Source organism: Misgurnus anguillicaudatus, chromosome 3 (assembly GCF_027580225.2).
Source record: "Misgurnus anguillicaudatus chromosome 3, ASM2758022v2, whole genome shotgun sequence".
Lineage (NCBI taxonomy): Eukaryota > Metazoa > Chordata > Actinopteri > Cypriniformes > Cobitidae > Misgurnus > Misgurnus anguillicaudatus.
This window is the reverse complement of record NC_073339.2, coordinates 46,328,679-46,905,394: the sequence shown is the minus strand read 5'-3', so window position 1 is coordinate 46,905,394 and position 576,716 is coordinate 46,328,679. Positions and strand designations below refer to the sequence as shown.

At 36.8% G+C, this 576,716-nt stretch overlaps 3 protein-coding genes and 1 long non-coding RNA gene across 7 annotated transcripts; 3 read left to right on the top strand and 1 right to left on the bottom strand.

Moving 5' to 3' along the window:
• The first annotated feature begins 114,860 nt into the window (after positions 1–114,860).
• On the top strand, positions 114,861–117,042 carry LOC129421373 (uncharacterized). Of its 2 annotated transcripts, XR_012360813.1 has the most exons (3): positions 114,861–115,454; positions 115,535–115,636; positions 116,556–117,042. It is a non-coding gene; the product is annotated as an uncharacterized lncRNA (long non-coding RNA). The 2 variants fall into 2 exon arrangements; XR_012360811.1 differs by lacking the exon at positions 114,861–115,454 and having other exon boundaries at positions 115,462–115,636.
• Positions 117,043–120,439: 3,397 nt separating this feature from the next.
• On the top strand, positions 120,440–350,359 carry gpc6a (glypican 6a). Of its 2 annotated transcripts, XM_055206175.2 has the most exons (10): positions 120,440–120,928; positions 168,854–169,012; positions 222,740–223,131; positions 245,361–245,526; positions 289,633–289,763; positions 292,450–292,593; positions 293,529–293,558; positions 338,761–338,891; positions 343,686–343,861; positions 346,202–350,359. In XM_055206175.2, exons 1-10 carry the CDS (start codon positions 120,772–120,774, stop codon positions 346,396–346,398), a joined length of 1,683 nt encoding a protein of 560 aa, XP_055062150.2. In that variant the 5' UTR covers positions 120,440–120,771; the 3' UTR covers positions 346,399–350,359. The 2 variants fall into 2 exon arrangements, with proteins under 2 accessions (XP_055062150.2, XP_073722355.1); XM_073866254.1 differs by lacking the exon at positions 293,529–293,558 and having other exon boundaries at positions 120,624–120,928.
• Positions 350,360–372,868: 22,509 nt separating this feature from the next.
• On the bottom strand, positions 372,869–565,541 carry gpc5a (glypican 5a). Its single transcript, XM_055206174.2, has 8 exons — positions 565,179–565,541; positions 559,762–559,923; positions 504,654–505,348; positions 500,682–500,818; positions 500,118–500,243; positions 462,519–462,639; positions 432,212–432,362; positions 372,869–373,861 (listed from the first exon to the last, which is right to left on the bottom strand). The coding sequence occupies exons 1-8, from the start codon at positions 565,324–565,326 to the stop codon at positions 373,719–373,721; spliced, it is 1,683 nt and encodes a 560-aa protein (XP_055062149.2). The 5' UTR covers positions 565,327–565,541; the 3' UTR covers positions 372,869–373,718.
• On the top strand, positions 548,050–554,277 carry LOC129445823 (uncharacterized). 2 transcript variants are annotated; one of them, XM_055206797.2, is made up of 3 exons: positions 548,050–553,302; positions 553,659–553,742; positions 553,882–554,277. In XM_055206797.2, the coding sequence occupies exons 1-2, from the start codon at positions 548,907–548,909 to the stop codon at positions 553,712–553,714; spliced, it is 4,452 nt and encodes a 1,483-aa protein (XP_055062772.2). In that variant the 5' UTR covers positions 548,050–548,906; the 3' UTR covers positions 553,715–553,742; positions 553,882–554,277. The 2 variants fall into 2 exon arrangements, with proteins under 2 accessions (XP_055062772.2, XP_055062771.2); XM_055206796.2 differs by having other exon boundaries at positions 553,659–554,277.
• Positions 565,542–576,716: the final 11,175 nt, after the last annotated feature.

Genomic DNA, 576,716 nt, shown 5'->3' with positions numbered 1-576,716 from the left:
CTTGGTATTTCTTGGTAATTCATCTTGGTAATTTGGTGGAAACTTCCTCACCTGGGTCCAGTGGGTCAGCGTCACTGGGACGCTGTGATTTTTGTGGAGGACGAATTAAAAATTTGTCCATATTTGGTCAGCCAGGCAGAGGATCATGGATAAAATGAGCTAATTTAATATGATCTTATTGCTCACTGCTCAACACTTTTTAAAATATGACGTGACCCCCCCCCCCAATGCCCACTGAGGCCCTCCTGTTGGGAATCAGTGATCTACAGTAAAGCAGATGAAAGAATACAATGTATTCCTTTAATCATTCATGTCCTGCTTAGTTACTGTTGCCGGGGTTGAAAAGAATGTCCGTGAAGATCTAATGAATCCCACCCAAATTCAATGAAAGATCTCCTCTTCATTATATTTTATTACTAATCACTTGCAGTGAATGGAGAGATTTTCAAAGAAATGTTCAAATTAACTTTTAAGTGATTAAACAGCAAGATTTCTTTGGCACCCTCTGCAGAACTGTTATGGAAATTATATTTGGAGATTTTCCAGCACAAAAGCTCATTAGAAATTCCTTTAAATTACATGTAAAAGTGAATTTATGTCGGCATAGATGAATAATACATTTTCATCTATGCCGATTTCTGTGTAGATATCAGAAAACAAAGTAACATATTGTATCATGCTTTTTTTGGCACCTTCAAATGCTGTTTAATTAAGATGGATGGTGTGTGAGGTGCACGTTCAAGAAAGCATTAAAAATAGAGGCACAGACACATTTTATAAACATAGCTTTTTTCCCCAAACACTATTTGGAAATGATCTTTTATATGCATATTTCATTCAACTTAATTCAAATTTTCTACAATAACTTATATTACTCCACTTTTATTACATTTGCATAACTGTGAAAGTAATTTAATTCATGATTTAATTTTGATTAATACAGAATGAAATTTTGATTTGATTTTGAACTTGAGTCTTAATTACTGCTTTTGTTTTTAAACATACAGTAATACAAAGAAATCACTGAATGCACAAGCCCTGCGAAGCATAGTTTATATGTTTACACAGACATTTGACGTATACACGTTGCAAAAAAAGCATGCAACTTCTAGGCTGCATACTACATTATGCAGTATGCACATGTATGACCTAGGCATAAAAAGTACTTGCAGTTAAAAAATGCTTTTTAAATATAAAAATAATTGATACTTATGCAGTTTAAACCTCTGCTTTCCAATTTCAATTAGAGAACAAATGAAACAAATTATGTGCGTATAACAAATGAAACCTTAATGGCAAACTTGCCTTGAAGTGTCAATTATTTAAAATTTGTATTCATTTTTTGCCCCATGCTAGAAAGCTGATGTGTAAAGTGTTTGATGTGATAAAAACTGACAGGACTGCCTTGTTAGCCATCTTCTGGGCATGGACTGTTTATTGGACGAGTTGCTACTTTCAATTGAAGGCCAAACAGTCGACCACAATGTTTGCCTGATGCCATTAGCACAATATCCTGAGTGGCAGCTATCGCGGCATAAACCTTCAAATTAACGAAGCTCTACACGTTTGAAAGCAATTCAAAAACCTCACGGCAAAAATGCAAATGCCAAATCTTAAATAGAAAGTTAACATGGACTTCTTAGCGAGAAAATGTTCCCTAAGCTGTCAGAGGCAATGGGATATTTCTCTGAACTTTTTCCAAATGTCAATTATGAAAACATTTCTCTCCACTCCAATTAAAGTTGAAACTTGGGTTAAATCAATGACAGTCTTTGTTCAGTTATATCTTTTTCTGTCAGACAAATGCTAAACTATGGTAGGCAACTATCGGTGCAAGTCGTTTTAGTTCAACGCAGTCGGTTAGATGTGCAGAATCAAATGAAACTGTGTTTCAGTTCACTGATATCATCCATTTGAACATGTTTATATGTAAGCAGTGAGGTACTCGAGGCTTTGCCATATCGTGAAAGAAATCACAACTGATTGGGCATTGTTAGGCACGACATGAAGCACATGTGGCACAATACAACACAGCCCCGAGTACCTTATTGCTTTTATAAACGATTACCACACAGTACAAAAAAAAATAAAAATGCAACTTTCATGAAGTAAAATGTTACCCTGAGAAAATTGTCCTAGATGCATTGGTGCCCCCAGAAAATTTTAAAGGAGTAGTCCACTTTATAGATGGTTACCATTGACTTACCATAATATTTTTTTCCTCAATGGACCTCATCTTTAAAGTGGACTACTCATTTAATATGAGTGGCAAGTGTCTTTTAGGGGTGGCTGTGGCCCCCCTGGCCCACCTTAGGTGCAACATTGCCCTAAAGGACTGTGACGAATGTTTCACATATGTTTACCTTGCTAAGTGTGCTGCACAGGAATACACAGAATCACATAAATATGATTATATATACAGTATAAGTGGTTAATGTGTTTTTATTCTGTAATGTTTGCAACATAGATCACTATTAGCTTGAAGAGTAGACATCTTCAAGATTTATGACAACACAAAACTTTTTCCAAACAATTCATTTAAAGTATTTATTATCTGTGCATTGCACAAAAAACGCAGCCACAGAACTACGAAACCATCCATTATATGCATTAGTGAAATAATATGACAACCCGCTGCTGCTACATGCCAAGAAATGCATTAGCACTTAAACACTATCGATTTCAACTTCGTCCAAATCTCAAAAGTTTTCACTTGCAAAACACCTGTGGCTTCAGATTAATGTCCAACAGTGAGCTGATGAAACACTAACTGAGTGACCCGCAGGTTACCCGAGTAGTTTTTGGAGAAAACGGCTGATGAGGTTTTCACTCCTGTTGAATTACTGTCGCTCTGCAGTCCATATGACACAAAATCTGTCCACCGTCCGGAGTTCATCGGATAGCCAATCACAACCTGCCATGCCGAAGATTAGCAATCTGTCCAGGTCATCAGATAATGACCCGTTTGAAACCAGAATATATAACAAGATTCGTATCCTCTTGCAGGGAACGAAAACTACAATAAAATCTGCCTAAAAGCTCAACTGTTTCTCCCGGACAGCAATGGCATTAAATGAAGAGCGAATTCTGCTTAAATGTAAAAAAATTCCCCAGTAAAGATCCTCTTGACTTTCAGAGATCTCAATCTGTGCTGAAGATCCTCTTGACTGTCAGAGGAGATCTCAAAATGTGCTCAAATTTGCCAAAACGACACAGTCTACAATTTAAACTCAAATTTCAACAAAATCTAAGACCAAATTATATGAGCTATGCTTTCCAAATTCATTTTGTAGCTCTGTAAATATCTCATGTGTGACTATTTTGATTCCTCCGGGAATTTCAGGAAAACCATTTTGCGACTAACCTGATCATTAAATGAAGTAAAATTTAAAATTGCAGAATAGTTACAGGGCCAGCCCGAGGCATAAGCGAACTAAGCGGCTAAATTATAAATGAATGTATGTGTCATACTGTAGTCCATTAACATACATTTGAGGAATAGAGGACTAAAAAACATACAAACAAAATGATCTCCACAGTACTCTTTTTCCAATAAAACCTTTGTTTATGTCTTAGATTAGGCAGAAACCAGGTCTGTGCTTCTCTTAAAGAGACAGTAACCTCAATTAACCTACTTAAGTCTGTGTCATTAATGGTAATCAAACAATCCCAGACAACGAGAAAATCACTTTTGTAGCTCTAAAAAAATAATAATTGTATTTAATTCATACAATAAAGACAGTGATATTAATCATTTGATTTGATTTCTGAACCGTATGCTAATTTTAGACTTTACTTAATGTGCAATTTGGTGCTTTTTATAAATGTTTGTAATTTCTTTATTTTTTAATAAAAAAGGTGGTGGGAGGGGGCCCCCCAAACAAATTTTGCTTAGGGCCCCTAAGAGGCTCGGGCAGGCACTGAATAGTTAACACGCAATTTACAATCTAATTTACTTCTCGAATGTGACATTTCTATTATACATTTAAGGAAAGGGTTAGTGCTGATTTTATTCGTCTGTAACTGAATGATTGGTGAATGGATCTCTGGAGGGGCTGACAAAATAGGACGGCTTGGTGGCGTCATGCAAAAAGTTAAATGAGCTTATTTGACTTCACACGGTGCCACAAGAACCAACAGGCGGATGACATCACAATACCACGAGAGCAATTCGTAAGCAGGCTTCTTTTGTATGATTTCTCGATTCACTCTCACAATACTTTGATTTTGTCCGCCTAAAGTCATTTCAATGCTGGAAAATATATTACATTTTTGATTAAAGATTAAGAAGGCAATAATAGCAGATACAAGAAAATACTGATATTTTTCATACCATTGATCTTCAAATGCCAGCTGCACAAATAAAGATTCCCTAGTTTTTTCTTATGCTGAGGACAGTTTTATTTCTTTAGAGACTTAAATCCCCTATCGAAAAGACTAGCAAAAACCAACCTAGGCTAGTTGGCTGGTTTTAATTGGTCTTCCAGGATGGTTTCAGCTGGTTAGCAAGCTGGTTTTAGAAAAGTTTTAGACACTTTTTAGCTGGTCAGGCAGCTTGGCTAAGCTGGTTTAAGATGGAAGTTGCTGGTTTAAACTCCCAGCCTGGCAAAGCTGGTGGGTCAGATGGTTTTAACTAGTGGGTCAGCTGATCAGGCTGGGAACCCCTAAAAAGTATCTAATACCCCTCTAAAGAATAAAACTGTCATCGGCATAAGAAAAACGAAGGAAATCTTTATTCGTGCAGCTGGCATTTGAAGATCGATAGTATGAAACTGTTTCAGTCTTTCAAATCTTCAGTCACTAACAAACCATCCAAACCAATTAGGGACGGATTTGCCAGAAACCAATGAGCGAGTGTTGAACAGTCACAGATTCTTCTGGAAGGCCATTTTCTTCTTAAATGCTCTACAGCTTGTGGGAGTGTTTGTGTGGTTTCCAACTCATGCAGCAGGAAATTGGCTTAGGATGACAGAACCATTAGCACAATCTTGCTGACATTATCGCTGTGTGTCTTTATGGAGATAAGTCATGTGACTCTTTATCAAGGGCTAAATTATGTTGGTAGTGATATCAGCTTTTGTACAAACCCTCTTCTTGGCCAGAATGTCCTAAGAGAAATCTTGACTGATCGCTGATTTACTGCAGTGCATCTCTCCGTAAATCTGACCTGCTTCTTTCACGTCATAAAAGTGAAGTATACTTGTTTCCCAATAATAAAATGCTTTCTCCTTTAACCTGAAACCTTCTTAACGCTACGTCATTCTTAAGTTTTAAGTTATAATCTATAATAATTTTATTTTCTCTTTTTTAGTATAATGCATTATGGAAGGTATTTTTGGTCTTTTTTAAATTAAGTAATTAAATGCTAAAATAAAAAATGTAATCGCAAAATATGTCCCAAATTTGAAAATTAAATGCTAAAATAAAAATTTAAACATTAAATTAATTCATTTTCATTTTTAACTTGATGAGGCATCATTCTGTCCAAATTGAAATAATAAAATAAAATTTAATTTTCCATATAATCTTGAGGCAAGACTGCCAATATTAAAATAAAAAGGCAAACTTGAAAAGGAATCTGTAAATAAATGTTTTTAAAGTCTTTTTATTCATGCCCAATTAATAACAGGGACAAAATTAAAATGTAAAGTTCTGTTTTAATTTTATGTTCTCTTTTATGTTTTCTTTTTCATTTTCGTTTTTTATATTAATTTTCAACTTGTATGCAAATTCAATATTAATCAGTGGGTGGGGTTTGCTTGCTCAAATTAAAGGGATTGGCTGAAGCAGTGTTGTCAACTCAGCGACTGTGATGCCAACTTAGCTACTTTTTTGCTAATCTAGCGACTTTTAAACCCATTTGCAACTGTTTGGATGAATCTTCATGTCTGTATAGATAGGCCATTGTGTCGCTTGTACTGGCCCACAAGTGCATGCAGTCTTCATGTCACGGTGAAATGTGGCTCTCTGTTCATGGAGCTGGGCAGTGAGCAACATTTAGACTGTCTGAGCTGACGCGTGGATGAGATTCGCATTCATTGTTTACATTTCAAAGGAGGAACAAACACTAAAAAGTTTTTTTTTGGCATACTACAGGTGAAATGGAGCAGGTTGATGCATAATAGGTTTGAGCATATGGTTACGGGTTAACACTTATTTCTAAATTATATAAAATATCCAGGGATGGAGTTTGCAAATTGGATTATTTTTACAAGATGTAAATTCAACTATTTCTAAAGTGCTTCTTATAAAAATCACATCTAGCAAAACAGCATAGTAGTTTCTGAATAGACATTTGATTGTCGAGCGATCGATATGAACTCTTTCACCGCCAGTGTTTTTAAAAAATGTTGCCAGCCAGCGCCAGCGTTTTTCATGATTTTCACAAAAGTTTAATGCCTTCCAGAAAATGTTCTTCTTCAAATATATAAACATACAATATACCAAATGAAAGAACAGACCCTCTGCTTTCAAAAAAAAAAAAAAAACCCGTTTCCTCCTACCTTCAGTAGTTCTTTTGTAATCAGCTTTTGAATATGGGTAGGTTTCTGCAAAAACACCACATTTTGAGCAAAAAGCAAGAGATAATTCCATTTTTGTGACAGACTTTTCATAGAGATCCCATTCAGAGCGATCTTTAAAACAGACACAGACATGCAGCAGCTTGCCATAGGGCAATACTTCCGGTTTTAAAAAGTTGCGCCACCTAGTGGATAATAGCGGTATTGCGGAAAGACGGAAATACTCGTCATTGGCGGGGAAGCGTTTTCTCTTGATTGACGAAATATCTCGTCAATGGCGGGGAAAGAGTTAAACAATTCAGCACCACCACGAATGGTTAGTACCAAGCCCCTAAGCTGACATTGGAGTAAAAAAAATCAAAAGTTTAGTTTCATGTCCTCACGCGAAACCTTCATGTGCAGAATTTTTTTAAAGTTTAGTTTTGTGTGCGTACGTGAAACTTTCACGTGCGCATGCGATAGTTTCACGTGTGCACGCGAAACAAAACTTCATTTTATTTTTGTTCCATGTCCCCTTAGGGGCTCCGTATTTTATAGTCCTTTGAAGCTGCATTAAAACTGTGAACTATTGAGGTCTACTAAAGTTCACTATATGGAGAAGAATCCTGGAATCTATTCCTCAAAAAAACACAATTTCTTTTCAACTGAACAAAGACATAAACATCTTGGATGACATGGGGATGAATAAATTCTCAGGATTTTTTTTATGAAAGTAGAGTAAATCTTTATTAAGCAACCTGCTAAGGTGTTTGGGGAACACGCCTAGAAAAGGTATATCTGGAGTTAAGGTATACCTTCAGAGTCTTCATAGTGTGATAAGAAAAAACGTTATCTGGAAACGCAGCCCAAGACAATAGGAAGTACTGATAAAGAAAATCTTTTCTGCAGTGAATTATAGTGAGTATAAATCAGTTTCTGTCAGAGCATACGGTTGTGTGATGTGATCAATCTGAAATATAAAAACCATCTTTCAGTGGAAGCCCCAGAAACAGATGTATGAGAGTAAAAGCGTGAACAATAGAGGCTCTTGTTTTATTATGAAGAGCACAGACAGAGACTCTGGTCTTGATTTAGCAGCTGTACAGAGGTGTAATTAAAGGTTGTATCTCACAAAGCCCTTGACTTTCAATATCTCACTCAGGTCATTGATTCAGCGTCACACAAAAGCCTCTGTATTCAATGAAAGCTCCACCTTTACTGATCTGTATGTCTCGCACCGTCTCCTTGTCTCCTCTCATGACATGGGGTTTGATCTGCTGTCCTGTCCTGACAAAACTGATTATTTTGTCAGAACGCTTCAGATTGATTTCTGAATTTTGCATGTTTTATGTTTATGATAAAGGTTTGAAGTTGTCAGATTAGACAGGTTGGGTTATAGAATATAAAGAAGATATTGATATAAGTCTGCTTTATATTCTGTATATATGGCCTTTGGTGAGTGTTATTACATTTTTTCACAAGAAAATAAAATTAGCTGTGAATAAAATGAGAAATAAAAACTTTTTACAGATCTGCAAGCAACTTGCTTTTTTGCATAGTTGTGTTTGACAAATAAAAACGTCTTGGGTTATGTATGTAGCTGACAAAGTGTCACCGCAGTGACGCAGCGCGAGTTCCCTCAAAAGGGAACTGTAACAATGTATCTTTAAAGGTAACACAATGTAACCTTGCTCTCACTTGAAATGTGTCCCCACATTTAGTCCTTAAATTTGAGAGTAATGTACCTGGCAAGTACTTAAAAGGTCTTTGAATTTGAAGTTAACTAGGTGTGGGAACCCTGTATATTTAATGTTTCTTCCGTTACTTATAAGGTAAATATGAGTGAAATAGGCCGGATAATGTACAGTCAGCAGGTTGTTATCCCAAAATAAGCCCATTCAGTGTGATACAAGACCCCTGCAATCAATAGGAGTACTTGGTTTTCTGGAGGAAGCAGAAGGAGTCTGGGTGAATTTAACGTAAGACCTGGGAAAGGCATGGCAGGACGAGGCAAACTCAGACTGGGGTTGCACTGTGTGCGCACGCGGCTCTGGACGCGCTGGCGGCTCCGTTGGCGGCTCTGGACGCGCTGGCGGCTCCGTCGGCGGCTCTGGACGCGCTGGCGGCTGCGTCGGCGGCTCTGAACGCGCTGGCGGCTGAAGTGGCTGGGCTGGCAGGACAGGAAGCTGAGGTTGGACAGACAAAGGATGTGGCGGAGACGCCACCACTTCGTTCCTCCTCTTCTTCTTCCTGTTCCTGGGTGCAGAAGGTGCAGGGGAGAAAACAGGAGTAGGTGTGGATGAGGTAGATGTGAGAGAGGCCCCCAGGGTCGGAGAGGCGGGAATCAAACTCAGTCTTATTGACCCCGCGATGAGACCCCTAGGGACCGATGGCTGCGGTTCGACTGCCGACTCATCATCCCGGGGTCGTTGCTGTGGATCAAGACGGTCCACCATCTCCCAAACGGCAGAGAGATGAGAGCCGCTCGTTCTGAGATGGGAGGAGGATTATCAAGACCGGCCAGGAGGTACCTGTTGACCATCCGGTCAGAAAAGCAAGCCCTTCTGTCCAATACCTTCTGGGCATAGTCCTGCAGACTACGCCCCCTCTGGGGAGAAAACATCCCAAATCCAGAACGTGAATCTGCGATGAGGCCATTCCACCACTCTGGATCCTCGGCCATAGTCCGCTGGGTTCTGTTTTGGCACGTTCGTTCTGTCAGGGTTTTGAACACTCAGACACAAACCCAAATGCAGACGTGACGACAATGGATTTATTAACCAACAGGGGAAAACAGAAAAACAAAACCCACGAGGGGGCAAAACAAGGCAGGGAAAACACAACACTACACTGACACTAACCTTAACAAAAACTAACAATAAACTTTCCAAAACAGTAAACAGATCAAGACCAGGATTCATAAACTACTCACAGATAACCAACAGGGTATGTGACAAGACGAACGTGCACAGAACAGCAAACACAAGGACAATAAATAGGGACAAAGCAAATCACATACACCTGGAAAATAATCACAAGTAAGGGATCGAGGAAAAAGTAACGAGACCCGGGAAATGCGTGGTCAGAATAAACCAATACTAAAACCACGCATCTCCCACATAGAACATATGTACTGTCAGAACCCTGCCATGCTAAACTAGATCTAAATACAAACAAGGATCTGGCAGGATTCTGACACTTTCAGTTTTAAGATAAGAGGTTCAAATGTCACTAACACACTATTTGATTTAATCATTTGTAATTATAATGTCATATATGTTATTAACTCTTTCTCCGCCATTGACTCGTTATCTTGTCAATTAAGAGAAAACGCTTCCCTGCCAATGACGAGTTTTTACGACAATCCATATTTTTGCTATTATCCATTAGGTGGCGCTTTTACCCAACTTATAAAACACTAAAGCACCCACTGATCCAGAAACTGTGTTTGTTTTGATCATTGCTCTAAATCTGATCTCTGTCAAAAGTCCTTTACAAAAATGGAATTATTTTAGCCTTTTACTTAAAATTTAGCATTTTTGAGGAAATCTTCCCATAAAAAATAGAACAAATGAAAAGCCGATGGTCTCTTCTTTTATTTTAAATGCTGTATGTTTATATATTAAAAAAAGATTAAACTTTTGTTTAAAAAATGCTGGTGCTGGCGGGCAACTAAAAAAAAACACTGGCAGGGAAAGAGTTAAAAAGACATATTTATATTTATTTTTGTGTAATGTTAAACTGCACCTGTCAAAATGATTTGCAGCATCCAGGTTACCGTGTGTTGTTATAATTGAGCGCTTATTATCTGAAAAGAGCGAACATTGGAATGTTGTGACTGGCCAATCAGAATCAAGCATTATAGAGAGCCGTGTAATAAACAAAGTTCACTGCGTACATTGACGTCAACAAATTTTATGCAACTTAAGTTAGATTGTCATAAGGACAAAATAAAATAAAATTAAGGTCGGATGTTACAAATAAAAGAAGAATGAACTACAAGGCAGTTTTCAAACCATTTCAATGAATGTTTTAGCAAGTCAACTTTTTATAGAGCCATCGGCTAATGCCACATCAACACAAGTTCCTTCATGCCTCAGACGTTTCCACTGATTGGAACATGAATGACAGAAGCTTAATTTCTTGTTAATGTACTGCCACAGGCTCTGTTGTCCTGTACGGTCTTGTAACTGTTGAAAGTACATGATATCCTTGGGGAAACGTTCGAGTACTAACAATGCGTAAAGATGTCATAGAAGTGGTCAAGTTGAGTAGCTGTGACGTGCTGTCAGGGGTCACGTTCATGTGTTTAACATAAGTAAATGTCAGTAGCCATACGTTCTGTAAGGCGAGCGCTGTATGGTGTCAAAGAATACAATTAGAATGCAAAGCTGATGCATTGATGAATGCAGCAATATAGTTTCAAGGTTATGCAAATACGGCTCGGTTTTGTTGTGACAGCATTTTAGCAACACCATGTAGTTAGCTTCCTTGCTGTCTACAGCCTACATACGCATCTACCGTTAAAGAAAACATAATTCACATCCTTGCTAAAAGACAGGTTTATAAGTCTAGCAAAATCACCTCAGGCTATAAGCTGGGACAGAATCTTAAAATTGACCGGTTTGTAGCGCTCTACACAGGGAGCCACTGATATACTAATAGGACTTCTTTTGCAAAGCGCACACCTGCTTTACTTGAAATTGAGTCCAACTGAGTTTGCGGTTTCAAAGGTAACTACATGCTACTGTAGGTCTTCTCAGGTCCAAAGAAATGTATAATAATTACATACATCCGACCTGAACAAGTGGCAATATTTTTGATTCGACCCGAATGTAAACAACTCTGACGTTGAGCAGTTTGCATCACCAGTCAGACAAAAAGAAATCCCTTTGCTCCATTTATTTCCTTTGTTGTCTGACAAAACGCCGAAATTGATTGACAGGTCTGTCTCAATAAAAATTAACCTACCACCAGCCACACAATGCCGAAAGCGCTCTTGGCAAACAGAGGGGGGTGTAAAAAAGGACTCGATGCACACACACAAGATAGTTTGTTCATTTCAGGTCCGTTTCGCAACAACACATTCATTTTAAATTACCCGAGGCCACTAATATTTTACCCGACAGGTGTCCGAGGCACACGTGAAACTTTTATACCCAAACCCGCTCAGGTCTCAGGTCAGACTTCGGGATTTCAAACGGGTCGACAGGTTTCATTTTCTCTTAAAGACCGGAAGGTGACCCTTAGTTACCATATATACCGTCGCAGTGGGCCCCCAATTTGCAAAATCCTCAACTGTGGATAATATAATTATGCCGCAATAGTTAGTCTGTCTGAAACTAAGCTGATTAAACCACATCACTGTGTGACACTTGCATAACATGTGAACGACCCCTACGCTAATATGATTTTGTTTTTCTCTCCCTGTCTCGTCCTCGACCCCGAGGACAATGAGACAAACAGACCTAGTTCCGGTAGATGTGAAAGACGGCACACCTCTGATCTACTTGTCATCCTTCAACGTGATGCCCAGCTGATGCCTGACCAACGATCACTGACAGAACCAGCTTAATCTCCGCTTAATCTCCTTATCTGTGTATATGTGTGTATATACATATATATCTCCCAAGGGTTTTTCCCTCCTAGGACTTTTTTTTATTTCCTCGGCTAAACAGCCCGGGGTTTTTTTTCTCCTAGGGGGTTTTTTAACCCGGGGAGGCAGCCTTCTTGGGCTTAATTTAGTTCCTCTTCTAGACGTTACATTAGTAATACGCTCGCTTATAATGTCGAGTCATAGCCGCAGCAAATTTGACTGCTTATGCTATCGTGTATGATGTCATGCTATCTGTCGTTTTTCTTTGCTTTTACTGGGTCAATTAATGTAAAACAGCTTTGTAAAAAATAAGTATTGTGAAAAGCGCTATATAAATAAAATTGAATTGAATTGAATTGAATTTTCGGATCTAAGTTGACCCGTGGAGATCTCTACCACATGCTACTCTCACCTTCTGATAATGAATAAAAGGACATTGCTCTTACTTTATCTGCTAGCGTGGAAAAAAAATGTATGTAGTGTTGACAAAAAGAAAGTATCCTAAAATGATGCCTCATAAGAACAACCACTTGACTTCAGCGCACCTACACTTTAAAATCAGCTTGTGTATATTTGTCATAATTGAATATCATTTCTGGTCACTTCAACAAAAATGATGGTTTTCAAGCATTATCAACTTGCAATCATTTCCAGTTACACAAATAAAAATGTACGCACTTTGCAATGGAGCAGCAGCAAAACATGAAAGCATTTCATCAGGTGTAATATGTGATGCTTTAGTCAGTGTAGTTGCAAGCTGACTTGATTCAAAAATGATTTTTTTATTTGTACCCAACAAGCAATTTTGCGTTTAAAATATATAATAGCCGTCCAAACACAGCCCAGACGTCTAGGCTAAACAAGGCAAGACTTGGGCTGTCAGTGAACATTTTATAGACATCTAACCATAGCCCAAAAATAAATGTGAGCAAACACCTTGTTGACTTTGCTTACATAATGGAATATATTACACCTAACAAGCTATTTCTGCAAAACTGACATGTAACCAAATTCAAGTTTATTAGAAGTGGGTTACTCATAGCCAAACTATATCGGGTCCACAGTAGACGTGAAATGACGGCTGTTGCTTGCTGGGTAACTTAGAAGACAATGCGGGAATGTAATTTTGTTGCAATTGTTTTGCATTCATTTGTAGTCATTTTTGTCTTATCTCAAAGTAGTAATGTAAGAAAAGCAAACTATTGTGAAAGAACACCAAAATAAATTTTGCTTCCATGCCCAGAGGTAACCTACTCCAAACTCAGGTGTTGCATTATATTTTTCATTTGTTAAAGGACTAGAATAAGAGAATTTCAACCAACAACAGCAGAAGAAGGCTTTACATGAAAGAATTACATGGTATTTTGCAGTTTATTATTTGAGTTTAGCAGAGGATTATAAATCCTGACCCAATCATAACTGGTGTAGTGTGTGCTTGTTTTCTAAAAAAATTACCTTGATATTACAGCATATCCAAAACAACTTTTTGGAAAAATAATGACTTTATTGAGGACACCATTTTTTTAAGCACTTAATAATATATAGCATGATATGATAATGCCTCACTTACCTAGGAGTAACAGTTTCTGACAGTTTCAGGTCAGAACCCAGCGCACGACTCTGCATGAACTAGACTAACTAAAAATCATTTAGTTAGTCTTGCATAGTTAGACGGTTTGTTAGTTACTGGCATTAAATTTGATCTACTTTGCAATTTAGGGAGCATCCCAATTAAAAGGTTGCATCCACCAAAGGCCGTATGATGTCACCGTGCCGTGATGAAGGCTGTCCCAATTCGGAGGTTCCTGCAAAAGCCTCCAAATGCATCATCAGATGGATCCTTCAAAGCCTTGGCCATCCCAAAATATTCAATGCGCGCCTGTGACATCTTATTTTACATTTTGTAGTTAAATAAAATTTTATTTTGCGAATTAAAGAGCCTTGTTACTGTTTATAAATGATGTTTTAATGATGTGAATTAATATTATTGCTGTAATTCTGTGCATGCTGCATTTTACTTTTTCTAAGGTTGGTGAATTTGATATACTGTTGGGTAGTTTAATCTGCATCAATGTGTCATATTTTTTAAATGAAATAAAAATATCTGTCTCCATATTTATTTTTAAAAGTCTGAAACGTCTCTGCTGTTGTGTCCTGCTGATAGGCACAGTGGGTGGAAACAACAGGTGATGCAACTCGCTCCGTAGGCTAGACCGCCTCATCCCAATTTGAAGACTGGATCTTTCGGAGGACGCTGACTTTAAAGGTGAGGGCTCTGTCTTCGAATCTCTTTCAAAATCTGCATCCTTCGAATTGGGATGCACCCTTATTATGGCCAAAAATGGCTCAACTGGAGCAAACAGGTTTGTCAATTTGACATGTAAAGCAACCAACCACAGTTTATTGGATGAGTTTATTTAAAATAATAATAAATATCAGTACAAAATCTCAAATAATCTCACAGCAATGTCAGCTTTACAGAAAAAAAGAAAAATTCAGAAATATGCAACTTTCTCTCAGTAATACTGATTATTTCAGAGACAAATCTCACAGAACAAAGCAGAATATACAGTAGAAATCTAATTGACTTTGCAAATGCCATAAACAAAACCCTGAATATCTTTCAAGGATTTGATGCCACTAATCTGACAAACACGGGCAAATCCAGTGCTTAGTTCAACACGCTTTTATCCGTCTGGTAACTTCAACTTCATTTTAGATAGAGAAAATGTTTGCCAGTTTTATTTGCATTATATGCATCAAACAGTCATTGATAAGACAGTCTGAGGATGAAACTAGGATTAAGTGGACACAATAGTGATGAGTTCAGAGCATCTACACAACAATTGAGCATCATACTGTACCAGCCTTGAACTCTTTCAGTATTTCAGTCTAACAGACAAAATCAAATAGAAAGTGGTTAATAAAATTATTTAATATCACCTCTGTGTGATTTTCTGTCACTTCTCTTGTTACTGGTATTCATGTCTGCCATTGACAGAAGACTGAATAGTCAAAGTTTGGGCTTATCCCTTAATCATTTCAATTGTTATCGTCTTGGTTTGACAATTAAAAGATGATCATTGTTCCAAAATCGAATCTAGCGAGCAACTTTCTTGACTTTATGTGAAGAAGGTTTCTTGAAGGTGAATGAGCTCTTTGTTTGACACTTTTGATTGTAAATTTAGATTGCGGGTGGTATTGATCGCCACAAAGGGCTTGGTATTTAACTCTGGATGAAAGAAAGATATATAACCAGAGATTTAATTAAAGTTAGACCAAGTTCCCCCAGGGCAAAACAAAGTAAACTTATACTATGAGTTGATATCTGTCACACTGTTTCACCAACACAAACGAGTAGCTCAAGAGTAGCTCCTGACTTTTCAATTTTTTTATTTCCAGTATATTAGAAACAAATAATGACTGTGTTTTATAAATTATTGTGCTATTTTAAAGGATTAGTCAATTTTCTTAAGAAAAAAAAAAAATCCAGATAATTTACTCACCACTATGTCATCCAAAATGTTGATGCCTTTCTTTGTTCAGTCGAGAAGAAATTGTGTTTTTTGAAGAAAACATTCCAGGATTTTTCTCATTTTAATGGACTTTAATGGACCCCAACACTTAACAGTTTTAATGCGATTTAAAATAGCAGTTTCAAAAGACTCTAAATGATCCCACACGAGGCATAAGGGTCTTAATAAAAAAATAAATAAATGCACTTTTAAATAACTTCTCTTCTTCCTCCAGCTGTGTGACACGCCAGCCTTACGTAATTGTGTAATGACGTCACATTTTTAAATAATTAATATCATTTATTATTGTCAGTTTAGACTACAAAAATCGACTGTAAAAAGTTAAAACAACTTTATTTTGAAAGTCAATACAACACTGAAAAAACAACTTGTAAAATTTACTTAAAAAAAGTTCGTGCAAATTGTTACGAGGATTTTTTTAAAGTAAAATTTACTGCTTTTTTATAAGCAAAACTTACCTACTAAAATCAAATAAAATTTACTTAAAATTGCATGATAAAACATATGTTAAATAATTAATTAAATGTTACTTAATTATTTTATTTAGAAGTTAGATTTATTTTAATCGTTTAGTCTATTAGGGGTTTTTTTTGAAAATTGAAGCATTGCTGTCCTAATAATATTAAATAAATCGAATTTTCTGTTTGTTATTTTCTTTAACATATTCCTATGGACCTAGTTATTTTTAGTGTTATAAATGGCATTATAACACAAAATTCATGACTGACAACAAGTCACTGTGTTTCTGACATGCATTATCAGCACTGTGGAGAGAATTACAATACAATGTTCTGAACAGGGTTCATGTAAAGAAACACTGATCACCTGAACGGTGACTTCACAAAATTATTATTTACAACAAAACAACATCAATAATATAAGAGCTTAAACCTTTATGGCATTTTGCTAACAAATATTTAAGTAGTTAAAGTTCTTATCAGTTATTATTCTGTGATAAAGCTTAAAAAATAAAAATATTCAGGCGCAAAGAATTGTGGGTATTCCTTACAACATGTGCAAATAAATGTAAGTAAATTTTACTTAGATTTTTTAGTTTAATGGATTTAATATTTTTAAGTAAAATGAACTAAGATTTTTTACTTGAATCTGCTAAAGTTTTTAATTAAAATTTACTGAATTATTTTTGGACTATGTGCAGTTACTATAAAACAGTTAAATAATACAAGAAAATATCTAAGACTTACTATTCCCACACAGTTCATTTTTTACATGAATTAATTGTGTATTTATAAATTTGACTGCGGAAAATCTAGTTCTCAATAAATGTTAATATTATTATGTAGAAATTATGAGGGTTAATCTAATAAATATTACTACACCAAAAAGTTAGTTTTTTCAGTGAACCTACTTTTTTAGGTTTTGACCTAAAAAATTGACAATACTTTTAAATTGTTAAAAAGTTGAAATTGTTTTACTTAATTTTAAGTTAAAGTAACATAGAAAGGATTTGATTTGACGAAAATGCTGCATTTTTTTTTTGTTTCCAGTGTACAATACAGTGTGTGCCATAAATGGATAATTTCAAGTCCGTGGATGTGAACGGCACCGAGTAAAACATAACAGGTTGTCATCTTGTAATTACAGTAACTATGGGATAGCTGAATGCAGCTTAAAGACGGCAGATTTCAAATCACATTTTACAGGGATCACGTGCCAGCCGAGAAACTGGCGTTGAGACGAATGGGTATGCTAATGGCCGGCTCTTTTGAAGGATTATAATCCTTCCTGGTCTCCGCAAAGAAAAGACACCATGTTTGATTTATGACAGCGGTGACAGGGTGTAATTAACATCAGGTGCTCCTCATCATGTGCTGACAACAGTGATCCACTGTCACGTCCCTTTTCTGCCTACACGCTCATGAGATTGGGCATTGTTGAATAACACCAGGCTAAAAGAAAACTGTTAAAGGGGACACTGCACAAGACTTTAAGATGCCAAATAAATCTTTGATGTGCTCAGAGTACATTTGTGAAGTTATAGCTCAAAATACCACATTTATTTTATCATGCGAAAATGTGCGGTTTTTAGGTGCGTCCTTCTAATCGAATGCTGTGCTACATACTTCTGTTTATCAATAGTAGATCACAAATGTTCAGCTAGGACATAACAACCATCCCTTGATGTACATTTAGGCCTATGCCATCTTTGTTTGTGGACACATTTTGTAAATCGGGTATTGTATCATATGGAGTGGCGATTGGTGACTTTATTTTTACTTTATTTTATGTATTTTGACATGACACATGATGCACCGAACACATATTTTGGCATGACGGGCTAAATACATGTTTTGACAAGCCGCCACTGATTTTATGTGAGATTAATAATGATGTAGCTCATGTTATCAATTATCAGAAGTGTAGTTTCAAAGTAACTGCATGCTTTCAGGCTAATATTTTGAACTTCTTGAGTTACACAAGTGTTGCATACTTTACGTTAGCAAGCACAATACTTTGAAATATGAACATTCATTTAAATATATGCAAATTCAGCCCTGCATTCCCCAGGAACTAAATGATCAAAATATAAGTTTAAGTTTTCCCAAAGGAGAAGTCAGGACTGTAGCATGCAGTTTTTGATTTATATTTCTTTTTTACGCTTTCTTATAGCGAGGGGCTTTAGCAGGCCCATTAGACTCAACATTATGATGAATGTTTTCACGTGTCGGGGCATTTTATCATCTCACAGTGTTTAGGAAGCTATTCTGTGTTTCCAGGCCCTTTGAGGCTCTCCGGGACTCTTTGTTACATGAGCACATTATGAAATATTAGTTGAATGTCTGATAAACAGCCTATTTAAACAGTGAGAGGCGAGGTGGATTTAAATAAAAGTGAGTCTGTATTTGTGTGTGTATGCATAGCCTCATAAAAGATTTAATCTTCCAGTTGTATATCCAAAATCTGAGCTTTTTTGTGCATAAATATTTATTTGTTAGTAATGTTAATGTTAGTAGGATTCTTAAAGGATACCTCGACTATGAAAACTTGTATGCTTTAATAGTTTATATTTGCGTTCTTGTACTAAAATTCATTGATAGAAACATAATAAAAAATGTCATTACTTAAAAAAGTATTTAATACTTATTTTAAGCTATAGGCTGCAGTTATATATTTGTGCATAGTGCATTCTGGGTCGATGACGTGTACTGATTGTTGCGAAATGAAGAGTTTGATTCCAAAAAAAATAAAATCTTTATTTGTATGTTTTCTAAGAGGCATATAGTCCTAAATGCCTAATCAAATACAAAGTTTTGTGTCAATTCACTTGCGCATGACATTTTGGTTTCAGTTTTAAAACATGCAGGAATAGAAAATAAAGTGCAGGACTTCTTGACGTTAAAAGAGTTGTGAGATAAAGTTCGAGACCTGATTGATGTTACAAGTAATTAAGAGCGATAATCTTCCTCGAGCTGACTGACACATCTAAAGCATGCACACAGTTGTGCGAGCCTAAAATATATACACACACATACATACACAGAATTACGGTATAAAACATATCTGTTTTGACAAGAATTCATGCAGATATATTTGGTTAACTGTTGAGGAGAAATATCTGATCTGTAACATTATATTAGATCGTTGCTTAAAGATGTCTGTTTGTTTTTGGCTTTGTGTGTGCTAAATCTATTAGTTTTACCAGTGATTTTAAGGCATGGATGCAGTGATTTTGTTTTTTTAACCTTCAAAAATCTTTAACTCGATTTTTCTGAAAAGTAACATTGCTGACTCTGTCAACTTCAAACAGGTGTAACTCTGGCATTTTTGTCAGAATTCAACAAATCATACATCATGTTAATGCTTTTTCAAAATATAAATAACCCATATTTGAACATTTGCTCATTCAGACTGATTTTGGCATGTATAACAAACCAAGAATAAATTTGCATTTACAGATGTGGCAGCATAATTAATGCAGGGATTACAATTACGGGTGAAACAGTAACATAATCAGATGTCCATTTGTGCTCATTTCTGAGTGTTCGGCAGTATGTTCGGGCAGTGGTGAATCACAGATTTAATAATTGAAACATTGACGTGTCCTTTAGCCATTCTTCTAAATGTTTTACTAACAACATATCTCCCATATATACTGTATTTGTTATTTACATTATATTATTTAGTTTTGAATGTTTAGACATGACTGTGCAGCTGCTTCACAGAAAGTTATAAAACATTTTAAAACTTCAATGTCACATTCATTAATCGGCAATAATAATAATAATAATAATCATAATTACAATATTAAGATGGATAATGGACTATTTTATTTTGTCATAATCGTGCATGTGTGTTCTTGGGGTTTGAACCAATGACCCTTTGCGCTGCTTATACTATGCTCTACAACTGACCTAGGAGCACATTTACGAAAAATTTCTAATTTAAATTTAAAAAAATTTAAGTACATTTAAGAAAAAACTAGGCATGGGCAATATCAAAATGTGAATTTCTCTAATTTTGGGATGAATGGCAATATACGCTAACTGTTTCTGTTTTTTCTATAAAGTGTAATAAATGTTAACATGCAATCAAACCATCATGCGAGGTGTCACAATCAAAAATAACTAGAATATATTTTTATAAGCTTTATAAGCTTTATAAACTTTTCCTGTTTGCATTTGTCACAGATGATGTGAATATCTAAGCTAATTTTGAATTCATTTCCAAATAATTTAAGAGGGTCAAAGGAAAAAAAGTCAGCAGTCTTTGAAGGTAAAAACAAGTTTAAATTCAAAGTGTACTGTACTGTATGTTGACGTCTAGATCTGCATATGCAGTGTGCATGTTTAACATTTCTCATTTTGCTATGAATTTAAATCTTTTATTAAGAAAGAAAAATCTAAAAGTCACAGAAAACTCAAAGCGAAAGAAGAATCCCACAGAGTTTAATCGATTTTGCTCTCTTGGGTTCTCACTCATCATTCACACACAGTTATGAACCAATCATGTTGTGAGTGGGATCCCTGTGGTTCTGATTCTTCTGGAAAAATGGGACTTTCACAACTTCTTTCTCTTGCTGAAGTTCAGCATTCAGTTTTACTCTAAAGGTTTAATTAGTTTACTGTTTTATTCGGCCTTTGTTATGGACATTAGATGTTAAAGCAGACATTAGGCCGGACTAATGTGTATGTAGTTCATGAGTTGTGTCTTATTGGATAAATGCAAATAATTTCAGCATGACTGCTATCATCATGGTTGCAAACTGCATGTTTTATGCAACCAGATCTGCCTTTTTCTAGGTTTTCTTGTTTCTACTTTCGCATGTTTCTATTTTCCATCAAAGCCTTTATGTTGAAAAAAAAGACTTTTAAAGAGAACCAAAGCTTTCATTACAAAAATAATCATTTCAGTGAATAAAGAACTGCACATTTTTTTACATCAATTGTAAACTGGTGGTCTTCTTCCTCCCCTTAGAGTTTTTTCCGCTTATGTCATGTAAAAACTACTAACAAGACTTCAGCATCATGGTGGCAGATTTTGCAATTCTAGAGCCCTACTAATAATCGCTGGATAATAACTTTGCTCAACCATGTTGATCTCCAGAAATGGAGACAAGCTAACTTTAAACACGTCTACCTGAAGTCAGCGGCCTTCTCATCGTCTTTGTCTTGCAGATAATTAACTCCAGGAATCCAGCAGGCTGTGGACTCCTGTAGAGCCATAAATCTAAATATATAACAATCATTATGAGCGCTGAAATCTGTAAGTATGCTGGAATAAAGTCTTTCTGATAAGTGGTGACATGTCTTCAACATATGGAAAAGTAGAGTCAGATTTTAATGAAAAATCCATTCCTCTCTTGTCTGTATGGTAGTGTTCACTCTCAAAAACTGGTAAAAAGTTGTCACTAGGACGGTGCTTTTTAAAAAGGTCATTTTTGATACAGATAATTACATTTAAGGGTACCATTTTTGGTACAAAAGTGCACTTTTAAAAAATGTATTACCTCAGTGACAACTTTGTAGCTTGTATCTTTTTTCTGAGAGTTTTTCATGTGGATAGTTGTTCCGGGCGATATGACCAAAAATTAAATTTGAATTGATTGAAGACAAGTTTGTTTTGATGATGAAAAGTATTGAACGATGAGGTTTCATTCATTTGAGTTGGCTAATGTAGATTTAATGTTATTAATGATTCATGGCAAAACATGATTTACCTCATTAACTGAGATCTGTTATGTTTTACGTGATCTCTTCAAGTTTTATTGGAAAAGATGGACTGCTGATTTTATGTTTGTTTTATGTTTTATATTATTGAGATGATTGCATTTTATTGCATTCATTATTTATATACAGCATAGAAATGGTTCATACTGAAATGAAATGTTTTTTACTTATCAGGGGTGCGTTTCCCTAAAGTATCTTTGCTAACTAAGTTAGCAACTTTGTTGGTTGCAATGCAATTTCCCATTGCCAACCAGGTAAGTAGCTAACAGGTTAGCAACGATGGTTTTGGGAAACGCACCAATGGTCATTCTAAACCTGCTTGCGCATGTGTTAAACACACTGCAAAAAATTATTTTCAAGAAAAAAATTCTTAGTATTTTTGTCTTGTTTTCAGTAAAAGTATCTAAAAAATCTTAAATTAAGATGCTTTTTCTTGATGAGCAAACTGACCCAAGAAAATAAGTCTAGTTTTTAGAACAAAAATATAAAATTTAAGTGATTTTGTGCATAAAACAAGCAAAAAATAAATAAATATAAAAAAAATCTGCCAATGGAGTAAGCAAAAATTTCTTGATTTTTTTATTTATTTAGTGTTTAAGAAAAATGTTCAATTTTTTTGCCTACCCCATTGGCATATATATTTTTTTTTTTGCTTGTTTTATGCACAAAATCACTTAAATTTGATATTTTTGGTCTAAAAACTAGACTTATTTTCTTGAGTCATTTTGATCATCAAGAAAAAGCATCTTAATTTAAGAATTTTTAGATATTTTTTCCAAAAACAAGACAAAAATACTAAGAAAATGTTTTCTTGAAAATCATTTTTTGCAGTGCAATATTTATTAATCACACTGTAAAAATTACTTTCTTACTTAGTATTTTTTTTCTTGTTTTCAGTAGAAATATCAAAAATTCTTAAATTGAGATGCATTTTTTTTTTGATGAGCAAAATAACGTAGGAAAATAAGTCTAGTTTTTAGACAAAAAAAAAAAAAATTAGAGAATTAGTGCTTAAAACAAGCAAATAAAATCTGCCAATGGAATAAGAAAACTTTTCTTGAATTACATGTTTATAAAAAAGGTAAACTTAATTCAAGAAAAAAATCTTATTCCATTGACAGATTTTTTTGCTTGTTTTAAGTAAAAAGTTAATATTTTTTTTGTTTAAAAACTACACTTATTTTTCTAGGACATTTTGCTCATCAAGAAAATACATCTTAATTTAAGATTTTTTTGATATTTTTACTGAAAACAAGACAAAAATACTAATTAATAAAGTCATGTTTTTGCATTGCACAGCTTTTTTTCTAAATACAATCATATTTCACATTAACATTTAGTATACATCTAAATATATTCTATGTATTTATAAATGCATACACGTGTTTACAAGACAATGATGAAGTAAAAAAACAAAAAAGATTTTCATTTTTCAAAAATTTCACATGCAGTCAACAACGCTGTTAAAGATTTTTGTTGATCCGGGAAGATGACTAAATCTGCTGTACTGTGGTAGACCAATAGATGGCGATGCTACTTTGTAAAGAAACACTACACGCCTGTGAACAAACCAATTTTTCTACAGAATGATAAATAAATAAAAGACATCTAAAGCAACTTCTCAGACATATGAATTTTTGTAAACTTTGTTGGAGAAGCGATAATAAAACAAACACAGTCCTGTAACCCACCGTTGTTGTTTTGGTTACATTCGTGCATGGCTTCAGACTGATTTAACATATGCGCATGACGTCACTGTTATCACACATTTACATTTGCATAGTTTACAAGATAATTATTATAGTGATTAAAAAGTTGCACTTACACAAAAATTTTCAGGACCCCAAAATGCATAAAACTTTACAGTTTATGGTTGTGTAAATGGCTTCTTATAGTGGTGATGACAGTGCTCGATATATGAAGGGCTATGAAGACGTCTCAATCCCTACCATCCATGTATAGAGGTTCTCATCACAAGTGACTCTCGACTCACTCGTTTCCTTTTTCTTTCACAGCCAAGCTTTCCGAGGGGATTTAAATGGATGTGCTGTGATGTCAAAGTGGAGGAATCGGCCTCAGCAATCAATCAAGTCATTGATAAACTGAAGAACATCTATCGGCTGGGCTTCTCGGAGGATGAGGGTAAAACCTTTCTGTACAACGCTCTCAATAACTGTGGTGAGGAGGGGGGACGTCCCTCGGGGATCGGTCTTTTGAAAGGAGCAGGTTGAAGCGAGGTCAGGGTTGCAGTGTAAGTTCAATGATACATTTCTTAAAGGGTTTAGTAGTACATCAAAATCCAACATGGGGCGAAAGGTGCAGAAACACATAATCTAACCGTGATGGTAGTTCAGATGAGCCGCTTTCACACTAAAGCTTTCATTGTGGACAGAGGTCTTTTAAAGTGCACGTGTGGTATGAAGTCAAAGGAAGATGTTGCTTTTCCTTTCTAAGCTTTGCATAAAAGCATCTACTGAATAAATAAATGCCAGCTCGTCTTGCACTAACCCTGTGATGCACATCCAAGACCCTGCGTATTACAGTAATCACTTGGAAAGGTCACGCATGACGTAAGGGAAACTATCACTCCAGTGTTTACAAGTGTGGAGAAGGAGGACTATTCAGAAGTTGTTGTATGTGGAACGACATAAATTAATGTGTTTGTGTCAGTTTATTGTTAAAAACGGTCCGTGTGCATTTTCATGCATGACCTTTCAACGTGATTACATAATACCTAAGGTCTCGGACGTGCATCCTAGGGCTAGTGCAAGATAAAGTTGTAGTTTTAAAGTACATGTTTTTTTTTGTTTTTTTTGGTGAAAACATCAATTGATTTGCTATAAGACCCTTATGCCTCGGTTGGGATCGTTTATAGACCTTTAAAGCTGCATTGAAATTGCACATCGGACCTTCAAACCATTGGGTTCAATTGAAGTCCAATGTACTGAGTGTTTTCGTAAATTTTAATTTATTTTCAACTGAAGAAAGAAAGACATAAACATCTTGGATGACATGGGGGTGAATAAATTATTAGAATTTTTTTTTAAATAAAAGTGGACTAATCCTTTAAAAATTATGGGATTTACATGTGATAAAAGTTTTTACTATGTTAAGGACAAAAATTAAATTTCTGTCTTCATTTACTCACCCTAAAAATATTCAAATTTTTTTGCTATGCTGTACACAAATTAAAATACTTGAAAAACTTTAAAAACCATTCACTTATACAGTATTTTTTTACCATGGAAGTCAATGGTGCCTCAGCTTGTTTACAAACATTCTTCTAAATATCTTCCTTATTTTATTTAGAAAAGCAAAAAATATAAAAGTTTGGAAAAACATGAGGGCGAGTAAAGGATAAAAGAATTTAAATTTTTCTGTGAACTATCTCTTTAATTTTTCTACAATTTCCAATGTTTTTAAGCAGTCCTGTGTTGTGTCAATAAGCATGTTTTAGGGAACAAAAGTTCCATGTAATTTCATGATTAAAATGTGTTCAGAAGGTATGCATATTGCAAATTACTTATTAAAATGATTAATAAGTTAAAAAAAGTTATATTTTCCAGTACATCATGTCACAGTGCAGAATATGTTAACTTTTCAATTACCATGTGCCTTGAGAACTCACAGAAATGCATCTGTCAATGAGAACAACGTACCGCAGTTACAGACCTAATGATACAATGTGCAGATACCTGCAGAGGCAGGGGAACGGGGGTGTAATTAAATTCAGATCTGATCCAAAGACTCGTAGCAAGTGTTAAAACATTTCACGGGCAACGAAATATTGCTATGTGTTCAAAGGAGACTCGTGTCCAAGCGGCTTGCAAATAGTAATTTAACACGCTTGGAAGCTTGTGAAGAGACGGCTAACATCTGACGCATATTGCATTTTCTAATTTCTATACTGTAGCTCTTTGCAGAATGTTGCATTGTTGCAAAGCAGCTGAACAATACGTATTAGGAAAGACATAAGGAAAACAAAGCAATTCAATCATATGACGTAGATGTGGAGATGAAGTGCATCTCACATGTTTTCTTTTAAATTAGCTTTTTTTAATCAAGCTCTTATGTTTAGGTTCAGTAATTTCACTTTCATGGCAATGAAAAGGTTATTTGTCATTAATAAAATAACTGTATTAACACAAATGCCACTTTTGTTATTTCATTGTAACTTAAGACATTTGACTTGCTTTAGCTGCAAAACACTCTAAGTGCATGCACAATTTTTTTGGAAAAAGAAATCCACTTAAGTTTAACACTTAAATAATTCCTAAGCATGACTCAATTTAAAAATATGGTATTTGAAAGGTACAGAGAGGAAGAAGGCCATTGATTGTATTTTTCGGTGTGTGGAAACAAATAGATTAATACGGTTAACCGGTTACTTGCCAGTTAATTATTAAAAAGTAGTAGAGATGGGGTAGGATTAAATAAGCGTATGCTTCTTCCTAATCCTTTTTGGACATGTGTTAGTTAAACAAATTAGCGTCGCACACCTGAAGTGAATGGATAGGTGCGTATGATAAGAAGATAAAAAGTTTCGTAACATACACAAAAAACAATTCACGCACACTATCTGCTTGATGAAAAATGTAATAATTGTTGCGTTGCAACGTTTCGATCGACTGCCTGAGGAAGATCAGTCGATCGAAACATTGCAACGCAACATTTATTAAATTTTTCAGCAAGCAGATAGTGTGCGGGAATTGTTTTTTGTGAACATGTGTTAGTCAAAGTTTATTTCTTGTTTTATTTTTAAAAAATTATAAATTAATTATTATTAATAGCATTATTATTATTATTATTTGTTTTTACATGTTCGAAATGTTCGAACTTTTCATTCATTCACTTCTTTGGACAAGACAAAATAAACAATTGCAAAATCACTAAGCTTGAAACATGGCTAATGTATAAATAAAGAAACTGAACCGCACATTATGTGGCGCTGTCGTCCATGTGACTGCCACATATGGGTTGTATTCATGTCCAAGTATTCACAGGGGACACAAGCAGAAATGTGATCCACTGCCGTTTTGCACGTTGTTCATCTAATTCATTTTTTTCATGCACTTAGAGGACAAGTGCACAAAGTCGACGTGGCGTTTAGCGGATTCTGGTAACAAAGCGGTATTTCTGAATGGTGCGGGCTGAGATTAAGCATATTTAAAGCGAAGTCATTTGATTGATATATAATCCATGCATACGGTCAATATCTAATTTTTTAATGCTTTTGCATCTGAGCTCTTTATATATAGAATGCATGGTATTATTTTGATTTATTTTCGAAAGAAGCACATTAGCAATAAAAATAATGCTATTAAGCAAGTACGTGTTTCAAATTTATACATAAAATGTGTAATAACTGTAAAATTAATTGTTTGTAAGATTGTCATTGGTTTCTAAATAGAAAGATGACTGATTTGATGGCAACTACATCAAATGCAAGCTATTTTAAGAAATGGACAAGCTTCAGAAATATTCAGTATTTTTTCTGGAAGCTCTTATGTAAATCTACCTTGATGCTTTATAAAAGCCTTCAATGTCACAACATTGTAGCAGACTTTGATTTAAATTGCTCAGAAAATTCAAATGCAAAACTTGTGCAGTTCTTTTGAAATATTATTATCAGTTGCGGCCAGTGACTTCTTTTGGGAGGGGTGCGAATTTTAAAATATGTGTTTGTTGCATCATGTGAACCATGCGTCCTGCACAAGCGTCGAAAAGGTTTATGATAAAAGGTTAAAGATTTTTTGTTCACAAAATACTCACAAGACACTAACTTAACACTAAACTCTGATTGTGTTTATTAGAGGACCGACAACACATACAACCATGTTTAGCACTTTCAACAGTGTTTTATGAAATTTCAAAGGCTTTCCTGTAAAATGATACCAAACTTTTCTATGTAAACCTTTGCATGTGGGTATGAGAAGCTTTTGAAATTGGGTAGCCCACATCCAGGCGGCAATCCCCAAAATAACCTCAGCGTGGTAGTTGCTTTGGTAAACATTGATGTCTTCTGCATGATGTTACACATACAAAAAAAACAAATAATTCATCATCCTAGTTTATGGACTTATACGCTTATGCAGGCCGTAGGTGAGAATCATTCGTCCAGTCGTTGGTGTTTCCTTGAATGTCAAGCTTTGAGAAAAGGCAGTCGACTGAAGTCAGCTAATGAAGGGCATACGAAGAGGCATTTCACTATCTAATAAGATTATTGGTTATTGGTCACTGCTGTCAGAAATCCACATTTCAGAATGAGCTGTTAATAAAAACTTTTTTTTTCGTTCTCCACTCTGAGTAGAGATAAATCTGTAATGCTTTTGCATTTTTTAAGAGGTCGTTGATGCCTGAGAGGGTTTGAATGCATCGAATCTTTCTGCGCGTCTTAATTCAAGCGTTTGGTTGCTGAAGCTCAGCTGGAGCTCAGAGTTTCCAGCAGGCCGAGTGGAGACTGAGGTCGTCTCTGTTGACCTCTCTGTTGGCACTGATGCCTAATTCACACCATCTGTGATCTGCCACTTCTGTATCACACATACACAGAGCTGTCTGTGAATTATAGCCCCGATAGGCTGTCATCCATATAAATAGGAACTCATATAGGGATGTGTGTGCATATATAGTGTGTGGATTATTTATGCATGTACCATTATGTGTTTTTCCTCTGTAGTCTTCCTGAAATTAAATTGTGTGCATGAATATTATACTGTAGTTCATGTCTATGGTTCTCCAAGACAGCTATGACATTTAACGGAGAGCAAACGAGACTCCTGGATGCGTCTCATGGTAGCAGATTGTGTTGGGTTGTGAAATGTGAACCTCAAGGAATACACATACTGATAAAAACTGTGTAGATTGAATGCACTGTAAATCGCTTTGGGCAGAAGTGTCTCACAAAGTGTAAAATATCTCCATAAAACTTTATTTAATTAGTCTACTACATTTGGGAGAAACTGAGCTAACCTCAGAGCAATACAGCTTCATCTCATCACAATGAAAAACAAGTCTCATTTGATTTCACACTAAAAGCTAATCACAATGCCACAGAAGAACCATTTTTGGCCGAACGGTTCCACAAGGAACCATTAACATCCGAAAAACCTTAGAAAAATTTATGAAATAAATGTTTTTTTTTCAATGACCTTTGACTGAATGGTTAATTGTGGAACCAAAATGTTTCTTCTATGGCAAAGAAATTTCAAGAAATTGGTATTATGTATTCACTTCGAAAGGGCACGTGTTATATATGTGAAATGCACACTTGCGGACCATTTAAACAAAAAACTGACACAAAGACATTAATTAGTATCATTCCACATACAATAACGTCAGAACGGTCCTCTTTCTTCACACTTGTAAACACGGAGGTCTTGCACAGTGGCGCATCACAAGGCTAGTACAAGATGAGAAGTTGTGGTAAAAAGGACGTATTTTAAATTTGGGAAGTTATGATGATCGTCTCCGTGTGTGCCCTATGAGTTTGCGTCCATTCGAGTATGCGTGTGCATCTGTGTCCTAGTGGTCAGACGAATGTTTTACATGCTTATAACTTTGGCTGCAATCAACGTATTTTCACGGGACTTGATTGTTTGGAGTCCAAAATAGTTGCCGAGTCCAACGATACCAAACATGCCACAGTAAGAGTGTGTTTGTTTAGGTGATTTCAAATGTCAACATTGGCTTTCAGAGACCGCCTTTAACATTTGCAAAGTTTAGAAACACATGCAAATGATAAGCATATAACTATATAAATAGTAATTTATTTCTGAATGATGTATATTTGAGTGATTATTATTAACCCTCATAAGCCCAGATTTTCCCGTATGCGATAGAGTTTCTTGGGGGTAAAAATGACCCCAGAAATTAAAAGTGATTACAAAAAATATTTACATCTTTAATGATACAAATAATATATATATATTTTTGTTTACTTCCCATCTATACATTAATGCTGTGTTTTGGGAGATATGAAGTACTTTTGTACCTATTTACCACTAAATTCCTCAACTACACCATTAGCCTGCTTTTTTATGAAAATTTCATATAAGTTATGATCTAAATTTGATTTAAATAGTTTTTAGATATTGATCTAGATGTTATGTGTTAAATTTAGTCATCTGGTGTTTAGAAAAAAAAAAAACATAAAAGAATTACAGTTTAGGAAATAAATCATTTCGACCAGCAGAGGCCCTTAGAGACCCATTCATTTCACTGGATGTGGCCAACTGCTCACATCACTACTTTAGCGATACATTTTGTGAATTTCTGTATATATAAACATTACAAAGGACATTAAAAATAAATACTATTTTTATTAGGAGATTTTTTGTAGTTTTTGGTGCATTTTGAAATGTCTGTTTTTACAAATCTTTGTTTTGCATCTGTGGCTGTTTTTTGCCAAATTCTTTCACTATATAAATGCAGTCCATTTATCATTTACCATTTTCTATATTGCATTTGTGCTCTAATACCTGGCCTACTTTTGTGTGTTTAAATTTTCAGATTTATTCTAGATGCATAATTTTTTGACAAATAAAAAGAAAAAAAGGATTTTTTTGCATTTCCCATTCATGTTCAATTAGGGTCATTTTTTACCCCGAAAGAGCCTCTTTTGGTTAATCTTTAGAATGACCGAATCAAGCCCTGGGGCCTCATTTATAAAAGTGCGACGTAGGAAATGTCCTAAATTTCATCTAAGACCATTTCTGAAATGATCGTAAGTGTGATTCAGAGAAAAGGAGCTTACGCACAAAAAAAACGTGCGTACGCCTCTTTTCCAGATGTGCGGTTTTATAAATCACAAATGATCTTAAAATTGTGCGCAGCTGAATGCTTTTAGAACTCCGCCTTGTAAACGCCCCTAATTTAATTCATTAGCATATAAATATTAAATTTTCAAAGGCCAAATTCAATGACTGCTACAATGGCGAGTGGTAAGAAAACATATTAGTTGTCGTTTGCTTAAGTTTTTAATATTTCTAAATTCTAACATGGAAACTTTATTGACATCACTCAAGTTAAGGCGATTATTAGTGGATCTTTCAATTCACAGGTTTCATTTAAATATAGTTTTACACGTAGGCTAAACGTAATATTTCTGTCTTTAAAGTTTTGTTTCAGTTTGCCATGCATCCTGCGCGGCGGTGTTAAAATAAGATATTTTCGACTTTAAAATTCAAAGATCCTATCTTAAACTATCGGAATATATTCCATATGGATTCATTTGGATTTACAGATGTTTAACATTAAAATCGATGCATGGGAATAATTTATATTAATTTTTGAAATACCCATCACTCTTAAATGTCGCATGTCCCTTATTGTAGGATACATCGAGGCTTCACAATTTAGTTCCTTTCACGTCGTTTTAATCATTAAATTCGATCGGTTTTACTTTCATTCAATAAAGCACATGTTCTGTAACATGTACATGTGCGTTAAACACCGCAAAAACAATTTTGCTATATTTTTAAATATTTTTTGAAAAGATGACGAACTAGAAAATCGTTTCCTGAACATATCTTGGGCTCATTTTTTTTGCATTAGAATAGGCCTACATTTTAAAATATCAAAATAGGCCAACATATTTTTAAAATATATTCTAAAACCTGGTTAAATTATTTTGGAGTAGCCTAGTAGGCCTTCTCCACAGTTTGTTCATTTTCTGTGTGCATCATTGTTGCATGTTTTTAGGTTTCTATTCTGAATAAACAAACAGCGCAGTTTACACGCTTCGTCCTTGTTGCATTAGCCCATTAAGATAATTCTAAACAGATTTCTGTAATTCAAAAAACTCTGAATTGTAGTTGAGAATGTCACGGCGCACTGTTAAAACATTGTCGGTAATGTGTCGGTCGGGCTGGGCTCGGACACAACGTGCAGGGGCTTCGGTTATGGTTTTTTGTGCCCGATCTAAGCTCTAATACAGATGATGTTGACGCTGTAAAAGTTTCGAATATTTATTTATTTTTTATCAAACATATTCAACACTTTTTTTACATTAGCCAGGGGATGAAAGAGAAAAATAATTCAATTAAAACATGGAAATGCTGACATACATTAATACACTTAGCAGCTTTCTTGTTTATCAGATTATTAATAGATTTTAGGTAGCCTATTGCTTAACTTCTAATAGAAAAATACGGAATAATGGTTTATAATCACCATATTTACATTTATTTATAATAAACGTTGCAAACAAAAGTAACACATTAATCAAATAATATTTCTTATGTAATAAGATATCATAAGAGAAAAAAACGAATTAAATATTTTCCAAAGTCTTAAGAAAAATATATGAATTCTAACAAAAGAGCACAAATCTAACCTTTTTTTTTTTTTTTTTTGAATAAGGACAACTCCAAAACAAATGAAAAAATGTTTCTGCATGTTGACCACAAAAGGTACAAAACAAAAAGTTTTGAATATGCCTACCTGCAATACTGCAATATTGCCACAAGGAAACGTGCGTACGTCAAGTCGGAACCTGACGTGGAGGTAAGTACTTTTCCACGTCAAAGACAAGTTTTATAAATCTGAGCGTTTGAGTGGATTTGAGCGTACGCACGGTCTTAGATCAAATCTGTGCGTAAAAACGCTTTATAAATGAGGCCCCAGTTTTTTTTAATGAATATTGACAGTCTAGAAAAGTCACAAATCTTATTCCACTGAGAAGGTAACCATGTTTTGTACTAAAGAAAAGTGGCTTGGGAGTAAGATTGACCCCAAGGGACTTATTAGGGTTAAGGATATTATTATTATTATTTATGCGTGATTTCTTTTTTCGTGTGTTTCTCTTCTGACTGGGTGGGCCAGCCATCAATCTGAGTGGGTGCCACCCTGGCCCTTATGTAGCCCCGCCACTGATTTTACTTGTAGTCCACTGTATAAAGAATATTTGGGTATACTATGTCACCGTTTACTTCTTTGCTGTCCTCAAATGACTATAGTGTCCTGCGCACACACACCATAAAAATATAAAAATTATATCTGGTGTCTGAATAATTTTTGACTGTACCACCATACCGCACTGAAAAAAACTTTTAAGCAGCTTTATTTTTAAGAGTATATTCATTAGAATATTTAAGGTCATTTAGGATTCAAGATCATTTAATTTTTGACTGTCTTTGTCTTTGAACAGCGTGGTAATTATGAGTCCTTCATCAGTAAAAGTGATTAACCTAATCACCTGTAACTCCCAAAGAGCTCAGTTTCTGCGTATGTCACGGCTCATTGCGTAACGAAATGACAATTAAATGAGGTCTCATGACCTAAATAAGATGCATAAAAGAGCAAAGGAGAGCGGTGTCACTCCTGATAAAGCTCTCCGTGGTAAAATTAATGAAGTCTTGTTTGCATAAGCTGTAACAAGGAGACATTCAGTTGTTGCCTAGGAAGCTTTTCAGATATGAAGCTTTTCCATATATGACCCTAAAAATGACTTTCATTGGAGTAGTCAGGTTAGTTCTTTATTAAAAATAAATCCTTTGACTATAACCAATTACTTTAAAAGTTATACAACTGTTTATTACAGCACTGTTAAAATGTCTGTAGAAATGACGACAGTATCACTGCCAGTAACATACTGTAGATATAAATTGATGTTACTTACTGGCCACACTTTGTTCAAAGTTAAATGAACATTTTACAGAATAAAACTATAAAATAACAGCCTCATGCAAAGCATTCTGAGAACAAAATCTGAAGAAAAAAACAGAAAAAGGTTGATGAGGATTTCAGGTTCCCAGAATGCTTTGCATGAGGCTGTTATGTTATATTTTTATTCTGTAAAGTTAATGTTTAATGATCATTTAACTTTGAACAAACTGTTGCCAGTAAATAACATATAAAGTAAGTTACTGCCAAACAGCTGCATAACTACAGCAATGTTTTTACAGTGAGTGTAAAATCATTATATGACACATTTTGCACATTTTTACAGTGAAACATTTTTTATTAGGTGTTACTCATTGCGTGGCAACACTCTTATGGGGCATACACACCAAACACAAGTTCAACAATTTGCGCGAGTAGAATACATACAAAGCCAATTCAAAGAGGCGATCAGACGCGTCCTCGCTTGGGGCGACGCAAATTGGGCGGCGCGATTGTCGCGGAAACGCGCTATTCGCCTCAAACGCGCATTTGCGCAAGTTGAAAATTAGGGCTGTCAAAATTAACGCGTTAATAACGCGTTAACGCAAATTCATTTTAACGCCACTAATTTTATTAACGGAGATTAACGCAACGCGCAATTTCTGTTTGACCCTTGGTCCAGCCCATAGTTGAATGAACAGAGACGCAGACAAATGTGACTCTCTCTAAATGAGTAAAAGGTTTTATAGAAATAAGAACATTAAGCAAATTCTCTACCAAATCCAATGCTCTAAATGCTCGTTGGACATCTGATATGATCTTTATTTATACGTCTGAGAGGTGTAACGTTACCGTCCTCCTAATGCTTAATCTAATACAAAAATGCGTCTCAATTCATTTTGGTTTCGCTTTTATGCATGACTTAGAAAATAGACTGCAGGACTTGCTTGATGTTAAAATAGTCATTAAGAGAGATAAAGTTCGGTACCTGATTAATGTTAAAGAGTTATTAAGAGCGACAAGACTCAAAAGTGATCTTCCTCACGCTGACTGACTGATATCTGAAGCGCGTGCACACAGACGCGCGAGTGCGCGACCCGGATATATAGACATCTACACAAAATTACAGTTTTACAAATATCTGTTTTGATAAGAATTCACGCAGGTAGGCTCTATAATCTGTTATTTTTTAAGTAAATGTTTGGTGAACTGTTGGGTAAAACTATCTGATGTGTAACATTATATTAGATCACTTAGATTTTAAGCAGTCTGTCTCAATGTCAATCAAACAAAAGGAAAAAAAGTTGAACATACATTGATGATGTTTTTGCTTTGTGTGTGCTAAATCTATTAGTTTTACCAGTGATTTTAAGGTATTGATGTGGTAATATAATGTATGGATGTGGAAATTTTTGTGGTAATTTGACTCTTTCAACTTCAAACACGTGTAGTTCTGTCATATTTTGTTATATTTCAACAAATCATGCATTGTTCTATGTTTTAATAGAGAATGTCAAAATATGAACAACTATTTTTTTTTAAATTTGCTAATTCCGACTCAACTTGCCAGCATAAAAGCAAACAAAAATGGAGAAAGAAAAATCTTCTGAAAAGAAAATTCATATACAAAACAATGGCTGGTGATTCTGTTAAAATGTAAACAGGCTGTTGTTAACATACATTTGCATAAAGCATCTATATATGTATATATGATTAGAATATTAAAAACCTGAAAAGTGTTAAATAAGGGTAAATTTAGAATGGATAAAAATGTGCGATTAATTTGCGATTAATCGCAGTTAACTCATGAAATCATGCGATTAATCTAGATTAATTTTTTTAATCTATTGACAGCCCTATTGAAAATATTCAGCTCAAGTGAAAAATTTGCATGACACAAAGTTAAATCCCGCGAGTAATCTAAAGCAAGCATCGCAATGCTACGCGTTTGGTGTGTACGTAGCATTAGAAAGGATGTGTTCATTTTTTACACATCGTTGTGCGTAAAGCTTTTAACACATTATGTGTCATTTAAACACATTATGTGTCATTTTGTGTTGATTTTGTGTTAAAATACAACACAAGTTGTGTTAAAAGTAACAAAATGTGTTGTTTCAATAATAACACAGAGATGGGTGGATTCTGGGACAATGCATTTCGTGTGTTGTCCCAGAATCAACACTAATGTGTTGTTTTTAACACATCCGTTCTGAGAGTGAAGCTTTAATTTGTGGCTCACATGGCAGTTAATAATACGGTAATATGATCATGCAGGCATGTGCTTTTTCTGTTTTTTCTGCTTTGGACACTAACTTGGTTAGAAAATTATACCCATTATATCAAGACTGGGTGTGCCTTATACATCTTAAGCAGTGAAGCTGCTGGCTCTTTGCTCGCCCCCTTGTGGTTGGCTGCAGTACAAGTCATAAACACCGCTCTCCGTGCAAACGAACGGGACTCGGCTCTAAATAAAAACAATATTTACACTTACAATAAAATTTTCCGAAGGATGGTTTTGGTTCTTTAAGGTAGTTGTTATATATCCTGATATATGTTCAGTTGTTCTTTTTTGTGATAAGTTTCATTTTACCTAGTAATTTGATGCTATAGAAACATGTTGTTATGATTGGCATGGTTTAATTGGGTACACGAGCGTTTGATATCATGGCTCCACCTACCGCTCCATTGACGAATGCCCTGGCTCCAAACTGACGTTTTTACGTAACATGGCAACAATGGAAGAAAGCAACATCGCGTCGTCCGTCTACGATCAAGACGCACGTCGTTAAGCGTGTCGAACTACATGCAGCACTTGCACAGAGCAAGTTTCAAAGTACTGTGAGATCACACTGCTTGTTATGCTTTCGAAGTGCTCTCGCGGCACAGTAATGTCACCCGCCAAACATTCTGTGCAGCGCCGCATGAAATTAAAAGAAAGGTGGCCCCCTAGTGGTACAGGGGGCAGTGCATACCAGTGATGCGCGGGTTGATCCAAAATGAATGGGTGCGTGCGGTCACCTGCGGTTAATTTTAATGATATTCGGGTCGCGGTCAGTCGGTCGTTTAAAATTAAGATGCCAATTAACTATTTTAAACAACTACTACTTTTAAAAAATGTGGGACAGGAAGCGGGTCAGGGACAATTTTTTTTTTTGCAGTCCGAGTTGCTGGCAGGTTAGTTGAAAACTAAGTTGGTCGGGTGCGGGTTGTTTATAAATTGACCCGCGCATCACTGATGCATACGCACATTATAAGAATGCTTAGCATTAAAGAAATCTATTTTTTTGTCATTAAAGAAAATCATCTTGTCTCAGTTACAAATAGGACGGGTAAAAGATAAAGAATGATTCGCCATTTTGTATTTATTGCATTGCATATTGTATTATCAGGGATGATAAATTGATAAGCCGACATGCTATTTATGTCTGGATGTAACTTTTGATACTTTGCGGTAAAAGTGTCTCTCCTATTGACTCTGACCTATCAGTGTGGCTCTCATGAAAAAAATTGTTAAGACCACTGGTTATTCAATTATATCATTCACCGCCAGCCTTTTTGAGAAAAGTTGCCCACCTGCATTTTTGTGATTTTAACAAAAGTTTCACAAAATTCCTTGCAGGAAAAATTATATTCTATAAATATATAAACATACAAATTATATCAAATTAAAGAACACACCCTCTGCTTTCAAACAAACAATAAACAAACAAACAAACAAATGGGGAAAAAACGTTTCATTATATATTTACTTTTTCCACTTAATTTAACCACTGAAATATGGATATTTCTCTTCAAAAATACAACATTTTGAGCAAAAGGCTTAAAAAATTGCGTTTTTGTAAAGGAATTTATGTTAGAGATCATACTCAGAATGACTTTCAAACATAAAGGCAGTTAAATAAATCATTAAATCTTTTTAACTTCCGTTTTTGATAAATTCGGTTTTACACTTTCACTTTGAAATTCGTCCAGAAAGACATATTTATTAGTTAAATATTAACTCATAATTGACGAGATAACTCGTCAATGGTGGTGAATGAGTTACATTAACAAAACTTTATCATTGTAAAGTCCTTAAAGTAATTTCTACTACAAATATGTTATGCCAACACAACAATAAACAAATAAAGAAGCTGCTATTGTTTGTTTGAACTATTTTAATGCAGAAAGTGGGCTACCAAAATATATATAAAAAATATTATCAATAAATGTGACCTCTACTATTGATAACCCCCTTTAAAGGCAAATCTTTCAATTGCGATGGAGTCGCCAAATGTCTCATTTCTGATCCGAAGACACCAGCCGAATACAAAGAGCGCTCGGATGTCAGAACCCGAGTCTACGGAGCGAAACCTCCCTCATTGATGTGCGAATGTCTCATCACATCTCTCAGAGGGAAATGCCTCATGATGAGGTTCAAACAGGTGGACAGACTGATAAAAGGTTTCATTTATATGTAAATCAAAAGGGTGACCAATCAATTATTCTCATTTGAATAAAGACTCCTGTCCCTCACGCCCCATTGGACCATCGATTCGACTCCTAATTCCAGTCACGCCGACCTCCTTCACTCCAGATATAAATAGTGGAGTGGCCTCATCTTTAGTCTTGTTTGAACTGCGGCTCTATGACAAAACTCGGGCTGAACTATGCAAATTGGAAATCCATATTTGGGACGAGCAGCACGTAAGATTAATTATTTGTCAGACGCTGTCACCGCGAGATGGGTGAAAAATATCACCAATTTCACATCTATTAACTTTGCTGTCTGTGCTTTTGAATCGCTCTCTGCGTTCATCCCGCATTGTCCTGTGGATTAAACATTTATGCGGTAAATCAAACATTTACATTCAAGTCACCGCTTGTTGTTGAAATGTGATTTATGCAACAGTTTCTTCCGCTTTCTCATCTTCACGCGTACATTATAAATATGTCATCTTTCAAAAGCTATCAACGTGTACCCATCCGATGCGCTGAAAGGCGTGGAAGATTGTTTGCCAAAAGTGTATTAAATATCTCTTAAAGGCACAGTTTCCACCCTAAGGAATACACAATGAGCATACGAAAGCGTTTGTGGGATTGTTTGCTGAAACTCGTTCTGTATGCAGGATTCAAAGTGATGGTCTGCATGTTGTCTTGCTATCAGACTGCTGATGAGTTTTAATGCTAATAAAGGGCACAGTGACTTCCACAGCGACCTTTTCTCTGGAGACCAAATACTGATGATGGGTTTGAATGTGTGTAACATTTCAAAAAGCGAGTTCAACCACCTGTATGGCACCCTTCAGTCCTTCAGTTTTGTTATATCAAAGATCAGTCCATGAAGTTGGGTCTTTTGTTTTCCACGTAGTAAATATAAACAATATAATGATGAATAAATTATCATTCTCATAACTTTGTCTTGCATGCATGTGAATTGAGAGCTGACAACTGCTCATGACCTTCTGTTGCTGCTTTTTCTATTGCATTATTTTTCATCTTTGTGTGAATTTATTGCCACAAGGTAACGCAGTATGTTGCAACATTGTTGATGTAAGCACGAGTCTCGGCTATTGAAGTTGAGTCTTTGTGACTGAATAAAGAAGGCTGAGAGGCAAGAATAATAATATTTAAAGTCGCAATGAAATTCAAACGAAAAACTGATTTGTTTTGGAATATTGGGGTATTTTTTTCAAATTACTTATTTGTGAGCTTTTTTCATATTTTTTTTAATTCTTGTGCCCTCATAATCTTTAATCAAAAACACAAATTCCCTTGCCGCCCTAAAGCGATTTCTCTTTACTTCTGGTTATATGGTATGGCAAGTTGGTGGGGTCTGGGAAAATACCACAGTGATTAGCAATTAGCAACATGACCCAACGTCAAATTAACCAATCAGTTCTCGATGGACGAATTCAAGTCCCTACATTTTTTAATTTCCGTTTTTTTCCGATATAAACTTACCTAAAGGATTATTAGGAACACCATACTTATACTGTGTTTAACCCCCTTTCTCCTTCAGAACTGCCTTAATTCTACGTGGCATTGATTCAACAAGGTGCTGAAAGCATTCTTTAGAAATGTTGGCCCATATTGATAGGATAGCATCTTGCAGTTGATGGAGATTTGTGGGATGCACATCCAGGGCATGAAGCTCCCGTTCCATCACATCCCAAAGATGCTCTATTGGGTTGAGATCTGGTGACTGTGAGGGCCATTTTAGTACAGTGAACTCATTTTCATGTTTAAGGACTTCATAACCCCACAATAGCTGGTAGAAATCTGAAAAAAAGTCAAACCGAAGCTCGGGTCTTAGGAGGTTAAATTAAACTCTTTCCCCCCTTCATTCTGTCTTTTCTTTAGTGCAACAGGAGCTGGTTTACTGACAGATCCACTTCTCAGATTGTAAACTTCTGCTGTTGTTTCAGGTGTCGACCCGGGTGCCAATATTGTCACCTGCAGAAATCCATCTTGCTAAGTTTCTCTGTAAAACTGCTGAAGGTGTGGGACGCTGTATTTATGAGGTGTAAGGACAGAAATGAGCGGGGGAATTATGTGCAAATTATCACAGGTGATGTTGTTAACCTCTGTTATTGACTAACAGCAGAGAAACATCTGCATGTACTCTTCTGTGGAGCATGACATAAATAATTTTTTGGAAAGTGATAAATATTCTGCATTGTTTATACCATGTTATTAAACATTTAAATAAATGTCATTGTGCTGTCAGCAATAAGAGTGCATTATTCTCAGCTTCATTTACCACAATTTACCATAGTTAACAATAATGTAGAAATATATTTATTATTGATTTGTTTGGTTTATCTGATTGTGATAGCAGTCAAGTTCACCGTCATGTTTTTTTTACGATCATGTTTTGTGCTCATTGCTTTATGATGGGTAATAAGATTTTTTTATTTGTTTTTGGGATATAACATAAGCGAGACAGTTCTTGATACTTCTTATAAGTTATATATATTTTACAGTCTCATTATTCATTATCTTGGATTCATTTTGACTATAGTGCATTCTGTGAAAAAGTTACATGCAGTTCTGCTTTAAAATTGAGTCAAATTGAGTCAAAATGTCTTATAAGACACCATCTTACAATTTTGTGCCCCTCGAGCCTTTGAAATGTGCCCGTGATGTTTTAAATTGTGGATTACTGTTGGGGGCTCGCTTGGTTTCGGAGCTGGAATATAAAATCATACAATCATTGTGAACTATACCTTACAATAACAGCGGTTTCACAGATTTCTGTGTGCTTGGATTTCTTTTGTCATACGGCTTTGAATTTTTATAGCGTGATTGACTTTAGGTGCTCATCTGCCGCCGGTGAAGAAATGGAGGAACATATTGTTCTTTGAGTGCCATCCTAATACTTTTTTAAATCAAAGACTGCACTCAAAGAGCTCATTGTCCTTAAACAATCATTTACACAGACAATAGCTCTATTTCCATTACAGATTTGCGCAAAACTTTAGCGTTATTTTCAAAAGACTATTGCAAGATGACAGCGTTTCCATTAACCGATGATATGCGACTGAAATGTAGTTCATCTTTTTGCTATAAATCATTCAAACGTCACATCAACTGATGTTGGTAGGTTAACTAATAACACATCCACTGCACGGCAAAATTTTTTATCAGAGGAGACGTAGGAGTATTATCCAAACATTAATGCCAAGGAAAGCCCCTTATAGGTGTTTCTTGGAGGTAATAGTAGATTATTTTAAATCAAAAAAAGATGTAGGAGTGTTATCCAAACATTGTTGACAAGGAAAGCCTCCTATACGTGGGAGCAGACATATATTGAGATGTTTCTGGAAGGTTTGAGTACATAAGGTGTATTTTGTGTCTTCTTACATCAGGTGACCTGGCAATGCAAATAAACTATTTCCATTGCAGTTTTGCGTAATACACCACTTCCAAATTGCCAGAAAAACCACCTCATGCGAGCGTAAAAACTTTTTTTGCGATACATAGGAGTTTTCGCGAAATTGACATGTTTCTGTTGGCCGTATCAATTTGCACAATTTAAAGGGTAATGGAAATGCACCTACTGTCTCTCGCTCATAGGGTGTGAAGAGATCTCGTTTTCTCAATCTAAAGTAAAAGTAAAGATGACATCCGCGAGTCCGCTAGCGCCCACTGCAGGCATTTGTTTTAATACATAATGTTGTTTTTATAGGCTATATATTAATGAGTTGTTTAATAAAACCATATCTTTACTTTGTTTTGATATTTTATTTAAACTAATCATTATTGCATCATTATTCTTTTGTCATTTTAAATGTTATTGTTAACTCGGATCTATTTTTATAAAAAAATATAAAATTACTTCATTATCAATTACCAAATGAATTGTTAGGGATAGTCCTTGAGTAGTTAAAGCATTTCAAAATTATGTGATTTAACTTATGTATATATTTATAATTGAGGATTTCTTAAAAAGTATAAAAGTATCGTCTAGTTATCGTGAACTCATATAGTGTCCGCTTGTCTCGTGGAGTAAGACAGTGGCTGTTTCTCAATTCCAAGAACGCAAAGAACGGACTTGCGTTCTCTTGGAGATCGGTCTTGCCAGGCGACCTGTTGGTCCTGTTGGTCACCTGACCTCCGCCATTGTTTTGCCGCAATGACTTCTGGAGCATAAAAGCCATTTCAGCGCGCAAGTCTGAACACAATGATTCCTCGATATCAAGAACACATCCGGGTATTTTCATGCGTCCTCTGTACTTACGTTCTTGAGAATTGGAATTGAACTTTGACGGTTAATGATGACATAGAGCGAGGACCCAAGGACGCAAGATCGCTGAAGAATGCATATAGAGAAACTATGTCTCAATCACTAGTCTGGGCACTGATCAGGGTGTTGGCCATTTCAAGGGCTGTCTCAATCCTTCCAGTGACCTAAAAATTCCCAGAATGCAGCGCAAAAAACAGTATTGATGCACTGATGGTCCCTATGTTCCCTTTTCTGAAGCTCATGCAAGCCAACTCAATAAACTTCATGAAATGCAGCAGCCCTTTTATAAAGACAACGTATGTTTTAGTTTTAATATTAACACACATCACCAGATACAAAGGGACCATATCTACTTAATATTAAACTGTAATATTCCTCCAAATTTATGCACAGATATGTAAGAGAATAATGAAAGCTTTTTCACAATATACTTTAACACATGCTTAAAGGGATACTTCACCAATTTAGCATTCAGCTTTGTATCTGTAGAAACCCGGCAGTATTACTGAATGACCATGTTTCCCTCCATCATTTCCCTGCATAGAGATATCTGCATTTTGGTTCTGCAAAAAAGTCCTCCGATGATGCAAAAATCGTCATATTACATCATCGGAGGACTTTTTTGCAGGACCAAAATGCAGATATCTCTCCTCTCAGGGGGAAATGAGGGAGGGAAACATGGTCATTCAGTAATACTGCCGGGTTTCTACAGATACAAAGCTGAATGCTAAATCGGTGAAGTATCCCTTTAAAAATTAATTCAGAGAGATGTTGGTTTTGCCAGTTGTTGATGAATAACAGCAGCTGTGAATTATCACAATGCGCTTAAGCAGTCACATCACAGGAAAATAAGTGAACAGTGTCCCAATGTGAAGTGAGCTAGAATCCTTACAAGTGCCCGAACGTGTGAACACGATGTACTTATTCACGACCTCAGGAGTTAGGGAGGGGATTGAGACGCAGCCTAAGGCCCTATCCCAAATGGCACACTCTGGACTTGGGGACTTCCTCAGAATGAACACTTTGATGACATCATGTAGTGCAGACCTTAGGGACCATTGACTCGAGTCCACTCGGGCGCACTAGAGTCATATTTTGGGACAGACTCGAGCGCCACGCCGGAAAATAGGAAGAGACTTTGCCCATCATTGTGAACTCCTCCCTTCCGTCATCTGATTACTCTTTCGCAAGGACTTCTGGGGTGGTAAAGTGCGGGGAGCCTGCTGCAGTGTGGGCTTTGCTGAATACCACATCAAGGGTGCAAACAGGGCGCTGATGAGCACACTTGAATGACAAAAATGACAGATGGGACACGCTACGGACTCATAGACTAAGCGAGCACACGCAATTTAAGGCCATGAGACCGAAAGTCCACATGAAGTGCGCCATTTGGGACAGGGCCTAAGGGCGTTTTCACATCTGTAATTCGGTTCATTTGGTCCGGACCAAAAGCAAAATATGGCACATTTGGTACAGATTTGGTTCCATTTCACACCACACTGATTGCTCTGATCTGCACCAATTGAAACGAACCAAAATTCTGTCATGTGATAAGATCAACATCACTCATTGGCCACATGAATTTGAATGTATTTCCTAAACGGCTTCACGATTGGTCAGAATCAACGTGCGGCAAATTCCAATGGAACCCCCGGAAGTAAACAAAAGAAGGATAATACAGCAGACACCATGGACAGACGCCTGCGCACTGTAATTATGTCTCCGTGGTTGTTATAAATAATTTGTATATAGCACTCTAGACAAACCGTTCATTTTCAGAATGAATCGCGGATACGGCTTGAAAACAACGTTTTAATGCACTACAAACGGCGAAGACAAAACATTTCCGAGGCTCCGCCCGCACCTCCTTGCAACTCCGGGTATGTCCGCAATTTGTCATTGTGCTAATATTGCTAATAGAAACGGTCAACAAACACTTCCTCATCCGATAATGCACTGCGCAGTTGACTACGGCAGCTGGTTTAGTCCAAAATGTGCAATACTTTTGCAGTTAGGTCGGTTCGATCTCGGATCGTGTTCTCACCACAAACGAAGCGCTGTAGAGTTCGTTTGAAAGCGTACCGAGACCATCTCTGCAAGCTGGTCTCGGCCCGCTTGTTTGGTCCGCTTTTGGTGCGCACCAGAGTTCGATTGCTGCATTCTCACCTGCCCAAACGAACTGCACCAACTGAGCAATCGAACTCTGGTACGATTCAATCGAAGTGTCTCATCACACCCCTACTTGCTCATATCTCTTAGCTCATACTGTAGTCATAAACTGATGCATTCATTAGGTATCATATAATCTCTCATTTAGTGAATTGCTGTGGGATGTTTGTGTTTCACAATTGCAGCCTGGAATTAAACTGAATTACACCATCCTCATAAAGCTGTGTGTGAACTGTAATTGGTTAAATTATGTTTCGATCAGATGTCTGATTTGTGGGCAGATCTGTGTTGTTGACCAAATACTGTACACAAGTAAAGCCACACAAAAGTACCTGTATAGTTATTTTCTCTATAAATTCATTCTCAGTTTGTATCCAGATTCCAACCTGCGGTCCCTTCAATACCCACTGTGCCACGGCTCCAACCTGCATTGTTTTATTTGAATCATTAAATCAATGAAAGTCCTGCTGTACCATTCCAGCAAAAGATGCTCAACAGCACAATCCAGCAGTTTTAAGGGATTTCCAGGGTTTCTCTCAGCCGTCGCTTTAAATTTGCAGTACACTGGTTTATATAAACGCTTCTCATCATAACTCGCAGGTATGCCGTCTTAAATCATATTTAACACAAATGCATCACGGCTGGAAAACTCTTCAGTCATCTAACATTGTTGTTTGCAATAACTTTCATTTACTGGAAACATCACTGTGCATTTGAATAAAAAATATTTCACAAATAGTTTGTTTCGATGAAAAATGATCGAGATAATGTCTTTATTGGCAATGATCACTTGCTTTGAGTGCAAGAGTTTAAATATTTGATGAGATGCTGTACGTTTGACATCTTCAAGGTATAAAACACATAATGAACATCTCTGTTTGTAAATTAAAGGTAGTTTTATATCTTGTAGTGTACGGTGATCTTAAGCCGTCTGTTAGGTACAAACAAGCATCGTTTAAACTTTAGACCTTGAGAGACTTTAAAGAAGATGAAAGTTTTGTGTTACTCACATAACAATAAGAAAAATTGAAATACATTTATGCATTTGGCAGATGCTTTGTGACTTACAAGGCATTCAAACTATTCATTTTGTAAGGATGTGTGTTTCTTATGAATCAAACCGACATTATAACATTTTTCTCTGCTAACACAAAGATCCACCAACTTTCTCAAAAACTGTGTCTGTGTGAAAGAGAGAAAGAAAGTTTGTGTGTTATTTTAAAGCAAGATGTGTAAATCCTTGAGGCACAGGGGAAAATAAACCAACCAGCACTATTTCACTGCTGTTGAAGGTTTGTAGTTTTTTACGGTTGAATTATTGTCCAAACAATGTATATTTTCTGTGTGCACCATCTAAACTAACCCATCTCCATTCAGCCATGAATTAAAGATTATTTACCAAGCGTACTTCTATACAATTAGCCAAAGTTTCTTTATAAAACCAAACTGATAATAAACATGTCAGTCTCACTGAAGCACAAACAGTGTTTCCCGTACAGCGTACAGTGAGATAATATAGTTCCCTTTCAGTCGGTCACTACGACGTCACGTCGTGACCGACGAATTGGGAGCTCGCTTAGAGAGACCAATCTGCTTCGAATACTACTAAAACGCCAATGAACTTGGCATTGAGATATTTGCATAATGCTGGCGCCGCCCCGCCAGGTGCGTATATAAGGCGCACGTGCAAATAGGGAAATCAGCTTCTGTTCGCTGAGAAAGCCGGCTTTATCTGACTGAGAAGCTACTATCTGCTCTTCTGGGAACGGTTGCTGAAGTTGATTGACAAGCAGTACTAACACAGCGGACGCTCGCAGTATTCCACTGCTCTGCATATTTTTTGTTTTGAGTTTAGTGTGTGCGTTGCCTTTCCCTGTGCGCATCATCAGCTGAGCACCTAAAGAGTGATTTCCCTAAAAGAGTGATACGTGAGAGCTCTGTGTCTTTTTAAAGACAGCCACTCTCTCGTATATTCGGAGATCAGCGTCCTTTTCAGGATTGCTTTTCGTCCTCTGTGAGAGCATAACCCTCTTGGATTGCGGAGACGACTGACGTTTCTATGGGAATGCTGTCCGCGTCTTTGCAGTGCTGACACCGCCAGGGTGCGGCTGTCAAGCGCTCGCATGACGCTCTTCGCATCACTACGCTGAGGAGGACGGAGGATGCATCCTCCACCTACCGGCCTTTCATCCTCAGCCGGTTGAGGTTCCGGTGGAGACGGCAGAGTCGTGTTCTACGATGTCTGCCGAATCCATTGGACCTCCTTCTGGTCCCGTTCACTTCTGCAGCATCAGAGGGGTGTCCAATTTTCCTCCGAAGTGGAGTCGTTCCGGAGATGGCGGCCGTGCCCGCTCGAGCGGCGGTAACGGTAGAGTTGGAGGGGTTAACCCCTCTCCGCCCGAACCGTACCGCCCACGTGATTGGTATTTCGGAGCTGCTCGGGCCTCTCGGTCCTCTGCTCCTGTGCCTTTCTTTCCGACGGCACGAAGAGCTGACGTGGTTTGCGGCCATCCGGCCGTTCGGCGTCAGCTTTCACCCCTCACCTCCCTCACCAATGGAGCTGCTAAGGGCAGGGACCCTCCAGTGGAGCGGGGGGTTGCGATGCAGCTGCGTTCCTGGAGGGACCACCCAACCCTTCCCTCCCGTGTTTGTAGATAGTCGTCCGGTTACGGGCGCTGTCCGTCAGGCATGCGGAGAGGCGGCTTCAGCCCTGCACGCAATAACGTTGCTACGGGTTCACCAAGGATTTACGAGGGAGGCCGCGACCTTCAGTCGTGCGATGTTCACGACAGTGGTTCAAGATCGCCACCTATGGCTGTGTCTGGCTGACGGACGCAGTCGAGAACAACTTCTTGAATGCTCCTGTCTCACAGACCGGCCTCTTCGGCGAGGCCGTGGAGTCGTACAGCTCCGCTGCGCAGACTGAGGCGATCTCTGTGGTCATGCCCCGGCGAAAGAGAGCTGCCCTTGGTAAAAACCACCACGCCGGTTCCTCAGTCTGCCTCTCGCCGTCGGCGTCCTGCGGCGACCACCTCCGTTCCCCTCTTCGGACCCCATCTCGGCAGCGCGGGGGGAACCGGTCGTCAGCAGCTCGCCCCGCCCGCTTAGCCGCTTCCCGTGAGATCGGGAGTTTAAGTGGCCAGTAAACGGGCGACCTGGATTGGCAGAGGATCACTCTTCAGGAGACGGTGATTCGCTCCTTCCCCCGATAGAGGGTCGGGTGGAAAATTCTTGGTTTGCATATGTTCCACCGGCTGTTTAGCCGGTGCCCACTAACCACACACAGAGTGCATTCCTCTTCCCTCTCCAGGTCTCCAGAGGATCGAGAGAGCCGTGAGCGGGCACACACCAGCTCACCCTACCTCTCCTCTATCGCCAGCGGGTGTTCTGAGGAGTCCGAGCCCTCCACTCAGGAGACCGGACCACCAGCAACCCCTTCGGTGTCTGCGTCCTCAGCTGAGGAGACCGGACGACCGTTTCCCTCAGCGGGCTCAGGTCAGTGTCACACACACACATACTGTGATGCTTATGCTGTCACGGCAGACGCACCGGCAGTCTCACCTGTCTCGCTTCGCTGCCCCACCGCGGGTACTTTGGTAGTGTCGTTGATTCTCCTCGTACGGTGCCTGGGTGCTTGGCTTCAGTTCCCAGCCCGTTTCGTTGGGTTTTACGCACGATCCGCCTCGGTTACGAAATACAATTACCGGCACAACCCCGAAATTCTCGGGCTTTCGTTTCACTATAGTGAAAGTATCCGATGCACATGTACTGCGTGCATAAGTCGATGTCCTGCTGGCGAAGGATTATCGAGCCGGTCCCTCTTACCGAGATGATGATATGATGATAGGGTTTTCCAGCCTTTATCTCATAGTACCCGAAATACGCGGTGGGTTACGATCGATTTGATTTACGCCCGGCTCTACGGAGGTGGTCTTTTTGGATGATAATGCCGAGGCTCGTATTTCAATATTCAGATCGGTTGCAGCTTTAGACCTGTAAGACGTGTACTTTTGTGTCCATCTCCCCTCGCCTTAGACCGTTTTTTCGCTCTGCGTCGTGGGGTGGGCATATTAATATTAAGTACACCATTCGAGCTGTCTCTCTCTCTCCGTGTCTCCATGAAAGTGTTAGTCACGGCATTAAAATATCAGAGAAAGAGCGTTGTTCGCATTCTGCTTTATTTACGTTGACTTATAATAGCCGTTCTTGGCAGACGTGCGCGAACACAGAGAGTTAATGCTTCGGCATCTCGCTCGTTTAAGTCATCAGGTCGACTGGGAAAGAGCAACTTTGCCCCGTGCAGAGGATCCTTTTTCTCAGTATGGAATTAGACTCGATCAACTAATTGGCGTGTTTACAAGAGCGCGCAACTAGTCAGTTCTGACTTGCCTCGGTTTAATTCGAGGGAAGTACGCGGTCCCTCTGATACAATTTCAGAAGCTCCTGGACATATGACAGCATGCTGCAGCCGTGACACTGTTTGAGCTGCGTCATATGAGACCGCTTCAGCGTTGGCTTTACGATCGAGTCTCGAGGAGAGCGTGGCGCACCGGCATACATTGTGTAAACACTACACCTGCGTGTCATTTAAATTTCCCCGTAGTAGACCCAGCATTTCTGATAGCAAGATATGCCTCTGAGGGGTCTCCTGGCATTCTGTAGCATGCGATGCCCTAAGCACGGGATGTTCAGCCACGTATGACGGGCCTGCAGTCTGGGGTGTGTATAGCACCCCAACTGCCGCGAGCGGTGCGCTGTATATCTGGGACTTGTACGCTCCGCTATGGAGATGCGAGGGAAGGATGTATTTGTCGACACCGATAACTTTGCGACTGTTGCGTTATTTACCGTTAAGGCGGTTGTGCGCTCTCGTCACCTGTCGCATCTCGCTCGTCATCTCCTCTTTTGGAGTCAGAAGCATCTGAGGTCCCTTCGTGCCATTTACATCCCGGGATCGCTCAATACAGCGGTACGCGCTTCCGAGCTGCGCCCCCGGCGAATGGCGACTCCACCCCCAGACGGTCCAGCTAATTTGGAAGAAGTTCGGTTGTGCGTAGATAGATTTGTTTGCGTCGCCGGACGATACCCACTGTCGCCTATTTTATTCACTAACCGAGGGCAGCCTCGGCGTGGATGCGTTGGCACACAGCTGACCGCGGGGGGTGCGTAAATACGCATTCCTTCCAGTGAGCTTTATTGCGCAGACACTGTGCAAAGTCAGGCAGGACGAGGAGAGCCTTTTATTAATCGTCCGTACTGGACGACCAAGAATTGGTTTTCATAGTTAATGCTCCTCGCGACAGCCCTCCCTGGCGGATTACCCTGAGGAAGGACTTTCTTTCTTAGGAAGGGGCACATTTGGCACTTGCGCCCCGACCTGTGGATATCCATGTACGGTCGTTGAGCGCGCGCAAGGTTTAGGTGATTTCTCGCAAGCGGTATCTAACACCATCGACGCGGTTCGAGCACCGTCCACAGGACGGGCTTACGCGCTTAATGAAACCTTTTCGTCACCCGGTGCTCTTCGCAACGCGAGGACCCAGAGAATGCCCTTTAACATTATGCTTTATATCTTTAACATGGGTTAGATGGTAGGCTGTCCCTCCGCCATTAAAATTGATATCGCCGCTATTTCTGCTCATCACTCACTTATCTACGGCAGATCAGTTGGCCAGCATGATTTAATTATTACATTTTAAAGAGGCGCTCGCAGGCTAAACCCCTCGCGCCCTCCCTCTTTTTTCCTGAGACCTGTCCATGGTGCTGAAGCCTTCAGGTCTCCGATTTAGCCTTTGCAGTGTGCGAGTCTAAGTTTTTATCAATGAAAACTCTGACCCTGCTAGCATTGGCCTCCATGAAGAGAGTAGGAGATTTACATGCATTCTCTGTTGACGATTCGTGCCTTTAGTTTGGTCCTGCTGTCTCACTGAAGACCCAGACCAGGCTACGTGCCCAAAGTTCCCACCACTCCTTTCAGAGATAAGGTGGTGAGCTTGCAAGCGTTGCCTTTGGAGCAGGCAAACCCAACCGAGGCTTTGTTGTGCCCCGTACGCGCACTGCGATTCTACGTGGTCCGCACGCAAAGCTTCAGGACCTCAGACCAGCTCTTTGTTTGTTATGGTGGCCAGCAGAAAGGGAAAGCTGTCACTAAGCAGAGGATGTCTCATTGGATAGTTGATACTATCGCCCTGGTTTATAATTTGCAGGGCATTCCCTGCCCCTTAATTTGAGAGCGCACTCCACTCGGAGTGTTGCCTCATCTTGGGCATTAGCTCGTGGTTCCTCGCTAACAGACATCTGTAGAGCTGCTGGTTGGGCGACACCTAATACGTTCATTAGATTCTACAATGTTCGTATCGAGCCTGTATCCTCTCGTGTTCTGTCCTCACCAGGGAGGACACGGAGAGCAGACTCGCAAGTCGGCTTGCAGCCTCCGACTGAGGCTCCAAAATTGAGTTCAGTATGGAAGGCTAACAGAGCAAAAATGCGTAATGGTTTGATTTGCTCTCTCCACTGCCTTGACAGCCTTTTTTGCGGAGCATTGGCTGTCAGCCTTTCACTAGTTGTATTCTTACGAACCTACGTGTTTGGCCAGGGCCCCACATTGTGTCCCAACGGGTTCCTTTGTGAGTATTATTCCGTGGGGTTAATCCTACCAGCCCACGTTTCCCTTAGCAGAGCACTGCTTTGCTTTCACAGCCACGGCTGTCATTTATACCTCAACTACGGTTGACTTTCGTCCACCATTAGCCCTTAACGGGGCGGTGGCTTCCGCAGCGTCCCTATACCGCTCAGATAGGGCGCTTCCCAGTCGCTGGCACTACTGTGGGGTTAAAGGAACATCTAGTGCCCGGCCTTCTGCCTTGAAACCTAATTCTCCTATCCTTAAGTGGAACCGGAGGGCTTTAAGCAGACACTGGAAGAGGTCAGCCCCTAGTGGCGTTTTAGTAGGGTTTCCCAATTCGTCGGTCACGACGTGACGTCGTAGTGACCGACTGAAAGGGAACGTCTCGGTTACGGATGTAACCCTCGTTCCCTGAAGGAGGGAACGGAGACGTCACGTCCCGTCGCCACAGGTGCTGCCACCTGCTGTTTAGGCCGGTCACCTTCCGGCTTTCTCAGCGAACAGAAGCTGATTTCCCTATTTGCACGTGCGCCTTATATACGCACCTGGCGGGGCGGCGCCAGCATTATGCAAATATCTCAATGCCAAGTTCATTGGCGTTTTAGTAGTATTCGAAGCAGATTGGTCTCTCTAAGCGAGCTCCCAATTCGTCGGTCACGACGTGACGTCTCCGTTCCCTCCTTCAGGGAACGAGGGTTACATCCGTAACCGAGACGTTTTGTCAGTCATTTTATACAGTTTCTTGAGTTTAATAGATCGATTTAATGTAGCAGAAGCATCTTAAGTTTTAGTATTTGCTAAAGCGAGTTACAATTACTCTTTATTAGAGGTTTGATTAAAACACTTTCCCCTACAATTCAGCTTGTGCTGTTCAACATGAATGATGCATAAAATTGTGCTTAAAATATTTTAAGCGTAATGTTATATTCCAAGCAATCTGACAGACAGATGATTACTTGCATTAGTGCACCATGCAAGACTAAAGAGACCGATATAATCTAGAGACCAAAATATCGTTGCGACTCGGTGGTGGAGCTTCTCAACTTGGGTCAGCAAAAAAAAAACACCTACTGAACACACCCTAAATATTGCATAGTTTTCAATAAGGATGCACCGTTACAAAATGTCTGTCCCCAAGCCGATATTCGATGACATCAACTAATAGATATGACTTCTTGTTTCCAATTATTACGTTTTAAAGTCCTGGAAGTGCCGAGCATACAAACTGCAATTCCAACCCATTCTCATGAGATGCATATAAATAGCACGCAGTGTGAAAAGTTGTGCAATACATACAGCAAATTCCAATTTTGCATGCATATGATACCCCAGTCCTTCCCGTTCACTTAATGCACAGGGTTCCCACGGGTCCTTGAAATCCTTAAAAAATTCAAGGCCCTGGGAAGTTTTTGAAAATAAACATACATAGATACAGGTCATTGAAAGTGCTTGAATCTATACTATGCAAGTTTTTTGAAAAAAAATAAAACATTATTCCCTGTATGGTGTATGATAATATCATAAAAATTCTAGATTTTTTAGACACACATGCTAAACTGTTCGCTCTAAATGCTTATATCTTCTTTATGCAAATGTTGATTCATACCAAAATGCTTTTTTGCATAGTTGTGTTTGACACATAAAAACGCCTCGAGTTACGTATGTAACTGTTGTTCCCTGAGAAGGGAACGAGACGCTGCGTCTTCCTTGCCATACTTCTTGCATCCCTGTAACGCCGTCTTTGACAATATTTCAGATAGCGAAATACTTCCTGGCTCCCGCATCACGCTGTCTTTGCCGTTAAGCTTCACCATTGGTTGAATTTGATATACACATCAGACGCACTTATCCCTGGAAGCGTCCCCAAAGTGTCACCGCAATGACGCAGCGCAAGTTCCCTCAAAAGGGAACTGTAACAATGTATCTTAAAAGGTAACACGATGTAACCTTGTTCTCACTTGAAATCTGTCCCCACATCTAGTCCTTGAATTTGAGGGTATTGGACCTGGAAAGCTCTTGAAAGGTCCTTGAATTTGAAGTTAACTTAGGTGGGGGAACCCTGAATGCAGCTCATCTTTTTGTGTCTTTTAATGTATTGGTTTCTACATTTTTTTTTCTGTTTTTTATACCATAGTCGCTTGGAGTTGGGGTTAGATTTGGGGTTTGGACGTCAATTTATGTAACAAAAAGTTGTTCTAACCCCAAACCCAAGCGACAATGAAAAAAAACTGAAAAAAAGAAAAAAACAACCAATACATAAAAACGACATGAAAAGATGCACCGTATTAAGGAAACGGGAAGGACTGGCGGATCATATGCACACAAAATTGGAATTTGGCATATGTTTTGCATGACTTTTCACAATGCGTGTTAATCATAAGAATTGGTCCTGATTCACCTAATCACCTAATTCAAAATAATCACACAGTATGAGTTCTGATGCATTTTGATTACGAGGATATAATCTGCCCTCATCATTGGATGTTTTTAAACAATCAGGTGATGTCTAATAGTGGGGAAAATTGCTTTCATCTACTAATACCGACTATAGGCCGATATTTCATACCTGTCAACCCTCCCGTTTTTCCCGATTTTACCATTTTATCGCGCCATCATCCCATTTAAAAAAAAAATCCCTTATTTCTCCCGTATTTTTAATCTTTCTGTAAAAAACCCAACGGCCGTATTTTGATATTTGCTACATTCAGCTCCAGTAAAGCAGGCAGCAGTAAATGTTGGAGTTTCCCTTATTTTCAAATCCCAATGTTGACAGGTATGTATATATAAAGAGTTTCGTTGCAAATCAAGATAAATCCATTTTTTAACATTTTTGTCAAAACATGTTTTTTATTGTGTTATCATGTTAATATTTTGTTTTATGGTGCAACTTAGCTGTATTTTTAAGTTATGAAGGTTTAAATCAAAACAAACCAACTGCAGTTGCTATGATATTAATTGGAATGCACAACCAAAAAACGCGATTTCTGAACAATTAAAAAAAACGGTGGTTATCTCGTTTTGCAACGAAACGCTTAGGTTACTCACGTAACCCCGGTTCCCTGAAATAACGGGAACGAAGCATTGCGTCAGTTAGCTGACGCTATGGGGGAAACTCCTGTTTACACCGTGACTGAAGCCTATTGGTTAACGTCTGTACAAAGTACAGACCAATGACGTTTGAACCCGCGCGCGGGAAGTACACGTCCTTATATAAGCGCGGTTCAAGCGTCAGGAGCTCATTATTATTCGACTGAAGCGCGCAGCCGAATACACTCGCTGCGTAGACGTTTGTAGCACGGCAAGTGACGCAATGCTTCGTTCCCGTTATTTCAGGGAACCGGGGTTACGTGAGTAACCTAAGCGTTCCCTTTCAATACAGTTCACTTCGCATTGCGTCAGTTAGCTGACGCTATGGGGGAACGTAATCCCATCACGCCGTGCATACACAACGTACAGAAGTGCCTTACCGGAGAGACACTGCGTGTGGCCCTATACCCGGCATATTCACAGCTTTAAGCAATGTGTAAGCACCATATAAAATGTTGACGCGCACACGGTGGGGTTTTAAACGCACTGGGGGCACATAACATAGCACAAGACGGCGAGATACCGAGCGCGCCGCGGGTGTGCGAGATAAGTAAATTCAGAGTCACGTTGGTGAGCTCGCTGAGCGCACCGTGGTGTACACATAAAACGCATGAGCGTGCATGATTGAGCCGAGAGAACCTGCGCTCGTAGGGCAGGGACGTCTAAGCTGTACAATCTGACAACGTAGACGGCGAAGACCAGCCGGCCGTGTAGCAGATATCAAATATAGATACCCCTGTAGACCAAGTCCATGAAAAAGCCAAACTCTCACAGAGGGGGTTTTATATAGGACATAGCTCATAGAGGGGCGTGAGCCAGTGCGATGGTTTCAACGATCCATCTAAATAACCACTGTAAGCAACAGACATACATAGTGAGTGATCTGCGAAGCTCACGAACGGCCGATCTGACTATAATATGCGGCAGAACGGTTCGTAGCGTGGGATTATACAGATACCACAATAGTGTGAATAGTGTAAATTGCACGGGCACAGGTGAACACTTGAATACATCGTGAATGCATATAGATGAATCAGAGTGTTATAATGCACAGGCCGGCAAGATTCTCAAGCGCGCCGTCATGTGTTCTGATAATAAGTTGTGCGCACACGGGTGAACCCTTCAGTGCACCGTAAATGCGTATAGATAAATCAATGCACAGAACGCGCCGTGAATGTGTACAGATATGATTGATGAACGTACGGTGGGCACTCAACGCACCGTGAACGTACACAGATGAACAACAATGTATGTATGTGTCACAGCCGTGTATACAGATGAGCTTTTCCGAGCGCATCTTTAGTGTATACCGAAATGTTATAGCGTGCATATGTGAGCTTCTCTAAGCGCAGGGTGGACGCATATAATTAAAACCCATATCGTGCATACAGGTGAGCTCACGCGGCGCACCTTTAATGCAACAAACCTCACTAGTGCGTGAAGCAGGGATGTCGAAGCTGTAAACTGACAACGTGGACGGCGGGGACCAGCCGGCTGTGTCACAAATGTCAAATGAGAAACTTCTAAGACCATGCCCGAGGATCTAATCCATACATGGAGTAGACTTCATTGTCACGGGAGGTGATAACGTCAACGATCCATAAATAACCTGTATTGACAGGTGCGCTAGTGAGTGATCTGTGACGCCGATGAACAGCTGATCGTCTGATGTACGTCAGACGTATCTGTCATACAGGACCTTGGACAGTTCCAGAGCGCTGCGCCTCGGGCACCGTCCGCATCTGAGAAATGACAGACTTATGAATAAAGTGGATAGTCGGTCATAAAAGCGTGGTTCGCTGTTATCACCGCCACATATATATATACGCAGGGGGAGAAAGCCGCCGTGCACGAGCCTCTGTAGTGAGGAGAAAGCTGTTCCACCTACAATTCGCGGGGGGAAGACTCTCGCTGTCACTAGACAGAATAGATCAGACTTTGCATAAGGACGCCTCGCGAAAGGGGTCCTAGCAGCTCGTGTCAACGTGTTATAAGGCACGTAATGTAGGTCGTGTCCCACGGATGCAATCTCTGCACGCCCATCGTAACGGGTTAATATGTCTGCATCTTGGTAGTTAAGCACGAGATGCGTATCACTCTGATTGAACACAGCTTATAAAGCGATGCAATGAGTTTATAAAGGAGATGACTCGCCAGCTTGTACAGGGGGCGAGATCTCAGTCTGGTTCGGTAAATAATGAAACCACCGTAGTTTGCCCGACCGCATTATCACAATAACATGGTCGAGAGTGCTGCAGTGCTAAAATCATCCCCTTAATGGACCGTATGTACGGTACAAGGTGAACCCTTCAGTGCACCGTAAATGCGTATAGATAAATCAATGCACAGAACGCGCCGTGAATGTGTACAGATATGATTGATGAACGTACGGTGGGCACTCAACGCACCGTGAACGTACACAGATGAACAACAATGTATGTATGTGTCACAGTCGTGTATACAGATGAGCTTTTCCGAGCGCATCTTTAGTGTATACCGAAATGTTATAGCGTGCATATGTGAGCTTCTCTAAGCGCAGGGTGTAAGCGCTGTAAGCCTTTGAGTAGCCGTCCGGAGAGGGCGCGATTCAAATGCTTGGAGCCATGCAAAAGTCTGAGGCTGCGTCTCTCTAGGAAGAGAGAATGACAGCCGTAAGACCGTGCTCGTTTGCGCCGTCAGCATCGTAGCGGAGAAACTGAGGTGGGCTGTGAGCGAATTTGGCAGAAAAGTGTTAGAGACACCGTACAGCCGTGGGGTGTCAATACACAGTATATGGCCAAACCGGGTTTTTTTCGGCAAGCGTCGATAGAATTATGGACAGCGGGCCGTGTGTGCGTATTACTGATTGCTTGTCAGTAAGGCGAGAAAGTGTTTAGAGACACCGTACAACCGTGGGGTGTCAATACACAGTATAGTAAGCACGGAAATTACTCTTTTTAGAGGAATTCAATGCCGTTCGCCACTATAGTGAGGTCGCATAACCAACAGTATTACACAGTATGTTTTGGATAAACAGCACACAGAAAACATTTCAGGGCAGTCCAGCCGAGGCGCGACTTAACCCCTCTTGCCCCAGACAGTTCTATGTCAACGCAGCTGTGCTGTGAAGACCAGAGCTCGGCCGTTCGGGTGCACGAGCCTCAGTAGTGACGGTGACCCGAACGGCTCACGGAGCAGAGCAGTATGTCTAGGTGGTTTAATGTCAGACTGAACCCATCGCAGAGAGGAAGTCTGCCGTGAGGCCCGCGGTTTTGCCGTTTATTAAAAAGGGCAGAAAAACCGGGTATATAAGAATGTACCAATATTCAGCGCACTGATATAGGACGGGACTGAATAAAGGGAGGTATTCGGGCCTCAGTATGTAAAACAAATTCGTTCTGCCTCTGATTCCGTCTAAACCAGAGAGAAATGACCGGGCAGACTAGTAGTGAGCTTTCCGAAGTGAGATAGACTCAGGCCGGTTAAGCTCTATAATAAGTGTTTTAGCGCTCAGATAGAGGCGTGTCCGCCTTATCGAGCAGACGAATGAGATCGCGCCGCTCCAGGGGGGAGGGGCATGAAGCTCTGTATAGACGAATAGTGAGCCGGTTAGCTCTTATAATGAGTGTTCTTGATGCTCCAATAGCGGCGAATCCGCCCTATAGAGCAGACGAATGAGATCGCGCCGCTCCAGGAGGGGAGGGGCATGAAGCTCTGTAATCGTTGAACACTAGACAGCTGCATTTAGAAGCAGCGAGCCGTAAGACTGCGTGCTAACTACGCCGTTAAGAGACCTCACCACTGCGGGGAAAAGAGCGAGGGACTCCGCGAGCGTGGAGCACGAGTGGCTGTGCTATGACAGGAAACAGGGGCAGATCCGCCCGTGTTTGCTTGTCGTATGCATCTTTCTAGTTTTACGGTTCCCCCGCTTGTTCATCTCAACAAGAGAGGAACGGCAGAGGGGAGCAGCAACACAGACAGAACAGCCATGCGTCATATAAACGGTATCACCCGATGCACTCGGGGGATTCATATGTGTCAGAGATCTCGCCACTGAATGTGAGAGGAGCGAAGGGACTCTGTAAACATGAACGGTTGCGATGTGACAGAACACAGGGGGGGTTAGTCCGTGTGTGCAGGTCTATGCATCCATCTAGTCTCATGGCTCGCCGTGTGTTCATCCCGGGGAGAGAGGAACAGCAGGGGGAGCACGAAACATGGATAAGACAACCGAAGCATATAAGCGCGGTCCCGACGTGGGAGGTGCCAGACCGGTGACGCGCTCGGGGAAATTCATAGCAGGGAGGCTCACTCAAGCCGCTGTGCTGGACGCTATTACAACAGCGCCTGCTCTTTTAGCTTACAGCTTTATATTAAAAATATTGATCTTACGGGCGGCCGCAGGGGAGACCTCGTCAGGCATGTGTCCGCTGCACAGGGCTCGTACCACGGCAAGCGAAGGCTATCTTCGGTTCTCGGCCGGAAAGCGGCAGGGGAAGACGCTAGACCTGGATTCTGCTGTCTTCGGTTCTCAGCCGGAAAGGGCAGGGAAGACGCTAGGCCTGGACTCCGCTGCAGGGCTTTTGTCGACGGCGAGGTAAGGCTTCTTCTTCTTCGGAGCAGCGAGAGGTTCGCGCTGAAGGAGAAATTAATGAGCTCCTGACGCTTAAACCGCGCTTATATAAGGACGTGTACTTCCCGCGCGCGGGTTCAAACGTCATTGGTCTGCACTTTGTACAGACGTTAACCAATAGGCCCCAGTCACGGAGCAAACAGGAGTCTCCCCCACAGCGTCAGCCAACCGACGCAATGCGAAGTGAACCGTATTGAAAGGGAACTCTTCATATGTGTATCCTTAGTTTTCACACTTACAAGAGATTTTAATTTTTAAGCAGAGATTTTATTTTTTAAGAAATCTAAGTTTCATCTTAATTTCTGGTTTCAATGCAGAAGTGCACATTTTGATTTATTTGTCTTATGTTTGTCAATATTGATGTGGGATGTTTTATTGAAACCTCATTTTAAAATCTGGCCTTGTCTTTAATTATAGACATTGTTCTTGCATTGTGACCCACACACTTTAATTATTATGATGAATGTAAGATAAACAGTAAGATGACTTTGATTTTTCTTCTTTGGATAATTAAGTTCAATGCCTTCTGCAATCTCTCTCCATCTATTTCTTTCTCGCTCACTCACTCTCTTTTATGAATCTAAAAGTTTTACATTAAATAATAGATGATGAATCAAGCATGTCAGTCTGTTTTCTTACTGTACGAGCTGGATTTCACTTGAATCCACGTTGATTTTTATGGTTTCTGTATAGACACACGGGCCATAAGGGCAGCGTAAACTATAATGATCTTGTTATTATTTCTCATCTGGTTGCTCAGCTGTAAAGCCAAAATGAATGCGTTGGTTGATGTGATGTGAATCTTGACAACCGTGCTCTCCTCCCAAAAGCAAATTAACAGCCAGGCAGCTGAACAATAGCACTGTTGCCATTGGAAACCAGTTTTATGAACTTGACTCGGAGAATTAAAGCTCTTTGCCAAGTTCGCACTCAGGAGAAATCGATAAGCGGTGGAATTGTGAACGTGTGAGCATCTTGTTAGAAAGAAAAGCATCAGAAGTATTATGTTACCTTTGAAGAAAGTCAGATCAAGTTTGTGAAGGATTTGCTTTTGGAATAATGGTTTGATATTGCCAGATGTTGTCTTGATTTGTAGGCTAGTCTGTTGCAGGAATATATTCACGAGTAACAAAAATGAGAGTAGTGCTTGTCTGTGCAAAACATGGTTGTTATAACTGGTTGCAAGGATATTCTGCTTTCATGCAAAATAGCCACCCCAAGTGTTTCTACTGTAGTTGTCTGGTCTTTAAATCTGTGGTAATTTTTTCCATTATCTTCAGTTGGAGGATTTTCTGAAAGGGTTAATACCACAATAAACCCAAAAATAAAAAAGTATCTATACATCAAAGTGATGTAGACCGGGGTTTACAAACCCCTAGTGGTTCACAAGGGAATTGCAGGGGGTTTGTGGGTCATGTTATAGTCATGAAAAATTTGATTAATTTATTCGTGTCCATGGCACAAAATTCAGCTTTTTTTGTGCCTTGAGAACAAATGTCTTTTTTGTGTCACTCAGCACGAATTTCTATAAATTGTTTTTCTTTTTCGTGTCATTTTATGTATTGTTTTCTCATTTTACTCCCTTTTTTAATCATCACTGAAAAAATTATTCATTCAATTTACTCAGTTTTTTAAGGTAAGTGGTCGCAATCAATTTATTTAAGCTACATTTAAACAAAAATAATATATTAGAAATACAAAACAAAACAAAAAACTTTTGTTTAAATGTAGCTTAAATAAATTTATTGCGACCCCTTACCTCTACATGTTTTTTTCCACTTTTAAAATTATTCCCTCCTGGAGTTGGGGTTAATGTTGGGTTTTGGGTTAGGATGTCTAAAAAATGTAAAATAAAGTGATTGTAACCCCAACCCCAAGCGACAATGGTAAGAAAATAGGACAAAACAATAAGAAAACAATACATAAAATTAAACGAAAAAGAAAGTAAACATTTATGCTCAAGGCACGAAATAAAGCTGAATTTGTCCCATGGACACAAATAAATTAAATCAATTAAAATTAGATCAGTCTGTGAAAACCAATTAATTGCAATTAAATCATAAGATGTGAATAAATAATTAAAGCAAAATCTAAATAGAACACTTACTGACAAAAATATATTTTATTTGTTTATTTTTCACGCCATGTGACAATTAAACTACATTATTTTGAAACATTTTTAAAACTCAAGCAAAATGGACAGATATGTTTTATGTACCAAAAAAATAAATTTACCAGATGAAGGTCGAATAACAGTTTAGAATAGTAATAACTTTCTAAAATACTGATTTAAACTACAAAACAACATGTTTTGTGCTATTTAATTATTTTTGAAATATTTATTTTATAGTTCACCCAAAAATATAAATTCTGTCATCATTTACTCACCCTTATGATGTTACAAACCTGTATTGATGTCTTTGTTTTGCTAAACCCAAGGGAAGATATTTGTAATCCAGCAGGACACAAAAGCACTATTGATGCCCATAGTAGGAAAAAATCAATGGAAGTCAATGGTGCTCAAAACGGTTTGATTATAAACATTGCTTAAAATATCTTCCTTTCCTTTCATTTTTAAGCGAACTTGGTGAAATAATTTAGATCAGATATGTTCGGCTGATAAAAAAGTTTGAAAACCCCTGATGTTTGATCATAATTCTGTCCATCCAGAAAGTAACTTTGATTATTTTACAGCCTGAAAGCAAAGTAGAGGATTCTGTTCTGTATGTGCATATCTATCTCCATCACTATGAAATGCAATAACTTTTAAAGACTTGAAGCCCTGTCCAACTTGGACAAACACAAAAATTGTCTTTTCGAGTGCATCTAAACCAAATTCTTATGTTTTTTTTAACAGACTGATAAGAGGAATCACTTTGGACTGCTGGTGAGAATAAAGACAGGAGTCTTCGGTTTAGATGTTGGCAATCAAGAGATTGAGACCTCTGCAAGACAAAGCAATTAGATTCAGCATGCCACTTTCAAGAGAAGAACACAATATAGAGATGTCAAGAAGAAGCAGCTTTATTAAATAGCAGTCGATTCCAGAGAAAATTACCCTGCATCCTCCTCCGGTTCTGCTCCTGGTGAAATTGAGTCTGAAGGTGATCTCTCACACATCTACTGCTAAACATCTGAAACGGAGACTACTGACGGATGCTTCGTAGGCCTCATCGAAGGTGGGAAAGAATGGCCAAGAGAATGCAAGCTTTCCATGTAGATGAGGTGTGGGAATAATAAAACAAGACTGCTGTATAGATTACACAACGCACTTAAACATTTACAGGGTCGTTCACTTGTTGACACCACCGTCGCGTGAGCCAATACTCATTTAGAAAACCATTGGCTATTAAGAAACCCCATTTGGCAACTAGCAGTATTACATATATGTGGGTGCGAACTAAGAGTAAGATGAAGGGTCGCTGCTGTGCTTGTTTAAGTAATGCTCCAGTGCCTAAGAGCTTCCTGAAATTGTCCTGTTGTATCTCCAAGAGATGAAGATGAATGATAATGATCTTCATTGAAGCCGTTCCAGCGTCAGCATCATTTGAGGAGAGATGATGGCAGGGTGACAAGGCAGAACGGCAGGTCTGAGACAAAAGGGTGATTGACTTCCCCTCAAAGTTTTCAGGGTTGCGTGAGAAATCTTCAGGGGACTGTTAGCATACTAATGGTTACACAAGAGCTATTCTCTGACACTTATGCTTTCTTTATTAACGCGCTTGTCTACATGTCGAAAAAAGTCTTGAATGATTGTGTTGGAGTCAATTAATTAATTCCCCGCCAGCCTTTTTTTTAAAAAAAGTTGCCCGCCCTTTTTTTATGATTTTCAGAAAAGTTTCACAAAACGCCTTCCAGGAAAATTCTATAAATATATAAACATACAAATATATCAAATGAAAGAACAGACCCTGTGCTTTCAGACAAACAATAAACAAACCAACAAAATGGGAAAAAACATTTCATCCTATCTTTATTTGTTCTCTTTTTATAACCTCTCAAATATGGGTAGGTTTCTTCAAAAAGACAAATTTTTGCATTTTTGAAAATAAATTTTGTTAAAGCTCAGATTCAGAATGATTATTAAAACATACAGACTTTAAAATTATTTAAATTAGTTTTTGCTTCAGTTTTTTATAAATTGGGTAAGAGCCAGTGATGTCAATGTATAAACAACCCGAAGCGATGTTTCAACCAAACCGGCCGCAACTCGGACCGCAAAAAGAAAAATTGTACCTGACCCGCTTCCTGGCCCGCATTTTTTAAAAGTAGTAATTGTTTAAAGTATTTAATTGTAATCTTTATATTAAACGACCTGACCGACCATGACCTGAATATCATTAAAAATATTTTTGGATAACTCGTAACCGTGGGTAACCTCGAGTGACCGCAGGCCCTTCTCATTTTGGAACAACCTGTGCCATCTAGTGGATAATAGCGGAATTACAGATTACCGTAAAAACTCATCAGGAAAGCGCCATTGGCAAGGAAATGTTTTATCTTAATTGACGAGATAACTTGTCAATGGCGGGGAAAGAGCTAAAGAATCAGGGATGAAGATTTGCTCTTCTCTGCAGTTTTATAAACTTACAACAATATTCTGTTTTAATTTGAAAAACAAATATATTCTTGTATTTTAAGCAAAGTCACCACAGCACATCGTACTTACGACTTTCCGAAGTTGGCAGCATTTCACGTAAAGTATAGCAGTTCACCAAAACAAAATGAAAGTTTGCCCATAACTTACTCACCTTACACTGCAGGGTTATTTTTTCTATCCATCATTAGATTAATATTTGAGTCGTTTTTACTGAAAGTTGAATGAATGCACCCCATCCGCGATGCATCAACCCAAAAGCTGGGTCATTAACTCGTACCACAATAACTGTGTATTAATCTCCATAAACAATTACTGTTTACTAGAAAAAGCAAATATGTGTGACAACAGTCCAGTTTACATGATGTAAAACGTTATTACATGCACCGCTATAGTTCTTAACAGGTTAGCGGGTTAGTAAATACTTTGGTTATTCTTTTTTTGGATGTTTAAACTGCCTCCTTTAATCAAAATCCAACTTTTTTGTCTTAAATATATACGTTTCGTGAGGTTTTTACTCCATATAGCCTATAAAAACCTAAGCAAATAACATTTAACGTTTTACATAACGTTTTTACACGTGACACGGTTAATTTCATGTAAACACACATATTCTGCTTTTTCAGATAATTAAAAATTAAGTTTTTACTGTTGCATAAACTGCTTTAGCAGCTCTCAAAAAAAATTTTAACATCTTTGTGTGTCCAGGTAAAGAGTTAAAGTTGCTTATCCTCACCTCAAGTGTCCATACAGTGGCCATACAAGTTAAATTAACCCCTCTGTTAAGTTACCTGTCGCGGGCATTTTGGACCATCACTCCAGTTAGCACTTCTCAAGAGGATAAACTCAACTCATAATTTTTTTCTGGTAAAATAAAGTTTATGATTATTGGTTCTTGGTTTATGGACACCTGATGCATGGACAAAAAGAGTGTATCACTGCACGCACGTCTATTGCATGCACTTCATCTATTTTAAGTGTGCGTGCTGCGCATTTACATTAAAAATTGCGAACCTGCAATTGCTCAATCAAAAAATATCTAAGAACTTAAAATAAAATGGAATCACAGTAAAAATACATTTATAAACATTTATTTTACCAGAATATGGCGACTAGCGATGAGACTCGCGAGAACCGATGATCATCCTGCATGCCTTCATTTTAGATCATACACAACTTTTTATTTTTTCTGATGATGGATGGGCTTCAAACATGTATTCACTATTCAGTGCCGTTACAAGGCTAGAAAGCCAGGATATTATTTAAAATATCTCCAAATGTGTTCAGCTAAAGAAAGGACGTCGAATGGCATTAAGATGGGTCAATTATGGGCTAATTTAAATGTTTTAGTGAACTATTACCAGAAAAAAATGTAAAAAGATTTTCAAAGTCAGCACTGCAGATGCTCATCTTTTGTTGATCAAGCAGACCTTGAGACCGTGACATCTTTCTATATGCTTCAAAGCTAATTCGGTCCTTGTAGATGGGAACGCCATTTTGTTAATGAACCATGAAACATTGTTCTGGAAATCACCTCTCTAATCAGCTTCAGTCGCTGTAATACCCTGCATTACTGCTGAAAGGCCAAACAGTCAATACACCAAACCTCTCAAGGTCCCATTATCATCTAATGCTCTCCAAACACAGCAATGTCTATTAGTCCATCAGTCCAATACAGCAAAAGTGTTCATATTTAATTTTTGACCTACTTATATATTATTTATTTATTAATATTTGCAATTGGATTTTGAATATATTTTATATATTGCTTATTCTTTGCATATATTGAAACGCTTCACTCCTCATAGATATAATAGTGACATGGTGAAAAGCTATGAGCCATATGTTGGTAAGTTTGTTTGTCAATGTGTATACTAAAATAATTAGTTTGTCATTTTAACTTTTAATTAATTTATATTATTTTTGTAGAAAACAAGAATCATTCAACTTCCTATAACAGCTATGATTGTATTTTCTCCTTTCTGTTTTTTAATCGACACGCCATTTTGTTTGCCAGCCAAGCCCCCAAACCTTCGAGCTCCAAAGTGCTGCCGAGTTTTTTCCATGGTCCATTGAGCCGGAAAAGGTATCACAATAGATAAAAAAAACCCTAGCAGTTGAACCCAATTACCCACCGCGGATTGTCAGGCCGCTGTTTACCATGTGGAGGGCAACGCTGTCAGCCAGACGAGTGCATCTTTTACCGTTCCATCCGGCATGAAAACGGTTTGCGAAGAAATGAGGCAATCCAGAGAGCTTTTACCAGACTTGAGCCAAGATGTGAGAAAAATGCGAATGTCAGGCAGGCGTTCATCTCTTCAATCACACTCCAAAAGTTATCACGGTTCATGTCGCCGTTGTTGAAGCATCCATCCACCATGGATGAGTTCAGAATGTGTAAGTAGCACCTGATGAGGCTTTATTATTACTATTGGATGTGCCGACTGTTCATCTCCACCCTTCTGGTCAATTCTTCAGGTGACGCCTTTAACACCTCAATTAGCCCTGCTGGTGGACAGATGGAGGATGAAATAAAGGATTTATTTTGTCATCCGATCATGGCATGAGGGAAACCACCGGATGTTGCTGCACAGACTGTTTGGTAAGCAATTATATCATAACATGCATCAATCCCGGCAAAAAATAATGCGTTTAAAAGAAATGTTCAAGCACAGCCCAGATGTTTAGGATAAAACACAGCAAAATGTTATAGACGTTTAACCATAGCCAACAAATAAGTAATTGTTAATGTGCTAACAAAAAGTGTAATATGAGACAAAAACTTTTCAAATAGAAATTAAACTATAATTTAGCCCAGGGCTAAGTCTTTAAATACCCCTTTCTTTTTGCTTTTGGACTGCTTATTTGAGATTTCTATATCAATTTTATTTTGCCGTTTATAGCATAACACAGGGCGGAGAGTTATAAATTCCTCTTTTATTGAAACTTAAAGAGCTCAGTCGGTCACAGATCCTCTTAGTATTCGCTGTAACTCCGCACATCAGCAGATTCACAGATTGAACATTTCACTGGAAATGATTTTATACGGCAGCAATAATCAGACCTCAGTTTCTGCTTATGAAAACTAAAGTAAATAGGGTCATATATCTGTTTAAGTAGCCAAGCGTACAGCGCCTCTTTAACAAACATCATTTGTGCTCGAATGGGGAAAAATCTGCAGTTTTAGGGTTATTGGGAAGTTTTGCTTGAAACTGAAAGAGCGTGTACAGAATTGTAAACTATTTTTGCTTTTTTATAGCAACTCGGCATACTAATTTTTGCTTCTGTTAAAATCCCTCTGAGAAATCAAAATTGACAGATTGTTGACATACATTTCAAATGAGTGAATGTTGACAGCGGCTCAGTCTCAGGTTTCTTGGCTTTCATATTTTATATAGAAAAATACTGAATGTATTTAGTATATAGAGCACATCACAAGGATTTAATATTTAGGGTCCAGTGGCGTGCCGTGACTTCGCTTCTGGGGAGGCGGGAATGCCAAACTTCGCCTATGTGCATTATGCATAACGGCAAACTACATGCCTGCTTTAGACGTGACAAAGGGGTTTATGAGAAAAGATACTTGTTTGCTAGATACTCGCTTATTCTCATAATCAAAGTTTAGAGTTAAGTGAGTGTCTTGTGAGTATTTCATGAATGCATCTCTTTTATCATAAACCCTTTTGACACATCATCAGCAGGCACATATTTTGACATAACAAGCCACACGACACCCAAACACATATTTTGATTTCCTGCCTCCGCGGAAGGGAAGTCACGGCACGCCACTGTTAAGGTTAGGGGGTTTGAAGAATCATGTGATCCTGAGTGACTTACATAAAAGGTGTGTGAACTGTACGTGTCTCTTCATCTAGCAGGGTCTTCCTCTGATGGATTTCACCTTTAATCAATTCAATTTCAATGCAATTCTTGGGTCGCACTATGTTCAAGGCCATTTTTTCACATGCATAGGCTTTAAGGCTTTTTTTTTTACTTTTGGCCTGTAATAAGATTATAGATAGACCAATATTTGCTTGTAAAGGCATGCGTATCAAAGATAAAGTCATTTATCACCTAAATATTGTGGAGGAATGTAGTTTCTCACTCGTTCCATTTTAACTGCAAATCTTATACGTTTTTCTTTACAATGTAATTAGTCAATTGTGTCCCAAATGACATACTGCACACTATGCACTTAAACTACCCACCAAATGTTAAAGAAAATGTACTTTTCTGCAGGCCCGGTACTCGGCTTGCTGGACTAGGGAGGCATTCAGGAATTTTGTGTGGGAGGCAGAATACTCAATGTAAAATCTATATAACACAGTTCTGAAGGTTACACTTTACTTGTCTCCCTCAAACAGAAAATACATAATTCATATTTTGTGTCTTATCAATGTCGGCAAACACAGAGGGAAGTTTTTTTTCAAATGCGAGCTGACGATGATGACAAAACAGGCCAAATTTTATTTTAAAACTGCATGCGATGTTCAGCTGACATTTTTTTGGGGGGCAGATGGAAAATCTGGGGGGGGGGCAATGTTTGCAAACCAGGGAATTACCAACGCTATCTCATGGCAATTTGTATATTTTTATGAGGTGGTTAATTCGTATCAATTTATACAATGTAACTTGCCACGGGGGCTTCCTACCTTAGCCAGCAGTGGGGTAGATCTTCATTCTTATTGTAATTTCAAACACATGTTGACCACTATTAAAATCTGTGTGGTTTTGGAATACGGCGCTCATTTTTTCTACCTTTAGGTATTAGTTTAGTTATGGTTACTTTGGATATTTGCGCTTGTGTTAAATACATTTTATTTTTCTTTTAAAATATTTGTAAATTTGTGTACGGTTTGCTTTTGCCCCTGTGACATTGGGGTTAGAGGCAAAGTTAAGGGTGGGGTTTCGCTATTGTTTTTTTATGACAATCGTATGTGTAAGGAATAATTGACGACGGGACATTGAATTATAAGAAAATAATTCACACACAAGGTGGTAATGCGGCACGGCGCGAAGCGGAATTAGCCAACTCGTAAAATACATATGAATTCTTGGGAGGTCAGGCTGGAATTGCAGTAGGTATGAATCAATTACAGTTAAATCATAAAATGTAAATAAATAATCTTAAAACAAGAAAATCTTAATAAAACAAATATATATATTTATTTGTTTAAAGGCGGGGTGCCTGATCTCTAAAAAAATAGTGTTGACATTTGAAATCACCTAAACAAACACGCCCCCACCCCAATAGAATCTGGACCTTTTGATAGACCTGAGCCACACAACCCAGGCAACGATGTCGGTTAGTAGACACGCCCCTTACTGCTGATTGGCTACAAGTGTGTTTTGGTACTCGGTCCGACTCCCTTTTCCAAAGCGTTTTTCAAAGATCATGCACCCCGTCTTTAATCTGCATGTCATACAATATTTAAAAAAACTGAAAACTCATGCAAAATGGACAGATACATTTTAGTACACTTTAAAAAGTGAAACATTGGATTAACCTAATAAAATTGAAGTAACCATTCACAATAAAGATTTTACATTGACCTCATGATCAGAAACCATTCAGTTCAAACTAATTTTTTGCATTTCATTCAAACTCTTTTCTGAATTTGGTGTAAATCAATATTTTAGATTGGCTTAAATTAAAAAAAATGGTTTTAAACAGACTTGATCTAAATTGAGTTTTCTTCAATCTAAAATATGTATTCATTGCAAATAATATGAAAGGCTTCATAATAGCCATAATCTAAAATGTTAAAATTCTCTCAATATATATACACACATTAAAATGAGTCATAGAAACGTTCTTTTAAATATTTATTAAATCTTTTTTTAAAAATCACTGTTTTTACAGACTTTTTTGGCAAAACAAACAGACAGTTCAAGTAATCCGTTCATTTCAAGTTGAATTTCATATGTAGCAGTACAAAAATATATCAACATAAGAACAAGAATAAGAACAAATACCTAATGTAAATCAAATACAAAACATAGATTTTCCACATAGTAAAGAACAAACAACGATACTATTACGATAGTGAAGACTGGGGTGAAGGCATTTCTGCCATCCGGTGTATGTTCTTCATAGCACTGAAATCAGTCAGTCAGAGTTCAGAGCACCAGGAACAAGCAGCAGCTTCCCTAAAATTCAAATCCAAACATTAATCAGTTTTACAGTTTCAAAGTGTAAATTAATTTCCCTCACATTCATTTCCGCCTTCGCAACTTTAAAACATATAAAATCCACGTTATTGGCATTGAGCGCCCGGAGCAGAGCCAGTATGACAAAGTATCTCAGAGCGGGAAACTCGGCGTATCACATATTGAGGTAATTCGTTTAACGTTAATTGTCAGCAGAGAAATGCAAAATACTCAAGCCTTAGTCATGAATACAAATGTAAACGCTATACCGCTAATGTAAAAAGTTACGTTATAGTCATTTCTAATCTGCGTGTCTGTTCATTTAATATGATATGACGTTAACTTAAGTATTTAAATGCTGAATGAGTTTCCCCATTACATTATGCTAGGTCATGCTAGCCTGTAAACCTGGCTATAGCCTAGGTAAAACGGTGCCAGTCACCTTATAAAAACTGAACAAGTCACCTTATAAAAATTATAGTGTTAGTGCTGAACGCAGACGTGTAATTATTGTTAATTCCTCCTTACCTGACAAACGTGTCCTGTTCGCGCTGTTAAGCAGATAACCGTCCATCAGAACTTCTGCGTTCGGTCTCTCCCAGAACTCTCTCGCGTTGTCACCTGTGCGCATGCGCAAACCGTGCTTAATCTAATAAAGTCGTTTGATCGAATGTAAAATATTAATTTCATTGTTATGTTATAATATTATATTGTATCAATCTAAGAAAATAGTTTGATCGAATGTATCATTTGAATTTCATTGTTGTTATAATTTTATATTGTATCAATCTTAGAAAATAGTTTGATTGAATGTATAACTTGAATTTCATTGTTATGTTATAATTTTATATTGTTTCAGTCTAAGAAAATAGTTTGATTGAATGTATAATTTAAATTTCATTGTTGTGTTATAATTTCATATTGTATCAATCTAAGAAAATATTTTGATTGAATGTATAATTTGAATTTCATTGTTATGTTATAATTTTATATTGTATCAATCTAAGAAAATAGATTGAAAGACACATACAAATTACAAAATGTAATTTTACTTAACAATCTAATAATTTTAGGCTATTGGAATGAAAAAAATTATATCAAATGAAAAACAGCAATGTTTTACTTTTTACAGTGTAGGCCTACCAATGAAAAAATTGCCAGATGAACATCTAATAACAGGTAATAACAACAATAACAATATAAAATACTACCGAAAACCTTTAAAATAAATAAATAAAAACATGTTTTCGAAGTTAAACATGTAAAAGTGTTATTAACTCTTTCGCCGCCATTGACGAGATATCTCGTCAATTAAGAGAAAACGCTTCCCCGCCAATGACGAGATTTTCCGTCTTTCCGCAATAACGCTATTATCCACCAGGTGGCAAACTTTCGCAACTTATACAACCCGGAAGTAGCGCCTCACGTGAAAGAGAAAGAGCTCCGTGTATGGTTTAAAGATCGCTCTGCATCTGATCTCTATCAAAAGTCCTTCGCAAAAATGGAATTATCTCAGCTTTTTGCTCAAAAGTGGGTGTTTTTGAAGAAACCTACACATGTTTGAGAGGTGATTACAAGAGAACTAATGAAGGTAGGATGACACTTTTTTTTTGAAAGCAGAGGGTCTGTTCTTTCATCTGATATATTGTTTGTTTATATATTTAAAGAAGAACATTTTCTGGAAGGCATTAAACTTTGTGAAAATCATGAAAAATGCTGGCGCTGGCTGGCAACTTTTTTTTAAAAACGCTGGCGGGGAAAGAGTTAAATAATAATTAAAAAACCTGGTCTATTGTATACATTTTATAAGGGTTATATTTTTCTAAATGGAGTGTTTAACTATTTTTCCCAGATAAGGCAAATGACGTTAAATTCATAACACCATACAATTTACTGAAAAGCTATTTATGTCATGGTCTTGTCAGACTTCTGTGCTAGATTTAGGTCTGAGTGCATCTGACAGGACCATGACAGTATTATGTTCTGTGTGGGGACATGTGGAGTCATATTGTGTGTGTGGCTTCCACGTGTTCCCAGTGTCTTGTCGCTGTCGTGATCTTGCCAGACCTTAGTATAGGTTCAGGTCTATGTTCTGAGGGCAAGGTCATGGCAGCATTGTGGTTTATGTGGGGACACGTGTTTTTTCACATCATGTATGTGTGACACGTGTTCCCAGTGTCTTGTCACTTTTACCCTACTCCCTTATGTACTCGTGTCTTACGTAATTAATTATGTTCACCTGTTCCCCATTGATGTGGTGTCTTTATTATGCCCTCTCGTTCTCTGTCGTGTGCGCGTTCGTTGTTGAAGTTGTGGGAGATCTGTGTTCATGTATTCCGTGATTGAGATCTGTTACCGTTGTTCCCGTTTAAGTTTGTGTTTCATCACAGTGTTTAGTTTATCTTCTGTTTTACCCCCACGTGGGTGTTTCTGTTGTACAGTCTCTCGTTCCTCGTGTTTGATGTGTTTGTTTTCATGGCGTCTGGTATCCGCCTTTAAAGAGGGGGGTACTGTCAGAGAGCGTCCCAAGCCCTCCACCCCTCCCTTGGACTCTCGCTACCAGACTTTGTTTTTGTTTTGTGTTTATGTGAGTGTCTGGTAGCCACTCGTAGAGGGAGGGGTTATGTCACGGTGATCCGTGTCATGTTTTGTGTCTGCTCTATATTGTCATCACCTGGACACTTGTTAATTATCACATCATTCATTCCACCTGTGTGTCATTAGTCTTTGTGTATTTTTATCAGTGTTTGTGTCACACTCATTGCCGGATCATTGTCGCTGTTCCACGTCTGTTCCTGTTGTTCTCTGTTTGAGTGTTCCTGTGTTACTTACCTGCCCGTTGTTTTACTCCTCGTGTTTTGTTTCTGTTGGTTAATAAATGTTATTTATTCATCTGAACTTTGCACATGCGTCCTAACTTCCTCACTCCTGCATCCCAGTCGTGACAATTTATTCATCATACTTTTAATGTCAGTGTTATCTGGTTTGCCCAACATAACTTCAGACACGGTTAAACTGAAACGTAATATTCTCCGGAGGTGAATTTAGCTCTCACTCGTACTTCAAGTGCACTTCTTTTCTTTTTTAAATGCAAACATTATTCATACTACAAAATGAACATGCATATGTGTGTGATTTGGGACATACGCTTAATTGTTTTTAATGTGTTTCACAAAGAAGTCAAATATTTTAAAATGATTCTAAAATATTATTCAGTGATTAAACAAAGAGCTTTAATGTCAGGGGAAAATAATAATTTATGTTTAAATCTGTTTTACAATCTCATTACCCACATAATGCGATGAATTAATGGGACATGATTTTATCTGTCAGAAAGTGATGGATGAACCCTGCATTTAAGATATGTTGCAGGAATATGTCTACTGACCCCACAACGAGTGCAATGCTCTACCAGTGGAGCCACAGAAACGTTCAGTGGGTGAAAATTGGATCTTCTCCACCAGAACAGAGCCACTAATGAATCATCCCCAATAAGACCAGGAGCGTGTAATAAGAAAGTAAACAGGGTTAATTTGGACCTCACATCGACTTTAAACGAACTGTCTGATGTTTCGATTGCGTGTAGTAATTGGGATATTATAACTAGAACTACTAGAGGCCAGAGTTTGTTACCTTGATACCTCATTTGAGAGTCTTTGGATTGCTAAAACTAAATTTAATAGAGCCGCTGTTTGAAGTTAAAACGCAGCCTGGTTTTGTTCTGAATACAGAGCGCTAATTTGCCAAAACTCGGATCTCAAATTTATCGCCTCGCTCGCACATACAGTAAAGTAAAAATGTTAATTTACTTTCAGTGGAATATATTGGCACATCATTCGCAGTACAGTGAGCAAGTGCATAAGAAATGAAAGAATCTACACAGGGCTTTTAAATAAAGAAGAGTCCTTTAATTGTCTCTCATTGATCTTGAGCTCTTTGTGGTCAAGGCAGATGAGATGGATGTTATCTGTGGCTTTGGGAGTTGGGAATCACTCCACTGGCATTAAGCAATGTCAGAAACTTGTTTAAAGTTGTATGGGGGCTTCTGAAAAGCAATTCGGGGGAGGCTGTCACTGTAATTAGATTGCAGGCCGGGCGGCATGTGGGTAGAACTGAGAAAATGAACAGAGGAGTTTAATTATGAGATAACAGATACACAAGAACAAATGCTTGGCAAAATACTGTCTTATCTGTAATTCACTAATGTATAGTTTTGTCCTGTTTTTAAGATAAAAATATCTAAATAGTCTTAAAGGTGCATTGTGTAACTTTTAAAAAAGATCTCTTGACAGAAGTGCAATCAGTGGGACCTTACAAAATGTCGTGGTCATCTGGTCTGTACAGCATGTTTCATCACTACGTTGTCTCAGACGATGAAGTGTTTGTCCTGTGGTGGCTACCGTAGCTTCTCTATGCATTTTGAAATGGAGGGGTGCGCTGTGGAGTAAGCCATTGGTCGCAATTCACAGTCTCACTGCTAGATGATGCTTAAAGGGGTCATAGCATGAAAATCTGACTTTATCCATGTTTAAGTGCTATAATTGGGTCCTCAGCGATTCTATCAACCTAGAAGATGTAATAAAGATCAACCCAGTTACATTGTTTGGGTAAGCCATTTTCTGCAAGCACGTGAAAAATTAGGTCATTCAGATTTCGCCTGTTTTGTGAGGTAGGTAGCAAGGCGAATTACAATAATACTGCCCCCTTTATCTGCACTATCCGACCACGGCACTGCCATTTAGTGCAGAGAAAAAAAAGAGAAAAAAATAATAGACAGCACAAGTGAGCTACAATTGCAACAAACCACCATCATTGTGATCAGTGTTTGCATTATCAGCTCATTTGCATTTTAAACAACACCCAAAAACGGTACATTTTTGCTCAGGCCTACAAATGTGCAATTTTAACATACTATAATAAATTACATGTGAAGTATTTTGAGCTAAAACTTCACATACGCACTCTGGGGACATCAAATATTTATTTTACATCTTTAAAAAAAATCCCATTATATGACCACTTTAAAATCCACACACTGGTCCTTTAATTCCAGGTAATTTGTATCACAATTACTTAAAACTTTATTATATATTATTTTTAGGTCTATATACAAAGATCTATAAAAATGAGTTGAGGATAAATTTTATTATATGTTTAGACATTAGTGTTGGCCATTGAAAAAAAATGTAGGCGTTTGCAAAGAAAAAAAATCTGGCTAAATGTGTACCTATTTTTATTTTTGTGTCATCGTTACTCATGTTGTTATGAATCCAAGTTTTTCTCCCTTTTTACTATAAGTAATATCAATAAATGCTTTTTATATTACTTTGACTTATCAAATTAACCACTTCTCCTTTAATATGTGTGTTCCCTGGGTATCGAACCCAACCTTTTGCACACAATGCTCTTTCAGTTTAGCTACAGGTACAAAATATTTCAAAAACAAAGCATGCACATTGACTTACAGCGGTTGCTCGACCAAAACATCATTTGAGAAAAATATAATAATTCTATAATAATAGACTTTCACATAGCCTGCATGCTTAAACGTCACATTATGTGAAAGTCAATTTTTAAAGATAATTTAGGAGCTTTGTTGTGCCGACTTATCACAAAATACTAAGTTGAAATGACTTTTAACAGTGTTTGCACTGTAAAAAGTGAAAGTTGGATTAACTTGAATTAGTCAATAATTTTTTTAACTTAAATTTTTTAAAGTGAGAAAATTTAAGTTGACTAACCAATGTTTTTTAAGTGTTACCAACTGAAGTCATTTTTTAAGTTAATCCAACTTTCACTTTTTACATTGTACGCAGTGTTTTTAATAAAAAATCTTATACTGAGTGTCAGAAAATTACATGAAGCCATCTGATAGAAATAAACAGAATGATGATCTGCCCCTCTGTCATACGAAAGCTCATTTGCGATTGCATTCATTTCCAAACATTACAATTGGAAAGCAATTATGTTTGACATGAAGTCAAACCTGACGAAGGTGTTTAGAGCGACATAATGGCGCCTATGACAGATTTGCTAAATTGAATCACACTATGCTACTTTTGCTGTCATTGTTTAAAAGCAAAAAACACTCAAGGGCACGCGTTTCAGTGATTTTTACCACTGTAATGCACAGCTTATTGCGTTATGATATTATGTGGCATGTTGATATATTACCCCATTTATCTTCCCCTTAATAACTTTCATAAATAATGCAGATAATCCAGCTTGTACTGTATGTGTAAGAGAGGTGTGACAGTCAGCGTTACTTCACATAAGCAATATTTTAATAGTTTATAGTTTATGATCCCTTTCAGAAATGCTGATGGAAATGAATTGAAGAGGAAGTTTTAGGAGCTTTGGGGAGTCGAGTGCCTGTTCTGCATGGTGCCAAATGTCTAAAAGCATCTTTGCTGTAAAATGCTTTATGTACGTTATTATTGAAGATATTGGCAGTGAATATAAAAGGCACACATCTTAAATAATGACTCTTAGTTTTTTTTATAGCACATTTGGTTTTGCAAAGAACCATCTATATATTATGGACTAAATATTTGGGTTTATGGGTAAAATCAAATACACATCACATTTACAGGTACCCATTGTTCTGGATAAAAATAATTGTTGATGTTAAGTTATAGATTCATAAAAGAACCACTTTTTGTTTCAAAAAGAGCCTTTCGATCAAAGTTTTAGGGCCAAAACATTTCACATATCATTTCAATGCAATGCATTCTCACCATTAAAATAAGGGGCGCTATTACATGCATTAAATAAAAAAAATATTCACTTTTTATTTAATATCTTTGCTCTGTTTAGGATCTCAAACATGCAGTCATGATTTAGCATGAGCCACAATTACAACAAAGTGTTTAAAAGGTCCATGAGGGTGAATGAATATATATATCTTATGAATGTATGAAGTCGTTCTGTGGGACCAGACAGCTGTCATATTTAGTAGTTATTATATTAAAAAATAAATAAATATCTGGAACTGAGATTCAGTCTGTATTGATTTTTTGTGAACCTCAAGGACTTTTGTAATAATAAGGCTAAATAGAGCACCATGTTTTATAACCACCACCTGACTCAAATGAGAACACAAGAACGACACAAGACACTGATGAAAACCTAATATACTCATACAAGGTCAGACATGTTATTTTCTTTGCAATGTGGGTTTTTAGATGTATTAATCTCAAATCATCTGATTCACAATTTTACACTTCCTTTGGTGTGTAAGTGTGTATTAGTACATGTTAACAATACGCAAAAGGTACAAACCACAAAGTAAACGATGACGCCAGATACTGATGATGCCAATGCTAACTCCTGTTAGCATTGCATTGAATGACCTCTGTGTATGAAATGTGCTTTACAAATAAACTTGCCTTGCCTTGCCATTGTGAGCGAATCTTTCAAATACGGTAAGGAGCGTCACATTTACAGTTGACGTCAGAGGTATTCGGGCCATTCACAACGTACGGATTAGCTGGCCAATCAGGAACACAGAACTTTTCAAATCGATGAGCTTTGTACAAAATCAGAGCGTTTGAGGAAAGCAGTAAATCTGGAGTTACAGAAATGTACGGTATGTGGAAAATAAGGTGTTTTATGAACCATGAACCACGCGAACACATTGTAATATACAAAATACACTATGAAATAGGTGCTCTTTAAAGGTGCATTGTGTAACTTTAAGAAGGATCATTTGACAGAAGTTCAATATTATATACATAAGTAGTGTATAAAGTGCTGTATAAACTAAACTTTGTTGTTTTATTAACTTAAAATGAGCTGATCTTATCAACATGCACCGCGGGTCCCCATTTCGCGACACTATGTTTCTACAGTAGCCCTTAATCAGTCCCTCCAGAAAAATGTGATTGTGCGATCGCGCGATATATTGCATAATCAGCCAAAGTCCTCATATTTATGCGGGGCTGCATTTTTTCCAAATACGAAGCACTTTCGCCGCATTAATTACATATTTCCGTGCACAAAATATGCGGGGCTTGCATGATTTCTTAATCTCTGCATTTTCGTAGCAAAAAGTCACATATATATTAGCAGAAAGTTGAAAAATGTTGCATTTACTTCCCAAAAGCGCAGCCGTGTCCTATTGCCATGGGAACGTTATGAAGTGACGTGATTATGTGACGTGAACATCATTGCAGCTTTTTCAAGTTGCCGCAGTTTATGCAAGTTGCGCAATTTTCGCAAATTCCCGCAATTCAATCGCATAAATTGCATAAATATCCTGCATACTCCATCGCATTTTTTAAGAAAACGTGTCGCAAAATCGAGTTTTTTTGCCCACAACAATCACAAAAAACCTCAGTTTTTCTGGAAGGACTGTTTAATGGACAAACTTAATGCGTTTTGTCCCTAAAGCCCAGTGCATTTACAGAAACTTTGCATAGTGTGTACATAACCGAACTGAACAACTAGTTGTTGATGAATACTTAAACATGCATCATGGACATATTAGATCTCTCTTCTGAAAAAATTAATGCCTAGCAGAGGAAAAAGTTTTCTGTATGTGCGGTGCCGAAAATGACTGAGGCACGAGCGTTCGCTTACTAGTGTTGCCAGATCTTGCACGAATAAACAGCAAACATTAAACTGAAATAAATCCAAATGCTTTACCTCAAAACTGAAAATATTGGGACCGGCACCTTAATAATACCAAAAACTTGATCGTTTCATGAGTAGGGCTGGGCAAAAAAAACAGATTTTTCGATTAATCGTTTTTTGAAACGTGATCGATTCAAAATCGATTCTCAAAGAGCAGAATCGATTTTTTATTTCATATTTATTTCCGCAAACATTGAAAATAAAAAATAAAACATTCTTCACTAGATGTCACCCTCTTTTTTGCTTTGCGCGATGTTACCAAGGAGCGAGAGGCGAGCCTGTCATTCATTTATTCAGTGCTTAAAATGGTGGTTTCAGGTGCTTCATCGACCGTGATGCCACCTTCACATAAAAAGTGTATAAAAAGGTATGGAAGCATTTTAGATTTCGCAAGCAAGACGACAACGATAGTGTTGTGGCTTTTAATTTCTTTTTACAAATTACCCACTTGTAAACTGCTGTTCACTGTTATTTTTTTATTAATCTAGTATTTGTATTAAATCTATATTCATTGAGTTGAATCGAGAATAAAATATAAAAACCGACCTGAGAACCAGAATCGAAAAATGAATCGAGAATCGAATCGATTTGATAGCATGTGAATCGAAATCGAATCGATCTGGAACATCTGAATCGATATCCAGCCCTATTCATGAGCAAAAAGCAATAAGCAGTTAAGCATCACAACAGTATGTACTGTAAGTACAAAAAAGACGAGGATCTGGCAACACTTCAAGACAGCGCTCTGTAGAGCAGCCTCACAAATGCGTACAACATACAGAGGTTTATTACAAAACATAATGCTGTAATATTAATTTGATCAAAGTTGTGAATGATAAGAATGCGAGAACGTTGCTATGGTTATCCGGGTGTCAATCATCATATTTTCAGTACAGATATGGAACTATCATTTAGGGGATTCACTCGGTTGTCACTTCCGAAGGTTTGCAGTGTGTACGAGGCTATTGATTTATTGAAAATTCACCATACATGTAACCCTACAGTGTGTTAATCATCCAGACTGGAGGCACAGTGAAGATGAGCGGGCAGAAATCAAAGCCAGCTTCATACATTTGTCCAGACAGTGTTTGCTTCATTTATCTGAATTTCATCTTATTTTGCTCATTGATCTCGTATGCATATTGCACATAAACATGGAAAGAGTTCAGCAAGATCAAATCCGATCGGATGGACTTGGGTTATTTCCGTGTTCAGGGTGCCCATGGTGTTTTTAACACCACTGGTGTTCCCCAGAAAACAAAGTCACTTTTTTAATTTCTCAGACATATGCAGGTCACTGCAAGACTATAGGCTACTGTAGATGTATCATTCAGATCTGTGTGGTTTATTTTACTGATTTGAGACAAGGTGTCCGGTAAACAAGACCTTTTGTTCTGCTATGTTCTTGAATTGAATTAAACGGTCTTGTTGAAGTGTGCAATTCCTGGCCAAATTCAACTAATGTGACTTTATAGATAAAAGTCTCTGCACAGAGGATTAGTTTGATTCTAATAAACATTGTGGATTCATGCTGTGATGTGTAGAGACTTGCATTGAGATGGATTATCTTCGGAGCGTTCATTATGAACGCACGAGTGATCATGCGTTTAGCTTACACAAGAACTAAACCCACACAATTGAGCTCCTTATTTAAAGTACACAGAAGATGATAAAGATAGACTCGGCAGGTTGCTAAGATAAGAGTGTGATACTATAAGCATAAACAAACATTGTATAGAATGAAACTTTTCTTTTAGATGCCATCTTGGATATCTTCTGTGCTACATTTATAATTTATGAATTGGGCAGACACTTTTATCCAAAGCATCTTGTAGTGCATTACAAGCTTTACATTTTATCAGTATGTGATCCCTGGGCCCAACTGAAAAATCCAGCTAAGACCAGCCTAAGGTGGCACTAGCTGGTTAAAGCTGGTCCAAGCTGGTTCTCCCAATCTGGCAAAGCTGGTCATGCTGGTGGGTCAGCTGGTCTTCGAGTCTGACCAGCTGAGTCCAGCTAGACAGCTTAAAAACTGACCAAAACACAGCTAGACCAGCTTGCTACACCAGCAAAAACCAAGCTGGAAGACCAGCTAAAACCGGCTTACCAGCTTATGCTGGTCTTAGCTGGATTTTTCAGTAGGGGGGATCAAAGCCATGACCTACCAGTTAAGCTACAGGATGCTACTTGATTCTGAGCAGGTGTATTGCCAAATTTAAAGGGGGCGTTTACACCCAATTGTTTCAAATAGAAGCACCGCGCTTTTCTAAAACGCCATAAGCTGGGGGTTTTGTCCGTGCTGTGCGCCGGCACTCTGCGCATTTTTCTGCGCTGAGCGGCGAGAGTTGGAAAATTTTCAACTTTGGGTAAAACGCTCAGCTCATCAATGTCACTTCTCATCTCATTCGGTAGTCCAATCACAGATAAAAAGGGGCGGTACAAAAATCGTTCTACGTTTGATAAACAAAGCAGAAGTATTATAGCAACCAAAGAGGTTAGCTGAAAAAATGCTGGCAAGCGCCTACAGTCGGCGTCCGCCTGCTGGTTTTCGCTGTGTTTCAACGCTTTGGTGTACACTGCAGTTAGCTGATTTATGTGAACTTTCAGCTGGTTTTTGGTTGGTTTATCTGATAACAGCATCTCATGAAAAAGGGGGCATGTACACCAAAGCATTTAAACGCGCCTGAAACGCCAGGCAGATGCCGATTGTGGGCGCTCGCCAGCATTTTTTCAGCTATGCGCTTTGGTGCTATGATACTTCTGTTTTGTTTATTAGTCATTGAACGATACCGCAGTTGGTTGTTGTGATATTTGTCCCTCCATTCCTTCATTGTGATTGGACGGCTGAGTTCTGACAGCTGCTGGCATTTTTATCCACAAGTTTCCGTTACTGTAAAAAAGAAAGGGGGTAAAACTTCCAATGAGGCGGAGAAAGTAGTATATCAATGTTTTTTTGTGTGGTGTATAGCGAATAGGTTAGGTGTTTTTTGTAGCCTGACATTGTCATACTCAATTCTAGTCAGAATTTGAGTCTGATACCGCTCCATTGAGCTATAATCATAAGGCGTGTCTCAACCGAAAAATGCCTCTGCACTCAATTGGATAGACCTACGACCAATCAGAGCAACGGAGTGTGTAACGTATGTTGAAATGTCGTCTTTTGTAGCCTGACCGAACTGCTAGTTATTTCGCTACAATGACACTAACATTGTAATTATACCAAGTCTGAGTTAGCAACGTACATCAACACCTACTATGTTTACAACATTTCATTTATATCACAACATTAAGCGTTTACTAAGTCATACAGTAAGACTATCTCTTACCATTTGTACGTTAGGTGAACTTCATCCACGACGATACCCATTAACGTTACGTTGGCTTGAAAAGAAGCTGGCAACGACCGCTAATTATATCCATCTCGTTGTGCACGCCGAGTTGCATCGCCGTGACACTCATTTCAGTTGCTTCTTTAACTTTGTCCTCCATAAGTGCGACCAACTTTTGCCGAATCCCGTAGAAAGGACGGCAAAAACATAAACAAATGCCTTGCTCGCGTTTCTCTGTTCCTCTTTTTAAATCAATGCTATGTCGATATCTTTTAGAACAGACTCAATGTCAGAATCCACACATCTGAATTCTACAGCGGCAGCCATTTTGTTGTAAACAGATTCAACACACACGCTCTTTGGTGACGCGGTTGATTACGTTACTGTTAAACATCTGTCCATCATCGTATAAGGCCCGCCCTCACAATTTGATTGGTTCGACCCGCTTTGGGACTCGCATAGTAGCTCCTCAACGGAAAAACCCCAGACTGGCACCCAGGCTATGTTTTTTGGATTATTTTTTTACTATTTAAAGTCACAAAGCTTTATGGGAGATGACGTTACGGAGCTCAGGGACAACATGTGCTGTACGTGGTTGTACATATAACCGGAATATACTAAGTCAGTGGCTTAAACTTATTTTGAACACAAGCCTAAAACTAAATCAGAGTGTTCCTGCCAACGACTGTAAAGTTTCCATCACCATCCAAAAGACGATGAATCAATAAGAATATGGCTGAATAACTTAAACCAACTTAAGCCAACAAAGGATAACTCGTACCCAACCATCTGATGTTACTGCGGAGGATACTGTTATTTCACCCTTTTTGATTTTGTTGAGGTTGTGTTCCCACCATGGGCGGAAATCCCGGGGGGGTCGGGGGGGACAGGACCCCCCCTATCTGAGGGTTGTCCCCCCTAAAATATCATTAGAATATGTGTATTAAAAATAATTTAATGATTTATAATACTTAAAATAGTTGTGTAAGAAGTGAAACAATACAAATTCAAACGGAGCAACAACAAAAAAACGTTTTAAACATTTTGATTCCCCCTCCCTTGCCTCACAGTGGTTTGGTCCACTGCCCGCGCCGCTTTTACCTCACCACCACACATTCCGGTGGTAGAGAAGTGTACGGAGCCGACGCGTTAATCAGCTATACAACGTTTCCCATCACTTATCAGTTTATCCTCATATGTTTTAAAACTGGACTATTTTGACATCTAAACATGAACATATTTTGTTTTCTGAGAACAGAAGCAGATAAACGATCAAGAAAACATTTTTATGCATTTACACAGAGGTGAGGCAGAGCTGAAAGTAACAAATTACATTTACTCACCTTGCTGTAACTGAGGTTTTTTTTTGTGTACTTTTACTTTGAGTAGTTTTTAAAATCTATACTTTACTTTTACTTAAGTATGTTTAAAGTATTGTAGGTTACTTCGCTACATGTTAAATCATATCCGTTACTGAGTAAAAATAAATAAAAAAGTAAGGTGATAAAGACGTGCCACGGTCGGATGATTGATTGATGGGCGGGGGAACACGCAAAAAGAACCATGGAGAGGGACGAGACAGGCGCGGGCTAATGCAGACCCTCAATTCAATTCTTATGAAAGAAACCCCTGGCCTTTGACGCAAAGCGATTGTTTCATTCAGGTAGGGTTCGTGCTCTTGAGTACGGAGTTTGTGAATTGCCGACCGGGTTTTAACCGCTAATTTGCACGACGCGTTTTTAATACATGCACATTATCTTCCAAGGTCTAGCAGCTTCGCGTCAAGTCAAACAACTTAAGAACGTCCTCGAGAATGCGCAGATCATTAGACATTGCAGAGAGAGAGAGAGAGCGAGCGAGCGCGCGAGAGAGAGAGATTGAAAGACATCAGGTACACAGGTCTGGGAGCTAATAAACGTGTAAAGGATGTATAGTGTATAGCCATGGCACTCATCTCATTATATGCTCATTTATGTACATAGTTTAATAACATAATGTATGTTACCAGCAATACATCAATTACAACCTTCATATAATGATTGTATTTACTAGCTGCTGACCTCATATTATTTTTGCTTCAAAAGTGCATAACTCACCTGTAAAAATCATTAAATAATTCCATAAATGTTTCTTAGTTATAAAAAAGCTTTTTATTTTATTAACATTTGTTATTGCACTTTAATTGTAGAGATGTTTACAATTAAAAACATAGTTTGAGATGTATATATCCTTCCTTTGTGAACTATACTAGAAACCTCTCCCCGCTGTGAAAAAGTAACTCTTAAAATTAAAATGACTTTTTACTTGAGTAGATTTTTAGACCAGTAACTTTACTTCTACTTAAGTAAAATATTATTAAAGTAACTTTACTTTTACTTAAGTAACATATTATTAAAGTAACTTTACTATTACTTAAGTAGAACATTTTATTAGCCTACTCTTTTCACCTCTGCATTCATATGTATTAAAATTAAATTTGCGTCTGTTCATAGAGAAAGAGAAACGTTTTCTATCTGTACCCATTTCCTTGCAAGTACAATTTTGCCTGTATTATTGGTGTCCCCTTCAAAAATTGTTCTTGAAAAATTTTATGTTTATTGTCCCCCCCAACATTTAGATGAGATTTTCGCCCCTGGTTCCCACAACATTAGCAAGTTTGGATCGCTATATCTTTAGTGACTGTCAACTAATAAGTAAATGAGTGTCACGTCCCGCTATGCGTCTCGCTTGTTTACTTCGAACCGGAAGACACGCCCACTTTTGACGCAAGGCCTCATGGGACGCAAGAAACTTGTGGATAAAAGGGTGGCACTTTCATTGGAAATAATTGAAAGCATACGCCGGTGTACACACTTTTGGTGTACACACCCCCTTTATTCGTGAGATTGAGATGCTGTTGCCAGTGCTAATGTAGTAAAACATTACAAAAAGAAATCATTGATTTGACTTTCATCCAGTAGCAGGCAGTTATTAACAGAAAGCTTTTCTCTTTTTGTAAGCGGTTGTACTAAAAAGCGTGTGGTCTTTTAACATTTGTGTCTGTAGATTGATACTCTGGTGTATGGAAGAGGCTGTTTAGGTGATTTGTGAAATGATGTTGTGCAGTAATGTAAACATAAAGCGGGTTGGTGAAGTGCCCAGAGTTGTGTGGAGCTGAACGTGCTCTCACAAATGCGAGAAATGTTTTCATTTATCTCCCATTATGCATCTAAGTGTTGAGTGCAGCCATTGGGAAATAACAGCGAGAAGTCGAGTTATTTTATTCTCACCTGTTTTGGATGGGTGAACGGAGTTGTTTATTTAGTTGTACTTGAATCATCTGTCTGAATACTGCAACTCGTTTCTCTTACTGATGTTACACGTGGCTTGAACTTCAATATGACTGTTTTTAATTATTTACACTGTAACAAAATGCAGCATGAAGTTACTTTTGACTAGTTGACATAACTTAGAAAAACAAATTTAAATTGTTAATAGTTAAAGGAACATAAACATATTTGTTGATTTGACAAAAATGCTGCATTTTTTTGTACAGTGTATGAAGAGAAAGTTATGAAATATATCAACAATGGGCGTTTGTTCATTTCGGATAAATAATTTATTTTTTATTTACTCTCCATCATTTTCGTCCAAACCCATGTGCTGTTTTTGTGTCTTTTAGATGCAGAATATATTCAGGACCATATTAGTGCCATTATTTATCATTTATTTTCAGGATAAGATATAAATGTTATTTTATATGAGACTTTCACTTTGCTATTTCTATATTTCTACATTTTAATAAATTGACACATTTTGAATACATTATAATTGGTGTATTGGCCAATGTTGCATTTTTGTGGTCCGGACAAATAATTTCAATATAAGTAATAATTAAAGTCTTAATAGTGTATCTTAATTAGTATGTTGGCATTATGTAAGCTGATAATTTTTTTTCTTTGAATAAAAACGTCTGCCAAATGCAAAGTAAATGTAATGTGGGGAAATAAATATGTTGGACCTCTACTTTGAGTTTAAAGTAAATGATGTTACATCAGCTAGATGACGGTGTCTTCATCAGTCATTATACAGATTAATCAACATCACGCCTTCATCCCCTTCAGATGCCATGAAGGCAGACTAAGAAAGTGAATGAGGTTACAAACAGATCAATGGTCTGATGTGAGATCAGATGCTTTCACACGTCCTGTTTGTTTCTGTACAGTCCTCTAAAACTGCTTAGTGGATCAATATCCAGCTAATTTTACTTCCACATCTCTGCTTCTGATGTATTGAGATGAAAGATAAGCTCTGATACCACAATAATTATGATGAGGAATTGCAATTACCCTATTACATTTTATGCATTTTCAGATGCTTTTTAAGCGACTTGCAGTGCATTAAAGATATACATTTTATGGTTATGTGTGTTCCCTGGGAGCTGGGCTATGGGAGCCATTTTCAATTTGTTTTGTATTTATGCTGCGTTTAAAACCGCCTTCTTCCATATTATATATAGGCGAGGTGAGTAGTAGGTCCGAATTCACAGTATGAAGGAGAAAAGTACCCAAATAGATTTTTAAAGGTGCTTTTGATTTAATCATACTCGGTACACAACGCATATGTAAATTATGGTGGTGGTTGTCGTGATAACATCATAGGTCAAAGGACACATGGGTCACATGACAACGCCCAGGGCCGGAGGGAGACTCCATTTTCAGCCCTGGAGTTTCATGACTTAGACCGGCCCACTTTAGTTCATGACTGACTGTATTAAAATAATAGTAATAAATTAAATCCTCAGTAGCCTACATAATTCTGCAATAATGCACTGCTCTCTAAAGCCATGCAATTCGTTGTATTTGTCAAATATATCATTTCCAATTGAATGCAAATACAGGAGCCTAAACAATTATGATTTATGCCATAATCGTGCAGCCCTACGTAAGGTATTTTAATATTATTACATTAAACATATTCAAAAACTATTACCGTAAAAGGAAACACATTTTTTTTTAATTGTGGGTCTTGAAATTACCTGTTGGGTTATATACAATACACAAGCAGGATTTTTCAAGTATACAGGGTAAAAAAAATGCCTGGCAGGGGCACTCAAATATAGACGCGTCTGAAACAAAACTCGTTTTCACAGGCGAGTGCTTTGAAAAGCAAAAGAAAGCGTTCTAGATGTTAATGGACCCTAATGCAAGAATTCTTCCAATAAGTGGTCGGGACTGGCCGCCTAGGGACGTTCATCTTCAATTTGGAGGCATGACGACTCCGGCCTTCATGGCCAAAAAAAATCCCAGACCGGCCCATCGAGAAATCTCCCAGTACTCCTGATGGCCAATCCGGGCCTGGTGGAGCCCCCATAACATTTTAATAGGGGTAGCCAGAGGAGGCCATAGCAAATCATGAGGTGGAACCAAAAAATAATTAAGTCTAATGTGTGTTATACTTATTTACTTTTGTTTCTGGTTAATGTAACATTATGCTTTTAATTAGCAATTAATTGCTCTTTAAATAGTGTAGACCTTTGCAAATTGACATAGGTGGAAGTGTTGACTGCCTTTCTTTTTATCTCGATTTCTATAAAAACCCTACATTTGAGAGTAAATATATTGTCATTGTTTAATCTACACGCTTATTGGCTAACAGTTCTATAAATGTGACTTTAAGAGACAATGATTATAAGCAGTTGAGAAATCGAACGCATGTGTAATAGTGAGCTATATTGGATACATACACTTTTAAAGTAGTATAAAGGATCTACATTAATTTATACAGTAAAGACTATGCAATATTATTTTACATTTAACTACTTAATTCAGTTTCTGAACAGTACCTGAAAACTAAAGACCAGCCTAAAAACATGAAACAAACTGTTTATTTCACTTTTAAGTTTGTTTCATTATTTGTGCCATTGCTCATAAAATCCTTAGCGTTGAGACAGCTGCTTTGTAAATTTAATTTAAAAAGTTGCCTGCCAGCATTTTTTGTGATTTTCACAAAAGTTTCACAAAATGCCTTCCGGGAAATTAAAGAACAGACCATCTGCTTTAAAACAAAAACAAAACAAAAATTGTTCTCTTTTTATAACCTTTTAACTCATTCCCCGCCTTTTACGGGTTATCTCGTCAATTAAGAGAAAACATTTGCTTGAAAAATGTTTTAAAAAACTGAAGCAGAAAATATTTATTAATTTTACACTCCGTGTTTGTTTTGATAATCGTTCTGAATCTGATCTCTAACAAATTAATATTAGCTTTTTGCTAAAAATTTTGTATTTTTGAAGAAAAATACCCATATTTAAGGGTTTAAGCAGAGAAAAAGATAAAATGTTTTTTTCCATATTTTGTTTGTTGGTTATTGTTTGTTTGAAAGCAGAAGGTCTGTTCTTTCATTTTATATATTTGTATGTTTATATATTTTTAGAAGAAATTTGGCAGGGAAATGTTTTCTCTAAATTGACGAGATAACTTGTCAATGGCGGGTTAACAAAGAGTCAATCTCCCACGTTGCTCCCCTTGAACTTAACCATTTGCGACTGCGCATGTGTGCGGGTAGTCGCTGCTAAACGGGTCAAGAGGCGGGTCAGGAGAGGTTGAGAGCGTATTCTACAATACACATCATGCAAGTTTATTACATTTATTTTTAACGTCAATGTCTATGTTTGTTTATAAACATAAATTATTATTCTAGAAAAAACTTCACTCTTTTTGATTGGAGGGGGCCAGTGTCTTTTTAGGGGTGGCCATGGCCCCCTGGCCCCCCTGCGTGCGCCACTGCATGACAATGAACACATATCCCAAATTCTGAAAACATGGAGATGTATTTCTAAATCTTTTTAATTACGTACCAGTTTTGACAGTAGAGATAAGTACTATAGGTAAAGTTGGTCTATTTGTGGAGTTGTTTTTATATGGATATAAAGATACAGAGATGCTTTGTAACTTTCCATCTTACTTTCCAACTCGCACACCCAAACACACACACAGGCAATCTTCAATATCTCGTAATCTCAAAAGTACACAGATCATATTCTTTTCCCTTGTGTATCGTGCTATTTCACAATTCTTGACACAAACCTCCGAATTTTAGTTTTTTTTTCAGTCAAAATGTACTGCATTGATGAAAGTGTCGCAAGAAGGATAAAGTTACACAAATGTACCTTGCTAAAAAGTTACAGTTTTAGCACCAGGGAAATAACCTTTGTCTGTATTTCTCTCTCAACACAATGTCATTGTTTCTGCTTTTCTTTCTCTGTGTCTCTTCTGAGTAATATTAGTCTATTCCTCTCCATTAAACCAGACAGACGAGACATGCTGCCTACATTGTGTTCACTGTGAGATGTTTTAATTGAAGTCAAAACTGCTGCTTCATAGAGAGAACAATACATGTCTGACTTATTTTAATGAGAGGGTTGAGTCTTGGGAGGATGCAACTGTTGAATCGTGACCTAAAATTGGTTTGCCGATCTGTTCTGATAAGTTCCCAAACGGCAGTGAAGCAACTAATCATGTAAAAAAAAATTGAACTTAAGAAAGGAAAGTTACCTGGTTTCCTTAAAATTTTTAAATAATTCAACTTAAAAATATGAGTTAACTCAAAAAGTTTTAAGTTGAATTAACTCACTTTTTTAAGTGAGTTTCACTGTTGTTGCATATACCCTTGTTAGGATGGGAAAACAAATAGGATTTTAAGATTTTAAAAGGAACTACTGTAGGAAACCCTTTTGCTGTTGGCGTCAAAGTCTATTTATCCTGTCTTTACAATATTTTGGCAGGTATTTTTGGTATGATGCCAGCATGAACAGGTTGCGTGATGTGCTACAAAGCCCAAAGTAAAATAAATGACAACTCAGACACAATACAGATGTAACTTGCAGTGAAGAAGAGCATGGTTTGTGCCAAGCACAATGTACTTTACTGTTTAACAAGATGTACAGACTTTGCATCAACAACCAAATATATACGAAAAGCGCCTATTTTTAAGAGTTGATGAGCCTGTCGTGTTTGTTTTGCGACAAACGATTATTTGGTTAGAAATCCATCTTTTGAGTTCTGAGAATGAATGAGCAAAAATGTATGCGCGTCAGCAAAAAAGTGATATTTTGTGTTGAACTTTTTTGATGTGTGAAAATCCCTCAGATGTGCTCATAATGAAACCAAAACCGTTTAATAACAGTGACTGTTCGCCTAGAAAAATCCCTGACACCGACTGTATATAAACTCAACGAATGTCCTGAACAGGTATTACGCTCCGGAAAGAGAAGCGCTAAGGAAATGAAGTTCATTTCATTCTGTAAATCCCAATAAATCGCAGCGTGATTTATTAATAATATCCTAGAGCAGCTGGGTAACAGCCACAAAGCAATTGTTTCTTCGCTTCATTTTTATCTAGCATAATGTGCATTAAGAGAAAGCTTGCACTGTGCAATATGAGTATGATTGAATGGTTTTATAGACGGAAAAAACTGGTCGGATAATGGTCGTGCATGAGCGGACTTTCAGAAAAGTAAGATAACACCGGATGATTCGATCATTGGTTTTGTAATTGTGTGGGGATTTTGTATAAAACACTCAGATGTTCTGCAGATATCTTGGCTTTGTTGTCTTTCTTTTTAAGAGAATGAAGTAGAGGAGGTGGTTTGAAACTATATATATATTTTTTGCTGGTATAAACAAGTCTACCAGCTCTTATGCTTGACCAAGATGCTACAGTATAAACCCAAATCAATACGGTAAATACAAAATGGCATTCCTAACCGATTTCAACTAACATGATATTCAACACAGAAACAGCAGGATGGGACTTTAAATCATTGCTTGGATAGTTAAAAGTTTTAGCTAGAGCTAAATGTAAGTTTGCATTGGATTGTGGGGGATTAACTCCCCTCCTGAAAATTCATTTCTGATTTCTGACCGAGACGTGCAAACTGAAGTTCATCTTTCAGACCATCTCCGTGAATTTCAGTGGTCACTTTTGCAGTAAATGACAGATTGCAATCTAAGCCCTTAATAGACAATATCTAAACTTTTTTATAACATATACTAAAATATATGGATTTATAAACAGTATGCTTTATTATTATGCGCCAACATTGAATGAATAAGAATTAATTTTAAAAACGCTTTAAAATGCTTGCTAAGGTCTCGACATCTGAATTTCTCGAAGCTGTTATATCACAAACTGATTCCAAACCCACACCAGAGGTGTTACACATGTGGTCAAGGTCAACCGAATAAGTTGACATGTAATGTATTAAATGAAGAGGCATTTAAGATGGATTAGTTTGAAATGATAGATGGCTGGTTTTAGAAAACATGATAAATAGAGGCCAAACCTGGAGATTTTTGCTGGGAAAGCGAGTTTGAATGGGCTCCAGGGCCGAGAGGTTAAGGCCTTCAGCCTTGGTTATGTCAAAGAGCTGGAATAAAGCCAGTCACGTCAGAGAAGAGAGATAGCGACAGATGGAGAAAGAGAGAGCGTTTGAGTTCCAGCATTGTGGTGGAAAAGCTGCTAAAAGGTTTTTGTTAAAGGACCGAGTGAAAGATGATCTATAATGTGCAGTAATCTCTCATTTGTGTAGTGCTTTATTCAAATTCTTTGTTGCAATTTATTCTTCTATATTCACAGATTTTTTGAAAATAAAGAAATGTTGACATAAAATAATATAAATCTAGAGAAATATGGCAAGCACATGTTCAGGTAAGAAATTATATTTTGTTTAAAGAACATGAACCTGAATATCATAGCTGTGATGCATTTTTTTAATGTAAATAATAATAATTATCAATCTGACATAATAATAACAAGATACTCTGGATAAATGGATAGATGGATGTATTTTTCGATGTAAATAATAAAAATAATTAATCTGACATAATAATTAATAACGATAGATTAGATAGATAGATAGATAGATAGATAGATAGATAGATAGACAGGCAGACAGACAGACAGACAGACAGACAAACAGACAGACAGACAAACAGATAGATAGACAGATAGATAGACATATATAGATAGATAGACATATATAGATATAGACAGACAGATATAGATATAGACAGACAGATAGATAAACAGATATAGATAAAGACAGAAAAACACATAAAAATACAGATATAGATAAAGACAGACAGACAGACAGACAGACAGACAGACAGACAGAAAGATAGACATATATAGATATAGACAGACAGACAGAAAGAAAGAAAGAAAGACAGATATAGATATAGACAGATATACAGTAGATATAAAAAGACAGACAGATAGAAAGACAGATATAGATATAAACAGACAGACAGACAGACAGACAGAAAGATAGACAGATAAAGATATAGACAGACAGAAAGACAGATATAGATATAGACAGACAGATAGATAGACATATACCGGTATATATATATATATAAACAGACAGACAGACAGACAGACAGACAGACAGACAGACAGATATAGATATAGATAGATAGACAGATATAGATATAAACAGACAGACATATAGATATAGATATAGATATAGACAGACAGACAGATAGACAGATATATATATAGACAGACAGATATAGATATAGACAGACAGATAGATAAACAGATATAGATAAAGGCAGAAAAACACATAAAAATACAGATATAGACAAAGACAGACAGACAGAAAGATAGACATATATAGATATAGACAGACAGACAGACAGACAGACAGACAGAAAGAGAGAGATATATAGATATATACAGACAGAAAGAAAGAAAGCTAGACAGATATAGATATAGACATATATACAGTAGATATAAAAAGACAGACAGATAGAAAGACATGATATAGATATAAACAGACAGACAGAAAGATAGACAGATATAGATATAGACAGACAGAAAGACAGATATAGATATAGACAGACAGATAGATAGACAGATATAGATATAAACAGACAGACAGACAGACAGACAGATATAGATATAGACAGATAGATAGACAGATATAGATATAAACAGACAGACAGATAGATATAGATATAGATATAGATATAGACAGACAGACAGACAGACAGACAGATATAGACAGACAGATAGACAGACAAATATAGATATAGAAAGATAGAAAGACAGATATAGATATAGACAGACACAGATAGAAACAGATATAAATATAGACAAACAGACAGGCAGGCAGGCAGATAAATATATAGATAGGCAAATAGATAGTTGGATGGATGGATAGATCTAGATAAATACAGATCGATAAATAGATTTACAGTAGATGCAGACAGATACAGTAGCTATAGAGACAGACACAGATACAGACATAGACACAGACATGTACAGACAGACAGATATAGACAGACACAACAGACAGACAAATTAGATATAAATATAGACAGACAGATATAGATATAAACAGACACAACAGACAGCAGATAGACTGAACATTCACTTTACATCATATATCAGTGTGCTTTAGTGTGATCATGGAAAAATCCTTAGCAATTTTCTTTTCACCTGATCAAACACAAGAAGGAAAGTGAAATTATGATTCCTTATACGCGTCTCTCTCTCTCTCTCTTTCAGGCATCATCATGTCTTTCTTGACTCATTTCCTTTTTTTAAAGGTGTGAGTCTGTGGAGAAGGACTTCATCAATACTGGAATCTCAAGCTGTTCCCCCTCACTGCGCTTAAGTGCCTACATCTGCCTACTGTTGTGCTTCACCTCCAAGATCTCAACGGACTGATTACAGCAGACTCACCCGGGATGACCAGCGCACATTCACACCGCTGCACGTCATCTGAGTCAACCAATGACTTTCAAAGGATGCATGATGAAAAACACATCTGCATTCAAAATAAACGAGAATCAAATGCACTTTCACATGCAATCACGTTTCGTGTGGTTGCTAAGCAGTTCTGGGAGTGCGCATAAGCATTTCTAAGTGGTTTCTAAGGTGTTGCTAGGGGGTTACTAAGCCATTGCTAGGGTAGTCTTTGTGGTTGCTAGGGTGTGGTGGTTTAGTAGTTACTAGGGTGTTCTGTGTTTTATAATGCATCAAAAGCTGCCTCTGAAAAGTCAACACAATTAAAGCAGCACACTTGGATGTTTTTCTTAAGTTTTCTGAGTTCCTGTAGCTCACTGGTGGATCATTGCATTAGCAGTGCAAAAGGTTGTAGGTTTGAACCCAGGGAACACACATACTGTTAACAACTGTAAGTTGCTTTGAATAAAGTTGTCTGCCAAATGCATGCATGTAAATGTATTTTAAATGCTCTCTATGTAGGAGGCAGACTAGGTTTTGGAAAAAAGATTTAATTTAACACAAGACTGCAGTTCATCAGTGATTTCAGTATTTGCTTTGGAGTCACCAGAAATCTAAGCACACAGAACGGCGTCTGCTGTATTTGCCCTGTGTATTAAACCCAGATGTGATTTTAAACACGCTCTCATTCATTTTCCTCCTGTCGTGTGATTGGCTGCTGAGATCTTTTGGGCGGGTCCCTGAAAACAGACTGTGTTATTTTAAAGAGTGACCAGACAAGATGCTAAAACAAAAGGTGAAGTGTGGGTGATTTTGATTGTAGTGGGAGATCTGTGTATCAGATCGTGTGTGGTTTATAATTGCTCAGCTGAACTTTAAACCATAATATATCTGAATTATCTGCCCTGTAAATCAGAATGACAACTGAATGGGATATAAATGTTTATATAATAAATTCAAGTGAACTGTGAGTGTTGAGGAGCAGGTGACATAGATAGACAAACACACAAATTAAAAGATGGACAGACAAATTAAAAGATGGATGGATGGACAGATAGATATAGTCAACGATGTAAAAGATTAAATTTTTTCTCAATGGCTTTGGTACATTTCTCGAATCATCCTCGATATTTGCAAAACAGTAAGTGCATTTCTCAAAACAATTGACGACAACTTTTGTCATTGTATACAGATAAGACAGTCAAATGGATTAGTCATGTTGTCAATATAACAGTTTACTGTGGAGAAATTTTCTAAAATTGTCTAAAGTTTTGTTGAAAATTATTGTAAATTGTAGTTTACACCTTAGTGTGTGTGGTGGTTTGGTTGCCAGATACTGGACATTTACACTTTTACTGTTTGTACTGTATTTATTGACAGACCATGTCATTGCCATACAAACAGCACTGCATAGCACAAAGAAAAAAAAAGAAAAAAAGAAGAAACGTGAACATAGGACAATCTCCTTAGGGAAAACTGTACATCCAGTGCTGTAGGAAGTACAGTGCAGTCTTCCTACACCACCTGACGTTCCTGTCTGTCAGAAAAAGTCAATATTTAGCTGGGAGCAATTTACCAATTCAGGACAGATTTAGAAAAAAAGTCTAATGGAAAGTATAGAATATGCTTGACATATTATGAGAACTTGTTCAACCATTTTGCATGTAAAGACTTATCAACTTATGCCTAAATGTTGTGGGGGCGAGACTATTCAACAGAGACCCATTATAATACATTTTGATCAATATGACATACGCAATTGATAATATAGGAAACATCGGAGATTTGTACATAATCATTTGCATTAAAAGATGGATGATAAGGTGGGTTGGTGGTAGGGCGGATGGATGGATAGGTAAAGAGGCAGATAGGTTTAAAGATGGACAGACAGACAAATTAAAAGATGGATGGATGAATAGGCAGACAGGTAGGTATATTTAAACATGGAAAGACAGACAGATGGACTAAAAGATGGATGGTTGGGGGGGGTTGGTGGTTGGGTGGATGGATGGATAGGCAGATATATAAAAAAATGGAAAGACAGACTGTCAGAAAGACAGACAAACATAGACAGACAGACAGATAGACAGACTAAGATTTAGATTAAAAGATGGATGATTGAGGGGTGGGTGGTTGGGCAGATGGATGGATAGGCAGACAGGCAGATATATAAAAAAATGGAAAGACATAATGTCAGAAAGACAGACAAACACAGACAGGCAGGCAGACAGACAGACAGACAGACAGACAGATAGATAGACTAAAATATAGATTAAAAGATGGATGGGGTGGGTGGTTGGGCAGATGGATGCATAGGCAGACAGGCAGACATATAAAAAATGGAAAGACAGACAGACAGACAGGCAGACAGACAGACAGACAGACAGGCAGGCAGACAGACAGACAGACAGACAGACAGACAGACAGATAGATAGACAGACAGACTAAAATATAGATTAAAAGATGGATAATTGGGGGTTGGGGGTTGGACGGATGGGTGGATAGGCAGACAGGCAGGTCTATTAAAAAATGGAAAGACAGACCGTCAGACAGACAGACAGACAGACAGACAAACATACAGACAGACAGAAAGAAAGACTAAAATATTAATTAAAAAGGATGATTGGGTGGGTTGGTGGTTGGGTGGATAGTCAGACAGGCAGATTTATTCAAAGATGGATTTCTTTGTGTGGACTAAAAGATCCAGAAGAATTTTCAAAATATTAACTTTTCTCATTTCGTGTTTCACCGCAGAAATGAAGTCATGCAGTTTTAGAACAACATGAGTTTCGGTAAAAGATGACAATTTTCTTTCTTCTTTTTATTTGGAAATCAGAACATCATGCTGTGATGTGGACGGTGAAAGTGTCATCTTATGATTGGGTGCGACATCTTAAATTTAGTTGTTTTTCGGTGTTCACTGGAATAGATGTCTTCCGGTGGAACGTCATGATCAGTTCTTCATCAAGTCGGCAAAACATCAAAGAAATTGTGTATAAACCTTTCAGAGGCATCGTTTGATAGTTTTTACTGTTGCGTTATCAGTCTCCTCGTCACCTGTCGTGATTCACTGCAAGGATCTTGAGTGCTTCTAAAAGCCTGATTCTTGTTTTGATTCATTATCTTTTGCTATTATGTACTACATTCAGTCTCGGAACGGCTTTGAGACTGCACGGGCCAGACGCTTTTTAAAGATGGAGAAGTGCTGTTTCAGGGTCATCTATTCAACTTGTCTTTTTTAAAAACGGCGTACTGGTATTAGGATGATAGTTTCTCAGTACTTACTGTACAGGTGAAGTTTGTCAGGGGGCTCGAGTAGATCTGGGTGTCCTCCATGTATCACAGACAAAATAAAATAGACTTTTTAACCAGAACAGAAGTGCAAACTTTAACTTATTTTAATATATTTTTGCAAACGATATTCACTTTTTTATACTGCTTTGAAAAATGTCACTATGACTCTTTATTTATCCAATCAGTTTCTTAATGCCCAGATTGAGATTGAAAGACATACAGACATCCTCTCTCAATCTATATTATAGATATTAGAAAACATATCTTCAGTATTTTGTAGGCAGAAATAAAGAAAAATGTCAGAGAATAGAGACCTTGACAGAAATAAAGAGAGAGCAAGAATCTCTTCTGGTGAAGCTGAGTGGAACTCATTGGGGAGGTCGAGACCGAGCCATAATGTTTTATTTCAAAAGACAAGATCGACACACTGACTCTGAAAGTGAGGTTTTCTCATGAGATGTTTCATGAAAGTGTCTTTTTCTTTAGGTTGTGCAAACAGATTGAACACTGATATTGCATAATTTGTATCCACTGAAAATTGAAAAGCGTGACACGTAATGATTATGAAGGACATCATCACATTGAAGAATCATACTTATGAGAGGAAGAATTCAGCAGGTGTTCAGTTGACAAGCATTCATACGACAAAATGAAACCAGACGCTTTGTGCTGTATTACACAAGTTCTGACAGTCTAATCAGGATTATTATCTTCAAACAAAACAGCTGCTAAAGTATACTCTAAAAAATGCTGGGTTATTTTCAGCATTTGGCCAAAATGAGATGAACCTAGCCCGCTGGGTTGTAATTTAAACTAGTTTTTCAATACAAAATGCTGTTTTTTAACACATTGTTGGGTCAAATATAAAAAAAAATGGGTTTCAACTGTCAATTTTTGAGTCCATTTCAAGTCTATCTGAAGTTGACATGAAGCTTCAGTAACTTCTGCAAGTTGGGACTAAATTCCATGCATTGGAAATTCATTGGATTGTAAAAGTGTTTTGTTGATCGGATTAACATGCACAGATGAATTTTGTGCAAAAACCACAGTTAAGTTTAAGACCAACCGAAGATTTGTGATTAGGATCATTAACCAAGTGAAATTTTTATGAAAAAATTATGTAAAACTACTACTACAGTTAATATCTCTCTTGATTCATCGTATACAGAAAAATACAGTAAAAACTGTAATAAATTAAACACGACATTTAATTTTACTGTAAAACAATGTCAAATATTTGTTTTATAAGTTATAAGTATGAATTGCCATATATTTTACAGTAAAAATGTTCGGTCTTGGTTCCCTCTAAATAAATAACATATACAATAAAAACTGTAATTGATTAAACAGACATTTAATTTTACAGTAAAATATTTGGTTTATGAAGTACAAGTATGAATTGCCATATATTTTACAGTAAAAATCTTCAGTCGTGGTTCCCTGTAAATAAATAACATATACAATAAAAAACTATAATTGATTAAACAGACATTTAATTTTACAGTAAAATATTTGGTTTATGACGTAAAAGGTATGAGTTGCCATATATTTTACAGTAAAAATGTTCGGTCTTGGTTTCCTGTAAATAAATAACATATACAATAAAAAACTAGCATTAATTAAACAGACATTTAATTTTACAGTAAAATATTTGGTTTTTGAAGTACAAGTATGAATTGCCATATATTTTACAGTAAAAATCTTCAGTCGTGGTTCCCTGTAAATAAATAACATATACAATAAAAAACTATAATTGATTAAACAGACATTTAATTTTACAGTAAAATATTTGGTTTATGATGTAAGAGGTATGAATTGCCATATATTTTACAGTAAAAATGTTCAGTCTTGGTTCCCTGTAAATAAATGACATATACAATAAAAACTGTAATTGATTAAACAGACATTTAATTTTACAGTAAAATATTTGGTTTATGACATAAAAGGTATGAGTTGCCATATATTTTACAGTAAAAATGTTCGGTCTTGGTTCCCTCTAAATAAATAACATATACAATAAAAAACTAGCATTAATTAAACAGACATTTAATTTTACAGTAAAATATTTGGTTTATGAAGTACAAGTATGAATTGCCATATATTTTACAGTAAAAATCTTCAGTCGTGGTTCCCTGTAAATAAATAACATATACAATAAAAAACTATAATTTATTAAACAGACATTTAATTTTACAGTAAAATATTTGGTTTATGACATAAAAGGTATGAGTTGCCATATATTTTACAGTAAAAATTTCCAGTCTTGGTTCCCTGTAAATAAATAACATATACAATAAAAACTGTAATTGATTAAACAGACATTTAATTTTACAGTAAAATATTTGGTTATGAAGTTCAAGTATGAATTGCCATTACTTTACAATATAAAATCTGTCTGATGCATATTAAAGATGAAAGTATTGTTAAAATGTTTTGTCTATTAAAATTTTATAGTGAAACATTCCCATAATACATTGTGTCTTCACATTGATATTTCATTAAAATAATCATGTTTCTTCTTATTTCTGTTGTTTGTACCATGATCTTAGTGTCACATGTGTTACTCTGATGGTGGTATAGTCTGATTGATTTTGTACACAGTATGACTCTGTGCTGATGCTGTGTCTGTCATGTGTTCTGGACACAGTGTCTTTTTACCTTCAATTGTATTTGTTTGCATTATGACTTTGTTCTAACTGAGACAGCACACGTGCTCAGACTGCAGATTTTACCAGGCGAGTAAGCGCTACATAGTGATCATCGTGACAGACCTGCTCAGCATTCACACATGTAGGCAAGCTCAGTGTCCTATTACAGCAGGTGCAATGACCATTCACCTTTTTTATTGCAGGTCTGTTTTCATGAAAATATAAAGTGTTGATGCATGGGTTGTGATTAATATATAAAAAATGTGTTTATGACCTTAAGAGAACCATTATTTTCTTATCAGCATGTGTGTTCCTGGGTCTGAACGCTGCTAATGATGCAGCTAATGCGATGCACAAAAAACAGTTATAAGTTGTTGCATAGGTATTTTGTATTTGTATAATAGCCAACAATTCATTTATTGGGTCAAAAATAATGTTTTTGGTAAAATAGGATATTAGGTAAAGATATGTTGTAAATTTTCTACCGTAAATGTAATTATTTGAAATATGTGTCGCTTGGGACTTAATTTGGACAACTTTAAAGGTGAATTTCTCAATATTTACATTTTTTGCACCCTCAGATTGCAGATTTTCAAATAGTTGTATCTCGACCAAATATAGTCCTATTTAAAGAGGATAAAAGAGTGCTTAAAGATTTTGTGAAATATCCATACATCAGCAAAAAGCTTATTTATTTCGGATGATGATGATGTATAAATCTCAATTTCAAAAAATGTACTCTTATGACCATACTCTTGTAGTCCAGGGTCACATTCTAGTGAGTAAATTCTTTTTTGACAGAGCAGCAGCGGATGAGGAGTTTTGGGGTCATATAGAAGCAGATGAGTTCAGTTGTGGAGTCAGGGGTCCTAAACAGGTATAACACAGATCTCAAATTGCAAATGACATCATTACAGCGTATTAAAAATGCATAAGTGTAGCTAAATGAATTTTCGAAAATCTCAGATGGCCTTCCCTGAGAAAATTCCAAAGTTTACCCCAGGCTAACATGATTCAAACAGGCTGCGTTCATCTTTGCGCTGAATAGTGATTAGAAATGATAGTTGAGCTCTGGTAAAGCCCGCTGCGTCTCAGCCTCTCTTTAGCACACACAGAAAGTGTGCACAAGGCTGTTCGCCTTTTCCCAACACATTAATGCATAATTTGGGGACTCGTTGCCCCCGTGAGAATTGCACACTGGTCGAGTTCTTCTCTAATTTAAATACATTGCTGGCGTGATTCAACCTGTACACCCACAGGCAATAATTACATCATTTCAATGCAAAGTACCGCAGTAAGCCTCTCTCACTGTACATATTAGACATTTGATCACATTTTCTGGGTTAATCGAAAGTCACTTTTAGCTTTAATCATGTATAAATCTGCAAATAAAATCCATGCAAATTTAGATATTTTGGGAATGTCATTGATTCGAAACACTTCTGTATTTATTTGGTTTGCAAACACAGATGTCATTTGTTTAGATGTTTGCAAACACAGATTGTTTTTGCGTTTTCTGCAGTTGTGGTTTGCTGTTTACAGGCATTGTAGTGCAGCTAATTTAACTTTTTCTCAGTTCATTATAGATTAAGTTCATTCATAATAAGCAAAGTAAATGATTATGTAAAGCAAACACAACTGAACAAACAGGCTGATCTCTATCCACCAACATGAATGTTCCTCTTTCTGAATTGAAGTAAATAAGACTCAGTGGCTTTTAAAAGGTCAGTATGGTGCCTCTGTTCTTGGCTTTAGTATAGCTATATGCATGCAACTGATCAACATCTAAAGATCAATGCCAGGCTTGTGCAGCATTTTATAGGTGAGGCAGAAAGGATTAAAACAAACACATACTGTGATGTAACATTTAGACAACACGCTACTTATCGACCCACATCTGTACTGTAATGCTAGAGACAACAGACTGATTTTGGTCAAGTTTGAGCCCGGTACTGACTTGCAAATAACAGCCACAGGTAAAGAAGATGGTAGAAATTAAGACCAGCAGTTTAATGCTATTAAATCTGGCTTGATCCAGCTATAATGAAAACGGTGACAACGAACCAAATACACTTTAGTAAGCGCTGTCTGTTATAGCAAATGTGATTTTAACTGTTACTACAACTATTCTCTTGTATAGCCCATGTTGAGCAACTTTTCACACAGACTACAGAAAACGCACTGAAAATTTGTCTGGAGATCGTTTGATTTTGGTTCGTTCACACTGCCAACGAATTTCCAGATTTGTTTATGCATCCTGTAAAGAACCCCCTAAAGCAGGGTTTTTCAAACTTGGTTTCGCAAACCCAGTAGTTCCGGGGGGAATTGCATGGGATGTTGATAAAAAATAAATTAAAATTAAATCATTAAGTTTAAAGAAATAATTTTAAAATAAAAAATCTAAATATAATGCTAACACACACACACACACACACACACACACACACACACATATATAGACGGTTTCAGCAGTAACAACATAAACACGCGGCTTTGTTGGTCATCACGTAACTTCCGGTAAACTCTGCGAAGAATAAATAACAACAAAGTCCTTTTAAAGTAGTTTATTTATATAACAAGCAAAATAAACAACACGTAGATTACATAGGAACCCAAAATATTTGTTATTTTCGACGAGGTGTTTGTTTAAGAGTTCAGTTTCAGCAACTAGTCAGACCATTAAACAAACAGAAACTAAAAGTAAAGTTCAGACCAGACGCTTATCGCGTCACTGCACGTGCACCCGATGAAATGGTCTATATATATAAATAATGCAGCATTTTTAACAAATCAATATATATTTTTATGCTAATTTAACTTTAAAAAATTAAGTTAAACAACTTCAACTACTTTTTATAAGTTGTGTCACAATATTCACAGGTCAAAACTTAAAATAATATGTTGAATTGACTTGCAAAACCAAGTACATTTTTTATCTATGTCATGTGACCATTACACACCATAACAAAATTTAGCACAAAACGGTAAATTGACAGATACGTTTTTTGTACCAATAAAAAAATACCAGATGGAGGTCCAATAACAGGTAATGATAATAATAACTATGTAAAATATTACTGATAAAATGTTTTTTAAACAAATGAAATGTTAAAGAAAATGTTCTATTAAATTATAAAAAAAATTCAATCTCAGAGGGAACTTCAAGTAAATAATTTATTATTATGTATTGTGTTTGTACGGAGCCCCTAAGGGGACATGGAGCAAAATTAAATAAAGTTTAGTTTCGCGTGCGCACGTGAAACTAAACTTTAAAAAAAAATTCTGCACATGGCTTCGCCTGAGCACATAAAACTAAACTTTAATTTTTTTTACTCCAATGTCACCTTAGGGGCTCGGTATGTTTGCAATCGTGCACTTGGTGGATTTGTTTCCACAGCGTCTTAAGTTTGCTTATTATCTACATTTTCTCTCAAGAAACCACACATGTGCATGTTTGTTTTATGATAAGATCATATACTAGCCCATGATGTGCAGTTCTATTATGCTGGTAATCGATTTCAGTTTCAGTGCAGATAGTGAGGAGCTCCCTGATCTATGCTTTATTCCAGTTTGCAGGCATTTTTGGTGATATTGTTGATCTTCATTTTAAAAAAAACTGCATCTAAGAGCTGTCCTTACACGTGTCCTCACTACGACATGCCCCTTGGGGCATTGTTCCTGCTTTTTGTTCACATTGGACACATTGAGTATATGTTATGTTTGGTCACATTTACGGGAGCTTTTTCTGAATAAATTACGGGACATGTTTGCGTTCGCACAGAAAGCATGCTGGCAATTTTATGGGACTTTTCTGGGATCACTGTGCTGTGTGCAAAGGGTTACTGATAAAAATATATACCATGTACTAATGCTAAGTATTAAACTAGACTTTAAGTCCTGCAGCAGCATGCACATTTTCTTAAATTATCTTTACTAATCTATAAAAATAGACAATGCAATTCTGTTATGGCTCATCAATGATAATTCATTACAGCCATCGTTAACTAAGCATTCCTCTTTCGAGTTTCAATGTGTGCTCATTTCTGCTCTAAAGGTCTTTTTTGCCTTTGAGATATTAAGTGTTTTGCAATTTGTTTTAGTACAATATAAATCATAACCTGACATAATCACTTAACCCGCTCCAGAGGTTTGGTTTTCTCCCTGCTGACAGCCATTTTCCAAGTTCTTAATCATTTCGCCTCAAATCAATTTAATCTGCAGGAAACAATGTGCTCGGCAGAACCCGACAGACACTTCGCTGCCAACACCGTGAGAAATGGCCTTCATTGAGGGGCAGTAAAATGCGTAAGCGTTCGTACCTCTTTCATCTTTCCCGAGGCCCTCTGATTGGATACGGCCCTGCGGTCCACACCGCGGGCATTGTGGGTAACCCCTGGCTTATGAATAACGTTCCAGCAGGGAAACCATGAATTACTTGAATGATGAAGGTGCCTCGTGGGCACAAGTACCTTTGACAATATTGATTTGGGGGCACACAATGGACCTTAAAAAACACACTTTTAATATTTAATTTTTGCTCCCAGCGTGTACTGATGGAATTGGCTTTTGCCTTAGGTGCGCCGCAAATTAAATGGGAAAATGCAAAATGCATTTAAATAGGGCTGTCGTTTAAAGAGTTCGAACCAAACCAAGTCAACAAGTAAACAAATGGTACTTTAGCAGGTCGTTCCTTTAGGGCAAAGCTAAACAAGGTCACAACGAGAGAGAAAAGCTGGAAAATAAAACTGAAGAATTCGCTGGAGAATAAGTTTATTTGTTACATGTAAAATGTACAATTTAATACATAGTTATATCCACAGATACATGATTTTATTTGCAAATACATAGACATTCAAACTTTCACTGCTCATGAAGAGAAAAACATCTCCTGCTTTAGCCTTTTGCTTGCATTTTGCATTTTCAGCTCCTTAATATTTAATTGAGGTTGAAGATATAAAGCAGGGGTGTATCTAATGACTGCTTCTCTTTTGCATATTCATGAGGGCCTCATGAATTACACAGAAAGGGTAGCGGCACTGACAGTTTTGGCAAGAATTAAGCGCAAAAAAGAAAGCGAGTCATTTAACTTTATGATCCTAGACTTTGAAATCCATTGTAGCGTGATTATATTTCTGTATCTGAACCGCTTTAATCTCATGGCACAGGAGTATTATTATATTAAACTAAATCATATTCTTTATTTGTTATGGAGGTATTGGCATCTGATTTCAATCTTTCATGATTCAGTAATAAGTTTAAACATTCTGTTCTGCTTGATGATGCAATCGGTGTCGTTTATATGTTTGAATCCTGAAACACAAAGTTTAAAAGCACCTCAGATACAATACTATATTACAGTGACTTCTTTTTCGAGGGCGCACGGTGTGAAGCTCGTCAAAACATGTATTTTGCCCATCATGTGTTTGGCTCGTCATGTCAAAATATGTGTTTGGCGGGTCATGTAAATTTATATGCATCACGTGCCATTTCAAAATACATGTCTGCTGCACATGCTTCAAGGGGGTTTGTGCTAAAAGACACGCTCGGGTTTGCCAGATACTGTCTTAATCTCATGCGTAATCAGAGTTTAGTGTTAAGTTAGTGTCTTGCGAATATTTTGTGAACATTTTTTGACAAGACAAGGCACGTTTTTTGACAAGACACATGATGCACATGGTTCACATGATGCACCAAACACATATTTTGACATGTCGCTTACTTTGAATGTGTGCCCCTCGAAAGAGAAGTCACGGCCGCCTCTGCTTTATATATGTTAAAAGGTAATTTTTGTATAGAAAATGCTGCAGACATTTCCACGTTATTGCCCTAAGAAGACAAGTTAATTTATTACACACACACGTGGGCATGTTGTCACACTATGTAACTGAGTTAAGTTGTTATAATGGGATCCAGCAGTAAATTGCCTGTTAGTATATTTATGCATGGATTACATTAAGAAACAACACAAAAGTCATTAACCTGCCAACAAGTTTCATTTCAATTGCAACTTTACGATCTTCTGATAACTAGATTGTACCTCACTGGTTTCAATATTGATATTTTCTTTCCTGTTTAATGTAAAATATTATTTTGTAATATTTTGTTTTGTTTCCAATTTCATGGTTCTTGCTCTTATTATAAAGTGATAGACTTATAACTCATGCATCTGTTTTTCTTTCCTGATCATTTCCACAATCTGGTTAAACTTTTAGTTGTGTAGTAAAGTATATACAGTATTTTGTTGTGTTTGCTCTGTTATTGATTGTGCATAAATTGTGCTTGTTTTATTAATTTTGTTTTTAATTTCATGGTTTGTCAGATTGAAGTTATGGTTCTGTTTAGATGTGATAATCTGTCTAGTATGAAGAAATAGTCTTGTAGTGTGAAGACAGTTCATGTGTTCCTTTCATTAACCTTCATAGCCTTTATTATGCTCGACCCTTTCCTTATTCTACATTGTGAGGTTATTCTGGGTTGTTTGCTAATTTTTTACTTACTAACCCAGATCGTAAAGATTTTCTGGCCTGTAGATATGACTCATGTCTCTTCTTCAATTCAAATTTTGGTTTTATTGCCAGACAATCACCTCAAATCATAAATTAACACACTGTAAAAAATATTAGGAGTTTGTTCTGCCTTATAATGTTGAGCTAGTTCAACTTGAAAAATATTAGTTAACTCAAAATTAACTAATATTTTTAAGTTGAATTAATGCAACATTTTATACACTTTTGAAAGTTAAAGTCGAAACAACAATCTTCACATTTTACTTTTATTTACGTGTATATGCTGCAATATTAAGCATCCATAGTTTGTTCAATTCCCCGACCTGTGGCACGAGAAACAGTTCTTTGCGAGCACCAAGATTTAAAATAACCATATAATGTCGATTTTATTCTTCCATTATCTAAAAGCTCATTTCAACTTTACAGTCAAGCAGAAAACAACATTACAGAGCCTAAAGTAGCCAAATTAAGATTCACGATTCCTCTCTCGCAAGATTACAATAATTGCCCATATTTGTCTTTAGGATTCATAAATTATGGAAAGCTCATTAATAATACAAAGGCTTACTCTCGGCACTAATGCAGGCAAAGAAACCTTTCTCAGTCCTGTAGTTTTAAATTAACCAATTTTTTGTGTCCTCGCACGACAGTCGGCCGCTGTAGATGGGTCTATGTAATGGCAAACACTTTTCCACATTGCCTTAAGAGCGATTTGTGTAAGATTGAGTGGTTGCTTACGTCGAGCGATCGTCAACATCGTTCTGATGGTGTAAAACCTGAGCAGTAGAAGAACAGAGCCATTGTCATTTATTTATCATCAAATACCTGAATCATAACATTTTAGTACTGCAGATATGAGAAAATACATTCAAATGAGTCAAATACATAGTCAAAATATTCATAAGTCAATAGAGTCGATTATGTTATTGCCTAAAATAATCAGATATGTTCTTCAGGCCCTGGATCACTAACTTCTCCCAGATATCAATTTATGAAAATGAATGTTAATTTCTGGCTTTATATTTTTATATTTACATTCAAGTTAAACAAGTGAAGATATACTTTAACTGTGTTCTCAGCATTTTTTATGCTTCCAGAAAATGTACTTTTCTAAAACAACATTATGCTCCAACACTATATTTCATCACATATATGTAGTTGATTGTGTGCGCCAAAATTAAAGCTTTTAACTGCTACAGTAACCGTGAATTGACGGGTCGAAAGAAAAATGCACGACTACATAATTCTAAACCTTCTAAATGGGGGGCGGGTCTTGAGGCGAGATAATTGACAGTAGATGATAACATTCTTTGATTGACAGCTGCACATGATGAGCGTTAGCTTGCTTTGCTCGTGTTCATAATAACAACAACATGATAATAACTTTCTACGTAGTATGTTTACTGTAGTTACACAAAACAAGCAACAACTAAGCCAAATGGTGTTTAGATATTTTTACCATTTCACATTACCTAAGTCTGCGGAAAAACTGGGCTGAAAACAGTACTCGAAATCTTCCTAACAAAAGTGCTGGCTGCATATTCAAATTTTCAAGTAATCTGTTAGTGGTGTGTCAGCTGAGGGTCGCGTTGAGTAAACAATAAAAACTCCCGGTGGCCTGAATTTGTTGTCCAAACATCCACATACTGCACAGGTTCTAGTAATCTTTTATTGAGGGTTTTGGGTATTTCCCGTTCAGAGACTGTAAAAGCGGAGTTGGGTTCGTCTGCCGGCTAACTTCAAGTTGACTTGAGAGCAGGTTGAGCGGTAAAAGAAGATATTAGGCTTGTTCAACTTCATGCGGCACCGCAAGACTCGACAGCCAGATGACTTCAAAGTACCGCGAGAGTGACTCGATAAATCATACAGAGGAGTTCGCTTTTAAATCGTTCTCGCGGAACCTTGACGTCATCCGGCGGTCGGTTCTTGCGGCACCGCATGAAGTCAAACAAACCTGAAGGCTGCATCGGTTGGTGGGTGGAGCTAATGACTCACCCAGTGCATTCTGGTTAATTGAGTCCATCAAAGACCGTTTCAACACACTATCAATCTAAAATCAAAATCGTGCAAATTTATTTTTTTCTCATGTAAAATGCTAAATGGACATAAATGACCTGTGATGCCAGGCTAAAGTGTCTAGGGTTCAATTGCGCTTTAAATATTTTTATTTATTTATTTGTTTATTAGTCAGGGACAATGCAGAGAGACACATTAAGGCTGCAGTCACACCAAAAGCGTTTATGGCAGTTGCAGGCGCCTTTTTTGAATGATATTCTATGGGCAGGGCGCGTTTGCGCGCTGTTTATGCGCGCCGAGCGCCTTGCGGTTTTCTGCCGCCTGCCGCGCACGCGTTTTTGAAGGAGCGCTGAGGGCGGAGGAGCGCCTGACGTCATTCGCGTCTTCCATTGTCCAATCGAATGAGGGGAGAGGCGGGCCTTACGTTGTGGCGAGTGAAGTTTACAGTTGCTTTGAAGAACCGGACTCCACTCGCTCACTCTCTCCTGCGTGTTTGTGCTCCTCTTATCCTCAAACAAGGTCAGAGCAAGCGCCCTCTTTTTAAAGTTTCTGCTAATATGACAGTTAACTGCAAAAGAGCGCTCACGCTTCAATATTTGATTGACAAGACAGCTGACTCGGTGGTTGCTTAGCAATATGAAAAGCCGCGCTGCACTGCTCTTTTTTAAAAAAGGCAGTGCGTCGCGCCTTGCGTTTGCAAGCGTTTAAAGCGCTTTTGGTGTGACTGAGCCCTAACAGGTTACAGTAACTTGAACAGATGAGTTGCACACAGGGTTTCTAGCCGAAGCTAATTTGCAACTCCTGTCCCTGGTTAGGCTACATGTATCACCACCACCAATAGAGCCAAGACAAACAGCAGAAACAACAATAAAACATTAAAAATAACAATTAATAAAATCACAGTGACATAATTAGTGATCGTAGATTTGGTTTTGTTTCATCCAGTGGTTTCAGATTGGTTTCTGTTTTTATTTCTGTCGGTAGTATAAATGAAAGAACAGACCTTCTGCTTTTAAACAAACAAACAAACATATATTTTTAATTTTACCTTCATTTGTTCTCTTTTTATCACCTCTCAAAAATGGGTACTGTAGGTTTCTTCAAGAATACAAAATTTTGAGCAAAAAGCTGAGATAATTCTATTTTTGTGGACTTTTGATAGAGATCAGATTTAGAGCGATCCTTAAAACATACATGGAGTTTAAACTGTTTGCTCCAAGGAAATATTTATGGGTTGTATAAGTTAGGTGAGTGTAAATACAGATTGACGGAAAAACTCGTCACTGGCAGGGAAGCGTTTTATCTTAAGATGGTGGGGAAAGAGTTAAAATGTAAAATATATCTTTGGTGTCCCAGAGTATGTATGTGAAGTTTTAGCTCCAAATACCCCACAGATAATTTATATCACCTTAAAATTGCCACTTTGTAGGTGTGAGCAAAAATGTGCAGTTTTTGGGTGTGTCCTTTAAATGCAAAGAGCAGATGAAATGCAAACACTGATCACCTTAGTGGTGGTTTGTTGAAATTGAAACTCAATTGTGCTGTCAATTATTCTCTCTGTGGTTGGATAGTGCAGATTAAGGGGCTGTATTATTATAATAAGATCCCCTTCTGACATCACAAGGGGAGCCACATTTCCAATTACCTTTTTACATGCTTGCAGAGAATGGTTTACTGGGTTGATATTTTTTACATTTTCTAGGTTGACAAAGGCACTGGGGACCCAATTATAGCACTTAAACATGAAAAAAGTCAGATTTAAAACTCCAAGGTTTTTGTCTATATACAGAAATATTTACTAAATCAAAATCAATTTTAAAACTTTCTAACATGAGCATTTAACATGTCAACCTGCTCAGTGATTCCTGTTTTTAACCAGATTTGTGCATGTTTCAATTTTAATACAGTAAAGCACTGTATGATTCGACCAATAAGAACAGATCGGGATAATTTTACAGATGTTAGCTTAGTTAGCACTAACATTGCCCTTAGCATTAAACAAAGGAAAACATTAGAAGTGCCAGCAGGACCGAGGGCTAATAGTTTATTGAGATCGCCTAATATCTGTATCACAAGATATCATAGTTAGTTTCTTATCTCTACAAACCATATTAAGTTTGAACAGAGAAGCCAAGAAAAATAATGTTTATGCATAGACAAAAACGAACAACCAGAATATTGGGGAGGGTATCGACCTCATGTAAACATTCCTGAGGCAAAAAGCAAATAAGTGCACATCAAAGTGTACTACATGCTACCTTTGTGTCTGGTTTCTTTTATCTGTATTCTTCAGACCATTTCAAAGGCGTCATTAGTGCGGTTTCATAGTCTTTGCCGTCGGGATATAGCATTTGTATGCGTACACCAGCCCGATGCTGCTGATCTGATAATGTGATTTGTTTTGTTTTTTTACAGGGCGAGAGCGCAAAAGATGCTCCTCGGGGTTCAATCCTGCTTCTCTCGAGCCCCTGCCAGGCGTTTGCTTCTTGGAGAACACATAAGCAGTGACATTTTCAGTAGCGTTTGAAAGACTTCATCAGTTTGACTTCTTCATCATATGTGCCCGGAGTTCAGCAATTAAGGTGAAGCTTTTATCCAAAGCGCTGTACAGTACAGTACACTTATTACACTGCAGTGATTGGGAGTCAATAGCGTGACAGTAGCTGAGGTTGTTTCAGAATAGTTTAGCATTTTCATTAACACAACAAAGCTACATTTACATTCACGTCTATGCGTTTGGCAGCACTTTTATCCAAAGCTACTTCAAGCTACGCATATGTGAAGAGCTCAGACGCCCCCTTAGTCGAAAATTAGATAATGATATTTACTAAATGCTCTTGGCACGTATTATACATCCATCAACATTCACTTCCAATCTGCTTAAAATCACGATGAAACGGAAGTAGCGATTTTCTTATTTTCCCCCGTGGTGATGTACTGTATATATGAGTGAAACGGCTTCTCACATGAAACAAGGTGGGCGGGACTTGATTGGTCGTTTGAGAATTAATTGGATCATTGGACGTTAGGTCATGTTGCTAATTGCTAATCGCTCCAATGTTTTCCTGGGCCTTGCCTATCTGCCTTATCCCGTAACCGGAAGTAAAGAAAGATCGTTTCAAAGAGGAGATTTGCATTTTGATGATTATGAGGGCACATTCATTTAAAAAAAAAAATGAAGCACATAGATTAGTCATTTTTTTTTAAATACCACAATATCCCCCCAAAAATAAATTTTTGAATGTAATTTATAATGATTTTAATCCAAGCCTCAGGCCAATCACAAATACCAGTTTGTTGGCAAAATCCATTAAACGCCAAGCTAGTTCAGCTAGTTCTCCAAATGCACAGAAGACAAATTGGGTGAACGACGGCACACAAAACAAATGTGGATCACATTCAAACTTGTGTCCCTTATGAGCACTTGGACTTGAATACAACCCAAAGGTGGCAATTACATGCATCACAGCGCCCTAATGTCTGGCCCAGTTTCTTCATTTTTACATTCTGACTTTCATCATTTGCATCTTTAGTGATTTTGAACTGTTTACTGTGTCTTGTCCAAAGAAGTGCTTTACTTTTTAGAAGTGGGTTTTTTTGCCAAAAAAGCTTGCATTCACTTAGGGTTTTAATGCAAAAATCAAATAAAAAAAGACATTTCAATTACTTTTTGTTGGCATTAAAGTGAAATAACTAGAGCCTGATACAAATTCTTATTTACAAGAAAACATGTCAGATGTCAGAGAGTTTTGCATCTGAATTCCTCAAGTGTTTCCTGGGATACTTCGACAAATTCAACTTTTCTACCCATTCAAGCCGTTTTAAAATGTACAACATATAGCGACATTTCAATTAAAGATTTATGCAAAACTTTTGCATTCTTTTTTAAATGTCGACAAAAAAATTATTGCCAAATGATGGTGTTTCCATTAACTGATGTTATGCGACTAAAACGTGTTTTTGTTGTCCCGTGATACATCTTTCCAAAAACCATGATGACGGGGGAGTTTAACATCACTAGAGCGCCTCGAAAGCATATAGAGCGGTCAACTCCAGAATCGCTCGTGATGTATTTTGATGTCATGCTCTTGACGGTTCGAACACACCTCTTCTGTTTTGTCATCCAAACATAACGCGCCATATTTAAAGAATGGTCATGTGACCTTTAAATGCTAAAAAAACTTAATTGCAGTTATGCAATATATTCATTTTTTCGAATTGCTTGATAAACTGTGTCACCCGAGCATAAAAACTTTTAGCGATATATATGAAAATGTATGCGAAATTGCTGTTTGCAGTGGTGGCATTTTTAACTTGTTATTTCAATTTGCGCAATTTGTAGAGCAATTGAGAGTCAGCTACTTTATATTTTACTGTATTTACAGTAATTGTGCTTATGACAGGTCACACATGGTTCAAATGTGAATTAAGGAGCAGTCATTGGGGAAAATTAATTATTTTACAGATATTGTACAGAAACCAAAAGGATTTCTTTTTTTTTATTTAAAAATCAATTTTGTATTGAATTGTTAGTATGTGTAGTCCTGAGAACCAGTCTAAAATTTGCAAAGTGAGGTCAAATTAAAAGCATTGTAATTTTTAAGCATTTTTAGATTCACAAGAGGAAAAAACACCTGACAAAATACCCAACTATTGTGTCCGGCGAGATTTCAAGTTGAAGTTTTTTTCCGCTCGGATAAATGAAACATCAAAGAGAAGCTTTCACAGGTGTTTTTACACAGAATATCAGCCAGGATCAAACATATGGGTGAAAGCTTATGTGTGTGCGTCTTCAAACAGGAACAGGTTGAAGAAACAGTGTAAAGATAGAAAGCACTAACTCACATTGAGGATTATTGATCCAGCAGAAGCTACTCTATCTTGCTGGAGTTGCAGCTTATTGTATCTGAACCCTCCTGAACACGTGACAGTCAAACCGTGGTGTGCTACTGTATATAGGCCAGTCTTCACTGATAGGCTAATTAACCGGGTGAACGGAGGTCGTGATTGGATGAAAGTGGTCAATAAATAGCAGACTCACAACTATGCTGCAAACATCATGTAGAAGAGAATTGAGAATAGAGTTACTTACATTATTGTACAAACATAAACAAGTGACATCATCAAGTGACATCATCAGGCCCAGACTGAATCAGATGAGTTATATGGTACAGTATGGATTTAGTCCTGTATTTGTTATTGTATGGATGAGAACATGGAGAGAAATGGGGGTTAGGGAACTTCAGTCTTATTGATCAGGTTAAATGTACTGACGATGTCCAGAAGACAAATATAGCTCATAAAATATGCAAAGGTTCTCAATTCCAGTCTTGAAGACCCAAAGCACTACATATTTTGTAAGCGTCCCTTATTTAATACATCTGATTAAAATCAGAGATATGTGATCTGAACTGGGTTTGTCAGGTAAAGGAAGCAATTCACGGTCACATACACTGTAAAAAATGATATCAAATCAACATATATATTTTATGTAACAAATTAAGTAAAACTATTTCAACTTGTTTTTCTAAGTTATGTCAACTTATCACGTCAAAACTTAAAGGCGCCGTAGATTGTAAAACTGTATTTATTTGGGTAAAGATACATACTATGAGCTCTGTACACGCATGACATATCATGAGTCTTTTGCGTGTTTGCAAACAGAGATGACGTTTTTTGTGCCCAACTGGTGGCAGAAAGTGACAGCTCGCAATAGCGGTGTGAAGCATTTTAGCGTTAAACTGTGATTTTTATGGATCCAGTGTTCTGTAGAAGTCTGTTTCCCCTATAAGTATCTAAAGTGTAATGTTTCTTATAACGTTTTTACCAAGTTACATTTATTTTTTAAATAAATTAAAAGTTTAAATGGCTTGGCTGCTGATGTGTGTGCATGTGTGTAATGTATATGTGTTGTTCTTTGTTGGTGAATCAATTATTTTTACAGTGTGAATCGCTGAAGTACTTATAAGAGCAATACTATCATGTATTCTGTATCATTTATTAAATATTTCATCATTTCCTGTTTTCAATTTCTTCCTTATATTTTTAGCCTACGTGTTTGATCTAGAACTATTATATTTACATACAAATTAATTTGTATAGGCCTGTTTATATATTATTAACACTTTACATCGTGTGTGCTATGTTTATATATTTATTAGTAAACATCATAATTTAGAACAAACAGGAAGAAGACATAGGCTAAGATAGAAGGTAAAAAGAAGTAAAAGAAAACGAAAAAAGTATGAAAACTTTAACAAATGGTAATATTATTGATATTATGAACTCATTCAAATCTTTAATCTTTCTGAATGGATTATAAACGTAACGTGATGAAAACGCTATAAGAGACAAATAGAGGGATCAGACTTCGACAGAACACCGAATATCTTCTCTAATTATTTTCTATTCAAATTATTAAAAGATTTCCAAATGATTTAATCACTCCAGTCTGTCCGGTTGAGGGCTTATTGCAATCATAAACAGCTACGTTTATCTTCAAATGGTGTCTTCGACGACGGTATACTATAAAAATGTCTCATTCATTTCCACAGTTTTTCTGCCACCACATTGCGCGTGTGACGTAACTGTGACGTCGACTCGCAAAAGGTCTATACATGATTGTTTCCTCCTTCGTATGTAAACCTTGTGCATTCAAAAGACCAATCTCAACATAACACCAATTGTGATGTTACAGTCAAGAGGTACACCACAACATTAAATTACACATTACATTGTTTTTAATGCTAAAAACAAAGTTGTGGCTGCTGAGTTAGCGCTATATGCTAGTTAATGTTATATGTTAACGTTTAGGCTGAAGTTCTACTATTGACGTTACAGTTATATTTTGCACGTCCATACTGAAAAAAACATAAACTTACCACTCAGAAACGTCCATTAACAATCTTCAATTAATTGATTATTCCTCAAAATCTGTATCTTCATCTGTTAGAGACTCAAACATAAGATCTGTTTACACACACACACAGAGCTACTGAAGGAGAAACAGCCAATCAGAGCAGAGCTCATCATTATTATTCATGACCCGTTAAAATGAGGTAATAATAGACCATTTAATTCTGGGGACAAATCTTAGGGTTGTAAATGGACATAGATATTATTTGCACTTATAAAGCCTTCTATGTAGATATCGGAGAACAATTTAACAAATTATTTCAATGCATTCTTTGGCACCTTTAAAAAAATAAGTTGAATTGACTTGCAAAATTAAGTTGTTTAAACTTCATTTTTGTAATGAGGTAGTATGTAGTTTTTAGTGTGCAGCAAAAAAGTTTGCAGGTACTACACTGAAAAAACTAATACGCTGGATTTACTAAAAAATAATAATATGTAGTGCACAATCTTTGCACCCACTTTTTAAAGTAAGTTTTACATGGAATTTTAAGCAGTTTAAGCATTTGCAATTTTTAAAGTAAGCTTTACATGGAATTTTAAGCAGTTTAGGCTAAAAAAAAAATTAAGCAATTGCTTAAAATTCCATGTGAAACTTGCTTAAAAAGAGGGACGCAAAAATGATGCACTATATTTTTTAGTAAATCGAGCTAATTATTTTTAACACTGTAAAATGATTTTAATTCTCAGCAAATATAGCTTAAAAATACGAGCAGATTTTACTAATAAATTTAAGTAAAATTGATTCCTGTCCTTAGCAAATATAGCTAAAATAAATGTAAAGATTTTGCTCATTAATTTAAGTTTTGCACATTACTTGAATTATGGCTATAATCATTACTAAATATACTGAGCTTTTGGTTTACTTATAAAAATTGTTAACACTATAAGCAATTTTGAGCAAAGTCAAGAGTCACGTGACGCAGATCGGGAGCCTGCGCAGCAGCCATTTTAAACGGTGGTGTTACTGTTAAGACCTCTTCAGGAATTAAGGTAAGTAAAATTACATTCTACATTTAAATGTAACGTGTCATAAAGTCCGTTCATGGAAGGGAACTTCGTTGCCTTTATAGTTTGTTTCCGACGGACCATTAAACAGTTGCCACTGACCTGAGAGCTGTGACAGACAGCTGAGCTCTCTGATATCGTTCATGTTGTGCGTTCATGTCAAATATGTGAGTAATCACGCATATTGTTACGTCTTTAGCACCTTCTGTCTGCTATTGTGAATGTTTGATGTTATGCCAGTTTTTATATATGCAAATGACGATCGCGACGCGATTGCAGTAATCTGATATGTATATTAGCCATGTGAGCATTGTACACGTTGATGCTCACGTGCAACCATGTGCTTCGCACTATATTTAATAACTATTTGAGTTCATGTTATATACTGTTCATTTACTTAACTAAACTAATAGTTATGTGTAATGTTTACATGGCTGTTTTAATCACATAACTGAAACTTAACTACTGAAGTGAATGTATACAGATTTATTCATTTATTTGTTTATTTTACAGACCACAACGTAATTCATCATTACTCTCCATAATACTACCAATGTATATGGCTATCATTGCTTGGCTGCTTAATTATAATAAATAAGTTAGAAGTTTGAGGAATTACTTCTCCATTGACTGATTCTCTAACAGGAATCTTTGTCCTTATGTATCCGCTATGAGAACAGCAAATTAAACTGGATGTGAAGGCTTCCGCACATTACGTGAAAAAAGTACATATTTCTTTTATAAAATGACGTTTAATGCAGATTTGTTGTGTTTGAAATAGATGGTCACTATTATAATAAATGAAATAGGAAAGAGAAAGTATTGTTTTTTTACAGGATTGATTACTGTATCATGGTTAAACTATGGTTGTTATGGTGAGACAGTGGCAACACCGAGGCCGCAGTGCCCTCCTTCAAAACAACCATGCAGCCAATCAAAAACCATATTTACTGCATGTTTAGAACAGCAATAAAATAAATAAGCAGCATTCATTTCAGGCTTTTAGTGCAACCCCAATGTTATATGTGTATCTTATAAATCAGATTTAATTTTTATGTAACTTTAATCTCTGTAATTTTTCACCAGAGGGGGCGCACCAGATGACACTCCATTTGAGGCTGAAATAGTTCTGGAATGGTGTTCAGGTTCTGTGAGGATTGTCCAGTCTCACCAAAGCGTGCATTTCCTTGTTTGGCCGAATATATTGTCTTGATCTTAAGACTTGGGTACACTTTTAAATTCTTTAAAAAATACTGCTGCACTTAGACAGTGCAAAACTGTCTCAGAAGATTTTAACATTAAAAAATAAACTGAGTGTTGAGTTAATTTTCTAAACACATTCATACACCACACTCAGACACACGTGTACAACACAAATTTAGTAGCATGTTAATTAATGTTATTGTTACAACATTTACTTGTTGTTTACTTATTTTCAAATGAATGTCTTGCCCTGTTAGCAACATACGGCATACAACAATAGACATTACATGCTGATTCATGTTATTGTTATGAAATGTCTTGTTTAATTTTTTATGAATTTTTATGCCTTGTAGCAACATATTATGCACTATATTTTTAAGTTAATCCAGCCTTTTTTAGTGGATGTTGTTTGCATCCACTTTTTAGATGAAGTTTCACATAAATTGCTTAAAATTTAATGTAAAACTTCCTTTAAAAAACGGATTGCAAAAATAATTCACCAGATTTTTAAGTAAATCCAGTGTTTTATTTTTTACAGCCTTGTTTCTATGATTTTTTTAAGTTAATCAAAAATGTTCAAAACAATAGATGTATTTAAAAAAGTTCTACAAATAAAAAAAACTTTTATTTTTATTGTCCTGTGTCTTCTTATAGTTAATGTATTATAAATTAGATGTAAATGATAAGTTGTAATGGTTTAAACAAGATTTTAATGGTAGACATAACTTAAAATACAGTGGTAAAATGCCTTAAAATATTTTGTTTCACCAACCAATAAATTTAAGCTCTACAGACTAAATTTTTTAGCTAAAATTGCTTTAAATTCCATGTGATACCAACCAATAAATTTAAGCATTGCAAACTAAAAAATTGTAGCTAAAATTGCTTAAATATCCATGTGAAACTTGCTTACAAAGAGGGACGCAAAAATGATGCACTATATTTTTAGTAAATTCAGCGTATTCTTTTTTACAGTGTAGGACATGTTCTTGCCTGACACACATTGTGATTGTTATTTGACTATCACACACAGCAAAATCTTGCATATAATCCTTTTTTTTATTATTATTATTATGTCATTTTTGCTTTATAATTGAATGTATTATTTCAGTAGTGTATCACTAAACTCTACCCACTTGCAATGAATTGTGGGTAAAATTGACCTTTAGATTGTGCATGGATTTGTGACACACTAATTCTTATTTCGAACACTCTTAAAAATAAAAGTAAATTGTGACACAGCGATACAGAAATGCATTGCTCTTAGTCCCCAGGACCGCGCGACAAACGAGAACCACTGACTTGGCGAAAGACCGGTGTTCCAGAACAAATGGGGGTCAGACTGTGCTCAATAAACTAGCCTTTACCTTGTGTTTAATTAACCGGGTGATTGGAGTTATGATTGGGCCGAGCCTTTATTTACTATTGGCCATTAAAAAACTATACAACAGACATCCCATACTGTATAAGAAGAGTGACCGTAACACCAAGTTAAAGAGCACAAAGTAGCAATGCGACAAACTCACTATTGTTTTAGGAAATGACTCGAGTGCTTTTATTTCGGCCCCTGATGTTTTCCTGATCCTCTGAGGAGACACATGTTGCTGAGACAACAGGCAGAACAGCATGCTGTTTCCTTTCTCACACACACACACACCACCTGCAGTCGCAGGAAAACCACTGACCTTCCACAGAGAAAACCACAAGAGTAATCTATCTTCAGGATGCTAAGAGCTGCTCGCGGCCTCCGGCTCTCAAACCCTTCATGCTGCTTTATTATATAATGCATTATCACAAGGACAATGAGAACACAAGCTTGAGACTTTGATATTTGTATTTTTCTTGTGCGTTTCAATTTCTTTTGTAGATTAGAGCATTGATAAAGATGCTGCGTGTGTTAATAATGGCACACTATGCTTTCGGGTTTAACAATAAATACAGCAATACAATAAGACATGAATAACAAATCTTTCTTTTACAATATCCATTAATACAAACTGCTACTTATTGTCGGTATCATGTTTTCCTTAATATTTAAATCTTAACCCGGTTGAGATTTTGTAATGGCTTGTGTTATTTTAACACAATGTGCACTTGCGATGTTTTGGTGATATCCAGCTTCAACATCTGCAGGGTACATCCAAGCACTTCATTGTATTGTGCACAAAGCCACACAGTACTGTGTGTACTATAAATATGAAAAATAGATCGTATATTGCATAGATAACAGAGGCGCTCTGTAAATAAATGTTTCTTGACTGCACGGCAGGTAATCAGAAAATCTCATTCTGTTTGTGATGCACTTGTGTGCATAGATCTACACATGTGATGGTACAGTATGTGTGGTTTTCAGAGTAATATTACATCAACAGCACAGTTCCTATCATATAGAGCCTTACGTTATAATGCAATATTGTAATTTTCAAAAGGCAAGATGCATTGAACGTCGGGCTCATATTGTTGTTTATAAGCAGGTGCAACAGAAAATGTCAGGGACATCCGTATGAATGTTCACAAATGTATGGGCACAAAAATAGATGTACACAAAAATAAGTCAAAGCTGGAGAATGTGAACTTAATGATGCCAGCAGAAGTGACCGGGGAAAGGCATTCATTTTAAATTACACCAGACTCAAGTTGACTTAGTTGACTAATACCAGAGAGGGTGAACTCATTCTTCTAAAAAAAAATTGTGACAGAGAAACATTTTGATATTGAAGCAATACATTCAATTTTCTTGCTCTTTCTTTTATGAGTTAATCTGCACATTCATCTCATACTTGTTGCTCCTACAAGAGGGGTTTAATACTGAGACTTACTCAGTTAAAAAAAAATGCAAATATGCAAAACTATTTAAAAGACTATAATATTACTCTGCCATTTTCATTGTATCTAATTTAACTTTTCCAAATTTTTATTGATTAATATTGCTTGTTTACACAATTTGCATTGGTAGCCTATTTTGCATTAACCTTTACTTACTTGACTATATAGCGTACTGTACTGTAAACTTACGTTTAGTTTATTTATTTATTTATTTATTTTTGGTCAGAGCGTGAAGTGAAACATGATGACGACATGCTTTGAAATTCCTGATCCAGCATCTCATGTAGCTTTCGGGAATCCAGTCCGGGCTTTAGATTGGACCTCTGGGTTGTGCGGTCTCGGTCTGTGTGTGAGTTTATCATATTAGTCTTGTTTAAAAATATGTTATACCTTATTTTTTTCTGCTAAATAAAATATAATTAACATAATGTACAGTTATTTGATACTGTCATATATTATAAACATTCAGGTTAAATAAATAATGACTTAAAACAAAGTTCAAGATGATGTGATGATGTCTATGGAGAACAATTTTGTTAGAAACGACATTACTTAAATTATTCAAAAGCAGTTATTTGTTAAACTATAAGTTGATCATTTAAACATTTACATTGCAGTGTTGTTTTGCATTTAAATGTTTGATCTCCGGATACCAAGTTTAAAGTCGAGTTTAAATGTGTTAATTTTAATACCTTTTGCCTACTTTAGCAAATCGATTTTCTGCTCAATCAAATTATTATGTTCACATTTTCTGGTTAATAATTTCCAATATATACTTCTAACATTTATAATTTAAAAATTTCAGGTTTTGTAAAAAATCCATTCAACATGAGAAATCCAGTCCGTGTTTTTCCAGCGCTCATTCTCGACCACTGGGTTGTGCGGTTTATCAGCGCGTGTGAGTGTGTATGAGAGAGAGAGAGAGAGAGAGAGAGAGAGAGAGAGAGAGTCAGGATTCCTACTTTCCCCCGCTGAAAGAAACACAGTGCGCGTCTGTATAGAGCAGAAGTTCAGTCTCTGGCTAGGTTCGCTGGATTTTGGAGGTTTCACTTTTATTATAAGAGACGCCTTTATTGCACGCGGATTCGTGTCGGACTTCTGCTATGTGGTGGATGAAGAAGTCGTGATTTATGAACGACTGAAACATTTTCTCAACCTGCAGCTGCGAGTCCCGGTGCGCCGAGCGCGTTTCTCCCCGCGGATCATACGCGCGTCTTGCGCATTGTGCGCCTTTACGCATCGGGTGGATTTTGGGCACGGGACCTGTACTGCGATGTTGCGGACACCTGTCGTGATTTTCACTTCTCTCTCGCTCGTCGTATCGCTGACGTTTGCTGGAGATGTAAAATCGCGCAGCTGCGGCGACGTGCGCCATGCGTACATGTCCAAAGGCTTCAGTCTCCATAATGTGCCACATCAGGAGATACCAGGTGAGGAGAGGGTGTCAAGGGTTTGACATGTTTCCAGCTGAGGGTGAAGAGCTTGAAATTTGGGTGGAGATCAGTTCATGTTTGTGCTGAAGCTTTGGTCTTGTTGATCGGTACTTTACATGTATCTGTTATTGCGATGTGTAATGATAGATCACGTGCAAACTGTGATATTGCATATAATTATTGTGAATAATTCAATTAATTTAGATGACTTGCATTTAAAGCTTTCACAAAGTTTTTCTTCAATGTAAAGTGTATGGCTATAATATTGTAATGTTACATATACAGAAAAGTATGAGAAGATAATTTGGGGGCTAATATTGTGGTTCATTTGGGTGTTAAAGTTTTGCATCCTTGAGCACGTAGAAAGTTTGACTTGGAAGTTGAATATGTCTCTGTTATATGACTGCAATCAAGTGAAAGTATACATTTAGGAAAAAAGATATGGCCATGCATTACTTGTTGTGGTCTTGATCAGTGCATAGTTGGTAAATGCATGAATTGAATAAATATTTGCATGTCAATTAATTTAGAAGGCTTAGGGGTTTTTGAAAACTTTTCCTATTCCATGTTCATCATTAAAATTGATATACTCACAACATCAATACATTTGTCTACTTACAGTAGTAGTTAAACATTAAAAAATATTATTGTAGTTTGTTTGCATGGATCTGTTTGCAGCTGAGTATGTTTTATTGCTAGAGAAATTTACAGTAACGCTTCAGTATTATAACTTCTATAGTAAATGTCTCTCACCGTATAGTACCATCAAACAACTTTGTTTAACAACACTGCACTTTTTATCTACCACTTTAACGTTCAGTTGTAAATCTAAAATGTGTTTAAAAAGTTTTTTGCATTGCCACCAAGACATAAACGGTCAGCCGTGAGTTACAGTCCAATCTAGCAGTGAATTGTTTTCGGACATGCTCTGTAAACTAATGGCCTTCGCTCGTAAACTCTTCTTGTGAGTGTTACCTTCATTGTAACAGTTTTACAGGACTCTTCAATTAAAAACCCAGACGTGCAATATAAACAACCCCAGTAGGTGGCTCTACTTACTCAGTTGGAGAAGCCCCTGTTTAACATGAGATTTATGAAGTCCTTTAGGCCACACTGGAGCTGAATGCACACTGCATGCTGTGGCACAGATAGGTTTTTCTGTTATTATCTGTTGTGGAGTAATCACATTTGAGGGTCTTACCAAGTTAAAGGAGATTACCATGCTGAAAACATAATGCAGGAGAAGAAAATCTGTAAAGGTTAAGATAATGCATTAATAATACGAGTCTGTGATACAGTTGAGTCGGGCTTAAAATCACATTTGTACTGATAGCAGATGTAGCCTGGAATGACTGTACCATGGTTATAGGTGTGGTATTTATGATATAAGTGTGGTACAAACAAATTTGATTTAAGCAACTGTTTGGAGATTTGCAACAAATCTTTGTGTGTGCGTGTGAACTACACACATCTACATTGTTTTTCTTAACTTCTAAAATAAGATTATTTTCACGTCTCCCTTGTGTTACCTACTGTATGAAGATGTTGTCATTGGAGAATCCCATTGCGGGCGGTCTCTGCGGGTTCAGTTCCCTGAGAGCTTCAGGAAGGCACGTGAATCTATATATGACCATCTGACTGTATCTGTGTTCATCTTATACTGTACGTGATGATGCATATCATAATGACAGATATGTTTCCAGCAGTACTGATACGAATCAGCTAAATATTTCAGATTCAACAGGTTTAATCTTGCATTCTGAAGTTGTCTTGAATTTGCATATTCATAGAGTGTGATTTATAAAGTCTGTTCAAATTGGTAAAGCAGTGCATTAGCAATGCAAAGGTCATGGGTTCGAATCCCAGTGTGCACACATACTGATCATACATGTGAGGCATGAATGTATTGTAAGTTGCTTTGGATTAAAGCATCTGTCAAATGCGCACATTATGTAGATCTGTGTGTGTGTGCCTGCAAACGTTTTGTGTATTTGTGTATATACTACCCAGTCTCACAAAGTTTCGTGATATAGTCACGTAATTTTTTTGATTATTTTTTGTGATCGTATAACGAATTCCTGTTTTCTTGTGAGTATCACGTATTGGTTACTCAACTGCTTTTTCCTATTTTCAATCCATTGTCACTTCTGTTTAGGGTTAGATTTGGTGCTTGCATATTGGTTTATACTATTTTTCTGATTTATTTTTTATATGTCGCCTGGCATTGGGGTTAGCGTTGGGTTTGGGTAGGGATGTCATTTTATGTAAAACTAACCCTAAATCGAAGCGACAATGGTAAGAAAATAGGACAAAACAGTTGAGTAACCAATACGTGATAATCACACGAAAACAGGAATTCGTTATAAGATCACAAAAACGTAAACATTTGTGATAATATCACGAAAAAAAGAATAAAAAAATTATGTGACTATATCACGAAATTTACTGGATTATTTTTAACCCAGCGCTGGGTCAAGGGGATGAACCCAACCTGTTGATTTAACCCATTGTTGGGTTAAATTTTTGGGATAATTTAACACAGCGCATTGGGATCGTCCCTTTTTGACCCAAAGTTGGGTTGAAAATAACCCAGCATTTTTTTGTGTGTGTACAGTAAGTTTTGGATATACTTTCTAAAGAGGCCATTATTATTTATGAGCCTCTTAAATCACCAAATCATGTTTTGTTAAGAACCCAACAATGTCAACAGGTTTGTGTGCAGGTTAAATTTCAGGATACTGTGTTTATCATTATCATTAAATTAAAATGACTGTTTGTGAGAGATTCACACTAATATACAACAGTTTCTGAGGTGTTTGTGTTTTTGATGCAGTTTTAGATCAAGTTGATCTTGAAAATAGTTTATAAACACATTATAAAATGTATTGCTGAAACACGCCACAAAGACTGTAAACTATGTAGTACTGAATTTTTCCACAATTTTTTAGATGGACCTAAAGCGGTGTCTCGATGTCGGCGCATGTCCCCGCCCCCTAACACAATTGCGAGCATCCATTCAGGTTGTAGCTGTGTTTGAAAGTTGACAGAGACTGCAGATTTCCCACGAGTGGGCGTGGTTTGTGCCAACAGCGGACACGCCCCCACCGCTTAAGAGCAGAGAATCCTATTTTTCCAAGATTTTATTTACTTGGCATTTTTTTCCAAATTGGGATGGGTGGTTAAACACATTTTTCTGTGGTGTGACAAACTCAAAACATATTTAACCCCTTCAGACCTGATTTTTATTAGGGTGTGCCTTATTTTAATTGGTTGATCAGCATTTTTATTGGTTTAAACCACAAAACATGATGATGTCCATTCCAGTTGACCAAGGGTCTGAAAGGGTTAATATTTGACTTTACAGGGACTTTAATAATATAATAAGTTTGTCTAAACCTGTCAGTCTGAACACAATCTGCGCCCATAACCCCTAACTCCATCTAAAATGTATTTTAACAATTGACAAATCTGTGGGTTTTGTTATAGAAAACAAGAAACAAAACAATGAAAAGCAAATGAAATATTAAAAGCTAATCTGAAGCAATATTAAGCTGTCACCTGCTGCGTAATAAGATTTGTAATTTCATTTAATTAAAGGTTTCATCATGCCTAAAACAGCTTAAGCAGCTCTCTTATAGTTTGCATTGTTTGAATAAATCTCATAATGAGACTCAGACTAAATTTGGACAATAGTTTGAGAGTCTGCATTTAGATGCTTAGTCATGTAGTGCTTAATAAATCAGTAAATGTATTCAAAACAATCTTAGATGGCTGGATAAATGTGTGCGTGCGTCTGAGATACAGAGCATGTGATTATAAAGGCCGTCTAATTTTGCAGTGTCACCTCATCCTGCTGTATGGTGGTGAGATGACATGATGGGCGTGTGAGAACATTACAGATTACACAGATCATACCATTTTCAAATCAGGACATTTCCAAACGAATGCAGCAAACATTTAAACTCTCTGTATTTGTATACTGGGATGTACAGCACCCGCACACATTCAGGAATAAAATGCATCTTTTGTCCGCAGATAAATCATCCGGTTGATTAATCACACGTTTGATTGTTGCTCTTCTCATGAGCTCATTTGAGATCTCAAAGGGTTTTTGTTTATGCGGTGAGCATTCAAGGAGCAAATCGGTGCCTGACAACACAGAGGTCATGAGGGGCTTTACACACCATTACACCGACTTTATCTTTACATTAGCATTATAAATAAACAACTATTTGATATCAGCACAATTATGCATTTCTCTAATGTATTAGTTTTACATCACTTGCTCTTTTGCAACAGGTTCTCATGTGATCTTATCAGATTGTCATCTCATAATTGGGCTGGATGATTTTGACCCAAAATCTCTTTAATTTTGGAGTGGACAGCGGTATACGATAAATATTTCGGTGTAAACGTTTTCATGCAAGTCAAAGCATCATGTGAAATTTCACTATAACAGCTGCACAACTTAACCTTGTTGACAAGATACGTCTGACCTCAGTGTACATTTCTGGCAAAGCTTCTGTTGCAAAGAATGGTCATATCATATCATATTATGATGTCCATATATTAATATGTAGTACGTTTATTTAGTATGTTTAGTAATATTTAGTATGTTTTACACGGGCATGGTGCAATATATCCTAGATGTAGATTGATGTGTATTTTTAGTTGTATTATATATGTCTATGGATATGTAAATTTGTATTTTGTATATTTTAAATGATGAATGTTGTGCATATTTAAATGAATTGTGGTATATGTGTGTGGTATAATTACATGACGCATTGATTATAAAAGGCAACTGTGTTTTACTTCTGGTTAGTCTGCGACCCGAAACGTCACTCCAATAAACTATGTAAAGGGGAGCTTCTTGGTGTGCGGATCTTTCTTTTGTTACTTTCATATCAGACCACAACCATATAATCGGTATTGTCTCATCCCATATCCCGCTGGAAAAAATGCTGATATATGAGCAAAACTCGGTACACAGCCCATTCCTAATGTGAAATTGTTTTTGTACTGATACAGGATTGATCATTTATCTGTTATGATCATATCTTTCGGGTTGTGTCATCAAGCAAAATAAACATGTAAGTAATTCAAAGCATTACCCATAAACCTGTATTTTTAAAATGTTTTATTGACTTTAAAGTAATAATAACTACAGTGCATGGTGCAAAGGTGTCTATAGCTCAGTATTGACATTCAATTTTGTGGCGGGCCGCTAGAAACAAGGGAGTCAATTCCATAGATCCACCATGTTAAAATGGCCAACTTAAAAGCAGAAATAAATGTGTTTTATCCTGTGTTTTTGGTCTATATAGTGAATTTTAACCTTCCTGTGGGGGGGAATTTCCTCATCTGTTTATATTAAGCTTTAAAGTTCTGCATAATTAAGGCGTGGCCACTTGAGTGACAGGTGAACTTTCACTGCCGTCACTACCGTCGAGCTAGGGGGGCAACCAGCCACTTCAGCTTCACTCACGCCCCGCCTCTTTACCCATTTCCGGTTATCCGCAAGTGATGCACGGTGACGCACTGCCAAGATGGTGACGGCAGGCTCTGCCAACTTTTGGCTTCAAAACTGCTCTTTCCAAACCTATGGGTGACATCACGGCACTACGTCCGTATTTTTTACAGTCTATGGATCGAACCCATGCCCTTTGCGTTTCCAAGATCAGTATATTATAGACGCTTTCATCAGATACACTTCTGGATCCGAACCTTACTTCCGGTTTCGTTTTTTAATGGTCTGACTAGTTGGTAAACTGATCTCTTGAACAAATGCCTCGTCGAAAATAACAAATGTTTTGGTTTCCTAAGTAATCTATGTGTTGTTTTAATCTGTGTTGCTTGTTATATAAATAAACTACGTTTAAAGAACTTTGTTGTTATTTATTCTTAGCGGAGTTTACCGGAAGTTCATGCGGACCGCGACAGCCGCTTGTTTATGTTGTTACCGCTGAAACGGTCTATAAGACTGACCATACGGTCACTGGTATTGTTTTATTAGACTAGATGTGTTTTTATAAATTATGTTATGGATGCTATATGTGACCCTGGACCACAAAACCGGTCACAAGGGTCAATTTTTAAAAATTGAAATGTATACTTCAAAATAAGTTTGCATTGATGTATGGATAGGACAATATTTGGCTAAGATACAACTATTTGAAAATCTGGGGGTGCAAAACAACAACAACAACAACAAAAAAAATATTGATAAAATTGCTTTTAAAGTTGTCCAAATGAAGTCCTTAGCCACACATATTATTAATGATAAATATATTTTAATATATCTGCAGTAGGAAATTTACACTGTATTTATGGAACATGATCTTTACTTAATATCTGAATTATTGTTGGCATAAGACTGAAAAATGAATAATTTTGATCCATACAATATATTGTTGGCTATTGCTACAAATACACACATGCGACTTAAAACTGTTTTTGTGGCCGAAGGTCACAGCTGATCTTATTTGTTTGAACGATGGCTCCTCTGTTACAACAGGTGTTTCACTCAGTTTCTGAAAGATCGCTCTGTGTTTAATATCACAGGTGTTGATCCGATCTGTCCATACCTGTCTCACTGCTTCTCTCCTCACTTCGGTTGCCGTCTCTCTTTTAATCACTCACCTTAATGAAAATCTGGGAGCTAAATGTCAGGCGTACCTGAAGACGGCTTTGATCAGGTCGTGCATGCGCTCGGCCTATTTGTCCATGCTGTCGTATCGAGCGACGTCCATTAGCATTCATTATTTCACACAAACAGCGGCGTTTGCAGACATCACGGCTGTTCAAAGGTGATCGGACGTACCGAGAACTCAAAGATTTTTTTATTTATGTGGGATGAATTCATTAGGTTGCCATTATCACTGAAAGGTGACGTCTGTAGTGCAGCGTAGGTGAGGAATATTTATGTACAGTCATTAAGCACTGTAAATTTATGTGAATGTTGTTAAAAACGAGACATTTATTGAAACAGAGACTGAATGGCTTTTAAAGTAATCTTTTAACCCACAAACTTAACCCCTTAAAGGCAAGGTGCATGATCTCTGAAAGCCAATGTTGACATTTGAAATCACCCAAACAATCATGCCCCTACCCCAAAAGAATCTGGACCTTCTTTTGATAAACCCGCCCCACACAAACGCAACCCAGGTAATGATGTTGGTTACTAAACACGCCCTTTACTGCTGATTGGCTAGAAGTGTGTTTTGGTACTCAGCCTGACTCTCTTTTCCAAAGTGTTTTTTCAAAAATCATGCACCCCGCGTTTAACTGGCGCAGCCCCTTTTGAGTTGGGTGGGGGAGTGAAAAGGTGATGTACACCTTTAAACTAACATAACTTTAAAAGTGTAACACAAAATTATCACAAAAAAAAAATGATGTTTGTGTTACACTTTTAGTGGTTTTACCAACAACGACCACTAGGTGTCAACAGTTTGCTGCATACTCTTGTCACAAATTAATAAATTACTGTCACTGCATTATTATTACTCCTAAAAGGTTTTGAAATATGATACATTCTAAAATAACTACATTCTTATGCTATGTACACACCAAACGTGGGGCATTGCGTTACTCGCTCTAGATTACTCGCGGGATGTAACTTACAACGCTCGAGTTGAATATTTCTCAACTTGGGTGAAGACACGTTTGAGGCGAAAAGCGCATATTCGCCCATATCGCGTCATTCACATTGCCCCACGCGAGGACACGTCTAATCGCGTATTTGCATTGACTTTGTATGTAATCTACTCGCGCAAATTGTTGAACTCGCGTCTGATGTGAACCCACAGTTAGACCTTTCCAATGATATATAGTTTGTCGTGAAGTGATAGATTAAAATTTACATGCAAAATATTGAAGTGGACTCGCGCACACAGGACAGCGCCAGTTAACTCTTTAAAGGGAATTTTTTGCATAATATGTGACCCTGTTTGTGAAAAGGTTAAAGTCTGAATCTGAATATGAGATTATGAGCTTCAAAGTTTGATTTTAAATGTGATTTTAATCTTTGACATTACTTTCCTCAGTCAGTAAATCACTTAAAATGACTTTGTGACTGGGTCACATATTTTTTCTGTTTTATATGTATAATAAAACTAAAACATATATAAGCATTAAAGTGAAAATAAGCCTCTCCTAAAGCCATTTACATTTACGCATTTGGCAGACGCTTTTCCCCAAAGTGCATTATAAGGTATACATATTTTTATCAGTATGAGTGTTCCCTGGGTTCAAACCCATGACCTTTTGCACGGTTAACCCAATGCTCTACAACTGAGCTATACAGGAGGCATATAGTTCAACTTTGTATAAGCAATGAACGAAGTCTGACAGTTTTTGAGCGCACTGTTTCTTTAAGTCCTCCGTCGTTATGTAAGCAATATAGAAATGAGAACTCACAGCTCAGAGAGTATATGTTTTCATTTTATTTTATTTTATTGTTCCAGTGGCAACAGAGAAATATAATATTAGCTCAGGGCCTGTGTATAATGTAGCAGAAAATCCGAGTCTGTCGGTTGCTTCATGTAGGGACTTCTGGGAAATCCACCTACATTGCCTCCAGTAAGACTCGGAGAAAACGGAAGATCCAGGCAAACAGATGAATTATTTATAGATAAATATATTTTGGTGTATCAAAGGATGCTCATTTTGATTACTGTGAAGGATTGTGTGCCGATATAGACATAAGCGTTATCAGGCAAAAACTGTCAGTAAAATATAATACATAAAGTTTCATATTTTTCCTTTACGCATGCATGCATTCACTTCTTCTTGCCTCCTCCTACTTTATTTGTAATATAAGAGAAACTCATACAATATAAGCTAGACTAAAACAAAATTGCCATCAGATAAGAGCATAGCACAGTTTTATGGCCAATAAGTTTTTGAAAACCTGTAATCCACAGCTGTGGAAACCTTTGGATGTTGAATGCAGGTTAACAGCGCTCGCTGAAATATTTGTCAAGCTACACCAGAGCCGCACAGCGTGCCATTCGTGGGCTTTTGAGGGGAATAAAGATGTCGAGTGACTGCATTTGCACAAATCTGACATTTGCGACAGCAATAAACTCTAATTCAAATTCACCGTGAGCCACGGCACGTGTAATTGGTTTTTCTTAACGTCTCCTAAATAATCCCGAGCACAAACATGCTGCATACCAGCGGCCGCCCCGGAGGAGAAGAGATGTAGACGCCACTTAATTACTGCTCATTAGAAATACCAACACAAGCCCATCAGGTGCCGATGGATTAGATGGCGACAGTAATATTTATCATCTCTTCAGAGGATGCACATCACAGCAGACACGATCCTGGTTTAGCCAAATTGTTGTTTAATAAGTGACCAAGGCCAGGAAGAATCAGTAAACTGCTGTGTTTTGCCACTGAACGTCTGAGTTTGAATGGTGAACTACATTGCGAAGACCAGGCCCAAGAGAGCGTTTCACACAAACTGGAAATAATAAAGGCATTAATATTGTGAAACAATTGAGTGACATAGGAAGTTGTAGCCGAGACGTAAGGTGTTTGGAAGCGTGGGTGAGGTGAGAATCTAATGCTTTGTTTCGAGCCGTCAGTCGTGAGATGCTGAGAGCGTTTCTTTCGCTGTTTCCCTCCGAGCGGCAAGAAAACCAACACCACATTATTCTAGCGTTGCTTGCAGTTACTGTCAGCATCATTTGGGATTGCTGTTGTGTTTTCTCTTCCCCCCAAACTTTGTTTCTTTCTTACTTTTGTCTGGTTGTTTGTTTGCCGTGAGGCTGACTTTGTTAACAGTGATGTTCTTAAAATAGCTGATGTCAAGGAAGATCTCTCGCCTCAAGGAAGATTATTCTTGTTCAGACTTAGGGTTAGAGATTTGAACAAACCCTAAGTATTAAACTTTGTTGTGTAACACGCAGTGTTGTAGTCGAGACCAAGACCAGAGGGTGTTGAGACCAAGACCAAGACTTTAAGGGGGTGAGACCAAGAAAAGACTGAGTCCAGACCGAGACATTACCAAATCCATAAAAAAATGAATGGATATTGGGGGCCTTTATAATTTTTTTGTTCATCTCTTATCGGCATAACACTAACAAAATATATCAATAAAAGAGCACCTGTTTTATTGCTAAAAACAACATTATTTTGTGTATTTGGTATGATACAATGTGTTTGCGTGGTTTATGGTTAAAAACACATTATTTTCAACATACTGTACATTTTTGTAGCTCCAGATTTTCCTGACATGCACAACTCTGTGTCCCTGATTGGCCAGCTAATCTGTGATTGGCCTGAATACCTCTGACGTCAGCAGGAAATGTGACGCTCCTTACCATGTTTGAAAGATTCGCTTACATTGCAATGCTTACAGGAGTTAACTTACAGGCTGTGAGTCCAAAGCGGGAGGAATTATGATAATGTCGGTCTTGTCTTGTTACGTCCCCTGGAGGTTAGGAGGTATGAAACGGGCCTACATAGTAATTTTTAAAACACAACTTAAGTTAGGCTTCTGGGAAATAATGTGGAGAATAAGACATGGACATCAAAATGCTCAAAAAGTGGTTCACCAATCCCAGGAAGTAAACTGTTGCCTACAATCTGTGTGTTTGTTGTAGTCCAAGAAAAGAGATTTATGTTGGAGATGATAACTTGCGGCATCGTTTACTTTGGGGTTTGGACCTTTTGCATATCGTCAACATGTACTAATACTCACTTACACACCAAAGGAAATGTAAAATTGTGAATCGGACAATAGGTGCTCTTTAAGAAATAAGTCAATGATTGCTGTCAAAGCCAGAAGTTTTACATCTAATCACATTAAAGATGTTAACACATAAATCAGAGTTATAGTTTGTAGTTTTTGCAGTGATCAGACTTACAATTAAAATCCAGAGACCACTAAGTCTGAGACCAAGACCGAGACCAAAGACACTCGAGACTGAGACATCTCGAGTACTCCAAGACTAGTGGCTTGTTGAAAAGAGACGGTGCAACTTTTTGAATTGCATGGTTGACAAAGAGCAGCAAACTTTGGTTTCATTTCAGAATAAGAAGCGTCATATTAATCAGACTGCTTTGTTCTGCCGTCCAAGCTGTGTGGTACTTGGCTTTAAGATGTTGAACTGCATTTTATTGCTAACTCTTGCCAGCTCACATTTATTGAAGTATCACCCTGCCTACTTTAATAACGTCGGCTTGCTGTGATTTACTTATTGTTTCATTTTTATATGCCAATGGTTAGCTATGGTGTTGGAGAAACGGTTACTTCTCAAACTACTGTATAAGCTATTGATCATTTAAAGTAATTGCACTTCAAAGCACATTTATTCATGTGGCAGAACCGTTAATGCAAAGCGACTCAGTAGAAAGCAATTCTTAACAATACATGCATTGCAAATGTAAAATGAACCTACGACATTGGCGTAGCAAGCAGGAACTTTAGGCGAAAACTGTTTAACGACAATTTAAATCATAAGGCATGTTGATTTATAATAAATGTGACTTATATAACCAGAAACACACTGAAGGCACTGTTACTCGATTGATTACTGTTAAGTAAGGCAGGGTGCGTGATTTTTTTAAAAACACTTTGGAAAAGGGAGTCCCAAAACACACTTGTAGCCAATCAGTAGTAAGGTGCGCATCTACTTAATGACATCATTGCCTGTGTTGCGTATGTGTGGGGTGGGTCTATAAAAAGAAGGTCCAGATTCTATTGGGGTAGGGGCATGATTGTTTAGGTGATTTTAAATGTCATTGGCTTTCAGAGATCATGCACCCTGCCTTTAATGGGCAAAGCAACTCAAAAGCTGTTTAAGGGGTAGTTCACCCAAAAATGAAAATATCTACAATAGAATAAAAATCTCTTTAAAAATTTTGGGTTGAACTGTCTCTTTAAAGGGTTCATATGACATTGCTCAAAACATCATTATTTTGTATATTTGGTGTAATGCAATGTATTTACATGGTTTAGGGTACAAAAACACATTGTTATGCATTATTGTTTGATAAACGTTCACTTGACCTGGTAAATGTCTTGCAGTACACGCCCACGGTGTCACTGTGGTGTAAGCGAAAATTTTTAATAATGCACGCCTTCGACGTCCCGGCACTTTGCGATCACCATCTTGAGGATGCATTATTTTCTAATAATTTAACGAGACAAGACCATCAATTATTCAATTATTCCTTACACACCTTACATTATTGTTGCTCCTCTATGCCCCACCTTTCTGAAACGCATAGATTTTTACAAAGCTCATCCGTCTGAAAGCAAGGTGTGCTCTGATTGGCCTGCTATCCAGTGCGTTGTGATTGGCCGAATATCTCAAGTGTGTGATGGAAATGTTACACCCCTTACCATAAAAAAGTTGAAAGTTACGCCTTCCTTCTTTGCGTATACATCTGGGCCGTGTTATGCATATCTTTCTACACAGTGATGTAAATTAAAAAGTGTTCACTTTTAGAAAAAGAATATCTCTTTGGGTTTGAGACTTTAATATTTGCGATTTTATCGACAGCTTTAAACATCCCAAAGAAAAAGAAAAACATGGAATCGCATCATATGACCCCTTTAGGGGGTGTGCACCAAAGCTTTTTACGCGCCTGGAAACAACCGGCGGACAGTTTTATTTCAGCAGCCTGCCAGCTTTCTTCAGCTGAGCGCTTTGGTTGCTGTAATACTTCTGCTTTGTTTATCAGTCGCTGTACGATGCGTTGGCTGGTTGTTGTTGTAATATTTGTCCCACCCCCTCCACTTTTATTGACATTGATGAACTGAGCTTTTCATCCAAAGTTGAAATTACTCTTAAAATTAACTCTTAAAATGCCTGCTTTCAGTGCGGAAAAAACGCATAAAAGCTTTGGTGTGCACGCCCCCTTAAGCCCCGTTTAGACTGCCAGCGACCAGCATTCATTCATTTCAGAGGAAGGTTGGCAACTTATGAGCTAAAGGGACCATTGGTGACAGTTTAACTTTTTGCAAATCATTAGTGACTTTCAGGAGCGACTACCAATGAGAGTGTAGCAGTGGAGCTCATATCACCCGTCTCTCGTCAGTTACTGCAGGGGTTGGTAGTGGTTTGTTTATGACAGACAAAATTAGGAACGCCTCCCAACGACCTCATTGAAAGAGACAGGCGACACAGAGAGAAAGTCGCTGGCGGTCTTAAGGGGGCTGTAGTGTAGTTAGTGTTTTGTGTATAAGAGTATTTGATTCAAAGTTTAATTCAACATACAGCTGATCTAAAGCAATGCTAGAGTTCAGCTCAGGCTTTCAAAGACTGAAGTTGACTGTGTTACACTGCTGTACAGAAACTCATCTTCAACTCAAGTGCGTTTTCAACTCAGGCAGCCAGGGGTCAAAAAACAATGTAGACGCTTCAAAACCGGTCTTCATCCAGAGTGACGCCCCGCTTCGGAGTGTGTTGTTCATCTAGTAGCTTCTTTGCTCGGGTTGCTGCACGGCCAAATCAGCTGTCAGGCAATTCATTACACGCCAGTCACACTCACAGTAAGACTCGCCCTTAAACCAGAACCACAAAAACACACCTGCGTGTGTAAGATACAGAGAGAAATATAATATATTTACTGCTTATTCAAAATTTATAATATACAATAAATCCTAAAAGTGAAAATAGACCTATTTCTACGTTAAATAAATCAGTAAGCAAATTTGACAACCATGATAACTGATGTACATACAATACAGTAAGATCAAGTGTCGTTGCATTTCTTAAAGCATACAACATTTTTGAATCATTCTACGATTATATGCATCAACAGATTTTGTCCATGCATGCTGATAGAATAATGTGTAAAAATAATAATTAAATGTAATTTTAAAGCGATAAATGAATATTTATTTTCCTACTATGGAAGTCAATGGTGCCCCCGATCTGCTCGACTACAAACATTCTTCAAAATATCTTCCATTGTGGACAGCAAAACAATGATACTTATACAGGTTTAAACAACTTGAGGATAAATAAACAATGACAAAATTTTCTTTTTTTTTTGTTAACTTATCTATTAATATCGTCAAAGCAAACAAATATTCAATTTTTTTCTTTTCAAATTCGATTTTGAATTGGCTGAATGTCTGATGCATATGGCACACTTTTCTAAAAACACTTCAGCAGCTTCGAAAGTCATCCTCTGATTGGTTGAATAAGGGCCGGTTCACATTTCGCGTCTATAACCGGACGGAAACGTGACTGCGGCACTTTCCTCCTTCTTTCCAACACGCTTTCTGATGCGGCATTCTGAAAAGTATTTTTTACTAGCTGCGGCATCGCGTGTGAGCCACGACTGCGTCGCTTTCTATTGGAGCATGCTTGCGTGCGTCTGCATTCAAAATAACGTATTGGTGCACACAAAAGACACTAAATGTGAACCGACCTTATACAGGATTTCCAGGAGACATGTGTGTTTGTTCTTTAACGTTTCACCTGGAAACAACACAAAGCCAAGAAGTATACAAAGTTTACGCCATAAGTCTTAAAAAGATGTGCAAGAGTATTTAAACTCTTTCCCCGCCATTGACGAGTTATCTCGTCAATTAAGAGAAAACACTTTCCTGCCAATAACTAGTTTTTGAGGCAATCCATATTTTCGCTATTATCCACTAGGTGGCGCTCCTACCCAAATTATAATACACTAATGCAGCCTCTGATCCAAAAACAGTAAAAACTCTGTGTATGTTTTGGTCATTGTTCTGAATCTAATCCCCTTTAAACAAAAGTGCTTTACAAAAATGCAATTATCTCAAATAAATATCAATACCCATATCTGAGAGGCAATAAAAAGAGAACAAATGAAGATAGGATTAAATGTTTTTTTTTTCATTTGATAAATTGTATGTTTATATATTTAAAGAAGAAAATTTTCTGGAAGGCATTACATTTTTGTGAAAGTAATATTTTTTAAAGAAGCTGGCGTGGAAAGAGTTAATGAAGGTCTGTCTATGGGAGACTTAATATACACAAATAAATGTTTAAGAGTGAATTGGGCAAAAACAGGTTGATGGCCATCCGTACATACACAGTACAAGGTTGAGGTGCATGTGCTCCAGTATAACTCGAGCTTCATTTGCAGTACTGTATGATGTAGTTGTGTACTGTGTGTATATTTAGACTCACCACATGTACCAAAGGCATTAGTGCAATGAAAACAACAGCGCTCGAAAGTCCATTTTAGGTTCTGTGCTGTAGGTACAGAAGTGGCTAATTAGGCAGTGGGGGATTTCAAGTGATTGCAGAGGAGCTTTGTATAGATTTGTATGGCTGTGCAGAGGGAACACACAGAGAGGTGTGAAGGGCCACTCAGCACCGGTGTAAGGAGAACATCTCCCTTTGAGATTACACTGTGGTGTGGGCTCATGACTCATGAGACTTCATTAAAACTGCTCGGGGGCCAGCCATTTCTCTCGCTGTATGTGCCGATAGGCTCACAACAAGTTTTCATGCATTTAACCGAGCTGTGAGGGTTAAACTTGAAAGAATACTCTGGGTTGAGTACAACTTGACAGCTTGGGGCCTGCTGTTGATTACTACTGAAAATAACAGTTTGTAAAAAGCATAATGCGATAACAATGCTAGCCTAGCAGACAATCATACAGCGCCTTTAACATTTCTATTGAAAAGACCAGCTAAAACAAGCCTTCTAACCAAGTCTGGTTTCCCCTGCTTTCCAATTCACTTTTCAACGCAGCAGTATTGTCAATTCAACGTCGCACTGTTGCTTTTAATTTGATCGTGCTTGCCGCACTTCCACGTTCAAAATAACGTATTTGTGCAAGCAAAATACACAATATGTGAACCGCCTATAGACAGTTTCAGCAGTAACAACATAAACAAGCGGCTTTCGTGTTAACACGTAACTTCCGGTAAACTCTACTAAGAATAAATAGCAACAAAGTACTTTAAACATAGTTTATTTATATAACAAGCAAAATAAACAACACGTAGATTACCTAGTAAACCAAACATTTGAAATTTTCAAAGAGGTATTTGTTCAAGAGTTCAGTTTAGCAACTAGTCAGACCATAAAAAAAAACTGAAACCGGAAGTAAAGTTTGGACACACGCGTCCGATGAAACAAGCTAGAAACAAGCTTGACCACTATCCCCTTGCATAAACTTCTAAGACTAGTCTTAATCAAGTTAATCATGTATTTTTTTTCTTCAACTGATCATAAGGTCCAAACACTAAGACTGATTAGCCCTAACTAATTGCTAGTTGGTCAGACTAGTTCTTAAGACACAGTATTAAATTAGCGTCTGTGTTTATGCAACCCGCCACAGGCTTGAAGCTTGGCCAGCTTGGCTAGGCTGGTGGTCTTACCTGGTTTAAGATCCCCGCCCCCCGTCCTCCCAGCCTGACCAGCTAAAAAAATGGCAAAAACCCTTCAAAAACCAGCCTGCTACATTAGCTTAACCATCTTAAACCTGTCTGCGAGCTTTGGCTTGTTTAAGCTGTTTTTATTCAATAGGGATATGCTTGCTAATATGCTATATTTACTATTTAAAAGTGTAACAAATTGTCTTTGTTTGAAATAAAAATGTACAAAACAACATAAAAAAATGCAGATTACGACATTTTAGACAGCGAAATAAAATTCAACAGAAGAAAACCATTTCAAGATGCAGTTTCACAAGCTAAACTACTATTAAAGGTGCAGTGTGTAAATTTTAGCGGCATCTAGTGGTGAGGTTGCAAATTGCAACCAACGGCTCTGTCCACAGCTCACCCCTCACTTTTGAAACACAAAGAGAAGCTACGGAAGCCGCCACCAGACAAAAATGTCATCGTCGGAGACAACTTAGTTTTAAAAAATTGTCCGTTAAGGGCTTCTGTAGAAAATGGCGGCACAAAATGGCGACTTCCATGCAAGGTCTCGTTCTAAGGTAATAAACACATAACGGTTCATTATGGTCTTCGTAAGGTCTTTATACACCCCTGATAATATAGTTTTGTATATTATTTTGCATTTCTGTCAAGAGATCCTTCTAAAAAATTACACACTGTACCTTTAACTGTTAAAAACATGTGTCATTGTTGGTTGCTTTATTTACATTAAAATAATTGTTATTATATTATTTTTGTTATTTTTAGCTGGGCGTCATTGGGCATTATTATGTTCAAACAAACATTTCAGAGCAACTAGATGTAATTTAAAAGCCACAGACCTTTCGAATTTGAAATCAAATTTAATTTCACGATGACTTAAAAAGGACAGATTCGATTATTCACATTGGACTTATCAAAGTCACACACCTGTGTTTATGTAATGGCAGAATCACAGATGACTGAAGGTGCAGTTCACGAATGTTTTTACAGCCAAGCAGGCTTTGCTTCAGCTCATCAACATGCTACACCTGATTGGGTGTAAGAATGAGGTCTCGAGCCAATTTCCGAGGCGAGATTGATGTGCAAGCGCTCATGTCTGTGTTCTCTCTGTGTTTGTGTGTGTGGTCTTGTTTATGTTTTATCTCTCGAGTGGTTACGAGACATATGCTGCACTTAATCTCGCTGCTAGAATGAGATCTCTTTGTTTTCATCCCATGCAATTGAGGCTTTAATTCACAGGTATGCAAACTCATTCAGCACACATAAACGGATAGTCAAGGGTCTGCTAAAAGATGTCTTATTCAGGTACTAGGTTTAGGCTTCTTCTAAAATCTCTTTACGTTAGACAATTGAGTTTGTAGTAAGTAAGTATAGAGGTATGAAATTAATGTGGATAATACAGCTTATTTGATAAGCAATGTTTAAGTTCATATCAAAATGTATTATTCTTGATTAAAATTTCATTTGAGGGTTTTCTTTTTTAATAGGAATAAGTCCCCAACATTATAAGATAATACATTATGAAATCAGACAAGACACGTCCCTGTAAAGTCAGATATTAAATTTGTTCTGAGTTTTTTACACCACAGAAAACTGTATTATTAACCACCTGACCAAATTTTAATGATGGAAAAAACGTTAATAAATTATCAAAATCTTGGAAAAATAGGCTATATTCTCTGCTCTCAAGCAGTGGGGGGGTGTTCGTTGTCAGCGATGAAACCACGCCAACTCGCGGGAAAGCTGCCATCTCTGTCAACTTTCCAATACTGCCACAACCTGAATGGATGCTCACGACTGTGATAGGGGCATTTTAGCCCCGCCTTAAAAATCCTGAACTCAGAAATGGTGAAAAACTATTTAACGGTGTAACTCTACAATTTAGTATGAATAGTTTACAGTATTTGTGGCGTTTTTCAGCAATACAGTTCTAACATACATTGTGTTTAGTAACAATTTCAAGATCAACTTTACAGGGACTTTAAAGGGAGCCATCAGGCGTAGTGATATTACGCAGCACCTGAAAATAGTCCGTCTCTAGCCATATCTGCCTAGAAAATATATATATTTTTATTTTTAATTTTCCGTCGGTCTTATGCTACGTACACACCAAACACGGGGCATTGCGTTACTCGCTCTAGATTACTTGTGGGATTTAACTTCGTGTCATGCGAGTTGAATATTTTCAACTTGGGCGAAGACGCGTTTGAGGCAAACGCGCCAGCCATATCGCATTATTCGCATCCCCCCATGCGAGGACGCGTCTGATCGCATCTTTACATTGACTTTGTATGTAATCTACTTGCGCATATTGTTGAAATCGCATTTGGTGTGTATGCCCAACCCAGTCTCAAGGCGTGTTATAATAACAAAAATTTAGATTAATTTATTCGTGTTTGATGACACGAATTTCCGCTGTTTTTTGTGTCTCTGGAGACGAATGTCTTTTTCGTTCTTCCCATCACAAATTTCTATCAATGGCTGTTCGTGTCTGTGGCATGACTTTCTTCATCGTGTCATTTTATATTTTGTTTTCTCATCGTTCTTTTATATTTTTTACTTTCTGCGACTTCCTAACCTAAACCCCAACTCTAACCCCAACTCCAGGCGAGAATAGTTTTAAAGGGAAACCAGGCAAGTCTGCGTAATATTTCTCTACGAGCTCCCCCTAGTGTCTGAAAGTACATGCTTTCAAACACACTGTCGTAAAAACGAACTTCCGCAAACCCGGAATCTAACCCTAATCCCAAGCGACAATGATTTAAAAATAGAAAAGAACGATGAGAAAACAAAATATAAAATGACACGATAAAGAAAGTCGTGCCACAGACACGAACAGCCATTGATAGAAATTCGTGCTGGGAAGGACGAAAAAAACATTCGTCTCCGGAGTCACGAAAAACAGCAGTAATTCGTGTCAGCAAACACCAATAAATTAATCAAAATTTTCGTTACTATAACACGACTTGCCGTGAGACTGTGTTGGTATGCCCCATTAGTACACGATGTAACTACAGAAGAGTCAAGTTTTAAATAGGAAAAATATCGAAACTCTTTGGTTATTTTTTAGCACGATGCTAATGGCTTTTTCTTTGTAGTTTGGCAACCATAAACAGATTTCAGATGATGTTTTCATTAGTTGGCAGAAGAATGGTTTAGTGGCACTAAAATGGCACCTAATATGCAAAATCCACTTTTATAAGTTGTGTGTTGGCAGTGTATGAACACAACCACCCTACGATGAAAAAAGTCCACCCGCTCTCTGTTTTTAAGCCCTATTAAACCAAAGCAGTCTTATTAGACATGCCGCTTTGATTCTCTTATCAATGTGAGGTCACATTAATAAAGCCCCACCAAATTACAGTTCTGCATTACCATAATTTTCACCCTCAGCGAGTTATACTCTGTCCATACTATTGTCTTAGACTGTATTAATAACTGAATTTTATATTTTAAATGAAGGTGCTCACTGAATGTTTGTAAGGAAGTAAGGAGTTGTAGCTCATTTGCATTTAAATTAGATGCCCTTTAATAATACACTTAATTATATATTAAAGCTCTACTTACTGTGCTGTGTTTAAAAACACACGTTCACCATACAGTAGTAAAAACATTGTAATTCATTAAAATACTACAGTTGATTAATAATTGAGAATGAAAAGCATTGTTTTCTTGACTGTCAAGATAAACTTCAATGATTGTCATGCAGTTACTGTACAGCTGTATTCAACCCAACCAAAGCCTTTCAAAACAGGAGTTTTGTGAAGACCGTCTTTAGTTTTTAGGGGTTTAAACTTTCCATTACTTCTCTGTGACGGATTAAAGTCGGATGCGAGCGTGGCTGTAGTGAATTTGACTTCTGTAAGCTTCTGTAAGCATTCAGCTGTGAAATACATGAAGTCAGTCAAGGGCCCTTCAGCGTTTTCTTTAGACTCTCATACGTGTCCATGCTGACATTGGTGTGAGAAGCGTTTCAGCTGCAGGCAGGGTTTGCCAAGACGGCCACATCGCACTTTACTGTTTTCAATGAGTCTGCTGACGGGAACTACAGCGGTTCAGTTGAGAAGGGATTACAGTTTCACACTTAACAATAACCTGACCAGAGGAGAAAACCGCAATGATGATGGAGCAATACTGAGGTTAGGGATTATCTAAAAAAAACTAATAAGAGTGGAATCTGTTCAATACCTCGCTTGTCTAGCTGTGGATCATCATAGCTTTGGTGTTCATTGAGAAGTTTTGTTGTCATTTTGTGTCCTTTATTTTTCTGTGGAGCATAAAAGATAATGTTAGGCTGATATTTGGAGATGAGGGCTAATAATGTATATCATTATATAAAGTAAGGCGACCGTTTTTCAAATGCCTTCAAAGGTCTTTTGAAACCCATACATTGAAGTTGAAAGCCATGCACTCATTGGCTGCTCTCAAATCTCATTTGTGTTTATGTTTAAACACGTCACATTGGTTGTGAGGTCAGTTAGCGGTGGTTCCAGTTTGAACATCGATTGGTGCTTGTAAAATTAGAAAAAATTGATGAAGACCCAGTAAGCAAAAGTCTTAATTTCACAATCTAGGTCAACTACAATGTACAAATTCCAACCTATCCCCTGTCATGGAAAATGTTATCTTTACTTATTTCTACTGTTTTATGATTTGAGCATTTATTGCTGTTTAGTAATAGTTTTGTGGTATAAGATGGAAGTTAACCAATGTCCTAAAGTTTAGTTGACTACATGACATATAGCGATGGACAATTAGTCTTTCTGTTCACACTTAATGTTCTGTACAGTGGTAGAAATAGAAAGAGCTGCGAATAAACAGGATGTATATGTGTTTAGCAAAATGGAAACAGCTGAATATAAAATGTGTGAATCCAGTTGAAGTTCGCCTTATATCTACATAGTGTGAATTGTGCAAAAATGTGCAAAATTTGCACAACACCTCCAACCCATTCAATTGTTTTGGTCATTTGTCCATTACCCCAAATACGACCAACATATAAACCACAGATTTTATAAGCTGCTGGCCGCTAGTGGGCACTAAATGCGTACACGTACCTTGACGTCGCAGTATGGTGCTTGCACAACCAAACTATTAGGTCATAATTTTTTGAGGAAGGTCTTAAAGGGGACAGAGAATGAAAAACCATTTTTACCTTGTCTTTGTTGAATAATGGTAGTCTACCCACATTCACAAACATACAAAAAGTGCTAAACATGCTAAACATCTCAGTCTCATAGAAATTCCTCTTTTAGAAATGTCAGCCAGAAAACAGCCCAATCTGAAAAACTGATGCTTATGACATCACAGGCATCTAACTGCCCCTCCACTTTAAAATAATTGGCTACATTTTGTGAGTGGCAGCAAAGTCAGCCAATCAGTAATGAGATTGCAACTTAAGCCAGTAGGGGGAGCCAAATAGGTGCAAAACCACTTGTTTAAAATCCCCCACCCTAATAGAGCTATCTGAGAGAGGTTTTTAGGAAGGCATTACAGACCCAAACAAAAAACATTTTGTCTACACGTCACATCACAGAACAAGGATAAATACTCCGTTCAATCATTGTATGTCACCTTTAAAAATTCCTTGTTGCACTTACATTTTTAAGTTTAATCAACAAATGTATAATACATTCTAGCTATTTACAATATCTTAAGCTAATTCAACTTTATTTTTAGCATTTATAGCAACTACCCACAAGTCAAGAAATAGATCATAAATTCAGTTTATTAAACTTAAAGGGATACTTCACCGATTTAGCATTCAGCTTTGTATCTGTAGAAACCCGGCAGTATTACTGAATGACCATGTTTCCCTCCCTCATTTCCCCCTGAGAGGAGAGATATCTGCATTTTGGTTCTGCAAAAAAGTCCTCCGATGATGTAATATGACGATTTTTGCATCATAGGAGGACTTTTTTGCCGAACCAAAATGCAGATATCTCTCCTCTCAGGGGGAAATGATGGAGGGAAACATGGTCATTCAGTAATACTGCCGGGTTTCTACAGATACAAAGCTGAATGCTAAATCGGTGAAGTATCCCTTTAAAAATGTAAGCGCAACAAGGAATTTTTTACAGAGCCAATATAGTCCGGCTATGGGTAAGCCAAAATAAACTTGAATTTGGTAACAGGTCGTTTTTGCTAAAATATTATGTGAGATGTTTGATATTCCATTACGTAAACAAAGTCAACATTGTATTTATTTATTTTTATTTATTTTATTTATGGTTCTATTAAATTTGACTGACAGCCCACATTTTGCCTGGTTTTAGCCTAGACGTCTGTGCTTTGTTTGGACGGTGATTAGATATCTTTTAAACCCAAATTGCTTGCTTAGGAAGACGTTCATTAAATACAAATGTAAATTTTGCTTTGTTTCTCAAACAAAAACCGTATTGTACCAGCAGCTGCGACATCTCTGTTTGTGTTTTTTTAAGAAAACAACTGAAACAACTTGGTTGAGAACGTGATAGAAGCAGAATGCAGAAACATCAGGACCATTAATAAACACAACATATGCTTGTAACCAAACATGTTGTGCTTTTCACAAAGACGCGCAGATGGAAAAAACAAAGAAAACATTGGGGAAAATCTGAGAGGTCGGAGAAAGAGTGCTGGCTGTTTTCGTGATAAGAGCGTTTATTATCTGAGCTGTGCTTTAAGGGATCAGACGCTTTGATAAGCCGTATGTGGATGTTGGCGGGTAGAAGGATGTCTGAGACATTTTAAAATCACTCCTACCCTTCATCTGAAGAGCTTAATGGTGTCATGTTATGTTATTTTCAGGGATGGGTGACGGCAAACAATAATCAGGTTGAAAACACAAAGACAGGAGGAAGGGTTATTTGCAATTAAATGTGCACGGTTTTCTTAGCGAGTACTTTAGCATTCAGAAAGCAGCACGACCTGATGACTTCCATTATTCTGAGAGCTTTGTCATAATCAAACACTGTAGATTTAATTGCGAGAGCTCTTGAAGTGCGACTGACAAACGTCTGTAAGCACTGTAGTGTGTTGTCGAAACTCGAGTTTAGACAGTAACGCAATTTATTATTCAATACAGACAGTCAATATTAAAATATGATTAAAATATTCATCAGCTACAAGCCCAACTTCTTGTTATTCAAACTTATGCTAATAACAAACAATCCATCTGGTAAAGATGAAATAACGTTTATAGATTAGCTGTCTAGATAAATTGCTCGCTATGTCCTGAAAATGCAGCAAACTTTGTTCAGATGTTATCTTTTAGTTTGAAACTAATGTAAGTCTTTAAACTATAGGGATGTGTATTGTTCCTCAAGCTTTACTTTATCCCTGTAAATCTTGTTCGATTTTGATGTTGGAGTCTGTGAGTACTGCCGGTAAGCTGTGGGATATCCAAACTGCTTGTACCCGCTGTAGAAGTACTTATACAATTCTTCTGCATTGTTGGAAATTAGTTGGTTTGTTTAGGGAAGTGTCATTATTACTTTAACTCATTGTTAAGATTAAAGTTTTTATCAACATCTCTGTTCCGACCATTAACTTTTTTAGACTTTGACTCATCATTGGCTGTGGTCATGAATAATGCATGATAATTTGGGCATGAGCTACATGGACAATCTGTTTTTGTAGGCAAAACCTGGAGACGAGTTAGCATTTTAGCCTGTCCTGAAGTCAGTAGTTTGAATGGGTTAGGGTTAGGTTAGGTTAGGTTAGGTTAGGTTAAGGTTAGGGTTAAGGGCCTTAAATAATATATTGGGTTAACACAAGCTCAATAAATGTTCACATTTTATTCTACATCATAAAACACACCAGTACTACCCCTACTCATTATTTTTTCGTTTTGTTTTCCCGTGTCTTGAAAAGGATGGATGCTAACAAGTTGCTTTATGGGACTAGGTGAAACATCATCACGCATAAAAATCTCAAAAACAATGCAACATGGGTACAATTTCTAATAATGATTCACCCACAGGTCCTAATCAGGGAGCTGTTTTTTTATATGTTTTTAATACATTTTGAAAGAGATGTTGGAAGCTTGGTGGTGATGTCGTTCGAGTCGAGCAACTGCAGTGTTGTATGCTTATAGCCTAAGATTATCATTAGTTTATTTCTAGTAAATGCATTTAGACTACACATTTCATAAATGTTGTGTTTATTTATGAAAGCTTATAGACAGATTCCATTTGGGAACCCATTATCGTTGTGTCAATAGATGATAGTATCGTGTACTCCCTGGGATGCAGGAAAGTTTAGAACGCCTAACCTTTTCCGTGCTCGGATTTATGGCATCAGTTTTAAGAAGGTTGCGGTCATGACAGTGTTGCCCTTGCTTCTTTTTTGTTCATCGATCAAGTGATGAATAAATAAAAATGTAAAAAATGAACAAAAAATTAAATGAGTAAACTACTGCCCCGCCCCCGATACTATCGTGTATCGGCAATCTCACAGGCTGACAATAGGACGATCTCAAAATGGGGCATATCGCCCAACACTAGAACCCATGTGAAGTAGAGGTCTTTCAGGGATCCACTTAGATGCGAAAGCCCAAGGTCCGACCCAACTCGAGCTGGTTCACGTCTAAAAGTTTCACATGTGGCTTGGACACAGGTTGGGTATAATATTAGCGGCATCGTGTCTCGGGTAATTCAAAATGAATGTGTTTTTGCCAAATGGACTTGAGAAGACCCAAACTCTTTTGCGTGTGTGCATCAAACCCTGCCATAGGTCATGCGTCAGTTTTCATTTTTGCATCATTGTTCGTAACGAAGTACAATTACACATGCAGATTGCTAGTAGGGAATGTCCACGGGCATGCTACAGTATCATGGCAAAAGCCAAGAAGTGTCAGCTTGTTGTGTACGTTGTTTGAGAAGTGATGGAGGTAAACAGACAGCGGCTTGAGTTGTGTCCATCTTTGTTTTTACCATCACAAGCAGAAATGCGACATAGATTTTTTTGAGCTTACAGGAGGGGTTTTTGCAGGCCAATCACAGCACTTGCGGTCTGCGTAGAACTGCCGCATTGTTACAACTTTAGAGAGGTGCGCGTCAGGCTACACCGTAGGTTATGGCATATGGTTCGCATCTACACATGGGCACAATTTGCGCAGAAGTATAAATTGGACTAAGTAACCCAAAACACCTTAGCAATTCCTAAGCAACACCTCAGGGAACACTTCACTGACAATTCACTGACAACACCATAACATATTGTTAAGCAGTTTTTTCACTGCATGGGAAACACTTCACATTTCCTTCCCTAGAAATCAATGTATACTTGTTAATGGTCAAGCAGTTAGAAAACAATCAATACCCAGAGATAAGATTTAAACAACATGACAAAACAATACCAGCGGACAGAAGGTTCTGTCCTACACTGTTTCTTCTAGCCGAGAGTGAAAAGTCGTTGTTGTTTCAAACCCTGTGCTCTGGGACTTGAAACGTCTTTGATTTGTCATGTTTTTACCCTTCAAGAACAGTCTTTGTTGCCTCCATAGGGACTCGCTGTATCAACCCCCCCGGATTGGCACTACAGAGAAAATTTGAAAGATTTGCAGCAAATACAGAGCAAGTTTTGGATTCAAGTTCTCCGACGACACGCCAAGGTGCCACATCACAAGTAAAGCTCACTCTCGGGATGGCTTTATTGTTGTTTACATAAGAAAATCATTACATGCTTGACAGAATTCAGCATCGGTTGTGCCCGGGGGAGATTCGTCAAGAAATATTTCAGGAAATAAACAAACATGTGATCTAAATTACCATGGTAACACCTTCAGAATCACTTGTGCACATACTGTATGAATGTATTTAACTGGATCTTCTGAAAGTTATTGGTGTGTGTGTATATATATATATATATATATATATATATATATATATATATATATATATATATACCTGTATATACAGTATACAGAGCAGTTGTAGCCTAGTGGTTAGAGAGTCGGGCTTGTAACGTGATAGTTGTCTGTTTGAGTCTCACGGCCGGCAGGATGCGACTTTGAGCAAAGTGCCCCTGAGCAAAGCACGTTAACCCAAATTGCTCCCAGGGCACTGTAGGGATAGCTGCCCACGGCTCCGGGTGTGTGTGTGTTCACTACTCACTGGCATGGGTTAAATGCAGAGGTGACATTTTGAGTATGCGTTGCATATTTGACAAACATGTCATTTTTCACTTATTACAGATTTGGAAGATTCTGTATAATTAAAATTTGTTATTTAGGTTGTTTAAAGACACTAAGTGCAAATAACTGCAGTTAACTGCAAATAAGTATTTGGACTAAGTGCAAATATAAGCATTTTCTTAGCGATATGCTATTTACAGTAGGAATATTACATTTAAGTGTAAAAAGTAATGAGATGCTATCTATATTGGCAGATACTATTTGCACCTCAGTATTTCTGTTTATTAACTCTTTCCCCGCCATTGACGAGATATCTCGTCAATCAAGAGAAATTATCCACTAGGTGGCGCCCTTCCGCAACTTTTTAAAACCGGAAGTATTGCCCTATGACAAGCTGCTGCATGTCCGTGTCTGTTTTAAAGATCGCTCTGAATGGGATCTCTATGAAAAGTCCGTCACAAAAATGGAATTATCTCTGCTTTTTGCTCAAAATGTGGTGTTTTTGCAGAAACCTACCCATATTCAAAAGCTGATTAGAAAAGAACTACTTAAGGTAGGATGAAAAAAAAATTTTTTTGAAAGCAGAGGGTCTGTTCTTTCATTTGGTATATTGTATGTTTATATATTTGAAGAAGAACATTTTCTGGAAGGCATTCAACTTTTGTGAAAATCATGAAAAACGCTGGCGCTGGCTGGCAACTTTTTTTAAAAACGCTGGCGGTGAAAGAGTTAACATGATGCAATAATGACATAGATTGTAAATGATTATCTTTATTAAAATTATTAAATGGATGCTGCATTATTGAGAGAATGAAAGCCTTCCTTACACCGACGCTAAATATCCAGTAAATACTTTGATTTTTAATAAACACTTGTTAGTCACTTTTTGTCTTCTTTTTATAAAAAAATTATTTATTTTTATTGAAAAAAAAAACCCTTTTTGATATAATATGTGAAGGGAGAAGTGCGAGGTAGGCAAAAAGCAGATTTAAACAAGATATATATTAAAGAGATCTTATTTATGATTGAACTGAATTGATTTTTTTGTATTATTTCATAATTTGTATTTTACGGAAGAAAGAGTTTTATACAAAATGAGGTCATTTTTCAATTCAATTCAATTTTATTTATATAGTGCTTTTTCACAAATGTTTAAAGCAGCTTTACATTAATAAATGCAGAAGAGAAAACAGAAAAAATGTTGGACAACATAAGTAGCAGAGTACAGCGGCTAAGATAAAACTGTACTAGCGAGAGTATATCGTCGCTGTCCGATGAAAACCACATATGTCCATTTTGCCGATTTTGAGATTTTTCAACGGATTGAATGTCCAGGTTTATTTCCGTACACAGTATGCTTCACATATCTAAATGGCCAATGAAAAGTTGTGAAATCATGTCATCTGATTTTCACGTATATCCATTTGGTGTCAAAGCTGTCAATCACGCCGCATATCTCCCGCCCTGTGGAAACATTTCGCCGGTCTTGTGAAGTTTCATCGAAGCTCAGGACTGGATAGCCGAATTAACACAGCCTGGTGAGACGATTCACGTGTTTACATGCGTACTTTTTCCCTGCAGATCGGATCACAGATCGGAGTACACCACCCCCTTCAATACGATCCAAATTTGCATCCGATTGTCCTCAATCGTATTGATTAAGGTGTTTACATGAAGGCTTTTCAATACAATCGAGCCATCCATATGATTACAAACGGATTATTTGGTTGCATGTAAACGTAACGTACCTACTGACTTTCCTTCATCGAGGTAAACGTTTCCCCCCTGACGCCAGACGTACATCAGGGAGTGACAACATTACGGTAGGACTGTGCAATCAAAGTATCTGTCTAGCATTACCATGTCAGTGTATTGATTTATTGTCCCTTCATAGTTTGCAAGGGACAGTTAATAAATTTATAATTAATATTAAATGAACTAAGCGTATTTAATAAACCAAGAGGTAGGCTATTTAATAAACTGAGCGAATTCATCTGTCAATATGAAACGCGACTTGGCCATTCTAATTAATGATCGGAAGAACGCGTATGGACCACCGTTACTGTAAAATATGCACGGATATCCATTTAAACTCAATTTTGGTCAAATGTGGATTATATCATTATACTGGCAAGAATATGGTTACATGTAAAGATGCCGTACCAAGTATGACAACGCTACATTCAACTGCTTTTGAAATACAATGTTTTTTTCACTTCCTGAAAAATAACCGTTTTGGACATACGTGAGTTTCATCGGGCAGCGACGATATAGTATATAGACGAGAGTGTTAAGTTAAGCCAATGTCAGCCGACTCCCTTGGGGTTGAAAAAAACTCCTAGGAGAAAAAAACTCTCGGCTTTTTAGTCAGGAGGAAAAAGTCCTAGGAAGAAAAAAATAAAAAAGCCAGACATAGCTGATTCTATAAAGGATATACTATATAATAGATACTATTTTATAAAATTTTATGAAAATTAAATCATTTATATATATATTTTTTCATATATCATCTTTGATTTTGGGTGAACTGTTTCTTTTAAAACTATGTTATTAGATTTAGCTTTTATAAACTGTGATGAAATCGGGCTGTAATATTTTCACTATATTTTACCTTTGTGTATAATATAACCATCCAGCACATTTAACCTGCCATGAAAAGGACACTGGCTGGTTTGCAGTTTATTACAGAAACTTGCAGCCTGATAAGAATTCACAGCAGTCTTCCTCCGTATTACTTTAGTTCAGTGTCTGTTTCAGACGCTGATGATGTAAAAGCTTATTTTGACAGACTCAATACCTCGAGAACTCTTAACAGATTGGATAACAAGCTGTACTGAAGCGTGCCGAGAACGTCGCTGCATTTCAAAACAAACCGGTGGCCAAACTTGCATCTCACGCATTTCCAATTATTTTCCCTTTATTTATTTGTTTGCGTATATCTGTTCGCATTTCAGCAAAAACACATTTGTCACAAACTGTCACAGCCATCAAAGTCAATTTGTGGACTTTATTGCACCAAACGTTTTATTTATTTTTCTCTGATGGAAAGAAACATTTGCTTTTTTTCTGTTGCCGTACCAGGTGAATTTCTCCCGACACTCTTACAAGATATTTATGAAGCCCATTGTCCGTGAAATAATCAAAGTGTAACAGACAGTCGTCTCAGATGAGGAAGTCACGCACCATTACATCTTTGAAGTCTGTTGGGATGGAGGTGAGGCGGGAAGCAGGGAAGAGTAATGTGGTCTTATGTTAATGCATTGGGAATTAGACTAATATTTAAACAATGGAAGATCTGACGTGCCTTACTGAAGCAGAAAATATTCCATTTATAAGATAAGAGCCGTCCCCACCCGTACATCTAGATGAGGGGATAGGAATTGAAGTTTGCATTCTGGATAATGGCTGTGTTTGATCATGGAAAGTGTTTAATCTGAATTGGATTTAGTTTTAGTGGATAACAGAGGATGTGATGCGGATCAGAAGCAGTGCATTATATTCATGATAGTTATCTAAGATAAATAGTATGACATGCTGGCTGGATTTGTGTCCTGTTGTTTTGTATTAAAGACTTGACTGATGTGGATTACTCAAAGATCTGTGTTTATATCTAGATTATTGTTACACAGGTTTTTAACTAGGCTGTATATACTTGCCATCAATGATTTTTATTTATTTATATGACATATTAAACAGGAATTGGCATGTTTACACCAGACATAAAGCATTTCACAATGTTATCAGTATAATCACTCTTATTATAATAAATAATGGTGTATAAAGTGGGAAAGGCCATATGTGATATAGTTTGAGAGAAGCCTATAGTTTTTAAATATCAGTGTGGATATACCAATAAAACATTTGTAGCCTACTGTTTATTTATTTTTATTATTTTTTAATAACAGTGACCACAGATCACAAATGTATGCAAAAATGCTGCGTTATTTTTAACTCGGTGTTGGGTCAAAGAGGGACAAACCCAACCCGTTGGGTTATAGTTTAACCTATGCTGGGCTGTAATAACCCATGTTAATAAATGTAAAAATTTTCTGGGTGAATTGAGCCCAACAGCTGTATTTGTCCTTTTATGACCCAATGCTGGGTTAAAAATAGTTTACATACCAATAGTGTGCATACCAACACATGCATTATCAAAGAAACAAAGTTGACCTGCCAAGGTTTTGCAAAAAGGTATGTGAAATACTGGGACCCATATATTTAAATACGAGGTCCATATGTGACCCTGGACCACGAAATCTGGTCTTTAATCGCACGGGTATATTTGTAGCAATAGCCATCAATACATTATATGAGTAAAAATTATCGATTTTTATTTCCTACCGTAATCAGAAAGGTATTTATCATTAGTAATATGACTTCATTTGGACAACTTTAAGGCAATTTTGATATTTTTTTCTATTTTTTTTGGATACGAGAAGCCCAGCGATACATCGCGTCACGTCTAGGACAACTTGAAGGTATCGTACACCGGAAATGCACATTAAATAGCGCATGTTCAGTCAGATAGCGTCTACTTCAAAATGCAAAATATACTTTAGCAGCCAATGTTAATCGTTAACAATTTGGGACAAATATGATGTTATTTAATGTTAAACTATGTTAGTGGCGCGACAGGGATTTGAGTAGTGTCGAGAGTCACAGTGGATAGCCGCCACCGGTATGCGTACATTCATAGAAAATAATGTGTTCTGTTTTTAGATTTGTGGCGCTTCTCGTCGGGTGTGCGACCCCCTTTAGATTCCAGATTTTGAAATAGTTGTATCTCAAATTTGTCCTATCCAAACAAACCATGCGTACATCAATGGAAACCTTATTTATTTAGCTTTCAGATGATGTATACATCTTAGGGATAAAAACATGTACCCATATGAATGTGATGTGGTCGCAAATAAAACAGTCAAATAATGTTGATTTCTGCCCATGAAATGAATGTAGAGGACAACTTGGCTGGCTTTCAGCAGCGAGTCGTTGTGCCGGCTAATTCTCACTGGGTGTTATGATGGGTCGAGCTGGGTTGTATGTGAGGTTTTGGAGATGCCTCGAGCTTCTTCTGGGCAAATCCAACCACCAGCTGCTACCTGTAACATAACGGCATGCTCCAGTTAACATCTGTACAGTGTGCAGTGGACCAGGAATGTTCCCTTGACATTCCCGGTTTTCCAAAAAATGACACCAATTGGATGATGGATGGATGCATTTGCAATTCTCATGCTTACTGATTTTAAAACGAATATGGGAACTGATTACAGGAAAGATATTTGGGCTATGTGTGGCAAGGGAACCTATATGGATAATGATTTAGAAAAAAATATGGATAACTTGTGATTGGGATCAAAATCCTAATGTTTTTTTAATGTGTTGTTTAATTTAATTTAATTTAAACCTGTAATTCATAACTTATTTGAATAAAAATAAAAAAATAAATCAAGTACGTACCTTACAATTCACATTCACAATGATAACATTATAATAATGATCGTAATATAGACCGCTGGTGGGTTAGATTTAATGGGAAATATCAGTTGTTTTAAAATGCACATACATTTACTGTAAGAATGTAAAGAAGCATGCTGTTTTATCTTTTAAACAGAAATGGAGATAGAGAGGCAAAGGTTATAATATATACAATTAATTATAACTATCACAGACTTTTATAGGCACCATTTGATTTGCCTGTAAATACTGCATAGATTGCATGTTTGATAACGTTTTTGACTCATTTTATTGATATTAAATATACTTTGATTATGTATGATCCTGATGGCCTTGCATAGCATTGCAAACAATAATATTTCCCATATGGTAAAAAAATATATTATAAAATATAATACAAAATATACAATAATGGCCAAAAATATATGTACTGAAATATATTTAAAAATATTTTTACAAAATTATATTAAAAAATATTTTTACAAAGATATATTTTAAAATATAGTATTTTTTAATTAAAATTGTAGTATTTTCACCAATATATTTTTGGCCATTTTCTGTATGTTTTTTTAAATAAATATATTTTGAGCCTTTATATTCACGTCGCATTGGAAGAAACATAACAGGTTTGAAAATATTAAAAGTAAATATGCAAAAATATACTTATAATTTTATATTTTATACATTCTTATTCATTTTATACTTGTACTTTATACATTTTTACAAACTTTTATATTTTGGCCAGGATTTTTTTTTTTTGGGGGGGGTTGTAAAATTAGAAAATACGGAAAATAAGGTTTAAATATATTTTTAATTAAGCTTTACTGTCTACAAAATTTATTTAGCATATATTTAAAACATATTTTTGGCCAAATAAATCTATTTTTTGCTGTATGGGTCCAATATTCCAGCACAAAATAGGCAGATTTTACATCTTACACTCCCTTCTGAGTGGACGAAAGCTCTAGTTTTAAAATCTGCCAATTTAATAGCCTGCATGCATCATTTTAGACATTTGCCACAGGCAGAACCAAAGTTTCTAGCTAACAGTGCACTCGTCCATTGACATTTAGCGGAAGCGCCTCCACCTGCAAGCCATGTGTGACCCCTCATTAATGGCAAAGGGGGTTTCGGTGAGGAACTGTAAAATGCTCATAAGCCCGTTAATGTACATTAAATGGACTTTAAATTACAGTAAGGCTGAGTGCTTCTGCCGCTTATGTAGTGCATGCGGTCCGTAGCTATGGGTCCGGGTTATGGGAATGTTGAATGAATTGCTGTCGTCTTACCATCTTGTGAATCAGTGGCTCGTGGAATAGAGCATATTTTGATTTTAGCACAAGGTGAAAGCTGCTGATATTGTGCAGTTTAATGTGTTTGGGTTAAACATCTTGGAGGGTTTATGACAGCATATTAAAATTATTTCATCAAATCAGGAAGGTTTTGTTGGGTTTTGGAGGTAGTGACATAAAAATACTATTTTTTTAAGAATGTACCATGGTAGCAGGGTCATAAACCCATAGACATTAAGTGGGACAGAAAAATCATTAAACCAGGTCAGATTAAATTTAGTATTGCATGCATGAATACATTATTTTCTTTATCATCTTCTTGTGTGCTTGAGAAAAATTTTAAGCAAATGATATGAGATGTCAAAATTGTTATTTGCAAGTTAGTGGGAATCTTCATCTGTGGCATATGGTGGCTTTCAGAAAATCCGGTGTAAACTCATTCAATTTGGGTCTCGAGTCCCAGTAGGAATGACAGAAAGTGGGATATGAAGTAAACGTAGCTGAGAAGAGAGTTTGTGACTACTTGCCCCCACTTTATTCCTCTAATAAAGTCTCATGTAGACAGACACTTCATTACACACTAATTTAAGTCTAATTCTTATTGCAAAATATTCTGGCCAAAAAAATGGCCACTTTGAGAGGAAGAGACCATTTGGCTTACATGTGAAATTTAGGGCGGGGTTCATCTGAATAAACAGGACTTTGCTTTTAGATGGCGTTATTAAAATGTGACCTTTCGTTATGTAATGAAGTCTTGTGTTATGTAAAGTTATAGTTAAATAGATGCTTGCCAAGTGTCTTCCATTTTTGTTTTGTGTTGAACATATATCACATGGTGTGTAAATGGGCTGGTTGTCCAAAGGTTGAGACTACATACAAGTAGCTGTTCATATCCGAATGGAGCACAAGAAGCTCAAGTTCTCCACATCCAATCAAAGTTTATTAAATATTTGGCCAATTTGATAATGCTTTTCTCCATTTATAAAAGTGCAGTACATTTTACCATATTTAAATCCATTTCACAAGACCTTGAAAATAAGTCTGGACCCACCATTTGGATATGAGCAGGCATCACGTGTGTACGGCAGAATTAGTCAGTGTTTGGTCTGAAAACTCATTTGTTATGCGGTACGACACTGATCTCTTCATTAGTTAGACTTGTGATAACAGCGTTATTATTATTTTAAAGGGTAACCCCAACCAGCAGTACAGAAGGCGCTTGGCGGTCTTTAATCATGTTTGTTGATTTGGTTAGCGGTGGTCTGGCAGGCTCTCAAAGAACTTCAGACCCATGAAACAGCAAGCCGTCGGTCGTTCCAAGACCTTTCATCTCATCTGTCTTTGAGAGCGTGTTTGCTTTGGCTCACTGTGTCCTGTCACTCATTTCTCTAAAGTTTCTTTTGTGTGTTCAGGTAGATTATGTCAGGATGATATGCTGCTATATTAGTCTGGCAAAGCAGATTTTGGGAGAGAAGATAAAGGCAACAGTGAGCTGGGATCTTCTCATAGTCTGACAACATAGAGGCATTTTTTAGAGAATGGGTTTGTATTGAGATGAACTTCAAAAGGTGGTCTATTATGAGCTGGTCATCTCTGTAACTTATGGTTTTGTGGTAATTTAAAGAAGATTTTCTTTAAAAGCAAATGCTAGACTTTTATTTTATGTGCTCTGGTTGAGTTTAGGTACTTTATTAATTCAGTCTTGTTTATTTGCGTGGCAGATAATGTCTGTAATTTTTTCATATAAGGTACATTGGCAGAATGCTGTTTTAAAGATAAAAATACTAAAATAGTCATTCATATGAGTCTGAAAATTCACTGAGTGCATGCAAATGCTCAAAATAATTGGATATATAGAAACCTGCACTGTAAAAAATACTTTTCTGCCTTAAAATGTTTTGTTGAATCAACTCGGATTTACAAGTCATTTTAACTTACTATTATTTATCTTGACTAGAGATACGTTGTTATAACGACAGGTGAGTTGTTATAACTTATAAAATTAAGTTTCTCAACTATATTTTATAAGTTGTTACAACTCATCTCTGTTGACATGACTTGTAAATCTGAGTTGATTTAACAAAAATTTTAAGGCAGCAAAGTATTTTTACACTGTGTTTTCATGCATCTACATGCTTGCAAACCAATAGACCGTCTATGCAGATTTGGGGATTTGACAGGTTTCTCGCAGGCAGTGACATCATCGCCTATAGTCCGTCTCCACTGTAAGTTTAATCAACTTAAATTTACAATTCATTTCAACTTTCTTGACTAGTGGAGAGTTGTTATAAATGATAAAAAGTTGAATTAGCTTAAATAATTTTTTATAAATTATAGCAACTCCTCAATGGTCAAGGAAGTTGAAATAAATTGTAAATTCAGATTGATTAAACTTAAAATGTAAGAGCAACAAGGAACTTTTACAGTATAGTTATCAAAAAAGATAGCAGAAAATCTGTCAAAAGCTATACTGGGGTGCATTTCCCAAAAGCATTGTTAGCCAACTACTGTCGTAGGTTTCGTCGTTACAGACAAAGTTTAACGATTTGGTGTTTCCCGAAATCATAGTTAAAACGAACATTTGCAAACTGCATCGCAAACTTGTGTAGTTTAAACGATATAGTAGCTCTTCACCTGTCATTAGAAGCATAGTTCCTTGTTATAATCATATGTATACTTGTTTATCATGCTTTTGAACAAAATAAGCAAAAAACATGTAGTACAGTCTATATCAATTATTCTAAATATATAAACATTTTATTTTACGTCTTTAAGTTTGTAAACAGAATTAAAGTGCTGAATTTTAAAACTGCGCATGTGCGCAGCCCTAGGAGCTTTAAGACCCTGGGGAATCCCTGGGAGAAATGACGTAAGAGGGATCTTGCGCATTAATTAAATATTAAAAAAACAGATAACTAAATCACAATAAAAAAATCAGTTGTCCGGTGCAATATGCGTTATTTACAGCAGTAATCTGACATCAAATCGATTTGCACAGATTAATAAGTACTCCACCTCCCACGTGACATCATCAACTATATTGTTAAACCAACATGGTTCAAATTATGAATGTGCGACAAAGTTTCTATGCTTTCGGAAAACGTGACATGCTTGTTCGTTTCTCCAACTATGCATCTTACTTTGGTGGTTCAGCAGTGAGTTATGTCGTTGTTTGGGAAACGCAACCCTTGTTTATCTTTTCTCATGTCTTGAGTTTAATTTCGCAGTTTCACAGTCAAATGCACGAGTTGAGAGCAGACCTAATGTGTCATTTTATTTTACCGATTGTAACGTTTATCTTTTGCACACAAACAAAAATGGCAAGAAAGCCATTAAAGACGTTTATAGACGGTTTCAGCAGTAACAACATAAACAAACAGCTTTCGCGGAACAAACATAACTTCCGATCGTAGACCGAAATGTGTAATTGCAACAACAGGCGTGCGTCCGATGAAACCATCTATATACATATATCATGAAGGCGAAGTGCTGGGCATAAACCCACCTGTGTCAATTGGATTTTGCTTTAGCCATTTATGACCTTTTCCTGATAAAAGAAAACGTTTTTGCGCATTTATATGATCAGTTTATTTAAGCATAATCGGGATAAGACTGTGCATGTAAATGCACTCAATAAGGAACTATATGTAAGCAAGTATCAATTCCCCTTAAAAAAGGGGAAGTGAGTCATATAATAATATACCATGATATAAACAGTACAACAGGATCTCTACCGATTGATTCATTTCTACATTACACTGTGAAATGCATCTCCATGAAGTCTATTCATGTAGCTCGCATCAGCCATGCACTTACACCAAGATGTAGTCAACAGTTCCAGCGGTGGAGTTCTGCCCAAATCTTATGAGATTCACTTTGATCTAATAGAGTAAGTAAGAGAGAGAGACTCTTAGAACCGGATCAATACAGACCTCTGCTGAAGATCTGCTCACATTCGACCGCTACTTTTCTCTCAATAATGAGGTAATGGTTCACCTGAGCTAGCTGTGTAATCTATAAAAATAGCTTAGCGCGTTTAGCCTAATAACCTGACACGTGCTTGAGTCAGAACCTTTAATGGAAGTGGACGAGACTCGATTCACATCCTCGAAGCCACAGTTCCAGAGGTGGTTTTGATGGGCTCGTATCTGATGGCCGATCGATGCCAATTCATTCTGTGCAGAACTAGCAGTGCTATCGAACGCGAGTCCCACCACCTCGCGCAAATACAACCAACACCGGCCAGCATGCCGGGAGTTGATTAGTCATGGAATTAAGAGGGTGCTCAGATTTCCACGTCTTGCCATGACGAATGACGAGAATCTCTTTGCTGTTCCTAAACGAGTCCGAATGCTCTCTCGTTTTTGCTCTCCCATCATTCTCTGCAGGGTTCCGCTACATGATAAATGACTTATTGGGTGGGCGCTGACAAAAGTCTCCACACACCAGCCAAGCAATAAACAACAATGATCATTGATTTTTTTCATGGTCCTCACCACAAAACAAAATGAAGTAAAATGGCATGCGGTTTGTTGGGGCTCTCTTCAGGTGCTCGGAGCGCTGTGAGCTATCAAAGAGAAGGGCAAATCATTCCTGTTGGCTGTAAATTAGACCGGAGCGTTTCCGTGAGGGTTTTACTGAGATGCCGAGGGTGAAAACGTTGGCAGGAACTCTTTCAGAAGTCGCACACAACGGGCCATGGGACCCACCATATGGCTGTGACCATATGCATAGCGTCCCTGTGGCCAGGTAGACTAATGAATACCATAGAGACTTGCTCCAAGTTTTGGCATGACTTCGTTGGCTGGGCAGAGTTGGGTCCCATTGCTGGTTGTGTAGCGTTGTGAAATCTCAATCTTATTTCAAGCTATACAGCATAGCTGTACTTTTTGAATATTGAGGAAACAATCGTGTTTGAGGCTCATGCTATATCATTACCATGTACAGAACTAAACAAAATATACAGGTTTAGATTCGTTGGCACCTTTAAATTATTATAATTTTTTATTATTTTACATTTTGACTAGTAATGAGTTGTTATAACATATTAAAGCAGGTTAAAATCTCTTAATTTGATAAGTAACGTACCTGGATGTTGGTAACTTTCGGATGACATTATTATTAACTCTTTCGCCGCCAGCGTTTTTTTTTTCATGATTTTCACAAAAGTTTAATACCTTCCAGAAAATGTTCTTCTATAAATATATAACATACAATATATCAAATGAAAGAACAGACCCTCTGGTTTTAAACAAACAAACAAAAACTTTTCTTGCTACCTTCATTTGTTCTCTTTTTATCACCTCTCAAATATGGGTAGGTTTCTTTAAAAACACAAAATTTTGGGGGCTGAGATATTTTTGTGAAGGACTTTTGATAGACATCAGATTCAGAGCGATCCTTAAAACTTAGACAGACATACAGCTGCTGGCCCTAGAGAGATACTTCCTGGTTTTATAAGTCGCCACCTGTTGGATAATAGCAGTATTGCGGAAAGCCGGAAATACTCGTCATTGTCAGGGAAGCGTTTTCTCTTAAAGGTGCAGTGTGTAATTTTTAGAAGGATCTCTTGAAAGAAATGCAAAATAATATACAAAACTATATTATCAGGGGTGTATAAAGACATTTTTATTATGAACCATTATGTTTTTATTACCTTAAAATGAGACGTTTTTATCTGTGTCCCCTTCCGTGGAAGTCGCCAATTTGTGCCGCCATGTTTCTACAGACGCCCTTAACGGACAAACTTTTTTTACTAAGTTTTCTCCATCAATTACATGTTTTTTTCCAGTGGCGGCTATAGCTTCTCTTTGCGTTTCAAAAGCGAGGGGTGAGCAGTGGACTGAGTCGTTGGTTGCAACCTCAACACTGGATGCCGCTAAAATTTACACACTGCACCTTTAAAGGAGTAGTCTACTTTAAAGAGGGGGCCCAGTGACTTAGTATTTTTTTCCTACTATGAAAAGTCAATGGACCCCATCTTTAAAGTGGACTGCTCCTTTAATTGACGAGATAACTCGTCAATGGCGGTGAAAGAGTTAAAGTGTACTTAATAATTCATTCATTATTTACAGTATTATCGCTACAGTTAAATGAAACAAATAAAAGATATTAAGTTATGATCTTCAGTAGTAATAAACCCTCCAATTTTTAATCCTTTATACATTTTTTTTCTATATCTAAATGTAAACATAGCTTTATGTACTATCCTTATTGTTAGCAAAGGCAAAAATGCCTATTTTTTGTAAATGACTTTTAATAATAGCATCTGATGAATACTGTACATGTAAGTCGAGATGAATCGTGTGTTAGCTGAAATAGTTAGTTTTTCTAGTTGACATAGGTTATAGACCAGTCACCTGTTCAGAGTGTTTTCCAAGATACGCTTGAAGAGACTCCAGCTCGGTGTATAGAAAATGGATGAATGGACTCGAGTCATTCAACATCCTGCACAACATGAAGAATTCAGGTTAAAATCGATATGGACAGAAAACAATCATGTGATATCGAACAGTTCCCACAAAACTGCACCGAATCTGTTCGTATCCGTTGGGATCTCGAAGATGAAACACAACAAGAGTTTTCTTGTATTTACTGTTATAATCCCCTCATCAATTACTCCAATTTACCCACTTTTAAGGAAAAGTAATTTATCTTATGGTACAATCAAACACTCATTATGTGTAATGTAATTGCTGCCAGCTTGACTCAAGATTCAATTGTAATGATACAGATGGTTCTTTCTCTGCCAAAGAAAACAATGAGAGACTCTTCAGTTCAGCCTTGTTTTTCCTAAACGCCGTTGTAGTTTCAGAATGACGGGCGTATGTCTAATTTGGTTTATTGGATGTACTCGAGGGCTCGGCATTGACGTATTACAAGGTTTATGAAGTTAGGCGGATTATAGCAGGGTGCATGTTTAAGCGAAGCAAAAAGCTGACGTTTATTGGATGGCAGGCGGTCGCTGTGACCTGTGAACATTGCTGATGCTGTAGCATCGTAAGCATGCGTCCACCTGGTCTGCATTCACACATCTTGTCTCTTCAGATTTTGTGTGAATGTCACCTTATGAGTCGTGCTTATATTGAACTGTACATGATTCTAGCTGCTATTAAAAGCAGTTTGTATCGTGTTTCGCTTGGTGAAATATTGACACATTGAAAAGTGTGTTAGCAGAGCAAATGTCTTGGGTTTGATCTCAGATGACACATATATCGATAATATATTTTGTATGCACTGCAAGTCACTGTGTATATGAACATATGCAAAGTGGATGAATGGTAATTTCAAAGCGTCTATGGAGGATCCTCAGGAATGCATTTTTTTTTTGCGTGAGTTAATTCAGGTGTGATAAATTATCAAATATGTGTTTATCCAGAAATCTCTTGTTGATACTGAGATTTTTCCAGCAAAGTTTTTTTTTAATCTTGCGCGAGTAGCATATAGAGTAGTAGACATTTTATTTATTTTTAGTTCTCAGAAAACCAGAAAGCAACACATTAGCATTTTTTCTGTGCTTATTTTGAGGTAAATATTTTATAATGTGATTTCTAGATATGGATATAAAACTTTCATAAAGAACATCTCAAACTTTGAGTTATATTTACTACCCAGCTTGACTGGTCCAGGGAGATATTGGGCATCAAAGAGATGCAAATTTCAAATAATTTCCCATAGAGGAAACTTTAAATCGTTTTATGAAAACAAGTTATGCCTTAAAAATGTGTATTAATGCTATTCTCTCCGTAATGGTGCAACGGAGAACTATCAAAACAGTGGACTCTTGAGAAAAACAAAATGAGCAGAAAAGAGTAGCTCTGTGCAAATATGATCGTTTATTGTTTTTTAATTTGAAGTTATCCTCAGGGTGTGAAGAATGACTTTTAATATGAGTTTCAGATTATTGATTACCTTTTAAAAATGTAATCAGTAGCAAAGCTCGACTGTCCAGGAATAATGATTACAGTAAAGCAATCTGATTACAAGCTCAGGACTTACCAAAATAACAAAGCCTTGTTTACATACTCTAAGGGAAAATCATTACATAATTGTGTGCTGTTATTAGTGGGAGGATATGCAGGTAAAATGTTATTAACCAGACCCCCCCCCCCCCCATGCATCTACAAAACATGTCTTCACAATCCTAGACTGTTTTAGGTGGTTGCTAGGGCACTACTGTGTCATTGCTAAAGATGTTCTAGGTGTAAGGGTTGTTGGGTTGCTAAGGATGTTCAGGGTGGTTGTTGGGGTGTTACTGTGTGTTTGTTAAGGGTGTTTAGGGTGGTTGCTAAATGAGGATATAACTGTATGGTTGTTAAGGGTGTTCTGGGTAGTTGCTAGGGCGTTACTGTAAGGGTTACTAACAGGCCCGGCTGCAGGATGAAATCACTGAGGGGGCATGTGAAATTGTTGAGGGGGCTTAACTTTATACCATCAATGATACACTGAGATCTTGCTTTGGAAAGACATATTTTTAAATGCAGCGCTACATAAAACACTCCATATGCAACTGCACAGCACAGTTAACCAGAAACTCACTAATGATGATAGATCACGAGATATTATTTGATAGACTAGTAAGTGTGGATTAAGGATGTTTAAAATCTCTAGCCTGGTGGTCAGGACATGAATGGATTAAATCAGCAGATTTGCAAAGGTTTATTTATCTCCACATATAAATTAAAATTACCAGGGTAACTGTGCAGTATACCACATTATATATGTTGTCATATATACGAGAGTAGGCTATTCAACGGCAATAAACGTCTGCAATAAATATCCTAACATTATTTCTCAAAACTTTGACAAAAGTTATTTTCAAAGAAACTGTATTCTTACAGTTATTCAAAGATGCACACATTATTCCGCATAGGATTTGAATTAGACGAGAGTATTAACGGCAATGGACGTCTCATATGGCAATATATTTCCAAATATAACTTAACATAACAGCATAATGAAATTAATAAACAGAGAAGGAAGCAGGATTGACATGTAAATTGTATTATTATTACCGGAAAAACAGCAATATTACTGAAATAAACTCTGAGGTAGGCTAAAATGCGCCAAACGCGCTGATAACCGCAAGTTTAAATAAGCAAAAAGTGGATAAAACATTATTATCTCTAAAAACTTTATTTGACAAAAATGATATTTAAAGGAAATGTATTCTTACAGTTATTCAAAGATGCACAAATTATTCCATATATAATTTCCTGTTTAAGAGCATGCGTTCATCTCTGGCCTCGCTTGCTCTGTTATGAAATATCTGATTGATAGGTGCGCATCCTCGTCTTTCAAACAGGTATCATTATTAAAACCTTTATAACAATAAAGTAAACTTTATACTTCCACTGTGTTTGTCTGATATGAATACCATACGTCTACAAATTATTATTATTTGAAAATAATATTTATTTATTATTTGCAAATTATTATCTTATTTGAATAGATTTTATTGCTGCTTCCAAATACATCAGTGTGCATTTTACAAACTAAATAGGCTATTGTTTTACCTGTGCTTATGTGTATTTAAATGTCTGAAATCTAAAATAAACATTATAAGTTGAAAACACTGCATTGATATATGACAGCGCTGAGCTCGTCCGTCTGGCTCAGCACCAACCAACGCGAAAGACATTTGAATCTGGCAGTAATGTCACGTAACATTCTAAATCCCATATGTGGATAAGGTTAAATTATTATTTAACTCAAAAGGTTGAACATTTTATTTGTAACCATGAATACAAAATAAAACAGAGGGGGCACAAATCAGATTTGAGGGGATAATGCCCCCTTTTGCCACCTCGTGGCCCCGGGCCTGGTTACTAAGGATGTTCAGGGTGGTTGTTGGGGTGTTACTGTGTGTTTGTTAAGGGTGTTCTGGGTGGTTGCTAGGGTGTTGCTGTAAGGATTTCTAAGGGTCTTCAGAGAGGTTGTTTGGGTGTTACTGTGGGATTGCCAAGGGTGTTCAGGTGGCTAGTGTGTTACTGTGGGGTTGCCAAAGGTGTTTAGAAACGCTGTTAGGGTGTTACTGTGGGGTTGCCAAAGGTATTCAGGAAGGTTGCTAGTGTGTTACTGTGAGGTTGCCAAGGATGTTCTGGGTGGTAGCTGGGGTGTTGCTGTAAGGGTTGCTAAGGTTGTTCAGGGAGATTGTTAGGCTTTTTCTGTAGCGGTTGCCAAAGGTGTTCAGGGATGTTATTAGGGTGTTACTGTGGGGTTGCAAATGGTGTTCTGGGTGGTTGCTGGGGTGTTGCTGTAAGGGTTGCTAAGGTTGTTCAGGGAGATTGTTAGGCTTTTTCTGTAGCGGTTGCCAAGGTTCAGTGATGTTGTTAGGGTGTTATTGTGGGGTTGCCAAAGGTGTTTAGAGACGTTGTTAGAGTGTTACTGTAGCAGTTGCCAAGGGTGTTCAGGGAGGTTGTTAGGGTTTTACTGTGAGGTTGCCAAGGATGTTCTGGGTGGTTGCTAGGGTGTTGCTGTGGGGTTGCCATAGGTGTTCAGGGAGGTTGTTAGGCTGTTGCTGTAAAGTTGCCTAGTGTGTTCTTGGTGGTTGCTAGGGTGTTGCTATGTGTGTTCTGTGTGATTGCTAGGGCTGTTTGGGGGTTGCTAGGGTGTTACTGTAAGGGTTTTTAAGGGTGTTCAGGGAGGTTATGGTGTTACTGTGGGGTTGCCAAAGGTCTTCAGGGATGTTGTTAGGGTGTTACTGTGGGGTTTCTATGGGTGTTCTGGTGGTGTCTAGGGGGTGTGCAAAGCTGAAGCAAAGCAAAGCTGTAATATCAATTATGAAAAGCTCTATAAATAAAAAACTTAAATAGAATTTTTACACTTTCTGGCTAGGTACTATGTGTTTTTTGGCCAAAGTCAAAAACGCGCCCCCAGTCTCTGGGATTATGGTGTCTAGGTACATCTCAGGTTCCTTCCTAGACTTCTTCACCAGGTCAAAATCAGAAGTCTGATTGCTCAGAGAAGTACTGGCACAATGCTCTTTAACAAGCTGTGTGATTTGAGGACCGTAGCACAATCAGTTCAGGAGAAGTCTCGGGCTGATGTGAATAAGGTCAGGGGTTTCGTTCATCCAGCAGTCTATATATGTCCACAACAACACTATTCTGCAGTGTAAGAATTATTTCTACATGCCCAGGACTCTGCCTATAACACATACCCAGACCTTGAGTCGGTCCGCTTATTAGCAGTCTTATTTCAGCCATCTACTTGGCTTAGATTTAGTTTAGCTGGACTGCTGTTTAAGTGAGTTAAAGAGGTGAAAGCATGGCAGGTAGATCGAATACCCTTCATAGCTAACATGACTCTACTGTTATTCCTGCCGTTAATCTTGCTGTCAAACGCTTCTTCAAGTTACATGTTAAATCCTTTGATGCGGAGAGAGAGCGTTCAGCGCCTGCGAGCAGAACTCGAGCTGTATAAACTGATGTTTTTTACCTTCAGTATCGAAGATGAAATCATTTCGAAATCTCCAGTCACTGAATGCATTTAGATTTTTAATAAACTGTGTGATCCTCTCTTCGCTCAGTTTGTTTGCAAGGCTTTCTGGTGTTTGCACAGATGGGCTTGCGTACGCATGTGCGGCGAGGTTTTATATGTAAATTTGATCCTGTTTCTAATCACCATATGTTTTAAAGGCATCTGTAATCTGATCACTGTCATTTCTACTTATAAAATCTAGTAAAAGTCACTGATCCTGCCGGCTTTGCACATGTAATAGATGATAGCTCAGAATTGATGTTCACATTGCATCCAAATAAACTAGCATTCGCATCTGGATTACGTGTGCGACCAGATGTTAAACTCTATGCATAGTTTATATCTATGCATTTTTGTACTCTATGCACCTGTCACTTTATTGAAATTAAGCAATGAAAATTCTCTACCACTGCCATCTACTGCTTTATGGAGAATTTATTGAGGTTCGAAGAGATAAATTCAACATGGTTTGCACATCAAGACCTAAATTATGATTTGTCTGGTCACAATTTACCGTATGTATCTTAAAATACTTGAAGGCCATGGTTTGCACAGTAAGATAAAGTGCTGTAGTAGTGTTTGATCGAGTGCTGGCTGTGTTAAATGGACTTTCTCTTTGTCATCTCTCATTGGCATTTCAACACCAGCAACGCATGCTTGAGTTTTCATAGTCAGCACTGTCTGCTAATTACAATGCTGCGTTTCAATCACACACCGCGCTCGGGGTTTCAGAGATAATGATCCATAACCATCAGTCACATCTGTGCTCAGAGGGACACATACAGAATGTTAAGCTTGGGAAAATACTGTAATATGAATCAGTTAACATCTCTGAACGGTTTAAAGAAACCTTATGTTTATCCTGACCTCATTGTATCTCATGTGAAGCCAGTTTGATTTGTGCTGAAGACCACAGATTCTGTTTTAATACTTGGCCCATCAAAGACATACAAGGTTTAGGATGTGAAGGCTTCAGGGGTCTCCCATCTGTGTCGGGCCCACCTTATCTTATTTAAAATGGTCAACGCTTTAGGCTAGAGTCAGTGTCAGTCCTTGACAAACCTTATAAATGCGAAAAAACTTTAATTACAAAAATATATAGTCTTATTTGCATCAAGATAAGATTGCACGTTTTAGATCAAATGGATAGACTCATGCAAGACACCAAATTTTCTCCTTGTGGAAGTGAATATACTCATATGAAGTTGAAAATGAGTGTTAGTAACCTGCACAGTATATAACGGTCTAATATTAGTTTTCAAATCAACTTGAGAACACCCTGCGAATATCCGAGAATTACATTTTTCTCACACTCGCGGTCTGTGATGGAAGGAGGAAGCCATGTCATTACCAACACGCTCTTGTTTTGCGGCATCGCTCGCTGCGAGCGACTAATGATTCCTCGGCGAGGTTCGAGGTTATTTTAAATGTATCATTAGCCAGCAGTTGGCATTTCCTACGTACATGATATTGTCCCGCATTTTCCATGTGCCAAAAGCACTTTGGATTTGGCTTAGAAAACTGCGCCTGTGGTGGCCTTTCTGCTGCACGTGTAATCTAGCAGGTGCTTGGGAGATTTTTCCATAAAGTTGGGACAGGCAGGACAGCCTGACGCTGAGGTCGACAGATGGTGCAGTTGGAAAACTGAACGTGTTGTCGTGAGATTCCGGTTTTCCTGTAAACTGTAATTAAGTCGCTGTTGGTTCGTGAAAATAATTGTGCTTTTTGGAGCCACGCTGAGACCAAAATGCCTAAGACCAATTTTGAACAAGTTTAAACTCTGAATAACAGTTAGTGTGTTTCAAATAGTCATATGCTAGTATGTATCCAGATTGTCCACTATTTCCATAGATGCATGAACACTAACAGTGTTACTGAATTCATACATTAAATTATTAAAGGGCACCTATTATATACATTTTTACAAAATGTGATATAAATCTCAAGTGTGCCCAGAATGTGTCTGTGAAGTGTCAGCTCAAAATACCACATAGATAATTTATTATGGCATGTCCAAAAATGTCCCTATTTGGGTGGGAGCAAAAATGCTCTTTTTGTGTCTGTGCCTTTAAATGCAAATGAGCTACTGCTCCTTACTCCATAACCAAAAAGACAGTGAACACTTTCAACTAAATAAGATTTGAGACAATAGTATTTCACTATTGAGATATGACAGACAGCTTAGAACTCAATGAGGGCAGTAACTATGGTAATGCCGGACTGTCAGTCAGTTACTGTGGGCGGGGCTTTATCAATGTGATGTCACATTAACAATATAATCAAAACAGCGTGTCTAATGAGATGCTTTGATTTAATGAAGATTAAAAACGAGTGGGTGGATTTTTTCATTGTAGGATGGTCGTTTTCACACACTGCCAACACACATTTATGTCCAAACACCTTGTAAAAATGGATTTTGCATAATAGGTGCCCTTTAAGAAAAATACATAAGATATAATGAATGAAGATCATTGACTACATTCTGATATTTAAAGAAATAATTCACCCCAAAATAAAGATTTGCCCTTATGCTAGGTATATATGACTTTCTTCTTTCAGCCAAACACAGTCGGAGTTAAATTAAATAATATCTTTGTTCTGTTTAGCTTTATAATGGCATTGGATAGTGCCCCATTTTTAAAGCTCCAAAAAGCACATCCATCCACCAAATACGAATCCGTACTGTTAATAAATGTCTTTCGCAGTGAATATATGGGTTTATACCTTACTACATAATAATAAGTGGACTAATTTGAACTAATTTTCATTTTGGGGTGAACAACAGTATTTTGATTCGGGTATAACTCCCTAGTTTTCACTTTTCCAACCCTGCATTTTTTCTTGTTGAATGTGCAAGAAAAAATACACCACAATACAGAACTGACCAGGAAGAGCATGTTTTTCTATTTTTTACCAGTAGCCTGACAAGACGGAAGTAGTTTTAAAAGCAGACAGGAAAAAAAAATGTTGCTTGTTTTTCAGTATTAACACTCCCGAACACACATCCGAAAGAGCTCTCAAGCATTCATCTGTCGCATCTGATGTAATTAAAGATGTCACTTCCGTGTCTGATATGCTCCATTAATTTTAGTCGGTGCACCTTCGCATCTTCAGTGTGATTTGGGAACTGTCAGTTCAGCTCTGATTTAATGAAGCATGTTTTGATTTGGTGCGATGAGCCCGTGTCTCCCAGCGCGGCCCGACTGAAATCTGTCCTTCTTGTGTCCCACAGGTGAACATCTGCGGGTTTGCTCTCAAGGGTACACCTGCTGCACCTCCGAGATGGAAGAGAAACTCGGGCACCAGAGCAAGCTGGATTTTGAGAAATTAGTCGAAGACAGCAGCCACACCATACGGACAATATTTACCTCCCAACACAAGAAGTTTGACGGTAAGCAACGGTTGATTTGGCAGCCCGATCATTACATTTTTTTTCTCTTGTTGTTTTTATTTACAGGAGATGACATGTTGAATATTGTTAGTGCAAGATAAACAGCAGAAATATTAAATATTTGTTTTTTCTGTGCTCGTGATGGGAATGACCCGTTTATATTTTTCTAGTTATTTTGAGGAATTGGCATTGAGGCTCACAAATTGAAATGGTTAAAAATGCAGTTCACAAAGAAATTCATCTGACTTTTTGAGGATATGACGTGTGATGGTGAAAACTCTACATCTCACTTTATCTAACCCACATTTGTGCGACATAACCAATGTTTGAATTGAGGAGGGGGGCTAGGGTGGTCCCTAGCCCCACCAATAAGCATTGAGGGACCCCTATAAAGCACAAGAATGCTGCCATAAAGCGACATTGTCTATCATTTGTCCCAATAAACTAATCCAAAAGCTAAGGGACATCATTTGAAAACTGGACATAACTAAAGCTGTCGTGCTGAAATGTTGTGAGCTTTGACTGTAAAAAATATTGCTGTAGTGTCCTTGACTTCACCCATAGGTTTGTAAAGAGCTTTTTTGAAGCCAATAGTAGGCGGTGCCTGCCGTCGCCATCTTGGCAGCGCGTCACCATGCATTACTCACGGAAATGGGTAAAGAGGCGAGATGTGAGTGAAGCTGAGGTGGCTGTTTGCTTAAACCACGCCTGCCTTGCTCGATGGTAGTGACGGCAGTGGCAGTTCACCCGTCACTCAAGTGGCCACACCCTTAATTATGCAGAACTTTAATGCTTAATATAATTTAAACGGATGAGTTACAAAAAAATTCACCCCCCCCCCCGCCTTACAGTAGTCATGAAGGGAAAAATTAGCTATATAGACCAAAAACACTTTTTGTACCAGGCTGTAAACATTAAGATTATTATCTACTGTAAATTTGGGCATTTTAACATGGGGGTCTATGAGGATGGACTCCCTTTTGGAGCCTCTAGCGGCCAGTCGATGAATTGCAGTTTAAGTCACTTCCGGGTTGGCTTAATCAGAGAGATCGTAAGGTTGCCCCTTGGATAAGTCACATCAAAGCCCAATGTCTAGACAGATACTATAGTGAGCTTGCGTGCATACAGTGGGTTACATCGGATAGCGTTTACTTACAGCTAATACCAGAATCCCGATCGAGTTTTATTCAATACACTATGGCTTTGATTAAACTAGTTGGTCTTTACGCCTGACAGTTTCTTAATTACATGAGAGCGGTTGAAATGTAGGCATGTGTGTGATTATGGACGCTGTTCTGGGCCATGGGAATGGGCGAGAAATTTCATTACTGAGGAAAAGAATCATTAATACTTCAGTAACATTATTAATACATTTGATCAGGAGTATAGTGAGCTTTTTGGACATGAATATTTCATCAGGAATCCTTTTGAAACTCGAAAAGTTTTGCAAAGTTGCAAACAAAATCGAAAGCTATTTCCAGTACTGTAATAAATAGTTTTACTTTGAAATATGTATTACATTTCTTCTGGAAATATTTTCTCATTTGTTAAAAAATAGCATTTAAAAAAAGTGAAACTATAGAGGAGACGATAAAGAAGATATAAACTTTAGCTTTCAACGGCGAGATAAATATCTTTAGATATGCGTCTATATTATTGAGCGGTTGAACACTCGTCTGATGTCTCGCTCATAGTCTGTTGTTTTCTATATCCTCTTACAACTCGTAGTTTATTCACCTTTATCTTGCAGGGCAGGTGTATCTGACAGAAACACACACAAACACACACACATATAAACACACACAACTTTATTTATCATTCTGATAGGCACTGCAGATTTGGCGGGTAATCCCCAGAAACACCTTCAGCTTGGCGGGATAAATATCGATCTGTCCGCTGTATCTCTTTTCTCAAAAAGCGTGAGCACCATCTGATGAATGACTCTGCTTTTGTTCTCTGTTAGGCGTGAAGTTACAGATTTACAATCCGAGGAGAACATTCATGCAGAAATGGACATTAATCACACATGTAGATCTGGTTTTACTTTTATGCATTCGTGAATATTAATGTTGAGTTTCATTTAATTATTTTTAACCCTGCACTGGGTCAAAAAGGGACAAACCTAACTTTTGGGTTTAATGTACCCAGAAAATGTTTATGTTTGGCCCAACCTTGAAACAATTCAATGTTTTGGGTTGAAACAATCGGTTAAACGGGTCCCTTTTTGACCCAATGTTAGGTTGAAAATAAATCTTGGGTCTTCAACAGGCGGTACAAGAACCCGTAGAGGTTCATGGTTGTATTACCAGGGGTCCTCCAGATTGTTTACATTTATTTATTTATTTATTGGGAAAAATTACATAAAGCATCAAACAAAAATGCATTAATAGGCTAATAATACAAAAAGAGTTCCCACGATAAACTCTACATTTTATGTAGTATGCATACATTTTTATTTTAATATCTTTGTAATGTAACCATCATAATAAATGATCTAGTCTTCATTTGACATGTACTGGGGGTCCCTGCACCTCCTTTTATCCATTAGGGGTCATTGATCTGATAAAGGTTGAAGACCTTTGGTGTAAAGGATGGGCAGTTGTTTACTTACTTAGTTTTGCATTGTTGCACATCAGCTTTACAGAAAATATTAGCGCCAGAAGAGGCATAAGAAAAAAACACAGTATAAATGATATAAATTTAAAATAGAAATCATAAAAAAACAGTACATTTCTAAAGTAATTGGTATTACATCGTGTTATTGCAAATGTTTCATAGGGTGCACATTAGTACAAACTGTAAAAAATGATTGTCTGTTGGATTGTATTTTAATTGTATTTTTATCGCTATTAGGAAGTATGTGTCTCTAATATAAGGGCACAAAGTGAATGCTAAACAGCCTACATAAATGGCAAATGTCAGAAAACGCCAGATCGCAGGTCCCTTCTGAATGTAAAGATGACTAAATTGATGATAATTGCCTCAATTTTAAACCATTTCAAGAAGTTATTGTTCTTTGAAAAGAAGGTTCTTATTCTAATGTAATATTTTATAAAGATGTGTAACTATTCTTTCTTTTAGGTGGAGAGATTTTAAGTTTTAGTAATATTGTAGTTTTGGTACCAGTTGCATTCATCAAGTCTCTCATATTTGATGGTCCGAGTTTACGGGCGTAGCTGCTCATAAATATCAAATTGGTGAAGCGGGGGTCTGTTACTGCTGCCCACTCTGACGGTTTGTTAGGAAACATCTCGCCCTCTTTCCTCTGGCGTGGAGCGTTAGCCGCCTCCATCCATTTTTTATGCCCTCGTTTTTTTTCACTCTTTCGCTATTTATAGGATCCTATTTAGAAATTCCTCAACTCCTACATTATGATTTCAGCCTGGGCTTCATAAGGGCTTCATGTTTTTGATGCATTATTGAAAATTCCTGACTCTGTTTGGGCCTTTGAAAGGCTGCGAGATTAAGTTAAATCAGAACACTCATCCTCAACAGCGTTTTCTTTCATCCCAAAACTTGTTGTGTGTGATAACATTCAGAACAGTTTTCCAACTCATGCCTGTTTAAAAATAAATATCTTCTTAAAGGACAAGTTCGGTATTTTACACCCAAAGCCCTGTTTTCAGATTGTTTATGATGAAATAGAACGATTTTGACTGCAATTTGGACATATGATGCTGGCCCTTCAATTTTCGGTTTCTGTTGTATCAGCCCAGACCTCTACAATGGCTGCATGGGTGCACTGGAACAATCCTTCATAAAATGCATTAAACTTTCGTTTACAAAGACGTGAAACTCAGCGAGTGTTCAGGGGTGTTCACTGATATACTCACACAAACATCGCTGCAAAAGATGGATTCTAACAGGTGTTTTAGCATTCGTTGTAAACTTGTGGACATATTTTTCCAAACGCCTCACACCCGTATATTCTTCCGCTGAGAGCTATAATAATATACACTCCAGTCCAGTTGGTGGCGATAATCCGCCTTTGACAATTGCAAGAATATAAAACAAAGTTCCCGGCGCGGAGTAATACCGTATACCTCACAGCACATCTCATACAAGTCAATGGAGTTGGACAAAAAATACAAACAAAAAACAATCTGAAAACAGGGCTTTAAGTGTATAATACAGAACTTGTCCTTTAACAGCTCGGTAATATTGTTTTCTAGCAGGTTTGTTGGGCAACACTTAACAATAGTTGTATTTGTAGTAATTGCATTAGCTAGCATACTAACAATGAGCAGTCTTCGTTAAAGTCCCCCTGTAGTCGATACTTTTATCACTTAAAACTCATCTTTAAGCATCATAATATTATGCAAAATGTGCCAGTACTGTCCTGTGACATGGTTTTAAACAGCTTGATTGTAAATCTACACCCTTATTACAAATACACAAATCTATGAATATGCAAATAAGTCCCTGCTCCTACTCAGTCGCACAGCTCGTACCATAGATATATATGTATCACACCTGGCAGTTCAGAAAAATAAGTGCTTGGTCGGTTTTACACAATGTATTTATGAACTGCACGTTTGCAACATAAATTTTTTAGCGCAGATGTTAACAGATGTGAGCATCACAGAACTCGAGCTGAAGTAGCAGTGCTGCAATCGTTTCAGTGCACAGCCTATGCGTCATCCATAAATAATATCTATGGTTTGAACTACTGATCCATTTATTTAACTGTGGTGATGTATTTGAAAAACTTTTCATTGAGAAAATACTCAGTATTGGTGCTGAATGATGAATTTGCACATGGTTTTTCTTAAAGAATATTAAAGGCGGGGTGCATGATCTCTTAAAGCTAAAGTTGACATTTGAAATCAACTAAACAAACACGCCCCTACCCCAATAGAATCTGGACCTTCTTTTGATGGACCTGCCCCACACATATGCAACCCAGGCAACGATGTCGGTTAGTAGACACGCCCCTTACTGCTGATTGGCTACAAGTGTGTTTTGGTACTCAGCCCAACTCACTTTTACAGTGTTTTTTTTTTCAAAAATCATGCACCCCGCCTTTAAAAACACCAAATAGACATAAAAACAACAATAAAAACTTAGGACTTAAATAGTTAACACCAGTAATATTAGCTTTTTACTCATGTTGTTCATTGTGGATTAACTAATGTAACTATAACTAACAAAAAATGCATTAGTTTAGGAAGATAAAGTATGATTGTTAAAGTATTGTTTAATGATCTTAGGTTAACTAATGCAGATAAATAATCTTATTGTAAAACATTACTGTTGTGTTAATATAAAATGCAATTGCAGATCTACAACCATCCCAGCAAAATCCAAGTTCTCTTTCTCATATTATATCATCTAATATCTTCTCTTGTGTTTCCAAAGCTCTCGGTTTAGTACAGCATGTGAATGAGTAAATGACAGCAGGAATAGTGGGCGGTGACACGTGGTTTAGTACAGATTATACAGATTACTCAACGTCGAGCATGTGAACAACTTTATAAATGTGCACCAGCGGCTGGTATTATGTCCATTAGACTGCATTAGTCTTTTTTAATACATTAGTAGGTTTTGTCCCCCATAAGCACCGATTCGCCCCATCCTAACCTGTTTTTAAGTGCCGTGAGATGAATATTACACATAAGCACAGATGATGAGAGAACTACAGATGGTTATCTTACAGCTGCTGAATTACAGCTGTTACCGAGACAGACATACAGAAAGTTTAAAACACACATCGACTGCAGATTTCAACATCACTCACGGTTTTTAGTCGTAGCTCAGCCGCAGTGTTGCCATCAAAATCTTGAAATGTCAAACTCTGTGTGTGTTCGTAGTCCACAAGCAACTATTTCTGTTGAGAAAGCGAGCGTAAATGTTCTCCCCCATCATGCTTTTGTTGTATATTTGAAGACAACATGAAACGTCGTTCACAATCTGATCAAATGATATATTTTGTGATATTGATGTCTCTGTATAACAGATAAACGAAGATCTGAAGTCGGCCAACAAAGCAAGTTTCAAAGTGGTGCATTTTGGCAAGAAATAAATCTTAATACAAATAATGCATACATATTTTCTCTTTGCAATAACATGCACTGATGAACCGGTCAGAATAAGATCAGAAACGTGAAATAATATTTCGATTTAAATAATCTGTATAGTTTTTCATCTCAAAAATGATCTTGCAACTTTCTAGTCTTTTCTAAGAGGCTGTGTACCCTGAACATGACTAATCCTTGTCAAATAAAGAGAAAACATTTGGCAGTACACTCGCAAAAGGCAAGCAGCTTCGCCACATGCGATTCTTTCAATGATCTCAATTTACTTTTCTTGCCACAAAGAAATATGATGTAATAACGGAAGTGTGCTGACCCAGCAAATGTGTAAGTAAACCAAGACGTATTGGTCCCTGTAAAGCTATAGAGCTGCAGTTTATATAAAGATGGATGCCTGCCCGGTGGTCTGAATCACCTGACCAGACTTCATTTTAATTGCTGCTTTATTCACAAATTCTCAACATTAATCTGCTTTAACAAATGTGCTGCGAGAAAATAAAAAAGCGTTTTTGTTTTTCTCCCCTTTGGCATTGTGTTAAGTATAAATTAAAGCGTATTTAGTGAAGTGTATGTCTGCAAACAAGAATAATTATATGCCAGTGGGGTGAGAAAATAAAACTTCATTAAAGAGGTTTTCTAAAAAAATGTCAGTGTAGTGGGAAAACTAGATAATGTAAAACACAAAATATCAAAATACCACTAAAAATATTATGGATTATAAAATGCAGTGTGGATATATTGGGGCTGTTCAGTGTATATATATATAAAATGAGATAATGATATTAACTGAATGCTCACAGCATGTATTATACATTCATCAAATAGTTTTGCTTTAAATCCACTTAATCCCAGCGTTATGCCAATCAGAAATATCCCGTTGTTGGCAGAATTTGTTAAACGCCACCATGACTTAGAAGCAAAGTGAAAGACGGCACATGCATGTTGAGGTACAAGAGATTTTTATCTGGTAAAAGGAGGTTAAAACCAAATATATTAGGACATTGACCAAATTTTTTAGCCTTTTTGTGGTCCCGGACCTCCTATAAGCATTAAGGGACCCCCAAAATTATAAATTAGGGTTGTCCCCTGGTTTGATTCATATTAAATATTCATATAAAAATATACTGATCAATCTGCAGGTTATTTAGTGACCTAACACATCCTGAAGTTTGACTTCTCTGAGTTTTTTAAAATGAAAGTAAATCAAGTTTAAATGTGAGGAGACCCTTTCGGGTCAAAAGTAACACTTGTTACACTGCTAATACTGTTGTATATGTTAAAAAAAATATATTATTCTAATTTGATTTTATTCAAATTAGTGTTCAAACTGTTGTAAAAAATTGTATTCTCAACCATTTAAGTTTGTACTGTTGGTTGCTTTTGAAACTTTGAGAAAATTGAAATTTAAAATAAAAATCTATTTTCATTATTTTTTACAAAGATAAATGACAAAATACATTTGTAGTTACATATTAACAAGGTCATAGTCATGTATATTTAATAAAAACAAGTGTAACAAAAAATCTATCTTGTTTTGTTGTATTACTTTCGACCCTGCAGGTGGGGTCAAAAGTAACAATTCACTACTTATGTTCAAAGTGAAATTATACTTAAGCCATTTTACATTTTTACTAAATTCCACCTGGTTTTAATAGACCACACTTGTGAGTTATTGACCACAGCAAAATATATCTCTGTCTATATCATTATCTTTTAAAATGAAGTTTTTCTGAAAAATGGTACTTTCGCCCTTGCTCTCCCCTATCTGTCAGTATACCGCAGGTGTCATTCTAAGTAATCAAATATCAGTAACAGCACTTTGTATCTGTGCTTTAAAAACATTGAAAGACCCTTAAAACATATCATGATGGCCTTAAGGCCTAGCAGACTTTCTCCCACCATGCTGAGTGTTTGTCTCCAACCCCTGACCTAAAAAAAATGAGCATGTAAGGTTCCTCTTCACAGCTGAAGCAGAACTGAGATGTGAACTCCATCAGAAGTTGCCCTTTAAAACCAAGAAGGGCTTCCTAGCGTTTGTTATGACTGGAGAGACTGCTCTTAGATCATTGTAAAGGGCAGGTTTCACTTTGAGCTCTGGATTACCATTACACGGAGACACCACAAACTGAGACATCAGCAGTTCACCAGAGGTTTGGAGGAAAATGTGAGCCATGCTTTCCTGTGCAAAAGTCACTCTTGTTGGTTTCTTTATGGCATCACGCTTATAGACTCAAGTCTGGGGAGCTCGTTCTCAAGTCTTTTATAAGCTGAGGGTCAGCAAAGGGTTAATGGTACTTTAGGGTTAAGGGCTTGTTCACATCACTTACCGTAAACATGAGCAATAGCAACCGTGCTAAGGGAAATCTGGAAATAAGACAAGAAATGCATTTGTGTACATTATTGGTACTTTCCTGAAAGCTCTCCGCTTTTTATTTGAGAAATGAGCGGATACGATGGGCATTTCGAAGAAATCTAGGATGGTATTGTGTCTGAAAGAGATGATTTACAGAGAAATCAATTCACAGATTGATACATACAGGAAGAAGATGGCAGAAAATAGCAGCGAGCGAAACAGACGGATAATGTGAAATGGCCATTATGGCTTCTGTGTAGGTCAGATGGCATGACAAACATAGTACACTTTAAACTGAGCCTAGAAAGAATTCCTTGAAAACATTTGTAGCTTTTGAAGACATCAAGAAAGACAGATTTAAAGTTTTCAGAAAAGTCTAGTACTGCTTAACTGTTCTGAACTTTTTGCTGTGATGTTTAAGGTGACCTGACATTCAGGTGTGATCAATGTGTGCGTTTGCTAAGCTATTGCTAATGTACTCGAGACGGCTGATATGGCATTGCTAGCTTAAACGCAAGTCTGATCACATCTCTCTTCAACATGTTGTATTGTTTTAAGAGTCATTTGTGCCAACAGTTCCACTTACGCAGGATAAGTTACCAACACAATCTCATGGCAATTCGTACTGTACGTAGTTTACAAGGTTGCTATGCGTGTGAATTTGTACCATCAAATACGTTTTTGTACAAATTGCTTTTGCCACTGTGACTTTGGGTTCTGGGGGTGGGTTGTTATTATTGTTTTTTTTTTTCAATAATTGTACATTTTTGTATGATTTGCTTAAAGGTGCAGTGTGTAATTTTTAGAATGATCTTTTGACAGAAATGCAAATAATATACAAAACTATATAATCAGGGGTTTAAAGACCTTACATAATGAACCGTTAAATGTTTATTACCTTAGAACGAGACCTTTTTATCTACATACACCGAGGGCCCCCTTACATGGAAGTCGCCATTTTTTTTTCTATGGAAGCCCTTAAAGAACAATTTTCTATGTGTTTCAAAAGCGAGGGGTGAGCCGTGGACTAAGCCGTTGGTTGCAATTCGCAACCTCACCACTAGATGCCACTAAAATTTACACACTGCACCTTTAAAGTCGGAGTGCACGATTTCTGAAAAACGCTTTGGAAAAGGGAGTCAGGCCGACTACCAAAACAAACTTGTAGCCAATCAGCAGTAAGGGGCGTGTCTGCTACGGACATCGTTGCCTGGGTTGTGTATGTGTGGGGCGGGTCTATCAAAGAGGTCCAGATTCTATTGGGGTGGGGGCGTGTTTGTTTAGGTGATTTCAAATGTCAACATTTGCTTTCAGGGATCATGGACTCTGCCGTTAAAGGCGAAGTGCACAATGATTGAAAAACGCTTTGGAAAAGGAGACGGGCCGACTAACAAAACACACTTATAGCCAATCAGCAGTAAGGAGCGTGTCTACTAACCGACATCCTTGCCGGGTTGCGTATATGTGGGGCGGGTCTTTTAAAAGAAGGTCCAGATTCTATTGGGGTAGGGGTGTGTTTGTTTAGGTGATTTCAAATATCAACATTGGCTTTCAAACATTGTGCACTCCGCCTTTAACTCTTTACCCGACATTGACAAGTTATCTCGTCAATTAAGGGAAATCAGTACTTCCGCTATCATCCACTAGGGAGTGCTCTTAGCCAACGTATAAAACACTGAAGCATCTACTGATCCAAAAACAGTTAAAACGGTTTTGATCATCACTCTGAATCTGATCTCTAACAAAAGTCATTTACAAAAATGTATTTATCTCAGCTTGTTGCTCAAAATTTGGTATTTTTGAAGAAACTTACCCATATTTGAGTGGTGATAAAAAGAGAACAAATAAAGATGGAGTGAATGGTTAAAAAGTTTTTTTGAAAGCCGAGGGCATGTTTTTCATTTGATATTTTGTATGTTTATATATTTAAACAAATTTTTTTTTGGAAGGCATTAAACTATTGTGAAAATGGCTGGCAACTTGTAATGAATCATTGGCTGGCAATTTGTAATTTTTTAGCCAAATCGTAAAATACATACGAATTCCCTTGAGATCAGGGGTAAGTTAGAGACTAAAGTTTTCAGAAGAATATGAGAATTATATCGGTGATGGTTGCTTTGCAAACTAATTAACACTTAAATAAAACAAGATTTCTATAACCTTTATAATGCTGTCAAACACTTGAAAAGCTAAATGTAATTTTAAGCGGCCACAAGCACATTTCTGTTTTTTTCCTAATGTGTCCAATTACTCTGTATCAAAAGCGGCCTTAGTGCTTTGCCGAACATTAAACTCATTCAGCCTTTGGCTTTGCCTTCAAATACAGCTTGTTAGAATTCAATAACTAACTTCATAACTAAGGTTTTATTCATTTAGGTTTTTGGCAAGCAACTATTTGGAGTATTTGTTGAGACTGAGGTTTCTTAGGATTCTGTGGTTATTTTTGTTGAGCCACACATTTCAGCCACCATTAGCCTCAGGACAAATATTCTCACAATGATTTAAAGGGCACAATTATGCCAATTTTTACAAAATAAGTATAGTAATATAAGTCTGAGGTGTGTCTAGAATGAGTTTGTGACATTTCCTCTCAAAATACCCACAGATCATTAATTATAACATGTCCAAAATACCCCAAAAAATGCAAATGAGCTAAAGCTCCTTACTCCTTTACCAACAGACATGTAGTGCTTTTGGTTAAAATATTGTCTGAGACAATATTATATTTAGCCACATTAGTGCTACAACATGCTAACAAACACACTTGGAAAAGCTTTGGGGTAAAACTAACCAGTCAGTCAGTGGCTGTGGGCAGGGCTTGATCAGTGTGATGTCACATTAACGAGAGAATCAAAACAGCATACCTAAGGAATATTTGTGAACTTATATCATTGCTTTGATGCTCCCTGATAATATACGCGTGGTGTATTTCTATTTGTTTTGTGAACTATAATGACCATAATCAGACATTTCTACATATAAACTCATTATTTGTAAAGTCTTTCCTCCTTAAACAAGCAAGCAATCACTTGAGATACAGTGAGAACATACAGAAAAACATTGGAGGAAAGTATGTTTATCATATTCAAACCACAGCATTTGGTCCGCTTCATTTAAATAATTCACACATATCTGTCAACGCTGCACTTTACGGCACACAGATGTCATTGAATGTCAATGCATCGATCAGTCAGACAACACAAATGCACTTTAATTCCAAAAAATCTCGTGTTTGACAGCGCATCACTCCATTTGCGATCCCCGGTGGCCGTGTGCCGGCGACAGAAAGATTTCCTCTTCAATTCTGCAATCTGAAACCAGACTTGTAGTTCCTGGAAGCCAGCATAAATAAGTAAGCATTGTTGTGATGGCCCGGTGTCAGATAAAGTGACAGTCAGAGAAGGTGGCCTATTCTCCAGGCAGGCCATCGGCCGTCCATCCTCCATCATCTGGGGAACGGCTGCCAGTCTGAGTCATTTCAGCTTGTCAGTAAAAATGACTTGGACCGGGTCGTTTTCCATCTCTTTCTGGTCTTGTGCCCCCAGCGGGAGATGGACGGTCTGAAGAGGCGACCAGATGTCCCTCTGGAGGGTCCTGGAAGGGCTATATGAGACTGCAATTTTATTTCATCTCTTTATTTTTATTTATTTATTTAGCTTCCTTTGCTTTAGAGAGTGTCGGGATGCTGTGATAACCTTACCCTTGTAATTTGCTTTGTTCCCGTTCCCTTTTTCTCTTGGATATTGAGTTTGCTCAGTTGATGGATTACTTTTTCAGTGTCTTTGCTGGGCATATTTTTAGCGTTAAACATTTACTGGTGAATGCACAAAGCTCATTTTGGTTTATATTCATGGCAGTGACAATTAATCAAATGCTTAATAAATTCAATACAAATTTGGTTGGGTTTTGGTCCGGTTTCCATCGTATTTGATAATCCCTTATAGTAAATCTGTCACTGAAACAATTAAGAGCCTCCAATCGAAAATACTTTAATGCATTAATATTGAATTAAATTAATTTGTCAATTTTATTGCATTTAAATGAGACATCATGAAAATCTGACTTTTTCCATGTTTAAGTGCTATAATTGGGCCTCTAGTGCTTAACCTAGAAAATGTGAAAAAGATCAACCCAGCAACTTAGTTTTGGTTAACCATTCTCTGCAAGCATGTTAAAAATAGGTAATTGAAATTTGGCTCCCCTCGTGATGTCAGAAGGGGATCTTATTATTAATAACACCGCCCCTTAATCTGCACTATCCAACCACGGCACTGCCATTTAGTGCAAAGAGAGAGAAAATAACTGACATCACAATAGAGGTCTACACGGGTCCAAAAATTCCTACCCGAGCCCGATCAGACCCGTAAATGTGCTACACTGAACCGACCTGGACCCGTCTGTTGTTTTGAAAGCTGGACCCGGATTTGACGCGGACCCGTCTATTATTTAAAATCTGGACCCGAACCCGTCTGGGAAGACACAGACCCGACCGACAAATATTCTTAAGCTAAATGTTATTAATAAGTCAATAAACAAGTAGCGAAAATTAAACTTTTTGTCTTACCCATAGAAGTTAGTCTTCTCCCTCCTTATACCTGACTGTGTGATGCACAATCCTTATTTCCAAGAAAGTTTCATCATGTTATTCCTCTCTTGACGATTGAAATGTTTAATGCTTATTCCAGCTTTAAAAGTCCACTTTACAGTCATGGTGATAAATAACGCAGTTTTACATTTGTTGTGCATGTGCCCATTTGGATTATAATAACGATTGCTCGTTCAGTGCCATGGCTGCTTTCGTTAGCTTTACTTCTTTGCTATCATCTCTGTGCTCTTTGAGCAGATTGCGAAAACTTTAGATATAACAGCAAGATGGTCAATTTATAATATTATTATAAAAATGAGAGAAGTCAGTGCAAAATGCGCGGTACGGCGGAATAGGTCCCGCCTTCTAAATAAAAGAGCCAATTGTCAAAGGTAAAGTCATTGCGTCTCACTGCAGAAGCTCCTGACTGGTAGCCAGAGAAACATTAAAAGAGCGCATGCGCGTTAGCTGGCTGGTTGGAGCAACCAAATATAAACTTTTTAATGCAATTTTAGCGTCATAGAAAAAATGTATGCGACATTTCATCTAAGTTTTTGTTGCTGTTTTTGAAATATTTTATTTAAATGTGAGTGTATTTTCTCCGAGTCCGATCGACCTCGGGTATTACCCACAATGTTAAACAGACCCGGGACTTGAAGTAATAGATTGAGACCCGGCCCCGGCTGATCATTTAAAATATAGACCCGAACCCGTACGGGTCCCGGGTCGGGTCCCGGGTCTTCGGGTCTTCCGTGTAGACCTCTACATCACAATTTCAGTTTCAATTTCAACAAACCACCATCGCCATGATCAGTGTTAATATTTCAGCAGCTCATTTGCATTTTAAAGGACACACCCAAAATGGCACATTTTTGCTCGCACCTACAAAGTGAAATTTTAACATGTTATAATAAATTATCTATTTGGTATTTTGAGCTAGAACTTCACATAGCACTCAAAAATATTTTACATATTAAAAATAATGTACAACTTTATAAAACATTGTTTCACCTAGTTTTCACACTTACTTATATACTTACCATATATTTAATAATTATTACATAATTATTACATAAAGTAAATGACAGTTTTTTAAAAAATCTTTGACAATTTTATGTAATGAAGCAAAAACATAAAATAAATGGTTTGCTACCATTTATATTTGCATGTATGCATTTGACAGATTATCCAAAGCGACTTTCAGTGCATTTAAGCTTTACATGTGCATTCACGAGGATCAAACCCACAGCCTTAACACGGCTAATGCAATGCTTTAGCAATTGAGCTACAGTAGTTACAGCGGGGTGATGAAAAGATGAAACCGAAGCTGAAGCTGTTGGTTGGTTTAATGCTTCTGAGAAATAAATGTTTCAGAAGACCAAGCTCGACTCGGCCGTGTTTTTTCTGCTTTACAAGGCCAGACATTTCCTCACTTTCACCCGTTTGTGAAATACATCGGAGACCATTTTACCATGAGCATTATATGCTGTCAGGATGGGAGATAATTATATAAGCCATCCTAAACTCATTCCTCAAGCCCCATTAGGTTTGCTTCACGCTAGGGTACAGCACGCTTTTAAAAAACCTAGATCGGTGATATATCACTGCCACGTAATTGTATTTCATATCGCTTGTCTTGCAGTTTGCTTAGCTAAATGGACTGATCGTATACAGTCGTTTAAGGAACGCAAAACAAATGTTACTGCCAATACGCTTTACTGAGGGTTCACCAACAGAAGAGCTCGTTCACCAATAGCGTGCCAGAAAATTACTGCAAGAGATCCCAAGCGTGCGAGATGGGATTTTTTGCCGAGGCACTTGAGAATGCATCCGAGACCTTAAAACCTAATTGAATTCATCCTTCTTCATAAGTACAGTCGAGACATGGGTTCCTAAGCTTGTGACACGATCATACTTTATTTTTACTTCAATTATGTTTCAAGAGCACTGGGACCGAGGCTTCAGATTTTAATATCCGGGATGTTTATCTACGTTTGGCGGTTGAACTTGAGCATATGGCTTCAAAAGGTTTGCAAGGTCGTGAGAAACATTTCTCTAAAACAAGTCTAGGATTTAGCACTTGTGCTACAAGCGTACTTTACATACAAACTGCACAGAAATAATAAATTCACATTGAGCATCAGCACGGAGGGAGCAACGTTGGGTTTGATGGATCTGACAAACTTCAGTATGGAGGCCGAACCCAAGGAGTCCAAAGAGATTCATCCTGCGGTGAGGTTAAGAGCGAAAGATCCAGACCTGCTGTGAGGTGATGCTACATGCAGAAAGCTTTCTCATGCAATCTTCAAAGTGAACTCATGTGTTGAGCTGTCATGTTTCAATGGATCAAATCATGTGTAGCTTATCTACGCGGAAAATGACAATAATATTTGTAATACATGTATAAAAAGCTGAAATGATATAATATGGTGCTGGTCTGTCACGATGGGTCGAAATGATATACTGCATACAATTTGCCTTTCGCACAGACTTATCAGCGAATGTTTTTAGGTTGTATCAGCACCCTTAAATTGTTATCTAGGCGATATCGCAGGAAGAGATGAATGAGGTCATTTGCTCGCTAACCTCAATTCGCTTGCAGTGGGAATATGGTTTCTATTGTCATCGTTCCCCTGGGTTCCTTTGTGTTTGCATGTGTGTATATGAGAACGAGTGCGTGTGTGTTGATGTGATCGTAAGGTTGAACTCAATAAAGTAGGTGACGACACGTTTGGTTGACATTCAGTTGGTGGCCATATAAACCCAATCATTTCACTTGACATCTGTGTTGACCTCAGCGTTCTCGCTTTGACTCTATATGGTAATGTGTTTCTTTCGCAGCAAGTTGCTTTGAAAATCGAATATTACTTCTGCAATTGCACTCTTAAAAATGAGTTATTCTCAGTGAGGAACCGTTTTTGGTTACCCAAAGAACCTTTCAGTCAAAGGTTATTAAATTAGAAGCATTTATTTATAACTTTTGTAGTTTGTAGAACACTAATGTTTTGTGTATGGAACCATACAACCTGACAAAGAACTTTTTAGGAACCTTTATTTAACCCTTATTTATTTTCAAGAGTGTGGTTTGCTTCAGGACACCGATTATATGGTTGTGACCCAACACGCACCTGAAACAGTAAAAGCATATTTGTGATCCTGGACCACAAAACTTTAGGATTTATGCTACATACACACCAAACACGTAGCATCGCGTTGCTCGCTCTAGATTACTCACGTGTTTTAACTTTGTGTCATGCAAAGTTTTTTGCTTTAGTTGAATATTTTCAACTTGGGAGAAGACGTGTTTTCGCGGCAATCACGCCGCCCAATTTGCGTCATTCGCATCACCCCCCGAAGCAAGGACTCGTCTGTTCGTGTCTTGCATTGACTTTGTATGTAATCTACTTGCGCAAATCACTGAACTCGTGTTTGGTGTGTATGCCCCATTAGGTCGCACAGGTATATTTGAAGAGTTTCGTTGCAAAACGAGATAAATCCATTTTTTAACATTTTTGTCAAAACGTGTTTATTATTATGTTATCATGTTATTATTTTGTTTTATGGTGCTACTTAGCTGTATTTTTTAAGTTATGGAGGTTTAAATCAAAACAAACCAACTGCAGTTGCATTGAAATCAATTGGAATCCACAACCTAAAATCGAGATTTCTGAACAATTAAAAAAACGGTGGTTATCTCGTTTTGCAACGAAACTCTTCATTTGTAGCAATAGCAACAATAAATTTTATGGGTCAAAATTATCGACATATGTAAGGAAATTATGTAAAGATCATGTTCCATGAAGATATTTTGTAAATTTCCTACTGTTAATATATAAAAACTTTATTTTTCTGAGTTGATGCAGTTACTAAGGACTTCATTTGGACAACATTAAAGGCGTTTTTTTCTAATATTGGATTTTTTGCACCCTCAGATTCCAGGTTTACAAAGTTTGATCTCTGCTGAATATCATTAATTGAAAGCTTATTTATTCAACTTGAATAAATAAGCTTTTTATTTATTAAAAATGTACCCGTATAACTGGTTTTGTGGTCTAGAGTCATGTTTATATGTGTTGCAAATAAACGTGCAAATATGCTTGCAATGTATTTTCCTAAATCTTTCTTTCTGTAGTTTTTTCGGGATGAGTACATGTCAAACACCCCAGATGCTGGCATTTATCTTTGTAATTTGGCAAGCTTTAGGTGTGTTAGTAGTACAGTACAATATCAAACTTACAGAAATATTGCAAAAGAACGTACTGTATCTCTGTGGTTTGCAATAACTTTTGTAATATTTCACAAAAATTATGTATAGTCAAAGTTGGTTGATTCAAAGAAACTGGCGAGATAGAAAAAATGATGCTTCCTTTTTTCTATAAAGCAGTCCTTCCAAAAAATGCAGTTTTTTGTGATTGTTGCGGGCAAAAATCCTCGCTTTTGCGGCACGTTTTCTTAAAAAATGCGATGGAATATGCGGGATATTTATGCGATGGAATTGCAGGAATTTGTAAAAATTGCCGAACTTGCAAAAACTGTGGAAAGTTGAGAAAGCTGCAATGATGTTCACGTCACATAATCACGTCACTTCATAACGTTCCCATGGCAATAGAGGACACGGCTGCGCTTTTGGGAAGTAAATGCAACATTTTTCAACTTTCTGCTAATATATATGTGACTTTTTGCTACAAAAATGCGGATTATGAAATCATGCAAGCCCCGCATATTTTGCGCGCAGAAATGTGTAATTAATGCGGCGAAAGTGCGTCGTATTTGGAAAAAATGCAGCCCCGCATAAATATGCGGACTTTGGCTGATTATGCAATATATTGCGCGATCGCACAATCGCGTTTTTCTGGAGGGACTGATAAAGAGTCTCCAACAGTTCAAACCTCAAATAAACACACCTAAACCTGCTAATCAAGTTGTTTATGGCTTCTTAAAAATTAGACGCAGGTGTGTTGGAGTAGGGTTGAAATTAAATTATGCAGGACAGGTGCCCTCCAGGAACAACGTTGGCGACACATGTATCATATATCACCTTAAAAATGTGACCAGAATAATTTATGTACTTTTATATGATTTATTTTTAATAGGCAGAGCCATTTTATTACATTTAACCATTGTTTTCCTGCTATTTTCAGCTCTATCACACCACCTGTGACCTGTTTTTAAGAGCTAGGTTAAAAGCATGATTTTTGTTTTTCTCCAAGCTCTCAACATCTGAGCTTCGAGAAGCCTGATAGTGTTTCAAGAGCAGACTTAACAAAACTCGCCCCATCATCTTGTCAAGCTTCATAAATGACGAACAATTTAGACTTCATTCCAATCATCGGAATGAATGAGAATGACAGCTAGCGTCTAATTGAAGTAGTTGTGTTAAAAACGGACGCGGGGAGATCTCCGACAGGAGCTTTACAGAACACTGACAGCTTGATAAAATGACAGCTCTGTGTCTACGTCTTCAGCCTATCGGTCAAGAACTGTCAGATCTCGGCGGACCTGGTAAAAAACTGCAGCCTAAATGGCTAGCCTCATAAAAACTGACAGGAATTACTATGGAAATAAAATTACAAGAGTGGCCTTGTAACTTTTTGTGACTTGGTTTGTTCTCGGTGCCATAAGAGTTTTGCTCGCACGATTTAAGTCCGTTGAGAAATGAGATGTTTCAGGTTTGACACTAATGTTAGAACTGTAGTTTTGAATCATTGGTTATGTGGGACAAAATTTGTCCCACTAAAGTGAGTCTTTAGTCTCTTGTAGCCTTCTGAACATTCTTTAATTCCTCATCGGGTAAAATCAAGTCAATCATTTTTTTTAAACTTTAAAGCTGCGTCCTGTAACTTTTGCCTCTCTATCGCCATCTCTGTTTGAGACATACAATTGCATGTTACTTGCGATTTTTTATGTGGGTTGAATTCAAATGACGTCAAAATGACAGTTCCTGTGAAAACATACCCTACAGCTACAAATCATTATTTTAAGCTTACTGTTTTAAATTTGTGTAAGGTAACGGTTGTCAACACTGATATCAACACTTTATGTACGTGCTAACTAAGTAAATTATTTTTGTTCATGTATAACCAGAAGAAGTTATGCATTGAGGCATTTTTGTAAACATCATTCAATGTTGATTTTAATATCTGTCAAAGACCTCACAAATGTGCAGATCCAGCAAATGGTAGTTCAAAATAAGTGATTATTTTAGTTGTCTGGTGTCTTCTGATAAAAAATAAAGAAAAAGTTTCTTACTGGACTGATGAAAAGCTCCCTTAAATTACACAAAGCAAATATCTGCCCTTGAAAAGCTCATAAAAATGAAGATCCTTTCTGTATTAAAGTCTATAAAACATCTTCTGCTTCATCTGTGTTCAGTTTTGACTGTAGCTGATGAATAAAAACCAGACTGGTTCGGTCACTGAGCATCTCCAACACAATCTCATTTCGTACATGTTTTACAAGATGGCTAGTTCGTATGAATTTATACAACCAGAATCTACATTTTTGTAAGATTTTCTTTTGCCTCTGTGACATTGGGTTTAGGGGTGGGGTATACACTTTTGTGCAATTCACTTCGTACCAATTTGTATGAATTAGGTAAGTCTTAAATGAGTATGAATTCCCGTAAGAAGTTTGGCATCTCTTCCCCACGAAGTCCCTTGCTTGTGCTCACGCTGCTAATGAATTTGGGAGAGATTTAATGAGCTGATATTACCTTTGACTCCTAAGGGCTGGGACCGCAGCTCCAGACGTTCACTTCTGAGATCATCAGCAGGTGTGGAGCATAGTGGAGACTATGTAATGATGAGGGCAAATTAGATGGGGTCACATGAACACGGGACTTAAAGCATGCATTTGAAAAGCTTCTTCAAGGATTTGTTTGAGAATGTGAACTTTGCCATGCTATTAATGATCTACTGTGGCAAAATGTGGGATTAAGTATGCATTAGTTTAAGATACTATTTATGTACACTGTGCTTTTAGTGCAAGTTATAGCCAGTATGTTTAACAGTGGACTGATGGATAGTGCACATTGAGCAGTGGTGCTCGTGTGGGTGACTGGAGTTTAAATCTAGCTGATAACATTGCCAATATGATGTGTGTGTGTAGCACAAATGGCGCAGGATTTTTATTTTATTTATTTATTTATTTATTTTATTTTTAATTAATTTTTTTTTTATTTTATTTTATTTTATTTTATTTTTTTTTATTTTATTTTTTTTTATTTTTTTTTTTTTTATTTTATTTTATTTTATTTTATTTTATTTTATTTTATTTTATTTTATTTTATTTTATTTATTTTTGGGCTATGGTTAGACATCTATTAAATATGGCACAGCCCATAGTGTTGCTCTGGGTCCTAGGGTCTCTAGTCTGGGTCTAAGCCTTACTTACTCTAGTCTTGGTTTGGGACTTAGGGGCTCTAGTTTTGGTCTGGGTCCTAGTTTCTCTAGTGTGGGTCTTGGTCTTAGGGTCTCTAGTCTTGGTCTTAGGGGCTGTAGTCTTGGTCTGGGTCCTAGAGTCTCTTAGTGTTGGTCTGGGTGTTAGGTTCTCCAGTCTTGGTCTTAGGGGCTCTAGTCTTGGTCTGGGTTTTAGTGGTTCTAGTCTTGGTCTTGGTTTTAGGAGCTCTAGTATTTGTCTGGGTCTTAGGGTCTCCAGTCTTGATCTTAGGGGTTCTAGCCTTGGTCTGGGTCCTAGTTTCTCTAGTGTCAGTCTGGGTCTTAGGGTCTCTAGTCTTGGTCTTAGGGGCTCTAGTCTTGGTCTGGGTCCTAGGGTCTCTAGTGTTGGTCTGTATCTTATCGTCTCTAGTCTTGGTCTTAGGGGCTCTAGTCTTGGTCTGGGTCCTAGTTTCTCTAGTGTCAGTCTGGGTCTTAGGATCTCTAGTCTTGGTCTTAGGGTCTCTAGTGTTGGTCTGGGTCTTATTGTCTCTAGTCTTGGTCTTAGGGGCTCTAGTCTTGGTTTGGGTCTTAGGGGCTCTAGTCTTGGTCTGGGTCCTAGTTTCTCTAGTGTCGGTCTGGGTCTTAGGGTCTCTAGTCTTGGTCTGGGTCTTAGGGTCACTAGTCTTGGTCTGGGTCTTAGGGTCTCTAGTCTTGGTCTGGGTTTTAGGATTTCTAGTCTTGGTCTGGGTCTTAGGGGCTCTAGTCTTGGTCTGGGTCTTAGGGTCTCTAGTCTTGGTCTTAGGGGCTCTACTGTTGGTCTCAGTCTAAGTGGCTCTAGTCTTGGCCTTTGTTTTAGGAGCTCTAGTATTTGTCTGGGTCTTAGGGTCTCTAGTCTTGGTCTGGGTTTTAGGATTTCTAGTGTTGGTCTGGGTCTTAGAGTCTCTGGTCCTGGTCTTGGTTTTAAAGGCTCTAGTCTTGGTCTGGGTCCTATTTTCTCTAGTCTCAGTCTGGATCTTAGGGTTTCTAGTCTTGGTCTTTGGGGCTCTAGTATTTGTCTGGGTCCTAGTTTCTCTAGTGTCGGTCTGGGTCTTAGGGTCTCTAGTCTTGGTCTGGGTCTTAGGGTCACTAGTCTTGGTCTGGGTCTTAGGGTCTCTAGTCTTGGTCTGGGTTTTAGGATTTCTAGTGTTGGTCTGGGTCTTAGAGTCTCTGGTCTTGGTTTTAAAGGATCTAGTATTTGTCTGGGTCTCAGGGTCTTAGTGTCTCTAGTCTTGGTCTTGGTCTTAGGGTATTTAGATTTGGTCTGGGTCTTAGGGGGGTCTTGGATGCTTAAGTCTTTATCTTGGTCTGGGTCTTGGAAGATCTGCTCTTGACTACACCTCTGCACATTACTGCAAATAAACAGGTTTTGCATGCCATTTCTTTCTGGCTTTAGACAGATAGATGATAATAAAGAAGACGTTTAGAAATATCACAGAAGCCAAATGTCCCGATGCTTCACAGTTCAACGGTTGATGTAAGTTGACACACCATAATATCAAGCACTTCCTCACCATGGACAGACTTTATTGACCATTAGCAGATGCAGTGCACCATTTAGAAGCTGATCTTTAGTGAACTTTGATTTTTACAGCAGACTTACAGCGTTGATAAGAGAGTACCTGCGCTTATTATGGAAGTACTTTACTTACATGTACCTCGGGGATATGACATATTCAGTTAAATCGGTTTGTTAGTTCAGTCACGTCAGTAGTTTATGTTTTGACCTTATATAAAGTCGTCCGGGCTCAAACGGGAGGTGGTCGAACCCTAAGGCGAGGCGGATGTCGCTGCAAGTTTGTGAAGAGGACGATGTTGAATTAATTTGACCCTTGGACATGTTTTAAATCCATGGGACGTTGGCTGTCACTCTTAAGTGTAGTCCATGTTTGAAGTTCATTTTTCTGGGAATCTATTGAGACTCAGTTTCCTGGAGGGTGCTGGTTATTTCGCTTAGAGGCGAATACATTTCTGAGCTTATGGGAACTTTGAAAACTCTAACATTTGACTAGAAAGTGTGACTGTCAGTCTGTCTATCTAATTTATGTATAATGGTCAAATACTAATTATAATGGTCTACCTGGAGACTAAAGTGAAGGCAACCAAACCAAACTTATCCTTGCACACCCAATAAACTTTTTTATAACATGAGCAGATGTTAATGTAAGCAGAAATGATAGTGATTTAAGAGTAATTTTCCCAATGATGTGACTGCATGAACTGTGACTCAAATGTTTTTTTAAAGAAAAATCTTTCCGAGCATGTTATATTCTAACTCTAAATCATTTTCTCTCGTGCACGACATGGTGTATTGTACTGCTTTTATTTTAGATTGAATTACAGCCTAATGACACTTTACTAACTAATTTTAAATGTTTTTTAAGTTGATTAACACCTTATACACATCAAATAATTCATTTTAGCTCTGTTTTTTTAATTCACTTCAATACATTTTATTTCATCTTTAATTTTCCTTATACCTACAGGAATGTAATATGCTTCTTTCTGTTGAAACCCTTAATCCTTCAGGTGACATCTTAGTATGTATTAACATCAGTGATGTTATTTTTCTCTTTTTGCTGAATATCAAGCCTAGTAAAGTGACAAAAGCATTGATATTTGGATATCATATTTTTGATGTAATTTAAATCTATGTGGTACACCAGGGACACTTTGTAAATTATACATCATTTAAGTGTGATAATGAAACATTGTGAAGATGTAAAATGTTGACTATGCATCGCCCGACTGGATGCGATCTGTTTAGAGATGTCCGGATGGATTTTTTTCAGATATCAACCCTGGATCCTGGTCATTATCTGTTCAGTGGCGAGAGGTTTCTTTAGTGTTTAAAGAGGATTAGTCCAGCTGTGTGGCTTTTACAGTCAGAGCAACATTTGTATTTAGGGAAACGATTTGTTCGGGATTTATATAAATCTATTTATTCGTCCTAATTAATCTGAGGCAATCCCATAACATAGCATTGACTGCCATTTAACGTAAACTACTCAGATGAAGAAGTCTCCAAGAAACATTGAGGACCAAATCCAAATGTGCCAATGGTTTGATTTAAATTTAAATATTTAAATAAACTCTACATTGCATATCAGGTTGATTTTTCATTTGGTTATTTTGGTTTTGGAAAATTCTATATTATTAAAAATATTAAATCTAATATTTAATAAAAATATGTTCCCGGTTTACTAAGCATTTACACTGCCATGTTAAACAGCAAACCAGACCTAATGGCACAAGGATACGTTCACAACCTGATTTTCATGGCGTGTATTTTGCAGTAATTTTTGTGTTGATAGCCCGGTTCTGTTTTACATAAACGTTGCAAACATCTGCTAGGCTGTTAACACTGATACAGACATAATTAGATGTACAAAGTAAAATAACTTCAGTTTTCAAAGAGTAAACTCAATTATGGAGATATAAAGGTTAAATCTGCATTCTCTTATAATTACTTTATATATGCTTCCAGCACACAGCTTTAAACTGAACATCAGTCCAATAATTTCAGCTTTGAAACCGAGCAGATAAGAGAGTCATTTTCATTTATTTGAAGATGTTTCTGTGGAATGATGTTTGGTTTTGAAACTCAGTATCTGTTATGAAATGCCAGAGTTTTGACATTAATTGACTCTCTTATGATTGACAGCGGATGTTAATGTACTTTACAGCTTTTTGTCCAAACAGCTTGACATTTCTTCGGGTTGACTTCTTTGACATATAACTTATTGCAGCTAGTTTAGATGAGTGAAACATACATTCATTGGTTCTTACTATAAGCACCGCTCTTTTAAAATAATCCTCAGTAATGATCGCTTGATCCGAACTGCACTTTTTGTCAGCTGTCAAAACTCAAGCTTGTTACCATATCCAACAGTTATATAAACTAAGAACAGGTGCATGTCATAACCCATTGATACAGTGGTCAAATTTAAATGTTAGGTAATAAAACAGAGTTTGTAAAGGTTTGAGCCCTGCAGAAAGCCATTAAAATTCATAATTTGACATTTGCTGTAATGGGATTGATTGAACTCTAAGTTGCTTTGGATAACAATAAAGTCACTTAAAGTAAGTATGCTTGTTCAAATTCAGTGTTCGAATCGAAGGGGCCCTGGGCTGGTCCCGGACCTCCTAAAAGCATTAAGGGACCCCCTATAATGCATAAAAATATAAATGATGGTTTTTATTCAAATTAAAATACTACACAATGCCACAAAGCGATACTGTCTATTATTTGACCCAATTTCGCAATAAAGTAATCTAAAATATTTCTGTCAAAATAATAAATGTAAACTCTCAAGTGCACCCCTCTGGAAGGATTGACAGATTGTTAGATTTAGGATTGTGGTTAAGGGTTGAATTTGGGGTTTCTTTGATTAAAAAGTCGATCCATGATTTCTTACTTTGTAAAATCACCGCAACCCTATAATGATAAGGAGGGGGGCTTGGCCTGGGGGGTTACCCCCCAAAATCATTGACTTAATTCGAACACTGGTTAAAATTAATATGCTTGCGTTTCACTTGAATTATTTAATTTGAGACGATTAAAATGAAGAATGTAGTGCCTGTGGACATGGCAAAAACAACAACATCTGCTCAGAAAGAAGTGACATGAGTTCAAATTAATTCGTATGTTTATTTAATTGTAATATTTTGAAAACTAATACAATTTCTATCTTTAAAAGTAGATTAATATAGGATGAAAATGTGTAAATATTCTGCACCCAAACCTGCATTACAACTTCAAGTAATTGTGAATGAGTCTGTAGAGCGATGAATTAAAAATATCCATCCAGTCTCTGTTTTTTGAGTAAATGTGCCTTTTTGACTGATTTTTCATTTTATATTAAAGCATGCTTCAACCGAATTGCATTCATATTGAAACACTGCAATCATGGGAAATTACATTCATCTTCTAAGTGTGTCGTTTTACCACCGGTGACTTGTGCAGTAAAAACCATACATTTTTAATATAGCTGTGATTTAGCAAGAAAGGTAACGTTTCTAGAAACCCTCAGCGCACATACACGTAAATAATGATGAAATAAAATGACGTTCACCGATGATTAGATATTTCATTCTGTGAAAACTAGAATCTCGTGTGTGGTGTAGTAGCGGCCACGTCTATCTTTAAAATGCACTGAGATAAAAAATGAAGAATGCCACGACCTCTATTAATTTTCCTCAGTCAGACTTGAGCTCACATGTAATTAATTTCTCAAGGTCAATTATTTTAAGCTTTAAAAATGAGCAACCAAAATCACTGCAGGTGGGAGAGAGAGAGAGAGAGAGAGAGAGAGAGAGAGAGAGAGAGAGAGAGAGAAATATTCACTTGTAAGTGTTGATTAGTGATGCTTTATGAAGAAATAAGGCAACAGTGATTTCAACACAGTTAAAGTCTACTTTACCATAGTTAAATCACCAAAGTGAATTATTGTTGACAGGAATGTAATGCACCGGGATTCAACTATTAATTAAATGCGCTGAAAAATAATAATATTTTCTTAAAAACGCATTTGTGAAACCTTTGAAGCACCCTGACATTTCAGATATCTACTGTCCACAGTCCAACCGCTCATTTCCATATGCACAGTCGCATGTTGACATTTTAAAACAGGCCTCATGTGGGGATGTTGGTAATGTGCCACTCTGAAATCAATGCGATATCTCCTTACCTCGCTCGGACACACACGGGTGTTCATAAAGACGGGGAAATAGTATACTTAGTGTCCTTAAATTACCAGCAAGGGTATCGATCGCTTCATTCTCTGTAGAGATGTGCACCGAGTCATAGTTCATGATCAATTAAATTCATTCTGAAGAGCTGAAAGTTGTGCGGTATGATGTGAGGAGTTTTGGATCGGTACTGTTTCACTTTGAAAGAAACTTTTTGTTCATTTCAATGCATGCCAGCATCTTCTGCAGCTCCCACAGGCAAAATCTGGGAACATAGATCTTGCTGAATACAGTTTTGTGTGTTTCTCCTGCCCAGAAAACAAGCATGTTCAGAGCCAGATCTTTTTTGTTAAGATGTCAAATAAATAGTTGGTGTCCCCATAGTACGTATGTGAAGTTCTGTGAAATACCATATAGATCATTTATTATAGTATGTTAAAGAGCCAGTCAGATCCAGTATCAAAAAATACCTTTAATGCATGTGTCTGTCCAATGTAAGAGGTGTGCAAAGTTGTTGTTTACTCAAAAAGTTCACGATAAATAAAATTATTGGCTTTTAAAGTAGGCAGTCGACTCTGAACCGCATTAATGAGGTTGAATAATCTCCCGCCTGTAGTCTGTCTACATATAAAGGCAATATTTTGTATAATTTTCTCCACATACAGAGAAATGAAAACTTTGACCTGCCCACAGACACTTCAGCAGTTAGTGTGTTAACATCATGTCAAGAAGACGCTATGTTTTTTAGCTGTAAAGGCAAGTTTGTGTTGAATTTTCTACCAAAGGATGAAGATGTGAAGAATCAGTTGTTAAAATTAAACCTTCAAGGCGGAATTTGCTAAACGTTTTGCCGTAAAAGATGGTCTGGACCCACATGCGTCTACTTACCACATCCTATAAGTATGATTATTACGTTGTGTTTATTTTTCCCCGAGTGTTCTGAATGTCTAGTTTACTGTAATGTCTTATCAGTTAGTCGCGCTAGCAATTGGCTAGTCAAGCTAGCAATCACGCTAGAAATCTAGACAACGCATGTTGCAGTTACGCTACTGTTTACTGTTTAGCTGTTGCCTGGTTAGCTTACATGAGTGTAAAATGTTAGTGTCTGTTGTCGTTTTTATTAATTGGATTAATGATATATGATGTGTATTGATGTCGGTTGTTAAACCCGAATGTCTTGTCTGTAAGTGACATTAGCACTACTGTAGGTCAATGCATGTTGCACTATTGTTGGACTGTGCAGGAGGCGCAGTGATATTCGGCAAGGACTTTAAATAGTCCCCTGATATTGAAAGTTACCATCGTGCTAAACAAACCAATAGACACCATCACAAAAATTCTATTGGTTTTATTGGATTTATTGGGAATTTTATTGGTTCTAATGGAATATGTCCCAAAACACACTACAGTGTATTGCCCTGCTGAAAAAAACAGCATCAAACCAGCATGGACCAACATGGGAATTATGGTCACAGCATACCAGCACCAAAACACAACATATGCTGGTATGACCAGCATGGGATGCTGGTGCTAATGCTGGTTTGTTGCTGGTTTAGCTGGTGCTAATGCTGGTGCTGATGCTGGTTTAGCTGGTGTTCACTATCAAACCAGCACCAAAACACAACATATGCTGGTCTTGCTGGTATGCGGTTTTTTTCAGCAGGGTGGTCTTTGTTGGTCTCTAATGGTATGTATTGGTTCTATGTATTGGTTCTAATGGAATATGGCCCAAAACACACCACAGTGTAGTGGTTTTAATGGTAAAAGCTAATGGTTCCTATTGGTATTTTAATGAAAACCATTAGAATTTTTTCAGCAGGGCAAGGGGACTATTTTCGGGCACTGCGTAATATCATTGCGCCTGCTGCAGCCATGGTACGACAAAAAGTCCTTGATTTTTATGCCAGAATCGGAGTACAGTTCATAGCCATATTGGCCTGGAAAATCGCAACTTTTAATTGTCTGTCTTCGTACACAATGTAACTACAGAAAAATCAAGTTTTAAATAGGAAAAATAACCAAACTCTTTGGTTATTTTTTAGCGCGTTGCTAATGGTCTAATCAGATTCAATGAATTAAGCTATGCTATACTAAATATGGTACGCCAGACCCGGAGATCAGCTGAATGGATTCCAAAACGGTAAAAATTAAATGTTTAACTCTAGGGTAGCTGGAAAATGAGCATATTAAGTGGAGTGTCTTTTTAAACCTGTTGTTGGGGACTCCTTAAAAATATTAGTAAGCTTAGCAATTGGACCTGAATAATACTTTAAAATTGCCATTTTTGGTGTCCTTTTAAATGCAAATGAGCTGATCTCTGCATTAAACTGCAGCGCTGTGGTTCGATAATGCAGATAAAGGGGCGATGTTATTATACAGTAATAAGATCCCCTTCTGACATCACAAGAGGAGACAAATTTCAATGACCTATTTTTTCCACATGTTTCCAGAGAATGGTTTACCAAAACTAAGTTACTTGGTTGATCTTTTTCAGATTTTCTAGGTTGATAGAAGCACTGGGACCAAATTATATCACTATAGTCCGATTTTCATGATATGTTCCCTTTAAAACATGATACTACTACTAACTACTATTACACTACTGAAGCATAACATGAAAACATGAAGCAAACATGACGTAAAGTTACACAATGTTTCGACTTGTCACACTGACAATAAGTGAAGTTAGGTCGCAAGCCTAACTTTTTAGTTAGTTAGTCCTCACTAGTACATAGTTTAGCATTGCACTAGAGTAAAGTGAGTAAAGTCAGCCATGCTGTAGAATGTCTGAAACTCATCACAGTTCAGTTTTCAAGCTCTCAGTGTTTGGCTGAAGATAAAGAGGTTATTGACTGACAGCCTGTATTTGCCATGCTGTCTGAGGGACTTCAGAGGCTGAGAAGATTGGAGTCACAGTCCCAAGCCTGAGTCCTGCCGCACTGATAAAACTGGATGTTGGCCGCAGGCCGTCGCTGGACTGGAGTGGACCGGATCTCTTTCTGCCCAGACCGACTCGACGCGCGACAGAGCGGCAGCCACGGGGAAGTTGCTGGCAGCCTTTCTGTCTTGGTTATCAGATGAACACAGAAAACGGGCATCGCCACAGACAAATGCCTCTCGAGAGAGACACGCTTTTCAAATCTGACCCTCTTTAGATGAGGACAGCATGGAAAGCCGGAGAAAGCATTGACAGAGCAATATGATTGAAATGTTTATTTTCATGTTTGAGCTTTGTAGCCACATAAAGACCACTTTTAGGAACACAATTGCTTTGAATTTGAATTTAAAATCAACCACAACAATTCAAAACTAGACCAAGAATAAATTTACAGAAGAAAAATAGTACATGTCGCTTTCAAAAGCTACAAGATTTGATGTGTGTTACACCAAACACATGCCACTACAAAATAAATAATAGTCATTTAATTCTTTGAATAAAAATGTGTTTGAACTTCCACGCAGGGTGAGACTACTGTATGCTGGTTAAGCTAGTTAATATATCTCATATCAGGGATCTCATCAGTGAATTCTACATTTATATTGTGGCACCAATCCCTGCTGAAAAAAACAAACAATAGAAACCATCACAAAAATACTATTGGTTTCCATTAAAATACAAAATTTGCAACAAAATAATTTTTTTGGAACATATTTCAGTAGGCTTTAAGGATTTTTCCCAAAACTGCTATATTCGTAAAATATTTTAAAATTAATAATATAATTGAGGACATGATAGTAATAATTACAAGCTGCTTAATGTTTAGCTGGATTACAGCGGATTCGACCGCCAAAATCCGGCATTAAAACTATATTAACAAGCTAATTACTTGCATTGGGAAAACAGCAATGTACATGAAACTGATGCAAGAAATCAAACAGCTGATTTTGTGTCATGTATGTGTAACAGAATGAAGAGGACGTGTTTGAAAACACCTGCGGTATTACCAGTTATTTCTACCAGCCCGAAGGCACGCGATCATGGATTGTTTGAGCATTCGCAAACAGATGTGAAACCAAAATATCAGGAACGTGTTAAAATGTTAATCTGTATTTGTCTAGAGGGTTTATCGGCAGCTAGACTGTTTGGCGATACAGAGGAGAGACAAGAACGGGCTGATAAATAAAATGACTGCTGCTAATTAAAACGAACGAGATGTGAGCAGATGGTGTCGTCACAGCTGGTAGCGCCTTCAGCGCCTGGAGAACCGCAGTCGCGTCTCTTTAAATATGTATCACTTGTATAGCCTTAGACTCTTTCTCAATTGGAGAAATGGGACATTTGGCTGGCAGTTCACGGCGGTCGACTGAAAGCTCATGTCCTCATTTTTGTTTTGCTGAATACTTCTTAGCATCTCCTGATAAATGCAACTATGGTCCACCTTTGATGCTTGTGTTAGATGGAAAAACTCATGTTGTTATTTTTTCGTAGATATTTTGCCATCTACTACGCAAAACACTTCGCAAAGATGTCCGATGAGGACTCAGTTCTGATTTGTTTCTTAAATCTGATCTTTGGGATGACTGTTCACCCTGTTGCTTAGCACGTGGTGATCTTTCTGTTCAGACATTGCCATCAATAGCTTTTATATCTGCATTGGTTGCCATAGTGATCACAGAGGTCAAAAGTTTTCTTATATAACTTTAATACAACATTTAAGAGCAGCTGTCAATGTGGAACGGAAAGATGAGAGTGTAAATTTGGCTTCTGTATTATTTTTTCCAAATTCAGTTTTGATATCTTGTCTGAATGTAAATATATATCAGTCACCTCATCTGTTGTTTTATCATTATTAACTCATGCATGCTCTTCTTTTTGTATAACATATGCTTGGGCGTCATTAATATTAAAAGTGTTTGGTTTGATAAAATAGATATTCAAATTTCCCCTGGTTTCACAGACAAGGCTTAAGGCTAGTCCCAGACTACGACACATATTTGAGCTGTCTAAACTGAAAATAACGTGCGCTGACAGATCTTAAAATATGCCTGTGCCATTGATTTGCCTCAAGATATACACCAGTGATGTCTTTTTCAAAGACTTATTTATAAAAGACACTTAAACATCTTAATTTAACTAAGGCCTAGTCCTGGCTTTAGCTAAGTCATGTCTGTGAAACCAGGCCTTTGAGTGTTCAAAAACCTCTTTGCATCCATGTTACAGTATATAATATGATACACATGAGTTTATATACTGTACCATATTGAGTTAAAGTAAATCCTGATCCAAGATTACAAGCTTCCCTTTACAGATTTGCTAAAGGTCACGACACGTGTAATGCATGTTCACGTCTCGCTGTTGACTTCTGGCCTCATGGTTCATGGCTTTACTGTAGATTGGATATCACACGAAGTCACATACGGCACGTCTTTAAATCATTAACTCGAAACACCGCAGGGCCTTTACCCTTCTGATAGAGTGCAAGACATTTAAAATGAGATTCCCCACTGAAATATTTACCCAGAGCTTGCTTTCTTTATTATTGATGTGTCTGAAAAAGATTTCCAATAAAAAGAGATGAGACAGCGGAAAAGCGCACATACAGTACATTTTAGACAGTATATACAGTAAAGTACAGTACGTACAGTGCATTATACAGTTTGATATTATACAAAGCGCAATTCACACAGTACACTGTATCAAGTACTATACACATAGCATGTAATATAAAGAACAATATACAGTACATTATACAAACATACTAATTTATACTCTACATGTGTTACAGTGTATCATATACTTTATATAGCCTACTATACATTATGCATAGTGCATTACACATACAACCAATAGGCATTATATAGCCTACAATACAGTATGCACAGTGCATTACTTCTGCAACGTACACTCACCTAAAGGATTATTAGGAACACCTGTTCAATTTTTTATTAATGCAATTATCTAATCAACCAATCACATGGCAGTTGCTTTAATCTATTTATGGGTGTTGTCCTGGTCAAGACAATGTCCTGAACTCCAAACTGAATGTCAGAATGGGAAAGAAAGGTGATTTAAGTAATTTTGAGCATGGCTTGGTTGTTGGTGCCAGTCTGAGTATTTCACAATCTGCTCAGTTACTGGGATTTTCACGCACAACCATTTCTAGGGTTTACAAAGAATGGTGTGAAAAGGGAAAAACATCCAGTAGTTTTTTCAGTTGTTGATGCTAGAGGTCAGAGGAGAATGGGCCGACTGATTCAAGCTGATGCGAAGAAGGGCAACTTTGACTGAAATAACCACTCGTTACAACCGAGGTATGCAGCAAAGCATTTGTGAAGCCACAACACGCACAACCTTGAGGCGGATGGGCTACAACAGCAGAAGACCATAACGGGTACCACTCATCTCCACTACAAATAGGACAAAGAGGCTACAATTTGCACAAGCTCACCAAATTTGAACAGTTGAAGACTGGAAAAATGTTGATGATGAGTCTCGATTTCTGTTGAGACATTCAGATGGTAGAGTCAGAATTTGGCATAAACAGAGTGAGAACATGAATCCATCATGCCTTGTTACCACTGTGCAGGCTGCTGGTGGTGGTGTAATGGTGTGGGGGATGTTTTCTTTGAACACTTTAGGTCCCTTAGTGCAAATTGGGCAACGTTTAAATGCCACGGCCTACTTGAGCATTGTTTCTGACCATGTCCATCCCTTTATGACCACCATGTACCCATCCTCTAATAGCTACTTCCAGCAGGATAATGCACCATGTTACAAAGCTCGAATAATTTCAGATTGGTTTTTTGAACATGGCAATGAGATCTTAACCCAGTAGAGCATCTTTGGGATGTGGAGGAACGGGAGCTTTGTGCCCTGGATGTGCATCCCACAAATCTCCATCAACTGCAAGATGCTATCCTATCAATATGGGCCAACATTTCTGAAGAATGCTTTCAGCACCTTGTTGAATCAATGCCACGTTGAATTAAGGCAGTTCTGAAGGCGAAACTGGGTCAAACACAGTATTAGTATGGTGTTCCTAATAATCCTTTAGGTGAGTGTATATACATTATATAGCCTACAATACAGTATGCACAGTACATTACACATACAGTATTTCATTATATACTGTATATAGGTGAAATGTATAGAATTGTTGCTATTGATTTCTAGTTAAAAACATTAGGCTTTCTCGACTAGTTGTGGTTTGTTGATAATTAATGTGTTTATTCATTCCCAGCCTAATGCAATAATTATGTATTTTGCGTGAATTATAAAAGCATTAACTTTAACAAATACATATAATTTTTAGCAGGTGTGTGTATGTATTTTCATGTTTGTGTCTGGTCTGGATTTTAAGTGGAGATCGTCCTCCTTTAGGCCAAAGATTGTAATCGCATACACTTTGGTAACATGCCAGAGACATTTTTAATACTAGTTTGCTGCTACATGTTGTTGCTGTGGTTTTAAATTGCATTACATTTTAATAAAGGTCATGGAGATATTTTCTGCTTTATAGGGAAGTTGTTCATAAAGGTAAAGTGTGTAGTTTCTGTCAGCAGATTTGCACATAAACTAATTTTGAACATACAAAGCCTATGGTTTCATCATATTTCTCCCTAATTAAAGTGATTTCTTTTACAAGAGCCATATTTATTACATAACGTACAGTATACTTACAAATGATGATTTACAGCTTATCAAGTCATTAGCATTCCCACCTTATGTACTCCATTGGGTATTTCAACATCCAAATTGGCAGTGGGTATGGACCAGAATGCCCTACTGCATCTGGGGAGTTGAAATAGGATTGGTACATTTGCCAAACTGATTTTTTCAATTCCCTAAACCCACTTCCATACACACGAGCTTCTGGTGGTAAGTCGATGATGTCTGGATCGCAGACAGGACACAAAGGCAATAGGCAGCGTTTGCACATACACCATCATCTTTTCCTCTTTTATTTTCACTTCTTTCAAGAACAGAAAGCTGTGGAACATTTTCGTGACCATAATGTTTGATTTCTGTTCTTTGTTTATTTGTTGTTTTTCTAAACTTTGTTTGCAATGGTGGATAAGCAACTTTTCTTCATCTATCCTGTAAATTTACTGTAAAGTGTCGGGAATGACTGCTGCCCTGATGGCCTGGTAGAGTAATCATTTGAATAAGAAATTATTTGTATTGCATATGTGTCGAACATGGCCATGCGCACGTAGCAGCGGTTGGGTATACTTTGAAATATGCACGGTCGTGTGTGTGCAGGCGCGAGATTGACACGGAAAAACGTATACCAAGCCCTTGAGCTGTTGGTGGCAATTCACAACATCACCACTAGATGCAGCTAAAATTTACACTTTGCACCTTTAAAACATGCCAAATAAAGTAACTTGAGTTGTAATAATTAGTATAATGTATAAATTACAATGTATGTATTATAATCAGTGTTGGGAAAGTTACTTTTAAAAGTAATGCATTACAATATTAAGTTACTCCCCAAAAAAGTAACTAATTGCGTTACTTAGTTACTTTCATGGAATGTAATACTTACGTTACTTTTAAGTTACTTTTGCTTTACTTTTTCTTACTTGGCCGAGGCTTGATCTCTATCAGGCCTTGCAGGTGTTTTCTATGATCGCAAAAATGTCAAGATCTGGCCTGCTATCTCCGTTTCTGTGCACGGATAGAGTGCGTAATTCTATGCGACTATGTTTGGTTTAATTCAGTACATTATTTTTTATCAAACTAATTAAACTGAAAAGTAACTTGTATTACTTTTTTAGAAAAGTAACTCAAATATTAATGTGTACAGGGTTTCCCGCAGAAAATTTGTTAGTTAAGGTGGTAGGGTTGGGCGAGTGGGCGGGGCAGAGGGTGTGGCAATGAAAGATGCAGGGCGTATGCGTCATGATGAAAAATAAAATATTTTTATTTAAAACACTCAAATAAAACGTATACCTCTAATGGAAATAGCTGTGTGATGAAGTGAAACTGAAGGGTTAATAAACACAAACTAAAGCAGATGTTTTAGAATGTCAGAGGAACTATGATAAATGGCGCAAAATGGTAAAAACTGATTATTTCCCACTATTAATTACATTATCTTAAAGGAGTGTAACTACTTTAGCATGTAAATAATGCACATAAATAAAGTGAGCAAGAGCGCTCAACAAATTATATCTAATCAACAGGCACGTGAAACCTAGCTAGCAGGTTGCTCAAACAACAAAATCACCAGCTAACTTACTTTAAATTTGCAAAAACGGTGTGAAGTGCGTCCGCGCTATTCTCCGAAATGTTTTATCAACTGGCTAGTTATCCTCCAGACAGTGACGGTCCGGACCACGTCTTTCTCATTTCGGCCATGTGGCGCGCGTCCCCGCTCGCTGTGTGAAGCGTGTACACGCTATTCTCTGAGATGCACTTGGCAGCCTTTTGACGACCTAGTTAAGGCGGTAGGGTTTCCAAACGTAGGCGAGCCGCCTGAACTGAAATGTGCTGCGGGAAACCCTGGTGTACATTTATAAAGTAGTGTATTACTTTACTCGTTACTTCAGAAAAGTAATATTATTACGTAATGCACATTACTTGAAATGCGTTACCCCCAACACTGATGATCATACTTTATAATAGTTTGGTTGTTTACCAAACTCAAATTTAACCTTTGGATATTAATACATATAGACAAACACATATTTAAATGAAAATGGTGGACAATATGACAGTAAGTTTAAAAATAACAAGGTTAAAATAGCCATTAAAACATATGGGTGGTGTCCATTAAAAATCATTTACTGTGGCTCCAGTGAGTCGCTCTTATTATCGCAGGTCTGAAACCAAAAGAGAGATTAGACTTGATCTACTGATGCCTCGCATCAGGAAATTCGATTCCCTAGAAAATGTATCCTGTTGTTTAAATATTTGGCATCTTTGCACTTTTCGGATAGAAAGCCACACTGTGATTTGTACGTCTGAGCTTAGATTCACAGCTATGATGGGTGATGTATATCAATTCAGTAAATTATTCCACTATATGAAGAAGTTGTCAGCCGTGATAGATGCAGGATTATAAAATTGTCTCCTATATCACGGTTACATGGGAGTGGTTTAATTTTTTGACCTCATATTTGCAGTCAGCGTAGGTGAACCATGAGAAATAATCAATGGCGAAGCAGGTTATATGGACGGGATGCTCGGTTATTGAGTGTTGTGTACGCCACGACACCTTAATATCCCGAGTGCAACCCTACACATGGATCAAAGCCATGACCGGTGTGTCAGGAAATTCACTCCTCTTAGCCTGGGTGTTTTTATGAATATAAAGTAGGCCTGTGTCTTGATGTCGACATATGTTGTTGTGTGTACAGTGTATATAATATATAGTGTTGTGAAAGGAGCGAGAGGAGGTGGTGCTATATTTGTTGTAACCTTAGAAAGCATCTTGTAATTGTGTAGCTTGTTTATTACGTATTCGAGGCGCAATGCGTTCAGATTTTAATTGAAAAAATTACATTTAACTAAGAGAGAATATGTTTGCAAGTTGTGATATATTGTATATACTGTGGATAATGCTTATCAATTATTTTTATGATGTTTTTGTAAAACGTTGCAGATGCAGGGTACGTGCAATGTGTTAACAGTTTGTTTTATAAACATTAGATATATTTGTTGCCATTCAGCCGTAATTCATCCCTTTCCATGGATCTGTCACATTTTCCCACACGAATCACCATTCAGCACCACAGTAATGCGACACATCTGCAGATCCTTGCGTTTTGTTCACACCGTGCAGACGTCTGCGGTCTGATTACAATACAGATCCTCATCAGTCATCACTTAGCCAAAACCAAAGCGCGGCCCAATACTCGGCAATCGGTCATCTCGCTGACACCAGACCTGCCGCCTCATTTATTATCATCAGCACCGCGACGGGCTGCATTCTTAAACAACTTCGTTTCATGTCCAGACATTGTTGAATATTGTTATGAATGATAGTTTGGTGGATTTGATAACGGCAAGGCTACAAAATATTTTCCGTGGACGGCAATATTAACAGGCAACAAATTTCTATTTTATTCTTGCAGCCGTAATGTATTACAGACATTGTAAACACCTGACTTCACATTGTTTTATTCGCCGAACGCTGATGAAAAACTCACTTTGAGGAATCGTTCACTCTGAATTGAGAATTTTGTTATTATTTTGTGTCTTGCACACGTGTCATTTTAAATCCACTCCTCATTATAAGCCTAGATCAGATTGCTCTCCAAAAATGCACCTTTCATGTTAAAATGTTGGCTTGGAAGGCTAAATAAACAGTGACCGAATATTCATGAGCGAGAGAAGTGTTTCTTTACGTTCCTCATTTGCATATTGCAGTCTTAAGTGAATCGGTTCTCGCAGTAAACACCAACCCAGCAACTATTCAGAAAGTGGCATAATGAAGAAACTGTGTCCCCAAAGACCGCCTGTCCTGCTCTTATATCTACATACGATGACACCTGTAACAAGAGATCTACATATTTGGCAAGCGCTGAATAGAAACACTCATCATCTCTGCTTCAGTTAATGAATCGCTGCTTGCATACAAACAACAGCACTGAGTCTTTGGCAACCTCCTGCAATTTGTGCCTTTACTCTTAATGAGCGATTTCACTTCATTTCATTAACAATAAGTGAGCAGGGGTCACACTTTAGAGACATGGGGTGCTTCTTAAATCTTAAAAGGCCCTATGGAGACCAAACCAATCTCAAGGCAAGCCGTGGTATAGTCAATATTTGACTTATTTTTTTGTGTTCATGGACACGGTTTTTTGCTTTTTCGTGTCATTGGGCAGGGATGTCTTTTTCGTGTCCCTCAGCACAAATTTCTATAAATAGCTTTTCATGTCCGTAGCACGACTTTCTTTTCATGTCATTTTATGTATTGGCAACCCCAAGCAACAATTGTTGAAAAATAGAAAAAAATGAAAAAATTAAGTTGTGGTAGGGACATGAAAAACTATTAATAGAAATTTGTGCTAAGTGACACGAAAAAGACAGGAAAAAGGCGGAAAATCGTGTCCATATACGGAGCCCCTAAGGGGACATGGAGCAAAAATTAAAAAAAGTTTAGTTTCGCTTGCCCACGTGAACCTATCGGGTGTGCACGTGTAACTATCGAGTTTACTTTTGCATGCGCATGTGAAACTATCACTTGTGCATGTGAAACTATCACGTGTGCATGTGAAACTATCGCATGCGCACGTGAAACTATCGAGTTTAGTTTTCCGCATGCACGTGAAACTATCGCATGCACACGTGAAACTATCGCATGCGCACATGAAACTATTGTGTGCGCACGTGAAGCTAACAAGTAAATTTTTTGCGTGTGCACGTGAAACTATCGAGTTTACTTTTGCATGCGCATGTGAAACTATCACGTGTGCATGTGAAACTATCACGTGCGCACGTGAAACTATCGAGTTTAGTTTTGCGCATGCACGTGAAACTATCGCATGCAGACGTGAAACTATTGCGTGTGCACATTAAACTATTGTGTGCGCACGTGAAGCTAACAAGCTCATTTTTTGCGTGTGCATGTGAAACTATCGAGTTTACTTTTGCATGCACATGTGAAACTATCACGTTTGCATGTGAAATAATCGCATGTGCACGTGAAACTATCGAGTTTAGTTTTGCGCGTGCACATGAAACTATCGCATGCACAGGTGAAACTATTGCGTGCGCACATGAAACTATTGTGTGCGAACGTGAAGCTAACAAGTAAATTTTTTGCGTGTGCACGTGAAACTATCGAGTTTACTTTGGAATGCGCATGTGAAAGTATCACGTGTGCATGTGAAACTATCGCGTGCGCACGTGAAACTATCGAGTTTAGTTTTGCGCGTGCACGTGAAACTATCGCATGCACAGGTGAAACTATTGAGTGCGCACATGAAACTATTGTGTGCGCACGTGAAGCTAACGCGTTCTTTTTTTGCGTGTGCACGTGAAACTATCACGTGCTCACATGAAGCTTTCGCTTTTACGTGCGTCCACAATAGTTGCGTGAGCACGCAAAACAAAACTTAAAAAAAAAAATTCTTCACATGAAGGTTTCGCGTGAGCACATGAAACTAAACTTAAGATTTTTTTACACCTTAGGGTCTCGGTATCCATGAACACGAATAGATAAATCAAAATTTTCGTGACTATACCATGAAATGCCTTGAGGTAGGGTGTGCACTGTAATGTTATCACATGATACAGCAATGCTAAGCGTGTATGATACAGAGATGGATATCATTCACGTGGTACTGTAAAGATTACCATGGTATTATTGTAATGCCACTCTCCAAAAAAGCATTTTAAAAACATGGCACCAAAAATGATATCATCGAAATGACTCAGTCTTGTTTACTTCTCTTGCAATATTTGCATCGCAATCCAACACAAAGATAGCAGCTCTGGCATCAGTGGCACGTCACGACATGCAGTTTGGATGGGGTATCTCCGGCTGATCCGGGATCAGGACTCATATTAACACCCACACGCACGCACACGCATTGACGCCCATGAGGGAAAAACAACATAATGATGCATATATCGGGTGTCACGCTAATTTAATTACGGGGAATTGAGGCTGTTTGCTGGAGGCCTAAATACAGCCAGCGACTGTCAGACTGCTGCTCCTCTCCGTCTCTCCTACACCACCACCACCTCCTCTCCATCTGAGACCTCCTGAAACCGATGACGGCCTGTTTATTACACGTTCAGCTGCTATTTTCAGGACTCTGATATGGGATACACGATTTTCTATGCGATTCTTTTTTGTATTCTGGTGTCAAGTGACTCGCTAATGAAAATGAAATTGTCCCTGCTTGCTGTCTGAAAATGTGGTATAGGGAATCATTTTTCAGTGCATGATATTACAAAAAAGAAAAAAGGGTAATCTTTCATAAAAATGCAGTAGACATCAGCTCAGCCAGATAATAACATTAGTTTATATTCAAATAGTTATTTCAGGATTGTTTATACTGTAGATATATTTACGTCTTTGGCAAAAGCAACGTGGGTGTTGCTCAAAAGTTTCAAAAGACATTCGCTTCAGAAAGCGGCATTAATTATTAAGGTGTAAAAACATTAAATAATTTTATTTCATTTAACATGCAAAAACATGTCACCCTTTAGTGGCCTTCGTAAGCTTCACAGAAGCATCAAACGCCAAAATACGCCAAGACTGCTGGCTCGCTCAGTTAAGGGTCTTAGTTCAAGTTTATTATTAATTAAGCGGTCTCATAAAATGAGTAAGTTATAAAATAAAATACCTGTACTCTTACTTGGCATGGACTCTAACAAGGCGAGGTGAGAGAGGCTGTCTTTAGTATTTAAATGGTATTTTTCATGTTACTTGCCGAACCATAGAAAGGTCACCCTGAACATTCATATTAATTATTCATCCTAATTACGCCTGGATAGAGTCGGGCCTAATTTCACCGTATCTCACACTGATAGGTGAAATGGAGAAAATTGATTTGAATGGTCTAAATGGGCTTAAAACGGCAAATCCAGTGCAAAGAAGCAATAAAGAACTAGAAGGTGATGCAAATAAATCTGTTCAACGGCATTATTCTCTTTGCGAGTCACGTAATCAAATTTGTGAAAATGAACATCATTCCCGGTTCATGGATTATGCTTTATGGCAGCAGAAAAGCTTATTGGAATTTTCGAAGGGGCAAAGCTATGAAAAATTCATTTGTGCAGCTTTAATGCGTTGCGGTAAATTCAGAAATTGCTGTTTAATATTAAAAGAAAGTGAGGTTAGTTATTACTGCAATACTAGTTAATAAAACTACACATATTTTCTATTCTAGATGGATAGTTTATTTAGTGGTGTCATCCTTTACCTTTAAGAGTCATGCAGCACCATTTGGCTATGGACACCCTAGCAACAATTTAGAAGTCCCTAGCAACCATCCACTTTGGTGTTTCATGGGTAAGCACCAATCGGAAACTCCTGTCGTAATATACATTTGTAATGTGCTGAACCCTGAAGTGTTTCTGATTTTATTTTTCTATCGAGCATAGTTTTTTCTACAGTTCAGTTACACGTATTAGACTTAACTGTGAGGTTGATATAACCATGAATGTTTTTTCACAAGTGTCTCTGGTGTAGGATATGTCGCCCGGTTTTCTAATATGTTTCCTTTGCATGTTTATTAAATAAGAAAAGGTGTGATTGCTTTGGTTAGTTAATTTAAACTTAAACCTTTGAATTGTTGCTGTGGTGACGAACAGGCGTTGGTTGTGAAGTCGTGCTGTTTGTGGTTCCATACGTCCATTTGGAGGTTTTTTAGCGTAAACACAAAGTGAGCACATGATTTGAACCATCGCCAAAACTTTAAATCTTCATACGGTGTAGGCGAGACATATTAAACTCGTGCATGATATAAATACAGACACTGAAGAGTTTTGATGTCTGATATGTTTTTTAGAAAGATGTTTTTATTGCAGTAGATACAATTTCAGGAAACATGCTGCATTTTAGGGATGCACAATATTAAAGAAAAGTGAAATTTGCAATTACTTGCTAAATGATGCAATATACCATATGCAACACAGTAATACTTTATGTTTGTAAAATCATTTTGACTAATACAATATTTAAAACAAAAAATATGTTCTGCAAAAGTCTTAACAGTGTTTCTTTGGTCTGCATCAACCTAAAACTTTGACTATACTGTACATAACTTTTTGAAGTATTGAAGTCATTCAGTTATTGCAAACCATTGCAGTATACTGTATGTATTGCAATAGGCATGTTTGCGTTATTACTGTTATTTCTGATATTATGTTTAAAAAAAAAACAACTCGTAAAAAAGAAAATTCTTCTGTGTGAAAACATTATTGCAATAACTATTTAAAGTGAATTTTTGTCCCATTTCAGCATGACTGCAGGAATAGGGAACGGTAAATGAGACAACATTGTTGAGATGTCTACATCATGTTATTGCAAAGTTGACGTCTGACGCCATTGATTTACAGACCAACTATTAAAATATAGATCCATATGAGAGAAAACATAAAACAATTATTTTAGAAACAGAAAATGTGTCTATTTTTACCCCATTAAAGGGTTTGTCTTGTTTTTAGTAAAGGCTTTACAGAATGGAATAAAAAATATTCCTAATCTCCTATCCTAGCTTGGGTTCCCTAACCCAAACCTAACCCTAAACTAAGTTTGACTTTTTGAAAACAAGACAAAATTAGAAAGTATGAAAGGATTGTGCATCATTCAATGTTTTCACCGTCAGGTTGTGTTTTCTTTTTATTTTGTTTTTACTAACAGCATGAAAGCCGTTTCTCTGTCAATCATTCTAATAGTCGACTCTTACTGTTCTGCGGATCAATAACCACAGTCTTGACAGTTAAACAACCACAACGCTACACAAACTCAGTGACCTCCGTCAGGTTTTTACTGCCCTCAGACGGTACGAAATGAAAAAAGAGGTTTTATGAGATTATTAAAGTGAGTATCACCACAGGGTTAGTTGTGGTTTAAAGTGAAGCCTGAATCGCAGGGTATCCCTGTGATAAATTATACACTGAAAGGTAAAGTGAGTTGAATTTTCCTTTGGAGTGTAAGAACACATGTTGACAATGGAAAGTGTGCTGAGGAATCAGACAATTTACTGTAATAAACAATGTTTTCTTTATTGTTATGAGATGTTTCTCACTTTGCCACAAAAATATTCTGTCATAAAGGCTCAGTATTGAGTTTCATTGTATGTTGGACTCACGACCGCAGGCTGTGGCTCAGTGAGTAGCACTGTTGTCTCACAGCAAGAAGATCCCCGGTTCGAGCCCTGGCTAAGACCAAGAAAGAAAGACACAGACAGACAGACAGACAGACAGATATGCAGACAGACAGACAGTCAGGGAGACAGACAAAACACATGCAGACAGACAGAAAGACCAATAAAGAAAGACACAGACAGACAGACAAGCAAACAGACAGGCAGGCAGGCAGACCAAGAGAGAAAGACATAGACAGACAGACAGACAGACAGACAAGCAAACAGACAGGCAGACAGACAGACAGACAGGCAGGCAGGCAGACCAAGAAAGAAAGACACAGACAGACAGACAGACAGACAAGCGAACAGATAGGCAGATAGACAGACATGCAGACAGGCAGGCAGACAGACAAAAACACATGCAGACAGACAGAAAGACAGACAGGCAGACCAAGAAAGAAAGACACAAACAGACATGCAGACCAAGAAAGAAAGGCATAGACAGACAGACAGACAGACAGACAAGCAAACAGACAGGCAGACAGACAGACAGACAAGCAGGCAGGCAGGCAGACCAAGAAAGAAAGACACAGACAGACAGACAGACAAGCGAGCAGATAGACAGACATGCAGACAGACAGAAAGGCAGGCAGGCAGACAGACAGACAAAAACACATGCAGACAGACAGAAAGACAGACAGGCAGACCAAGAAAGAAAGACACAGACAGACAGACAAGCAAACAGACAGGCAGACAAAGACACATGCAGACAGACAGACAGACAGACAGACAGACAGACAGGCAGACCAAAAAAGAAAGACACAGACAGGCAGACAGACAGACAAGCAAACAGACAGGCAGGCAGGCAGACCAAGAAAGAAAGACATAGACAGACAGACAGACAAGCAAACAGACAGGGAGACAGACAGGCAGGCAGGCAGAACAAGAAAGAAAGACACAGACAGACATGCAGACCAAGAAAAAAAGAAAGGCATAGACAGACAGACAGGCAGGCAGACAGACAGACAGACAGACAGACAGACAGACAGACAAGCAAACAGACAGACAGACAAGCAAACAGACAGACAGGCAGGCAGGCAGAACAAGAAAGAAAGACACAGACAGACATGCAGACCAAGAAAGAAAGAAAGGCATAGACAGACAGACAGGCAGAAAGACAGACAGACAGACAGACAAGCAAACAGACAGGCAGGCAGGCAGGCAGACCAAGAAAGAAAGACACAGACAGGCAGACAGACAGACAAGCGAACAGATAGGCAGACAGACAGACAGACAGGCAGGCAGGGAGACCAAGAAAGAAAGACACATACAGACAGACAGACAGACAGACAGAAAGAAAGAAAGAAAGAAAGAAAGAAAGAAAGATAGGCAGGCAGGCAGACCAAGAAAGAAAGACACTGGCAGACAGACAGACATGCAGGCAGACCAAGAAAGAAAGAAAGACACAGGCAAGCAGACAGACAGACAGACAGACATGCGGGCAGACAAAAATATAAGCAGGCAGACCAAGAAAGACAGACACAGACAGACAGAGAGGCAGACAGAAAGATAGAGAGGCAGGTAGGCAGGCAGACCGAGATGGAAAGACACAGGCAGACAGACAGACAGACAGACAGGCAGACAGAAAAAAACACAGACAGACAGGCAGGCAGACCAAGAAAGAAAGAAAGACAGACAGGCAGGCAGACATTGATCCAAAGCTGTCACATGGGCAGTACCCTTTAGTTCCTAATACCATGGTACATGGTATGTATTTGGTATCTCTGATATGAACTCTTTGGGTGCAAATGTGTACTTTTTGAAAGGGTACCACCCCAGTGACAGCTAGGGACTATTTTTGACCTATAGTATATGAGGATAACTGAACACCTGCATACTGCTGAGTAAGGCGGCAAGATATATTAGAAATATTTGCATATCACAAAATGCAATGGTTTGCAATAGCTAAATGATTTGCGTTATGAATAATCAGTTTTAGGTCGATGCAAGGCAAGCTCCACACAAAATGGCAAGAGGAAGACATATTTAAACATATTCTGCTATAATTTTATTATATTTTACGAACTTTAAGCATTATCATTGCATATCGTATTGCCTGTTATTTTATTCAATATGATGCCATTGAGCTGCTCTTTAACAGCAGTATTGTATAATCGCTGATACAAACATGGCACATTGCTGTAATGATGCAGTGTTGGATTATAATCTTCAGAAGGCTTAACTGAGTGCTGATGTGATTGGATGTGACGTGTAGGTAATGGCCTTTCAAATTATTTCCCCCTCTCTCAATTAACTCATGTGAAGCTCAATTAATTGTTCTCAGTGGGGCTGTTCACCTACGTCGACAGCTTCACCACCTCGACCCTTTCTCATATCTGGAGTCGTGACCCGTAGAGACGTTCACAGAAGTTTCTCAAGCTGAGTAAATGGCTTTATAGAGTGAAACGACACTTTTATGACAAAATGCATTGACCTTCTGGTAAAAACCAACAGAGGTGAGATTTCTGAACTGATATTTCAAGTTCTTCTGTTTGTCCGGCAAGGAAAATTCTTTATGGTGGGAAGTTTGAGATATACAGTAGGAACTCACAACCAAATGAAGACGGAGCACAGCTTAACCCTGTCTGGAGTACAGAAGTAACACGGCCGTCTCGACATTTAAAGACTTTTAAGGAGAGAAGAAAATTGACCTCAAGCTTGTTAACGTTGATGCCGACACACAGTCAAATTGATTCGCTCATGCGGGCAGGAAAGAAACCTTATAAAAGTTTCAGCATCTGAGAGTCTTTTTTTTGTGTGCAGCATTTTCATAATTCAGCTCTTCATTTAGTCGGCCTTTTTCATGTAACAGAAATCGTTTGTGGCAGAGAGGGAGGAAAAGCATGAGAGATATACTGTCTGACCTGGCACGGGTTATATTACACATCACATAAAAGTAAATCTGAATGTAGCACCTGATATATAATTCAACAAACCGGCATCATTCATTATTTTCTCCTCAAGGATGACGGTCGTTTGAGTGAAATACATTAAAATATTCAGCGCTTTTCATTCTTGTATGGGGAGTGCCTGGCTAAATAAATAAAAACCTGCTGAATGGTGAGGACATATTTTAATAATAATGTCAGTATATTTTCCAGTGCATCATTTTGTGACATTTGAAAGTGACAGTGGAGTGACATTTAGTTGGAAACATCTTGTGAGACGTTGATTTGGTGCATCTGACACAAATTTATTTCATTTGAATATATAAAAAATCAATGCATGAAATCTGAAGTTTATTAACCAATTTTAAACACATTAACTCATTCCCCGCCAAAGTTGCCTGCCAGCATTTTTTGTAATTTTCACAAAAGTTTCACAAAATGCCTTCCAGGAAAATTTTCTTGTATAAATATATAAACATACAAATATATCAAATAAAAGAAGAGACTCTTTGCTTTTAAACAAACAAACAAAACAGGGAAAAAAACATTTAATCCTATCTTCATTTGTTCTCTTTTTAATGTGGGTAGGTTTCTTCAAAAATACCAGATTTTGTGCAAAAAGTTGAAATAATTGCATTTTTGTAAAGGATCTTTGTTAGAGATTAGATTTATAACGATGATCAAAACATACACATAGTTTACAATGTTGTTGAATTAGTTTTTGCTTCAGTGTTTTATAAATTGAGTAAGAGCGCCATCTATTGGATAATAGCAGAATTATAGATTACAATAAAAACTCGTCAGGGAAGTGTCAGGAATCTGATACATTTCTGATTGTTTGGAAATTTTCTGCACTGAATTTGTGTGAATTTATTAAGACAAAGCATTTCTTGACCAAGTTGACCGGTCGTCCCCCATTGCGCTACTTGCTGTACGTTCACACCGCCGGCGAGAGCGTCAAAAAACGATCTGGCTATCCTGTCAACGACGCTATAGAAAAAGATTAGTGGACGCTCTGACGATTGGATGCATTCTCTGAAATCCTCTCAAGCGGAGGATTTCTATTGGTTTCCGGTTTTCGATTGGTTTTTACGCCAAACAGCGCCATAGCTCATTACCATAAAGTTGGCCTGATTTTAACTCTTCTCGATGCTTACACCTTCATCGATGGAGCTCGCCCCTTTGACGTTCTTGCCGGTGGAGGTGTAAGGGGGCATGCACACCAAAGCTTTTACGCCCGCAGCCGGCACATGTTTTAAATCGTTTCCAATGGATGCTCGGCGTTTTTCAAATAAGCCAGCAGCTAGCGGTTTTCTTCCACGTTTCTTCCGCGTTCATCGCTGAGCGCCGAGAGTTGAAAAATATTCAACTTCGAATGAAAAGCTCCACTCGTCAATGTCAGTGATTACATGGCCGTCCAATCACAGTGGAGGAGGGGTGGGACATTATCACAGCAACCAACCGGCTCGTAGCTGAAGTATTAGAGCTACCAAAGCGCTCGGCTGAAGAAAGCTGGCAGTCAGCTAAAAAACAGCTGGCATTTGGCATTGTCCAGGCGTTTTCAGCCGTGTTTAAAAGTTTTGGTGTACACAACCCCTAAATGTACACTAAGAAGAGTCAGGTGCTGTCAGTTGCCAACGTAAAATTTTCACATCGTCTTGACACAGGAATATCCCATCTGGCCGCTTACATCGCAAATTCATGCATCCGATTAATAACCGCTTTATTTCCTCATAAAATTGGGCCTGAAACCTTTGCAGCCTTTTCTGCTGGTCATATCAAACGCTATCTCATGCCCATTCGTAAGTATTTTACAAGGTGGCTCATTTGTAATAATTAGTACGACCACATTTGTACATTTCTGTACAATTTTCCTTTGCCCCTGTGACATGTAGTTTTGGGTTGGGGTTTCGTAATTGTGATCATTCATAAAAATTAGCCAACTTATAAAATATGTACGAATTCTTGTGAGATCAGGCTGTCATATCTGATATGTGCCACATGAGAGAGAAAATCTAATTTGAGTCACTTCACACATGCAGTGTAAATGCGACCTTTCATCCTCTGACAGTAACTGAAGAACATATGATCAATTTGAGCGTTCACGTTGTGTATTTCTGTACTTTTATTCACATAGGTGCAGTGTGGTCATGTATATTATTAACGTGTCTCTTTAGGACAATCACTTTTAACTGTGACTTCATCTCATTCTGGCCTTGTCCTTGACTCCCTTTTAAAAATAATAAAGACTGTCTGCACTAGACAGAAATGCTCGGGGCTTGTTATTACTTAAATAAATGTCGGGGTAATCACGGGTCAGTCGACTGCAGCCAAACTGGAGTATGAAACCGGGAGTCGTAATAAAAACTTCATATGCCTGTATGACATGTTTCATGTGTCAATATTTATCATTTTATTGTCCATTCTGTCCACGGTTAAGCCATTAATGTGATATAAAGTGTAAAATATCTGTGTATTGAGGTGTGAATGTATTGCTTAGCTCAGCTGTATTAAAGAGCTCCTTTAAAGCCATTTAAAGATTAATAAGTGTGTTTTAATGTGACCGATAAGATACAGAAGATAAGTTTTCATAAAGACAAGACACCTTAAGCCAAGCTATTACTCTGAGTCAAATGCTTTCAGGCAGATGTTCTCATATGAAGTGGATCTCAAACGTTCTCTTTCATTGCTTTTATTAAGGGTTTAGTCTTTGGAAGTGAGAAATCCAAACCCTGTTCATTAGGGTTTAACACGATTAATAAATAAAAAAGGTTGTTAGAGATTCCGAATTCTGATTTGTTTTACTGTATCTGATGTTTTTGACGACCCACTTACATCATCTTTTAAAAGCGACATACTGACGCTGAAAAGCTTAAACCTCAGAGGAAGTAAAATGTTGCGATATGCAATGGACACAGATGATGATTTTACAAGATCATAGAGTTTTATTTCTGTAACAAGACATAAAACTTCAGCTTTACTCCACTTAATGGAGGTGTCATCCTCCATTGCACTGCTAAGAAGAGTCATGTGATCGCGGGTGTTGTCCACTTGAGTTGACGTCATTTGCCAGCATTGCATTTTCAATGACGCACGACATGTCTTAAAAATGGAAATATCCGATCTGTTGTTTACATTGCATGTATCCAATTCATATCCAATTTATTTCCACATATGAATGAGGCCTGAAACCGATCTGAGAATATTGGAATCTATGCGCTTTTTTCCTGCTTACACGTTCTTGGTTCATATCCAATCTGTGACGCATCAAGTTACTAAAAACGATGAGGCCTATTTGAGTGCGTCTACATTAAAAATAATGTATTTGCACGCGCAAAAAACGCAAAATGTGAACCGCCCCTAAATGGACACAATAATGGATAATATTAAACAGAAATAAGGATATGCGCTTAGACTTTTTTGCCAACTTTGCCTGGCAAATAAAATGAAATTAAACAAATTAAAGAGTCCTATAGACTTAATTTAGGTTAGAATAGCATAGAGACTTGGGACTGAACTTTTTTCACTGGGGCCAATTAGCAAACCCATAAACCCTTAGCAATTGATCAAATACTGAAAATATAACATTGCTTGTTTTATCTTTTTAATGGCCTAATGGTTTCTCCTAGACAGCAAAAAATTAAATACACTGCTGCTTTAGTTCTAATGTCGGCAATCCAAAACCGGTTATATTGTGTCATGGTTACAGACATCTTTGTGTTGGAGTGAAACACAGAACTGTGAGATTGTATATTTGCATGGTTTACTTTCATTGTAATTATCTGAAGGGCAAAGCGGCTTTTTCAGCAGCGAGTAATAAATATGTTGTTTAACATCATCAATAACCTCCATCAGGATGATGAGATGGTAATTACTATTATTTTGCTGGGTGCTATTCAAAGGAGACAATATAAGCAGCGTCAGATCAATCTGCTTTAATGAAACGTTCAATTACATGAGCGGGTGACCCGAGTACACAACTAATTAGCCTTTGCAAATGACGAATGCATTGTCAATTTTAACATAAACCAATAGGAAAGAGTTCATAGCTCACTGTAAAGCTCGTAAAATACTAAAAGCACGTTTGCAGAAATGTAATACTCACTTTAAAGATTAGTTTAGACCAAAATAAAAATTCTGTCGTCATTTACTGGTATGTCGTTTCAAGAATGCAAAAACATCTTTTCAAAAACAACAGCTTTCACACTGATGATAACTAATGTTAGTTAACGGTATAGTGTCCACACTTAATTGACGATAACAATACCGTAAATTCCCAAGTTGCAGTGATACAATCACAAAAATGTTTAAAATGTTTTTAATGGCAACATATTTTCTTCAAAATCTGCAAAGCATGCATCTTGTCAGCTTATAAAGTATTTTATCAGTAAGTTTTAGTGTTCATCAGCTCAAAAACAAAATCTTTATGAAAGTGAACCTAGCGTGCCGATTTTTATTAATTAGCAAAATATCTGCATTAGTTTCTATGGCATTGACGTTACACTGCTGGGTCTATGCCAAAAAAACAACAACACAAATCTGATGTGTTTACATTGTACACGTGAGAAAGTGATGTATTAAAAAGATACATAAAATCAGACTAAAAACGATTTCCATAAATGTGATTTGAAATGTATTGACATACGTGTTACTAATGCACCGGTCAGGTTTTTTATATTCCCAAATATTTAATATAAGCTATAGGCTAAGGAATTTCACACAACATACAAGTTTTTTTTTATTTTAATAACCCGCCTTAACTAGCCCCGCAAATAAAGTGAGAATTTCTTTACTCACCCCAACACGACCTGTGGGTTACCCGTGGGGACAGCGGGTTATAATTTGACCTGCGCATGACTAATACAAATGCATATTGAAATTGCAGATTTCATGCGATATTTTGCTGTTTGGTAATGCTGTCGTTTAAGTAAAACTACTTTTTGTTTCACAGAATAAAAGACAATATTGTGGTTTGACTTGAACGGCCCTCGTATGATTGGAGTCCAATCGGATATGCACAAAAAACAGTGTGAAAGTCTGTATGTATATAAAATAAAAATAAAAAATGGAAACCAAATCAGATTTGTGTGCAGTGTCCAAACATCCTGAGTGTAGGACAAACAATAAGCAACACTTTGTTAAAAATAATCGTCTCCCCAGGTCATGAACTGTTGAAAGATTAGCTGCTCTGTATCCGAGTGAGCAGACACTGTTGGCAGCGTCCTTCCATAAATCTTTGCCTCTGGCAGATAAAGTTAAAGCAAGACTTTAATTTGAGTGCCATATGTTGGACTGGCAGGATTTCAGAAGCTTCTGTCTGCCTCACATAATTTGATATCCACTCCATTTGAGTACAAGGTGAGAAAATGGTCTTCGTAGAGCCTCGTCGACGTAGCGTGTCTTTCTGAATGGCTCTTTATGTTATGTAATATAAACCGTGGATTGTCCTGCCTTACAAAATGATAAATAATATGGCTTTAAAATTTGCTATTGAGTGAACGTGGTACTGTATCTGACTTCAGAGGATACCTATAAATAAATAAATGCATACTTTAACTGTGTATGTGAAATAGTACAAATGTTCATGTCAGACTACTATGGTGTTATCTAATACTACAAATAGGCAACGTGGGTTTTCCCTAGCAACTTCAAAAGGTGTACAATATATGAAGATTTTGGTTATCCGCCGTGTTATTATGTCATCTTTTCTCCCTTTTTTCCCAAAACGAGATAAACGCCACTCCTCCTTTTCTGCAGAATGCAATAAATCTGCTCCACAAATTACAGCCCACCATTCCACGCAATGTAAACAAACAATGGCGGCGCGTTGAATACACGGAGTCCTAGTTTTCCTCATCTACTTTGTACTTCGTGATCAACAAACAAACAAAAACAAAATAATACTTTAATTGCATTGATAAACCTGTCATGGTTTTATGTGACGAGAAAGAAACGTAAGCCATCAACATACGCGAGAGCCACTCGGGAGACGGTTGCTTTTTCTCCAGACAGCATCAAGTTTCTCTCATGCTAAAACATTGACCACAGGGGATCTAATGAAAAATTTCCATAATTTTACTCAAAGTCAACAAAATTGAGCCGGACCAAAACATTTTACAGCTGATCGCTGTCAAAAATGTTCAGGGACGATGTCTCAAGTAGAACCGCAGCAATGACAGTGTTTTGATTAATGCAATTAATGTTTATTTTTTTAATCAGTGTGTACAACTGTTCAACTAAATGAATATAACATGGCAAAGATGAATGCACATTTATATAGGCTATTGATTCAATAGATTTATAGCATTTTGAAAAAAACTTGTCATGGATTTATTGTATTTTGTGGAAAAAATAATTTGTTTTTATAATAAATCTTTGAAAATCAAGTTATGGATTTTAATTTTTTATGTTTTTGTAACCTAAAGATGCTATGTGAAAGTTTGTAACAGAAAATAATGGTTTTCATCTGGTCACTTTCTTGATATAGAAAACATGTTTTTACCGAAATTTGTCTAAATGGATTTATTGCGTTTTGGAACCAAACTCTTCATACTATATCAACAATATATAATTACATATCCATACAGATGTCAGCTCTCAAATTGACTTTAAATCACACAAAAAGCACATACTATTTATCTGTGTCTTCATTTATAATGGGATTCAATATAATAGTGTTCTTTTTGTTCATTCACCAGTTTTTTATTGTACAGTAATCTAACTAACATTTGTTTAAATCTATACTTTTATACCACCTTATACAAAGTCATTACACTTTGTACAAAAACAAGAATCAACCAAAATATTAACATGCACACAAAAGTTAACACAATGATTAAAGAGGAACAGTATGTAGGATTGTGGCCAAAACTGGTATTGCAATCACAAAACTTGTGGCTAAAACTGGTACTGCAATCACACAACTGGTGGCCAATACACAAAATGACAACATAAACATCAGTTGAGGGCTGCAACTCCACTTTTTATATGACAATATCCTGACCAGACCACTGTTGTCAGTGATATAAGTATTTGAAATTAAAATGATTTCTAAATGTCTAGTGACATATCAGGCCCATTTTATGATTAATTGATATAAATGTCTTACATACTGTTCGTTTAACATATTGATACTCCAGATCAGGGGTCTTCAAGCTCTTCTTCAAGGGCCAGATTTTAATATTGTAAATAAAATATGTAAAAAAAATATGTTAATTTATATGTATGTGTGTATGTATATACTTACTTTTTTATATTAAAAAATATGCACACTTCTTGTATCCAGTATTTTGCCTTTTAATTACTGAAAACTCATATTTATTTTTTTAATAAATTAATTTTCAGTTTAACATTGCAAGAGCTAAATGTTAATACTTTAACTATGAACATTGCACAAAAAAGTGCAAGTGCAAATAATCGTATGCAGTAATGCAGAGCTCTTAAACTTCTTTTGTTTAACTTTTATAAATTATTACACTTCAAGTATTCAAAACATAGTCTTCTCCTGATGAGTACAATTGCAATTCCTATTTTCTTTTAAAAATATTTTTAAGATATATAAATAGGCTTAACCCTCTTTTCATTGTATACTACATTTGGACGAGACTGTCAGAGTTCGCCCCCTAGTGGCAGTCGTAAAGAAATTTCCGTTTAATTGTAAATTTGGTCATTAAAGGTATAGCAGAAGATTTTCCAGAATTTTTGAAAAAAAATCTTCCACTTTTTTTAATCTTAATGATCAACCCGGAAAAAGAAAAACTTCCGCTATACCTTTAAACTTTGTGAAAATCAGCTTGTATTGAAACCTTTTGATGTCATGTATTGTGATGTAAACAAAATGGCACCTCCATGTAAAAAGATTTTAGTTTATAAAAACGATATTTGTGCCAATTACAGTGTTAATATATTACCTCATACATGTGATTCGAGTGTATAATATCTCTCTAAATATTTATGATCTCTAATATCTTTACGTACGTCTCTCTTTTAGAATTCTTCCTGGAGTTGCTGGACAACTCGGAAAAGTCGCTCAACGACATGTTCGTGCGCACATACGGCATACTCTACACTCACAACTCGGAGATGTTCGAGGAGCTGTTCTCCGAGCTCAAGCGCTATTACACCGGCGGAAACGTCAATCTGGAGGAGATGCTGAACGACTTCTGGTTGAGGTTGTTGGAGCGAATGTTTCAGCTGCTTAACTCGGAGTACACGCTCACAGAGGACTTTCTGGAGTGCATCAGCAAATACACAGACCAGCTAAAGCCCTTCGGAGACGTCCCGCGCAAGCTCAAGGCTCAGGTCACGAAGGCCTTCATCGTGGCTCGGTCGTTCGTTCAAGGACTCATGGTGGGTCGAGAAGTGGCCAACAGGGTGGCAAAGGTAAGGAATGTATTTTTACAAGAATCTTCCTGGTATTACTCTGTCTTCAGCTTCTGTCTGTGAAATAAACCCGAATCTGGGTAAAACGAGATACGATATGTCCGTTCACCGAAGAGATATTGTTTTAAGTTTTTGGAGTTAATATATTGAATATTTGGGATGTTATCTTGCTGATGGATTTAACCAAAGCCCTTTAACTCTCTAGCTTGAAACCTTTTAGCCAAATGAATTCATAAGCAAACATTCAAGGGATGGGTGATGTGCAAAAATGGATTTCAGATTTATTTTGTGTAGCGTCTACATGGAGGTTCAGTGTTGGCCTGCTGATAAAACAGCAGCTTGCAAACTCAAGTATGTTTACACGTCTGTTAATGCGTTTTAATGTCAGAGCGCATCTCTTTCTCTTTGATGTGACAGACAGCGTGCAGGACAGGTTATGACATTGGTGATCAGACGTGATGCCCTGCGGAGCCTGAATATCTTCTGCGGGGAAGATAAAAGCATCCGACCCGACACAGAGCGACTCTGATCCCTCTTTGATAAGCCGTCTCTATCGCATTTCAACTGAATGCTTATTCTGTTTAATGGATGATTTAAAAAAATATTGACAGATTCCCAACACAAAAAGCCCTGTCGGTTAGTTTGCTTAAATAATGTGTTGAAAATATATTTTTGTAAGATAAGATGGCAAGAAAAAAAAGAAATTTTTGCTTACCAAGAATACTTGTTCCCTCTTTCCAATATAATAATATACATTTGTCATAGTTAAGTATTTTTGTGATAAAATTGAACTTTTATTTTAATCAAGTGGTTCTCAAACTGGGGGGTTTCAGGGGGCCTCGCTTTAATAAAATACATTAATTTATCCTAAATTCTGTGTCAGTAAACTTCAGAAAATGAATAATTTTTATGTTTTGTTTATTTAAAAATCAAAATGTGAGATTATTTTATGTCATTAATTAACTTTGGGGGTGTGAAAGGATGCACCCTACACAACAGTATTTGTATGTGATGCTTAGGGGCGGGGCTTATCTGAAATTAACACAATAATAGACAAACATGAAATAAATAAATAAAAATTAAAATAATAAATAAAAGTGCAGAGAAATTTAGCAAATGCTTGTGTATCTAAAATTAAAGTTGTAAGTAATAAGTGCAGACTATTTCACAAAGGTCATTTGGAAAGGTGAAATATTCTAAATGCTTCATAAACTTTGAATATCTTCAAAAGATAATGCCACTGATTTTATTAACCTAAACTTCTAGGAACAGATACTTTTTTGGTTTAACATTCAGGTGCAGTTTTGCAAAATAGGAAGGAGATTCATAGATATGTGTGAATTTGTGCATGCTTGTGAATCCTACAGAGTTTACATCAGCGTGATTTAGGGGCGGCTTGAGTCTAGTCCAAGACTAAAATGCTAGTTTGAGTTGTCCTAACTGAAGTCAGCTTGCACTGCCATATCTTAAAATTAGGGCTGTCAAAAGATTAATCGTGATTAATCGCATACAAATTAAAAGTTTGTGTTTGCATAATATTTTTGCGTGTGTATTGTGAGTAATTTTTATCTATATATAAACACACAAATACATATAAGAAATGTAATATATTTAAATGTTTATTAAATACATACATGCATGCGTGTGTGTGTGTGTATATATATATATACACACAAAATAATTAAAACAAATGCAAAAACAAACTTTTATTGCGTATGCGATTAATTGACATTAATCTTTTGACAGCCCTACTTAAAATATATAATTGTCTCAAGATGCACACCAGTAATAAATAAGGCATGTTTGTAAAAATTACTTAAATGTTCTAATTAGGGCTGTCAGTCGATTAAAATATTTAATCAAGATTATTGGCATGAATGTCATGAGTTAACTTTGCCATTAAATCACACATTTTATCATTCTATATTTAAAAAAATTTAACACCTTTCAAGTTTTTAATACTCTAATCAGGATGGGCATGGACAAATATGGATGCTTTATGCAAACGTATTTTTATTATTAAAGAAAGATTCAGCAAAAGTAATTTAGAAATGCAGTTGAACTTTTTTAAAGTTCAAAAACAAAATCACCGCATCCATACCTTAAAATCATTGGTAAAACGAATAGATTTGGCACACACAAAATCAAAAACATTATCAATATATGTTAAAGTTTTTTTCTGTCTTTTATTGATTGATTGACATTGAGAGACAGTTTTAACATCTACAGTAATGCTAATCTAATGTTACACAGATATTTTTCTCAAACAGTAAATCAAACGTTTATTTTAGACATAACAGATTATATCCACATTAATTTGTGTCAAAACAGATATTTTTAAATCTGTAATTCTGTAATTATGTAGGCATATATTTGGGTCTCACGCCTGTGTGCATGCTTCAGATGTGTCAGTCAGCGTGAGAAAGATGTTTTTTGAGTCTCTTTAAAAATCAATCAGGTCCTGAACTTTATCTCTCTTGATATTTTAACATTATGCAAGTCCTGCACTTCATTTTTTAATTCCTGCATGTTTTAAAACAGAAACCAAAATTTCAAATGCGCAAGTGGATGGACACGCATCATCTGTATATTAGTTAAGCATTTAGGATGGTACACCTTTCAGACAATGTACAAATAAAGATAAGTTTAGACGTTTGATGACTTTTGATGACTTTAGATGTTACGAAATTATTGCATTAATTGCACGTTAATAAAATTTGTGTTTTTTACGTTATTTAAACGCGTTATTAACGTTATTAGCGTAAATTTTGACAGCCCCAATCCTAAGGGTTAGTCCTGGGTTAATCTAAACCATGTCCGGGAAAGTGTCAGCAGGGTTGTTTTTTAGCGGATCAATCTCTATTGTCTATGATGACACCTTTGACCATTAAAGAGCTGTGCAGAGAGTCAGAAATTTGTTTTTTTTTTGCAATCACATTTAATTGTGATTTATTGAAGATTTCTTGACTGACGCCTGAGAAACAAACGCACTGTAATTCGTCTGTCCATCTTACAATACTGTCTGCTATTTAAAATCTGTAATTTGTGACAAAATTACACTTTAAAATCATCCAATGATTTCATTTTCAAACGTTTTATTTGTCGAGCATTGATTGGACACAAATGATTGTGGCTTTCTCACCCATTTTCTTTGTGGTGTTACATTTGTAGATGGATAATAAAAGAGACTGAAAATGTAAAAGATTCATTCTAAAAAAGGGCCTCGAGTTAAGTGCAGAATGTCATAAAGACACACGTGGTTGTTTTTTTTTACTTTGATAAGCAGCCATCCCATCACCATGACTGCAAATTTGCACAGACAGACAAAACTAAAATTATTTTATTTATTTTTACGTGTACATCATTTATCATTTCCATTAGGTTTCAGATATGGTGCTGCAAATCTTTTTTAATGTTCACTAAGGCATGTTGCAATTCATTGAAATAAGTTCAGATACTTTTTAATCTTAAGTACAGCAGCTCAGAAACTCGATTCAAGAGACACATTTTTCTCAGTAAATATATACAGTTGTCATAAGAGTGTGTATTTGCTGTGAAAGCTGAAATGCTTGCTGACCATATAGAGAAATGTGTGGGGTTACAGAGGTCTTCGTTCCATCAACCGTTTATATTTATGTCATGCATTTACATTGATATGATAGCGGGAGGCTTTTCCAGTGAAGAAAAACAGATGGGAACAAGCTCCTCGACAGGACAAATCACACTGACCCTACATTCAACCTTTTCCACAAACACTCAGAGAGCAGGAAACATCTCCACGTGTTAGACTTGGATTTATCTCTGATATGCATGGCCAAGGACTGCTTAAGTTTTTTAGGAAATTTGTGGTGCAAACCTGCCATCATTATGCTAGGATGCTGCGGTCGGTTGCCAAGGCTTGCTGTGCGGTTGCTAAGGGGATCTAAATTGTTTTAGCAAGATGATGTGAAGGTACTGTGGTATTGTAAGGGGCTTGTTTTTAGTCTGGCTCATGTGCCTCTTTCGCTAAACGTTTATTGAATTGTTCAGCTGTTTTATTATCCGGCAGGTGAAAATAAGATTAGGTGATAGGTTTTATTACTTGAAAAGTAGCAGCACATGTCTCCTCAACAGACTGCTTGATTTCAGGTGTCATTAATGTTCATAGCTCGGCCGGTGCGAGTTATGAGCCGGTGTTAAATACTTTGGGGTAAAGGTTTGAACAGCAGTATGAGTATAGTAACAGTAAAGTCTTATCACACATGAATTATTTACATGCATATGGTGATCAAATACTGTATAGTATACTTTAGTATTTACTATAGTAACTGAAGTGTAGTGAATTGATAAACTGGTAAATACTGCAGTATACTTTAATATATACTATGGTATGTTTTATAGTTTACATTTTATAGTTTACTATAGTATACCAAATGTTAGAAATCATATGTTAGACAAAAAAATCCTCATGGAACCATATAGGCAATTTTAATGTTTCTATATATTGGACACATTTTTTTTTGAAGAATGGGTATTCAAAAAAAATATATATATTATAGTTGAATCTGAATCCCAAGTTAGATTTAAGATTAATAAACTGTATATTTTTTATTGGACATTGTTGGATTAAAGATTTTTTCTTGCTTGTTGTATAATAGACAGGTATTGTTAATAGCTGTGTTGTGATTCAGTATGTAGGTGCTAATGGACCTGTAAGTTGTTCACGGGTATATCTGACCCGTATGGGTCAGCATCTCTCTGATACGATGTCTGAAATCCAAACAAATACAAATCAAACCAAACCAAGGTGTTTACATGCACAAACACGCTCACATGCTCTCTGCCCAATCGATTTGTTCTAGTTTTATGTGTAGTTTGGTTTTTATGTAACTGGATGCTTTTAACTCTTTCACCGCCAGCGTTTTTTAAAAAAGTTGCCAGCCAGCGCCAGCGTTCTTCATGATTTTTAAAGAATGTTCTTCTTTAAATATATAAACATACGATATACCAAATGAAAGAACAGACCCTCTGCTTTCAAAAAAACAAAAAAACGTTTCATCCTACCTTCAGTGGTTCTTTTGTAACAGCTTTTGAATAGGAGTAGGTTTCTGCAAAAACACCACATTTTGAACAAAAAGCAGAGATAATTCAATTTTTGTGACTGACTTTTCATAGAGATCCCATTCAGAGCGATCTTTAAAACAAACACGGACATGCAGCAGCTTGCCATAGGGCAATACTTCCGGGTTTAAAAAGTTGCTGAAGGGCTTTCGGTATTGCAGAAAGACGGAAAATCTCGTCATTGGCGGGGAAGCGTTTTCTCTTAATTGGCGAGATATCTCGTCAATGGTGGTGAAAGAGTTAATGTAAAAATTAGTGCTGGGCAAAGATTAATCAAGACTGATCGCATACAAATCGCATTAAATCACATTTATTTATTTATATTTTTATTTTTAAACAAAACTGGATATATAAGTAAAAAAAATTCTGAAATGTTTATATGTATGTGTGTGTGTTTAAATATACTTATTACACGGCTCTCTGGAATGCTTGATTCTGATTGGTCAGTTGAGACATTTGCAGGTCTTTTCAAATAATAACCGCTCCAAAGTAATAACGCATAGCCGGTACTACTTGTATGTTTTAAATCCCTCCATGCAAACAAAGATTACTGATCTTGTGACAAACACCGGAAAACCACAATTAAGAATGGAAAATTTTGACATTCATTTTAACATGTATGGAAAAAACAAAACATTTAAACAGTGAATAGAAGAACGAACAACGACAAGACACAGAGAGCTTACTGAGACTGAACTTGACAAAATAGAGCATGACAGCTATGCTTCGCGTCTGGTCCTGATCACACTGTCGGGGCTTATTTCCCGATAACTACCGGCTGCCTCTACATTATCCCTTACATAATAATTACACACAGTACACACACATATTTTAGGCAAAAAGGCACTTTTATTTTGTATGCGATTAATCGTGATTAATCTTTGCCCAGCACTATGTAAAATAGAAAATAACAAATATACAACTAGAGGAAGAGATCAAGGAAACTAAAACTAAAATGTTAGGGTGTCTTAGCTCATATCAGCTTCACGGGTCCACTTAGATCCGAAAACCTGAGGTCCGACCCGAGACCCGATCGGGTTCTTGTCTAAAAGTTTCCCGTGTGTTTTGGACACAGGTCGGGAATAATAATAGCGGCATCGGCTCTTGGGAAATTTAAAATTAATGTGTTTTTGCCGAACAAACCCAAAGACCCGAATTCTCTTGCGTGTGTGTCAATGTCCTTTTCAAACCTGTCTTCTGTTTGCCAAGAGTGCTTGCGACATTGTGTGGCTGGCGGTAGGTTCATTTTCGTTGAGACAAACATGGCAGTCAATTTTTAAATGTAGCCTACATTTTAGCGGTTAGCTTTGTGTCATCGTCAGATAACAAAGTAAAACAAATGGTAGAGCTCGCCAAATTGGTTGCGAGACCAGCAGGGTTTCTTTCTGTCTGACAGCTGCGTGCGGGGCTGCATATGCACAAACGTCAGTGCCGTGTCCAGTCAGGTTAAAAAATTCCCACTGGTTCAGGTCGGACTCAGGTCTAATTTTCTCGGGTTTGTCTCGGGTCGGGTCTTTCTTTTATAAAAAATATTTATGCATGTCGGGTTCGGGTATAAAGTTGTACAAAAATTTATGAATGTGGTCGTATGAATAAGCCACCTCATACGGATTGTCATGAGATAGCATTGGTTTTTGCATATCTTGTTTTTACAAAAGTGTGTTCAACCAACTGGAAAAACTGAAACATCAGGATCTGTTCGGGAATAAACAGCTGCTGTATGATTACATATCTGGAATTAATGGTGAAACCCGGCTTATGGTAGATTACGGGAACTATTAAGAGATTTTAGCCTTTTTACCTTGAACAGATCCCAGAGATTTAAACATTTTTATTTAAAGTGGGTGTTGCTCTGGTATTAATATGTCGTTTAATGTATCTTGTTATTACATGTAAGACTAGTGACGTTTATCAACTTCTGTCATACTCACTCAGACGATGTGATTCTCTGAGATTAAAGTAGAGATTTTTTTATGACATTTGTAATCCCAGTGATGTTAGGATTGGTCAAAATCAGGATGAGGATTGTTAAACTAGTTTTTATATTGACATATTACACAGTTTTTATAAAGAAAAAATCCTTTTTGCATTTGGAGGATAGAATTGCACAGTTCAATAGAAACTGTAGACTATATGTCTGCTGAACTGACATCTGTTTAGATCTCATTGATGAAAGTTTTATTGTTTACTGGAAACATCCATAATACGATCAGAGCTAGACTGTCTCATGCACTTTGTAGAAAAAAAACAAATTTACGTACCAAAACTAAAAGTTTAATAAAAATTGTGAATGAGTTTGCGTGCATGAAAAAATAAGCCAAAAGCTAATGCACCTGGTGATGTTTGGTTGAGCGAATGTCATCAGTGGATGGCTACCTATAAGATATTTGCATTTATGCATTTGTCATTCGCTTTATCCGAAGCAACTTATGGTGCATTCAATCACATATGGTGCATTTTGTCAATATAAAACCTTTTTTGGTAACACCACTGCGGCCTGTCAGACTCTTGACTTGTAGTGTGAATTTCATCCCTAAGTTTACTAAAGATACAAGATAAACTTATGATATAAGATGGTGACCAGTAGGGCTCAAGGTATGGATTGTACGTATAGGTGTATACACTGTAAGTATGTGTGTAGCTGGAGGTTGTGTGTGTGTTAGTGGTAATTGAGTTTCAAGCTTGTCACAGTGTGTGTTGTGACATAATGTCTGTACGTTTCTGACTCTCAACACGCACCCCTGTTGACCCCTGACATTCAAGACGTGGCAAAGTTCAGACACTGTCAACTGCGGCACCTTTCATCAGTGAAGTACCAGCCGGGCGGGCGGCCCGAGGGTGTAAACCTAACACCATATGACACTCAAGTCTGATCCTCAGACACTGGCCTGTAAGTGAAGGGGACCGTCGAGGATCAGGAGACTTGCGCCCGGCACAGCGACTGTGATATTCGGCTTTTAGTTTGTTGCCGTATGTCAGAGTTCATCAAAAAAGTAATCACCTGGGCTGTCTGAAGCAGTCACACCGAGATGCCGAACCTATCTGATGGGCAGGAATGAATAAAGATAAAATACAGCCCTTAACCTTTATGTCTCGCACACGGTGGCAGATAGCTGGTATGGTGAGGACGCTGGGGTGACTTTTCCGCCTGTCCTACCTGACTGTTGAGAAAGGCCTTTTGACTTTACACTAACTGACACTGGGCCGGCCTCACTGGGACCGTCTTTCTCCTTTGCTTTTCATTTGGAAATCCAGCCAGCCGTGTGTCCTTCCTGCAAAGATAAAGCCTTTGAAAGTACACAGATATAAAGTCAAACCAGGGGATGAGTTACATCGGCAAAAGCTGTGCCAAAGTTCTCAACTAAACACGATAAGAAATGAACTTTTCAAATAATCATGAACCAAATTAAATCCAAAATATAGGTAGCAAAAAATATAATATCGGCAAGACTTTACAATAAGGTTTTATTTGGTAGCGTAAGCATGCATTTGCTAACATGAATTAAGAATAAACAATATTTTATATACATATATTTAGTACAATATATATATTTAGTACTTACAGGCAAGTGTGGGTTAATGACAGGTATATAGCCCTTTTCACACAGACATTCAGGAAAATACACGGAAAATGCATCCTGGATTTTTCCGGGATTGTTTGATTTTTTTGTTCATTCACACTGCCAATGATTTGCCAGCATTTACAAGGTACCGGAAAGACACGTGATCTGTTGAAAGTCATGCACTTTCTTCTACGCAGCGTCTGAAGTTTGCATATTATTTATTATTTTTCTCTCCGGAAACCATTGCATTTTTGTTTATGATAAGACCATAAAGGAGCGCGTCCTCACTACGGCACACGCGTCATTGTTTATGCGTCTCATTAATAATTTCCTGATAACTGCTTCAATCTAGTTTGCGACATTTCTTGTTGTTGATATGCATGCAAATCTCTCGTTTTAAAGAGCTGAACCACGACACGCCCATTACGGCATGTTTCAGTTTCTTGTTAACAGAGAGGGTTTTCCGGGTATCTTACTAGATCCTCTTTCCGGCAACAATCTCAGAAGATTTACGGGACATTTTTGCGTTCACACAGAAGCTTGTCTGGCAATTTTACGGGTATTTTCTGGTCTGTGTGAATGGGGTTTATGATAACTAATAACAAACACTACTGTTCTTACAAATATGTACTCATGTACATTCTAAGTTTATAGTACATATATAGTACATAAGTACCTGCCATTATCCCACACTTACCTGTAAGTACTAAATACTTATATTGTATACATTCATTTGTAAGTACAGTAGTTTTTCTTGTTAGTTACAGTATACCTACTCTATAAGTATGTATCTGGTATTACCCAGTACTTACCTAGAGTTACATAATAACTACTAGGTATAGTAATGCTACCCTTTAATTAGCATGTAGATACTCAAAAGTAAGTACCACACATTTGTCTGTAAGTACAACATATTTGCCATATATGCACAAGGTAAGTACACGCACTGTAAAATAAAGTGCTACCCAAAGACATTTATACAGGTTTGGATCAACCTGATGGTGAATAAATGATGACAGAATTTTCATTTATGGGTTAACTATCTCTTTTAAAAAATGACATCTAATATCCCAGAATGGATTTTTGAACGCAATTAGCAACTTTTTAAAAGAGCTAGGTGATAAATTAAAGATGATGTCATTTGAATATTTTATGTCCTGTTATTTAAGTCAGCAACATTGTGAGGAGGCCTATCATTATGATTTTACTGTGCTTTTTATGTGTCCATTACCTGTCATAAAAATGTCCTTTTGGACCTGTTTGCTTCCCACTTTTGTGTGTAAAGACTCTGAAGTATAAACACATTAAAACTTAATGTAATAGTGTCTGTTTGAACTGATGGAGATGGTGTTGGGAAGTTTGATTCGTTCCATGAATCACAATCAAACTGTCAGATTCATTGATATTCTTTTATTGATATTGATAAAGAAGAACATACTAAATGTTTTATTATATCTTTCTGTGATCAATAAGTGAAAGTGTTTTAACTTTTTTAAAATATTTATTTATGCAGTTATAGCTGTACACAAACTATTAAACCTCCCAGCGAACATTAAAATCGGCACCTTTGTGATTGCATATTGAGCAGTCGGAGAGCACACGGACCAAATCGCTCTCATTAATGTTTAATTTCTCTCTGTTTTTTTAAAGATGATTTCTGCAACAACAATTTCTTGCAAAAGCCCTCAATTAGTTATGGCCCTAAATATTGGCACGAGGCTCTTATTAAAACCAATGCAGTATAATCTTTATGAACGCCGAGGGGAGTCGAGAGCCGGTGCCAAATTTGCGCCCTTGAAAGTTGCACAGAAAGTGAATGCATCTACAGGGGCATCTGAAGACCATAAACTGTGTCAGTAGAGCGTGATCCACGCCAGCCGAGCATGGCAAATATTGCGACAGCGAGCTTGTCTTTATTACCTCGCAAACACGTTCAGTGTGTGTGTGTGTGTGTGTGTGTGTGTGTGTGTGTGTGTGTGTGTGTGTGTGTGTGTGTGTGTGTGTGTGTGTGTGCGCGCAGGTCGATCTTGATGCAGTACGGCGGCCTGCCAACAGAGTCAGGGTTGATGGTTTTGGAGGCCATGTGCTGGAGGGGTTCGACTGTCATAAGCTTGTTGGCTCGAGTCCTCAGATAAATTCAATTAGAGAGAATTGTTGTAAGGGGGCTGGACGAACCTGACAGTGAATACAGTACAGGCAAATGGTACTCCTCAGTTGTTTTTCCAATAGAGACTCTTAAAGACATCTTAAAGCGTTCAAATAGAGATTTCAACAACATCTCAAACTGTGCTCAGATTTGTCAAGAAGAGCAAATGGTCTGAATTCATTCATTTCGTCTATTTTTATTTATTAGGATATTTTTTTGGATAAACATCAGCTATAAAAGCTTAACCTCTGACCAGTAACATTTTACCGTGGGCGGACTGGAATATAAAGTTTTTTGTGTGGGTTTTGTTTTATTATTTTTTCATTTTGAGCTTTGCTGGTGTTGGGGTGAAGATGTCTATGCACATTTTTCTGAATAAACATGCATGCTTCTGTCAAATTCAAATACATTTTAAAGTATTTTTGTGTGGGTTTGTTTATGTTGCCTTGGGCACGAGTAGAGGAGGTGGAGTTCATACGAGGCGGATTTGGTTTATGGGACATTCGCGTCACTTTTAACTCATGCATATTAAGCTTGCAAGTTTGTAAACTTCAGAGATGATTTTGTACAACATGCAGCAGAACATTATTACTTTATCCTAGTGGATTGAATCCACTATACTTGACTTACATTTCCTCTTTACAAAGTGTTTTAGGGCATCTTCTATGTGACAGATGGCGTGTTGACTTTTGTTGTGTCAGTTTAGCTGGCAGAGCCGAGAGGTTAATGATTCTGGCTGAACAAACCTAATGCCCAAATGAAAGTGCACGTGACTGCTGCCATGAGCTTTAGCCTCATTTGGATCTTTGGTGAGATGTGTTTGGACCACTTCAACAAAGCAAGGATGTGCTAATCTGCTTTCTGTGTTGCTGCAATGCAGATCATATCGCAGTTTAGTCAGCATGCTCTTGTGTGCTCATGAATTAAATCTAATCATGCAATGCATTTTGTATGTAATGCATCTGTGGTGGTGATGTGTGAGATGGTGAAATGGTTAAATCCTGTCAGTAGGTTGCATGTTCGATTCCCACGAGGAAGGGCCATGAACTATTTAATATTGTGTCTTTGATCAACACTAACTGTATCTTCAGGTTTCTCGTTAGACATCATGACCTCCCGCCAGTCGCTTTCTTTTTACAGATTGCATTTCTGATATATGTGACCCTGGACCACAAAAACCAGTATTAAAGGATTAGTCCATTTTCTTAAAAGAAAAATCCAGATAATTTACTCACCACCATGTCATCCAAAATGTTGATGTCTTTCTTTGTTCAGTCGAGAAGAAATTATGTATTTTGAGGAAAACATTGCAGGATTTTCCTAATTTTAGTGGACTTTAATGGACACAAACACTTAACACTCAACTCAACACGTAACAGTTTTTTTCAGCGCACTTTCAAAGGACTATAACCGATCCCAAACAAGGCTTAAGGGTCTTATCTAGCGAAACGATTGAAATTTTTGACAAGAAAAATAACAAATATGCACTTTTAAACCACAACTTTTCGCGTTCGTCCTCTGTGACCTCTTGACGTCATGACGTATTGCGTGAGGTCACGCTGACGCTCTCAAGACCGGAGGAAGACGAGAAATTGTGGTTTAAAAGTGTATATTTGTTATTTTTATTGTCAAAAATGACAATCGTTTCGCTAGATAAGACCCTTATGCCTCGTTTGGGATTGTTTATAGTCCTTTGAAACTCCGTTAAAAAAAACTGTTACGTGTTGAGTTAAGTGTTAAGTGTTGGTGTCCATTAAAGTCCAATAAATGAGAAAAATCCTGCAATGTTTTCCTCAAAAAACATAATTTCTTCTGGACTAAACTTAGAAAGACATCAACATTTTTGAATGACATGGTGGTGAGTAAATTATCTGGATTTTTCTTTTAAGAAAATGGAATATTCCTTTAAGTAGCAGAGGTATATTCGTAGCAATAGCCAACAATACATCGTATAGGTCAAAATTATCATTTTTGTGTGCCAAAACTTAATTTTCAATATTTAGATTTTTTGTGCACCTTCAGATTCCCAATTCATCAAATATTAACCTATCCTAACAAACCATACGTCAATGGAAAGCTTTTTTTCAAGTTCCATGGTCACATATGTCAGATAACCTACTTTTTAATTTGAGACGTAGATAAGATCTCTTCTGAAAGTTGAAGTTTTGAGTGTTCATATGGTACTACATACACTGCAAAAAATGATTTTCAAGAAAAAAAATTCTTAATATTTTTGTCTTGTTTTCAGGAAAAATATATAAAAATTCTTAAATTAAGATGCTTTTCTTGATAAGCAAAACAAGCCAACACAGCAAAAACTGATTTTCAAGGAAAAAAATTTTAGTATTTTTGTCTTGTTTTCATTAAAAATATCTAAAAAATCCTAAATTACGATGCTTTTTCTTGATGAGCAAAACGACCCAAGAAAATAGGTCTAGTTTTTAGACCAAACATATCAAATTTAAGTGATTTTGTGCATAAAACAAGCAAAAATCTGCCAATGCGGTAAGCAAAAAGAAAAATGTTCGATTTTTTTTTCTTACCCCATTGGCAGATTTTTTTTTGCCTGTTTTATGCACAAAATCACTTAAATTTGATATTTTTGGTCTAAAAACTAGACTTATTTTCTTGAGTTGTTTTGCTCATCAAGAGGCCAGAGTGGTCCCAGACCTCCTATAAGCATTGAGGGACCCCGGTATCAAGCACAAAAATATAAACTAATCTAATATGTATCTAATATATATATATATATATATAATAATATGTATATATATTAGGGATGCACCGATAGGATTTTTTTGGGCTGATACCGATTCCGATTTAAACAGACAACTTCTGGTCGATACCGATATTAAACACTTGTATACAATACTATACAGTTGGTCTATTAGCTAATTTATTTCTGCATCAAATTATTTTTACTGAACATGGATTGGATCTAATTAACAGTCAACTGACCAACATAATAAAAGAGGCACAAATTAAGCTAAAACCAATATAATAAGACAGCATGACAACCTTCAAAGGTGGTTTTTGCCATTCAGCATTTATTTTATTAACATCATTAACTCATTTTTTACATATAATGGATTTTTTTATGCAGTTAATTAATAAACAATCGGCATCGGCCTTTCTCGTGCTATTGCCGATATGCTGATGGTTTCAAATTCATCAAAAATCGGCCGATAAATATCGGTGGCCGATACATCGGTGCATCACTAATATATATATAATAGTCTGAAAGATGTTTGTAATCTCTTCATGTAGAAAAATAAATACATTTTTCATGAAACTCTCCAAAGTCAAGAGTTTCTGCAGTTACTGTGGAGAAGAGCTGCTGGATTCCCTCCCATTAATTTCTAATGTCACCCCATGTAACTTCTCAGCCCTTTTCTGACTTTCCAGAAGAAAGCAGGAACATAAGGACGTGCCACGTCTTCACCCATCTGATTATATCATCTCCAAGCCTACACACGCAAGCTGCTCATATCGAAGTTTCACTTTTCGACCAGCGCGTCGGGTTTGATTCTGGAGTGCCGTGCCAGCTTGGATTGGGCCCGCTGTCATAATAACTGAGGATTAGATCCATCTGCTGGCTGGGATGTGCTTTTTGTCATGCCAAAAGTGTCACATTAGGAAAGCTCTGAGCTGGTCGTATTGTATCTCTTAACACCCTTCAAGGTTAATTCCTCGCCTTTTCCAAAACTGTCGAACGCGTATTCGCGTTCCCACATGTGGCTGGCGGGTATGCCTGCGGAGATTTCCCATGGGACGGTTTACCCTGGCCATGCGGTTGAGAAATCAAATGTGCCAGGCTTTAAATGGAACACAATGTATCCAATAGGATTTCTAAGAGTCATTTTATCTTTCCTCTCCTCGTGCACCGTAGTGTATTATGTTCTTTTATTTTCGGTTTTCGACACGGGACTTCCCAGTACAGATTTATGCCGTAGGAGATGCTAGGGCTTGCTTAGAAAAGATTATGGAGACGCTTCGCTTGTAGGTTTCTTTGCATCGACGGCATGCTGGTGTAATGATATCATTGTGCACTTATGAAACTCTTTTGATGAAATATCTCTGAAGCTTAATAAACCAATTTACTAAAGTCATGTGTTTCTCGTGAGTGTTTATTTCTTCTGTTCATTTGGCCGTGAAGTGTGATATGGTGTGAAATAAAACCATCAGTGCAGGGATTTGGCACTTTACATCATTACTTGCTAATATGCAGTAGCAACTTGAATCTTTAGGTTTTGGCAAGTCTTTCTATTTAGGTCACATCATACAGTATGTAAGTTGTCTTCATCATTTTATAGGTGTAAATAATTAGATGTGCATTAAGGGCTTAATGAAGGCTAATGTAGACACAGCTCTGAATCTGAACACTGATTTGAGGTCTGTAGGTAACCTGCACATGCAATATTAATGTCTTCATGTTATCAAACAATGACTGTTTGTAGAATCTCAGCTCAAGGGATTTAAAGAACAGGGTTGCCAGGTAAGGAAAGTAAAAAAGGTGCATTTTATTGGAAATGGTGACAGCAGAGCTTTATAAATGAATCACGGTTCTCGGTCGGTGTCCCGAGGAAATATGAGACACCAACATCTCGGCTTGCTGATCGAGCTCGGAGCATGTTACATTCTCCACGGCTTAGATAGATTCTTGGGCTTTGAATTGATTTGTGTCAGGGACGTTGCGAGGCAAGCTGTTTTATACTTTCATAAAAAAATGCATAGTTTTTCATATGATTTTGAGCTTTGAAATGTTCAAACATGAAAATGACCTCGTTCACGTATCGGCTTGCATGTTGTACTTCATTTTTATACTCTGACATCCAATACATTTCACGTGCAGAGACAAGACAGACTGACACTAGAAGTGTGTAGTGGGAAAGGTGCACTTAAAATGTTTGAGATTCAGTGGCTCATGTTTTGTTTCTAATAAACCTTCAAATCAAGGTTTGAATCTGATTGCTGTCTAAACGACATGATTTATGTAAATCCAAGTTGTTTCTGTCGTAATTTTTCTTTCGTATGCAAACATATATACACACGTGTTTCAGCGAGAGTTTGGAAAAAACTGTTTTATAAGGAAATAAAATAATAAAATATTAAGTCTCATGTGTGCCCAGAATGTGTCTGTGCAGTTTCAGCTCAAAATACCTCACAGATCATTTATTAAAACATGTCCAAAATCACCCTATTTGGGTGAAAGCAAAAACGTGCTGTTTTACGGTCTGTACCTTTAAATGCAAATGAGCTACAACTCTCCACTTCCTTACAAACATGGACAGTGAGCGCTTTTAGTTAAAATAGATCTGATTTATACAGTCTGAGACAATAGTATCTAGTGGACAGAGTGCAACTCGCTCAGGGTAAAAACTATGGTAATGCAGGACTGTGAGTGGGCGGGGCTTTATCAGTGTGACCTCACATTGCTAAAAGAATTAAAATGCCATGTCTAATGAGGCTATATAAATGATGTATAGCAGGGGTGTCAACCATATGGCCCACATGATGATTTATTATTAAATATTAAATACATATTCACAAAAACTCTTTCAGGCGTATTCACAAAAACCCTTTCAGGGATGCAGCAGTCACGTGTGTCTAGTTTAAATAGGAGACATGTGGAATGCGGCAAAGCACGAACAGGCGGAGCGTAGATGGACCTCACGCAGTCCTCGTGCACCCAAACATTCTGGCTGCATCCAAAACAGCCTACTTCTATACTATATAGTAGGCAAAAAGCAGTAGGTGAGGCAAGTAGTATGTCCGAATTCATAGTATTCCAAAGTACCCGGATGACCTACTACTTTCGGAAAGATCCCGAAGTGTTTATTTAATGGACCCTTTACTATCCCGTGAGCCCCTTTTAATGTCATTGCCCGAACTTTTTCTCACTTAATAGCTATTTTAACATCAAGCAAGTCCTGCACTTTATTTTCGAATTAAACCGAAACCAAAATGCATCTTTGTATTAGATTAGGCATTTAGGATGGTACACCTCTCAGAAAATGTAAAAATAAAGATAATTTTAGATGTTTAATGACTATTAAGAGCATTGAGATCACTAGATGAGGGCTTAATGTACTTATTTTTATGAAACCAAATTGACATTTATACTTATTTTTTGCCTCTAGCTCAAAATTTTATGGTGCCCATACCAACTCATTTTGCCAGCACGGGTCACATATGTTATATTGTACAATATTAAAGGTGTAGAGGAGGATTTTCTCCAATTTTACAAAAGACACGCCTTCTCCACTTTAAAAAAAATGCAATTGCGCAACACTCCTGATTGACAACTAGGAGGACCAATAGTCTTGATGATCCACCCGGAAAAAGAAAATCCTCCGCAATACCTTTAATATGTTAATGTTTCTCAGGACTTATGAAATGTAGTTTTCACAGAGCCGTGTGTTTATTTTTTTTAAGTTTTCTTGCTAATTAATTTGCAGTTCGTTTAGTTAATATAAACCCAATTATCAGCACACTAAGGTTTGAAAAAGCTATTGTTAGCTAATGCATGGACTAATGTTAACAAATACAACCTTATTCTAAAGCATTATCTTATGTCTTTATGTATGTGATGTAAACATGCACAATTTATATTTGTATTAAAACGTTTGAGTGACATTTAGGTTTAAATCTTTCTAATCTTGGCTTTTCATAACTTTTGTAATATTTGTTGTCATTGGCCATCTGTTATAACACGTCACATTCAGTATGATTTTTCTGTCGTGACCGCAATTTCAATGCAATTTAATACAGTTCAATTAATGCATCACAGTCAAAAGGTCGCATCAGCCAATCAGAGTGTCCGCCTCAGCAGCAGCGTGTCTTTTAATAATCTTTCCCCGCAGCGGGAGGAAGCTGCATCAGGTGAAGGTGGAAGATAAATCTGCGTTTGTCTGAGCCGAGCATGTGTCTCTTTAACTTCCATTAAAGCGAATCTGTGTCACGTCAACCTTTCAGAGGCCCTAATAAAAGATGAAAATCATCTCATGGTTTCTGTCTCTCTCCAGGAAGAAGAAAAAAAATCCCGGTTCGAAACTACACAAACTTTCTGTTTACCGTGTGAAGCTAATGGCTGCTGAGTAAATTTATGAAATAAACGGCGGCGCAGCGCAGGCGAGGCTCGCTGTGATAAAATGGCAGACACACTGCGTTCAAAGCTCTCCGCTGCTCTCCATTTGATGTCAGGGTGTGAAATGGAGCAGTTTTGTTTGATCTTCTCTCGTTCAGACTCTCGCAACAGGCAACGAAGTCTTGGCGAGGCATTGCAGTCACACTCATACCTACGGAGAGGAAAAGGGGTGCGGGTGCTGTCTGAGAAAACATCAGAGGTGAAGAGGAAGATGAAGAGAAGAAGAGTTTATCCAGGAATCTGGAGGAGTCGTAATTGATCCTCCCCGCTTGTACTTTCAATTACGGGTCTACGGCGAAGTCGTGTAAAGTGTTGTTTTTGAAGGGTAAATAAGTGAAGGTTGACAGGATACATGTGTTTCAAACGTTAGGAAAGTTTGTCGGGAACTAACTTGCATGTGTTGTCACTACTGCAGGGAAGGAAGACTAGACAGTAGATTTAAAACATAAGCAGCTGGCTTTATATTCAGAGCTTAAAAGATATAAAAATAGGTTGGTGTACTTTTTACTAAACAGTATAGACTGCAGTGGCGGGCGGTGACTCTTTTTTCGAGGATGCACAATGCGAAGCTCATCAAAACATGTATTTAGCCCAGTGCTTCTCAATTATTTTCTGTCACCCCCCCCCCAGGAAGAAGTAAACATTTCGCGCCCCCCCAACTCTCTGCCGCGACTGTAAATAGTATAATTTGTCTATAAAATTACACATCTGCAAAACATTGTATCCTTATTAACATTAAAGGAAACACAAAAAAAGAAATATCAATCAACTTACAACAAAGAATAACTTTATTAACATTGTTTTTTAGTCTGTAAGACTTAAAATGCATCAATTTGCCTGAAATAAAAAAATCAATCCTTATTTACAGTATATTTTTTGACCATTTGATACAGAAAAATTTTATTGAATATAATCAATAAATAATAATAAAAAACTCAAGCGGCTTATCAGCGTGTTTGGGGTGTAATGTCTTTAAGTGACGGTGCAAAAAAAATCACTTCCTAAAAAGGATTTTCCCCGGGGTCTCGCGCGCAACCCCCTGGTGTCGCTTCGAGCCCACCCTGGGGGTCCCGCCCCACTATTTGAGAAGCACTGATCAAATATGTGCCTGCTGCAAACGCTTCCAATGGGTTTACTATAAAAGGGACACTTGCGTTTGCTAGATTTTGGATTTTTGTGTGGGTCCTCATCCCATGTTTGCTTTATATATATTTACCATTGAAAAAGTCAATATTTTAGATAAAATGCACATTTTAGTCATGTCCCAGGATTTCACTCAGTCATGTTACCCAACACGTTCCCCTCTCTGAAAATCTAGGAATATTCCCACTGATCTATATAAAAGACTGGATTGCGCAAAGAACGCTTACGTAACAGCGTGAGGTGAAGCCAGCGCAGAGTTTAAGCGGCCATCTTGGTATTCCCAACCGGCAAAGGGCGTCATTGACTTGCATTCAAAATCATGATCTAAATTCACCCAGTTTACAGCGTATTAGTCACACAAAATTGTTAATTGTTAATTAATTGTTACTTCTGGTGTTATTTGCAACGTTTATGTTTTAATCGGGCAGGATAAAGGATTTATAAAAAAAAAAAACGTTAAGGTGAGTGTGTCTGCGGCATTCTGTTAATGACACGTGTATAAATAAATTTTTTTGACATTGAGCTACACGGTCAGCGTTATTTCTCTGAGTAAGTTTAGGTAACTTGTAAAGATAACAAAACCACCTTATTATTACATGCATCATACTGTACAAAGCATGAGAATGAACACACTTGTCATAAATACTAAATGTGCTGCGGTCTGTCCACTGATCTGATACTGTAATGAAGATGAATGTATAGTAACTTACTGTTTAAAAAGCAAAATGTACAACTTTCAGTAAATAACTATGTACATGATTAGGACGTTTGTGTTGTAATAATGTACAGTGAAACTTCAGATATAAAAACGGAGACTAGTAAAGTGATGTTTTATCATTGAAATCTGATAACGTCCACTGATTTAATAGAATGTCAATTGTCAATTGTGACGTCATGCGCAATCCAGTCATTTATATAGATCAGTGAATATTCCACATTTTCAACAGGAAGTGACATCATCTGAATTTTCCGAATGCCATGTGAAGATCAAATTTTACTTTTCTCATTTTCTTTTTTGTACATTTTATGATATTGATGCTCTGACTGTGAATGTCAATCTTAATGTTCAGCCCTGTACCTAAATTATTTCTTTGATGTTATTGCCGTATTTTAAAATAAAACATTTTGGTAAATAACTTGGTTTATTTGCTCAGTGTCTTCATGCTATTAGCACATATTTAATGCAGCTATGTATTTGCATGCTAAAAAAACTGTCCTGTTACCAAAATGCCTCCATCCTTCATTAAGGAACTTGTTAAAAAATAAACGAGTTATCTTAGATTGATCGATACTCATTTTGTAGAATATGTGTGTTATTAGATTTAGTGATAAAAAGATAAAAAATGATCTGCAATTTTGATGAGTTACAACATGCAAATGACACAGATTCGATGGAATGGCCCAAAAGCAAACTACAGTTTGGTAGGTGCACGTCCTGATGTCTCATGTTTCATGCTACATTTCTAGCATGATGAGACGAAGCCATGCAACACTGTCACATTTGATCGCAGCTATCAATATAGCATGTCTCTTTAAATCCCTTTGAAACCTCCATTCTCGCGATGACCCCCTGTCACTTGTTTTCAATTGACCATGAGCCTCCTATCAATGCAGGCTTGACCTTTAAAGTGCCCGGCTGCAGTGATGGACAGAATGTGACTGGTGTACCTGTATGGAAGACATTTTTAGCTAAATAACGTTCCAGCGTTACTTGTTGTAATTATATTTTTACTAGTAAGAATACAATTGTAGAGCTCTATAATTCAATCATAATTGTTACTAGTAAAAAATAAAATTATTGAGTCCTTTCTTACTAGTAAAAATATAATTATACTGAAAAAAATGATTCATTCAATTTACTTAATTTTTTAAGGTAAGTGGTTGCAATCAATTTATTTAAAGGAACAGTATGTAAGAAATGTATGTCAATTAATCATAAAATGGCCCTGATATGTCACTAGACATTTAGAAATCATTTTCATTTCAAATACTTATATCACTGACAACAGTGGTCGGGCCAGGATATTCTCATTTAAAAAGTGGAGTTGCAGCCCTCAACTGATGTTTATGTTGTCATTTTGTGTATTGGCCACCAGTTGGGTGATTGCAGTACCAGTTTTAGCCACAATCCTACATACTGTTTCTTTAGGCTACATTTAAACAAAAGATTTTTTGTTTTGTTTTTCTAAATTTTTGAATTTGGCTAAAATAAATTGATTGTGACCACTTAAGGGGACATGGAGAAAAAAAATAAAGTTTAGTTTTGCGTGCACACATGAAACTTTCACGTGGGCACGTGAAACTATTGCGTGCGCACGTGAAAGCGAAAGTTTCATGTGCGCACGCGATAGTTTCACGTCCGCACGGAAACTAAACTTTTACAAAAAGGTTTCACGTGAGCACATGAAAATTTCATGTGAGCATGCGAAAGTTTCACGTGAGCACATGAAACTAAACTTTTGATTTTTTTACTCCAATGTCACCTTAGGCTCGGTAAAATATTGAGTAAATTGAATGAATCATTTTTTCAGTGTACGACGAGTAACGCTGGTTACATTAAAAGATAATTTGGTGATTTTTTTAGGCAATTCAGGAAAGGTGTATTTTGTAAAACTGCAATGGAAACACTTCATTCGCATTTCAGGTCACCTGATGCAGATACAAGTGCATGTGTGGCTGCTCTGAAAGGTAGCAGATGCATATTTATGGTTTGTATACAGGAGCGTAAATCATCAGAGATTCAATATAAAACCAAACAGGAGGGTGACATCATGTGTGCTGCTTTGTACCATTTTGTATTTTGTAGCCACCCTGCACTTTTATCAACATTGTGGGTTGGCATCGAGCGTGTGCAGTACTTTTTAAAGTTATTTTAAAATACATCTTTGACCTTTTCGTTACTCTCAGAGCCACTTTAAGTGTTCACGTTTAACGCTTAAGAGGTGGTCAGGAATCAAACTTCAATTACAAAAGGAGCTGGGGTCCTGCTATAGATTATAGCTGCTTAGAGGAACATTGCAGTATATATTTCAGGCCAACACATCTTCTGTTCCTTTCAGTAGCCTTGGAGACAACTCTCGGATAGATTTTCAGTACACAGAGAACTAACTTCTTCCTATTTCTGCCGCAGGTCAATATATCACCGGGGTGTAGCAAAGCGCTGACCAAAATGCTGTATTGCCCGTACTGTGGAGGAATGCCAGATCTTAAACCCTGCGCCAGCTACTGCCAAAATGTCATGCGAGGCTGTCTGGCAAACCAAGCGGACCTCGATCCAGAGTGGAACCTCTTCATCGGTAAGAAGTGCTTTTCATTTTCAAATTGAGACACATTTTGGATTTAGTTAGCGCAGAAAAGGTTTTTGAGTTAGTAAAAGAGATGCTAATCCAAATATATGGATTTAACCTGTCGTGCCACACATGTCCTGAAGTGAAGCCAAAACTTTTTAATTGCCCCCTGGTGGCTGGATGCAGTATAGGTTATAAACCCCACCCTCTTCATGTAAACGAATATGACCTATGTCAAATTACACTTCAAATCCCCCCCAAAAAATATTATTATTTCTTTATAATGCTGATTTGTTTTAAATGCTCATTTTTCTAGTATGTTTGGTTTTAGTTAGTGTCAGATGCTATTTAAAGCAGGGTGCATGATTTTTAAGAAACGCTGGGAGTCAGGCTGAGTACCAAAACACAATTGTAGCCAATCAGCAGTAAGGGGCGTGTCTACTAACCGACATCATTGCCTGGGTTGCGTATGTCTGGGGCGGGTCTTTCAAAAGAAGGTCCAGATTCTATTGGGGTAGTGGCATGGTTGTTTCGTTGATTTCAAATGTCAACATTGGCTTTCAGAGATCATGCACCCCGCCTTAAGGGATGTGATGGCATGATTTTTGTTTTTGTGCACTGTATAAAATTACTTTCTTACTTATTTTTGTCTTGTTTTCAGTACAAATATTTAAAAATTATTTATTTAAAAATAAGTCTAGTTTTAGACAATATACAAATAAACAATTTAAGTTAATTTGTGGTTAAAACAAGCAATAAATAAATAGATCAATAAATAAAAGAAAATAAGATCTTTTTTTCTTGAATAAGTGTTTAAGAAAAAAGTTGGCAGATTTTTTGCTTGTTTTAAGCACAAATTCACTTTTAATTTTATTTAATTTTTTCTAAAAACTAAACTTATTTTCTTGTGTCATTTTGCTTGTCAAGAAAATACATCTTAATTTAAGATTTTTTTATATATTTATACTGAAAACAAGACAACAAGACTTAGAATAAGTAAGAAAGTCATTTTTTTTTTTTGCAGTGTGATTAAGTCAAATGGGAAAATGGTAGGACTTAATAAATTAATTTCAACTTTTATGTTACGTCAACTTATCACTAGTCAAAAAAAAAAAAAAAAAAATAGTAGATTCAATTGACTTGCATGACCAATTTGTTTAAACTTGCATGCAGCTTTACAGAGATTTTTACAGTCGAACAGATATTCTGGCCTCTTATTTGTTGTTCCCAGTCAATGCGAAATCGAAATGAAGTTTTTTTACATTTAAATACAAATGCTTTCCCCTATTAAGAATGAGTTTGTCATGATCCCTGTCCATCTTCTTGCCGGTTCTCCATGTTTATGCCCTTCTAGACTTCATTTCCCATCATACTCCACTCTGTCTTACCTGATCGTCATTATCCATCCCATTCACCTGTCAGCTATTAACTCCATTGCATATAAACCATTAGACTTTTTACCCTTTTGTGTTCCCTGTTACCTTGTTGATGTATTGTATTTCCCAAGTATTTGTATATTAAATTATATATTTTCATCCACCTTCACCCTCCACCAAGTAATGTAACAGATTTCATCTTTTCACAAATTTTGAAAAATTTTCCACCTCGAATACTATATTTCTTTCATCCTGGCAGATTTTTATGCATTATATGCAAAATCATATTTAGGTCTTCAGGGGCCCTTTTCAATAAGGAGGTTCAACCAACTCTGAGTTTAAACTTGAACTCTGAGTTTCCCTTATTTCAGGGTTAACAAACTCAGAGTTTGCACTTAACCACCTTTCTGAAACAGGCCCCTGGTCCTTTTTTCCAGCAATACAAAACAGAAGTAAAAATGGTTTGAATGCTGTTTCATGTCAACTTGGATTTGCAGAAACCATGCATGATGCTTATTTTGAAGAGCACTATAAATGCAGTTTTGGTCTCTCGTGATAAGTTATATCCCTGCGGATTCAATCCATTTAATATAATTCTGCTGATAGAAGTTGAATATATTTTGAGTGACTGTTCAGCTTGACTCATGCGACCTATGGGCATCGGCTTTAGCAGCTTAATTTCTCCCACCCACGGTGAGGTTTGCTGAATTGATGCAATAACGCTTTTCTTCCTGTTTACTGCAAGGCTTTTCAACGCATTGTATTGTAAAAGAGCTGCCAGTGAAAATACACACTACATGTTACACAATTTGGAAAGCAAAACCACTCAAATTTATCACTCATTTGGCAAACGTGACATGCATTAGCGTGCATTTTGTTTTAGGCAAACGCTAAATGTCTTCAGTTCTATTCCAGATGTGACGTCCCTTAAGATTTGCAATTCCTCCCAGGCCATTTAGTCTTTGTTTTGCATTTCCAGACCTCATTTTCTACAGTATAGATTTTAAATCAGTATAATTCTCCCCCATGGAGAGATATCGACTGGGCTTGTGGCGTCAGGGTTCGATTTGCAAAAGAGGATAATTCATTTTGTTTTGAATATTTATAGAAAAGCCACACAGTTTTTGTTTGAAATATCATCACTCGGTGAGATCAGCTTGGATGGTCCGATGCTAGGGACTGACCTTTGCACCATGTGGCATTCGTGGCATTTATCCTCAGTCTCGGTTGATGTGCCCTTCTCACCTGCATTGATTGGCAGGACTGTAAAGACATTCAGATGGCATCTCGCTCTCGCGTTTGGCCCCATGCAGTTCATCGATCGCAGAAATTGTGTGGTTTACCGAACTTTCACACAAACAGCAGTCGCTGGGCAATGCATTCTGGAAATTGAACGGCTTCGATATGCTTTAACTTGTGCTCGACCAAGGTTAGGCTTTCAATGGATGATGCCAATACTGATAACCTGAGAACATGTTTCTTTTTTAGGTGAATATCAGATGTTTCTCCTCAAATGGCTTTTTTATTAACGTGGTGTTTTAAAAGTTGGGTTCTGTGTTTCAATACTGTATTTTAAGCCAACACATTTATTTGTCTACCTCAAGCTATTTTATTTGTCCATTGAGAAATTATATTTTGCTATTTATTTTGGTCAGCTAAGAAGTACGCATTAAAGTTTCCTACAAGGATATGACTCCACGAATGGCACAGAACAAATGTAATCATTGTAAGAAATTATTAATCTGTGTTATTAATTTACTGGTAAAGCCGTGGGGGTTTGCATTCGTCTCAATTGGAGAACCACGGGAGACGTTCACCCACCGTTAGCCTCGGGCTCTTAGAAACTGTGCCATCTAATAAGAACAGATATTTTTGCGTTGATGCAATGAATGAGCTGCTGTCTCGTAGTCGAGTTAAGGTTTCAGAGAAAATAAGATTTACCGAGAAATCAGCAGGCCGTCGGTTTACTGTTATCCTGATAAATACACCACCTCTGATCTGGGGTCAGACGCTTGAGGAAGTATCATTTCAGCTTCATCCTATAAGCATTCATCCTTCTCAGGTTCTGAATTTGAATTTGGCTATGTCGGTAAAGATTGAGTGCACAAGCTTTTTTTCTGGAACAGCATATATATATGAACTTGTGTTAGCAAGTCTAAATATTTCGTTATATTTTATGTTTGATTTATGAATGCGCACATGTGCACACTAAATAATCAATTAATATTTGTACTTTGAGTTTGTGAAGGTGCTGTAGTGAAACATGTTTAATCAAGATCAGATTTGATTTCCTCTTAGCCATCATAGCTGAAATTGTTGGTGTGGAAATACTTGAAGCAGTCAGCATAAGAAAATTCCTCCTGCACGACGTTGCAACTATTAGCTAATAGACTGAGTTATATATCTGCTTAGTGCTCTGAAATCCTCACATACTGCACTGCAGGCAACACATCAGTGTAGATGAATGTATAATTATAGGTGTTTACTAAAGTATGCATCACTGTCACTACTGCTCATACTTACAGTTCGGGATTAAGTATTAAATATGGGCCTATATCTCATCTCACATTGTGTGCTAGAAGTTTAGATGAAAGAAAAATCCAATAGACCTGAAGTGAAGGAAAGACAAGCTGGGCTTGGTAAAAAGCAACAATCCAGAAAGCCCTGAATAAAGCAACCACAGAGCAACATGCTAGGAATCATCCAGAACATTTAGCAACTCTAGCAATCACAGGTAAAATCACAATCACATAGCAGTGCGCTTGGAACTACTCAGAACACCCTAGCAACCACCTAACAACATGTATGGTGTTCTGGACTGTCCCTAGCATGTAGCAACCACTTAGCAATATCCTAGTTACTGTCTAGAACAACCTAGCAACCAATTAGCAACATGCTAGGAACTGTCCAGGGGTGCATTTCCCAAAAGCATCATGGCTAACTAAGTTAGAAACTTTGTTGGTTGCAATGCTAACAGGTTAGCAACAATGCTTTTGGGAAACGCACCCCAGAACATCATACTGTAGCAACCACTTAGCAATATTCTAGTTTCTGTCTATAACAACCTAGCAACAACCTAGGAACTGTTTAGAGCACCTTAGCAATTTGTTAGCAACATGCTAGAAACTGTTCAGAGCACCCTATCAAACACTTAGCAACAGGCTAGGGACTGTCCAGAACACCATACTGTTGCAACTTCTTAGCAATGTCCTAGGAACTGTCTAGAACAACCTAGCAACATCTTAGCAACATGCTAGGAACTGTCCAGGGGTGCATTTCCCAAAAGCACCATGGCTAACTAAGTTAGCAACTTTGTTGGTTGCAATGTTAACAGGTTAGCAACGATGCTTTTGGGAAACGCACCCCAGAACATCATACTGTAGCAACCACTTAGCAATATTCTAGTTTCTGTCTATAACAACCTAGCAACAACCTAGGAACTGTTTAGAGCACCTTAGCAATTTGTTAGCAACATGCTAGAAACTGTTCAGAGCACCTTATCAAACACTTAGCAACAGGCTAGGGACTGTCCAGAACACCATACTGTTGCAACTTCTTAGCAATGTCCTAGGAACTGTCTAGAACAACCTAGCAACCTCTTAGCAACATGTTCAGAATGTCCATAACACCTTAACAACCAGCAAACACTTAGCAACAGGCTAGGGACTGTCCAGAACACCATACTGTAGCAACCACTCAGCAATATCCTAGTTACTGTCTAGAACAACCTAGCAACTACTTAGCAACATGCTTTGAACAATCCAGAACACTCTAGCAACTTCATGGCAACATGTTTAGAACTGTCCACAACACCTTAAAAACCACTTTGCTGTGTGCTAGGAACTGTTTAGAGCACCTTAGCAACATCATAGCAAACACTTAGCAACAGGCTAGGAACTGTCCAGAACACCATACTGTAGCATCTCCTTAGCAATGTCCTAGAAACTGTCTAGAACAACCTAGCAACCTCTTAGCAACATGTTCAGAACGTCCATAACACCTTAACAACCAGCAAACACTTAGCAACAGGCTAGGAACTGTCCAGAAAACCATACTGTAGCATCTCCTTAGCAATGTCCTAGAAACTGTCTAGAACAACCTAGCAACCTCTTATCAACCTGCTTAGAACAACCCAGAACACCCCAGCAACTTCATAGCAACATGGTTAGAACCTTCCATTACACCTTAACAACCACTTTGCAGTGTGCTACAGTAGGTACTGTTTAGACCACTTTAGCAACCAGTTAGCAACATGCTAAAAACTGTTCAAATTGTCCTAGCAAACACTTAGCAACAGGCTAGGAACTGTCCAGAACACCATACTGTAGCAAGTCCTTAGCAATGTGATAGGAATAATGTCTAGAACAGGGGTGTCCAACCCTGCCCCTGGAGGGCTACCGTCCTGCAGACTTCAGTTCCAACCCAGCTCCAACACACCTGTCTGTAATTATCAAGCAACCCTGAACACATTGATTAGCTGCTTCAGCTGTGTTTGATTGGGGTTGGAGCTAAAATCTGCAGGACGGTAGCCCTCCAGGAACAGGGTTGGGCACACCTGGTCTAGAACAACCTAGCAACATTCTTGGAACCATCCAGAGCACCCTAACAACCACATACAGTAGCCTACCTGTGTTCAATGAACCATCCAAAACAAACTAGCAATACGCTAGCAATGGTCCAGAAGGTCCTAGCAACCACATACAAACATGTTATGAACCACCCAGAACACCCAAAGCCCAGATATTAATGAATATCTTAAATGCATAGCAACACCATGGCAACAGCTTATAGCAGTGAGTTGTGCACAGACAAGCTCTCCACTCGCTGTTCTCCTTTATAAACATTCAAGAAATCACTGTGAGACTCATTATTTTTTTCATTAAGTTGTAGAGCCAAAATCTTCTTATTACTCACTTTGTCTTGCACACATCCGGTTAAACACGTTTGGTTTAATTTAGCAATCCCCAGGCTAGTATGAAAATTTAAGAAACGTTATTCACAACATAACTCTCATCCAAAAAGTGCAGGATTACTAAAGTGCTACAGGGAAATGCATCAAATGCTGGATATACAGTACTAAAGCTAAAATATTTCCATTAGAGTAAAATGACTCAATGCATGAGCAGCAAAGATGCTAAGCATGTCTGATGCGTCTTTTTATTAAATATATATATAGAAAGTGATATAGCAATATACTCTAAAAAATACATTTTTTAATCTCATGTTATAATGTTGTTTCAAACGTGTATTCTTTGTGTTTTAAGAAAGATACATTAAAATAAGACCTACAGCTCCAGTCATCATTGACTTGTCCGTACAAAGTCATGTGGGATTGGAAAAGCGTGAGGGTGAATATATGACAGCTTTTATTTTTTGGGTCAACTATTCCTTTAATCTTAAAGTGCAGTAAATTCAGTTGTAATCCTTGTTTAACTCAAATCGGATTTTTGATTATAATCTCCCCTTAACCTTGTGAAAGGTCCGGCTGTTATATCATCGCATAAACTGCGCGCTCAGTGTTAGTCTGGCTGATTAAAAGGCATCTATAGATGTTCTCCGCTGTATTGATCCTCAAGGGTAAATTCAGAATGGAACAGTTTGACCTGAATGTGATACACACGTGGACTGATGTGGCTTTCACTGTACTGTGAGGTCTTGCAATGATAAAGAAAACTGCGCTTATGCAGAAGTACACAAAAGAAAAATGCCCATTCACTCTCCCATGGTCTCCGTCTATCATATAAGCATTATATGTTGTTTTATTTTATTTTTTACTTATTTGATTACATCTGAGTAATGCTTGTCCATCCCAAAAACTCTCCATGATCAAAGATATTTAATATTACCAAAATGCATCACTGATATTGCATATTGATTTGAATGGGGGAGATCGCAGCGGTCAGATTCGCCACTCGAGCCCCGCCTTCCAGTAGAAAGAGCCAATCATCAGCCATTAAAGAATGACATCATCTGAGGGAGGGACTTTGCGCATGGAGGCGTTGCACATATGGTGACGCAACTTCCTAAAAAAACTTTGCCATGATGCTAGGATAATGCAGTGTTGGCAGTCGTTGAATATTTAGTGGGATTATTTTGCGAATTTACAGAAAACATCATGCTAAACAAGTTTGTGCGCCTCACATTTGTAAAAAATGCTGACATTAAATTGTGTATAGATAGAGTCTGAGAGTTTAGATCACTGATCAAGTCAGCTTTAAAGCAATAATGATAACTAAACAACAAATAATTTATTGGGATCATAGACTGTAAAAAAAGATGGACGACGCGACGTCGCCTCCCTCCATTATAATGAATTGAAGCCAAAAATGTACGACCATGGTCGCCGCTATGTTACGTAAAAACGTCAGTTTGTAGCCAAGGCATGCGCAGAAGGAATCGTCCGTGGAGCCAGAGGCGGAGCCGCGGTATCAAACTTCCGCCCAAATGCTTGCGCGCCCAATTACACCACGCCAATCATAACGACATGCCCCCTTTCTATAACATTAACTTACTAGCTAAAATGAAACTTAACATAAAAATGAACACTTGAACATATATCAGCGTGATAACAATTTCCTGAAAGGACCAAAACCATTTTTCGGAAACTTTTATTGGAAGTGTAAATAATTTTCTTATTTAGAGCAGAGTCCCATTCGTTTGAATGGAGAGGGCGGGGTTTATGACTTGTACTAAAGCCAGCCACTAGGGGGCGATCAAAGAGCGTGAAGGCTTCACTTATGAGGCCCCGAATGGGATCAATTTCAGAGTTGATGAACGATAAACATTGACAGCCAATCAAAATCCTTCAAATTTAAAGGATTCATGCATTTAGGATGCAAAACTGTAGCATGCAAGCTTAGAATAAACATAATGTTATCATTCATTGGTGTTACAGCTAATATACTTATTATCTGTGTTAAATCAGGATTTGTTATGTTGGGGGGTACTGTCGGTGGTTTCGAGGGATGCGTACTGTATGCAAAGTATATAAAATCTTATCAATTGACAAACTGTAAAATATAAGTTATGAGTTGAGAGCTATGAACAATAAATCCTTCTAGATAGATAGACCACTGTATGCACCGGGGCTTAGTATTCGATATAAACCCTGGTTATCATTCTACTTATGGTTCTTGGTCTCAACACCACCCCTATGAGAGCAGATAAAGATAAAGCAAATGTTTTATAACTCTGTCTTGTCGGATCAGCGCCTACACCGAAGCATCTGTGGTTTCAGTGTGGGTAGAGACTCCATTAGCTTGTAACTGTCATTAGGACACGATTAGGGATTTGTTTAATATTTGAGTGATGATAGAAGAGCTTTAGATGCAGAGGAGCGCTGCATAATTTACCGTTCTGTCTTCCCTCATGACTGCATGTTGTCCACTGGAAACCATGTAGCACTGTAAAGTATTTTCATCTAGCACTGAGCAGAGACCATGACACGGTTACACGTGTGCACACACACACACACATTAACAAACTCTGTGGCCACTGAAGCGCACTAAAGTCAGAACCTAAAACATTACTGCATGCTACAGTAGACCGATACCCACCGCATGACTGCTGATTTTCCTCAGGGAAAATGTTATTGCACAGATGATGCTCTTTCAGGAAATCTAAAAGTTAAAGAAATAGTTCACCCAAGAAAGACTAGATGTCATTGCGAAACAAACAAGACACTAACGAACCAATAAACGTATTTACCAGTATGGAGCAGGTGTGCCGCCATTTAAGAGTCTACACAATCTTAAAGTGTTGTTTACATTCAGATATGACGTATCTATATCTAAACAAACTCAAAATACTAATCATGTCCTCTCAAAAACATAATTTCGCTTTAGAAGACACATGAGAGTCATTTGGATGCTTCAAAAACTTGGTCACTATTCAATAGCATTACACTGTCCAAAAAATCTGTAATTTTTACAGTAAAAAATTGTGCCAGAAAACCACCGTAAATATACAAGAAACTTAAAAAAGCGTAGTGTCTATAAAATCATTAATTTCATTGTTTATCTTGTTTTATACAACAATTCTTTCTGGTTCTCGAATCTTATTGGCTAAGAGCTATACGATATTGTGCTGATAACGGCACTGTAACCGCTTCACCTTTCGTATTATTCCGCCACCTAGTGAATGGAGGTCCTAAGCAGGCTCATCTCTGAATGGAAAAACACAGACGCGCTGTTTGAATCACTCTCCGTGTGTCTCATTAGTTTACTAGCTCATAAATCAGTCTGTGAATCCCCAATCGGAAGTTATTATTCCGTCAAAGATCAGCGCTCTTGGATGTTACGTTAAAGTTAATGGGAGAAATGTCTTGTCACATCGTGTGGACGATTAACACTTGGAAAGAGGAATATAAACACTCGTTTTTTTCTGGAGCTATATCTTTTATCAGAATGCGAAAACACCGTGGAACTGCAGGTAAGCACCGCAGCTTTTAAATGTGGACATTGATCATTTACTTTATCCTGACGTGACTATTAAAACATGTTATGAGATAGCGCCACTGGTATATTTATAAGCAGCATGCAAAAACATCTCTCTGACACTTATAAAAAACCGTTTTGTATAGTACTGACAAGAACAAAGTTTAATAATAATAATCGAGTGCTCGTATCGCGTTAAGAATAAATGAGAAAGCAATAGTGACGTTATACAAGTATAACTTTGTTTTATTAACTTTTACCTCGCGCCAAAACAATAACAACACAAAAGACACTAAATATGAATTAAAAAACAAGTACTAGTTTGATCATGACACCAAATACTGCTGATTTGATCTCATTTTGACGATCATAAACAAACAAGGCCAACATGAGAGCCAGGGAATCCCTTTCAGAGATGTAGCCCAGAGAGGGCAGTGGTCAGCGGGGCGAGTGAACACTGACGTCCGCTCATGCTTTGGTTCTCATTCGCACCGAATCTCACTAAGCAAACGTTCAAACAGGCGCTATCTTTACTAATCGACTGCAGATTTAAATATAATACAGATACATTCTCGACTGAACTAATCTTAAAACTACACTTTGTGACCAAGAAACGGTAATATAAAGAAACGGCTTTTCCGTCCATTGAGTTGTTATGAGCTTCAAAGCAGCCGAAAGTTTTACCTGTCATTCTGGCCGCCCTCAAATCCGTGGCGGAAGAAGTAGTTCTCAAACAAAGAGGCTTTTAAAATAACTCCGTTGTTGTTTTCTAATTTTTGTTTTTCAAACGTGTGCCGTCGAACTGTTGTATAAAAGCAATATCGCTCTCGGAGTCGTGTGATATAGCTCTATATCATCACGGCTGTGATTGCCTCCGGCCTAATCACAGCCGTGATGATATAGAGCTATATCACACTTCTTACTCGAGCGATATTGCTTAATTAAGACATTTCAAACGTAAACACTATCTGTGAAACCAGGGGCTAATGTTTTTGGCTGAATAAAAACAGAAATATAAACCCAAGTTGGGATGAACGAAAGTAATTTATGGGCTTATATTCACACTTGGATGAACTACTCCTTCAATGCAATTCTCTTTATGTTTAATAGGATTATCAGCTGTTTTTCTTAAAACTCATTAGAAAAAGGCACTATAGACACAAATCTCTGTTCCTAAAGACTTTGATGCGTTTGAGCACAGTTTGAGACATCATTGAGATGAGATTACTGGGATGGTTTTCTTCATAGAAAATCTTGTTTAATTTCATCATTGCGATATTTTGTTAATGTATAAAAAAAAAATTCCGGTTGTGCTTCATTCATAAAACATAAGCAGAACAAATTTCTGCATCAGTCGTTTGTAAAACCGTTACGCATAATGTCGGCGAATGCCGGATGTATGATAGACGCTGATTAAACAGATTTATATTTTTCTCATCTCTCTCTGGCTAAGAATTAATGAGTCTCTCTTGGCAAACAAAGATAGTGTAAGAGACACTGTTGGAGATTTTATAGCATTCAGACACAGACTAGAAGACAACAGGGCAATGATTAAATATGAATGTTGCTTCCGAGACGAGAACATTAATGATACTTCTTGGCAAACCTGAAGTATCTTCTCCCTGTTTGGGACTTCACTTTGGTCATTATTGCCGCAGCTTACGTCTCTCCCGAATGTACGCCGGTTCAGCACTGTCTGACTTATATGAGAAGATAAAGCAGGAACAGATATCACACCTGAATGACCTCAACAGACTTCAGTAGGTGCACAACTCAATGAAATTGAGCCACATTACAAGCAATTCTGTGCCGTAATTGACTTGGCGCTGGAGTAAATAGTTACTTAATTTCTTGTTTTCGCTAAGAGAAAGTGTTACAGAAGTTGTTGAGAATAAAACAGACAAAAACATTTACTGGATCTATGATGAAGGACAAACTAGGACACATCTTTGAAACCGTAAAATAGATTTGATTGTTGTATTATTTTGACTTAAGACCTAGCATTTCCCACCGAAACATCCTGCATAGCAACATGCTAAACCCTGTAGCAACCACATAGCATTCACAGTCATTCATAAAACCCCAAGCATCGCAACATGCATGCAAACAACACAAAGATTTTCATAAGAGAGTTTAAAAATCCATTATTCAAATGTGTCCTTCCTCTGGTTGTAAGCTGTAATTCCTCATCGTTTGTTGGTAAGAGACAGCCGTTATAGTAAATGTGCATGTGAATAATGAATCTTCTGAACGTTATTTTTCACCTTTTGAATTTCTCTGCAGTCGTGCTTTATAGCCTTACTGCATACTTGAAAATCATTTCTGACACGAATATTATTATCCAGCTGTCATGCTATAGTAGTTAAGAGCATATGCATGTGTTCAGATACGGTGTATAGATTTTTGCATGACATTTTATGCACGAGTGACAATAAAGTGTTTGACAATATCTTGGTTTGACTTTCTAGCAATGTCACTTACTGTTAAAAAATACAGTATAAATCATCAAAGCCCGTGTATGATTATTACAGCATGTTCATTTGGTAGAGAAGTGTTTTATAGTTAAACAGCATTCGGGTTTTAGCTGCATGATGGTTCCTGCTGCTAATGGAGTTCTCAAGGATCTTAGTCAAGACTCGATGTGATTTAATAAATAGTTTTCCGGCGCTAACAGATCGCTGCAGATAAAAGCATCTGCCAAATGCATGAATGCAAATGTGTGTTAATGGGATATTTTGACATGAAAAAATATTAAGCTGTTAGGGATTGACACACAAATTATTCTATACATGATACCGTCTTAAACTTTAAAGGGGACATATCATGAAAATCAGACTTTTTCCATATTTAAGTGCTATAATTGAGTCCCCAGTGCTTCTATCATCCTAGAAAATGTTTTGGTAAACATTATCTGCAAGCATGTGAAATAATAGATTATTGAAATTTGACTCCCCTTGTGATGTCACAAGGAGATCTTATTATAATAATACTGCTCCTTAATCCAACCACGGCACTGCCATTTAGTGCAGAGAGAGAGTGAGAGAGAAAGAGAGAGAGAGAATAATTGACAGCACAATTGAGTTTCAATTTTAACAAACCACCATAAAGCGATAAATGTTTCCATTTCATCAGCTCATTTGCATTTACACCCCAACGCAACCCAAAACAACACATTTTTGCTCACACTTGCAAAGTGCCAATTTTAACATGTTATAATAAAATATCTTTGGGCTAAAACTTCGCATATGCACTCTTGGGACACCAAAGACTTATTTTATATTTCAAAGTGTGATAAAATGTCTCCTTTAACGTTGAATAATTTTACAACCCATGTGTTTTCATGTACACTGTTCATTTCTGGAAATACAAATGTAAACAAATGCATACAAATACATGTTGTTTTGTCGCCCAAAGGAGAGCATCAGGAGAACCGAAATGAGTAACAAAAAAAGTAAAAAATAATAATTAAGTAATAATTAAGCAACGCAGCCTCTCCCCCAGATAATGTCATTCCTTAACGCATGATGATGAGCTTTTTAAACTGAAAGGCGGGACTAAAGCGGCCATATTGACCGGTGCAATCTCCCCCATTTTTATCAATAGCAGTGACGCATCTTGTTAATATTAAATATTTTGGTCCAAACTAATTCTTTTATAGATTCCTGCTTTTGTGTTTCTACCTCACTTAATTCAAATAAAAAAATGTAATTAAAATTTAAAAGGCATTCTTAATTCAGTTTTAAATACTACAAAGGCCTGTTGAACTGTAATGTACGTCACATACCTCACAGCCTCGCTTTCATTCATGCCGTCTAAGATCAAACCTGCAGTTTCATCTTCGAGGTTGAAAAGTTAATAATATGGACCATAATTGCAGATGAAGCGTTATAATTTCACACCGGAACCATAAAAGTGTCTGGTTTTGACACAAACCCATTTTAAGTCGGTGTCATCATCACCAACGAGTCATTGAGAAGGATGTTTTGAGGTCAGTGAAGGATACAGAATTCATTACGGCTGGGGTACATGAAGCAGCGTATGCGGGGATTCATATTTTTGCTTATGAACGGCAGCGCAGCATCAGTCATATTCTCTCGTGATAAACAGCTTCTGTTGTGTTTTATGACCCTTACATCATTATCATCTTTCTCGTCAGCACCTTGTCGGGTTATTCGGTGGCAGTGAAAGGTACAGCGGTGTAATGGATGCTCGTGTACAGAGCTTAAGGTTACAAATTCTACATGTAGATGTGGCTCGAGGAACTAACAAAATATTTTAGAAAAACATACTCTTCACTTGCTTAAACTAAAAAATGGACTTAAAGACTACAATATATTTTGGAATTGAATGAAATACCAGCACAATATATAGTGTGCACTACACTCTTAAACGTAAAGGGTTCAATGCAGTGATGTCATAGGAGAACCATTTTTGCTTCTCCAATGACCCTTTAAAGTTTTTTATATTGTTGTCACATGGAAAATGCATAGACTGTATAATGCATAGACTGTATATCCATGACGTCACTGGTAGGTTTATGAAGAGCCCAAAATAGGTGGAGCGTGCCGGTGCCATCACCATGCACCACTCCCGGTTAACCAAAAATGGGCAAAGAGGCAGAACGTGGGTGGAGCTGTTGCTGAAACCACACCCGCCTAGCTCCACAGTGACAGCAGCAACCACACCCTTAATTATGCAATACTTTAAACTCGGAAGGTTGCCCCTTGGCCAAATGCTTGAGCATCCAGATGTCAGCTTGGAATAAATCTGGTTTGCATTTTAATCCAATTTTAATCCAATTTGGTTTATGCACATTGCATTGTGGGATGCACTGAGTATTGCATGCTGCATGATTTGGCAAACAGTGTACAGTACAGAAGATTTGCTGTCTTGTTTTCTTCTGCAGAAATAATAAGAGAAGTATGTTAATAAGCTCGCTGGAACATAACTCTTTGCATTAATCAATGAACGCTAAACATGAACGCTCTCTTTATTTATTGCTGAGCAAGCTCGACCGCTCCGTCCCGCTATCGTATTTTCCTCCCTGCGCTCTGCTAATTACAAAGGCTAATTAAGATTTAGGCCTGTGTTGTCCTTTGGTGAGACCTTTGTCACCACAATGTAAGTGATCCGTATTGATTTTATTTGCTCATTTCTATTTAATTGCGTGGCTTTGACTCCTTGCGAAATAGGACCTCACAGCCACCTCATGATTCATGAAAATTTAAGTCAATATTATTTTCTTCTCTGTCAGTGAATGTCCTTGTGCATAAGAAATGAGCCATGAGTGAATTGCATTGGAAATGGCTTAAAGGTATAGAAGGCAAAGTGGAGATATTTTTTCATGTAAATTATTTGTATTAGCCTATATAAAATATAGTATAAGCAGATTATTTGAATGAAATGAAATAATACAATTCAATTAAATGACAAAGATAATAAGTTATCTTATGCTTTAGTGCGCATAAAATTTCAAAGGACCCTATAGCACACTATATATAAACTTATAACACGTTATACAGTTGTATTTTGCATCAATCTGTAGCGCCCTATAGATAAATGTAAACATTGTATACAATTTCATAATGCATTAATAGCACCATATACATCTAAACATTTTATACATTTTCATAATGCATAGATCTATAGTGCTCTATAGATAAACTTAAACACTTTATACAATTTCATAACGCATTAATAGCACCTTATAAATTCAAACATTTTTTACATTTTCATAATGCATCGATCTATAGCTTTCTATAGATAATCGTAAACATTGCATACAATTTCATAATTCATTGATCTATTAGTGCCCTATAGATAAACTTAAAACACTTTATATAATGTCATAATGCATCAAAAGCACCCTATAGACAAATGAAAACATTTTTCAATTTCATAATTCATCGATCTAAAGTGACCTACAGATAAATGTAAACATTGCATACAATTTCATAATACATCGATTTATAGTGCTCTATAGATAAACTTAAACACTTTATACAGTCTATACAATTTCATAATCCATCAATAGCACCCTATAAATGCAAACATTTTATACATTTTCATAATGCATTGATCTATAGTGCCCTATAGATAAATGTAAACATTGTCAACAAATTCATAAGGCATCGATCTATAGTGCCCTATAGATAAACTTAAACACTTTATACAATTTCATAATGCATCAATTTATTGTGCCCTATAGACACTTTATACAGTTTCATAATGCATCGATTTATAGCACCCTACAGATAACATAAACACTTTATACAATTTCATAATGCATGATTCTAAAGTGACCTATGGATAAATGTAAACATTGTATACAAATTCATAATGCACCGATCTATAGTGCCCTATAGATAAACTTAAACACTTTATACAATTTCATAATGCATGATTCTAAAGTGACCTATAGATAAATGTAAACATTGTCAACAAATTCATAATGCATCGATCTATAGTGCCCTATAGATAAACTTAAACACTTTATACAATTTCATAATGCATCAATCTATTGTGCCCTACAGATAAACATAAACACTTTATACAATTTCATAATGCATGATTCTAAAGTGACCTATGGATAAATGTAAACATTGTCAACAAATTCATAATGCATCGATCTATAGTGCCCTATAGATAAACTTAAACACTTTATACAATTTCATAATGCATCAATCTATTGTGCCCTATAGATAAACATAAACAGTGCATACATTTTCATAATGCATCGATATAGCACCCTATAGATAAATGTAAACATTGTATACAATTTCATAATGCATTGATCTATAGTGCCCTATAGATAAATGTTTAGATTTATAGGAAATTAAAGTATTTATGCATTTTCATAATGCATCAATCTATAGTGCCCTATAGATAAACATAAACACTTTATACAATTTAATAATGCATTTATCTATTGAACACAGCCTACCTAAATACACAGCTTTTCACACGCCAGTACATAAAAAATAGAAATAAATATGCAGCATTTTATAATATGCAAATATTAAATTTAGACACATTGATTGAGATATATGAGATATATTTTTATCCAGTTGGCCTACAGCATCAGGGGATACGCAGCAGATTTCTAAGAATGTGACCATCATAGCTTTGACTCTGTGTAATTATCCATCACAGCTCCTGTGAGTGACAGTCGAGACGCCCAACAAGTGTTAATGTGACAAGGTCAGGCAGGCCTTTGCCTTGAGATGTCGTCTCCATAACGACACGTCCAGCTGTCAGCTGTCATCTCGGTTTGAAGAGAAGCAGATGTTCGCATGTAACATCACTTCAGCCTCCTTTTTGTCACCATCAGTCAAAGCAATAATGTTGTAATTTTTGTTTGGTTTGTCTAAATTATTTTGAAGAGTGTAATTATGCAGCACTAAACACAAGCTAAACAAAATGAGACATTGTTTTTAAACAGCGTATGCAAATGCATGCGTGCACTCAAAAGAAAAGCAATGCTGGGTGGAAACAACCCATGTTTGGGTAAAATATGGAAAACCTCAATTGTTGGTTTGAATAAACCCATATTTAACCCAACCTTGGGTGAAAACAACCCAGCATAGGTTAATTTAAACCCAGCGCTTGGGTGTCTGATAATTTTTTAAGACCGTGTCATGTTTTGAAGCAATGTGGAATACAAAATTGAGAGACTAAGAATTTCATTTACACACCTCATATGAACCTCAATTCGTTGCCTTAGTGTTGAAAAAGCCTTATTGTGTTTTAGCCAGGAACTAAAAATATGAGAAATAAATACAGTTAAGTATACATTTTATATTTAAGCTAAAATCAATTAAATGCACATTGCATTGTAATTAAAGAGTCTACGCCTATATAAACCTCACAGTAGGACTTAAGGCAACACTTGTTTAGTAAAGTAATAATCTTTTAAGTAAAAATTACAAAAACATCGTTTTTAAATGGGATGATTTTTATTGTGAGTCCCTGCACAGCAGACAATAAAAAACACACAGCGAGACTTTAAGATGTGAGAGTTTCTCTTTTATGTGAGTGTGCAGAACCTCAATTCGCTTTCTTCTAAGTGATTGAGTCACTGATGGTAAATGGTGACAGATATGACAGGTACATACCCGAATCCAGAACCCCGTATGACATAAGAACAGGAAGAAAAACTCTTGAGAAACACATCTGATGTTGGTTTCATTGTCACATCTCACTATATCGTTTTACTGAGTGAAGGTGACAAGCTGCTGTTTGTTATTAGGACTGTTTGCTTTTTATAGATTGTGCTGTTGTTTTTTACAGTTTAAGTAACACCCAAGCTGAGACTTGTAAATATAAACCCTATGGGGCAGTTTCCCGGACAGGGATTAGACTAGTCCTAGACTAAAATAAATGTAAGAGCTGTCCAAACTGCAAACTACTTGCATCGACATATATTGAAATGCATCAGTGCCCTTTGTTTTGCCTCAAAATGCACACCAATAATGTTTTTAGTAAGGCATGTTTGTTTAAACTAGTTATATTTACTAATTAAACGAAGGCCTAGTCCTGGCTTAAGATCATCCCGGTCCAGGAATCCAACCATAAATGTGCTTGTGATTCTGTCACTTAAAGTTAGAGCTTGCACTAAAAAATGAACTTTCACTTTTGTCAATTTCACTTAATTCTTTCATGTTGTGATAACTTTAAAAAATTAATTTAACAATGTGAACTTAATTTAATCTAGTTCATTCAACAAAAAAGTGTGTCTTGTCAGCTTTACTTAAAACTTATATGTTCAGCCAACATAAAATTGTTGCATAAAAGATTAATAAAACCAATACAGACTTGCATCTCATTGGCTGAGGATTTTACAGTGTATTATGGGTAATTGTTGTTCTGGCAGAATTGTTGTACCCTCTTGCAGAAGTGTAGCACCATTAGATAGGTACCCGAGTAGTAAGTGGCCAAGTACAGTATGTGTTAATTAACTTGTTCTGATATATTTAAGAACAAATCAAACAAACAGTTCGAAATGCAACATTGTGATATGTTTGTGATATGTTTGATTAACTTAAAAAAAAGATAAGTTGTACTTAGCAGCTGCACTTAAAATGGCATTTTTCAAAATTTTTGTCATCATTAATTAAATTTTTATGTACAATTAACTACATTTTTATTTATTGACTCTACTAAGGTTTGTTGAGTTTACTTAAACTTTTTTTGTAAAATGAACTATATTGAATAAACAAACAAATTACGTGGAACCGGTTGACATAATATTTTTAATTAAACCCAACCCTTTTTTGAGTGTGTTTTGATTGGCTGTAGAGCCCTGTGACATCACATATAATTAAGTAACTGTACATACAATTATTTTTTATTGAATGTTCTGCAAAAATAACTGTACTGTGATATATTTACTTAGGAGGGATGTGGTAACGTCTATATTTACATAAACATTTGAATTAAATATTACATAATACAAAAGGCATTAACTCTTTCCCCACCAGAGTTTTTTAAAAAAGCTGCCAGCATTTTTATGATCATCACAAAAGATCAATGCCTTCCAAAAAAAATTCTCAGAAAATATAAACATACAATATATCAAATGAAAGAACAGACTCTCTGCTTTCAAACAAACAAAAAATTCATCCTACCTTAATTTGTTCTCTTTTTATCACTTCTCAAATATGGGTAGGTTTCTTCAAAAATACAAAATTTTGAGCAATAAGCTGAGATAATTGCATTTTTGTGAAGGACTTTAGATAGATCAGATTAAAAGCGATGATCAAAACATACACAGAGTTCTTACTGTTTGCCCTAAGGGTTTCTTTCAGGTTTTATAAATTGGGTTATGGTACATTTACACAGGGCAAAAGCGTTAACGCCTGAGGGAAGGCTTGTCTGAAGCGTGGCCAACAGTCAATCACAGTGTCCGCAACACATGCATAAACCTTATTGGCTGGCTTGCACTAGGTTATTTGCATAAGGCGATCTGATTGGCTGATGCATGCATTGGGGCTTAAAAAGTTGACAAATGTTCAACTTCTGCTGCGAGCAACTGCAGTGATGCGACTTTGACAGATCCACGCTTCAGGACGTCAACGCATGACATCACCCATTAAAAGTATATGACCATTAACGCTTTTTCCCTGTGTGTGTCTTTGGTGAGTCAAAGGCGGGGAAAGAGTTAAAACACCATTATATTGTTTTTTAAGAAAAAAAAACTTGATGAGAAATGAATACGTTTTTTATAATTGCAAAATCATTTTCACACTATGTAACACTTAAAAAGCCAAGTAAATGCAGCAATTGTGTCATTTTTTCTGTTTTAATATGCAAACTTCTATATACTTATTTGTATAAATTCTCAAGAACTTCTTAGTAACAAATTCTTACTCAGCTCGACTATATATTTGCATGTCTTCAGGCGACTCTCATGTGAATACCGGCCACACAGTTAAGTCCTTTAATGGAGAGTAAAGCCAAATCTTTATACATTTATATACTTTCATGCAAACCCTTTCTGAATTTGATAACTCCTGGAGATAAATAAAGCTAATGTGCTGATAAAAAAATGATGGCTATGGGTTTGGAAAAGGCAGAATTATTTTGGTATCATTTATTTTCTGTATGAATATATCTGCGGTTATGAAAATACAGCATGTAAATGATTTTGCCTGGCAGCATTTAAATTTATCCAGGCCCTCGAGCCTTGCTGAGGGCTACAACCGCCTCATTTTACTCCAAATTGAAAAAGACAGTGAAAAAAATTGAAAAGCGTCTGATAACCGGCCATATTCCAGAAGCTTTTCTTTTCTTAAAACCATTTTATCTTTAGCCAAAAAATGACTTGTGCTGGATGTGTGCTGGGTTAATGTTGAAATGACCATATTTATGAGATTGGTCAACATGTGGAACTAGAAGTTGGATTTTATGACTTGATTATACATTAAAAGCAATAACAAACCCAAGACTTTAACCCCTTTAGACCCTGCGTCCACTGGAATGGACATCACATGTTTTGTGGTACAAATCAATAAAAATACTGATCAATTAATTCAAATATGGCACACTGATTAGACACCTAATAAAAATCAGGTCTGAAGGGGTTAAAAATAGAAAGTTATTGAACCTCTGTCTTAGACTCTTAATAGAGACTTTAATTGAATTGAGAGGTGGATGTAAGGATGGAGAGCACTGGTGTCTGCTGGTTTTGGCTGTCCTCCATGCAAGCGTCCAGGTAAACAATCCTCTAATGGTTGTTTACTTTCATTCTCCTCTCTGTGGCATGTTTTATTGAAAAGCTAAGCAGGGTTAAGCTAACACAAACAAGTGGGCTGATATCACGGTGAGCTGGTGCTAACCTTTGTGATGACGTTAAAGCTATTGAACACCAGCCATTTAATGGAACAAAGTGATCTATTTACCAATAAAAACAAGTAGACTTCAGCATATTTTTCATTTCTGCACTGGTGTAGTGTGTTGGTTAAAACAACTTGGTTATGCAAGTCAATTCAACCTACTTTTTTAAGTTGACATAACTTATAAAACAAGTTGAAGGTAAAGTAACATTAAAAAACATTTTTACAGTGTAGGCCCACTTTGAGGTAAAGATGAAATATTTATATGTATAACACTTTTCAAATGACAAAAATGTATATAAATATTCATAATATTTACATGCATGCATTTGGCAGATGCTTTTATACCATAGGCTGTAAAAAAATGGACGTAGTGTCCTTGACGTCACTTTCCTTCGCCATCTTGGCCCAGGTCACCGCGCATCACTCGCGGATATCTGAAAATGGGTAAAGAGGCGGGACGTGGGTGAAGCTGAGGTGGATGGTTGCTGAAACCACGCCCGCCTAGCTTCACCCATCACTCAAGTGGCCACACCCTTAATTATGCAGAACTTCAAGGCTTTATATAATTTAAACAAATGAGTTACAAACTAATTCAACCCCCTCAGAGTGGTCAAAATTAGCTATATAGACCATAAAAAAGTTGTACCAGGCTGTAAACATATTATTTTCTGCTGTAAAGTCGGGCATTTTAACATGGGGGTATATGGGAATTGACTCCTTTTGGAGCCTCTAGCGGCCAGTCGATGAATTGCAGTTTAGAGCCCATCCCAATACGTCGCTTTCCCTACATTTTTGCCCTAACCCTCACTTTTGTGTGTGCACGTGTAGGGGTAGGCGTCTCATTACTTTAGGGAGCAAGACGGAGTGCTATTTCCCCTTAGAATCAACCCTCAAAATGTAGCCAGGACCGATATAGGCTTAAAACAAAGTGGGAGATGAAATTACCCAGGATACCTTGCGAGCCCAGCGTTGCCCCTTGTTTTATACAAAGAGTGCATTCAATCTTTTATCCGTATGTGTATTCCCTTGGATCAAAAAAGCATGCATGGATGCGTACTACTAAAAACAAGTATGCAAAAATGAAATAGGCTGCATCATTGTGTTTTAAATGTTCTAAGAAACGCACAAATTTGTGTCTTGGATACTATTCGGGACACCATCATATCCAAATAAACATCAGTCTTTATAGGTGTAATGTTTTAAATTCATAAATAATGATGTTTAATAAATAAAATAAGCATTCTTAAAATAGAATATCATTAAAGTGATTTAAAACAAACTTACAGTAAGTACAGTAAAGGATCCTTTTAAAGCTGAAGGAATATTTTAATTGACTGATATCAAGGGTTGTAGTCTTAATTTCTGTGATCATCAGAGTAAAACCGTGGTAGGGAATTGCATTAGCTGCACAAAAGTCATGGGTTCAAACCTACAGTAGGAAACACACATACTTTTAAAAATGTATACATTCATTGTAATGCACTATAAGACGCTTTGGACAAAATCGTCTGCCAAATGCATAAAAATGTAAATGTATAAATGCAAACCGACTGCATGTGAAGCCTGCTGCTTTGCATATAAACAGCACATGCAGTGTTTTAACATATTTGTGTTTGGATATTGACTTTCAAATACAGTTTTTGGAATTTTTAGTAAGTGGCAGTGTGCTGTCGTCTCCCAGTGGATTTACATCTTACTAGCTGAAATTGAACTTTTGTACCTTCAAAGAGCTTTGGAAAAAGTGACGCCCCAATCCCATCATTAAAATCTAGCACTTTATCCAAAGCTGGCCAAGCATGAACAGCTCTGTGACTTTAACCGCCTGCCTGCTCGGCTATCAGACTCTCCTCTGGCCTGTGAGAGCAACTGTCCAATTAAAACCTGTCTGAACGGTCCACTGTGAGAATTTCACTTCCCAGCTTCACCCCAGACGTCTTCATTTAAACATGAAAATTGGCTCTGATTAGTCAATAACTGCCTGAGTGCAAAGTTCTGAGAATGAAAGCATGTAGAAAACACTCAGACGAGACATTAAATGACATTAATTTGGTTAATGACCTCAGGCATTGACGTACAGTATTGTTTAAAATAGATTTTCTTCAGATAGTTCAACTACAACATATTAATAATACCTGTCTGTCTGTCTGTCTGTCTGTCTTTGTATCTTACATATACATTTTAATTTCATCTTGCATTCAGTCGATACATTTCTTTTATTAGTCTGTGTGTGCTAATGCAATGCTTCAGCAATTAAGGTACGTGAACGTACTTGTATGTATCTGTACGCCTTTCTATGTTGATCGTCATAATTACGTCATTGTCTTTCTATCTTCTGTGATGTCATAGTCTATCTCCCTGTGTTGGGTTAATAGACTTAAAGGAACAGTATGTAGGATTGTGGCCAAAACTGGTATTGAAATCACAAACCTTGTGGCTAAAACTGGTACTGCAATCACACAACTAGTGGCCAATATGCAAAATGACAACATAAACATCAGTTGAGGGCTGCAACTCCACTTTTTAATGACAATATCCTTGAAAGGCCACTGATGTCAGTGATATAAATATTTGAAATGAAAATTAATTCTTAATGTATAGTGACATATCAGGGCCATTTTATGATTAATTGATATAAATTTCTTACATACTGTTCCTTTAAGTAGTGACATAAACCTTTTTCAATAGCATCACAGCTGTTTTGCGGTGATTTAGCTTTTGTTTTGATCTTATGTGACAAATTTGCATTTGGAAGCTCAGTATCAATCGTTTTCAGTGAACTGGTTCAAAAGATGATTTAATGTTCATTGAATTGTGATTGAATAGTATTCATTTATACATTAACTCAGTATTCAATTACAGTAATGTATTCATTGTAATTACGAGTGGCTGTTTATTTAAAAATGTGTTGTCTTGCGATGACTAAACAGACATCACTTGAAATCCAAAAGCCAAAACCAAGAATTTGTTTCATTTTCAGCAGTGCATATTACAGTTGTATTCATTGATTGATGTCGAAAATGAAACGGCTACAAATTAGCCCAGTGTAATTTCTACATATACTGTAGTACAAGTGGTAAATGGTTACTGGTGTATTTCTTTGAGAGCAACAGTGTGTGTGTGTATAAGCAATATATCGTTTCCCTAGAATGTGTACTTTAAAGAATTTCAGGCATTTTGTTTTATGACTGACATTTAGATATCGTTTACACAAAGTAAACAGCCGGTTACAATACGAGATGAGGAAAGGTTTATCTCACTGTTGGCAATTTTATTACCCCCTAAATGCTTTCTGTAGAGACAAAATAGCTTTCTTTGTTGTCATCACATTTTTTAATCAGAAACTATAGCACCATACTCAGACAGCAACTTTCTAAGATAGCAACTTTCTAAGATAGCATCCTAAATAAATAGCAACTATTGTACCCTACATTGACACCAACTTTCTAAGATAGCAACTTTCTAAGATAGCATCCTAAATAGAAAGCAACTAGCACCCTACTAACTAAGACAGCAACTTTCAAAGATAGCATCCTAAATAGACAGCAACTTTCTAAGATAGCACCCTACTCAGACAGCAACTTTTGCCCCCTACTCAGACAGCAACTTTCTAAGATAGCATCCTAAATAAAAAGCAACTATAGCACCCTACATTGACACCAACTTTCTAAGATAGTACTCTACATAGACACCAACTTTCTAAGATAGCAACTTTCTAAGATAGCATCCTAAATAGAAAGCAACTAGCACCCTACTAACTAAGACAGCAACTTTCAAAGATAGCTTTCTAAATAGACAGCAACTTTCTAAGATAGCACCCTACTCAGACAGCAACTATTGCCCCCTACTCAGACAGCAACTTTCTAAGATAGCATCCTAAATAGACAGTAACTTTCTAAGATAGCATCATATATAGACAGCAATTTTTTAACGTACTGTAGCACACTACATAGATAGCAACTTTCTAAGATAGCACCCTACATAGATAGCATCTTACTAAGATAGCACCCTAAATAGACAGCAACTTTCTAAGATAGCACCCTACATAGATAGCATCTTACTAAGATAGCATCCTATATAGACAGCAACTTTCTAAGATAGCACCCTACATAGATAGCATCTTACTAAGATAGCACCCTAAATAGACAGCAACTTTCTAAGATAGCACCCTAAATAGACAGTAACTTTCTAAGATAGCATCCTATATAGACAGCAATTTTTTAACGTACTGTAGCACACTACATAGATAGCAACTTTATAAGATAGCACCCTACATAGATAGCATCTTACTAAGATAGCACCCTAAATAGACATCGACTTTCTAAGATAGCACCCTACATAGATAGCATTTTACTAAGATAGCATCCTATATAGACAGCAACTTTCTAAAATAGCACCCTGCATAGATAGCATCTTACTAAGATAGCATCCTATATAGACAGCAACTTTCTAAGATAGCACCCTAAATAGACAGCAACTTTCTAAGATAGCACCCTACATAGACAGCAACTTTCTAAGATAGCACCCTAAATAGACAGTAACTTTCTAAGATAGCATCCTATATAGACAGCTATTTTTTAACGTACTGTACAGGTAGCACACTACATAGATAGCAACTTTCTAAGATAGCACCCTAAATAGACAGCAACTTTCTAAGATAGCACCCTACATAGACAGCACACTAAATGAATAACTATTAGGAAAGCAAAAACTGCTGCTTAAAAATGCAACTCAAATAAATGCAAGATCTTTACATAAAAATGTTACTACGCTGACACAGACAGATTCTACAAGGTATTGTAATGTACAAATTACAAAAGCATACTATTATTAGAAAAACACAGGCATGAAGGTCCACCCCCAAACATGACCATCACTGGGGTAAAAGCAGGTTATACAAAATAAAAAAATGAGATTCATACAAATTAGGGCTGTCAATAGATTAAAATATTTAATCGCGATTAATCGCATGATTTCATGAGTTAACTCGCGATTAATCGCAAATTAATCTCACATTATTATCTGTTCTAAATTTACCTAAATGTAACACTTCTCAATTTTTAAATGCTCTAATCAGCATGGATTTGGATAATATATATATGCTATATGCAAATGCATGTTTGCAACAGCCTGTTTACATTATCAACAGAACCATCGTTTTATAAATGTTTTTGCCTTTAGAAGACTTTGTTCTTTCTCCATTTCTGTTTGCTGCTGCATCATTTGTGACCTGTGCTGGCAAACTGAGTTGGGATGAGCAAATTTTCAAAAATGTGTCATTTATATTTTAACATTCTCTATTAAAAAACTTAAAAACAATTGGAACAATTGTTGGAATCTGACAAAGCATGACAGAACTACACCTGTTAACGCAGAACAAAAACAATATCAATACCTATATGTTACATATATGTGTTTCTTTTATTGTTTAATTTTGACATTGAGGCAAACCACTTTAAGATACTGTAGGATAATGCAAGGGTTTAATATAATGTTACACAACAGATACTTTTCCTTAACAGTTAACCAAACATTCACTTCAGATATAACAGATTATAGGTCATACCTGCGTGAATTCTTGTCAAAACAGATATTTTTAAACCTGTAATTTTGTGTTAGATGTCTATATATATCAGGGTCACGCACTCGCGCGTTTGTGTGCATGCGCTTCAGACGCCTGCGTCAGACATTGCTTTTGAGCCTTGTCACTCTTAATAACTCTTTTAACGTCAATCAGATCCCGAACTTTGTCTCTCTTAATAATTATTTTAACATCAAGAAAGTCCTGCAGTCTATTTTCTATCATTTCTGAATGCTTTAAAAACTAAACTAAAAAGTGAAAGACGCATCTTTGCTTTATATGGATTTGGGACGGTACACCTCACAGAAAACGTGCAGATAAAGAAAACTGCACGTGCAGAAAACGTGCATAGATGTTTAATGACCATTTAGAGCATTGGATTCGCTAGATGAGAGCTTAATGTTCTTATTTTTATAGAAAAGCTCCGACTCATCTAGACAGCGCCGGTCATTTGCTGCGTCTCAATTCATCCAGCTGTGGGTCAAACTGAAATTGCGTGTTGCGTTAATAAAATTAGTGCCGTTAAAATGAATTTGCGTTAATGCGTTATTAACGCATTTATTTTGACAGCCCTAATACAAATACAAATTTGCTAAAAGGTAAAATAGTTGCAAATTGCAATGAGATGTGCTGGCTGTCAGGTCCTATTTCAGTAAAATTTGCATTATGCATTTGGCAGACATTACATGCAGACACTATACAAGGTATACATCTTTATCAGTATGTGTGTTCCCTGGGTTCAAACCCATGACCTTTGCGCTACTAACACAATGCTCTACCCCCAAGCTACAGGAACCCAGTAAGCATTTGCTAAAATAGCCCGTAATTATTTTCATAATAATCAAAATATGCAGTAAGCATAATCATCTTATAAACTGTTTGTTGCAATGCATTCTGGGATCACCTTCTTATCAGAGGTGAGAAGTATCTTAGACAAGCTTTCAAGCATTCTGTTTAGCTGTTCGTGCGTGTAAATGCGACAGTTTGTGTGTGGTATTTGATGATCCTTTCTGTAATTATTTCATGATGAGCTCTAAATTGTTCTCGGTCGATGAAGACAGCTCCATTATTTTAAGGGACTAATTATTCCTGCGGGGATCCAGCGGACACCCACACAACTGACAGTAAACAGTAAACCCACACATTTGTGATCCTCAGAGAATATACTCTACTGTACATCTGTAAATCCTGAAAAATGATGACGTACCAGAGCTCTTCAAACGGCCCTTACAAGGGATTTCAAATATCAGCAATACATAACAAAATCTATGAATAAGATCCGGACTCAAATGTGACAGAACTGAGAGCTTGGCTGTGTCCGAAATTGCATACTGTGACAGATGAAGTATCTTCTCATCGACTGCTCAAAATGTAGGTACTGTATACTATGAATATTTATAGTATGAAGAAATTTGGATGTACTAGCTCCACCATGTTAATACATCACATGATATTTACATTTAGGCATTTAGCAGATGCTTTTATCCGAAGCCACTTACAAAGATAAGGAAACAGTAAGTTAGTTATAATAACAAGTTAGTCATTTACTGGAATTAAGTTCAACTAGCGCAATTAAATCACAAGGGACAGCAGTTTAATATATGTATTTGTATTTGAATAAATCTGCGTTACCACTTTCTGACATTTCAGAATAAAACAACGCTTCTACTTCTTCTTCGCCATCTTCTTCGTCATCTTCTTCTTCGTCTTCTTCATCTCCTTCTTCGTCTTCTTCGTCGTCTTCTTCTTCGTCTTCTTCATCTTCTTCATCCTCTTCTTCGTCTTCTTTGTCGTCTTCTTCGATTTGTCATCCTCTTCTTCTTCTTCGTCTTCATCTTCCTCTTCATCTTCGTCATCTTCTTCTTCATCATCTTCTTCCTCTTCTTCATCATCCTCGTCTTCCTCATCTTCCTCCTCTTCATCATCTTCTTCTTCTTCATCATCTTCGTCTTCTTCGTCTTCTTCGTCATATTCTTCATCTTCTTCTTCATCTTTTCTTGTCATCTTCTTCTTCATCTCCTTCGTCATCTTCTTTGTCTTTATTGTCTTCTTCATCTTCTTCTTCTTCTTCTTCTTCTTCTTCTTCTTCTTCTTCATCTTCATCATCTTCATCTTCTTCATCTTCTTCTTCTTCGTCTTCGTCATTTTAGTCGTCGTCGTCTTCTTCGTCCTATTCTTCGTCGTCTTCTTCATCTTCTTTGTCTTCCTAGTCTTCATCTTTGTCTTCTTCTTAGTCTAAGTCGGATTTCTTTGTCTTCTTCGTCTTCTTCTTCGATTTGTCATCTTCTTCCTCTTCTTCTTCTTCTTCGTCGTCTTTGTCATCTTCTTCGTCTTCGTCATCTTCTTCATCTTCTTCTTCATCTTCTTCGTCATCTTCTTTGTCTTCGTTATCTTCATCTTCGTCTTCTTCTTCATCTTCTTCGTCATCTTCTTTGTCTTCGTCATCGTCTTCATCTTCATCTTCTTCGTCGTCTTCGTCATCTTCGTCATATTCTTCATCTTCTTCTTCATCTTTTTTGTCATCTTCATCTTCTTCTTCGTCTTCGTCATTTTAGTCGTCGTCTTCTTCTTCATCCTATTCTTCGTCGTCTTCTTCATCTTCTTCTTCATCTTTCTTGTCATCTTCATCTTCTTCTTTGTCTTCGCTATTTTAGTCGTCTTCTTCTTCTTCGTCCTATTCTTCGTCGTCTTCTTTGTCTTTCTAGTCTTCATCTTTGTCTTCTTCTTAGTCTATACAATAATTAATTATTGTTAATTCAAAACTAATGATGTTATTTAAATTGTATTTACATCATAATAATAGTGTAGTTGTGGCTTTTTTATTTGTTTATTTACATTTATTTATGCTGGTTTAACAGTAATATTATACTTAGTCATTGTCTAAACTGTAATGCTTTTATTGCTGTAATGAGAGTCTAATGAGAAGCTACAATAAGAAATGTGAAAATCACACCTAGATGTGTTTCATTGCATATATAAACCCGATATCCTATTCTGTTTGTCCCTGGTGTGAACAAAATAAATCACTTTATTTTTTGTGTGAAAAGGCCTTAAAGCTTTTTTTCTCTCAACAGGTATTGTTTCTGAATAGTGAAAACTTGTCTCTTGTTATAAGCACCTGTTGTACTATTGCATCTCTGTGACACATCGCTTTTATTGTTTCCTAGTCTTTCTAAGTTGCTTTGTATAAAAGCATCTGCTAAATGCCTACATTTTAGAAGATACAATTATTCTCATTTCGTAAAATTCCCAATCCAGTTTGATCCCCCCCCCCAAAAAAAAAACAGATTGCAACAGATACATATATTGGCGCCACTGCACATCCCAATTTTTCTATAGATTTTTGGATCAAATTGGCTTGACATATTTCCGTAAATTTAGCTGTCAGATACCTGCCATGTTGGATTATTTTCCCGTAAAGGAAACATGTATCTAAAGTTAACTCTGAATGTTTACTGTATGTCTTTAAGGCAATGTTTTTACCCATCTGTCAGCACTGATTTAAACATAAACTAATAGAGCTCTTCACTAACATAGCTAGTGATGAACGTGTCTAACCAAAATAAGCAAACAAGAAGAGTGTCGGTGTGTGGAGATCTGTAAGTCTTATAAAGACGTCTGATTTCATTACAGAGCGCGTCTGTTTGGTGGGCTGCTCCTGTTCTGCTATTTACTTTCCTGTAACACTAAAACCTTATTTCACTTTCGGCAATTTCTCCAAGTAGGCGAGAGAGGAAACTGAGCGTTTATCTAGAGACTTTTGCAGACATGTTTTTGACACATCTAAAGCCAGTCTGAACCGATGTGATCTGGATCCCCACTGGGTTATTTTGCAGCAGTTTATTTCCTGAGAAACACATTTTTATAAACACCCATACAAAAGCAGAATTGAGCTCTTTGACATCACATTTTGAAAGTAGTGAATGAAGCAGCTGTGATTCTGAGCATCAGGAAGTTATTACATCAATTACAGTGTTGGAGCTTCTTCAGCTAATGTTTGCTTTACATTAAAAGTTTGTAGCCTACAACAGATACAGATTAAGTCCAAATCAACACATTTATTCATTTTCTATCTAGTGGACTTTAAATGATTTCCTTTACAAGCAATAAGCCACAAGAGGCTGTGAATTACAGTAGCTGCATTTCCATTAAAGGTGCCGTAGAATGGAAAACTGTATTAGAATAATAAGACAAAAGTACATGGTAATGATATATCGTGAGCCTCAAACTCAATTGTTTTCTTCTTCTTACGTAAACCTTGCGCATGCAAAAGACAACAGGCCAATCTCAACATAACATCAACTGTGTACTTAATTTAATGTTGGGGGCGTACATCTCGACTGCAGGCACGGATTAACGCACGGGCCTACTGGGCACTGGGCCAGCAGGGGGCCCTGTCAAATTTACTGTGTCTATTCTTTTCAAATAAATATTTTAATTTTATTTTCAGTAAAATTGTGTTAAATATTGATGAATAATGTGAATTTTTTTATTTGCAAAGGCCGGCACATGTTTTCAATTGATTCCAATGGAAACTCTGCGTTTTTCAAATAAGCAAGCAGCTAGCGGGTTTTTTCCGCGCTGAAAACCGGTGCTCGAAGCGCTCAGCGCTGAGCGCAGAGTTAAAAAATATTTAACTTTGAGTGAAAAGCTCCGCTCGTCAATGTCAGTTCTCATACGGCCGTCCAATTACAGTGGAGGAGGGGCGGGACATTAACACAGCAACCAACTGGATCACAGCTGAAATATCACAGCTAAAAGCGCTTGGCGTCCTCAAGGCGTTTTCAGCCGCGTTTAAAAGTTTTGGTGTGTTCAGCCCAATGTCTGTGGTGAACGACAGTTACACATGAAATGTAATGAAATGTCTGCTAAATGTAGAAATGTTAAATATTTATGGAATTTTCTCCTGTGATATGATTTGGAGAGGTCAGAATCTTTTTGATTGAGTATGTTGTACAGTATGTTGACTGGTGAGATATAAATAAACCAATTTGTGGTGTGAAAGTACAGAATATTGTGTCCATTCTCTCCTCGCGTATTAGTGCCATTGTTAATCCTGTATGATGGGGCATACAGGCAGATGCGAACCAACACTTGAGCCCTGTGCATACAGGTGCAACGCTGTTGCCCAAAAAAATTGGTAAAGGGGGCCTTTGAGACATCCGTGCCCAGGGCACATCATCGCCATAATCCGTCCCTGCTCGACTGTAACGTCAATGTTGTTACAATTCTAAAAACAAAGTGACTGCTGAGTGCTATATGCTAGTTAATGCTATATGCTAGTTAATGCTATATGCTAGTCAATGTTGTATGTTAGTCAATGCTATATACCTGTCAATGCTATCTAGTCAATGCTATATGCTAGTTAATGCTATATGCTAGTCAATGTTGAATGTTAGTTAATGCTATATGCTAGTTAATGCTATATGCTAGTCAATGTTGTATGTTAGTCAATGCTATATGTTAGTCAATGCTATATGCTAGTTAATGCTATATGCTAGTCAATGCTATATGCTAGTTAATGCTATATGCTAGTCAATGCTATATGCTAGTCAATGCTATATGCTAGTCAATGCTATATGCTAGTTAATGCTATATGCTAGTCAATGTTATATGCTAGTCAATGCTATATGCTAGTCAATGCTATATGCTAGTTAATGCTATATGCTAGGCAATGCTATATGCTAATCAATGCTATATGCTAGTCAATGCTATAAGCTAGTCAATGCTATATGGCGGCAGTGGCTCAGTGGTTCATGTAGGTTGTCTACAAACCGGAAGGTTGGTGGTTCAATCCCCGGCTCCACTGGACCGAGTGTCGAGGTGTCCTTGAGCAAGACACCTAACCCCAGACACCTAACCCCCTTGCATGGCTGACACCGTCGTCGGTGTATGAATGCGTGAGTGAATGGGTTAATGTGAGGCAACTTGTAAAGCGCTTTGGATGGCCATAGGTCTGTTAAAGCTCTATATAAATGCAGTCCATATGCAAGTCCAAATACCTTTCAAACAGGTTTCTGTATAATATTAGCTACGTCTCATTTTGATGTCATGCGCTTGACGGTGCTTGTGACACCACATGAAGTCAAACAAACCCCTTCTGTCTTGTCCTCCTGTCAAAAATACCACTCCAAAGAATGATCATATGACTTTTACGCACGTCAGGTTACATGTAAATGCGAAATAAGCCTGTTTTCATTGCAGTTTTGAATTGCACGCTTTTTGAATTGCCGATTTTGCGATATATGGGATTATATGTGAAATTCTGCATTTTCAATTCGCTATTTCAATTTGTTCAATTTGAAGGGTAACAGAAACACTGCTAGTGACTTTACCACGTTAATATGTTTTTCAGATCATCATGTATCATTAACAGCAAGTCTTTAGACTCTACCAGCATTAATATACAACGTATGTCACTTCTTGTCATTGTACCGTGACTCCAAATGAAGCTCATCCAATCAGAATTTAAAGTCTGAACTCTACACTTTATAAAATTTATTTTGTAAACACAATCTGTTGAGGTTTCTCTTTTAATGCTCCCTGCTGCTAGACATACATCAATTATAAAAAGACAAGCGCTGGAGGTTTTTATATCTGTGAAATGTAAATCTAAAGTAAAATAATAAACAATGACATCACTTAATGCTTATGGGGTGATGCTTTAGAGATGTACTGTTGCTATAGTTACCTCCTCAAGCATCCATTAAGGAGCGAGTGTATACTTTAAGCTGTTGAATGGTATTTTGCCTTTTTTCTTTTGTGCTTCGGCATAAGACTTCACATTTATTCCCTTTTATGCCACTTTGGTAACTGGATCTGAAGAGTTGAAATAGTTTGTTTGTTATTTTTTCTTTCCTGAATTTGACTCAAACTCTCACCTCTTAGTTATTTGTGTCAACAGAACGGCTTGAATTTATTGAAGGAGACTCTGTGTACATGTACAGACCTTTACGCTGCGGTTAAACTGATGTTTCTCAGCAAAGGAAAGGCATCGGTTGTGACGGCGTGTGGGAGTTTGTAGTTTTTGTGCTAGGGTTCACGTCAAACTCGCTCAAAGGTGCGGCCTGTGTACTCGACACTTCCCATCCGCTAAATCTCCCGATAGTGCCGTATCCTCTCTTGACCCCCATTACTTATCTTTATTTTTATCTTTGCCCGGTGGCCGGTATATTTTCTTTTTGCCAGTAGGGAAAAAGTTCACCTTGATAGTTTTGGACTGTAGGTTTATTCAGCGTGTGGTCTCTCTCATGATAGATAGTTTCTCTCGCTGCTTGTCTTGTAATATCAATACATTATTGACACATGAATTAGAAAAATATAAGCATCTGGTTACTAATTAAACGATTCGTCTTCAAGAAGCCATTAAGAGCCGAAAACCACAACCGTAGATAGCATTTAGCAATATGAATGAATTAATGAAAGCAAACAACTTTTAAAAACAATAATATAAAATCATACTGTAAGTCATGGCTGCATATTTCTTCATGATTTTTTGCAAATGTGCTCCAGAAACATTCGTAAATAAAATATTTTTATCCTTTCTTTGACTCTTACTATTAAATAAGCTGTTTTATTCAGCTTAATAACATTTTAATGTTTTTAATTTATTAATTTTCCATTTTTTAGATTGTCTCTTAAAGAAATTCATTGTCTGTCAAAACAAAATAAATAATGCATTAAAATGATCATAATATTACTGAATGCCAAGAAACAAATTGAATCAATCATAAATACTAAAACTAGGTATTTGTGAAGTCCTAAAACAAAAACAAAACAAATAAATAAATAAATAAACTTGCCTTGGCTTGCCTTAGACTAAAGTTAAAACTGAGTCAAACTGAGCCGGTTCAAAATCGCCAGAATGTAATAGCCGGTTGTGCGTCTGGCTTTCACATCGCCAGACTTCACAGTCTCACGTAAAGAGATTTTCATCTGACCTCCGGTCAGCATTTGATGGAAGTCTAGCCAGGAATCGCCAGCAATTTGAGTCCTCACAGTAAACAAACAAACAAAAGTGCTCTTCAAAGTCTGAGACCTGAAAAGAGAGCGACAGGCCGGGCGGAGAGAGACGCCGCACCGCAGGTCTCCGGATTAAACTCTTCCCAGAAAGCACTGAGGTTATTAAAGTCTTAAAGTGGAGGTACTTTTAATAAGTGTCATATATCTTTAGCTTTGGATTATTCTTCTTTGAATTTAAATCAGTTTTGGGAAGCTAATACACAAAAGCAATTAATAATTACCATACAGCTACTATATTCTGCACATTCGCAAGTGAAGCTTCAGGGAATGTGAGGAAGGAAAAAGGTTAGTTATGACAACGTATGGAGATTATCATTTTAATTTGATCATTTTAATTACCTGCACAGATAGCCAAAGTTAAATTTGACAATATTTAGTATTTGTGTGAATACAGAAAGTCAACTTTTTGATTGGATCTCCATAATGCAGTCCAAAACAAGCTAGGTTGGGTAAAATATAGTCCTACCTCCTACTGAAGTTCTGGAAACCAAGGACCGCCCAAGAGGCCATATGACTGAAATGTAAAGCAACGAATCACGTTTTGCTTTGTGCCTCATCATGGTTAGGGGCTTGGAAATGTCGCCGCAATAACAGACCGGTGTGCAACCGTCATTCACGAACATCTCTAAAGTAGGGCTGGGCCGATACCACTTTTTTATGTCTGATACCGATACAACCTTGAGTATCTGTTGATACCGATACAATACCATATCAATCACCCTTTTTAATAATTTAAGCTGCAAATAACACATTTGTTAGCCCCACAAAAAGCATAATGCTTAAACAGAGCTACAGAACTCAAACGTTTTACTGTGCAACAAATAACTCAACGAAACATTGTGCAATACTGCTTCTTCATTTTTATTTAAATGTTTCAGACTATTAACATCATTTAAAATTTGTCAGCACAAAAATTCAAAACTTAAATTTAAGGTGCAACTTTGGGCAATTTAAAACAATTTTGCAACTTTGTGTAAATTCATGTTGCTCAGCAAGACACGCTTTACGTCAAGCTGCCATGACAGTTAAAGCCCGTGTTGGTATCGGATCGGATTGTACTCATCGACTTCTACAATATCCGATCCAGCTATTCTCACCAAAACCGGACTAATATCGATACAGAATATCAGATCGACCCACACCTACTGTAAAGTTTATAATAACAATGGCAAACACATTAAAATACCTTGTATACCTGAAGCAAATTAAGTAAATTGTCACCAATGTATACAGAAATCTATCTTTATTTTTTCTTAATTCTGATTGGCTGGGAAACGTTTTGCTGGTGTGCATTATTTTTCAGTAAACCTATGAAGTAGTTCCAGGTCTGTTAAACTCATTACAGTTTCATATCACTACGCCAAGTTCACCTCGGTCTGATTTGCTCTTTCGCTGTCTCTCTTATTCTCTCTCTCTCTCTCTCTCTCTCTCTCTCTCTCTCTCTCTCCCCCTCTCTCGCTGTAAAATGGCTTTGGCTTTAGCATAGACTGTAAAAAAGATGGACGACGCCCTTTCGCTCTCTTCCATCGGTGAAAAGTGAAGCCGCCAGTGTCCCGATATGGCGCTGACATCTTGGGTCTTGAGTCTGCGCAGTAGCGATTTCGGGACCAGTCCTGCGCAGTAGTGAGCAGGAAGTAAAGCCGCAAAATCAAGGCCCCGCCCTCGCAGAATGTGCATATCACATGATATCACAGCTGTCATGACGTGACACCACCATTTTTATATCATTAACTCATTCACCGCCATTGACGAGTTATCTCGTCATTTATGAGTTCATATTTAACTAATAAATGTGCCTTTCTGGACGAATTTCAAAGTGAAAGTGTAATACCGCTTTTATCCACCAGATGGCGCAAAACGAATTTATCAAAAACGGAAGTTAAAAAGAGTTAATGGTTTATTTTAACTGCGTTTATGTTTGATAGTCATTCTGAGTCTGATCTCTAACATAAATTTCTTTACAAAAACGCAATTTTTTAAGCTTTTTGCTCAAAATGTTGTATCTTTGAAGAGAAATATCCATATTTCAGTGGTAAATTAAGTAGAAAAAGTAAATATATAATGAAAGTTTTTTTCCCCATTTTGTTTGTTTGTTTGTTTGTTTATTGTTTGTTTGAAAGCAGAGGGTGTGTTCTTTAATTTGATTTATACCACGGGTCTGTTGAATGCTGCATTCTGATTGGCTGAGAAATGTTCTATGGGTGTTGATTATTTTTCTGTAAACCGCACACCTATCTTTTCAAATGTCTTAAAAATAGGCACCAGAGCAATGTTTGTGGTAAGCGTGGTATAAGCCGAATAATCGGCTCCGGTCCTTTGAATTATTTGAAAATAATGCACACCTTACTACCTTGGGTATGCATTACTTTCTTATAATTCAATAGCCTGTCGTCAATTATTCCTTACATAATTTGTATGTTTATATATTTATAGAAAATAATTTTTCCTGCAAGGAATTTTGTGGAAATTTTGTTAAAATCACAAAAATGCAGGTGGGCAACTTTTCTCAAAAAGGCTGGCGGTGAATGAGTTAAATAACCAACTAAACAAACATGTGAATTTACATCAGCGTGATAAAAACTACAATAGATGACAGAACAGTTTATAAAAATGTGTAATAAAAATTTTTAGTTGGTCTCAAGTCCCGTTGAATAACATGGGGAGGCGGGGTTTATGACCTACACTGGGACCAGACACTGGGGGGATCGAGACGTTTTGGCTTCACTTTTCAGGGCTTGTGCGGCACGCTTGGGCTTTAGATGAGATGCGTAAGAAAATAGTCCTACTCACAAAAGTATTTTAAGGACAACACCTGTCAGATATTTCAAAATGAAACATCTGAACAATGAATTATGATGTGGTAAGCATGGTATAAGCAGAATTATTAACGTTGGGCTGTTGAATTATTTGGAAAAAATGCACCCGCAGTGTAATTCCACTTCGTGGCCACATTACCACCTCTTGGCCATCATTTATCAAAAATGCATATGTGTAATTCATAAACCGAAGAAAACGCGCGTAACCCTTTCTTTCAGATGTGAAATAACCCTTTACGAGCAACAAGACTGGCTTATATTTCCAAAAACATGCAGCAATCGGACAAGAAAAAGTGAGTGCGTCTGCTCAGACCCTGACGTGGCGCCAAGCACTTTTCTGCTTCAAAGACAGTTTTTATAAATATGGACTTTACCGTGGATTTTTGCGTACGCACACTTAACGATCTGTGCATAAGCACACTTTATAAATGAGGCCCCAGGTGTGCATATTTTTCAAATAATTTACCGGCTCGTCTTCAATTATTCCTTACTTAAAAGATCCTATAAAAATCATCCATTTAAAGGAACAGTATGTAAGAAATTTATATAAATTAATCATAAAATGGCCCTGATATGTCACTAGACATTTAGAAATGATTTTCATTTCAAATACTTCACTGACAACAGTGGTCTGGCCAGGCTATTGTCATTTAAAAAGTGGAGTTGCAGCCATCAACTGATGTTTATGTTGTCATGTTGTGTATTGGCCACCAGTTGTGTGATTGCAGTACCAGTTTCAGCAACAAGTTTTGTTAATGCAATACCAGTTTTGGCCACAATCCTACATACTGTTCCTTTAACTCTGGGAGATAGCAGTGGATGTCCTACGTTAGCTTTTCATTTGCATCCATTTTCGCCTTGCATTATAAACATCCGAAAGTTTTATATCACATTTAAAAGAGCATTTAGATGTCCGGCCGCCGTTTTCACCTCACTCAAAATGAAAGTTAAATGCTTTTCCTCCTGTAAGTAACTGATGTTAGACTGACCTACATCATAGCACCACGTGCCAACAAACCTCTCCAAGTTTTAATTGCTTTTGCCATTACTGCGCCATTTCATTTGGTCCCCGTGCCCTAAAGTCACTCAATCGCCACGAGCTAGCCCAAAATGCTCTTCTTCAACACCCTAATTGACGATCGAGCCTTAAATCAGGCATGTACTCTCAGTTATCGTTCCCTTTTGTTCGAAAATGAAATGCGGTATCCATCTTGGCCAGCTTCGAGGGCCGTTTATGAGTTCAACCGCGGGGTAGCACCTAATGGAAAGATCAAATACGTTTTCTCTCGGCTCTTTCATCGAAAGCTGGCGCCGATCAATGCCATCATCTGGTTTGCCGTAATAGGTTCTATGTGAGCACAAATTAATAACGCAGAGGTTTAATGACACAACTGTGAGATTGGCAAATCATCTATCGTCTGTATTGATTTGTGCCCGAGTCCACTCAGGAGTAATTTGGTCATCCAGTGGAAGGAGAGGCGGGGATGTACCGCACTTATTTTCTTGTCGTTTTCCTCGCAGGACTTATGTTTCATATCAACTCACACACCCATGAACAAACGTCTCCGTCTTGGCCAAAAATAGATCGTGATAATGAAAAACATCGCCTTTCATGTAAAATAAAGAAGAAGTGCGGGAAGATAATGAATATATAGTAGTGAACCTAAATCTGGTTATGCAAAAAATTTTCAGTGTATCAAATGGAAGTGCGATATCTTTTTCCGGTCTCTACTGACTTCATAATTAACAATTCAGCAGAAGTGCTATATGTGGCACTCATTAAAAAATGATCACACACACTGAAAAGAAATACCTCAGTTTAATCCTCATTGTACTCCTCTATATGTAATATTATCATATTGATATGAAGGTAGAAAGCCTTTATGAGCCTGCGGTTGTATTGCACATCAATGTTTATCATGTTGTTCGAGTCTTTTGTACAGCGATGTCTCCATGGAAAGTGAGATCAAACTATTTTTAACCTGAGCTTCAAGTGTCACCTTATGCTGTCATACTGCATGCTTATTATTCTGCAAACCCTAAACATTTGCTTTCTGTATCACTGCGGATGTATCCCGTATCACAGCTAAATGTATTCAGTCTCCTACTTTTTTGGATTTTATGGTTGTTTAATGTAATTGCTGTATGCTGCCAAAAATAAATGCAAACATAAGTTGTGTAATTAGATCCAGAGAGTCGGTCACTTGCTAAAGTGAATTGCTTTTTAACGGATTATTCTGGCAGAATTGGGGCTGTAACGCACCGTTTAGTTTGGATACTCAATATCATCTTCAAAGGTCTTCATTTATTTATATTATTTTCAGTTTTTCATCTCAATTTACCTTTTATTTCACACTAGGCAGTTTTTAAAAAGTTTATTTCCTAGTTACAGTAGTTTAATTAAAACTTTGTTGTGTTTGATGTTTTTTACCAACTTCAGTGACTCAAGAGATTTTTCCTTTAGTAAATGTTGGTTCTTTGCAAACCAGCATAAACTTTAAGACATCTTTTGATGCTTTTAATCATAGTTATGACATTGAATGAGATTAAATCAATACTTTTTGTATATTATCCTGATAAGGAACACTGTGCCGTACACGGCATTGTAACTTTGAAGCATTAAATCTTCAAAATATGCGGTCATGCGGCACATCGTTGGAAAGCTTAGACTTTCGGGATTCCATTAAGCGCACACACAATAGTATAATATGATTTTTAGCAGTCATAAAACTGTAATCTAGTTGTTAGTTACCTAAACCGGGCGGCGCCGATTTAGGATATTTACTTACCTTCAAAATCTTCCCTTTATCGTCCTCGGTGAAATTGTCCAAAACAAATTGTTCAGAAATCCCAAAAATCCAAGGAAATGGAATATCCAAGCCTTTTAATCCAAAACGATTTGTTCATCTCACAATCTATACGTTTCTGACCGAATTACGATATAAATACTGTATACAATTACTTCACTAACGGACATTCGTTCAAATCTCACTTTTCATTTAAGATTTATAATGAATATATTCGGATGTAACGTTTATTGTGCAATGTCTGAGGAACAAATACGCCCCCTTGTGAAATTTCAGCCGTTCCTTAAGAGGTTACACAAACTTAATAACTACAATATTCTCATATTGTGGTATTTACTGTACACTGTAAAAGAAAGGGCTGCACCCCTATGCGGCTTTCACATAGGACGCGGTGCGCTGCGCTATGAAACCCATTCATTTCAATGGCTTGTGCCGCGCGAGGGCGGTTTGTTGTTGCGTCGAGCAAAGCGCGGGCGCAGCGAGCGCAGCTTGCGCTCACGCCGCGGTCAAAATTCAAAATAGTTTAACTTTTGCGCTGCGCTCTGTGACGATTACCCGCGTGGCCAATAGAAACGGGGTGTCCAAACAAAATGGACGAAGAGCTTATACTCGGTCTGGCCAGCAGAGCACAAGCGGCGAGCGCAGCGCACACCGCTTCCTATGTGAAAGCCGCATTACACAAATTTGCCATGGTTTTACTACAGTTAAAGGAATAGTCTACTCATTTTCAATATTAAATATGTTATTACCTTAACTAAGAATTGTTGATACATCCCTCTATCATCTGTGTGCGTGCACGTAAGCGCTGGAGCGCGCTGCGACGCTTCGATAGCATTTAGCTTAACACCCTCCCTCTCCCATTATGAGAGTGAGAAGGGGAGCGGACTTTTCAGGCGAGTCGAAGTACTCCCAAAAGTGCTATTACGCCATAAAATATAGTTCCTCTTTTAAATCCGCTTAGAAAAGCGCTACGTTTTATTTTGTACCACCAAACTTGCTCGTATAACTACTCGTCTTAAATAGGAAAAACGTTGATGTGTTTGGTCACTTCTAACTTTATCTCTAAATGGTACAATTGAATGAATGGAGCTAAGCTAAATGCTATCGAAGCGTCGCAGCGCGCTCCAGCGCTTACGTGCACGCACACAGATGATAGAGGGATGTATCAACAATTCTTAGTTAAGGTAATAACATATTTTAATATTGAAAATGAGTAGACTATTCCTTTAAAACCAAAAAAAACATGGTCACTGTAGTAAAACCATGGTGACCACAAAATAACCATGTTTTTGACAACCATGGTTTTCAAAAACCTTAGTTAAACCATGGTTATTGTAGTAAAACCATGGTGTTGCCAATAATAACCAATGCACCCAAAAAAACAGTTAATTTTTGTATGGGCAGTGCTGTGAGCAAGTTTAATCAAACTGGTTATACCAATTAAATCTACTAATTTAACTCTTTCCCCGCCATTGACAAGTTATCTCGTCAATTAAGAGACAACATTTGCATAAAAAAACGTGTCCCAAATGAGTTTTCATGTTAATCTGTAATGCCGCGATTATCCACAAGCACTTATCCAGTTTATAAAAACTGAAGAAATTTTTTTTACTAACTTTAAACTCTGTGTATGTTTTGATAATCGTTTTGAATTTTAACTCTAACAAAATTCTTTCACAAAAAAATTCAATTATTTCAGCTTTTTTTTTTCTTTTTTTTTGAAAAATACCCATATTTAATGCTGCGTTTACACCAACCGCGTTTCCGTCTACCGCGCCTAGTTTGCCGCTTGAACAGTTTGAATGCATTTGCGCGTCTAGAGCGAAGTAGACGTGCGGAAAAAGCGTCAGAGGTAAAATCTGCTTCTTGTGGGAGGGCCAAGTGCTATGCAGTTGTCTGTTGGCCCCATGGCTGATGTTGATTGTGCATTTATTGCGAGAGTTACCGGTTTGTATTTAGTCACCTTACTATAGGGGGGAAATAAATGGCGCGGGTCGATAAACGTCACGTGACTCAAAAGTGAAATGTGTATTTACAGCTTACTAGGTTGCCCAATGTCCTCACTGACACTCTTCCAAGTGAGGTCCTTTTTATTCCTGTCTCCAGAAATAAGAACTTGTGTTGTATAGCTCTGCTCACGGGCAATATCAAGCCTTCATGCTGAATGAATGACTCCGGGCGGGGCTGCCGCCACAGCAGCAAGCAGGCTCTTGATTGGTTAACGCAGCGCGAAGATCCACCAAGGTTCAAATATTTCAACTAGAGCTCCAGCTGCAAATTCGCGTCAAACGCAAAATGCACAAAACGCAGCATTCGTGCGTACCGTGCCATACACTTAATTTGCGGCATTCGCGCGAACGAGGCAGAATTGTGTCTACCGCGCCACGCGAAACGCCTCATCTGCGCCGTGAGACCTCCAGATGCACGTCAATGCGTCTTCACATTGACTTAACATTGAAATCACTCGCGCTTGACGTCTCTACCGCGTTTTCCAGTTTTGTTTGTTTGAAAGCAGAGGGTCTGTTCTTTCATTTGAAATATTTGTATGTTTATATTTTAAGAAGAAAATTTTCCTGGAAGGCATTTTGTGAAACTATTGTGAAAATCACAAAACCTTTCTGTTTAATACTTTGATGTTTGCCATGGCACTGCAGAATTATGTACAGTACAGTGGTTTTTACATGATAGTTCAAATCAGTACAACAATAGTATTAAATGATTATACCATCATATTGAAATATATTGCATGATATTCATACTTCAATGTATGAAGTTTCTCAGTGTGAGAACTGTTCACTTCAATGCATGAGGAAAATTATACTAAACATCCTCGCTAGTGTAGACAAAGAGAGACATGTGGCAGTTTAATTACAGTTTACGGCCGTTTCTACCGCATCTTCTTGCCATTTTCAAGGTAATTTTCAGGGGAATGTACACATTATCATTCTGCCAGTGTTACTTTTTCTATCAAACTCTCTTTCACAATGTGTGAGAAACGTTATGGGTCTCCATTTGTGTAGCTGCGAGGGACAATATAGAGGAACGATGTTTAAAGACTCCCAAATATAAACCCCAAAGGGTAAAATCAATTCACAGACACTAATTGAATCAATACATAACCTGTTTTTGTGCCTGTGTGACAGAAGAAAACTGAGATCTGTAATGTTTTCTGAGTGATGATGATGTTGTTCTTCACACATCCATCTGTCTGATACTTCACCTGTTCAATCTGCATGCATGTGCATAATAGGATTACATTTTAATTATCAAGTCAGATTTTAACAGACCGAATGTTCGTATTTGCATATAATTCACCTTTTTTATTAATGTTAACAAAAAGTAATAATTGACTCTATTCACGCTTTTCACAATTTACATTTAACAAAAACAAGTCTGCCTTACAGTTTTGCTCACTGAATAATGTTAAATTTAATTACATCAAAATACAAAAGTTAAATGGGTTAGTAATGTTGTTTCATATGGAAATGTTCAGTAAGATTCAATGTATCAAGTATACTTTTGTATTTACTCTAGTGAAGTTGCAGTATACAGTATTGTAGTAATAACTACACATACAGTATTCTGTAGTATTATAGTAAGGTACATATATTGAATTAATTGTACTGAATACTGTAATATGCTTTAATATTTACCATAGTAAAATTCAATTGCTCAGTTACTGTAGCTCTTCAGATATGATTGTGTATATAAGAAAGCATCTGATTGGTTCATCTTGTGCTGACAGATGCCATGCTGCTGGTAGCTGATAAGCTGGAGGGACCGTTTAACATCGAGGCTGTCATGGAACCGATTGATGTGAAGATCTCAGAAGCAATCATGATCATGCAAGACAACAGTATGCAGGTTTCAGCTAAGGTATTTCAGCAAACACACATTCACATACTATAAAGAGTCTACTGTATTTATTCAGAGTTTTTCCATAAAGATATATTGCACAAAGTTAGATTAAGCATTGAAAGAAATGAAAGGGAAAACATTATACAGACATCGGCTCATAACGTTGATGAAATATGCATGGTGTATGTAACATGTCAAAGCACACTCGAGACACCAAAGCTTTCAAGAGCAGTTTAACATTTCTCTGAAGGAGCTTCACACAGAGGCCAGCGGCACAACAACTGACACGTGGTTTCATCCGCAAACACTGATATGAAAAAAAGGCTACGTGAACGCCGGAGTCGGCTTTTGCATTAAAAGCTTTCCTAAAAAAACGAGCTGATAGAAAATGCACAGCAGCCGTGGAAATCTGGATGTCATCATGAGCGTTTGAATGATAATCATAGTGACAGATATCCTGACATCAGGACGCAGACAGATTCGTGACATAAGAGCCATGCATGACATTAAAATGGTCCATCACTGTCAGCCCAGCCAAAATTCATTGCGTCTCCGAGACGTCAACGTGTGAATGCGAAGTGAACATTATTTCTCTCCTTCTGTGCGTTAGAGAGATTTCAAAGAAGAAGAATTCACCTTTCATTTGCTTAACATACAGAAAACTCCTATTGTATGGGTCAAAATTATCATGTTTTATGCCAAGAATCATTATTAACTCATCTGCCAGACTTTTTCTAAAGTTGTCCGCCAGCATTTTTTGTGATTTTCACAAATGTTTCACCAAATGCCTTCAGGAAAATTTTCTTCTATAAATATATAAACATACAAATATATCAAATAAAAGAACAGACCCTTTGCTTTCAAACAAACAAACAAACAAAATGGGCAAAAAAACTTTCATCCTATCTTTATTTGTTCTCTTTGTATAACCTCTTAAATATGGATAGGTTTCTTCAAAAATACAAAATTTTGAGCAAAAAGCTGAAATAATTGCATTTTTGTAAAGGAATTTTGTTTCAATTTGTTTTATAAATTGGGTAAGCGCCATCTAGTGAATAATAACAGAAATACAGATTACCATAAAAACTCCTCAGGAAAGTGTCATTGGCTGGGAAATGTTTTCTCTTAATTTATGATATAACTTGTCAATGTTGGGGAAAGAGTTAAGTAAAGATCATGTTCAACGAAAATATTCTGTACATTTCCTTTGGCAAATATATCAAAACAATGTATTTATCACACTGCTAAAAATGACTTTCTTACTATTTTTTTTTGTCTTGTTTTCAGTGAAAATATCTTAAAATACTTAAATTAAGATGTACTTTCTTGATGAGCAAATTGACCTAGGAAAATAAGTCTAGTTTTATAGACAATAAATATAAAATGTAAGCGAATTTGTGTTTAAAATAAGCAAAAAAAAAAAAAAAAAAAATCTGCCAATGGATTAAGAAAATTTTTCTTGAAGTGTTTATGAAAAAAGTAAACTTATTTCAATATTTTTTTTCTTATTCTATTGGCAGATTATTATTTTTTTTTGTTGTTGTTGCTTGTTTTAAGCACTAATTTACTTAAAGTTTATATTTTTTTGTCTAAAAACTAGACCTATTTTCTTATGGCATTGTGCTCATCAAAAAATACATCTTAATTTAAGAATTTTTAGATATTTTTACTGAAAACAAGACAAAAAAGCTAAGTAAGAAAGTCATTTTTTGCAGTGCATTAGTAATTTCACTGCAAAAAAATTATTTTCAAGAAAAACATTTCTTATTATTTTTGTCTTGTTTTCAGTAAAAATATCTAAAAATTCTTAAATTAAGATGCCTTTTCTTGATGATCAAAACGACCCAAGAAAATAAGTCTAGTTTTTAGACCAAAAATGTTGAATTTAAGTGATTTTGTGCATAAAACAAGCAAAAAAAATCTGCCAATGGGGTAAGCAATTTTTTCTTGAATTTTTCTTGCATTTAGTGTTTAAGACAAATTTTCAAGATTTCTTTGCTTACCCCATTGGCAGATTTTTTTGCTTGTTTTATGCACAAAATCACTTAAACTTGATATTTTTGGTATAAAAACTAGACTTATTTTCTTGGGTCGTTTTGCTCAACAAGAAAATTTTTTAGATATTTTTACTGACAACAAGACAAAATTACTAAGATTTTTTTTTTCTTGAAAATCTTTTTTTTTTTTTTTTTGCAGTGTAAGGACTTCGTTTGGACAACTTTAAAGGGGATTTTCTCAATATTCAAATTTGTTTCACCCTCAGAATCCAGATTTTCAAATATTGTCCTATCCTAACAATAAATCAACACAAAAAAGCTTATTTATTTAAAACACACGGAAAGCTTATTTATTTAGCTGGTGTATAAATCTTAATTTTAAAAAAAATTCCCCTTATGACTGTGGTCCATGGTCACATATATGAATAAATACTTTTTTAGTTAGTTTATCTGCCTGCCAGTTTACACATGACAATTTGTTATTCTATTGCATTATGAAAAATAAGTTTCATGATAATTATTAATAATTCATTTATTTTAAATCTTAATACCTGCAGTGCAAGTGAATTTCATGTATTTTAAAAACATGCTTAATTAATCATTGTTAGTTCATGTTAGCTAAGGCATTTACTAATATTAACAAACAAACCCACTTAAAAAAAGCTTCTCCTAACCACACAAACCACATTCCCATCGTGTAATTGCAGGTATTCAGTGGATGCGGTAAGCCCAAACCGGCCGAAATGGGAAGGTCTGCCCGCGGGATCTCGGATGTGTTCAGTGGTCGTTTCAAACCGTACAGCCCAGAAGAAAGGCCGACCACAGCAGCAGGGACCAGTTTGGACAGACTGGTGAGTGGACAGACGGGAGGGCGGTGTGGGAAGTCATGTGATGATGGTTTTTAGGATTCAGGTCCAAGAGAATGCATGGGAAAAACTTTGCTGGCTAAAGAAGTGTAATTTTATCGAACTCGTGTACAATGTTTAAGAAGATACATGCAAAGGACATGACATCAACTGAATTTTTGTACATCAACATAACTAGCTTGAAAGAAAGAGCAAAGTATTTATCTAAACATTTATAATGATTTGAGTGTTGGTGTCATTGCTAGTTTATTGATTGAAAATTGAAATTTTAATCCAAAGTGACCTAAACTTTGAGAGATAATCGTGTCTTTACTGTCATTACCAACATAAGATCTTCCAGGACATATAGTGGTTCAAACATAAATAAAACAAAGTTTGCAGAAGTTTCATGAGTCACTCAAAACTGTCTGTAATTGAAAAACCACCCACATGTTAAATCACTTTATTACATCATCTTTTTAGAGCGAAGTTGAAGTAGTGTCTAAAAGTACTTGAGTAACTTTAGAAAGAAATGAAGTGTTTTGACTCATAATCTTTAATGGATTCAATGAAAATATACATTTGACTTAATATATATAACAAGATGGCGTCCTCTCATTTTTGCCTCCGGCTAACGTAGAGAATTTATTTAACATGTCGTACGTTCACCCAGCTGTGCATTGAATGAATCTTAAGTAACGTTTGAACACTGATGCATGACGGTTAGGTAAATGTTGAGTTAGAGAGATGTGTTAAAAAAGGATGTGCTTTTTTTCTCTGCATCTAGGATCAAATATCCCAGCGATACCATTCATCAAATGTAATCGTGCATATTGCTTTTTGTCTAATACATATTTATCACATGTTTGCTCGTCTCTCTTTCTCATCTCTTCTTTTCAATGATATCCCTCTTTTTTCTGTTTTTTGCTTCCGCATCCCAGAGGAATGTTTGGATGACTATGCAACACAGTGTAAGCGTCCGACCTCCCCACATACAGTATACTTCACATCTGTCATTTGTATTGTGGCTTCTGTCCATGTTTTCCTTCATCTTCTGTTCTTCCTCATTGTAATGTTGAACTCTTTGTAAGAAATCGATGTAGAGATGTTGTCATGATGTCAGTTCTCCGCGGGTTCCTCCGGGATTCTCTAATGGTTTTTTTAAAACATCGGCTTTGGAATTGTATGTAAATGAAGGTCTGTGGTTAACACATTTTCTTTTGTATTACGTATTTCATACATGTACAGTGAAGATGCTATTAGCAATTGTCTTATTCAGATTGTTAGATTTATGCAGGTGTTACTGTAGGTTACCTGTGCACTGCAAAAAAATGACGGACTTATAAGAAAGTCACTCAAGAAAGTATTTTAGTCTTCAGTACCAATATCTAAAATATTTTAAATCAAGATGTATTTTCTTGATGAACAAAATGACCAAACAAGTCTAAAGAAATTTGGTATTTTTCTTAAAAAATATTTTCTTAGCAAAAAGCTGAAATAATTGCATTTTTGTGAAGGAACGCGTCAGGAACACACTTTTTATGCAAATGTTTTCTCTTAAAGGGGTCATAGCGTGCAAATCAGACTTTTTCCACGTTTAAGTGCTATAATTGGGTCCCCAGTGCTTCTATCAACCTAGAAAATGTAATAAAGATCAACCCAGTAACTTTGTTTGGGTAAGCCATTTTCTGCAAGCGTGTGAAAAATTAGGTTGTTCAGATTGTGCCTGTTTTGTGAGGTAGGTAGCAAGGTGAATTACAATAATACCGCCCCCTTTATCTGCAATGTCCAACCACAGCACTACCATAGTGCAGGGAGAAAGAAAAAAGTACTTGACAGCACAATTGAAACCACCATCATTGTGATCAGTGTTTGCATTTCATAAGCTCATTTTCATTTTAAACGGCACACCCAAAAATGGCACACTTTTGCAATTTTAACGTTAAAAATTTAAATAAATAAATTATCTGTGGAGTATTTTGAGTTAAAAAATCTCATAATATGACCCCATTAATTGACGAGATAACTCGTTAATGGCGGGGAAAGAGTTAATTTTATTCTAATTTCAAGACTAAATTTCCAATTTCAAGACTTACGCATTTGGCAGATATTTTTCCTTGTTTTAAGCACAAATTCACTTAAATATGATATTTTTGTCTAAAAACTAGATTTATTTTCTTAGATCATTTTGCTCATCAAGAAAACGCATTTTAATATAAGAATGTTTTAGTATTTGTAAATAAACAAGACAAAAATACTCATTTAGAAAGTCATTTTTTGAAGTGTGGAGAAAGCCTACAGCCGGTCATCTTATTGTAGATAAGGACGCAGAGTTTTGTGTTAATTCATAATCGCATGTTAAATTTTTAAACATGGCTTAACGAAAGAATCAGTGGTGCTAGGTGGAATTGCAATGGATGAAAGGTTTGTGGATATATTGGAAACAATATTTGTACACTGTCTTTTACGTCGCCGTAAGTGATGATTGGTCTGGAAACAACATGGTTATGACATGTTTCATGTTTATGGCATACCAAGAATATACTACCCAGTCTCAAGAGGTTTCGTATTTTTGTATTCTTTTTTCGTGATATTGTCACGAATTTCCATGTTTTTTCGTGATCATATAACGTATTGGTTACTCCACTGCTTTTTCCTATTTTTAAACCACTTCGGTTCAGGGTTAGATTTGGTGCTTGCATTAGAATGTCACTTTATATATTGGTTTATACCATTTTTTCTGATTTATTTTATGTCGCATGGCATTAGGATTAGAGTTGAGTTTGGGTAGGGATGTCATTTTATGTAAATCTAACCCTAATCCGAAGCGACAATGGTAAGAAAGTAGGACAAAACAGTTTAGTAACCAATACGTGATAATCACACGAAAACAGGAATTCGTTATACGATCACAAAAAAACGCTGGAATTCGTGATAATATCATGAAAAAAGAATTTAAAAAAAATGTGACTATATAACGAAATTTCATGAGACTGGGCTGAAATATACGTGTCAAAAATGATTTGAAACAGTTATCAATGGACAAAACGGTTAGGTAATCTGAACCAGGCATACAGTAAGTGTGTGTGATAATCTCACTATACCTATAGAAATAAGATCTTCAACATAAATGCGTATTTTATGTGTAAATGTTTTTACCTTTCCCGTCACAACTGTTTGCCACAGTCATCAGGTGTGCAGGAAGCCAGCTGGTACATAACAATGAAATACTTAAAAAAAAATCGCTTTTAATTATTTAATTCGGAGTCTGTTAGTTTTCAATAAGTGTTTGTTTATTGGTTTTAAAATTTACAAAGGATGTCAATGCCTTATGCTCATTAACAGTTCAATGTTGAATGCATTCACTTTTTCAGAGGTGAAGCAGATGAATAACACAGTTTCTTTGTTAAACAGACATTTTTCAGCCCCCAAAATATTAACAGGTTGTTAATCGTACTTAGAAGTGTTTGGAAACCGATTTTTTGTGTGTGTGTTTTTCTGGTGTTAATTACAAAAGAAAGAACCTGTTAATGAAGTTCAATCTAAACATTTTACAGGTACAAAGTAAAACACGAACAGTGGGGTTTCAAAATGTAGACGGAGAGAGAGAGATAGAAAGAAAGAAAGTGAGAGAGAAAGATAGATGAAGAAAGGGAGACATGCTGCATGCAGTGCTCATTCATTTGTAAGTCACTTTGGATAAAAGCGTCTGCTAAATGAAAAAATGTAAATGTAAGAGAGATTTCGGAGAGAGAGAGAGAAAGAGAGAGAGAGAGTACTTGGGCTGTAATCAAAGCTGGGAAATGAAAAGAAATCCAAACCAGTTTTCGTGGAAGCTGATGATACTCTAGATGTTATCCCAGTGGGATCTGTGAATGTTCCTGAAAGCATCTTGTGTATTTCCATGGAAGCAGGAAACCTAAAGCCTGTCACACACTTTAAATGAGGGTTCCAATGTGATGTCCGACATATAAGATCAATACTCTGATTACAGCATGCAGACTTACTCTTTTATCCCTGTGTTGAAGGATCTAAGATAAACATATAATATGGATTGACAACATTAATTGGAGCATTATTACATTTTTACAGCTACAAAACGTAAAATATTTACGAATCCTTCACATCATAAAGATGTATAATTCAGTTTATTGATAAATGTTACCACCCAATCTCTAACTCTGCCCTAAACCTTAATACATTTAATACAGCAATTTAAAAAATACGTAATGTATTGTTTTATATTTTGCAACTTGGACAGAAATGGACAGAAATGTTTAGGGTTGGGCATTGTTTCAAATTTATCGATTCTGATTCCTAAAAATTCTTGGTTTAGATTCCAAAGGGGTGAAATGCAATACAATTCAAGCCTTTATAGATCAAAAATACTTATTTTGTGCCATTATTTACAGTTAATGACAAAAACTTTTTAGGAGTGCTAAACTTTTAAACAAACATGGCCAGGTTAGCTCAAAATGATTTTTAAATAATTTTCCCTTGTAACGTAACACCTAATGATGACGACTCAACAACAGAATATGCATGCAGCCCTTGTTGTGATTGATCTGTCATGCTCCTTAGTTTTTTTCTTTGTGAGCCTGTCTTTTGAAGTGAGGTAGAAGGGGGTGTGACTACTAAAGAGGATTTGGCAAACAGGGTGCATTATTTTAATCCTATACAATAAACCAACCGCAGATGCTTTACCACCCAAAGCTGGTGACACCCATCTTGCAACATAATAGTTAGTCACAATAATTAAACTTAGCTTTGTCGTTATCTGATTTTCCAAAAAGCAGCAACACTTTAGAGCGCCTTTCACCACAGTCCATCATGCGAACTGACTGTTAGTATTCAAGGCGACAGTCCTGTGCACTGTGAAAATTATGTTACTGTGCAGTCCGGAATTGTTAAGTGGAATTGAAATTTTATTTTATAACAAGGATCCAACTCCTTTCTGATGGATCCCATTCCAGAATTGGAATTGAAATTCAATTCCTAACTTTACCTGTCACCCAAGTAGGAAGTGGTCACTGCAAAGAGCCTTTGAATGTTACTGGATAGTAAATTGTTTCATTGTTCAGATTTACACAAAGGTTGGAAAACTTAAATACAGTTTAAAGCTTGTGTGGGTGCATGCAGACTCTCACGTTCAAGTTCTTTTGTAAACAAGCACACAGGAAATGCATACACGCATTTCAAAGCTAATTGTGTGCCTACGCAATTTTCATACATAAAGCAACTGCTTGTTTACTGTTATTTAAACTGACTGTATTGTTGGCAGTCTTTCACGACTAAAACAGATCTCAGAAAGATAGTAAATATATATTATTGCCTGCTGTTGATGATAAAGGTTAATGTGAAGTAGATATAGTACTGTATGCTTTGTTCTCATGTAACATCAGTACTTTGTGCCTTTAAGTCAAAATATAAATAAGTAGGAGTGAGCGGGGCACATACTAACGAGGGGTTAATTGTAAAGCAGCTACTTTACATACAGTATGTGTATACAGGGCTGAGCAATCTGTGCTTTTGGTCTTTTTCTCTTACTGTCGGAAGATGATCTCTTGTGAATTTGTACCCAAAAAATGGTGTGTTTTGAATAAGATATTGGACAAAGAGTGTTTTGGAGGCATGAACGTCTAAGTTGGGTGTGTAAGTCACTAAATCCAACCTTATATTATTTGAATCACTGGGCCCTATTTTAACGATCTGAAACGCAAGTCCGAAGCGCAATGCGCAAGTGACTTTGTGGGCGGATCTTGGGCGCTGTTGCTATTTTCCCGGCGGGAGAAATAAGTCTTGCGCCGGGCGCAAATCAATAAGGGGTTGGTCTGAAGTAGGTTCATTATTCATAGGTGTGGTTTGGGCGTAACGTCAAATAAACCAATCAGAATGCTATCCAACATTCCCTTTAAACGCAAGGGCGCAAGTTCCATGGCGGGTTGCTATTATTATGACGGATTTGACAGGCGCACGCCAGGAGCGGTTCACAGCCGAGGAGACCCACGTTCTTGTTAGAGCAGTCAAAGACAGAGAAGTTGTTTTGTATGGGGATGGGAGAACACGCCCAAATCAGCGTTGGTTAAACAGGCGTGAGAGGAAATAGCCGCAATTGTCTCATCAGCTGCGCCAAGCAGAATGATGTCAGGAGACGGGGGGATCCCAAGCTTGCCAGCATAAATCGGGCACGCCGGGCACACAGGAGGACATTGCTGCGTCCACCCTCACCGCTGAAAGGGTTTGGGGGCTTTGAAATCGGACACAAGAAACGCAAGCAAGGTTCAACCCCAAAGTACACTTACAAATCAAGTTCACATTCATGAAGGTTTCTGTCCACTGTCTTGTTACCTAAAACATAACAGCATTTTGAAACATGTCAGCAACTCCTAGTAACCGATAGCTGGGATTGAAAACATTTTTAGACAGCGGGGTTAGTTGTCACACAGTGTTACAATTAAGCCTCAGGTATACAATGCACTGCAAAAAGTGATTTTCAAGAAAAAAAAATATTTGTATTTTTGTCTTGTTTTCAGTAAAAATATCTAAAAATTCTTAAATTAAGATGCTTTTTTCCTTAATGAGCAAAAAGAGCCAAGAAAATAAGTCTAGTTTTTAGAACAAAATATCAAATTTAAGTGATTTTGTGCATAAAACAAGCAATGGGGTAGGCATTTTTTTCTTGAATTGTTCTTGAATTTAGTGTTAAAGAAAAATGTTCAAGAATTTTTTGCTTACCCCATTGGCAGATTTTTTTGCTTGTTTTATGCACAAAATCACTTTAATTTGATATTTTTGGTCTAAAAACTTATTTTCTTGGGTCGTTTTGCTCATCAAGAAAAGGCATCTTAATTTAAGAATTTTTTTATAATTGAAATCAAGACACTTTTTGCAGTGTGATAATAAAATAAAAACAATGTAAATACTATTCATCAAAATTATTACTGTTAATACAATATCAGGGAAAATGACTCACAATTATGATTTTATGTCTTTAAAAAAATCTATTTATATGCATTGATGCTTAATACAACGATGGTTAGATGAAGGATCATAGATGGATAAATGTGTGGATATTTATCTATTATAGGCAGATATAAAAACAATATCCACAGTTAGTATAAAGACAGAATTTGATTGAATCATTTGTGTTTAGACTACATTTAATTCAAGCAGGTGTTTGTTACAATTAATCCCACCTGTGGGGTAAGTTGTCACATTTTCCCTCCTATCACTTTCGGTGTAATTGTATGATAACAGTAGGTCCCACAAACAAACTTTAAGTGTTCATTTGTAGCAGAGATGTGTGTGTTGATAATGTAAAAAAATATGTATCCAATTTAAATAGTTTGGGAATAATAGAGCCAAACCTAGCATAACTGCCTAGTATTTGTGAAAATAGTTTGTGTAGCCGAATGTCAAGTCTAGAATGAGATTCACAGTTAAATTTGCAGTTGATAGCACTTGGTCACATTGGAAAGTGCATGCTATAAACATGAAGAACAATGTTGGCAAAACCAAGTAGCTTTTGCTGATTATCCGACCGCTCACAGGTCCATTTAGTGCTCGGCCATAAAACCCAAAACCCCACAGGCCCGTTTCAGTATTTCAGACTCGACTAATGGATTTAAACCCTGCGAGAATCATATAAGTTTGTCTAATTTACAATGATCATTGCCCAGTTTGCTTGTTTTTGGCGAATCGGTCCGCAGTTGCCAGTTTTGTGATGCCAAACTTGCAAAAGCTACAAAAATGGTTGGCGTTGTTGATGAAATCAAGTCTTGTAGACTTTCAGTCTCATAACAACAGGTAGAGAAATCAGTCACCTAAGAGAAATGCAAAGACACATTGTCCATTGTCTGTGTCCTCCAGCTGAAACGCAGCATTGCAGCAGCATTGATTCTTTCTGGGCTCGTCTGGCAACAATACTCATGGGTCCGTCCTCTCCACCCAATTTATTTTCATCATGGTGTACATGACTTGAGTCGTAATAAAGGCCCTGCTGCTAACCTTGCCGAAGCGAGCCGAAACAGAGCAAAACAACGGTCTACCCCAAATGGACACCCACCATTAAATACTTATACTTCTGTATCAATGGGAAAACATATTTGTAACAATGAAAATGTCAGAGCAATGTGTTGTTTTCTTGTGGCCACAGATCCTTTCTATGGTCATCATCGGTGACATCAGCTGCCTTTGAGATGAAGTGTGGCTGAAGCAATCTGTGTTATACTTTCTGAAACTGGTTTCGCTGGAGAACTTGGATTTTACGCTGAACATATGCAGCCGGTTGCACCAGCTGGGCATACACCCGGTCGTAAGACTAGTTTGGACGAAAAACTGAGATTTGTTTGTATGGCAAAATAGAAATAATTTCATTAACAAAACATTAGCGCATTTTATGCATACGCGAGCACTATGCATGCAGAATGAGAGACCACACCAATAAATTATTATATCATATAATACTTATGTTTTGAATTTACATTTTTTTAATATATTTATTTATAATGGCGCTTTTCACAATTGTTAATTGTTTCAAAGCAGCTTTACATTAATAGATGCATTAATTTTGTTTTAATTCAGAATTGTTAGAATTAATCGCCAAATTATTACCTTTTGTACAAATGGGAAATGGGTCTGCACTTGACGCACACATCTTAAGCGACCAACCCACTTGTAAATGTAAATGTGAATAGCGTCTCAACTATTAATGTGGTTAACCGCATACGCGGGGACGCACATCATCTACACTGAGCTTAGCTGCCCCTTGTCGTAGTATTAGATGGTGCAACTGGACGTAGTTAAGCCCAACATAGGGCCCTATTTTAACGATCTAAGCGCATTGTCTAAAGCGCAATCACATAAAATAATTTGCAAATATGCAAGAAAAGGTTTGTACTCTAAAAATACAAACAAGAGATAAAGAATTTACAAACGTGCGGAGAGCCGAAGCGTTTCAGCACTCGGACAGCGCCATGGGATTTTACAAAGTATTACTTAAAATGGTTCTCATCTCATCATATCCACAGGTACAGTGTCATCTGTACAATAAATCTTTAAGGTAGCATTTAAAAACATTTAAAAATAGATGCATTTGTTTAAAGCAAAGCATTTATTTACTTACCAGGCTACAGGTGAAGCTGCTCTTTGCGCCTTCTAACGTCTCATAATCGTTCCTCATTTATGTCCAAGAGACTCAATAATAATATTTTAATCCTTTAATTTTTCATATTTAAAAGTGTTTTTGTGCTGCTGCGCATAAATGTATGTTTTAAGCAAACCCGCGTTGTCGTCGCGTTTATAGGCGCATATTACTAATGCACTCCTTAAATAACAACGAACATATTGCGCCATTGACTTTAGACTTTAGAGCGGATTTTTGTTGGTCAATGGCGTAGTCTATTTTATTTGTCTCAAAATAGCAACGACCCAACAATGCGCCTGAACATACCTTGTTTTCAGCCCAGAATGCCCATGGGCGCAAAAGTGGGCGCAAATGCATTTCGTCGCTGCCTGATGAAACTCACGTATGTCCAAAACGGTTACTTTTCAGGAAGTGAAAAAAACACTGTATATCAAAAGCAGTTGAATGTAGCGTTGTCATACTTGGTACGGCATATTTACATGTAACCATATTCTTGCCAGTGTCATGATATAATCCACATTTGACCAAAATTGAGTTTAAATGGACAGGCGTGCATATTTTACAGTAACTGTGATCGATACGCGTTCTTCCGATCATTAATTAGAATGGCCAAGTCGCGTTTTATCTTGACAGATGAATACGCTCAGTTTATTAAATAGCCTACGTCTTAGTTAAATACGCTTACTTTATTAAATATTAATTATAAGTGTATTAAATGTCTCTTGCAAGCTATGAAGGGACAATGAATCAATACACTGACAAAGTCCCTGCAACACCAGCTCAACCGAACAATGCCAAAGCACCACAACGTAGAAAACAGCAGCGCGTTTAATAAATGATTACAATGAATTTCATTACACATATACAAGAAAGCACACCATCAGCATACAACGCAACATATGTGACCCTGGACCACAAAACCAGTCTTAAGCATCGCTTGATTTTTCAGAACATTTTAACCATACGCCTTCAAAAAGCTGTGGGATGTCCCCAGCGTAAATAATAACATCAATCCTAGACAGATACTTTGTTTGCACAGTCCTACCGTAATTAAGTCACTCCTAGACGTACGTCTGGCATCAGGGGGAACGTTTACCTCGATGAAGGAAAGATATTGTCTCACATTCGTCTGTTTATTCGGTTATATCCAGTCCTGCGCTTCAATGAAACTTTACGTCAGACCGGCGAGACGCTTCACAGGCGGAAGATACGCGGCGTGATTGACAGGTTTGACACCAAATGGATATACGTTAAAATCAGATGACATGATTTCACAAGTTTTCATTGGCCATTTAGGTATGTGACGCATACTGTATACGGAAATGAACCTGGACATTCAATCTGTCGAAAAATCTCAAAATCTGCAAAATGAACATACGTGAGTTTCATCGGACAGCGACGATTTGCTATTTAAACAACGTGGGGCTAAATGTGAAAATGATAATTGCGCTGGGTTGAAACTAGCAAAAGACACTTGCGTCGCGCATTCCGCTGCATTGTGCCGGGTGTAAGATAGAGCCCATAGTGTTTACACTCAACTTTTTACATCTAGCTGGTGCAACCAGTCCATGATGCCTACGATTTTGGCCGCAAACATCTTGTTAAGCACCACTACATGAATTATTCACATGCACAGCAGTTCAAGATGATGCATGAATACATTTGTATTTTTGTATGCTGTGTATCTTAAATTATATGGTGACTTAGCAGGTGACCCCACGCATTAAGGCAGATTACATAGCTTTAAAATTTTAAAAAGCTTCTGCCTAAAACTATTTGGATCAGAGATTTGGAAAGGAAGTTGGTATGGAAGCACTTTTGCTGTATGTGACCCAAGTTTGATAAGTGTGATTAAGGAAATGAATTTACATAGGTTTTATAGCTCGTTGAAGTTTTAATGGAAGCACTTAGCCGTGAGACTTATAGACGTTCTCGTGGGACCACGGTCAATGAGAACACGAGCGTGAGCCATTTAAAGCAAAGAGGCTCTTCAATGTACGAGACTCTAAATGGAGGCGAGAAACTGAGCTCTCGTCCCGAGCCCTTCTTGTAGTACTTAAAGTACATGTAGATAACTGAAAGTGTTTCATTTTTACGCTCTTAAAGTTGATTTATTGCAGCCTTCATGTCATGACATTGGGCAAGACAAATCGCCAGCGAGATCTCTTTAATACCTTGATTGTTCTCCTAGAAGAGATATTAAATATAGATCATATACTGTACAGGTAGGGGCAGTTTACCAGACAGGGATTAGACTAGTCCTAGACTAAAATAAATGTAAGAGCTGTCCAAACTGAAAACAACTTACATTGCAATTTCTTAAAATACACCCTTTGTTTTGCCTCAAAATGCACACAAGTAATGTTTTTAGTAAAACTAGTTATATTTTCTAATTAAACGGTCTAGTCCTGGTTTAAGATAATCCCTGTTTGGGAAACCACACCCCATAGAGATTAATTTTGATCTGATAAATACCCTGTTAAATTGTTTCAAACTGTACTTAAATTTGCCAAGCTAAAGTCTGAAGTCAAAAGTCTCGAGTGTATGCAATGAAAAATTCCCCAAAAATGCATCAGCTAACATGAACAACATCACAATACTTAAAGTTATAGTTCACCCCAGAATAACATTTTGTAACTAATTCCTCGCCTTTATGTTGATCCACACCCCTGTAGGACCTTTGTTCATCTTCAGAATACAAATGAAGATATTTTTGATGACATCTGTGAGGTTTCTGAATCCCCATAAACAGCAATGCAACTTTCAAGGCCCAAAAAGGCAATAAAGACATTGCTAAAATAATCGGCATGACAACAGTGGTTCAATCTTCGTTTAATGAAGTGATGAGAATACTTTTTATGTTCAAAAGTCAGTCTCAGATGCATATTCACAAAAGCAGCACATTCATTTGTAAAACACTGGCGTCATGCATCAGCCATAGATATAAATGTTTATGTAGATGCTTCAATTAACCGCTCAATAGATGCCTCCACCAAGTGGTATATATGGTATGTAATGTATATAAGTCTCAAAGGTTTTGAGACACCTGCCTTTATATGCACATGGACCTGAATGACATCCCATTCTTAATCCATAGAGTTTCATATGGAGTTGACCCACCCTTTGCAGCTATAACAGCTTCCACTCTTCTTAGAAGACTTTCTTTAAGGTTTAGGAGTGTGTTTATTGGAATTTTTTACCATTCCTCTAAAAGCACATTTGTAAGGTCAGAAACTGATGTTGGACAAGAAGGCCTCCGTCGCAGTTTCCACTCTAATTCATCCCAAAGATGTTCTGTTGGGTTGAGGTCAGGACTCCTCCACTCATCCATGTCTTTATGGACCTTGCACAGTCATGTTGGAACAGAAAGGGGCCATCCCCAAACTGTTCCCACAAAGTTGGAAGCATGAAATTGTCCAAAATGTCTTCGTATGATGAAGCATTAAGAGTTCCTTTCACTGAAAATGATTGGAACACCTGAATTCAATGATTTGGAGGAGTGTCCCAAAACATTTGGCAATATAGTGTATCTATGGCTGACATTTTAAACACATTGATGCCCTGCTTTTTGAATACGCATCGAAGGACGTATTTTGAGGACAAAATCTTCATGAAATGGAGATTAATTACAAATGTTTCATTCTGGGGACAAATGGTTTAATCTTAATTTACGTTAATTTCAGAGGGGGGTTAACAGTATTTCATGCATTCTGACTTTTTAACACAGTTTAAAAGTTGGAGTTCTCATGCTAAACTTAGGTAAAGACTCAAAGCAGTTGGACATGTGACAGAGTAATTCGCCAGCATTCGTAAATTTTTCCGAAACATGGGTACATCTTACATACCATGGGTAGAAGTTACGTATCATATTTCTTTTATGGGCACTTCCCTTCCCCCGGGAAAAACACACCCAAACGTCAATAAGCGTGAGAGCAAAGCTATGAGGACTCTAGAAGTCACAGTCATCACTTCACGTGACAGCTTTGTTTTGAATCATAAGTTATCCAGAGATAGTGGGTTTGTTTGTGTTGTATGCTCGTGACCCGCACCTCCCTAGGCACACCCCAAGGGGGCGTTTTTTTTGGGGGGGAAACTTTGCTAGAGCTGATCTGTCTTTTATAAATCTGATAGACTCTTCAGAGATATAAAGGGTGTAATACCACTCTATAGGTACTCAAGATTAACATGAGTCGAGCAGAGTCGGCGTGTGTTATGGGAGCTTCAATGCACAGTGAACTAAAATAAGCAATTGCGTTGGGGTAACATTAACAAAACCTGGACTGCACATTATTAGTTCATGTTAGCTAATGCATGTACTAATGTTAACAAATACAATCTTAATGTAAAGTGAAACATCTAATAGACTTCATTTTGGAAGCATCTTAGAAGTGTACACATTCAGGTTGAAGAAATGAATAGGGTTTCTTATTTCTTTTTACTTTGGTGCATCAATTTTTGTCCAATGTCCATTTACATTGTAAAAAAGATGCTTCAGGGCTCTTATGGAGGTTGATGCAGGTCTGCTGTATAAGTGTACCCTTCCTCATTTAGCTGTAAGGCACGTCTGACTAATTCTTCGACATGTCTCACACTTATGTTGACAGACACAGCAGAATGTCTCCCAGATGACGTTTGTTAGATGATAAAGCTTTTGCTGAGTGTCTAGCTGTGGTTGTTGTTACGGTCGATGATTTGTTGGGTGTCATGCGATTCGGTTGCTTTATCTGCAAAGCCGCCACAAATCAGCTGGCATGGGTGACGCGCTCGTGTTGATCGATGCATGAACCGGAAGCCGGAATGAGTGTCTTTTTGAGTTACGATTCATTATTGGTGATTTAGGTTAGTTTCTCTCAGCTCTGATCGCTAATAATTTTCATCCCTGCATCCGCATGGAATACGAAATCCTACCGTGATCAGGAATGACAAGGCGTTTTATTTGGAACGACATTCGGATGTTTGTAAGAACTTTAATATAATGCAATGTTTGGTTATGTTTCTAAGCCAAATACAAGAGATGTGACCTCGTTGGATATCATTTCCACAATCATGTGCGTCGCTCACGTAGGAGTTTCTTAACCAACGTGGGTGCTCCTGTCACCCCAGAGGAGAAAAATATGAAAATGTGAAGAGGTTTGTAGTGGCACAAACACATTTGTGAATCATATTTGCAGGTCTCTGTAGGTTTCGTATGAATCATTTGGAGTAGACTCACTGGATGACTTGCTGAGTGAAACTAAAAGAGAACATGCAGCCACTTTTTAATTATATGGCACACGAATTTTATGTTGGACTTGGCAAGAGCCGCCATGACCCGCTCGCTGAATTTGTGTTCTCCTTACAGCTGCCAGGGGCAGATTTTTGTCTGTAAATGCCAAGCGTAATTTTCCTGCAAAATAATAAAGACGTTTTATAACCTCGAGTCGAGAAGGAACTCATTGATTCTGTAGCCCAAACACATTAATAACATAAAGCTGAAAAAATGCCTAGCTTTCAAACAGTCTGGCCATTTTTTGGCCTTGCATTAGTAACATTAGGAAGATGTTTTAAACTGGAGCCATGAAGTTAGATTTTCAGCTTGGACATGAAAGGCTAAGCAGCCAAGTTCTTCATTCTTTTTGAAGGTTCTTAAATCTTTGTGAGACCTCTGTGTGGTGTTCGCAAGGCATAGTGAAAAACTTCAATTTGAATTTTATGTCAGAGATCATCTACACCTGTGATCTCTTCAATGACCCCAGATATGTTTTAATGGTTTCATAAAGCTTTGTGAATGACAGTAGTCTCTCCACGTTCTTAAACTAAAATTGTTGGTTTTTTATATTGATTGTAAAATATGATTATATTTTCCACCTTCATATTATTCTACTTTTAATATTACATTATATACTGTTTTATTGTTATTGCTGTAAATGGGACAGTTGCTGTTATTCTGTATCTCTTTCTTACATATACAGGTCTTTCTGTAGCTCAGTTGGTAGAGCAATGCAATAGTCATAGGTTCGATCCCAGGGAACACCAATATTAATGGGCCATTAACACAAAAACTTTCCCGGCTTTGGCTGAAAATGTTGTCATGTATTTTGCCTGTTCGTTAACAAGATAACCGTGTTTTGGGGCTTTCATAAATGACTTCTTGTTATCTCTGTGTAAACTGCAAAAGTGTAAACAGTGACATCATATATATCTAGTAGGCATGCATGAGTATAAACAAAACTACAGGACTGTGTTTGTGCGGCTTCGGTGGTGTCCCCAATGGTACCTCATTGTCCGCCTAAATAAAAATCCTCAATGCTTCATGTCTTGATTGTTTGCACGTAATGCTTTGTAGAAAATGTGTATGTGCACAGGTCTCTAGTGTTTCTTTATGTAAGGGATAATTTATAGGCAGCAGGTTGTTATTGCATGAATTTCCTGTTTATCTCGCTTACTACTCTGCTATTTACCTCATAAGTAAGTTAAGGAACATTAGATATTGATTGGAAATTTTTTATTTGCATATTTTTAACCTGATTATTTTATTGGTATAATCATTTGTAAACATAATGTTACATTAAATATTTATATTTAATTGTTGTATAGTAATAACTGTACCTGTCAAAAAGATTTGCAGTATCCGGGTTATAATGTGTTATTAGTTGTGAGCGGTGGTTATCTTTAAATAACATACATGCAAATGTCACGACTGGCCAATCAGAATTAAGCATTCCAACGGGTCGTGAAATAAAAATAACATCACGATCTACTGGCCTGGCACACGTAACACAACGTTTTTAGATGTTTTCGCTGAAAATCTTTTTGACAGCATTGTCAAGTGTACATAGTTTTTTTCAAAAATGCAAAAAAAACTTTCTGTTTTACGTAGTTTATGAAGTTATACGTAGTTACCGTAGTTATACGTAGTTAAAATAGTTTTACGTAGTTTTTCAAAGGAAAAACTTTATTTTTTATGTAGTTTATGAAGTTATACATAGTTGACGTAGTTAGAAAGTTTATTTTTAAAAAACTATGTTTGTTTTACGCAGTTTTTGTAGTTATACATAGTTGACGTTGTTAAATGTAGTTTTTTTTAAAAAGCAGAGGAAAAATTTTCTGTTTTACGTAGTTTGTGAAGTTATACATAGTTATACATAGTTATTTCAAAAACGCAAAGGAAAAACTTTCTGTTTTACGTAGTTTATGAAGTTATACATAGTTGACGTAGTTAGAAAGTTTTTCTTTAAAAAAAACGATGTTTGTTTTACAAAGTTTTTGTAGTTATACGTAGTTGACGTAGTTATACATAGCTTTTTTAACGCAAAGGAAAACGTTCTGTTTTACGTAGTTTATGAAATAACTATGTATTTTCATACATAGTTATACATAGTTATTTCAAAACCTAAAGGAAAAACTTTGTTATAAGTAGTTTATGAAGTTACATAGTTGACGCAGTTAGAAAGTTTTTCTTTAAAAAATTAATTTGTTTACGCAGTTTTTATAGTTATACATATAATAAATGCAAAGGAAAAAATTTGTAGTTTTTCTTTTTAAAAAACTGTTTGTTTTATGCAGTTAATGAAGTTATACGTAGTTGACGTAGTTATACGTAGTTTTTTCAAAGGAAAAACTTTCTGTTTAACATAGTTTATGAAGTTATACGTAGTTGACATAGTTATACGTAGTTTTTTCAAAAAATTTCTGTTCTTCAAGTTACATGTAGTTTTTTTCAAAACACAAAGGAAACTTGGTTTTAAATACATCATTATCCTGTAAACCCACCCTAAAATATACAACCTAAATGTACCAAATGCCTAAACAATGCCATTTGGATGAAATTGTCTTAAAATGAGTATGTAATGTAATGTAACATCAGGAAATCCTGATAGTTTCTTCTGTTTCTCAATGTGTTGTTTTGTTTGCCGTTCCTCCTCTTTAAACAGTCGTTGTTGACAGTTTACGATCAGCAGGCAGCGGCATATTGAGCTAAATCCGTGTTAAAACATAAAGGATGTGGTCGGGAAGAAATAGCCTCCTGTTAAAAGCGAATGTTGATCCTGTAGCAGAGCGCTGATACCGCTTGATGTTTCCTCCGCCAGTAAAGGCCTTGAAGAGCTTTTAAGCACAAAGACATACCATCAGATGGTTTAGGTTACAGTTTAATGGAGGCGTACATTCAGATAGCCACTCCATTTTTATTCCCCCAAACCCACAATTACCGTGCGGCTGAGCGGAGTGAATAAAACACCCGGAAAGTCATTCTGCATTATTTTTTCGCTGTGTGGCACGCTGCTGCGTCATGCTGGGTTGCAGATTCAGCAGATGTTAATATGAGCCGAACAACCACGTTAAGCAGGAATGTGAGCATATCCAAACCACTGAGAAAAGATCTTTCAAGGGAAAGCCCAAAAAGTATCCTTCCAGTATCCTTTCAGCTCGATCATGTAATTATGGATATTTTATTTTGCCTTGTCATATTTGATTGAACAACCCCGGCATGCGTATTTCATAAGGTAATGAGAACATTGGGGCTATTTGTCACGCACGTTGTTATAAATGTTAGCAGCGGGGTCCAAGACCCTGTCATCTACGGACTCCCTCACTGGAGCATACATTCGGAGTTGATTTCATGGCCAAGAGTTTGTCACCCCATCCATTCAACATTAATGCAGCCCGTATTGTTATTCAAAGCGCCCTGGTAAATTAATTTAATGTAATTGAACTCTGCTGGCCCTGATGTCACTTGTAACAAGCGCCAAAGGCGGCCGGCGCATCTCAATAGCTTCTGTGTACCCGAGCCCACCCCTGAAACTCGCAATTCTCTGCATGTCACGGCAGCGGAAAATCCATTCATGTCCCGGCGAAAAAGAAGCCGGCAGAATTCCTCCCTTCTGCTTCGGCTTTGTTGATGGACTCACATCTCTTCCTTCTGAACCATGAGGAACCTCAAAAAGACGAGTCGCCTTAATCTCATCTTGACTTTCCTTTGCTGTTCAAACGTTTGTCGTTCTAAAGTCTTCTCCCCCTCGACTTGTGTTTCTTCAGCTCTGGGTCTTTTTGAAAGCCCTGATGGGAGGTCAGTGAGTCACAAAAGCTCTCTGCATAATTACAGACATGTTTGATGGATCTGTAAGACTCGAGAAATATGTGATTGTTTAATAATTCAACCAGGATAAAATAGGGCATACAGTGTACTGAAAAATTATATCATAAACTTACAAAACACAACAACTATTTATTTATTATTAATTATTCATACGATTTATAATTTAGATATGGTGCGCTGTAGTGCTGTGACGTATCGCAGTTGTACGGATCACGACCCGTGGTTTGGCTCGCATGCGATTCGCGGATTAATATGTACATTTAAATAGGGAAAGTTTATCATTTGCACGTGTTTCTAAGGCTTGCAAATGTTAACATTCAAGTGATTTAAAACAATTTAAAAGGCACTAAAGTGATCAGATTTCTGTACGCACATGCGGTTAAATGTGTCCGGTCCAGCTCCAGTCAGATTATCCTTTCAAAGATCAGAACTCTTCATGTGTAAACTATAGAGAGAGTTGTGCTACTGTGTCTCATACTGTAGTCCATTAACATACATTAGCTTAATAGAGCAATGAAAAACAACCTAATGTTTTTATGTGGAGCGACTGTTTACGCTGCATCGTCTTTCTGAAGCGCCGTTTGGAATTCACCCTCTGCCTGTGTGTGTGCACGCGTTTAAGTGCCCTCAATAGTGCATATACGGAGAGACGCGTTTCAAAAAGTAAGCCAACATAAAATCTTTTTGTTCTTGACAGGGCACATACATACAAAATGATCTCACAGTATTCTTTTTCTAATAAATATATTTGTTTATGTCTTAAGTGAGTTATAGAGTCCGAAACCATTATGTGCATATTTGGTCTTAAAGAGACAGTAACCTCAATTAACCTTCTTAAGTCTGTGTCATTAATGTTAATCAAATAACCCAAGACAAAGTCAAAATCACTTCATTGGCTCTAAATAATAGTAATAATAATAATTTATTTGTACAATAAAGAGAGTGTTATTATTCATTTAATTTTATTTCTGTACCTTATGCTAATTTTAGACCTTACTTAATGTGCAACTTTGTTCTTTTTTATGAATGTTTGTAATTTCTTTATTTGTTATTCGATTTTCACACCTTTTTTTGCTGATCTGAAAAATGATCCGATCCGTGCCTCAAAAAAACGTAATGTGATCTGAACCGTGAGTTTTGAGATCCGTCACAGCCCTAGTGCAATGTTTGATATTATTCAAGATTCATTATGTTCTGGTTATTGTGCCATATACCTTATAACAGCGGCAGTGGCTCAGTGGTTCATGTAGGTTGTCTACAAACCAGAAGGTTGGTGGTTTAATCCCTGGCTCCACTGGACCAAGTGTCAAGGTGTTCTTGAGCAAGACATCTAACCCCAGCTGCTCATGGGTCTGTGAAAGCGCTATATAAATGCAATCCATTTACCATAACAAAATGACCTTAATATACGCCTTATTCAGTCCGCCGCCATGTTGGTCTAGCTGTGTTTTGGTCACTTTTTAAGCTGGTCTAGCTAGGACCTATCTAGTCAGACTGGAGTACCAGATGACCCACCAGCTTGACCATCTTTGCCAGGCTGGGAGACTGTCTTAAACCAGCTACTGCCACCTTAAACCAGCCAAAACCAGCTAGCAGCTTATGCTGGTCTTAGCTGGGTTTTTCAGTAGGGAGCATACATCTCCAGTTTGTATTGATCATAACAGTTTGTCCCATGTATTTTCTCTGTTATGTTATGTAACGTGTGATCGTCTCGTTAACAGTCTATTTACATGATAGTTAGTTGTGAACTTGTGCAAGTATTGTTAGAGGTAAACCCCACATAAACCCACTTGTGAAGTTATGTACAAATGTTATTTAGTTAGAAATGAATCCTGCTTCTGTTGATTACGGTCAATGTGCTTAAAAAACGTACAGGAGAAAAGTTTTTACCGTCCTCCGTTTTTGTAATATGTATGAATTGGACGTATGTACTTAGTTATAGGACTTAGTGATTTAAAGAAAAGCAATGTTAGAAATTAATGATTAGCCAACAGGCTAATAACAAAACAAATTTTATCTTCACATTGCGCTGCTCTTATCTCAAAATGAGCTCATATGTCTCTTCTCATTTTAACAATCCATGATTTCTGAGGTTCTTGTCCTGTGGAAATTTGTAAAATGATGCATTCCTGTGCTGAATGACCAACATCCTGGTACAAATAGGTTTAAAGCACCCTCTCTGGATGTCCATCCCTCTCAGTCTTGTTTTGTAATCAATATGGTGGCAGGCTAAATAAGGCGTATTGATTTTTGGACATGGAACCATGTTTTTTTATATGTAGGCCTACTGTACTATGACAATATCATGGTAAATGAATATGGTATTCATTCGTTAAATATATTTATTATCATCATTCTGTTATGATGATTGCTTCATGGGGATTAATTTAAATTACAGTACCATGTTTTAAAGTATTGTGGTAATACGGTGGTAAATTAATATGGTATTCATTAAGTAGCATAGTTAAGCAATATCGCTCGAGTAGGAGTGTGATATAGCTCTATATCATCACGGCTGTGATTAGGCCAGAGGCACGAGGCCGCAGGCCGAGTGCCGGAGGCAATCACAGCCGTGATGATATAGAGCTATATCACACGACTCCGAGAGCGATATTGCTTTTATACAACAGTTCGACGGCACACGTTTGAAAAACGAAAACTAGAAAACAACAACGGAGTTATTTTAAAAGCCTCTTTGTTTGAGAACTACTTCTTCCGCCACGGATTTGAGGGCGACCAGAATGACAGGTAAAACTTTCGGCTGCTTTGAAGCTCATAACAACTCAATGGACGGAAAAGCCGTTTCTTTATATTACTGTTTCTTGGTCACAAAGTGTAGTTTTAAGATTAGTTCAGTCGAGAATGTATCTGTATTATATTTAAATCTGCAGTCAATTAGTAAAGATAGCGCCTGTTTGAACGTTTGCTTAGTGAGATTCGGTACAAATGAGAACCAAAGCATGAGCGGACATCAGTGTTCACTCGCCCCGCTGACCACCGCCCTCTCTGGGCTACATTTCTGAAAGGTATTCCCTGGCTCTCATGCTGGCCTTGTTTGTTTATGATCGTCAAAAATGAGATCAAATCAGCAGTATTTGGTGTCATGATCAAACTAGTACTTGTTTTTTTATTCATATTTAGTGTCTTTTGTGTTGTTATTGTTTTGGCGCGAGGTAAAAGTTAATAAAACTATACTTGTGAAACGTTACTATTGCTTTCTCATTTATTCTTAACGCGATACGAGCACTCGATTATTATTATTAAACTTTGTTCTTGTCAGTACTATACAAAACGGTTTTTTATAAGTGTCAGAGAGATGTTTTTGCATGCTGCTTATAAATATACCAGTGGCGATATCTCATAACATGTTTTAATAGTCACGTCACGATAAAGTAAATGATCAATGTCCACATTTAAAAGCTGCGGGGCTTACCTGCAGTTTCACGGTGTTTTCGCGTTCTGATAAGAGATATAATCCAGAAAAAAACGAGTGTTTATATTCCTCTTTCCAAGTGTTAAGCGTCCACACGATGTGACAAGACATTTCTCCCATTAACTGTAACGTAACATCCAAGAGCGCTGATCTTTGACGGAATAATACTTCTGATTGGGGATTCACAGACTGATTTATGAGCTAGTAAACTAATGAGACACACACACGGAGAGTGATTCAAACAGCGCGTCTGTGTTTTTCCATTCAGAGATGAGCCTGCTTAGGACCTCCATTCACTAGGTGGCGGAATAATACGAAAGGTGAAGCGGCTACAGTGCCGTTATCAGTACAATATCATATAGCTCTTAGCCAATCAGATTCGAGAACCAGAGAGAACTGTTGTATAATATTTATTATAGTCATTCTGTTATAATAATTGCTTCGTGATGATTAATTAAAATGACAGTAGTATTATTGTACCATAAGTATTATGGTAATACCATGGTAAATTAATATTGTACTTATTCTGTGCATTGAAAAAATGGTCAAAATATGTACCCTAGCTGTCACTGGGGCTGTACCCTTTCAAAAAGTACACATTTGTACCTAAAGATTTAATTATACTACCTAAGTACATTTGGTACATATTTGCACCAAAGAAAGATTATTAGCACCTCAAAGATACATATTCGTATTTTAAAGACAGATATTGTTACTGTACAAATTACGACTTTTTTAAATAGTACTGGCCTAGTGACAGCTGGAGTACATATTTTTAATTTTTTTATGTGTTGTGGAATTATTATTATTTTTTTATTTAATAATTAAACTTGATAATTAAAATGATCGTAGTATTATTGTATTTGTTTAACATACATTATATTAATGCAGTGATAAATGAATGTGTTATTATTATCACATTCGTGTTTTGTTAACAGAAATTATTCTGTGATAATTAATCAGTTTATTAGTAGTCCCTGTAAATAAGAACAACTACCGCTGTTATGTTTAACTTGTTAGTCCAGGGAAGACACAAAAAGACAGCAGTATTAAAAAATTCACAGTCTCAGAAGAGTTGCACTCACAGTGACTAAATTGGCAATGAAACCGAGAAGTCGAGCAAACTTGATGAGATCTCACCTGAAGGTGCCGTTACGTCCACACCGTATTAACAAAAACAGCCCATAAAAACGCATAAAAGATTTGACACGCAAAGTCCTGCAGGCTGGAGTAAAATTATGACTGTTTTCCGCCTCTCAAAGCTCCATTTGCAGTAACCTTCTCTGTTCAGGAATGAAAATGTTTACTTCCACTGGAATTCATCCGGAGGTCTAGGAATTTATTACCAGGTGATGTTTAAGGCAGCAGACCGCGGTGAAGGCGTAATTGTGGGGGAAAACCAACGGTTACCGGATTACTTGTGGTCATTTAACAGACACGTTTATCCAAAGTGACTATCGGTTAACTGATTACAGGTTAATGTCCCTGGAGCAACATCAGGTTAAAGTGCAATGCAAGAGCACGACATCGGAGTCAACCCTGTAGTTACTGTACCAGATGTGTACTCACTACCAGCCATTACTTTATATATGGTTGTCATTGATAATTGCTTAGGAAAAGATTTGTGCTATACACAGTAAAGATCCCTCAAATGGTATGGATTGTCAGCCTGGTCTCACTGTTAATACATTTTTTTTCTACGTTTAAATAGATGGTGAAGCATACAATGTAGACATATTTGCAACATTTTATCATAACATAATTACGTTTTTACAACTAGAAAACATTTACAAATTTTTGCCTTTAATCATTTTATTGATAATGTTACAACCCTTACCCGCCCCCAAACCAAAACCCTTTTATACAAAATATTAAATAATAAATAATGTATTATTTTATATTATGCAACATAATGGATATAAATGTGTAGGAAAATCTTAGTAACAAGCTGGCAACCACCAATAACACTCATCATGCATCATGACTACACATTGCGATTGTTGCTGTGATTTTGCCACGAAGGTTTTGTCTGTTTCTAGAGTCAGCTGGTGACAATGAAATGATAAACAACGAATTATGAGTTACATATGGATACAAGCATTTGCCGAATGTAAAATGTAAACATTACTGTAGGTTTAAATCTTCGTCAGTGGACACGGCCGTGAGATGTCAAAGCTCACATGTTTGTTTGTTTTGAGGGACGATGTGAATGAAGGACTTTATGAAAGTAATATCAAATAATAAGACTTTTTCGAGCAGCACTCGTGTGAAAACCACCAAAGAGCTTTTCCAGTTTAACCCCACGAAACCTTTCAGAAAGCGTGATGTTCTGATCGAACCTAAATGGTTATTTGCACAGTATTGATTGGGAAATTAGGATTGCTTTAAGTAATGCGAGCTTTCAGAGAGCCGAGCTAAATTAATAATGCTAAACTCGAGCTGCAAATGGTGCTGCTAATCAAAGCAAATGGCAAAAATGCTTAAAAAGTGCTAACAGGGGCATCGCTGGACATTTTCCAGCGAACAAAACGTCCATTATCACGGGTGCTTGGGTCATTACCACATCATGACATCATCTTGTGGATCTTTATTGATAACCTGTTGCTTTTCACTTTGCAATTTAAAATGCAATTTCGCATTTACAGTTGCAATGGAAATTGCTCTTTATAGTGACTTAAATAGCACTAGGGAAGACAAAACACAAACAAATGCAGAGATGCCGTTAAAAATTTATAGTGGTGCTACAGAAATTCAAGATGCTGCAAATAATAAGCACGCCTACACAGTCTCCTTGTGAATTGGTTGAGTATTCAGTAAACACATTTTCAATTTTTTTATATAAAAAACTAAAGATACTGATAAGACAGTGCAGTGCTGTTACTTATTTTTTGAATCAAGACTAGTACAACAATATGGCCGCCCTCAGTAAAAAGAGCCAATCATAAATCGTTAAAGACATGATGATTCTCAAGGGAAGGAGATTTGCACTACTGTAAGTGTTGTGAAGTACTTCTCAATCTTTATACATGCACAGTAGCTGAAGCAACCTTAAAAAAAAGATTTGAGCTCAAGAAACACAACTTTTGGTATAGTTGTTGTCAGGTTAAATTGCTGGACAGAAATGTGTTTTTTATTGTGACCTTTGCAAAAGATTATCTTCAAGCAGGTAATACTTGGTCTTGTATGGCTGAAATAGCTGCCCAGGAGCGTTGCGAATAAGGGCGGTGAGTGCAGTGACTTTTCGTAAATGGACTATACTCAATGTGGTGTCTTGCTCCCTTCATAGGCAGCACCCTACAATCATGAAACTTCAAGCGAAACTCCATTGGAAGGCTCTACAGTACGTAGGCATCAACTTCACGGTGAACGTGATATCACCAAGTAAGATGTGATCCTGGATCAACACCATTGTTGGTCCTGGATCAACATTTTCATTAACCAATCAGATTGCAGGATTAGGATAAGTGTGTTTGTTAGATTTAGGTTTAGGATTGGGTAAGGGGCTTTTAAGAAATACTTTGAGGGTTTAAAAATGGTTAGGGTTTGAGTTAAGGGTAGGTTGGGGTATCTTTGACTAAAACGTTGATCCAGGATCAACAAAAAATGCTTATCCAGGATCACATCTTACTTGGTGAAATCACGGCGACCTCAACGTCACCGTTTGACATGAGCATGTTGTAATGCCCTGATACTGCAATAAATATGAACTGTTCAGCCCAAACATATACTGTATTTCTTCAAATTATCTATTCATAATTTAATTGATAATGCAAATTATTTAGTTTCTTTCACAGAGCTTGTTGCAATGCATTATGGGATTGGACCTCAAAATTGTCCCTTTAAAGGGATAGTTCACCCAAAAAATAATTTACTCACCCTCATGTTGTTACAAACCCATATACTTTTTTTTTGTTCAGATGAACACAAAGGAAGATATTTTGAGGAATTGTTATAAACAAACCGATCCGAATGACTTCCATAGGATTATTTTTTCTACAATGAATGCCAATGCGGCTTCTGATCGGTTTGGTTACAAACATTCCTCAAAATATCAATCTAGAAACAGGATTGGGGTACAGAGGATCATAGAAATAAGAGGAGCATGTAACCAGATGATGTACAGTAGACCTTCATGAGATGCATTGAACTGTTTCTCTGGAGCTGAGATTTTTCTTTAATCCAGCATTAATAATAAATATCTTACAGCCATACAGTGACTGATGTTCAGTGCCCTCCTCTTGTGCCTTCTTCACCCCTTTGAAAAATCATGAATACCATTTTATTCTGATGTGCCATGGCTAACATTCTTGTAATGTCATCTATTCTTGTTCAGATAAGAATTTAGCGCTTTCATATTAAACACAGAGTCTCAGGACTCGCTAAGCATGGTCACTGTTCACCACTGAACATTCATCATGTATCCTACTGTAGAAAGTCATATGATATTATATTCATTTTGGGGATTATATTATTATCAGTGGATATAACCCTTATGATGCTAAGGCGCTGTGCATGGTTCTAGCGCGGGGTCAGTGGGTGGAGCATAGCACTAACAATGCCAAAATCATGTGCTCGATTCCACTAAAAAACAGCAATGTTCCCTCATTCTTATCATAGTATTCACAGCTGAGAAACTTTTAGACAGATGACTCTTTAGCCAAAGCCTCTTTTGTAGACATAAACATTTTAGCACAAAGTTCACCAGACAATAAAGTGTCTGCATGTTTACCCTTTCCAATGATGTGTGAGATATTTCTGTCAAATCACTTCAGACTGAATTCATAATTATTAAACCCTTCAGGCAAAAAAGGCAACACAAAAGATTTCCCATTAGTTGAATAGCAAATGTGAATATATATGAGAATAGTGCCTTGGCGGTTACCAGAAGTTATTATAGTTTATAAAGTTTTAAATAAGGATATTTTTCTTACAAAATTGCCCTCAAAAGGCCTTTATCAACCCCCTCGAGCCGTGTGGATGAATTCTGTGAAGGATGGATACACTTTTTTGGCTTTAAATCAGAAGCACAATTTACTGCCATTATAAAGCTTGGAAGAGCCAGGACATTTTCTAATATAACTTGTTTGGTTGTGTTCGATTGTGTTTGTATGAAAGGCGACAGTCATAAAAATCTTGGATGGTTTGAGGGTGAGTAATTCAGGGTTCCCACGGATCCTTGAAATCCTTGAAAGTTTGTGAATCTGGGGTAAAAAGGCCATGGGAGGTTTTAAAAAATATACATACATAGATACAGGTCAAGAAGTTTTCTGAAAAAAGATCCATATTATTTCCTGTGTAGTGTAGGATAATATCATACAATTTCTAGACTTTTTAAGCACACGTGCTAAACTGTACGCTTTAAATGCTTAAATCTTCTGTATGCAAATGTTGATTCATACCAAAATGCTTTTTTGCATAGTTGTGTTTGACACCTGAAAACGTCTCGGGTTACTTATGTAACTGTTGTTTCCTGAGAAGGGAACGAGACGCTGTGTCTCCCTTGCCATACTTCCTGCGTCCCTGTAACGCCGTCTTTGGCAATATTTCAGATAGCGATATACTTCCTGGCTCCCGCGTCACCCTGTCTTTGTCGTTAAGCCTCACCATTTTTTGAATTTGATATAAACATTCAGAGGCACTTACCCCTGGAGGGGTCCCCAAAGTGTCACCACAGTGATGCAGCACAAGTTCCCTCGAAAGGGAATTGTAACAATGTATCTTGAAATGTAACACGATGTAACCTTGCTTTCACTTGAAATGGGTCCCCACATTTAGTCCTTGAAAGGTCCTTGAATGTGAGGTTAACTAAGGTGTGGAAACCGTGGTAATTCATGGGGTCAGTTTCATTTTTGGGTGAACTATACCTTTAAACAAATCTGCCAGTATGCTTAAAATGACTTTGTAAACTACTGTACAAACATAATAGTTATATTGAAAATCCTGGTTACATTCTCTACAGGCGTAACATTAAAACAAAAGCGTAAAATTTGATGTATTGGATGCTTTGGGTCTGTTATTTGTTATGTGTGAGAGTACTGATCATAGATCAAAACAAAGCATTCTTCCTGAACGGATAAGATCTACAGCAAGATATCGGCCCATTTCTGTAGCCCATCAATTTAACGCATCACGCCCCCTTTACTGTTGCCTATTCAGCCAAAAGAGCATTGGAGGTTTTTGAGAACAACTTAAATGGATAAAAAACTTTTAAACTACACAGTAATACAGTGGCAAAAAAAGTATGTGAACCACTAGGAATGAACTTGTTTTCTACCATAAAATGTGATCAGATCTTCATCTAGGTCACAACACAATGTGCATAAGCTGACAACACACAAATAATTCTAGTTTCTTGTGTCTTTTTTGAAAACACCCATTAAACATTACATTGCTGGAGGAAAATGTAAGTGAACCCTTGGATTTAAAAGCTTGTTGAACCTGCTTTGACAGCAATATCTTCATGCAAGCACTTTCAGTAGTTCTGAATCAGACCTGCACATCATTCAGGAGGAATTTTTGCCCATTCCCCTTTACAAAACCGCTTCAACTCAGACACATTTGTGGGATTTCTGGTATGAACCGCTCTCTTGAGATCATTTCTATGAGGTTAAGGTCTGGGCTTCCAAATGCTAAAGGTCATTGTCCTGCTGCATCAACCAACTTCTACTGAGCTTCAACTTGTGGACAGCCACCCTGAAATTATCGTATAGGATATTTTGTTAAACTTGGGAATTCATTTTCCCCTCAATGATGGCAAGTTGTCCAGGCCCTGAGGCAGCAAAGCATGCCCAAATCATGATGTTCCCTCCACCATACTTCACTGTTGGGATGATGGTTTGATGTTGCTAAGCTGTGCCTTTTTGCGCTATAGTATTTTCCCGAACATTTCAACTTTTGTTTCATCAGTCCTTAAAAAATTTTCCCAGTAGCCGTGAGGTTTGCCAAGGTGCTCTTTTGCAAAGTTCAGACTCACAGTAATGTTTTTCAGGAGAGCAGCGGCTTCCTCCATTGTGTTTGAACAGAAATGTGTGCCAGTTTCAATGATGTCTTCAAGCCATTAGCTGATACTCCTGGTGGTCTTTACTGCATTGAATATTTTGTGTTGTGCTTAAGGAGTCATCTTGGCGTGTGCCCACTTCTAAGAAGGGTAGCTACAGTATTAAACTGTCTCCATTTATAGACCTTGTGTATAACTGTTGACTAATGGATGTCTTAACATTTTGAGATTGTTTTGTATCCCTTTTTAGCCTTTTGGAGTGCAACAACTCTTGATCGGATATCTTTAGAGAGGCATGGTTCATAAGAGCTGATGGTTCTTAAGGACAAGGTTTGAGTGTCATTTTATCAATCAAAGTAGCACTAAACCACACCTTTAAACTCATTTTATTTCTGAAACAAATTAGCTTTCATTGAAGTAATGAATGTTTACTGGGTGTTTTTAAAAAAGACAGAAGAAACTAGAATTATTTGTCTGTTGTCAGCTTATGCACATTGTGTTTGTCAGGTAGTGATCAGATCACATTTTATAGCAAATCACTGGAAAATCTAGTTCATATCTAGGGGTTCACATACTTTTTCCCAAAGACTGAAGCCATTGGGTTAAATTAAACTTGTATGTACTTGAAACAACCCAGCATCAGCTAAATTACAACAAATTTGGTTCATCAATTTTTGACTTGTTGCTGGGTTAAAATTAACCCAGAATTTTAAGAGCATCATATCATTCATTTAAGTCGTGTGATATTTAAAGGTCTCAGCGCTGTCATGTTTTCTCCTTTGAGACATACATAAACTGTTACTGTTTTACCACAGTAAATGTGACCGTAATTAAAAGCGTTGCACTGATATACGAGTCCATAGTGATGGACACTAAAAAGACAGCAGTGCGTCATTCACGGCTCATCCTGGTGGGATTGACTTTCAGCTCCTGGCAGTCCTGTCAGGAAAGCGGCTGTGAAAAGCACAAGGGTTGCCACGGAGTTAATGGGAGGCCAGGACTCGGAGGAGTCAGCCGGTTCACAGACGCTTCCATTAGACAGCAGATGACTGGATGGCATGAAGGCCACCTCGTCTGGACAGACGCATGTGTGTTTATAGAGAGACTCGCAGATATCACGCCAGCTTACTAACTCATGTCCTTAATTGGGACGCCTAATGTACAGTAGGCCTAGTGTTCATTTGTTATAGAGGTGCTAAAATCTGAGGCAAAATCAATATGAAAACAAGGAGGAACACCATGTTACCACAAATTTTACATTTATAGGTTTCACAGATAATGCTTAAGCCCACATTGTCAGAAAAAATGTTCCCTGGCTGCCCCTGTACTATTTACGTACATATATGTATATATTCGGTACCAATATGCACAGAAGTGATGCGTGGGTCGAAGATTTTTCCAACTTTTATGAAATTATTTGGCCTGACCCGCATCACTATATTTATCTTTACAACCCACTCATGACCATTAAATGGACATACTAGGCATTGTAATGTAGAAGAAAACTATTAATCCCTCTACATTAGATTTAGCAGCTTGACTTTCTATTTTGATGTAAATTCCCGACCTTAATTTCCCTGCACCTCGTCTTCAATCTACACTTTTATTTCTCTGTTTGTTCTGTTGTTGTGGTGCTTTCGTGACGTGAGCCCAAAGGTTTGGGGACATCGCGCAAATTACGCTGCTTCGTAGGCCTTCATATTGTAACCTTATCAAAGAACCTAATAAAATATGAAAATATTTATTGCGAAATATTTTATATTAGCTATAGGGAATTGCACGCAACAAACATGTTTTTTTACTTTGTTTTTAATGACCCATCCCGCAAATAAAGTGACAATTTCTTTACCACGGGACATCACTAATGCACGGGTACAAGATATGCAGAAAGGGGTATGCAATATCGATTAACCTGTGTCGCATCCTTGCATATTATTTTTGTAAAGCCCGGCGTATAGTCTTTTTTTTTTAATGTACGCGAACTTACGCGCACAGTTGATCGCACAGCCTGGCAAAGTATTTTATTTGAACCGTACATGTACACAGATGTTTGACGCATGTGCATTGGACAAAATGCAATGCATGTCCTGTAGGCGCATGCATTTCAAGAATGCATGTACAGTATGCGTGCACTGTACGCAGACCTCCACCTACACATACAAATTCTGCCTTTAGTATTCATTTCTATAACTTATTTTTGCCGAAACTTTTTATAACTTTTCTTCACCAAGTTTTCTCTTTTTGTAATCATCTTTTTAATTGGCTTTTCTAGTTCACTGTTATAGTCCTTGGGGTCAGGCATGAATTTTTTAATAATAATAATAATAAAAGAATGCTATTTAAAATGGCTTTACATGTCACTTTCTCAAATGTATTTCATGTAATTGTTCACTGTTGGAGTTCAATTGATTTACAGCAAGCAAGAGTCATAACTCAGGTTTTATTAAGCAAATAGCATCTCAGACTAAATGCCTCTCGGATGCTGTATGTGTACCGAATACCAGGGGACATGTTGCTTACTGTGAACGCTAACGGTGAAATATCACGCTGGTTAATCCCCTGTGCAATTAGCCAAATCCACTCCGCCACACTCCGCACTTCTAATCTATACCAGCATGAGGGGAGTGTATTAACACAGCTTCGTATCTCCCCGTAGGGACGCATGAAAGTGAGAACAAATAGTCTTAATGAGGTTCTCTGACCTATAGCAATCTTAGATTTTCAGAGCATGGCCTGATAACGGACCCTCAGACGGCATTGTCTGCCCCGTACCAAATGGCGAGGGCGCGTTTGATATGCCGAGCCGAGAGGCGCGCGGCCTGCGTGACTGACATTTGATATCACTTCCAAAATCTTGGGCTTCAAGCACGGATGAGCCGTGGACACGAGAGACAGGGTTGGAAAATTTGTTTTCAGTGTTATGTAAGTCAGCGATGACTTCAGTGTTGTTTGTGCATTCAAACAATATGATACCAAAATTGCAAACAACCTTCCATCCAAAATTAAAAATTTACCCTCATGCTATTCAAAACTAATATCCTTCTACACTTTCAGAAAAAGTTACAAAAGTTGTCACTGGGACAGTACCTTTTAAAAAAATCCTAATTATTATTATTATTATTATTATTATTATTATTAGTGATGCACCGAAATGAAAATTCTTGGCCGAAACCGAAACCCAAAAAAAGGAAACCAAGGCCGAAAAACCGAAACCGAAACACCAAAATAAATAATTATGCCAATTATTAGTACAATTGCATTTATGGCTATCACTGTGTACTAACTTTACTAGGGGTGTGTGACGGATAAACAAACTCACAGTTCGGATCACATTACAGTTTTTGAGGCACAGATCAGATTATTTTTCGGATCAGCAAAAAGCAGGTGGGAAAAATCTAATAAACAATAAAGAAATTGCAAACATTTATAAATGAGAACAAAGTTGTACATTAATAAGGTCTGAAATTAGCATTAGGTACAGAAATCAAATTAAATTAATCATAACACAATAAATTAAATATATTATTATTTTTAGAGCTATTTGTCTCTTTGTCATGGGTTGTTTGATCAACATTAATGACACAGACTTCAGTAGGTTAATCTGATTGTAATCTATACAGACATAAACAAATGTTTTTATTAGAAAAAGAATACTGTGGAGAGAATTTTGTTTATATGTGCCCTGTCAATAACAGAGAGAATTTATGTTTGCTTGTTTTTTTTTAAACGCGTCTCTATTCAAATTATTACTCTAGTGCAGCACTGATTTGGAGACTTTTACAGTACATTAAAACATTAGGATAGGTGAAGAAAAGAAACCGATCCACCATTGCAAACACAGTTTAGAACAAACAAGAAGACAACAAAGAACAGGAATTAAACAATATGGTAACAAACATGCTCCACAGCTTTCTGTTTATAGATGAAATAAAATTAAAGAAAAACGATAGTATGTGTGCAAATGCTGTCTATTTCCTTTGTATAATTGTTTGTAGTGGAGTGTCCTGTCTAAATATTTTCACGCGCATGCGATGTTGTACGCTGACTGTACGCGCACTGTCCGTGCGGTCTCAAATTTTGGGCTGCACGCGGACGGTCCGCGCGGCCGGCCGCGGACCCTCCTGATGACGAAAATGATGGCGCGCATACGCGGACGTCCCTAGTATACTTTCGGCTTTAAGGGCACTTAAACGCATGCATATACAGAGACTGATGGTGAATCCCAAACAGCGCAACAGTCGCTCCACATAAAAACGTTACGTTGTGTTTCATTGCTTTATTCGCCAAATGTATGTTAATGGATTACAGTATGAGACACATTAACGCGACTCTCTCTAAAGTTTACACATCAAGACATTCTTAATCTTTGCAGACGCATGCAAAAAGCTGGACCCTGAGTGAAACCTGCTTGAGCACGAAGGGGAGGGGTGGGAGACGACTGATCACCGTGAGGCTGAGTGAAACCCAAGCGCTAGCGCACAGATGAAAGGGGCGCGGTTGACATTCATTTTCGGTTTAGATTTTCGGCTGGATTTTTTATTTCGGCCCGAAACCGATAATGCCATTTTCGGCCGAATTTTTGGCGACCGAAATTTCGGTGCACCCCTAATTATTATTATTATTATATTTTCATTTATTATTATTATTATTATTATTATTTTTTTTTTTTTTTTTTTTTTTGAGGTACAAAATCAAACATTTTGGAAAAGGTACCCTTTTTCTAACAATGTATGAGTTAGATCCCCAGTCATGTTTTTGAATGGTCGTGGATCATGTCCTCAGTTGCCGCTGAGACAGGAGAAATACAGATTTCAGTGTTGCACTTCCTTTTTTCAATTATGTAAAAATCATAATTTTGCATCATTGAAAGCAGGAAGTCCAATATCTTTGTTGAGGGGGTGAAACTACAAACACCCCTTTTCTCTGTCAAATAGGCACCAAATCCGAAATGTATGTTACATTTCAACCCAATATCACGCCAATACGTGACTATTTCACGTATGGACCAATGTGAATACGTCACGTTTTGCCGTGTTTGAACGTGAGCATGTCACGTTTTCTGTTTGTGTCACTGTCACATATTGGTTACTCAACTTTTTTGTCCTAATTTCTTACCATTGTCGCTTCGGTTTAGGGTTAGATTTACATAAAATTACATCCTTACCTAAACAAACTGTAACCCCAACGTCAGGCGACAATTGATTTTAATCAGAAGTTTAGAAAATATAAAAGAATAAGTCTTGTATCTTTTTTTTTATAAACCAATACTTAAAGTGACAAATACTTAAAGTGACATATAACGCAAGCACCAAATCTAACCCTAAAGCGAAGCAACAATGGTTTGAAAATAGGACAAAAAAGTTAAGTAACCAATACGTGACAGGGACACAAACAGAAAAGCGTGACATGCTCACGTTCAAACGCAGCAAAACGTGACATTTTCACGTTGGTCCATACGTGAAATAGTCACGTATTTGTGTGATATAGGGTTGTACATTTCGACTACAAATATGACGCACTTTCAATAAAAACTAATGTTTCTACGGTGAAATGCTCCTTTAAATGAAACACAAAATAAAAGTTTTTAAAGAACTTTACAAACTGCTTTTACACAATAGCACATCCAACAAGCTACAAAATTAAACAATGCACCATATCATTTTGTTCACACCCCCTAAGTGTGAAGAAACTGAACTCAGTGCTGGCTTTGACTTCACACAATTATTATGATAAAGCAACACTACACAACTACCACTAAAGCCACTACACCTCTAAATAATGGTGACCACAAAACTAAAAAAATAGCTAACTTTTCTCAATGTCCAACATAAATGAATGTAACACTATTGAGTCTTTCTCTTTACTGAAAACCACATCAAATATCACTTCATTTAAAAAAAATACTCTCGTAATGCAGCTTCATGCAAAGCATGCTGGGAACTGGAAATCAACCAATCGTGTTGATTTAACATTAAACTAAAGTACATTTCTCTGAAGTCTCTGTCTCATCTCATCTGTCATAAACCTCATCACAACCACCAAAAGTTTGCAATTATTTGCAGTGTTGGTTAAAGTTAGGCTGTTGTATTAAAATGACTCTGTTTGGAAGTTATAATTTTTAAGTTATAAAGTTAGCTAAGTCCGTTGACTCATTTTATTTGAGTTTGTGGAAGTCAAAGCGGTGAAATAGTTGTAGACACATAAAACTTTTAAGTATAATAATCTTTTTCACTGGTTTGAGTACCGTTTACGGTAGCACTTTATTTTACAGTACTTACCTTGTACATATATGGTAAATATGTTGTACTTACAGACAAATGTGTGGTACTTACTGTTGAGTATCATTACTGTACTTACCAGTGGTACATACTTGGTAGTTATTATGTAACTCTAGCTAAGTACTGGGTAATACCAGATACAAACTTATAGTGTATGTATACTGTAACTAACAAGAAACACTACTGTACTTACAAATGAATATACAATAAAAATATTTAGTACTTACATGTAAGTGTGGGTTAATGACAGATACTTATAGTGTACATATATGATAACTAATAACAAACACTACTGTACTTACACATTGTATGTATATGAAAGTGTACGTTATACTGAACTAACGAGAAACATTACTGTACTTGCAAATTCTATATACATGGTGTGTAGTACTTACAGGTCAGTGTAAGTAAATGAAAGGTACTTATAGTGTACGTGTATGATAACTAATAACAAACATTACTGATGTGGCATTTTTGTAATCAATATCTTTGTCCTTTATTGTACCCTTTAAACCCAAGCATTCAATACCATATGCATTACCTACTGGGTACATTCACTAGTATGTCCATAGTAACTGCATGGAAACAGGACTGTAAAATAAAGTGCTGCATATTACACAGTTATTACATAGGACGTACCACCTAAGATATAAATAACCTAACCCTAACCCTAGCACAGTATAAATACACCACTGTGAGTTATATTAACTAGTAAAACCATAATGCAATAATGCATTATGCATTAAAAATGATGCATTGTTGTCTATAACTTATATTGTACAATCATTTGTAAATACAGTAGTGTTTCTTGTTAGTTTAGTTTATCTGGTATTACTCAGTACTTATCTAGAGTTACATAATAACTACCAAGTATGTACCACTAGTAAGTACAGTAATGATACCATTTAATTACCATGTAGATACTCAAACGTAAGTACCACACATTTGTCTGTAAGTTCAAAATATTTACCATATATGTACAAGGTGAGTACACGTACTGTAAAATATAGTGCTACCCACTCCACTCATTTTAAATGAGCACATTGTACTGTAATATCTAGCACCTTTTTTAAAGTGTATGGTAGCGTCTCATGAACAGACCAAAGTATTGTAAGGCAACCAGGTAACTAACTGTTTAAGTTAAACCAACACATCTTATTTACATTGTATTTATTACACAGTTTATTGACTTCAGAATGATTTACTAAAAAGTTTTGGTTGCACACAGAATACTTTCATGGTGGTTATTTCAACTTTGTATTTACAAGTTCACTCTGAAGTAGATTCTTTACTGCAAAACAATAAAAGCATTCAGTTAAGGAACAACATGAGGATGAATAAATGATGACGAAATGCTGTTTCAAATGAATCCATGTGTGTTGCAACAGAGAAAACTTAAAAAACACGTCTCTCTCTCTCTCTCTCTCTCTCTCTCTCTCTCTCTCTAATGTTAGAATATAATATCTTGTGTGTTTTATGCACTGAAGGATCCATGAATCATTTCAAAAGGATTTATTGTTTGCTGTGATTATTGCTTGCCCTTTGCAGTCTTCTAAGTAATGAATTTGTCTGTTTTTCCAGTCATGCAATCTTTAACTCATCATTACACAGGCAACGATCTCATAACGTGCAAAATCTCAATGGGGAGTGAAATTATTATAAATTGAGCAATTTCAGCTACTAAACTTTCAGTAACTGGGATATGGTGAATGTTGTGTGTAGACTTGACCAGCGATGATGGACCTGACTGTGAGCAGGAGAACCATCAAACATAAATGGTGCTGAGTACCTTTGGCACCGCAATGATGGATTGTAACCCTGCTATTTTAAGTTAAAAGGAGAAATCTACTGGTTAGACATCATTGGTAAATTGTTCCCGGCACATTTACAGCATTTCAGAGTAGTGTACGTCTGCATTCAGGACCGACACATCACATTACTTCTGCTATAATGGAGCATGTAGCTACATCACTTGTTTTAAACAGTTATGCAAATACAATTATAGAAGAATAGTTTATGACTTTTTTGTGTCGTTATTATTCAACATTAGACTATTCAAAGTTTCTTAGTTGTGAGTTACCACAAGACACATTGATGTTAAGTTAACCAACAAGAAAATAAGTGCAATACTTGAAAATGTTGTTAAAATGGCACAGCACATTCCCAGAAAATAAGGCTGTTTGTCTGGAAAGCACAATGACATCTAAACGGTTGTTGTCTAGACTGCGAGCTCTGTGCCATCTAAATGAAAGATATAACACAGAAATAATAAACCTGTCTCACCTTTATTCACTAGATGGCAAATGAAATGAATAGTACACACGAAAATTCTCATTTACTTTCATTTACTCGCTTCCTTGTATTTGTACTTTTTTATTATAAGATGTTCATGCATAACCCATGTGCTAAATCGCGGCACATGTAGGGAATAACAGCCAGCATTCGAACCTTGCCGTCTGGCTGATGTCAAGTCTGGGCTCGTGGTGAGCAATGAGACCCGAGTGGATAACAGCTCGCACCCTTAACTCATCTCTTCTGGCAGACGTGCGTGTTAATGATCTCTGTGGCCGAAGCGTTAGACAATCCGCAGTCTGCTCGACCAATATACAGCCACTCACTTACCGCTAACATAGGGCTTCTCTTAATACATGGCATGTATTTTAATACAGCTTTGAAACATGAGGTGGTTTATTTATTTATATGCATGCTCGGCTCGCTCATAACTCTCTGGGGGGTCCCTCTCTCTCTCTCTCTCTCTCTCTCTCTCTCTCTCTCTCTCTCTTTCTCTCTCTCTCTCTCTCTCTCTCTCTCTCAGAGAGATGCCTAGCAGCATCTAGCGGTCTTGGTGAAAAAAAAGTGTTGTGCATAAAACCAAAAATGCAATTTAATTTTGAATAATATTAGTAGCTGAATAGACCTTCTCTCAGGTCTATGAATTAGATGTTTATCAAAATGCTGCGTATCTGTGAAGAAATCATTAAAGTAGAATCATAGGGCGTCATTCATGGCACAAGCACAAGAAATTTTATTTAAAAAAAATATATATATATATATATATATATATATATATATATATATATATATATATATATATATATATATATATATATATATATATATATATATATATATATATATATATATATATATATATATATTAAACAACTTAATTGCATGAAGTTAATTGCATTTTCTTTCACAAAATGCTAAAGTACACTTTGCAGGACATTTTACAATTGCAATTTACAATTTAATTATATGCACGATTTTCACAAGATGCACGGAAAAGGACTCGCAAATAATTCAGCTTATTTGTCATAAATTAAGTTTAATTTACATTTTGCGAACAATTTAAAATGACATAAAGCGAAAGAAAAAAGGGTCAAAAAATTGACCCTATCTCTCACTAGGGCAGTACCCCTTTAGAAAGGTCCTTTAGAAAGTTCAAGATATGTTTACATTTGGTACTAATACAGTGTTTTCCACAGATTTGTAATACTGGTGAAAAGGCATCATTACCCACAGACAAAAAATTGTCTAAGTGCTTGACATTTGCATTGCTTCTTTGCTACCATCTGTGCTCTCTGAGAAATCTTTTTAGATACAGGGTTCCCACGGGTCCTTGAAATCCTTGAAAGTTTGTGAATCATGGGGAAAACATTTAAGGCCCTGGGAAGTTTTTGAAAATATACATACATAGATACAGGTCATTGAAAGTGCGTGAATCTATTTTATTAAGAAGTTTTCTAAAAAAAAAAAAAAACATTATTTCCTGTGTAGTGTAGGATAATATCATAAAAATTCTAGACTTTTTAAGCACGCATGCTAAACTGTTCACTTTAAATGCTTATATGTTCTGTATGTGAATGTTGATTCATACACTGTCAAAAATAAAGGTACGAAGCTGTCACTGGGGCAGTACCCTTTAAAAAAAGTCCTAATATGTACCATTTAGGTACAAATATGTACCTTTAAAGGTACATTTTGGCAGTTCAAAGTACTAATATGCACTCTTTGGGTACAAAGGTGTACCTTTTTGAAAGGGTACTGTCCCAGTGACAACTTTTGTACCTTTATTTCTGAGAGTGTACCAAAATGCTTTTTTGCATAGTTGTGTTTGACACATGAAAACGTCTCGGGTTACGTATGTAACTGTTGTTACCTAAAAAGGGAACGAGACGCTGCGTCTCCCTTGCCATACTTCCTGCGTGCCTGTAACGTCATCTTTGGCAATATTTCAGATAGCGATATACTTCCTGGCTCCCGCATCACCCCGTCTTTGTCATTAAGCCTCACCATTGGTTGAATTTAATATACACATTCAGACGCACTTACCCCTGGAGGCGTCCCCAAAGTGTCACCGCAGTGACGCAGCGCAAGTTCCCTCGAAAGGGAACTGTAACAATGTATCTTAAAAAGGTAACACGATGCTCTCACCTAAAATGTGCCCCCGCATTTGGTCCTTGAATTTGAGGTTATTTGACCTGGAAAATCCTTGAAAGGTCCTTGAATTTGAAGTGAACTAAGGTGTGGGAACCCTGTAGATATTAAAAAATGGTTTATTGGCAGTTTTATTTGTTGCACAAGGCTGTTGTTCCCACGTGTACATAAACTCATTCAGATACCTCCGTGTACGTCTTAAGCAGTGTCGCTGCAGGTCTCGCTGTGGTCTGTCTATCTGAACATCCCCTACAGTATCTCTGCAAACGTTCTCATATTAACATCCAGCCCACCGGCTTATGAATGCAAAGCAAAAGCGCTGTGTGAAAGCACTCCAGATCTCCGCAGCCCATGTTCACGGATTATGACTTCAAAAAGGGCTAAAGTGCTCTCCAACTCTGACACGGCATCAATACAGATTCTTTACCACCGCGCTTCTGCACAGATAACCTCAGCGTCTTACCGCAAGCTATCTCTACTAAACGTGACATCCAGCACATTTAATCCCGTTGGGTAATTATTTTTGTAAGAAACCCAATCTGCCCACACAATGACACGTGCAGGATGCATGCAGGTTTCCACTGATCCTTCATGTCACTTAGCGTGAGATATTTGTGGGTAATTCTATAATGATACTTCCAGGGATTTGATGTTCATTACGGTTTAATATCCGTGATGTAGCACATTTAAAAATAGCTCATAAAATAACCTAACATCAAAGAAGAAAGGTGAATGCAAATAGTAAATTTCTTATAAATAAATGCATTAATTCCTTAGGCCCTTTGATTTGATTTATGGCATTAAGAAATAATCAAGCAATAATACGTTGCTTTATGACAGACAATGTCACTTTAAAGGCTGTAATCTTTAAATATGTCCACCAACGAAACATGCAATGCTTAAGCCCTACAAAATTGAGTATGTTAAATAACTTTTCTATGTATTTTTTTACACATTTAAAAATTTTCCTGTTTTCTCATGTGAAGCTGCTTTGAAACAATGCAACATTTTAAAAACCGCTATATAAATATATTGAATTGCTTCATCTTCGGCACCATCAATCTCATATTCACATCCAAAGCATGATGCTTCACATATGTAGGAAGATCTTGAAAACAATGCTTTCATTTGCTGTCGCTGTATGAAATATTTGCTCTAAACATGCAAATTAACCCCAGTTACAACATAGTTTAGTGTGACATTTAAAGGAATAGTTCACCAAAGAATGAAAATTCTGTCATCATTTACTCATCTTCATGTATGAGTTTTTCTTCTGTTGAATACAAAAGAAGATATTCTGATAAATGATGGTAACCACACCCATTGATTTCCATAGTATTTGTTTTTCATTTGGTACTAGGGTTGCCACAACCTGATCTCACGAATTTCCGTGGCATAGTCACGGAATTTTCTGCTCATTTTTCCGTGACATTCTCACGGATCTCCGCATATTTCCGTGGCCCTGTCACGGACTTTCTTTTCCGTGGCATTCTCACGGATTGGTTACTCAAATGTTTTGTCCTATTTTCTTACCATTGTCGCTTCGGTTTAGGGTTAGATTTACATAAAATGACATCCCTACCCAAACCCAACTCTAACCCCAATGCCAGGTGACAATTGATTAAAGTTTAGAAAATATAAAATAATACATCAGAAAAAAGTGTATAAACCAATATTTACAGTGACAAAGTAACGCAAGCACCAAATCTAACCCTAAACCGAAGCGACAATGGTTTGAAAATAGGAAAAAGCAGTTGAGTAACCAATACGTGAGAATGCCACGGAAAAGAAAGTCCGTGGCAGGGCCACGGAAATATGCGGAGATCCGTGAGAATGTCACGGAAAAATGAGCAAAAAATTCCGTGACTATCCCACGGAACTTTGTGAGATCATGTTGGTTGCCAACTTTGTCACTATGAAATACGGGACAAAAGGTGGCCTGCTGCATGACTATATGGTTTTGTGTGAATATACAGTGTATTGTTTTAAGCCATTTGTCAAAATGATAGCTAATCTCCTTATGTATTAAACTTATGCCTTGGCAACATATGGTAGGTTTATATATAGTTTGTTCATTTACAACTGTACTTTAAACACAGTCCTTTAACTAAAACAGCATCTTTTTGAAAAAAGTTGCAAGCCAGCACCAGCATTTTTTATGATTTTCACAAAAGTTTATTGCCTTCCAGAAAATGTTGTTCTTTAAACATATAAACATACAATATATCAAATGAAAGAAAAGACCCTCTGCTTTCAAAAAAAAAAAAAACTTTTATCATCTCTCAAATATGGGTAGGTCTCTCTTAAAAATAATACCATATTTTGAGCAAAAAGCTGAGATAATTGCATTTTTGTGAAGGAGTTTTGATAAAGATCAGATTCAAAGTGATTATCAAAACGCACATGGAGTTCTTACTGTTTGAGTGCCACCTGCTGGATAAAAGTGGAGATACGGATTGTCGGAAAAACTTGTCATTTGCAGGGAAGCGTTTTCTTTTAATTGACGAGTTAACTCGTTGATGGAAGGGAAAGAGTTAAATGAACCATAACCTTTACTATCTGTTTGTAACTCCTGCACTAAGGGTTAAAAATGTTATTTCAAATGTGAAATTTAAATTTGACTAAAGATAAAAACATCATATATTCTGTAAGATTTAGTTTGCAGAGTCAACATTAAATACTTTAACAAGTTAATTAAAACACACATGAAAATGTCCAAGCACACTTGGTAATGGATTTGGGGCATTTTTAGGCCAAGTCCACACGGACTCGAGTATTTTTATAACCGTGACTTTTTTACGCGGTTTGTCCACACGAAAACACAGTATCGGGACATTGAAACCGAACATTTTTGAAAACCCCTGCCAGGGTGAGGATTTTAAGAAACACGGGTTGCAGTGTTGTCATGTTAGACAGTAAAACCAGGGGTTTTGCCTTGCGACGTCACTTTCGTTAGGCTTCTGATTGGCCGAGGTGGCTTTACGATGTGAGTTATATGGCCGCCTGCTGGTGTGGCATGCTCTTGACAGCGCTTGATAGTGTGTTTTTGCTTTTTCATGAAGACGGAGATTTCATGTGTGGACGGGATTTTTTTGGAGGAAAAACTCAGGTTATAAAAATACCCGTGTCCGTGTGGACTAGGCCTTAGATTGAGGTGAGACAGCTAAATAATCCACTATATAAAAAGAAAATATGAAATCATATTATAACCCCCTTTAACGTACACTTGAGGGGGTCTGTGATTGGATGAGAGGTGTCGGTTATTCCCAAGTGTTGTGATTAGGAGGCGGATGACATCAAAGTACCGCAAGTGCATTTCGATAGCATCTCCTCTGAATGATTTCTCGAATTGGTGACACATGAAGTCAAACAAACCTATTGTATCAGTCATTTGTTAGATCACCGTAGCAGTCAAAAAACGGGATGCGGGTGATCACGTACGGGGACCAATCAATTACTACCAAAATATAGGATGTCCCGGCTAATACGGGACATTTGGCAACTCTAGTGGGTACCATAAGCTGTGTGTTTACCATCATTTATCAAAAAATCTTCTTTTGTATTAAACAGAGGAAAAATTCATATACATTAAGTAATACTGTGGAAAAAGAAAAAAAAATTATTACACAAATTAGATATGAAAGTAAAATCTTAGTAATAACAATCAAACCATGATGCTGTCTGCAATGCCTGTGGAGGTGAAAATGTCACACGGCACTTGTGTAGAGAGATGTTGATGCCCTGTAAAAGAGCTTTTATTATGATTGACACATTGTGGCGATCTGATCTCTTCAATGATAGATCTGCTTTACAGTTGAAACGGCCACTGATAAGCATCCGTCTGTTTGCTTGCTGTTGTGTGGTACACTCCATTAATAAAATCAATTTGTGCACATCTGAAGCCTTGGCGATGTAGTAGAAGGCAAGATTTTATCGATATTTAATCTTTAATGTCGGAGCTCAGGCTAATTTTCTCATGTATTAAAGGCAGCAAGCGTATAAGACAGATAAATAGTGTAATACACCTTTGGATGTGTGAAGCCTTTATCAGAACAAGGATTTTTCAGCTTTATTTTACATCTTGTGCCTTTTACAAAGCATTGTGCATGACTACAAAAGACTCCTAACTATACTTTGAAAAATACATAGGCATCTATTTATCAGTTTAGCACAGAGAACTACATTTTTAGATTTTGTCCAATCCCTAATTTTTTTTATAAATATTTCAGAAAATGGCACATAATTACACAACAAGCCGCATGACTCCAACTATAAGCAGTATTAATAGTGACGCTGGTCTAATAAAACGTTACCAGCTAAAAAAATTACAAGCTTAGAGAATTAAACAGCAACAAGAGTTTAATTACCAAATGCTTGGGTAGTTAGACATGTTATTGGTGAAACAGAAAGGCATTTAACCTACAATGATGTCTAATAATCAAGTAGATGTTAAAGAGGATATATCATTAAAACTTTTCCATGTTTAAGTGCTTATAATTGGGTCCTCAGTGCTTTTATCAACCTAGAAAATGTGATAAAGAACAACCCAGTAACTTAGTTTTGATCAACTATTTTCTGCAAACATTGAAAAAATAGTGATGTCAGAAGGGGATAATACCGCCCCTTAATCTGCACTACCCACTGCCATTTAGTGCAGAGACAGAGAGAGAGAGAGAGAAAGAGAATAATTGACAGCACGATTAAAGGGGATCGCACACCGGCCGCGCAGCTCAGCGCCGCACAGCGCCGCGTCGCGCCTAGCAGAACTCGGAGGTATTGTAAACCGGAAGTGCACATTAAATAGCGCGAGCTTCGTCAGATAGCGTCTACTTCAAAATGTAAAATATACGTTAGCAGCCAATGTTAATCATTAATGATGTGGGACACATATGATTTTATTTAATGTTAAGCTATGTGAGTGGCGCTCTGTGGCGCGACAGGGATTTGAACAACTTCCTGAGTCACAGCTGGGCGGCGCGGACAGGCGCCACCTGGCGGCGCCGGTGTGCGTACACTCATAGAAAACAATGTGTTACATTTTTTTAGAACGGCGCGGCGCTGCGCGGCGCTGAGCTGCGCGGACGGTGTGCGATCCCCTTAAGTTTCAATATAAACAAACCACCATTATGGTGATCAATGTTTGCTTTTTATCAGCTAAAGGACACACCCCAAAAACCCATTTTTTAACATGTTATAATAAATTATCTGTGGGGTATTTTGAGCTAAAACTTTACATACATACTCTGGGGACACCAAAGATTTATTTGATATCTTAAAGGATTAGTCAATTTTCTTAAAAGAAAAATCCAGATACTTATTTATTCACCACCATGTCATCCAAAATGTTGATGTCTTTCTTTGTTCAGTCCAGAAGAAATTATGTTTTTTGAAGAAAACATTGCAGAATTTTTCTAATTTTAATGGACTTTAATAGAACCCAACATTTAATACTTAACTCAACACTTAACAGTTTTTTTCAACGGAATTTCAAAGAACTATAAACAATCCCAAACGAGGCATAAGGGTCTTATCTAGCGAAACGATTGTCATTTTTGACAATAAAAAAAATACACTTTTAAAGCACAACTTCTCGTCGTGTAGATCCGGTCGTGATGCGCCAGCTGACCCCACTACGTCACCGCAATACGTCATGACGCCAAGAGGTCACAGAGGACGAACGCGAAACTCCGCCCCAGTGTTTACAAAAGCGTCTTGAAAGAGGACCGTTCCTACATTGTTGTATGAAAACTGATACTAATTAATGTCTTTGTGTCAGTTATTGTTTAAAATGGTCCGCAAATGTGCGTTTATATATATGTATATATATAACACGTGACCTCCCTACGTCACCGCGCATTTACGTTAGGTCGCGCTGGACCGGACCTTGACGAAAAGTTGTGGTTTTAAAGTATATATTTTTTATTTTTCTTGTCAAAAATGACAATCGTTTCGCTAGATAAGACCCTTATGCCTCGTTTGGGATCGTTTATAGTCCTTTGAAACTCTGTTGAAAAAAACTGTTAAGTGTTGAGTTAAGTATTAAATGTTGGGTTCTATTAAAGTCCATTAAAATGAGAAAAATTCTGCAATGTTTTCTTCAAAAAACATAATTTCTTCTCGACTGAACAAAGAAAGACATCAACATTTTGGATGACATGGTGGTGAGTAAATTATCTGGATTTTTCTTTTAAGAAAATGGAATATTCCTTTAATAAAGTCTTGTGAAATGTCCCCTTTAATAAGCAGATATATTTTGCCATGAAATTCTGGTTTATGTATCTCTAATGGACCATGATGAAAACCCTTTCAGTCTGGTTAAGATATGAGACCTGCACCTGTCCCAAAGATTTATCATATTTTCACCAAAATGCTGCTGGTGAAATGTGGTTGGAGACCAGCGTGTTTTTGCAGTCGGTGTGGAGTCAATTATTTTCTGGCCTGAAACTTTTTTTGTGTGGTTGAAATGAGCTGAAAGTCTTCAGGACACTGTGGGTGGAAAGTGGGCAAACCAGCATAAAAAGTTTAAAATCACAATTTTGCTTACTGTAGTTTTATACTGTAAATAGTTGGTTCGGTCTTTCCCCCGTAGCTCAGCTGCAAGACTGTTATGTTAGCAAAGGCTTTGTGTTTGATTCCCAGGAAACACACATACTATACTGTACTGAAGAACTGTATATCATGCACTGTATACATGTTATATTCCCAACCCTAACCATCACAAGCATTTCTGTATGCAGTTCAGACCGCACTCATTTCATTCTCTGGTGCTGTATGCGGTAAACTAATTTTACTGTGGTATTCCAGGTGATCGACATTAAGGAGGAGCTCAAACAGTCGAAGAAGTTCTGGTCGTCGCTGCCAGACGTCATCTGTGCGGAGGATAAAGTGACTGACCCAAATGAAGAGCAGTGCTGGAACAGCCACACAAAGGGAAGGTACGCCAGTCACCTTCAGCATCGTGTCCCTCGGCTCACGTCACAGATTGTTGTGTTTCAATGACACATTAGATGGTAATTGGTTTAGCAAAATTAGGTCACAGGCAAATAGAAAACACGCATAAGCCCTAGAAATATTGCGCAGAGGTTGTTGTGTCCTTTACAGATATCGACCATGGTAAGTAGTTTTGTCAAGAAAAAAAATTGGATGCTATAATTACTAGTGTTATATAGGATTATATGATTATTTATATCAATAAAGCTGTGGTCACCTGGTATTAGAAATCGCTGTTAAACAAAATTTTATCACAAAAGTTTATAATTTCACATGCTTTCAGGCCTTGCAAATTTCAGTATTTAAAGGATTACTTCGCTTTCATAAAAAATCCTGATAATCGAAAAAATTAAGAAAATCCCAGGATTTTTCTACATTTATTGGACTTTAGTGGACCTCAACAGTTTACAGTTTCAGTACAGCTTCAAAGGCCTCTAAATGATCCCAACCAAGGCATAAGAGTCTTATCTAGCGAAACCATCAACATTTTAGCAAAAAAGTGCTTTTAAACCTTTTAAAACTTCTCATCTTGCACTAGCCTTGTGACGCACCAGCGCGACCTTACGTATTACGTAATCACAACAAAAGGGTTAAACTGGAATGGATTTCACTAGTTGGATTTCCATTACACTTTAATGGGCATTATGAAGTATCGCATATGAAACAAGTGATGGAAATGCCTAATTTAGAAAAAATCCCGTAATTCGGCAAAACGTTTCTACGCTCGCTTAGAGTAGAGTAAATGCGAATATTGGGAGATGGAAACACATTTTTCGAATAAATTCTGACGTAGCGAACATTAAACCGACCGGGACTGACTGTCTAGCTGTTTCCGCCGATGTCGTCTTTCCCTTACAGTAAATGGGGCTCGATGTCGTCACAATGCGACGTCTGCATTTCTTTTTCTGTGCACAGCATTCAGTTTGGCAATTACAACCTGCACTGCTAGTAAATTCATAACTTATAAAAGTCGCAACTAAATGCAGTCGTGTCTCCATTCTTAAAGCATGTCTTGTTTTATTAACTATTAGTTAACCGATGCCACCATCATTCGCACAAATATCTTGATAGAAACGCCCTTAATTAGCATTTCTTTGTTTTTCTTTTTTTGCGAATTTTGAAAAGATTTGCTTCACTTTTGGATGGATCAGTACATCAGTACTGATGTTGCTCTGAGAAGTGTACATATGCGTTAAATTAGAGATAAAGTGAGTGTTTACAATATCACTGGTTTAAAAACTGTGAGTCTTTAACTCTTTCCCCGCCATTGCTGAGTTATCTTGTCAATTAAAAGAAAACTTTTCCCTGCCAATGAACTGATGAGTTTTTATAGTAATCTGTAATTCCGCTATTTTACACTAGATGGCACTCTCACCCAATTTATAAAAAATTGAAGCAAAAACAAATTTAACAACATTGTCAACTCCGTGTATGTTTTGATCATCATTCTGAATCTGATCTCTAACAAAATTCATTTACAAAAATGCTATTATTTCAGTTTTTTGCTTTACAATTTGGTATTTTTGAAGAAACCTACCCATATTTGAGAGGTTATAAAAAGAGAACAAATAAACATGAAACATATTTTTTTTCCATTTTGTTTGTTTGTTTGAAAGCAGATGGTCTGTGCTTTCATTTGATATATTTGTATGTTTATGTATTTATAGAAGAACATTTTCTTGGAAGACATTTTGTGAAACTTCTAAAAATCACAAAAAATGCTGGCGGGCAACTTTTAAAAAAGTCTGGCAGGGAATGAGTTAAAATAACATAAAATATGTTGATAAAATAACATAAAATATGTTGATATAACTTATATTATCTTGCATTTGATATAATTTTGTACATTTTTGTTAAACCACAGTCCAACCTGAAAAAAAAACATGAAAAGCACTGTTTATTTTTTTCAATTTGAAGGTAATTTCTCCATTTACAGACCAATATTAATGTGTGATTAAATGAGATTAATTGGAATAATTAAATAATTAAATAAAAAATGTAATCTTTGACAGCCCTAATATGTATATAATGTTAAAGAGTGGGTGTAAACGCATATGTAAATTGGTCTTCAATCTTTCCTCAAGAATACGTTTAAGCTTTAGGACTGGATGGTCTAAGAACAAAATTGGTCTTTTTCTCAAGTTTCACCATTATTGCATTAACCTGGTTTTACCACATGACTAGATTGAGTTTTGTCTCATTGAGAAATAATTCTTGCACATCTTCAACAGACTCTTAGTTTAAATTGTTTCAACAGCACAAACAAGAGAAGCATTTTTCCGCCACATAATTCATCTCTCATCATCTCAGTTCATGGCCATGATGTCTGTCACTCCGTCTGTCCGCCTTTGACATCCTGCCAGACAGCTTGGCAAAAAACCCCATCAGCTTCCTGGCCCTCAACAAGTGATAATATCAGCAGATGGTGCAATATAAGACGTCTTTCATTTTCTCACCGAGCAATGTAAATCCGCCACGCTGTGTGAAGAGGCTTTTTCAACAGACAAATTAACGCGAATGATAAGACTTGGTGAAGCAGAAATTCATACGGTGCATTTGGTATTCGTGGGATCTTCTCTCCGTAGAGAACAACAATCTCATTATTTGCTAATTGCTGCTTAAAAAGCGCACAGTTTGCATTTGAATGGGAGCACATTTGCGATTGCACGACCTGGGAGCGTTCAACAAGTTTCATTTATTTTTCACAAAGCACCACCTGAAATATTAATTAGACGCAAACAATTACCCCTCACCAGAGCGGTTATTAGGAGATTACATCTCAATAGAGTCGAATCCGTGCATATTACTGCAACATGTGTTTATACAAACTCACAGTTGTGATAAGGTAGAAATTCAGCGGTGATACTTTAATTAAGTGCTCGCAAGACAACACAGAGATCAGAAATTAATTCAATTTGAACCGCTTGACGTACAACTTTGTTTCGTAGATAATCATGACCCTGTCTGTGAAATCCAGGCTAAAGTCTTATAATCTAATGATGAGATTAAGAGCATCAAGGTTGGATTTCACATCCCAGTCAATCACAAAAAAATGACTTCAGCTGGGTTTTCACAGGCAGGGTCACATTTTTATTGAATTTAGTCTTTTAGATTTAGTCCCACTAAAATTATCACCATAAAAATGATTAGCAACTGCGATGATGTCATTGTAATATTTGCATACAACGTTTTAACTCAAGAGGCGTTTCTACAGTGAGCGTGACAATACAATACAATACATGCTGTCTTGCAAGTGCTATCATTTACAAAAGGAATCGCAAATGTAGGTGCAATAACAAAGTGCAAGCGTGCAATTTTCTGTGCTGCAGGTTTCTGTAGGGTGTTTTACATAGACATAACATATAGCAATTGAATCCTGTAGACAGTGTAAAGCTGTAGGGGAAGTGGATGTGAATATGTAAGGTGCTGATCTTGCTAAAGTTACTCCAGATGAGGTCATGAATGGGTTAGCAATAGTTCACTCATGACCGCCCGCTAATACATAACCAGCATTAACCTCATACGACAACTGAAGTCAGATTATTGTAACTGTTTGAATCATATAACTTTAAATTAATAATAATAACAATGATGATGATAATTAATAATTAATAACATGTGCTTGGGTTGCAATTTAAAGTAACATAATATTAATAATAATAATAATAATAATAATAATAGTTATAATAATAAGAAGAAGTGATGATGATGATTAATTATTATTATTATTATTATTATTATTATTATTATTATTATTATTATTATTATTATTATTATTATTATTTATAATGTATGCATTATAATTTATAATAATACATAATAATAGTTAATAAATACAATTAGCTTGAGTTGCAATTTAAAGAAGCATAATAATAATAATATTACTAATATGACTAATAATAATAATATAAATAATAATAATAATAATAGTAATAATAATAATAATAATAATAATAATAAATTATTATTATTATTATTATTATTATTATTATTATTATTATTATTATTACTATTATTATTATTATTATTATTATTATTATTATTATTGAATTATAATGTATAATAAATAATAATAGTTAAAATCTGCTTGGGTTGTAATTAAAATAAGCATTTCTAAAAAATAACTTTGAGAAATATGCTTTTACTGTATTAATGTTTCAGTATTATATAATTTAAACTTGATTATTTACACAACAGTCAGAAGATTACTGGGTGCCTAACATCAAAAACATTACAGAAATTGTGTGGACAAGATGGGGAAAAGTGTTTTCTTAAGAAGTATTTATATGATTTAAAACGGCATAATTTCCTTAAAATGGTAATTTTAGTATTTGATTAAATATTTAGACATATGTAATGGGGATGTGAATGTTAGAAATGACCTAGTAGGCAAACACAAGAGCTAAAGAAGAAAAAATATATATTACAGATCTTTAAAATGTCCTTGCCTCTTCCAGCATGAAATAGTTTTCATAGATACGCCAATTTTCCCCTACTAAACAACATAAATAATTTATGAATATAAAATGTGGGTATATGTTTACTTTCGTAAATTATGATCTTTGTTCAATCTATGAAATGTTTGTTTATTGCATGACTGCGTTTGAAGATTTGTGATCAAAAATAGATGATATCAAATAGATCTGCTTAACTGAAAGTGAATGATTTATATGTTTGTATAACGCCAGCTGTGAAAACATTCAAACCAACCAAACATTCACCCATTTCCTGATTTTCAGATATTTTCCTGAAGTTGTGAAAGACGGTCTTACAAACCAGCTCAATAATCCAGAGGTGGACGTGGACATCACGAGACCGGACACGTTTATCCGTCAGCAGATCATGACCCTCAGAGTAATGACCAACAAGTTACGAAACGCTTACAACGGGAAAGATGTTTACTTTCAAGATTCAAGTAAGAAAACTTAATGAGAAAACTTTATATCAAGCTCAATACATTTTTACATAAATGTTTACAATCAGTAGCGTGTCCACTCTCGTCCATAGCAATGCCCAATAAGTTTTTCAAATGCAAACAATTCTGAATTCAAAATACTTTAATAAGCCAGCAATGCATTACCTTTAGATTATTTTGGTTAGGTTTGGTAAATGCTCGATATATTACAAAAGAGTGTGTTTACAAATGTAATATATTTTCAAAAATTACTTTTCAAACTGCACACCTACAAAGGGGCGGAAAGTCTCTGGTAAATGTACATGGGATTTTTTTAAATATTCCAAATTGGAAACTTAACGGAAATGTAAGGTAGTTTACGGAAATGTATGGGGATTATTTGGAAATTTAGAGAAATGTATATAAACTACATCATATACAAACATAATTAAGACCATTGTTTGGTCATAAGCAGACATGCATGCAAGATAATATATTTTTTTAATTCCCATACATTCTTGTTAATTCCCATGGAAAGTTTCCACCCTTGAAGATTACTCGAATTTTGCATCCCTAATTGTAACAAAGATATATTAGTATTTATGATGAAGCCATTTACACTATTGACAATTATTTTATTTTTTATTACTTTTTATTTGCAAGGCAGACCTACTTCTGCGCCATCTTATAATGCATAGATAAAAATAGGTTCAATTGCACAGTTAAAAATAAGCCAAACTCACATCCACATTTACACACTTTATATGATGCAAACGCTCTCCAGAGTTTGCGATTCCCCCTAAGGAGGTCATCACGTCCCTCAGACGACACCTCGCCTCAGCTGCTGATTTCATTAATCATACTGGGATGTCCAAAAGCGTCACACGCTGTCTAGACCCTCTGGTTGGGAAATAAGATCTCACGTCTGTCAGAAACAGAGCACCAGAACGTTTAGCGGGCCTGACAGCAATAGGAAACTAAATTATAATTATTAAGGGTTGTGTCCGATATAAAAATTGGGGGTCCAGTGAAATTTTTTTCCTTAAAGTGCATTTATTAAAGTAAACACATTGTCCAAACCAGGTGAGATATGATAAGGTTTCATCCTCAAATATCGTTTATCTTCTTACTAAAAGCAAAATTTGGTGTAAATGACAAAACCACAATATTTAATGTGCAGTGATATAGCATGGTTTAATAAAACTACAGTATGTCCTGCACAGAAAGGTCGTGTTATAGTCACAAAAATTTTATTCATGTCAATGGAACGGAATTCAGCTTTTTTCGTGCATTGAGCATGAATGTCTTTTTCGTGTCACGCAAACAAATTTCTATAAATATTTTTTCGTGTCCGTGGCGCGACTTTCTTTTTCGTAGTATTTTATGTATTGTTTTCTTATTGTTTTTTCCTATTTTCCAACATTGTCGCTTGGGGCTGGGGTTAGAATCACTTTCTGTTGCATTTTTAGACATCCTAACCCAAACCCCGACTCCAAGCGAGAATAGTTTTAAAAGCGGAAGAAAAAGATGTAGAAACCAATACATAAAAGTACTTCCCAAACCCCAAATCTAACCCCAACCCCAAGGGACAATGATTTGAAAATAGGAGAAATAGTTAGAAAGCTATACATAAATCGACATGAAGAGGAGAGTTGTGCCACGGACATGGAAAACTATTTGTAGAAGTTTGTGCGAGTTAAACGAAAAAGTAATTCATGCTCAAGGCATGATGAAAGCTGAATTTCGATTATATTTATTTACTGCACTTATTTTAATTTTATTTTTAAATCCTGCCTGGGGTAAAGGGCTATGTTATATATATATATATAGTAAAATGTCAATAAAGAAATGTTCTACAAAAAAGCTGAATTTCGTGCCATGGAAAAAATTTATAAATTTTTTGTGACTATAACACGACTTTCCGTGAGATCATGTTGGTCCTGCAGTATGTTGCAATTTATTCATTTTTTTCCGTGTTTGTTTGTTGTTTTTCATATTATAGCACACATGCTGTAAAACCGTTGACTTATAATTGTGTTACTTTATGTGAAAAATTCAACTTCATATGCATTTAAAATTTCGTAATAATCTTGCACATTTTTAGGCTTTCAGTTAAGCTGACATTATTAAGTTTTGCAGATGTTTTGATGTTGACATTGTATTCCTGTCTAGTTTAACTGTAGTGCTTTGCATTGGCAGCACCAAAGGTCATAGGTTTAATTCACAGAGAGCACACATACTTATAAAAAGTATAGTTGCTTTAAATAAAAGCATCTGTGAAATGCATGAATGTGAATGTAAAGTTTGCATTCTACTGAACCTACAACGTTGATCTTACTGTCATGTATTTGTTGACATCAGGTGATGAGGAGAGCGGTTCGGGCAGCGGTAGCGGCTTCACGACAGTATCTGAGGTGGTGCACACGGAGCCTCCGATGGTGGAAGCCGACATCAGCGAACCGCAGCCTGCGGCGGACGCGTCTGGTCAGCAAAAGCCTCGTCTGCAGTTTTTAGTCGGTGTAATCGCACTGGTATCACTGTTACTGCAGTGGAGATAATGGCAGGAGGAGGCAACAGCCAAACAGACTTTAAAGACAAACGCAGCGTCGTTCTTGACACGCTGTTAGCCTTTGCCTCAATGGACTGGATGTTTTCCAAAAAAAGCCCACGATAAAACGGAGAACAAGCTCGCTAGCTGAACGTACGGAGAGTTCATATTTGCATCCTGCTTGTTCCAAAGAATGCTTGGTGCAATCAAAAATCTGCTTCTATTTTGGCCAACGTTTCGAAATGAAGTTAAAGGTGATGTGTGTAATTTTTTTTTCTGATGTTTAAATACTTTCTCCTCTCCCTGCTTAATATGCAGAGACGACATTCGTAGATTTGAAGCGCTCGGTGCTTTCCAAACTTTGCTCTGTTCGTTTGAGCAGCCCACCAGCCAAAGCATCATTGACTCGACCAATGGCGTGAATTTGGGGCGGGACTATCTGTTTGCCCGACCAATGGCAGATTGCGGGGTTCTTGATAGCGGTTAATATTTTTCGCTAGTGATGCCGAAATTACACGCTTCACCTTTAAAAGAAAAACAAACTTTTAGGACAATAGGTGGTTGCCGCACAGATGGGACCACTTTCCATGTTTGTTTGGGAAAAGAGAGAATAATGAAAATATATTTTTCCTTTTATACTGCATAAATGAGTCAAACTAAAAGCGCTCTGGTGTTTTTTTTATGTTCTCCCATTTTATTAATCCAATAAAGAAATCAAGATATAAACTAAAAAATTAGCAACAACAAAAAAATCTAAACGAAACTTGTTTATGTACCACTGTGAGAATGCATGGGGAGGTCATGAGTACAGGTTTTTAACTGTGATTTTCACACAATTATAAGTTTTTTTAAGTTAAAGTAAAGTACTGTTAATCGTAAAACGATTGAATGTTTAAAGAGTCTGGTGAATTTCCCCCGAGGGCTGCGCCTGCTTAACTCAAATTAAATGATCCATATCTTAATATATAAAGGTTTTAGTTAAAAGCGTTTTCTTACAGAGAAAGATTTATTTATATTTCTAATATAATTATATATTTTGCCTTTACCAGTTAGCAACTTTTATTCAAAACTGCTTCTAACAGATTTGCTCCTGCTAAAGATTATTTATCCCCTGTTCAATGCAAGCATAATAATAATATTATTATTATTAAAATGAAACAATTATATAAGATTTTGATTTGGTTTCTAGGCCTGAATTCGGCAGTATTGGAAGTTTTGAATGGGCTTGCATCTGAATTAACCGTGTTAAGTGTTCAAACAGACCCTTTTGTTTTTATGCACATTTATATATTCATCATTTATATATTCATAATCATATATTTACAACCCTCATTTACAATATTTTCTTAATTTCATTTCGTTCTACTGTATGTAGCTCACTGTGTTAGCGTTTCACTTTTACCAATGCATTTTATTATGAATCATTGGGCCTTATTCGTGAGACACAAGCGTAAGAAATGTCTTTGTAAACTGTAATGCAAATTTGACACAATTCTTTGGCAAAATCTTGATCATAAAGACGTAAAACTTCCCGTTTTGATGCATTTTATGTTTGTTTGTTTTTTACATCGCTTATATAAATTTTTTTTACGAACTATTTGCACAGTATACACTGTCAGGAAAACATGGTCCTTAGCTGTCACTGGGGGGGAAACTCTTTCAAAAAGCACACCTTTGCACCAAACGTGTACCTCGAAGGTACATATTGGTACCAAATGTATACATGTCTGTACTTAACTCATTCCCCGCTAGCCATTTGTTGAAAAGTTGCAGGCCAGTTTTACAAAATCTTTTTTACTTCCAGAAAAGTTTTCGTCTAAAAATATATAAACATACAAATATATCAAATGAAAAAACAGACCCAACAAACAAAACGGGAAAAAAACTTTCATCCTATTTATATTTTTTTCTCTGCTTATAAACTCTTAAATTTAGGTATTTTTCTTTAAAAATATTTTTTTTTAGCAAAAAGATGAAATATTTTGTTAAGGAATTTTGTTAGAGATCTACTGAGCCCCTAAGGTGACATTGGAGTAAAAACAATCTAAAGTTTAGTTTCGTGTGCTCACGTGAAACTTTCATGTGCTCACGCGAAACCTTTATGTGCAAATTTTTTTTAAAGGTTTATTTTCGGGAAACTTTTGCGTGTGCACATGAAACTTTTGCGTGCCCACATGAAACTTTTGCTTTCAGGTGGGCACGCGATAGTTTCACGTGCGCGCACGATAGTTTCCTGTGCGTACGCAAACGTTTCTAACTAAACTTTAAAAAAAATTCTGCACATGAAGAAATTTAAATAAAGTTTAATTTCACATGTGCACGCGATAGTTTCATGTACACGCGCGAAAGTTTCACGTGCGCACGCAAAACTAAACTTTATTTAATTTTCATTCAAAATTCTCAATTTAGTTTCACGTGTGCGCGCAAAACTTTCATGTGCGCACGCGAAACTAAACTTTATTACATTTTTTCTCCATGTCCCATTAGGGGCTCCGTAGAGATCAGATTCAGAAAGATTATCAAAACATACATAACTTTTTGGCTTCAGTTTTTTCATAAATTGGGTAAGTTTTTACAGATGGTTACAGATTAACATAAAAATTCTTTCTCTTTATTGACGAGATAACTCGTCAATGGCGGGGAAAGAGTTAATATTAAGACATTTTTAAAGGGTTTCTGCCCCAGTGACACCTTGGTACCATTTGTTGAGGATTTATTTCTGACAGTGCAGTTTTGCTTGCGGTTCATGAGGCTCATCGAGTCAGGGAGTTAATATGAATGTCACAAGGGCACTTTCGATATTCTGTTCGTTCTGTAGTTATGAATGTTCCCAGTTCGGTAAAGTTCAGATCAAATTTGTACAGGCGACGTTTTCACGTTTGACGACTCAGACCTCCCGTTACGAATGCTGGCATGTTTTAAATTACCTCTTGTTTGTAGAGCGCCATGCATTTACTCTTACAGAGCTCTTCACATTCAGACCTGACTTTTAAAACGGTGAAATGCAAAGATAATGCTCTCATTTCATTGTGAAGGTTGGATTTAGAGAGCATTCGTGAGGTAGATGAGTGTAAACGTGTTTGAAAATGAAAGGCCGTGTGCTTCGGTGAATCTGCCGTTGAAAGCTCCTTGAAGAGTTTGTGCTTTGTGCTCGTACCCGAGTACCTTTGTCTTTCCTGAGAGGCTCAGAAATAGCACAGTGTTTTTGGAAAAGAGGAAACTGGAGGTTGTGTTTTAATACAAAATTGGCCATAAATACGTAAATCAGACCTTATTTTGAACAATTCACGAGTGCACTCCGGTCTAAAGAAATCAGAGCTCATCCAACAACATGGCAACTTTATTTCAAGCCAAAAACATCACAAAAGGTTGTGTTAGTGCAAAAACTTTTTCGTTTTTTTACTTTCCATTGGCCTGGTTGCTCGTGTAAGAATGTTGATGTGTTTATAAAGAGCATGTCATATGTAAGATGGTTTCTACTTATGGTGTGAATGTATGGCTTACTTTAATCATTTCAAAAGATGTCACCATGTTTCCTTGAGGATGAAAATGACTGAGATATGTCCTTGAGAAAAAGGACCGGGTTTTTTAATGAGGTTTAATATCAAAGTAACCCTGCGTGTTTTCATTTCCACATTGCACTTTGCGATTGAGTTCCACATCAAGATTCGTTCTCGTTCTGAGTGACAAACAAAGTTTACATGAAAACAAGTACAAGCCATGTCAAATACATGTTTGAAACGCTTTGAGATGATGTGTGGTTTGAAAGTGGTTGTTCCTACTGAAGCACGCTGCTCTCAGCTACTGTAGGTGAGGTGCGACATTTTAATATACATGCCTTACAGTTTTTCCTTTCTTTTTTAAGAGAAAAAAATAACTAAATGGATTGCATATTTGGATTTTGTTACTCTCTCTTATATACCGACAAGTAATGAAGAAGGTGCAAATAAACATTTTATATGAAAAACTTATTGTTATATGTGATTTTGTATGCACACACATTACCTTTCATAACATAATTGCTTGCAATTTTCAAATTAAAATGTTTAATGCTCAGTTCAGCTATACTGGTGATGTTAAAGTCGATAATAGAACAATTATTTTTCCCAGCATGCATCATTTTATCAACATTCACACAGTAATGTGAATGAAAACAGAGTTTTATTAGAAAGTTGATGCTGTTATATTTGGTTGTGAAGAGGGAAAGAAAATCAATCGAGACTTTAGTTTATAATTGCAGGGATACAATTTGATTTTTATGGTGTTTGACTGAATAAAACTGCAGCTTTAAAAATAAATACCCCACAGTATATCTTGTTTTAAAATATCTGTGAAATGATTTTGACTTTAATTCAGAGTAACCATTACACCTAAACTTAAAATTACACTAACCTTTGTCCAAAAGACAGGCATTTGTGTTTATTCTGCATGCATTTATGAGATATAGGAAATGAAACAAAGATATAATGTATAAAACTGAGAGTTCAGCGAGCGTTAAATGACTAAAATATCATTTATTAGACTGAAATCCCTTACATACATTTGTTAGGTAATTTAATCGCCAGTAGTTCCAAAAAGTACACTAAGATTACAGATAACTCATTTTGAAATATTAAAAAAAGGCTACAGAAGTTTGTAAACTAATCTGCAGTATTGTACAAAAGAGTTTTGCTTTTATTAAATATTTTGCACAGTTTTTTTCTTTCCACCTATGAACTTTTTTGTCAGAATGACAATCAAATAATATTTTCATAACAATTAAACTTTGTATAAAACAATACATCAGAGCAGTGTAGTGGGCAGCGCTCCGACATTTCCCACTTGCGGCAACCCGAGTTTAATTTCCGGCTCATGGTCCTTTGCCTATCCGATACCCCTCTCTCCTCCCTTTCCTTTTCTTTCCTTTGTCCTCTCCTTACTCACTGTCAAAATAAATGCAAAAATGGCCAAAAAAAAAACACTGTTTTGCAGTAATGAGTGTCTACATAATAGGTAACAAGATGAATGGGGATTATAAACAAAATGAAAAGATCAAACATCAGGCTGAATTTCAGAAATAGAAGACAATATACAGTGGTCACAATGTGAAATATCTTCTGTTATCATGTACAAAATATAATCATGAAACGAAAGTAGTGATTTTAAGGGGTAGGAGAAAGTAAATGAAAAAATAAATAATAAAGCACACAGAAGCCAAAAAACTACATTACTTCAACCCTTAAAGGGATAGTTCACCCAAAAATAAAAATTCTGTCATAATTTTCTCATCCTCATGTTGTTCTAAACCTGTATGAATTTATTTATTTCTAATAAACACAAATATATTTTCATAAATGATGGTAAGCACACAGCTGATTGAAACCATTGACTTCCATAGTAGAAATAACAAATACGATGGAATTCAATAGGTGTGCTTACCATCATTTATCACAATACTTCCATAATATTTGTTTTTTCTACTATAGAAGTCAATCAGCTGTGTGCTAACCATCATTTATCAAAATATCTTTTGTATTCATGGGAAAAAAAGAAATTCATACAGATTTAGAACAACATAAGGATGAAAAAATAATAACAGAATTTTCATTTTTGAGTAAACTAAACTATCCCTTTAATCATAAACAGTGCTAGTGCATAATTTCAGAAATACTTGCAGTACTTGCATTAAAATAATACAATTTGTCCCATAAAACCAAATATTCCCATACTTCCAGGTGAAAGAAATGCAAGAAATTTTAATTAAAAAAAAAACATGTTTGTACTTGGTAAATATTTCAGAACATGACACACATGACCCTTGTCACTAGTATTACAGCATGATCTTACAAAAATGTATATTGTACATATTTTATGAGTTACGATTATCGTAAAAAAACACAGCCAAGTCTCACGAAATTTTGTTATATAGTCACATATTTTTTTAAATCTTTTTTTCGTGTGATTATCACGTATTGGTTACTCAACTGTTTTGTCCTATTTTCTTACCATTGTTGCTTTAGTTAGGGTTAGATTTACATAAAATGACATCCCTACCCAAACCCAACTCTAACCCTAACGCCAGGCGACATATAAAAAAAATCTGAAAAAATTGTATGAACATGAAAACAGGAAATCGTTATGCGATCACGGAAATTCGTGATAATATCACGAAAAAAGAATAACAAAAATATGTGACTATATCACGAAACCTTGTGAGACTGGGTAGAAAAAACACTAATGAAACCCCAATGTCACAGGGGCAAAAGAAAATAGTAAAAAAATAAAAACATATGAATGTGGTCATACTAGTATGAATTAGCCCCCTCATGCCATGAGATTGTGTTGAGTATTTTTAATGTAATTGCTTTTCCTACCAAACCAATATTAAAGTCTGTCATGTGCTGTCCTTAACCTAAACAAATGATCTAATTTTCAACATAATGGTGATCATCTAAACCCACCAACTCAGATTGAGCAATGTTTATTTAGCACCACAAAAATCAAACACACAAAGCATAGTCCCAACTCAGATTAGGCAAAATAATTGAACAAAGTGAAACTGTGAGTTTTTTATTTTATTATATTAAATATTGCATATGTGTATTAAATACATTGGGAATGTGCTGGTCTTTATGCATGCAGGAGTCATCTACAGGACACACAGATTGCTTAGAATATGGTCGACACATGGCAGCTCATAGTGCAGGATAATTTTATCTCAACCTTTAAAGCCTTTGGATAGTAGGCGTGTACGTTTAAGTGTTATGCCTTAAAATTTTGCCTAGATAAGCAGCTCACTAAGTTTTGAAAATAGAGCCGCTATCTACAGTGAGCCAATTTCCCACATGATGGCAAATAAAAAAAAACTAGACCTGATATAAATTGCCTACAGAATGGCATGCATTATGCAAGATGCAATAACTATGACTTAATCAGGAGTTACAGATACTTGGCAACCCTTTAGAGGAACTGCACAGAATCGTCTGAGGGTTGCCAGAGCATTGCTCTGTATAATCTGCTTTCCCAGAACCATTTTCATGCTATGACATTTGTGGCATGCCAACACAGCAGCTTTTCCTTAAAAATAAAACACCATTCCAGATCATGTTTGACTTTATTTAAGACACAGTGGGCGGTAAAAGGGTGAAATATTAAGGATATTCAGGTCAGAAAGTACAAAGTAAAACATCTCTTCATATGTAGACTAATTGGGAATGCCCTTTGACTCAAAACTAATAACACAAGGGTTTTAGAGACAGCTGGAATTCCCATGGAAATACACCAACGTCTAATACAATTAAATCCGAGTTTTCAATTTTCCATTCCCATTAGAGTTATTAAACTAAATGGGATTTTGATTCCATATGCAGGCTAATGAATTTCAAAAATAAGTCAGGGAGGAGAATTTAAACGTATCCTTTTCCCCATCGGAAATTTGCTCCATATAAACGTGTCCTTGTTTTATATTAGACACAAAACAGAGGTCTTAAAGAGATTAGAAAGCACCTGCATGTTCAGACAGACTCAGAAAATATATCGGACCCAGATGTCCCAGGTATTATAATATTTAAATAGCTCCAAACAGTGATTTACATCAAAAGAGATGGTACTTTACAACATAAGGACCATGCAAGGATTTTGCATTTTTTTTGTATTTGATAATGATTAGATTTTAAATAGGTAACAGCCAATTTGTTAATTTTTGCATGCTTGTTGCATGGTTGGGTCAAAAATGAGGGTAAATTCAGCCGAAAATTGGTTTGTCCATAGTTTACATTTCCATTTATGGATTTAGCAGACACTTCTATCCAAAGTGCATTATTTTATCAGCATGCATGTGTGTTAGCAATGACTTTTAGCACTGCTAATGCTATGCACTACCACTGAGCTAAACAGGATAATTTATTTATTATTTAAAGGGGACATGTCGCAATAATTTTTTAAGATGTCAAATAAATCTTTGGTGTCCCCGAAGTACGTATGTGAAGTTTTAGCTCAAAATACCATATAGATTATTTATTATAGCATGTTAAAATTGCTAAAAATAAAAATGTTGGGCGTGTCCTTTAAAATGCAAATGAGCTGATTAAATGCAAACACTGATCACAATGATGGTGGTTTGTTGCAATTGAAACTCAATTGTGCTGTGAATTATTTTCTCTTTCTCTCTGCAATAAATAGCAGTGCAATGGTTGGATAGTGCAGATTAAGGGGCGGTTTTATTATAATAAGATCTCCTTATGACATCATAAGGAGAGCCAAATTTCAATTACCTAATTTTTCAGGTGCTTGCAGAATGGTTTACCAAAACTAAATTACGTTGATCTTTTTCACATTTTCTAGGTTGATAGAAGCACTGGGGACCCAATTATAGCACTTAAGTCAGATTTTCATGCCATGGCCCCTTTAAAATTTGGTAACTGAGATGATAATTTTTATATAAAAATAAATATGGCATAAAAAAACATTTTAAATATTAAACTTAAAAAGCACTTTCTGCATTGAGCTTTGCAGTATCTCCCCTCCGGCTTTAAATCTTACTTGTTCTGTTTGAGTATTGAAATGACAAACAATAAATATCCTATATATTAATAACAGACATCTGTGTACGTTTTTGCATCATTCTGAACAAACTTCCCCTTCATTCATAGATATTCTTCAGGCCGGAAGAAGGAAATAGTGTTTTTAAGAGAAACTTTATAAGGTATCAGAAAATAATCGCTATTCTTTCAGTATGCAGACACACGCTGGATGTTATTATCCTGGTATGGCAGCTCGGTGGGATATTACACAGTTGTGTTCAAGTTTCTAAAGCAGAAATGAATCTGGCTGTATTATCAGTATTCAGTGCGCACAATATAAGTTACGAATATGAGAAAGTTTAGCTTTTGAATAGCACAAAGTTATCATCATCCTCTGAATATGAATGAATGCTGAATATGTATGCCGGCGCTGAGAGTTTAAGGATAGTGGCTCTCAAAAGCATCACACAGTAACATATCTTAATGAACCGTTTCTAAAGCATCTGTGAAGTAAGAGTTCACTTTAAAAAAAAAATGCATATTTACTCACCCTTAATGGTGTCATTTTTAAACCAATGTGACTTTATTCTGGGCAAGGTTTATGAGAACCTGTGTGCTTTTAATGCAAAAATGCGAATGGACACTGATGAGGTCCAGAAATGAGAAAAACAAAAGCACAACATATGATTTACAGGCAAATAATAGATATAACAAATAATGCATGAGGTTCAATTCATCCCTTGCATATTAAACCTTTTTTCTATTCTGTTTCTATGTATCTGAGATATCATGCTGTAAAGTTTGGAAAGGGCTTTTGGGTGAGCTCTTCCTTTAACAGAAACCTTATATTTTTATATTTGCTGGTTCTCTGACATTATTCGCCTCGCTGTCACATGACAAACACAACAGTGTTTCTTTCACCTGTATGAAACATGTTTAACACGGTTCACAGTCCGGCCTCTCGAGTTCCTCTCACATCGGTGACTGAATGCCTTTCATTATTCTACTTCTGTTCCCATGACAGACTCACAGTGTATCCCAAAACCTCAGTGTCTACCCCCTGCCCACCCCATCAGGACAAAAGAGAAAATCATAAAGCCTTTCAGTTTTAGCTGGATGAGAGATGACTGAAATGTCAATACAGGCAAAAGAAGAAAAAATCCCAATGGAGACCTGCTACACTGAATTCAAATGCAAAACTGTCATCTGTCAATGAAAGAAGATTTAAAATGATTTACAGGCCATAAATATTCCTTTATGAAAATGTGTTCATTTTCATTATTTTTAAGTAATTTTTTTCATTTATAAAATAATATTTATATATTTAATTATGACAATAAAATTAAGCTAAATTGTGGCACTTCTTTATAGTCATTTCAATATAAAAAGTGTTACCTGTATTTACACCATATGTTGTTGTTGTTGTTGTTGTTATTATTATTATTAATCACAATAAAATAATAAAATAACACTAATACTATTAATTATAAAATGAATAATAATAATCATAATAACAATAAAATAATAAATAATAAATTCTACTATTACTACTACTACTACTACTACTACTACTACTACTACTAATAATAATAATAATAATAATAATAATAATATCAACAATAATATAATAATATAATATACTCATAATAATCATAATAACAATAAAATAATACTAATAATAAATACTACTACTACTACTACTACTGCTACTGCTAATAATAATAATAATAATAATAATAATAATAATAATAATAATAATAATAATAATAATAATAATAATAATAATAATAATAATAATAACATTAATAATATCAACAATAATATAATATACTCATAATAATAAATCACAATAAAACAATACTAATAATAAATACTACTACTACTACTACTACTACTACCACCACCACCACCACCACCACTAATAATAATAATAATAATGATGATAATAAATACACATTTTAATCGCAGTTATTTTTGCACCGCGGAACATTTCTCATTGGATGAGTTTCGGCGGACCGATTATACTGGAGCACCAACTAGCGTTCATGACTTCAGACAACAACAAACCACAGTGAACATGAACGAAGAAGCTGATGAGATCGCTTTGGTTGGTCCCGTGGATGGGAATTTTTTTTATAAAAAACGAACGGATGGAAGCGTCGATAAGAGCATGGTTGTGTGTAAGCTATGCAACAAGGAATTCACATATCACCGCAGCACATCAAGCCTCAAGTATCATCTCAATGCAAAACATATAGCAGCTAGCGCGGACGTTAGCCCGACTCCGAGTACAACGACTTGGTTGAACAAAAATAAACAATATTTTGTTGCTTAAGCTTATGTATTCAGTCATTATTCATGGTATACTAAAAATCCATGTGAAAAAATAACTTCTCAATGTTCACAGGTCAAATATTTATATGTGATTAAAATGTGATTAATTTTGATTAATTAATTAGAAAGCCTCTAATTAATTAGATTATTTTTTTTAATCGAGTCCCGGCCCTACTCATAATAATAAATCACAATAAAACAATACTAATAATAAATACTACTACCACCACCACCACCACCACCACCACCACTACTACTACTACTACTACTACTACTACTAATAATAATAATAATAATAATAATAATAATAATAATAATAATAATAATAATAATAATAAATCATAATAAAATCATTAAATAATACTAATACTTTGAATAACACTACTACCACCACCACCACCACTACTACTACTACTACAACTACTACTAATAATAATGATAGTAATAGTAATAGTAATAATAGTAATAGTAATAATAATAATAATAATAATAATAATAATAATAATAATAATAGTAATAATAATAATAATAATAATAATAATAATAATATCAACAATCATATAATAATATAATATACTCATAATAATCAATCGCAATAAAACAATACTAATAATAAATACTACTACTACTACTAGTATGACTACTACTACTACTACTACTACTACTACTACTACTACTACTACCACTACTACTACTACTACCACTACTACTACTACTACCACTACTACTACTACTACTACCACTACTACTACTACTACTACTACTACCACTACTACTGATACTTATAATACTACTACTGATAATAATAATAATAATAATAATAATAATAATAATAATAATAATAATAATAATAATAATAATAATAATAATAATAATATCAACAATCATATAATAATAATAATATCAACAATCATATAATATACTCATAATAATCAATCACAATAATAATAATAATAATAATAATAATAATAATAATAATAATAATAATAATAATATCAACAATCATATAATAATAATAATATCAACAATCATATAATATACTCATAATAATCAATCACAATAAAACAATACTAATAATAAATACTACTACTACTACTACTACTACTACTACTACTACTACTACTACTACCACCTACTACTACTACTACCACCTACTACTACCACTACCACCTACTACTACCACTACCACTACTACTACCACTACTACTACTACTACCACTACTACTACTACTACTACTACTACTACTACTACTACTACTACTACTACTACTACTACTACTGATAATAATAATAATAATAATAATAAGAATATATTCATAATAATCATAAAAAATCATAAAATAATACTAATACTATTAAAAATACTACTACAACTACCACTAACACTACTACTACTACTACTAATAATAATAATATAATAACACTATAATAATATAATATATTAATAATAATCATAATATCAATAAAACAATACTAATAATTAATAATACTAATAATAAATACTACCACTAACTACTACTGATAATAATAATAATAATAATAATAATAATAATAATAATAATAATAATAATAATAATAATAATAATAATAATAATAATAATGACATTACTTCAGAGGCAGAGTACCTTTAGTGTAAAACTAAAGTCTATTCAGATACTGTATATCTCCAGAAATGCCATAGGACAAAAGAGGTCAAGTCTTTAACATGGTGCATAAAACAACACCAGTCAATAAAAAGCAACAGTATGAGAACGGTGCTCTGCTAAATATAGTGTGCCCTTTTGAAAGCACTGCTTCACCGATCGCTCAGCCCGAGAAGCAGCAATTAACATCTAGCCTGACCATAGTGCAGCTACTTTACCTTAGGCTTACTATACTACAACTCTTACTTTTGAAGAACATAAGAATCCATTTGAAAGATATACAGAGGGCCTTTCAGTCCTTCTGTTAGTTGAATAACGAATAATCATAATGCATTTTTATATTTAAGTGTAGCTACCATGCCAAAAGTCTGAATTTTATTTATTCCCACTTTTATTATCAATTTAGCAAACAGTTACTATTTGTTTTTATTTACAAAATAGGAAATATTAAGGTTCTGTTCAACAGATTATGAATTATGATATTTCTGTATGATTTGAGTTATTGGATATTGACAAGCAGTTCAACACCTCTGAACCTTTAGGCAAATTTAATAGTAACAGTGCGTGTAAAATATGTGTCTCAATATGATTTGTGTCTCTTATTTGCTACCCATTCTCATAAATACATATAAATAGCCCACTGTTAAAAAGTGTATACATATACATATGCCAAAGACCAATTTTGTGTGCATATGATACGTCAGTCCTTCCCGTTCACTTAACCCTTGTGCATTGTTCGTGTTGTTAGTGGCCAAAAAGGCCACAAAATTAAATGGCTGTAAAAATGTATCAAATGAATATTTTTTTATGCATTTTGAACTAAAAATGCATCAAAGCCAATGTTTATAGTAATCTGTGACATGCCAAAGACTGAAAAGAGTAAAAATTCATTCCACAATCACTTTTTATATTGAAAATTAGTCATTTTGTGTCCCCCCCCAAATCAGTGACACCTACTTATGAACTTGGCAATTAAAGAGTTACAATCATGGATTTTTTGTAAACATTTGGTGATCAGTACTAAAGTTGATTAACAGATTTATGCAAAAAAGTGAAAAAGTCATATAATCTCGTGAAATAATCTCATACATTTTTACAGCAGTTTAATTTAATGGTCTTTTTTGGCCACTAACAAATCGAAAGGGTAGTAAATATGCCAATGGTATTAAAAATTTCAAAGCATTTTCTTAAAATATGTGTAAATATAAAATTTGTCACCAAAAATCATTCCATTTGCTGAAACGCAGAGAAAGCTGTGGCCAAATTAAGACCAAAAATGGCCCCAACAACACATGGCCAATAACATGCATCTTTTCTTGTAATTTTATGTATTTTTTTCTGTTTTTTTTTTTTGTTTTAAACCATTTCGTTTGGGATTTGGGTTTGGATGTCTGAAATGTAACCAAATTGTTCTGTCCCAAGCGACAATACATGTACAAAATACATAAAATGACACAAAAAATGTGTGCGTATTCATATGCATGCAAAATTGGACTTTGGTGTATGTATATGCATGACTTTTCAACAGCGTGCCATTATACTCAATTCATGAGAATGGGTATAAATAAATAAAGCTACAGTATACCAACTTGCCATAGGTTGTGCCATATACTGTATGCCAGTTCTCCTGACACCTGCCCCTCCAAATAAAAAAAGAAATAACTGAAACTCTGTCATTCATATAATGAACATGACTGCTGTTTTATTCTTTAGCACGGTTATGACAATTATTCAGGGCTAAAGCACATTGCTTGACTAATTGTCAACTCCGTTGGGTAATTTATTTGCGTTTGCAGAAACAGAATAGACGTTTCATGCCGAGCAAATGTCAAAAGATCTTCATAGCACGTCTCCAGTGAACGTGAATAATTAGACGAGCTCTTGTAGAAATTTAATTGAGAAAGGAAAACACTGGTTTAATTTTAATTCCTATTTTTCATGCCGTGTTGTTATGTCACACATGAATCTGTGTATTCCCTTTGCATATAATTACAAAAGTTGAAATTGTTCATGTTTAATGAAAAGATGACTTTGAGAAAGAAAATAGATTTGGTTTTGGTCACATTGCATTTTGGTGGTGATGTTAAAGTTGCTTTCTATGAAGGTTGTATATTTTTGTCCTGGAGAATTCCCACTTAGAGAAGCAGTTTGTATTGATTTTTCAGCCATCAACGATTCATATATATAGTGAGTAATTCAGTTTTACAATATTTCGACTCACACATATTATTTATATCTTATGAGAATCTCCTTACAACAATATCTGATGATTTCCATGTTATAGGCATCCATATTATTCATTATTATTACACGGCTTTCTCAAATGCTTGATTCTGATTGGTCACGACATTCCGAGGCTTGTTCTGTAACTACCCCTAAAACATGGTAACCTGGATGATGCTAATTATTTTGACAGGTACAGTTTAATATTACACAAAAATTAAATATAAATACGTCTAATTTATTTAAGCAATATCGCTCAAGTAGGAATGTGATATTTGAGCAAATAAAATATTTTAAATGAATAATTAAGGTTCATTACTTTACTTATGAGGTAAATAGCTGTGTAATAGACCAGGACAAGGATCTATTTAAGCAATATCGCTCGAGTAGGAGTGTGATATAGCTCTATATCATCACGGCTGTGATTAGGCCAGAGGCACGAGGCCGCAGGCCGAGTGCCGGAGGCAATCACAGCCGTGATGATATAGAGCTATATCACACGACTCCGAGAGCGATATTGCTTTTATACAACAGTTCGACGGCACACGTTTGAAAAACGAAAATTAGAAAACAACAACGGAGTTATTTTAAAAGCCTCTTTGTTTGAGAACTACTTCTTCCGCCACGGATTTGAGGGCGGCCAGAATGACAGGTAAAACTTTCGGCTGCTTTGAAGCTCATAACAACTCAATGGACGGAAAAGCCGTTTCTTTATATTACCGTTTCTTGGTCACAAAGTGTAGTTTTAAGATTAGTTCAGTCGAGAATGTATCTGTATTATATTTAAATCTGCAGTCGATTAGTAAAGATAGCGCCTGTTTGAACGTTTGCTTAGTGAGATTCGGTACAAATGAGAACCAAAGCATGAGCGGACATCAGTGTTCACTCGCCCCGCTGACCACCGCCCTCTCTGGGCTACATTTCTGAAAGGGATACCCTGGCTCTCCTGTTGGCCTTGTTTGTTTATGATCGTCAAAATGAGATCAAATCAGCAGTATTTGGTGTCATGATCAAACTATTACTTGTTTTTTAATTCATATTTAGTGTCTTTTGTGTTGTTATTGTTTTGGCGCGAGGTAAAAGTTAATAAAACTACATGTATAACGTTACTATTGCTTTCTCATTTATTCTTAACGTGATACGAGCACTCGATTATCATTATTAAACTTTGTTCTTGTCAGTACTATACAAAACGGTTTTTTATAAGTGTCAGAGAGATGTTTTTGCATGCTGCTTATAAATATACCAGTGGCGATATCTCATAACATGTTTTAATAGTCACGTCACGATAAAGTAAATGATCAATGTCCACATTTAAAAGCTGCGGGGCTTACCTGCAGTTCCACGGTGTTTTCGCGTTCTGATAAGAGATATAGCTCCAGAAAAAGTGTGTTTATATTCCTCTTTCCAAGTGTTAATCGTCCACACGATGTGACAAGACATTTCTCCCATTAACTGTAACGTAACATCCAAGAGCGCTGATCTTTGACGGAATAATACTTCTGATTGGGGATTCACAGACTGATTTATGAGCTAGTAAACTAATGAGACACACACACGGAGAGTGATTCACACAGCGCGTCTGTGTTTTTCCATTCAGAGATGAGCCTGCTTAGGACCTCCATTCACTAGGTGGCGGAATAATACGAAAGGTGAAGCGGTTACAGTGCCGATATCAGTACAATATCGTATAGCTCTTAGCCAATCAGATTCGAGAACCAGAAAGAACTGTTGTATAATAAATCTCATCTTTGGTTTAAATATAAGCTTGAAGTAAATTCTAATAGATTATTCTGTCAGATATCTTTTTGTTTTAGATTAATAATATGTTATAGTATTGTTCTTTGCTTATTTTTTTATCATTTTAAAGGCATGGTTATGCTGGTTAAAAATGTCTTCATTTCGTCATTCAGAAAAGTGTGATTGGAGGATGTGGAGATATCCTGGGATTGGTTTAAGCCGATCTTCCAGCTGGGACGTCAGAGTCCCGAAGGTCTCTGTCAATTCCTGAACTATCTTGGCTTTGACTCGTCTCAGTTTTTCAAGCACTCCCTTTAGTCTGTGCTTTTCTCTGGATTCTCTATAGTCGTATCTGACGTTATCATCGTTTGGGAGAGGCACATCAATCTCCTACCATTTCCCACTGCTTGTCTATGATCGCAATGTTAGGATGCTCCGCTATTTATCTGAAAGTCTCGTAGGATTTCAGATTTGTCATTTCCTGGAAAATTGATTGCAGTGTTGTTCTGACTGCCAATTGCATTCTGCTGTTTGAAGCTGGATTTTTCGGAAGTATTGCACATACAATGTTGGTTATTACTATGCTGCTGTATACACATACTGTAGTAAAACATTAGTGTGTTTCAATAGCCAAGTAAGGTATTAATGTATCTGTCATGTGAATAAATTAATTCAATTAATTATTTTTCGAATTGATAAATTGATTTTTTGCAATTAATCAATCAATCTAGCCATATGATAATGTAGATTTAAGCTTAAGAAGAACCAGATCAATGGTGGTTTCTACTGCTGGGGTTAAATTAAAGCTTTATGATTTATCATTCATCCTCACTGAAGCCTCAAACTGTTGACAGACAGAAATCTGTAAAACCTGATAAGTTAACTCATTTAAGATTTAAATGCACATACATATGAGTAAAGTGAACTTAAACAAAAAATAAAAAATAAAGCAATAAGCCTTAAGAAGCAGTAGGTTACCCCTTAAAAGCCCCTTAGCTGTTATAAAATGCACCGTAACCCCACTGCTTTGCGGGGCTTATTGCTTTTATAAAACGGTTACTTCCTAAGCATAACGTTATCAGGATTACATAAAATAAAACACAAATAAGTTGTAATTATATTAGTACAAATATTACTCTTCTGCCAAACAAAGTAATTCATCAGAATCAAGTGTGACTGAAACAGAGCGCAATTCTCAAGCAACACAGACACAGCAAAGACACAATGAAAATATGATTAAAGACTGTGGTGTTTATTTTTATAAATCAACATTCATCTAAAAAATACATTAACATTTATATCGTGCAACTGTTGAAGCGATGATCAAATATGCGTGGAAGCATGCTTAACTTTAACTCTGTCCCCATCAGCGGTTTTTTTTTTTTTGCCACCCAGTTTTAGTTTAATGGCTTCCAGAAAAATTATCTTCTTTAAATAAACATAAAATATATTAAATAAAAGAACAGACGCTCCGCTTTAAAAAAACCCTGTTTCATCCTACCTTTATTTGTTCCCTTATCACCTCTCAAATTTTCAGCTAAAAGCAGAGTTTATTCCATTTTTGTGAATAACTTTTGTAAGAGATCATATTCAGAGCCATGAACAGTACTACACTGTGTTTTTAGTGTTAAAGGAATAGTCTACTCATTTTCAATATTAAAATATGTTATTACCTTAACTAAGAATTGTTGATACATCCCTCTATCATCTGTGTGCGTGAACGTAAGCGCTGGAGCGCGCTGCGACGCTTCGATAGCATTTAGCTTAGCCCCATTCATTCAATGGTACCATTTAGAGATAAAGTTAAAGTGACCAAACACATCAACGTTTTTCCTATTTGAGACGAGTAGGTATACAAGCAAGTTTGGTGGTACAAAATAAAACGTAGCGCTTTTCTAAGCGGATTTAAAAGAGGAACTATATTTTATGGCGTAATAGCACTTTTGGGAGTACTTCGACTCGCCTGAAAAGTCCGTTCCCCTTCTCCCTCTCATAATGGGAGAGGGAGGGTGTTACTGCGCCGAGTCGAAGTACTCCCAAAAGTGCTATTACGCCATAAAATATAGTTCCTCTTTTAAAACCGCTTAGAAAAGCGCTACGTTTTATTTTGTACCACCAAACTTGCTTGTATACCTACTCGTCTTAAATTGGAAAAACGTTGATGTGTTTGGTCACTTCTAACTTTATCTCTAAATGGTACCATTGAATGAATGGGGCTAAGCTAAATGCTATCGAAGCGTCGCAGCGCGCTCCAGCGCTTACGTGCACGCACACAGATGATAGAGGGATGTATCAACAATTCTTAGTTAAGGTAATAACATATTTTAATATTGAAAATGAGTAGACTATTCCTTTAAGTGAATGCGTCAGTGTTTAAGTTGGGTAAGACCGGCAACTAGTGGATAATAGTGGAAATATGAATTTGAGGTAGAAACTCCTCAGGGAACGTTTTCTCTTTATTGACGAGATGACTCAACAATATTTTTTTACATTTATCTGGATATCAACATTAATTGTGCAAAAATATGATTAAAGACTGTGGTGTTTATTTTCATAAATCAGTACGCAGCAACAGTCAATTCAATTCAATTCAATTTTATTTATATAGCGCTTTTCACAATACTCAATTGTTTCAAAGCAGCTTTACATTAATAGAAGCAGTAAAAGCATAGAAAAACGACAGATAGCACAACATAATACACAATAGCATAAGCAGTCAAATTTGCTGCGGCTATGACGCGACATTATGAGCGAGCATATTACTAATGTAACGTCTAGAAGAAGAAGCTAAGTTAAGCCCAAGCAGGCTACTTATGTAATGCGGTCTGAACCGTGGGGTTACTGGGGTATTTTATCACGGCTTAGAACGCGTTTCAATCAATCAGAATAAAGAACCAGAACGGCCGTTTTATAAGTGCATATTAAGTACACTTAAATAAACAATTCATTGACACCTACTTAAATTGATGAATTTATGTAATCAACTTAAATTAATCGATTAAGTCGAGTTGATCTTTTTTCATTGTAAAGTACCTTTTTTTTGCTTACGTATACTTGTTTGATTTTTTTGGGTAAACATTTTTTTGATCGACAACCTGGGTCAGCTAATCTGTTTGTCTATATAATAGAAATAGGGCACACAAATTACAGTACATCCTTTTATGAAAAATGTGGAAGGCAGAGCACGAAATATGAAAAGATAAGTATGGACCTCAATCACGAGATGATAGATATAAAGTGGTGATTGAAGTTCTGGAGCAGAGAGAATATAATGTCTCAAAGAGCTAAAGGTCTTTCTATTAGGGTGGATGCAGACTCTTACATTTTTGGGGAGGACGGTGCATCATTGAATAGCAGTTTATTGGAAAATGTGTGCAGCACAAGCAGATCTGAGAGAACTGTGGGTAAATTGAAGCTCTTAGCTCGGCGGGGAGACGACAGCAGGAGAGCTCAATATTGATGGGCTGATTTTTCACTCTCACACCTCTGAGGAAACCAAACAGCTGGCGAGCTTTGAGCCAAAGGGACAAACTGAGACTACGGCACCGGTTCATAACTGACAAACAAAGAGAACGTTATTATAAAGGGTTTCTGATGTGAAGTCTTACATATGGAGCTCCAGGAGTTTTTATCTAAAGTGACATCAGAGAGTCTAATGAAAAGTTGGTCAAACCCAGACAGAAAAGTTTACGATAGTAGTGAACAATTTCCAATTAAAATATTTGAAATATCTCAGTTGTTTTTCTAGAAATGGAGAGCAAATTCGATTATTGCACTGCAAAAAAGCAGAGGCCTGGGGCTTCTTTATTATTATTATTAAACATGCATGGCAAAAATTCATGGCAACATTCACATTTATAAAAATGTTTTTTTGCAGTGATAAAGTGCTTAGCATACATCAGGGTCTGAATAGACGTATGCACTTTTGCATGTCTGATTGCTGCAGTTTTTTATAAACAGGTATGCCATTCTTGCGGCTCGAGAAGGATTTGAACATTTACAGGCGCTCTTTTATATGTCGATAACATTAATTGGGCATTGTTTAAAGGTGGAGATTCCAAACTGCTTAGGTGCGCACAAGTTCAAGATCATTTGCAATTTATAGATTTTACATCTTAAAGAAAGGGGTATGCACATTTTTTGTGCATATGTTCATATTATGAATCACATGTACGCATTTTTGTGAAATGATCATGGGATCAAATTTAGGATGGTTTCTACTCAATATTTTATAAATGAGGTCCAAAATGTAGCACTTCATTTACAATAGAGGTGGAGAAAAGTTACAAGTTCACAGACAGTTGAAGGATATACTGTAGTCACAGTTATGAGGTTTAGTCTTAAGCTCTTTTCAATGGTTTCCATTGGTTACATATTTGCATACCCACAGGAGACAAAAAAAGGATCGATAGTAATGATTTATAAAGAAAAGGATGAGATATGAAGATACAGGATTTCTGCCCAGCAGCAACTAAAACACTTTAGGTCTGATGGTCACAGCTGATACTGAACCATGTTTCTTAGTATCACCTTAACTCTTTCCCTGCTAGTGTTTAAAAAAGTTGCCAGCCAGCATGTTTCATCCTATCTTCATTTGTTCCTTTTTATCGCCTGTCAAATATGGGTAGGTTTCTTCAAAAATACAAAATTTTGAGCAAAAAGCCAAGATAATTGCATTTCTGTAAAGATTTTTGTTAAGAGATCAGATTTGAGAGCGATGATCTTCTTCTTCTTCCTTTATTTCTTAACGCCATTCCAGCATCTACGGCTATATTCATGGCGAGAACCAGGTAATCCATAGGTCCTGTCCCAAATGGCACACTCCGGAGTTGTGGTCCTCCTCAGAGTCCACACTTTGATGACATCACGTAGTCCAGACTTTAGGGACCCTTAATGCCCACATTATATGCCCCAGTCCACGTGGGTGCAACGGAGTCGTATTTTGGGACAGACTCGACCGTCACAACCGAAATAGGTAGAGAAGTTGCCCGTCAGTGTGAGCTCCTCCCTTCCGTCGTCTGATTGGTGTGATTGCTCTTTCGCAAGGACTTCTGGGTTGGTAAAGTGCGCCAGTGTGGGCTTCGCTGAAGACCGCATCAAGGGGGGAAAGGAGGCGCTGATGAGCACACTTCAAAGCGTAAAAATGACAGATGGGACACCCTACGGACTCGTGGACTAAGCGAGCACGTGCAATTTAGGACCACAAGACCGAAAGTCCACATGAAGTGCGCCATTTGGGACAGGGCCATACACAAGTTTTATTCAGACAAGATGATTCATACACAAGTGGGGGAGGGACAATTTGGCATCTCCAATTTGCCTAACTTGCGTGTTTTTGGCCTGTGGGAGGAAACCGGAGTACCTAGAGTAAACCCACACTGACACAGGGAGAACATGCAGAAACTACCTGCCCTAGCCAGGGCTCAAACTGGGGACTTTCTTGCTGTGAGGCAACAGTGCTACCCACTGAGCCGCTGTGCCGCCCGTGAGCGATGATCAAAACATACACAGTTTTTAATGCTTTTGGATCAGTGGATGCGTCAGTGTTTTACAAGTCAGGTAAGATCGCCTCCTAATGGATAATAGTGGAGATATGGATTGCCATAAAAACTCGTCAGTGGCAGGAAAGCTTTTTCTCTTAATTGACGAGATAACTCATCAATGGTGGGGAAAGAGTTAGGGATTAAAAGCCCAATTTATACTTCTACGTCTAGTGCACAATGTAGCCCATGTAGTCACGTACACGGACCTTCTTAAATATGTAACTACTGTATGCGCCAATTTTACACGGACCACAAGCACTGTGATTGGTCTGCTAGAACCCCTCCCTCAGGTTAAAAAAAATCAGTGCACTTGTTACAATATAAACAAAGATGGAGCAAGTAGATATTAAACAACTCGGGCTATGATAAAAGTTGCTGTCTATTTACCAAAATTTCAAACTATTTTTGCCTTGATACTGTGGGTAACACTAGTAACATGCCTGTCGACACTGCCTACTAGTGGTCTGCAAAAATAATTACACAAAAATCTGATCTTTCATATTTTTAATTGGACGTTTCATGTGTATGGCCCTCTTCAAGTCAATCCATAGCATCTCTATTGGGTTGAGGTCTGGGCTCCAACTTGACCACCCCAAAAGGCGGATTATGTTTTTTTGAAGCCATTCTGTTGTGGACTTTCTCCTGTGTTTTGGGTCGTTTTCCTGTTGCATCACCCACCTACACAGTTTCAGCTGACATACAAACATTTTTACATTATCCTGAAGAATTGTCTGATATGCTTGGGAATTCATCTTCCACTCAGTGATTGCAAGCTGGCCAGGCCTTGATGCAGCAAAGCAGGCCCAAATCATGATGTTTCCTCCACCATGATTTACAGTTGGGATGATGTTTTCATGATGTTATGCCATTTCTACACCAGATGCAGCGCTGTGTGTTTTTTCCAAATAGTTTTCCAAATATATGAAATAATCTTTGATTCATCAGTCAACGAAACATTTTGCCAGTATCGCTGTGGAGTGTTAATCTTTTATAAACTTCAGGTGTGCAGCAATGTTCTTTTTAGTAAGCAGTGGCTTTCTTCATAGTGTCCTGCCGTGGATACCCTGCTTGTTCAGTATTTTACATATTGTAGACTCATGAACAGAGATTTTATCAAGTTCCAATAATGCCTTTAAATCTTTGGCTGTCATTCGGGGTTGATTCTTTACCTCATTTATGAGTCTTCTTTGTACTCTTGGTGTCATTTTGACTGGGCGCCCGCTTCTTTTTAGAGTAGCAACAGTCCCAAAGCGTCTCCATTTGTAGATTGTAGACTGGTGAATTTCTAAAATTTCTTTCCAGCCTTATGTAAAGCAACAATTCTTGATCGCAGCTCCTTTTAAAAGTTTGAGGGGTTTTATCAGTCAAAGTAGCTGTAGCCCACACCTCCAAATGTATTATCTTAACCAGACTCCAGGTGTGCTAAAACCTGACTCTAATTAGCATTAACTCAAGGGTTCACATACTTTTTCCACAAGCATGAGTTTTTTTTTGTTTGTTCTCAATAAAGATATATTTTTGTGTTATTATTTTTTTGACACATTAACGACTTAGATGAAGATCAGATTACATTTTATTACAAATTTATGCAGAAAACTATGAAATCCCAAAAGGTTTACATACTTTTTCTTGCCACTGTATAGTACTAGAGATATTGTTAGTATGTAAGATAAACACAGCGTCCATCTCTGACAAATATTATACGGACACGACTTGGTGGAGTTTCTGGCTTTGTCAGTTTTAAGCAGTATTTCAATCATACTGAAGTCAAAACAGCTGAGTTATAAATTCACAATCCTCAGCTTAAAAAAGGATTAAATATAACGTAAGCACAGCAGAAAAATGCATGACAGGCCAATCCATTCCACTGCTGCCCTGTTTCATCTCAACAAACAGGTGGGACGCATGGAGAAAAACACAAACTCCAGATTTCTGGAAACAATCGAGTTGACTGCCATCGCTCAGATACATCAGTACAGGAGAGAGAAGAGAAATATCACACTCGTGTTTAGGGAATGACACAGACAATCTTTCAAGCTACGGTTCATTTCGATGATATTGTTAACGCCCTGCGCCTCGCGTTCCCGTAGAGAGTTTTGCAAGCGTCCGCTCTCAACCTGTTATTACTTACGGGTTGGTTTATGAGAGGCAGCGACTTTATTTTATAAGCACACTTAAAGTGCATATTTCTCTAATGAAAACAACTGTCCTCCTGCTAGGTTTCGTTGTCTCTTGAGATCTCAGTTTGACCTTAATTCATGAGAACTGGACAGAAATCCTCCGCTCTGGCTCCACTTTCGTGTCTAATGTGAATTCATTCATTTCTGAGGAGACGTTAGGGAGAAATGGCGTCCATTAGTGCTGTCATTAGTCCAGCTAAAAATAAAACGTCTGCCATAACATGTTTACGTTGACCGTGCCTGTAAAGAAAATACATAAGGGTTAATCCAGAGCATCGTACTTGAACGCATGAGAATCATCTGGGTTTGTTTCATCTAAAGTGCATAAGCCATTTGAAGAAGACAGACTCCGAATGAAAGATGTGTCAGATTTCTCTGAAGAATCCCTTTGAAGCTTTTCAAGAAATTATAAAAAACGCAAGTGCCCTGAGATTTGCCAGTAAAGGAGTGGGCCAAAGACTGAAGAAGAGCCGTTCACAGAGTTCATATTCAGCTGAGAGAAGAGCAGGTGAATTGACATCAGATATGCAAAGCAATTCTACTTTAAAGAATATGAAGGTGCACATTTATTAGTTAAGAAATATTAAAAGTTGTTCAGGAAAACGCCTAAACTGAAATACTGTTCCTGAAGTTTGTGAGTCATACAGACGGAGAGAGAATTGATTTGTACAAGTGTTTTAACTTGGCCTGAACAATTCCCTGTGGAAACTACTTTGAAACTTTAGTTTGCCAAACTCAAAGCTACTTATAAAGTAGTAACAGTAGACTAAAGTCAAGCTTCCCTATTAAAATGTTATTAGCCACATGACAAGCCACAAGACTTAACCAAAACTAAAAAAGTGCGTCTGACATGTTATCTTGAGCATTTTTATCAGGCTCTTATGTTTAGGTTCAGTAATTTTACTTGGATTGCAATAGAAAGGTTATAAGTCAGTAATTGAAATGCCTTATTTTCACAAATGTCAATTTAGTCACATCATTGGTATACAAATTAACAGCTTTTTCTGCAAAACCCTCTAAGTGCATGCAAGCTTTTTGGGTGCAAAAATACTTTTTTTTGGACAATATATAGTAAACAGGTTCCAAATCACTAAAGATGCAACTAAAACCTTTGCAAATAATGAAAGTCAGAATTCAAAAGGTAAAACTTAAGACATTAGGTGGCGCTGTAGGTCATGTGACTGCCACATGCGGGTTAAGGTCTAAGTACTCATAAGGGACTCAAGTTTGAATGTGACCCACTGTCGTTTTATATTTAAATTATAGGACAATGCTAAAAAAATCTTCATGGCATTTAACATTTTCTGCCAACAAAGCGGTGAGATTTCTGAATGACCTGGGGCCTCATGTATAAAGCATGCGTACGCACAAAACAGGGCTGGAAACGTGCGTACGCCAGTTCCCACGCAAAGGTTGTGATTTATAAAAAAAATAACTTGATGGGAGAATGGGCTTGCAGGGTGGGATATTAGGATGATTCATGTACGCACACTTGCAGGTGATCTGTGATTTATAAAGGGAACATTGCTTTGTTTTATAAGTCTTTATAATTTTTGGTGTATGCCATTTTTGGCTGTTGTGCGTACGTAGACTTTTAGTAAGAATCCTACGCATAGTTTTATACATGAGGCCCCTGGAGCCTCATTTATAAAATGTGCGTAGAAACCATTGTACATTTGATCTTACGATCATTTATCAAAAATGCGTACGTGTGATTCATAAACCGAACTTGCGCACAGAAAATGCGCATACCCCTTTCTTTCAGTTATGAAATGTATAAATGGTAAATGATCTTGAACTTGTGCGCAGCTGAGCGCAATTCAGTTCAATTAATTAAAATTTTATCTATATATTTATTTATATAAATTGTATTTATTTTAGCAGCAAGAATGGCTTATATTGCCAAAAACCTAGCAATCGGACAAGCAAAAGTGCATATGTCTGCGACGTGGCGCTAAGCACTTTTCCACTTCAAAGACAGTTTTTATAAATATGGACTTTGCCATAGATTTTTGCGTCACACTTTACAAATTAAATCTGTGCGTACGCAGGATTTATAAATGAGGCCCCTGAGGTCGGTATTTGAAGCAAAAATATTTGATGAACATATACTGTAATATGTACCAAGAGCATTCAGTAAATATCATTATTTCATTTTTGACAGATCGGTTTAGCGGCTTTTTCATCTAAGCTCCTCATACTGTATAAAAATCAGCTTAATCTTATTGTAAAAAGTATCTTGCTACTAAAAAACAGTTTGTACAGTTATAAAAATGCTAGATTATAGAAAGTAATTTGACTTCATTGTGTGGGACATTTAGTTTCATTATATGTTTAATGTCACTTTGTAACCAAGAATAAATACACCGTAAATCAACACATCTCTATACATTTTGTTAAGGTGCGTTGTACGCAATTTTAGATAATGGGGCGGTTTCCTGGACAGGGTTTAAGTCTAGTCAAAGACTAAAATGTTTGAGTTGTCCTAACTGAAATCAGCTTGCGCTTGCATATCCTAAAATGTATCAGTACCATTGTTTTATCTCAAGATGCATGAACAGTAAGGTGTGGTTTGTTGTAAGGTATGCTTTTATATAACTAAGATTTACTGCTGGATTCATTTAAACCCCATCCTGGAAACCGCCTTAAAAGTACATTAAAAATGAATAAAAACAAAAACAGAGGTCGTTTTGGTACATGGTACCAAGAATTTCAAAAGCAGTACGTGACATCAGAAATATTGCATCGTTCCATTTAAAACGCTGATATGAAGTGCGCTATTTACGTTCATTTCAGTCCTAAAATATGCTTTGAATATATCATACATCATTAAAGCATTAAATTAATCATTTTTTATCAGAAAAGTGTTACTTATTTTCAACCCTGCACATTATTCATGGCAATAAAACATTCGCCTGATTTCTTAGTAGCCAGTTAACGTTTAGAATAAAAACACTTTTTATGAAAAGACAACTTTTCTTTCTCATTTCAATCTGAGTTCATTTTTCTCACAGTCCTTGATGCCATCAATATCATCGCAGTTTCGTTTCAGACGTATTTTCAGCGAGATGACGATGACTGGCACGTCAAAACTCCACTGTTTAAATCCGGCAAATTTCCATAATAAAAACAATCTTTGGCCTGGGAAAATCCCAGTTGGTCCAAGTTATCCTGATAACAGTGCAAAAGCACATATCAAGAGGAAAGTGGGTGAGAAAGTCTGAATGACTCTTGCGCCAGAATTCAGCCGATCAAAGTCTTCTGTTTGTGTGTGATGGTATCTGTGATTGTTCGACTTTTCAGGAGTCACTGTAAGAAAGGAGAGAAAACATCAAGAGTTATTCCTCTATACACAAATCAAACTCATTGGATGGGCTTATATAAAGCATGCGATAAGGAATCAATTTTGGACGGAAATTAATAATTTTTTTGGTGAACTATTCTTTTAAAACCATTTATAACTGAACTGTTTTACACCAAATAAACCAAGAACAGATGCAAAATGTGATAAATAGGCCCACGTGTCCATTGAGGTTTTCGAATCTCACTGAAATGGATTTGCATAATGGGCATTGTGGGATTCGTGTATACATGACAGTGCAAAATTCAGCACATAGTTTCCCATAGATCATTCCAGAAGACAACTCGCAAGCCAAAAATCACAACTGTTTCACAGCAAGACCCTTTTCACAAAAAGAGCATTATCTGAAATATTTCAACAATTATTTGTACAAGCCGTGTGTTTGTTTAAACACTCAACAAAATTCTTGACAAGGACAGAAAACTTCAGGGTGCCTGGGAATATTTATTTTACCTCGGAGATGTTTAAATGACTTTGGTTATAATGATCTATTAAAAACACAGTAGGTTATTTACCGAGAAGATGTGCATGAAGAAAACCGCAAATGATTGATACGCTCATAAAACGACAGTAAAGCCGTTTGGCACGGGCATCTATATTCATACGCAATGACATCCTTCTCTCAAACATCCACCAATCATGTTTAAGCTTTTGTCAAATAAATCTGCGTGGACTGAAATTAAACAGCTATCGATTCTCTTCTCCGACGCCTCCAGCCAGACGTTTTAAAGGCTGATCAGAGACACACGCTGGATATTTGTCCGCCCACCGTCCGGCTCAAGAGATCGATCCTCGTGCAGCTGCATCTCCGACGTGAGGAAAACACACCAGTGGCAGTGGAAACAGAAATTTGGCCCATGCTGGTGTGTTCTTCAAAGCACGTCATGGTTTCAAAGGTTTGCCGTGTAGTTTCGAGGGCATACAGAAACAAACAAGGTAAAACAGCAGGAGGTTAGCATCTCATCTGCACCTTGGCTGATCAGAACGTAATGACAAATGCAAATGAAAGATGAATTTCTGATGGGTGTTCACACTGACAGAGATAACAGCAATGGGGGTCACTAACTATTGCCCAAAGGGGTTTCTGGGTCGATTGGTGGATACAACTGCATCATTGTTAGTTATGACATCATGCTACTGCACATTTGCATATAGTTACTTGAAGGAAACTCAATCCCCAGAATGAAAATTAACTGATTATTTACTGACCCCCATGTCATCCAAGACGTTTATGCCTTTCTTTCTTCAGCTGAACATAATCGGAGTTATATTAAATAATATCCTGGCTCATCCTAGCTCTACACTGTAAATAATTCAGTAAAAAAATCACGTTTTAGTGACATGTATGTAATGTAAACAGCGGCACATAAATAAACATAAAATCTCATTGGTTGTTGCATGTCACATTACTAGTCATCATATTCATCCTGATGAAACACAGTGACGAGACATGCGAGAACCAATGCGATTTTACTTTTTTTACATGGGGCCATATTGGAATCTACAGTGTAAAAATTATTGCACTTACATTAAGTTTAATCAACTTGAATTTACAATTCATATAAACTTTCTTGACAAGAAAATAATTGTTTTAAAATATAAAAATAAAGTTGAATTAGCTGTCTTTATTTTAACTTAACATTTTTATCATTTGTAGCAAATCCTCACTAGTCAAAAGTTGAAATTAATTGTAATTTCAAATTAATTAAACGTAAAAATGTAAGTGCAACAAAAGATGTTTACAGTGTAGATTTAAATATAGCGCGACGTAAAAAAATAAATAAAATTGTCACTGTGTCTTTCGTCAGGACGCACATGATGACTAGTCATGCGACACGCAAAAACCATTGAGATTTTTTAGGTGTCGCCATGTTTGAATCTAGAGAGGTGATGTTTGAATATATTGTCTGTTTACATTACATATCAACACTGCCTTAAAACAGAAATTGTTTTTTTTCGTTTATTGTTTGTCAAAACCTAAAATTTTGCTTCAGAAGACATTTATTAACATTATGGATTACTTTTATGATGGATTGAAACATTGAACGAGACAGGATATTATTTATCTCATTCCCGCCAGCCTTTTTTTTGTTGAAAAGTTGCCCGTCAGCATTTTTTGTAATTTTTCCTTTCAGGAAAATTTTCTTCTAAAAATATATAAACATAAAAATATATCAAATAAAAGAACAGACCAAAGAACAAAACAGGAAAATAACGTTTCATCATATCTATCATTTTTTCTCCACTTATAAACTCTAAAATATGGGTATTTTTCTTCAAAAAATATTTTTTGCAATATTTTTTATTTTATAATATTCTATTTATTTATTTATATTTTTTAGCAAAAGGCTGAAATTTAGAATGATTATCAAAACATACACGGAGTGTAAAATTAATAAATAATTTTTTACTTCAGTTTTTTTTATAAATTGGGTAAGTACGCCATCTAGTGGATAATCCCAGTATTACAGATAACCATAAAAACTTATCAGGAACACGTTTTACGCTAGGCCTGGATTCCGCTGCAGGGCTTAACCTAACCGTGAGTAACTTAAGCGTTATGTTTGGCTGAAAAAAATAAGATGTAAACATATCCCCAACAACCTCTGTAGCTCATGTCACCTCATATACAAACTGTGATTGAAATGCACGACTCCCTGATGCCTAAACACTAAAAAATACGTAAATTGTGTTAGTACCATAGTACAGTGATGATATCAGATGGAAATACCATACTACTGGTAATAGCACTGAGAGGCTATCATTTACAAAAAATACCATGGTTTTTGTATTACCATGGTATAAGTACATCAGAGTATGCGAATTTTACACTTTATAAAAGTATAGGTTGTCTGTCAATATTAAAAATGCACAAGGGATTGCAATTTAGGTACGAGTGCATTGTCATCCGGAAAAAAAAATGCAAATATGTACATAAATGTAAAAAGTAAATATAAACAAATAGGATTATCAACTTTCAGAAGTACACAGAAAAGGCTTTACATAAATTTCGCTATTGACATCTAAAGCTGTGAATCCAATCAAATTCATCCATCGTTTGGGAAAAGCAGCCAAATTATACAAATGCCGGCTTGAATGTTGCATAACATGTCATCATCCGAGAGTTAAACAAACACAATTCTGGTGCCGTGCTGGCTTCCCACTCAATGTCCATGCATAAACCGGAGTCATGGAGTGAAAACGGCTTGTCATAATGTTATAACGCGTGTCAAGTAACACAATGAAGTTAATGTTATAAATAAGTTGCTGCTTAGTTGCGCTGTGTGTGATCGTTCTGCAGCTGTGTGTTTGCTCTGATTACTCTTCTCCCCTTAGAGTCGTGTCAGAGGAGAGTGATGACCGATCTTGTGGTGCATCTCGCTCGCCCGAACGCCCTCCCTCTCTTTCAGACACAGTAGTGCAGGCATACCAATGACCGGCGGTGCGTAATTTGCAAGCCATTGGTGATTACATTCTCTACAAGAACAGAATGCACATCAGCCGGAGAGTAAAGACAAATGCGCTCAGATGTGGGCAGGAATACAGACACATGAATCTTTGTGGCCGATCAATATCTTTCCTATTAGGATTTAGCTCGGTGAGGTTTGTAGTTAAAAATGGCCCGCTCCATCTCCTTTAATTAACTTTTAATCAATCGGCCGCATTTACAATTTTACATCTGTCAATTTACATTTGCACGCTTTTGTTTATAAATTTCACTGAAATGCAGTTTGTCGGCGTCGTGTGCATGTGCTTCTTGCCTTGTGAGGGTGCTTATGCAGTTGGTGTGAGAGTCACAAACATTTATGATGTTGTTTTTATAGATATTAAAGTACTTTCTAGAGATCGCAGATGTATACTCTTAAAAAAGAATTATTATTAAAAAAAGTGTTTATTAAAGAGACGCCATAGAAGAATAATTTTTATAATCTGTAAAAACTTTTTTTTACTGTCTTTATTGCAACAGAAAGGTTCTGGAGATGTTAAAGTATTGTGACGATACGAGGGCGTGGCTTTGATTGGATATATAAAAGTAGGCGTTTCATTCAGAAATTAAGCAGACTGTCAGTTGTAGGGGGTGGAGTTAAAGGACGCTCCCACCCAAGTCTTGACGTCATCAGGAAGTACATTTGGGCACATGAATTTTTAAAAAACAACGAATTACAAGCATAAATTGTTTATAATGAACACTGAAATATTACATTAAAAAAATAAGAAGAGACAGTTTTGATTGCATTGGAACTTTAAAGGTTCTTTATGACAGTGGTTCTCAAATGGGGGGCATGGGGGCCCCAGTATTATGACATTTTATAAAATACATTGATTTATCATGGATTCTTAAATAAACCGCACTTTATTTTACAGTACGTGTACTTACCTTTTACATATAAGGTAAATTACATGGCCTGTAAGTACTATACACTTACAAATTGTATGTACATGGTAAGTACAGTAGTGTTTGTTATTAGTTATCATAAACGTACACTAAAAGTACCTGTCATCAACCCACACTGTAAGTACTGAATACTTATATTGTACATTCATTTGTAAGCACAGTAGTGTTTCTTGTTAGTTACAGCAGACCTACAGTACACTATAATTATGTATCTGGTATTACACAGTACTTACCTAGAGTTACATAATAACTACCACAAGAACTACCAAGTATGTACCACTGGTAAGTACAGTAATGTTACCCTTAAATTACCATGTAGATACTCAAAAGTAAGTACCACACATTTGTCTGTAAGTACAACATATTTACCATATATGCACAAGGTAAGTACAAGTACTGTAAAATAAAGTGCTATCAAAAAGTCTACTAACCAACAAGACTACAGTGTGTACACTGTAAAACCTGAAAGTTAACTCAACTCAAACCATTTAAGGAAACCTGTTGCATTAAACCATTTAAGTTTTAAAACACATACATTTGAGTACTGTGAACTTAAACAAATTGAGTCATATGCAGTTATGCACTTATATTTAAGTTCACACTACTTAAATATAAGTGCATAATTGCACATGACTTAAGTTCACAGTACTTAAATGTATGTGTTTTAAAACTTAAATGGTTTAAGGCAACCGGTTTCCTTTAATGGTTTGAGTTAAGTTGACTGTTAGGTTTTACAGGGATACGATTTGTTTAATTCAAATTTTATATTTTACATGTTTTATGTCATACATTTTCTTTGGGTAGGCCACGAAGGGCATGGGGGCTACCGTACACAAGCGGGGGCCGCATGCCGAAAGAATTTGAGAAGCTCTAATTTATGGAACCAAACGATCTGACAAAGAACCTTAATTTTTAAGATGTAACGACCCCGTGATGCTCTACATTCTGCAGACAGATAAGCCAACACGTGTCCACTGTAAAGGAAATGCTGTAAAATGAGCATTAGTGCCTGAGCAGGTTCAGATAACACACCAAAGACAAAGTTGGATGCTGATGTAAAATCAATGCGAGTAAAATCTCTCGGACCTCTGAGAAAAATGATCAATAACAAAACCAGCTGGAGGAAAAAAGATGCTGTCATGAGAGAAGTGGGCTGTGATTTATCTGTGTCCACACTGAGAAAGTACAAACACAAACATCAAAAACACTAAGAAATGGATATGCAGAGTCTGTTCACAAATGTATTTGTGTTAAATTTAAGTTAATGAATAACAAACGCTCTCTTAATTTATCTTAATTTTTTGTCAGGCTGTTCCCAGCAGTGTAGAGAAACTGAACGAGTTCCCTGTTATTTGCTCATGAATTTCTGGATATATTTTCTATTAAATAATTCACAGGAATTTTCCGTAATCTCTAGGCATGAAACGACACAAGGGGGAAACATTTGCAGACGTGTAATTGACAAAAACACAAATGCACAAACCAAGTACTCTTAACATTAACTATGAACATCCAATAAAGGGCTTGCGCGCAGCTGTACAACTTTTTCACTTTTTACCCTTTGAACAAACTGATCTGCTAAATGGATAAATGTAAGATATCATGTTTTAGGAAAACTAAAACAGGTATTGCACATGTGAAAGAAATAGTAGGTAAAATATAGGTCATGTTAATAAATGAATTGCATTAACAGGCATCTCGCAGACAACATTCCTGGTGTCACAGCTGTAATTCTGCTTTGGGAATTAACACTGCAGACAAGCTGTGCTTTTAAGGTCACTAGATTCACCAACTGTACGGCTCGCGCGGCCTGGCTGAGCTCCAGGAATCACAATACTGAACGTTTCTCACGGGGCAGCTGGGTAATGCTCGATGGACTCCATTCAAACGCTGATACAAAAGCATCCCAAGGCTATTCAGTGTGGAAGAGCTTAAAGTCGACAATATTAGTCCTTTACAAGCGCTGGTCCAACACACATTAATGCCTGCACAGTCACCTGTGTTTGCAACAGTTTTCAATAGAGTTGCAGTCAATTACACAGAATAAAGCGACATCTTTCTGTTATTCATGTTTCATTACGACTGTGGTCAGAAGATAAATGTATTTTATTTTAATATTTTGATTGAACTGTGCCATGCACTGTAAAAAATTTAAAATAATAAGTTTTAGTCGTCAATTTATTGTTTTGTGTATACTCAATAAGATTAATCTATAAATTTAACAAATATTTTTAAATTGACAACATAAAAAATATCTTTTGTCTCAACTATACATTTATGTTCATTCGAAACTTGGTGCGTGCTGAACAACCTGATCGAGACCTTTGAAAAGAGTCTCTGTACGCTTTTAAACCCTTGTAGAGTTTGACTAAAAAACAAATGCAACACAGTGTTAAAATCATAAACACTGAGGAAAGCAGGACAAAAATGTACCATTTTCATTTCTGGTTTGAATCGAAAGAAACAAGAAAACCCATCTACAAGCGTGAACACATCTTTAGTTTACTGTTAGTACTAACACCAAACCATAAAAAGGTCCTAATATGTATTTAGGTACATATATGTATACATTCGGTACCCATATATATATATTTTAAGGGAATAATATGAACTATTTATGTGCAAAGGTGGACTTTTTGAAAGGGACAACTACACTGCACCGCAAAAAAATGATTTCCAAGAAAAACATTTCTTAGTATTTTTGTCTTGTTTTCAGTAAAAATATCTAAAAAATTATTTAATTAAAATGCTTTTTCTTGATGAGCAAATCGACTATTTTAAACCAAACATATCAAATTTATCAAAATTATTTTTAGACCAAAAATATCAAATTTAAGTGAATTAAAGTGCATAAAACAAGCAAAAAAAATATTGAATTCTTCTTGAATTTAGTGTTTAAGAAAAATGTTCAAGATTTTTTTGCTTACCCCATTGGCAGATTGTTTTGCTTGTTTTATGCACAAAATCACTTAAATTTGATATTTTTGGTCTAAAAACGTATTTTCTTGGGTCGTTTTGGTCATCAAGAAAAGGCATCTTATTTGAAAACAAGACAAAATACTACGAAATTGTTTTTTTCTTGAAAATAATTTTTGCAGTGCGTGACTTTGTATTTTCATAAATAAATTCTTAAATTAAGATGCATTTTCTTGATGAGCAAAATTACCCTTTAGACAAAAAGTATAAAATTTAAGTGAATTTGTGCTTAAAATAAGTAAAACAATCTGCCAATGGGGTAAGCAAAAAAATCTTGAAAATTTTTCTTAAACACTAAATTCAAGATAAATTCTTTTTGCTTGTTTTATGCACAAGTTCACTTAAATTTGATATTTTTGGTCTAAAATAATCGTTAATAAATTATTTTTTTCTTACCCCATTGGTAGATTTTTTGCTTGTTTTAAGAACAAATATACTTAACGTTTATGTTGTTGTTTTTTTCTCAAAACAAAACTTATTTTTCTCATTTTGCTCATCAAGAAAATTCATCTTAATTTAAAAAATTTAAGATATTTGAACTGAAAACAAGACAAAAATAATACGTGAGAATTACGTAATAAGTGAGAAAGTTTTTTTGCAGTGTAAGGACTGTTTTTTGACAGAACATTTGTGACCCTGAACCACAAAACTAGTCATAAGGATCATTTTAAATTCCCATTGATGGACAATGAGGACAATACTTGACCGAGATACAACTATTTGAAAATCTGGATCTGAGAGTGCAAAAAAGCTAAATATTGAGAAAATCACCTTAAAAGTTGTCTAAATGAAGTCCTTAGCAACACATAATACTAATCATAAATAAAAAAATATATATATGTATGCAAATGTACAAAATATCATCATGGTCTTTGATCTTTACTTAAAGGGATAGTTCGGCCAAAAACGATATTAAACCCATGATTTACTCACCCCCAAGCTGTCCGAGTTGCATATGTCCATCGTTTTTCAGACAAACACATTTTCGGATATTTTAGAAAATATTTTAGATCTTTCGTTTGATTAAATGTAATGTTACGGGGTCCAGCAATAGTCCACGACCTTCAAGTCCAAAAAAAGTGCGTCCATCCTTCACAAATTAAATCCAAACGGCTCCAGGATGATAAACAAAGGTCTTCTGTGGGTAATCCGTGCGGTGTTGTTGTAGAAATATCCATATTTAAAATGTTATTAACGTTATAAACTACCTTCCGGTAGAGCCGCCATCTTAGAGTGATGCGCATTCAGGATGAGAGCTTACGCAGCGTACAGAGTTTCTCTGCTGCTGCTCTATCCCCCGCCCTCCGAATTTGTCATACGTCACTAAGAAAAGTGCGAACACTACGCTAATACTCTCTCCTGAGTCTAAGATGGCGGCGCTACCGGAAGGTAGTTTATAACGTTAATAACATTTTAAATATGGATATTTCTACAACAACACCGCACGGATTACCCACAGAAGACCTTTGTTTATCATCCTGGAGCCGTTTGGATTTAATTTGTGAAGGATGGACGCACTTTTTTTGGACTTGAAGGTCGTGGACTATTGCTGGACCCCGTAACATTACATTTAATCAAACGAAAGATCTAAAATATTTTCTAAAATATCCGAAAATGTGTTTGTCTGAAAAACGATGGACATATGCAACTCGGACGGCTTGGGGGTGGGTGGATCATGGGTTTGGTATCGTTTTTGGCCGAACTATCCCTTTAATATCTTAATGATTTTTGGCATAAAAAAATCAATAATGTTGAGCCATAAAATGTATTGTTGGCTACTGCTACAAATAGCCGTGCGACTTAAGACTGATTTTGTGGTCCAGGGTCAAATAAATGTGACATTCCTACTAACTATGGTATTTATGGAATGGTGGAAATTTATCATAATTGTAAGTCAGATTCAAAAGATATGAGATCTGAATTTTAAAGGTGTCCTGGGGATATTTCAGAGGAAAAACTTTTAAAAAGCAGTGCTTCGTTCCACAGATTTTAACTAGCAACGCGTCTATGATAAAACGACACCAACTCCAGTGTTTACCAATAATTGTATCAGCTGCTAGAAAACAATGCAACCGGCGTTCCTGTTGAGCGAGCTCCGTTAATGAAGACAGAACTGTGATGAGCAGAAAGAGAATTAAAGGGGAGCGAAGTCGTCTCAAGAGCCCTCCACCACTCCATACTTTTGAAGGGATGGTTTCAGGGATCGTCGAGGAAGCCATGCAGATCAAGGCCACCTGAGATCTTCTGTGAAGCTGCCAGAAATCTTAGAAGCCGGCCCCAGCGTCCCTCCTCAATTAATTTACACGGCCCGGCTGGAAAATACTGAATATTGCCTTTGTGAAATATCGCTGTCGCATTTTTTTCGCCTGTTGTTTGTTGCGGTTTGATTAATTCTGAGGCGAGAGCTTTGGCTTATTGATGTGGAAGGTTTTTATTGTAATAGGTTGTGAATGAAGGTCAGATTGAACAATCTATCTCTCTGTCAATCTATCTCTCATGGTTGCTGCAAATGTGGATGTTCCTGTAGCATAACTGGAAAGCGTGATAATGGGTTCAGTTCTGATAAATGTATGGCTGCATCTAACAATTATTTTCATAATCGATTAATCAAACGATTATTTATTTCGATTAATCGGATAAAAACATAAATTATTCTTATTATAACTAAATAAGGCACTAAATTAGGGTAATCATTTGTAGAAGTGAAGAAACAGAACCTGACTTTAATTATAAGCGTATAATTCGTGCTGTAGGAAGCAGACGCGTGTCCACACTGTCCGACGGCGGTGTGGGAGCATGTGACGTCCCAGACCAACTAATCGATAATAATTTCTTATCAATTTTTATCAATTTGTTGTTGCAGCCCTACAGGGTTTCCCACAGCACTTTGCCGTTCGGGCTGCCCACCTAAGCTGGGAAACCCTACCGCCTTAACTCGGTCTTCCAAAAAAAAAAAAAAAAAAATTAGCTGAACAAAAGGCCGTCAAGTGCATTTCGGAGAATAGCGCGGACGCGCTTCACACTGCGAGCGGGCATGCGGGCACGCACGCCACACGGCCAAAACGAGAGAAAGACGTGGTCCATCACTGTCTGGAGGATAACTAGTAGCCAGTTGATAAAACATCTCGGAGAATAGCGTGGATGCGCTTCACACCGCGAGCGTGCACGCGCACCACACGGGTATTGCACATGTGGTGCCACAATCTTTGCGCTATCTATCATCGTTCGCCAGATGTTCTACAACATCTGCTTCAGTTTGTGTTTATTAACCCTTTAGTTTCACTTCATAACACAGCTATTCCCGTTAGGGGTATCTGTTAAAAATATTTAATTCATTAATAATCTAGTGTGTGTTCATTTTTTTAAATTAAGTTTTATTTGAGTGTTTTTAATAAAAATATTTTCAATTTCCTCATGACGCGTACGCCCCGCCCCTTTGATTGCCACGCTCCCAGCCCCGCACACCTGCTCAACCCTACCACCTTAACTAACAAATTTTCTCTGGGAAATCCTGCCCTAGATAAATGTAAACATTTAATGTACCGAAACTATCTATTTAATGCATACATGTAAGTGCAAATGCAGTCTCAGTAAACTCCTATATCCACGGATATAGTCACACAACAAAACATTTCAACTGCATACAAAAAGTATCAGGACACTTATGTCACATTTAAAATGTATGAATGTCCTTTCAGTACAAAATATCAAAGCAAGTGACATTTCAATTAGTTCCTTAGCTTATTCAGTTTCGCAAGATGTTGTGGGTTCGATTCTCACAGTGATAACGTGAGATGTACTGAGATTTACATGTACTGCACCTTGAATGGATAAATGTAAATGTAGTACAACTATGGCAATAAAAACAAAAGTATTGAATCTTGAATAGATGCCACTTGTTTTGATATAAAAAAAAATGTAAATATTTTTCTCTGTATACTGTAAGCATATAGTTCAACACCAGAAGACATCTCGGTCCTCTGTAAACATACAGAACTGAAGACTGTAGGAATGATGTAACCGGGAGCAACACTGCATGTTCACATTCGTCTGAATCGCAGATTAATTCAGTTTGGGTCACTTTGCTGAATATTTGCTCAGTATTACCCTCAAACTGTCACATCTTGAGATTAAAGCCGTTAAATATGGACATTACTGTCCGATGACAGAATTTTCCACTATATTTCCTGACAGTCTAATACATTTCTGACTTCGCTTTAACTAATGATCTTCTTCGGTTTACGCTACAAACCATATATTGCACATATTCTTAATGAGCTCCCCATTGCTCACAAACAACAATTTTGTATCCATATTTACAAATGTTGCATCTTGATTTCATAAGCTGGAATTGAAAACAAGCCAGGACATATAATCACTGTGCCAAATGATGTTTTTAGTCCACATATCAGTGTGTGTGTGTTCCCTGGGACTTGAACCCATGACCTTTACGCTGCTAACGCAATGCTATACCAATCACCAATCTAAGATGTTGTGGGTTGGATGTCAGGGCATTTCTATATGGTTGCCATGGTGCTCGGAGGGACCGCTAGGGCCATATGAAAGGTTTGTTAGGGTGTTCTAGGTAGTCAGGATGCTGCTACCTGGTTGCTATGGTGTTTCTGATACTTCTTGGTTGTTAGGATGAGTAGGTGGTTGCTAGGGCAGTACCAGGATCTTGTTAGACATCATTTCAGACTTTTGTGAAATGTGCTTCCTATTTAATGATTGCTCCACCCTCATACATGACTGGACATCTGAGAGGTTATATCATTTCTTATTTTTGTGATGTCATAGTTTCACTAGCATTTATGTATTTTTTTTGGGGGGGAAAACATGATTAATTAATAATTAATTCATTACCTGTTTTGTTTAAAAACAAGTAAAATATTATACTTTTTTTTGCAGCAGGTTGTGTCACAAAATGTATGCAAGGATGTTCTGGGAAGAATAATAAATATGAGCAAAAATCTTTTGAATAAATTTATAAAGAAAGCGTGGCAAAGCATGAGTGAATTGTTTAACATTGATATTCAAAAGGCGATCTCACATTTTCAAAGGGAACGGACACGCAAGCATTCTCCTACACAGTTTATAGCTCCAGGCGTGAAAGTCATCAGAGTAACAAACTTTAACACAGCATCAGGGCAGAAACGTCATGTAAAATATGACTTTCTACAGTCCAAAACCCGAAGTTGGGCTCAGCTGATATGATTTTTTTTAAACTGCCACTCTGAATAAGTTTGGTCTTCGGCTATATTCCGGTAAGGTAGAGGCCAGAAGACGTGATATACATATCCATCCGCGCTAGATCTCCAGGGCCATTACATCGCTGTCAATCACAAAGACCCGTAACAAAAACTCGGCTCTCAAGTTAGTCTTGACCTTGCTGATGAATATGAAAAAATGATTGAACTTCAAGCGTTTGATGGATAATTGAAGCGACACATCATTCATCTGCTCCCTGACTTCCATGAATGCATCTCGCTGGCCTGAGGGAAAGTCCTGATGTCTTTAGAGAGAGACGCTATTTAAATACTACAGCCCATCTGTACTGCAGGCTATCCCCAGTACAACAACATCATTCGGGATCTGAATTTGGAAACGGGGATAAATCTGGGAATTGCAGAATCCTGCTCACGTCAATGGCAGGACATTAAGTCAGAAAAGGGTTCAGTTTATGTATGTTACAAAGCTCAGGAATTTTGGAAATATTCCACGTTGGAAACTTAAGGAATGTATGGAAATGATTTGTAGATTTTGGGTAATCTATACAAACTGTATTACATATAAACATTAGCTACCTCAACATCTGACTCGTATTCATCCGTGTGCCATTTATTCTCGTGTTCATTTATATAGAAAGTTTCCAAAATTTCTAGAATTTTGAAACTGTTGCATGGAAAACTTCAGCTAATGTCCACTAGACAAATGTTTTAGAAACTTAAAGCCGCCTTAAGACACACCAAACGCGAGTTCAACGATCTGCGCGAGTAGATTACATACAAAGTCAATGCAAAGACGGGATCAGACGCATCCTCGCCCGGGGCGATGCAAATGACCCAAATTGAGCGACACGATTTTCGCAAAAACGTGCGCTATTCGCCTCAAACGCCTTCGCGCAAATTGAAAATATTCAACTCAAGCGATAAATTCGCATGATACAAAGTTAAATCTCGCCAGTAATCTAGAGCGAGCAAAGCGATGCTACGCGTTTGGTATTTACGTAGCATTAGCCTTAAGGCTCATCCATCTATTCCTCTTGAAAAGTCATAATGATGATGTGATTTTTATGAATAAAATAAATGTTTGAGCAAATACTGGCACTCCAAAATAAAGGATGTGTGTAACCTATAGATTTTTATCTATACACTTCAGAAAGTTGGATTTTTTTCAAACAAGTGTTGGGTCGAAAAAGTTCGAACCCAATCAATGGGTTGGGTTGTTTAAACATGCTGTTGGGTCAAATATAAACATTTTCTTGTTTAATTTAACACAATGTCCTGGTTCTTCTATTTTTGACCCAAAGCTGGGTTAAAAATACAGAAGCATTTTTTAGAGACTATATTTATTATTGCTCATGGGAAATCTATTTTCTTCACTAAATACAATTCTTAAAGGGATAGTTCACCCAAAAATGAAGTTCGGGGAACAAAACAAAAACAAATGTTTGTAACCAAACTGATAAGGGGCCCTATTGCCTTCCATAGTTAAAAATTGTGAAGAAGTGAATAGGACTCATTATCGGTTTGGGTACAAACATTCCTCAAAAAAGCTTTATTTGTGCTCAGCAGAACAAAGACATTTATACAGATTTGTAACAAAATGAGGGTGAGAAAATAATGACAGAATTTAAATTTTTGGGTGTACCATCCCTTTAAAAATTAGAGCACAAAATGCATAAAATAAACTACAGTATATAATAAACAGTAACAATGGCAACATATTTTTGTTCAATTATGTTTTTATCTCAACTCAAAAAGTTCATCCTCAAAGAAACTCAACATTCAGACATTTTAGTGACTTCTACCATAGCAGAGAAATCAGCTATAAAAGACACCTGGCTGGCTAATGTTTGTCCAGACAAAAACAAGGACCTTCAAAGAGTCCAACTCTTCCCAAAAGTAAAGACAGATGCCGGTTTGAGTGACAAGAGAAAAACTGGATGCTGCATTTTTCATAAGTCGCTCTTCCTTGCAGAAGTGATCTGGGACAAATCAGACCGATCTTAAATCACTGCAACCATCTGCCTTAAACTTACAGTGTATAACATGAAGACGTGACTGGGGATGAGCAGAATTTGTACATTTTTTACGAGTTGGCTAATTCGTATAAATTCATACAAAGTTAATTGTGCAAAAACGTACAATTATCATAAAAAGAAAATAATGAAACCTCAACCCTAACCCCGCCATCAGGGGGCATATCAGACGAAAATGGTCGAATGCGGTCGTATGAATTAATATAAGTCGGCCATTTTATAAAATACGTGGTAAGATTGAGATAGTGTTGGGATATAACAGTATTTATTTCCATAAAGAACATCTGCACACACATCTACATAACTGCTGCTGCTGACACCGTCCACATGGCACCCAATCCATCTTCACTTTCAAAACTGTCTGCCTACAATCAATTCTAAGCAAATTTGTACATTATCATTTTTCTGTCCAGTTGTAACGAAAGTGGATGCACTTGACATGAGAAGAAAAAGCAGAAGATTTTGAAACACGAAACCGCTAACATGAAATCGTATCTCACATCAAAAGTTCAGCTTGTTTGAAAGCGTTTCAAGACGATCTGATCTCTGATCATCAGATCAGAGTCTTTGGTCTTCAGGACTCGGATGGTGAAACATTAGGTAAAAATTGACCACAAAAAATCTAGCGAGGACCAAGTACAGCAAATTATGACTGATGTCAATATTACAACCAATGTGCAATTCTCTAAAAAATGTCTAAAAATTACCCAAAAGCCATTTGGTTATTGGTTAACATTATTTATGCCCTATGTGACATCAGACAAAAATAAAAGTGGTTTCAAAGACATTACATTAATATTAAAACCATTTTGAGTACCCACATCATTTAATTTTTCTTGGCAAGAACGCATACTAATAAATCAAATACTTTTATGCATTTGGCAAACACTTTCATCCAAAGTGACTTGCAATGCATTTCAAGCCATAAAATTCATTAGTATGTGAGTTATCTGGGAATTGAACCCATGAACTTTTGCGCTGCTAGGCTGGCCACACAAACAAAGATTTTAAGCCCAATTTGCATCCTACGCGATCGATTGTAATTATTTTGCAAACACGTTTGATATTCATTGACCGAGCTGCCTCCGACATGACAGATGCAATAGCCAATGAAAGCGTGCAAGCTTTAATCGGATGTTGTGTGCTTTTATAGCTGAAATAGACACCCACAAACATGACATGAAAGAGGAGTATTGAGAACGAATATCTAATAGGTAATGTATGGTGTACAAGTGCTTTTATAATGTGTCATACAACAACTCAAGTCACATTTTATCTTGCGTCACTTTGAAATTGTTACTACAGTCATCACGTGTGTTGTGTGGTGTGCGTTCTGAGGATTGTGTTGTTAAAAATCGTTTGACACGGTCTCTATGTATGCGGTCTCCCATGGATTTAAAATCATTGTGCTCTACTAACTGCTCTTGTTAATCTCCATCTATGTTGTGTCTTGATAGCATCTGCTTGATTCTTTGGCTTTGCACAACAATTGCATTCCTGTTTATCTCCTGTTTTTAATCTCTTCTCCTTCCTTTAAATCCAGCTCAAAGGAAACCACAAACCCGACCAAGATTGATTTCATAATTTTATGTTCTCTTGTGGTCTCGTACGAAAAGCAGACACCCCACAAGATCTTCATCTGTTCATTAGTGCGGCGGCCTCACCGGGATGTTTTCCTTTTAAATCACGTTTGCATAATGAATCAAGGTTCTCGCATTTACTCAGTTCTTTATTCTTGTTAACCTCTCATTAACCTTTTTATTAACAGTCCTGGCAGTCGGATCACGGCGAAACTCGTCCCGAATTCATCAAACAGCACGGCGCAACTCTCCTTCGCCTCATTAGACTGATGCACTTTGGGGAAATTGTGCTTTTAACGGCAGGTAATACCTTTCTAAAGTGCCCGCATTTGTTTTTCTAAAAACAGGAGGAATAATTGCGGAAGGCATTTGGCCTTTTATTGAAAATTGCTCGATCGAGCAGCACAACATAAACAGGATAAATCGAGGCCTCGGCTATTACGCATTCGATTTTAATGGACAGCCGGCTAGCACTTTTGCATCTAATAGTTTGCAAAGTTGTATTCTGTGCGAGAGACGTGATGTCATTGTTTATTTACTCGGGCCTGATTTATTTATCTTCTCTCCTTGTGTTTTCAACAGTAGCAAAATATCAAAAGGCTGCAATTCTGTTTTATCTTCCAAAGTTACAGCGTTTTGAATTTTAATGACGGCAATTTTCTATCTGCTCTGTCCGTAATGAAACCATCAGACGGTCGGCATTAAACGCTCTCCACTGCATCACGCTTTGAAAAACAAACAGGACGCTTGTGAAACTGAAAGAGACTAAATATGGTCTTACTCATCACCTCTTCAGCCTCCAGCTAAAATTTTGAACGGTTACAATAGAGGTTTTATACAGTATTGTCTCCGAACGCTGCTTCGATTTCAACTCACTGCTGGAGAGAAAACAGAGAAAAATGTTCACATGAAAGAAATTCATGACTTACAACGTCGGTTAAGGGGTGTTATGCACTCAAAAGTGATGTGAGAACCTTATTAAAGTTATTAAAATCATAATTAAGATATTAACTAACATTTAGATTGTCAAAATCAGATCAATGTTTTATAATATTTCATGAGTACTTCTACATCACACACAATGTATATAACAGATTGAAATATTATTTTTTTGTATTTTCTTTCATTTAAAAGCTTCAAACCACAACTTTTGCCTCTCTATCTCTGTCCAAACATAAAATTGCAGGTTCCTTTCAGACTTTTCTTTATGTGGTCTGAGGTCGTAATATGTATTTTGATAGTATGAGTTGTGTAATAACTACCGTATTTTCCGCACTATAAGTCACCCTTTTTTCATAGTTTGGCTGTTCCTGTGACTTATAGTTAGGTGTGACTTTTGTGTCAAAATTAATTCATATGAACCAAGAGAAACCATTACTGTCTACAGCTGCGAGAGTCCGCCATATACTGCTCATGTATTTATGTAATTCAATGGATTCAGTGATGTGGAAAGACTTCGGAGCTTGGTGAACTTGATTTGGTTTGTCATGTTAATTTAGCCTATTTAGCCTCCCAGGTATGTTCAGTATGCTATTGTGTTAGTTGAATTATTGTAAGGTTACGTTAAAGGGGAGGTTCAATGGTATTTCAAGCATTCTGACTTATTGACACAGTTAAGAGTTGTTTCCTCATGCTAAACGTAGGCAAAGTGTAAAAAAGCAGTTGGGCGTGTTACAGAGTATTTCTGTGCCGAATGCATTTCGCCAGGGTTCGTACAAGGTTCGGAAATTTTTTTCAATTACGGGTCCAGCAGACGTTTCAAGGGTTTCTATACGTATCACTTATTTTTATGGGTCACTTCCCCCGGAAAACCCCGCCCACCCGTCAATCAGCGGGAGACGCTAGAACTTACAAACATCACGCGACAGCTTTGTTTAATTTAAAAACTCAACAATGGTATGAAAGAAAAAGTGTGTTTTTGGATGTAAGGAGAAGAAAGCCAGCCTTATGAAAACAATGGATATAGTTTATTATCCGGGGTAGCAGCAGAGTTTTGCGTGTGTGTTTGATGTGCTGGACTTTGAAAAGTCTCAACCGGGTCATGAGTTGCATGCGGTAAGTAAGACTTCTGTCTTATGTTGGAAATAGGCGTGTGCATATTATATAAATGACACGAATATTTAGTGAATCATAAGTGTTGTATAGTGTTGCATGACTCAGACTCGCTCCTCCCGCGGTAGTAACTCCTCCTTCTTCATTTATTCATGCGTTATCGGAAAGAATCGGTAAAGCTAATATTTCTTTTATAAATCTGATTAAACCAAAGACTCTTCGGAGATATAAAGGATGTAATACTACTCTATAGGTACTCCAGATTAACATCAGAAATGCAGGACCAGCGTGTGTTATTTGAGCTTTAACATGTATAGACACCTATTCAGCCTGCTGCTCTGTGCTATTGTTTAGTTGAATAACTTGCCTTTCCAGATTAAATGTCTGTTCTTGGGCTTGGATTTTGTGAAATCATTTTCTAAATAAACACGATGTATAATCCAGTTCAATTTATATATATATATATTTTTCCCTTTTCAAAACGCATTTTTGACTGATGCGACTTATAGTCTGGAAAATATGGTATATAAAACAAATATATACTGCAAAAACTTAATCAACTTATAACCTTTTTTATTGTTTATTTTTTAACCCAAAAAGTTACGAATAACAGTTCTCCTAACAATTTTTTTTAAATGGTTTATAAATGGTTTGAAAATGTAAAATGTCATTACAATCGGTTACTTTTCATTTAACAGAGTAGTAGAGTAAAATAATGATAATCACCCCAAGATGTTCATGTCTTTCTTTCCTTAGTCAAAAAGAAATGAAGGTTTTTCAGGGAAATATTCCAGGATTTTTCTCCATATAGTGCACTTCAATGGCGTCAGAATTGTCAAACATCGTTATTTTACCTTTCATTTATTAATGTAATGGGCATAATGCGTAAAGTCATGGATGCACATCGCAGAGCCAGTAAAAGATGAGTATTTGTGGTTTAAAAGTAGTTTGGAGAACTATTAGTCCACAACATGGAGAAAAATCCTGGAATGTTTTCCTAAAAAACTTAATCATTTTTTGACTGAGGAAAGAAAAACATAAACATCTTGGATGACGTGAGGGTGAAGAAAACTTCTCATTTAATTAGAACTTGAAAGATGCCAGAGTTTATTCATAACAAATGTGTCTGTGAGAAAACAACTGCTTCACACTATGAGCATTTAAAAACTAAAGACTCAAATTCCTCTAACCCAACCCCTAAACTTCACAGAAAACATTTTGCTATTTAAAAAAAAATACTTCTGTTTGCTTTATCAGCTTGTTTCCTCATGGGGACGAAAAATGTCCCCACAAGGTCAAAAAATGACTGGTTTTACAAACTTATAGGGACCTTTGGGGTGCACACAAACACTTTAAACCTAAAGCTGCCTGACAAATATAGTAATAAAACTCAACTCTGCTTTGCATTATAACCTTTAATAACACGTTCTTCCTCGTCTTGACCTGTTTTGTCAGACATCTCCTCTGTATTTTTACATTCCTCTGTGTCACTAATGACATACTGCACACTGATCGCTGTACTATCTATAGTGAAATCTCATTTCTGTCATCATACAGTATATATTGTCATACCACCAACCTTGACAGTCACACACACACAATCACTAATATATATTACCATCACACTCATGAAATAGCTGACAGTTTTCTGTTTATACACGCTTCATTTCACCGCTCTCCCGAGCCATTTTTTAGCGAGCTTGTAAACTAAAAATCTAGGCGGCCATGTTTTTGATAGCTGCCAGAGCTCTGGCTGTTATAAATAGTCAAGCCCTCGTCTTCGGAGTAGCACAAGTGGGAATTTCAGAAGCACATAATTTGATTCATGACATTCCTTGCGAGGCCATTTATGGTACGAGGCAGGTACGGGTCGGGCCGGAGAGCTTTCACTTTGAAGTCTGTACAGATAGAAAATGAATTCCATGTGATTCTGAATCCATCTCATACCCTCCAGTGTTTGACCATTTTAGGTCACGGCAGTACAAGATCTTAAAACTAAAATCTAAAGTTATGCTGTAGTACTTTGTTAGTACTTTATCAATATGACACAAAGTATTTGACAATTACATATTTTGGCCACATGGAAATACTGTAGTATACAGTACGCCAATGTTTATTAAAGAAACTGTAGTAAATGCCTACAGTAGACACTACACTGTAAGAAAAATGGCCCCTAAACAGCTGTTAAAGGCGGGGTACATTATTTTTGAAAAACACTTTGGAAAAGGGAGTCGGGTCGAGTAGCAAAACACACTAGTAGCCAATCACCAGTAAGGGGCGTGTCTACTAACCAACATCATTGCCTGGGTTATGTATGTGTGGGGCGGGTCTATCAAAAGAAGGTCCAGATTCTATTTGGGTGAGGGTGTGTTTGTTTAGGTGATTTCAAATGTCAACATTGGCTTTCAGTGATCATGCACCCCACCTTTAATGGGGCAGTACCCTTTAAAGGGGTCCTGAACTGTCTTTATTAAAATTATTTTGTATTACTTCCTGAGGTTAACTTATAATGTTATCAAGATGTTTACATTAAAAAAAATCGTAATTTAGCAGTAATAGGCTAGCAACTCTTAGCAAAGCTAAGCTAACTTTTAACAAAGCTAAAAACAGTTACTCAGTTAATATAGTAGCCACAGCATCATCCTTTATTTTTGGTCTTTCTGAAAATCCTGCATCAAATCACTATGAACAAATACATATTTTACTGATGCGATTTGGAACTTCCTTAAATCTTTTCCTGCCAGCGTTTTAAAAAAAGGTGCCAGCCAGCGGCAGCATTTTTTATGATTTTCACAAAAGTTTTTTTTGCATTCCAGAAAACGTTCTTCTTTAAATATATAAACACAAAATATATCAAATGAAAGAACAGACTTTCCTTTTTTTTGTTTTGCATTTTTGTAAAGGACTTTTAATTCATTCCCTGGCAGCCATTTTTTGAAAAGTCGCCCACCAACATTTCTGCGATTTCCACAAGAGGCCTTCCAGAAAATTTTTATTTAAAAAAATATTTAAATAAACATACAAATACACCAAATGAAAGAACAGACCCTCCGCCTTCAAACAAACAACAAACAAACAAACAAAATGGGGAAAAAACGATTTCATCCTATTTATATATTTTTCTCTGTTTAGAAACTCTTAAAAATATATATATTTAAAAAAATACCCATATTTAACAAAAAGCTGAAATAATTGAATTTTTGTGAAGGAATTTTGTTAGAGGTCAGATTCAGAATGACTATCAAAACATACACAGAGTTTAAAATTAGTAAATAACATTTTGGCTTCAGTTTTTTCATAACTTTGGTAAGTCCAGAATTGCAGACTCTTCAGAATTCTTCAGAAATAAGTTTTTATGCATGATTAAAACATACACAGATTTTGACATGTTGGGGTTGCTTACGGGTTTTATAAGTTGTGTAAGAGCGCCACCTTCTGGATAATAGCAGAAATATGGATTGCAAGAAAAACTGTCATTGGCAGAAATGCGTTTTCTCTTAATTGACGAGTTAACTCGCCAATGATGGAGAAAGAGTTAATAAAGGGCAGTGATGTACTGTATAAGCAGGTGTTGAGGGTGTGCTGAGCTATGCCAATACGGCACATTCCAAAACCTGTCGTTTTGGCAAATTGGCTTGAATATAAGCTTTTAATAATATGTATGACCTTTTATGTGTCAAAAGGTCAAGGGAATCTTGATCTCTCAAATCATGACCACTTTGAAAAGGTCCGCATCTTTAAGATACTAATATGCACTCTTTGGTACCAATATGTACCTCTGATGTACTAGTATGCACTCTTTAGGTGCAACCGTGTACTTTTGAAAGAGTACTGCCACAGTGACAGCTAGGGACCTTTTTTTAAGTTTTTTTTTGGGGGGGCCATTTTGCTTTTATTGATTGGACAGTAAGTACAGGGTGGAGAGAGGGGTATGGGATCGGCTAAGGGTTGCCGGAAGTGCGTTTGCACCATATGTCGGAGCACTGTCCACTACACCATCGGCTCCTAATAAGGACCATTTTTGAGTCAGTGTATAGTGTTTTTGAACCATACGAAAGTAGATATCAGTTTAACAATATATTGTAGTTAATACTACAGAATACTACACATTAACATTTTTATCAATTGCTATAAAATACTGTATTATACTACAATTTACTATAGTAAATACTAAAGTATACTAGAGGACAGCCGTATAATAGAGTAAATGTTGATTGTTTTATATTGTTTTTTTCAAAAGATAAACAGAATATGTAAAGACCTTGTCACAGAAAGGTAAACCAAAAGCATTTAAGCTTTAGTTTTCACTGTATTTGTCTAAAACCCCATATTACGCATAATAATTTAATGCATTTAGACTTGTAATCCGCAGAGATCTGGATCATCTTTGAGGTATACGGAGAACAAATATATATTTTATTTAAATTCACTCTGTGCTGAATAAAAAATAAAGAGACAGAGATAGAGACCATGAACTTGACTTGTACTAAGGCTCTTTAAAAAATAAGGAAGACTGTAGGAAAATCAAGGTTGTATCGAAACAGCCGTCATGTATGTTTTTTTCAGAACAGCTCTGAAATCTATACACAGATTTCATGAGCAGGAAAGCATAACACCTTTAAAACAGCGTCAGTCCCTGCTGAACTGATTTTATTGAAGTCTTGAAGTGTGTGTAGCAGGACTATGAAGCATGCTTGAATACAAACAAGTAGATGGAAACACTGATGGAAATATTAACTACCTGTAAAAGTGCAGCATTGATGTTATCCTGGTAAACTCAATGAGGAAACTACACAGGATTTGTTTGCAACATGAGGTGAACTTGTATCTCATTTGTTAAAGGTCATAGGTCTGATTTCTGGGGAATAAAGCGATCTATACCTTGAAGGCAGTATGGTTAAGATGGACAAAAGAATCTGTCAAATGCATACAGAAAAATGAACGTCCAATCGCCGAAGATCCCAGGAAATGGCTGCCGATATCATTACAGATCTCCTTTAATGACAACGTTTACATGTACACCAATAATGTAGAATAAATTAAGGACTTAATGGCAGTAAGATGTTTACATGACTGGAGCTATAACCTCTTCACTCCTGTTTACATGCACTTTTTATTTTCTGATTATTTGTTAATGATTGTGTTTATTATTCACACATAGCCCAACGCAGAGCTGAAATTATGAACTCACATATACTGTCCACTGTTTTAATTTACTTATGTTAAATGACAAAACACGTTCTTATGGACATATTTGTTATTCAGTGTCATGATGACGACAGAAATATTATGATAATGTTGTCAATTTATTTGAATCAAGGCAAACTGCTGACAGTGAGTCGTGTTTACGGAGTTTAGGGAAAACTTCCTAATGATAAGTTTAAAACGAATTCATACTTAAAGTGCATGACAAAAACACACCCACACTTCAGTTAGCGCGATTAAAGTGTTTATATACTACGATTAAAAATGGCGTACGACACCTGTTTTAAAAGGAACTTTTTTAAGATGTAAAACAAATCGTTGTTGTCCCCAGAGTGCATATGTGAAATTTTAGCTCAAAAAACCATATAGATAATTGATTATAACATGTTAACATTTTAACCGTTTTTAGATGTTTCCTTTAAAATGCAAATGAGCTGATCTCTGCAATAAATGGCAGTGCTGTGGTTGGACAGTGCAGATTAAGGGGCGCATTATCCCCTTCTGACATCACAAGGGGAGCCTGCAGAGAATGGTTTACCAAAACTAACTTACTGGGTTGATCTTTTTCACATTTTCTAGGTTGATAGAAGCACTGGGGACCCAATTATAGCACTTATGGAACATGGAAAAAGTCTGATTTTTATGATATTCATGTCCCCTTTAATATGATTATACTTGCTGCAATAACTGTATTATTTGTATCGAAGTATTGTGTTTTTATGAGATAAATTATAATCGCAATATTGCCAAAATCCCATTATAGTCACATTATGAGGGTGCATGTAAACGTGGTCAATGTTAAACGGTTGGTTGGTTATGGACAGACTTTCTTTAAATGTAAACCTGTCCATGACTGATGATACATTACACCATAAAAGTTTTCATTTATTAAAGGAATAAAAGAAATGCCACTCCGAACCGTTTTAACTTTCTTTTCTCAAAGGCAAAATGAGTTTTACACCAGAGCTTCTGCATTTCATACTAGGAAAATGTGATTAACTCCAATAATGGAGAATACAGGGCATTAAATTACTCTACACTTCTTCTGAGCAAAATTCAAAGACTTCTGAAAGCTTTGTGTCAGGAACAGACCAGAATTTAATGTAATGTCATCTCAATCAAGGCCTTTCTTTTCAACAGCTCTTTGTGTATTGAATGTAGAGATGGATGAGCTGCGGTGGCGAACTTCATGGCAATCTTTCCACCAATTATTTGTAAACTTGTGCTGCTCTGGAAACTTTGGATAATTGACAGACCCGTTTTAACTCGAACATATTGCTAATTGGAAACCACCCAAATGTGACCCACTACAGCGTTTACAACTGTGATTTACAAACTTTAAACTTTTTTCAAACGGAGTTTCTCTTATTTAGCTCGCCGCTTGTAAATTTCAGTTTCACAGAGCGTGAAATCAAAGCAGTTTTCCAATCACAGCCGAATTTCCAGACTTTAACGCGAGGATGTGCTGGTGTTTGTTGACAGGACCACTTAGAGCAAAAGCTATGTGGGAAAGTTTGACCACAACGCCTTCATTTACCGACTCGAATGTGCCGCGAAATAAGCTTCGGATCGCCGCGCGTGTGATGTTTAATTAAAGCAACGCTGTCATTGTGCTTAGCTTGTTTTACAGAGCATCTCGTTCAGTACGGCGGCTGTTTTAATCCGTGCATACGGATTCGGCCAAACACACGGATGCATGCACAGCCGGTGCAGAATATCAAAGCTTTTTACGTAATGAGGTTTTGTAATCTTCATCCTTTACTTGTCTCTTTTATCCTCATGGCCTTTCAACATGGCCTTTCAATATTTGTGACTTTGCGTTAGCAGGGTGTGGTGCGGCACGGGTTCAGCCTTCTTCAAATATTTATAAATGGAAATGTTTCACCGGATAAACACTTCTGCTTTAAGATTTGTGCGCACTGGCCGGGGAGCGGTGAGCGCCTCACCATCTGGTCTAAGTCATCTCCGGAGAGTTCTGAAATTCTCTGTGGCTTGCTTGTGTGGATTACAGCGTAGACCAGCTATGGTTACAAGGGCCTGGTGTTGTAAACACATCGAGAAGCGATGCTAAGACCGCACAGCTATGAAAACTCAATGCACGTGGAATGCAACCCTAATATTTGCTGAACAACTGTCTGCTAACGTAAGCCTGTTTCACGGTTTTGCTTTAGATGAAAACTCCCCTGAATGTGGCCAGATTCTTTCCCACAGGAATGAAAAATTACAAGATTTATCATTTGTATATCCAAGACAGCATCAAAACTGAAATAAATCAAATGGAGACTTTCTTAAAACAACTGCATTTCAGATTTTTCTCCTAAAACAGGCCGAGTGATCTTGCATGCGTCTCCCCTTGAGATTTCAATAATGTCACCAACTGTGCTCGGCTTACCAAAGTCAGAGATGTTGCATTACTATTATCTAAGAGTCGCTATACACTTTATAGCTCTGTTTATCTGAATGCATGTCAATAATCGGACCGTAGTTGTTTCTAATGGGGACATAAGGATTTTTCAACATATACACGGGTTAGTCAGTAATTTTTTGCCGTCTGAATACAGAATGACTGTTTTTTTCCTCCAACTACCCACACTGTAAAAAAATGCAGCATATTTGTAAAATCAACATGAAACTAATTCATCTTTTTTATAAGTTATGTCAACTTATCACGGTTATAAATTTAACCCTGCGAACCCAAGAAAACTTTGTGTAGCAGCAATTAACATGGCTAAATTTGACCCCGTGGGTTCTCCAGGGTTAAAATAGTAGGTTGCATTGACTTGCACAATCTTGTTTTAAGTTCATGCTATATTTTTTACAGTGCACGACAAATTACCTCCTGTTTTTGACAAACACTAAGGTAATTTTAATGGCGTTCAAATCTACATCTCTGAGGTTATAAAAAGGGATCAATGCAAAAGTCATTTTGTACATTGGACAATTATGCAATTAATCTGCATTAATGAAGCGGCTTTTTGCAACCTATTCTCACCGAAAAGCGTACAAATGACACGCAGTATGATTATCGTGCAATAGATACGCCAAATTCAGCTTTTGCGTGCATATGATACGCCAGTCCTTCCCATTCACTTATATGGCGAATCGTTTCGTGTCATTTTATTTATTGTTTCTTATTTGTTTTTTTTACCATTGTCGCTTGGGTCCAGGGTTAGAACAACTTTTTGTTATATAAAAATGATATCCTAACCCATAGCCCATCTCTAACCCCAACTCCAAGCGACTATTGCTTAAATATAGACAAAAACATAGAGAAACCTGTAAATTAAATAACCTGCTTAAACAAATCTGAAATCTAACCCTAAACCCAAGCGGAAATGGTTTAAAAAACAGAAAACAAATGAGAAACGATTCGCAAGTGAATGGGAAGGACTGGCGTATCATATGCACGCAAAAGAGGAATTTGGCGTATCTATTGCACGATAATCACACTGCGTGTCATTTGTACGCAACTTGGTGAGAATGGGTAGGCTTTTTGGCATGCATTTTTTTAAGATTGACACCTTCAGTGGCAGCCGGTGACTTATTTTTCGAGGGCGCATGATGTGAAGCTTGTCACAACATGTATTAAACACATCATGTCTCATCATTTCAAAATATGTGTTTGGCACATCATGTGATCTTATGTGCATTATGTGTCATGTCAAAATAGGTGCCTGCTGCAGATGCTTGAAGGGGTTTATGATAAAAGACACACTCACGTTTGCCAGACACTCGCTTATGTGTAATAGGAGTTTAGTGTTAAATTAATGTCTTGCATTTCATGAACATAAGCGTCTCTTTTATCATAAACCTTTCGACGCGTGCGCAGCATAGACATATTTTGAAATGACGCATGATGCATATGGTTCACATGACGCAACAAACACACATTTTGACATGACGAGCAACACACGACACCCCGAACACATATTTTGAATTCCCGCCCCTCGGAAGAGAACACTCTCATTACTGAAATGATGAAATGTATTTACAGGAATGTAGAATTACAAACTCACACATTCACTGTGAATTTATTTTTATTCGAGTTTTATGACTTTGTATCCATGCAAATTCATTTTACTGAGGTCCTCATAAAAACAATTACTGTACCGTCCAAATAGGGGTAATGTTTTTAATTTTACATGAAAATCCATAGGCATAAAAACTGAATGCAGCAATAATAATGCAGCTGTATGTGCATTCACAACTGAATCTCAATACGTTCACATGAACATGTCTGCGGACCAATCGATGTGGAGCACCGGCGAATGACACCTTTACTCTGGAGCTCAGTGAAGTCAATAAGATTGTGAGGAAGGTGCAGTGATAAGGTGATCGTCCGATCAGTGATACAGTCTCCTCGATTGATCGAGAGAGAGAGAGAGAGAGAGAGAGAGAGAGAGAGAGAGACCCAAATCACATATATCACAGCTCATCACATGAATCACCTTAATGCACTTCTGTTCTATGTATCTGTCTATCCGTCTTTCTGTATATATTCAGAATATAAATGTATTTAGATTATTCACACCAGGTAGAATAATATAGACGTTTCAGCAGTAACAACATAAACAAACGTCGTGAAACAAATGCAACTTCCAGTCAACTTTGACCAAGACTCAATAACACCAGAATCCCCTTTTTTGAGTTTATTCTGATTTATTTTTCAAAGCAAAATAAAGAAGTAGATTACCTTCATTGAAATCAAAAACTACACTGAGCTAACGTTACTGTGTAAAATGTACACATAATATGAAAATAAAAATTTCACTTAAATAATTTAAAAGTAGACATTCCAAGCATTATGTAGACATTTATCTTTAGTTTGTCTGACAAGTATTTGCTAAGTTATAGTTATTTTCTTAAAGGACTTCACTGAGGGAGAGAGAACAGAATGTGCATCATGTTTATTTTCTTAATTTTGCGCAAAGCACAACATTTTGTTTTGATTGGGTGTGGACACAAAAACTAGACACTTTAATGTTTTAAATGATGTATAAATCATATCTGTATGCCAAAAATCAGTAATTTATGTCTCTTTACGCAGTGATTAAAAAATAAGTGGTTGCGGCGCCTGCGCTGCTTTCAACCCCAGGGCATTAACTAAAGATCAGCTGCCAAAACTCTCTTCACATAGCAGTGATCCATGATTACCATCTCACTTCGTCTTTAGGAAACCAAAACATTTGTTATTTTCGAACGAGGTATTTGGATTGTTCCACAGTTCAGTTTAGCCCCTAGCCAGACCATTAAAGGGATAGTTCACCCCAAAATGAAAATAATGTCATTAATGACTCAGCCTCATGTCGTTCCAAACTTGTAAGATCTCCGTTCATCTTCAGAACACAGTTTAGGATGTTCTATATTTAGTCAGAGAGCTTGTTGACCCTTCATTGAACATCTATGTAAGGTAGAGTTCTCAACGGGTCGGGCCGGCCCGACAAACCCGACGGGACCCGCGAATTCGGGTCAAAAATATAAGCAACTGAGTCGGGTCGGGTCGGACCTCGGGCTTAATCTTTTACGCTCCGCGAAAAAAAATATTAATCATCACTGCTGTTCACCGTAAAGAAAGTCTGGTCTGGCTGCTGCAACATGCATCACAGAGAGGGGCGGGGGATAGCAATAAGCTCCGGGGTGGATCAGCAACGGATCCAGACCGGAGCTGCCGGCTTCAGAGCGGATCCGCCCCAGAGCTCATTGCTATCACTGCGTGCACGCCTGTTGCCTGGAGAAGAAGAGATGGAGAAAAGTAAACTTGCCGCAGGTGAATTCATTTTTAGGCATATTTATATAGCCTATATTTAAAGTTTATTGTTTCAGTTGTTTGTATTGTTATAAGGCGTGAACATTGAAGCTTGGTTTGAATTTCCGTCTGCTGGTCATGATAATAGCATAACGTTACGTGTATGAGACAAAAAGGGAGGGGGGGGGGTCGGCGGCGTCGGGCCGCGGGTTGGGTTCGGACAGATAATTCACGTTGATGTGTCGGGTTACATTGGGTCCGGGCTTTAAAAGCCACGGGCCGGGTCGGGTCGGGTTGTAATTTTCAGGCCCGTTGAGAACTCTAATGTACGGTATACAGTCCATGTCCAGAAAGGTTATAAAAACATCATCAAAGTAGTCCATGTGACATCAGTGGGTCAGCATCGAAAATACATTTTGGTCCAAATAAAAATAACAAAAATTACAACTTTATTCAGCATTGTCTTCTCTTCCGCGTCTGTTGTGAAGCGCATACATGAGACTAAAGTCACATGACTGCAGTGACCCGGACGAAGTGTTATCCTCAGACATGTTTGCAAAGTTTTTTTTCAAACTTACAGCGTGCGTCTCCCTCAGACAGTAAACAAAGCCCGGGTGCACAAAAAAAAACAAACAGCTGGGGCGCACCAAAACACGTCAGCCGCGTCACTGCGGTCACCTGACTTTAGTCTCGCGCATGCGCTTCATAACAGATGAGGAAGAGAAGACAAGACAAGCTGAATAAAGTTGTTATTTTTGTTATTTTTGGACCAAAATGTATTTTTGATGCTTCAACACATTCTAACTGACCCACTGATGTCACATGGATTACTTTGATGATGTTTTTATTACCTTTCTGGCCATGGACAGTATACCATACGTAGATTTTCAATGAAGGGTCAACAAGCTCTCGGACTAAATCTAATACATCTTAAACTGTGTTCAGAAGATGAAAGGAGGTCCTACGAGTTTGGAACGAAATGAGGGTGAGTCATTTTTTTGGGTGAACTTTCCCTTTAACTCATTCACCGCCATTGACGAGTTATCTCGTCAATTATGAGTTAATATTTAACTAATAAATATGCCTTTCTGGACGAATTTCAAAGTGAAAGTGTAATACCGCTTTTACGGAAGTTAAAAAGATTTAATGATTTATTTTAACTGCCTTTATGTTTGATAGTCATTCTGAGTCTGATCACTAACATAAATTCCTTTACAAAAACGCAATTTTTTAAGCTTTTTGCTCAAAATGTTGTATTTTTGAAGAGAAATATCCATATTTCAGTGGTTAAATTAAGTTGAAGAAGTAAATATATAATGAAACGTTTTTTCCCCATTTTGTTTGTTTGTTTATTGTTTGTTTGAAAGCAGAGGGTTTGCTATTTAATTTGATATAATTTGTATGTTTATATATTTATAGAAGTTTTGTGAAACTTTTGTTAAAATCACAAAAATGCAGGTGGGCAACTTTCCTCAAAAAGGCTGGCGGTGAATGAGTTAAACAAACAGGGTCCGTAAGTTAAGTTCCAGTCAGACGCGTAACCGCGAAAACGCACGTGCCCTGATGAAACCATCTATAGCGGTAAGAATATAAAGGTTGCAGGTCGATGAAGGACAGCTCTGTCTTGTGTAACACAAATTCAGTAATGTCCCCATCATTACAGCACAGTTGTATGTTTTTTCTCTTTTGGACTCTAAAGACTGAGTCTAATGACAACTGTGTTAGGTTAAATAAACACCCCACAGTTTCTCAGCGAGTCAACACCAGCATTATTAAGCTGTCTACCTGTATTAGGATGATGGACCTGGACTGAAGTCACTGCACCCCGCTGTTGCAGGTGAATCATGCATGCATAACATCGCAAAGATTGTTTAAGATGGGAAATTTCAGATGGTCTGGATTTACAAGCTGGTATGTTCTTGGCGAGTGTACAAACAGATAACATTAAGCAAAGACATCTGGTGGTGTTACATTAAAGTAGACATTAAAGTTATTGGTTTGCTTTTATATAGTTGCTCCTGTAGCGTAGTGTGCATTGCGCTAGTAGCTTGAAAATTGTGGGTGTAAGTTTAACATATATGAATACAGAATGCACTGTAAGTCACTTTGCATAAAATCGTCTTCAAAATGCAAATGTATTAACGTCTGTACAGTGAAACGGCTACTTGGCACGTATGTATGAAAGATATGTTATATGCATGTTAATTAAATACCTTTTTTGATAATAAATACAGTAATTTAAATTCAAATTTATGCTAATTATAAAGAATGCACTTGCATTACATTATGAATGGACTTATAATTCTTAAACATGACACTGCTGGATTCACATGTGTGCATGCTTCAGTACATGATGTTTTTTCGACTCCTGTTAGATGTCTACATGTAAATCACTTCTGTTACGACCGGCTAACCTCTGCGTCCCGGCACGCTTTACACTGACATTCATCAATACAGGCCAACGTGATGAATGCAGAACAGGCAATGATGCGAAAATGTGGAGGTTACATGAGGGTCTCATGTTAATGCACACCAAAACCATGACGATTTCTGGGTAAGTTGTGTTTAGCATCTTGAAAAGCTTTGCGATGTAAACTTTCCCTGTAATGCTGGACGTGTATTGCACTAGTGGTGCAAAGGTTATGGGTTTGATCCACCTGATAAAAATGTATAAATTAAATGCACCGTAAGTCGCTTTGGATAAAAGCATCTGCCAAATGCATGAATCTGAATGTGACAGAAGATTACAAATAAAAAATAAAATCCATGATCTCCTGATGCTATAGCAGCACAAACACACAGGTTGAAATTTGAATATGAGAATCAGATATTGCTGCAGTTGTTTCTTATCAGATATGTGGTGTTTGGCAGCCAACTGAGCAAAATAAAATGATAAAAAGACAATCGTATTATTCCAGACGTATCAGTCTGACACCAAACTCTTGTGTAAGCGCTAACAAGCTCATGCTAAGCTAAAAAACACCTGAAAATTGACTGACTTTTGTTAAGTACCCAATTAATTTTAACCACCTTATGCCACTTTATTTCCACCTAACCTGCATCAGCATCCCGGTGTGCCGCACTCATACTAAACAAGAACTTTACTGAAATCCAACAATGTGATAATTATGCATATGCATTATAAATCTAGAAGTGATCGGGTGTTTATGAAGACGAGTTTAGAAATGCCTCAGGCGACACCCAGCGAGAAAGTCACTGCTAGTCTACTTCAGGCTTTAGGAGTGCGTTTTGGACTGAGCATCGGCACGCTGCTTGATCGAAGTGTTCATTATTATTCTTTATGAAACACAAGTACAAAAGCGACGACGAACTCGCTTACATTAAAACTTTATTAAGAAAACTAATGAGCACACGACTTTTACAATCGTCTTGTCAGTCAGTAAGTGTCGTATCACTCTCATTAAGTGATAAAAGAAATCTGACACTTGCTGCTCATCTGTGCAAACACTTTCAGCTTTTAATTAAAGTGTTTGCTCTTACACTGAACTAAATTATATAGTTACTATAAAAAAAAAAAATAATGAGGGTGGGGCGGTCCCGCGATGGCCAAGTTATGTAAGGGTCATTGTACCGAAATGTCAATTTTTCTGTCCCTAGCCTTTACAGAAATATTACACTTGAAAAACACTTAAGGGTTAAATTTTTTTTGTATTTTAAAATGAAACAATATGTTATTTGAACAATTACACCTCCTTGAGCCATCAATGTAGCAATAATTGATTTTTATTAATTAATTAGAATTCCAAGCACCACAGAAGTGCTCGTCCCCACAGTCATGCACAGAGCGAAAATGCTTTATTTTGAGATCAAAAACAGTGTTTTCTTCCATTTAAAATACAATAGCATGTCCATAACTATCAAATATATGATGTAAATTACATTAAAAAACAAAATGCTAAATAAATATTATAAAATATATAATGAAAGTAGTGGTCCACTGGATTTGTGTCACTGGTGTTACCGTTTAACAAAAAAGCTCATATTTTTAAATCAAAATCACACTGATGACATCACTTGACTTCCTTCTTTCACTTTCCTTGAGATCTATGAAGAGAAGCCCATGATAAGTCAACTGTCTCTTTTCAGTTTTCAGAAATCTTTTCATTTATCTCATGATTTCATATGAAGCTTTAAGTTTAAGTCACTGGTATGACCTCCTTTATTGTTTGGGAATTGCAAAAAACTAGAATACAAATGGATTAAACTACTTAATTTAGTGAGTATACAATGATTGACAACATGTGGTTTGATACTTTGCAGCAGCAATTTTGTAAAATGAAAATTGTCACTAGTGTTACCTTCCTTATGGGTAACACCAGTTAAGATCAGTAACACCAGTGACTTTTGGTTTGTTGTGTCACTGGTGTTACTGTGTTTTTGTCTTTCACATTAAATAAAATCTTTCACATGTGACATGATGATAATTTTAAATGTATTGAATTCTGCTACACTTAAGAATTAAGCTTTAAAGCTGAAATAATTATAAATAATATTTCATAAACACCTTTAATATTGCTAAAGAAGTAAGGTAACACCAGTGACAAAAAAAATGTGTATGCAGTCTTTAAGTACATGCACACAAAAAATAAAAAAATACTAAGCTGTCATTTATGTGTACTCGTAGTCAAAGAGTAATCTAATAATGTGGTCTAAGTTTAAATGTTAGAAAAAGAAATCAATTTTAAGACATACCAAAAGTGGACGTTTCTGTAGAATGACCCGTAATCGGTGAGAGGCAGACCACCGTGTAGGACCAGTAACAAAGATTATCGCAACAAGTCTACTACACGATTCCTTATGTAGCCTTAATACTACATAATAAATACTTAGTTAAAAAAAAGAAATAAATGTGTTTTGGTATAATTATAATAACGGAAATTACTATCTTCAATCAAATTTTTTTCCATTTAACTTTAATCTGACATATTTCCAGATGAAATATGATATTCAGAGAGAGAGATGTAATGCAAAACCTGATATCATCCATCAGGAATCGATGGGCTCATGAAAGTGGGCGTTACATTGCAGAATAAATCCAGATGGTCTGAACAGAAAGAAACCAATACAGCAGTCGAAAGAAAAAAGTCATTTTAGATGTCAAACAAAGAGATTACATTCTGATTAAAGATGATTACCACAAACATCTTTATTCCTGCAACATGTGAGTCAACTTAAACTTAAAAGTTTTAGTCTGTGAATCCCAACAGCGCAGATGAAGGGGTCTGTGTGAAGAATCAGAGAAACGCTACAGTAACAGTCTGTCAATCTAAAAGCTTTTACTCATCATTAGATTTGCATTACAGATGCAGATTTACCAGCAGGCAGGTCATTTATTAAGTTCATGCCTGAAAAAGACGAGAAAGAGAAGCCAGACAAAAGACGAGCAGAGACGAGAGCTCAGCAGATGTGAAGACGTACATGATGGAGGCCGAGCTGAGTGATGTCATTAACATGGGACGCATAAATTATAAAACTGGGAGACAGAATGAGACAGATGGGAGGGAGAGAGATACATGAAAGTAGTTTTGTTTCTTTTGTTGTTTATAATGTCATCAAAGTCCATTGTTACATTTATAAATAAGCCCCTTTGTTATATTTATATATTGAATTATTATTATTACCTTGAACATTATATTAACTTTATTATTACTTTATGGTGAAAAATATTTCTTGTCAATACTTGTTGTGTGTATGATGCTTTGGCAATATTTACTTAATAGTACATAAAGTAAGTGAGGGAGGGATGGAGAAAGAGAGACTGATAAATACAGATAAGAAAGAGAGATGGATGGACTGATGGATGGATGTGCCATAGCAACTATATGGAACACCATAGCAACCACATCAATGCACTAACAACCTCTCAGAACTCCTTAGCAACCACAAATCAATTCAGACACTTGCATTGTTCCATTGTTTTATGCCTATAAGTCAAACAGCATCTTTCATTTTATGTCTATACACTTACTGATGAATGTCAACGTAAGCGCCGTTGAGTCTTTGCCCAATAAAATGCTGTGAACCTTTTCAAAAGAAAATCTAATGGATAAAATCTAATCTCTCGCACATCACATTTGGAAAAGTCAAGCTGGCACTGTCGTCTCGATGGCCTGCCAAAATGCCACGCTCTTTGAATTTTATCTTGAAATCAAAGCCGGCCTGAATAGTTGAGCCGAATCCACCGGCGCTGCTGCAGCGGCTCTTCGTCTGACACTTTGTGTTGTGTGAACTTTGTTTATAACTGATAGGAGCAATTAATCAAAAAGCCTCCCGAGTCGTGGTAACACAGGTAAAATAATAAAATGTGAGAACATTAACTGCTTAACAAGTTTGTTTTAAACAGATTTGGGGAAGATGTAGGCGGACTGTGATGTACTAGATGGTCTAAATACAGTACAAATGCACCCTGGGGTTCAGTTATTCCCTTTTATAAAGTGTTTGATCTACTGGAGAAAATCACACCCAACCAATTTCATTTAGTTCAGATCTGATTTCCTGCTTCACTGTTTGTACTGTAGTTATACTTAACCCCATTTTCTTAGTTTGCTTATCTTCAAATATGAACAGTTAAAGGTGCAGTGTGTAAATTTTTGCAGCATCCAGTGGTGAGGTTGTGAATTACAACCAACGGCTCAGTCCACTGCTCACCCCTCGCTTTTGAAAAGCATTGAGAAGCTATGGTAGCCGCCACCGGAAAAACATGTAATTGACGGAGACAACTTGGTAAAAAAAAGTTTGTCCGTTAAGGGCTTCTGTAAAAACATGGCGGCACAAAATGGCGACTTCCACGTAAGGGACGTTTTGCTTGATGCTGTTTTTTAGTTTTACTCTGTAAAGACAAAGACTTGTAAATGTTAAATGTTCATTTAACTTTGAACAAAATGTTGCCAGTAAATAACATCAATTTAAATCTACTATAAATTACCGGCAACTCAGCTGCAATTTCTACGGATTTTTTTTACAGTGTAGATAAAAACGGCTCATTCTAAGATAATAACAGTTCATTATAAAAAGGTATTTATAAACCCCTGATCATATAGTTTTGTATATTATTTGGAATTTTGTGAAAAGATCCTTTAAAGACAAATCAGATAGGAAGATCCTGTTCCTAGCTGATAAATGATAAGTGGCTTTTTATTTATTATATTTATTACTCATTAATACATTATTATATATTTATTAAAAAATGTATATTAAATATTTAAACAAAATTGTGTTTATAAGCTATATTGGATGGATAGTTCTTGGTATAACATCAAAAATAAAATAAATGCATTTAAAAATACTTTTATTAGAGATGCACCGATATTAAATTTTATCACTGGTACTGCACTGCAAAAATGATTTTCAAGAAAAAATGTTCTTAGTATTTTTGTCTTGTTTTCAGTAAAAATATAAAAAATTCTTAAATTAATGTGCTTTTTCTTGATGAGCAAAACGACCCAAGAAAATAAGTCTAGTTTTTATACCAAAAATATCAAATTTAAGTGATTTTGTGCATAAAACAAGCAAATGGGGTAAGCAATTTTTTTCTTGAATTTTTCTTGAATTTGGTGTTTAAGAAAAATGTTCAAGATTTTTTGGCTTACCCCATTGGAAGATATTTTGTTTGCTTGTTTTATGCACAAAATGACTTAAATTTTATATTTTTGGTTTAAAAACTAGACTTGTTTTCTTGGGTCGTTTTGCTCATCAAGAAAAAACATCTTAATTTAAATTTTTTTTTTAGATATTTTTACTGAAAACAAGACAAAAATACTAAGAACAGTTTTTCTTGAAAATATTTTTTTTTTTGCCGTGTGATTCAGACCGACATCTGCTGATGCCAGTAGTTTGGTGGTTATATTAACTTGCATTGACTAAATTCTGAAGATTCAATTTTCATGTGACCATAAATATTGAACATTAAACTGTTTGTTTACATTTTATATACACATAGTTCAAATTTATTGCATTTTCCTGTTCTCTTTTGATTAACAGGACATATCAGCTGATTTTAAACTATCGGCCAATAGTGAAAATATTATATAAGTTTTGTAAATGATTTAGACGTATATTTGTTTTTCTTGCAGTTTATGATTACTGTACATCAGGCTGCTTGTGAAAAAAAAAACGTGCACTAGTATAAGAGACAAAACATATGACATTATATCATAGAAGTTATGATTTCCTGTAATCAATGCATTTACTAATAAAGAAAAAATATGTAATGACACACTGCATAATGTACTAATATAAGTATGTGATAATTAACATGAGGTCTTTTTAGTTATCTGAAGGCAGCAGATAACTTGTCAAATGTGTGACAAGAGCTTTTCAACAGCTTATGGCAAAGCTTGACACGAGTGACAAGATGGTTTATTCATTATAGAAAATGTTGACAAGGTAACACAACACCTCTAAAAATAAAATTAAGTTTAAAAAAAATCTTTTAAAAAGGGGTGTAATGCATATTTTTTTGAGTCAAGAACAATGTGTTTAAAAAGTTTGCTTGTTGAACAATACAATCATTTCAAGAAAATAATGTCAGGTGGTACAACCAATCATTGTCTATTCATGCTCCCTGTGTCATGCTGATTGTTTATTTGATAGTGACATTTAAAATTATAATCTTGAAAATAGTTTAAAAGTGTAAACCACTTTAAGTTATATTTCTCAAATGTTAGTTTTATGGTAAAGAAAAATTATTTTAAAAAAGTATAATAATTATAGACAACCATAGCTTGCATTTATTAAACATAAAAATATTATCTTATTAAAATGTTTAAGCTTACTGTTTTTTTATTTCTTAGGGGCATCTATAGCAGTTGCACCCTCTGACCTTCTGGTTGCACCACCTGACCTCTGCAATTAATTTACATTTTACATTTAACTTTTGCTTGAATGCTGGAATAAGCTTTTGCCTGTAATATCAAATTAATAAATATACTTTTAATACAATTAAAATGTGTTTGAGAAAATATTTTTTTTTTCTAGTTTTACATTGGTTGTACCACCTGACACATAAAGTGTACCAGCCTACCAGTTACATTAAAGTAGCCATTTTGTTTCAGTATTTAAGAGAAATATACAAACTGTTCATTCAGCCATAAAGACATGTTGTTGGATGCGATATCATGTTAACTCTTTATACTTGTTAACTTGTTAATAAAAGGCCCATGATTGCAGTTGTACTACCTTGACGTTTAAAAAACATCCAAATTGTTTATTTTTTATTATTCAACTACTGATATTCATGAGATGTGTTTATTAGAAAGGTTTAAAACATAAATCAATGTCAAAGTATGTTATTTAAATTGTTTATTATTTAAACACTATTTTTAACATTTGCTTTAAATTGCTAATTTGTACAAACCCTGCCTCCCATTTTACGTTTGAGATACCAAAAAAATTTGTTGATGAATGTCATATAAGAAGTTAAGTTACATAAAACATTTTAACAATAGAATAATTAAACAGATATAACTCATGTCAATCATGTACTAATTTCATATTAACTTGTCGATAAACCCCCCTGTCATCATCAAATCCTAAGCATGAAGAGTAATGGAATCAGTTTTACATCTTTAAGATCCGAACATTATAACCGGACTGACTGGATGGTGGCGAGCTGGAAACCGTTGCCATGGATCAATTCAGGACTAATGTGTGAAAGCAGTGAAAGAGCTTTGTTACTAATCAATGGCTATTCATTTCCAGGCTTCCACAGACTCAGATGAGACATTTAATAGTGCGCGGTCAGATAATTACCACCTCCAATTAAGATCTGGTGACAGGACGGTCAAGATGAAGGGCAGACTCCACTGACTTTATGTCGATTGGAGCATTGCCCCGTGTCTCCATTAATGTATATGGCTATCCTGTAGAAAGCATGCGTGACGTGCAATGGACCCGGACTGAAAGGAGTAGAGCAAAGGTAAAACTTGAAAGATACTTCAACCATCTAATCTGGGTGATTCTCATGAAAAGTGGAACGATGCCTCCGAAATTCACCTCAAAAATGCAACATGATCTCACGAAAAATCATGTTATAGTCGCGAAATTTTTTTTTTAATTTATTTGTGTCCAAGGCATAAAATTCAGCTTTTTTTGGTGCATTGAGCCTGAATATCTTTGTCATGTCACTAGCACAAATTTCTATAAATAGTCTCATGTACGTTGCACAACTTTCTTTTTCGTTTCATTTTGTTTTCTCATTGCTTTTTTCCTATTTTTAAATCATTGTCGCTTGGGGTTGGGGTTACATTTGGGGTTTGGGTTAGGATGTCTAAAAATTTAACAGAAAGTGATTCTAACCCCAAACCCAAGGGACAATTGTAAGAAAATAGGAAAAAAACTTTGAGAAAACAATTCATACAATAAAACAAAAAAGGAAGTCATGCAACGTACATGAAAAACTATTTATATAAATTTTTGAGTGACACACAAAAGACGTTCGTGCTCAAGGCATGAAAAAAGCTGAATTTCGTGCCATACTCATATAAATTAAAAAAAAATTTTGTGACTATATGACTTTAAATCTAAAAATAAGTTTCATTTTTTATGCATATCATAATTTACTTTGTTTATATTTTTGATAGAGATTACTTTTAAGGCATGCACATGCAAATTTAACTTTATATTATACAACGTTTAAGTTCAAGCAGAAACAACATGAGCAGTTACACAAGCAAATTATGTTACCATTGTAATAGTCTGTGGCTCAGATAAAAGACTTTCCCTGCCTACTGTTTAGAGGAGAATTTATATATGATTATCTGATTAATATGATCTCTTGGCATCGTTTGAAGAGACAATACTTGGCAGTTGTACGGCCGCCTGTAAAGCGTGAAACTATTGGAGGAATTTTTATTTGATCTTAAAGACTTTTGGGTGTTTGTAGCTCCCCACCGATCAGCCGTCGACTGCAAGACCCACCGGGGAGAAATATAACTCGTACACAACACAACGACTCCATACAAAGCAAAGCATATGTTTCCACCTTACATTTTACAACCCTCTCATTTTCGAGCATGCTTTGGATCTACAGCATCTCTCCCGCTCTCGTACTCAATCTAACATGGATAAAAAGAATCTATTGTTGTAATACTGTAGAGTACGTCTCCTCCGAGTATAAACGTTACTGCTCGGCTCCAAGGATTTTCCTGTGGCAATTCCTTTATGTGAGGCCTATTAAACTGAAATTGTTAGTTTACGATCGCTTACCGTAAGATAAAACTTTCTCCTATAGCTTTATTTGACCCAGGAGAGAAATTTGCTACACTTTAACTTGATATCATGCCAGCTTTCCATTTCTGGTATCATGTACGTAACGCTTGATGTTTAAGTTTCCGTACAAAGTGAGTAATGCAAATGACATGGTGGATTTCTGCTGAATTAACCGCAGAACTGACCGCAGGTCTAGTATTATTGCCGCTACAACAGAAAGGTTAATTATTAACATATTGTTCCGTATTTAATTGCTGACTTGTAAAATGGGATAAAAGAGGGCTTGGTTATGTCATCTTAAAGGGGACATATCACAAGACTTTTTAAAGATGTAAACTAAATCATTGGTGTCCCCAGAGTACATATGTGAAGTTTTAGCTCAAAGTAGTATATAGATAATTTATTATAGCATGTTAAAATTGACACTTTGTAGGTGCGAGCAAAAATTTGCCATCTTGGGTGTGTCCTTTAAAGGTGCAGTGTGTAATTTTTAAAAGGATCTCTTGACAGAAATGCTAAATAATATACAAAACTACATTATCAGGGGTGTATAAAGACCTTTTTATAACGAACCCTTATGTTTTCATTACCTTAGAATGAGACGTTTTTATCTACATACAGCAAGGGTCCCCTTACGTGGAAGTCGCCATTTTGTGCAGCCAATTTTCTACAGAAACCCTTAACGGACAAACTTTTTTACTAAGTTGTCTCCATCTATGTCATTTTACGTAGCTTCTCTATGCGTTTCAAAAGCAAGGGAAGAGCAGTGGACTGAGCCATTGGTTGCAATTCGCAACCTCACCACTAGATGCCGCTAAAATGTACACACTGCACCTTTAAAATGCAAATGAGCTGATAATGCAAACACTGATCGCCATGATGGTGGTTTGTTGAAATTGAAACTCAATTGTGCTGTCAATTATTTTTTTCTCTGTCTTTCTTTTTGCACTAAATGGCATTGCCGTGGTTGGATAGTGCAGATTAAGGGGCGGTATTATAATAATAAGATCCCCTTATGACATCACAAAGGGAAGCAAATTTCAATTACCTAATTTTCCACGTGCTTGCAGTGAACGGTTTACCAAAACTACGTTACTGTGTTGATCTTTATCACATGTTCTAGGTTAATAGAAGCACTGGAGACCCAATTGTAGCACTTAAACATGGAAAAAGTCACATTTTCATGCTATGGCCCCTTTAAGCGGAAGTATATATGCAGTACACATTAAAAAGGTTGCCATGGATGTGTACCATTTATGTACAGATATACATTTGATAGGCATACAATTATATATCTTTGAAGTACTAATATGCACGTTTTTGGTATCAATATATACCTCTGAGGTATACTCTTTACAGTAGGTGACCCCAGTGACCTTTTTTACCATAACGTAAAAACTTTACACCACATGCATCTTCAATAATATGTTTGACTTTCTTTAGAGTAACATGCACCAGGTGCATGCATTAAAGTAAGCAGGTGTGTGTTCACACTTATAGTTCAGTTCCCTTGGACCAAAAAAATGAAACCACACACTTAGTTTTGGTTTACTTGGTGTTGTTATGGTTCACATGGGATCATAGGCGCCGATATGACCGAGCACCCATGGAAAAACATCAGATATGGTCGATTAATCTGAATCAAAAATGCTTTTGGTGGATCTCGCGAGTTGTAATATCTATGATGCATTGTTGAATAAGCTGAATAAGGGGCGCTTCACATTTTTGTGTCTAAAACTGCGAAAAATGCGAACACGCCCCTTTTCTTCTTTTTTCCAAAGCCCTTGGGCGCTCCCGTAGCGTCTGCCGTTGCTAAGCAACCCAAGCATTGCGTGAAAAGAAATTGGCTCCTATGCTTGCAGAGTTTTTATCTCACTCATCTCTGCACACATAACACTGAAAGCTTCTTTAAATTTGTTATGTTATTTTAATCATGGTTCGTATTACTTTTTGCAATTGTGAGACGAGTTTGATAAAAAAATCAGCCACTCTATATAACACCTCTATCGTGGTTTGACAGGTTATAACCACTAGCATGACCTAGACTGTTCACAGTATATAGGGCTCCATCTAGTCGACTTTTCCAATGCATTTTATTATTGGGTTATGCGAATAACATTCAGAAAGATCAAAGAGTGCAATGCTAATGTATTTCAGTTAAGCATCCAGACACAAATATCTGAAAATATGAATGAGAATTTGGTTAAACTCAACAAGTATGAATGACAAGTTGGTTAAACTCAACAAGTAACCAAACTTTATAAAGTGGTGTGGTGTGTTTCAGTCAAGGATTGAACTAAAGTGAAAGCTAAAATGCAACAAAACTCATAAATAAATGAACTGAAAGTCAAGGAAAAAGAAAAAAGAAAAGGCAATATAGATGTACTAAAGCCCACGTTCTCTTTATCTCTGAATACAAAAAGCCCAGCATGACAACTCAACAAAAATACTGCCGAGTAGTTTTACATTTTTCTTTTTCAAAAACCTCTGCAAAAATGCACAGAAACAAAAGACATGTCTGACAAGTTTGACTATATATGGTGGAGAAATAAAACATGTTTGTATGTCAGTAATAAAAGGACAGAATCAGCTGAAATGTTTTACACAATATGTTCTGATTCAGTGATGTAAGACTGAACCATATTTTAAAGTTGAACATTAATTTAGGTATAAAATTATGAGTGCCAATTTTACCCCCTAAAACCTCCTCACTCCTTTTACTATTTTATCTAACTAAGCACATTGTGGTTAATGTGGCTGTCATGCACGGGTGAGAAAATCAATTAAACTCATTCTTAATTAAAGTTATTAATGCCTTGAGCGCTACATACTGTATACACTGCACGTATACGTCTACAAGGTGTCTTAGTTAAGTGGATTCTTATGGTAAAATTTACATTCATGCATTTGGCAGACACCATTATCCAAAGTGACCACAGTGCATGTATAAAGGTCAATAAAATAACAAAATATTAAACCAAATGGTCATTAAACCATGGGGTAGGATATGTGGGGGACACGGGGGGACATGTCCCCCCACTTTGAAATAAATATGATTCTTTCCCAGCCTTTTCAACTCAGATTCTGGCTAGAGGGAATACAGTTGTCCAAATCACACAAGATGTTGGGTTTAGGGTTAGGTTTGGGTGTAGGATTAGGATAAAAAACAACAATTCTGGATAGATTGGATACAGCTACGGCCTAAATCCCATGAAATGTTGGTTTTAGGGTTAGGTTTGTGGGTAGGATTAGGATGAAATCAGCGCTCATCCTGGGAGATTTCAGATTTTGGCCGTAGCTGTATCCCTTCTAGTCTTAACATACCCAACAAGTGAGCGTTATAAGGCAAATCATCTTACGCACTTCAACATAAGCCATGATGTTTGCATTAATAATTTGCAAAATAAATAAGTAAATAAATAAATAGTTTACCTGAATAAGGGTGCGCTTCACATTTTTGTGTCTAAACTGCGAAAAACGTGGCCACACCACTTTATATGTTCATTTCAAAGTCCTTGGGCGCTCCCGTAGCGTCTGCCGTTGCTAAGCAACCTAAGCGTTGCTTGCCGTTGTGCCGAGCATGAAATCAGTGCTTATCCTGGGAGATTTTAGATTTTGGCCGAAGCTGTATCCCTTCTAGTCTTAACGTACCCAACAAGTGAGGGAAAATTATTATTTGCAAAATAAATAAATAAATTACCAATCACAATCAAAAGGAAGATTTACCGGGTGGGATACCATATAAAACAATGACAAGACATTTTTAGGGTTTGTGAGATTTCTGTATCATTAACAATCGCATCAAATCGTAAACGTGTGTCAAACTCTTGTTTTATCTTAAAAACCTTTAAATCTTAAAAATATTTTCATGCAAATGGCACTCAAATTTCATGCAAATATGATGCAATTGACTTTCTGCTTTTTGTAGTCCCTCTATCTACAGTCTCGGGGTTTGATGCAATCAGATGTTTATGCAAAAAAAAAAAAAAAAAAAACGTGGATGCAGCCTTGATACAGTCAAGAGCCTCAGATAAATCTGAAAAGCTATTCAGATACAGCCAGAGACTTAAGCCGCATAGAAATCAAGCGAGCGATATCAGCATTCAACTCGTGTACGCCAGCTTCCCACAGTTTTATTCACCGGGTTTGGCAATCGAAGCAGAATTTCCTCATTCTCCATCAGCTGTAGCCGAACCTTATGAAGACACTGTCATGATTAGAGACGCAGATTAAACAAATCTGTTTAGGCGTAACGCTAGACACATTACAGTGAGGCCTCCGAGCATTTATTCTAACTCTCAACCACACATGTAAAAAATCTTTCAAATCTTCAAATTTTACTGCGGCAAACAATTTATGCGATTTAAACCCAATTAGCATGTAAAGCTTGTGCAGAAGTCTCTTGGGCCGGCGTGTAGGATCATATTTCTAATTACTCATTAGTATTCAATGTTTGAAATAGATGAATCATGACGCTATTATAAATGCTAAACACTTTTAAATGAATGGAAATATCATTATGAAATTGTTTCTTTCTAGTATTTCTGGCGGTGAGCATCGGATTAAGGATGGATTATCTGTTGTGATGCTCACACATTAGAGAGACAGTCTGAGCAATATAATCTTGGCACAAAACACACCGGATGAGAAAGATACTGTATGTTTCTTTCCTTTATCCATCCACTATATTTACTTCATTTTGTGCATTTTTTTATTCGAATAAATACACTAGAGTAACCGCATGTCCCGATCTGAGACCGAACAGCATTGTGTGGAAACGCGGGTGGTGTTTGTTGTGTCAGTCCTGATCGCAGCCAAATATGTATTTATCAATGTTGTTTTCAAGACAGCTTTCAAACCATCCCTCCAACCACCACAAACTTCACAAATTAGACCTCAGCCACAAATCGCCTCCGTCTGACCTTCTGTTCCATTATCTGGATCGTCTCATGGAGGACAGAAAGAGGTGATAAGATGTTTACTGTAAGAGTCCGGAGGGATAACAGGCGACCAGATTCTCTCAGAAACACGTTTTTTTGGGGGTCGGGTCAGAGTGCTTTTCTGCAGTGGATGTGAGATTTTATGCCTGGTGTGGCAGCAGGGGCCAAGCAATGACAGCAGACTGCCATTTGAGTTCAGCTATTGAGTCGTTGCACATTCAAGGGCAAAAGAAGTTAGATAAGTGAACCGGGTTCACGCAGGAAAGATACAGAGCAAACATCCACCAACCACCAACTGATAACTTTAGACTCAAGTCAAACCAATTCACCAAGAGAACGGCGAAGGCAAGAACATAGAAGTAGCCCATTAATGGACCACAGACAAACGTTGACCGGGTCACTACCATAACCTTGCTGGAAAGTTTGGTTTAAGATTGTGTTTTAGGACTTTCTAAAAAGGTAAACAGTACATTTTCATGTCGACATTCACATTTAGGCATTTAGCAGATGCTTTTATCCAAAGTGGAGAAAACAACGAGTTTGAGTGATCTTACATTATTCTTATTGTGTGAGGCAATAAGAAGTCTAATTTTTTATATCGTTCATCATTTCTCACCACATCTGTCATGATGCAATATTAATACAATACAATAAACATATTTTCAGTTGTTTTAAGCAGACATTGCCATTTTCCTGTGTCTATGGTTGACATGCACAGACTTCACGAGTGTCTTTATAATTTAAGCACATTTATGCATATATTAATATTTTATATTTTCCCTGGAGATCAAACTCATGACTTTTTCACTGTTAAGGCATACTCTACCATTTGAGCTAGAGGAACAGATTTTTGTTCCTTTTAACAAGATCATTAATGACATCATCCTTCAGGAAGTGACATCATGTTTGGCTGCTCATGTAACAATGACTCACTTTAGATATTTAAATTTTAAATTGTAATAATATGGCTGCTAATCCGTAAAAAACTAATTTTTACAATTTTGCATTGATGCAAAAAGCTTTACAGCAAATGCATATTAGCACAGACAACCGAGACAACGAGAAACTGATGCTTATGATATATATGATTATATATATCATTTAGGGTTGTCAAACAATTAATCGTGATTAATCGCACACAAAATAAAAGCCTGTGTTTGCATAATTTATGTGTGTGCACTGTGTCTATCTATCTATCTATCTATCTATCTATCTATCTATCTATCTATCTATCTATCTATCTATCTATCTATCTATCTATCTATCTATCTATCTATCTATCTATCTATCTATCTATCTATCTATCTATCTATCTATCTATCTATCTATCTCTTTTATTTTGTATGCAATTAATCATGATTTTTGCATATGCAATTTCTAAAACAAATCAATCAGTATTTAAGAAAAAAATCTAGTTTTAGACAAAACAATATCAAATTTAAATCAATTTTTGCTTAAAACAAGGTAAAAAAAATCTGCCAATGGGGTTCAAGATGCAAGTTTTTTAGGTATTTGTCCTGGAAAAAATAAATACAAAAATAAGTAAAGTAAATAAGTAAATAATTGTATTAATTTGCCTGCTAATCCGTAAATAACTAATTTTTACAATTTTGCATTGATGCAAAAAGCTTTACAGCAAATGCATATTAGCACAGGCTGTCAAGACAAGGAAAAACTGAAGCTTATGATATATATGATGATATATATTATTAAGGGTTGTCAAACAATTAATCACATTCAAAATAAAAGTCTGTGTTTGCATAATTTACAACCCACTGTGTGTATATCCATTTATGCATGTATGTATTGTATGTATTGTATGTATGTATGTATGTATCTGTCTGTCTGTCTGTCTGTCTGTCTGTCTATCTATCTATCTATGTCTTTTTGTATGGGATTAATCATGAGTAATATATACTGTATATAGGTTTGTTATATATATACACTGCAAAAACAGTCTTAGTATTTTGTCTTGTTTTGTCTTTGATTTGTTTCAGCAAAAAAAAAAAAAAAAAAATCTTAAATCAATATTATTTAAGAAAATAATCTAGTTTTAGACAAAAAAAATTAAATTTAAGTGAATTTTTGCTTAAAACAAGCAAAAAAAAAAAAAAAAATCTCCCAATGGGGTTCAAGATGGAAGTTTTTTAGATAATTGTACTGAAAAAAAAAATAATAATAATTAAAGTAAATAAGTAAATTCATTTTTTTGCCACACATATATATCATGCAAGCACAAACATTTATTTTGAATGCGATTAATCACGATTAATCGTTTGACCGTACAAATATTATTACATTAAATAGTTAAGTTAAAATAAAGGTCTGTAGGCCCTAAACTTAACAAGTGCATATTTCAAAAAGGCTGATGTGTCATTTTATAGAAATCCAAAATCAATTATTTATAAGGCAGATATATTCTTAAAAATGCATATCATAACTCACATAAGGTAACCTTCAAAACACAACACTCCAATATAAAAGAGTAAACGCTGGCACAGGTACTTGTATCTAAATGATGGCGTCTTCTAATTACGTCCACGCAGTGAAGCGAAAGCGACCGTCCCACGTCACTAATGGAGAATTTACATAGACATCTAAATGCAATTCAGCTCGTAAATAAGAGCCAGTGACCGCCGGGAAGAAAACAAGGCGAGGAGATGTGGGTGTATTAGATCTTAATGGGACCTGGAGTCGCTCTGGGAATTGACTTCTTTGGCTGGTGGCAGAAGGGCTGACGGCTCGCTGTCACTGCGGCTGATTATAGAAGCGTTGGGCAGAATGATGTGTGCTCGGCCTTTTCAGGCTTCATTAACCAAATCAGACAACCTGCCGCATGCGTGTCGCACCTCATTAAGCCGGTAAGGGGAATAATGTTGCATGCATAGTCCTCAGCACACAGCCACCCATGAATATAACCCTCCAGATGCAATGTGAGACCTTAGAGGAGGATTCACTGAATCACACACTGAATCATTTGCCGTGTTCGTTATTAGCGGTGTTTGCTAAAGCAAGCATCACTCATAATGAAAGATTTAAACAAACTTTTTCCTTAAAGGCACAGTCACGATTAGATTTAATGGTTGTTTTGGATGCTCACTGCAAACAAGATGTTACATCGTAGCAATGAATTCCCGCAGGGCAAACATCACTTACTAGAGTCAAAATAAACAGAAAAATAAAATAAAATCTAAGATATGTGGTAAAATCATGAAATCACGAGAGTCTCTATACTGTATGACGATGAAAACAGCCGCAGACATACAAATGGAAAGTTATAATTTCATTCATCATTTTATCATCCAGCAGTTGCTTTGTAAACAACATAAATCATTTTAACTATATGCAAATGATGCACATAAATATAAACAAAGTAATATTGAAATACTTCATATCCTAGATTAAATCTTGTCTTATTAGTCTGATGAATGGATGTTATCATTAGCTTACATAAACTTTATGACTATTTGTAATATTATAATGAACTGGCGAGTCTGAACGAAGATCCCCTCCATTAGCAGCTGGTGAACCCATGGTAAATGTAAAGTAACCGGTCAATATGTGGTGAGTGTCGTAAAATAATAACTGCCCATGGCTTCCTAAGAGAGGTGTGACGAGATCTCGTGCGACGAAAACTCACAAGATTAAATATGTATCGCGAAATTAATTATGTCACGAGATTTCTCGGGGAGGTGAAATGCTGGCCTTTTCTCAAAGAAAAGGCTGCATCCTTTGGAGGTCACATTTGTAGACTGCATAAAGACTGTCTTATTACAGAATATTAACAATTATAAAGTTTAATTTTATATTAAGTTAATCATAAATTGTTGTAATATGCTTATGACTTGCGAATGTAATGCTCAGTTAACTGAAATAAACCAGGCTTGATGAATTATGCAGCCTGCATATGCGACCTCCGGAGGATGCAGCTTTCTGTTTGAGAAACGGTCACTGTCAGCATTTACGTTTCTGGCTAAACCTTTTCCATTGGAGTGTGCATGCATTATATTCAGTCTTTTACGGCATGTGCTTTTTTGTTTGGGCTTCCAATAATGTTTGTCTACGCGTTGCGATTGTCTGTTGATCAGTGTCAGAAGTGTCTTAGCAGATTAAACCCTCACTCAGAGTTTACATGATTTTATCTTTGTATGTTCTTGATCAAGAATAAAAGTGGCTATATCATTTTTGTTGTAACAAATTGGACAAATATTAAAGATTTAAATGGATTTAAGCGTTGTTTGGTTAAATGTAAGCGGCTAAAGTTTAGATTCTAAAGTAAAAGTAACAAAAGCGCGTCCGTTAGCGCCCCCTGCAGGGATTTGTTATAATAAATAATGCTGTTTTTTATTACAAAGGCTACTTATTACTGTGTTTACTTGTTTTGATACTTTATTTGAACAAATAATTATTGCATCGTCATTATTATGTAATTTTAAAGGTTATTGCTAAATTGGGTCTATATCAAAAATATCAAAATACTTCATTATCAATTAGCAAAATAATTGTTAGGGACAGTCCTTGATTAGTTAAAACATTTAAAAATAATGTGATTTCAGTTTCCCATTCATTTATTTTATCATTGAGGATTTCTTAAAAAAATTTAAAATCTCGTCTCGTCTCGTTCTTGTGAACCCGATCTCGTGTCTCGTCTCGTAGATTAAGTGTCTCGTCACAACCCTACTTTCTAATGCATATAATGATTATAGTCAAACAGATATTTAGAGGTCGAGACAGAATGATATGATAACTATAATGTGCATAGTCTTCAAATATATTAAATCAATGCAATGTTGCAGTCAGAGAAGTCTTTAACAAAGACAATAAGATTGGTTTGGAATAATACAATTTTAAATTTGGATAACAACACAGGTAAAATTTGGATAAACTCACTATAAATGTTAGAAATGTATTGCTAAAAGACGTTACAAATGAACTATGTAGTACTGAATTGTGGAGTTACTCCGTTAAAACAGTTTTTCCACATTTCTGTGTTCAGGATTATTTGGGCGGGGCTAAAACTATGGCTTGATGATGCACCAGAGCCACCGTGCATGGCTCCGCCCCTTACACAATCGCGAACATCTATTCAGGTTTGAAAGTTGAGAAAGACGGTAGCTTTCCCGCGAGTGGGCAAGGTTGTAGCACAGATGGTGGACATGCCCCCATCGTTTGACAGCAGAAAATCCTAACAATTTTTTTCGAAATCTTAAAAACTTATTTTACTTATTTGGCATTTCTATCATTCAAATTTGGCTGTATATCAATTTTTTCTGTGGTGTGACAAACGGAGAACACATTAAACAGGTATCTGACTTTACACTGACTTATTTTAAATAATTAACTTCTACAAACTGTATATTTATAGAAATATAGGCAAGGACGAGTTAAACAAAGTTTAGTTGTTTCCAGGTGAAAAAGGTCATGTCTTCTTTATGCATATATCCTATGGGCTCATTGATTATTTTTTTCATAGTTTAATTATCTTCACAGATTGTGTTAAAGGACTCCAACCGTGTCACATTGTCTCACTGCAGTTGTTCCTGCGTAAACCGCATGCATTACTTCAGCAAACAGTGCTGTAATCTTAGCCTGGCATCAATACAGTCAGCAGATTTACTGAAATTGAGCAGAGCTGACACAAACCCACATCAATTTCCAAGGCTTTTACGTATAAGACAAATGATGAATCCTTGAGTCAACATCGACGATACACGCTTTCAGCCTATTACAGGGTGTGTCAGATAAGAGACACAAATTGTGTACTGTTGGTAAAACTGTAGGGTTGGGAAACACCGGCAGGTCCTGTCTATAGGATAATGTTTCTGTCACCATACACAGAAGTTCACACAGCCACTGAGAGTTTAGCGGTGACTGTCTGTGAAATCCAGGCTAAAGTCTTATAATCTAATGATGAGATAAGAAGAATTAAAGCTTGATTTCACTCACTGATTTTCATCTTTGACATGCAAAAATGCTGGGTTATTTTCATTGGGTCAAAAAGTGATGAGCCCAGCCAGCTAGGTTGTAATTTAACCCTTGCTGGGTTGTTTCAACCCAAAATGCTGGGGTGTTTTAACCCATTGTTGGGTCAAATATAAACATTTTCTGGGTTAATTTTAACTCAGCTGCTGGGCTCGACCCTTTATGACCCAACATTTAGCATTTTTTAGAGTGACTCAGCTAATATATTATATTATATTAATGACATCAAGGTTATATTTAACAGAATGTTCTTTACATTAGGGATGCAACAATACAGTTAGTCAACGGTTCAAAACAGTTTTCGGTTCTTGTACACGGTTTTCGGTTCGGTTCTGATGACTTGGCCTATTAAAGTGTTTTTAGATTATTCCATGCTAAGGTAACAGGAACAGTAAGATGTTAAGAAGCAAAAAAAATGGTTTTAATTGCAATTCTCTTTATTTTATGTAAATGCAAAAATCATCTTACACGTTTCTAGTGTATTGATAAAATAATATAAGATATAATTAAATGAAGATGCATAAAAATGATATCCTATTCAAACTGGGGAACGCATGAATTCTTACATTTTGAAAAAAAAACAAATGTAAACATAAATTGGCCATTTTACATACCTGTTCTTAGTAAATTAAACTTTACATTGTAAATGAAGGCTATACCTTACTGCACTACTGTTAAATCCAACATCATTCTGTGCTGTGTAGAAACCAAAAATGCATTCCTCAATCAAGATTACTGGTGGGACCTCATCATGCGACTTCTCTTCTTGATTGAAACTTTTTCAACTTGCGCGGAAGACCTGTTTGACATAAATTACACACGGTTGCGGCAATAACAAACCCCAAATGTGTGTCATTTGCCCCACACAAATTTGCATCTTTACATTGATGTTGTATGTAATCTACTCGTGCAAATAATTAATCCACACCACAGAATTAAGACAGTGGTGCTGCCTCTTTTTGTTGTCGGACTTCTCTGCTCGTGATCACCATGTTGTGTGTGTGTGCGAATGAAATCTGACACCTGCATTGCAAGACGAGTTAAACGCTAACAGCTAGCGAATAGTGACTGGAGATCAACTTGCTGTAAGGCGTTTAAGTTATATATCCCAGTGCGCTCATAGAGTAACCAAAGCGCAGGAAATATTAAACGGACAGATTTGGATGGATAAACTGAACAACCACAATTCACATGCACGTATTGGACTGTGGGGGTCGAACCGAATAGTTCAATATTATATTGAGAATCGTGGCATCCCTCTAAAAAATGCTGGGTTATTTTTAACCCAGCGTTGGGTCAAAAAGGGTCGAGCCCAGCAGCTGGGTTAAAATTAACCCAGAAAATGTTTATATTTGACCCAACAATGGGTTAAAACAACCCAGCATTTTGGGACAGGCCCAGTTGCTGGCTTGAAATTAACCCATAAAAATATTTGACCCAACATGTGTTAAATTAAAACCCAGCGTGCTAGGCTTGTCCCTTTTGGTGGAAAATAATCCAGCATTTTTAGAGACTAGTGTAGAATGATTTTGTGTAGAAAATCCCAAAAAAATGACTTTAGCTGGGTTTTCACAGCATCAATCTAACTGAGGAAACATTAGATAATATAGTATTTTATCAAAAATAAAGACACAATATGAAAGAAGTATGGGTAAATTCAAGCTAGCAGCGGCACCAAACACATCTGGGTTTCTCCATACAGCCACCGAAAAATTAAGAGACTTCTTCAAGATTAGTTTTCAGTTTTTCTAAACTTATCTATTTGCATTTATTTACTGAAAATTGAAATGGGGAAAACAACAAAAAATATACAGTGTTTTCTGGTCTTGAATACTGCAGAGAAAACAAGTTCAAATTCATTTCTTAATAATAAAATGCTAATGTATTTTAGGAAAATTTCAGAAATATAAATTTTATGGAATAACCCAGATTTTTAATCACATCTCTAATGTGTCTGTGTCTACTCAGTCTTTTATATTACATTTTGGGTGACTTTATGTAGGTTTGCTTTTGTTGGAATTCATCAGACACACAGGATAGAAATGGGCATAATACATCTACTGTAGAAATGAATGATGATCAAAGGCAAAACTGTAGTGGTCTTTTCATTTTTTTTCCGTGGCTGTATATCCAATCTCTACAGGGTGCCGAAACACGGGACACGCTAAGAGCTCTAATGCAGGAAACTGGCCGTGTTTATGTGTATGTGATCCGGACAAACCCAAAGTGAATAAGAGAGTTTACTCATTTACAACTGATTTCACGACAGAGTTTTGGAATGAATATTTCGAGACGGATACATAGCCCTTAATTTGGAGTTAAAAAGGGACATTTGACTGGTTAAATTATAATTTAGTTCTCCAGTGTGACATTAAGCTGGAAATTGCGGGTTTATACTGGGTTTTCAACAGCTGTGAGTGGGTTTATTTGCCCACAGAAGTCTCAGTCATTCATATTCATGGGTGTAAACTCTGGCAGGTTCACCTCTCCTCTGTGTCAGCAGAGTCTCTCAGCTTTGCTTGCGATAGCTGCGGTTTCAGGTTCGATACTATAATGGATCGAATCTCAATTGGCTGTGATCGAAGCATTATGCGAGGAAGTTGTTTAAATAATTTAAATAATTAAAAGAGTCCAAAAACAAAATTTTACACATTAGGCAGATCCAAAGCGACTTACAGTGCATTACCGGAGAGCAGGTCTGTGGCAACACGAATCATATATTGTGAAAACTTGACAAACTTAACATATAAAAAAAAAGTTAAATATTAAACAAAATAATGCTTATTTTAGTTACTGTACTCTAAAACATTACAGCACAGGGAGCAGGTGGATAAAATACTCCAACATTTGTGAGCTATAAAATATCGAAATATCAATGATGCGTAAGAACGCTGCCAAACCACCCGACTTCCATTATCTAGATGTTGTTGGATTTTTAAGTAGGATCATTTGGTTGATGACAGCCCGGTCCTACAAGGCTTTTGCAAGACTCGTCCCAATGATTCAGCGAGCATCGCGGCGCTCCGACGAGAGTCATTATCGTTCATTTCCATCATTCTGTGACACAGCGGGTCATTTTCGGGCTCTTCAGAGAGAAGCATTAGTTAAACAAGCACAATGCCGATCCTTCATCTCTACAGCCTCTCGTTATCAGGAGGACTTGAAGTGAATGCTATTTTAATTTCAGCATTGGTTAAGATTCCCAACCAGCTGTGACCGCCGACCGCTGCGGTAATATACTTCATGTCACATAGCCAGCAGGTTTTCAACATGACGTCTGATTCAAACGGTCTGCATGGCGTCCGGCTCGCTCGGCCGTATTTGATTCATTAGCTGTGGAAGTTTTCAAAGCTCGGTTTTCTGAGCTGACTTGAGGGGAATGCATTAACAAAATGATCTTGTAGCTCAATAGGTAGAGCATTGCGCAAAGGCCATGAGTTCGATCCCAGGAACACACATAATGTGCAGCTTAAATGCTCTCGAAGTCGCATTGAATGAAAGCATCTGCCAAATGCATAAATGTAACTACAGATCATTGAATTTTTTTCATTCGGGTTGAGAACTGATGCTTACTGATAATGGTTTAGTTTTTCTAAAAACATGAATACATTAATAAACCAGACAGATTACATAACATCTTGTTGATGTCTCGCCCTAATGCTTTGGAAAAAGTATTAAAGGAGTTTAAATCTATTCTTTCCTCTCACTGACTGCTTATTCTATTCAGCATCCATTTCAAAAACATAATTTTATATATATATATATATATATATATATATAAACAAGCTGTTTTCGTGTCTGTATCTTTAAATGCAAATGAGCTACAGATTCTCACTCTCTTATCAACAGTCAGTGAACACTTTCAGTTAAAATAGATCTGATTCCTGTCAATACAGTCTGAGACAAACACATTTAGAAAACCTTTTGAGTAAAACTAAGCAGTCAGTCAGTGGCCGTGGGCGGGGCTTTGTTTGTGTGATGTCACATTAACAAGAGAATCAAAACAGCATGTCTAATAAGACTCATTTGGTTTAATGGGGATTAAAAAGTAAGGATTAGGTGGATTTTTTTATTGTAGGGTGGTTGTGTTCACACGCTGCCAACACACATTTTTGTCCAAACACTTTGTAAAAGTCGATTTTGCATAATGGGTGCCCTTTAAAAAACTAAACATGTCGGCCCAATTATACAGTATTTTGTCTATAAAACTAATTTAAAAAAAGCTTTTCAAAAGATGATCATGACAAACATTTCAGTCAAGTGACCCAAAATATATCTACACACTTATAAATGAAGAGTTTGGTTCCAAAATGCAATAAATCCATTTTGACTAATTTGGGTAAAAACGTGTTTTCTATACCAAGGAAGTGGCAAGATGAAAACGACTATTTTCTATTACAAACTTTCACATAGCATCTTTAGGTTATAATAACATTAGAAATTCAACTCCATAATTTGATTTTCAAAGATTTAGTATAAAAACTGATTATTTTTTTCTGCAAAATGCTATAAAGCTATTAAATCAATATATAAATGTGCATTCATCTTTGCCATGTTATATTCATTTAGTTGACTAGTGGTTAAAAAAATAAACATTAATGACATTAATCAAAACACTTACTTTCTCATATTAATAACACTGTCATTGCTGCTTGCATTCTTGGGACGCCGTTGCTGAACTTTGTTTGACAGCGATAAGCTGTAAAATGTTTTGGTCTGGCTCGATTTTCGTTGACTTCAAGTAAAATAATAGAAAGTTTTTCATAAGATCCTCTGGGGTCAATGTGTTAGCATGACAGAAGCTTGATGCAGTCGTGTGAGAACAAGCAACAGCCGGCATTTTTTCGTCAGCCAAGTGGTTTACGTTTCTTTCCCGCCACAGAAACCACCACCGGTTTAACAATGCCATAAAAAGTATTATTTTGTTTGTTTCACGAAGTACAAAGTAGATTGGAAAGGAAAACTATGATTCTATGTGAATTCAACATGCCACCATTGTTGTTTCCAATTGGTGGAATGGTGCACTGTGATTGGTTGAGCGGATTTATTGCATTCTGCAGAGAAGGAGGACTGGCGTTTATCGCGTTTTGGGAAAAAAGGGAGAAAAGATGACAGAATAACACGATTTTGAGTAAAATGACGAATTTGCTTTTGAATACTGACCTGATACAATACTGATTTTGGTGGTAACTATTTTTTTAAGATGGCGTTTATCGCGTTTTGGAACCAAACTCTTCAAATATATGTAGGACACATAGTCAATATCTCTTAATAAGCTCACCGGTCCATTAAAAGAATCTATTTAAAAACAACAGGATCATTACATCTCATCAAGTTCAACAGATCACCTTCAATGGCCAGGATTTGATATCATGTAATTCAGTCCTAAGATGGGCTATTAATTAATAAGATCTCACCCAGGAGCCAGCCTTCAGTTCCTCTCATTGCGTTCTCTTACCGGAGATCGATGTGACACCCTGCCGATACGACTCGCTGACGCCTTTTGTTTTCCATACCGAGTGCGCTGCATCTGGATGTGCTGCCAAACACAGCCGAGTACGCAGGCGACATTGACAAGCATCCAGGCGATGTTACTTTTGTGCAAATACTGTGCCACACCAAGACAATATCAGATGACGTGTATCAGAAGTCTTTTTCCTTATTTTATTTATTTAGACAACTCTACTGTATGTGATTGTTGCATTATTTTGTTTGTTTTCTCTTGGTGTGACCCTATTGAAGTGTGTCCCGAAGCTTGGAGGTTTCAGATTGACAACACACGGTGAGAGCTCGCAGTAAGATGCAAAAGTGGCATTCGCATCCACAACCAAGTGCTGATTTTTTGTTTTAACACCAGTGAATAAAAAAAATCAAGTTTTTGGTTTCAAGTGATAGGTGAGTATTGGCAAGACTGATGGCTTTGACTAAATTTGATGTTTTATCTGAACAGCTCGACGGTTTGAGAGACTTCACTATTTCAGACATTTGCACAACATTTTACTCTTGTATAACTTTAACTGTAAGTACGTGCAACTGTGACAGTGCAAATAATAAATTAGCCAAATAAATGCACAGCAGACCCGAATAAACAAGAGAAAATTCACTTATCCAATATAGATGCTGTGAAACCAGGTTTAATATCTTTTGTAATTGCTCTTCTCAGTAAAGTGCTTTAGATACTTTTATTAAAAAAATAAACAAGGCACAGATGAAGAACAAGCTTTGCTGCAGTATGCACATGCAGTGAATCATTAAACGCTAATGTAATCCATGGACACCGTAGATGTACACTTTAATTCACATATCCAAAATCCACAGGTGTGACGTGATGTTAAATGGTGTATAATACAGAAGGATGAGTGGGAAACGACGGTGATAAATCCTCACATGTCCTGTGAATTATGAGGGGAGGCACGAGGTGCATCGGACACGGTGTGTCAGACTGACAGGAAGAAGAGGAAACGGCGGCGTCTAAACGATGCATTTGGATGACCCAGAAAACCCCATTTCAGACAAAAAGCGGCGAACGATTAATCAGACGAACATACAGGAACCACAAAGCCCTGGAGGTTGATTTAGCAGGGCACGGGTCAGAGATCCAATCCCGTACGGAAGATGAAGTAATTACCAGATGGCCACTTTGATTTGTTCCACTTTTTTATAACGTCATTATTCTTGATTGCATAATTCATTTGGAGGAGGGAGAACTGTCTGGAAAAATGTTTCTCTACGCTTGACGTTAATTTGGCTTTGAATTACGCTCGGATATCAAGCGTCGATGAATGTATGATCTAACATCATCTGTTCAGATTCAGAGGTGGGATTTCCCACATGATAGATCTAACTTATATTTATAAAGCAGTCCATGGGCTCGGACGATGATGTATATTATGAAACAAGCAATTATATCACTTTAACTGTGTTTACTTACATAAAGTGACTGTTCTTCTCCTCTCTGTAGCTCCGTTACCGGACCCCCAGCATCCGTCCTCGTCATCACAGTCTCCGCTGTATCCGTCTCCACTTCCAGTCTCGATCTGGTCCAGCGTTCCCAGTTTTGGAATAGACCTGCCCTGCAACAGCTGAGACACAAATAGGAATCTTTAGGGCTTTGTGTCTCTTTGTTTTGGTGCCTAGAAAGCAAAAAAATCTTGCAAAACAAATGGAATAAAATCATTTATTTTTTATAAATGTGCAGTCAATAATGAAAGCTCACATAACACACGCTATAGTAGTATTACATCCTTTATATCTCCAAAGAGTCTTTATTTTATCAAATTTATAAAATATAGATCAGCTCTAGCAATTGTTTCCGGAAAAGCACGAAATCCCAGAGGCGTCCAGCTGGAGGACCAAGTCACAAGCAACACACACAAATCATTATTCCAATTTCTTTGGATAACTTATGATTTACTACACGTTCATGTTGTTTATGTTATATGCACATACGCACAAATAGCCCAAAAAAACAGGCATTTGATGTATGTTTACTTACCGCCTTCAACTCAAGACTCGGTTGGGACCGCCCTATTCCAGCGTTAAACAAACACACACACACACACACACACACACACACACACACAAAACTCCGCTGCTATCCCGGATAAACAAACTATATCCATTGTTTCCATAATGCTGGCTCACTTGGAAAGCTGAACAAGGCTTTCTTCTCCTTACATCCAAAAACACACTTCTTCTTTCATGCCATTGTTGAGTCTTGATATAAAACAAAACGCGAAGGAACAATGCTAAGGAGCGTCTTAGTTCTCACTCTAATTGACTTGTGGGCGTGGTTTCCAGCGGGAAGTGCCCATAAATGGAATATGGGGTCACTGATATGTAACGGGTACCCATGTTCGAAAAAAACTCTCAGAAACTTGTAGGAAAGAGACTGTCACACGCTCATTTCAAACTGATATTTTTGAAAGACCTGAGGCCTGGATTAAACAAATTTGAAGCGAAACATTTGTAGTGCATTGTGGGTTTGATTACAAAATGTGTTCTAAGACATAAAGAGAGACTCAATAGAGATGTCAATCCAAATATAGATGAGCTCTTCACATTTAGTTAATATTAAATAAAGTTTTATAAACAAACCATTTTTTTATTCATACTGGTTACAGAAATCCAGCATGTGCTTGTTTAGTCACATGGCTTTTAATAGAAACACTGTATCATTGTTTTGATAAGTGAATAATTTGTTGGCGCCTACATAGTGAGTATGGAATTACATCTATTTTCAGCATTTAAACAACCTCTCAGTAATGATAATAATGATAGTGATTCAACACGATCCCCTGAGGTGTGTATCTGTGCACGCTACCATAACAGATCTTTTTACACATAAAGGGCGAGTTAGTGCCTATCACAAACTCTGTGATCGTACCAGAGCCTCGTGCTCTGGGTGGGGGGGGGGGGGGGGTTTAGCGAACATTTAATGATCTATTTAAAATGCAAGGCGCACCTTTAGATATTGAAAGTGGTTTGTATTTATCAGTTGCTGCTGCAATTGTTCATGGTAATTAACAACTGTAGTGGTTCAATATTTGCAGATTAAGATGGATTAGTTCGGCCATGATGGATGAGTGATCGAGAGTCAAGCGTTTAGAGGTCACCTGAATTCAACACAGAAGGAAAATCAAACACTAAACCTTTAAAGAATTGACGTGTTAGTAGCATTTACCATAGTACACATGCTATTTTTGCAGTATACTGTACTGTACAGGTGTGCTGTACATATCTGCATCTGTACATTTGCCTATATTCAACTAGAACACACTGGTTTGGAAACAGTAACCCGCAATGCACAGCAGCTACAGTAATAAACCAGAATCAATTTGAACCATCTATTTTTTATCTATTCTCATTATTGATCAGACTGCCAAAGCTGACATTTTACACAAAATTGGATTACAACTTATTTTTAAGATGATAACTGGAATTAAATGTGAAACCCCACATGCATACTTCTGTTAAAAAATGTATGATGCATACAGCACAGAATCTCGCACACTATTAGTATGCAGTACACAGTATGCAGTGTTATACCATCCTTTAAAAAAAAAAAGATTGTTTCTTTTCAAATTCATTTTAAAACATTTCCTTTATTCATCTCAGCATTTATAAAAAGTTAATCTACTCGCATCGTATACATTATGTCAAAAAATGACAATGTTTTGAATGTCTTTCCTCAGGCAGAAAATATAGCTAATATACATTTTTACCTCAAATGCATAAATTATTTTCAGGCAGGCCCGTGGCACATATATATGTGTGTTACCCGTCTGTAATTTTCTTCCCGACCGTAACCAAAAAGCCTGAAGCACCGGAGGCCTTTATCTCACTGAGGTAAAAATGTTTCGTCTCTTATCTGTTGAACGGTCACGTGAAGCACAATGTCCCTCGAGGAATCCTTAATGTTTCTTCATGGTGTAAAATGTAGCCTGTTACCTTTACTATCCATCTGTTTGACGCTTGCAACTCATAATAATTTACTCCAGTAAGATAATCAAATAAACCGTAGTTGAAAATAACAATAATTTGTCTATTTAGCCCTGTTTTTACATCATCATATGTTTTTGCTTCTATATAGGCTGTGGGGATAATTTAATCGTTTGTGGTGGAATATGAATTAGTTTTGCTCATGAATATTAATCAGGTGATATAATGTTCACCAGCAGTCCTGATTAGATCTAATTTGCTAAAATTCAGATGTTGGTAAGCAGGCAGTGAACTTTATTAAAATGTACTATTTGATGCATGCGTTTCATGATCCAAAATCTAGTATTTAGTATTATGCATTTACTTTTACATTAATGCATTAAGCAGATGGATTTATGCAAAGTGACTTACAGTGCATTAAAACTATACATCAGTATGTGTGTTCCCTGGGAATCGAACCCATGACATTTTGCGCTGCTAGCACAATGCAATACTAGTTGAACACGGATGCTGGATCTACCTGCCGTGGACCAGTTAGAAATCAGCTGCCATGTTTCAAACACCTGCTAAAGGGACATGATTACATAAGTTGGATTTGAACCTACCTTCAACCAAGGATGCTATCTTTTATATTGCAAGGATGGTATCTTCTTTATGAGATATAAGACACAATAAATATAAATTATAACGCAATAGTAGACTAGATACTTATATCTCTTATAGACTGTTCATGAACAACAATTCGAGTCAAGTTTAGTTCACTAGAAACAAACTCTGTAACATAGTAAGTATGCAAAGCATGCTGGTCATTGAGTTTATTTAAACAGAAATTATCCAGAATCATATACACAGATACGAGGAATGAGATTATATCTGATGTTTATTAGTAACCAAAACATCCCTCTTAGTGAAGTTCTTTCAAACTTGCTCAATAATGATTTTCAAAACCTAACAAAATTATTTCTTTGGAGTAGGATTTCTTTAAAAGATTATGGTTTTCATGTGATTCTGATGTGTAAATCACATCAAATGTCTTGCAGAAATAACCTTTGCTGCTGACATTATGGCCTTTAAGTCAATGAACAAACAGTCGAGATCAAAGTTCAGCTGTACATCAACCTGCTCTGAATAAATCAGAAAATACTGAAGTTTGTCTATGTGCAATGTATAATAAAGTGGTAAATCTCATGAAAACATGCATGTGGATTATTTTTGCTTTAAAATGAAAAGAAATAAAGATTTGTAAATTATTCATGAAAATATGATTATTAAAATTACAATAAATTTTGCTGTTTAAAGTTTTGATTTTGTTTTAAGAGAATTGGTCTATATAAGTCAATTTGTAGTGCATTTTTTTTACAATGTGTCATTGCTTTAAAGCAGCTTTACAAGAAAGACTTGTAAAAAATGATTAGATATATAGTAGAACAGAATATAGTTTGACTGCAAATCTTATTGTCCTCATACACTTTAAAAAATTATTTTCAACTTTCTCGACTAAGGAGTTGTTATAAATTATAAAAAATAAGGTGAATTAAGTTATTTTAACATTTATAACAACTACTCACTAGTGAAGAAAGTTGAAATTAATTGTAAATTAAAGTTGCTTAAACTTAATTTTTTTAGGCTATATACTTTTTTCATAGACAAACGTAGTTAAAACATAGAGTCACATTAAACTAGACATGCCTTTAGATGGAAATGTCCTTAAAAAGAAAAAAAAATGTTCGGTAAACCTTCATGATATATTGTAAGAAACAATCTTACTTTATATAAAAAGTACAACTGCTGATAAAGTATTTCATGACCAAAGAAGAGCAATGGTTAATAGAGAAGTTTTAACAGAAGTTAATATTGTCTTTACCACCTTATCAATACGAGCCGAATCTGATCCAGAAAATGCAGATGACCAAGCTGATCAATCAACTTTAGCAGCGCGAGTTGAGCAGGACGTAACAGATTGGTAAGGATACTAAAACATAAAATATCGCTAAGATAAAATCGCTACTCTGCACTGCTCAAAACTCGTGTCATGTTTAGTCAGTAGTAAACTCTTTACATGTAAAAACATAGACAACTTACAGGCTGTGAGTCAGAAGTGAATAAATGTCAATCATGTCCATGTCAACCTGCCCAGGAAGTAAACTATTGCATACAATCTGTGTGTTTGCTGTAGAAGATAAGAGATTCACGTTTGAAACGATAACTTGCTTCATTGTTTACTTTGGGATTTGTACCTTTTGCATATCATTAACATTTACTAATACACACTTACTGTACACACCAAAGGAAATGTAAAAACGTGAGTTGCTTTTTAAGATGCGGTTCTGATGAGGGTAATTGTTATCAATTACTTTATTTTTAAAATAAAAATGTTCTACTTAGAAATGTCTCAGATGTAAATGGGTTGAAACATTACATCAAAAATGACATCAGTAATATTTATGTGTGTGTACAGTATGTTTAAGAACCGAAGATGGTCTGACTGAACTGTTATTGAAGATGGACAGTTTCTATTGGTGTAGAAAATCTTCATTATTAGCTCAAGTTGAAAGAAGACAAGAGGAGTTTGAAGGCCAGAGGAAGATATACTTTTAGACACTGAATGAGAATCAGAGAAAAGAGATTCGAGTTTGACGTCTGTTCTCAAATGGTTTTACAATTGAATATCCTTGTACACAGTCGTTTTAAATGCTGAGCTTATGTAAAGATGTATTGTGCTGCTTCTTAAGCATTAATGTTACGTTTGTATCTTTTGCATCTGTACAGATGTTTGTATCTTTTGTAATGGTTGTGTACTTGTCTCCTTATTGTCCTTAGTTTCATAAGATGAATCTCAATAATGTCATACTTTTACCATTGGACATGTTTCAAACATGAAGTAGATGCTGGAAAATGACTTTATACACTGCAAAAAAAAAAAAAACTTTCTTACTTAGTATTTTTGTTTTCAGTACAAATATCTCAAAAATCTTGAATTAGGATGCATTTTCTTCATGAACAAAATGGCCAAAGAAAAAAAGGCTAGATTTTAGACAAAAAAAACCAACAAGATAAAATTTAAATGAATTTGTGCTTAAAACAAGCAAAAAAGTCTGTCAATATTAGACTTATTTTCTTAGGCCATTTTGCTCATCTTGATTTAAAGGCCACCTATTATGGCTATTTTAACAAGTATGTAATATAAGTCTCACGTGTGCCCATAATGTGTCTGTGAAGTTTCGGCTCAAAATACCCCCCAGATCATTTCTTTTGGCATGCTAAAAATATACCTATTTGGGTGGGATTAAAAACATGCAGTTTTAATGTCTGTACCTTTAAATGCAAATGAGCTACAGCTCCTCACTTGCTTACTAAACGAGACGATGATCGCTTTCAGGTAAAATAGATCTGATTACTGTGAATACAGTCTGATACAATAGTATCCCACTAATGATATATGGCAGACAGCGTACAACTCGCTGAGGGAGGAAACCATAGATATGTATAATAAAGGTTAGATGTGTTACGGCAGAGTCTCTAAAATCATCACCTGGCGGCCATCTGACCACAGGCAGCTCGCTCACTCATAGCATTGAGTCTTAATGGTGCAGGTACTTTTAAATGACCTAACGGTTTGGTTTCTTACAATCTTTATTAATGTGGCTATAATTCTGGATATTTTAACATGTTTATCAATTTTTTTAGTACACGTATGCAGTGTCATAGGTCTATAGTAAGATGTAATAAGATAGCCTGCCTGTAGTAAGATGGCCACCAAATGCGGACGTCCCACTCAATTGGCCAGCAGCGCGGGCGAGACATCTAGCCTTTATTATACATATCTATGGAGGAAATTGTGGTAATGCAGGACTGTCAGTCAGTGGCCGTGGGGCGGAGCTTTATCAGTGTGACGTCACATTAATAAGAGAATCAAAACTGCACATTTAATGAGACTGCTTTGGTTTAATGGGGAGTGGGTGGTTTTTTTTTTGCATTGTTGGGTGGTTGTATTCACACACATTTATGTCCAAACATTGTAAAAGTAGGTTTTGCATGATATGTGCCCTTTAAGAATTTTTAGGGATTTGTACCGAAAACAAGACAAAAATACTAAGTCAGAAAGTCATTTGTTGCAGTGTATCACGACTAGTGGACAGTTTAATGGATCAGATCAAACTGAAGATCAAAAAAGACAACAACCACAAAACATTGATCAACCAAGTAACATTATACAGTATTAATAATCAAGGGTATGTAAACTTTTAAACAGGGTTATTTTTTAAATCTCTTACATGAAATAGCTTGTTCAGCACAGTACGAAACTATGATCCCTTTAATAAATAAATAAATAAATAAATAAATAAATAAATAAATAAATAAATAAATAAATAAATAAATAAATAAATAAATAAATAAATAAATAAATAAATAAAGCAAATGGTTGTGATAAAGCCTGACTAACATACCAAACTTCACGTTATCTTAAAAAGGCTCTTAATTGAAGTTGCCCTCTTTTCTTGAGCACAAAAATAATTCATTGTTACATTATTAATACAAAACTGGAACGTTCCCCAGAGACGCTGTCTGGCTGGTTTAGAGACAGAAAAAACATTCGTCTTCATTTTAGAGATGAAGCTGACCCAAAAGGCCTTACAGGTAATAATGCGATTTTAAGGACAACTACTATTCTGCTTTAAGAAAAAAAAACAGAGGCACTTTAAAAACATATTAACAATACTATCCTGAGGATATCCTCCCCAGTTTAATCTTGAATATCTGTGTAACATATTACTTTAATATAATAACAATCACTCAGAGACCCTCCAGTGTAAACAAGCTACGCCCTACAAATGTTAAACTGCAAATTGTGGGGTTGGCTGTGCCCGTATGCAAGTAAAAAAAAAATCGGCTTTTGTTAAATGTTTGTGTCTGACGGCGGATGCTGTGCGAGATGCTTTCTGAAGCTGTAAAAACAAACTTAGAACAATGACAAGACACCATCGACTGTCACTCACGAACGACGCAGCGGCCGCTCGCCCATCGTCCATTGCCAAACGCGTCAACCAGGGTCTGCTGTCAGCAATTATGCCTGTTTTCTGTTTCTATAACACATCACGCTGAGATTATCATTTTATCACATTTGATAACCTTTCAACAAAAAGATCTGTGAGTTGAGTAATTGTGAGTTGTGTCTCATCCACAGTTAAGAAATATCTCCAATGCGATCTCATTAACATCACAAGTGTTTCTCTAGACTGCAATGAGAAAGAAAACTATACGTTTGCACACAATTCCCGCGTTACTTTTATCTGAAATGTGTCATTTACACTTTCAGTAAAGGTCTCAAAAATGTCTCTCACGTTTGCAAGTTACTCAAGAACTGTAATGCAACACAAACTCATCTTGATCTTCATTTTGAACCTGCCCTCCAGTCAACATCTATGTGGCATCTCATGATTTCACCCAAATATCAAAGATCTTCCTTCTAACCGGCCCCTAATCTAAACTACGACTAAAAGAGTCTGATCATAGATTGGGCAAGATGATAAATCATTGTTTTTGTAATTCTACAACACGCAAGCCTTTCGACCTAGCGGATGTCAATCAAAGACCTAATCTCTCTCTGCTTCTCCACGGCACGAAACAAACAGGCCTTTATTTGACAGAGGTTGATTGCGGCGAGCGGCTTTGGGAGAAAGCTGAGCTCCGACACGGCTGACGGCGGATTTCTCCTGCAGTTTGACAAGCCTGTTAGCCCTGCTTCTGTAAATGAAACACATCGACGTCAGAACTTTAATTAGGATGCTGGCCGAAGGTACGCTGATTTGTTTTAGATGTTGTGAAGGGCGCTGGGAGGTGACGGCTCAGATTTACTAAAACAGAAAGTAAACCTCGACCCTGAAATAACACGCTTCAGGTGTTCGGTTCCATTCAACGGTTAAAGTCCACATAAAATAACCTCGCCAGTCCGTTTTAGATCTGTGATTTAACTTACTTTGAGAGGAAAAGTTAGGAGAGTTGAAAAAGAAAAGGAAGAGTTGGAAAGATAAAACAATATCATGGCGACCACCAATGTGGATTAAGAGTTCATTTAAAATCATTTGGACTTTTTGGGCACTACCGACTAAGAAGTTGGCAGAATCGGTCAGTCTTGGAGTTGGCACTATATTACAGCTAATCCTCACACGATACAGACAATTCCCATTTGTTTGCCAGATTCGGTCTTAAAGATGGACTGTCCACACTGTCGCAAGCGATCAAATCGGATATGTGAGTCCAGTTGCTAAAATCATTTACTGGCGTATCTCCATCAGTTGCTAAAGTAAAGATTTATGCATTAAGATGCTGGCAAGCGTCTTAGATCTACACGGAACTGACAGTATAGAGAAAGCTGATGGAAAGCTGGGAATTTGTCCAGCCATCGTTATGATTGCACGTAATGCTGCTTACACTTTACAGAAAGCTTAAATGGATGTGAATTGTAAAATTTTGTTTAAAACCGCAACAAATTCTGGGACATTATTATGTACTTCATATCATGTTACATGCACATCGTGTCCCATACTATTACCTACAAAGAACTGATCGCATTGTTGGGATCAAATAATTTATCCAATCAATTATTTTTGTTCATGTACTGTACATTATTCTGGTACACAGAGTGCGATTTGCTGGGGGGGGATTGGGGGGATTATGCCCCCAGTCTTTATATCTCTACCTCCGATTAATTGTTTTTTTTCATCAGATTTTTTTTATCCCTGATGGCTCATAGCCTCCTTGTTATGCTGGATTCACACCAAACGCAGTAGAGACGGTAAAAACGCGCTATTCGCACGTAGTTGGGCGCTTAAACATTTTGAGTTACTCGCTTCGTTCGCGCATAAAAATTCTAGTTATTCGAGACATTCACGTGGATTCATGTCATTGGAGGGGTTTCTGCGACTCCGCTCACTTCCTGTAATCACGTCACTACTAGAGCAAGCTCCTGTTGGTTAACGTGGGGCAATTTTTGGATAAATTCAGATTTTTTTACTCGCATGTTTCCTGCAGCAACACTCAATTCGCTTCATTCGCGCATCAATTTACGTCACTCACACAAACTAGACACATCAATGAGGCGAATTCGCGTCTACCACGCCACGCTAAATGCCTCATTCACGCCAATTTTCATTGACTTAACATTGAAACCACTCGCGCTTGACGCCTCTAACGCGGCTGGTGTGAACGCAGCATTAGAGCGTCCGACTCTCATGCCAGACCAGAGCGGTTCGAATCTCACTCGGGGCGGGTGAGAGTAGGACTGGTTACATTTCTATACCAATATAAGCCTGTGGTTCATAGTTTATTTTCACAAATAAAAATATTTGAAAAACAATTTGAAAATGCCAATATTTGTGTGTTGTTTTTGGCAGCCCTTTTAGTTTTAGTCTTAGTCTTTTGGACGAAAATGCTTTTTAGTTTTAGTCACATTTTAGTCACTTATAAACTTGATAGTTTTAGTCAAGTTTTGGTAAAGTTTTAGTCGACGAAAACACAAAAAGATTTTAGTCAAGTTTTAGTCGATGAAAACGCAAAAAGGTTTTAGTCAAGTTTAAGTCAATTTTAGTAAAAAAATTGTCTTTAACAAATTAATTTAGGTTAAAAAGTATTGGAAATGGTTTGACAAGTAGATACATGTAAAACCTTAAGCTTACCATGAAATGTGTCACATGCCGATTGTCGAGTAAAATTTAATGTATATGATATGTTAACAGCGTGACTTGTTAGCTACCTTTAAAAAAAATCAGCATGATGAGACTTCAGGTGCCGGTTGAAGTTGGTGGTATTCTTCCCACCTAGTTTGTGCCCACATTTACCGTCGTCTTCCAATATGCATTTGTTTTTTCTTTCTGATGGATTATACTGAAGTATGTCCATAAATCATCTCATCATTTCCGTTTATTGGCGTCACTGCCACGGTCCTTCGAACTCGCCACAGCCGCAAGTGTGTTGTGTGAAATATGGTACGCGTACGCGGCATGGCGGCAGCCGGGTGGTGGGCGTACCCAAAACAAGGATAGGAAGTGGCAGCATTGCTGATACTTTTTAGCTAAAAACAGACAGATTTCACGCAAAATAGGCAGAAATGACATGCATTGTGAACGTCAGACTTGTAATATTTTTCATTCTGTCTCGTCAACGAAAACTCGAAAGCGTCTCGTCATGTTTTCGTCACCTTAGAGACATTTGTAGCTAGTCATCGCAGCGTTATCGTCATAAAAAAGGCGTGTCAACGAAATCATTTCGTTATTGTCATTGTTGACCAAAACAACACTGGCTACAATTTAATTTTCATTACACGTTTATCCGTATAGCGCTTCTCACAATACACATTGTTTCAAAGCAGCTTTCGTACAACTTCATGCATAAGCTAATTCAATTTAAAGCACTGAAAATACACAATGCCAATCTCTAAAGAAGCTTGTTTTTTGTAGGACTGTTCACCATAACTTCTAAGCTGACATAGAGATTGCTTCATTATTTCTCCGAGAGCTTGAATTTTCATCCCTGCACCTCATCAGATGAGCCAATGGGATTTTTCTACACCTGAAGCCAGACCTCAGCAGCAATCTGCTGGCATGCCTCGCTTAAAAGAGAAAGAAATAAAATCATAAAGAGTTTTGTGACAAATATTTTAAAAAAGTGTCCTTTAAAGGCCAGAGCTGATCCGTGGTTGAGAATGCTATCTCGCGCAGGCACCGGCCGCTCAGGGGCTGCAATGAAGTAATCTAAATGCATTTTGGTCGTGATGTGCTACACTTTGAGAGCGCGCATTCACGTGGCTTATAGAAATGTCGGCTGTGTCAAAATGATCAATAACCCCATTAGCCGGGCTCAAAGAGGACGAGAGCTTTGCGTTGGGCACATACCAAGGATCCAGACCAGAATGAACCGGGAGGTTTTACTGCAATGCTACCGGCCAATTATATCTCCCACCACGGTCGCGTGAAACTCCCTGGTGTGTGCCGAATAAACAGACATGAGGGTAAAGTATTTGTGTTTCGGAAAGCTGGAAGATGTCTGAATTGTTTCACACAGCCACCTCCTGAAACCAAGCGCTGTATTATGTGTAAAAAAAGTATAAGCATAAAAATCATGATGGATGCATGCATCCCTCTCTGCATGTTATCTCATCTATAGGAGTATTTCTGTGCTGCACATCCCATAATGCATCACACCCACATGTCACAAGCAGAGACCGCTAACATTAGCCACCAACAGAGGTGCCCTTTATATAAGCACTAACCCGAGCAAATGAGGCCGTTCCGGTACCGAAAAACAGTCACGTATCTTCTAAATCTCTCCGGGTCTCGGAGGGCCGTCGACTGTCATGTCTAGCCCCACCTTTGACAGCAACAACAGCTGGAGAGATTGCGTTTTAAGCCCACAACGCCATCCTCCTTTCTCTGCATATCTCATGAGATCTCCACGCTTTCTCTTGTGTAATTAACAACGTCAAAGCCCGAGCCTCCGGGCTGCTTATCTGGCACCTCCGCCGGGACGCCGATGAGCCGAACGGGAGACCTACAGGATTTAGCTGATTCGTAAAGGAAGTAACATCAACTCGAGGGACGCCAGGCGTGACCTCTCAACACCCCGCCGATGCGAATGGAGGCCACCGGCGTTTAGGGTAACCGAGCTGACAGACCGTGTAAGTGATGGCTGTTTTGGGATGCCTAGCGCATCGTGGGGATCGAGGAGCTTTTTGGGGGCTGTTTTGTGGAGGTGTATGAATGAATTAAGCAGCTGTGTGAGAGGAAACCATGTGTTGGGATGTAAATTATTAGTAATTTCAATGGTTAAACAAAGCGTATTCCTCTACCATCTGTGTGGTGTTGCAAACCTGTTACAAGCGGTCAGTATCTGGAATTATGCTTGGTAAGATAATATATAGCATTTAGGGACGGTTTCCCGGACAGAGTTTAGATTAATCCAAGACTAGGTCTTAGTTATTGTTGAACAAACAATAGCACTGGTATATGTTAAGATGTGTCTACATGTTTTAAAAATAAGGCATCTTTAACATGCATTTTAGTCTGGGACTTGGATAAGACCTGTTCCCGTAATTAATTAAATTATAATGTACTATACTGGTAATAATATTGCATCTCAGTAGCATCTTTTAATAGAGGGTCAACAATAAACATATAAACTATTCAAAAGTTAATCTTTACATTTCACAAAAACAGTAAGGAATAACGCTTTACTGGATATGAGTGCGGACTGATATACAGAAATCGGATTGATGTCACAGTCGATATGCTTTCCCCGCTACCATAAGTGTCATTAAATATTTATGACTTGTGAAAAATGGCTTCACTAAATCTAAATGGCAACCGAGGAGGTAAACACCATAAAAGCGTCCTGGTAAACAAATAAATAGTTTCAGATGTGCACATGTCCTTAACACTCCTTCACTAATAAGAAGAAATGCAGGCATATACCGTACAAAGCTGGAATGTTTAATTTTTTCCTGAATAAAGTGTTACTGTAACGGCCAAAAACTATTGGCATTTGCTTTTTCAACTGAACCTGACTGTCCAAATGTGCATAAACAAGCAAATTCACATATGATTGTAAATCAAAGTGTCTTTAATCGATTCAGGAAATGTGAAATGTTAAACTCCCTCTAAAGTTATTGAAAATTGCTTCTAATATTATAAATTAGGTTAGAAATATATTGCTGAGGTGCACCACAAAGACGATGTGATACTGAATTGCAGAGTTAGATCATTAAACAGTTTTTCACCATTTCTGAGTTCAGGATATTTTAAGTGGGCCCCTAACATAAGCGCAAGTTAAAGTTATATTTGTAAGTTGCCTGCGAGTGGGTGTGGTTTCAGCGCCGACAGCGGACACGCCCCCAGCGCTTGGGAATAGAGAATGCATCTTATTTTTCCATCATTCAAATTTGGTTTGGTGGTTAATAAAACAATTTTTCTGTGGTGTGAAAAACTCAAAACACATTTGATATTTGACTTTACAGGGCCTTTAAGTAATTTGGGCAGCATTAAGTAATTTTTTCATCCAATCAATGAATGTGACACTGAGTGCGTTTACATAAGCGGATAACTTCTGCTTGTTATAGAAACCTGTTTTCATGCGTTTACATGCAAATCAATAACCGGCTATGCAGAAAACTGCGTTCACATAGGATTTGGAAATTTGCCAGATTTCTCGCAGGCAGTGATGTCACCGCCTATATTACATATAGTTGCTCAAAAAGCCAATTGGAAATCGTTCTTAAGCTGTACTGTTGTATCTATTCTCCTCTCTGCAAAACCTATAAATGCAACATGAGCTTTCATTTTTCTCTGCCAACTGCTTGAGTCGACTGCAGACTTTTATGCGTTACTTTGCACTTCACATGCGCACATGAACAAAACTGTGTATAAGGTGTTTACATGCACTGCGAAATCGGGGTAATGAGCAAAAAAACACGTTATCAGTTTATATTAAGCATAATTGGCGTAAGACTGTGCATGTAAAAACACTTAGTGCTACATGATGGGAGACGTTCACAGCAAATCAGAAGATACCAAATGTTCAATTATGAGGGGTGGGATTTTGGACCAATGAGAGTTCACAGTGGGTGGAGCTACACAGATTTACGACATAGAAACATGTCCTAACACTCTTCACGACTAGAAAAGATAAACTTTCACATTGGCATAAAAAAGATTTTATAACTTTTCACTGCATTGTTTTGGATATAATAAAAGGTAAAATAAAATATTTTTTAAGCACATCTAAAGAAGGTGCATGCAGAGATTACTAAAGTTTAGAACAAACCTAAAATAAACAAAAGCTTAAACAAATCTTGTCTGTGCAATTATATCATTATGTGAAATTAAATATAGATGTTGATAATTCATTGGAGCTGACCTGTAACTGCTAACGCATTTGAGCAATTACATTAAAGAGAAGTGTAAAATAAAAGTTAAGCTATTTTCATGTGAAACTCTTAAAAAGAAAAGATTACCATTTATACATGGCTGAAAGCGTCAAAAATTTAATAAAGCACTAATGCTGTTGGCTGATGACTTTTGAAGATTTCACAGCACGACACACAGGATAGGCATTTCAAACCAAAACCTTATTGTTTTATCCCCTCCCTCCTATTGTTTAAATTTAAATTTTTATGCAATATTAATTTCAATTTAGCAGTTACAGACATTTTTAACACGTTTCAATAATCTCTGTGTCTTTGAAAAGCTACGTGGAGTGAGATACTGAGGGATTTGTGACTTAAATAGGGGGTTAATGCTATTTAATGCATTCTGACTTATTAACACAGTTTAAGAGTTGTAATCCTCATGCTAAATAAATCCAAAGTGTCAAAAAAGCATACTCCCCCTTCTTTAACTGGAAAAAATGTATTAGATGACAGTGAGGTGATGGGGTGGAGGAGGGATGCTGCAAAAATCAGTCACGGGACAGAGGTGAGAGACAGCTTTTATAGGCACCTCTTTGCGCTGATTGGTTGGATCACATGACCATGCTCCTCCCGAACTTAGTTAAATAAACTTCATTTAGGTCAAATATAAACACTTTCTGGGTTAATTTAACCTAACGGCTGGGCTCGTCCCTTTTTGACCCAACGCCGAGTTGAAAATAACCCCGAAAAATGTTTAGAGTGTATAAGGTATCATGTGGAAATAGATGTGACGTCTTTGCTGGAGTTTTGCGTATGGATGCGTTGGACTCCAGATGGTCCATCTCTTGTGTCCTGAACACAAGGTCACGTAGCACTGATGGACTGAAGACAGCTGCCTGGCCCATATTTACTCTCGTGGGACACAAATGCACACACTGGACTCTTCGAGTTATCAATAGTGTTGAGTTTAGAGAGAAGGTCATACTGAGTCAATGTGTCCTCTCTCTCTCTCTCTCTCTGTGTGTGTGTACAAACATCATCAGCACATCAGCAGGCTAATCACCACATTAACATTCACAGCTGCCAAAACTTCAATGTCAACTAGCAGACATTTAAACCATAAGGTCAATTTAAAAGTGTTTTCATTATGACTGTATGTGCGGGGGACTAAAATGTCCAGGCCCTTGTTGGAGTAGACTTGAATCCTGATGAATTCAAATGCATTTAAATTAAAATACACTGAACACACGTGATGGTACCGTATTATTCATGGTATGTGTTTAAACAGTAGTATCATGATGTTAATAATGGTATATTATAGTAATACCATGTTATATACTATATGTACAGTACAATGGTACCCACACCCAATGCATTATCTTATCCTTTTATTCTCTACTAAGGTTTAGAGAGCTGTGCGTGCGTGTGTGTGTGTGCGTGCGTGTGTGTGTGTGTGTGTGTGTGTGTGTATCCATCATCACCTCAGCTGTGAAAGCCAATTGAGGTCCATACAGACCCAGTTATCTGTGCTTGAGTAACATGATTTTGGATGCTGCTCTCTCGAACCGAAGCCAATGTTCTGTCACCGTGGACGTCCGTGCAATGGCCCGAGCTGCCAATCACATTCCCGCATCTGCCATCACAGGCTTTGCCAGACCAGCGTCTCTGGCAGGCTGGTGTTCACTTGATGAAACTCAATAAAATTGATCCAGAATAAATGAACGGTAGATCCAGAGAAAGATCGTTCACATCTGGGGAAACAGACCTGTGTCGTGTACGGTAGTCGTTTTCATCTCTGACTTTCTATCTGTCTCTCTCACTCGAGGCCTTATACTGTCTCCTGCACTTGCATGTCCTTTCCCAATGATATATACAGTACGTATTACACTCATCCATACGACATAAAGTACATTTATTATCTAGCTCGCCATCTGAATTTAAAATAGTCTTGCCAGATTTTGACCATACAATTTTAAAAGCAATATACAATTTCTCAAATGTTATATTTTAAATACTATATTTTATATAGTATATTGTAAACGTATTGTATAGTACAGTATACAGTAGTGCAGTATAGTACAGTACACACATGTGCAACAGTGACAGGCATGCACAGTACACATTAAAAGTTTTTTAGCTTCATTTTAAATGCACTATAAAATTTCCGAAATTGTATCTTTTAAACTATATTATAATACACTATACTTCAATGTGCTGTACTATACTGTACAATACTATACTATGCTACACTATATAGATATGTAGATCAGTATAGTACAGTATAGTACAGTGCATTACAATACAATATGCTATAGTATAGTGTAGTGTAGTACAGTGCAGTAGAGACAAAATAAGATGTGCAGTACAGTAAAGTACAGTACATTACAGTACACTATACTATAGTGTAGTACAGTAAAGTACAGTACATTATGGTACGCTATAATATAGTACAGTGTAGTGTATAGTGTAGTACAGCGGAGTACAGTACATGTTACGGTGTACTTTAGTATAGTGTATAGTGTAATACCGTATAGTACTGTACATTTTAGTATGCTGTACTATAGTATAGTATATAGTGTAGTACACTGTAGAACAGTACATTATAGTACGCTATACTATAGTATAGTGTAGTACAGTACAGTATAGTACACTGTACTATAGTCTAGTGTATAGTGTAGTACAGTACATTATAGTACACTATAATGCTCCTCCCGAACTTAGTTAAATAAACTTAATTTAGGTCAAATATAAACATTTTATGGGTTAATTTAACCCAACAGCTGGGCTTGTCCCATTTTGACCCAACGCCGAGTTGAAAATAATCCTGAAAAATGTTTAGAGTGTATAAGGTATCATGTGGAAATAGATGTACATTATAGTATGCTATACTGTAGTGTAGTGTATAGTGTAGTACACTGTAGTACAGTACATTATAGTACGCTGTACTATAGTGTAGTGTATAGTGTAGTACAGTGTAGTCCAGTACATTATAGTACGCTATACTATAGTATAGTGTATAGTGTAGTACAGTACATTATAGTATGCTGTACTATAGTGTAGTGTATAGTGTAGTACAGTATAGTAAAGTAGATTATGGTACGCTATAATATAGTACAGTGTATACTATATTACAGTGTAGTACAGTACATTATAGTATGCTGTACTATAGTATAGTGTATAGTGTAGTACAGTATAGTACAGTACATTATAGGTTGTGTACTATAGTATAGTGTATAGTGTAGTACAGTATGGTACAGTACATTATAGTACGCTGTACTATAGTATTGTGTAGTGTATAGTGTAGTACAGTATAGTACAGTGTAGTACAGTACAGTACATTATAGTATGCTATACTATAGTATAGTGTATAGCGTAGTACAGTATAGTACAGTGTAGTACAGTACAGTACATTATAGTACCCTATACTATAGTATAGTGTAGTGTATAGTGTAGTACAGTACATTATAGTATGCTGTCCTATAGTATAGTGTAGTACAGTAGAGTACAGTATATTATAGTACGCTATACTAAAGTGTAGTGTATAGTGTAGTGCAGTATAGTACAGTACATTATAGTAGGCTTTACTATAGTATAGTGTATAGTGTAGTACAGTATGGTACAGTACATACATTATAGTACGCTGTACTATAGTATGGTGTAGTGTATAGTGTAGTACAGTATAGTACAGTGTAGTACAGTACGGTACAGTACATTGTAGTACGCTATACTATAGTATAGTGTAGTGTATAGTGTAGTACAGTACATTATAGTACGCTGTCCTATAGTATAGTGTAGTACAGTAGAGTACAGTATATTATAGTACGCTATACTATAGTGTAGTGTATAGTGTAGTACCGTATAGTACAGTACATTATAGTAGGCTTTACTATAGTATAGTGTAGTACAGTTAAGTATAGTACAGTACGTTTTAGTGTGGTATATAGTGTAGTACAGTGCAAAACAGTACAATAGAGTCAACCTTTAACACAAAATAAGTTGTGCAGTACAGTAAAGTATAGTACAGTATACTACGGTATAGTGTGCTGTAGTGTAGTGTAGTGCAGTGCATTATAGCATAGCATAACATAGTATAGCATTGTGCATTATAGTTTATACCACGGGTCTGTTGAATGCTGCATTCTGATAGGCTGAGAAATGTTCTATGGTATTGATTATTTTTCTGTAAACCGCACACCTAACTTTTCAAATGTCTTAAAAATAGGCACCAGAGCAATGTTTGTGGTAACCGTGGTATAAGAGGATTAATTGACTCCGGTCCTTTGAATTATTTGAAAATAATGCACACCTGCGGTGTAACGGCACTCCGCTTCTCATCGTGCCGCATTACCACCTTGGTGTGCATTATTTTCTTATAATTCAATGGCCCGTCGTCAATTATTCCTTACATAGTGTAGTGCAGCAGTGCCACATTTTAACACATAATTAGATGTGCAGTACTGTGCATTACAGTGAAGTATGGTATAGTATAGTACAGTACAGCATAGCACAGTATCATACAGTACAGTATGGTACAAAATGAGATGTGCAACAACCAACATGACTTATAATTATAATAAAAATGTTTTCTTATCTACAGACTTTACTAGAATGTTTACTGGAATCTACTTTTCATTTCTCATAACCCTGAGGTCTCAGGTGCATGATGTTGGCATTACCGTCTCCATGGAGACCACACACAAAGCAAACAGAGACACAGTGTGATGTGTGTGCAGAACATGTAAAGAGTCTGAGCTAAGAAATGAACTCTCAATCAATATGACTGGAACTGACCTTGTAAAACCCACAGCAATCATCCGTGAGTATCTCTGTTTGACTCAATGCAGGATTAAAAACCCTGAAGTGAACTTTGAGAAGAAGCCCCGAGTAGTCCTCTAAGTGGCTTCAGCACTAACTCGCTCATGGCATCAAGCGCAGTCTCGCGAACACGGGAAGCAGCGCTGTATTGGCTTCAGGCCTGACACACTTCGACATCTTAATAGCGTTTCTCTGTGAGCAGTCAAGCATTTCAGACAAACCACAAATGAAGATTTGTTTGGATTTGCGTGTGGTGTCAATGTTGAAGGTTTTTAGCCCTAATGCCTTGAACTTGGCATGTGCGGGTATCAATAATTCATCGACAAACAGCAGGCTGTGTGTCAATGAATGGTAAATAATTCAATCTATGGGAGTTTCTCGCCGCAGCGTTTCAATGCAGGAAGACCGGAGGAAATGAGCATAAGAGCTGTTGAATTGATGTAAAACAACACAAAATAATTATTCGACGGAGCCCATGGGAAAGTGTTCAAAGTAGATTTCATAATAAACGGACACTCACATAAACATGGCTGTTACGGATGGTATCAGGAAGTACAAACCTTTAATACACTACACTGAAGAAGTATGCCACTTATATTTGTCATTACTCATTGGGGTTAACACTTATCAAAACACCTGAATCAAATTAAAGAGGTCGTATGATGTTGCTTAAAGGTCGTTTTTTTTGTGTTTTTGGTGTAATGCAATGTGTTTACGCTGTTCAAGGTTACAAAAACAGATTTTCCACATACCATCATTTTTTACTATTCTTTGTACCTTCCGTTTCTATTTCATTGCAATGTAAAGCAACCTTGAGCTTTGGAAAGGCACTATATTCACTCATTCCCTGCCAGACATTTTTGGAAAAGTTCCCCGCCACCTTTTTTTTTTACATTTTCTTCTAAACATACAAATATATCAAATGAAACAACAGACCCTTTGCTTTTAAACAAACAAACAACAAACAAAACGGGGAAAAAATACTTTCATCCTATCTATATATTTTTTCTCCTGTTTATAAACTCTTAAATATAGGTATTTTTATTTAAAAATATAAATTTGTAGCAAAAAGCTGAAATAATTGCATTTTTGTGAAGGAATATTGTTAGAGATCAGATTATCAAAACACAGAGTTTAAAATTAGTAAATAATGTTTTGGCTTCAATTTTTTCATAAATTGGGTAAGTGTGCCATCTATCTAATTGCGATATTGCAAATTAACATAAAAATTAATCAGGAACACTTCTTTATGCAAATGTTTTCTCTTAATTGACGAGATAACCCGTCAATGGCTGGGAAAGAGTTAATATCACTTATTATTATTGTTGCTCCTCTATGTACCGCCTTACTGAAATGTATTGATTTTTACAAAGGTCATTGTTCTGAAAAGCGCAGTGTGCTCTGATTGGCCAGCTATCCAGTGCGTTGTGATTGGTCGAATACCTCGAACGTGTGACAGAAATGTTACGCCCCTTACCATATTTGGAATATCTGCTCCCAAAACACAGCTTCTCCACGTCATGGTGGCGTTGGCGTCAACAATGACACATTTAAATCTATTATTTACTCTGAAGGAAGTAAAACAGACGACATGACCTCACGCCACTCGGCCAAGATAATGTCTCTCCAAAGTTATTGCACCGAAGGCTTGGTTCTCATGTGGTTTTGTCCAGGGCTGGACTTAAATCGATGGTTTCACACAGGAGCAAGAGTCTTTATTCAAATGAGAAAAATTTATTGGTTTGTATTTTCATTTACATATAAATGAGAACTGTTATCTGACTGTCCACTCGTGTGAGTTTCCTGACAGCTCTAACTTTCTCGAACTTATCTTTCAGACGGTCTTCAATACAGAAAAGAAATTGTAATACATAACAAAAATAAATTGCCTTGCTATTATGTAAAAAAAAAATGCATTGAGACGCTGATAATTTTTTTTAAGGAATGCAAAATTGAGTTTCTCTTTCAGTCACTAACTAAAATACAAAAAGTTAAAACTTTAATGTAAAAATTGTTAAAAAAGAAAAAACATTGAGAAGAAGCGCAGATATAAAATCTAAATTGTAATGGTATATTCTATACTAGTACTATACTATTCTTATTGATCATATATAGGCTAGCGGTCAAATATTTAGGTTCACTTGACTGAAATCTGAAGACGTTTGCTTTAAAGTATATTTGTGCAAGCATAGTCACATTCATTCCAAAGTCAAAATTGTAAATTAATTTTTTGTGAAATGTATGGATCATAAAATAATAAATAATTAATAATTGCAACCAATAAAAGCCCAGAATAGATGGAAACTCCATCATTAATTTTTCAAAGCATCTCAGGATGACAGTTCATGATGCTGGGTGATGCTGATGAATGTAGGCCTACAGTTATGATATATTTTGTATAATCATTTACATAATTAAATTTGCAAATGTGTTGGTTCAACTTAAAAAAGTAAGTTACCTGGTTACCATAAAATTTTGAGTTAATTCAACTTACAAATTTTAGTTAACTCAAAAAAGTTGTAAAATTTTTTATCCTGACGTAAATTTTAAGGCAACCATGTAATTTATTTTTAAGCAATTTATTTACAAATAATTTTGACTCAAACAATGTATTTGTGGCTATTGCTACAAGACCTGTGCTACTTATGACTGGTTTTGTAGTCCAGGGCCACATATAGTACATACTAACATATGCACGCTGACATGCTCGCTGCAGTAGACATGCTATCACTGCACTTTCAAAAGTACTACAGCCATAAAAATGCAAACAACGCTTACGTTCATACTGATCAAATAAAGGTCATAATTGGCATAAAGTAAATAACAGTTCTGTGTATGTGTGATACAGAAGTGGCAGATCACAGATGGTGTGAATTAGGCATCAGTGCCAACAGAGAGGTCAACAGAGACGACCTTTGAGTCTCCACTCGGCCCGCTGGAAACTCTGAGCTCCAGCTGAGCTTCAGCAACCAAACGCTTGAATTAAGACGCGCAGAAAGACGGGCATCAGACTTAATGCATTCAAACTTGTAAACTGGAAGATATCTTTAAAATATAAGAAGAGAATAAGACAATAACATGACTTGTCTACGAAAGAAACAGGGATGGAGAAAGTGATTTAATGCAAAACATCTCATCTCACTCACGACTGCATTAAAAGGTAAAGTGTGTATTTTCTGAGCCACTACCTGCATTGAATGGTTGTGAAAATAACAATTGTTACGGAAATTGGCCTTTTATTCAAATAGTTGAAAATCAACCTACGAATGGCTTTCTAATACAAATCGTATTTTGTAAAGCCTTAAAGTGCACATGAAATCAAAATTGACCTTATTCACTTCCTTAAAACACATTCATCAGTGCATGTTATTACAATGATAAAAGCTTGAAGTCAGAATCTCCCACCAAAATAAAATAGAAAGAGAAAAATCACTAAACCCACTGGGCTCGGTAAAAAACGCTCTGGAGGTTAACCCGAATCGACCTGAATCTAAGTGACATTTACTTCTGAATTCATTCTAGAATGTAATGTCCACTGTGCATGGACCTTGTCTGGTCAAATAAATCAAGCCCAGCTTTTTATTTCGTACTTTTTCTCCATGAATATCCTGTTTTACTCAGAAAAACAGTAACACAAGAAAATGGGTTGGGAGCGTCACTGCACACTGCCTCTATACTGAAAGAAATTAAAAATAATTGATGACAGGCCATTGAATTATTCCAAAATTATGCACACCCACTGCAAAAATTGTTTTTGTGTCTTAGTCGATTAAACAAAAATAAAATGAGTAAACTGTAATAAAAAATGTAATTATTTTTTTAACCAGTTAAAATAACATAAAAATGTGATTAATTTGAGTATGTCTAAATGAACACATTATTGAGTAAATTCAACTTTATTTTTTCATGTATAATCCACTTAAATTTGTAAGAAGGAAGTGAACTTAATTTTGTGTTGAAACTACATGAATGATGTTAGTGTTTAATGCTCACTTTTCTTTGAGATTTAGAAGAGTTTGTTTTTTTCTTTGAGTTTTGTAGTTGTTCAGAAGACTTTCTTTTCTGAGGTTATAGCCAGGATTAAATTTAAATGTTTATTTATATGATTAGGTGAATTTACCAAGAACATAAAGTTCATAAAACCTTTTTAAAATGAGTACAGGCTTCCCATAAATATGTTACCTGTACCAAGAAAAGTACGTTTATCTGAGTAATACTATTAGTTATCTCAACTTGATTTTGTTGCGTTTGTATTAAAGGTGACATAGAATGATTGAACGGAGTATTTATCCTTGTTCTGTGATGTGACATGTAGACAAATTTTTTTTTATTTGGGTCTGTAATGCCTTAGAAGCTTCCTAAAACCTCTCTCAGAAAGCTCTATTAGGGTGGGGGATTTTAAACAAGTGGTTTTGCACCTATTTGGCTTCCCCTACTGGCTTAACTTGCAATCTCATTACTGATTGGCTGACTTTTCTGCCACTCAAAAAATGTAGCCAATTATTTTAAAGTGGAGGGGCAGTTAGATGCCTGTGATGTCATAAGCATCAGTTTTTCAGATTGGGCTGTTTTCTGGCTGACATTTCTAAAAGAGGAATTTCTATGAGACTGAGATGTTTAGCATGTCTAGCACTCTTTGTATGTTCGTGAATGCGGGTAGACTACCATTATTCAACAAAGACAAGGTAAAATTGGTTTTTCATTCTCTGTCCCCTTTAAGTAATGAAGCAGTGTTTATTATACTTAAAAAAGGCCACACGTTGACTTTTTCCATGTTTAAGTGCTATAATTGGGTCCCCAGTTCTTCCATCAACCTAGAAAATGTGATTAACCCAGTTACTTAGTTTTAATAAACCATTCTCTGCAAGCATGTGAAAAAATAGGTAATTGAAATTTGGCTCCCCTTGTGACATCAGAAGGGGATAATACCACCCCTTAATCTGCACTATCCAACCACGACACTGCCATTTAGTGCAGAGATCAGATCACTTGCATTTTAAAGGACACACCCAAAACGGCACATTTTTGCTCACACATACCAAGTGGCAATTTTAACATGCTTTAATAAATGAGTTATATTATATTTTAAGCTAGAACTTTACATATGTTCTCTGGGGACACCAAAGGTTTATTTGAAATCTTGAAAACGTCTTGTGATGTTCCCTTTAAACTGAACAAGCATGTAAATCAGTGTTTATTTATTCATTTTCTTCTCTTTTTAATTATTTTATTTTTATTATGAATTATTTCGCTACCACACATATAATTATGCTTTATTTGTTGAAACTAAATAAATCTGTTATTTTAGTTAAACTTGGCATAGTGATATGGAACTGTAATGAGGTCGACCAACCTTGAAATACTAGGTTTGCATTATTTTTCAGTTAAATATTTCTCAGCCAACCACACTGAGGCATTCAGTAACCCTGTGTTATAAGTATCAACTATTTTATCAACCTTTAACATAAAAAATACAACATTGGACCTTTATGAAGACATTATGATTTAAAATGGGGAAGCAAAAAAGAGGAAATAAGCTAAAAGTTAAACCTTACATTACAAGAACATACCTTAAATACAGATGATGTGAGTTATGAGTTATAAAAAAGTCGTTTCGCTCATGTCTGTGAGCCGTGCACATAGAGACGCCCTCATTATTCAGATGCTCCTGGCAAAGCAAAGCTGCAGGGAGGCTGTCTGCCACAGGCAGGTTATACTAAAAGACTGTGTAGCCTTTGAAATACTAGGCATCATGGGTAATGGTTAGCCTGGAATATTGACAGCATTATATCACTGCCTTCTCTCTCTTATTTGTCATAATTCTCTGTTCTGAGTTATAATAACATAGAGCCGACAAAAAGCATACAAATGATGATACTACCACAGTATTTTGGACATGATACCATGATTATTTCACTGTATTTTTTAACTGGTGCCAACAGTTGTACATGTTGGTGTATTATGGTTTTATTTAATGGATACAATGACCGTACCACAATATTACTACAGTACTAAAGTAATTAACGCTTACAAAAAGTACTATGGTACTTCAAAATAAACAATTCAAATGTATACTCCCAGGTACTATCAAAAATACCATGGTAGTAACATGGTATATGTGCAAAATACCATGTTTCTTGTCTATTAAGGCCAAAGTATACTAAAATATTTTGTGCATGCGGGGGTAAAGTGCGCGTCATCAGAAGTACGTGCAACGGCAGATTTTTATATATTTTGCATGTAGGTTGTGCCTACATGAGAATGGATAATGTAACCCAGGAGATGCATTGCATTTTTACGCAATGCGCATATGTCAAACGTCTGTGTACACATATGAGACAAATAAACTACAGTTTACTTTGCAAGGCAACCGCGCCCGTATGTTCACAGACGTACACATAAAATACGGTGTACGTATAATCCAGACTTAAGAGGAATCCATCATTATGCCATTTATAGTAAATAAAGACTTAACTTTTAAATAGGCTTTTCCCTAAATAGACAAAGTCTAAAACATTTTTTCCAACAAGGGTCTGTCTGTGTGCCATTTACAACTGATATCATTTATCACAATGTTCAACTGGCCCCATTATCAGATATTACCTCCTTTAAACTCAGAGTATTCATCTACTTCAAAATCAGAAGGAGGTTCCTCTGAATCATTCATCGAGGCCTAGATATTTCTGGACACCGTGTGCCTGGAGTCCCGCAGTAAGATTTCTCTAAGGGCCGGTGACTTCACAGTGAAATTTCCAGAAAATGTCCTCTATGTGTTCCGGTTGCCACCATCATTACGGAGAACATTGTGTGGTTTTATCAGAAAGGACGTGAAAGCTCGGGTCAGTCAGTGATTGTGAGATAGAAAGCCTGCTGGGATAAAACTCTCTTCTCTGACTTTTGTCCCCCCATCCCATGATATTTCAGGTGTAAGCAAGCAGATATGAATCCTACAGATGTTCATTTCAGTACATTTTCTTGACCGACAACCGCAGCTTGTTAACCAAACCTTAACCGTTAACTGATAAGATTTTAATATTAAAGGAACACTTCACCCATTTGTATTAAGCTTTGTATAGTTAGAACCCCAGTCATGTTTTTGAATGGTCGTGCATCATTTCCTCAGTTGCCACTGAGAAAGTAGAAATACAGATTTCAGTGTTGCACTTCCTTCTTTTAATGATGTAAAAATCATCATTTTGCATCATAGAAAGCAGGAAGTCCAATATCTTTGTTGAGGGGGTGAAACTACAAACACCCCTTTTCTAGGTCAAATAGGCACCAAATTCAAAATGCATTTTACATTTCGACTACAAATATGACGCACTTTCAATAAAGATTAATGTTTCTACGGGTGAAATGCTCCTTTAAATATTAAAAGTAAAAAATACAGATGACGGTTGTCTGTGACGCGGTAAAAAAAGTGGAGAAATGTCTGTAGGGATGTGTCGTCATGCACAGTGCGGTAACAAATATTTTATTCTTTTAACTGATAAAATTAATCGATTATAAAATGTTACCTTCGGTTAACCGGTCAATATTAACATCCCTACACTGTGAAAAGTAAAAAATAAAAAATATTATGATTAAAAAATAAATAAAAAATTTAATTGGTAACACCCAAAACATTTAGGTTTATTTAACTTAAAATTTCACTTTTGGTAAAAATGTGACTTTTTTAGGTGTAAAAATTTGAAGTAATTTTTTAAGTTGATCCAACTCTTCACTTTTTACCATGTTATGCAGGGGTCTTCATCTACTCTTCTTCGAGGGCCAGATTTTAAAATGTGTAAATATGATTCAGTGTAAGTCATCTATTTCAAAAATAATATTTTAAAATAAAATTTTAGTTTTCTAATAACAAAATTAATCTGTTTGGTATGGGCATATTTTTCTCTACAAAAGTACAAAAGTAATGTTAAGCATTTAACCATACACCTTCAGCTTAAATGATTTTTAAGATCATAATTAACAATTTAGTCAAGTCAACTTTTGGCCTGTACTGTGTATACAGTTACTGAAAACTCATATTTTCTTTTTTAATAATTTAAAAACAATTGCAGTTTAACATTGCATGAGCAAAATTAACTATGAACATTGCACAAAAAGTGCAAGTGTAAATAATAAACACATGCATTTTGTATAGCACTATGCAGAGCTCTTAAACTTATTGTCTTTATAACTGTTTAACTTTGATAAATTGTTATATTTCAAGTATTCACAACATATAGTCAGTTTTCTCCTAATGACTAAAAATTGCACTTTATGTTTTCTTTTTAAAATTTTAAAGATATATTGGCTAAACCACCTTTTCATTGTACACTACAATCGGATGCGACTGTCGGAGTTCGCCCACTAGTGGCAGCATAATGAAATTTCAGTTTAATCGTAAATCTGTGTCATCGTGGGAGAGAATCTCATTCCAGCGCAAGAGCCTTTAATCTACGAATATATTTATACTTAATAATTTACTTATCAGTAATCAATAATTTTTAATGGATTCAATTGTTACTGATAAAGTTAAACAAAAAAAAAAGATTAATAATTTGATTGGAACACACTGAAATAAATCACTTCCGGTCGGCGTGTCACATGCGGCGTAGTTGCACAAGTTATTTGTTTTTAATGCATCCAAAACTCAAATTGTATCCGATAATTACACACACGCAGATGGTTGGCACCCCACGCAGCCTTTTTCTAACTCTCCTTCCGGTTTATCGGCCGTCATTTGTCATATACAGTGGAAAGGTCAAACTAACCACGCTGATTTTACATCAGACAAAGATGACAGGTGGGCCGGATAAAGATGATTGAAGGGCCTCATTTGGCCCGCGGGCCACCAGTTGACTAGTCCTGGTGTAATGAATCCCTAAACCAGGTTGTTCCAGGAACTAAATATATGTGACATGTGCTGTCTAAATAAGTCCAATTTTGAGTCGCACAGAGAGGTCTTCACACATCAGAAGACCAGCAGTCGGACTCTTTCTAATGGATCCACATCCAGAACTGTCCTTTATCATCAAAGCACATTCAACAGGAAGGAGGGAAATACGATCTATTAAAGCCGTCACATCAGCACCAATGGGTAGATGGGACGCTTTGAAACGGTAAACATCATTGATTTTGCCAGGGGATGGAACGGCTGTTGCAGAAATGTGTAGATGTTAAGGCTGAAAATGGATTTTTAAATATGTATTCATTGATTTTTGGTCTCTAAGTGTTCCGATGTGACGTGTTTCTGGACAACAGTGGGATTTTAAAAGAAGCATAAACGAATTTCCCTCAATTGTATTAATCAGACAAAGTACGCATTAAAGTCTGAGTCAGCGTTTTGTGCTTTTACACTGTTCCAAACTGAGACCGGTAACAATAATCATATAAACAAATCGACATTTGCTCGATCAATGAACGTCAAGTCTTCAGTTCAGGCTGATAAATTTATCCTGGCTTAGTTTTGCTGTTGAAAAATCAAAAACAGCTTTTACCTCATACAGCTTTGACAGAATTAATGTGCCAATGATTTTACAAAAACATTAATCACAGGAGGCTAATTACATTTAATTATAAGTTGGCTCACATACCGATTTATTTCCTGATGTATAGTTTAAAAAACAACAGGAAACATTTTCTCACTTTTGCTCTTATCGCTAATGTACGTGTATTAATGTATTAATTCCCCTTTACATGATCTCACACCCAAACCAGACTGACTATCATGAAGCAATAAAAAGGGAAAATTTTATTTAAAATAAATATAAATAAAAGAAATATCATTGTTTAGATGCAGATCAGATTTCACAATAAATTACAATCAAAAGTGAACAACAAAAAATCAACACATGTAAGCAGATGCAACTCAATTTGTGTGTTGAAAAAAATCAATAAGAAATTATTAAAGGGATTGTTCACCCTAAAATAAAAATGAGGTCATAATTTTCTCACTTTCATGTTGTTACAAACCTTTATACATTTATTTGTTCCAATGAACACTAATGAAGATATTTTATAACCAAACCAATCATTAGCCCTATTCACTTAGCAAAAAATAATACTATGGAGGTTAATGGGGCTTATAAAACATGTTTGTTTACAAACATTCCCTAAATTATCTTTGCAAACATTCCCTAAATTAACTCATTCCCCGCCAGTCATTTTTTTAAAAGTTGCCTGCCAGCATTTTTTGTGATTTGCCTTCCAGGTAAATTTTCTTCTAAAAATATATAAACATACAAATATATCAAATGACATAACAGACCATTTTCTTTAAACAAATAATAAACAAACAAACAAAACGGGAAAAAACTTTCATCCTATCTATATTTTTTCTCTGCTTATAAGCAAAAAGCTGAAATAATAACATTTTTGTGAAGGAATTTTAGAATGATTATCAAAACATACACAGAGTTTAAAATTAGTAGATAACATTTTAGCTTCAGTTTTTTTTCATAAATTTTGTAAGTGCGGTATTGCAGATAAACATAAAATGTTTTCTCTTAATTGACGAGATAACTTGTCAATGGCGGGGAAAAAGTTAATAGTATGAAATAATTTAGAGCTTTGAAAATTCACATTATTTTGAAATGTATGTGACTTTTTGGGATTGTAATGATTTCCGTAACATGTAAATTTTTACATTTTACATTATCATGAGAATGTTGGATAGCAGTAGTGTTGTAGCCACGTTTCTTTAGCTGGGTTTCCATCATCATGACTTAATTCGCATTTTGAAGTATCGCATAAGAAACGAGTAAAATTAATAAAAATTTATAAAAATTAATTAATTCGCAAAAAAGTTTTTACGATCGCTTGACTTTTGACTTGGCATTTGGCGAATAAATTCTGATGAAGCGAACATTAAACTCACGTGACTGATCGTCTAGCTATATCAGTTGACGTTGCCTTTACCATATATGGGGCTTGACGTCGTCTCTTGATGCCCGTTTCTGCTTTAAAAACTTGAACACATTGATGGAAACGCATTTGTTTGTTTTTTTATTTTTTGCAAATTTTTTAAAGATTTGCTCCACATTTCGATGAAAAAAAAAACAATCTTATGTTGATAAGACGGACACATTTAATTTCTTACCTGATTGATGTGCTTCAGTTTATCAATGACTTGATTGATCACGGGATCCACCTCCTTCACTTTGACTTCCGGGTTTTCCGCCTGAGCTTTAATCCCGTTGCCAACGACCCGGAGAGTGTAGCTGGAAAGACAACAAACAACAGCAGGCACAGTGAGGATATTTTGCAATGAGTGGGTGCCATTTTTCAATTCACGTTTTCTATGTAAAGGCAACTGAAGCTCAGTTTTTGATGAAGAGGTCCTTACAATGAACCAGCCGGATTTACCAGCGTACCGCAGAGAACAAAACCCGAAAGCACAAAGACAAGAGACAGGACAAATAACTCAAGACACGCAATAAAGCGATACGGCTCCAAGCCGAGAGACGGATTAGAGTTTATGTGAAGAGCAGAATAGATGTGCGGTGGAGACGAGGCCGTGATAAGATGCGCCGGTGCAGAGACGAACCTGCTGACAAATGACAAGAAATATTACAAATCTTTATGGGTGAATACATTTTACACCTACGGTAAAACCAGCGCCGGCTACAGAGTCTCACCTTGAAAGGACATTTAAAAAGTAAAGTCTTCAAACAGATGGGAAAAATAAGAGAATTGAATTAAAAATCATGCCGTGTGTCCCGGTAATCGAGTGAGCCTTGTTTATAGGCAATAAAGTATATATTTACACCCGATAAATGGGCTAAAGAGAAAGAAATGAACAAAAACTCTCACATTGTATTAACAATTTTGAAGATGGATGTTAAAGTAAAGACATGTCGTTTTCAAACATTTTGAAGCCATCGTGAAGTAAACACAGAAGTGACTTAAAGGGGACAAATCATAAAAATCTGACTTATTTCATGTTTTAGTGATATAATTGGGTACCCAGTGCTTCAATTAACCGAGAAAATATGAAAAAGAACAATCCAGTAAATTAGCTTTGTTGAACCATTCTCTGCAAGCATATGAAAAAATAGGAATTTGAAATATGGCTCCCCTTGTGATGTCAGAAGGGGGTAATACCACCCCTTAATTTGCACTATCCAACCACGGCACTGCAATTTAGTGCAGAGATCAGCTCATTTGCATTTTAAATGACACACAAAACGGCACATTTTTGCTCACACCTACAAAGGGGCAATTTTAACATGTTATAATAAATTATCGATATAGTATTTGCGCTAAAACTTCACATATGTACTCTGGGGACACTAAAGATCAAAAAATCTTTAAAAAATCTTAAAAACAAATTGTATAATTATGCAGCAGGTTGCCACATTTAGTCATTTAACAGACGTTAATCCAAAGCGCCTTACAAATGAGAAGCATCGCAAACATTTTGCCAAACAGCAAATGCAATTTTTCACAATGCCGAGTTTAAAATATTTATCCAGCATATAAATAAATAAATAAAATATTTATTTATTTATAAACTGAAGTTGAAAAAAGAATACAGACTTCTCTGTGTTTTATGGATGTTTTGTTAAATATGGTAACCATCCAGCACCCTGTTATATATATCAAAACATCACGGGGCAGCTCTGCTACTTTATCATCTAAAACAGGGAAAAATAAAAACAAAAATACATAAAGCAAACATATCCCAAATGCCATGCCGAGACACTTCATGTTTTATCTGCCGCCTCACCCAGCAGGAGGGTCCATAAGCGCTGCGTTTTACCCCAGCCGCGTGTCTGACTGGAGACAAAAAGCCCCTCGCAGGTGAACTGAGCTCTCGTCTCTCCTGCTTTGATTCGAGCTTAAAGCATAAGAGGCGTCTTAGCTCCCGGCTGTCACTTAGACATACTAGCACCTTCCACGCTCTGGTGTGAATAACTTTAAACCTGTGGCAGGTCTCTCAGAGCGAGACACGAATCTTCAGTGGAAAAGAAATGCTCCAGAAATAAACTCTTCAGTCTTTGTGTGCGAGCGTGTTTGGATGACAAATTGACTTAGGAGGAAAATGAAGACTAAGAATGTGTTTGCGTGGTTTATGGTTCTATTTTCCATATACCGTACATTTTTGTAGCTCCAGATTTCCCTCTCTTCCTGAAATGCACGGATTTGAAAAGCGCTGTGTCCCTGATCGGCCAGCTAATCTGTACGTTGTGATTGGCCTGAATACCTCTGACATCAGCCGGAAATGTGATGCTCCTTACCATGTTTGAAAGATTTGGTTGCTAACAGGAGTTAACTTACAGGCCGAAGCGGGAGGAATTATGAAAATGTTGGTCTTGTCTACATCACTAATCCCAGGAAGTAAACTGTTGCCTACAATCCGTATAGTCCAAGAAAAGAGATTTACATTGGAGGTGATAACTCGCGTCATCATTTACTTTGAGGCTTATACCTTTTGCATATCATTAACATGTACTAATACACACTTACACACCGTGAATCAGACAATAGGCGCTCTTTTAAAACATGTTAGTACTATGGTAGTTAAGGCAACAATCCCATTTCTTTGTTTAGGCCAAATTTAAGTCTATGATTGCATACAGTAACTTTCCAGTTTTAACCAAACAGCTTTTTATGAAAATGTTATGACTGAATAAATAAGTTTTCCAGTGATGTATGGTTTGTTAGGATAGGACAATATTTACCCAAGATACAATTATTTGAAAATCTGCAATCTAAGGGTGCAAAAAATCCATATATTAAAAAAATCGCCTTTAAAGTTGTCAAAATGAAGTCCTTAGCAACACATATATTATTAATGATAAATACATTTTTTATATATTTACAGTATGAAACTGACAAAATATCTTTATTTAATATCCTAATAATTTTTGGCATAAAATTGATAATTTTGACCAATACAATGTATTGTTGGTTATTGCTACAGATATACCCATTAGCATTACGCTAAAAAAATAACCAAACCAACGGAAAATTAAAAGTTGAGATTTTCTAGGTAGATATGGCTAGGAACTATACTCTCGTTCTGCCGTAATAATCAAGGATTTTGCAGCTGTTACAAAATCACAACTGTTTAATTTTCTGTCGGTCTTAGTATACAGAAGAGTCAAGTTTTTAAATAAGAAAAATATCCAAATGCTTTGGTTATTTTTTAAGGCGTGATGCTAATGCTATCATAGCATTACGCTATGCCAAAAGTGCTAGCGCCAGACCCGGAGATCAGCTGAATGGATTTCAAAAAGGTAAAAATCAAATGTTTAACTCTAGGCGAGCTGGAAATGAGCATATTTTCAAAAAACGTGGAATGTCCCTTTAATACTATTTAATATTATTTTAAGAGTGAAAGGAGCCACTCAGCATGCCCTAATCTAACTTCCTGTTTCAATGGAAATTATGTCAATGAACAAAGCTGTACATTTCATGGCCCTTCAGTAGGTCTTAAAAGATTTGACATGACAACCAAAGCTGTGTTTGGTAAACAGACCAAGGACTTTTGTAACACAGCATGCATCATTTTTTAGCCTTTGAACCAGATAAACGCTTTCAAGCACTTGCTTTTATTCAACCCGCAGCTGTGGAAAATAATCATAAATAACTGTGTCGAGCGAAGCAAAATTAACGGCGCACGGGGTCACTTATAAAAATGATTTTGAGTGCACTTGAGAAAAAAAAACAGCAATAATACCCCGCACCTAACCTTTAAAAGAACAACACCTAGAACAAAGTATGTGGAAGAGCTCAGTTTAAAATTCATCTTTCAATATTCAACTAATGTTTCGTAATTTGCTTGCAAAACAAAAAGTCTTGCAGAGTAACAAGGGAGCGGAGAACATTAAGCTGCTTTTAAAAATGTTGGGAGATCAAAAAACTCAAGTATTTAGGTATTTATTTTTTTAAGTTTCTGTTTATTGCACTACATTTGACATTAAATATAATTTAATGCTTAATTACATAAAAATGTGCTTAATTACCTTTACTCAGTAATTAGAAAAGAGTCAAGTTTGCAAGAGAGATCAGAGAATGACAGACAGCATGCTTTGCAAACTTACATTTGATGTTGTGCTTGTATAACCACATTGTCATCTTTCATGTTGTTTGTGAATCATTGGATAGCATGAATAAAGCTATTTTATGTGCAACATCTGGACGATGGGATGGAGCAGGATTGTGCGTTAAAAGAAATCAATCATTAAACTTTACTAATGTATGCAACAACATGCACATTGACACATTGCGCATCTCAACAACCCAGCCGCTGAGCAATACGGATAAGGAATGTAACTGCGATGCAAACATAAGAGGAATACGAGTATGAAAATCATTACAATTGCCTCAAACACTCGATATACGACAAGCTATCAAAAAAAGTAGTTTTAAAGATGTTCAATAATTTTATAAAAAAAGAAACACAGCTATCCCTCTTGATAAAATCTAATTGGGTGAAACACAATAGCAGATATGTGTGGCACATCAGTTTGTATTAGGAAATTGAACTATTAAGAGCCTCAAGTTAAGCTATAATGATCTACATTACTTTATTTATTGAGACAATATGCCGTTTTCGAATTTGAAACACTAACTATAAGAGTAACACTAAATGTTACAACAATTGGTGACAAAATAGTTTTGATCATACTGTTAGCACCAATTTATGAAAGCAATAAGCCAAGGTCATGCATTATAGATGTTTTACCACACTTTAGGGAGTTTCAGGCATGTCACTGTGGCCAACAACACCTAATCGTGGTGAAAAGTAATGCAAAGCCTCAAGTGTCTGATTGCTTTAATAACCTCTTTCACACGAGGCCAGCTGAAGGTGGGAGGTACATCGCTGCAGAATTGTAGGATTTCAATAAAAGTGGACGTCTTTGAAAATCCATCGCTATAGAAAAGAGATTTGACGGTTAAGGTTTTCCATCACCTGCACGCAGGATTGCAGTTACATTCGGCGCAGTCGGAGTCATTTTATTTTCATATCACAGCTGGGACAACGCATTCTCAATACTCCAGATGTGCCATCGTATACTTTGGAGTAATACCTGTTTATCAGGGTGTCTTTTTTAAAAATGTATTCACAAGATTGACTGAATAATAAACTGGTGATACAGGAGTTATATGAATGGTTATTTGCTGAATTGGCAGACAATTGTTTCCTTTAAAAGATAAATAGTTTTAATTTAACTAAGACTCTGCAGTACAAAGATGAACATTAATTGCAATGTATCAAGTTACTGTTGAATTTATTAAATAGCAAAGCATGCCTAAATCAAAGTCCTGATGCGGTATAAAAACACCATATGGGGCAGAGCCGATGGCGTAGTGGGCAGTGCTCCAAAATACTTTGCTGACCAAAGTTTGGTTCCCGGTTTGAGGTCCAGGGTTCCCACACCTGAGTTAACTTCAAATTCAAGGACCTTTCAAGGACTTTCCAGGTCCAATACCTTCAAATTCAAGCAGGACACATTTCAAGTGAGACCAAGGTTACCTTTAAAGATACATTGTTACGGTTCCCTTTTGAGGAAATTGCGCTGCGTCACTGCGGTCACACTTTGGGGACACCTCCAGGGGTAAGTGCATCTAAATGTGAATATCAAATTCAACCAATGAGGAGGCTTAACAACAAAGACAGGGTGACGCAGAAACCAGGAAGTATATCGCTCTCTAAAATATTGCCAAAGACGGCATTACAGGGACGCAGGAAGTATGGCAAGGGAGACAAAGCGTCTCGTTCCCTTCTCAGGGAACAACAGGTACATACAGGTTTTCTAACGCAACTATGCAAAAAAGCATTTTGGTATGAATCAACATTCACATACAGAAGATATAAGCATTTAAAGTGAACAGTTTAGCACGTGTGCTTAAAAAGTCCCGATTTTTATGATATTATCCTACACTACACAGGAAATAATATGGATTTTTTTCCAGAAAACTTCAAGCAAAGATTCAAGCACTTTCAATGACCTGTATCTATGTATGTATATTCTCAAAAACTTCCCAGGGCCACCAATTTTCCCCCCAATTTCACAAACTTTCAAGGATTTCAAGGACACGTGGGAACCCTGGAGGTCCTATGCTGGTCCTGTACCCCTCTCTTGACTGTGTACTTTTCTGTCCTCTCCTTCCATACTGTCTGTCAACTTCAGGCAAAACATCACCATAAAAAACATGATAATGATGTGTTTATCATAACTCTCTATATATTTTATTTTTTAAATAAAACTTTCACTTTAAATTTAATTCATAATTTTGCATACTTATCTACATACTTTCAAAATAACAAAAGTGATACATACTTTCAGGGCATAGTATAAGTAGGCGATTTGGGACGCAGCAATTAGGACAAGACCATAAATCCCACCTGTGAGCCGTGATCTCTAATCATGACAGACTGAGCGGATCAAAACCACATCAGACCATTTTATCGTGATTGGCACCAGTGAAGATGAGGGGAAAATGATTTGCGCCCATTTTGGCATGATTACAGAATGGAGGACGAAATCAAGCAAATCACCCCAGCAGCTGTTTCCCCATCATCTCTTCTCATCTGCGATGTCTTGAGGGCCCCGCGGAGCCCCCGGAGGATACACAACAATCTGAACGTACCCATGTTCTTCTGCGTGAATTCAACGAGACAGAGATGTTAATTAAAATAAATAACCGCCGAGATTGAAAGCAACGGCTGTGAAAGAACGGGAAGCTAAAATGACGCGCGCCGAAATGTGTCGCCTCCGTTACGGAGCTTGACTGCCACCCTGAAGCTCATTGCTGGTACCAAACAAACATGAATATCTGCTGATTAAATACATAATTACAGCGCATCACATTCGTGCCATGAAGAGCAACACCAGGACAAAGGCGAAGCTTCGGTCCATTTAACCACAACTTCTGTGTTCCAATCAATGAGAAGCCCCGAGCCATAAACATCTATTGATCTGTGCCAGGAGCAAACTGTGGCATTAGCCAACAGGCACCGGCGTTCGGGAAAAGCAAAGCTGTGGGCTTTCTGTGTTTCTGAAAAGGTCAATATCCATTGTACATAATCCGTGCTCGGCTCTTCGCTCCAGCAAGTAAAGGCGACAACCCTTGGCTTTCGCTTCAAAAGCATCACCCGCTGTGAGAACAGTACAGTACCTGCTTATAAAACCAGACCTGAAAAGATCAAATTCTGCCCTGGGATCGGTGGATGAGCAGTAGCATTATAAGTCTCTTATATCAGTATATACGGCTTCGGTTACAGGTGTGCTAAGAAATGTGTTAACTAGTATAAACTGCTTTATTTACCTGTGAAAGCGACGCAATGTAAAAATACAGTGTGTAATGAGTCTCCAACACAACGTGATTTCAATAGCTTCGGATTTGATTAATCTAATTAAAAATTAAAGTTGAAACGTGATGTCTCATGTGTGAGTTCAGTGTGTGCTGGGACATATAATGGTGAAATATGGTTTACATTACAATTTGTTCAATTGGTAATACAGAATTCAACAGATGTAGTCGCAGGTGTGAGTATATCAACTTAAGAATTTCAAACCAAACTATCCATTGTTTAACAGCTGTACTGCTATATGAACTCATTCCCCGACAGCCATTTTTTGAAAAGTTGCCCGCCAGCATTTTTATGTGATTTTCACAAAACTCTCACAAAATGCCTTCCAGGAAAATGTTATTCTAAAAATATATAAACATACAAAAATATCAAATGAAAGAGCAGACCCTCTGCTTTCAAACAAACAATAAACAAACACAGAAAAAAATGATTCATTGAATTTAATCACTTTTTTTAGGTAACTGGTTGCAATCAATTTATTTAAGCTACATTTAAACAAAAAAGATTAGTAAAGTAAAATAAAATATAAAACTTTTGTTTAAATGTAGCTTAAATAAATTGATTGCAACCACTTACCTTAAAATGTTTTTATAAAATTCAATGAATCATTTTTTCAGTGTGGGGAAAAAAACATTTTATCAAATCTATATATTTTTTCTCTGCTTATAAACTCTTAAATATGGTTTTTTTTAGCAAACTTTTTTTCTGAAATAATTGCATTTTTCAATTGCAAATTTGCATTGTGAAGGAATTTTGTTAGAGATCAGATTTAGAACGATTACCAAAACATATACAGAGTGTAAAAGTAGTAAATAATTTTTGCTTCAGTTTTTTATAATCTAGTGGACTCACCAGGAACACATTTATTTTTTTTTTTGCAAATGTTTTCTCTTAATTGTCGAGATAACTCGTCAATGCCAGGGAAAGAGTTTAGGTGTTGAATAATTATAAATGAATAATTGTATCTTATGGTTGATGTCTATCAAGTTTATAATAAAAATAAATAATACATTAATTAATGTCAGGAACCTAAAGCTGTAATCTGTAACTTTTTAAAATCTTATAATAATTGGTAATTTTACTGTCCGTCGAACTTTTAAAAGGCTTTACTTTTGGTGTTTTGTTTTTTTAATTACGAACAACAAATTTAAGGAACAGAAAGATTTATTGGCCAACTGAAAAGATGCGATAATAAAAAAGACAAACAAGACAAACAAGAAAACTTTAAACAACTAAACATAAAAACTGTCATTTACTGTGTGGGTAACATTGTGCAGTATTAAGAATCAGGTGTATGTAAACCTTTAAACTGATCATTTTTACTTTCTGTAAACATTTCTCATGTGAAATAAATTGTTCAGGGCAGGACTTAATTAAAAACAAACCTCTGCAAGGTGTAAAAACGTTTGATCGCAACTGTATGTAACATTAAATTACCAGCAAAAATAACTCTTCTTTTAGTATATGCCACTAACATAATCCGCAATTTTGGTCATACCATCTGCGTAAACATAGACAAAACAAATCCTTAAATAGGTGCTGACATGTTTAGATGTAAAGCAACAGAAAACTACTGCAGTTTACAATCGTCTGATCCCCTTACAAATCACTCGGTCTTAGTGTGTACTAGCGAGGATACGAAGACACAGATATGATCAGTTTTCTGCCGTTCTGTTGCCTTTCAGCTCAAGGAAAATCTCTTTTTATTGATGTCGTGCTATCTGATGCATCTCTTTGGCAATTCCCCAGCACAATTACAGGAACCCAAAATGTAACCGTATTATACAGCATCATAAACCCAGAGCAGCGATGCGGAGGAATGCAGATTAATAAATCTCTCAAGAGGTTGGGTTTGATAAAATGATAAAACATCTTCATCATAATACGAGATGTGCTTTTTATTGCCAATGCCGAAATCTTCTTGTTCAACACTTTAACTTGAAAATAAATCGTCTGTCAAAATGAAAAAAAAATGAAAAGTGACTTCATTTGCTTTCAAGAAAGCTGAGTTCAATAACGGAGGCATGAAGTGAAATCTACACAATAATGTGTCTTCATAAATGACTGCAGATATATACAAATGACATCGCAAAAGCAATGATTGTGCATCACAGGTAACACATGTCAGTATTGTATGTCGACGCATTGTTTTGGCATATGTTGGCAAAATATTAAAACATATTTTAATATTACATTTTAATTGTCTGTGTCATATTTCATCACCCTAATGTCATTACTGTAATGCAAAAAAGTAAAAAGAAAAGGTATATTTTATATATACTACTAATACATGTGTATGCATGTATTCACATATGCAGGGGTTTGCAAATTGGGGGTCCCAAAAAAAAAAGAAAAAAGGATGCAGTTAAATGTATCTTTATTAAAATTATGGATATATATTTTAAGAAAGGGGTCCCTCGCTAAAGTTTCATCATATGTGGGGGTCCCTGCCATCATAACGTTTGAAAACCCCTGCACCTATGTACATGTTTTAAAGGGGTGGTTCAATGTTATTTCATGCATTCTGACTTATTAACACAGTTATAGAGTTGTTTCCTCATGCTAAACGTAGACAAAGTGTCAAAAAAGCAGTTGGACGTTTTACTAAATCTTCGCCAGGGTTCGTACAAGTGTCGGAAAGTTTTTTTTTCCGATTACGGGTCCAGCTGACGTTTCAGGGGTTTCTATACGTATCACTTCTTTATATGGGCACTTCCCCCAGAAAACCCCGCCCACCCGTCAATCAGCGGGAGACGCTAGAACTTACAAACTCACATCACACGACAGCTTTGTTTAATTTCAAAACTCAACAATGGCACGAATGAAGAAGTGTGTTTTTGGATGTAAGGAGAAGAAATCCAGCCTTATGGAAACAATGGATATAGTTTATTATCAGGGGTAGCAACGGAGTTTTGCATGTGTGTTTGTTTAACGCTGGAAGTCCCAACCGGGTCATGAGTTGTATGTGGTAAGTGAGACTGTCTTATGTTGGAAATAGGCGCGTGCATATTATATAAATGACACGAACATGTAGTGAATCATAAGTTATAAGTGTTGCATAGTGTTGCATGACTCAGACTCGCTCCTCCCGCGGTACACTGTAAAAAAAATCCGTAGAAATTGCAGCTGAGTTGCCGGTAATTTACCGTAGATTTAAATTGATGTTATTTACCGGCAACATTTTGTTCAAAGTTAAATGAACATCAAACATTTACAAGTCTTTGTCTTTACAGAGTAAAACTAAAAAACAGCATCAAGTAAAACATTCTGGGAAACAAAATCTGAAGCAAAAAACAGAAAAAGGTTGATGATTTCTGGTTCCCAGAATGCTTTGCATGAGGCTGTTATTGTACAGTTTCATTCCGTAAAGACAAAGACCTGTCAATATTCAAAATGTATTTAACTTTGAACAAACTCCTGCGAGTAAACAACATAAATCCAAATCCACGGCAAATTACCGGCAACCCAGCTGCAATAACATTGAAATTTTTACGGACTTTTTTTACAGTGTAGTAACTCCTCCTTCTTAATTTTTTCGTACGTTATCGGAAATAATCGTTAAAGCTAATATTTCTTTTATAAATCTGATTAAACTAAAGACTCTTCGGAGATATAAAGGATGTAATACTACTCTAAAGGTACTCCAGATTAACATCAGAAATGCAGAAACTGTGTATTATGTGAGCTTTAACAATATAAACATTAGATGTATTCACAAAATCTTTGTGACTTGCTTTAAAAGACACTTGCTTTATTTCCAGAGCCAGCAGAGCTCCACATCTCCATCTGACAGCAATCGATGTGGAGTAAACAGTGGCGATTGTGTTTCCCCTCTCTCTTGTTTTCTCTGTCATGTCATTTGTGTGCTCTGACCGACCCTTCTTCAATTTGCTCCGTCTGAAATGTTTCATCATTCACTTTCTGTAGACCCTCGTTTCCTCTTCTTTCAAAAGGCATTTAAGCACTGCTTACTTTAGTGCAAGGTTGGATGAGGACGTACGCGACCTTCCCTGATCTTTACTCTGGGTTTCCTCCTCTGTCTTGACTTTTCTAACAAAATCTCGTGCTGAGCGCCGTGTCAAAAACCGCCAGGCGAACGAGACCCTCGCGGCTTCCTAGAGCTAAAGGCTACTTACAAATGCCAATCATCACGATATGATGGCTAAAGTAGCGGCGGTATCTATAGAAATCGTAAAAGCATTATGGGGACACCCGCGGTGAAGTAGCACGCAGTGACTTCTCCAGCACAAACAGGACTCGTGTTGTGCATAATAAGCGTTTTGACTGATGCAGAGACAAGTGGATCCTGACTGACGTGGGCCTCTTTAAGGAAGCCGTCTATGGATTGAACACAAATAACAATGTCACGCAACACAAGCTCTCACCTGGAAAACATCTCTTCCAGAGCGGCTACAAAAAGAACTACCATCAGGCATCACGTTCGGGCCCTATCGCACCAAATCGGCCCCTCGCGGTTCACCGTTATGAGCGGTACTTTACCGCTGTTCTCCATTTTGATTTTTATGCCCTGATCATTCATCTTTTCCTGCTCAGAGAATTGCAGTACCCATATTGATTCCAGGTCAATTTTATAGTCCAGCGGTCTCGGGGCTTGACTGCCTGGTTCTCCTTGTCTGCCGTCCGTATTTATGTTTCCACATGGCATCTCAGAGGAGTCGTTTTCACGTGGACAAACACAAGAGAACGGGTCTCTGGACCAGCGGTTACCACGGCAACACACTCACACAAGTGCTCTTCATTAGAAGCTGATAACATCTCATCTACCCGCTGCTGGCGCTTTCCTCCAACATGGTGGGCCAACACACTTACTTATGCACTGAATTTGTGACACAACAATGTTTATTAAAAATGGCAAGCTCGGAGAATTGCAGACATTTACGCATTTGGCAGACGTTTTTATCCCAAAAGTGACTTACAGTGGATTACAAGATATATATTTTATCAGTATGTGTGTGTTTTCCCTGAGAAATAAACTCATGATCTTTGGTACTTTTTATGCAATGCTTTACCAGTTGAGCTACAGGAACACTGCAAAAATGACTTTCTTAATTAGTATTTTTGTCTTTTTAATACAAATATCTAAAAATTCTTAAATCAAGATGTATTTTCTTGATGAGGAAATGACCTAAGAAAATAAGTAGTTTTTAAATAAAATATATACAATTCCATTAAATGTGTGCTTAAAACAAGCAAAAAAAATCTGACAATTGTGTAATTAAAAAAGATTAAGATTTTTTCCTTTAATCAATTAGCAGATGATTTTGCTTTTTTAAAGTACAAATTCACTTTTTTATCTTGACTTGTTTTTTTAGGTCATAAAAAATCTTAAATTAGTTTAAATCTTAATTTAAGAATCTTTAGATATTTGTACTGAAAACAAGACAAAAAACAATCCTTCCAGATAAATTTTCTTCTAAAAATATATAAACATACAAATATACCAAATGAAAGAACAGACCTTCTGCTTTAAAACAAACAATAAACAAACAACTTCATCCTTTTTTTCTTTTTTTTTCTGTGTTTATAAACTCTCAAATATGGGTATTTTTCTTCAAAAAATTCAAAATTGTGAGTAAAAAGCTGAAATAATTGCATTTGTGTGAAGGAATTTTGTTCAGAGATCATATTCATAATGATTATCAAAACAGACACAGAGTTTAAAATTAATAAATAATGTTTTGCTTCATTTTTTTATAAATTGGGTAATTATCGTGGTATAACAGATTACCCTAAAAACTCATAAGGAATACTTTTTTTCAAGTGTTTTCTCTTCATTGAAGAAATAACTTGTCAATGGCGGGGAATGAGTTAAGTAAGAAAGACATTTTTTGCAGTGCATTCTTAGTATTTTTGTCTTGTTTTCAGTAAAAATATCTAGGGATGCACCGATGTTTTTTTTTTGGGCCAATACCGATTTAAACAGACAACTTCTGGCCAATACCGATGCCGATACCGATATTAAACACTTGTATACAATACTATACAGTTGGTCTATTTGCTAGTTTATTTCTGCATCAAATTATTTTTACTGAACATGGATTGGATCTAATTAACATTCAACTGACCAACATAATAAGAGAGGCACAAATTAAGCTAAAACAAATATAATAAGACAGCATGACAACCTTCAAAGGTGGTTTTTGCTATTCAGCATTAACAACATTAACTCGTTTTGTAAATATAATAGATTCTTTATGCAGTTAATTAATAAACAATCGGTATCGGCCTTTCTCGTGCTATTGCCGATATGCCGATGGTTTCAAATTCATCAAAAATCGGCCGATAAATATCGGCAGCCGATACATCGGTGCATCACTAAAAATATCTAATAATTCTTAAAATAAGATGCTTTTTCTTGATGAGCAAAATGACCCAAGAAAATAAGTCTAGTTTTTAGACCAAACTATATAAATTTAAGTGATTTTGTACATAAAACAAGCAAAAAAAATCTGCCAATGGGGTAAGCAAATTTTTCTTGATTTTTTCTTGATTTTAGTGTTTAAGAAAAAATGTTACGATTTTTTGCTTACCCCAATAGCAGATTTTTGTATTTATTTTTTTGCCTGTTTTATGCACAAAATCACTTAAATGTAATACTTTTGGTATAAAACTAGACTTATTTTCTTTGGTCGTTTTGTTCTTTAAGAAAAAGCATCTTAATTTAACTTTTTTTTTCTTGAAAATCATTTTTTGCAATGTGAACATCTGTCCTTGTGCACAGCAAGTTGTTTTCATACGCAACTTAAAGCAGTGTTTTTAGAAGAGTTTTCATAAGGCAATTGAAAAACAATGCTAAATACAAATTATAAAATGCACCAATCAGAGCGCTTACGCAGCAATGCATATGTAAAAATGTGACGCAGATTTTTTAAGGCTGACGGAGGGTTCTTGCAGACCAATCAGAGCACATACACTTCAATGTGTATTTAAAAATGCGACCCAGATTGTTTTGACCTGATGGTGGTTCTAGCAGACCAATCAGAGCGTTTACGTGGAAATGCATATGTGAAAATGCGCCAGAGACTTTTTTTGGCCTGACGGGAGGGGTTCTAGGAGACCAATCCGAGCGTTTATGTGGCAATGCCTATGTGAAAATGCGACCCAGCTTTTTTGACCTGAAGGAGGTTCTAGCAGACCAATCACAGGGCTTGCAGTCCATGTGAAACCGCGTTAAATTTTTTTAGATGTGAGCGGCATAGGGTTTGCATCTATGGGCAGGTTACGGTGTACAATCAACGCAAAAGTATTAAGCCAGCTTAAGTCTTAACACATATTTTATACAGAATATGTATTTTAATATTTATTGTGTAGTCCCGTTAAAGGGTTTATGACAGGTGCTTTACTGTAATTGTAATTGCACTGTTGAATTCTGATTGGTAAACAGATGTTGTAGGATTTCAAGATATATATATTTTTAAATTGCAACAATACTTTTTGAAACAGAGGTTTGTTCAAGTCTGTGACCTCAGATGGCTTTGAGGGATTTTATTCAATCTCTCATATGACTCGCATGCTGCCTCATCTCGATTTAAGATTCTTCAATATCGTCTGAGGGCCCCTCAGCGATGGCCCGGCTTCCTGAAAGAGAGCACTCAGTTTCACCTCCTCTCGCTCGTGTACTTGAGCCCTGAACGCTGTGTGAGCTCAAGGGCCGAGCTCCAGAGATCATTCAGGTCCTGTGTTAAATGAAATGCATGCAAAGCCAAACGTCCACCAGCCTCTCACTGTAAGAGCACATAAGCGTTAACAGGCATCTCACACTTCATCAGAAAATATACAAATCTACTTTAAATTGAATCTTGAAATGCAAAGACCAATGCACAAATGGAGCTTCTCGACTGGTCAAAGTAGTCTACCGGCAGCCTCTTTCAAACCAGTTTAGACGTCTTGGGATTTTATCAGGTTCTAACACACCAAAGGTCGGAAAGGATGGAAAGGTCAAATCTACATGCGTTCAACGATTTACTGTCAGTCCGCAGCAAACAGCAGGATTATAGACAACGCCGTTTGTTCCTCAATCATTTCCTCTGTCAAATTCATCCAGGTTATAGTCGTCTACTCGCATTCTGCGTAATCCAATTTACGCAGTCGAGGATGAGAGAAACGAGTCTGATAACAGATTGTTCTACTTCACCTTATCTAATGCAGGTAAATTACTTTAGCATCAGATATTGTTCTCTGACTCACACAGGAAAGAGAAAAACAAGGAGGGAAAATGTGTGAAAGCGGGCTTTCGGGAAACAGTGTGGCGTCATCCCAATTTAAGGTTATCTGATGCTCTTTCTTTGGTCTGAGTCACCCGGGGAACCATGCAGGATCTTTTCTTCACAGCGTGCTTTTCCGATGGCCGGTGATTGACGGGGACGATCAGCAGGGACGTGGGGTGTTTTGGCAGAAGCTTTAGTGTGTCTTATCACAACATGCATATGGATGAGAACGTCTCCAGTATTTTTTTTTTCTTTGCAATGGACTCGACGATGAAAGAAACATTAAATATTGTTTCTGTGGAATGTAACAGATGAGATTGCAGATTTCATAGATGTACAATTAATCATCCTGTTACGATATCTGTTTGTTCTAGCCTCAAAATAGAACATCAATCAATCTGCCTGTCTGCCTGCTTGTCTGTCTGTCTCCTACATCCATTAAATGATATATATATGCCAACAAGAAAACTTATATCTTTGCTCAAACAGAAGAAAAGTCAAGTCAATATGAACAGAACATAAGTGGTAAATCATGTATTACAGAGCGGTGTAAAACTGTCTCTCACCCAAGGTGAACTGAATCCATTAGCATTCCGGGTTTGCCCATCGATACCGAATGTAATTTTCCAGTGGGCTGGTTCAAGAGAGGTCTCACAGTTAATGAATGAAACAACGGCATGTTTGTGTCCCATCCTGAAGTCAAACCACACAAGTCGTAACTGTGCCCTTATTTAGTGAAGCCCTCAGAGGAAATCTCGTTCAGCTCTGCTTATCGCTTCAGCACTGGAGCATGTCTGCAGATTAGGACCAGATACTGCAAGGCTGATTGAATGACTAAAGACATACCCAAGATAAAAAGGTGTGACAATGTATGACAATTTATACCAGACGGTGACTACAATGAACAATCACACCACATCTATACATCTTAATCTGACTGAAAACCCCTAGTAAATCTAAACATCTTAGCATCAACTCAAAAAGCCCTAGTAACCCCTCAGTACACATGAGAAGGCCCTAGCAACAACTGAGTTAATGTCAGTGAGACCCTAACAACTACTCAGTAAACCTCAGCAAGGATAAATTAGCCACTTAATACACATTAGTAGGGCCCTAGCAACCACTCAAAACATCTCAGGAGGAACTTGAACCATCCAGTACACCTTAGCCCTAGCAACCATTTAGTACACATCAGCTAGGCCCTCGCAACCAATCAGAACAACTCAGCCAAGCCATAGCAACCACTCAGAACAACTCAGCCAAGCCATAGCAACCACTCAGTACACTTCAGGAGCCCATAGCAACCAGTCAGCACACCCCAGAAGGCCATAGAAACCTCTCAGTACACTTCAGGAGGCCAAAGCAACCAGTCAGCACACCCCAGAAGGCCCTAGCAACCACTCAATACACTTCAAGAGGAGGCCATAACAACCAGTCAGCACTCCCCAGGAGGCCCTAGCAACCACTCAGTACACTTCAGAAGGCCATAGCAACCAGTCAGCACACCCCAAAAGACCTTAGCAACCACTCAGTACGCTTCAGGAGGCCATAGCAGCCAGTCAGCACACCCAGGAGGCCCTAGCAACCACTCAGTACACTTCAGTAGGCCATAGCAATCAGTCAGCACACCCCAAAAGACCTTAGCAACCACTCAGTACGCTTCAGGAGGCCATAGCAGCCAGTCAGCACACCCAGGAGGCCCTAGCAACCACTCAGTACACTTCAGGAGGCCATAGCAACCACTCAGTACACCCAAGGGGGCCCTAGCAACCACTCAGTACACTTTAGGAAGCCATAGCAACCAGTCAGCACACCCCATCAGGCCCTAGCAACCACTCAGTACACTTTAGGAAGCCAGAGCATTCAGTCAGCACAACCAAGGAGGCCCTAGCAACCACTCAGTACACTTCAGGAGGCCATAGCAACCACTCAGCACTCCCCAGGAGGCCCTAGTAACCACTCAGTACACTTCAGAAGGCCATAGCAACCAGTCAGCACACCCCAGGAGGCCCTAGCAACCACTCAGTACACTTCAGGAGGCCATAGGAACCATTCAGTACACCTCAGCTAGGCCCTCTGGACAGCCTACCAACCATTCAGTTGCAGGCCCTCTGGACACAAGAGCAACCATTCAGTAGCAACCCAGCAACCACTCAGCAGCAACCTAGCAACCACTCAGCTAGGCCCTAGCAACCAGTCAGTACACCTCAGCCAAGCTCTAGCAACCACTCTGTACACCTCAGGAGGTCTTAGCAACCACTCAGAAAACCCCTTAGGATGCCCGAACAGCCACACAGTGCACATTAATAGGGCCCTAGCAACCACTCAGAAGATCTCAGGAGGAACTGGCAACCACTCAGTACACCTCTCGCAACCACTTCAGTAGATGTCAGTGAAGCCCTGGCAGCAACTCAACACACCTCAGGAAGCCTTAGCAACCATTTAGTACACCTAAGCCAGGCCTAACCAACCACTCAGTACACCTCAGGAGGCCATAGCAACCACTCAGTACATTTCAGGAGGCCATAGCAACCAGTCAGCACACCCCAGTAGGCCCAAGCAACCACTCAGTACACTTCAGGAGGCCATAGCAACCAGTCAGCACACTCCATGAGGCCCTGGAAACCACTCAGTACACTTCAGGAGGCCCTAGCAATCACTCAGAACCCCTCAGGATGCCCTAGCAACCATTCAGTTGCAGGCCCTCTGGACACAAGAGCAACCATTCAGTAGGCCATAACAACCAGTCAGCACTCCCCAGGAGGCCCTAGCAACCACTCAGTACACTTCAGAAGGCCATAGCAACCAGTCAGCACACCCCAAAAGGCCTTAGCAACCACTCAGTACGCTTCAGGAGGCCATAGCAGCCAGTCAGCACACCCCAGGAGGCCCTAGCAACCACTCAGTACACTTTAGGAGGCCATAGCAACCACTCAGTACACCCAAGGAGGCCCTAGCAACCACTCAGTACACTTTAGGAAGCCATAGCAACCAGTCAGCACACCCTATGAGGCCCTAGCAACCACTCAGTACGCTTCAGGAGGCCATAGCAGCCAGTCAGCACACCCCAGGAGGCCCTAGCAACCACTCAGTACACTTTAGGAGGCCATAGCAACCACTCAGTACATCCAAGGAGACCCTAGCAACCACTCAGTACACTTCAGGAGGCCATAGCAACCAGTCAGCACACCCCATGAGGCCCTGGAAACCACTCAGTACACTTCAGGAGGCCCTAGCAATCACTCAGAACCCCTCAGGATGCCCTAGCAACCATTCAGTTGCAGGCTCTCTGGACACAAGAGCAACCATTCAGTAGCAACCTAGCAACCACTCAGCTAGGCCCTAGCAACCAGTCAGTACACCTCAGCTAGGCCCTAGCAAACCAGTCGGTACACCTCAGGCAAGCTCTAGCATTCACTCAGAACACCTCAGGATGCCCGAACAACCACTCAGTATATATTAATAGGGCCCTAGCAACCACTCAAAAGATCTCAGGAGGAACTGGCAATCATTCAGTGCACCTCAGCCAAGCCCTAGCAACCCCTCAGTACACCTCAGGAGACCATAGCAAATGCACAGCACACCTCAGGAGATCCTAGCAACCACTTAGTACACCTCATGAAGCCCTAGCAACTATAAAGTACACTTAATCCAGGTATTAGCAGCCACTCATTACACTTTAGGAGGCCCTAGCAACCACTCAGTACACCTCTCGCAACCACTTCAGTAGATGTTAGTGAGGCTCTGGCAGCAACTCAGTACACCTCAGGAACCCCTAGCAACTATATAGTACACTTAATCCAGGTCTTAGCAGCCACTCAGTACACCCCAGGAAGCCCTAGCAACTATTTAGTACACCTAAGCTAGGCTTTAGCCACCACTCATTACACTTAAGAAGGCCCTAGCAACCACTCAGTACACCTCTCGCAACCACTTCAGTAGATGTTAACGAGGCCCTGGCAGCAACTCAGTACACCTCAGGAAGCCCTAGCAACCATTTAGTACACCTACTGTAAGCCAGGCCTTAGCAACCACTCAGTACACCTCAGGAGGCCATAGCAACTGCTTAGCACGCCTCAGGAGATCCTAGCAGCCACTCTGTATACTTCGGGAAGCCCTAGCAACTATTTGGCACACCTACGCCAGGCATTAGTAACCACTCAGTACACTTCCGGAGGCCATAGCAACCACTTACTTTACTAACCACAACTTTGGTTCTTTTAAAAGTGCTTGAATATTCAAACTACACAAAGCCCAAACGACCTTCAAACTTCAAGGCTTTTATCAGCTTACAGAAAACTCTCGGTCGATCATAACAACACTGAAAGTTGATCCTGACAAACTTTCCTTCTACAGATTTTATTTCATCTTAAGCATTTCACTAGAATCATCTAAAACAAAGCTGAAACTTCAATAAAACATAACTAAGAACTTCACCAAGTCTCCCGAGCTAAGAAAGAACAACCGCAGAGCAATAAAATCTTCCTCCGGGATGCCCACACAAGGTGTGATTTTCATCTCAATTTCTATTACTTTTTCCTCTGTAACGTGTCAAGGCTTTGCTTTCGGAAAGGTTGCATTTTGCCGGCCAACCTTAAAGATAAATAAGGATTGTGACGGTCAGTGTGCACAGGATGGCAAACAGATACATGTGTTGATCTCGAGTCTCTCCAAACACAGGCTCGTTTATCTTCGCTGTCAGGCAAAGGGCATCGCGCAAAAAGGTGAAACTTTCCTCATTCGCCTCCTGTTTTTTAATAAGACCACACAACTTTTTTCAAACGTGACATAAAGCGAGCATCTTATCTCACAGGCGCAAACTTGCAAAACTCCTTTTGAATCAGAGCTTGACAAACATTTCCATTTACATTAAGCCATTTAGCAGATGCTTTTGTCCAAAGCGACTTACAAATGAGGTAACAATAGAAGCAATTAGAGCAACACAAGAACAGACATGAGAGAAAAAAACGTCAATATGTAGGATGGCCTTGATGGATTTCTACAGATTCAAAATCAAACAACAATACAAAGAAGATTACATGTCATTACATTTCCTTTAATCAAAATATGATTAATATATCATTAATATGTCATTTAAATACATTCCTTAAAAATAGGGCTGTAAAAAGATTATTCACGATTAATTGCATACAGTTTGTGTTTGCATAATATATTTGTGTGTGTATTGTGTGTAATAATTATGTATATATTTATTCAAATGTTTTACTAAATAAATATGGATGGACATTAAAACTTCTAAAACAACAAGTCTGGTGGTGGTGGTGGCCTAAGACTTATGCACAGTACTGTATATATATATACATTTTTCTTACATACATACATGCATGTGTGTGTATTTCGTAGACTGTAAAAAAAATGGACGATGCGACTCTGCTGCCTTCCATTGTAATGAACTAAACGTAAAATGTCCGACGATGGGCGTTGACACGTTACGCATAAATGTCAGTTTGGAGCCTGGGCATGTGCAGAACGAATCGTTGTTAAGCCCGAAGGCAGAGCTGAGGTATAAAATTTTCGCCCAAACACTCGCACGCCCAATTCAACCATGCTCCTTGAATGTCTCATTTGATTGGCTAAAATAAGGTAGTTAAATACAAATATAACTAACGACTTAAATTTAAAGACACATAATAATACACTATATATTAAACAGTACGGCTATTTTTTCAATGATTTAAAATGTACAACTAGTCAATCACAATGTGTTGGACAGCAAACTTAACAATATTTAGTTCATGCAATCTGTTTTAACTATAGGCGTGTTATCTTAGCTAATGATATTTATTAATTAGCTTATAAAGTCCACATTTGACGTTACCAGAAAAAACTCAGTGATCCGTCAGATCCTGTAGGTCGGTTAGTACAGTTTATTGCCGAACAACTCATTTTATTGATGTGAAAAAACACAGAAATTGAAAATTAATAGTTAGTTACATCTTCAATCTTCCCTTGAAGTTCCGACAGTCTGTTCAAAGAAGCTGTCAATCACAAATGTCAATCATAACAACACGCCCCGTTTCTATAGCATCAAATTACAAGCAGGGCTCCAGACTAACTTTTTTCACTAGGAGCACTGTGGCACCCAACTAAAAATTTTAGGGGCGCAACCAGAAAATTTAGGGGCACACGCCGTAAATCAACATTATATTCACATTTCTACTCATTTTCACTGTATTACTAATAAATACTTTCATGATAGATGCAGAAAGTACAATGTGTCATTTCAAATTCAGTGTCACATCACAAAAAAAGGTCAAATTTACTGGTCGCACATGTGCGAATGGATGTAAAATTCAGTGAAACACTCTCAAATTTTGGTGGCAAAATGCCACCATTTGGTGGCAGTCTGGAGCCCTGACTAGCTAAAATTAAATGTATCACAAAAATGAACAATTAAAGATGTATTATAGGACTGGGTATCGATTCAGATGTTCCAGATCGATTCAATTTTCGATTCACAAGCTATCAAATCGATTCGCTTTCAATTCTCGATTAAATTTTCAATTCCGGTTCTCGGGTCGGTTTTTATACTCGATTCTCGATTCAACTCAATGAATATAGATTTAATACAAGTACTATATTAATAAAAATAACAGTGAACATAGCTTACAAGTGGGTAATTAATAAAAAAATATTAAAAGCCACAACACTATCGTTGTCCTAAAACCTAAAACCACCATTTTAAGCACTGAATGAAAGAATGACAGGATCCTTGGTAACATCTCGCAAGGCAAAAAAGAGGGTGACAACTAGTGAAGAAGACTAGTAATTTGATTAACGTTAATCTTGCGTTCAGTGTTTGCAGAAAAAATATCAAAAAAATAGATTCTGCTCTTTGAGAATCGATTCTGAATCGACCACGTAAAAAAAACGATTAATCGAAAAATCGATTATTTTGCCCAGCTCTAATATATTAGCTTGATAACAACTACCTTAAAGGACCAAAACCATCTTTCGGAAAATTTTATTGGAAGTGTCATTTATTAATTTTTTATGACTTGTACTGCATTCAGCCACTAGGGGGCGATCAAAGAGCCAGCAGCTTCACTTTTCAGGAAGTATGAGGCACACCCGGTGTATTCATATAAACAAAATAATTACACACATTGCACACACATATATTATGCAAAAACTTGCAATTAATCGCGATTCATCTTTTGACAGCCCTACTTAAAAGCAAAGCAACACTCTGAATGCAATGTACGGTGGTGGATATCAATTGGAGCAACATCTGGGTTTAACCTCTAGTGTGAACATAAACTGGAAACATTACCTTATAGCTACAGTATGATTTAATGCTCAAAGAAACAAAGTGCTGACTACAGACATCCAAATGAGTTTTCACTGTGCGCTTCTCATTGAAACCGAATAACTTCGGGCCATAGGTCCCTAATTGAGTCACAGATTTTACTCTCCTTCATAGTAATGAAGATTCAACATCTGCTATCAGCGTATTGATGTGTCTGTTATGATAGCCACGGGCAAAGCCTACGAATAAACAGCTTTATGAATTCCCCTGTGCGATGCATTTTTCTTAAATAAAAAGCGCACACGAGCAGCGCTAGTAAGAGGGTTCGGCTTTAGTGGCGTTTGGAGTGTAAGGGTGACAGCAGTATGTTTAACGCTTGATTTGTGCCAGAGCTTTTAATTAGAAGATTGCATTGCTTATGTTATGGGAGGCATAACACATGGTGTTATGGATGCTGTAGTTCATTACCAAGAGGTTATGCATCTCCGACGGTCAAAGTCCAGCACAGAATACATAATTGAGCAATCGGCACACTGAGAAATTACACTTCAGCCGGAGGAACGAAGCTATGATGTTGTTAACTTGTTACTGTACGGCCCTGCAGAAAACAGACTGTGAAAGTGCGCACAAGTGTTTTGATTTCGAGCATGTGTTTTTGTACGCAATAGGCAACTTTTTCTAAGAGTATAATACAAAACTGAACTTAAATAAGATTCAAGACACGATAAAAACTTCTTGAAGAACAATATACTGTAAAAAATTGCTGTAGTTATGCAGCAATGCTTTTGATGAGGCTGTTATTTTAGTTTTAGTCTGTAAAGACAAAGACTTGGTAATGTTTGGTAATTGTTTCCCTAAAATGCCAGATTTTTCTGAACTTTACTACTTTCCTCTTGACTACAATAATGTAAGTGTTGCATTAGCATATTAAGAAACATTATTGTACTTTTCAGGTCGTTGTGGTTTTGGATGCAACTTGGCAGATACCGGCGTATTTCGTGCTCTGAAGAAATAGTGTTTCTTTATTTTGGAGGAAGGGTATTGATATAGTTTGCAATCACTGTCCATTTTCTCTCCCGCTGTGTTGTGTGATATTCAGTTTGACGGTACAGTGTTGAGTGAAATGAACCCACAGCTGTAGGTCAGGGTCGACGGGTCACAAGGTTTACGGTTGTATATTGAGAGAGGGATTTCTATTACTCAAGCCCGTAGGAGAGCTGTCATACACACACATACTCGACACTACAACCTTTCAGAGCAGATATATAGAGAAACAAACAATGTGTTTGTGAATGACTGGACTCTGCTAAATACACAGAAAAATGATACATTTACTATTGTGTGATCCTTTCTCTGTTACAATGCATATCAAACATACAACACAGTGTGTTAAATTCATAAACTTTTATAAGCCAGTACTATTTAATAAATCGACTCACAAATGAGTTTTAAACCCATAATGCTGGGTACACACAAAAAGATTTTTTACATCTCAGGGTTTCCCCGCAGCACTTTGCAGTTCGGGCGGCCCACCTAAGCTGGGAAACCCTACCGCCTTAACTAGGTCATCCAAAAAAAAAAAATTGCTGCAAAAAGGCCGTCAAGTGCATCTTGGAGAATAGTGTAAACGTGAAGAAATGAGAAAGACATGGTCCGGAGGATAACTAGACAGTTGATAAAACATCTTGGAGAATAGCGCGAACACGCTTCACACTGCGAGCATGCACACGCACCACCCGGCCGAAATGAGATAAAGACGTGGTCCGTCATATCTGGAGGATAGCCAGTTAATAAAACACGTGTCCGTGAGAACTTACTGTATGTTTTGGGTTTATTGAAGCGTGTTATTTTATTAGTAGTTCTTGCAAATTTAAATTAAGTTAGCTGGTCATTTTGATGTTTGAGCGACCTGCTAGCTAGGTTTTACATTCCTGTTGATTCAATATAGTTGTTGAGCGCTCTTGCTCACGTTATTTATGTGCATTATTTAAATGCTACAGTAGTTACACTCCTTTAGGATAATGTAAATAAAAAAGAGAAATAATTTTTTTTTCTTAATTTTTGCGCTCTCTCTCTACTTTAGTTTGTGTTTATTAACCCTTTAGTTTCACTTCATCACACAGCTATTCCCGTTAGAGGTAAAAACATTTACTTCAAAATTAAGGTTTATTTGAGTGTTTTAAATAAAAATATTTAAATTTTTATCATGACACGTACCCTTGCCCCTTTGGTTGACATGCCCCCCGGCCCCGCCCACCTTAACTAACAAATTTTCTGCGGGAAATCCTGCATCTTATAAGATTTTCAAAATGTGCTAGACCACAAACATGAGGATAAAAAATCCTAGATTTAACAGTTTTGCACCTATAGTGTGTGGTGTGCCATGATGTGTTAAATCCACAGATTTTCGACCAGAGTCTTGACTGTGAACACAGGAAATCTCGCCAAAAACTCACGAGACTTCAGAAAAAGCATGGACGATATGCAGGAAGAAATTTCAATGATAGTGTTTGGAATGATTTTCACAGAAAATTCAAGGGGGAAAAAGAAAAGAGTTTGGGTGGAGTCATGGAGACAGCGGTCTGTAAAAGATCACTTCGCATCAACTTTACTTTGACTGCTTCTGTCTTCCATCATCTCGCTTTCTGATTGGTTATCTGGATATACATTTATGATGTAAACATATGTTTACATTTTTCTGATCGTTGACCATCTTTCACATGCACATGTACTTTATGCACACACAAGCACTAAACATTCACATGTCAGTCTCTTTGTTTTGTGCATTGAACAAAAAGTGTAACTTAGTATTTACATTTTTTTGTTGTTCTGCATTATTGCCGTATTTCGATTTAGTGTTCTGGCATAATCTTGAATTAACATGCTAGAGTTTTGAACATTATGAATGGATCACGATGTAAACAGTACAGCTTACGATTCTTGCTTACACTATATAACAAAAAAACACTGAAATAAATATACAGAAAAACATATATTTTATAAAAATTTACATATATCACAACTATCATAAAAAACATTGTTAACCCATTCTACCTGTTAAGGGAATCAGAATCAATAAATGACTCCAACAGGCACAAACAGTCGCTCCACAAGACCTCTCCATCACACAACAAATACTCTTTTCCTACAGCTCAGGAAATAAAAATAAAAACCTCTCTCCTCTCGAACTCATTCTTTCATCAAAACAGCTGCACACAGTCAGAGCATCAGTTAATCTGTTTTTCACATTCGCGAGCAGATCGATCGGCACTCGGTTCACCTGTGGCTTCATTTGGCCTTGCGTGACAGCTTTTCAGCTGCTTTAAATCAAACGCACACAGGAAGGTCTGGATCAGACCGGACTGCATCAGTCCGGAGGCTTACACGGCCACAGTGAATTAACCCTGTTTAATAGAGCCGGCCGCAGGAAAATCTAACAACGCTTTTGTGTTCTTGAGAGCGGGTGCCACGTAAACAGGGCAGGGTTGTAGCCAATGGGCCAAATAAAATCATTCATGCCGATCAATGAAAGACAAGAGATTGAAATGATCAAAAATACAAATAATAATAGACATAAACAAAAAAATAATACTCTTACCAACCAAGACATTTAATTTATAGACTTTTTTGCTATGTTATTATATTTATATCTATTATCTATTATCTATTAATGCCACAAATCGTAAAAATAGCAATAGAAAATATTATTATTGGCTATAAATCAAATCAAAAACTGTGTTTTTTTGCGCTGAAGATGTGAAAAGCAGCCAATCACAGTGCGAAATGTAACTTATGTGCAGTGCAGATAGCGTTTGGGAATTTTTGTTTTTATTTTGATTGCATTTTACAGTCACACTGTAAAAAAGTGCATTTAAATAGTGCTGGCCAAAGATTATTCGCGTTTAATCGCATACAAAATAAAAGTGATTTTTTTTGCATATGAGTGTGTGCTTTGTGTAATTATTATGTATATATAAACACACACACACATTCATGTATATATTTAAGAAACATTTACATTTATATATATATATACATATATATATATATATATATATATATATATATATATATATATATATATATATATATCATATATATATCATATATATATATATATATATATATATATATATATATATATATATATATATATATATATATATATATATATATATATATAATTCTTTCTATTTATATATATTCTATATAATATATAAATTGTAAAAAATTATATATAAATAAAAAATGTCTGTAATGAATATATGTATATGTGTGTAGTTAAATATACATAATAATTACACACAGTACACACACATATATTATGCAAAAAATTAAAAACTTTTATTTTGTATGTGATTAATCTTTGCCAGCACTAAGTCAACTTTGATTTTTTTGAGTTGCTGTACTTATAAAATAGTGTTTAATTTGTTATTTATTATTATATTATATAACTTTATTTATTAACTTACAGCAACTCATCACTAGTCAAGGTAAAAAACAAAGTTGAAATGACTTGTAAAACTGTTGATTATACTTGTAAGTGCATTTGATTATACTTGTAAGTGCATTTTTTTTTACAGTGCATCTGTAAGATTTAGTTGGGTCACAAAATTGTATTGTAGATCCCTGAGTTATTGTGCATACTTAATAAAACCTACCAAACAATATATGTATTTTCATTTAATATCTTTTAAACACACTGGAGTTGCAGGCCGAGTGTTATTAAACTTTGACTTTAAGGTTTAGATCGGCCATCATGTCCTCTTTAGATCCTCTCATCCGCTTCTGTACCGAGGTAATAAAGCTTTCTGCCGCAGCATCTATATGCACCTGAATTTACCATCTGCTTTTTTATACAGTAGCAGATGGCATTCACATAAAATCTCACCGAATAAATCGTTCGCACCAACATATGCAATGAATGTCTGTGTTCAGCACACCTTTAATAGTACAATAATTGATGAGCATATCCTTTGTATTCTGCTTATATGGCCCTAAAAATTTCAATACACGCATATGCAAAAAAGGCATTGAATCTATGCGGGGAGTTGAGATTAAACCAAGTGCGCTTTTGTGATTTCCTCTTTGCCATCATTGTCTGCATGTCAAGTTAACATTTCACACGGACATTCAACAAGTCTGAAGAACACGAGGCCGTGTCTGTAGACGCTGGCATGTGACGGCTCTGTGTTTTCAGACTAGCGCAGTAGCGTATATGTGAAACAAGAGCCCTGTTTACTTGACCCCAAACATATCCCCATTCGGTTTTTCACTTAGAATGGTCGTAGGGTCGTGTTTTGACGAGAATTTTCCCCACGAATGAATGAACGCTCTATAGATAACAGCTCAGGCCGTACCTGCTCTGTCTCTTGTTTGGTCAGATAATAACGACTGTTTTAATGCATGGTTGGATGGCATACGTGTTGAATTCTGAGAAAGAGAGAGAGGGAGCAGAGGGAGAGACACAAAGCCAGATGGACGTGATGCCGAAATGGACACAGCTCCCCCTACTGAGATAAAAGCACCATTGCATCTGAAACTAAACTAGCATCAGCTCAAACAAACGAGTTGTATTAACATTTATTATTATTTATTCTTTTCAAATATTTTAAACCTATATCTTAAAAATGTGGATAAAAGATGTGTGACTTTTGAATAAAAGCATCGGTCAAATGCAATGTTTAAGGTCCAGTTTTGTTTCACTGAACTGGTAGCTTTCTCTTTTTGGTTCGAGGGCAACGTGGGAGTATAATATCCCTCCTTAGGGTAAATGGGTCGATAAGGCCCAGGAAAGGTAATCGGGGGTAACGCTACTCCCCCATCCCGGCACGCCAAGTGGCCCCTAGGCAACGGGAGCTAAGGGAGCCGAGGGAGAGCCAGGCACACAAGTGCGGTTCTGCAGGAGAGCGAGTCATTAATCCTGGAAGTGGATGTGGTCGCCCACACGTTAGCAGTAATAATTTATGCTAAACAGAGTGAAAGAGGAGAGCTGGGACGGTATAGCAAAGGTCGTTCTCATTTACAATGCCTTGCAAATCTCAACTACATGAAATAAAGAGCTTATTCAGTTCTTGAGACGAGGAATAACTCGCTGAACGTGTGTCATCATGAACTTAATCTCACCTGTATGTGTGTTTTATGAGTCATGAAGGTCTTAAAGAGTAACTAAACCCTAAACCAACTTTTTTTAGTTAATGATCTGTAAGAATGAAGCTTTATTAGTGCTGTTCATTGATTTTAGTAAGTTTTTTGACATTTGGATATAAAGTGTTTCAATACTACAATATATGGTTTAAAAACGTCTGAGTGCTGCCCTCTTCAGGTTGAACGGTGGCTACTGCAGTTGAATTTTCCTATTGGATGTTGGGTCCAAAAAATGACTCATGACGTAAGCAGGTTCAAGCTCACCACGCCCTTGTTACGATCTCACCACACACTTAGTTCGTCCCCTCTATCTCCATTGAGATCTGCCCACTTTTCTTGCATTTTTCAAATATTGCCAGTGGGTGGAGTCAGGCTCTGACCAGGGGTTTAGTTACGCTTTAAGTAATATGAGGGTGAATAAATAATGACAATCCGAAATGGCCCCCTATTCCCTACATCAGTTTGCTAATACGTCCCTACGTCAGTTCTCAAACGGCCGTCCAATCACAGAGGAGGATAGGCGGGACAAGTATTACAACAACCAACCGGCTCACAGCTGAAGTATCAGAGCTACCAAAGCGCTCAGCTGAAGAAAGCTGGCACTCAGCTGAAAAATAGCTGGCTTTCTGCGTCCTCCAGGCGTTTTCAAACGTGATTAAAAGTTTTGGTGTGCACGCCCCCTAACTATGTGTTCACACCAGGCGAGAATAAATCACGCTATTCGCGCGTAGTTGGATGCTTGTACATTTTGAGTAAACTCGCTTCATTCGAGAGTGAAATTTGCACCATTCGCGCGTGAAATTCGCACATTAAAATCTTAGGTAAAATTTGCGCCATTTGCACATGAAATTCAGACGCAAATTCGCTCAACTTGCCGGCTTTAGCTAGCTTAAAGCCGGCAAGTTGTATATATTAATATATTTTAAATTGATTAAAGAGCGTTTACCAGATTGTCCGACCTCCTCACTCACTTTATTCCAAGCAAGATCCTTTATATTCCCGTTTCCATAAAAGTACAATGATGTGATTTTGTCCTCCATTGTTGTTTCATATTTCTGCCTTAGCTCCCTACATTGTAATCACATCACTACTATCACACATCACTACTCCTGATTGGTTAACGCATCACGAATATCGGCCAAAGATCAGATTTGTCAACTCTTGTGGTTTCGCGCGAATCACACGTTACATCATGCGTTACGCACATTAAACATCTGAAACACTCAATTCGTGCCGCATCATTTGTGCAAATCGTGTTACTCGGTCATTCACGCAAATAGGGATGCAGGATGTCTATCGCGTCTTTGCATTGATTGAACATGTAAATCACTCGCACTTAACCCTTAATTCGTGTCTGGTGTGAATGCACCATAAGTGGCGGAAGCGCTACGGGCGGCATGATCTCATGTCGAGACGCAGGAGTTCAAAGAGGTGGCGGCTAGCCGTTGAGTGTTTCTCGGATGAACACTCATTATTGCGATGCATTATGAGATTAAATAAGTGCTCTCCATTAATGTCCGGACACCACTACAAATGACTGCACTATTTAAAGGTATAGGGAGCTTGTCTCCTTTTGGGATAAAAGTAAATATTTGAACTACAATTATGCAAAGATGAAGAGGATAAGGGTTAATTTAAAATTCTAACATGAATGCGATTTAATTTCTACTCTTTACAGTTACCCAGAATTTGTCTCCATTCAGTTCAGCTAAAACTCTCTGCTCCCAGGAGCTTTAGGCTCTCAAAGAAACCCCTTGATATTCCTTAGCTCAGTATGTGTATATCACCACAAGAAATTCAATTTCAGCCTGTAGGACGAAATAAAACATCACTGAGGTCCGCACCCGAGTGGCTGTAAAGTGACTGACATCTCGCCCGTCAGTGGAAGTTTCTGGTAGGATGGATTCTCTTGCTTTCTTCTTTTCACCGAGTTTAAAGTTTACAACGGTCCTGTCATCTCTGTGTGTGCAAAATTGGTGTAATACACGTCCGTCACATTAGGTCTTGAGGTTGACAGGGAGTACAAAGTTTGGTTCAAAGAGACACTTATTAAAATTAAAGAGCATGATGGCAAGTCACTGTAAAGACTCAAACGTCCTCAAAGTCAGCTATTTAGTCCAACACATGAGCAAAGCTGTTTGACAAAATTTTAAGGATTGATTTACAAATATATCAATAAACATCTAACAGACTGTGGGGAAAAGTGCAGGATGAGGTATTGCACTACATTGTGCAATCATGATGAATAAAACATTCAGGACTGGTGGTGCAGTTGTTGGTTTTGCACATGTTTGTGTTTGTGAACGGAGTGGGTGGGAATTAAGATTTTATTAATTAAACATTAAATTTCCGAAATGCAAAACAACCACAAAAAAAAACTGAGAATCTGAATCTCAGTGACACCGTATGATTAAAGGTCGAAAATACATCAGCGAACATGAAACGGCACCCTTAAAACTTTCAAATATTTCAAATGGACTGTAATTATATTATGTACAGTACATTTTATTTTGGTTTTCTATAATTTCCTTTCGAAACGCATATTAAAGCTACGGTAGCCACCACATGAGAAACATGTCGTCATCTGAGACAACATAGTGACTAAGTCACTCATCTAAAGGATTATTAGGAACACCATACTAATACTGTGTTTGACCCCCTTTCGCCTTCAGAACTGCCTGTGGCATTGATTCAACAAGGTGCTGAAAGCATTCTTTAGAAATGTTGGCCCATATTGATAGGATAGCATCTTGCAGTTGATGGAGATTTGTGGGATGCACATTCAGGGCACGAAGCTCCCGTTCCCCCACATCCCGGGGATGCTCTGTTGGGTTGAGATCTGGTGGCTGTGGGGGCCATTTTAGTACAGTGAACTCATTGTCATGTTCAAGAAACCAATTTGAAATGATTCGACCTTTGTGACATGGTGCATTATACTGCTGGAAGTAGCCATCAGAGGATGGATACATGGTGGTCATAAAGGGATGGACATGTCAGAAACAATGCTCAGGTAGGCCGTGGCATTTAAACGATCCCCAATTGGCACAAAGGGGCCTAAAGTGTGCCAAGAAAACATCCCCCACACCATTACATCACCATCACCAGCCTGCACAGTGGGAACAAGGCGTGATGGATCCATGTTCTCATTCTGTTTACGCCAAATTCTGACTCTACCGTTTGAATGTCTCAACAGAAATCGAGACTCATCAGACCAGGCAACATTTTTCCTTCAACTGTCCAATTTTGGTGAGCTTGTGCAAATTGTAGCCTCTTTTTCCTATTTGTACTGGAGATGAGTGGTACCCGGTGGGGTCTTCTGCTGTTGTAGCCCATCTGCCTAAAGGTTGTGCGTGTTGTGGCTTCACAAATGCTTTGCTGCATACCTCGTCTGTAACGAGTGGTTATTTCCGTCAAAGTTGCTTTTCTATCAGTTTGAATCAGTCGGCTCATTCTCCTCTGACCTCTAGCATCAACAAGACATTTTCTCCCACAGGACTGCCGCATGCTGGATGGTTTTCCCTTTTCACACCATTCTTTGTAAACCCTAGAAATAGTTGTGCATGAAAATCCCAGTAACTGAGCAGATTGTGAAATACTCAGACCGATGTTCTGGCACCAACAACAACTATGCCATCCTCAAAATAGCTTAAATCACCTTTCTTTCCCATTCTGACATTCAGTTTGGAGTTCGGGAGATTGTCTTGACTACGACCACACCCCTAAATGCATTGAAGCAACTGCAATGTGATAATTGCATTAATAAGAAATTGAACAGGTGTTCCTAATAATCCTTTAGGTGAGTGTATTATATTGCATTTCTGTCAAGAGATCTTTCTAAAAGTTACACAATGCACCTTTAAAATAACATTGAAATGACTTGCACAGCCAACTTGATAAAAGTGTTGTGATTGTTTGTTCTCTAAGGTTTGTGCTAAAATGTATTTTCTATAAAGGTGCTTTGCAAACATGCAAAACTGTAAAAAGTGTTACATTTGAATTAAATTTGCATTTCACATAAAAACCAAGCATAACAGGATTTAATTGTATTCGTGAGAAATTCATCATATTTTGCAAAGTAGTTTGTTTAGTAATATAAACAAATGCTCATATTTAACAATAGCATTAAATCGAGAATCAAACTGATATATGGTCACATATGTGCGACTTGGCTTAGTGTTAAAACTGTCACATAATGTGCACCTAATTTTTCAAGTATGTTATCCAAAGCACGGTCATTACCAAGGTATTGCTTAATATATATTCATTGAATTTCTTACAAGAATAGCTTCATCATAATATATACTGTTAACGTGACATTAAAATGAGTCATACTGTGATATACGACTTTGGTCATACCGCTCACCCCGAATGAATCACGTCATTCCTGCCGAATTTAAAGATCCATTGAGACCACGCACGCCTACAAAGGTGTATTGCACCGAGACGTTACCTATTTATTATTATGAATCTGAAACACACTACATCATAAATAACCATCATGGAAAGTCCTTCTATATTCTCATTGAGGTCTCACTTCAGATTTTTCTCTCCCGCCTGCTCTTGTTTCTCAAGGCCAAAGCGTCGTCCATCCTAATCGTTGATGGTTATTTCCTGCTGGCTTTCGGACGTGCACCGTGGCCTTCTCAAAGTGACCGGGGTCCAGAGCACTCGTTACAGGTCTGAATGGCCTTGCTAAATCAGTCTGTCCTCTTGTTTTATTTGTCCTTTAAATCCCTCTCTCCCGGCAGATGTCGGGCCTGAGGTTGGCCGGTTATTTATCACGTTACCTCTGGTGGGCTGAGCGCTAAAAGCAGAGGCTCGGGGTGCACTGGAGGATGGGACTGCCATACGTAAATAGACCTGAAGTGAAACAAGTGAGCCATCTTTCGCAGTAAACAGGCATTGTTCATCACTACTGATGTGCGACACAAAAGTCATTGGTTCGATGCACACTGATAAATGTATAGATTGAATGCACTGTCACTTTATATAAAAGCACATACATTACATATAAATGTGACAGTTTGCGTCAAAACACAAGGGTACGATCAACGATGGTGTTTAAAAGTGTCTGCAAAAAATGCATGAATACTCTTCTTTGTCCACTAGAGGGCAGCAGTTATTATTACGGCCAGTGTGTCTGAGCTAAAGACAGAGGCTGAGAAACCTCACCTCCTGTCAGCGTTTACTGGTGAACCATAACCATCCAGCTGGGAGCCCTGGCTCCGCCCCCATCATTTCTTGAAATATAGTCCCACCTGTCATCGGTCAGTGTTGACAGCAGTTGACAGGGGAGGAAATACCACCGGGTCTGAATTTATGGGGGTGTTTGGGTGGTGACAGGCCAGGTGAGATAGCAGCAATGTGGAGATGGATTGGTTGGGGGGGGTTCTCTTACAGAGGAGAGACAGCGTAATGGTGTGGGTCTAGAAACAGCTGGCCTGTCAATTATAAACCTGTTCATGACAACAGGACCAGAGACCAGCATAATATAAAATCATGAACTATACAGGTCATTGTCTCACAGGATTAGACATCCTTATTAGTAAAAAAAAAATTGGAAAAAAAAATGGGCTGCACACCTTTTGATAATTTAATAATGCCAAAAATAAAAAATAAAAACTTTCTAAATGATAAAATATTATTGCATTTATAGACAGACAGTTAGACAAATAGATAGCTAGATAGAAAGATAGAAAGAGACAGAAATGCAGTTAGACATATATCATTAGATAGACAGTTAGGAAGTTAGACAAACAGACAGTTAAATAGTTAGACAGACAGACAGACAGACAGACAGACAGAGAGACAGACAGACAGAGAGAGAGAGAGACACACACAGAGAGAGAGAGAGAGAGAGAGAGAGAGAGAGAGAGAGAGAGAGAGAGATACACCCAGATGGACAGAGGTTGAATAGTTAGTTAGTTAGTTAGTTAGTTAGTTAGTTAGTTAGTTAGTTAGTTAGTTAGTTAGTTAGTTAGTTAGAAAGACAGAAAGACAGACAAACATTTAGAGAGAGACAGACAGTTAGATTTATAGATATAGATAGACAGATAAATAGAAACTTAGATGGACAGAGAGTTGGATAGTTAGTTAGTTAGTTAGTTAGTTAGTTAGTTAGTTAGTTAGTTAGTTAGTTAGTTAGTTAGTTAGTTAGTTAGTTAGTTAGTTAGTTAGTTAGTTAGTTAGAAAGACAGACAAACATTTAGAGAGAGACAGACAGATTTATAGATATAGACAGACAGATAAATAGAAACTCAGATGAACAGAGAGTTGGATAGTTAGAAAGATAGACATACATTTAGAGAGAGACAGACATTTAGATTTATAGATAGAGACAGAAAGATACACAGACAGACAGACATATAGACAGTTAAATAGACACTCAGATGGACGGACAGTTTGATAGTTAGTTAAAAAACATAGAGATACATTTAGAGAGAGACAGACAGTTAGATTTATAGATATAGATAGACAGATAGACAGTTAAATAGACCGTCAGATGGACAGACAGTTTGATAGTAAGAAAGATAGACATACATTTAGAGAGAGACAGACATTTAGATTTATAGATAGAGACAGAAAGATAGACAGACAGACAGACATATAGACAGACAGACAGACAGACAGTTAAATAGACATTCAGATGTACAGACAGTTTGATAGTTAAAAAGATAACCATAAATTTAGAGAAAGACAGACAGTTAGATTTATAGATATAGACAGAAAGTAAGACAGACAGACAGATAGACAGTTCAATAGACACCCAGATGTACAGACAGTTTGATAGTTAGAAAGATAACCATACATTTAGAGAAAGAAAAACAGATTTATAGATATAGACAGAAAGTAAGACAGACAGACAGATAGACAGTTCAATAGACACCCACATGGACAGACAGTTTGATAGTAAGAAAGATAGACATACATTTAGAGAGAGACAGACATTTAGATTTATAGATAGAGACAGAAAGATAGACAGACAGACAGACATATAGACAGACAGACAGACAGACAGACAGACAGTTAAATAGACATTCAGATGTACAGACAGTTTGATAGTTAGAAAGATAACCATAAATTTAGAGAAAGACAGACAGTTAGATTTATAGATATAGACAGAAAGTAAGACAGACAGACAGATAGACAGTTCAATAGACACCCAGATGTACAGACAGTTTGATAGTTAGAAAGATAACCATACATTTAGAGAAAGAAAAACAGATTTATAGATATAGACAGAAAGTAAGACAGACAGACAGATAGACAGTTCAATAGACACCCACATGGACAGACAGTTTGATAGTAAGAAAGATAGACATACATTTAGAGAGAGACAGACATTTAGATTTATAGATAGAGACAGAAAGATAGACAGACAGACAGACAGACAGACAGACAGTTAAATAGACATTCAGATGTACAGACAGTTTGATAGTTAAAAAGATAACCATAAATTTAGAGAAAGACAGACAGTTAGATTTATAGATATAGACAGAAAGTAAGACATACAGACAGATAGACAGTTCAATAGACACCCAGATGTACAGACAGTTTGATAGTTAGAAAGATAACCATACATTTAGAGAAAGAAAAACAGATTTATAGATATAGACAGAAAGTAAGACAGACAGACAGATAGACAGTTCAATAGACACCCACATGGACAGACAGTTTGATAGTAAGAAAGATAGACATACATTTAGAGAGAGACAGACATTTAGATTTATAGATAGAGACAGAAAGATAGACAGACAGACAGACAGACAGACAGACAGTTAAATAGACATTCAGATGTACAGACAGTTTGATAGTTAAAAAGATAACCATAAATTTAGAGAAAGACAGACAGTTAGATTTATAGATATAGACAGAAAGTAAGACATACAGACAGATAGACAGTTCAATAGACACCCAGATGTACAGACAGTTTGATAGTTAGAAAGATAACCATACATTTAGAGAAAGAAAAACAGATTTATAGATATAGACAGAAAGTAAGACAGACAGACAGATAGACAGTTCAATAGACACCCACATGGACAGACAGTTTGATAGTTAGAAAGACAGACATACATTTAGAGAGAGACAGTTTGGGAACATAGATAAAAAGGTAAAAAAAATTGAAAGACAGATAGATTAACAGGCAGACACACAGGTAGGTAGGTAGGTAGGTAGGTAGGCAGGCAGACAAACAGATAGCTAGTCAGAAAGATAGAGACAGATAAAGTTAGACAGACAGACAGAAAGTTAAATAATCAAAGATAGACATGCATATAGAGAGAGACAGAGAGAGTAAACTTAATATATAGAAATAGAAATAGACAGACAGTTTGACAGGTAGACACACAGTCATTTATACAAAGAGACAGACAGACAGACAATTAGGTAATTAGACAGATTGGCAGTTAAATAGAAAGATAGTTGGACAAGACAGACAGACATTTTGACAGAGACAGACAGACAGATACTCCATTGTATATTTTGATGATCAGTTGATTTGTTTATTATTTGACTCTGAATATGAACTTGAATAAAAATGCCCCCAGTCAAACTAGTAAAGCGCACTGCTATCATCATCACGTTACATACAAAAGTTTTAAATCTCAGAAGGTGAGTACAGATAAAGAAAGTTGACAGGAAGGGAAGTCATGATTTATGATCAAAGTTATGAACGTTTGATGACTCATCACACCTGAAGGCAGAAGAAATTAAAAAAGCATTTACCTTTTCCCAACATCAGCACCATTCCAGCAGGACAGTCCATCTGCAGAAGACAACTCACTGACGCACAGCTGATCTGCCAGACCACCATAAAACGTACGGTAAAGACGCAGACGGTTGATAAACTCCCTACAGAAATAACATTGAGAGACAAGAGTTTGAATGTGCATTTCATTGTTTTTCCAGCAGATGGCAGACTAACACATCTGTCTCAATGTTTACAACCTACATGTCAACCACTGGAAACATCCAATAAATCATAAAGGTCTTGTGAAAAGAAAACCAAGCAGATGTACACAGTGTGACTAAAACTGATCTTAAAAACAAATGAACATCCTGTCTTATTTACAAAACACAAATAAGTTATCAATATGTTTTGCTTGCATGCTTTAGTCAAAGCAAAAAAAAACTGATTTTCATTTCACATTTCATTTATTTATTTAAGCTTATTTGACTCGAGCTATGGACTCTTAAATATGCACATTATTTATTGCACGTAACTTGTTGGTTTAGAAATCTTAATAAAACATCGAAACATCCCTGCAGGTGTATTTTGTCCAGACTCACTTTCTTAGTTTACTGAGCGTTTCCTCTGCGTATCTGATGGGTCCTTTAAGAGGAATGGAGTCTCGGCTGCTGGTTGGATGCTGAACGCTGCCCACCTGCTCCGGCTGTCTGCTAGGATGGCCGCACACCTTGTGCACCTGCATAGTTTTAACGCCAACAGTCACGCTTACAATTGGCCTTATACATATTAGTTACTGTTATAAATACAAGGAAGATTAATACACAGACATATTTTATAGCGGTAGAAACTCAGGACTGGTAATCGGAAAGTTACTCCAGGACCACCAGCTGTATAATCTGTGTAGCAGAAGTTGTTTTGGACAAAAGTATATGATGGTTCGAATAAGACTATGTTATAGTAAACACATGCAACAATGTGAATTGTGTACCCTGTTTAACAAATAATAACATGTAAAAGGGATTCCCTATTGAAAAAAACAGCTAAAACCAGTTAAGATGGTTTGCTGGTTTAATGGTCCTCCCAGTCTGGCAAAGCTGGTGGTCCAGCTAAATCCAGCTTAAAAAGTGACCAAAACACATCTAGATTAGCTTGATACACCAGATAAACCCAGCTGGGAGACCAGCCAAAACCACCAACCCAGCTTATGCTGGTTTTAGGTGTTGGTAGCTGGTTTAATGGCCTTCCCGGCCTGTTAAAGCTGGTGGTCCAACTAAATCCAGCTTAAAAGTGACCAAAACACATCTAGATTACCTTGCTACATCAGATAAACCAGGCTGGGAGACCAGCCAAAACCAGCTCACAGCTTATGCTGGTTTAAGGTGTCTGTAATTGGTTTAAGAAGGTCCTCCCAGCCTGGCAAAGCTGGTGGTTCAGCTAAATCCAGTCTAAAAAGTGACCAAAACACATGTAGATTACCTTGCTACACCAGATAAACCCAGCTGGGAGACCAGCCAAAACCACCAACCCAGCTTATGCTGGTTTTAGGTGTTGGTAGCTGGTTTAATGGCCTTCCCGGCCTGTTAAAGCTGGTGGTCCAACTAAATCCAGCTTAAAAGTGACCAAAACACATCTAGATTACCTTGCTACATCAGATAAACCAGGCTGGGAGACCAGCCAAAACCAGCTCACAGCTTATGCTGGTTTTAGGTGTCTGTAATTGGTTTAAGAAGGTCCTCCCAGCCTGGCAAAGCTGGTGGTTCAGCTAAATCCAGTCTAAAAAGTGACCAAAACACATGTAGATTACCTTGCTACACCAGACAAACCAAGCTGGGAGACCAGCTCAAACCAGCCCACGGCTTATGCTGGTTTTAGCTGGTTTTAAATGTTGGTAGCTGGTTTAATGGTCCTCCCAGCCTGGCAAAGCTGGTGGTCCAGCTAAATCCAGCTTAAAAAGTGACCAAAACACATCTAGATTAGCTTGATACACCAGATAAACCCAGCTGGGAGACCAGCCAAAACCAGCAACCCAGCTTATGCTGGTTTTAGCTGGCTTTAGGTGTTGGTAGCTGGATTAATGGCCTTCCCAGCCTGTTAAAGTTGGTGGTCCAACTAAATCCAGCTTAAAAATGACCAAAACACATCTAGATTACCTTGCTACATCAGATAAACCAGGCTGGGAGACCAGCCAAAACCAGCTCACAGCTTATGCTGGTTTTAGGTGTCTGTAATTGGTTTAAGAAGGTCCTCCCAGCCTGGCAAAGTTGGTAGTCCAGCTAAATCCAGTCTAAAAAGTGACCAAAACACATGTAGATTACCTTTCTACACCAGGCAAACCAAGCTGGGAGACCAGCTCAAACCAGCCCACGGCTTATGCTGGTTTTAGCTGGTTTTAAATGTTGGTAGCTGGTTTAATGGTCCTCCCAGCCTGGCAAAGCTGGTGGTCCAGCTAAATCCAGCTTAAAAAGTGACCAAAACACATCTAGATTAGCTTGATACACCAGATAAACCCAGCTGGGAGACCAGCCAAAACCAGCAACCCAGCTTATGCTGGTTTTAGCTGGCTTTAGGTGTTGGTAGCTGGATTAATGGCCTTCCCAGCCTGTTAAAGCTGGTGGTCCAACTAAATCCAGCTTAAAAAGTGACCAAAACACATCTAGATTACCTTGCTACATCAGATAAACCAGGCTGGGAGACCAGCCAAAACCAGCTCACAGCTTATGCTGGTTTTAGGTGTCTGTAATTGATTTAAGAAGGTCCTCCCAGCCTGGCAAAGTTGGTAGTCCAGCTAAATCCATTCTAAAAAGTGACCAAAACACATGTAGATTACCTTGCTACACTAGACAAACCAAGCTGGGAGACTTGGCTCAAACCAGCCCACGGCTTATGCTGGTTTTAGCTGGTTTAGGCTGTTGGTAGCTGGTTTAAAGGTCCTCCCAGCCTGGCAAAGGTGGTGGTCCAGCTAAATCCATCTTAAAAAGTGACCAAAAACACATCTAGATTAGCTTGATACACCAGATAAACCCAGCTGGGAGACCAGCCAAAACCAGATCAACAGCTTATGCTGATTTAAGCTGGTTTAAGTTTTCGGTAGTTGGTTTAAGATGATCCTCTCAGCCTGGCCAAGCTGGTGGTCCAGCTAAATCCAGCTTACAAAGTGTTCAAAACACACATAGATTACCTTGCTACACCAGAGAAAACCAAGTGGCAGATCAACCAAAACCAACTCAACAGCTTATGCTGGTTTGCTGGTTTAAGTTTCCAGTAGTTTGTTTAAGATGGTCCCCCCAGCTTGGCAAAGCTGGTGGTCCACCTAAATCCAGCTTGACCAGCTTAAAAAGTGACCAAAACACATTTAGACTAGCTTGCTATACCAGTTAAAACCAGCATAAGATGGTGAGCTAGTTTTAGATGTTTTTTCAGTAGGATTGTTTGGTTGATATTATATAATGTTCGCCTGTGGTTTATTGCTTAAATCAAGCTGGTACTGTAATGAACCACTAGATAGAGCTGTTTCCTTAGTTATGAGTTTAATGTTGTCTTCGAGATAAGAGAGTTTTCTTGGTTTCTTAAAGATGGTCTGGTTTAGATTGTTAAACCTATAAACCGTTTCCACTTCTTTCACAAGTATGTATGATTTTAAATGGAGGTTGCAACAGCATAGGCTTTGTTTTTATTAAGAAGTCTCTTGATCAACATAGAAATATGGATTACTGCAGAACGTTTGGGATGGTGTGCATCCAAACTCCTTATCGGGATGCTTTCATTTGTCTAATACTGGCACTGACCCCAACACAACCCTTACACTTAACTTTATCTTATTAGAAATTTTCAGACACTAACCCCTGCCAAACAAATGCCGCTTGAAAGGTGAAGCCATGCGGTTTACAGTCTGCTACATTCACACAATTTCTAGACCAAAGAAAAGCCGGGGGTTATGATTTAATAAATTTGCAGGCATGTGGGACACTGGTCAGTCCTCTCTCTCTGTCCGGGCAGTGTGGTTGGCAGTGCCCGCTCCAGCTGCCCACACACAGAGTATTTTGAGAACGTTCTGGGCATGGCGACGGCAGCCCGGCATGTGTGATTGCAAGCTGCTCATGTTCAGGACATGCCACATATACCGCTCTAGACAAACAGCAGTTGCACAATGAGTCTTAAGCCTATGGTTGGGAAATGTTGAAATGCAAAAATGCAAAGAAATTATTCATCTGACCTTCACATAACTATGAATGCAACTATCGTCTGGACGACAGAGCAATAAAAGCTGATGAGCTTGTCTGCGTGTTGAACTTTTAAAAACAAGAATGGTGCTTTATTATATAAAAGCATACAAAATAACTGGTCAAATATAAATGAAAGCAATTGTGTGACCCGGTCTGTGAATTCACGCAAAAGTCTCATAATCTAATAATGAGATTTGGAGCATCAAAGTTTGATAGCAATAAAAAAACTTTCATTCAAGAGCCATTTCGATTCCTCAACTACTTCACAACCTAAAAGTGCTAACAGTGATCTGTATTCAACCCATGAATATCTTAACACACAACCAAATACAAATACACAACCCATACCTGTGCAGTAAGCCGAGGTCCATTTTTCTGAGCATGGGCCACTGCGTCTCTAACCAACCCGTATGTTTCCAAAAGCACCTGCTCCAGGTCCTGTCCCCCGTGCATGCGAGCCGAGAGGGTCTCTAACGATCTCACAAACTCTCTCCAATGCGAATCCACCTCGGCCAGGCTTGCGAGACATCCTCTGACCACGTTGAGACAGTAGCCCATGCACGGCTTGCTGGCGGTCAGGCCCTGGCAGTGCGGGCAGTAATTCATCCGCAGCAGAGCCCGTCGGCATTCACGGCCGATCTGAAAATGATCCGTTGTATTGATGACCTCTACGCCCAAATGGAGAGCCTGCAGAAAGAGGCGGCCGGGGAGGGAGGCGCGGGAAATCTGTGCGGCGAGGCGCCCGGGGGCCCCGGCGAATGGCGCTAGGTCCCGGCAGGCCCCTCGGACGCATTCGGCGTAAGCGGGGGACAGACGAGAGAGACCCGGTTCGACCAGACGTTCGTAAACGAGGGGGAAAAGGGCTTCGAAAAAGCCCTGCGAGGCTTCTTCCAAACTGAGCTCAGACCCCAAGGCGAAGAGACTGACGTCTGTGAAAAATTCGCCGACGGGGGCCGCCGCGTGATTGGCCAGGTCACCGTAGGTGTGCAGCAGGATGGTATGGGTGTGGTTCTCCGCCTGTCGCACGAGAGACTCGACAGTTTCTGAAAAAAAAGAAAAGATCATGTCATTGTCATTATAACTGGATATTTAGAGACAATAAATATTGAATGAGGTTTTATTTGATCCTTGTGGAATTGATTTGATTGTAAAAATCCAGCGTTAAATACCACAATGCACCCAAAATGTTTTTTTTGCGGAGGATTATGGGTAATTCACTCTCGCCAGCACATACTTGGGCCCAGTCCCAAATGGCACACTCCGGAATTGTGGACTTCAGAGTCCACACTTTGATGACACCATGTAGTGCAGACCTTAGGGACCCTTGACGCGAGTCCATGAGGGCACTAAAGTCAAACCCGAGCATCAAGCCGAAAATAGGACTTCCTGGTTGGAAAAGTGTGTGGAGCCTTCGCCAAAGACCGCATCAATGGTGCAAACGGGGCGCTGATGAGTACACTCCATAGCTTAAAAATGACAGATGGGACACCCTACGGACTCATAGACTAAGCGAGCACGCGCAATTTAAGGCCATGAGACCGAAAGTGAAGTGTGCCATTTGGGACAGGACCTTGATCTCGGCTTATCCCAGTAGTGATGTCTCTTATGAACTTGTATTATTTACTAAATTTGTATGCATTAAATATTGACAACAGTGTCTGAAAGCAGCAGTAAAACAGATATTTGCCTGTTTGGTTAACATCATTTCTGGTAAACACATCATCAGACGAAAAGTAAAGAGGTGGAAGGGTTACAAGATTGCTATTCGGAAAATGTTTCTGTGCTATGCAGGTTTGCTATTTTGTTTCAATACAGTTGTGACATTTGAATAAAACAGGCACAAAATTGATGCCCTTCTTGAAATATCAAATGCCTCACTACCCAAACTCCCTATCAGGAACCCTGGCGGTGCGTTTTGAGAGTGTAAAAGCCATACTGCAAAAATCAGACTTTGAAAACAGCTGGGTAGAGAACGACTCGCCATAATATGAAATGCTTTTTTATCTGTTTGTAGATAGATCTGAAGAGCTTCCTGAATCCATAGAGAAACATCAGAGACTGCTCAACGATGAACTCCCAAAGTGAAATACACAGAGAGAGAGAGAGAGAGAGAGAAGCCCTCATGACCTCAATATCTCTTATTTTAAAAAGCTTTAAGTGCATTTGAGAAATCTCTTGCCTTTTCTTTTTTCTTATTATCTGACTTTATGATGCCCAAAATCATTTCAGTGCTTTCTGTAAACACTCTAATGTGTGATTCAGTACATAATGCAGGAAATGATATCCTAATATCACATCTATCATAAGTATAATAGCTTATCTTCATCGAATCTTATGATGCTTGTATTATCTTGACTCGAGATATCAACTGATATCAACATATCGGCTGATATTCTTTAAGTGTATAGTATACACAAATGGGAAGTGTCCAAACTTTTGACTAGAACTGTATATAGAAAACAGAATAAGCTGCACATAAACACATTTTTGTGCAATTATCACTCAAATGTGGTTATCAAACACTTGCCAAATAAACTGTAAATTAGGACCAGCACAGACCTTTACCATGAAAAAAGCAGACAGAATCTAAAAGAAGAGACAGATGAATATAACCTGATGACAGGTTATAAAATCAGCCCTGCAATATCTGCAATATCCTGTTATATTACTTCTGACCATAGATGTAGACGCACACAATTTCCTCCCTGCCCTTTTAACAGGAAGAGCCTCAATCCACGACAGAGCCTCAATCCACACAATAAAGCTGCATGTGTTAACAACTACAAAAATAACCGTTGTGCATTTGGGACACACAAACATCAAGAATCAGAGTAAATCTCAACAATGGTGACAATTAAATTAAAAACTTCATGCTGCAATGCATTCTGGGTATCAACAAATTCCAAATCTCATCCCAGACTTCCAGCATGCACTGCGGCATGGATAAATAATGAAATTTTTACCATTTTCTGTCACCAATGTTTAGATTCATATTCTGAATCTTTATGTTAGTGCTTCCCAAATATACAGCGGTTCATTTTTGTCCATAGTTTCTAAAAATCCTTCATGACAAACTGCTGTGAGAGTGCTGAATCTCCTTTTGACAAAAAATAAACTTTTGATGAGTAAGTAAATCAATTAATTAGATGATGATCTTTACCAGTATTTACCAACCACCACACTATGAACTTTACATTACCATAACAAATGTGTTTTATAAACACAAAGTTAATACACCAGGGAAAAACTAGCAAGCAAAATGTAAAGAGTCTAACTAAAACAAACACTGATCACCATAATGGTTATCGCATTTTATATTTTAACCAATTAATTAGACGATATTCTTTCCAATTATTTACCAACCACCACAGAATTGCACTATGAACTTTATATTACCATAACAAATGTGTTTTATAAACACAAAGTTAATACACCAGGGAAAAACTAGCAAGCAAAATGTCAAGAGTCCAACTAAAACAAACACTGATCACCATAATAATTATCACATTTTATATTTTAATCAATTAATAAGATGATGATCTGTACCATTATTTACCAACCACCACAGAATTACACTATGAACTTTATATTACCATAACAAATGTGTTTTATAAACAGGGAAAAATGTCAAGAGTCCAGCTAAAACAAACACTGATCACCACAATTGTTATTGCATTTATCTTCATTAACATGCAGCTCTATCTGACAACGAAGTTTAAGCCATACAAGAGTGTAAGCGAGAAGAGGGGTGATAGGTGGCCCAACAAAATGCACAATATATGCTTTTAATGACCTCTTAGCTTCAATTAAAACATCCAAACATAAAGCATATCAAGAAATAAAGTTATATTCCTAACTGCACAAAAGCTTACAATAAAATAAGCATACACTGACTTAATTATTAAAGCAATTCTCCTGGACCTCGACTTACAACTACACAACATACGTCATACATTTTCAATGCATTTTTAATAATATGTTTAAATAAACTGTGAAGATATGACCTTATCGCTCATTTTTATATACATATATATGTCTGCTAAATAAATGAATGTAAAAAGGCAGAACAGACAATAAACAAGTGCCTTTCCAAACCCGAGAGCATCCAGCAAAGGGCCAGACATTGATATCTATATTATTTATTTGTACTGCAACAGTTTGAGGACTATAATCCAAAAGCACACTTCAGCAGTAAAGAGACACTTCAGAAGATAACACACAGTATAATCAATCCATGTCAATAGCATTCTCTATACCCTCTCACTTCAGCTTGTGCCGGCTGTGTTACACATCTACAAATACACGTTTGGTCCTGAAGAGACTGACAGGTGTCTGGAGGAAAAAGATCACCAAAAATTTACAACAACACAACCTTAATGAATCAATACAACAGGGGAAGATTGTGTCCAAGCATCTGGATTGTCCACATAGTGCTTCCTAAACTTTATACAATATTGGTGTAATATTTAATTAAAATAAATTGTGTATGCCATTCACATACAATCATACAAAGTATGCTGTATTAAAATATAGATTGATAAAGTAAATAAAGTTATGAAATGCGTTCAAACTTTATTTTGAAGCGTGACCATGCACTGTTACTATTAAAGGGAACATTTCACAAGACTTTTTTAAGATGTAAAATAAATCGGTGGTGTCCCCAGAGTACGTATAGTTTTGGTTCAAAATACCCTATAGATTTATAATAGTTATAATAGCATGTTAAAATTGGCACTTTGTAGGTGTGAGAAAAAATGTGCCGTTTTTGGGTGTGCTGATGAAATGCAAACACTGATCGCCATAATGGTAGTTTGTTAAAATTGAAACGCAATTGTCAATTATTTTCTCTCTCTTTCTCTATTTCTCTCTGCACTAAATGACAGTGCCATTGTTGGATTTGGGGTGTAGATTAAAAGGTGGTATTATTATAATAAAAACCCCTTCTGACATCACAAGGGGAGCCAAATTTTAATTAGCTTTTTTCCACATGCTTGCAGAAAATGGTTTACCAAAACTTAGTTATTGGGTTTTTATAGGTTGATAGAAGCACTGGGGACCCAATTATAACGCTTAAACATATAAAAAGTCAGATTTCCATGATATACCGCCTTTAAAGAGATGAGTTTCAGTGTGCACCAGTTTGGGAAATCAATGTATTCAAGAATTGCTAGAAAAATGTACATGGATGCACTATAAAAAAAATGTATGGCTTTGAGATTTCATGTATTTTAATGATCTTTCAGACAAAACAAATAAATGTATATTTCTCAAAAAACTGAGGTTTTCTGTGACACATTTAAAACTATGGTAGTTGTTGGTACTTTTTTGCTAGTGCAATCTTTTGTTTCTTTGCTTTTTTTAATCCGTTTGTGTCCCAGAGGCAAACTATTAACATGATAGCAGAACAACTGACATTTTATACTCAGAGATTTGTCCTGAAACGTTCCTGGTGGCTTTTCTGCAGATGTCTCCAGGAGGAATCGCCCTGGGCAACCCCTAAAGAATTCTGGGTACCATCAAAGCAAATCGTGAAAAGTTTCTACATCATCAGACCTGAGATTAAGCGAGCGTCAGTGGTCGTACACACACCTGTGACTCATGATGGGTACGGCGCTGGCATTTCCTGCTTTCTGAAGGCGACAGGAAGTTGAAACAAAGAGAGAAGAGACGTCACCTCAGATTAAAACCATATGAATCTCTCGGAGCGAGACACCAGACAAGAACAGATTGTGGGAAAGAATAAATGAGGGTCGTTTAATGTTGGATTTGAGCCTCCATCACATCGCAGGGCTTAGGGCTATTTATCATTTCCCAATGGGAACAATGGAAAGTGCCACAACTATTTATTAAGCAGCATTCTTTAACTTTCTTTCTTTAACTTGCCCAGCTCCATATAATTCCAGAGCCAAATTAAGAGCTGGCATCCTAAAATATGACTGACAATCCCTGCCAGCTTTAAATGACTAAATTAGTTTAGGGGAATTTTAGTAAATGAAATCAGTACCATTATATATTCTAATATACTCCAAATATTGACAAAGTAAATCATGGTTTAATGAGGTTCTTCATGATGCCAAAGAATGGGTTTTCAAACTTTTTTGTCAGCCGAACCCTCTTTACCTAAATTGTTTACTTGAAGTACCCCCTGAGATTTTAAGTAAATATTACAATGTTTTAATAGCAAATTTAACTTTTATTTATTTTCCATCTATTTTACAATTTTTATCAGTAGTATTTTACATGCATGTTTATTATTACCTTCATCTGGTAATTTTTTTGTAGTGTTGTATATATATATATATATATATATATATATATATATATATATATATATATATATATATATATATATATATATATATTACTAGTAAAAATCTACTTTGTCAAAAAAGTGTATGTTCTTTTTATTATTATTATTTTAATTTTAAAATTATTTATTTGCATCTTATGATTCATTGTAAGTATTCATTTTTCATGTACCCACGAATCCCCTGCAATTCTCCAGCAAAACACTAGGGGTTCGTGAATCCCAGTTTGGGATACCCTGCCATAGAAGAACCATTTTGGGCTGCATGGTTTCATAAAGAAGCAGCATTCTGTTTCACAAAAGGTTTTTTTGGGGATAAAAGATTCATTAGACTATTAAAAGTTAAAAAATATAGTTTTAAGGACTTTTGACTATATAGATCTTTAAAGCAGCCGTTTTTCGTAATCCAAATTTTCAAACTTCAGTTGGTGTGTAAGATTGCTGTTAGAACAAAAATAATACCTGCAAAATTATTAAGCTCAAAGTTGAATTCCAAGCGATATATTTCCTTTAACAGAATTCGCTTTAAAAGACTAGAGAACGGCCGGTTTGGACTACAGACGGATATATGACATGAATATAAGTGTTTTGACTAACCTCTGCCCAAAGGTATACGCCAGTCGCCAGCTAAGCGTGTTAAATCACAACACACTAAACAAGCTACACAATCAAAACTTGTTTTGTATTTCTGAAGGAGGAACCTCATAGAACAAGGAAGACATCAGCCCATTTTTAGGACAATAAAAACAGCGCTATACAGATAAGTAAATTGTGCAAAAAAATAATGTTTTTTTTACACACGAAACATGAACACATGTTATATTGCTCACATTAAACACAATCATAGCTTTGAAAACACAGGAAAAATGGGACCTTTAAGGAACTATTTTTGGTTCTAAGGGATCACTTTACCAGATTTTTTTAATTAAAGTGGGGACATTTCCTAGTTCAACACACAAAATATAATTGAATCTTATGAGTTATCATCTATGAATTAAACAACAAAAACCATGTACAAACCCTTTTTGAAAGTTTTTTGTTGTGGGTGTTCCGGAAAACTGAAACATCTGGTCACCTTATTGTAAAAATAAATTATTTTTAGCATGTTTATTGAGAGTTTGGGATAAAAATGTTTAGTTTAGTGCACTAAAAGTGCTTTCTGAATGGGTACAGTACAATGTTGGAATAGATAATAAAGATGACACCGTCCCTTGCAATGACTTCAGACTTTGCCAGTGCTGGATTATAAAGATCTATATTTTTTATTTTCTGAATTGCTGTGTTTTATGTGTATTCTACATTGTGTCCTTTTATAAAGCTGCTTTGTGACAGTGTAAACTGTGAAAATAATATTATGAGATAAGATACACCAAGCAAGCAAGATTTTCTGAGAGTGCAGTACTTTTATGATTTCTTTTTAGTGTTAACAAAAGCATAGTGTTACCACGGTATCATGTCCAAAAACCTGCTGATCTTGTATCTGGTAAGTGTGTAAAAGAAAAAACTATCACAGAATCGTCTCATTACTCTTTGCCGGAGTGCTTGCAAGTTACCCATCTGCTTCCCAAGAAACTGCATAGTTATGCTGTTTGCAAGAAACTGTAATATTATTGTAGCAATCCCTCATAATACTCAAACATGTTATGCGTTTTAATACAGAGTGCAGGCCCAGCGCAGAACTGATCTTTACAGGTGGCCTTTAGTAGAGGAACAATGCATCAATGCCAGACTACCCACATGAATAGTGTATGAGCTGACCCAATGCATTGTTCAGCAGATAAAGGAAATAATCACAACAAAGACACAATGTATTTACTCCAGGCTGTGTGTAGCTTCTGATCATGTGATGTACCAAAAGCCTCGCCACCAGGTTGGTGATCTCTTACCAAGTGTGATATAACATTTAAAGGACATATTCAAAGACATATCATAAACAACCATAGTGCACGTGGCCTGGAAACGATATGGGACTAAAACCAATGCTTTTTATTACCATGTTCAACATTAGACCTGTTATTTACCAAATTAATTGACGAAGGGCCTGGGGTCTCATTTATAAAGCGTGCATACAGGACTGGAAACGTGTGTGTACGCCAGTTCCCACGCAAAGGTTGCGATCTATAAAAAAAACTTGATGGGAGAATGGGCTTCCACGGTGGGATCTGAGGATGATTCATGTACGCACACTTGCAGGTGATCTGTGATTTATAAAGAGAAAATTGCCTTGTTTTTTTTAAGTCTTAATATTTTTTGGCGTACATCATTTTTTTGGCATTTGGATGCACGTAAACTTTTAGTAAGGATCCTACGCAAAGTTTTATGAATAAGACCCCTGATTTACTAAATTGGGAAAATTAGCGCAATTGGAAAAAAACGCCAATTGGAGACGAACTATCTGCGGGTTATTTACTAAAATCCACAAATTAAATAACACAGACGCAACAGCTGATTTCCATAATGACCAACACAATCTACTAAGAGCAGCGCAAATAGTTCAAGGTCTCAAATAAGCTGAGCTGATGAGGTGCGGTTGATCTACTTATGCCTGATGCGCTTGAGTTCATCACCAGAGACATCGCAGCTGAAAATTCGGGGTGTGAAATCCAAGCTTAAAAGCCAAAGTACACTGAGCTGGAGGGCAAAAAATTAAGGTTTATAAGAAGTTTTGAAACACCTGGTATTGTGTGACTTCTCCTGTAACTCAAAAAACATAAGATGGCTTTGCAAACAATATTTTTGAATAAAATGTTCTTCTGGAATTACAAATAAACTCTTATGTGCAGAAAAAATCATCTGCCTTGTACTGTCTCTGCCAAGCCTTCTCTTATCAGCTACAATTGCAGCCATTTCTAGCGCAAAATGCTTTTTTACTGCATTAAATTATGGCACAAATACTAGGAATATCTTAGGCGCAAACCGTAGTAAATCACGTTGCGTGAATCATTTAAATAATCTCCTCCCATTAATTTTGCGTCTGAAAGGTAAATGCATATGCAATAAGGTGAGTCGTAAAAATAACTAGCCCACACCTTTACAGCGCTAATTATCCATGTGCATCTTTAGTAAATCACGACAGTCGTTATTTAACGCCAAAATAATGGTTTGCGCAAGCTGTTAGTAAATCTGGTCCTAAATGTCTGTCAGTCGTACAAAAAGTATATGCTGTTTTAGTAGATTATAATCTATTTATTGGGAAAATAAAACAACATATTTTACTTTATACCGTGTAATGCATGTGTATTTAATCATTTTCCAATCTCTGTGGTTTATTTTCTTAGTCTTTCATTTAAAGCTGCTTTTTATATGCGTGATTCTCATGAAATCTAGGTTTTAAGATGCCAAACATGAGTATTTAAAATAAATACTTGCATGAGCAAATTTCGCTTGTATTCATTAAAAAAAAGGTCTGATTTGTTTAAAGGCATTTATTTCAAACTTTTTACTCACACAATTTTAAACATTTCTTTAAAAAAGGTCTCGAGAAATTCCTTTTAATCCAGTTAACCATTTGAAACTGTCAATACCAATGCAGCATGGTTTACTAAAATAGAGAGAATGTCTAAGATGTCTAAGCAAGTTTTTTATTGTTCATACATATAATTTGACATTAATTAAGCATATTTTAATAGAAATTTTACTGCCATGATATTTCAGTGATTTCATAAGAATGCCCCTTATAAATTTATTTGACTTGACATGAAATGCTTTTAATTTAATACCAAAATAAATCAAAAGATGGGCAGGTGATATCACATAAAAAGTCATAACACAGACAACATCTCGATACATATTGATATTTTTAATATTCGGAATAGATTGAATCAATGAATCAACCATTATATAAGACAGACGAGGTTGCTTAAGACTCTTTCTCCAACAACTTGTTTTACAACACTAAACATAAAGAACACGCAGCCGCTGCTTTCTCCTATGTACACGTTCAACAATCTTTCATTAATCTTACTGAACTACGGCCCCGTGTGAGATGCATTGTCCCCGCAGCTGTTGTTTTGACATCTTTGTCCATCAAAGCGCCATCAGGAATGCATTTCATTCTATACGGCCCGGCTGATCCCTCGTGTTTCAATGTACTTCGCTTCTAAAAGGCTTTCCAGACCCCATTCTCATCCCTCGCCCATAATTGTGACATTACTCATTTTCAATAATGCTAAGTAATCCACTTAGGCATGACGGCATATTATTTAGTTCAGCTATGAGGCATGGCGCAGCACGACTCTCGGGGCTTGTGGGGTTTCAGCGGTGGTCTCATGTTGTAGGGGGTCGGCGCTTTAACATGAAAAACTGATGCTTGTGCACGTGAGATTGATGATTTTCAATTTGCATTGGTTGGGGCGATTAATATGTGAGCACAGGTTTATGTATAGGGTTTGATCCTGATATGCAGTCCATTTTTATGTGTCCCCATCAAATATGTCTTAATATACTGGGAAAAACACATTCTTTATTAAAGACAGAAATCTTATTAGTTCATTTCCCACTGGTACAACATCACAGCTAAGTAAATAAAGACTTTAAATGTTATGTTGAATATGTCCTCAATTTCACTTTTCATCCTAACTAACAAAAGCCAGTTCCTTAATGACATCATTCTGCAGGAAGTGACATCATTTCTGATCATTTTAATAGCAGCACAAACATCAGTAAGTACTAGCAATAGACCTTACTCTCAACATTTTTCCTGTTTGATTAAATTACTGAAAGTCTTACCCTAACATCTAGCGATGCACCGAATATTCGGCCACCAAAATCTTTTTTATAAGAAAGACTTTTATAAGCGAAACAATACGGCCGAAATGTTGTGATGACGCAAACAGAAACCGCGACCTGCACGTGCTTGTCTGCAGTAACATGTCTGAGGTGTGGACGTATTTATCCTCATGAGGGCGCTAAAGTGAGCTGCTTTCTGTACGCACATGCGGTTGAATGTGTCCGGTCCAGCTCCAGTCAGACGTTATGATCCCTATGCCCTTCAAGGGTAAAAACTCTTGATGTGTTAACTGTAGCGAGAATTGCGCTACTGTGGCTCATACTGTAGGCCATTAACATACAGTTGGCGAATAAAGCAATGAAAAATGTAACACTGTTATTTGGAGTGACTGTCTATGCTGCGCCATTTGGAATTCGCCCTCCGTCTATGTGTGCGCGCGTTCAAGTGCACTCAGTAGTGCATACACGGAGAGACGCGTTTCAAAAAGCAAGCGAACATAAAATCTTTCTGTTCTTGACAGGGCACATACAAACAAAATGATCGCCACAGTATTCTTTTTCTAATAAAAACGTGTTTATGTCCTAAGTGTATGTATAGATTACGGTCAGAAACTTGTGCTTATTTGGTCTTAAAGAGACAGTAACCTCAATTAACCTACTTAAGTCTGTGTCAAAATCACTTCTGTAGCTCTAAAAATAATAATAATAATATTTCATTTATACAATTTGATTTCTGTACCTAATGCTTTTTTCAGACCTTCCTTAATTTCCAACTTTGTTCTTTTTTATAAATGTTTGCGATTTCTTTGTTTGTTTTTAGTACTTTTTTGTCGATCTGAAAAATAATCTGATCCGTGCCTCAAAAACTGTAATGTGATCCGAATCGTGAGTTTTGTGATCCGTCACACCCCTAGTAAAGTTAGTAGGCCTACACAGTGATAGCCATAAATGCAATGAGACTAATAATTGTGTAATATACTAATAATAATGGTACTTTCTGTGTTTCGGTTTTCGGCCTTGGTTTCCTTATTTTCGGTATTCGGCCAAGAATTTTCATTTCGGCGCATGCCTACTTACATCAAAATGTATTTTTTTTACAAATATACTAAATGAAACTTACATCCTCATACAAGCTGTCAATTCCTCAATGAGCATAAAAAATATTGTAGTACACTTCAGTACTAACTATAGTAAACTAAACTTTGTAAACCATACCACACAGTAAATATTAAACATACTTAAGTATTAATTTTTATATATAAGTATTAATTAAGTTTACATTAACAAAATGTCTATAATATACTCAAGTATTCAACACTTTACTATAGTAAAGTATATTACAGTATTTTTCCCGTGAGGTGCTTTTCCACTCCATAAAAAAATACTTCTGTAAATTTCAGTACGACAAAAACCACGCAACCAACATTTTTATAACCAGTAAATGTGCCTAAACTATTTCCAATGTTGTATATTTTGGAATAGGCATTAGGTTTAATGTCGGCCAGTCATGCACAATTACAACTTTATACTGCATTACACAGAGCTCATAGCAGAAACGCCAATATAGCCTGGCTGACATCAACCCATACATGTCATACACGAGCAAATAAACATTTGACGTTTGATTAACAACGCGTCAATAAAGGTGCTTCTGTAATCCTCTGCCTTGAAACCAAAGCTGTAGTGTTTGAGTTGGACCGACATTCGTTCACTGGCAGAAGTTTTGTTTGCCTCTCTCACACTGGCACGACTGTAAACATCAGCACCTCGAGCTGGACTCGCTTCATCTTAACTTAAGTGCAAAAACCGCAAAGGATGATGGGAAAGTGGCATGCGGGTTGCAGTGAGGTATCGTAGCGCAAGTCTCACATGTGTCTGAGGATGCTTTTACCCTCATGGATGGCGTCCATGTTGGCGTTTATTATAGGGGTTGAGGTTACGTCTGGGACAGCGCTGTCATAAGCTGTATTACATCAGCGTATGATTTACGCGAGCATGAATTGCAGTAAGTAAATCTGTGGGCAAAGTAGGGAAACGATCCAAACCCCGAGTGGAATCACGTCGGGGTGTTACAGAGTTTCGTTTGCCAAATCTGAACAGTGTGAAGATGAAAAACAAGTCAAGCAAAATGGTTAAAGCAGGCCATGCAAAAAGGTCATTAGAGGGAATAAATGCATTACCGATGTGCATGTTTTGATAACATTAATACAGGCACTGCAGACAAAGCGTCAATGTATTCATTGCATGTATCTCTTCATGCTTACTTATAAAAATAACTTAAATTTAAATCAATATTAAAGTCTGTATTTATCTATTAAGCCATGTGATAAGCAGAATAATGCACGGTCAGCAATCATGTTTACAAAAATAAACCCCACAGCTTACTGACAATATCCTTTTCCTGAGTTTATAGTCCACTAGAGGGAGATGAACTTTTTTGCATATAAAATGAACACAATGGTCAAATAAAAAACAGCATTCCCAATAAAAGAGTTTTCTAAATGGGGAAACTAGATGGGAATATGCTATTTTAAGCCGGTTGGTCATTTCATGTCATCTTTATTCAAATGCTACAAAGTCAATTATGACATGATTTTAATTTTGGGGTGAGCTGTACCTTTAAGAAACCCATCAATAAGATGGATCTATGATGCTCAAGTGTAGTGAAGAACTGTCACGGAGAGTAAATGGCACCAAAACATCTTCTGGGCGAGTAAGAGTTGACCCTAAATCACATCATGGTCGCACAAGTGAATGAATCAAAACATAGATTACTCAGTGTGTCATCTATTACTGCCCTCCGAATGTTGTGTTGATGGACAGGTCACAGTGTGAGATCTGACTTTAGGAGAGCTGGATGCTCTTAGCCACCAGATACATACAGTAACACAAAAACATGGATGTGCAAAAGGACCTAAGAAAAAAAGTCTAGTTTTTAGACAAAAAATATAAAATTTAAGTGAATTTATGCTTAAAAAAGCAAAAATATTTGCCAAGGGGGTGAGAAATTTTTAAGTGTTTAAGAAAAAATAAATCTTATTATTTCAAGATTTTTTTTCTCACCCCATTGACTAGCCTGACGTCATACTCAATTCTAGTCAGAATTCCCGTCTTTTAAAATGTTGTGGGAGGGGCTACTATCGGCTGGCACCCACTCTACCCATTGGCAGATATTTTGCTTGTTTTGAGCACAAATTCACTTAAATGGTATATGAAGAGTTTCGTTGCAAAACAAGATAAATCCATTTTTTTACATTTTTGTCAAAACATGTTTATTATTATGTTCTCATGTTATTATTTTGTTTTATGGTGCTACTTAGCTGTAATTTTTAAGATATGAAGGTTTAAATCAAAACAAACCAACTGCAGTTGCATTGAAATTAATTGGAATGCACAACCAAAAAACGAGATTTCTGAACAATTAAAAAATGGTGGTTATCTCGTTTTGCAACCAAACTCTTCATATGTTTTTATCTAAAAACTAGACGTATTTTCATCAAGAAAAAGCACCTTAATTTAAGAATTTTTTGATATTTTTACTGAACACTGAAAAACTTTTTTTTGCAGTGCAGATACACATGGACACAGGCATACACAAGCTCTCTCACACTCACACACACATACACAATGTCAGATGGATACAAACAGATAAGGCACACACACACACACGCATATGGACATGCACAGACACATGGACACACACACAGTCAGATGGACACACAGAAAGACACACATGGACACACACATGCACACACACACACACACACACACACACACACACACACACACACACACACACACACACACACACACACATGGACACATGCATGCATGCACACACAGTCAGATGGACACACAGACAGACAGACACACACACACACACACACACACACACACACACACACACACACACACATACACACACACATACACATACACACACGCATGCACACACAGTCAGATGGACACAAAGACACACATGGACACACATGGACACACACACACACACACACACACACACACATGGACACACACACACACACACATACACGTGGTCACACACACAAACGCATGCTCACACAGAATGACGCACACAGACAGACAGGCAGATAGAGACTCACACACACACACACAGACATGCACACACACACACGCAGACATACACACGCTCACACACACATGAACACATGCACACACAGAAGGACACACAGACAGACATGCACAGATACACATACGGACATACACATGCTCACACACACATAAACACATGGAGACACAATCAGATGAAAAGACAGTTGCACACACAGACACACGCAGTCACACGAACACAGACACACACACAAAGTTGGACACAGACAGATCCCTGCTGAAAAAAACAATAAAACCATTACAGAAAATTCTAATGGTTTCCATTACAATATCAATAGGAACCATTAGCTTTTACCATTAAAACCACTACTCTGTAGTGTGTTTTGGGCCATATTCCATTAGAACCAATAAAATTCCCAATAAACCAATAAAACCATTAGAATTTTCTGTAATGGTTTTGTTGGGTTTTTTTTTAGCAGGGATACACGTTCAGAAATAGACAATCAAATACAAATTTGTGTAAAATCTGCCAAAGCATAAATGTATCATAAATGTGTATGAAAATATCTGACTTTGATTGTAGATTTATCTTAAATTTGAAACCAAGGCAATGATGTAATAAACAGAGAGTGTTAAAGAGTTAGTTAAAGAGAATTAGTCTGATGCTTGTTTGGGTTGACATCTGACGGTCGGGGAATTCACCAGCTCTCAATGGAGCGATTGTGCAGCGATACGGCAGTGAAATGCGATACGCAAGACAGGCATCGTGCGACGACCAAATCTCTGACAACTTCTGCCTAAAGTTGAGTTAGTAGAAACAATAACAGATCTGTGAAAGAAGTGTCAAAACACACTGACGTGCTTTAAGAAACTAAGCAGAACATTTCCTTTATCAATTAATCAAATATCTAAATAAAAACCACAATCAATAAAATTTAGTGTGTATTTGATGTAAGTATTTCATTTACTCAATTGTGCAAAGACACTCATTTGGTAATGGATATTTCATACTATTTAGATAAATTTAATATATAATAACTATTACTTACTGTTACTTTTAGGGCAGCAACATATGTTGAAATTACATAAAATATCATCAAATTTCCACATAGCAATACACATCATAATGGTTTGTAATAAATGTATTATATTTGTTCATTTAAAGTTATGTATAGTCAAAGTTTTAGGTTGATGCAGATAGCTGTCGAGATAAAGAGAGTGATGCTTTCTTTAAATTTAAATACATTTAATTAGTATTCAGACACACTTAAAGCATTATTGTATCGCCAAATATATATTAAGTTATTGCACACAGCATTTTTTCTTCAACATTATGCGGCAGTAATTACTTTCAACCTTTTATGTAAAATCATGGTTTATAAACATGAAAATCAAACCACGCTTGAATTAAAAAAATGTGTCCGTCTGAAAAATGACGGACGTATGCATCTCGGACGAATTAAGGGTGACTAAATCATGGGTTTAATATAATTTTTGGCCAAAATATTCCTTTAACATCTGATGCCATCACAATAACATGGTCAATGTGTCAAAACTTAAGAATAATAAATAATAAGAACAGACTGAGAGTTTCAGAATAAAATACGTGACATTAACAGAAAGTACCAGAGAGATTACTCACTTTGTGACTCATGCAAAACCACACACACAAATATACGATGTTGTGGCAGAAAGTACACAATATAAAGAGTGAAATATGGTGCGGTTCTGACTCACACAGGCAGGCAAACATAGACAACATTGCCCAGACATGCTGGAAGTTTTAGTGTCACCTTCTTCCAAAAGCCTCGAAGCTCGTTTCCATTTCTTTCCAAAGCCAAAAGACGAGCCGGTGGACAATAGTGTCCTTTCTTCCGTCTCTCTTTCTTTGGCTCGCTGTGAGACCAGACACGCTGCCTGTCACAGCGCTGCTTGGGTTGTGCCAATCTCCCTGTCCATTTATAACATCGTCTCCGATTGGCCGATCGCACGGGGACAGGCTAATCTGCTCTGAAAGGGTCCCGAACTCCAGGGAGGCCCCTCTTTGTTACTATTTAGCCAGACTTCAAAGCATTTCTTACGCTACCTGGTCATCTTGGATGTTGAGAACCGTGATGACTTGCATCGTGTGATTCAGCTGATCTGACCACAAGAAAAGCCACCGGTGATATACGAGACGCTGCGAAGACCCAGGAGAGAAATGGGAGATTCTGTTTGCGGGTTGGTTGAACTTGCATTTAACCCGACGGGTAGAGACTCAGACCGCAGTGAGGTTAGAAACAAATGCTTACTGCAAGTAAGCAAACGCAAATATAAATGCCTGGCCCGGGCAAGTAAACAGTTGTATCGTACATATTTAATGTGTGCTTTACTGTGACCGTAACAAATCTCAGGATGATTCAGAACACAACCACGCCTCAATTGAAGCTTTTGTAGCTGGAAGCGATTGCAATCACATAAATATTACACTTTGAATTGCATCTTTGTGCCAGAAAGATGAATGACTCCTCAAGCGTGTGGTTTATTAAAAAGTGCTGTTACTTTTATAAACAATCAGACTTACAAATTATGGCTGACAGGCGATTAATTGGGAATAAATCCAGTTGAATTAAATTAAACAAGCACCCTAGCTAGTACACAGCAACATACTTTGCAACCAAATAGTAACATCCTGGCAACCTTGCATCGTATCTATTCACAAAAAGTTACGCAATTTTTTTGTGCATATAGGAAAATATTCTTTCTAAAAGTAAAGGCCCATCCACGCCTTCCTAAAACACCTCATTCAACCACGCCGCCACATATCTACATCACTGTGTAAGAAGATCTGCATAATAATGTATACGCCAAAGAAAGAAGGCGTAACTTTTATTCTCGCTTTAGTATTGTTGCCGCCACCGCCATGTCGTGGAGAAGCTGTGTTTTGGGAGCTGATATACCAAATATGGTAAGGGGCGTAACAATTCCATCAAACGCTTGAGGCATTCGGCCAATAACAACGCACTTGATGACTGGCCAATCACAGCACACTTTTCAAAGAAAAGCTTGAGGTATTCGGCCAATCACAACGCACTTGATAGCTGGCCAATCACAGCACACTTTTCAAAGAAAAGCTTGAGGTATTCGGCCAATCACAACGCACTTGATAGCTGGCCAATCACAGCACACTTTTCAAAGAAAAGCTTGAGGTATTCGGCCAATCACAACGCACTTGATAGCTGGCCAATCACAGCACACTTTTCAAAGAAAAGCTTGAGGTATTCGGCCAATCACAACGCACTTGATGACTTGCCAATCAACGCACACAAAGTGCTTTTCTAAATGATGAGCTTTGTAAAAATCAACGGCCAGGCATAGAGGAGAAACATTAATGTGCGGTATGTGGCAAATAATGTGATTTTTTATTCCTAAACTGCGTAAACACATTGCATTACACCAAATATAGAAAATAATGTTGTTTTTAGCGTCATATGAACCCTTTAAATAAGTGGTTCTCAAGCAAGGGGCTGCGAGATGGTGCCAGGGGGGCCCCAGTTTTATGACATTTTCTAAAACACATTAATTTATTATGAATTCTGTGTAATTAAACCTAAAAAATAAGGCTATTAACTAACAGCACTACTTTTTATACTTTAATATGTTTTGTCTAATTAAAATGTTATGTTTTAGAAAAAAATTGTCATACATTTTATTAGTGAGGCCGCATGCTAAAAAAGTTTGAGAACCACTGCTTTATAGGACTCTTTTAGGTGAAACATTAGTCCAATTCATATTGTATCAATGTCTACAAGGACAAAATAAAGGTACACTATGACCTGACAGCAGAAGTCAAGCTGAATGAAATTACTGTAACCCATTTAAACCGAGAAGAGAAACAGGCAAGAGGAGATAATCCATTTAACGCTCCGAAAGTCTGAATGCTCAAGGTTCTCAATGAAGAAAAGCAAAGTGAGGTTAAATCCGAGTTCTCGATTCACCTTTATTCAAACATTGAGTTTTGCTAAACAGAACATTAGCCTGTGCAAAAAACATATAAACACATGAAGGTATGACACAGAAACTTAAATGTTAAATACAGTATGGTCAAATTAAATCTTTTTTGTTTGTTTTTAATCACTCAAGCCAATAAACCTAGTAACTTGGCATACTCCCTGCAAGCAACTTTCTAGAATTTGTCCTAAGTGTCCGACATCATATTTCTTTAAATCATAACCCTACTGAATAAAACCCAGCTAAAACCAATCTAAGCTGGTTGGCTGGTTTATCGGGTGCAGCAGGCTGGTTTTAGAAGGGTTCTGGACACTTTTTAAACTGGTCAAGGCTGGAAAACCAGCTGACCCACCAGCTAAAACCATCTTGAGAAGGCTGAAAGCTTGGCCAGTTTGCCTTGGGGGCAGTTCACATTTCGTGTCTAAAACCGTGAGGAAAACATGACCGTGCCGCTTTCCTCCCTCTTCCCAACACGTTTTCCGATGCGGCATTCTGAAAAGTTAAAGTAATTACAATACGTGTCTGAAAAAAACAGCACGCTTGCCGCGCATCTACATACAAAACAACATTCAAAATACACGAACCGTGAACTGTCCCTAAGCTGGATGGCTGGTCTTGCCTGGTTTAAGATGGAAGTAGCTGATTTAAGCTGGGCCATCCCTACTTAAATCCAATTTATAGTCGTGCGTAAGGTCTACGCCGTAGGTTATCCATAGCCTCTGCTAGCCTGACGTGCACCTCGCCAAATTTTTTACCGGGCGTCAGTTCTACGCAGACCGCAAGCACTGTGATTGGTCCACTAGAACCCCTACCTTCAGGTAAAAACTGCATCATAGGTATTTCCGTTTGTGATGCTGAGAACAAGGATGGGCCAAGATGAGGAGTGATTTAACCAAAACTGCAACATTAGTCTACGCCGAATCTCAAAACATACACAACAAGTTGCTGTTTCTCCTTCATTTGTGGGTTAAACTTGCCAAACTGCTTCTTCATTGACGGTCTCGCTGCTACTTTGGTTACACGCGTGGATACTGCCTACCAGCGGTTGCGCATCCTACGCCGTCGCGGCTACGCCATAGGACGTACGCACAATTATAATGAGCCCTTTATCTGAGCTAATCAAGCTGGTGGGTCAACTTGATCAGCTTAAAAAGTGGCTAAAACCTTACAGCTAACATGCTGGGAGACCAGCTTAAACCACCCAACCAGCTTAGGCTGGTTTTAGTTGTTTTTTTCCAGCAGGGAATAAATTGAATAATAAAGATGTAAACAGCATATAAATGAGATTTAACATCTCTCTTCGAACAAAAACATGGTCCTAATCTAATCATTTGTCCTTCTGATGAAATCCGGTAAAGGACGCAATGTGTTTTGACCCAGACAGATCCTGCTAGACCAAGACTTATCCCACTTACTACTATTTCAGTCTTGAGGTCTCTCTTTCTCATATGAGTGTAGCTTTCCCAAACCATTCAGCAGATCTTCATTTCCACTGAGGGAGTGACTGGTCTCACTGGCAGTAAGCGCTTGGTTTATTTTCTTCAGTCCATGAAGGGTTATGTTGGTTTTGGAGATAGCTCAGTAGAAAAAGGGAAGCCTAGGCAAACATCTAGATTATCACCCGCTTTGGAGAAACTGCTCATATCGTCCAAACAAAACACGGAGCTCCTGCCAAAGCCGGCCGGCTCACTGCACAACTTGTCTGCTTGCAAATACCAGTCATACCTGGGTCCAGTGCTGAGAAGATACAACCGCAATTACCCTGCTTGTGTTATACATCTGTAGAAGTGTTTGAAACATACACAGTGTTGATAGTTACATTTTGACAACGTAAGGGGTATCTGGTCAGGCAAAATGATGCTTTGTGGGTTGCCAGGGCGTTGGTATGCAGTTGTTAGGCTGCCGTGAATCATCATCATAATCTGGTCTCTACTATTTTATTTACGTGAAAGAGCGAAAGTCTTTTATTAAATAAATCTTTGACAATTTTTGGAGCTTTGGTGTGCTGACTTGATTTATACATTTCGGATGTGATTTTTAGTCCCCATGTGAGGTCTATGCTTTTGTTTCCCTTTCATACACAAAAACAACCTGGTCAGAATGTGAGTGGTTTAGTGATGTCAGGGCTACAAAACAGACCCATGATTGTGTGAATTTGGGCAAATTTGGCAAAACTTGGTTGGTAGAAATACTCTCACTATGACTCTTGTCAACCAATCACACACACATTACTGTAAGTTCAGTTTGTGTGAAGTTGTGTCAATGCCTTCCTTCACATCACAGGCCAATCACAGCAGTAATAAAACGCTGTTGACCTGGTCAACAAAAATAAGTCCCTGTTCATTCAGAGAGGCCAAATAAACACAGTTTACCTTTTTGTTAGCTCAAAACATGTTTCACCTCATTAGCAAAGTGGTAAACTAACAGATATATATACACACACAGAGAGTATTGGGTACTCTGGTCTTCAAATGGAGGCATTGGTCCTTTAATTGGGCAGTCATGGCCTAATGGTTAGAGAGTTGAACCCGAAGGTTGCTGGTTCGAATTTTACAACTGGCAGGTTGAACAAGGCATTTTTCTTCACCTTCTCTGGGATAGCTGCACAATGCTCCCAGTGTATGTGTGCCCATGACTTGCAACATGTGTGTTCACTAGTTACTGGGATGGGTTAAACGCAGAGGTCACTTTGGCAAGTATGTTGCTTTCACATGCACACACACACACACAAATATTACAACCACACAGCCTAAAACGGTTCTTCTATGGCATCTTGTATTTTAAAGAGTGCACTCAGTGGCTATGTTTACATCATGCACAAAAAGTTGTCAATCCGACTGAATTTTATCCGATTGCAGGTTAGGACAATACACTTTACTTGTACCCTAAACATTGCAATCTGATTAAAATGTTAGTTTACATCTACATTCTATATAATCTGAACCAAATGTCTGCGGAAGCGCACAGCCAGGGTTGCCAGATCCACGCATCAAAACCAGCCCAAGGGACATTTAAAGCTAACCAAAAGCATCCCAATGACTATTCACAGCCCAAAAACTTTTGAACAAAACCCGCAAAAAAATCAACTAATGGAATCTGAACTCGAAAAAAGCAGAGGACTTGGCAACGCTGCACACAGCATATCTCGTCGAGTTCACATTTTGAAATGTACAAAGTGAAAGTTGAGTTGAAAAAAAAATATTTTAAGAAGTTTTCAGATATAGGCAAAGAAAACAAAATGATCGAAAGGCAGGACACTATTTTATTGCTTTATGTAAAATTATGAAATTACACATGAACGCTGCACAATGGTCGGCTTGCCAAGTAGGGAAAAAAACATGTGTTGAGTGCTGCCAGTCAACCTCCTCTAACTTAGCTAGCTACAGTTAGTCAAAACATATCATGGCAGATGCAGGAAACACAACGCGAGTTGCTCTTAACATGGGAAACAAAAAAACAGCAAGCGCCTTCCGTGCGCGTGCACCGCAGAGCGGCGTCTGTGACAGGACCGGTCGTTTCTCTGAACTGAGATCTGTTTAAGTTTCGTGTTTATGTGCGTGTACCATATTTTTCCACTGGCAGCACTACTAACATGCCAGGGCATCTCCGGGTTCAAGGTCAGATATTTTATTTCATAAAAGTCTAGTCTAAAAATGACATAGCATTTTTTGTGCTTTCAAAAAAAAGAAAAAAATTCGACAAAATGAATTGTGAATTGAATCGTGACCTTAGAATCGAAAATGTAATTGAATCAAGGATTTGGAGAATCGTGACACCCCCATATATTTCTGCTGATGATCGGATCACAGATCGGACTACACCACCCCCTTTCAATGCGATCGAATTTTAAATCCGATCGACTTCAATCGTATTGATTAAGGTGTTAATCCGATTGAGCCATCAATATGATTACAAACTGATTATTTGGTTGCATGTAAATGTACCTGTCATTGCCAATTATTTTGCTTATTGCTCACTGGAAGTAAATTACAGGTGAGAAATGTGGTTATGCATGTTATTACCAGCTTTTTTATTACTAAATCAAGACAACTAACTTAAATATTTACTATTATATCAACAACAATGACAATGTATACAAAGTCATCAGTTAGTCATTACTCCCAACTTCATATCAAAATCAGATCACAGTATTCAATCAAAAGATCTTTATAATAAATATTACTTGCAGATATTTTTTACATACAGATAACATTTTCCTTGACTAAGAATTAAGGTATTATTTCCTGGAGGTTTTGGGATTATTGATAATAATCTGTGACGCTCTTGACTCTTTCTCCACCTCCATTACTCAAATACTTCCTCTGGATCTTTGGCATGTTTAAGATATAAAGACATAATTGCTGTCGTATACCATAAAACCATCCGGCCCTGAGTGACAGATGGATATTACGAAGCAATTACAGCCGAGCTCTTGGTCTCTCCTAACATGTCCTGTGCTGATAATCTGATCGTCTAAACATTCCTGTGTTTCTTTACACATTTTCACAGTTGTCTTGTTTATGATTGTCTTTACTGAATATGATCAAACACAGACAAATATTAATATGGACTGCTACAAAAGGCCCAAGGTTGTATAGAGAAGTTGTAAGAATGGCTACATGAAAAGGAAATGTAATTATAATCCGAGAAACTTCCACATACTCGCGCTTCATTGCCCACAGGAGAATTCCTCTTTTCCATTGTTGCCTCGCCGCCATCCGGGATCTCAAAACTTCTCAAGGCGTTACGCGAGTTTGAGGCTTTTAATCATTTATCAAGATTCTCTTTGAACCTGTAAGCCGTTGCTTTGGCTCTTGCACAAGATTCAGTTTCTATCAGACTCAATCAGCCATGCAATGCCTTTTTTTGCCTCGAAGGTAGACCTGTTTACAAATACAACACACACGGAGCCTGTTTTATCACACCGTACGCGACCTTTTGCATCAACAACACGAGGCTTAATGTAAGGAACAAACGGCCTGCATGTCGCTGTAAATGGATGGCAGAGCTTTGAAGCACGAGCTAATTAGATTCTGTTGTTGACAAGCCAGCCAGGCCGTTGTCCTGCGCTTTAAAGAAAGGATGTGAGGACTCTGAAAGGACAGATAGCATCTCTGTGAGTCTCTTGTTTCTTCAGGAAAACATCATTCAGGAGAGCTGCTGGTGTCTGATCTATGTTGCTTTGTTTCAGAACAGCCAGTTTCACAATACAGACATCGCTTTAGAGACGCTGTCCATGTACCGCCAAAACATGAAAAATTAGCCAGTATATAAAATCAGTGTTGATTTGAATGACTTAATCTTTCTCTGATTCACAAAGCCCATATAATGATTTAGTAAAGTTTTGGGCAGCGAGTTCTCGCGATGCATTTTGAAAAAAAATATGGAGGGGGAATTTTACTTTACATACGTAAAATTTTAGGGGTAGGGCATGATCACTTCCATTTGGAAAACGCTTAAAGGTGCCGAAGAATGCATTGAAATAATATGTTAAACTGTTCTCTGATATCCACATAGAAGGTTTGTGGCTTTATTAAAGAAATAGTCTACTCATTTTCAATATTAAAATATGTTATTACCTTAACTAAGAATTGTTGATACATCCCTCTATCATCTGTGTGGTGCACGTAAGCGCTGGAGCACGCTGCGACGCTTCGATAGCATTTAGCTTAGCCCCATTCATTCAATTGTACCATTTAGAGATAAAGTTAGAAGTGACCAAACACATCAACGTTTTTCCTATTTAAGACGAGTAGTTATACGAGCAAGTTTGGTGGTACAAAATAAAACGTAGCGCTTTTCTAAGCGGACTTAAAAGAGGAACTATATTTTATGGCTTAATAGCACCAAACTTGCTCGTATAACTACTCGTCTTAAATAGGAAAAACGTTGATGTGTTTGGTCACTTCTAACTTTATCTCTAAATGGTACAATTGAATGAATGGGGCTAAGCTAAATGCTATTGAAGCGTCGCAGCGTGCTCCAGCGCTTACGTGCACGCACACAGATGATAGAGGGATGTATCAACTCTTCTTAGTTAAGGTAATAACATATTTTAATATTGAAAATGAGTAGACTATTCCTTTAAGTGCAAAAAATCTCCAGAGATGGTTTTACATGTCCATTTACAACTCTATATGATTTGCTTTTAGAAGGAAATGGTCTATTATTACCTTATTTTAAAGGGTCATGAATAATAATGTTGAGCTCTGCTCTAATTGGCTGTTTTTCAGAACAGCTCCTTCAGTAGCTCTGTGTGTATGCAAACAGATTTTATGTTTGAGTCTGTACCAGACAAAGATACAGAATTTAAGGAATAATCAATTGTTTGGAGATTGTTAATGGACGTTTCTGAGTTGTAAGTTTGTGTTTTTTTTTTCAGTATGAACTTGCAAAACGTAACTGTAACGTCAATAGTAGAACTTCAGCCTAAACGTTAGCATATAGCATTAACTAGCATGTAGAACTAACTCAGCAGTCACAACTTTGCACTTTTGCACAGATATTTACGTGCAACCAGGGGCGCCGCTAGCAATTTTGGGCCCTATGAAAGAATAGGGGGTCAGGCCCCCACCATACCCATTTCGCACCAAACATACAATCCAACATACTGTAGCTATTCAAAATCTTTGTCTGTAATTTAATAATACAGAACTATTTATTTTGCTATTGTTATGACCACAATTATCAGTATTTATAGACACCTACAATGTCTGCAGCTAAGATAATTTATTGTCCAATGTAAATTTAATTGAAAAATACAGTACATTAATCGAATATTCAGAGAAAATGCAACGTTCTTAAAGATTAAAGATAAATGTGACCGTGCCTGTGAAAACCCAGCTGAAGTATTTATTTGTGATTTACTGTTTTCCACATAAATTCATCCTACATAATGTAAAGAACATTTTGTGAAAGTATGAACTTGAAATCTTTAATATTGACTGAGTATTGTCATGTCAGCGATTGAAATCATAGTGAAATTAATGCTTGAAATTAAACTGTGATGCTATTTATTTCACAATAAGATTTGAGACTTTAGTCTGATTTTCACATGCAGTCTCAATGACATACTTGAGCTGTTACACACACAACATTGTTACATTTAAAAATGGCGAACAACAACAATGCATCTTTTCTATACATTTACATTATGCCTCAAATAAGACTGGGTCAAAAATGCTTGACAAAAGCCTGTATTATAATTATTAGCATTATTTATAAGGTAAAGAACAAGTTTCACACACCAGCAGCTTCAGTAAAGCAAAAATAACGACAGATCATTGAAACTGTGAACTTAAGAAAACAGCTATACTGTTATTAAATGATTCTTCAGACTGTTTTTTAATCAACGGTGCTCTAAAATGAAATGAATGACAACTATAGCAGATTACGACTTAGATCTCCATTGATTTCTTAAACCTGTTGCAAGGTGAGAAGCTTTAATATACATAACTGGACTAGTTTAGCCTTCGTTGCATTTCAGTTTTATCACAATCAACTCGATTCACGACTGCATAAATATCATTCTTTGGCATATTGCGTTGCAAAACATTGAAGTGTGTAACCGATCGCATTTCTACTTTATGTTAATTAGCTTATACGGGCTACGTTAATTAAAACAGCTTATAAGGGCTGACTTCGCGTTAGAATCATAACATAAAACAGGGAACTTAAATCACCTTGTTTATTTTTAAACTGAGGTGAACAGAGCGAAGACTTTACAGTGGAAAGAAAACTGCATTGTATTGCTCCAGCGTCACATTGTGTAAACTGCATTTATAGTAAGAAAGTGCACATATGCAGATATCATAGCAAATAGCAGTAAATACACACACCTTGCTCTCTTGTGAAGTTCACGCGCACTGTGAGACCGTGGATTGAAGACGGCGCTAACACGCAGAGTAAAGACGGGGCGGAGCTAAGAGGGCTCAGCTCAAGGGGGTTGCGTTTGCGGCACAGTCCTTGGCTGGGGCCCTCAAAAGTTCAAGGGCCCTTAGAATCGTCCTAACTTTTCCCCCCTTTACGGCGCCCCTGCGTGCAACCTATTAGAAAGCGTGGATGAGTCATTTGGTTAGTAAAAATAACGAGTCATAGCTTTAAAATAGAAGAAAAAATATTTATGTAAAGAGATATTTAAAAAAGTGCACAACTCTTCTTAAGTGGAATAAAGCTACTTTTCCCCCTTATGTGCATCCTATTAGAAAGAGTCATTAGTTGGGTTATAAAAGAACGAAATTATAGCTTTTAAGTACAAAAAAGTATTTATGTAAAGATATATATTAAAATAAAAACTCTTCTTAAGTGGAAGTAATGAAGTAAAATAACGAATAATAATGTTATAATTAGAGGTCGACCGATATGCTTTTTCTCTGGCCGATGCCGATGCCGATTTTTTAGAAATTGGGGCAGCCGATGGCCGATATGTTTGGCCGATTTTCTATATGTACATAATAATCAAAATGTTCTCATCATTATTAGCAGATATTTTAAATGCAAAAATGTCACTATTTAAGTCAAAGTATATATGTACATAATAATCAAAATTTTCTCATCATTATTAGCAGATATTTTAAATGCAAAAATGTCACTATTTAAGTCAAAGTATTTAAAAATATATGACTGGTCTTTCTGAAGAGTTTTACAACCTCCTCTGCACCATGCATTTATCAGACACAGATATTACCTGACACTCTGCTGTCATCATCTTTGATCAGTTTTTTACCATGGCTTTTATTGCTTTGTAGGATAAAATCCTTATTTGGTAGACCTGATAAAATAATTATTCATCATAAAGTTAACATAGTAAATGGTTTTTAGTTGAGACTGTTATTTAGGGCAAATCTTTCTAAACACATTTACATTCTCATTTCTGAGACGCTATAAGTGACTGATTGTGCTGACAGTGACGTCTTGTGAGTTTAGTGTTGGGACAGATCTGTTGTTTCAACCGTTCATTCAAACGAATCCGTTCAAAGGAGTCAGTTCGCGAATCGGACGCGCTGTGTTCTAATCCAGGCTGAGCAGCGCAAAACTGTAAACAAAGTCTTACTGTAACAACACGAAAAACATTTCCTTTGTGGATATGATTTGGTCTTCCGACCTTTCGCCATCGAGTCAGTTTTGTTTTGAGTAATAAAAGCAGGGAGACAGAAAGCGTGCACGCGCGGCTCTTCTCTCTCTGTCATGCAAACAAAACTCATCATCACTCATTAATCACATGAAATGAGCCTAATCTTTGCACGGACAGTGCACCGCGAGACATAAGCCTGTCGCGCTGTTGTACTGGCTGCTTAATTCGCGCGATCCGCCATCATTTAGTAAAGCTGTTTGTAAACAAGGCATGGCTGCACACACACGAGACGGGAGCGAGCTGCCTGCAGCAAGAGGCAGCGTCACGAGTTCTACAACAGCGCTTAGGTGCCCGCAGATGCGCCTGCCTATTAATCGGCCTAGTTTTGCAGCAAAATCGGCCAAAGCCGATTTTTTAAAATATGCCAAAAATCGGCCAATTAATCGGCCGGCCGATAAATCGGTCGACCTCTAGTTATAATAACGAGGAAAAAACCCGCATAACAATATTATCGCCCATCGCGATGGTTTAACGTAACCATCGTCAACTGCCAATTTAGGGGACATCGCCCAACCCTAGTTGGGGGTATACATATCGACTATGACATCATATGTTGAGATTGGTCTGTTTTCCTTTTTTGCATGCATGAGGTTTACATAAGAAGAAGGAAACAATCGTGTTTGAGGCTCACGATATGTCATTACCATGTAAAGATATCTTATTATTCATCTATGCCTACATAAATACAGTTTTACATTCTACAGCACCTTAAATGTATGAAAATAACTCTGCTAGCAACTTGCAATTTAATGCTTCAAACGGAGATGGCGATAGAGAGTTGAATGCTATGGATGTCGTTTTTGCGTTGTTTCAGAGGTCTCTGAAAAAATGTATGCTTATCAAAAAAGAAATTCCTAACTTAAAACAAACAAAGAAGTGTTTTAGAAAAGAACTTGAAGTAAAATGAAGTAGATTGCAATCATATCTTTGAGATGTAAACATTTCTGTTTACTGTTGATGTAATGTAGATGGAGATAAGAAAAACTGGAGAAGTTTGTCCAGTACAAAGATACTATCATGTGAAGTGTTTCTGAGGGACCTGCAGCCTTCGATTTGTTTATACTGTTGCTCACTGAGGACAGATAGCAGTAAATCTGGAGAAACTAAACGAAATTAAATGGGGAGATCTTTAAAACCTCTCAAGAATCTCAACACAATCTATAATGTTCTCCTGTACTCAATGATCTGTTCACACTAAACGTTAAAACTACAAAACATGCTGTTTTGTGCAAAAATCCATCACATACAAAAAATAAACCAGGTCCCATACAGGTCCTGTTCATCTCAGGAGCAACAGCAAATAATATTGAGATGTTTGAGACATTTTGTAGCATATATAAAGATACGAACATTGTGATCCTAGATAATTTCAGAGATGTAGGACAAGATGACCTTAAAAATGCAAACAAAATGTTCTGGTAAACTCAACATGGAAAACATTACTAGAAAAAAATGAAATACAACCTGTGTTAGCAGAAATGAAAACTGAATAACTAAGCCCTACAAATAAACAAAAATGCATAAATAAAGATACATGAGTTATAGATGACGTGTTGCACTTTCATAAACTTTAATTCCTCAGTGAAATGAATGCCTTTCCTCTTTGTAAACTGGCCAAAACACAGAAAGTAAGTATGGTTTCATTTTTCTTCATCTGATCTGACAGAGATTCAGCCATGAAAAACAAGCTACTTCATTGTATCCCTATTGAAAAAATATGTTTATCATTAGACTGAAATGTAATCCAAAATCCCCCTGTGTCTGGATGAAAAAAAAATTAATGAAATACTGAAATATAACAAGATAATACATTTTTTGAATGGGGGAGTGATGTACATCTTTAAATTAATATAACTTTGGCATTTTTATGGTCTGGTCTGAAAATAATAAATAAATAATGTTATAGCAATTTACATTTATTGTAATAAAAAAATGGAATAAAGTATATATTTTATAAATAAAATTATCACAAAACAATGGTTTGCGTTACAACAACGACCACTAGGTGTCAGTGGTTTGCTGCATACTCTTGTCACAAATTAATAAATTACTGTCACTGCATTCTTTATTACTGCTAAAATGTTTTGAAATATAAAACCTACATTCTTAGACCTTTCCAATATAGGTTGTAGTAGATTTAAAATTTACATGCAAAATACACTCAGGTGTCCCGCTCACAAAGTAGGGAACAAGCAAAATATGCAATCTGTTCCAAATAAAGGTAAATGAGTTTTTCACTTTTCTAAATGAGGCAATTTGTAACCAATTTATAACATATTAAGGCTCATGGAAAGATTAGGAGAAGCCAAGGCTGGAGATTTAGGAAAAATCAATTATCTTATCCCATATGTTTCAAACTATTTCAATGGCATTTGCTTGAAACATCTGCCCTACAAGCCTAAACATGATCTGATCATCCGAGTGACTGATGGTCTCACTATAATGACTTTAAAATATCCACATAAAACTGTATAAGTGCAGGGCAGCAACAGTTTAAAGGGTTTTCTCTGTTAGTATGAGAGTAATAATAGATCTAAAACAATCTCTCTTTCTCTCTCACACACACACATTTTATAACAACCCACAACATAGTCTGGGAAACCCCAGGAACTAAACGGGATAAAAGATGGAGATTTTGACAGATGACGGGCGACCACAAAATTCATTTAGCCAAAATGAGGCACAGAGAACTCAGATCAAAGCGGCAGGTTGATGTGTGTGCACTGTTAGAAAGTTTTGCTTCAATGAATAGACTCTTGAAGTGCTTTGTTATTTAATACAATTCAATGCTAGTACGCCCGGCGGCAATGAATCGTTGAGTGACCTCAGCTTGCATAAAGCAGCATCCACGAAAAAAATCAAGACACATTTCTGGCAAATAGAAAAAGAGGAATTATAATAACGTACGCCGTGGCAGCGATTCACTCTCGTAGCGTCTTTAAAATAAACATCCTGCAGATCAGCACTTGGAAAGGAAAAATTATAACAGAGGAAAATAAGAAAAACAGGGAAAGGAGAGAAATTGACTACCAACAAACCAATCCAGCATTTTTACAGACAGAAGATCTTCCAGTACATTGCAATATGATGATTTAATAAGATTACCGGCGTCTAAATGTGTTTCGTTTGCTACACAGTATGCCTACCTGTGGACATCTATCCCATAATGCAACAGGACCCTAATAGCTAATAATGTACCAAAATATTTGTTCCTTGTGATTAATTGTACTTGAAGGATTCGATTTGCTATTCAGGATGTTACTTGCTTCAAAAGTTAGTTTTAAAGTAGCTTACAGAACAACAATAAACAGGAAAACTATATTTGTACTGACTGTTGCATTTAAATGCTGTTTTGCAACCTTCAAATTACACAAACTCCATTTGAACTGTATACAAACTTTTTGTGGCTCCTGAAGCATTTCCATCTGGAGCTACAAAAAACAATGATTACGATCTTTATCTTAAACATTGCAACTTAAATCCTCAAGAGTTTACATTTATAGAGTACTGCATTACGATGGGTAAACATAAAGCAAGCTGTTTTTCTCATTCACAAGAGTCGTCGTCCTCGCACCCGAATGCATGAAACCACAAAAGCCAACATTTCAGAAGACACAACGCGTCTCCATTACTGACACTTCTAACGTTTGCAAGCAATCAAACTGAAATGCTAGAAACTTTGTCTCTTTTGTTTTGCCTGGTCTGTAATTATGGGGCCATTATGCCAATCCGGACATTGTAAAGTGTTTCAGGAAACAAAGAAAGGAGTTGCAAACCATATTCCTGCTTTCAAAGATGGTCAAACCAGACACGTTGAAATGGAAAACCGCAAAGTAACGCTATGGTGCTATTTATTCTCATCACCCCGTTTGGATGTTTATTTGACATTAAAATCCCACAAAAGCATCCATTCATGAACCCAGGAAGAGAGATTCCATGACTCTGGAATATCTGAGTAAAGGGAATTGGGAATCTTTTTACATACTGGACAGAGAAATCTCTCTACATCTCGACCGTCTTACGGTTTATGACACTTACGCGTTTTGTCCAACAAAGTAATATTCACATACAAATACAAATTTTAAGTGTAAATGCATTTACTGGAAATATAAAAAGCTGAATTTAACTTCAAAAGTTCATCTGTGTTAGACAAAGTTTGTAAGCATTTTGTTAAACATAAAGCTTATTTTTTAAAGTCTATGGGAAAAATAAAAGGGCTTTTTTGTGAGGGAACCAGTATCTCGCTAACTTCCGGGTTAAATATGTCATCCCTGGGGCACACTATAGACCCCTTCAAGGTTTGTAAACATTGAATGACTATCGGGTGCGCACGCAGCATGGGGTCAAACTGTTCATACTATCCAGGCTTTATAATTTAATCTAACAGAGCTAAAAAATGATGACTTACCTCAAATGAAGTGAGCACTACAAACCATGGACTGTAAAAAAAGATGGACAACGCGACGTCGCCTCCCACCATTGTAATGAATTGAAGCCAAAAATGTCTGACCACGGTCGCCGCCATGTTACGTAAAAACGTCAGTTTGGAGCCGAGGCATGCGCAGAAGGAATCGTCCGTGAAGCCAGAGGCGGAGCCGCGGTATCAAACTTCCGCTCAAACGCTCGCGCGGCCAATTCAACCTCTCCAATCATAACGACACGCCCTGTTTCTATAGCATCAAATTACAAGCTAAAATGAAACTAATCACAAAAATGAACACTTGAACATATATCAGCATGATAACAACTACTTGAAAGGACCAAAACCATCTTTCGAAAACTTTTATTGGAAGTGTAAATATTTTTTTATTTAGAGCATAGTCCCATTCGTTTGAATGGAGAGGGTGGGGTTATGACTTGTACTGCAGCCAGCCACCAGGGGGCGATCAAAGAGCCAGAGGCTTCACTTTTCAAGGCTTATGAGGCACACCCGCTACAAACACAAGCCTCTTTGATATTTGTATTGTCCCAGTCTGCATGTTAATTGCTTGCAGCCGCAGATGTTGTATTTTTTTTTTTGATTCTGCATGAATAGCAAAAACTTAACGGAAGACCTGGTGCGATTTTTACAGCCCACGACGTAAGTAGGCATTTTTAACGATACCGAATAATACGCAACTCAATCTGCTGTAATGACTTTTCTGACCCCGACATGCGCAGTGGGAACCGCCTGTGACGTGAACCGTGAAGGGGTCTATTGAGAGCATTGCGTTAAAGGGCAGAGGTGAGACCAAAAAAAACTAAATGTAGGGGATAAAATGTATACCTTAAATGACCAGTAAGTCAGCGTTTGCCAAATGCATAAAATTTAAAAATGTAAAGACATAATGGAGAACTGTTTCTGTATGTTTTAAAAGCCTGACCTCAGAGCCTCTGGCTAAACATGTCAAGTTGCAAGAAATTTCACTTTTGTGTTTCACTCTTGCTGTCTGTCTGTCGTCTGTCTGTATTTTTCTTCCTGTCTCTCAAAGGGAAAGAATGTCATCTTTGCTGAAACCCATCATTTACGACTACTTAAAACAGCTTTGACTCATTCGCCGGATTTGTGGGAATCTGTGGGAAATGCTTGTGCTTGAACTAAACGAAATGGGGAGAAATGTATATAATCAAAGTATTTCTTTGCAGTGATGTGATATTTTCTTAAGATTTGGGGGCCAGCATAGTGGATGTCATTAATATCCTACTGCTGGTGTTTGCTACAAGTTGGGAGGGGAGCTTGAGTCCTGTCTACACGGACTTTTTAATAAACTTAAAGGGGACATTGCACAAGACTTTTTTAAAATGTAAAATAAATCTTTGGTGTCCCAGAGTATATATGTAAAGTTTTAGCTCAAAATACCCCACAGATAATTTATTATAGCATGTTAAAATTGACACTTTGTAGGTGTGAGCAACAATGTGCCTTTTTGGGTGTGTCCTTTAAAATGCAAATGAGCTGATGAAATGCAAACACTGATCGTCATAATGGTGCTTTGTTGAAATTGAAACTCAATTGGGCTGTCAATTATTCTCTCTTGCAGATTAAGGGGAAGTATTATTATAATAAGATCCCCTTCTGACATCACAAGGGGGGGGGGCAAATTTCTATGACCTATTATTTGACATGCGTGCAGAGAATGGTTTACCAAAACTAACTTACAGGGTTGATCTTTTTCACATTTTCTAGGTTGACAGAAGCACTGGGGACTGGGAAAAAGTCAGATTTTTATGATATGTCCCATTTAAATGTTTTGGTCACAAAAATTAAAAAATATAAATGTCTTTGTTCTGCTGAATACAAAAGAAAATATTCTGAAAAAAAAAATGTTTGTAACAAGCAGATCTGGGGCACCATTGACTTCCAAAGTAGGAAAGAGTAATACCATGGAAGTGAATGGTGCCCCAGGTCGGATTGGTTATTAACATTTTACTAAATATCTTTCTCAGCAGAGCAAATAAATGTATACAGGTTTGAAAATACTTCAGAGTGAAAATGATGAGAACATTTTTGGTGACCTATCCAGGGTTCCCACACCTTAGTTAACTTCAAATTCAAGGACAAGTTTCAAGTGAGAGCAAGGTTACATCGTGTTACCTTTTAAGATACATTGTTACAGTTCCCTTTCGAGGGAACTCGCACTGCGTCACTGCGGTGACACTTTGGGGACACCTCCAGGGTTAAAGGGATAGTTCGGCCAAAAACGATATTAAACCCATGATTTACTCACCCCCAAGCTGTCCGAGTTGCATATGTCCATCGTTTTTCAGACAAACACATTTTCGGATATTTTAGAAAATATTTTAGATATTTCTGTTCATTAAATGTTATGTTACGGGGTCCAGCAATAGTCCACGACCTTCAAGTCCAAAAAAGTGCGTCCATCCTTCACAAATTAAATCCAAACGGCTCCAGGATGATAAACAAAGGTCTTCTGTGGGTAATCCGTGCGGTGTTTTTGTAGAAATATCCATATTTAAAATGTTATTAACTTTGTAAACTAGCTTCCGGTAGCGCCGCCATCTTAGACTCAGGAGAGAGGATTAGCGTAGTGTACGCACTTTTCTTAGTGACGTATGACAAATTCGGAGGGCGGGGGCACCGAGCAGCAGCAGAGAAACTCTGTACGCTGCGTAAGCTCTCATCCTGAATGCGCATCACTCCAGAATGGCGGCGCTACCGGAAGCTAGTTTATAAAGTTAATAACATTTTAAATATGGATATTTCTACAAAAACACCGCACGGATTACCCACAGAAGACCTTTGTTTGTCATCCTGGAGCCGTTTGGATTTGGTTTGTGGGGGATGGACGCACTTTTTTGGACTTGAGGGTCGTGGACTGTGGCTGGACCCCGCAGCATTGCATTTGATGAACGGAAGGATCTGAAGTGTTTTCTGGAATATCCGAGAATGTGTTTGTCTGAAAAACGATGGACATATGCAACTCGGACAGCTTGGGGGTGAGTAAATCATGGGTTTAATATCGTTTTTGGCCGAACTATCCCTTTAAGTCCGTCTGAATGTGAATATCAAATTCAACCAATGTTGAGGCTTAACGACAAAGACAGGGTGACGCGGGAGCCAGAAAGTATATCGCTATCTGAAATATTGCCAAAGACGCGGTTACAGGGACGCAGGAAGTATTGCAAGGAGACGCAGCGTCTCGTTCCCTTCGCCGGGAACAATAGTTACATACGTAACCCGAGACGTTTTCATGTGTCAAACACAACTATGCAAAAAAGCATTTTGGTATGAATCAACATTCACATACAGAAGATATAAGCATTTAAAGCAAACAGTTTAGCATGTGTGCTTAAACAGTCTAGAATTTTTATGATATTATCCTACACTACACAGGGATTTATATGGATTTTTTATTTTTCATAAAATAGATTCAAGCACTTTCAATGACCTGTATCTATGCATGTATATTTTCAAAAACTTCCTAGGGCCTTGAATTTTTTTCTCCCAGATTCACAAACTTTCAAGGATTTCAAGGACCCGTGAGCACCCTGACTATCCCTTTTAGCAACCATCTAGCAACCACTTAGATCAGCCTGGAAATGTACCTTAACAAACACTGGAAAAGTAAATAACAATATCCCCAAAAAAACGTTGCTAATATGCACTCACAAAATCATCAGGTCAGTGACAGCTCATTTCTGAAACAAAGCTGACGTTGTGTTTCCTCTCTTGTGTCTCACACCAGGGTCTGCGGTGCGGTGGTCTGTCAGCAGAGGTCTGGTTAGTGGTATAACTGAGTGGCTATAATGACCGAGCTTCACTTAACAACGCACACTTAACAAGGATATTATAAGGGGCTTTGAAAGGGGTGTGGGTAAAACACACAAATACAGAGTTATTGCAGGCTCTCTGAGGGGTTTAGACAAACACATAGTCACACCGATAGTATAAAACTGTGCTATGTGTCAATATACGCATATGATTAACCAGCACCAATATACGCTAATGGAAAACAACATACATTTAATCTTCTTTAGCAATATCTACCAGATGGATAATTTCCTGTTACGGTTTTAGGATCAAGAGTTTACTTTTCATTTTCTGTAAGCCATGAAAACTAATGCACAGGTAATTACACCTATGCACCAGGTTGTTGAATCTATTTGATGACAACCCTTATAAAAATTAACCATTTTTTAATTTTAGATAAAACCTAAAAAAACATGGTTACTATAGCTAAACCCAAATTGAACCATGGTTTGAAAATCAATACATTAAAAACCATTTATAGCACACTTTTACTATAAAAAAACAAGGTTTATTTTTGTAAGGGTAAACACATTTCGATTTTGTGTGTTTTCAGTGAAACATATCTACATACAATACAAGGCAAGCAGCATTAGTTTTTCTCTACTACTAAATAACATCATTACACTGTTAAAAAAGTTGGTTCAAATTAAAAATTAAGTCACCTGGTTGACTTAAAATGTTGAGTTAATTCAACTTAAAAATATTAGTTGACAACAATTTTTGAGTCAACTAATATAGGGTGACCATACGTGCCATTCTTCCTGGACGTGTACTGTCCAGGATTTCGGGTGCGTCTTCTGGAAGTCATATTTGGTGACCGCATACGTCATAGAGGATTGTTATTATTATTACAGAAAAGCAACCGTTACATTTTAAGGTAAGAATGAAACTATGATTGTATGTCCTATGTTTTTAACTGAATGACGTATGCAGTCAACAAATACGACTTCCGGAAGACACCCCGAAATCCTGGCCAGGACGCGTCCGGGAAAAATGGCACGTATGGTCACCCTAACTAATATTTGTAAGTTAAATGCACTCAAAATTAAGCCAACCAGATATCTTTCTTTTTTTAAGTTGAACCAACAAATATGTTTTTGTAAGTATAGTTGTTACTGTAACAAACCTATTGATTTAAATGCATTTTATGATAAAAGACCTCTCTGCATCCAGATAAAGGGCCACTTTAGAGGATCTTCCCATCCTGAATATTAATCAACTCCAAGATTTCAATCTGAGCTCTTGAACAGACTTCCCAACTAAAGATTATGCCCAAATCAAATCCTCAGTCTGTCGACAAACAATAAGACGTCCGTTCATCTCCAATGTTTGTTTACTTCCCACATATTTGCGGCGCAAGACCATTAAGTGGACTTGAACTGATTTAATTTCAGGATTTAACATCAAACCACCCAGCGTCCCTGTTCACCTCAAGCGAAGCCCACTAGAGATGGGGAATTTTAATAGGTTGGATAACTAAAAGGCACTTCAGCTGAGGGCCGATCGCCTGGTAAGTCTTTACCCTTTTGATTTAGGGTTTAAGGAAGGTAAAACTGCACTGAAGGAGTATTGTGCATGGATGTCAAAATGTTGAAAGAGCACTGATGGAGGCCTGCCACAGACCACACAGCAACACTTATAGGACATGAGCAGCTTGTCTTTGCCTTCCAACCAGTGTCCTCTACCAGGAAGCCATCTTAATAAAAGCCATTCTGTTTTCATTAAGCTTCTTTTGTTACTCACTCCAGAGACAGGTTCTCATTAGTGAGAGGCCAGGCACAGCGCGGGCGGCATGTTGTTCGCATGCAGTCTTGAGTAAAGCAGATTCATATCAGTGGAATTGAACGTACTAAGATGTTTGTGTAAAATGATAATACTTCATGGTGTCAATTTAGAAAAAAAGCATATGCAATGTGATAGGGCTGCACAATATTGAAGGGGCTGTGTGTGCATGCTCATGCGTGTGTGCAATAAACAATATTTGCCACAAAACGTTTGTACGTTTTTTTTTTTTTTAGTTTGCTAAATCGATTTGAATAATAATAAAATACATTTAATAACTGAAACTTATATAACAACATACGCAATGTAATAGGACTGCTCGATGCTGAAGAAAAATGCAATGTGCAATGATTTGTTAAATTATGCAATATACAATATGCGACACAATAATCAGTTAGGTTTGTAAAATCAACTTGAATAATAATAAAATACATTTAAAAACGGAAAATTATAAAACAACATATGCAATGTCATAAGGCTGCTCAATACTGCAGAAAAATGCAATGTGCGATGACTTGTTAAATTATGCAATGTATGATATGCGACGCAATAATAATTCAATGTAATAGGGCTGCTCGATACTGAAGAAAAATGCAATTACTTGTTAAATTATGATATATACGATACCACAATAATGTTTTAAGTTTGTAAAATCAATATGAATAATAATAAAATACATAAAAAAAATATGTAATAATATATCAACATACGCAATTGTAATAGGGCAGCTCTAACCTGATGAAAAATGTAATGACTTGTTAAAATATGTGATATACGATATGCTTCACAATAATCATTTTGCTAAGCTATACGATATGCGACACACAATAATGCTTTAAGATTGCAAAATCAACTTGAATAGTAAAAAATTTATTTAAAAACTAAAAATTTAAAACACAACATACCAGTTTCACATTTTTACTGTCTCTGGTATCGGCATCGACTTTTAAAACTTTGACTATGCAACTTTTTAAAGTATTAAAATAATTTAGTTATTTCAAACCATTGCGATGTATGTATTGCAATAGGCACATTTGCCATAGTTTGATATATCTTCCGCATCTCTATAATGTATTGACTGTAACTCAGTCGGCATCTGACAAATACATAAATGTACAGTTTAAAAATTAAATGTTTTATACGCAAAATCTATGATTATGGTTGCTAGGGTGTCCCAGTGTTTGCTAATCTGTAATACATAAATCCAAATCACATCTTACCCACATGCACAAACTCTTAAAAGTAATAGGTGCTAAAAATGCCATTGAAAATCTAATTTTGGCTCTATGGTTCTCTATGGTTCTCTATAGTAAATTTTTATTACCCACAGAACCTTCATGAGGTTTTTTAGACTATAAAAATGTAAGACAGAAGTGTTTTATTTAAAAAAATCTTTGACTTTAAAGGTTCTTTGGAGAACCATACATTTTATTTTCTATGACATTGCTGTGATCAAACCTTTTAAAACCTTTATTTTTTTTAAGAATGTAGCTTCCCGAAGTTCCTGCTACTTAATTAGTCAAAAAGTCCCACTATCTAGGGCATTATCAGAAAATGCATATAGGTTCATAAGTATGGCAAGCACGGAGGGACACTCAATCCTGCCAAGACGACTTCCTGAATTACAAAGAGGATCGCAATGCAAGTCAACCAGGAGACATTGGGAATTACAAGTCATGCATATAACATGTTTTATCGGTTCAGACAGCTGAATTAATAGACAGGCTTTGTATCTTTCCTTCTGTTGTTCAGGAATCAAGGATGAACACTTACACAAAGTACACTTTCCCCTTTCTTCCAATGTTGAGCTCTTTCCAAGCAACTATGTGTTTAAAATCATGTCCAAACCTCCATTTAAATCTAGGCATCTGGGAGACCTGAACGATACTAAAAACCAAACTAGATTTTCTGAAAACATCAGCAGTGTTTGTCTATGAAAAACTCAATATTATTAGCTAATTCTGTTGGAGAGCTATTCTGACAAATTTCGGAACAACACGTTTTGCAATTTTGCATTTACTTGCATACAGTACTGTTTAGATCTTAAGGCCTATTCATGCCAATGATGATAACTACTATTGATAAAGATAAAGTTTTAAAAAACTTCTAAAGAGAGCAGGAAAGTTGTTCACATTTTTAAGCTTATATATATAAAAAAATTAAGTCGTACATGTGCATGTAGTCGTTGAAAAAGCCGACGGGAAATCTGTCTTAAGCTATATTGTTGTATCTCTTCTCGTGTCTGGAGAAACTGCTTGAATCGAGCGCAGACTTTTATGCGTTACTTTGCGCTTCCAAGTGTGACGTTTATCTTTCCCACGGGGAGGCATGTGCACATGAACAAAACTGCTAGAAAGCCGGTTAAGGTGTTAACATGCAACGTCGTGGTAATGAGCAAAAAACTATCTCTGCCGATCGCGTTTTGCTTACGCAATTTATGGGCTTTCACTGATAAAAGAAAAACATGTGCATGACACCAAACGTTATCAGTTTATTAAGCATAATCGGCGTAAGACTTTGCATGTAAACGCATCCAATTATCCAAAGCATGGCCAGATGACTTAGAGAAAGTTGCATCAAGAGAGAATTCGATTGTGTCATAGTCCTATTAAAAACAATTACATGAATAAAGTTTGATTTATTTCAGTAAACTCCCTCTCTGTTTTACTAAATCACAACCAGATACAAATATATTCAGACTGCGATGCTAATCAAAAGGACAATGGAGGTACACTGAAGGACAATTGGTAGGGGATGAACCCTAAACCTGTTTGTCTAACATGTTGAGAACAGCTCATACTGTACATGAACCGGGAGGTGAGAGGAGGGACAGGACAGGAGGAGCTGAAAGCAAAGACTAATGTAGCCATTTGTTACACGCAAGCCCTTCAATTAGGCATATTTATGTGATACAGATGGACAGTGTGATACATTACCCTCACTACCCTGCTCAACTAAATAAATCTGTCAACAGAGACAAAACAACACCAAAGAAACATTGTGTAGACATAATGTTGCCAACAAAAGCACTAAAGAGACTAGACCCAAAATAGAAACGTAAAGTTTAAAGACAAATAACTAAGACACTTTTATTGATCTGAGGTCTCATGACAGACAAATTATTTTATATTATAGAATTAACCTGAGCCATATCTATGGACCAGAATATTGCATAGATCTGAGTTTTGCTCTTCTTACTTGGCCCAGGAAATAACAACCTAGCAAGTGCAGAGTGACATGGCGACATTCATTCAGAACACTTTAAAAATCACATAGCAAAGGCCCTGACATCCAACACTTACACAGTGTTAGGAAAAAATGGTTCCTAGCTGTCCCTGGGGTGGTACCCTTTTAAAAAGTACACCCTTGTATCTAAATAGTTCCTATATTTGTACCTAAAAAAATAGTAGTACCTCAAAGACACACAATGGTACCTCAAATAATACATACATATCATTATCTCAAAGATACATATTAGTATCCCAAAGAAACATATAAGTATCCCAAAGATACATATCAGTATCTCAAATATACATATCAGTATCCCAAAGATACATATCAGTATCTCAAATATACATATCGGTATCTCAAAGATACATATCGGTATCTCAAAGATACATATCAGTATCTCAAAGATACATATTAGAATATCAAAGATACATATTTGTACCTTATGGACGTTTTACACCTGGTCACTTCATGTGTTTTCTCTGATCGGATAGGTATCTAATTTGTTAAAACCGTTCAGGTCAGGCCAATGACATGGAGAAGCATTCACAAAACTCTCTTTTAAATCTTTATTTCTTTGCTTAATATCATTCAAGTTTTTCATTGGACTCTTTTATTGGTTCCTTAAAAGCTTTTTAACCCAATGTTGTCGCTCCACAAAGCAATAATAGTGTCGTCTTTGTTTGTTTGCCTCTTTGCCGGCTAACTTCCGGGTGACGTGTTTACGTTTCAACCAGATGTATTTCATCTGAAATGCGTCCCAGACCACCTCCTGAAGTGGTTTGACCGACCAGATTTAAATCCGCCTCGAAAACGTTTCAAAGGGCATTTACACCTGGTCTTCTGATCAGAGAAAATGCATGAAGTGTCAAGGTGTAAAAAGCAACTTAAAGATACATAATAGTGTCTTAAAGATTCATATTAGAACCTCAAAGATGCATATTAGTACCTTAAAGATGCATATCAGTACCTCAAAGATACATATTAGTACCTCAAAGATACATATTAGTACCTCAAAGATACATATTAGTACCTCAATGATACACACTGGTACCGCAAAGAAACATATCAGTACCTTAAAGATACTTAGTAGTACATCAAAGATACAAACAGTATTAGTATCTCAAAGATACATATCAGTATCTCAAAGATACATACAGTATCAGTACCTAAAATATACATATTAGTATTAGTACCTAAAAACATACATATTAGTCTCTCAAAGATGCATATTCGTATTTCAAAGATGCATATTAGTATCTCAAAGATGCATATTAGTATTTTAAAGATGCATATTAGTATCTCAAAAATTCATATTAGTATCTGAAATATGCATATTAGTATGTCAAAGATGCATATTAGTATCTCAAAGATGCATATTAGTATTTTAAAGATGCATATTAGTTTCTCAAATATACATATTAGTATCTCAAAGATGCATATTAGTATTTTAAAGATGTATATTAGTAACTCAAAAATTCATATTAGTATCTGAAAGATGCATATTAGTATCTCAAAGATGCATATTAGTATTTTAAAGATGCATATTAGTTTCTCAAATATACATATTAGTATCTCAAAGATGCATATTAGTATTTTAAAGATGCATATTAGTATCTCAAAAATTCATATTAGTATCTGAAATATGCATATTAGTATGTTAAAGATGCATATTAGTATTTCAAAGATACATATTAGTATGTGACGACTTCAGTGATTAACTCGTTATCTCTGAGTTGCAGGGGTGTGGCTGAAGTGAGTGGTTGTACACCTGAATGTAATCATGTGGCCTTATAAAAGACCGAGGCTGCGTCCGAAACCGCATACTGTATAGTAGGTACTGAATTAGATGAAGTACCTACTTACTTGGCATTAAAACAGTAGGTACTGTATAGTATGAATCCTGGTAGTATGAATGAGATTCGGACGTACTACATCCGCCATGTTGCTACATCACGTGACATACGTCGTCATCACGTCATGTCATTTCAGCGCGAAAACAGCAGCGTGCCTCTTCTTCTTCGTTGGATAACTCATCGTCCGGGGCATCATGGGATAGTGAAGCGTCCATCGTATGCACACTGCAAAATCTAAACGGAAGTAGTAGGTCATCCGGGTACTTTTCGCATACTGTTTTTCGAATACTATGTATTCGGACATACTACTCGCCTCGCCTACTGCTTTTCGCGTACTCTATAGTATGTAGTAGGCGGTTTCGGACGCAGCATATGACAGAGATGAGAGCGAGGCGGGCTGAGTTGGTGCAGATCTTGGGCTGGTTTCGTTTGTGCTGTAGCCTACATTGGAGTCCTGTTGGCTTGGGGAACTCATGAGATATGTGAGATATGGGAGATCACCGCCACCCTCTTGATCCATCTTCTATGGGATGGTTGGATTGTTGACTGTCATAAGTGATATACATTTGCACACAACTACTGACACACTGATTGTCATTTATACTAATTCTTAATGTTATGTCCTACATGTTATATTCTACTAATAAATTCTCTCATTAATTGGAAGTGGTGTGTGGTGACTCCCTTATGTTGTTGTGACTCAGTAAAGATCATAACAAAATGGGGGCTCGTCTTTAAGTGAAATTATATCAAATGAAATTTGATTAATAGTTGGTATGATTTAGGTTTTGAGCTTCTGGTATTGTACTTTTTTTGAGACACATAGATATTGTGTTTAAACCATCTTGTGAGTTTGAAAATAGTCATTAAAGGTAAGTGCATTTTTTTTTTCTTTTTTTTACAGGTGATGTATTGTTCATTTTCTCCCGTTAGGAATTAGCAACGCTTGGCGTTGATTTTGTTATTTTGCCTTTTTTGTTTTTGTGCAGGCTTTTGGGTGAAGTACACCGCCGTGGTTTCTGATTGGACAATTTGTTCAGTTTGTAAACCATCGGTATTTTGGTGTTTCAAGTCGCTTTGCTCTTGAAAGCTGCATGAAGACTAGGTATATGTTAGTTTAGTGGGTTGGTAGGCAGTTTAGAAGGGGGAGAGTGAATGATTGTTTCACCTGTTTTGCTCTGAAAGGGAAATAAATGCACTTGCTTTTGGTTTTTGTGTAATAATTTGTAAGAACAGCATGGCGTCTATAGAAGAGTTTATTAAAGCTCCTTCAGAGGAGAAATTAAATTCTTTTGTAAAACAACAATTATGGGACCTTGTAGAGCATTTTAAAATCAGTGAGGTCGATAAGAAAACACGGAAAAAGGAATTGCGATCTGTTGTGAAAAATTGGTTATGTAAAAATAGCCTTATGGTGGTTTCTCCACAGGAAACAAAAGGCAGTGATGCGAAAGGTTCTTCTGATATTTTTTCCGGGTTATCTTTTGAGGAAAGAAAAGAGATTTTACTAATGCAGCAGCTTCACGATAGAGAGTTGATAAAAGAAACTAAACAGTATGAATTGGAGATTGAAAAAATGAGAAATGAGAAAGTGCGCAGACAAAATGAGCTTGATTTTGAAAAAGTTAAAATGGAGGCTGAGAAATCTACACGAGATTATGAACTGCAGGTGGAACGATTGAGATTAGGAAAAGAAGGGAGAATGTCAGATGTTGGGGAGAGAGGTTTAGGTTTATCTGAAGGGTTTGACTTGGCAAGTAATCTGAGACTGCTTCCCAAATTTAATGACCATGACCCTGATATCTTCTTTTCTCTGTTTGAGACTATGTCCGAAGAAAGAAATTGGCCGAGGTCTATCCGAGTTGTCATGCTTCAGACCGTAATCACAGGCAAGGCACAGGAAGCATTTGCAGCGCTCACAATGGAGGACAGAAAGGATTATGATAAGGTAAAAGTTGCTATTTTGAAGGCATATGAACTAGTTCCTGAAGCCTATCGCCAGCGATTTCGCAGCTGGAGAAAAGGTGATCGTCAAACTCACTCTGAGGTAGTAAGGGATCTGGTTTCTTATTTTGATCATTGGTGTGTTGCGTCCGCTGTTGATGATTTTGAAAAACTGCGTGATTTGGTCATCTTGGAACAATTTAAAAATATTGTGCCTGATGACATTGCTACATACATAAATGAAAAGAAGCCAAGGGATGCAATGGAAGCGGCAGTTTTGGCAGATGATTATGTATTAACGCATAGAAAGGTATATAGAGAGGATAGATCAGGTCACCAGAGTGGTAATTTTAATGAAAACCGAGTTGGAGTAAAGAAATTTGAACAAATGTATCCTTCAAAGTCAGAGAACAGTGGTAGAATGAAATCTGACAGAGACTTGGTGTGTAATTATTGTTTTAGTCTGGGCCATTGGGAAAATAAGTGCCCTGTTTTGGCTGCTAAGGGGAAGCTGGGAAAAAAGAAATCACATATTAGTCCCGTGTTAGTGACTGACATTTCTGAAACTACCCATGACCTTGATCCTAGTACTTCCATAGAGGTGGGGGAGGAAGTATGTGACTCCAAATTGTTAGCCATGGAAAACTTTGTACCGTTTATTACAGACGGTTGTGTGTCATTGCCAAACTCTGAGATTAAAATACCAGTTAAAATGTTGAGAGATACAGGTTCATCAGAATCTTTTATTACTGAATCTGTTTTGCCCTTTTCCCAGGTATCAGGTGAAGGGAGGAGTGTTCTTATTAGGGGAATTGGATTAAACACTCTTTCTGTTCCTCTATATAGAGTACACTTGACCTCCGACCTGATTTCTGGAGAGGTATCTTTGGGAGTTCGTCCATCTTTGCCAGTGGATGGGGTTGCTGTCATCCTGGGTAACAATTTGGCTGGAGGTAGAGTCTGGCGAGAGGTGATTCCTCCTCCTGAGGTAGTATCTATTCCAGTTACTGAGAACTCCGATGTTCTGAATCAAAATTTTCCTGAAGTATTTAAGGCTTGTGTTGTGACTCGTGCAAGGAGTCGTGAGATGGCATTGGAGAAACAAGAAGTGTCAAAATATGTGGTGCCTGGTTTATCTACCCTTTCACCAATTTCTCATAGGGAGTTGGTAGATGCGCAGCAGGAGGACCTGGAGTTGCAGAAGTTGTTTGATGCTGTTATTTCGCCTCAGGAGGTAAGAAGTGCTGTGAGTGGATGTTTTATCCAAGATGAGGTGCTTGTAAGGAAGTACGTTCCCTGTAAAGAGACTTTAATGGAGGAGTGTATCATTCAAGTGGTGGTGCCAAAAAAATTTAGAGATGTAGTGTTACAACAAGCTCATGGTGAAGTGGCTGGACACTTAGGAGTAAGGAAGACCTATGATCGAATTTTACGACAGTTTTATTGGCCCCGTTTGAAAAAGGATATATCGTCTTTCATTAGAACATGTCACACGTGCCAGTTGACTGGGAAGCCTAATCAGTTGTTGAGACCAGTGCCTTTGAGTCCTATTGTTGTTACAAGTAAACCATTTGAGCACTTAATAATTGATTGCGTGGGACCATTGCCTCCATCAAAATCAGGGAATGCATATTTGTTGACCGTTATGTGTCAGGCAACTCGCTATCCAGCAGCTTATGCTCTCCGGAGTATTACCACCAAAGCGGTTGTCAAGGCCCTAACTCAGTTTATATCTATCTTTGGGATACCGAAGATTATTCAAAGTGATAACGGTACAAATTTTACATCTCGTATGTTTGCTGAGGTTTTGAGGGTGCTTAAAGTGAAACACAATCAGTCAAGTGTATATCATCCTCAAAGCCAGGGTGTGATAGAAAGATTCCATCAGACTTTAAAGTCACTTTTGCGTGCTTACTGTGTGGAGCTAAGCTGTGACTGGAAGGAGGGTCTACCCTGGCTGTTACTGGCTGCCAGGGAAGTACAGCAAGAGAGCTTAGGATTTAGCCCAAATGACTTGGTTTTCGGTCATCGTGTACGTGGACCTCTTTCGGTTTTGCGTGAGGGACTAGGTGAGGAGGATCCTCCGCGAAATTTGGTAGAGTATGTCAATGGTTTTCGTAGGCGTTTGTTTTTGGCTGGATTGAGTGCACAGAAGAATCTTGCTGTTGTGCAAGAGAAGATGAAGAATCATTTTGATAAGCATGCTGAAGGTCGTGTCTTTACACCAGGTGATCAGGTGTTAATTTTGTTGCCAACTTCTGGGTCTCCTTTTTGTGCTAAGTTTACTGGACCATATACTGTTCTTCAGAAACTGTCTGACGAAAATTATCAAGTTGCAACTCCCGGTAGGCGCAAATCTAAGCAGTGTTTCCATGTAAATTTGCTTAAGGCTTATCGTTTTCAAAATTCTGAGGTTCAGCCAACTAAATCAGTTACTCCTGTTGTCACTGCTTCTGTTGAGTCTTATCAACCTTTTGTTGAGAGAGAAGATATGGTTAAGGAAGATACAGTTGTTCCTAAAGATTGTGTGTTGCTACCTCGATTAAAAAATTCAGAGACTCTTCAGAATTTAGATGTGTTGTTTTCACATTTGACAGAGGGCCAAAACAAAGACCTAACCCAGATGTTATTGGAGTTTTCTGGCTTGTTTTCAGATATACCCACTCGAACTCATCTGATACAGCATGATGTTGATGTGGGAGAGGCGCAACCTATTCATCAACGTTTTTATAGGGTTCCAGTGAGTAAGAAAGAAGCATTGGAATCTGAAGTTCAATATATGCTTGAGAACGGAATAGCTGTTCCGTCGTGCTCAAGTTGGGCTTCACCTTGCTTGTTGGTGAGGAAAGCAGATTCAACTTATAGATTTTGCACTGACTATCGCAAGCTAAATGCCATCACAAAGCCTGATGTTTTTCCGCTTCCACGAATGGAAGATTGTGTAGATCAGGTGGGTACAGCTAATTTTGTAAGCAAGTTAGATCTTCTTAAGGGTTACTGGCAAGTGCCGTTGACTCCTAGAGCTAGAGAAGTAACCTCCTTTATTACATCGTCTGGATTATACTCGTACTCTGTGATGAGTTTTGGGTTGAGAAATGCCCCTGCCACCTTCCAAAGATTGATGAATCGAGTGATATATGGGCTGGAAGGGTGTGCAGTGTATTTAGACGATGTTATTGTTTTCAGTGAGACCTGGGAGCAACATTTGGTTCGTTTGCGAGCTCTTTTGACTCGGTTGACTGAGGCATGTCTTACAGTTAACTTGGCAAAGTGTGAATTTGCCAAGGCTACTGTAAGATATTTGGGGAAAGAGGTTGGACAAGGTAAAGTGCGACCAGTTCAGGCCAAAGTTCTTGCCATTCAGCAGTTTCCTTCTCCGTCTACCAAGAAAGAACTCATGCGGTTCTTGGGGATGGTTGGTTATTACCGGGGGTTCTGTCCAAATTTTTCAACTGTGGTTTCTCCCCTGACTGATTTACTTAAGAATTCAGTGAAATTTGATTGGAGTGAGAATTGTCAGAGAGCTTTTGAGAATGTTAAGTTATTATTAACCACTGCTCCTGTTTTAGCTGCTCCAAGGCTGGATATGCCATTTAAGTTACAGGTGGATGCCAGCCAGGTTGGTGCTGGAGCTGTCTTGTTACAGACAGGGGAGAATGGTTTGGACTATCCTGTGAGCTTCTTTTCTCGTAAGTTTAACACTTATCAGAAAAATTACTCTGTGATTGAGCAAGAGGCTTTATCGTTAATTTGGGCACTTCAGTTTTTTGATGTGTATGTGGGGGGAGGAATGCCCGTAGAAGTGTTTTCGGATCATAATCCTTTAACGTTCCTGCATTCTTTACAGTCTCCGAGCCAGCGCTTAATGCGGTGGATTCTGTTTTTACAGCCCTACAATTTAATTGTTAAACACATTAAAGGATCGGATAACGTAGTGGCAGATGCGTTGTCCCGTGTTCCTGACCTGATCAATTAAGTGAAATGGTTGTACAGTTGCTTCTGTTTTTTTTCCCTGTGTTCTCTTGTCACCTTAATTTGCTTTCAGGATCCGGATTGCTGTTGGCAAGGTGGGGCCGTGTAAGAGAATGGAAGGAATTGTAGAAAAATCATGGTTGTACTGTGATCAGAGGTGGTATAACAATGAGTGTTGAATTATGATTTCTAAGTTTGTGGTGTTTTGTTTTTTTTTGATCCGATTTGTATCAGATCTTTTTTAAAGGGTGGTGTGTGACGACTTCAGTGATTAACTCGTTATCTCTGAGTTGCAGGGGTGTGGCTGAAGTGAGTGGTTGTACACCTGAATGTAATCATGTGGCCTTATAAAAGACTGAGACAGAGATGAGAGCGAGGCGGGCTGAGTTGGTGCAGATCTTGGGCTGGTTTCGTTTGTGCTGTAGCCTACATTGGAGTCCTGTTGGCTTGGAGAACTCATGAGATATGTGAGATATGGGAGATCACCGCCACCCTCTTGATCCATCTTCTATGGGATGGTTGGATTGTTGACTGTCATAAGTGATATACATTTGCACACAACTACTGACACACTGATTTATACTAATTCTTAATGTTATGTCCTACATGTTATATTCTACTAATAAATTCTCTCATTAATTGGAAGTGGTGTGTGGTGACTCCCTTATGTTGTTGTGACTCAGTAAAGATCATAACAGTATCTCAAAGATGCATATTAGTATTTTAAAGATGCACATTAGTATCTCAAAGATGCATATTAGTATTTTAAAGATGCATATTAGTATCTCAAAGATGCATATTAGTATTTTAAAGATGCATATTAGTATCTCAAAGATACATATTAGTATCTGAAATATGCATATTAGTATGTTAAAGATGCATATTAATATCTCAAAGATTTATATTAGTATCTGAAATATGCATATTAGTATTTTAAAGATGCATATTAGTTTCTCAAATATACATATTAGTATCTCAAAGATGCATATTAGTATTTTAAAGATGCATATTAGTATGTTAAAGATGCATATTAGTATTTTAAAGATGCATATTAGTATCTCAAAGATACATATTAGTATCTCAAATGTACATATTATTACCCCAAAGATACATATAAGTACCTCAAATGTACATATTGGTAGCAAATGCATACATCTCTGTACCTAAATTATATATAGGACCTTTTTAAAGGGTACTGCCCTAGTAACAGGTAAAGGACCATTTTTGTCTGACAATGCAGTTTCTCTGGACTTTATAACTGAAAATGTTTCTCCTAAAATTGTTCAGAAGAACAAAAATGACTAATAATAAATAACTGATTACTGTTGATATACAAGCAATGCAATTATGGACAGGACAGCCTGAGTATTTTGTTACTGAAACAAATTAAGAATAATTGTGTTAGTGAGAGAAAGCAAAAGACTTGGTCTCCATTTTCTTTCCATATAATCTCATTATTGTCTATGTGAAATTATTGAATTATAAAAAATATCTAATTATTGATTTTTGTACAATAGCTTACAAACAAAAAGGCTGTTTTCCAATTCACAGCATCACACAACTGCTAATACATCAATACATTTGCACTAAAGTAACTTTGGCAATACTACAGTCACTCCATAACTCATACATGCATGATGATTCACATTTTTAGCACGTCAACGTAATCACCTCTGAGTGAGATTGAATACGCCAGAGGCCTCTGCAAAGAATTCCTGCGATTTTCCCCCAACCTTAAATTTAGGAAGTACGTCTGCGCTAAACTCTTTCAACACGTGGCTTCCAGGTATTTTGCTCACTCAACGAAGCAATTTCACTCTGTCTCGCAAGCACTTCTCTAGGAAAACATCTTGCCCTCTTATCCCAGCTTCCGTTTCAGGACAGATTGCTTTTTCTGCGTGTCTCGGCATCAGCTGGCCATTTTATGATATCTGCTCTCCAGTGAAGCAGAGCTGACTTTGATGTCATTTAAAAATGTAGGGAAAGCAGGACGGGTGAAAGAAAACAGGTGGACGGCGTCTAGCCAATGGCCTTTTTAACATGCAAGATCCAGTCGAGTGAAAGGCCATGACTGTAGCGCCACAAAAGTATGTTTGTCTTTAACCTGAGGTCAGAAAGAGACCTTTCGTAAACTTCACAATGTGCAAATACACCCCGCTGCCCGCTGAGAGAGACGCCGGTAAACTTGCGCTCTCAGAGAAGTTTTGCCGTCATCCCATGGCAACCAAACCTATTAATCTGTGCTTGTAAGACGCCACGGCTCTGCACCTTTCTACCAGTAATTCAAGACACTAACTAGCGTACGGCATATTTCCAAAGTTAAGATTAAACAAAGCTTAAATATTTTATAGGCAACCAACTAGCTTGCAAATATTGGCAAAGTAATGTTCTGAGATATCCAACACATGCAAGTTTTTATAGATTTAACATTAACAATTGTGCAAACAACCGGCACTCACCGTAGACACATCGCATGATTTACAATGGGGAACGAGAATTAAAACAGTACCCAGACCATCACTTTTGAGTTGAAACTTTTCTCACAGTATGCCGTGGTTTAAAAGCCACCGATGGACATCTAACAGATTTGTCTCCAAAGGACGCTTAATAAGAAAAAGGTGCTTGTTTTAAAGACACAATATATTATGCTCCTCAGAAACAGAGACCGCAGTATCATTCGGGACAGATCTAAGCTCATAAAAATGGCAGTAATACGTTTCACTCGACCACCACGAGAACGCAAGTGAAACAAGATGTCTTTCAATGTCTCTATACTAGTGATGTGCCTCAAACATAATACATACAAGAATGAAAGCTAAGCTATTGTGTAACAGACACAAAAAGGGGAACAAACACGGCTCGGTCTTGAACTAATAAATCATTTTAAAAAATGTGGGCCATTATCAATAGCCACATGTAAATGTGTTTGCAATAAAACCTCAGTACATTTTTTTCTACATCTACACATTATTATTTTGTATCCTGGATTGCACTTTCAGAAAAAAAATTATCCCACGCTTTCAAACAATTCCAGATTTAGGTACAGATATGGGTACCAATATGCATCTTTGAGACACTAATATGCACTATTTGGTACCAATATGTACTGATATCAACTCTTTTGGTGCCAAACTGTACTTTTTGGAAAGATACCGCCCCATTAGCTTTACACAAAGTTTTTACATACAAACTGCCATAATAGTTGCATGCAGTATGTGTCAAATATGCTCATACAAGTGGATATGGATGTGCATCAAAACCTTTTACAGTAAAGGTACATCAGCGTATTCCTCTGTGTAATTTTTTTAAATGTTTAGACACTTCAACAACACCCTTGACCGTGGGTGAATCATAATGACTAGATGAGCTGGATTTGAGCTCTGTAATAAAGACCTCTTCTCATAAAATGAGTCTTGTGATTAAACACCAGCAGGGCCGTCCCACTACACCCCACAAAGTGTGCAAATGTTTTTAAGTACTATGGTAACTGCAACCTGAATACCGTTCTGGTAAATTACGCGATACAAGAGTGCTTGCATTGAGAAAAATTTTGAAATTATTCAGATTTTCTTTAATGATATACATAGATTGGGAATGCCTCTATATATGTTTTTCACCATGAGCGAGATCTCTCATTCTTATGTTATCTTCTACAGTAGGCAATAAACAGAAGCCTGTCTGCACCTGCTTAAGTAATGTCAGTCGGTGGACTCAAGATGTAAAACACAAGGAAAGCTAAAGTCTTGGACTGATCTATAGTGATCATTAATGCTTTAAGTAAAACATTGTGCATGCATCAAAGTTTCAACTGACTATAAATGTATATACATAGTTACTATATCTTTTCAACCAATACACTTACATTACTTGATTTATGAAGTTTAAACAGAGACATTTTTAGCAATAAAATATTTTAAGAAAATGTCATAAATGCAATTAATGAATAAGGCCATATGATTTCTGCGAAAACATGGACGGAATCACGGAATCGAGACATGAAAACAGAATTTACTCTATAGTGCGGAATTTTACGGAATTTGGCAAATTCTGTATAAACCGTCTTTTTAACTCTTTTCCCGCTATAATTGAAGTTATCTTATCAATTAAAAGAAAACATTTTCCTGCCAATGACGCTTTCCTGGCGAATTTTTTATGGTAATCTGTTATTCCGCTATTATCTTAGCCAATTTATAAAAAACTGAAGCAAAAGGTAATTTTACAAATGTTTTGGTAATCGTTCTGGATCTGATCTCACAAAAATTCCTTTACAAAATGCAATTATCTCAACTTTTGCTCAAAATTTTTTATTTTTGAAGAAACCTACCCATAATTATAAAAAGAGAACAAATCAAGATAGGATGAAAAGTTTTTTTCCCCCGTTTTGTCTGTTTGTTTTGTTTGATATATTTGTATGTTTATATTTATAAAAGAAAATTTTCTTGGAAGGAATTTTGTGAAACTTTTGTGAAATCAAAATAAATGCTGGCGGGGAATGAGTTAAAAGCATTATAACGTATTTTGCGAATATCAGTTTGTTGTTATGGTATTCATTGTATTCATTGAAAATTTCACTGTTTGCAGAAAAACAACACGGTCATGTGATTACGCACTATCAACTATAAACATTTATTCTGAACTATATGAAAAACTGGTCAAAGAGAAACCTAAGAAGTTTTTTTTTTATGCAAACCATTAATAAACTGTTGTTGAATTGTATAATAATTTTAACCATTCTGATTACTTAAATTTAATTTATCAATTCACAGAATTTAGAAAAATAAACAAAATGTAATCTAAAAAATTTAGATTAAAAAACAGAATTCAGAAAAATAAAATGGAAAAATTTAATTTGATAAAAAATAAAGCGGAATTTGGGGGGAAAAATACGGATTTCATAGGGTCCTACTATAATATGAAACAAGTGAAGATAAGAAACTATTAAGCATAACAAGATGAGTACTTACAACACTTTCAAAGCCACACAGGCTACTGATTTACTTTTAAATTAGCCTGACAGAGACTGAACTTATTATGAGCTACCCCACTAACCATCATCATAAGACCCAGTATCAAACCTCTCCAGAGAAAAAGCAAATACAAAGATGCATATTAGTATTTTAAAGATGTATATTAGTATCTCAAAGATGCATATTAGTATTTTAAAGATTCATATTAGTATCTCAAAGATGCATATTAGTATTTTAAACATGCATATTAGTATCTCAAAGATGCATATTAGCATTTTAAAGATGCATATTAGTTTCTCGAATATACATATTAGTATCTCAAAGATGCATATTAGTATCTTAAAGATGCATATTAGTATTTTAAAGATGCATATTAGTATCTCAAAGATGCATATTAGTATTTTAAAGATGCATATTAGTTTCTCAAATATACATATTAGTATCTCAAAGATGCATATTAGTATTTTAAACATGCATATTAGTTTCTTAAATATACATATTAGTATCTCAAAGATACATATTAATATCTCAAAGATACATATAAGTACCTCAAAGATACATATTATTACCCTAAAGATACATCTAAGTACCTTAAATGTACATATTGGTAGCAAATGCATACATCTCTGTACCTAAATGGAATATAGGACATTTTTAAAGAGTACTGCCCTAGTAACAGGTAAAGGACAAGCGAATACGAGTTTCCATCATGGTGCGATATTTCAAAATGCGCATAAAATCATGGTAATGGAAACATGGCTATAGAGACGTTCTGTTAGGGAAGAACCCTTCTCTTCTCACATCAGCTTTTATAGGAGATTACAGGTTATTCAAGTCTGTCATTTGATTTAAACACAGAACACAGTTTCACTACAAAGGTGTGCGTAGGAGCTTATGATCTAGCATTATGAAGTTGTCAAAACAAGCATCCTTGTGTACAGCTCATCATTAAAACCAGAACCTTACATGAACTCTAGTCAACCTGAAATGTAGACAACAGAATTATGCTTTTAAAGAGCCACCAAAACACAAAATAACAAATGGAGTAGCTCAGGGCAACGTGTAAGGCTAAACTGTACATTGCCATGCTTTACTGTACCATGTAGACCAACAAAACATGAAAAGCAGCATGTCTGGAAATCAAATAGTGAAGAAAAACTTCTTGAGGTCAGACAATTCTTAGCATTATACACCAACCGATAAACTCACCCTGAAAAGCAGCCACATTACGTGAGATCAGATACTTCAGAGTAGAGCTGGATATCTGGAGAAGGTTCTGGATGTCCTGGCGTGCCGCCACCTGGTAGCGCTCCTCCATCTTCTTGGTGCAGCATGTGAGATTCTTGGACACACAAACTTGGAGGTCTGAACCTGTTGGGTTGAATGAACAAATTGTGATCATTTAACATAGGAATGGAGATCAAAGAACAATTATGGATATTTCACATTTATGCATTTAAATTCAGTTATATTAGACTTTGAGATTTATTCACTGTTTAAATCATGTTCGGTCAGCCGCATCCTTCACAACATTTAAAACGCATCTAAAAATGTGAAATTCCCATGATACTTCACAGGAACATGTTGAATGTATAATCATTGTCCTTTCTCTAAGAAATGTTAAAACTTTGTAAGTTTAGCTGCAACTAATTTTTTACAGCAGTTCTGATATCATCTACCTGTTTTTCTCACGTTGAACACTATTTCATCCACAGTGACATACATTGCATTTAATATTTTTTTCATGTTTGTTCCCTCGGATCAAACCAATGACATTTGCATTGCTAATGCAATGCGCTACCAAGTGAGCATGACACTTTTGTAAGTCGCTTTGGTAAAAATCATCTGCGAAATGCCTAAATGTAATGTAAATGTGCCACAGAAGTTCATTAAAGGGCACATATTATATAACACATTTTTACAAGATGTAATATAAGTCTCAGGTGTGCCCAGAATGTGTCCATCTCAAAATACCCCAAAGATTATGTGTTATAGCGTGTCCAAAACGCATCAAAAAAGCACTGTTTTCGTGTGTGTACCTTTATATGCAAATTATATGCAAACAGACAGTGAGCGCTTTTGGTTAAAAATAGATCTGATATCTGTGAATACAGTCTGAGACAAAAGTATATTTAGTTGTATTAGCACTACAACGTGCTAACAAACAAATTAAGAAAAGCTTTTGGGTAAAATTAAGCAGTCAGTCAGTGGCCGTGGGTGGGGTTTTATCAGTGTGACATCACATTAACAAGAGTATTTGCGGCATGTCCCATTAAAAATGCCTGTCTGAAATCGATTTAGAATCGATTTTAAATCGATTCTGTGTTTCATGCACAGCTTGTGTGTGTACTACGGTGTTTTTGTCTGTACGAAGTCCTTATCAATCTAAAATCATTATGAGTCTGAGTCGTTTATAACGTGTATTTAAAAAAGCAACACTTGTTAAACAAAAACATTCAAAGTATTCTTTATTATCATGAAAATACCTGAAACAATTTGAAGACCAGAAATATAAATATCCTTATGGACATTTACTGGAATAGCGTTTGTAATGCTAGTTCTTCTGTGGCACAAAGGGAGTTTCCGCACGAGAGCGCCCCCTGGCTTTGGGATGTGCCAAGATTTCACCGTAATATAGTTCAAATTAATTCATTGAGAAAATGTGCATTTGCACGATTAATCGTTACAGCCCTAAATGAGACTGCTTTGGTTTAACAGGGATTAATAAAGAAGGAGTGGGTGGATTTCTTTTATTGTAGGGTTGTTGTGTTCACACACTGCCAGCACATATTTATTTCCAAACATAATAGATGACCTTTAACTAAACTATAACCTTGCGTTTAAGGAAGAACCCTTGCTTTGTAAGGATTATGACATCATACAAATTTGACCTAACAAACATAGCAACCACATAAAAAATCCAGGATACCTCCCTGGTAAGTCTTGGGTGATTCTCACGATACCATTGAAACACCACGGCACTAATGATTTTAGCTTTAAAATGTGTAATATAGTAACATTAAAAAGCATCAGAATTAACACAATACTGTGTTCTACCTTGCACAATGTGTGATTTCAACATAAGAATTTATAATTGTAAATTTTATCTCATTTTCTGCAGAAATTCTCATTACCGCAATGTGTCCGGCTGCGTTTGAACATGCGTTATGTTGTAATTTAATCAAAATAACACAAAAATATTAAGAAAAAAATAAATGGATGTTTTGCTAGACTACTTTAGATGACAGAAAAAATATTTACTGAATATTCATGTATAATAATAATGAAGAAAATTTAGGAAAATTATGTGTCCATGCCTGTTGTTCTCATCCTCCGCAACACTTTTTGAGAACAGTTTAAGCACACATACAGAATTTTAATTAAGTTTGATTTTGAGTGACCAAGCACATGGACCAGTTACTTCAAGATGGCTACCAGGTACGATCATTTTTTTACAGTTAATTTGAAATATTGTCTTGTCAGAACGCTTACACAACATTTTGATTATCATTACCGCAACAGATGCTTATTAAATGTTAATTTAATTAATAGAAGCATAATACTTTGATTTTAAATGCATGTGCAGAATCTCCAAAGTATGTTCTTTCAGGTTTGTCATGTCATTTTGAAAATATGTCAGTGTTGATGTTTTCTGACTGTTGCGGTAATAAGATTTTTTAGGACTAATTTTTTAAATTATGTTACAAAAAGTGTTAAATGATAAGTAAAAGTTTTTAAATTAATGTTCCCATTTACTCCAGACTTTGTTTTTCAATGTCTGGTGGAAAAAAAGTAAATTTAAAAAATTTTTACATTTTCATGCTTGACATGTTTAAAACCAAGTTTTCGTGAGAATCACCCTCTTGCACGAGCACAGGTACACCTTATTTGGTGTATTCTTTATGTTATATTCTCTTCTCCTGTTATGGACCATTTAGAAGCTCATATCCCCACCAGGTGGTCACGAATCTCCAACTCTGTGCAAGCTGTAACAGGCCAGCAGTGTGCTGAAGATAAAAGGACAGATATCTCCAGCCATCGAAATTCTTATCCCACCGAGATACGGCAAAACTTTACATCACCCGAGCTGTAGGGAAACATCATTGGACGTGCCGGAACAGAGAACGTCAAGCTGACTAGTGTTGATAAAGACACTATCACCACACCGAGATGCTGAGTTTCTTACTGAGATGCAAACAAGATGCCTCGAGACAAGGAATTCAGACTCTGTCTCGCTAGGACGAAATTAAAGTGCCCCGGGAAGTGTTTATTTTTCGCATTCAATCTCCAGAGGTTTCACTGCGCAATCACCTGAGAGAATAAGCCGACTGTGAACTTACAGCCCCCCCACCCTTTGCTTTTTGCTCCAGTTTCACATGATTCGACAGGTTGAGAGATTTGGAAACTGTCAGAGATTACTGCAGAAAGGAACTTGGTGGAGAAAAGCCAAGCTTGCTGACGTGACATCAAAATAACCAAGTTTTAAACACTTCAAGTTCACGTGTCTGCTCCTGGCACTTCCCTACATGAAAGCATTCTGAAGGAATTACAACTAAACCTAAATTCTGTCTTCAATGCGAGTCTCTATTTGCTTTTCTTTAAATGCAACTTGTTTCTCTCAGAAATCTGTCTGAAGGAATGAAAAGCATCACTTAAAAAAAGGCAATCAGTTTATTTACAAGCTTCTCTGACCACGGCCTAGGATTTAAATGTACAGTTAACAAAAAATTGTCTGGCATGCTCACAAATGTTAGAGTAATACCAACTTGCAGAAATAAAGCCTTTGAAGAATCATTTAAATGCCAGTGTGACCCACCACTATGGTGGTCAGTTTATTATTTGATATTTTAAGACTTGACACCCGAGGGGTCATGTGGTAGTGCTATAAGTGGACTGGGTATTGCTGGACACCAAATGGATTGCGTGGCCACTACTATCCAAGATTAAACAAAGAGAGCAGTAAAATGTTTTACTTGTTAGATCCTTCATACCTATGTTTGATGTTATGTATTGCTTAATATTGGAGAAAATGTGCACTGATGGGAAAGCAGCAAAATATAAGTGCATTAAAAGATTTGTTGAACTCTCTTGACATTTGATGACTTTTGACTTTGAACCATCAGCATTGAACTTGGCACATGCAAAGTTTTAAGCTTTTGCTACCTGTTGCTATCCATACAGGCACATTATAAGACACAGCATGCTTTAGTTTAACACACTAAACCCAGTCAACCTGTTCTGCATTTGTTCATTGCATAAGAAACAAAACACAAAAAAAAACTGTTTAATACTATCTTCTTCACGCAATGAATACATCTGGAGTTTAAGATGAGCAATGAATACAGACACGCTGTCTTAAAAATGATTTACACAAACCCTTCACTAAGTTCTTGTAAAACCCATTCTCTCTAAAAACATCCCTCTTTCAAGTCATACTTTGAAGTGTACTCCATTTGATGACCGCTGTGGTGAATAGTGTACAAATGACTCCTCCCAAGCCACTTTACATCCATTAAAACAACAAAGTTTGTCAAACTGGTTAGAGTTTCCTCTTTTGCTTTGATATGATACTTCTATACACAGACTATTACTAGCCAGTTTATAAGATCAGTTTAAAAGAGCAACACAAAAAAATTGTCCAAACAATCTGACAGAGACCATTTCATGGGCTCGGGAGGTCAAAAAGCAAACAAACGTGAGAACTCCACAGGACAGCTGTTTAAAGCAAACACGTTCCCATCACTAACTGTGGCTTTAAACTTAACTGAAGTCAAGTTATATAATATGAGTATCTGACCACTTATACTGTATACTTGGTTTTACAGAGTAATTTAGAAAGCAGAACTCATTTTGAATCTTAGTTTTAAGGATGACGTCACATGCATTGTGAATCTGTCGTGTCGGCTTATAATATATAGCTACTGTTAAGAATATTAATACTTATACAATTTAATGTAGGCATAAGCGTAAAAATATCCAAACATAAACAATTTTACAGAATTACTCTTTTTTTAAAATGTGTTTTTCCCCAGAAAGCACTTCCCATGAAAAATATTGTAGGCTATACTTCAGTTTTAACTATAGTAATTGCAGGATGTAGTATGTTATAGAAAGTATCACATTTAATGTATACCAAAGTATTTTGTAGTTCAATTGTAATGAATTGATAGACTGTAGTAAATACTGTAGTATACTTTTATATTTGCAAAGGGTATGGTACTACATTATTTGGGTTCAGTAGCCTGTCAGGAAAGCCACAATGTACAAATTGTAAGCTGTGAAAATCGTTACATGTACTAACTTATTCAATTCAGTATCTGTTACAGTAAAGTGATACTTTTGGTAAATAATAACTTAGCTAAAACACTTTAAAATTAAGTTAATGCAAGTCCTGAATCTTTATGAATACAAGTATCATTGATTATCGTTTCAATTTAGTCGCCTTTACATTTCAGATTTCCTTTACGCGTTAACACTTACGCGTAAATAAGGATTCTATTGGATTAATGAACATTGTGATGTAATATAACTTTTAAACAACAATTAACAGTAGCGTTGATATACCATCTGACAGAAAAACATTTTGTAGGCACTACCATGATAAAACAGCTCTGCTCTGATCTTACCTGTACGCGGCTTTTCAGGTACCGATTTCACGGGTCCGATTTGCTTCAGTTGAAAAACTTTACGCACCTCGTCGCAGTCCAAACTTCCGTCACTTAGCGACGTTAAAGACGCTATTAAAGCGCAAATCAAAACTCCGCGTATCCCCATCTCCACAACACCGAACCAAACGGAACCCGAGACGCGTACTGATTCAGATGTATTCTCGAGAACAGAGGCGCGTTGTTAATGTCACCGGAGATTTAACAGTAAACTCTGATGATAGTACATGTTACATGTACACTGTTGAGGAGCGCAATGACTCTGTTTGGCTGTCAAGGGAGAATGGGCGGAATCATTAGTGGACTGAATAGACTCAACGTGCTGAACGCGAAGGAGAGAGAGAGAGAGGCGCGCGCGTAATGATACGATAAACGTCGTACCATACGCCTCTGATCTACATTAAAAAAAATCACGCACGTGAGGATGTAACTTGCTCGTTTGTTTACATGGTTCATTTTATTAACTTTTGAAAATAAATCTGATGGAAAACGGACGGCTGTTAACAGCCAGTAGTTAAACTATAAAACATTGGAAATAGTAATAAAACTATCATCATCAATCCCAACAAATCACTTTATTGACATCAAGTGCGTATCTGCCATCTGCTGGACAAACTAGTCTAGCACTTCATAGTTCGTCACTTTAAACATTTACACCAAACTTTTGCCAAATAATTAAATGTACAGTTTAAATAAACAAATATACAGCCGACCATTCCACGTATTTACATTTCTAAAATTGAAATTGATAAAGAGAACTGGGATGAGCATCATCAATACCTTACTGATGAAGAAACAAACCTGTTCATTTTGAAATGTTATACGTTATGTCCTCAGTATAATGTATGGATGATCCTTAGATACTTTTTAGTTAATGTGAAATTATTAAAGGGATAGTTCACCCCATTCTGTCATGATTTTCTCCTCAATGTGTTGTCCTAAACCTGTATAAATTTATTTTTTTCTGATAAACACAAAAGAGGATATTTTGATAGATGATGATAAGCACACAGCTGATTGTACCCATTGACTTCCAAAGTAGGAAAAACAACTTACCATCATTTATCACATAATCTGATCACAATACTTTCATAATATTTGTTTTCCTACTATTGAAGTCAATGGTTACAATCAGCTATGTGCTTACAATTACCAAAACATTTGTGTTTATCAGAAATAAAGAAATTCTTACAGGTTTATAACATCATGAGGATAAGAACGCCAATTTTTATTTTGGGGTGAACTAAATATATTTAAATTATAAAAAAAATTTGTCTTGATTTCAGGAAAAGTTTAAGCTTAAAACAAATGGCTGTTTTTGAATAGAATAAAAAAATTAAGTCTAGGAGAAACAAGATTATTTTCTTAACCCATCTGCAAACACACTTTCTAGTTTTAAGAATTAATTTCACAAACTTCTATTAGACTGCTTTGCAAACAATACCAGAGCTTATCGGAAGCAAAAACATATAATTTAAGGATGTTAAATTTAAAAATTTTTCTACTCTTCAACAGATTTTATGTCTATGTCAATGTTTTAGCTATAATCTCAAATATATGACTAATGGTCAACTCCTAACAAAAGAGAGCCAACTGATAGTCAAGACCACCCCATATTATTAAGTGTTTGCAAAGTGGGTGGCCGAACGGCTTTGCTTACAATGCAATTTCATAATTGGATTTGTCATAAACCAACTAAACAGCTGACTACCAAAACACTGACAATTTATTTATTTGCATGGACCCAGTTTGCAGTCCATTTACAGCCACAAAAACATACAACACGGTCTGTGTATAGGTCGCATTTAGAAAGAAAAACTAAGCACTTCGCCGCACAAGTGCAAACAAATTTTAGGTTAAAAGGATAGTTCACTCAAAAATAAATTAATTTTCTCGCTCTCACCATCCAAACATGAATTTATTTTTTTCGGATGAACAACATTTTTTTGAATAAATGATGCAAGCACACAGTTGATGGTACCCATTGAACCCAAATAATTTTTGAGTGAACTAACCCTTTAATTCAAACGTTAAAAACTGCAAATTTGCACAATTTAAAGGAAAACAAACTTTATTCTTCATTAATTTAATGAAATTTAGGCAAAATACATGCAACGCAAGGATTTACATCAAAATACCAAAAAAAGAACAAAACAAATGATAAAAATAATAAGTGGTGTACAATCTCCACAATCCTCTACAGGCCGGGACAAGTGCAATACCTACCAAAAAACACAGCATTGCTACCGATCCCAACCTGTGCAGAAAGGGACAAAACATCCACAAAACGGTTCTCGGATGCGAGCTGCCACTGTCAGTTTTGCATGGATTTGCACAGCAAACAATTTGTAAAGCTGAATGCAAACCAGCAAAACTGACCGGGGACCAGCAAAGGTAGAGACCACGGTAGTATCGGCGAGAACGTTCCCATCCCGGATGCATTTAGCTAGAAGTACTTTAAGTGCTCACACTGCAGTAGATGACAAAGACACTACCTGCACTATAAGCACTTTGGCACCGCTTGAACTATCAACACTTAAAAGGCAACACTGACAGGTGAGACATAAAAACAAGAGTATAAACTGTGCGGGACACTTCCACCGATTTCAGTCAAAGTTTTAGAAACGTGGAGAAGCAGCAGGCCACCATCAGTTTTGCATAGATTTGCACAACTCCTGTTTTCTTGTAGTGCAACTATGCAAAACTAGCAGAGAACTGCACCAAATAGTGATTTTGTGTGTTGCGGGGTGGTTGTTTCTACATCTGGATGCAAGTAACAGTCCCTCGTGCCAGAAGGAGCACTTAGGGCAGTAGGTGCTAGTCTATTTCACTATCTGCACTAGATGCACCTTAGCACAAAGCCGCTAGGGATGACCTCTCTGCGAAAACTGATGTTGTTGGGGGAAACAAAGCAATGGCCAGAGTATTGCTAGAAGTGCCTCCACTGCAGTAGATATTCCATAATACTACCTGCACTGTAAGCACTTTGATAATACACTGACTCCAACCACTTCCACACCAGAATCAACCAAAATTGGCCATCATGCCATTGAAGTTGACCACACTTCACAATGCTCCATATTTCTTGACATTTCTGGAGGGGGAAGAGGAGAGAGTCATGTTAGTACATTGACTAGGTAGGATAAAATTTAATCGAGTAAACTGCATTGACTTTCAACATCACGAGAGCGCCAAAAGGCCTCGTGGCAAAAGCACATGTCGGGTGAGCACTGCGGTACTACTATTGCCCCATCTTGATTCTTAAGAGAGAAATATAATTTCACCAAACCCCCAGAAGCAACTTAGTGAAATGTAAACTAAAAAGGACCATAAAGCTATCAAACGTCAAGTTATGAGAACTAGAGAGTTGAGCGAGCTAGTGAATGAATTGCGCAGCCTGCGGACCGCGCTGTCGGCTTGCGTGTGCGCATGCGCATCGAGGCGCTCCCAGATCACCCCTCCCCCAGACAATCTGCACTAACATGGCGCCGTTGAGTTCAAGAACCGGATCATTTTCGTTAAAAATCTACTTTATTAGACAATAAGTAGTTACTTGTGTGTGCTAAGCAGGTAGCAACAACGTAGGGAGTCTGGAAAATAAAGTTACGCGTTGTTGCTATAACGTTAAGCTAATGTTGTGGGAAGCTATTGTTGCTAACGCTAAGCTAACCGACTGTGCTTTCGCTTTAAACAAACAGTTCAAAATAGTTACGCAAAGAAGGAGCTTAATTTAAATAAAACACAATGCTCGTGGTATTTACACCAAGCTGATCCTTACACTAAGTTAGGCTACACTAAAACTACAATTGCTAACGCAGGCTAGCCTCCATATCCCCCATTAAAATCGCACTGTTAAAGCCAATCAGTCAACCACGTGATAAATTCACATTTACCCATGCATTTATAACTTTTTACATGGCGAACTTATTTACACAAGGGAAAGCGTTCGCGAAATGGGAAATGTTTTTGTCCCGCGCGCCGTGGCTAACCTAGCTTGTGAGCGCGCGGCCTACGCTTCCCCCATGTGCTACTGCTTTGTTCTGGAGGCACTTTAACTCGCACGCCACAATACGCTCAACAAGGATAAAACACCTCACAAGTACATAAACAACTTAATTCGCCCTCCACAACGCGATCGCGTCTCGTTACTATAACTTGCACCGTAAAGCATAGACGCGCGATAAAATAAAAGAGTTGGTGGTTGCGTTGTAGCGAAGCAGAAGCAAGCACGCTTTTCAAATCTCCCACATTCTCCACAAGTATGGAGGTGGAGAGGACTACCATGCGCCACTTACTACATTGTTTTTATCATCGTCTTTGTCGTTCGTAATAACGGGGTTGCGAAATCGCGCTCGGAAATCGTCCCGTACGCGTTTGAGCGCCAAAGCGCAATTGAGTTTGTGAATCTAGAGGCGATGGAAAATTAACAACAGGTTCCTAGTCAATAACCCACAGTAAGGCACTCACCAGCCGAAATCCACCATCTTCACTCACTTGCGCACACTTGCCGTTTACCGCCGTGCTGGATAAATCTGCCCAACTGCCGCGCGAACTTAAAAGTGAACGCAAAACGCGCAGCGCGCATCTGCTTGAAAGCGATGCGGCTCTTTAAGCGACTTTGTTTAACGTAGTAGAAATGCAAAAGTGGCGCGAACACGACCTGCCTTTAACCATGTGGGTGAATGAAGGGCGGCTCCCGTTGAACGTAAATATCTACAACCCCCAACTCCTTCATTAGCATAAATAAACTACTTCCGATCTCAAGACCTCCACCAATCGAAAAGAAAGCGTCGGTGCATGAAAAGGACACCCGAACATGGATACTGCATGTCCCTATTAGCCATGCGTAAATATCAACAAAAAATCAAGTATAGACTGAAAAAGTAAGGTGTGTTATAGTTATATAGTTTATACTATATAGTTGCAACTCGGTTATTATTGGCTTATTATATAATATAAATATATATATAATTTATTTTGTATAAATTTGGCTTTGTTTTTAAACTATTATATTTGTCGTATTTTGATAGATAGATAGATAGATAGATAGATAGATAGATAGATAGATAGATAGATAGATAGATAGATAGATAGATAGATAGATAGATAGATAGATAGATAGATAGATAGATAGATAGATAGACAAAGATTTAAATAAATACAATTGTGCCAAATCATGCATATGTCATATGTTAATACATATTAAAATATTAACTCGTTTTAACTGATGTACAATTTATTATATAATTTATTTTTATTTATTATTAATTTGGCTTTGTTTTTAAACTAGTATATTTATAGTATTTTATAGAGTTATACATAACAGTACATTAAATAATTATTGCACACATTTTTATGAGTTATGAAATTGCTTAAGAAGTTTGCATGTAAGGTTTAAAAAAATCTAAGATAGATAGATAGATTTAAATAAATATAATTTTGCATCATGAAATCATGTCATATGTTAATACACATTAAAATATTAACACGTTTTAACCGATGTATAATTTATTATATAATTTATTTTGTATTCATTTGGCTTTGTTTTTAAACTAGTATATTTATAGTGTTTTATGAAGTTATACATAACAGTACATTAAATAATTATTGAAATGCACACATTTTTATGAGTTATAAAATTGCTTAAGTTTGCATGTAAGCTTTAAAAAAATCTAAGATAGATAGATAGATTTAAATAATTATAATTTTGCATCATAAAATCATGCATATGTCATATATTAATACACATTAAAATATTATCACATTTTAAGATGTATAATTTATTATATCATTTATTTTGTATTCATTTGGCTTTGTTTTTTAATTATTGTATTTTTATGGATTTATCAGTGCATGAAATGATTATTAAAATGCACACATTTGAATGAGTTGGGAAATAGTTTAAGAAGTTTGCATGTAAGCTTTAAAAAAGTTTGTATATATAATATAAGCAACATTTACAGCTCTAAGATAGATAGACAGATAGACAGACAGACAGACAGATAGATCATGGATATGTCTTAATACACATTCAAATATTAACACGTTTTAACTGATGTAAAATAAAATGCTTAAACTGTGGCAGTCTCAAATGAAACAGTACATAAATCAAACTTGTATCTATTAAGTGAACATTTCAACATTTTTGTACATTTATAATATGTATATTAAAAACAGAGTAACTGCATGTTTGCATCTGTGACATGTTGTTCATGTTAACTTCAAAAGTCAAGGTGAAATTCTTGTTGATAAACCAGAAAATGTGCGTGCATTTATCTTTGTTCCTCACAAAGTCTTCACACAAGAGAGTTGGAGTGAGCTACGGGACAGGTCTTGTGCTTGATCGCTGGCTTGTAACCTTACCAACCCCCATTCCAATTCAGGACTTTCAGAAGAGGGCTCTTTTCCTCAGTGGGGGCAGACTTCAGGCACCTCGTGGACATGGGGGTCAGATTTGGCTTAGGGCTGGTCTCCTGTTTACCAGTGTCTCTGGACAAAGGATGCAATTCCGTTTTGGAGGAAGGGTATGTGATAAGGACCTGAATCAAAAGCAGTTAGTTCTGAAGATTGAACGAAAAAAGAAAAAAGTAAAGGGAAAAATTAAGGAATACATTGAGGATTTAAAGGAACTACAAGAAAAACAATCTTCTTGTAGATACAGTATGAGCAAAGGAGAGGAGGATGAGGAAGGAAGTGCAGAAATCCTGTGGAGAGTAAAGAATGGACCAAGCAGGAAGAGGGACTATCCTGTTCTCTCAAATCTCTCTCTTTCTCTCTCTCTCAATATCTCTATCTGTGTCTGTCTTTTCCTCTCCCCATCTCTTCCTCTCTTAAAATGGCAACAGACTCCTCCCACTTCAGGGGGCCTGGCAAAATTTTTGTTTGTCATGAAAAAAGCAAGGCCTGTTGATGACCCGAGATCGACCGCACTTCACCTCTCCCTACCACAGTCCATTCATCTGTGAAAGCGAACAGATCAGGTTTTCTCCGGTTAGCCGGATGAATTAAATAGCAAGGAAAAATATTTGAAATTATGAGGTACATCAGCAGCCAAACTACAGGTAGTCATGTTACTAAGATTTATTTGGTGATAAAAGTATTATGTTTAAGAAATTGACAAATCGTGTATGATAAAGCTTTTAAAAATCAGGAAACAACGAAATGATTTCTTCCAGATATGCATGAGTCTTATCATTGATTGTAGAGATGCTGGTTCCCAATAATGTGTATTCTTTGTTTAGTTTCTGTTTTATGTCTACTTATGAAACATTGAAGAATCAATTTGCAACTAAGAGATATAAATTAATGTATTTTATTGCTAACATACAAAATTTATGTTTTAGAAACATGTTGTGATTTTCTGTACGCTAAATCATTTATCAAATTATTGTTTTACCTAATGCACTGTAAAAAAAATTAATACAATTAGAAACACCTAAAAATAATAATAAATAAATACATTTTCAACTGAAATTTTAAGTAAAATTGAAGTTGACCAAACTTTTTGGGGGGTTTCCAATTGAAGTAATTTGTTTAAGTGGATCCGACTTTCCCTTTTTACGATTTGTAAGGTAATCACCAAATCTGCATATTATTTATTGTGGATAAATAAATTGAACCAAAGAAAATTTAATTGCAGATCAATTTCCATTTCTCTAAACATCCAGTGGTTGGCCTTTTGACAGTTAATACATTAAACATAAGTTTTAACAACTTACACAATTTTGTATTTCCATTAGTTCTCATGTATGCTGCACATCTATTGCCAACTTTTTGTTTTATTCAAATAAGGCGTTTTAAAGAAATTCATAATTAAGCAATCATCTCCAATTTTCTACTAAATTATTTTTTAAACATTAGTGTTGAGTGTTTAACTAAAATGCTGTTAAGTGAGGATTATGGTAACACTTTACAGTAAGTTTGTATTTGTTAACAATTAGTTAATGCATTATATGAAAAATCCTTTTATTAATATTAGTTCATGTTAAATTCAGCATTTACTGATAGATTTATAAAACCAAGTGTTGTAACTTTTATTAATGCACCATGAATTAACATAATTATTTGTATTGACAATCAAAATAAGTAGTAGATGTTGAAAAACTATATTGTGTTTGTTCATGTCAGTTAATGCATTTACTAATACAACTGAAGTGTTTCTGTTTCATTTATAAATAAATTATAATCAGTACTGACTTTAAAAAAACCTTTTAGGCTGTGTCAAGTGGTGCAGTCTCTTCATATTATCAAACCAGATTGACTTCATGATGCTGAGATTAGATCGTTGCATGCGTTAAATCATTTGTTTTAGGACTACTTGTTTTAAAAAAAATATTGATTATTACAAAAAATGGCAAAGAACATTTGTAAATCTATGTTGATATTACCTACCGACACACTAAAGCAAAATATATAATTAAAAAAAGTTTTTAATCATCTTCTGCACAGTATTGTATGTGTTTTAAAATGAACCAAAAACTTTGAAACAAATCCTTTGAATTGCTCTAAATGAATATTCAAAAACAATGCAAGTTTTTAAAACAAGACGATCATTTTCACACAATGCATGTTTTAAGTGTTTCCCTTTAAAATCATGACATGTTGTCCACAGTGCTTAAATGTTTAGCATGCATACAGGAGTTTCAGTTATTGTTTGTAAACACAACATTCACATTCAGCCCCTCCTCTCAGACAGAACACCACCCAAACTGTATGAAGTAACAAAATATTTAGTTAGCATGTAACTTTACACAATAGTGACACATTTTTGGAAAATCCTGCATATTCCACCTTCACCTTGTCTTTCATCCTCTCTGCAGTGCATTGAGTTCTGCTTCAATCTCTGTATCAGATGATCGTGTAAACTCTGTGTGAGTTGATGCCAATATGAAATTCATCAAAAACTTTTACAAACACTTTTAGCCATTTCAGTCTTGAGGAAAAACTTTATGCGCTCTTGACTGCTATGGCTTTAGTCAAACAGGTTTGTGAACATGCTATAACGTCATCAACTTCCTATACATGCATGATTGGGTTTGAATGAATTGTCGTTGTTGTTTTGTATGTTATGAGACTTGTATGTATTATGACCCCCTTGAAAATGCAATGGTGCATTTCAGAAAAAATATTGATCATATGTAGGGGCTTTCAGGTCAGAAGTGTGCTGCAGGTCACTTGAGAGAGTTGACTGTAAAAAATATCACTGAAGACTGGAGGTGCTGGACTATAAAAAAATATAAAATTACTGACACTATAAATTATTTCTAGGTATAAAGCGTGGATTAATGCCATGAAGTTTCATTATGGTGGCTTTTATTGTATTTTTGTGTGACCCTAAACACATTCATTGCTTCTGGGTTGCAATCTCCTGAACACTAGATTTCTACAACATCATTTTCCTTACCAAAAGTGAGAGAAACGTTACAAGAATCTGAATGGGAAATAAAAAAGACTTACACATTACACGTTTGGGAATTTAGTAACATGAAGGAATAGAAACAGTCAATATTTACCGATCACCAAGCTACAAGCACAAATATAATAAATGTTTTTCAACAAATGTACACATTCTGACTGGTGTAGTCTTGAATATCACACAGCAGGACAAGATGGACCAGGACTTCACAGTCCAGTAAATATTTCATTGGGTTATCATAATAAGTCTAATGACATAATATAAAATTTTGGCTACATAAAAACAATTAAACAGGTCCATTACAATTACTCAGGCGTGATGTGTGTTGTGATAATTAATTATTCATATGGATTTGATATTTTTTATTATCAGCAATACAAACATAGCATACAAAATATCAGAATATTGTTTTTGTTAAGATATATCAGAACTAGTCCATTTTAGTTCAAACTTTTGGTTAAACATTTTCCTCTTTATATAAGCCAAATCATTAAGACTAGAATTGAAAAGATTATTTTCATTTGTAGGCCTACAACACCATAAACAAAAATGTCTTTAACAAGACAAAACTCATAAACGCTACAGATGGACTTCTTGTAAACTCCAGACATCATCCTTAAATCAGCGCAACACTGCCACACAGTGGAGATTCAAATACATCACCAGAAGTGTTTGCCCAATTTGAAAGCGAATTAACAAATGTTCAATGTGTAAATAAATAAGGTGTAGTTGTGTAAATACGTGGAGGATTTAAAAATATATATTGAATAAGGAAGAGTTGGAAGTGTAACATGGCCTCAGGTGATTGTCCACACCTTTGCATAAATAGAGGTTTTAAAAAAGGTTTTGTTTCTCATCTGATTTACTATTTGTGATCATGTAAATTGATATAATTTTAATGAACAGGTTCTGTTGTTTAATTTGATATATAGTGGCCATAGGTGGTGGCCAATGTACGTATTCACCTCTTTTTTAAATATTATAAATGTATTATGAGAAAATATTATATGCATAGTTGTGCTTCGAGTGTAAACTAAAGCTCAGCATTAAATGTAATAAACTATGTAACAATAAATGTGATTGTAGCCAATACCATTTGCATTTCATTTTAATACATCAATAAAAAACATTTTAAATAATTTTTTACTCTCACCTATTTTATATATATATTAAATTACATAATTGTTTATACATGTAAATGTTTGGTTATAATAAAAAACATGCATTTTCAATTATAAAGTACACTTCTTGTATCCTGTATTTTGCCTTTTAATTACTGAAAACTCTTTTTTATATATATATATTTTAAATACAATTTCAGTTTAACATTGCAAGAGCCAAATGTTAATAGTTCAACTATGAACATTGCACAAAAAATGCAAGTGTAAATAATTTATAGCACTAACTGTAATGCAGAACTCTTAATATTCTTGTGTTTATAACTGTTTAACTTTCATAAATTGTTATTAAGTATTCACAACATTACTAAAATTGCACTTCATGTTTTCTTTTTAAATATATTAAAAATAGGCTAAACCGCCTTTCATTGTACACTACATTCTGATGCGACTGTCGGAGTTCGCCCCCTAGTGGCAGTCGTAATGAAGTTTCAGTTTAAGCCCATAAAATTAAATATAATCAATGCTTTTAATTTTATGTCAAGACAGTGTTGTTCTCTTTTGCTTGAATTTAACTAAATATTTTTTTCTGTTCATATAAAAATTTTCTTAATTTGACAAAAACTGCCACACAACATAGCAAAGATGCAACTAGACCAGGCAGATGAAATAAACATAAACGTGTAAAATATCATATAATAAGTGGGTCAGCATTTGTCTCTTCTGTAAGACTGAAACTAAAAAGAAAAGCCATACATTGTCTGTGGCTTAAAACCAACAAAGTATAAGTGAAGAAAATGTATTTCTTGCTTAATAAGACATTCAAAACTTTATATACTGAAAACTTAATTACATAATTTCCATATCAAACTAAACTCAAGCCTTTATTTCAGGTCTTCTAAAGCTTTATAAGCTCTCCCACTAATTTCAACTTTATAGGGCGGTTTCCCAGACAGGGTTTAGATT

Bases quoted from the DNA above. Each gene is read 5' to 3' on its own strand.
- gpc6a (XM_055206175.2), top strand. From the start codon at position 120,772: ATGTTGCGGACACCTGTCGTGATTTTCACTTCTCTCTCGCTCGTCGTA. The intron at 120,929-168,853 runs GTGAGGAGAGGG...TGTGTCCCACAG, and splicing joins GCCACATCAGGAGATACCAG to GTGAACATCTGCGGGTTTGC. The intron at 289,764-292,449 runs GTATTTCAGCAA...GTGTAATTGCAG, and splicing joins GTATGCAGGTTTCAGCTAAG to GTATTCAGTGGATGCGGTAA.
- LOC129445823 (XM_055206797.2), top strand. From the start codon at position 548,907: ATGGCGTCTATAGAAGAGTTTATTAAAGCTCCTTCAGAGGAGAAATTA. The intron at 553,303-553,658 runs GTAAGTTTAACA...ATTTGCTTTCAG, and splicing joins TCCTGTGAGCTTCTTTTCTC to GATCCGGATTGCTGTTGGCA.
- gpc5a (XM_055206174.2), bottom strand. From the start codon at position 565,326: ATGGGGATACGCGGAGTTTTGATTTGCGCTTTAATAGCGTCTTTAACG. The intron at 559,924-565,178 runs GTAAGATCAGAG...TCAACCCAACAG, and splicing joins ACCTGAAAAGCCGCGTACAG to GTTCAGACCTCCAAGTTTGT. The intron at 500,819-504,653 runs GTATGGGTTGTG...AAAACTATGCAG, and splicing joins GACCTCGGCTTACTGCACAG to GTGCACAAGGTGTGCGGCCA.